This window comes from Pan troglodytes, chromosome 2 (assembly GCF_028858775.2).
Source record: "Pan troglodytes isolate AG18354 chromosome 2, NHGRI_mPanTro3-v2.0_pri, whole genome shotgun sequence".
In the NCBI taxonomy this organism is placed as follows: Eukaryota; Metazoa; Chordata; class Mammalia; order Primates; family Hominidae; genus Pan; species Pan troglodytes.
In genome coordinates, this window is record NC_086015.1 from 67254212 (window position 1) to 67696132 (window position 441921).

Here is a 441921-nt window from a genome sequence, read left to right on the forward strand (position 1 = left end):
GTATTTGATAGTGTTAGTTCCCCCCCACCCCTCCCCCATAGTTGCATAATGGCTTATTTTTGAAACAACTGTTTCTAATTGTTTTAGGCTCTATCTGCATGTAGGAAGAGCAGTAGGAACAAAACTGGCTGACTGCAGATGGTGCAACCAGTCCACTGGAGTTCCTACTCACTAAATTTCTAGTTTTTCTGTAGCAAAATTCATGAGCAGGAGGCATTTACACTAGAAGCTGCCTCCCCCTCCCAGACAGCAAATTACTGATTTCCGTATTTCTCATCCACTTCTACATATCAAATACCCGACCCCCGCAACACACACATACGCACCCATGAACTCCAAACCTTTTTGGCAAATCTTTATAGTAAACAGATGGACTATCTGTGTTGCTGGGAGACCACTCATAAATGGAATCCAGTCCAAAGGGAGTGAGAAGGAAGAGGACATATCACTACTTGATGTAGTAGCTAAGAGCTCTCCTCTCTCTCCTCCTCTTCTTCTTCTTCTTCCTCCTCCTCTTCCTTTTTCCCCTTCTTCTTCTTTTGTTTTTCTGATTTAAAAAAAATCAATTCTGACTTCACTACCTGCTACCTGGGCAACCTTGGGCAGGCCACTAACCTTCCATGGGCCTCAATTTCCTCATCTCTCAAATGGGAATAATAGTATTATTAACTTATTGGGGTTTGTGAATATTGAATGAAGTAATGTTTGTAAAGCCCTTAGCACAGTTTTCAGCTCATAGAAAGAACTCACTTGTTTGGTTGTTGTTGTTTTTATTATATTCAGCAAGATTAGCCCACTAAGAGTAAACAACGTGAACCACCTTTCACTAAGTTTCAAGAAAAGAGTCTAACTTTGGAGGAGGGACCCAGTGTTATATTTATGAGTTTGACAAGGGAGTTCATTTGGGGGTCAGATATCAGGCAAAAGATCTCAGTAGAAATAAAATGAGTTTGAAAGGTACCTAAATTTCATTCCCTGTTTAGCCTTTCATGAGATGTTTTACCTTGGCCATTTCATCCTTGCTAAATCTGTTTTCCACTGGCGCATGGTCCCACATTCAAGATTAATTTGTTTCCACCACTTCTCTGTAGGCAGTTTCCTCTGCCCTGGTCCTCTCTCTGGCATCCACAGGCCAAGATGGATCCCCTGCCCTGTGTGCATGGCCCCTGTGCTCTGCTCTGCACCACTGTCCAGACCACATTGCAAGTTTTTTTTCCCCTTTTGCTTCCCCTGGGGGAAGTGACACTGCTTATCCTGTTTTTTTGATGTACCCCAGCGCCTAAGTACTGCCTGCCCACAGGAAGGATGCTCCATAAAGGCTTGAAGGAATGAATGAAAGAGCCAACAAATAGTTATTTTTTATTTTTATGTATGTATCATTATTATTTTGCTGTTTGGAAGTCATCAGAACTCACACAGATGTCTCATGTAAAGTGTGGGTGTCTTCTTCCTACCTGGAAACCCCTTCTTCAGGTGGACAGCCGTCTTGCTGATGGTGCCAAGCCCGCTTTCCCAAACCAACAGACCCAAAGTTTCCCCGGAGCCAGAGGGCACCGGGCGCACGGCTGAGCCTGCACCAATGTCTGTGGGCCCTGCCTCGCCCACCTCCTCGCCCTCCCCTCTGGAGCGCGGCTGGCCAATGACAGCCTTCCCCTGGCTCCATGGGTTTCCCCCTCCCCTGTTGTCTCTACCCTGCCCCAGCTCTTCCCTGCCCACCCCTCGCTGACTCGCCTCGCCTCCCCGACGCGCTGGGTTCCCGGAGCGCAGAGCCCAGCGTTAGCGAGTGGGCTCCCCGAGGCCCCCTGCCCTCGCCGGGCTGCTCCGGGGTGTCGCTCCTCTGGCTGCTCCCGAAGGGGCTTCTGGCCCTGAGGACGGTGGTGCCAAGCGAACTTCATTTTTAAAAAGAACTGGTGGATGAGAAGAGCGAGCGAGGGCGAGCTATGGACCCTGTGAGTCAGGTGAGACAGAACTGGGCAGGGCGGCTGGCTGGGAGCAGGGGGCGGGGGATGCCGCGGCTTGGGAGAGGCGCCCCCAGCCCCTTCCTCACGCTTTGCTTTCTCTCTCTCGCCTCATTCCCCCAAAGCTGGCCTCTGCGGGCACCTTCCGGGTGCTGAAGGAGCCCCTTGCCTTCCTGCGAGCCCTGGAATTGGTGAGTAGCAGTGTGTGTGCAGGGAGGGGCGTCGGGCAGCCAGCTATCAGGTGAGGAGAGGTCGGATGGGGTGCTCCCTGCTCGGTTCTGCTCCAAGCCGGAGATTCAACCCTCAAGCCGGGGATTTCAATCCTGCCCCCTCCTAAGATGCCGTTCCAAGGTGGTGAGGACAAAATCGAGGCACCCTGCTTGGAGGCGGGAGTGTGGACACATTTTTGCAGGCGCTTAGACAAGTGTCGTCTCACCTTACCGCTTGCAGACGCGCAGGGGCTGTGGAAAGAAACCTCCCCCTTGGGAGACTGGGGATGGGGGGCGCATAGAGGAGCTGCCGCTGGGTTCTGGCCCCTCACCTGGACCTTCGCGGGGATGAGGGGATGGGTGGAGGGACCCATAGTTGAGCGGAGGAGCCGGGAAGACTTGGCCAAGCTCAGAAAGTTGGTCAGAACTGAGACAGCTCCTCTGCGGGACTGGGATGCTGGAAGCGCGTGTTCAACTGCTCCGCGGGAGCTTCAGGGAGGGAAAGATGCTGCGAAGCTATTACAGACTGTTATAGACGGCGGCGGGTAGAGAGCAGAACTCCTTCCTTCCCTACTATAGTTTCTTTTCTCTGGCCACTCCTCTAGGGCTTTTCTGATTATACCCAGAAGAGCCCACCAGCCTGTTTGCCATGGCTTCCTTCAGCGACTGGGCTTTAGGAAGTTGTATTCCACTTCTGTGAAACCACCCTGACGCTCTTATTGCAATTTGTCTATGGGCAGAGGAGTGAGGCACAGAAACGGTTACCCACAGGGCCACAGAGCCATGTCAGTGTTGTTGGCTGGATGATGGTTATTCAGACTGAAATCTGCAGGTCACACATTTCGTCTTGCTAGGAGCTCCAAAAGGCAAGCAAACCTATCTGAATAGAAAGTTCAAAGCCTGTCATGTAGCATTAATCAGAGTCCCTAACACTGACTAGCTGGGAAATTATGTAAGAGCCTGTTCTCTGTTCCCAGATCTTAGCTCCAAGGGCTTATATCTGGCAGTGGCTACATAACTGTGATGATTGTTTACACGGATGATCTACAAGATAATTACATTTACCTTGTTTGTAGACTTGAATGAAAATGTATGCGTATATCAGTTTTGCATACACCAGGACAGCTTTTGGAAGGCTTGAATTAGTGGTTCAGAGCTGGCTATTCTGAAACTGTTTTCCTTACAGTCAAGTTAAACAAGCAAGCAATCGTCACAGTTCTGGAAACTTTCAGTTTGCTTTCTCAGAATTCTGCCCGCATTCATTCATTCAGCCATTCAATAAATATTTCCTGTGAAGTAGTGGCTTTTAGGGAAGAAAATAATAGTTCCATTGTCAAGCTATTATCTCTCAAAACCAAGTTCAAAGACCTGACATCATTTTCTGACATAATCTCTTATTGTCTCACACGCTCACCTATCTGAAATAGTAGTTCGTGTACACACCAATACTGTGGCAACATGATTTTGTGCCATTGTTCCTCACACAGCCTCTACTGCTATATAAAAAGGTGTTTGTTATCTGGATGAACTTGTTCAAATTACAGGTTTCTGGCCACCAAATCAAAATATTGGTAAGATGGGTGCCCATGAATCTGCATTTTAAATGAGCTCCCTGCATAACTCTTATCCACGTTATAATTGGAGAACCACCACTCTAAGCTATACCAGATCCCTCCAAAACTCAAAAGCCCCTTTTACCTCAGTGCCCTTGCTATTTCTATTCACACTGTATGGAATGTCCTCACCTTCCAAGCCTAAAAAAAAAAAAAAATGTTTGTTTTTTACCTCAACTAAATGTTACCTCCTCAATGAAGACTTTTCTCGTATTTATTCCTTCCTCTTTCCTCTATCCCAAACTGAATGATTCACCTCGTTCTTTGAACTTCCACTAGATTTTTATTCATTCACTCATAAGAATTTATCACACTGCAAAATACCGTTTTATAGCTCCCCCCCTTGGGGGAGGGGTGTGTGTGTGTGTGTGTGTGTGCACAGGTGATGTGTGTGTGTGTGAGAGAAAGAGTGAAATAGAATAAAGGTTACTAAGTTACTACATTTAAATTATTTGCAGTCCTTCCCCTCTCTCTTCCAGGATTCTAAGGCTCGAAGGAGGAAGGGCTTTTTGCTTGTACCTCAGTAATGAGACTCTCATTTGTGGAAGAGAACATGAATAATGGACAAAGCAAATTTTACAAGTTAGATAAGTTAGTTGGTTGACCTACATTTTAAAAGAGCTGAGCTAGAGACATGAGGAGAGAGTACTAGTTGCTGAAAAAGCTAGTAGTGAACAGAGGGAAAGAACATACATTTTGTGTGCACACAATGGCTTGAGGAGGCACTCTGAGGTATCTTTTTCTGTAGGAGATATTGACAATGACAGGAAATGTGATTTCTTATAGATGGTAGAACATTTCTTCTGTTTGTCTCTGTTTCCCTCACTGGTTCCTTTCATAGCGCTTGGTTAAACAGCAAGTAATCAGCAAAAATTGTAAACCGGTAATGACAGAGCACTTAAAATATCCCAGTTTATCCTGTTTCTGTGAAAGTTTTACAAAGCAATGGAGAGCAGCTTTAAACTTCACAGTGTCTTTAAGCTGCAATTTCCCCATGCTGTAGAAATAAACATGCATGTAAAGATATATGTATCTTAGTTTTGGGGGTTGCTATAACAAAACACCATAAACTGGATAGCTTATACACAACAGAAATTTATTTCTCATAGTTCTGAATACTGGAAAGTCTAAGATCAAGGTTCCATCAGATTCGTTGTTTAGTGAGGGCCTACTTTCTGGTTCACAGATGGAGCCTTCTTGCTGTGTCTTCTCATAGCAGAAGGGAAGAACTCTGATCTCGTCTGTCCCTTATAAGAACACTAATCCCATTCACAAGGGCTCCACATTTATGAGCTAATCACCTCCCAAAGGCCCCACCCCCTAAGACCATCACTTTGGGAACTATATTTCAACATGTGAACTTGGGGGGAGGCATAAACATTCAGATAATAGCAATATTCTCAAGAATATTTATTGCAACATCATCTGTAGTGAAAAGAAATGGAAATAACTAGTAAGTCCATTATAAGAAAATAATTAAAGTATGATTCATCATGTTATGAAATATTATATTGCCATCAAAAAGAATGAATTAGCCAGGGATGGTGGCTCATGCCTATAATCTCAGCACTTTGGGAGGCTGAGATGGGAGGATTGCTTGAGCCCAGGAGTTCAAGACCAGCCTAGCCAACACAGGGAAGCTGTACAATTCTGGAATATATTAATTAAAATATGGCTTAACATATAGTGAATTTCTAATTCTAATATTCAGTGCAGCAGAAGACACGTCTTTTGACAGGAATACCAGCTAAGTCAGTAGATATTTGATTCTTCAGTGTTTGATTTTTTTCATTAGTTGAAGTGAGTTTTAGTTTTGTTAAAATTATAACCGAACTATTTTCACATCATCTTGTAAGTTAAGTGATATCAGACATAAAAGACATGTTCTCATGTTCCTTTTTCTGACTAAATGTCGATGCATATCATTTTTCTATAAGCAATCAGTTGCTTTTTAAATCAGAAGGCTATATTATTCTAATGAACATACTGGATCTAAATGAATACGAGGTTCCATATCAACAAGATATGCTATGTGTTATTTGAGAGAAACTGAAAACAAATTTAGTAAAACTGTTAGTACCAAAAAGAATAGGAATACATTTTTATTGTCCGTATTATGATCAAATAAAAATAATGTGAGATTGTAAAAAAGGAAAAGAAATTTAAAAAATTAGGCATTGTGGTGCATGCCTATAGCCCCAGCTACTTCTGAAACTGAGGTGGGAGGATCGCTTGAGCCCACGAGGTCAAGGCTACAGTGAGCTGTGGTCACTTCACTGCACTTCATCCTGGACGACAAAGTGAGACATTGTTTCAGAAAAAAAAAAAAAAAAAAAAGAATGAATTCAATTAATATGCATTGACCTGCAGGTAAATATATCATTGTATTTGATAAAATTGTTAAGTGAGAAAACATAAGTTTCATTCTTTGTATTTGATAAAATTGCTAAATGGAAAAACCAGTATTTATCCTTTTAATAAACATGTAGATAATTTATTGAATCATATTTCAAAATAATATACAGAGTCCTGTATTTGCACAAATAAAAAATATAGTTTTGTATGTGAGTGAGTGTGCGTGTGTGCAATTTGTATGAACACAGAGAGAAGTGTAGATATAAAGCACTGAACTGTTAAAATTGATTTTTTCAGAAGGGTGTAATTTGAGATGCAGTAGGTAGAGAACGGGAGAGGTTGATGGTAAACTGTGGTATGCAGGAAGAATTGTGGGCCTATCACCTGTCTACAGTTGTGCACACACACAAGAAATTCTTTAAAATAGCTCATATTTTACATTTTTTTCTATGGATTACCCACATGAACTGGTATTACCTTTAATGTCATCTTCTACTTTTGGATTTTATAGCCTGGGGAAAAAATCCACTTTATTTACGTGTTCTTTCCTTAGGAAGGGTTCACAGATACAGTAGATTTAAAGTCTTAATAACATATAAAAGTCAAGCCTTGAGGGGAAAGCTTTAGCCAATTTCAAAGACTTGCAGGCAAAACTCCCACATCCTTAATCTCTACTTAAATGAGGTCAGGGTACTTTTCACTATCTTTTAGGTCAAAACGGAAAAGTCGGGACATAGCACTGACTCTGGTGGTCTTTTTCATTTATTCCCTGATGATAAAATAGGTCCAGCAAATCTCTTAAACCATCATTTGGAAATGGCAAAATATATATATTAAACTTACCCCATTTTCAGACCACTCTGGAAAACTAAGTTGGCATAGTCCTGTCTTCCACAGACAATTCTTTTTTTTTTTTTTTTTTTTTTTGAGACAGAGTCTCACTCTGTCACCCACGATGGAGGGCAGTGATAAAATTGGTCCAGCAAATCTCTTAAACCATCATTTGGAAATGGCAAAATATACATATTAAACTTACCCCATTTTCAGACTACTCTGGAAAACTAAGTTGGTATAGTCCTTCCTCAGATAATTACCTTTTTTTTTTTTTTTTTTTTTTTTTTTGAGACGGAGTCTCGCTAGGCCGCCCAGGCTGGAGCGCAATGGCGCCATCTCAGCTCACTGCAAGCTCTGCCTTCCGGGTTTTCCTGCCTCAGCCTCCTGAGTAGCTGGGACTACAGGCGCCCGCCACTACGCCCGGCTAATTTTTTGTATTTTTAGTAGAGACAGGGTTTCACCGTGTTAGCCAGGATGGTCTCGATCTCCTGACCTCGTGATCTGCTGGCCTCGGCCTCCCAAAGTGCTGGGATTACAGGCATGAGCCACCATGCCCGACCCACAGGTAATTCTTATTTTGCTACTTTAGTATTTTGCCAGTTGACCTTTGGTCTCCTTTTTTCCCTTTTCTTCTAAAAAATGATGTTAGTAATTCTTTCTTTACTATATACAGTGCACTGAATTTGTACCTGTAGATTTATGTGAAATGAAAAGTGGAGGACTCCACACATCCATATTGTTCAGAACTACATTGGTGCAGACTTAAGGTCATCAAAAGAACTTAAACTCTCCAAAACAATATTTGTGTGGCTTGCATAGTTCTCCAACACAATGCTGCAGTCCTAGATTCTGTGCCTATGGAATAAACTGCTGACTCAATTTGCCTAATTCTTCTAATCCTTATTTTTGACATTCATCCCTAATTTTGCAATACCTTCTGCTATAACCCTGGGTTTCACATCACCATTCTCCCTTTCCAGTCTACCTCCCTGCCTAACCAAGGTGGCCAGTGAATCCAAAGATGCAGCATGTCTGATATGTGAGGTATAGGTCTACTTGATTTAAATGGAGACACTAGCATTTATATAATCTTCATTCCTGAATTTAAATTCTAAGCCACGTTTTTCAAGCAAATATCATACTGCTTTCTTAATATTAATAACATTTATAATTTATGCTATTGATAACAACAAAGTGAAATGTGTCGTCATAACATACAATAAATACAATTTTATAGTAGCCATCATTTTAAACTCCTAATGAGAGAAGTAATAACACCTACCTTTGTCATGCAGGCATCATATGGGGGACTATATTACTGTGTTTTTCTTACATCATTGTGTTGAATCTGTGCAACTTTAACATTCCCGTTTCTCCAGGAGGCTCAAAGATGTTAACCAACTCATCAGGGACAAAATTGAGGGAAATGGCAAAGCCAAGATTTGAGCAGCCTCACTCCCAACTTCATTCTCTTAAATGCTACACTCCTGCTTTTTCCAATGTGGCAAGCACTTGCCATATCTTATCCCTGATCCTCAAAGAAGCTTTAAAAAGCAGATGTTATCCTATTTTACAGTGTTTATCTCAGTCATCAACTTATATATTTGAGGTCTTTTCTGAAAATGCCAAGGAACATTTGTATTTAGAGATGAATTCAACAGACATCAACTGTCTTTTATATTTGGCTTTTATTTTCTGTTAGTTATTAATTAACCAAGGTAGAGTTGATTCCAATTAAAAACCAGTACTTTTCATTTTAAATATGTAGAAAAAGACTTCGATTATAAAGGCAATAATTTAATCTCATTTTTTGTCTTTTCCTCTTTTGTTAAAAAAAAGTGTGCATAAGTCAGAGAACTCATTTTCTTCCTGTGTATAAACAAGACAGGGAATTCTTACAGAAAATTTATTTAAATCGTGAGCAGCAATCTACCATCGACGGTTTGATGTAATTGAAAGCTATATTAATGTGGGTTTAATTACAACCTTCTAGCCTCTCAATTGGTGACAACAATCATGTGCATTTGGAGTATGAATCCATAAGTGCACAACAAACAAGCAGCTCCTCAGTGTCCAGATGGATTCATCACTTAATGCTTTCCTGAGTGTATTAAGACAACTGGTATTTGGCCTCACAAGTACAGAAAAAAAGAGAAAAGGGTCAGGAATGCTTCTTATGGATTTGAATTCAGATTTTATTTTTTACTAGCTTTGTTACCTTGGGCAAGTTAAATTCAGTAGGCTTCATTTTTCTCATCTATAAGATAGGGCTAATAATAGTTCCTACTTCAAAGTGATGCTATCATGATTTAATGATTTATCCAAGTAAGGTGCCTTGCTTAGTACCTACACTGTGATAAGTGCTCAATAAAAGATTATGAAGGTGATGATGATAACGATGCCAGCGGTTATGACGGTGATGAAAAGGGAGAAAGTAGAAATTCATCAAAGGATAATTTAGGAAATTACAGATAACTTTTTGCAAGTTAAAGTCTTGGCAAAACTCTGAGGTAGAAATTTGTATTCAGACTTGCTCATACCTCTTTTTAGCCCCTCTATCTCTATATTCCACTGTGGAGGGCCCTCATACTGGCAAGTCTATTTTTACCATAGCATGAGTGACTCTTCAGGCGCTTGCTCCTTGGAATATTCACATTTCAAAGAAAATTCCAGCAAGGCCAGTATTGAACCTAAACGAGAACGTCTAATGGAAGAATTGCAAGCACTTGGCCTTCAGGGGTTTGTCGTAGAGGTGTGAAGAGATACTTTTCCTGGTCTTTCTCAAATAACAATCCATAGACAATTTCGTACATTTGAAAGAGACACAGTGGCCCCAACTGAATTCTCCAGGATGTGCTGAGGGTCCTTATAGGGTCAGATACAGGCACTTACTAACCACATTGTAATACCCAGGTGCTCCAGGCCCTTGGGTGTTCCCCCATAGAAACTGGGGAAAACCCTGGAGTTACGCTGAAGTAGAAACACCATCCTTAGTTCTTTATTCCCCAGAGGTCTCACATCTCTCACTGACTGAGGTATGGGGACAGAAGAAAAACAGTCATGTGCTAGTAGAAGAAAAGTAGAAAATCTCTAAGGAGTATGTGCACAGAACCATGGTCTTCCTTTGAGTCTTCATTTTCTGTGGGGATGTATTTGACTTTTGTTGTATTTGTTATTATTCCTGTTCAATGTATTAGCTTAGGCTCCTTTAAAGACCTCAGTTTCCTAACCTGAAAACTGGGGGCAATATCTCCTGCCTATAATGTTGAAAATTTTAAGTGAGATCAAGCATGAAAAAGTGTTTAGCAAACTGTTAACTATCCTTCTAAAGTAAATGATAATTGTGACCATGATGATGGTGATGATAAAGAAATACCTTTTTCCAACCTAAATGACTCTGGGCGGCGTAATATAATTACTGGACAGAGCACAGGGTGAGGGGTGAAGTGTAAGAACTTGATCTCTGTTCCCTAAGGAACTAAGTCCTTCCAACACTTACCACCCTCTGCCTTCCATGCCAGTCTCTTTGGTCTCTTTGAAGCCTACAAGAAAGGATGATGCTGCCAGTTGAATGTAATGAATTATCCAAACTTTACTGGGGAAAGTTCCTTAGGACAGGGGAATGTGGTCCATCCTCACCCTTTTAACTCTCATACCAAGCGACAATTTCTTGCTCTCTACACGTTTCACATTTCTTGATGTTTTAGGGGCCTGGTGACGGTTTCTTGCTGTTCTCATGAACTTTTGTACATGCCACTTCCACTGCCCAGAATGCTCCCTCTCCCTTTTGCTCAACCTTTTTTAGTTGATGAATTCTTCTTCTCCCTTCAGTGTCAATGTAGATATCACTGTCTAGGGAGGTCTTACTAGATAAGGTCAGCCTTCTGATGGCTCCCAGACCACACTTTTTAATGACTTTTCATTCTAGCTACTCAACCAGAGTAAATGCAGTGTGAGAGCAGGGATCTTGTTGGTCCTGCTCATCAGCGCATTTTATGTTTCTAACACAGTGCTCAACACACAGTAAGGCCAACATCAGGGACATCGGCAAACTCCACCAAAACACCCAGGCAGTAGGTGCTTAGAAAGTATTGGTTAAGAAAATGAGAGAAGAAGGAGGGAAGAAAGGGAATAAAGAATATGTAAATGAATTATTGGTAACACATTGGATGAGACGTAAATTCCCCTTAATGGTCTTCATTGTGAAGTGGAATTGTGAAGCTTTCCCTGGAAACAATTGTTTAGCTTGGTTATGGAGGAGAGTAAGTCACATAGGCACCGCTGTCAAGGAAACAGGGCTATTATAGGGATACCCACTGCATGATAATAGTGGAGAACTTTTACAGAAATAAAAGTTCAAGGACTGAAACAGGCTCAGGTCTCATATCTTGGGTTCACGTCAATGAGCAGCAAGAATGCCTTAGCAAGAGTGCCACTATTATTATGTCTTTGTCACTGTCCTGCCTGCCCTCTCTCTGTGTTCCCTTTCTGTTTCCCATTTATTCTTGTCATTATTCTTATCTAATGTCCTAACAGAAAGAATATGATTGGTTCAACTAACAAAAAAATTATTTTAGTTTGGACACAACTATCAACCCTAGGCAATATCATAAGTCAATAGCCAGTCTACAAATTGGTTGCCATAGATCAAATGCCCACTGCTATCCTGTCACTTGTGGCCTGAATAAAAAGAGTCATGATATTCGAAACATTCCCCTTTTGTCTCTTCTTTCAGCTGGAGCAGCGATCATGACGATCCTTTAAGTCATTAAGAGGACAGACCCAGTGAGAAGTGTACATGTCTGGTTTAAAAGTAAATGATTTTTAAACCAGTACTTCTTTTATTGAAGTAGCACTGGTAATTTTCTCAAGATGTTACACCTTTGAGATTTTGGCATCAGTATTCTTGGAATGCTCTCTGATTAGGGGATAGCTGAGTGGATTCACACTGATAATATTATCCAAAGAGATACACCTTTGGCTCTTCAGCACATGGGCCTCCACTAGCTTGTGTGATCTTGTCCATTTGTTAAAAACCTCTTTTTAAGAGAAATGATTAGGTTTTGCCTAATGATAAGACGATTTGTGAATAAAAATGTATTCCCTCAAACCCACATGTACTTCATTTTTATTCACATATTTGTTGGTAAATTCAGCTCTGGCCCTTTATGTTAGAAGACTACATTAATTATTATATTCATTTCTTTAGTGTATGTGTTTACTAATGTAGTAGAAAACTAATTACTCATGGAAGAGTCATTGGATTGCCTTGTGTGATAGGTGCTGTTTCTTTGAGGAGGGGAAAAAGAGGAATTTGTCGATGAGCAAATACCACTGGAAAAATGTAGAAGGCAGTGTGGAACTTGAAGAAGCATCAGTTTTGGGGTCCATTTTATGCCAAAAATTTTGCTCTTCTTTTCAGCCATGGAACACAGAGCAGATTGCATAATTATGCTCATTCTCAGGGTCCATAACTATCAAATGAGGACCATAAGAGTCATGTCTTTTGGTGTTGTGATGGTTAAGTAAGATAATATTAGTAAAACCTCCAGCAGTGTCTGGTCTATACCAAGATTCTCTAACTGTAACTGAGGAAGAGGTTGTTGAAGTTGATGATGTATCTACAAACACAATCAAGCATTCCTAAACTTTCTAGCACTGGAATAAACATAAAGGGTTTCAATATAGCATTGTTACATTGCTTTTTGTTCCCATTATTTCTCCATTGGAAGAATGTTGATTGTGAGATGTCTTAGTCTGCTTTGTGTTGCTGTAGAGGAATACATGAGGCTGAGTAATTTACAAAGAAAATGGGTTTATTTGGTTCATGGCTCTGCAGGCTGTACAAGAAACATGGTGTCACTATCCACTTCTGGTGAAGGCCTCAGGCTGCTTCCACTCATGGCAGAAGGCAGAGAGGAGCTGGTGTGTGCAGAGATCACATGGTGAGAAAGGAAGCAAAAGGTGAGGAGAAGGTGCCAGTTTCTTTTTAATAGCCAGCTCTCACAGGAACTAACAGAGAATTCATTCACACACCCCTCCCCTAGGGAGGGCATTAATCTATTCTAGAGGGATCTGCCCCCATGACTCAAACACCTCCTATTGGGCCCCACCTCCAAAATTAGGGATCAAATTTCAACTTGAGATTTGGAGGAGACAAACATCCAAACTATAGCATAAGACGATCATAAAGTAAACACAATAATGTTTAAAATAGTATGTAGAGACAAGTGCTTTATTAAGTGCTATGCACATGTTTTTCATATAATTTCATGTTACTTTCAAAAGACTAATAAAAAACTCCTTTTCAGCCGGGCGCGGTGGCTCACGCCTGTAATCCCAGCACTTTGGGAGGCTGAGGCAGGCGGATCACAAGGTCAGGAGATCGAGACCATCCTGGCTAACATGGTGAAACTCCCTCTCTACTAAAAATACAAAAAATTAGCCGGGCGTGGTGGCGGGTGCCTGTAGTCCCAGCTACTCGGGAGGCTGAGGCAGGAGAATGGTGTGAACCCGGGAGGCGGAGCTTGCAGTGAGCAGAGATCACGCCATGGCACTCCAGCCTGGGTGACACAGCAAGACTCCGTCTCAAAAAAAACAAAACAAAACAAAACAAAACTCCTTTTCACATATGAAAAAATTAAGGCCTCAAGAGATCCCACTACTTGCCTAAAGTCATACAGCTATAGCTAGTATGTTAAGAGAGCCAGGATTTGAACCCAGGCAATTGGATGCCAGATTCCGTGCTCTTTTAACCATTTTTCTGCATTGTCTTCCATTAATAGTAATCACTCATTACTCCTAGGTCTTGGAGCTAAATGATTTCCCACTGAAAACAACAGGGACAATATACATAATTTCTTCTTAAAGTCATGTCTTCTAACTCCTAATTCAGTTCCCTTTATGCTACCTCATGCTACTAATAGACAAAGCAAAGCTTAAATGCCCTCATGACTAAGGATGTTCATACCTTCTCAGTGACCTTTTTATTTCTCGAAAACACTCCCACTCCTTGAGAAAATTTTACTGAACTTGTGTATCTTTTTTTTAACAAAATATTTATTCACTGATCCGTTGTATAAAAAAATTCGAATTCAGAAATATGTTGTTGAAACATGCAGATACAAACAAAAATATCTGTAGAATTCAGGAAGGATATGGATATTTAGTAAGATTATGAACACCTAAATTCCTAAGTCAGGCAGCTTCCATCATGGATGATGGAGAAGTAAATGAACTTTGTCCCTTGTGTGTGTGTGAGTCGTCATTCTTTGGATCTGTTATTTGGAAGCATTTGTGTGCTTTAACAGGAAGTTCTCACACATCCATCTGGTCTACTCTGAGATTTTCTGGCTGGCCTTTTATGCACTGGCTTCACCTTACACCTGATGGACAGTTGGCACACTTTTCAGGATCTTTCCAGTTGAGACTTGAGAAGATAGAAGAGTTAGATTGGCATGGAGATATTAGAAAATTACTGAGCACAAACCCATGATCTGAGTGAAGCATGGAGATCCTGAGAGGTATTTCAGTGGGAAAAGGGGGTAGCTGGATAAATAGAGATTATTATTGTGATTTAGAATGTACTGGATTTGAAGCCATGCAAGCTAAGTCTCAACCACAGACTTTGGGTATGTTCATGGGCAGATCAACATCATTGAACCTCAAGTTTCTCAGGGATTTTACCTACATCAAAGGTGTTTTTTAATGATAAAAATGAATTAATGGCTGAGAAACCTTGGGTAAATGTCTTTATCTTTCTGCCTCTCAATTTCTTGAACTATAAAATGGCAATAAACAACTGTAACACAGAGTTGTGAAATAAAATGAGTTTATGTGTATGAAAGTTCCCCTCCACTTTATTGGAGAGGGCTCAGTAAAGGTTGACTGTCCTCAAACCCAGAAAATTAAAGCTCAGATATGTGGGAAATCTTTCCCATATGAGAAATATCTGATGGGCTACCTTTAATGTCCTTCTACAGCTGGAGGTTTGTGATGATAGGGAAGAGGTATGTTTTCTGTGTCATAATCATCAACTAGAGTTTAGGTAAGAACTTTTGTTGTCAGATTCATGGGTTCTATTTACGAAGCAGTTGAAAGCAAAGCATGATTATTATGTGACCACCATTCACCCAGGAGATGAATTTGAAATTTATTTTTAGAGACAAGTGCTTCATTGGTGAAAAAAAAAGAATGTGTGTGAAATTGATAGTGGCATTAAACTCCAGCTATTCTGGGGGAAAAGGCTGTGTTTACCAGCAACAGTACGTAAATTTGAAGTATAAATATTGTAGCTTCTCTCTCTCTCTCTCTCTCTCTCTCTCTCTCTCTCTCTCATGTGCATATATAAATACATGTTGCTTAATGACAGGAATAGGTTTGGAGAAAAATGTATCATCAGGTGATTTCATCATCGTGCATACACCATAGAGTGTACTTACACAAACCTAAATGGGATAGCCTACTACACACCTAGGCTACATGTACAGCCTATTGCTCCTAGGCTAAAAACCTGTACAGCATGTGACTGTACTGAATACTGTAAGCAGCTGTAACACAATGGTATTGGTGTATCTAAACATCTAAACAGAGGAAGGATATGGTAAAAATTTAGTATTATAATCTTATGGGACCATCATCATATATGTGGTTGGTCATTGACCAAAACATCATTATGCAGTGCATGATTTTAACTTGCTAGTGCTTTAAAAAATTTTTTAATTGACATGTAATAATTGTGCATATTTTGGGGATATAATGTGATATTTCAATACATGTGTATAGCGTGTAATGCTCAGATCATGGTAATTAGCATATCCATCACCTCAAACATTTGTCACTTGTTTGTGTTGGGAACATTCAAAATCTGTTCTAGCTATTTGAAAATACACAATAAATTGTCATTTATTATAGTCATCCTGTAGTGCTAGCTTTAAAAAATACCTGATTTTATTCACTATATTCTCATTTAGTAACAGAAAAAATACTTGGATTTGACTGTCAGCTCCATTAGTTACAAGCTATGTGACCTTGGACACATTACTTAACCTCTTTGGGCCTTTCATATTTATAAGAGTAGAAATAATGATAACTAGCAGGCATAATTATTGTGTTCATTAAATAACATTTGCAAAGATTAGTGGCAGATAGGAAACATTTAAAAAGAGGTATTTTCCTTCTTTTCCTCCAAATATTCTTTTACTGCAAAAGTTTGCAAAGAAAGCATTGGAAAATTCACGAGAGTCTTCTGCTTCTCCAGTTGTTATCTCTTAAATGTGCACATGCACACACACATGCACATGCACACATATGTTCTTTGTACTAAAGGTCATAAAGAGCAGTTCTATGTAACTGGAATGAATTTGAGTGGGACAGTAAAATTAGGCAGGTGTGGTTGGCAAGGAAAGAATGATTAGACCAGAGTGTCAAGTTCTAGATCAGCATCCCAGACACACTGTAGCCTCAGGCCGTCTGTAGGCTTTGGCAAGGGGATCATGAATTTGTGAAGCTGTTTTCTGAAGGGGATAACATAATTGTCTATTTTAGAAAAAAAAAAAAAAAGCCCCACAATAGTAGAAATTCACTACAATGGCTATACATTAATGAGTTCTTGCTACATGCCAGGCTGTACCATGTTTGTGCTACCTACATTACATACTTTCATTCAGATCTTGTAATGACCTTATAAGGTCCCTTGCCTCAAGTCACACAGGTGGTAAGTGACCAAGGCAGGGTTTCAAATCATATCTATCTGACTTCTTGCCTTTCCCATGTCTGCTTTGCTGCCAAATATAATAAGAATATTTGTCTTTGGGGTGGAGGGTTTTTTGGACATGCTATGTAGAGCCGTTTTATGCATAAGTGAAATGTTTATTAACAATCACAAAATAAGCAAAAATTAGTAAGTTAAAATTACCCAGTGTTCTTCCACTGAGAGATAACCTTAATACATTGAAATATACTTTTAGATATCTTTTACGTTCATGAATGTTTTGTCTACAAAAATGATGTATTAGTTTGCTAGGGCAAACCACATAATGTATTAATTTGCTAGAGACTTACAAACTAAGTAGCTTAAACAACAGAAATGTATTATCTCACAGTTCTGGAGACTAGAAGCCTGCAATTAAAGTGCCAGCAAGGTTGGTTCCTTTTGAGGGTCCTGAGGGAGAATTTGTTTCATGCCTCTCTGTAGCTTCTGGAAGTTTGCTGGCAATATTTGGTGTTCCTTGACTTATAGAAGTATTGTCCTGATGTCTGCTTTCCTCTTCACATGGTTATACTGTGTGTGTGTGTGTGTGTGTGTGTGTGTGTGTGTGTGTGTGTGTGCCTAAAGTTTCCCTTTTTCTATGATGCCAGTCATATTGAATTAGGGGCCCACTCCACTCTAATATGACCTCATCTTAACTAATCATATCTGCAATGTCCCTCTTTCACAGTAAGGCCACAAGTGAGGACTTCAACGTATGAATCTTCAGAGTACCCAATTTAGCCCCTGACAAATGGGTTCCTAGAAGAGGCACTGTTTTGTCACCTGCTTTATTCTCCTTAACATATTGTGTATTGTTTTTCTATGCCATTAGATAAAATATTTTTTCCCATAATTTTAATGTCTAAATGTGATTATGCTGTATGCCTCTCTTGGAGATTATTTAACTAATTCCTAACTTAGGTAGTTTTCAAATGTATATTATTTTCAAAACCTGCAAGGAATTCCTCTTTAAAGATAAATAATTACTATGCCTCTATTGTTATTAACTTAGATGTAGAATTGCTGGCTCAGAAGATTATACATTTTTAAGGTATTTAGAAGAATTACCAAATTACCCTCCAATGAGGTGTTATCAGTTGGGTATTACCAGTTAAATGTTTTTACAGTTTGATAGTGGAAAAGAAATCTTGATTGACTTTGTACTCTAATTTTGCAATGAGATTGTACATTTTTGAGTAAAATTATTTATATTCTTATTTTCGTTTGGAAATATTTTAATGAACAGAACGGATTCATAAAGCAATAGCCAAGGCTGCCAAACTCATGATGCTGTTCACGTGGACTTTTACATAAGCTGTTACCTTAATCTCTTTCTAGGTCATTGTACTACTCCACACTTGGAAATTCTTTAGATTGTTGTTCTCTGACTTGGGCAGAGAGGCAAATACTGAGGCTTTCTTTCTCTGAATTCATTATATAAAAATAGATGTAATTTTTAGAATGTCAAAGGTAATTACTGTTGTTATAAATCTTTTATAAGCTAAACAATGCTATAACATAAGTTTGCCATTTGTGTGTCTTATTTATATTATTTATTAATGTATCCTAAGAAACATTATTATTTTACTTTAAATAATACTCATAAATGTTAGTGCATATTCAGTACTTTTCTGAAATTGCACTTCATGTATATATGTGGCTGAGACACATATATGCAAATTTATACCATGCCTACTTTGGAAATGGATTTGAGGCACTTGAAATTTTAATAATTCTTTTGATAGAAAGGCAGAATAGATAGAGTGTTATTGCACCATCTGCGGAATCTGAGGCATATCTGACTTTTAGACTATTAATAAAATAAAATAAATCCAGAAGCTGCCTGATGTCAAGGGTATTTCCTCTCTATCTCAGATCGTATTCCTGACCACACTTGCAATTAACTGAGATAGCATTATGGATTCACTTAGCCTCTGCCTCACATATTGCTATTTTGGGCTATGTTGGCCTCCCTGTGAATGATAAAGCAGTTGTTAACATTCATTGTATATTTAATGAGCTCCAGGCCCTGTGCTAAGTATTTTCTACATGTTATGCCATTTAGTTCTAACAACTCTATTAAAGTGTATGCATCATTATTTTCCCTCTTTTCAGGCAAGAAATCTGAGGCTTAGAAAAACAAGTAATGGTTAGGTGTGTATGGTTTATAATAGCAGAGCTGAGATTTAATCCTGGGTCGGCTGAGCTTCAAAAAAAGACCCTCCGTGGTTAACCTAGCAGTTTAACACAGGAAGAAAAATTCCGAACCGCTCCCAGAGATTCAATTCCTGTGTCAAGAGCCAGTACTTGGCAGGGCAAAATCAACCAAGGTGGTGGTTTCACAGAAACTGCTTATCACCTGTCTCAATCAGGTGGTGAATTCTGTCATGAGCAGGCAGAGAGAAATTTCTCTGAAGTTCAAAGCAAGTACTTTTAAAACTTCTTTTCTTATAAATATACTTGATAAAACAACAAATGAAAGGATGATCTTGATTTGATCTGAATTGATCTTATTTGTATAAATCGAAACCACAGTTGCCTAGGCAAATGATGGGAAATACTTAGAGCCATGAGATTAGATGTTTCCCACAGTTTTTCTCCATCAGTAATTTCTCTGCCTTCCTTAACCCTGCCCCCATCTACTTATGAAACTGCAAAGCACCTTGAGCTTGTATATCTTTTGTTTTTTTTATTTGTTTTGGGAGAGATTCAGTTCCCTCTCCCAGGTTGGTTAGCCTGCCTTTGAAGAACCTGGGTAGCATGCACAAGGCCATCTGGCCAGTAAATGTTGGGGCCAGAATGCAAACCAGGCCTGTTGGGAGCCAGGCAGGTAATGCAGGAGGAAACCTGCATGGGGCCATCATATGAGGCAACACAAGTGATAAGAGGTGTGGCATACAGCATAGGGGTTTTTGCCTATAGGAGTAGCTGCTTCCACCCTGGCCAGCTGTTGGTCAGCGGTAATACAAGCGCAGTGCTTCCAGATATTTCCACTTTTCTTAAGAAAAAAGAAACAAGGATTTTAGTGCTAATAGTATGAAGTTTTAATGTTAGAAATGTTTTCTATTTCTCAAACATTGTGAGGTCCATCCTTTCCATAATAAACAAAATGTGGCTGAATTCTGGACGTGGCCCACAGTCTCCAGCTTGTTCCTTCCGCACCACAGCATCTTGCCTTCCCCAGGGACTGTGTTTGCATCTTCAAGGACCTGGCCCTGTTCTTACGCAAGAGGTTCTCATGAGCCTAGTCTGGTGGATAAATGAGAAATTTGGTGTTTGGAAATTAACCTTAGCTTGGTTTTTGAGATGATGGAATTAGTGACTCCAAAAGTCTCCTTTGCCTGACTTCAGATAAACATCTAGGAAGCATAAAAACATTGGGAGTATATCTTGGGCCCAAACCTTAATGGAAATGGGGGCAGTGACCCATGTTAGCAATAAAAGTTGAGTTAGTAATACAGCTTCAGGTACCATGTAATGTACTGAGAAGAATTGAGCTTCTCAGTCAACCAGTGGAATCTCAAATAATTAATTCTACTCTTTAAAAGTACAGTTTAGTTGTTTATAATTTAAATAATCAATAAATCAATGAATCCTAGTGAGGAATGACTCTAAATATTTATATATAAAGAGGGCTGTCTAATAGAACATTGTGCAATCATAGAAATATTCTATATCCTCACTGTTCAAAACCATAGTCACTCACTACATATGGATATACTTTACTTAAAACAAGGCTAGTGTGACTAAGCAAGCTAGGGAACAAGCAAGCTAGGGAATGAGTTTTTAATTTAATTTATTTTTAATAATAAAATTAAATAGCTAGTGGTTACCATATTGGACAGCAAAAGTGTAGAGAATTGCCCCATCCATCTGGTTTTCAAGGGGAATGTGCTAAACTTAAGCAAATAATTTAGATTAGGGACTAGCTATTATGCGCTAGAAAATGTTCACTGTGAAGTGGCTCTGTTATTTAAAACATTCATTTTTACATTTATTGTTCAACACATCACACAACATTGGTGGCAGTGAGTTTTTCAAGGCAACTTCTAGAAATTTATAAGATCCTGTATTTTCCAGACTTTACCAGTTCTTTATGTTTTACATGCATTCTATGCATTTCCATATGTTTATGAATTTTATGCATTTATAGATCATTTTAAACATCAAAATAAAAATATAAAACGAATGACCTTTTTTATTTGTCTCTGATAGGAAGCAAAATGACATTTGTCAAAATTGGTGCTAATTTGTTAGCAGTATATCCCATAAAAATAGTTGTTTTAATAATGATATACTTTTATTTGGGAAGCAGACTAAAAGTCACAAAGATTGTGCAATGTTATGTGATACAAAGAAATAGTTTCATCAAGGTTTAGCTATCAGAAAAGCGCATTGAGACATTTATTTATTCTATAATTAGCAATATAGTCTGGTAATACTTTAACGGTTATCTTTAAGTAGTACCTCCTCAAGCACTGAAAGGCTAGGGTTTTTATGAATAATTTGGTGGGCAGGGGGCTAGGGAATGGGTGCTGCTGATTGGCTGGAGTTGCAATCATGGGGTGAATGGTCCTCATGTGCTGAATATGTGTCTGGCTGGGGGCCACAGGACTGGTTGAGTCATGAGTCATGGGTCCAGGTGGAGTCAGTTGGTTGCCAGAAAGTGAAAGCCTGAAAAACATCTCAAAAGACCAATCTTAGGTTATGTTATCTATAGGAGCAATTTGGTAATGTCAGGAAAGTTACAGACCTTGCGACCTCTGGCTGTATGACTCCCAAGCAGCAAGGAATTATAGGAAAGCAGGCTAGGGAACTATGGCTGGTTATCATTTAATGACACCTACATTTTAGCAGAATTCAGGCCCCTCCCATAATTCTAATCTTGTGGCCTATCATTAGCTTTAGGAAGGAGTTTGTTCTTTGTTTTAAAGTTAAACTATAAACTAAATTCCTCCAATTGTTGGTTTGGCCTACACTCAGGAATGAGCAAGGGCAACTTGGAGGTTAGAAGCAAGATGGGGTCAGTTAGGTTAGATTTATCTCACTGTTATAATTCTTGCAAAGGTGTTTTCATCTTCATCTCTCCTTCAAATGAAATTTTCGAGATTGCCAAGTGATCTAGTTATATACATCACCTTACTTTGAATTTCCCTGAGAGCAAAACCTAAGTTAAAAGCACCAATGAGGGTAATTTGTTAGGAAATGATCCCAGGAAATAGGAATGAAGAACCAGAGTAATGTAATAGGGAATGAGACATAACCAATACAAGAGCCTATGATGGAGTAGTTGTTCCCTGTGTGCTGAAACTCACAGGGCCTCCTGAGCAGCCTTGAGCAATGCATGTCAGAATTCTCTGCCTTAGGGACAAAAGGGTACACAGTAGCTTTCCACTTCCATTCCTTATTGGTCAAGAGTGATCTGGTGGAAGTTAACTCCTGTTTTAGTTTGGATTCCCCAAAAGCAGACTCTGAGATAAGGATTCAAGTACTTTATTTGGGAGGTAGTCCCAGGAAACACTGGTAAGGGAGTAGAGAAATGAGACAGGGAATGGAAGTAAAGCAATAGTGAGTACTTGATCTAAAATGTTGGCAACTGGCTCTTAATCCCATTGGGGACTCTGGGACCAGTGTAGAACATACCTTGGCTACAATTGTGTCACCTGGCTGCCCCTGTTTGCAAAAGAAGCAGGAAAATGTAATTTTCAGTTGGCATATTGAGACCTCCAACAAAACTTGTTAAGAAAGAGGTAGAGAATAAATCTTTGGGAAGGAACTCCCTCTCTGACACACATAGACAACAGATATTCCTCAAATAGTTGCTGCATTCTCCACCTTGCTTTGTCTGAGCTTATATTAAAAAAATAGAATAAATCTATTCTGACCCTTCAATATGTTGGGGATTGCAAGAAGCAATAATCAGCTCAAAATAGCTTAGGAAAAGAAAGGATATATTGGAAAGAATTGGAGTTATCAAAAGGCAAGGAGTTAAGTTAGGTTTCATGAGGGATAGGGAGAGGGAGAGAAGATCTGGGAGCTGGAAAACTAGTGAAGAGTTTTTTTTAGCATCATTATTCCAGGCCCTTTTTATATCTGTTCTTTGCTACTCTTTTTGTCTCTGCCCAATCTCTCTGACTCTTACTGTGAAGGTCTTACACAATTTTTGTTTTTTTGTTTTGTTTCGTTTTTTGTTTTCTGTTTTTGTTTTGTTTTTTGTATTCAAGGAAGACAGTATCTGTCTCAAACCTGATTCTAAGCTCACAGTTCGAGGGCCCAATGCTGTTTCTCTTGACTCAGATTCTCAAGAGAGGGAAAATGGCTGCCTCAGCCTCACCTATCACGTGGTTCAGCTAGGATCCTACAGCCAGATACAGGGAGACAGGCAGAAAAACATAGCTCACAGAGGTTAGCCAATGTTGTGGGGAAGGCAGACTCTTCAAGAAGGGACAATGGGTAGAAAGAAAATGGTAGCTGTCTCATTGATATTAACCAAATGTCATTGATACTAACTTTTTTCAAGTGTGAGAAAATGCAAATTTTGTAAGGAAATGTGGTCCTAGGCAGTTTGTAATCAATGCTGACTCACAAACTCACAGAAGAGTGATGATAGTAGTTTCACAATAATTGAAAACCTAGCACAAATGGGGTATCTCTATAGGTGGTGACAGTCATTTGCATGTTTGGGATACTAATCTTTAGACTATCTCCTGTGCAGCAGGATGAAGCATTTCCATGTTTTTAACTTAGCATTGTTGAATTCATTAATCATTAGAGGTACTTAGTATTAAAATTAGCAGCAAATGATGAGTGTCCTTGATTACAGAACTGGGATGTGTTTTTCACTATGGTACTCAAGAGTGATTTGGATATGTTTTTGATAATGGTTCCAAGCTTCCCTGTCAGTTTCAAAAGAGCTCTTCACGGAGAAGTTGGCGAGGGTGCAAAGATAGGGAAGGAGGGAGTATGACCTGCCTCCAGATCTACCTTGCAAATTATACTTTGGCAATTGGCTTTTTATAAAATTTATTACTCAGGGTCCCCTTTTCAAATACTGCTTATATTCTGAGTTCTGAGTGTGAATTCTAGAACATACTTTGCTTCTATCTATCTATCTATCTATCAATCAATCATCTTCATCCTAGGGTAGTGCCACATACTTTGTTTAAAAGAATGTAGCATAGTGTTGATATTCACCAACCTGGTGCCAACATTCAGATATGCTTTAAGGATAAAATAATTGTGAGGGACTTTGTTGGTCCCCTGCTCAGATCCTTTTACTAGGTTACTGCATAGCCTTTTCTCCCTCCCACAGCTGTTGTGAATGTTGACTACCAAAAGGTAGTCCCTGCTCTAGATAATTGCCTTTGGCTGAATGAAACCACCTCACCCCAAGCTTATATCCTGCCCCAGGGGTAGCCCATAGCCAGTAACAGTCTAATACTGGGATACAAAAGCCTAGCTTCCTTGCCTCAGGGTGGGACCAACTCTGGTATAATTTACAATCTAGAATAACTGGTGAAATCAGGATGAAGCTAGCCTGTATCTGAAACCATATCCTCGCTTAGCTCCTTCCCCTGCTCTATCCTTCTTCCCTCTCTATTATTTCCTGGAAAGCACTCCCCCAATAAATTAAGAGCACTAGAATCTGTCTCAGGATTTGCTTCTAGAGAATCTGATCAAAGATAGGATAAATGTTACTGTATTTTTAAAAAATTAACCCTATTTTCTAACAAAAACCATATTGGCAAAGGAAGACATAGAGTGTTGGAAATAGTTCTATTAAGTGCAATGAAATATGATTTGGAAAAGAGAACTGGATTTGAAAATTCAGGCTTGAATCTTTCTTCCCCTACTTTTGAGTCATGTCATCTTACATCTCTTTCTGAGCTTCAGCTCCCTCATTGGAAAAATGAGAATACTAATCTTTCCTTCATCATCTTTTACTTATCTGATATTTTGTTTCAGTAGTATTACCGTTATAAGTTGGAAAAATGACTTTGGATATTTAGATAATATTTTGGGTGACCGTTAGGTATAAAATGCGTTCAGCACAGTACCTAATATAGGGTGGGCCCTCAGTAAGTGTTGTGAATTTTGAGAAGCTATTTTTAAAATATTTATACCTAAAAAGACAGATGTTTATAACTATTGGCTAACTTAAAAGACAGTCCAAACTACAGAACAAAATTTATAAAAGACTCCATTATAAGGCTTTAGCTATTTTTGTAAGTTGGATTGGTATGGAAGAAATGGGTAGAAGGCATTGTTTACAATCTCATATTGAGTTGATGTCTACGTCAACATTCACTATTTTGAAAAATCTATTTTGGACTGAAATTTATGAACAATTAAAATTTCCTATACTATTCCTCCACAAAAGTAAAAGTATGAATCTTCTGAAAATGACATATTATAATTTGTACAGTTCTTCCAAATCTATGGCAGCAAGCTTGTGCTTAAATACATATGATTTAATGAGTAGAGTTGAACTGTTTTAGGGAATTTTCTGTAGAAGCTTAGCAGTAACTAGCAGCTGGATGCTTATGACACTAATTTGTGTCACTTCTTCATACTTCTGGGTTTTGTAAAGTTCCCATCTTGTCTTCTCCAGCCAAAAAATTCAGGAGTTCACCTGTTGTGTAAATGAATTAATTTCACTCTTACTATTGAATCTTACTACAAGCCTCACTGAATATATGACAATGAGGACTTTGTCTGTTAACTTCACCTCTGCAATTCCATTAACTAAAACTATGCCTACTTCATGGTAGGCACCCAAATATTTCCTAAATAAATGGATGTATGAATAAATGAATGAATTGTTTTCTCACTTTGAATACCATTCCTCATCAGCATCTCTTGTTTCATCATTTTCTACCCAGTTGAAATTTTACCCCATCTTTTAGGATTATTTCAAATTCTCCAGTTGTTCCTCTGTTTATTTGAACTTTTAATTTAAAAAAATGTTTCCCCAGCTTTAGGAGAGTTGCAGTTGCCCTCCTTGTGTGACTTGTGCCATTGTTTCCCGATATAAACTAGGCTTTACAGCAGGGATCCATTCCCATCATCCTTCAGACAGAGAAGTAGGAAGAAAACTAAACACTTTAGAGTTTTCCTTATGCCAGGTAATATGTGAAGGTCTCTATGTCTCCTACTCACCCTGGTGAGGTTGCTATTATTTTATAGCTTAGGAACCTGAGTTTGGAAATACCATTAAGTCTAAAGCCACATGGATTATAAATTGCAGAAACAGGATTTAAATATTAGTAGGCCTGACTCCAAGTTCAGTATGCCTTCTTCTATCTCACTTTAATTCAATGGTCTTCAAATTATCCAGGCATATGATATATCACAGTCCTCTGTAAAACATACATTTTTATTAAAATTTTTACATATTTATTTTCATTAATGAAATAAGGCACCAATAATTTTTAATGGCCACATTTAATAAATAGGTGCAATTTAACATGTCTTTAAATGTTTGTTTCTCTAAAAATAACCTTTGTTTTCTTCTAAATACAAACCTAATGGATAATAATAAACTTAGAAAAATTGATTAATTATACAAATATATGGTTTGATAGAAGAAATAAGACCTAGTGTTCAATAAATCAGTAGGGTGACTATAGTTTGCAGTAATCTATTGTACATTTAAAAATAGCTAGAATAGAATAATTTGAATGTTTCTAGCATAAAGAAAAGACAAATATTTAAGGTGATGGATATCCCAAATATACTGATTCAATCTTTACAAATCATGCGAATGTATTAAATTATCAAGCGTACTCCAAAAAAATTAAGTAAAAAAATTAACAGAAAGTACAGTGAAGAATTCATTTTCATAAACATATGTTTTAAGAGGTGAAGATTGTTGGTTACAAAAATTTGCAAAGCATTAGTATTGAAATACTGGCTTTGGAAATATTCTACCTGGTAATTCTGAACTCAGGGTAAATAACTGGTGAAATCAGGATGAAGCTAGCCTGTATCTGAAACCATATCCTCACTTAACTCCTTCCCCTGCTCTATCCTTCTTCCCTCTCTATTATTTCCTGGAAAGCACTCCCCCAATAAATTAAGAGCACTAGAATCTGTCTCAGGATTTGCTTCTAGAGAATCTGATCAAAGATAGGATAAATGTTACTGTATTTTTAAAAAATTAACCCTATTTTCTAACAAAAACCATATTGGCAAAGGAAGACGTAGAGTGTTGGAAATAGTTCTATTAAGTGCAATGAAATATGATTTGGAAAAGAGAACTGGATTTGAAAATTCAGGCTTGAATCTTTCTTCCCCTACTTTTGAGTCATGTCATCTTACATCTCTTTCTGAGCTTCAGCTCCCTCATTGGAAAAATGAGAATACTAATCTTTCCTTCATCATCTTTTACTTATCTGATATTTTGTTTCAGTAGTATTACCGTTATAAGTTGGAAAAATGACTTTGGATAATTTTTTTTACTTAATTTTTTTGGAGTACACTTGATAATTTAATACATTCGCATGATTTGTAAAGATTGAATCAGTATATTTGGGATATCCATCACCTTAAATATTTGTCTTTTCTTTATGCTAGAAACATTCAGACTCACATTCAAGTTTCAGCTCAACCTGTAATCAAGTTACTGAATCTGTAAATATTTATACCTAAAAGACAGATATTTGTAACTATTGTAATCTGTAAAGCTGTGATAGAAATGCTTATCTCATAGATTTATTGTGACTATGAAATTTAAACGTGTGTAAAATACTAGAAGAAGGCTGTTTCTTCTATTCCCTCTTTTTAAAAAAAATTTATTATCACTTCATAAACATGATCTTTTAGACTCTGCCAGCAATTTTTGGTGAGATTTTCTTAAAAGCTACATCATTGGTATTGCCAGTTCTTCTCCCATAGAGCAGAATGGTCCTTTTGAGTTCTACCAAGATAATGTAGTTAATGAAACCCTCCAAGTGGATAATTCTGGGCAGTTGAGGGCTAAAATCATACTGTTGCCAAGGGCTGTAGAACGGATCTGTTATAAAAACCTGCTCCAAATTTACCTTGAGACATCACATGAATTCTCCTATGCATGCTTTTGGCTTGCCTTTGCTCCTTTTCTTATTCTAGGACTGTTTTAAAAAGCTGTTTATTCTGCAGCAGTGATACATTTAAATGGCAAAATTTTTTGAAAAAAGCAACAGCTGGGTTAATTTTATATTGCGTTGTAAATGACTGCTAGAAGATCCTTTTCTGCAAGTGGGTTCTCTTATAGGGAAAGCATTTGGAAACTAAGGGGAGAAAGAAAGACATAACTGATTCTAGTCTAGCTCCCCAAACAGTAAGACCTTCAATCACCTTGAGAGCTAAGTAAGCAAGAAAAAGAAAGTGTGTGTGTGTGTGTGTGTGTGTGTGTAAGAAATTTTAAATCACTGGTCATTTTTATGTATTTTTCCTCTTTTAACAATGTCTGAATTGCTATGAGCAAAAGAAAGACCAGGCCAAAGAAATGGCATAACCTACAAGGGAATTTATTCTCTAAATTGCAGGGTATGCTACAACCTTTCATTTCTTGTGAAAAGATTTTTGTCTTTCTCCTGGAGCCTCCCAGTAAGAATTCTGTGATTTAAAAATATCACAAGTGAGAATCATATGAATGACTCATGCAGAATACTCAAATTTTCTTTCTCTTGGGACTATAAGTACCATAATTTTTTTTTAAGTAAAAACATCAGTCTCACTGGAAGAAAAGTAAAGAATTTGTCATGAACATTTGGCCTTTTTAGAAGCTAAATTTCTGTTCTTTTATTTGATTAATTAATTTTATTTAATATTAATCTTAAACTTAATGTTAAATCTATAATTACATTACACGACAATGAGACAAACCAGTATCCCTGCAAACCTAAAAGATTTTCTACAAGTTGAGGTTCAAACAGATCTTGATTTCAGTCCTGGCTTGCCATATTACTTATAGAACAGTGGAGAAAGTTATATTCTGTCAGAGCCTCAGTTTCCAGAGCTATATAATGTGTGCAGTTTGAGAATGACATGTAGTAGCTACCCTCCAAGATGATCCCAGTGCCCTTCTGGTATTCAAATCTTCATGCAGTCCCCTCCCACATTGCACTGATTTGGTGGTCTGCCTGATGGAGAGGCTCATGAGGCAAAAGACTAAAGCCTCCAGGCAATAGCCAGGGAGGGAATGAAGCTATGTACAATCTCATGAGTGACCTTGAAAGTATATTCTCATTCTAAGAAGATGGAGCTCTCCCTCTCCCTCTCCCTCCCCCTCTCCCCCCTCTCCCTCTCCCCACGGTCTCCCTCTCCCTCTATTTCCACGGTCTCCCACTGATGCCGAGCCGAAGCTGGACTGTACTGCTGCCATCTCGGCTCACTGCAGCCTCCCTGCCTGATTCTCCTGCCTCAGCCTGCCTGATTCTCCTGCCTCAGCCTGCCGAGTGCCTGCGATTGCAGGCGCGCGCCACCACACCTGACTGGTTTTCGTATTTTTTTGGTGGAGAAGGGGTTTCGCTGTGTTGGCCGGGCTGGTCTCCAGCTCCTAACTGCGAGTGATCCGCCAGCCTCGGCCTCCCGAGGTGCCGGGATTGCAGACGGAGTCTGGTTCTCTCAGTGCTCAATGGTGCCCAGGCTGGAGTGCAGTGGCGTGATCTCGGCTCGCTACAACCTCCACCTCCCAGCCGCCTGCCTTGGCCTCCCAAAGTGCCGAGATTGCAGCCTCTGCCCGGCCGCCACCCCGTCTGGGAAGTGAGGAGCGTCTCTGCCTGGCCGCCCATCGTCTGGGACGTGAGGAGCCCCTCTGCCTGGCTACCCAGTCTGGAAAGTGAGGAGCGTCTCTGCCCGGCCGCCATCCCATCTAGGAAGTGAGGAGCGCCTCTTCCTGGCCGCCATCCCATCTAGGAAGTGAGGAGCGTCTCTGCCCAGCCGCCCATCGTCTGAGATGTGGGGAGCGCCTCTGCCCCGCCGCCCCGTCTGGGATGTGAGGAGCGCCTCTACCCGGCCGCGACCCCGTCTGGGAGGTGAGGAGCGTCTCTGCCCAGCCGCACCGTCTGAGAAGTGAGGAGACCCTCCGCCTGGCAACCACCCCATATGAGAAGTGAGGAGCCCCTCCGCCCGGCAGCCACCCTGTCTGGGAAGTGAGGAGCGTCTCTGCCCGGCAGCCACCCCATCCAGGAGGGAGGTGGGGGTCAGCCCCCGCCTGGCCAGCCGCCCCGTCCGGGAGGGAGGTGGGGGGGTCAGCCCCCCGCCCGGCCAGCTGCACCGTCCAGGAGGGAGGTGGGGGGGTCAGCCCCCCGCCCGGCCAGCCGCCCCGTCTGGGAGGTGAGGGGCGCCTCTGCCTGGCCGCTCCTACTGGGAAGTGAGGAGCCCCTCTGCCCAGCCAGCCGCCCCGTCCGGGAAGGAGGTGGGGGGTCAGCCCCCCGCCCGGCCAGCCACCCCGTCCGGGAGGGAGGTGGGGGGATCAGCCCCCTGCCTGGCCAGCCGCCCCATCCGGGAGGGAGGTGGGGGAGTCAGCCCCCCGCCCGGCCAGTTGCCCCATCCGGGAGGGAGGTGGGGGGAGTCAGCCCCCCACCAGGCCAGCCACCCCGACCGGGAGGGAGGTGGGGGGGTCAGCCCCCTGCCCGGCCAGCCGCCCCGTCCGGGAGGTGAGGGGCGCCTCTGCCCGGCCGCCCCTACTGGGAAGTGAGGAGCCCCTCTGCCCGGCCAGCCACCCCGTCCGGGAAGGAGGTGGGGGGGTCAGCCCCCCCGCCCGGCCAGCCACCCCATCCGGGAGGGAGGTGGGGGGGTCAGCCCCCCGCCCGGCCAGCCGCCCCATCCGGGAGGTGAGGGGCGCCTCTGCCCGGCCGCCCCTACTGGGAAGTGAGGAGCCCCTCTGCCTGGCCAGCCACCCCGTCCGGGAGGGAGGTGGGGGGGTCAGCCCCCTGCCCGGCCAGCCGCCCGGTCCAGGAGGTGAGGGGCGCCTCTGCCCGGCCGCCCCTACTGGGAAGTGAGGAGCCCCTCTGCCCGGCCACCGCCCCGTCTGGGAGGTGTACCCGGCAGCTCATTGGGAATGGGCCATGATGACAATGGCGGTTTTGTGGAATAGAAGCGGGGGAAAGGCGGGGAAGGGATTGAGAGATCGGATGGTTGCCATGTCTGTGTAGAGGGAGGTAGACATGGGAGACTTTTCATTTTGTTCTGTACTAGGAAAAATTCTTCTGCCTTGTGATCCTGTTGATCGGTGACCTTACCCCCAACTCTGTGCTCTCTGAAACATGTGCTGTGTCCACTCAGGGTTAAATGGATTAAGGGTGGTGCAAGATGTGCTTTGTTAAACAGATGCTTGAAGGCAGCATGCTCGTTAAGAGTCATCACCACTCCGTAATCTCAAGTACCCAGGGACACAAACACTGCGGAAGGCCGCAGGGTCCTCTGCATAGGAAAACCAGAGACGCTTGTTCACTTGTTTATCTGCTGACCCTCCCTCCACTATTGTCCTATGACCCTGCCAAATCCCCCTCCGTGAGAAACACCCAAGAATGATCAATAAAAATAAATAAATATTAAAAAAAAAAAAAGAAAGTATATTCTCCAGCTTCATCTGAGCCTGGGGGTGACTGCAGCCCAAGCTGACAGCTTGACTGCAATGTCATGAGATACGCTGAGCTAGAACCATCCAGCTAAACTAGTACTTAATCCCTGACCTTCAGAAATTATGTGAATAGTAATGTTTGCTGTTTTAAGCGGCTAATTTTTGGACAAATTCGTTACACAGCAGTTGACAACCAATAAGCATTATGACAGGAAAAAGAGTTTATCCTTGTACTCCAAACAATTGAAAACTTGTTGAATAAGCAGTACATATATGAGATTTTTGTTTTAGACTCTTTCCCTTACAAAAATTTTATGTTTTCTACCAGTTTTCAAACTACATTGTGATAAATAATAACCTGGAGAAATTGTTTAATACATATACACTTCGGTCTCACTGCCAGAAATTCTGATTTAGTACATTAGGGGTGGGGCCTAGGCATTTTTATTTGTAACAAGCATCCCAGGTATTTGAGATGCAGGTGTCCTACGGACATACTGCCTCTCAGAAACTCCACCCCTGTCAAATCGAGTTGTTAGATACTCTCAGAACCCCTTCCAGCCCTTCTTGCATATCCTAGGATGATAACTTATCCTGGATTGCCATGGACTTCCTTGGTTCTAAAATGGAAAGTCCTGAGTCTCAAGAAATCCCTCAGTCCTGGCAAAATAGCTAAAGATGTTAAAACCATATTTGGTCATTCAGTGTCCTCCCATGCCAGTCTCTGCAACAGAAATGCCCCATCCACCACAATCTCTGCATTTTCACCTGCCAGTGTCTAACCCATCCTTCAAGGCCCATTTAGATGCCACTTCTCCATCTCCAACAAATTTTCAGCTTCTCCTCCATTAACCCGAGAGCCTTTGGATTCTCAAAGCACCTTTTCTTTTACAGCATCTTATAAGAGTAACATTTGTACCTTCTTCATCTTTTGTAAGTCCCAGGAGGCAAGGACTGCTGTCTTATGCATCTCATGGATGTATGTCAGGCTCCTTGGTTCGAGGTGTCACTTCAGGTTCAGGTACCAGCTGACTGCAGCCCACAGGAACAAAGCCTTTGGGGAAAGGAAGAAAGCATCACTCCTTGGAGAGGGTTCTCCATATGCTTCCTTTCAATATGTTTGAATTTAAAGCAATCCTGTGGTCCTCACTCTCGAAAGATTAAAGAGGCTGTCATTATAAATAGGATGGCTGTACTAAGGCAGGTGGCTTCTTTTCTGACAGCTCTTTCACCAGCAGAGCCTACTGACAGATCCCTAGGAATTTTCACTGATACATACCCTGCCTCTTTCTATCAGATTTACCAGCGATTAAAAAAAAAAAACAATATAAAATTAGTTTGTAGATGGTCCATTAAAATTTACCAAGGAGTTCATTATAATGATAAAGATCAAAGTTAGCAGAGAACTCAATATGCTTAATTATGACTTCAAACTGCAAAGAAATCCGTCAAAGCTCTCTCTCCCTTATCCTTGAAAAGGATTAAGTTTCTTTGCCCAATTTTAGATGGAGTTCATACAAATGAAAGGTTTTGCACTTGGGAGGCAGGTGATGTTAATCATCAGTTTGACATCAACCTGGCTTAGACTTCAGGAAGGCACATCCATTGGTCTAGGGAAGGGATAGAGTTGTTTGGGCTTTGCCTTTTTTTTCAACTGTCATCTTTGTATTGTGCTTGTTTTCTTAAATTACAAAATTTACATTCTCCTTGGTAAAGAGAATAACTGGAAGAAGTTTCTGAGACAATAAGAATAATAATTGTCATATACTGAATACTTGGTCTGTGCTAGGCACTGTGCTGAGTGAAACATCTCTCGTTAGTGAGTTTTCTCAATATACTCATGTAACTGTGTTTGGAAGTAATCTGGCACTTTATTCAGTGTTGGATATTACAGTGTCCAAATTAGTTTTCACAATAATCCAGAAGAGGAGATAGAATTATTGTCTGCATTTTACAGATGAGGAAATAGAGACCCAGAGGGTAAGTTATTCACCTGGAGTCACACACAAGTTACAAGAATGAGCCAGGACTCAAACCCAGGCAGTCTGACTTCCCATCCCCAGTTCTTATATTATGGGGTTCCTATATTATGTTCCCCATCACCCTTATCGCCTTCTTAAATGAGAAGTTTCTATTCAAACCAAGTGTCTTCCTGAAAAATCACTTTTAAAATGGTCACTACTATTATTAACAAAGTGCTGAGTTTACTTTAATTCCTTCATTCCTTAATGTTTCCCCAGAAGCTGTGTAATAATAATACATTCATATTTTAGCATTGACTGACATTGTAATTTCAGCAATGTTTCCTTCTCCTCTTGGCTTGCTCTTTAATTAGCAGCTTTGTCAGCCTGTAGCAGGCAGTTTCACCACCCTTCCTTTCCCTGCCATCCCCTCACCTCAGCCTTTCTGTCAAATAATCTATTTTTTCATTAAAGTTGAAGGAAATTTTCATAAGAGTCTTTTCTAATTCAGATAATCATCCTTCAATTTACAAGTTCTGAAAATTTTGATTTTCATATATTAAGTTTTCGTAAAAGAGGTCACACATTGAGATGAAGTGAGAATTTCTGTGTTGAAAAGATTCCTAGGGGGAAGCCTATTTAGAAAGCTGCGTTAGAGAAAAAAACATGGACTCTCGTCTAATTGCATTTGGTACTGAGGGACTAATAAAGATCTGATATCAGACTTGAGAAGAACATAGTTCATGGCTTTTAATCTTGCTCACATTAGAGGAAAATAATGAATAAGGACTTTTATCCAAGTAAAGGACTTTGAAGGACAAAGACAAAAGGAAGATAATCTTCAGTAACATTAGAAAAAAAGGAATAGGAAGAAGAGGGTCTGGGTATGAATTAAATACAAGAAATACTTGAATAAATCCCTAATTTTGCTTTGGCATTTAAGTTGAGAGATGAAAAGAAACTTAACTATTTTTTGTTTGTTTGCTTTGTAATTGTTGGAACTTTTTATTGTGGGCTCATTTATTGTGGGTGGTCTATAAGATATTCCAGGACAAGAAATATATCTAATTAATGGTGACATCATCAACACAAAATATCAAACATATAGAAGACATTCAATGGATGTTCTCTTAAGCAAATTTTATTGACTTAGACATATTTTATTTTTTAACAACTCGATTGAGATATAATTGACATAATAAATTACTTATCATTTCCAGTCTTCTTCATTTCTATGTACAGATCCACATTTCATCTGAAATAATTTGCCTTCTGTTTGAGACTTTCTATAACATCTTTTGTAGTGTATGTCTGTTGGTGGTATATGTTTTCAGCCTTATTATGTCTGAAAAAGTCTATCTCATCTTTGTTTTCTAAAGAAATTTTTGTTGGGTATCAAGTTCTAGATTGCAAGGGGTTTTGCTTTAAGTATTTTAAAGATGTTGCTCCACTGTCTTGTTACTTGCACTACTTCTAACAAGAAATTTTCTGTAATTCTTATCTTTGTTCCTCTGTACATAATGTGTCTTTTCTCCCTGGGTGCATTTAAGATTTTCTTCTTTATCATATGCTTTGAACAATTTCACTATGATGTACTTTGGTATGGTTTTCTTCATGTTTATTGTGCCTGGAAATTCATTAGACTTCCTTGATCCATAGAATTATAGTTTTATAATTTTCATTGAATTATAAATTTTCATTAAATTATAAATTTTATAGTTTTCCTCAAGTTTTGATCATTATTTTCTGAATTTCCTTTTTGCCCTCCCCTACTATAGACTTCAGTTTCTCATAATTAGGCTTCTTGAATTGGTCCCACAGATCACTGATGCACTGTTCATTTTTTAAATTCTTTATTCTATCTGTGTTTCATTTTGGATAGTTTCCTTTGCTATGTTTTCAAACTCACCAATCTTTTCTTCTACACTTCTAATCTGTAATTAATTCTACCAAATCTATTTTCAACTTCAGAAATTACAGTTTTTAGCCCTAGAAGTTCAATTTGGGTTTTTGGTTGGTTGTTTGTTTTTATCTTCAAATGTCTCTACTCACATTCTTGAACATCTGTAATACAGTTACAGCTGTTTTCATGTCCTTGTCTGCTAATGTTAACATCTATTTTGCTTCTGGATCAATTTCAATTGATTCTTCTCATTGTGGGTTGTATTTTCCTGTGTGTTTGCATGTTTGCTCATCCTTGATTGGATGCCAGATATTTTGATTTTTACCTTGCTTGATTCTGGATTTTAAAAAATTTCTATGAATATTATTAAGCTTTATTCTGAGAATTAGTTAAATTATTTGGAAATTGTTCCATTTGTTCAGGTCTTACTTTTAATATTTGTTAAGTAGGATCAGAGAGGTGTTTAGTCTAGTGCTAATTACTCCCTGCTTCTGAGGCAAGACCCTTCTGGGTCTTCTACAAAATGCCTGTGAGTGACAGGTTTTCCATTCTGGCTGGTGACCCCAGCCCTGTGTGAGCATCAGATATTCCCCCATCTAATCTGTTGGGTGGTCCTCTCCTAGACACGGGCAGCTTTCTCACATGCATGTGCTGACCACTCCTCTGCTGAATACTCAAGAAGCACCCTCTACACTGCTTACTCCAGAGTTCTCTCTGTGCTACACACTTTATCCTCGTTTTTGTTCTATCCTACAAACTACAGGGGTTCTAGTTTCCCAGACATGCATATGCATTGGTGTATAACACAAATAAGTAAAGTGGCCATCTTCTGCCTGCTTTGTGGCTGTCTGAGACGGTATTTGCATGACAACAGACTGTATTTAAAGCCCTCTTCTGTGTACCCACTCTTCAGCCCTCAGGTTGAGTAAATATTTTCTCAAGCAGATACCCCATATCCAGCTCAGTTTAGGGAAGAGCTACCCCCTACCAAGCCCTGCAAGCTTCCTGCCTCCAACTCCCCACCCCAGAATCCCTCCCAACTGCCTCGTATACTCTTCTTTTTTCCATTGGTATAGTTGAGACAAAGTCATTCTCATCTCTCTCACTTTTGGTCTCCTTATTTGTTTTGTTTTCTTCTCAGAAGACAGCTTTGAGGAGGAAAGTAGACTCTTATTGTTTTTATGCAATTAAAAAAGTGAAGGATGCAAACCTCCCTACATATGAGGGAATTTATTGGCTTACATGATTGAGAAGTCCAAGGATATAACCGCCTTTAGGTTGGAAGTTCAAATCATAGTCATTAAAATTGACTGAGTTGAAACATATGTATTTAAAATTATTTGGCAATTTTGATCTTTAAAAATTGGAAATCTCATACTTTTAACCTCATCATTTTTTTCTGTCTTTCAGGTCTGCTTTCATCTGTGTAGCTTCCTATTTCACATAGATTCTTGCTGATGTTGTCAAGATGACTAGGGCAGCCTCAGCCTATGTCCTCTCAGATCCAAGGCCAGTGGGAAGAATATCTTTCCTTGCTCCAAGGCCTCAGAAAAATATTCATGCTGTCCCAATGGCTCTGATGGCCTCTCATGTCCAACACAGAGCCAATCCTGAGGTTACTGTGGGGGCACTAGCTGGCTGAGACCTGGGTATGAATTCCAGCCCTAGAACAAGGTGTGGAGCCCTATATGAACCACATGGCTTGAAAGTCAGGAGGGCTGGCTTCCCAGAAAGAAATCAGAAAGGAGACTCCTGGTGCATGCTCAGACCCTACGAGTATCTTGCTTTGGATGCTTGGCTTAAAAACACTTATCCCAATGTGGTAGAGGGGATATTAATGAGCTGTTACCTGTACTCTCAGTGTGTCCTGTTAACTTAAAACCACTCAGAAAACACATAGATGTCATTTAATACAGGTATCCTTCCTACATTTTTCAAAAAATCAGATATGTCAAGTTGAATGTGTACTAGTGAATGAATAGATGCCAGGAGAAAGTGGTGGCTTTTTTTTGTTGTTGTTGTTTTGGTTAATAATCTATTTGCTTTCTTGGTGTTTTTAATTAGCTATGATTTTCCCTTTAATATCTCAATATAAAAACAAATGAGATGTAATATATTTTGTGAATCTCAATTGTCAGTTTGGGAAATTTTATCTGTTCCCCTGACAACCACTGGCTGATAATGGGGGTAATGGTGGTAAGGGAATAACCAGATCAACTTCTCCATGGAAATTCTAGATGTGGAATCTAGATAAAGTTTTAGCCAGCTTTTATCTATAAAAGTAGATAATGTAGAGCAGGGGTCCCCAACCCCCGGGCCAAAGACCACTATGAGCATTACCACTTGAGCTCTGCCTCCCGTCAGATCAGCAGCGGCATTCACCCTATTGTGAACTGTGCAAGTGAGGGATCTAGGTTGCATGCTTTTTATAAGACTCTAAGGCCTGATGATCTGAGGTGGAACAGTCTCATCTCAAAACCATCCATCTCCCTGCCAACACCCCGTCCATGGAAAAATTGTCTTCCATGAAACCAGTCCCTGGTGCCAAAACGGTTGGGGACCACTGCTGCAGAGAATGCAATCTGGATTTAAAGTTGTGTGTGTATGTATATTTCTGTACATATGTGTATATATAATAAGTACATATATGAATACTTAGAAGTATTGTCATCAAACAGGTTATGTCATTACGTAAAAAGTGCTTTCAATATCCATATTAAACATAGTCTTCTATGTATTATTTTAAATTTAATACCCTATTGAACTCAGCAAAACATAGAGGAGAGAACCTTGAGTAGGAATTAGGAGACCTAAGACATACCCATCTTTGTAGTTAATTCATCTAAAACTTTAAAAAAGGAAATTCTGCCTTCTGAGCCTCACTTTCTTCATCTTTAAAGGAGAGGGTAATACAGGATGGTCCCTTTTAGAACCTAGAAATCTGTGATGATCTAAATTCCCCTCCATTAGCAATATGACAAATTCTAATGTGCAAAAATGAAATAAATCCGGCAATGAAATGAGTCATAATAAATAATTCTAACAACAAAGAATAATGTATACATTTAAAAAACACTCAACCCTTAAGTAGCTACTGTTTGACATGTTGTTGAATTTTCTTCTAGACATCCCTCTTTGCCTATGTGCTCCAAGATATATGCATATGATTTTACATTAATAAGAGAGACCATACTTGCAGTTCTATAACCTGCTGGCCAAAGACTTAAATTTCTATTATTAAAACTATAAATTCACAGCCTCCTACCAGTTGGGACCTAGGTGCTGCTCAGCAATCTCTATTCCCTTAGTCAGCTCTCTCTCTTGCTCATGTTCCCTCTCTCTCTCTTTCCCTAGTTCTTCAGTGGGGCTATTTCAAACACTGCCACATCTCTTTAAACTTCAGCTACATCCATCTTTCCCTTCTGTCAGCAGATGCACTCATTTTCTACTTTCAGAAAAAAAAGAGAAAGTCATTTCTTTCAACTTCCTGCAGCCAGACCCACTTACATGACTTACCTGTGTCTACCCACATGCTTTCCTCTTTCCTTCCTGACGTAATGGAAGAAGCTCCTTATCCTGCTTATGATGACCTGTCCATTGTGTTCTGGGATCCCTGCCTCTTCCATGGTGGCACAGCCCCACCCAACTCTTTTGCACTAAGCTCCCTAAAGCTTGCTCCATACCAGGGCCACTGGCCTCATCTCAGTTTTTTAAACAGCCCAACCTCTCTCCTGCCTTAGGACTCTTGCTCTTGCTCTGGAATATTCTTTCCTCCACTCTCCCCAGGGTGAGATGAGTCTCCTTTTCCAAATCTGCATCTAGATGTCCTCCCTTTATGACTGCTTCTGTGACCATCTCAGTGGATATCTCTGCAACATGCTTGTAGCACTGACCACAACAGAAACTATTGGATTCTAGTTTGTTCCTTTGTTATTGCCTGGTTCCTTCACAAACAGCAACTTCATAAGGGCAGAAACTCTATTTCAATCACTCATCTAATAATACATTCAAGGTCTCACAGAGTCCCAGATACTGATACCATTTATTGAAAGAATGAATAAATGAATGAGTATCTTCCTAACTCAAGTGGCCACTTCAGTTGAAGAAAGGTTGATCTGATTTTTTTATTATTGTATTATTTTTTACTGGGGTACAGGTGGTATCTGGTCACATGAGTAAGTTCTGTAGTGGTGATTTTTGAGATTTTGGTGCACCCTTCACTCGGGCAGTATACACTGCACTGTTGTAGTCTTTTATCCCTCACCCCGCTCCCACTCTTTCCTCCAAGTCCCCAAAATCCATTGTATTATTCTTACACCTTTGCATCCTCATAGCTTAGCTCCCTCATATAAGTGAGAACATACAATGTGTGGTTTTCCATTCCTGAGTTACTTCACTTATAAGTCTCCAATCTCATCCAGGTCACTGCAAATGCTGTTAATTCATTCCTTTTTATGGCTGCATAGTATTCCATTGTGTGTGTATGTGTGTACATATATGTGTGTGCGTGTATACACACACATATACACACACAATGGAATACTACGCAGCCATAAAAAGGAATTAACAGAAATTAATACACATATATATCCATATATATATCCGTATATATATCCATATATATATCCGTATATATATCCGTATATATATATCCGTATATATATCCGTATATATATATCCATATATATATATCCGTATATATATCCGTATATATATATCCGTATATATATATATCCGTATATATATATATCACAGTTTCTTTATCCACTCATTGATTGATGGGCATTTGGGTTGGTCCCACGATTTTGCTATTGTGAATTGTGCCACTATAAACATGCTTGTGCAAGTATCTTTTTCAAATAATGACTGATTTTCCTCCAGGTAGATACCCAGTAGTGGGACTGCTGGACCAAATGGTAGTTCAGTTCTTTAGGCAATCTCCACACCGTTTTCCATAGTGGCTTTACTAGTTTACATTCCCAACAGCAGTGTAGAAGTGTTCCCTGTTCACTGCATCCATGCCAACATCTACTGTTTTTTGATTCTTCTGATTATGGCCATTCTTGCATGAGTAAGGTGGTATTACATTGTAGTTTTGATTTGCATTTCCCTGATCATTAGTGATATTTAGCATTTTTTCATATGTGTGTTGGTTTGTTGGCCATTTGTATATCTTCTATTGAGAATTGTCTATTCATGTCCTTTGCCCACTTTTTGATGGGATTGTATTTTTTCTTACTGATTTGTTTGAGTTCATTGTAGATTCTGGATATTAGCCTTTTGTCAGGTGAATAGATTGTGAAGATTTTCTCCTACTCTGTGGGTTGTCTGTTTACTCTGCTGCCTGCTCCTTTTGCCGTGCAAAAGCTCTTTAGTTTAATTAGGTCCCAGCTATTTATCTTTGTTTTTATTGCATTTGCTTTTGGGTTCTTGGTCATGAAATCCTTGCCTAAGCCAATGTGTAGAAGGGTTTTTCCAATCTTATCCTCTAGAATTTCTATAGTTTCAGGTCTTAGGTTTGAGTCCTAAATCATCTAAATCCAGCTTGAGTTGATTTTTTTATACAGTGAGAGATGAAGGTCCAGTTTCATTCTCCTACATGTGCCTAGCCAATTATCCCAGCACCATTTGTTGAAAAGGGTATCCTTTCCCCCACTTTTTGTTTTTGTTTGCTTTGTCAAAGTTCAGTTGGCTGTAAGTATTTGGGTTTATTTCTGGTTTCTCTATACTGTGTCATTGGTCTATGTGCCTATTTTTATCCCAGTACCATGCTGTTTTGGTGACTACGGCCTTATAGTATAGTTTGAAATCAGGTAGCGTGATGCTTCCAGATTTGTTCTTTTTGCTTAGTCTCGCTTTGGCTATGTGAGCTCTTTTTTGGTTCCATATGAATTTTAGAATTGTTTTTTCTAATTCTGTGAAGAATGACGGTGGTATTTTGATGAGGATTTCATTGAATTTGTAGATTGCTTTTGGCAGTATGGTAATTTTCACAATATTGATTCTACCCATCCATGAACATGGGATGTGTTTCCATTTGTTTGTGTCATCTATCATTTCTTTCAGCAGTGTTTTGTAGTTTTCCTTGTAGAGGACTTTCAATTCCTTGGTTATGTATATCCCAAAGTATTTTATTTTATTTTTTGCAGCTATTGTAAAAGGGGTTGAGTTCTTGATTTGATTTTCTGTTTGGTCGCTGTTGATGTATAAAAGAGCTACTGATTTGTGCACTTTAATCTTGTATCTGGAAACTTTGCTGAATTCTTTTATCAGTTTTAGGAGCTTTCTGGAGGAGTCCTTAGGGTTTTCAAGGTAAACAATCATATCATCAGCAAATAGTGACAGTATGACTTCCTCTTTACAGCTTTGAATGCCCTTTATTTCTTTCTCTTGTCTGATTGCTCTGGCTAGGACTTGCAGTACTATGTTGAAGAGGAGTGGTGAGAGTGGGCATCCTTGTCTTATTCCAGTTCTCGGAGGGAATGCTTTTAACTTTTCCAAATTCAGTATTATGTTGGCTGTGGGTTTGTCATCAAGGGCTTTTATTACATTAAGATATGTCCTTTGTATGCCAATTTTGCTAAGAGTTTTAATTATAAAGTGATGCTGGATTTTGTTGAATACTTTTTCTGCATCTATTGAGATGATTGTGTTAATTTTGTTTTTAATTCTGTTTATGTGGTGTATCACATTTATTGACTTGCATCCCTGGTATGAAACCCACTTGATCATGGTGGATTATCTTTTTGATAGGTTGTTGGATTCAGTTAGCTAGTATTTTGTTAAGGAGCATCAATGTTCATCAAGGGTATCAATCTGTAATTTTCTTTTTTGGTTATGCCCTTTCCTGGTTTGGGTATTAGGGTGATGCTGGCTTCATAAAATGAATTTGGGAGGGTTCCTTCTTTCTCTATCTTGTGGAAGAGTGTTAAAAGGATTGGTGCCAATTCTTCTTTGAATGTCTGGTAGAATTCTGCTGTGAATCCATCTGGTCCTGGACTTTTTTTTGTTTGTAATTTTTAAATTACTATTTCAATTTAAATGCTTGTTATTTGTCTGTTCAGGATATCGAATTCTTCCTGGTTTAAGCTAGGAGGGCTGTATTTTTCCAGGAATTTATCCATCTCTTCTAGGTTTTCTAGTTTATGGGCGTAAAGGTGTTCATAGTGGCCTTGAATGATCTTTTGTATTTCAGTGGTGTTAACTGTAATATTTCCTGTTTCATTTCTTAGTGAGATTATTTGGATTTTCTCTCTTCTTTTCCTGGTTAATTTTGCTAATGTTCTATCAATTTTATTCATCTTTTCTAAGAACTAGTTTTTTCTTTCATTTATCTTTTGTATTTTTTGCTTTCACTTTCATTTAGTTCTGCTCTGATCTTGGTAATTTCCTTTATTCTGCTGGGTTTGGGGTTGGTTTGTTCTTGTTTCTCTAGTTCCTTGAGATGTGACCTCAGAATGTCAGTTTGTGCTCTTTCAGTCTTTTTTATATAGGTGCTTAGGGCTATGAACTTCACTCTTAGCACTGCCTTTGCTGTATCTCAGAGGTTTTGATAAGTTGTGTCATTATTGTCATTCAATTCAAATAATTTTTAAATTTCCATCTTGATTTCATTTTTGACCCAATGCTCATTCAGGAGCAGGTTATTTAATTTCCATGTATTTTCATGGTTCTGAAGGTTCCTTTTGGAGTTGATTTCCAGTTTTATTCCACTGTGATCTGACAGCGTGCTTGATATAATTTTAATTTTCTTAAATGTATTGTGGCTCATTTTATGGCCTATCATATGATCTGTCTTGGAGAAAGTTCCATGCACTGTTGAATAGAATGTGTATTCTGCAGTTGTTGGATGAAATGTTCTGTATATATCTGTTAAGTACATTTATTCCAAGGTATAGTTTAAATTCGTTGTTTCTTTGTTGACTTTCCATTTTGTTGACCTGTCTAGTGCTGTCGGTGGAGTATTGAAGTCCCCCACTATTATTGTGTTGCTGTCTATCTCATTTATTGGGTCTATTAGTAATTGCTTTATAAAGTTGGGAGCTCCAGTGTTAGGTGCATATATGTTTAAGATTGTGAGATTTTCCTGTTGCACAAGGCCTTTTACCATTATATAATGTCCCTTTGTTTATTTTAACTGCTGTTTCTTTAGAATTTGTTTTGTCTGAAAAAAGAATGGCTACCCCCTGCTCACTTTTGGTGTCCATTTGCACAAAATGCCTTTTTCCAACCCTTTAAGTTTATTTGAGTCCTTATATGTTAGGTGAGTCTCCTAGAGACAGCAGATAGTTGGTTGGTGAGTTCTTATTCATTCTGTAGTTCTGTATCTTTTAACTAGAGCATTTAGGCCATTTATATTCAATGGTAGTATTGAAATGTGAGGTACCATTGCTTTCATCATGCTTTTTGTTACTTGTATACTTTGTGGTTTTTGTTTGTTTTTTATTTTTGCTTTTAACATGTATTTTTGTTTTACAAGTCCTGTGTGATTTATGCTTTAAAGAGGTTCTGTTTTGATTTGTTTCCAGGATTTTTTCAAGATTTAGAGCTCCTTTTAGCAGTTCTTGTAGTGGTGGTTTGGTAATGGTGAATTCTCTCAGCATTTGTTTGTCTGAAAATGACTGTATCTTTCCTTCATATATGATGCTTAGTTTTGCTGGATACAAAATTATTGGCTGAAAATTGTTTTGTTTGAGGAAGCTGAAGATAGGGCCCCAATTCTTTCTAGCTTGTAGAGTTTCTGCTGAGAAATCTGCTGTTAATCTGATAGGTTTTCCTTTATAGGTTACCTGGTGCTTCTGTCTCACAGCTTTTAAGATTCTTTCCTTCATCTTGACTTTGGATAACCTGATGACAATGTGCCTAGGCGAAGATCTTTTTGCGATAAATTTTCCAAGGGTTCTTTGTGCTTCTTGTATTTGGATGTCTAGGTCTCTAGCAAGGCCAGGGAAGTTTTCCTCAATTATTCCCCTGAATATGTTTTCCAAGCTTTTAGAATTCTCTTCTTCCTCAGGAACACTGATAATTCTTAGGTTTGGTCATTTAACATAATCCCAGACTTCTTGGAGACTTTGTCACATTTTCTTATTCTTTTTTCTTTGTCTTTATTGGATTGGGTTAATTCAAAGACCTTGTCTTTGAGCTGTGAATTTCTCTCTTCTGTTTGTTCAGTTCTATTGCTGAGACTTTCCAGAGCATTTTATATTTCTAAAAGTGTGCCCAAACTTTCCTGAATTTTTGATTGTTTTTTCTTTAAGCTACCTATTTCCTTGAATATTTCTCTGTTCACTTCTTGTATCATTTTTTTGGATTTCTTTGCATTGGGCTTTGCCTTTCTCTAGTCCTTCCCTGATTAGCTGAATAACTAACCTCTTGAATTCTTTTTCAGGTAAACCAGGGATTTTTTCTTGGTTTGGATCCATTGCTGGTGAACTAGTGTGATTTTTGAGGGGTGTTGAAGAGGCTTGTTTTGTCATATTACCGGGGTTGGTTTTCTAGTTCCTTCTCATTTGGGTAGGCTCTGTCAGAGGGAAGATCTGGGGCTGAAGGCTGTTGTTCAGATTCTTTTGTCCTACAGGATGTTCCCTTGACATAGTACTCTCCCCCTTTCCTATGGATGTGGCTTCCTGTGAGCCAAACTGCAGTGATTGTTGTCTCTTTTCTGGGTCTAGCCACCCAGTGAGTCTACCTGGCTCTGGGCTGGTACTGGGAGGTGTCTGCACAGATTCCTGTGATGTGAACCATCTATGGGTCTTTCAGCCGTGGATACCAGTGCTTGTTCTAGTGGAGATGGCACTAGTTTTTGAAGAGACTGTCCTTTCTCCAATGTATATTTTTGGTACCTTGTCAACAATGAGTTGTCTGTAAATTCATGAATTTACTTCTGGGTTCTGTATTCTGTTCCATTGGTCTATGTGTCTGTTTTTATGACAATATCAGACTATTTTGGTTATTATAGCTTTGTATTATAATTTGAAGTCAGGTAATGTGATGTCTCTAGCTTTGTTTTTTTGCTTAGGATTGCTTTGGCTATTCTGTGTCTTCAGTAAAGTTGCAGGACACAAGATCAACTTACAAAAGTCATTAGCATTTCTACATGCTAACAGCAAACAATCTGAAAAAGAAACCAAGAAAGTAATCCCATTCACAATAGCAACTAATATTAATAAGATAAACTACCTAGGAATAAACTTAAATCACAAAGTTAAAGATATCTACAATGAAAACTATAAGACATTGATGAAAGAAATTGAAGAGGACACATAAGAAAATGGAAAAATAGTCCATGTTCATGCATTGAAAAAAAAATTGTTAAAATGCCCATACTGCCTAAAACAATCTACAGAGTCAATGCAATTCCTATCAAAATACCAATGACATTCCTCACAGAGACAGGAAAAATAATCCTAAAATTTAAAAAGAAATTGTCTAAAAGATTATTTTTACCAATTAGAAAGTACTATATCATGTTGTTGTATTGTTCTTTATTTAATCAGTCTCTAATTATGAAGAATGGAGGTTGCTTTTTCTTTTGCTATCTTATAAATGAGGCTACAGTGAACATATTTAGATATGTATCTATTTTCTTATTCATTTATTGAGACAGGGTCTTGCTCTGTCACCCAGGCTGCAGCGAAATGGTATAATCATGGTTCACTGCGGCCTCAAACTCCTGAGCTCAAGCAGTTCTCCTGCCTCAGCCTCCAGAGTAGGTGGGACTATAGATGTGCAGCACCATACCTGGCTAATTTTTTCTGTTTTTAGTAAAGACAGGGTTTCACTCTATTGTCCAGGATGGTCTAGAACTCCTGGGCTCAAGTGATCCTCTTGCCTTGGCATCCCCAAGTGCTAGGATTATAGGTATGAGCCACCATGCCTGGCCTACATTTATTTTCACTATTTCCTGATTATAATTTCTTAAAATGAAGTTGATGCATCAATGGGAAGTCAGCATAACTAGGCTTAGTCCTTTAAAAAGGTAAAATAGAAAGAACAGAATCATTTTATGGCCACCATAGCTTTTGAAAACATTCCTATTCCTTCTGGTAGATACTTGCAGAACAAGCTGAAGAAAGCTATATTCAGTTTTTTAGTGGAACATTGTAATAAAGCCACACCTTGTAAAAAATTAAAAAGCCTGATATTGAGATCCAAGTACTTCTTCTGCAGTGTGCCACTAGACCAGGAAGGCAGGGACCAGTTCTAGTTCCCCCACTTATGTCCACAGAAATTAGAAAATTACCTGACATATAGCAATAAGTTTGAAAATATTTAATGAATGATTGTGTGAATGAATAAACTTTTATCAACTCATTGGGGTAATAGAACTCTCAGACCCTAACAGTTCGTTTGTACATTTCAGAAACTGTGACTCCTAATTTGTTTAGTGACTTTATTCATGGAAACGGCACCACTTTGAGGGGCAGATACAAATTTTAATCTTAGTTTTGTGATTTACTATGTGGCCTTCATGTTCTGAGTTATCTGTGAAATGAAGTTACACTACTCAGTTTTTCAGAAACACTGCCATTTCAAATAAATTATCATCGAAAACTTGTTCTCTTTCCTCTGCCTTTGATTATGTCAATCTATTAATTTTTGAAAGCCAGAAGCCTTAACAGTGCTAGAAAATATGTATTCCAGAAAAATCAAGGACAACAAGGAGCATTCATTTGAATAAGCATGCTAGACATGGATGGCATTCTTAACCTGGGGCAGCCTAAGTATTTAGACTACAATTTTAGTTTATACCCCCAAGATATTTCTTTCAAATAAAGAGAGGACCTTACGTACTTTTAAACTTAGTTTTAGAAAATATCAATATTTTATTGTAGCATTTTCATTTTGCCAAAATATGACTTCAAGGGCCTTAGTCCATTTCTGACCTTTAACTACAATAGCACTTTTTATTTATCATCTTAGTATAAGAGTAAACATTTTTTATAGTAGAACATGTGGATACTGGAGAAAAGTCCAAAGAAGAAAGTATGTTTTATTCTCTCTCTAATCTTGCTCTGTTGAGAATTGTGGGGGTCAAATATTCCCATAAAAACTGATCTCTATTTCTGGAATAGAATAATGTGATTACTGTTATTATGCGGGTTATGAAAGTCAAGTTATATGTGGGCACAGAAGAAAGAGCAATTAATTTTAAGCCCCTGAATAAAGAATACCATGTGTGTCAATATCCCCTGTAAATTGGCCAGTTCCTTAAAAATGGAGTCTGTACTTTATTCTCTCTATAGTCTGAATACCCAATTCATTGCTTGGTACATAGCAGGTGCTTATTATTGAATATCACATAGAGACACAGATAATGCTCTCTGTTCCTCCTTTAGGGAGTAAAGTCTGAAATTATAACATCATGTCTTTGCACAGAAGTTCTCTGTGTGTTTACAAACACCTCTCCACATGAGTAGCCAATATAAACACAAATAAAATTCCCCTTGAACAAAATCAGTTCAGGGCCTCTTTGCACTGTACATTATAAAGCTCCCAATGGGCCTTCTGAGGTTTCCCTTGAAGAGGACAACTAAAAAGCAGCCATGTCAGTCTTGCTGGCAGGAAATTAGCAGTTCTCAGCTCTTACAAGTTTGAAATTGTAACTGTTCCTCTTGGGTGTTTACCACTCTTCTGTCACCAAGGGAGTCCACTGTTGTTACCAGCCCAATTAGGTCTATTGCAACAGTAAGTGAGGAGAAACAGCCTCTTGAAATGTCCCTGCTTGGCCAGAATGTTAGGAAAAGCTTCCTGATGGAGGAATAGGATGACACCCAACACTGATGGAGGGTGTGCAGCAATGTTCTGCATTAGTGCCTGCATTAGTGCATGCATTTGCAACTTTTGTGATGAGCATACAATTTGTAAAGCACAATGTAGATACTGGAGAAATAATGCATATAAACAGAGGAGGAAGACATACACATTTCAGTGCCACATGTGGACTAGGTACTGTGCTAGGCACTTTACTTTCTCAAACTCATTAATCTCCCATAGATGTTCATGGAGTGGTGTTATATTTCCACTTTACAGATCAGGAAACAAAGGCACAAAGGTGAATGCCTCTCTTGAAGTCACACAGTTTAGTGTGAGTAAGTCAGGGCTTAAATCCAGGTCGGCCTGCTACCAAAAATGTATATGCTTGACCACTAGTGTATACTGCCTTCACAAATGTAAATTAATTACAAGTATTTCTGATTATATGGAGGCTTTTATGTAAAGGTCTCAGGTCTTTAGTGCTCACAATGATTCTGTGACTTAGGTGGTCCTGTCCCCATTCTACAAACAAAAAACTAAAGCACAAAGACACAAAGTCACTTGTTCACAATCATTCGACCTTCCAGTTTGGGAGCTTAGGTCTGTGTGGGGCCAAAGACATTCAATCCCCTGCCTTTGAGAACCTCATCAATGAGGCAAATGTAAACATATACAAAGGAATTTGTAAGTCCTCATGTAAGACCCACTCACTCATTGAGAGTAAAATTTTATGGAAGAGACTACAAAATCAAGAATACAGCAGCCTCTAAGGGCTCTCTGTGCTATAGGGCATTTCTCCTGCTTAGACATTTTCTTAAGGGACAGGGAGAGGCTTTTTATTGAGGGTTGCCCAGTGAGAGCTTCTTCCAGTAGGCACAGCAATGATAAGAGTAGAAGATAAGACTTTAAGCTCCCAAGAGGCCTCTTTTTCAAGATTCAGAAAAGGCACAGAGCAGGACTAGTTTAAGCACATCAGTAAAATTGAAAACAGCAGGGCTCAAGCTGCAGAGTGACTGTGGAGTTTGCTGGGGAAGAGCTTTTGATATTTGTTTCTTGCCCAACTGAGCGCTTTTGAGTCAACAATCCTTTCTCATTAGGGCATAATACTCAAAACTGGCCCCAGAGGAAATAAGAAAGAGCCAAAGGTAATGCTATGGGCTGATCCACTTTCCAATGGAAAGCCAACCTTCTTTCTTTCCACTTCACAGCTTTAATTCCTAAATTTCTGGGCCTTATGGCAAAAAGGGAGGGGGAAAACTGGATGAAATTTATTCAATTCTACAGGCATTTATTGAGTTTCTACTATGGAGTTAATATGAAGATTAAATCCTTGAACTTCATTACTTAGTTGATAAGATAAAACATACACAGGCCAGAAAATCTCAGGTGTGTTGGAAAATTACTTCTTTATACTCCCCAAATAATTTTTTTTTTTGCATGTTTTTTGCTGAGACATGATGGAAGACTTTTGGAGAAGGAAACATTTGAGTATTTGATCAGAGTTCAAAGACTGTAGGACCTGGAGAATTACAAATAAAAGAGTAAGGTTTATAGGGTGGTTCTAGAATAGACAAAGAAAAGAAAAACAAAAGCCAAATTTCAAATAAAATTTAAAATGTACATTCAAAGAGAGTATATTAAAATAAGGTGAAAATAGGACAGGAAATTATATTTACTTTTCCTTAGCACTTTGTTCCAAGAATTGTTAAGTTTTTCACATGCATTCTCTCATTTAATACTCACAACATTCCCATGAGGCAGTTATTATTATTTCCATTTTACTGAGAAGGACAGTGAAGCCCAGCATGATGACTAACTTGCCCAACTTGCACAATAAGTAGCAGAGTCAGCATTTAAACTCAGTCTTATTACAAAGTCCTAATGTTTAGCCACCTATAGTATACTGCTTCAATAAGCATTGCAGCTGGAATATTGGCCAATAATGAAAAATGATGCTGAAAATTTAATTGCAATTATTGTAACTGTCACTTGTGTCTAATGAGTATTTTCAGTGCAAAGGTACTAGGCAAATTATTTTTATTTAACTCAATCCCTACAACAGTTGAGTAAGTATTATTAATCTCATTTTAAGATGAGTGAACTGAAAGAGTGGCCACCTTGATGAAAAGATATTAAGAAAGCAGAGAACCTGAGCTTTGAACTAGTATCAGTGACCTCAACCTGAACTCTTAACCATTACAATGTATGGCTTCTCAAGACTGGGATCAGACAATAAAGAGCCTTGAAGGCTAAGCCAGGAAATTTGCATTTATCCTGTAGCCAACGGGGAAACACTGAAAGTTTGTGAGCTGGGAGGTGACATGGCTTGATTTGGGCTTTTGGAGGATTAATCTGGAATCAGCATAAGATAGATTATAGAATGGAAAATCAGAACAGAGGGACCAATTATGGGACTACTGCACCAGTCCATGTAAGACGACTTATCCAGTGAGATGTGTGGTCCAGGTGAGTGGTCTTGAAAGCCCAATATAGACTACTAAGAGGAGAGAAAGGAAATATATAGTATTGGGTTTATAAATTACAAGAGTCCTCTTTGGTGCTTTGAAATCTGGATCTCCTTCTAGAAAGGGAAGCTGCCTGCAGTGGAATCTGCTCACCAGGCAGCAAGTTGAGCTAGCTATTTAGTATGGAGAGGACCTGGAGCTGTGATTACCAGACACTGGGTTGCAGCTGCAGCCACCCAGAATTAGCCTGGCCAGATGGTGACGGGTAACTGACTGTTCTACACGGACCTCAGGAGAGAGCACAACAAATACCACAAGCAAGAGGCACATGTTTTCCTATGAACATATCAGAAAATTTTCTTTGAGAGTTTCTGATTCTCTCAAGGCATTTTTCCCTCATAATGCCTCAGTTACACTAACTCAGGTTGAGAATGGTGAAGAATGCTTTATAAAAATCAGAGTTGTTTTTTAATGAGGCCATCTGGTGAGCCTTCTGCATTTATATCCTCTTCTCCCAACAGGTTAGAAGCTGAAAAATTCTCTGCTAGTATAGTATTAGTAGAAATTATTTATAGTATGGCAGAACAGCCACTGTAATTACAACTTAATTCTTAGGTGACAAGAGACAGAACGTTAATTAGATCTTGCAGATAATAGTAATGACCATTCACATGTACCAAGCATTTGCTCACATGTAATAGGTATGAATTCTTAGCATCACTCACTTGGGGTACACAAGAAACATAATTTTAATTAGTTTCTTTAATAAAATAATTTGAACCTACAACCTACCTAGTGGTCAGAACATCATCTACACACTCTCAGGAAAGGTCCGATGCAGCATGTGTTAGTCACTCAGGTACAAAATGTAATCATATTCACCTTCTCCAATTTATTCCCCCTTTCTACCCAGGAAAGATCCTAAGCCCAGGATCTTACTGAGGTGCCAACCTGGTGACAGTAGGGAGTGGCTAGCTGGTTCTCCATCTGGACCTGGCAGGGCCCCTGCTGGCCTCCTACACTCAGTGTAAATTCATTTAGTCAGATTTCAACACATTCCAAATGGAGACTGAGCAAATTCCCAGTTTGGATTTTTCCCCATTTGACTCCTGGCTTAGGTAACCTTGGAAAGTAATGTCTGTCCTCCCATCATTCTCGGTGGAAACTGTCCATCCACACAGCTGACATCTGACACAGAGCTCCTTGTCCCCACAACTGGACCCTGTGCAAGCCCATGCATCTTTCCTTCTCGACTAGCTTTCACTTCCTGCTGAAGATAGGGAAGCTTTGGGTACCTCATCTCCACAACACTCTGGGGCTCTAGGAGACTTGGGCTATAAAAGTGGATTCATTCTGTCTCCACATCCCTGCATGTCCAAGATAGAACCAGAAGATGAGAAATTGTCATTTTTATTCATTGGTCCATTTCTGAAGAACCCCAGTCCCAGAGCAAATGGTGACCCCATGTCTCTCTGCTTGAATGAGGATGAGGTGGGAGAATAAAAGAAGAAATTGGTTAACAATTCAAGTTTGCCATACCCACACACATGATCTTATTTGATCTTCACAGCACCTCTTGGTAGCAGGAATGATGACTTTATTGATGAGAAAAATGAGGCTTAGAAAAGTTAAGGGACATGTTAAAGATCCCATTGAAGTCAATGGCAGTGTAGGAGTGTGGACATATCTGCCTGATTGTGGAGGCTGAGCTCTTAACCAACACCCAACAGACAGCAGAGGCTGAAGCTGGCTTACAGGACCTCACTTAGTATTCATTTCTCAGGTTATATATAAGGGATTGTGTGTGAATCAAAATACTTTACAATAGGTCTACTTTATTCTTCCATCACCAGCTGTTAGGGACAATAAGGAAACCATGTCTGCATTGGGAAGGTCTCCTTCGTAACAAATAGGATTATACTGAGATTGCAATGGGCATCACCATTCCTTATATATAAAAAGGAACTCCAGAGGGCCACTGGTTGGAATCATACTTTGTTCATTCCAGATCACTGAGTGTCCAGTCTTATCTAGAGGCCCAGAAGCCAGATGCTGGTCCTTGGTCTTCTATCTTCTCATAGTGATGGCCTGAAATCAGTGTCTTCTCCATTATTTATCAGTTTCTCTCTCTGTTAAATAGCAGCACCAAGAAAGGGAGTTGTGATTGCTGGTAACTTTGAAATCTTCAAAAGAAAGCCAAGTTCCTGGTAAGAATCAGACTTAGTAACTCATGGAAGTAATTGAAGGGTTGTGCTTGTACTCTTTCTAATTAAGTTTACATTGGGCAAATTTTAAGAAGTGTAATTTGGAAATGTTCTTAATTTCAATGGCCATCAGATTCATTTCCACGTTCCTAAATTTTACCAAAGCCAATAATAATACTTTCTCAATCCATTAAAAGACTACTTTCCTCATAGAAAAAAAAAAATGAACCACTGACACTTTACTTTTAGATTTCCTGTTTCATTTTGTTAGTGACTAGATATATATTAATTACTAACTATGTAAAAGTTGCAATCATCAGTGCAAATTGGGAGGGGAAATAGTTATTGGCAATGAAGGAAGTGTAAAGTAGAATGGAGATAAATATACATATTATAAAAGAAAATGTGATCCCACCAAAATAACCCAAATGAAAAGGACAATACCAAGTGACAGCAAGGATATAGAACAACTAGAACTTTTTTACACTGTTGGTAGGAGTGTAAATTGATATAACTTTGGATAACCTCAGTAGTACCTACTAAAGTGGATATACGTATATGTTGAAATGAAATGTACATATATGTTACCATGTATATGTGGTACATGTAATACATATTTATGTATTGTGTATATGTGTTTATATCTAGCTATATGTATTATAAATGTATTATGTCCAAGCAATTCCATTCTTAGGTATGTTTCCCAAAAGACACAAATAAGTGTGTTCATAACAGCATTTATAAAGCCACAAATGCTTATCAGTAGCATAATGAACAAATACATTTTGGTATATTTATGCGTTTGACTTACAGTGATGAGAATGGACAAACTATGAGTTTACACAACATGAATGAATTTCACCCAAAAAAACTGAGCAAAAGAAACTAGATACAAAAGACAGTACAATATATAATTCAATTTGTGTTCAAAAATATTTTTAAAAAACACATCGTGGTATTAGAAGTTAGGACAGTAGCTAACTTTTGGTGGTTAGAGGTTAAGGAAGGGGCTTCTGGGGTTCCAATAATATATTATTTCTTGATCTAGGGATTGAGTAATAGGTGTGTTCACCCTCTGAAAATTCATTGAGCTGTTTTACACTTTTCTGCATGTATGTAATATATTAAGAAATTCACCTTAAAAAAGGCAATGTGTGAAAAGGATCAGGAGAGGCACAGATGGAAAAAGCAGGACAAAGTAAATATTGTTAGCAAATTAATTGGGCATAAATTGCAAAATATTATTTAAATGAGGAATGCCACATATGCTGAATTTAAAATACATTTTAGTGTCCCCATGATTAGGTTTTAACATGACTTTTAAGAAATTCTACAAATCTCACATCTACCACAAGACCAGTTATATAATTCAAGATGCTCAGTACTAAGCCATTAAAAAAAATTCAACACACCCTCAGAAAAACTGTGATATTCACAAAATGAGAGTGCCTTCTCAGGTTTCCCTTTATCCTCAGGTTGTAAAAGCTCAGAGCCTCATCTCCCTTTCTGGGACTGTCCAGAATCTTGTATTCAGGCTGCACATTTCCCCACAATTAGGTGACCTGTTTAGCATTGCTAGCCTGAGTCAGTCCATTTCATATCAAATGAGACTGGTCTATATTTAAAAGAAGGAATTCATAATGTACCAGTGTGATCTAGGAGTTTAATCACTGGGTTGAGTGCTCCAGGCCCCAGTTCCCCTAACATGCCTGTCTCCCTGGCTTTGACTCACAATCATGTGTTTTGTAAATGCACAAGGCAATGAACATAAAAGCAAAATTGCTGGTGACTAAGAATAGTAGCCAGCAGCCCTGGGAAGAATGCAGTGCTCTGGGGCTTAGCAGGAGAGCTGTGGATGCCTGGACACTGTGGACCTGAAAAATAAACATCCAATTGGAGAGTTGATGTGACCTCAGAGGAACCTGGGGGCCACAGCTCTGAATTCCCCAGAGCTGGTACTTGAATCTACTATGGCTAAATAAACTTGCCACATTTATTGGTGGCTTCTGTTTAAACACGAGTATTACAGCGGTGGCTTTATTTTCTTCTACCTTTTATTGATTATAATGTCCATGAGAGGTCAGGACCTGTTTTCTCAAATTTACCGCCACATCTCCAGCAGTTATTGAAAAAGCTGTACACTAGTAATCGCACAATATGTTTATTTGAATTATTTGAATACAATCTATAAGTCAAATCTAGCCTGAGAGTTATCTCAGCTATCACAGTTCTAAAAATAGGAGCAGTCTCCTAGTTCTTAGATGGTATAAAAGTAATAACTATTATCAACGAGCCAAGAAAAACACACTTTCTCTTCACGTAAACAAATGAAAGAATTTGACTATTCAGCAAACTGCCTCTCAAGTGACAACATGGCATTGTTTAAATATTAAAAATAATATTTATGTTTAATACATTATTTTATTATGAGAGTTTATTATGTATCAGTCACAAAGCTGGTCACTTAACCTACATTATAGTTTAATTATCACAGCAATTTAATGGGGTAGCTACTCTTCTTAGCCCTATTTTACGGGTGGGAAAACTGAGACACAGAGAGGTAACTACCCCAAAGTGGCACAGCTGTTTAGTGGTTGAGCCAGGATTTGAACCTGGAATCTAAATCTAGTCCTTTAACCAACCTGCAGTGCAAACCCTCACCCAAGACATCACAACACAGCAATTAAAATTGGAGAAAATGGAATGAGTTTATTCCTAATCCAGTTAATTGCCCTGAATTAGAGAAAATCTCAAAATGTAATGTAATACATTTCTTGAGGAGAGGACTATGCTCTCTGATGACTAGTAATGTTGGCCATACATCTTAAGACTATTTTTACACCTGCATCCTGAGGCAATTGAAAGAGTCCCCTTCAACTCACAAATGTGTCTCTGGGTAATAAATCATATGGCTACCCTATGAACACATTTGCCTTTTCCAGAAATGTCAAAACTTTCTCAAGTAAAGCTAGAATAGAGACTAATTCGAGGATGAGATCAATTTTTTCATCTAACCCAGGACTCAAGACTAGAAATTAGCTGTCCAGGTACCTCTGGGTTTTACCCACAAAGGGGTCCTTTGCTTGGCCTAGCAGCTGCCTCTCTTATCTGCCCCTTATTAAAGCAGGAAAGTAAATATCACAGCACAGTGTTCTGATATCAGGTTGTGTACAGGAGAGCATGTAACCCCTTGTTCCCAGGGTCTGGACATCCCTGCAGGTATTTTAGCATCAACTCGGGCTGGCTGGGCTGAGAGCAACTTGTTTTCTGGCTTATGTAGGCTCAGCTGTGCCTGGTGTCAAGAAGCTCAGTGACTCTTTCTGGACTCAGAAGTGCCTCTCAGCCCTCAGGAGCCTTTTCTCCAGCAAATGTACCCTATGGAAAAGTAGTCCTTGATCCAATCAGTTATTTGTTGACTGGACTGGGTCAGTTTCCTCTAGGTTCTACTGGTGCATTCTTCTGGAATACATGATTTCAAGGACAGACCTCTACATGTGAGTTTTCTAATTGTAAGTGTCAAAAGCTTTACTGAAACTTGCTTAAGGAAAATAACACCACCACCAAGAGAACTTTAAAATGTATGTTCAAATTCCTACTCAGTCTGTGGCTGGATCAAGTATTTTAAATGATGTAATTGGGGATCTATCTTTCTGTCTCCCCCCTTTTTTTTATTTATAGAAAGAGTCTCACCTCATGCAGCCATGGGTTCAAGTTTAAGTGATTCTTCCTGCTTGAGACCCCAGAAAGAGAGAGACTATTTCTCTCTCAGTGTGCATCTCAGTCCTTAAATAAAAGCTCTGACCAAAGTAGGGATAAAAAGAGGAGATGATAAACACTTATAAAATATTCTTATATACTGGTCACAATTTAATACTTTATAAGTTTTAATTCCTTTAATCTATGTATGAGCCCTATAAAAGAGGAATTATTATTATTGTTACTATTATTATTTCTGTTTTACAGATAAGAAAGTTGAGGTCCAGAGAGATTAAGTGACTTGTCCAAGGTTGTATAACTTGCAGTTGAAGAGCTAGCTATGGGAGTCTAGGAATGGAACAGATGCTCTTGATGCTCCACCTCATTATAGAATGGTGTAATGAATAGCCCCATTAGATAAGGAAGAAAAGTTTCTACGATGAAACTGTCTGTTCAGACAAAAAAAATTAACAGTAAGAGAGACCTACTAATCTTATCCTCTAGACCTAGTTCACACTTGTACAGGTAACTGAACTCTGATTCTTCATCATCATTGTAAGGAAGGTATTGGCCTAGATGAGGGTCAGAAAATACACAGCACATGTATCATTACCACCACTATGACCACACTGTGCCTAGGACAGACATCACTAATTGATCATTGCATTATGTGTCCCTTAAATCTAGATGAAGCCCCAGGATTCTTCCCAACACACTGATCCAGGCAACCTTAAAACTGAACAGAGTTTACAGGTGAAAATGAAACCTATTGCCGTTCTAGGATTAAAGGATCTCTCAACATACTTCTGGGACTATCATTTCAGAATTCTTCTAAGGCAGCCACAAATAAATGACTTTTAGATAACAAAGCATAACCACAGGAGTTTATTAGATGCTCATGAGCAAGTGCAGTCTTTAGAATTCTTCAAGAATCCTCCTGTCTGTGTCCCAATTCATCCTGCTAAACCATTTGGTTTGTTCTGTTCCTTTTCCTCTAATAATAACAAAAGGAAGAGTAGTAATATACCATAAATCTCTCTTCTTAAATGCTCACGTATCTTTATACTAACCCTTTGAAGTGCATTCCACCAAGACCACTCTGAAAGGCCAGTAGTCTAGAAGGGGCTTGGGCTTAAATATAAATCCATGCTAACACTTTTACTTGAGGAACTTAAAAAAATTATTTACAGGATGTGAACCTGCTATTAGCAGCCCAGTAGTAAGAACCTGCTGTTAGTACACTCTCCCACTTTCTTTATGAGGAAATTGAAACTGAGAGAGGTTCAGAAACTTTTCTAAAGTCACACAGAATTGGACCGTGGACCTCAGACTTCTCACAACAAATCAACAAATATCTACTGAGTTTTAATGTGCCAGGCTGTGTGCCAGGAGCTGAGGTTTGGAAGAGGCATAAGTTGATATGCCTCTTCTGGCATTTACTTTCTAGTAGGCTAGATGGGAACAATTGAAAATGATGGGATTAAAAACAGTTGCTTTATGAATCCCAAAGTTGTCTTCGACTGGTAGGCAGTTCTTGAGGGGCAATGCTTCCATCTTTTCTGAGGCATGTTGCTTTCAAAACATGCTGAGCATATAGATCTGGAACAAACATTTCAGAACAAGGCCTATAGTGTGGAGGATGCCTGAGTTTTAGAATTGGATTTTATGAAGTCACATGCTCCTTTCTGCCTCAGAAACTTCAGGCTGTAGTTCCCTGGGCTTGGCTTTCTCTTCTTCACCCCTCTTTACTCCCTACCCTGGCTCACCCTGTGTGTTCAGATCCAACCTCCCTTGCACAGGAAAGTGTTCCCTGACTGTGCTCTGCCACCCTCCATCCTCAGGTTTGATCCCTTTACCCCTGCATGGCTTTGTACAGCTCACTTGTTTATACTTCGGAAGTAACTGATCAATTAATGACTGCGTCTCACATCAGAATGTAAGCTCCATGAGGGCCAAAATATATCTGCCCTATCTGCCCTTTCTCCTATTGCATCCTTAGGCTTTAGGTCAGTACTTTGCACAGACTACTTGCTCAGTATATTTATGGAAGAAAGGAAGGAGGGAAGAAAGGGAGAGAAGAGAGAAGATATGGGTGGCTGGGTTTTAACCTTAATAATAATGAAACATTTATTGAACACTTTTGATGTCTCAGGCTTCTTCGATCATTTGGTCTTAAGCACAACCCTGGAATATAGGTTCCATCATCCCTGTTTTATAAACAGTGAATTGAAGCCCAGAGAGGTTTAGTGACTTTCCCAAAGTCACCCAGCTATTTGGTGACGCATCAAGGATCTGAATTCAGTCTGTGTGACTGCAATGTTCTTTTTAGTCTATATTATCCAAGAGCATGGTTAATCAATGTTGGCACAGTTGACATTTTGGGCTGCCTGATCCCTTGGTTTGGAGGCTGCCCTGAGTTTGTGGGATGGCAGTGGCATCCCAGGCCTCTGCTCATAGATATCAGTAATACATCCCCCTGCCCCACCTCCGCCACCAGTTGGACAACCAAAAATGTCCCCAGATACTATCTCCTAGGAGACAAAAATCATCACTGGCTGAGAACCACTGCCTTAGAATAATAAGTCATATCCTAAAAACAGCATATTAAAATGCAGACTTTCTCAAAAACAGGTTTTTTTCTTAAACTTTGAGTTCATCTTAGCTTTCCTTTTCTGAATTCAAATTAAGAAAGCTTTTGAATCTGATGAACTCTTCATTGATTGCCCTCTATCTCCAGTTAGGCTTTTCAGAACCTTAATCAACAGTGAGTTCCTGCTGCTCACCACCTTCCACACCCCCTCCTGCTCCCTCTCTGGGGTCATCTCCCAGTGATCCTGTAACTTTGAATCTAAAAAAAAAAAAAAAAAGCAAAGAGAAGAGCCCCAATTTCAAGGGAAGGAAAGGATAAAACCGATGGCTCAGATTTGAACGGTGGGAATTTCTTTTTGTTTTGAAACAGACCCTTGTTCTGTAACCTAGGCTGGAGTGCAGTGAAGGGATCACAGTTCACTGCACCCTCAACCTCCTGAGCTCAAGTGATCCTCCCATCTCAACCTCTCAAGTAGCTGGGACTATAGGCACACACCACCACGCTCAGCTTATTTTTTGTTTTTTGTAGAGATGGGAGTCTCCCTATGTTGCCCAGGCTGGTCTCAAACTCCTGGCTTCAAGCCATCCTCTCACCTTGGCTTCCCAAAGTGCTTGGATTACAGGCATGAGCCACTATTCCTGGCCCAGGAATTTCTTATTTGCTACCAAGTTCTCCCTTTTTCATTCATAGCACCAGTCCAAAGAGTTTTAAAATTAAATCTGCAACCAAATTTTTTCCTTTCCATCTAATTTATTTTTTATCCATTTGTATTAAAATAGGAAAGAGCCTCTATGTCTATTCTCATTCAATGCAAAGGAAAATATATTAAAAGTTGAAATGTCTTACTAAGAGAGTTTCTAAACAAACTGTATTAAGAATGAAAAGATGGTCTATAGTAATAGAGAAATTGGTGACACCTGGTGGTGGACCATGTAATACTTCTTAGAGTTAAACCAAGGTTATTAATATTTTTTAGAATAATCTGTGCTATTTCAGTCAAGTACCATAAAGTATTTTTGGCTCACAGCTGTTTTAATGAGCAGGGCAGGACTATATAATTGCAAATGGTTTAGCTGTAGAATTCAGAATAGCTCTTACATTTTTTTTTTCTTCAGCATGTAAAAGCCTAGTGCAGGCAGGAACTAGGGAGCAGAGGCAAATCTATGTGCTTATAAGACCTCTCAAGAATTGGCTTTGGCTCAATACTTAAAATCAGAAGGTCAACCTTGGTGGCTTTGGCAAGTGGCCCACCTGGAGAGAGTATGACTTGGGTGTGGTTGCTACAAAGAAGAGTCCTGTGAGACAAGAGGTGAAGGTTGCTGGCCTTGGGATTTAGTCAAGAGAGATCAGGTACACATAATAATAGCCATTGTCATCATTGTCTTTTATCAGCCCTTCTGTTGAAGTTCAGCCTAAAATTTCCAGGCAGTTGTCTCAATGAAGTGTGTGTGTGTGTGTGGACACACGTGGACAGGCAGATGATGGTGATTAGAGACCACTTCACTAGTCACAAGCACTTAGAATGCAAGCTGGCTGCCTGAAAAGGAAATGCTTCTCCTACATCTGGAAACTTATTGGGTATCTTTTGAATCTTGGGTACATTGGCGATTGATATTTTCCTACAGCCTCTCCTGACTCAGCTTACTGCTGATGAGCATTTTCTTTGATTTTTTTGTAGCTACTAAAATTATTAGGTTGATGCAAAGGTAATTGCCGTTTTTGCCATCACTTTCAATAGCGAAAACTGCAATAACCTTTGCACCAACCTAATAGTTCCACTAGCAGATACTTTTAAAACCTGATACTGGAAGAAGGCTTAATTACAGAATAGGAATGAGCCCCTCACATGCACCCTGCACTGTGTGGTCTCTGGGCTACAGCTCTGTTCTCTGGGGTACAGAGTCCAGGGAGAGACAACTGTTAATAGGTTGATGCAAAAGTAATTGCGGTTTTTGCCATTAAAAGAAATGGCAGGCCTGGCGCCGTGGCTCACGCCTGTAATCCCAGCACTTTGGGAGGCCGAGGCGGGTGGAACAGGGGTCAGGAGATCGAGACCATCCTGGCTAACACGGTGAAACCTCGTCTCTACTGAAAAACAAAAAATTAGCCAGGCGTGGTGGCGGGCGCCTGTAGTCCCAGCTACTCGGGAGGCTGAGGCAGGAGAATGGAGTGAACCCGGGAGGCGGAGCTTGCAGTGAGCCGAGACTGCGCCACTGCACTCCAGCCTGGGCAACAGAGCAACAGAGCAAGACTCCGTCTCAAAAAAAAAAAAAAAAGAAATGGCAAAAACTGCAAGTACTTTTGGGCCAATAATATAAGTGTTGGGTTTGGTGCACTGGAACGTGAAGAAAATCAGGGCCAATTGAAGCCACTGTACCTGAAAGTCCAGGAGATTTCCATTTTCCTTGAATTTGGTTTAACCAAATTAACGCACATTAAAGCCATGACCTAGGAATGAATGGTCATGCCTTTGAGAAACTGTTAACCTGAGAGCTTCCTCTGATCTTGGTAGCCTTAACCAAGGTATTCGCTTGGCATACAATACTCCCTTGTTCCTCTTGACCTTGTACTTCTGTCTGGCCACTGTCCTTTACACACTCTCCCTTTTGCTTGCCTATCTCGTAGTCTTTAAAGGCCACTTTTCTAACACACTCAAGTCCATATTAGCTTCCTTTTTTTTTTTGAGACAGAGTTTCGCTCTTGTTGCCCAGGCTGGAGTGGTGCAATGGTGCAACCTCTGCCTTCCAGGTTCAAGCGATTCTTCTGCCTCAGCCTCCCCAGTACCTGGGGTTACAGGCATGTGCCACCACACCCAGCTAATTTTGTATTTGTAATAAAGACGGGGTTACTCCATGTTGGTCAGGCTGGCCTTGAACTCCTAACCTCAGGTGATCTGCCTGCCTCGGCCTCCCATTAGCTTCCTTTTTTATGTCTCATTTAGCAGAAAATAGAAATGTTAAAAATAACCTAAATGTCTGACCATTCGAATGTGATTAAATATATCATGGAATAATATGCAGTGACAAAAAATATTTACTTGGAAAATTTTACATTATTTAATTAGGTAAAATAATTATAAAAGAGTATGTATAATATTTTCTAGAGGACACAACTATGAATTTCTGCTTGAAGATGAAACTAAAAACTATCAGGATAGTACAGGCAAGAGATTATGCAATGCATAAAAGGATCTCAAATATACAACACACATACACACGAATAAAAGGCTAATTAAATATTCATCAAAATGTTAACAATGATGAACTTTGTAGTTACAAACGTGCACTATTTTACAATCTAAAAAGTTTATGTTTAAAATTTAGTCTCAATGCAATCCAATGGAGAAAAGATAATCTTTTGAATAAATAGTACTAGAACAAGTGGACATTCCCATGCAAAAAAAAAAAAAAAAAAAAAAAAAAGGACTCTACAATAGCTTACCCTTTTCACAAAATTTAACTCAAAATAGATGGAGACCTGAATGTAAAATGCAAAATTAAAAAACTTCTCAAAGACAACATAGAAAAAAATCTAAGTGATCTTGGATTTGGTAATGATTATTAGATACATCACCAAAAGCACAATCTATGAAAGGAAAAAATTGTTAAGTTAGATTTCATTAAAATTAAAAACTTCTGCTCTGTGTTAAGGGAATGAAAGACAAGCCACAGATTGGGAGAAAATATTTGTAAAACATATATGTGATAAAGCACTTGTATCCAGGATATATAAAAAATTATTAATACTCAACAATTAAAAACTGTATAGACACCTAGAGCCAAAGAAGATATGCCCATGAAAGGTCAGGCATGGTGGCTCACACCTGTAATCCCAGCACTTTGGAAGGTCCAGGTGGGCGGATCACTTGAGGTCAGGAGTTCAAGACCAGCCTGGCCAACATGGTGAAATCTTGTCTCCACTAAAAATCCAAAAATTCTCTGGGCGTGGTGGCACATACTTGTAATCCCAGCTACTCGGGAGGCTGAGGCAGGAGAATTGATTGACCCAAGGAGGCAGAGGTTGCAGTGAGCAAAGATTGTGCCACTGTACTCCAGCCTGGGTGACAGAGTGAGACTCTGTCTCCAAAAAAAAAAAAAACAAACGATGCTCAACATAAAATGTCATTATAGAACTGCAAATTAAAACAACAATAAGAACTACATACCTATTTACCTATTAGAATGGTTAAAATGCAAAACACTAACAATGCCAAATGCTGGTGAGGATGTGGAGTAACAGGGACTCTTCATTCACTGATCGTGGGAATGCAAAATGGTACAGTCACTCTAGAAGATAGTTTCACAGTTTCATACAAAGTACAACCTTGTCTACCATATAATAGAGCAATACTTCTAGATATTTACCCAAATGCATTAAAAACTACGTCCACACAAATAAACTGTCTACTAATGTTTACAGCAGCTTTATTCATAATATCCCCAAACCAGAAGCAACCAAGATGTCCTTCAATAGTTGAGTGGATAAACAAACTGTGGTACGTCCGTACAATGGAATATGTTATAGCAATAAAAAACAAATATCTATTAAGCCACAGAAGACATGGAGTAATCTTAAGTGCGTGTTACTGAGTGAAAGAAGCCAACCTGAAAAGCCTGCATTCTGTATGATTCCAAATAAATGACATTCTGGAAAAGGCAAAACTATAGAAACCAAAAAAAGATCAGTGGTCACCAGAGGTTAATGGAAAGGAAGGGAAGGATGAATAGGTGGAGCACAGAGGAGTTTTAGGATGGTTAAACTATGCTGTATGATACTGTAATGGTGGATGCATGACATTATACATTTGACAAATGAACCATGCAGCACAAACAGGGAACTCTAATGCAAACCAAGAACTTCAGTCAATAATAATGTACCAATATTGGTTTATCACTTGTAGCAAATATACCAAACCAATGGAAGATGTTAATAATAGGAGAAACTGTGTGTTTGGGATGGGAGTGGGGTAGTATATGGGAACTCTCTGTACTTTCTGTTAAAATTTTCTGTAAGTCTAAAACTGCTGTAATAAATAAAGTTTATTTGTTTAAAGGAATCTAGCCTCCAATAAATTCTTGGCAGAATTTCTTCTGAACTTTGACCACAATGGCTAAGTAGTTCTGCTTCTCGTCTAGTCACTACCCCATGAGAAGGTTCCTGAGAAGATGAATTAAAAGTAGTGGGAAGTCTAGGTGTCTAGTTTCCTTAAAATAGCAATGGAAGTCCTGGGGAGGAGTGTCTAGCTTTCTCGATCATCTTGTCTTCCCCTTTGGACATCTTCAAATAAACAATCAACTTGGTAGCAATAGAGTTAAGTCTCAAAGTGAGAAATCTGACTGCTTTTGGATTCAAATCCCTTCTGAATATTTTTCAGAAGCTTCAGATCCAAGTGGATCCTTGCCAACAGCTTGAAATGTAGGAACCAATAGAGAACTGTGGACCAGATTCTAATAGAATGATTATATACTATATTATATTAGGTCATGTTATTCATTTCATTGTACAACCAAGAAAAGCTGCAGCTCAGGAGATGGAAAGCCTGTCCAAGGACACACAGCTGGTGACCCACGATCTGAACACATACTCTAGAGACAAATACCACGCTGTCCCCAATGAGCACTGTCACTATGCTGTTCACAGGTTTCCCCGAAGCAGGGACATGTTCAGAATCCAGCAATCCCAACACATGCCTACTCATTTTCTGGTTTACCTTGTCTCCTTCAACTCTTACTCAATGTTGTAGCTCCTTCATGGGCCAAAGTAAAGGACCATGTCAGCGAATATTGGACTGTCCTCTTCTTTTCCCTAAAAGAGACACTACTGATGCTTTTAGGTAAGGCAGACATTTCCTCCTCAAGAATCTTTGCCTGCTGCATTTGCTTGTGAATTCCTTGGAGATGGTGAATTTTCCTAGATTCACCTCTATTACCTGATACACTGGTGCTTTGATATTGCTTGGTAAAGTGCTGTTTAATAAATGAATGAATGAAATAACATCTCTAACCATATCAGTTATTTTGACATGTTGACATGTCATAGTTGTCTTTATTAAACACATTTTTAGTGAGCACCTACTATGTCCCAGGCACTAAGATGAGGATACAAGTAGTAAACAAAGAGGCAACATCTCTGCTCACATGGTACTTGCATTCTACTGGAAAGAGACAGACAGGAAGCAAATTAACAAATTTTGTGGTGTGTTTTCATTTTTAATTGAATTTTTATTAAGATAATTACAGATTCATAAGCAGTTGTAAGAAATAATACATTAAGATCCCATGTGCCTTTTAACTCAGTTTTTCCTGATGTTAATGTCTTGGGAAATTATAGTATAATATTACAACCAAGATAATGACCTTGACACAATCCACCTATCTTTTTCAGATTTCTCCAATTTTACTTGTATTAATTTGTGCACATGTGTGTATTTAGTTCTGTACTCTAATAAATGTATAGGTTCATGTATTCACTACTATAATCAAGATAAAGAATAGCTCCATAAAAATTCCTTGTGTTCTTTTTTTTTTTTTTTTGAGATGGAGTTTCGCTCTGCCACCCAGGCTTGAGTGCAGTGGCGAGATCTCAGCTCGCGTCAACCTCCACCTCACGGGCTCAGAGGATTCTCCTGCCTCAGCCATCTGAGTGGCTGGGATTACAGGCATGCACCACCATGTCCAGCTAATTTTTGTATTTTTAGTAGAGACAGGGTTTCACTATGTTGACCAGGCTGGTCTCGAACTCCTGACCTCAGGTGATCTGCCCGCCTCGGCCTCCCAAAATGCTGGGATTAGAGGCGTGAGCCACCATGCCCAGCCTACCTTTTTATAACCACACTCATCTCCCTTCCTTAACTTGTCCTTAACTCCTGTAAAACAGTAATCAGTCCTCCTTTTCTGTGATTTTGCCGTTGCAAGAATCTTATATAAATATAATTATACATAACGTAACCCTTGGGGACTGGAGGTTTTCACTCAGCATAATTTCCTTCAGATCTATCCAAGTTAATTTTTTAATATTGCTGAGTAATAGTCCATGGCATGAATGGTGTATAGTTTGTTAACCACTCACTCATTGAAGAATATCTATGCTGTTTTCATTTTATGGCTAGTATGAATGAAGCTGCTATCAATGCACATATACAGGTTTTGTGTGGCCATAAGTTTTTTTTTTCTCAATATTTTGCTATAAAATGTCTTAAACATAAAGCAAGGTTGAAAAATTTTCAGTGAACAGTCACACATTCACCACCTAGATTCTACCATTAATTAAAAAAAATGTACTTTATTTTTTAAAGCAATTTTAGGTTTACAGAAAAGTTAATAGTACAGTGAATTCTCATATCCCCCCTTCCTTCTGTACATAATTTCCCTATTATTAACATCTTGCATTAGTGTGCTACATTTAGTATAATTGATAAGCAATATCCATACATTATTATTGGCTAAAGTTCACAGTTTATATTAGGGTTTACTCTTCGTGTTGTACAGTGGGTTTTCTCAAATGCATGAGGTCATGTATGCACATTTACAGTGTCATACAGAATAGTTTAATCACCCTAAAAATCCTCTATGCTCTATCTAGTCATCTCTCTCTTCCTTCTTTCCCACTAACTCCTGGCAACCACTGACTTTTTATGGTCTCTATAGTTTTGCCTTTTCCAGAATGTCATATATTTGAAATCATACAGTTTGCAGCCTTTACAGATTGGCTTCTTTCATTTGGCAATATGCGCTTAAGGTTACTCCATGTCTTCTGTGACTTGATAGCTCATTTATTTTTTAGTACTATAAAATATTCCATTGTATGGATGTACCACAGTTTGTTTATCCACTCAACTATTGAAGGACATCTTGTTTGCTTCCAGTTTGGTGGACAGTTTTCTGTGTGGATATAGTTTTCAACTCATTTAGGTCAACACATACGGGTACAATTGCTAGATCCTAGAGTGGACTAAGCTTGGCTTTGAAAGAAACTACCAGACTATGTTTCAGAGTGACTGTACCATTTTGTGTCTCCACCATCAGTGAATGACAGTTCCTATTACTCCACATTCTCATCAGCATTTGATATTGTCAATGTTTTGGATTTTAACCACTCTAATAGCTATGTAGTGGTATCTCATTGCTCCTTTAGTTTGTAATTTTCTAATGACATTTCATGTTGAGCATCTTTTCATATGCTTATTTGCCATCTGTATAATTTCTTTAGTGAAATGAATGTTCATATCTTTTGCTTAATTTAACTTATTTTTATTATGGAGTTCTAAGAGTTCTTTATATATCTTGGATACAAGTCATTTAACAGGTATGTGTTTTGCAAATATTTTCTCCCACTTCATGGCTTGTATTTCATTCTGTTAACAGTATCTTTCACAAAGCAGGTGTTTTTTAATGTTAATGAAGTCCAAATTACCTATTTTGTTTTGTCATGGATTGTGTTTTTGGTGTTGCATCTAGAAAGCCATCACCCAATCCAAGGTTACTTAGATTTTCTCCTGTATTATCTTCTAGAGGCATTACAATTTTGCATTTTACGTTTAGATGTATGATCCATTTTAATTTTTGTGGAAGTTAGGAAGTTTGTGTCTAGATTCATTTTTTAAAATATTGCATATAAGTATTCAGTTGTTTTAGCACCATTTGTTGAAAACACTGTCTTCCTCCATTGAATTGTCTTTGCTCCCTCTTCAAAGATCAAGGCTAAACTGATATGAGTCTATTTCTTGGCTCTCTATATTCTGTTCCATTTATCTGTTTGCCTAGTCTTTCTCCATGCTACACTGCCTTGATTCTTGTAGATATTGTTTGTCAAGTTGAAGAAGTTCCTCTTTAATTCTTGTTTGTTTAGCGTTTTAAACTATAATCATTACTGGATTTTGTCTAATATTTTCTCTGGACCAATTGATATGCTCATATGATTTTCTTTCTGTAGTCCGTGGATGTGATGGGTTACATTGATTGTACTTTGAATGCTGAATCCTATTTGCATACTAGAATAAATCCTACTTGGTCATGCTGTGTAGTTATTTTCTTACATCATTGGATTCAGTTTGCTAATATTTTGTTGATGATTTTATGTCTTAGTTCATGAGAGATATTGGTCTTTAATTTTTGTTCTTGTAATGGATTTATCTGTTTTTGTATCAGGGTAATGCTGGCCTCATAAAATGAGTTGGAAAGTGTTCCCTCCTCTGCTATTTTCTGGAAAAGATTATGTAAAATTGATGGTAATTATTTTTTAAATGTTTGGTAGAATTTCTGATGAAACCATCTGGGATTGGAGATTTCTTTATTAAGAGCTCTTTAATTATAAATTCAATTTCTTTAATGGTTATAAGACTATCAAGATTGTCTATTTCATGTTGATTGATTTTGGGTAGTTTGCTGTTTTAAATGAATTGATCCACTTCTTCTAAGTTGTAGAATTTATGGGTTGAAAGTTATTTCTAGTATTCCTTTATCCTTTTGTATGTGTTTTTAAATAATGATAAATTTTGTTGATAAAATAAAAATGGGGATGATCAGAAAAGGCCTGCCGGAGGAGGTGATATGTGAGCTAAGGCCTGAAGGGATCAATCATGGAAAACATTAGAGAAAGAGCTTTTCGGGCAGAGGGAGAAGTTAGTACAAAGGCCCAGAGAAGCGGTCAAGTTTGGCACATTTGAGGATGAAGAAAAACTAGCCAGAGTGGAAAGAGCAACAAGGAATTGAATCTGGAGAGGAGGACAGAGACCACGAGATGCAGTAGCTTTGGGCCATGGGAAGGCACTTAGGTACTGTAGGAGTGCTGCAACAGCTTTTCATGGTTTTAAGCAGGAAAAATCATGCACAGATTTATATTTATAAAAGATCACTGTGGCTGCTGTATGGACAATGGATTCTAGAAGAGCTGAGGATCATATTATGAAGATAACATTATGAAGTCATGTTATGAAGTTTTTGCAGTGTTCTCTGTAAGAGGGTGGTGGTGTGCATCCCAGGGGCACGGCACTGGTGGAGAGAAGGAGGCAGAGTGAGGACATTGTTTGGAGGTCCTGCCTCTATCCATGTTTGCCCTGCTGGACTGAACTCCTGGTGAGGACTGAGTACAACCCTCCTTTTTTTGTTGAGCTTCCAACGCAGCTACTTCTTTTTCAGACCATCTAAGTCCGTGAAGTTTAAAAAACATTCAGACTATCAAAAACCATCTCTGCTCTATTGTGGCTTTTCTTCGACAGTATAAATTACCCTAGAAGTTGTTTTCTGCAGGCTCATGATTCCCTGCCTAACTTTGAAGGGTTTCTTGAGAAGGCTTTGACCATTTGTTTTGTCAGAGGTTTGGGCGATTATTCAAAGTGCTGAGAGATAACAAGGGTACAGTTTAATGTGCTACAGATGTCTGGGACGGTGACTCAGGCTCCTGGCAGAAATCCAAGGCAGGAAACCTGCTGTTGCAATTCGTATTCTCTGTGTCTATGCCGGAAACGGCTTGAGCTGTAATTGCAGTTTATAGTGATGTAAATGCAGCCAAACCCCCGAGTGAAGCCTCACAGATGTACATCATTAGGAGAGCTCTCAGCCTCGCTCATATGCTGTTCAGAGGCGATTCATTTGCAATCAGTTTCAAAGACTGTGGATGGGAAGAATGTTCTTTCACATTGTCTAGCTCAGTTTAAAATCTGCCCTCCTGACATTTTGATAAAAGGTAATAACCAAACCTCTGTGTTCAGCAGAATGTGCTTATAATAATAAGCCTGGCATTAAAAAAAGAAGACCCAAAGTATCAATAGCCCTTTACAAACAGAATACACAGTTTTCCATTTGACCCAGTTGCCTGCTGCACTTCTTCTCTCCTACCTATCTTATGATTAGGAAGGAGGCAGCCCTAGAGCTCACAAGTCAGAAAGCTCTGGATACAAATTTCAGAAGTGCTGCTTTTTTTTCTTAATTTTAATATAAAGGTCCAGGAACAAAGAGGTTTTCTATTTATAAAGTTTTAGAAATATAGGAGAAATTGTAAAATGTCTACTTAAAATATTTAATTAAATTCAATTCCTTATTTAATGTATTAAAATCCCTGTGAGAAACAGGTGCATATTCAAAAAAGATTTTTTTTTTTTTTTTTTTTACAGATTAATAAGAGTAGTTAGTGTGTAAGGGAACCAACAAGAGGTAGTGCAATAACCTGGGATTTGTGTAACTGCCTGGTGGGTTGTTTTTGCCCACTGCACAGATAGAGTCGATTCATTGAGACAGCAGTATTACTGTGAAGAGAGTTTAATAAATGCAGAGCCGGCCAAGTGGAAAGAAGGGAGTTTACTGCACAAATCAGCCTCCCCACAGAGCTCCGAGGCTAGGGCTTTTCAAGGATGGTTTGGTGGGCAGGGGGCTAGTGAATGGGGGGAATGGTGATTGGTTGGGTTCAGCATGAAATTGTAGGGGATCAAAGCTATCTTCTTGAGCTGAGTCCCTGCCTGGGTAGGGGCCACCAGACCAGATAAGCCAGTTTCTTGGTATGTGTAATGGGTCTGGGTGGAGTCAGTTGGGTTTCCAGAATGAAAAAGGCTGAAAAGTATCTCAAATACTAGTCTTAGGTCTTAGAATACTGATGTTATCTAAAGGGACAATTAGGCAAATTACAAATCTTGTGACTACCCCATGCGACTCTTGAGCAGTAAACAATGACTTGTTATCATTTAACTATGCCTAAGTTTTAGCAGAATTCATGCTCTCACATAATTTTAATCTGGTGACCTTTCATTAGTTTTACAAAGGTGATTTTAGTCTCAGAACAAGGCGAGGGTAGTTTTGGGAAGGGGCTAGTATCAACCTTTCTTTGAGATTAAATCATAAATAGCATTCCTTCCATAGTTAACTGGGCCTATGGCCAGGAATGAGCAAAGGTAGCTTGTGAGGTTAGAAGCAATATGGAGTCAGCTCTGTTAGATTTCTCTGACCGTCATAATTTTGCATAGCCAGTTTCATTAGCAGCAGCAGGGCTGTTTCCACCTCCGGGCCTGTCAGGCTGCAGAAGAGAAGAAGCCCTCACAGGAACTTGCAAGGAAGGAAGAAAATTGTCATGACAAGAGGGGTGACCTCCAGTGAGGGGCAGAGCCTGGCTGAGGTGACCTTGCAGGGAAAGAAGCTGGGACCTCACTTTCTCCCTCTCGCCTAGCCTGTCTTCTCCTGCTGGGCTCGCATTGGCTGACTCGAACCCCAGCCAGAGCCAAGCCAAAGCCAGGCAGCTTCCTGAGGAGAGGGGAAGGGAGGGAGAGAAAGGTGAGAAGTGGATCTTTAGGGACAAATTTATATATATTTAAAGATGCATATCCTAAAATAATAATTTTGAAATGTTGCTTTTGTCTAACATTGAATTTTCTGGAACTTTTTTTTTTTGAGATGGACTCTTGTTCTGTTGCCCAGACTGGAGTGCAGTGGCGCAATCTCAGCTCACTGCAACCTCCATCTCCCAAGTTCAAGTGATTCACCTGCCTCAGCTTCTCAAGTAGCTGGGATTACAGGCATGCGCCACCATGTCTGGCTAATTTTTGTATTTTTAGTGGAGTTGGGGTTTCACCATGTTGGCCAGGCTGATCTCAAACTCCTGACCTCAAATGATCCTTCTGTCTCAGCCTCCCAAAATGCTAGGATTACAGGTGTGAGCCACCGTGCCCAACCATGGAACTATTTTATTCAAACTCTTCACACATCAATTTTGTTTTTATCATTAGAGCCATTTTGGAGTCATCTAACACAGTTTTAAAAGCTCTTCACTTTTTACATGCAGAACTCTTCAATCTTCCTGTGATCCTGTTACTGGAATTTTTACCCAAGTCACAAATACACAATCATATACTATTATGACAATTTTTTTCATTTTTTTGGTAGATTTATGTTTATATAAACCACTGTTGAAGTATGTGCTGTTTTACTTTCTAAAAATAATTTTTAAAGTTTATAATTGTATTTGTTCCTTGCAACTGAGAAGTTGTACTAATGAAAAGTATGATGAAATGCATACTCCATTTATTTTTTTCATTTTTTTGTTTTGAGATGGAGTCTTGCTCTGTTACTGAGGCTGGAGTGCAGTGGCGTGGTCTCGGTTCACTGAAACCTCCGCCTCCTGGGTTCAAGCGATTCTCCTGCCGCAGCCTCCTGAGTAGCTGGGATTACAGGTGTCCACCACCATGCCCAGCTAATTTTTTGTATTTTTAGTAGAGATGGGGTTTCACCATGTTAGCCAAGACAGTCTCCATCTCCTGACCTCGTGATCCACCCACCTCGGCCTCCCAAAGTGCTGGGATTACAGGCATGAGCCACCGCACCCAGCTAATTTCTTTGCCTCTCTTTTTACCAACTCTGTCGGCTTGCCTTAATACACATTTAAGTAGGATTAATTGAGGTTATTTCAGAAATATTGTGTCTTCCCCAAATGGCACTTGGCGATGGAGTAATCTATAAGTTGACAGATATTCTATGGATGTGAGTATAAGATTATTTCCTTTTATTTAAGGAATAATTTTATGGAAGGAAACAGTCTTTCGTGCAGCCATATACTGTGCTAAATCTATCTAGACTTCAGTTTCCTCATCTGCAGAATAAAAATAATACTAGGGCTTACCTCACAAAATTGAGAAAAATTAACTGAGATAATGTAACTAATGCAATGTTTGGGACAGAGTAAGTACTTCACCTAGTTTATATCAATTATTTTAAAAGTTTCTAAATGACCCTAAGTAATCCATTTTCTTAAACAACTATTTTCTTAACTGATGATTACTCTTTTCTTATTCAGACTTGTAGGTAATAGATTCGTGGTGTGATTTGGCAATAACGAATGCAAAGATTGTGCTTGAAAAACATTTTCGTATGGTTGCTATTGATAAATTCTAGAATTTTCTATGTGATTTTTAGTAGGAGGTAGGCTACTTTTGAACCATTAGAGATGGTTTATAAACACCTGTTTATTCTTTGTCTGAATTCAACACTCATCCTTTTCTTTTTCATATACTATTGCTAAATATATGCCAATCTTTGTTCTTTTAAAAACATTTGTATAAATTTAAGGTATACAAGTACAGTTTTGTTACATGGATATATTATGTCGTGCTGAAGTCTGGGCTTTCAGGGTAACCATTACCTGGATAGTGTACATTGTACCTATTAAATAATTTCTCATCCCTCACCCTCCACCCTTCCAGCCTTCCAAGTCTCCAAAGTCTGTTATTCCACATTCTATGTCCCGGTGTACACATCATATAGTTTCCAATTACAAGTAAAAACGTGGTATTTGACTTTCTGTTTCTGAGTTGTTTCACTTAAGATAATGGCCTCCAGTTCCACTCATGTTGCTGCAAAAGACATGATTTTATTCTTTTTATGGCTGAATAGTATTCCATTGTGTGTGTGTCTGCGTGTGTATGGCTGAATAGTATTCCATTGTGTGTGTGTATATATATATGTATATATCACATTTTCTTAATCCAAGCATCTGTTGCTGGACACTTAAGTTGAATCCCTATCTTTGCTATTGTGAATAGTGCTGGTACATGATACAGGTATCTGAGTACAGGTATCTTTTTGATGTAATGATTTCAATTGCTGGATTGAATGGTGGTTCTATTTTTAGTTCTTTGAGAAATATCCATTCTGTTTTCCATAGAGGTTGTACTAATTTACATTCCCACCAACATTGTATGTGGTCCCTTTTTTCCACGTCCTAACCAACATGTTATTTTATTGACTTTTTAATAGCCATTCTGACTGGTGTAAGAATGATATCGCGCCATGGTTTTAATTTTCATTTCTCTGATGATTAGTTGATGTTGAGCATTTTTTCATATGCTTGTTGACCATTTACATGTCTTCTTTTGAAAAATGTCTAGTCATATGCTTTGCCCACTTTTTAATGGGGTTATTTGTTGTTCTTTTTTTTTTGAGTTGTTTGGGTTCCTTGTAAATTCTGGATATCAGTTACCTGTTGGTTGCATAGTTTGCAAATATTTTCTCCCATTTTCCAAGTTGTGTGTTCACTCTGTTGCTTATTTCTTTTGCTGTGAAGCAGCTTTTTAGTTTAATTAAGTCCCCTTTATTTTTTGTTTTTGTTACTTGTGCTTTTGACATCTTAGTTTATTAATTCTTTGCCTAGACCAATGGCCAGAAGAGCTTTCTCTAGGTTTTCTTCCTCTACTTTTATAGTTTCAGGTTTTACATTTAAGTATTTGATCCATCTTCAATTCGTTTTTTATAGGGTGAGAGATAGATATCCAGTTTTATTCTTCTGCATGTGGTAATCCAATTTTTCTCAGCACCATTTATTGAAAAGGACATTCTTTCTCCAGTATGTCTTTTTTGTGACTTTGTCAAAAATCAGATGACTGTAGATATGTAGTTTCTTTTCTGGGTTCTCTATTCTGTTCCATTGATCTATTTGTCTATGCTGTTTTGGTTACTGTAACATTGTAGTATAATTTGAGGTCAGCTAATGTGATGCCTCTAGCTTTGTTAATTTTGCTTAGGATTGCTTTGACTTTTGGTCTCTTTTTAGTTCCATATGAATAGATCTGTGAAAAATGACATTGAGTAGTTTGATAAGGATTGCATTAAACCTATAGATTGCTTTGGGCAGTATGATAATTTTAACAACATTAATTTTTTTTTTTTTTTTTGAGATGGAGTCTCTCTCTATCACCCAGACTGGAGTGCAGTGGCAAGATCTTGGCTCACTGCAACCTCCACCTCCCGAGTTCAATCAATTATCCTGCCTCAGCCTCCTGAGTAGCTGGGATTACAGGCACGCGCCACCACGCCCGGCTAATTTTTGTATTTTTAGTAGAGACGGGTTTCACCATGTTGGTCAGGCTGGTCTCTAACTCCTGACCTTGTGATCCGCCCACCTCGGCCTCCCAAAGTCCTGGAATTACAGGCGCGAGCCACCGCGCCTGGCCAACAACATTAATTCTTTCAATCCATAATCAAGAGATGTTTTGCCATTTGTTTGTGACATCTACAATTTCTTTCATAATTTTAAAATTATTTCTTTTATAATTTTCTTTGTAGGGATCTTTCACCTCCTTGATTAAATATATTCCGAGACATTTTATTGTTTTTGTAGCTATTGTAAATGGGACTGCCTTCTCGATTTTGTTCTAAGCTTTATTGTTATTGGTGCATCGAAATGCCACTGATTTTGTGTATGTTGATTTTGCATCCTGACACTTTACTGAATTTATAAAATTTGTTTTTTGGAGGAGTCTTTAGGGTTTTCTGTTATCTGGAGAATCCAAGTTCCTTTTTGAGCATTTTGAGCATCAACTGCCTTTGCCCAGTAGGTGGCGAAAGCGTAGAAGGTACAGCTGTACCTAGTCTGAGTACCAGACTGCCGTTTTGAACTTAATTTTGATTTTTGTCTTTTGGTTTCATTTGCTTTCTTTTATTTTTGTCTTTTTAATAAAGGCAAATGCAAAAAATAAGGTAATCCACTGAGTTGTCCATGTACATTTAAGGTAATCAAAATTTAAATATAACTTTTCTTAATATCCTGGCATTATATTTCTAAAATGCAGGTCTTTTGCAGTCTCTTTAAACTAAAGCTAACTGATAAGAAGAGCTAACATATCATGATCTTACATTATACTGTCTCATCTATGACATTTTAGGAAAGGAATCTTAGTAATAGGAACACATTTTCACACTTATAATTATACACAGTATTTTCAAATATTAAGGGGAAGGGAAAACAGGTAGAGGTTAATATTATTCTACACACACACACACACACATACAAACACAATTATTAACTCTATAGGGGAGACTATTCCCTATATATACAGCCTTTATAGAAAAGATGACTCATAGAGACCCAGGCAGTTGCCAGACACCAACATCTCACTCTCATTGGACCTGCTACAAGCCCTGTGCTGGGGATTGACATCAAGTGATGAACAGCTCTGTCTTCTTCATATTTTTTTTGCAAGTGGGACTTCAGACTATATCGTGATAGGAGGAGAAAGAAAAGCCATATTGCTAAAGCTGTGTGTGTATGCCTGTGTATGTGTGTGTAGTGTGTGCGTGCATATGCACACATGCACTTTGCAGTGAAGAGAACAGACACTGCACTATTATGCAAAACAGCCAAAGGGACTAGGCAAAAGTGTAAGTCAAATGCCTGCAGGGACCAGGCAAATAAAATGAGTGCATAAAACAGGCTGGCTGTTAGAAAATCAGCAGTGTGCTAAACGGAAATGACACTTGCACTTGCTATTGACACCACAATCGGAAATATACATGTATGTGCAGGGGAGACAGACAAACATACTGTAGCAAACTGGAGAACCCTTGTCCCTCCTAATTAATAGTTGGGCCAAATCATGTCTATAGCTTGAATTGGCCCCCGAGCCCATCAGTTAGTGACTTCTCGACCTCTGTTCAAGGTGCAGCTCCTTTATGGTTACTTATTCTAAATCCTTTCCTTGTTTTACCAATGAGGAATCTGACCCTCAGTTGGGTTCCATTTAGGTCATATCCTCACTCTCTTGACTGTGTGCCCCTTATCAGACATTATGCTTTCTTGCATTTTTTTTCTCTAATTAGTCCTATTTACGTAGTAGACTGTCCTAAAGTGAACAGTTGTCCCTGATCTTCGTTGGTTTTACAAGAGGAAATGCACTGAACATCTCAGAAGCCAGAATTCTGAGTGATCTGCCCAATTGATCTTGGCCGATTTAACCCTCAGAACAGATAAGCACCATAAGTACTGCTCATCTATTTGTTGTTGTGTTGCTCTTTTCCTCTGCTTACTTCATCCAGTTTCAGGGGTAACAGGACACTTGACATTCCCTGCTTAATGTGTTTGACAGTTTGAGTTCAAGTTGCAATACTGCATACTTCCAGTAGAGGGTACGTGTGCTTTTCAAATCAAGTGTGAGTGCACCCTAGTAGGGAATCATTCTAGCTCGCTTTCCCGTTTCCAAGAAGCAAAGATTCTTGGTTCTTTGTTGCTTTAAGAAAATTTAGGCCAGGTTTTCCTTAGACAAGGAAATTGAAATTAAAACAGTAGCTCTTTTTAGTTTTTCTGGCAATAGAGATCAAATTTGGGAGCAGTGGGTGATAACACTGAGGAATGTTATCTGAGATGACAAATTCCTGAAGGTAAATGTGACATTTGGTTTTATTACTCTCAGACTGCTTTTATAGTAATAGCATATGTAGGATAACGTTCAAAGATTATCTAAGATTTATAGATTTCATTTATTGAACAATATTTGCTAAGAACCTGCCTGCTATGTCACAAGTAAAGTTCCAGGCACTGGGGATGGAGTGGTGACAAGATAAAGCCCATTCTTCCTGTCCTGGAACTTAATAAGTTCTAAGTGGGGGAGAGATAAAAGAAGTAGTGAAAGAATGAATGATAATTGACTCAGATACTGAGAACTGCTAAAGAATGAATGATAATAGACTCATACAGTGAGAACTGCTAAGATGCTAGGATCGGCAGCATGGGTGCTGTGGGGCAATGTGGGATGGAAAATATGAAACCTGCTCTCTGGGGAGCCGACCTGAAGGAAAGGAAGAAGCCAGCCTGTGAAGACCTTGGAGGGAGTGCCAGGCTGAGAGCACAGTAAGTCCAAAGGTCCTGGGGTGGAAACAGAAAGAATGCCAGTAAAGCTGGGGTGTGGTGCGCACTGAGGGGAGAGGGATAGGAAATGCGGTCAAAGAGGTGAGCAGGAGTTGATCATCAAGACTTGAAGGCTTGCAAGGAGCTGTTCTTTTTTTTTTCCCATACAATTTTAGAATTTTAATGTGGGAAGGATTCTTGAAAATCCTCTCACCCAGTTCTCAAAGTGAATAAAAGAATCTCCTGAGGAGCTTTTCCAACCGGCAGATTCGGCTGGAAAATCTGATTTAGAGGCCTATAGTGAGGACTGTGGATCAGTATCGTAAAGCTCGATGGTTCAGATGCAAGTAGTCCACAGATCACCTCTTGGGAAAGCACTTATCTATCTGTTAAGGTTCTATGTCTACAAGCAACAGAATTCAGTTCCAGCTAACTGATGTAAACAGAGAATTTGTTAAAAGGCAACTGGGAAGCAAATAGAAAAAAGGGGACATTGATGAACAAGACCCAAAAATACTTCAGGCACCTAGGTTTGCAGAAACAATGGAGAATCCTTTATGTATTAGTCCATTTCACGCTGCTAATAAATAAATACCCGAGACTGGGTAATCTATAAAGGAAAGAGGTTTTATTGACTCACAGTTTCACATGGCTGAAGAGGCTTCGCAATCACGGGGGAAGACAAAGGAAGAACAAAGGGATGTCTTGCATGGTGGCAGACAAGAAAGCATGTGTGGGGGAGCTCCCCTTTGTTAAACCATCATATCTCCTAAGACTTATTCACTATCATGAGAACAGCACCAGAAAGACCTGCCCCCATGATTCAATTACCTCCCACCGGGTCCCTCCCATGATATGCGGGAATTATGGGAGCCATAATTCAAGATGAGATTTGAGTGGGGACAGAGCTAAACCATATCACTTTGTCTTTTTAATTTTATTTTAATTGACAAATAATAATTGTATATATTATGTAAAGATGGTGGAGAATCTTTACAAGACACTGCAATCTGGAGAGCAACTCCATTCCAGGTTCTTTGTCTCTCAGTACAGACTACTTGCTCATTCATTAACACAGAGTTGCTGGCATCTGCCAAGTGCCAGGCAGTGTGCAAGGCACTGGTGATACACTGATAAACAAGAGAGGATAATTTTGTAAGAAAAACACAAATAGAGTGTTACAGGAATTCAGAGGAGTAAGGGGTTGCTATCAACCCACAGTAATTAAAATGTCTTTCCTAGGAATGGGATATATCTCCCTTATTTATCTCCTTCCACAGGGAGGGGGATCTAGTGAAGCTGCCTAGAATTAGTGATGCCACAGGCCACCTGCTAAATTGGAAACTCTGACTTTGGCTTGACACCTACTATGTTTTAAGCATCACATTCTGGGCTTTTGGGGCATTCATGATGAATTAAAAAGGCTTTGTCCACACAGCCCTAAAGTGGAGATTTGGGAATTAGCCAGTAGTTGAATCACGATGTGGACAGATCAATCGGATGATTCAGGTCCTAGGCAGTCACAGTCCTGCCTGACTCACTGATGACTCCGATCCTCCTCTTGCAAGTGCCACTTTAAGCAAACTGTCCCCTCCACTTATAAAACTTAAGTTTTACATCATTTTCAGCTGTTAACACCTCCAGCTAGGCAAATGAAGCAGGCTTCTTAATGTTAGGAGTGATGATATGATAAGATTCCATGCACAGACATTTTCTTTGTGAGATGATATCCAATTTTTGTGTGAATTTTAATGCACAAAAATATAGTGCTGTCAGATACTTGTTTTTCATTTATTTGCACTTCAAGCTTTGTGTTGCTTTTGGATCAACTAATGCTTTAAATGTGAAGGACTTGGTTTCCTTAGGAGGCTGTATGTATGAAAGAGAGAAACACAGATTCTGAAATCTGGCTGTCTGGGTTCATATCCCAGCTCTGACACTTATTAAGCTGCCAGAGAACTTAAACAAGTTGCTGAAGAACCTCTCTATGCTTGAGTTTCCTCACAAATAACATGAGCATTAATAATAATAACCATCTTATAGAGTACATTCATTAGTGATTACCACAAAATGCTGCATAACAAGCCACCTTAAAATTCAGAACATTAAAACAATGATCATTTGCTATTGCTTGCAATAAATAAGGGGCAATTGGGATTTCAGTGGACCACTCTGAGCTTTGCTGGGCTGGCTCTGTAAAGCAAACCCTAACTGCAGGGTAAGGGTTTGCTTTCCTGAATCATCCAGCGGATCCGTCCACATCATGATCCAACTGCTGGCTAATTTCCAAACCTCCACTTTAGGGCTGTGTGGGCAAAGCCTTTATAATTCATCATGAATGTCAAACCTAACTGCAGGTTAGAGTTTGCTTTGCAAGTCCCTTGTCCTCTTTGAACCAACAGACTAGTAAAGATGCTCTTCTCATGGTGATGGCAAAGACATAACAAGGGCAAGTGGAAGCACATGAGAAGTATCCTTGGATCCCTTAGTAGGAAGAACTTCAAACTCACATGGCAAAGGGAGTAGATAAAGAGAGAAGTGAAGTGTGCACGTAACAGAGGGTTATTTTGAGAATTAAATATATTAATGTATGTTGGGTGCTTATGAAGATGCCTGACATAGTAAATACTATATCAACGCTTGCCTTTCATCATTATTCTTGTTCAAATGTCTTCTGAGTGTAGAAAATACTGCAGAAATGATCATTTGCATCTTCAGGCAGAATGGAGCCTGCTTTATGAGCTACTGACATGCATCTTTATAGTAACCACTATCAGAATTTGTTGAGCACTTTCACATGTATTATCTAATTTGATCTTTGTAGCAAAGCTGGGGAGTATGTATGCTTTGCCTTTTGCAAATAAAGAAGTAGAAGCTCAACAAATGAAGAGTATCTTACCTAAAGTCCCAGAGCAGGCCAGCCATGGTGGCTCACGCCTATAATCCCAGCACTTTGGGAGGCCAAGGCAGGTGGATCATTTGATGTCAGGGGTTCAAAACCAGCCTGGCCAACATGGTAAAACCCCATCTCTACTAAAAATACAAAAATTAGCCGGGCACGGTGGCACACACCTGTAGTCCCAGCTATTCAGGAGGCTGAGGGCAGAGAATGGCTTCAGCCTGGGAGGTGGAGGTTGCGGTGAGCCAAGATCATGCCACTGCACTCCAGCCTGGGTGACAGAGTGAGACCCTGTCAAAAAAAAAAAAAAAGTCCCAGGGCAATTGATTTGATTTCACCCAATGTTTGACATCAGAGTCTGCTGCAGTGAGATTAAGACCAGCATCTACTGGAGGCTACTGAAGGACCCAACACCCCAACTTCCAGATCATTCAGATTTCCAGAGCTAGGGTAAGTGCCATTGGTAATGGCTTTCCCACTGATTGTTCCACGTCCTCATGGTCCTACCTCACATTTCACACTCACCAGCCAGAGTTATCCTTTGAAAATGCAATTTTGAACATACTATTCACCTGCATGAAATCCCAAATGACTCCTACCACTTTCAGAAATCTTAAAGGTTCTGAATTTTCCCTATAACTTCTGATGCACCGCTCCCTGCTTTCGTTTTCATCCTCCATGCCCTCCCATTCTCCGTCACCTCTCAGTGCTTCAGTACTCTGGCCCCCCCAGCCAGTGCTCAGCCCCCTTCTCTGCCACACAGCCTTTGCCAGTGCCTGGGCCTCCCTCTCCCTCTCCCCTTTGCTCTCCACCTAGTTAACTTTGACTCATCCACCATGTCTGAGCTGGAAAATAACTTATCAGTTCCTCATTGCACACGTTCTCTTAACAGCACTTGTTACAGCTGTAACCCTGTGTTGGTATTGTTTGATTATGAGTGTCTTGGAAACTCACATCTGCTTCAGAGTCTTTAGTGCAGATATGATGTGGTTTCTCTGCCTGTGATCTTCTCTGCCCCTTTTCAGTCTTTGGAATTCCACATTCCCTCCTACTCACCCTTGGCCTTAGCTCAAGCTCATCTCCTCAGGGAATAAGACATCATGTTGTTCATCCTAAGATGCTCATTCTTCTCCTCTTACTACTTATACTTTAAATTTTTTTTCACTGTCCTTTGTGGAAGTCCAGAAGCTCCATCAACTTGGCAATGAAGGCCATGTTGGCTGTACTTTCCAGCAGTTAGTACAGTACCTGGGGTGAGGAAGCTTGATTGGAGCTTATCTTACCAAATAATCCTGGGATCAGAAGGCATCAAGAATGTGTTAACCACCACAGTCTACTTGGACAACTTCTATGGTGTTCTTCGGGCCTTTATTCAAGGTGTCCACTGATATCATGGCATTTATTAAACACTCATTATGTGTTAGACAGTATGGTAAGTGCTTCACAAATTCCATCTTAGTTAATCCTCACAATGACCCTATTAAGATTCTGTTGTCATTACCTCTGTTACAGATGAGGGAATAAAACAGAGAGACAGATTAAACAATTTGCTCAAGGTCAGTCAGCAGTGGTGTCTTCCCTGAATCCCAGACTGGGTCAGTGCCCTCCTCAGTTCTCTGTGCCCTCAAATAACTCATTGCATTTATTATTGTCATCATTGCTCTTTTCCTATGAATCTAAGAAAGCCAAATGGTCACACTCACCTTTCCGGTCCCCATGTCTATATGTTCCTGGCACACACTAGGTACTCAGTTAATGTTTATTGAATGTGAAACATATTTCCCTGACACAAACTTATAGGCAGCTTTAGAAATGGAAAAGGAAGAATTTTTCTCAACGATGAAGGCAAATAAAACAAAGCAATAAGTCAATATATGTGAGCAAATCTGAAGCCCAGTATTACAATACAGAAGTTAAGCAGGCTGGCTCTAGAAGCAAAATATCCAGGCTGTAATCTTGCCTCTTTCTTCTAGTTATATGAGCTTGGGTGACATATTTAACCACTCTTAGCCTTCCATTCCTCACATGAAAAATGCTGAATGCTCCACAGATGATGACAATAATTATTACAAATCTTTGTGACTCTTTGTGATCCTTTACTTAATGCTAAACATTAGTGCCCTAGCTTCTCACATACCTGGAATTGGAGTTGGGTTTCTCAGCTTCATCAGAGTCCTGGGGCCCATTTCCTATCCCTGTTCATCGTTGTACCTGTAAGGTGAGCTCCACAGCTGCTCTGGTGCTCACACTATCCCTGCTTGAGACCAGAGATCCCTCCCACCCCAGACGTCCCCTTACCAACATCTCAGGAATCTCCATTTGTGCCCTGGAGCATGGGCTTTCTCTCTCTTTTTTTCCTCTCTTTTGAAGAATAATCAATGTCCTGACATTGGAATGGTTTTTACCCTTCAGTGATGCTGCTTTTCTTCCATCTCAGCTAGCCATGAGTCTTTGGTTTCCCTTAGTAGCTAAGGACGTCACATTTTTATGTAGCTTTTATCCATCAGGTCTTTTGGAAAACTAGATAAAGCATTTCCCCACTGAGTTCCTTCTTTTAACTCATCTACCAGGCCACAAGAATCCCCATTCCCTCCCTGCTGGATTCTCATTTGCAGAGCATAGGTGTCTGTGTGTCTGTTCGGGGGAGAGGGAGGTAGGAGTTTTCTAGGTTCTGAGACTCAGGAGATTTAACTATTAAGTGTGTACATGAATCACCTGTGGGCTTTATAAAATGCATATTCTTGGGCCTTACTCCTAAAATTCAGATTCAATTAGTCTATTTGAGGCCCAGGGATCTGCATTTTGATTAGCATCTAAGGAGATTATGCTTACATGAATTAACACTTCCCTATACTTCATTATGACTGAATGTATTGGCAACCTGACATCTCCATTCACTTTGTGACACAGCCACATTTTTCCGGGAAGGAGTGGCATTTAATTGTCATCTTATAGTGTAGGAAAAAGTTGTACTAAAGAAAAAGGAAAATCTTTTCTTGCAAATAAACAGAATTGAGGGTTGAGGAGTGATTCATTTGCGTAAAATCTGTGCTATGACAGCTTTTTGCAGTATAGGGTGCCACATTCAATGGTAAGCTCCTTGAGATTGGGCACTGGGTGTTACACATCTTGTTACACCTAGGAAGCAATCAACAAATGGCTATTGAATGATGAATTCATTTCCTGTGTGTGCTGTAACAAATTACCACAAACTTAGTGGCTTAAAACAACACAAATTAATTATTTTACAGTTCTGGAGGCCAGAATCCTAAAACGCAGGTGTTCACAGGGCTGTAATCCTTTTGGAGACTCTAAGGGAGCATCTGTTTCTTCGCATTTTCCAGCTTCTAGAGGCTGCCTGCATTTCTTGGCTCATGGCCCCTTCCTTGCATGGCTCCAATCTCTGCTTTTGTCATCACATCCCCTTCTCTAGCTCTGACTTCCTGCTTCTTTTAATAAGGACAGGTGATAACATTGAGTCCACCTGGATAAGCCAGAATCATCTCCCATCTCAAGATCCTTTACTTAATCACATATGCAAACTCAGTTTTGCCATGTAAGGTAACAGGTTCACAGGTTTCAGGGATTAGAACATGAACATCTTTAGGGAGCTATTATTCTATATATCCTCATAACACATGAAAAAAAAATACCTAAGAATGAGGACATTGTTCAGTTGCATGGAGGGACTGCAACATTAATTAGAACTGAAGTTTAATTAACACATACTATGTTCTATGCACTCGTCTAGATATTTCACATGTATTATCTTAATCCTCAAAACAGAACTCTAAGGTAGGTTCTACTATTATCCTCATTTTATAGATAAGGAAACTAATCCTAGTAAAGATTCTCTCCTGAACTGGCATAGCTAGTTTGTGGCTGAGCTGAGATAGTAACCCAGGCAGTCTGACATTAGAGCTGTTGAACATAAGCACTTTAAAATCCGCCTCTTCCACTTTAAAATCCTCTTCTTCCCTGAGTCTCTAGAGTAAAATTCTTATAATACCAATTAATAGTCTTCCATTATTTTTTAATGATACTAAGTGTTGTTGAAACGTTTTACTTTTTATTAAGAAATTAAAATATTTTCCGTGTATTTTTTCAAAACATGTGTATTAAACTTCTACTGAGTACCAGAAACTGTGCTGGGCTCTGGGGAGCATAGGAGTGAGCAAGAGAAGCACCTTCCTCTTTCTAGGTAATGACCTAAGGGGAGGCTGACCTTAAATAAGGAATTCACAGGACCATGTTTTTGATATCATGTAGATAAATCTGACCAGATTCTCCAAACAGGAGACTTTACCTGCATGAGAGAATTTGAATGTGAATTAAATTTCTGTACCACTCACAGAATAACAGCTTCCCCTCACCTTATCAACCCAACCACACTACCGTTAGGAGAACTTAACCAAGAGTTGAGTTGTTTGCACATTGCAACAGAGGCTCAGTGTAAAATCACAGCGTGCTACCAGAAAATAAAAAGCAAATTCTCTGTGACTTTGAGATGCCTCCTGAAATTTAAGGTTGGCAACTGCTAGCACTCCCAGAGAGATGCCCTTTTCCATTTGAAGTCTGTGCCTCTCTCTCCTGCCTTTTCTTGCCACTGTGAGGTCACTTTGAGCAGTACTCCATGGCCCCAGACTTTTGGAGCTTTCTTGTTAAGGAGACAATGCAGGTAGCAGCTCTGTAGTATTCTGACTTTAAACAGGGGGTATCTTACAAACAGATCTGGCCTCAAGTCCCAGCTCTGCCCCTTATTATCTTTGTGATTCTAGTCAAGTTTCCTAACATCTCTGAACCTCAGTCTCCATATTGATATGGTGGAAATAATAATAACATTCATTAGTGTCTTTGGCTATAAACAACAGAAAATAACTTTGGTAAATGTAAGAATTTATATGAAGTTATGGGTAGCTTGCAGATTCAATAAAAATCTAAAGAAATAGACTCAGAAAGAATCAGAATCAAGCAGCCCTGGTGATTTATCAAGCGGCAATTTATAGCCAGTCTCATCTGATTCTCAAATATACATCACAGCCACTGCTTTTCTTCTGAAAATCTAGACTTATGCATCAAACTTCTGTGTGACATCGCCACCAAAATGGATCATAAGTGTCTCAGATTAATATTTACAAAATAAAATATGTAATTATCTCTCCAAACTCCAGCAGCCCCTATTCTTGTAAACATACACCCTTTCACCCAGTTATTCTAGCCCAAAATCTCGGAGACATCTTCACTCTCTTTTTCTCACACACCATGTTCAGTCCATCAGCAAATTCTTCCCATCATCCCTTCAAACTTATACCCTGATTCTGACCACTGCTCACCTCCCACAATGGCCTGCCAACCAAGAGCCCTCCTATCTTAACTGGACCATTGTGATGACTTATTTTCTCTTCTCCCTGTTTCAACCGTTGTTCCTGTCTCAAAGCTGTTCTGCACATGACAGCCAGAGGAATTATTTCAAAAATAAAATTAAAGCATGTCTAGCCTTCTTGCTCCCTCTAATGACTTTCTATTATGTTAAAAGTAAAACCCAGTGTCTTGATCTTGGCCTATAAGACACAATATCATCTGGACACTAGCTACATCTCCAAACTCCTTACGTAGCATTCCACCCCTTGCTTGGCACATTAACCTCCTTGATGTTCTTTGAACATACTAGTTCATTTCCATCTTAGGGTCTTGGTATTTTCTAACTCCCCTTGGCCTAGAACACTGTCTGGCCACTGATATTCACATAGCTGACTTCCTCACTTCATTCAGATGCAGAGTGCCCCCTTAAGGAGCATTACTGACTGCACTACCTAAGATATTCCCCCTATATATCTTTTCACCATATTTTCTAACTCCTTACATTCTTGTCCATAACACTTATTGCTATCCAAGATCACCCATGATGTGTGTGTGTTTGCGTTTATTGTCTGTTTAATCATTAGAATGTAAACTCCATGAAGGCAGGAGATACATGTATTTGGTACATTGCTGAAATACCAGATGGCTTCCTGCACGTAATGGACAATCGATAAATATTGGAATAAATTAATGACTATATTATAATGTCACTACTGAGGTATACAGTTGCAACTATCTTTTACATTTCATTTCTTAGTGATTTGGAAATATCCAGGAGATTCAGAATCTTGAAAATCTCCAAGAGTCTCAATGGCCTATGCTGGGTTATATGCCCATCTTGATCAGGGCAAGGTAAGTTTCTGTTAAAATTACACCAGCAGGATGGTGTGCAATGAAGGAATTGTGGTTCCCTGAAGGTAGCTTAGAGTGGTCTTACCAGGAGAAGGAAAAATGGATATAAGCCAGGCTCGGTGGCTCACGCCTGTAATCCCAGCACTTTGGGAGGCCAAGGTGGGTGGATCACAAGGTCAGTAGATCAAGACCATCCTGGCCAACAAGGTACATGTTGAAACCCCATCTCTACTAAAAAAAAAAATACAAAAAATTAGCTGGGCATGGTGGCGGGCTCCTGTAGTCGCAGCTACTCAGGAGGCTGAGGCAAGAGAATGGTGTGAACCCGGGAGGTGGAGCTTGCAGTGAGCAGAGATTGCACCACTGCACTCCAGCCTGGGTGACAGAGCGAGACTCTGTCTACAAAAAAAAAAAAAAAAAAGTGGGGGGGGATATAAAGCCAACACAACAGGTGTTCAGTTTATATTACCTCCTCATAAGATTATTGTGAGGGTGATGTGGGCCGCAAAGTACATACAGATGATAGCTGTGATTGCAGTTATAGTTATTATAGGGTGCTAATTAACTTAAGACTTCAGTCAAATATTTCTACAAATATATATATACATATTTCTACACATATATATATGCATGAGTATACACAAACATTGTATTGTCCTGTAAAATAAGAAATTGGTGGCCTTATGGGGCAACTCCTGAAAAAATAGCTAATATTATTAGAATATTTTTGAGGATAGATTAAATATTTTTAATGTTTGCCCATATGCAATTATTTAATTAATTATAGAAGGAATTCCATTCTCTATCCCTTTGGTTTTAGGTGTAGCCAATTGGCCGGTTATGGCCAATAAAATGTGACAGTGATACATGCTCCTTCATACAGGACCATTTAAGGGCTGGTGCATTATCTCCCTGCCATCTTCCCCCTCCTGCCATAACCAGAGGTGTTCAGATGGTGAAGCCATGCTCACTCCGTGTCTCTGAATGTGTGCGTGAAGAAAAACTAGCCTAGCATGTGATGGACATACAACATGAGTGAGAAATAAACTTCTGTTGTTTTAAAACTAATCAGATTTGGTGTGTTTTGTTGTTGTTGTTGTTTGTTTGTTTTTGCTTTTGTTTTTGTTTTGCTACTGCAGTATATTCAAGCCTATCCTGACCCAAACAGGAAGTTTTAACTGTCTTTTTCTCATATTAGCAACCACTAAGTGACAGGCACCATGTTAGGAAACAGGTTTCCTAAGATAAATAGTACAATAATCTCTCTATTCTAGCTTCATGGACGGGTTTATTAAGAAAAAAAAATGGAGCCTACCATGTTGCCAAGCCCAACACTAAGCCCTAGGAAAAGAAACGTGAGCAAGTAAAGTAACCTTTATCCTCAAGGATCTTAGAGTCTGGTGGACTAACACTGAATAATTATATAGCAATGACTGTATAATCACAGTTGTGATTAATGCTATAGGGTGAAAGTACTGCATGCTGACAGGGAGGCCTAACCTAACTTTATTAAGGTGGGTATTAGGAAAGGCTTCCATGAGAAGAGGCCTTTCATGCTGACACTGAAATAATGAGCAGAGATCTCAGCCTCTATCCAAAGATGCCAATATGTTGATCCTACTTTCCAAAATCTGTTCCTTTTAGTACCTTGATTCTAAAATTGCTCTATACCTTCAGTCTTTTACTAGACATATAATAAGAAAAAATTTCATGGAGAGCAAAAACCATTATCTAAATGATTCCTGAGGAAGGAGACTGCCACCACCACTAGAATTATCCAAACAATTGCAGGAATATGGAGACTGAACTGTAGTAAGTAGAATGTCTGTAATATTCTTATGCAAATAATCTACATGGTAGCAAATAGTACTTTTGGGTTTTGTACCATTTAGAATAATGTTCTTGTGTACCTTACTATTGGAAGCCAGCATTATTTCCCATAATTACCACTTACCTTATTGCTATTTGGTGCTGTCATTTAAAAATTTTTTACTTTGCCCGGCATATGTTTCAGTAGAAAATATCAGCCTCTTAATGTTATCAGCCTTTTAAATTAATTGTTTTCTTCTAGGGAAGATTTCAGAAAAAATAATAATAATTCCTCAGGTTTGACTGTACTTCACAATTTATGCATTATCTCTCTTGCATGTTAAAACCACCTTTCAGGATAAGCAAGGCTGGTAACATATATTTCTTCCTTTTAAGTGAGAAGAATTGTCTCTGAGAGCTTCTGAGACTTTCTCAAGGTCTATAGCTGGTAGGTGGCTGAACCACGAAGCAAACTCAATACTGGTGATAACTCAGTTTAGAACGAGAGGAAATGTATTCATGATCTGGCAGCTGAAACATGTAGGTTTGGGTTGTTGCTCTGACATTGACTCTGTGTGATCTTAGGCAAGTCACTAAACATCTCTGATCCTCGTTTTCTTCTCTGTCAGATAAAGAAAGATAACTAATTCATGGGGTAATTACTTGGATTAAATGAGATGAGCTGTTCTTTACTCATGTGGTAATTTATTTGGTTATTCATTAAAATATTACTCGAATCTCACTAGTGCCAGGTACTGCCTAGATACTAAGAACACAACCCTAGAATGTCCATACTTTCAGGTTACAGTGAAAGTGCTATAAGGCTCATATAATACCATTTCCTTCCGCCCAGACTCTTTTTATAACCTCCCAAAAGGATTCATTGCTTGCATCAATTATAAAATTGTGCATGATAATGAGGAAGAATATTAAGTATGAAAAGAAAATTTATCACCACAACCTTATTACTTCTATTGTCACTGCTACCCCTGACGATGCAGATCCCCTGATGTAGAAGGGTGAGAAAATATTAACAAATAGTATTGACTAACAATAATACTGGAGTTACTATCTGCAAAAGCTTTTCTACACCAAACTCATGTTTTCTATTTATCCTGTCAAAGAGAGTGGCCACTGGTCTAGAAATATAAAACATACCACTTCTAAAAATATTGAAGCTTCATAAAGATGGAAAGGCAGAAATATAAATCAGTTCATTTATCTTATTCTGAATAAATTTCACTTTTGTGCAAGGTATTAAGAGAGATTTTCAATTTGCTCAGATATTGGTGATGCTTTTAAAAAGGTGGGGTAATGAGATAAGTGGATACAACAACATATAGGTTTAGGAGCTTAATGTCAATTCACAGCCATATTGTAGGACAAATAATCAAATAGATAAAGGGCTTATGAGCTCATGGAGAAAGAAGAAGTCATACTAGAAATATCAATTTTGCAATTTCTTTTTTAAAAATTTGGCTTCGAATAGTCAAAAACATTGTAAACAGTTATATCTGGATGGAAGTAAGAGTTTAGATGAAGTTACCCCAGAGTAAAAGTAAGTTAGAAGAGGATAGAGTCAGTGAATTCTTAATTGGTTGAATTATCCAGTATAAATTATGGATTAAAATCAACTGGAGTGTTGATGGTCTCTGTCCTTGGTCCTGACCTATTCACTGCCACCAACTACTTGTATTATTAAGACTTCTAGAAGTGGTTTGTATTTAGGAGTGGATCTGAGTCATCTGAGAAGAATGTAAAAAAATAGTTGTTTGGATGTGCCATTGGAAATTATGATTCAGTAGGCATGAGATGGGATGTGGGACGTGGGATGTGCTCTATGTTAAAGAAGTTAACCTCATCAATCTAGTAAATGAAATTAGGTTACAGGATAAATGAATATCCTTGGTGGCTGAAATATGGTCTCAAGTGACCTGAATAAATTGAAATAGGGGCCAAGTTTAATAAATGGCATTAAAAATAGAGATAAATGAAAAGGTTGACTTTGGAGAGTCTAAAAACAACCTGCACAAGTACACGAAAAGGGAGTGATCACTTAAGATCAGTAATTACAGAAACTATTTAGGGAGGATTAGCTGGCTGCAGGGTACACACATACCAGCAGAGGGCTGTGGCTTTCCAACAGAGCTAATGTCAGCTGAAGTGCAGGATATTGGCAAAGGGATGAAGTTCAACTGTATAAATTGTAATTTACCTCTCAGACTCTACCACATGACATCATAACTTTGAAGGTTGTGTTCAACAACCAGAAAAATATAGTTTCAAACTTGAAGGTATTTAAGTGGGGTTCCATGGTCCCCAGGGTTCCATAGGGATTCTTCCTGACTGGACGTGGGGGTGGGTTGTGGTGGGGGACAGTAGCGACAGTTCAGCACTCCCACTCCAAAGGAAGCTTTGATTTGAGCACTATTGCTATGATCTGTTTTACATTGTAGGTGTCTATATAGAGGTTCGCATAGGAAGTTTAATTTTAAATTTGGTTAATTAAAAGTTAACATGGGGAAATAAAACTGAAGAATTACTGATGAGAATTTCAGCTTTACAATTTGTTGACAAAAATATCACAAGGATATAGTTCTTTGAAAGATACTGAAAGAGGAAAGAAATAAATTCAGTTCCCTTTTAAAGAAATATATTCAGTTCTCTTTTCGTTAATTTGAGGAAAAGAATGTTATCCAGGGCAGAAAGGACCTGTATTTATTCAAAAGATATATATTTTTTCTAAGGCGATACATATGTATGTGCATGTGTGTGTGTAAAATGGGATAGACAAAAACATTCTTTTATTACATTTTCTATTCAGCTGAAAAGCAATGTGAACATGTTGACCTTGGAACCACTTCAGAGTGATGAGTCCATTAATAGGGGCATACCTCATATTCTGAATATTTCTCACATAAACATGGTGAGCAAATGATCTGTGGGAAGCTATTGATGTTCTATTCCCTTCTTTCCTTTGCTGCAGCAATAGCTCTTTGCTATTTTAAATAATACTGAACACTGCCTGTGCAATTCATAAATATTTGCATTTAGTAATTATATCAATAAAAGATTTGGAAGACTGAATTAGGCTGAATCCATTTTATTTTCTGAAAAAGAGACAGAATCTTAATTAGCTTTAATTCTGGTACTCATTAACCCATATGTAATCTCTGGTTATGTATTGAATTCAAGTACAATCTAAATCTTTACAAGACATTCTTGGAACAAAACCGAGGGGTTTTTTTCCCTATAGGTTTATTTTTCTCCTAAAATGCTAATTTTCTCTTGGGAGGGGTGATAAGAGGAATATTTATGGTTTTAAATAAGCTTAGATGATCTTTATCACTACAATACTAAGACTAGAATTAAATAATTTCACTATGTTATGTAAGGAAAAAGGCCAAGTGTAATATAAACCAGAGAAGAAAAGCCACTCTAGGAAATTTTCTGGAGCATAATTTCATATGAAGTATGTGTACTTTTATAGATAACAGTTTTACCTAGTGATTCATCCTTTGTCATTTATTGAGGAATGGTTTTCTATGTTGTTTGCTCCTGTTAAGAAAATAAACCAATATAAGACACAATTCCTTCTTGCTGACAGGTCACCAATCCAGCTTAGAAAGTAGGAGATGGCTACACTTGTGAGACCCTTATTTTTATAGTTTCTATCAAAGAGTTACAATGAGTGGTCCTGAGTAAGAGTCATAGTGCCATTTCTGAGAACTGACTCTGTGCCAGGCACTGGAATTTTTGCATAAATCACATTCATTCTTTATAACACCTAGTTTTGAAAATAAAAACACCTGAGCCATTGAATGGTTAAGAAACTTGCCCCAAGGTTACACAGTTAGTGTACAGACTGAAGATTAAGTGAGCAATAATAATCACAGTGCTTGGCATATTAGGTACTTCATAAACATTAGTTGACAGACCAGGTGGTGGTGGCAGTAGCAATAGTGTGTGCCAGTATCCTTCATAACAACCCTGTGAGCTATGCACACTATATGTTTAAAATGGACAAATACCATTTTGCCTTTTGTCTATAATTTGTGGGCATACCTGGAAATTCTAGGCCAGATGTGAAACTTCAAGATGGATCTCCTAGCACTTTTGGGGTTACAAACTCCCCAGCAAATTTGAGATTGTTTAGATATTATCCAGGCCCACTGGGGAAAGTAAGGAGTAATTTTATATTTTATAATACCAAGTTGAACTTTGAATTTATAAGTGAGAATCTTGTAAAAATTCAGAGTGTTGAGTTAGACAAAGACTCCTACATAAATACAGTACATTCTGAAGTTTGGAAAATATCCTCTAAGCATCACTGTTGAATTATTTATTTATTTATTTATTTATTTATTTATTTATTTTAGATAAGATCTGGCTCTATCTCCCAGGCTGGAGTGCAGTCCTGCGATCTCGGGTTACTGCACCCTCCACCTCCCAGGCTCAAACCCTCCCAACTCAACTTCCAAAGTAGCTGAGACTACAGGAACATGCACCATGCCCAGCTAATTTTTAGATTTTTGGTAGACATGGGGTTTTACCATGTTGCCCAGCCTCGTCTCAAACTTCTGAGCTCAGGTGATCTGCCTGCCTCGGCCTCCTAAAGTGAGTGCTAGGATTACAGGTGTGAGCTATTGCATCCGGCCTTGAATTATAATTTAAATAATTCATGAGCTAGTTACCAATTTTAATCCTAATATTTCAACTAGGGAAACAGGCCCAGAGATGGTAAGTGACTTTCCTGGGAACATAAAGCTTTTAAGTAATAAAATAATAACTCACACCTACATGTTTCTTCCCATTTCCCCAGATCTGAAGTTTGGATTTTATTTTTAAGAGGGCAAGCATAATCACTGACGATTTTCTGCAGGAAGTGACAGTGATAATACTAGTAGTTAAAGGTTAGTATTGCCGTGATATTTTACAGAGATTGGGTGGTAAGGATCAAGTAAAACGGAAATTAGAGGCATAGGATCAGTTTAGAGGTTATTACAGCAATCTCAGTGTGATAAAAACTGATGTATTGAGAAACGAGACATTGATTTTGGCAGCAAGAAATTTTTAAAAAGTAGAGATGAGCATCCATGATGTTTAGAAGGAGGATTTATAGAATTTAGTGACAGGCTATGGAGCATTAAAGAGAGAGGTGTTTGCCTGGACCAAGAGCAATTGCAAAGCTGAGAACTATGCACGTTTCATTCACAGATATCTGCCTTGGTTAGCACATTGTCTGCTTCCCAGCAGAGGTTCAGTAAATACTTGGATAATACATTAATGAGTGACCAGTGGTAGTGCCAGGCTTTGAGCTGAGTGTCCTACGGGGAAGCAGAGAAAGAGTGCAAGAAAGGGCGCTAGTTTGAATGAAAGAGGAATGTGATGTTGCATATGCTGAGTTCCAGTTGAGAAAATTGAAGATGAAGAGCTTCAAGTTGGATGTAAAAGACCCAAGTTCTGAGGCAATTCAAGTCTGGAGATGTCACTGCAGGGCCACTTGTGAAAAAGGCAATGATTGAGTTACTTAAAGGGACAAGATTTTCTTAAGATTAATGGGGAAGGAACAGGCCAGACGAGTGAATCTGGACCTCAGAGAAGCAAAATTAGGAGAAGGAATAACAAAGAGTCCTATGGAGTATAAAGCCATGGTCATTAATGAAGGATCATATTTTCAATCAAAGGTGGCAGTGATGGTGTGCAGTGCTACAGACTGAACCAGGAAAAATAGAATGAAAAAAATGGCCTTTGATTTTGGCTGAAGAAGTTTATTGACAGTTTTGGAAAGAGGTATTTTATTTATACAGTGTTGCTTCAAGTCAGATTGTGAAGATTTGACAAGTGATTGTGTTGCTGATAGACATTCAAACAAAGCTTCAACAAGGACATTTCTTAGAGTTGAGAAGGACACCTTACATGAAGATGCTGTTGTTGTCAAGATAGGGAGAAATAAATCCTCTGTACTCATGGTCTGTGTTATGAGCTAAATCATGTATCTGCAAAATTCACAATTTGATGTCTTAACCCCCAATATTTCAGAATGTCACTGTATTTAATGGTAAGTTCTTTAAAGATGAGTTTAAGTTAAAATGAGGCCCTTAGAGTGGGAACTTAATCCAATATGACTGGTGTCCTTTTAGGAAGTGAAAGAGGCACCAGGAACATGCATGCACAAAAGGCGGCCATGTGAAGAGGCAACAAGAGGGTGGCTGTCTGCAAGCTAAGGACAGGGACCTCAGGAGAATCCAACGCTGCTGACACTTTGATCCTGGACTCCAGCCTCCAGACTCTGAGAAAATAAAGTTCTGTTGTCAAAATCATTTTGCCTTGGCAGCCTGAGCAAACTGATAGAGTCTGCAAAATGGAGGAGGGGGTTAAGTGTGGAAAGAGGGGCACCCAGTATAGGGAAAGTAGATCTCAGAGAATATATGTACCTGCAAAAACAACATAAAGTCAATTGAAAAGTTAAAACGATTAAATGCTTATGGCCAAACAACATAAGCTATGTGATATTTCTTTATCTTTTACTTTTCTAAAACATTTTAATATTTGTGTTTTCCCACTGGATGCACCAATCCAATCCTTTAAAGTTTGGAACCTGGTGTTCAAGCTTCGTAAGATGGAATCAATTTTCCATTTTGCTGTCTTTGTGTTGTTGTCTCTTAACAAACCACTACCCACTGGTGTGAAGGCGAAGCAGAGAGGCTTTGACATTGCTCTCAAAGCCTTCTATGTCATTATTTTTTATTTAATTGTAATTGGGACAACAATCAATCAGCTAATACCATATTTTGCTTATATTTTTAGAACATTTTTAGACTCCCTTTATGTTTCCTTAACACTGTATGGAATTCTGAGGTTGATTTGAGTTCATGAAGACTAAGAAGAATTTTCTTCCTCACCTAAGGAATCCAAAGATTCTTGGAGCTTCTTCAGGTTCTCGTCTTATCTCATGACCATTTTGAAAAGAGGGTCATGAATGAACCATTTTGAGTTACTTCATTTGAATCTTACTATCTAAAGCAGGGAATAAAATTTAAAACCTGTTTGTGAGGCTCTGTCCTTGTAGATAATCCACATTCTTTCTCATTTTTGATAGTGCACATAATCAGCAAGCAGCTAGACAGCTGGAGGAGATACGTAAATGAGAGAAATTTGTAGATGTCCACATGAAGTGGACATGTTAATCCCCCTTTATCCTCTAAAAGCTTCCCTAGGGGAGGCATTTCTCTGCCCTGTGGAAGATGTTTTTTTCCAAAGCTAGCCCAAGATGGGAACAATGATATTTTAAACTTGGCAAGATTTCATTTAGAAAATCAGGCCCTTGAGACTGCTCTGAAAGGATTGACTCTGCCCCCATCTGGGATTTATTTAATCCTTTCGTTGTTTCTTAGGTGAGTTTTCAAAAAACACATTGACAAGCTGTCTAGTGTGCCAATAAAGAATCTATTGGATACTTCCTCTTAATAGAACTTCATAATCTTACTTCTGTAGATGTCTGAAAAGTGGAATTTGTACTCGCCCAAAAAATTATGCTGAAACTTAACTGTGGTAATTGTATACTGTGGTGTTTAAAATGGACAAATACCACATGGCCTTTTGTCTATGATTTGTGGGCATAGCTGGAAATTTTTAGGCTGGGGGCATAATTTCTAGATGGATCTCTAAGCACTTTGTGGGTTAAAAATAGTATCTTCTACTCTCCTGCAATTTTGAGGTTGTTTAGATATCCAGACCCGCTGGGGACAGTAAGGAGTAATTTTATATTTTATGCTATCAGGTTAAATTTTGAATTCATAGGTGAGAACCTTGTAAAAATTTAGAGTGTTGAGTTAGAGAAAGACCCCCATATAAACACAGTGGATTCATAAACCCAGAAAATATCCTCTAATCCCTATTGTTGAATTAGAATTTAAATACGGGGGAGAGCCAAGATGGCTGACTAGAAGGAGCTAGCGTGCACTGCTCTCACGGACAGAAGAAAGAGTGGTGAGTAAACCCTAGACCTTTAACTGGAACATTCAGGTGGACACATTGGGATTCATCAAGGAAACAACCCACGAACGAAAGAGAGGAATGAGACAAGACAACCACCCACCTGGGATGGCATAGAGCCAGAGGAGGCCCCCATACCTTGGAAAAATGATGAGTGAGTGAGAGTCCCCAGGAACCTACACTTCTACCATGGACTTCTGCAACCCTGGGCTCAGGAGATCCCCCTGTGAGCCCACTCCACAGGGGCCTCCAGACTGACACCGAGAGCTGTGTGGAGTCTGGTCAGAGAAGTCACTCATGCACACATGCAGTCCTAGGAGCCTTGGATCCCCAGGCAACCTGGCATTAGCCACTGCAGCTCTGGCAGTGGGGGAGGTCAGGCTCCCTTGCACATCTCCGGGAAAGAGGCAAATTTCATGAGGCTGAGCAGTGAAGAACTTCAGGTTTCACCTTGCAGCATAAGGCCCACTGGCCTGGGACACCAGCCACCTACTGCCTGGGCTTTCAGACCAGTAGCAGCTCTGACTTCCCTGGGACAGAGCTCCCAGAGGGAGATGCAAGCCACTATTTTTGCTGCCCTGCAGCCCTAATTGCTGCTGCCCTCAGGTTCTAGAAGGTGTGTGGTGATTTGAGACTGATACAGCTCCCCAGCACAGCACAGTTGCCCCACAGAGAAGTGGCCAGACTCTTTTCCACCTGAGTCCTCGTTTCAACTTCTCCTCACTGAGTGGGACCCCGGACCTCGGACTCTAGCACAACCACTCTGGCCCCACCTCAACACTTTAGTTGGAGGTGGTTCTACATTTCACTGAGGAGGAAATCACAGAGACAACCCACAGCCCGTCTGCCACTGGAGCTGCAGTAGTACCACCCTAACCACCCTCAGGATGGGGAAGGAACAAAGGACCTGGTTGCTATGCTGGCATTTCCCACACACAACAGCCACCATGCAGAGAGGAGCCCAGTCTCTCTTCCCTGCAAGCCCTCAATCCCCACTCTTCACCAGACAGCCCCCGGCTTGGGACCACAGAACAGCCATCCCATGCATGGTTGAGTATATCCACAGGTAGAGGCTCTATGTTTCCCTGGGAAAGGGATCTTAGAGGTGATCAACAGCCCCTCTGCCACTGCCACGACAGTGGTTCTGCCACTGCTGCCCTCAGTCTGAGAAAAAACAAAAACACATAAAAACAAAAACTATGTCCAGCATGACACAGTCACCATAGACAAGAGTCCAGTCACTCCTCCCTGTGAGCCTTCCACCCCCTGCTCCTCACCAAGTGAAGGCCCCAGCTTGAGCCAGCAGCACAGCCACCCCATCCCTGGCTGAACATTTCCAGTAGCGGTGGCTCTGTGTATCTCGAGAGGGAGCTCCCAGAGGCAACTGAAAGCCCCTCTGCCACTGCCACTGCAGTGATACTGCCTTTGCTGCCCCTGGATTGGGGAAGTAGCAAAGACACTGGGTGCTTTAACCATGACTCCAGCAAGCTGCGGTTGTCCTAAGGAGAGAGGCCAGTCTGTTTCCCCCATCCCCCTTTCCCCCACAACCCTCGCTCGTCACAAGGCACAGCTGCCCCTGGGTTGGACCCACAGCACAGCAGTTCCACCCCAGGCTGATCACACTGATTAATAGCAGCTCTGAATCTCTCTGGGATAGAGCCCCATGAGATAGGTGAAAAGTCCTCTGCCACAACCACTGCCAAGATCCCTTCCCCTGCGCCTCCAAGCTGGGGTGAAAACATAAAGCCTGAGCTCGCCCCAAGGCTGCAAAGTGCAGCCCAGAAGAGTCAAGCAAAGATCTGCAGCTAGCACTTGAGTGGGAGAGGAGCCCACACTCTCAGAGCACTGAGAAAGAGCACAGCTGCATTCATGAGGAAATATAGAGGAGCCATGTGTCTGAACAAGAGCCTACCAACTGGCCATTTAGCTTATCTACTGGATCACAGCCCAAACTTCAACACCAAAAATCCTTTGATAATGTACTCCCTTGTGAAACCAAGGGTGAGAACTCAGCTACAAACCCCCTGCAAAAACCCCCAGCCCTCTAAAAACATCCAAAAAAGAAGTCTACTGGCTACTCAAATTACACCATAGTTAAAGGAAATCATCCCACCATAGATGAGAAAGAATCAGTGCAATAACTCTGGCAGCTCAAAAAGCCAGAGTGTCTCCTAATCCCGAAAGACCACACTAGTTCCCCAGCAAGGGTACTTAGCCAGGCTGAAATGGCTGAAATGACAGAAATAGAATGCAGAATATGGATAGGAACAAAGATTATTGATATTCAGAAGAAAGTTAAAACTTAATTCGAGGAACCTAAGGATTACAATAAAATGATATAAAAGCTGACAGACAAAATAGCCATCATAAGAAAGAACCAAACTGATCTGATACAGCTGAAAAACACACCACAAAAATTTCATAATGCAATCACAAGTATTAACAGCAAAATACACCAAGCTGAGGAAACAATCTCAGAGCTTGAAGACTTGCTCTCCAGACTAACTCAGTCAGAGAAAAATAAAGGAAAAATAATTTTAAAAAATGAACAGAACCTCTGAGAATGATGGGATTACATAAAAAGATCAAATCTATGACTCATTGGTAACCTTGAAAGTGATGGGAAGAAAGCAAGCAACTTGGAAAACATGTATCAGGATATCTATGAAAACTTCCCAACCTCTCTGGAGAGGTCAACATTCAAATTAAGGAAACGCAGAGAACCCCTGCAAGATACTACACAAGAAGACCATCCCCAAGACACATAATCATCAGATTCTTCAAGGTTGAAATGAAAGAAAAAAAAATGTTAAAGGCAGCTAGAGAGAAGGGGCTGGTCACCTACAAAGGGAACCGCATCAGGCTAACAGTGGACCTTTCAGCAGAAACCGTATAATCCAGAAGAGATTGGGGGCCTATGTTCAGAATTGATAAAGAGAGAAATTTCCAATCAATAATTTAATATTCAGTCAAACAAAGCTTCATAAATGAAGAAGGAATCAGATCCTTTTCAGATAAGCAAATGCTGAGGGAATTTGTTACCACTGGACCTACCTTACAAGTTTCCAAAGTAGTGCTAAATATGAAAAGGAAAGGCCATTACCAGCCACTACAATTTTCAAGGGGAATGCTTCCAGCTTTTGCCCATTCAGTATGATGTTGGCCGTGGGTTTGTCATAGATGGCTCTTATTATTTTGAAATATGTTCCTTTAATGCCTAATTTGTTGAGGGTTTTTAAATATCAAGTGATGTTGAATTTTATCCAAATCCATTCCTGCATCTATTGAGATAATTATATGGTTTTTGTTTTTAGTCCTGTTTATGTGATGAATCACATTTATTCTCACTGCATATTCTCACTTATAAATGGGAGCTAAACAATGAGAACTCATGGACACAAAGAAGGCAACAGACACCATGGTATACTTGAGGGTGGAGTGTGGGAAGAGAGAGAGGATCAAAAAACTACCTGTCACGTACTATGCTTATTATCTGGGTGATTAAATAATCTGTACACTAAGCCCCTGTGACACACAGTTTACCTATATAACACACCTGCACATATACCCCTGAACCTAAAATAAAAGGTAAAAAAAGAATTTAAATAATCCAAATTCTATTGTATGATCAAATCACTTTTATATCCCAAGTCTTCAAATCTTTCAGGTTTTCCAGTTACATACATATGATATTTTGGATATAGTTTTTGAAAATGAAAGCGCCTAACATCAAATTTGCTAATAAGTTTATAGTTACATTCTACTCTACACAGCCTCCCTCAAATTATGTTTAATATTAGTATAGCCAGTTTTCCCAGCACCATTTATTAAATAGGGAATCCCTTCCCCATTGCTTGTTTTTGTAAGGTTTGTCAAAGATCAGATGGTTGTAGATGTGTGGTGTTATTTCTGAGGCCTCTGTTCTGTTCCGTTGGTCTATATATCTGTTTTTGTACCAGTACCATGCTGTTTTGGTTATCACTGATCATCAGAGAAATGCAAATCAAAACCACAATGAGATACCATCTCACATCAGTTAGAATGGCGATCATTAAAAAGTCAGGAAACAACAGATGCTGGAGAGGATGCAGAGAAATAGGAACACTTTTACACTGTTGGTGGGAGTGTAAATTAGTTTAACCATTGTGGAAGACAGTGTGGCGATTCCTCAAGGATCTAGAACTAAAAATACCATTTGACCCAGCAATCCCATTACTGGTTATATACTCAAAGGATTATAAATCATGCTACTATAAAGACACATGCACACGTATGTTTATTGCAGCACTATTCACAACAGCAAAGACTTGGAACCAACCCAAATGTCCATCAATGATAGACTGGATTAAGAAAACATGGCACATATACACCATGGAATACTACGCAGCCACAAAAAAGGATGAGTTCATGTCCTTTGAAGGGACATGGACGAAGCTGGAAACCATCATTCTCAGCAAACTATCACAAGGACAGGAAACCAAACACTGCATGTTCTCACTCGTAGGTGGGAACTGAAGAATGAGAACACCTGGACACAGGGCAAGGAACATCACACACTGGGGCCTGTCATAGAGTAGGGGCTAGGGGAGGGATAGCATTAGGAGAAATACCTAATATAAATGACGAGTTGATGTGTGCAGCAAACCAACATGGCACATGTATACCTGTGTAACAAACCTGCACGTTGTGCATATGTACCCTAGAACTTAAAGTATAATAATAATAATAAAAATTAGTATAGTGACTTTATTTACTCCTACTTTTAAAAATTACTGTCTAGATGTCAGTGTGTCCAAAATGTCTATCTCTGTCCTTTACTTGCCCTTTAAACTCCAGTTATGAGTGTGCAATGATCCACCAAACATGTCCACTTGAGTGTCTAAAGTCATCTAGGAATTAATATGTTAAAGAAGAAAGTATTGCTTTCCACCTTAAAACCTGCTTCTCCTCCAGTATTCTTCTGCTGTCAGTAAGTAGCACCACCAACCACTCAACTAAACAAGCCCCAAACCTAGGAGTCAGCCTTGGTTTCTCTTCTGTTTTCTCCCTTGTCTTCCCAATTTATCAGCAAATATTCCCAATAGAACTTTTTGGGCCCATCTGAAATCCATCTATTTCTCTGTGTGTTCACTATTCTCATCCTAGCCCAAGCCATTGCCATCTCTCAAGAGGGTTCCTGCTACAATCTTCTAAGTCGTTCTAGTTTTGTCTTCTCTAATTTTGCTTTTAAACTTCTGGTTTTACCTCTCTAAAATCTGTTCTCTACACATATGCAAGAATGATCTTGTTATAACTTGTATTAGTTATAACTTGCATTAGTTAACCTAAGTTATAACTTGCATTAGTTAACATCCCCTTTCAAAAACCTCTAATGGCTTCCTCGTACTTAGGATAAAATACTATTTATCCTGGCCTGTAACATCGTATATGATAAGACTGCTTTCTCATCTCTCTACCTCACTATAGGCTTCTCTCTACATTAGTCACTTTTCTTTCACCACTCTGGGCTTCTTTTTGTCTCTGTAAAGGGGCAAAAGTTTCTACCCCAGTGCCTTTGCAGTTGCTGAACTCTCAGACCTGTTCATCACCCACCTCTCCCAAGATATTCACATGATTGGCTCTTTCTTCTCATTCAGGGTTTAGTTAAGGTGCTAATTTATTAGAGTAATAATTATTGATTGTCTCATGTGGAGTAGCCCCTGTCTCTATCATTTTCTTTTTGTTTGATTCATGGCACTAGTTACTGTCTGATATTTTTTCTTTATTTATTTGATTATTGACTCTTTCCCCCACTAAAATGTGTGCTTTACAAGAACCATACCTGTTTTATTCTCTATTGTATTCCTAGAGCATAAAATGGCTCCTGGTGCATAACAAAACCTTAAAGAGTCATGCCAACATTGTATTTTTATTGCAGTGAGTTTCATGCCTTACACTAATTTCTCTCCTTAGCATTCTCTCTTCAACATCTCAATTTTCCCAAGTACAACTGATGTAGCTATGTATAAGTTGAGGAAATGATTTCATTTTTAAGTTTTTATCAAAAAGGTTAAAATAAAATCCAAGATTAAAGTAAAGTTAATAGATTCTGAAACACATCTGCTGCTAACTGAGTTAAAAGTTCAAGAAAGAGCACATAAGAAATAAATCTCAATTTACTTAAAAGGAGCAGAAATAAAGTTTTCTTCCAAAATTTCTTAACAGGATGTGGCATTTTATTACTGGATTTTTAGCCAGTGGTCCTCCAGGCTCTTGAGGCTTAAACAGATGAAATGTACAGTTCTAGGTTTAAGAGGTACTTGCTCCTATGTTAGAAGTCACTTTAAGATAAGAAAAGAAGACTTATTTTATAATTATCAGGTTTAAGCAGAACTGACAGCCTGGAAAGGTACAGTAAAATAGCTTCAGGACAATAGCAAATTTAGTAAGTCATGCCAACCTATCATCTTTTATGGAATCCCATACTTTGAGTTAAGATCTTTCTTTCAGTATGCTACCAAATAAAAGGTTAAAACAATTAGAATCAACCAGCAAGGATGGAACAATCCAAGTGAGATACAGCTTAGTTTTTTTTTTTAACCCTGCTTCATGAAGACACAATTCTCTAGAAAATTTGGATCTATGTTATTAAACAAAAACATTAATTACATGGTTTTATATTTAGCAGAGCACTGTAGAGTTATTCAGAATGTTCTATGTTTCATGATTTTTCCTCTTACTGCCAAGTTGAATCTTTAATAAAACAAGTATAATGGAAATTAGGAGAGTATAGGAAATTCAGCATATAAGAATAAATTGAGCATAAGATTATTTTTTCCCCAGGACATTAAACATTAAATATTAATAGATCAAGTTCAATAAGAAGTTGTATTGGTTCAGAAAGTAAAGAATAAAAATTCAGATTATGAATTTTTAGTGTTGACCTATAAATTCATATTGCATTTATTATAAGAGCATAAAAACTTTAGAAAGAAAATTGTATAATATAGTGAAATATTTTCAACAAAGGATAATTCCATATGTATTTTTGTATATAAATTATAGGTATTTAGTATAATAATGCTATAAACTACACAAATGCTTATAATTGATCTAGTATAATATTTTGTAATGTAACTTTGAGTGTCCAGAGTTATAGCATTAAATAACATTCAATTATACAGTGGGAAAGGTATTTCCTTCAAATTCTTTTTCTCTTTAAACTCTATTATGGAACTTTGTAAACACACAGAAAAATAGAGACAGTAGAATTATAAACCAACCTATATTAATCATTCAGTTTATGTTTAGATTGGGGCTCATTTTTTGTCTGTGGATGCCCAGTTGCTCTGCCACCATTCATTGAAAAGGCTATTCTTCTTCTTTTGAATTCCTTTTGCAACTTTGTCAAAAATCAGTTGAACATACTTGCTTTGGTCTATTTCTGGGTTCTCTACTGTATTCTATTTATATGTCTTCCCCTCTGCCAATATTGGAGTTTTGATAACTATGAGTATGTAATAAGTCTTGAAATCGGGTAAACTGATTTCTCTCATTTTATTCTGTTCTGTTTCAACATTGTTTTAGTTATTCTCATTCCTTTGCCTTTCCACATAAAATCTTGCTGGAGATACGCCTGTATTATCTTATCCTCTTGACGTCTGCAGGGTATGTAGTGATATATACCCTGTCTCATATCTAGTATTAGTAATATATGCCACCTCTCCTTTTTTTTTCTACTGTTATTTATTTATATTCTTATTTTAATTATTTGCTTCCTTTTCCTTGTCTTGGGTTTATTTTGCTCCCTTTTTTTAAGAGTCTTGCAGTGTGAAAGTTTAGATTACTGATTTAGGATTCTAAAAATCTTTTCTAATGTAAGTAGTTCGTATTATAAGTATGTTTCTTAGCACTGTGTGCTAAGAATACACAAAATGTGTTTTACACATTGTGATAATGTTGTGTTTTTATTTTCATTCAATTCAATGTATTTTAAAAATTTCTTTTGAGACTTTTTGAAAATCATAAATGTAGCATGCATAAGTGTTTTTTTAGTTTCCAAGTGTTTGGGGGAATTTTTATGTTACATTTCTGTTATTGAATTTCTAGTTTGGTTTGAGTATTCTGTATAATTTTAATTCTTTTAAATTTGTTGAGTTTTGTTTTATGGCCTTGGATATGGCCTGTCTTTGTATGTGTTCATAGGAACTTGAAAAGTATGTGTATCCTGCTTTTGAAAAGTATATGTATTCTGCTGTCGTTTGGTGAAGAGTTCCATAATGTTGATTAGATTCTGTTGGTTGGTGATATTCTTGAGTTATTCTATTATCCTTGCCCTTTTTCTTTCTACTTGTTTCATCAGTTATTGGAAGGAGGTGTTAATGTCCCTAAAAACAATTGTGGATTTGCCTTTCTCTCTTTTCAGTTCTACTGGTTTTTGCTTCAACTGGAAGTTTGTAGCTCTGTTTTTTGGTACGTACACATTTAGAACTGCTATGTCTTCTTGGATTAAACTCTTTGGCCTTACATAATGTCTCTTTCTTTGTTAATTTTCTTTACTCTGAAGTTTACTTTATCTCATTTTAATATTGCTATTCTTTCCTTCTTTTGATTACTTTTTGTATGTCTTTTTCGATTCTTTTGCTTTCTTTTTTTTATTATTATACTCTAAGTTTTAGGGTACATGTGCACAATGTGCAGGTTTGTTACATGTGTATACATGTGCCATGTTGGTGTGCTGCACCCATTAACTCGTCATTTACATTAGGTATATCTCCTAATGCTATCCCTCCCTCCTCCCCCAACCCCACAAAAGGCCCCGGTGTGTGATGTTCCCCTTCCTGTGTCCAAGTGTTCTCACTGTTCAATTCCCATCTATGAGTGAGAACTTGCGGTGTTTGGTTTTTTGTCCTTGCGATAGTTTGCTGAGAATGATGGTTTCCAGCTTCATCCACGTCCCTGCAAAGGACATGAACTCATCATTTTTTATGGCTGCATAGTATTCCATGGTGTATAGGTGCCACATTTTCTTAATCCAGTCTATCATTGATGGATATTTGGGTTGGTTCCAAGTCTTTGCTATTGTGAATAGTGCCTCAATAAACATACGTCTGCATGTGTCTTTATAACAGCATTATTTATAATCCTTTGGGTATATACTCAGTAATGGGATGGCTGGCTCAAATGGTATTTCTAGTTCTAGATCCCTGAGGAATCACCACACTGTCTTCCACAATGGTTGAACTAGTTTACAGTCCCACCAACAGTGTAAAAGTGTTCCTATTTCTCCACATCCTCTCCAGCACCTGTTGTTTCCTGACTTTTTAATGATCGCCACTCTAACTGGTGTAACATGGTATCTCATTGTGGTTTTGATTTGCATTTCTCTGATGGCCAGTGATGATGAGCATTTTTTCATGTGTCTGTTGGCGGCATAAATGTCTTCTTTAGAGAAGTGTCTGTTCATATCCTTTGCCCACTTTTTGATGGGGTTGTTTTTTTCTTGTAAATTTGTTTGAGTTCTTTGCAGATTCTGGATATTAGCCTTTTGTCAGATGAGTCGATTTTAGACCAATATCCCTGATGAACATTGATGCAAAAATTCTCAATAAAATACTGGCAAACCGAATCCAGCAGCACATCAAAAAGCTTATCCACCATGATCAAGTGGGCTTCATCCCTGGGATGCAAGGCTGGTTCAACATATGCAAATCAGTAAACATAATCCAGCATATACACAGAACCAAAGACAAAAACCACATGATTATCTCAATAGATGCAGAAAAGGCCTTTGACAAAATTCAACAGCCCTTCATGCTAAAAACTCTCGGTAAATTAGGTATTGATGGGACATATCTCAAAATAATAAAAGCTATTTATGACAAACCCACAGCCAATATCATACTGAATGGGCAAAAACTGGAAGCATTCCCTTTGAACACTGGCACAAGACAGGGATGCCCTCTCTCACCACTCCTATTAAACATAGTGTTGGAAGTTCTGGCCAGGGCAGTCAGGCAGGAGAAAGAAATAAAGGGTATTCAATTAGGAAAAGAGGAAGTCCAATTGTCCCTGTTTGCAGATGATATGATTGTATATTTAGAAAACCCCATTGTCTCAGCCCAAAATCTCCTTAAGCTGATAAGCAACTTCAGCAAAGTCTCAAGATACAAAATCAATGTACAAAAATCACAAGCATTCTTATACACCAATAACAGACAAACAGAGAGCCAAATCATGAGTGAACTCCCATTCACAATTGCTTCAAAGAGAAGAAAATACCTAGGAATCCAACTTATAAGGGATGTGAAGGACCTCTTCAAGGAGAACTACAAACCACTGCTCAACGAAATAAAAGAGGACACAAACAAATGGAAGAACATTCCATGCTCATGGGTAGGAAGAATCAATATCGTGAAAACGGCCATACTGTCCAAGGTAATTTACAGATTCAATGCCATCCCCATCAAGCTACCAATGACTTTCTTCACAGAACTGGAAAAAACTGCTTTAAAGATTCTTTTACTTTCAACATGCCTACATTTTTATAGCTGAAGTGAATTTCTTTTAGATAGCATATTGTTGGGTAATGTATTTTAATCTGTTCTTCCAATCTCTTTCTTGTAATTGGTTTACTTAGACCATTTACATTTAATGTTACTATTCATCTGTTAAAGCCTGCCATTTTATTTCGTGTTTTCTGTTCATTCTCTCTGTGTATTGTTTCTCTGACTCCCTCTGTTTATTCTCTTCTTGCTTTTTCCTGCCTTCCTGTGGATTACTGACACATCTCTTTAAATTTCATTTTGATTTACACTAATGCTTTTAAGTGTACATCTTTGTATGGCTTTTTTAGGGGTTCCTTCGGGCATTTATTTACGCACAAGTTAACGAAATCTACTAGTGTCAACATTTTACCATTTCAAGTAAAGTACAGAAAACTTACCTCCTGCTTTTCTTTTATATCCCCAGTTTATAATTTTTTTAAGCATTTCTTTTAAATACACTTACAACTACATCAGACAATGTTATTATTTTCACCATCAAACATAATTTAGAAAACTCAAGAAGGGAAGGAAACTGTATTATATTTGCCCATAATCTGACTGTACTAGGTTTCCACTGATACAACTCCAGCAGGAGGGGTGCCTCATTACTGCTGTGTGTGGATGGAAATCCAGGCTCCAAAGGTGATCTTCCGTATTCTCCCAGGGCCATTGTTACTGCCCAAAGGCATGAAAGTTCTGGCTCTCTACTCACCCTTCTCTGACACCACCCAGGTTGGATTTGGAGGTGAGAGTGAGGGAGTAGTTAGGGTTCTCCATTACAGCCTGGTGAATTTGGAAGTCTAGGTTTCACACTTGACCTTTGCTGGCACAGATGGAAGTAAGGCCACAGTTGTTTTCAGTGGTGTTTGACTGGCATAGACTAGCTATATTCTTAAAGTTTCCTTGCCAAGTTGTTCTTTTCTTGGTGCTTTGTCTAGAAAAAGAAGGCTTTTGTTGGAACTTTGTCTGCCCTCATTCGTATTTCCAGATTGCTGGCTTTTCCATCTCCATGTCTGAGATGTATGAGGCAAAAAGAAATCTCGGGGAACACACCACTGTGTCTATTCATCGGTGCCAAGGTCCCTGGCCAATCTGCCTTTTTCTCCTCCTTTCGGAGTCGTCTTATGTGTGTTTTATATATAATTTCTAGGGTTTTTAGTTGTACTTAGCAGGAGAAACAATGAAAATTATGTCCACTACATCTTCCTTCTGTGCTGTTTTTTACTTTCCCACCTCTTGCCTTTTTCTCATTTACTTATTGAAGAGAGGAGGGGTTTTGGTTTTTGTTTGTTTTAAAGAATTTCCAACATTCTGGATTGGATGGTTGTATTCTTTTGTATCAGTTAATACATTATTCTATCTACTCTGTTACTACAATCTGCTCATTAGAACTAGAGACTTGATTTACTTCAGGTTTAATTCTTTACAAGATTATTTTATGGAAAGTGTTGTAGAGATCTTCACACTAGGAGATGCGAAACATTTAGTCATTTCACTCCTAGGGAGTTTAAGGTTTACAAGAGTTAAGGATTTGTTTTCTTATTCATTGCATAGTTTCCCATCAACTTTCTCTGATGGTTTTTGTATTCAGTTTTATTTCAGCCATAATAAAAGAGCACACCCTTTTCCCAAACACATTTTGAACAAATTGATAATAAAATGAAGTAGTAGCACTGGAGGTCAAGGGTTAAATTGGGAAAGAGCATAAAATAAGATGCAATACCTCCCAAGAGAAAAGAATAGAGCTGAGCCAAGAGTGTCCTTTATCTTTTCCATATTTATTAAGCAGACAAGTCACTCCACCTCTCCTGGAGCAGCATAGCAAAAGAATAAAAGAGGCCAGGACCAGGCGCAGTGGCTCATGCCTGTAATCCTACCACTTTGGGAGGCCAAGGTGGCCAGATTGCCTGAGCTCAGGAGTTCCAGACCAACCTGGGCAACACAGTGAAACCCCATTTCTGCTAAAATACAAAAAATTAGCCAGGCATGATTGCAGTGAGCCGAGATAGCACCACTGCCCTCCAGCCTAGGCAACAGAGCAAGACTCTGTCTCCAAATAAATAAATAAAAATAAAAGAGGCCAGGAGCTACACTAATGGAACTCCTATTGTATGAAGCTAAGAACAGGAGTGGGAAATAGCACTCCTCTCTACGATGACACCAAGAAGAACATCTTTGCTTCATAAAAATCTCCTCTATAATAGTTTAATAAATGGCTGGCAGTGGTGACTTTAGTTATTAATACTGTAGTGCTTACTTGAAATTTGCTAAGTACTAGATCTTAAATGTCCTCACCATATGCACACACATACACAAAAGGGTAACTATGTGTGGTGATGAATGTGTTGCTTAATATGGTGGAATATAGATATAGCAATAATTGTAAGTATATTTAAAGGCTCGGTATTTCAAAAACCTTGATCAAACATCTAATGACATCTCTGTATCAATATGAATACTCAGAGAAGCAAAATGTCTTCTTCAAAGTATCACATCAATTTGAGGGCAGCCAATGCTGGATCTGAAATTCAGTCATCTAATGCCTATTCATTTGCTCCTTTCCAGCTATGCTTTTTCCTGAACAAGTGCAGAGAGGATTGTGTGCCCTCAGGCTAGAGTCCTAAACATTTTATTGCAACACTATGAAGGCAGGGCTTAAATCTCTTATTTATTGCTGTATATTCAGCATCTAGTGGAATGAGTGCTCAATAAACATTCTTAGAGGTTTTTTAGATATTAATATATATCCTCCACGAATATCATTTTTTACCTCTACACAGAGCATCCTTTATTGAGATTCAATTAAGAACAATATATCAGCTCTCTCCCTTTCCCAAAGTCTAGCTATTTATGATAATGTCTTTCTTTGACTACAGTGTGTAATTTTATGTTTCTTTTATCTCAACCGGTCAGTCTCAGGAACAAGCCTTATAATTCCCTAACCATGGTTAGGTTTTATCCTAGAAAAGGAACGAACAATATGTCCTGACTAAGATAAACCAGTTCATGATAGTTAAAAGACCATTCATTGAAATGATAGAATATACAAACATTTGGCAGAGTTCTTACGTTAAGCCTTTCCATTAATATTTTTAGCAGACATTTATGGAGCTCCTACTATGTGTGTGGGACTGTGTTAAATGCTGTACATTGATTTTTCTCATCAAAACACCATAGCAATCCTATGAGTTAGTTGTTTTTATTTCCTCCTCTTTTAAAAGATAAAAACTGGGATGTAGAGATGTTACATAACTTGTCCAAGGAAGCATAGCCATGGTGTTGAGGCTGGATTCAATTTTAGATTTTTCCAACTAGAAAGAAGAGCTCTTACCCTCTATTCAGACCTATATTTGAATGTAATAGTTTAGGAGGCATGCTTGAGGTGGAAAATGCATGAGATTCCAATTTAAGAAGACCCCACAGCCTCAGCTCTTACAACGACAGTTTTATGACCTAATACAAACTACGCTTACAAACTTCAGTCATCTACCCTAGTTTCTCAATTTTTTCACTGTATTGATACCTCCTGTACTATTATTTACTTAATATTCACTAGATATCCTTCTTTAAGAAGATGGCTCTGAAAATAAGTCTAATGAAGAAAATAGCATTAAATTCTTCCCAAATACTCCACAATGCTTTGAACAGGACTATTATTTTCCCTCTTCTCCTTCCCGCCCGGCTTCCTTCCTTTCTCTTTCAGAGGTTAGCAAGTGTTACGGAGGTATTAAGGATGTGGTGGCACCAAACTGAGACTTTCTTCTTGATGTAATAAAAAACATTTAAAAAATAATTGATAAGGGAGTCATTTTCTGATGGTGTGATTCAATGTGATTTAATATTGTACATCACCTAATATCACCTCTCATTTTAAGTATGTGCCCCACAATTTGAGATTCACTGGCTTGAACTCTGAGCGTTTTTGTGAAAATCTAATGAAACAATGGATATGAACTCACTCAGCAAACTGGAAATTTCTTTTGCAACTCTTCCCTTTGGACTAAAGAAACATCAATCCATAACCTGGCTGTAACATTAATAGCATCTCTAGCTGTTCTCCCTCCTAAAACTAATTTAGTTTTTTTCCAGTACTAACTAGAAAATGTTTAGTAGCTGAGGACTGAAGGTATATAAACTTTATGTGAGGTCAGGTGGAAGAGAAATCACTGGTTACAGATGTGAGGAAACACGTACAGTATGCTGTTTACGCTTCTGATGATGGGGGCTGTCAACAGCTCTTTATGTAACACATACCAATGTGCTGTGGATTCTATTGAGACAAAACAAATGGGGGTTCTAACCTCAGAGAGCCAAAAGTTTTGCATAGACTATCAAAGCTAAGACTCAAGGCCAAGTGTTAGTCTTGTCAAGACCTTGCTAGAAAAGTGTTGAATTATATTTGGGTAATTCTGAATAGCTAGATGTTTATTCATCTTTATTTTATCTCCTGCAACACAAACTGGGTCCCAGTAATGCATCAAGTACTATGGTCAGTGCTAATTATTTTGGTAGCACTCAGCTGACATATAGAGTGCTAACTACAAATGAGGGTCCATGGGCGTCAGCATCACACCCTCCTCACAACTGTCTGTAATTAATCCTTATTCTATAGAAAGGAAATGGAGGCACAGAGAATGCACATGCTAACTGGTCAAGTGAGTTTTGAACCCTGCTTCAATTGACCCCACAATCTTGGCTGTAGCTACTGAGCCTTATTGTCTTACTCCAAACACAAAGAAATAAATTTATTCTACTCTGTAGGAGTTCCCGTGTTCTATTGCTGCCTGCCGTCTTAGAAGGCATGGGCAGTGCCAAGTTCTGGAGTAATGAAAAGGTGTCTGCCTTCCTCATCAACAAGCTTTGTTGGAATCGTTCAGATGGCATTCTTAATGTTCCCGAAACCTGCTTTGTGTTTGTTTAATTATAATATAGTCTGGCACTTTGACATTTAATTTTCTTGTTTGGTTGTAATTATCTTCCATGAGAGTAAGAGCAGAGTTGGATTATATTTACTTCCTTCCTTCCTTCCCTTCTTTCTTTATTTTCCCTCCTTAGCACACAAATCTGATCATGACTCACTAGGTTTTGATGAGCCTCAGTTCTGGGTGAATGACCTCAGATCAGCCTCCAGGGGAGGAGCTGTGCCTCCAACCCGGGTCAGCCTGGTGGGAGCCAGTGAGGCTGCTCAGGCACCTCGCAGAGCAAAGAGCAGCATGGCACTGCTGTAGGTCAGCACAGAAAGCACACTGCCTCCGTCAGCGGCTAATGGTGTGGCTCAGGTCAGAGGAAAGCCTCACCAAGACAGTGGGGACTCTGCTGAGTGGCCTCTGCTCTTCTTTCCAGATAATTAGGATATTTCAAAACAAATGGCAGTGATCTCTCAAGAATCTCATTTCTCTGGGATCAGTTTGTATTTGGCTTCGTAGTCTTATTAGGAAAATTGCCTTCTCTTGAATCAGGATTATCCTTTAATAGATGATACAAAGTTTCAAAGAGCAAAAGTGTCTTCCACTGACATACAATGTTTATGCTCACATAATGATCTGACTTGATCGCCACAACAACCCCATAAGAGTTTTCTATAATTTAGTTATTTGCATATGACCATTACAATTTTCACCATATCCATTCTTATATCCAAATATATAACTCAATATTTTTCTTTCAATCACTCTATTTAAATAAAGGTAAGTGTTTTACCATACAGTTAAGTCAGAATTCCACAATGTTTAGAAGGGAGGGTAAAAATCTGTGAGGTCCCTAAATGGACCTCATATCTCTTAACCTTTAGAATTTTTCCACTGGCATGTCTGTCTTAATGACCTCAAAATGCCACTAGTTTCTGTAGCCCCTACCTCTTTTGATACTTGAGTTTACTGCTATCTAAAAACCTTAGCACCATTATGATCCTATGTGATTGAAACAACTTAAAATGTACTTTTCTAAGTTTTTTATGTCTCTTTAGCAGCCAAAACAAAAAATCCTCTTTCAGAATTTGGAAAATGGGTAGTGAAAGGCAGAGTGGGAAAGAAAATAGGAACACACAGTCATAGCTACAGAGGTCAAGTTGAACCACTTAACCACTGGTGGTTCATCCTTCTAGGCCAAAAGAATAAGTGAGGGAAATAGGAAGAAAGGCATTATGTGGTGGAGGCTATTGAGGGTATTTGGAATTTGAGATAAGAGGCTACAAAGCAGCCTTGGAGTGCGGGAGAATTGGGTGGCGGAGGGACAAACTGCTAAGACCGACTGCTATGTGGCACAGGTTGGGTTGCCTAGGAAGCCAACCCTCAGTTAGAGACTAGACTGAAGAAATGGATCAGAGAAAACTTGGATCATTGGATCAACACCTGGGGAGGGCAAAGGGATGGGAGCAGGCTGGGGCAGAGGAAGAAGGTGAGCCACAGCATAGTCACAGGAAAGATAGCAGCTGAGCTGACCCTGAAGGGAGTTCTAAAGGCAGGATGACCCTCAGAGCTCTTTCCAGCTGGGGCGAGGGGCCTGAACATGGGTACCCATTATCAGTTATTGAATGTGCGTTGTCCGAGGAAGAGTGAGTGACTTTGAGTGAGGCAGCCCTCCTCAACTAAGGTGACTCCTGAAGGAGCTGATGGCAGAGCATTCCCAGCAAGCAGTGTGACCAGAAGCTAAGATAATATGTCCTTTATTCCTGAATTCCTGAGGGATACCTGGAAGGCATATCACAGCATCCCCTATCCTGTGAATTATAAACTGGACCTCATTTAATATTTTTCAAAACCCAAGTAAAGTTTGGAGCTCTTTTTTTTTTTTTTTTTTTTTTTTTTTTTTTTTTTTTTTTGAGACAGAGTCTCACTATATCACCCAGGCTGGAGTGCCATGGTGCAGTCTCGGCTCACTGCAACCTCCACCTCCTGGGTTCAAGCGATTCTCCTGCCTAAGCCTCCTGAGTAGCTGGGATTACAGGCGCACACCACCACACCCGGCTAATTTGTGTGTGTGTGTGTGTGTGTGTGTGTGTGTGTGTGTGTGTGTATATGTATTTTTAGTAGAGACGGGGTTTCACCATGTTGGCCAGGGTGGTCTTGATCTTCTGACTTCGTGATCCACCCACCTCAGCCTCCCAAAGTGGCTAACGCCTGGGATTATAGGCGTGAGCCACCACGCCCAGCCTGGAGTTCCTTTTTAAACAATATTTTTAAGTGGTGCATTTAAAGTAAGAGTGTGCAGAGACCAAGCCACATGAGGCCCCAGAAATTATTAGATTTATACCCAGAAAGTTAATATTAGGCTTCCAAAGCCCTTAATTGATAGTTGCTCACACAACACAAATTCCCATAAATAGGAAAAACATGAGATGGGGAAAAGTGGCTTTTGTTAAATTTTCATAAAACAGTCATGCTGACTTCCAAAATTAGATCTTTTTGGACTCTGCATAAGGAGATTTAGAGTTTTGGCCACATCTGGATTTTATTTTTATCGAATTTTGATCAGCAAGAGTAAAAGTAGTGATCTGTTCGGAGTTGCTGTCAGATAAATTAGGAATAAAATAATGTGCTTTAATGAGCCTGCTCTTGTGCGTAATGCATTATGTAACAGTATATTGTAACAAACTTGCACATCCTGCACATGTACCCCAGAACTTAAAAGTTGATAAAAAATAAATAGTATATTTGAGTGGATGGAATAAATCAAGTAAACAAAATCTACCTTAAGCATAAAAAATACCAAAACCAACACCTTAAGTGTAAAAAAGTGGGGAAAGAAGGAATTGTTAGGGTCAACGTATCTGCAACACAGTCTAAAATGATGTTGTCACATTGGCTTCATTCTCAGGCAGGCTCTCCCAACGATGGAAATTGGCAAACTTATCATCCCAGATTCAGTTCTGAGCAGAAAGGTGTCTCTCTTACCAATAATTCCAGCCAGCTCTGTGAGACTGATACTGTTTGGTTTTTATTGGCTCACTTGAGTCTTATGCCCATCCCTGAACCAATCACTGAGGTTGGCAGGTAAGGTATCTGCATTGACCACGTGGGTATTATGTGCCCACCCTGAAGCTGAGACACCCCATCAGCCCCTTTGTAACCACGAAGATTGAAAATCCAGTAGGGGTGATTCCCGAGGGAAAATCAACATGCTGCCACCATAAAATGGATAAATGAATGTCAAGAACACCTGGCATGTACTATCTTTTCAGACCAAGGTGAAAATTCTGCCTCTGCCACTTTTATTTGGAAAGTTATTTCTATTCTCTTTCCTTCACTGTTCTCACATATAAAGTGGAGCAGATGATTCTGACTTTGCAGGATCGTTGTGAGGATAGTTGTTAATGTATAAATAAAAGCTCTTTGGACTATAGAAGGTGCTCATTAACTAAAAACTATCATTGTAGTTAATACCAAGCCCACTCTGGGCTCTGTGCTGGTGTTTCCACAAGTATTAATTCACTTCAGTTAGAAACCTATGAAAGCCTTTAAATTGGACCAAGCATCAAATGACTTCCACCTTTTCACAGGATAATTAATATTATCCTAGCACCATGAAGAGAAAACCACGTGAAACCTCAGCATTCTTACCCTGCACACAAATTGGGAACAAGAAAATCATTCTGTCTCTAAGGATCATGATAAACAAATGTGCCTGTTGCCTATTTTTGAATTTTAATCCAAAGATGGAACAGAAATAGAATTCTTCAGGGTACATTTAGCAAGCCCAAATAGCAAGAACACACCCTCTAAATGGTACCCAGGTGGCTGTTAAGTACATCAAAGGCAGGAAACCCAGGAAAGGAGGAATGAATGTGAAATTCAAGTGTGATGCCTTTTGATGTGAGCCACTGAAAGGTTAGAGATAAATGAGAGTGTACACCTAACAGAAAGGGATCTGAGCTGACCCCTAAAAGAAGATAGGGTGTCATCACCAACTGCTTCCTGAGGACACACATCTCATCTGCTATTGTGGGGATGCAATGCCAATAGTACCATGTGAGACGAAATAGAGCCCGTTGTGCATCTTATGGTCAGACAGACCTGGATATGCATCCTGTTGTGTGAACTTGGGGAAAACGTTTAATTCCTAGGGCTTCGGGTTCCCCATTCCTTCACACATTCCCAGTAATGCTCTGGCTCCAGGCTGACCGATTTTTTTTTAACTGTCTTAAAAATGCACCCCTCCTCGGGGCCTTCCCCCACATTGTTCCTTTGGCCTGGAATGCTCATCTCTAACTTCTCTGGCTACTCAGCCAAGGCCTCCTCCTTCCTGGAAGTTGTCTCTGCTTTCCTGTATTCATTGCACCTTCATAGCCCACTCAACTCCTCCAGAGCCCTCCGCGCTCTTCTTTGCATCTGTTGTTAGACCATCAGCCCCATGCAGCTGGAAATCACTCCAACTATGATCCCAGCTGGATACCCAATGCCAAGAATAGTGCAGGGCCGTAGTAAATCCTCAATATTTGTTGAATGAATTAGTCATCATCAAAATAAGGTATACTGGGTTTCATCATGACTCAATTCCTTCTTAATAATAATCTTTGGCCTGTTTATACAGGAAGACATCTAGGGATAGCTCTTCCTGGAAATCTCTCTATCTTTATTCAGGGCCTTAGCCAGGCTTGAGAATGGAGCTATCTACCACTCATCCTTCCTGGTCCCTCCCTGGGGGCCCACTCACCCTAGACCACTGCAGAATCTGCCTCACTGTGACATAGGAAGTCCATAAAATTTGCACCAATGTGTCTCTGTGACTCTAAGTCTCATATAGCCATTTATTTTGGCTTCCAAAGGATGTTCATATCTTAGTCAAGTAATGGGCATCCACTGAGCATCAACTTTGTGCCTTTCCCTGGATGAAGGAATCTATAATCACCATTGTCTGAACTGGAAAAGTTATCTTTCTGAATGTCATTTGTGTCAATAGCACCATAAGCATCCACTACCATATTGTGTGTGCTGCATACCAAACATTGCTAACACCTATGAGAATTATGTGCCACACACACAAAATATATACATGTATGATACATACCTATTGACCCAATTGTCATAGGTATGATACATACTATACTCAGTATCCATAGGTATAATACATACCTATTGATGACAACCCTATAAGATTGGCAGAATTATTACCTCTCATAAAAATGAGAAAATTGAGACAAAGGAAGATTTTGCTGGCTATGATCATATAGGAAGATAGTGGCAGAGCTGAGAGGTGGACCCAGATGACTGGGTTTGGAGTCTGCTCACTTAACTCCTGTGCTAACCCCATTTTACAGAAGAGGACACTGAGCTGATGAAAGTAATTGTATGTACCCGATGTCTCATGGCTAGTAAACAGCAGAAGCAAAATAATAATTCAGATGTGCTTTACTCTAGTGATTTCTTTAATGACCAGATCCCATTGCCCCTTCCTAAGCCGCGCAACCTCTTCTCAGACATGAGCAGTGAGCCAGCATTCTAGGTGTGAGCTTGTATATAAGTAATCTTCAACTCTATTAGGACTAGCAACTCCACCGCCTAACTAAAATACATTATCAATAATTAATATTTGTGTAACGATACATTTATTATAGAAAAGAGAAAACATGAGAATCAGTCCCAGAAATGGCAACACATATCCTTCCTTCTTTAAGGTCATGCATTAGTATACTCAAAGTGGAATATTAGGTTGCCTAATTCCAGGCAGTAAGAGTGAGGTTTTCAGAAATGCTATTTCTCTCTGGTTTCAGAGGCAAAAGTCAAATAGATTCTCAGGTTACGCCATTGTACACAAACTCTTCAAATTATCATTTTCTGTCCCACATTTGCCCAAAAAGAGGAATGACCACACCCGCAAAAGAACCTCTAAAATAAGGCTACTCATAATCCTTGACATCTAGTGTGGGTGTGCATTTTTTTATGGAATTTTGTTATCTTTCTCACCCACCTGAGTATCACCTGGGAAATAGAGCTGCATCCTCATAAGGCTGCTGTGAGAATCCAGGGAGATCATGTATGGGGAAGGTACTTTGAAAACTGCAAAGTGCTGAACACATAGAAAGCAGTATTGTCATTATCATCCCTGGAATTATACTCCAGATGCCTGGTGGTTCAGCCTTAATATCCAGCCCAAAGGGAAATTGTCATTTTTTTTCCAGAAGGTGGTAATGAGCTAGGCCTCCATTTCTTACCGGATAATGCTATCACTCAGTAAGACACATTTTCTTTTTTTTATTATTATTACAGTTAACTTTTGTTTATACAAGTGATTTTTGGATAAATTATTTTTGGAAAAAAACTGCACTGAAGGATCAAAGGTAAATCTCTAGTTTTCTCGATTCATGCCCTGATTCCCACCTGCCTGCCTTCCTCAGGGGCAAGGAATATACTCATTCTAGTAGTGTATTATGATTCTTCTATATGTATTTTCCCATTTCTGTACATACCTATGGCCCTGGAAAACTAAATGGTGTGGATGGGAGTCTCAAACATACATGATAGCATTCCCTAACAATTGTTCTACAACTTGGACTCAACAATAAGTCACTGAAAAATATATTTTCTTTATGTGCTTGTTACTTACACACCTAAAGCACTCATTGAAAAAGTTGCATGGTATTGCACAGGATCAAACACACCAAAACTTATTTTCTCTCTTCCCCCACTGATGAATATCTAAGATATTTTACTTTTTTCCTGTATTACAAATAAGGCTTAAAAAACAGTCTCATACATGTCTCATTGTGCATGTATGTGAGGGTTATTCTAGGGTAAATACTAAAAAGTACAATTAGTGAATCACAGAGTACATAGGTCTCCAAAGTAGCTGCTTATTTTGTATGTATTCTTTTCATTAGTGTTGGACTGTTGGAGAATGACTATTTCATTTTCCTTCTTGTTTTCCCTTCCTTCCTTCCTTCCTTCCTTCCTTCCTTCCTTTCCTTCCTTCCTTCCTTCCTTATTTCTTTCTTCTTTTTTTTTTTTGACAGTGTCTTGCTCTGTCACCATGGCTGGAGTGCAGTAATGTGATCATGGCTCACTGCAGCCTTGACCTCCTGGGCTCAAGCCATTCTCCCACCTGAGCCTTGTGAGAAGCTGGGACTGCAGGTGTGCTCCACCACACTTGACCAATATTTTTTGTTTGTTTGTTTTGTTTTGTTTTGTAAAGACAGGGGTCTTGCTGTGTTGCTCAGGGTGGTCTTGATCTCCGTGCCTCAAGCAATCCTCCCACCTCAGCCTCTCAAAGTACTGGGATTACAGGTGTGAGCCGCAGTGGCTTGTTTCTCGATATTGTCATGGAACTTTTGTCAAACTTCATGTTTGTTAATCTAGTGAATAATAAATGGTATTCTCTTGCTGCCTCGTTGTTGGAGAGACATTTCTGTTTATATCTTTTGTCTACTGAACATTTTCTTTTTGTTATTGACTTGTAGTAGTTATTTACGTGCTGTACTCACTTTCATTACAAATATTTTACAAGCAGATATATTTTAAATCTATTTTCCCTGTCAGAATGTAATCTCCCAAGGTCAGAATTATATTTATTTTAGCCAATACTTCCCCCCTACCAGGTGGTAGCACTAATATATAGTAGGTACAGAATAAATATTTGCTCCACTTCCAAATGAACTTTGGAATAGGACAGACCTGAATTCAAATCTTAGCTCTTATCCTTTCTTACCTATGTGACCTTGAACAAGTCTCTTAACCTCTTTTAATCTAACTTTCCTTGACTATAATACATTTTTTAGTTCTATTTTCTGCTCATTCTTTCTTTTTAAGATGATATCAGAGCCTAACTTTAACCTTACTCACTCTAATCCAGAAATTGTTGTAAATTAAATCTGATTTTGGCTCTTCCAAGGGATTATTACTAGAAAAATCAGAAAGCTCCGCTCACAATGGGGCTGTCCTGGTTTGGTCCCTGAGCACAGACATTAAATGAAACTCTAAATGTACTTAGCATTTTGTATTTGCTTTCTTAAGAATCTGGCAATTGCATCTGTATTTTTTTTTCCTTCAAAATGGCAAAATCTGTTACCTTTTCAGCAAATAGCTCTCAACTTTTCTAGATCAGAGGCGTCATTCAGCTTTCTTCCAAAGAAAAAATGCTCCCCAGATATCCCTAAGCAGTAAGTATGCTAACTTGCTGTAGGCCACACTGCCAAGATATAACCATACAAAGCTAAAACATTGAGTCTCATTTGATTCAGAATCATTTCTCCAGAATTTTAGCTCTGAGGGAATATAAATATGTTCAGAGAAGCAAAAGTACCTTAAGTAATTATTCTTTTAGAAAATTTTCTTACTAAAAGCAAATATTAACTACTAAAGGAATACTGAGTATTAGTATCAGATAAGGTTTGCAATTATCTCATATTTATAGGGCATAATTTATCTAATGAAATCTTCAGTATAAACAGATACATCCATCAAAATAGACTTATTATGCATCTACTAATATATACCACCCTATGAAAAGCAGCGTGCTCCCTTAACTCACACAGGGTAGATATTAATAGGTTTAAAAGCCCTAAAACAGACTTGCTTCAGGGCCTGACTACTGATCATTAAACAATTCCATTGTTTTAGGAAAAAAAAAATACCAGTTGCTAGTTTCTGGCTCCAGTTTCCATGTTTTTCAGGGAGAAAGCTGTTGGATAGCTATTCTTCTCTGCCTAAACCAAAAGGTTATTGGAAATAATATTACCAAATGCAATTTACACATTGATTCTTGCCTCTATTGAATTATTCCTTATAAGAAATCTTGAGAAGTAGAAATAAATCTTTTTATGACTCTTTATGTGAATTTATCCTACTGATTTTCCAGAAGGGTTCCACACATTTTCAGTGTGGCTGGCAAAATATGTGTAGTAATAATAACAGTAACAAAAATGCTAGCTTCTGTTTATTCAGTAATTGCTGTGTGCCAGGCACTGTGCTATGCACTTTATACACAGTATCCTACCTGAAACTCATAACAATCCTGTGAGGAAAATACTATAATTATATATATTTTCAAATGGACATGATGAGGTTCAGAGAATCAGAGAGGCTAAGTAAGATACCTAAGGTCACACAGCTCACCTTACCTGTGCTAGTGCTGTCTTCCCATTACATGTGAGGTAATAGTAATAACTAGCTATGATAGATAACAAACCTTGAATGTTTAATATATGCCAAGTATTGTACGTATATACATATTATATATATATGTTAGCTATTTCAGTGTACGTAGCTTTATCACTGTAACTTTATCTGCATTGAGGATCATACTTACATGTTTTTTTTTTTTCTCATCTGGTGGGTACAAAGTCATTCCTTGGAATTTTACATTTTTCCTTTTTTGAGGGATTTAAAAGTTCTAAAACATTCCATTTTACTTAATCTCTTTACCTCAAATTCCTCATTTCTTTTGAAGATTAAATGAATAAGAACATGGAAAGGATTCAAAGCAATGGTTAGCCCATAGAAAGCAGCCTAATCATGTTAGCTATTACCTAATAATAACCACACAGGCACAACCAACATCCATGGTTGAACTCTTGACCAGACAGAAAACAGCTACGACGTGTTATAAACTTACTTCCTTGGAGTGATTACCCCTGCACATTGCATAGTCTTTTGTATGATATCCGCTCCACAATTAATTCTGGAGTTGGTATGCCCTCACTATAAAAGGACTCTCTAATTGCCCTTCAAATCAGTGATTCATCCATATCACAAGGTTCCTCAAGATCTTGCTTCTTGGAAAAGCTATTAGCCTAAAAATGAAACTTCAAGAGCTCCGTTTCTGACAAAATGAGTTTTGTAGAAGTGAAACCTGAGGAAGAAGATTATAAAATCAACTCTGTGAGCAAGTCAATATCCCATGTCTAGGGGGAGGAAGGAGGGAAGAAGTTTTCAGCCACTCCTTCCCAAGACATCCTAAATCAGTATCCCTTTCAGAAATAGTATTAGTTCAGGTATCACCTCTCTTTTAGCCAACATCTTCAGCTGCCAGATTGACAACATCCTTTTTCTTAACATGTCAAGAACACTCCTGGATAAATCTCTGGACTATCAGGTCTTTAGTTTGAAAAGATGTATGATGGAGGCCCGAGGTCTTCCTTCAGCTCAGGGACCATCAATACTTAAAATCTGACATAGATGCAAACTGGAGCATTTAAATATTTCATACCTGCATTTTGTTTTGTTTTATTTCCTGAGAGAACTCTCTGCCTATAACTTCAGGCTTCTTGAGTACTAGACAGAATAAGAGGGAACAGCCTAAAACTTTAAAAACATTAACATTGGCCGGGCGCGGTGGCTCACGCCTGTAATCCCAGCACTTTGGAAGGCCGAGGCGGGTGGATCATGAGGTCAGGAGATCGAGACCATGCTGGCTAACACGGTGAAACCCCGTCTCTACTAAAAATACAAAATATTAGCCAGGCGTGGTGGCAGGCACCTGTAGTCTCAGCTACTCAGGAGGCTGAGGTAGGAGAATGGCGTGAACCCGGGAGGCGGAGCTTGCAGTGAGCCAAGATAGCGCCACTGCACTCCAGCCTGGGCGACAGAGCGAGACTCCGTCTCAAAAAAAAAAAACAAAAAAAACATTCACATTAAAAATATGGTGATGGGGAAGGGAGGAGTTAATTCAACAAGGCTGTAGGGAGGCAGAGTAGAGAAAGTGCTGTATTGGGATGCAAAGTATCTTGGGACTATTATTTACTGAGATCTGGAACCAACCACCTAACTTGCCTTCAGAATCATAGGTCAGGAAAATGCAAGGGTTGATTTAAACTGGTAGTTTTTAAACTTTGTTTAATGCAGAGAACTTAAAAAATCTTAGTTGAAACTCTGGTATAAAACAGAAATTGAGCTAATCTGATGAAAACAGAACCGAGTGGTCTAGAGTTTTACCTACTTTGCCTCCCTTTCACTTATTCCCTTACTTCCTTTTTTCTCCCTAATTCCTCCTGCATTCTCCTTTTTCTAGCAGCTTCTAAGGCACTTTTGAGAAACTCCTGGACCCAGAGAATGACAGTTATAAAACCACTACATTCAGCAATTCCTGAGGTCTTACTCGCTCTGAAGTTCTGTGATATCAGAAGCCAGGTCAATACTAGACCGTCTAATATGGTGCAGAAGAAAGACTACCAATTTTGGCATTAGGCAGATTCAGTTTCAACCTATACCCTGCCACTGACTAGCTGTATGACTTTGAACAAATCAGTTACTTTCTCTATAAAAACCTTCATCTCATCTGAAAAATGGAGATGATAGCTTCCTCAAAAAATACGATAATGGCTCATAAAAGCATTCAAGAGACATTAATTCTCTTATCTTTTGGGGCCTAAGAATTGCCTTTAAAGAAAATAAAAAGTGACATTGAGACAAGTATAGAAATAGCTTTAGCAAAGAAATCATTTTGATATATGTAAAATACTCACGATATTATGGGAAATGGAATCTCCTGTTACTCTTGGGAATGGACAGAGGATGGAAAAGCTGGTCACTGTTGTAGGGTGGTGTGGTGAATAAAAGAGGGTGAACCTTTTAGAAGAGCCTGGGCTGCAAAATGATCAAGTGAATACTTTACTTCTGGGGACATGGCTCACCCCAAGTTTGATTGTCCTTCTTTGTCTTCTGTAAATGAAGTCAACTCCTAAATTAAGAAGGGGTTTCCAATTCAAAAGAAGACAAAGTAACTGCATAGATAGAGCATAAGAGCTGGTACTTGGCAGCACTGCCTTAAAAAAAGGTTAAGTTTTCGGATTTTGGGTTGGAAGTAAAAGCAAATGGAATCTTAGGCTCCAGTAATAAAAGCATGGTATCTAGAATGAAGAGATATGCCCTCTTTATTCTCTGCCATGTCAAATGTACATAGAGACCTGTATTTGAATCTGCCACTTAACAGTGTACTTTTGGCCAGGCGCGGTGGCTCACGCCTGTAATCCCAGCACTTTGGGAGGCCAAGGCAGGCAGATCACGAGGTCAGGAGATCGAGACCATGGTGAAATCCCATCTCTACTAAAAAATATTAAAAAAAAAAAAAAATTAGCCGGGCACAGTGGTGGGCGCCTGTACTCCCAGTTGCTCAGGAGGCTAAGGAAGGAGAATGGCGTGAACCCAGGAGGCGGAGCTTGCAGTGAGCTGAGATCACACCACTGTACTCCAGCGTGGAAGACAGAGCGAGACTCCGTCTCAAAAAAGAAAAAAAAAAAAAAGTGTACTTTCAGAGGAATGTATTCAGAAGATAACAGATAACAGTAACTAAATGGTGGGAGAATCTAAACCACAGTCCCTGAGGAATATCTGAGGGGACCACAGATGGTGAACTGGGAAGAAGGTAAGGCCTGGGATATAGCTGGCTTCAGATATCTGAAGAGAAGTTGCAGTTTTTAAGGATTGTTTTGGTGCCAGCTACAGAACGGACTCCAACTGACTTAAGCAGAAGGACAGTTACTGAAAAAGTATCTGATGCTCATGGAATTGACATGAAGGATAGAGACTCAGGCTTAAAAATAGGCAGAAACTAAGACATTTCTTGGGCTAGGAGGCAGGAATACATCAATGTTCTCATGGTAGGAAAAGCTACATCAGGACCTATGGCTAGAATGAAGGAGATGCAAAATGTTGGACTTTGCACCATTTAAGATTCAAATTCCTGCAAGAGGCCATCTGATTAGATCAGTTTTAGTCCCAGTGTCTGCTGCATTGAGGGTGTCTTAGTCCCTTCTGGCTGCTACAACAAAATAACCATAAACTGAGTAGCTTGTAGACAGAGATATTCTCTCATGAAGAGATGGCATATACCTGGTACTGTGCCTGTATTCTTGATGGACATCACTAGTTGATTGCACTTTTTTGCAGAGCCGGAATGTGGCCTTGGGAAATAACTTTATTTAGAAATAACTTTAGTTATTTCTAAAGGTGGTCTGGAAGTCCAAAATTAAGGTGCTGGCAGATTTGTTGTCTGGTGAGTGCCCATTCCTCATAGATGGCACCTTCTTGCTATGTCTTTCCATGGTGGAAGGGAGCTTGGGGCCTCTTGTACAAGGGTACTAATCACACTCATGAGGGTCCTCTCTCATGACAAAATCACCTCCCAAAAGGGAGGTTAGGTTTCAATATATGAATCTGGGGGGATACAAACATTCAGACCATAGCAGGTGGACCTTGCCTATGGTAGACTAGATTATTGTGCCAATAGTTTACTCCCTCCCAAGTAGCATAATTGTACATCCACATTCTGCCATATAACTTTGTAGCTCCTCCCACTGAAGCATATTTTCTTGCATCTTGTCTTTGTATTGAACCACGTAACTTTCTCTGGCTGATTGAAGGACATAGAAGTAAAAGTGTTGTCAGTTCCTAGTCTGGACCTTAAAAGGCTTCCCCTTTTTTTGCTCATTATTTTGTGCGTATGCTATTTCCATGAAAAGAAAAGCGCCTACAACAGACTGTTGTTCAGTGGAAATGAGAGTCAAATGAAGCAGAGCCACTTAAGTGAACCAATCCCCAACCCATTCTGCAGAGGATGAGCAAGCTCAACCAGGGTTAACAGAGCCATCCTCATGACCTATAGATGCACAAAGAAAAGAATGCTGATATTTGTATGAAAATAAGATTTTGCGACTCTTACACAGCAGTAGCTAATGGATACATGGGCTTTTCTACTTCTTTTCTTCTTAGTGAGGTACGCCATGTTAATTATCTATTGGTGCGTGACAAAATACCCCAAAACATAAAGACATAAAACAGCAATAGACATTTATTATCCCACAGAGATTCTGCAGGTCAGAAGTCCAGAAGCAGCTTAGCTGGGAGGGTCTAATATGAGTTTTTGCATGAAACTGCAATCAAGATGTCAGTCACGGCTGCAGTAACCTGAAGGACTGAGTGATTTGCTTCCAAGATGGGTTACTCACACCAATGGCACGTTAGAGCTGCCTGTTGGCAGAATGCCTTATTTCATTGTCTATTGCCTTTCTCCACAAGGCTGCTTGTATGTCCTCAAAACATGGCAGCTGATATTCTACACAGCAAGAAACTTCCCAGGAGAGAGATCAAGGAGGAAGCCACAGTGCCTTTTTCGAGATAACCTGGGAAGTCATACACCATTGCTGTCATGACATTCTATTCATTGATGAGTCACCGAACTGAGCCCACACTTAAAGGGAGGGGAATTAGGCTCCACCACTCAAAGACAGGAGTGTCAAAGAATTTGTGGACATATGTCAAACCCACCACAGGCAAGTACTAGGTTAACTCATCAAATTGAACAAAATGGGGAAGACGTAATTTCCCAAAATAAAACAAGGATTCTGTAGGAAGGGGAAGCAGAGCAATCTAAATTAATTAAATAGCAGTAGGGCCAGTGTGTGAAGAGGTATAGCAACACAGAATGGCTTGATACATATGATGGAAAATCCTCTGAGGGTGTCCAGAAGGAAAGCAAAATTGGCACAAAAGCAACAAATGGCAAAGGCAACGTGGGGGTATAGGAATTAGATGCAATACACAAAAAAGGCGTTTTTTTTTTTTTATGATGATAACAAGAGGACCCAGCTCGAGAGGGAGGTGGTTTACAAAAACATCTTTGAGGCCTATAATGCAGGTGGGAAAAGGAAAAGAGATAAAAAGATGGCATTCATGTACTCATAAAGGTATTAGAAGGAAGTCTGCAAGCAGATTGGTGGCGCAGGGGTGGGTAAGGGAAACAACAAAGTAAGTACCCAAAAGGATAGCCGAATTTTCTTATGAGTGGCCTGCAGGTGTATATGCACTCAGGCCATCCACGAATCAAATAAATGCTTGATGAGAGCCATTTAGTTAAGAGCATGCGATCGCTATGGTCAATTAGAAGTAAGAAGAAAAGGACAGTGATGATCATTATGTCTATTGCCAAGTAGAACTGTATAAGGCGTGGCTAGGAAGTGCCACTCCAATCACAGGACATCAGTGGTCATGTCTACCTCCCTCCCATGCTGTTCCTAAGGACAAAGAATGAGAAGGTAGGGAGAAAACACAGAAAAGCTTCGTTATCTGCACACTGGCTTCCCCGGGTGGTCTGTGCAGTTTTGAATGGCATTAGCTGAACTTTTTAGAGTCGTGTGTCTAGCCCAGAGCATAAAATGAATTATGGAATCAGGTTAATGACAGAAAAAAAAGACAGAGCTATTCTCTCATGAAGAGATGGCATATACCTGGTACTGTGCCTGTATTCTTGATGGACATCACTAGTTGATTGCACTTTTTTGCAGAGCGTGAATGTGGCCTTGGGAATCCTTGTGGGAATCAAAATTGTGCTCCAAACAGCTGCTACCAATCTAATGAAGTGGTAGTGCAGGATGAACCCAATTTGTCATCCCTGGGCTCAGTATCTCTGAAAGTTGAGAAACATGAGGCCAGTAGGAGATAAAGAAAGCAATGTCTTCTGCCAGAGAGACACCTAGAGAACAAAGTCTTCTCCAGTTTGCTGATCCTAAGAGAGATGCATTTCTCTCTCAAGACAAATAGGCCCCTGCTGTTCATTCTTAATTTCGTATACTCAAGCCTACATGCTCATAAATGAAGAGCAATGTTGCAGAGGAAGGAGCCCCTGCAGCCAGAAGGAGGAAGGAGGGGTTTGAAGAAGACACTTTCTAGATCAGCCATTATTGACATTTGAGGCTGGATAATTCTTCATTATGGGGCTGTTCTGTGCACTCTGGGATGTTTAGCAGCATCCCTGGCCTCTAAACATGAGCACTCCCTGCAAAGTGGTGACCATCAGAAATGTCTCCAGGCTTTGTCAGATGTCCCTGGGGCCTGGGGCTAAGGGTAGAACGGGGAGAGGCAGAATCTCCCCCAGTTGAGAACCACTGCTCTAAATGATAAAAATCAGAGGATAGAAATTCAATATGAATTCTAGTTCTTATCCCAAAAGCAAGTTAGTATTTTATAATCCAGGGTCTGTGATGACAAGAACCATAAAGGATTCTGGAAACACTGTCCTTTTGCTATTTCATCGGGATTGACCCCTCTGTATGACAAAACCTTAAGAGAAAAAAAGGCCAGCCTATTTGTGACAGTGGGCATAGCTAGGATGACTCCAAGATGAAGGAAGCAGTGGGAGTGTGCTTTGTGGCCATTCACTGAAGGAGAGGAAAAGAGGTGAATCCAGAGGCCTAATCCAGGCCCATCTTGCAAACCTTTGCTTTAGCTGTTCCCTCTGCCTGGAACTCTTTTCGTTTACTGCTATATCCCCAGTTCCTGGTACAGAGTGGCAGCTGGAGGAATATTTGTTGCACAAATAAATAAAGCATAGCGCACTTGACATAGTCATTGCAAGTGTGATGGTGATCCAAGTGTGGAAGTACCAGGTGCTGTGGGGGCACACAGGATGGAGAACTAAACTTTTCTGAAACATGAAGATTCTCTAGAGAAAATGTCCTGGAACACTAAGGAAGCCTTTCTAGAGATAACGACCTGAAATATGAGACCAAGGGGCTCTGGACAGGAGAAGAGACCATACAGTAAACATTAACAGAGAGAATGTTTATATATATTATTGTGTCAATAGTTTACTTCTTCCCAAGTAACATAATTATATATCCACATTCTGCCATTAATTCTGTAGTTCCTCCCACTAAAGCATATTTTCTTGCATCTTGTCTTTGTATTCAACCATATAACATGCTCTGGCTGATTGAAAGAGGTAGAAGTGAAAGTGTTATCAGTTCCTAGTCTGGACTATGAGTTTGCCTAAATGAATTGCCTAAATATTGCATAAATGGATTTGAAAAGAACATTAAATAATAGAGTCCACGAAGCCTTGGTTGAGTGCTGTGTTACTGCATTACTGTGTTACTGCTTTTATATAAATATATATATATATACATATATATACACACACACACATTCTCATACGTATGTATACACATACACACACACAGAGAGAGAGAGAGAGGATGAGACAGAGGCATATTTAATCCTCACAATAACCCCACAAAGTGGGTACATTTATTGGATACCATCCTCATTTAACAGATGAGACAGCACAGGAACCCAGAAGCTAAGCTAATGTGCTCTAGGTCATACTTGCAGTATGGAGAGCTGAAACACGAAATTGGAGGTTCTAGCCTCAGGGCCTACACCCCTCAACCATCACAATAGTGAAAGAAGACAGAGGTGTAGCATAGTCAAAGCCACAGAGGTGAGAGAGAACATGATGGGGAGCTGGAAGGAGACCAGGATGTAACCTAAGAGAGAACAAGGAAGAGGGTAGCAAATGATGAAGTAAGCCAGAGAGAAAGGAGCTGGATCAAGGGAAGCCTCATCAAAAAACTGTGCACTGAGAGGCTCTGGGAGCCATCCTTGATCGACCACAACACCTACCTTGGATGTAAACATCAGCATTCCTATCACATGTAGGGTGGATTTAATTTCATATGACTGGGTTCAATTTATCAGTTGATAATATTTAGAAAGGTGTTCATGTTAGCTGCCCTACCTCCAACCACCATTTACTAGAGAACAAAAACACTGAGCCCAGGTGTTTAGGATCCTGATTTGTTTTATGTTTTGAAGAGAAGGCAACAGAGCATTCGTTTTTATCCTGGAATAGATGGTTTGTCCAGCTGTAGATGCTGTAGAAAGGAAGCTGAATGTTAATTAGATGTCAACAATAATTATGGTGATTACGTTTTTTGAATAGCTATTGGGAATAGCTGGATCCACATCTAGAATGTGATGTGAATGACGTTTTAATAGTTTTTAAAAGAAGAGAGCAGCCTGTTACTAAGGAAATTACAGTGAATAGAATTATAGTGAAATAGATTTCTTAACAAAGAACTACAACAATGATAATAGTCTCACATGAATTATGTAGTATATATTAAGGAAAATCATAAAAAATGTTTTTCAGACAAGATCCATTATTTAAAAGAAAATCAATTATCAATTATCTTAAAGCTTTGCCTCATGGTTTCACTGGAACATTTTAAGCTGTATCTTTCTGATTTTCCTTAGAACTGGGTCAGACTGCCATTTTTATAAACTATCATTTCAATGAAATTTTAATTACATGCTTTTTATTCACTACAGAGACCCCTGTGCTTCAAATAACCTGTATGATCATGATCATTCTACTTTATAAGATATTTTAATTACATTTATTTTCAAATAAAAATCATAATTCATAGGATTAATATTTGTTATTTGTTAAATATTTATCCTATTTTTATTTTGAAAGTACTCTGCTTTTAATACAAACAATTGCTACCTGATTATTAAATAGAATATCTGCTTCATGTATTTAACACGTTTCACGTAAATCTCAGGGGTTAGACAAAATTAACCTCCCCTCTCAAGCTGGAATTTAAAAGTCTACAGAAGGGAGTGGCATTGCACTAACTCTAGGTAGTCAGAAATTACCAGCCAGCAGTGTAGGTGGACATATGATCATTTATTTGGTCACTTATTCAACAAACATTTGTTGAGTACTTACTGTGTGTCATATATGATGAGAACCAAGCAGGTACAATAATCCATACCATTATTTGGTGACATTCCTAAGGAACAGGACTTCAGTTTTACTGGCTCCCTACCTCCAGCTACTCCTCTAGGCAATCTCTGTCCTTCCCCTTTCTCAATTGAGAAGCATGGCTGCATGCAGTGATGAACAAGGTAGACTCAATTTCTCTCTGTAGCTGTCTATGGAAAGGGGCTTCAGAATTCAATGGGAAAATAGTAAACCATGCGATGAGTGGTCTAACAGAAGAAATACGTGAGGCTATGAAACCACAAGGAAAACACACAACACAGGTTAAGGCAACCTTCTCCAAAGAAATGCTCTACAAACTGACAGGAAGCTTGTACCAAATGCTGAGGTAAGGCAAGAGTGAACAGCAAAGCACAGAAGGCTCTGTGCTTTCCACTCCTTCAAGGAAGTGTAAATTGCTGTGTCTGGCTGAATCATAAAGGATGGAGAAGGCCTTGTTTTGTGTTGAGGCTACAGACATAGATGAGACCCAGATAGCACAGGGCCCATAGACTGTGTTAAAGAAAGAACCTAATCTTAAGAACAGTAGAAAGCAGATGAAAGGTGTTGAGCAAGAGTGTGAGATGATCATATTAATGCTTAAAACAGACCCTTCAGGCTGCCATGTGGACAGTGATGTGGAGGAAGCAAGGCTGGGAGAGCAGTTAGAAGACTATTGCAAGATTCTGAGTCAGAGATGGGGTGGCATGTGCCAGAGGATAGAAGAGCATAAATGGATTTGAAAAGAACATTAAATAATAGAATCCACAAAGCCTTGTTTGAATGCTGTGTTACTGGAGAACATGCCAACATGCTGGTTCCAATAGCAATAATAACTTAGTAACAATGGTGCAAATAATAGCACTGGTCGGACATTTTCTCTATGATAGACACTCTGTCATTGCTTCTCATTTAATCTTCACAACACCACCTGGAGATGGGTATATTCAGTTTATTCTTACTGTCCTGTAGAGAGGACATCGAGGATCAGAGAGGTTGAGTTTCTTGCCCAGAATCACAACCAGAAGGTGGCAGAGCTGGGATTTGGGCACTAGCAGTCTGACTCCAGAGCCTGTGTTCTCACTGGAAATCAATGTTAGAGAACAACGAGATGAGGATAACATTCAAGTCTTGAGGTGCGTGGGTTTAGAATGCAGCTTTAAAAAAAAAAAAGCCACCTATGCCTTGTATACTTTTCAGGACCAACATCCCTGTATTTTCAGTGAGATTTATTCTTTTTGTTGTAGAAAAAAACATTGGCTTGGGGTAAGAAATGTAAAAAAGAAGGAAGAAATCAAATAATGAACACTTAAGCATGGGCTAGGTATTCAGTACATGCTTTATTTTTATTCATCACTGTGCCAGGTTTAGGGAATGTATTATTTTTAATCTTCCAAGGACTCTAGGAAGTAGGTGATGTGATTCCATTTTTTTTTTTTTTAATTAAGAACCTAGACTGAGAAAGATTTTGCTTTATGTCCAAGTTAGGACAGGCCAGAGCCGAGCCTGACTCTGATTCTCTCTCCGTGGCACATTACTGCCTGTCAGAGAGGAAAAGAAGACAGAGACACACAAGGCAGGTAGGCATTTGGTCAGAAAGAAACAGAAGTTCCCAAAGTGGAAAAGACAAAAGAAAGCTTTATTGGATGTAGAATTTGAAGCTGAGCAATCTTACAACGAGGTCTCATTGGAGTAACAGAAGAAGTCTCTTCTCTTAACAGTGTTGCCTAGTTCCTTGATGGCAGGAATGAGTTCTATTAACTTCAGAGGCCCACACTGAACTCCACAACAATGAGAAGTCATGACCAGAACATAAGTTCCAGTCTAAAAATTTTTACTGCTGATAGAATAGATTTGGTGCCCTTTGGATGGCCACAGATCGGTCCGTGTTGACTATCGAGAATCTAAGGAATATTAGCTCGCCTGTGAACTTTTTTGGACTTTATAATACTTTGAGTTCATACGCTACTTGTCCTAGTCCCAGGACCTTATAATTGGAGGATTGAAAATATCTAACAGGTAACAAATTAAGTTAAATGATTTCTTTACTTCCCTGGATCAAACATGTACCTGGTGGTGAAATTTGAACAAAGATATTTCCATTGCATCTTGATTTTCCGTGGAGAAATCACATAAGCAGTTTAGGACAGCAGTAATAATGAACCATTATAGCATAGACCAGGATTGGCTCCAGAGTGGTAACACTGTGTCCAATTGACTTCTTTATCCCTGTTATTAACACAGTGCTTAATTTACAGCAAGCTCAAAAAATGCTTGAATGAGTGAAGGATTACATGAGTTATGAACAGCTTATCATGGTATACTAAGGGAGCAATGTAATATAGTGGTCGAACCTGTGGATGCTGAAATCAGCCAATCCAGATTCAAATCATCCTAGCTTCCTGTTTCACATTTCTCTCTTGACTTTGATTTTATTATTTGTAAAATGGAGATAATGCTATTGTAAGATATTCCATTTAAAGTGTTTAACAGGACTTGACAAGGAGTAAATGCTCAATATGTCTTAGCTGTTACTTATTTATCAGCATTAATATCATACAAGTTAAATGCCTTCTTTGTAATCATAAATATTTTTTCAACAATATCTTTGCTCAAGGAAAAAAATATACCATGTAGAAATTATTCCCTTGAGAGGTGGATCCAGGAGTACAATTTTATCTTGTTGGAGAGCAAGACAAATGGTGGGTTAAGTAGAAAGAGTTCTCAGAAGTTAGACTAACCCAGAGTGGGTGTCTGTTTTCCCACCCAAGTACAGATGCTAGGGCTCTCACTTCAACACTACCATGCTGATATCAACTGCCTGTCTTCTGAAGATTACAGTACCTTGAGACATTTGAAAGGAATTGGAATGTCCAGTTGTGTTGGGGCTTGGCAAAGATACTGGACATACTAAGGCCATCTTTCTATTGAATGATTCACGGGCATCTTTAGAAAACTAGCTAGCATGGTTCCTTAATATGGTGACATGCAGTGGTTTCCCTAATGGCAGTGGAAATCTGCAGGCTTTGCCTTGGCTTTTCCTTGGCTGCTGTATTAGTCAGGATTCTCCAGATAAACAGAACCAATAGAAGAAAGAAAGAGAGAGAGAGAGAGAGAAAGAAAGAAAGAAAGAAAGAAAGAAAGAAAGAAAGAAAGAGGAAGGAAGGAAGGAAGGAAAGAAAGAAAGAAAAAGGAGGAAAAGAAAGAAAGAAAGAAAGAAAGAAAGAAAGAAAGAAAGAAAGAAAGAAAGAAAGAAAGAAAAAGAAAGAAGAAAGAGAGAAAGAGAAGAAAGGCAGGCAGGCAGGCAGGCTTGTTATGGGGATCAGCTCATGTGATCATGGAGGCTGATGAGTTCCACAGCATGCCATCTGCAAGCTGGAGAACCAGGGAAGCTGGTAGTATGTCTCAATCTAAGTCTGAGGGCCTGAGAACCACGAGAGCTGATAGTGTAATTTTCAGTCCAAGGCAGAAGGCCTGAGAAACTGGTGGCCTGCTGGTGCAAGTCCTGGAGTCCAGAAGCTGGAGAACCTGGAATTCTGATACCCAAGGACAGGAGAAGAAGGGTGTCCCAGCTCCAGGAGAGAGAGCACACATTCACCTTTCCTCTGCCTTTTTGTTTTATCTGAGCCCTCAATTGATTGGATGGTGCCTGCTCACATGGGGCAAGGAAAGATCTTCCTTATTCAGTCCACTGATTCAAATGCCAATCTTTCTTAGAAACACTCTCAGAGATATATCAAGAAATAATGTTCTACCGGCTATCCGGGAATCCATTAATCCACTCAAGATGACACCTAAAGTTAACAGTTGCCCACGGAGTGTTTTCACAGTCTCCAAGCCAACTCTGCCCTCCACTCTTCTTCATGGGGTCTCTCCTATAACCCTACCAACCTCCGTAAGATCTTAAGTTCTTCTACCCTCTTCCTCCCTTTTCTACCCCACCAAACCAGGTGAACCTTGTCCTGACTCCCTAAAGATCAATCCATCTGCAGCTTTCTTTCTTCTTGTTCCAATGTTATCATGGCATAAACCCTATATCATTTGTTCATTCCTCAGGGCCTTCTATTTTCATTCTCAAAAGCCCTTTTTTTCTCTCAACAAGTCTCCTTATATATCAAAAGCTTTGGCTTTCAAAGCTTTTGTTTCTCATGTGGGCTTTAAGAACATATTTTAGGATTCAGAAAAACTAAACATCGATTTTTTGTTGTTGTTCTTTTTACATTTCTGCTGTAACTACATCAGTTCTCCTTGAGGCATAGTGATGCCTCTGAATGATAGGAGGCAGGGTCATAAACAAGGATGGGAAGAAAAGCACAAAAACTGATGCTTCCAGATCACATCTTGCTGTGCTGCATCCATTCACTATGAGTCCTACTTTCAGGTTTCAGCAGGTTAATTCCTACATTTGACTCTTGGCTGACATTAATCCTGGGCTCTGCTGTCTTGCCACCATGAAGATGTACAGTGAGGACCATGGTGGTCAAGTTCTCCTAAAATTCACACACTCCTTATATCATAATGCTCCTTATGAATTTCACAAAGCTTATATATTGTTCTTCAGATATGTATTGAATGTTTACTATGTGTGATTCATTGTCTTCACAACCCTATGAGGTAGATGCTATTATTGTCCTTATTTTACAGATGGGTAAACTGAGATTCAGAAAAGTTAAGGCCATCATTTCTGCTGTCCATTATATATTTCAAGCTCTCTTTTTGAGCACTGCTCTACCCACCTGGAGTTAGGTGTGCCTACATAATTTGCTTTGGTTAATAAAGTATGAGTAGAAGTGACAGACGTCACATCAGCGTGGAAGCTCTGAGCCAATGCACAATTCGTGTTCTCTTTCCCTGTGCCCCAACAGCGTTCCAGAGAGTAGAAACTCCATTCACTAGCATCCTGGGAAGAGGTGACATGGAGCAGAACCCCATCCATTCTTTAGTGGACAAGAACAAAAAAAACACTTTGTTGTCTCAAGCCACTGACTTACACATTGTTAACACAGCTTCACCTTGCTCATTGTGATTAATACAGAAGTCACTCATTCATGCAATTACTTATCCATTTATTCATTCAACAGGCAATTATGAACTGTCTACTGTATGCCAGATGTGGACTAGGTACTGCAAAAACAAGACATGACAATTGTCTTTATCATCTCTGGTATTTTGTCCACTGAAATCATGGACTTAATTAAATGATGGAGTTGAGTTTCAAACTCAAGTCATGAGATTCCAGAGCTTATGCACTGAAATACTGCTTTCTGTCATCTCAAATAGAAATTTCATAGAGTTTACAATTGGTTTTTAAAATCTTTCTGGGTCTGGGTCTGGGTCTGCTCTATGTCAGGCAGATAGCAGGCTAATTTCCTAATGCACTATCAGTTCAGGTGTAATGGGTAAAGCAAATTGCCATAGGCTCATTACCAAAAGGAAGATGAGCAAGATACCAAAATTTTGATCACGATTTATGGAGTAGGCATTGGTCATGTTTTCCCTCATGTTTGTGTCTGCCTTGCATCTTTTAAACACCCTATTATGTTTGCAGAATTTTTCCAACTGATGGGTTTCCAAAGTGGGAACCTAAAAACTCACTTCCAGCCTCCTCTGCAGCTAGAACACATGCATGTGACCATCCTCCACCAATCAGGTTCACCCCCACTAGACTTCAGTTCAGAAATGACTAATCTAAGGAAAAATGCTTACACTGGTATTTACTTAGCTGGTGAGGGGCAGCAGAAGACCCTGACTTTGAGGAGGACAGTGATGGTTGGGTTGAGTGCCTGACTCATGAGGCTGCAGTGTGAACAGGAACTTGTTCAATAGTACCAATGGCAGGGCAGCAGCATTCATCTTGTTAGGCTAGTTTTGGAGCATAATTTGGGGCATTATTCCTAGAAATTTGGCATTAAGCCCAGTTCTCTAAACAACTTCCCAATATCTTTTAACTACTCACTATTTTTTAATGAACTTGTTTTCTGCTTAATGAGCTGCAGTCAGCTTCTGCTTCTTTAAGTAAAAACCTGATCCGATGCAATGTGGAAACTGAATCAGAAAAGTTTCAAGCCAGATCCTGGGTAAAGAGAACAACAAATGACTAACTTAATGGTGTGTGGGTGGGTGGGAAGTTAAAGTCTGAGGAGTCTGAGGTCAAAGGTGGTAAGGCTTGAAAAGGAGGTGAGCTTCAGTTCTACCTTGAACATATTGCTGTGGGTAGCATGTTTCTGCTGGCCTATGTCCTCTTAGATCTGTTTGTGCAGTCATTCAGTGAATACTTATAGAGGACATACTGCATGCCTGGCTCCATGCTAGGCAGTGGTGGATATAATAATGGGTAAGTCAGGCATAATCTCAGCTCTCATACTAGCTAATAGTTTTATATAATGGGAAGGCTGATCATACCAATGGACAAATATATAACTACAAACTGATAATAAAAGAAAGTTATATAAACATAACGACCAAGTGTGGGAGGTCAGAGATGCCTTCCTGAGGAAGTGATTTTACAGTTGAGATTTGAAGGCCAAGAGACAGCCAGGGGGTGAAATAGAGCAGAAGAGTATTCCAGGAGACATAAACAGCATGTTCAAAGACCCTAGAGACAGAGTAAACATGGCACATTTGAAGAACTGCAAAGCTGATGAACTTGAAGTGAAGAGAAGAGGGAAGAATGGAATAAGATCTGGCTTTGGTGGTACTGGGGAGTCAGGGAAGAACATGCAGAGTCTTGAAGATCTATTAAGGATTTTGATCTTTTTCCTAAAATCAATAGGAGGCTACCGAAGAGTTTTAAGCCCTGTGATAACATTGTCAGATGTGCATTCTAAAATGCCATTTTGACCATAGTAGGAACAGTGGATGGGGTGGAGGAATGGAATGAATTCAAAAAGTTACTAAGGAGACAATTGTGATAGTGCAGGCCAAGAGTGGATTACTAGATCAGGATACAGAACTGGCAGGAGAGATGAAGAGGAGTAGTGTAGATTGGAGATAGAGTTAGGAAGCAAATCAATGGAACTTCACAATAAGTTAGATATAGAATGGGTGGTGACTGGCTTTTCTGATGGGCAACTGATACAAGGACCACTGGAAGAGTATCAGATTTGGCAGCAAAAGAGTGAGAATAGTGTCTTCAGGTCTGGCACATGCTGAGACTGGGGTGTCTCTGAAGCATTCAAGAGAAGACAATAAGTAGACAGATAAGAGGGTCTGAAGTTTCAGGAAGAGTATTGCACTGAAAATGTTTCTTTATTGATCTTAAAAGCAGGATTCTGCTGAAGCTAGAATCTGAGCAAATCCAGACTCATAAGCTCAAGTTTGGAACATTCATCTATTTATTCCATGCAGTTTTGTCAAGCATCTACCTTGCACCAAGCACTGGAGATACAGAATCAAGAGAAGGACATGGACATAGAGGAGTTTATAGTATAGCTGAGACATATAAAAGTCAATACACAAACTGTAAGTAATGAAGGTGTGTAGAGGGTTCTTTTAAAAGGCAAATATTGTAGGGTAGATTTTAGGGTTGAGGCGCAGGGATGAGTTGTATTCTAGGAAGGGAAGACAATAATGCAAAGACTTAGTGTCATGGAAGCATGCACTGTTCTTGAGGAATCATCAATATTAAATTTGGATGAAGGAAGGGAGTTGGAAACTGAGCAGTATTAAAAGATAAGGCCAGAGATGTAGGCAGAAGGCTGGGATCAGCCATCCTATAAACCTTTTGAACTTGAAGATTACCAGGTACCACTGAAGCATTTCGTGCAAGGGGATAATAGGATCAGATTTGTGTTTTAGGTAGATAACTCTGCTGGAGTCGTGGTGGATGGCTTTAATAAGAGATCTGAGAAATGTCACTCAAATTCGGAACCTGCTATTGCATCTTTTTAGCAGGTGGATTTTATGTTTATTCGTGCCTTCAGGGTTCCAAGTGTTCATGTCATTATCTTATCTCATTTGAAGCACAATTGAAAAATACACAAATCAGTGTACTATTATACTTTATTCTTTTTATGGTTAAATTAGATAACGATCAAAAAATGACATTGGCTTGCTCACTTGTTAGAAACCATAAAATAACCTTCCTCATTAAAAAACCATTTTTCCATCACGAAGCAAATTTGGAACAAGGTACAGTGTGTCTTTAATCTCTCTTTAATTGATGCATATTGCTTTTTATCATATTCCATGACTCACCATGTTTTGACTATAGCTGACTTGAACTGTAACAGTCTGTTACCTTTTTGCCACAGTTTGCTACAGGCTAACAGGCCAATGAGACTATTAACGTAAAAGTTAAGATTCCTTTGGTCTTAAGTTAAATAATGAGTAAATAATTGAGAAAGAATTCTAAAAAGGAACCCCTGAAGGCTTATGTAATAGCTTATTTGATCCACATAAAAAGCCAGATAGGAAATCAAGTTTCTGCTAGTTAGACAAAAGCTATTTTCCTTCATTAACATGAGTGATGAGAACAAAAATCAAGAAAAGACCCTTAGAACAAATAGAGCCTCAAATACCACTTTGGCAGAGTACAGTTATGCTAAGCTAGAACTTTAAATAGCAACACTCTGCATACTTTTGGCTTACCCCATTGAAATCACTATGAGCTATTGTTTTATTGTCTGCTGTTACATGTAAGTTGCTGGCAGCTGCTGATGGTGATTGCTGCTTGGGGAAGAGGAACTGGAAAGAAAGATCCCTTACCAACTGTTTTCCATGCTGCCCAGATGTGAAAGGCTCCACTGCCCTAGAAGGATAATGGAGGAGTTGAACATTAACAAAAGAAATGATATTTTAGAAGCTAGGAGCTGAAGTATCCTCAAATTAGGAGACTTTCTCCATTTATTTTCTTAGTAACAGTTGGGTGTGAGTATAAGAAACCCCAAGAGGAGAGAGAAAAAAATATATAAATATATATACATATATATATATAGAGAGAGAGAGAGAGAGAGAGATAGAGAGAGAGAGAGAGAGAGAGAGAGAGAGAGAGAGACAGACAGACAGAGAGAGAGACAGAGAGGGAGAGATCTGAAAAACAAAGGCCCCTGGTTGTTCTTTCTCAGGCAGTAGCTTGGGTATCTTGATTGACAACCTCTGTTTTGAAGCCAATATTGTGAATAAGATAATGATTCTTATGTGGGAAGAAAGGCAAAAAAGGCTTACAGTGATTTAATAACAGCTTTCTGCTGGCTAGATATCTGAAAACTTAAAATGTAGTTGACAGTAATGAGTTTTGTGGGCTTTTTTCTTAAAAACGTAAAACATTAAATATCTTTTGAAAAAACCTCACACACAATAGGGGCACATCTGATGGATTTCTTACTTTTTGGAGTTTTATTAGGTTGCAAATGTGTCACTTCAGCCTTGGTTCCAAGTCTATTGAACTTGTAGAAATGTAAAATAGGACTTCCTGCAACAAATGGGCCAAGTGTCTTCTTCAGCATGAAAACAGTGACAGTGAGATGTCAACAATGCTGCAACAAACCTGTCTTTGTCTTTTCATTATTGCAATTCAGAAATATTGTGAATATTCAGATTGATTGCAAAAACTTTCAGAAACAACCTTCACTAACAAAAAGATAGGGAATTTTTTCCACTAAATATTTTGAATCAGTCAAGATCAAATCTACCTGCTACTGACTATTTTTCTTAAAGCTAAAAGAAAATTTATTTGGAGGAGGAGAATATGTAAGTCTCATTACCAACTGTCTATATAAACTGAAGCTTTCCAGCCTATATAGATCCCAATTGCAATGAATATCATTTGCACATATAATGAAGTTAGTTAGCCAATGTGTTTATGCTGAAGTCTTCTCCTTGTATACATATGTATATTTTGAATCTTACCACTTTCTAACTTACAGTATGGTCATTTGTATACTTTCGTTTTATCTCTAAAAGTGCAAAATTTTCTAAACTCAGGAATGTGCTACTGCAGGCTTTTACTGGCTCACCAGAGCCCATTGTTAAATTTTCAAGGATTTTATGATCCAGTTGTTAAATAAGTTCACTATTAAAAATTAAATTAGATAAACTTAAAATTGAATGAGTTATAACAAAAAAACATAAATGCTGAAAATATATTATTTATGAATTCTTTTCCTACTTTTTACTGTTATCTATGCTCTTGCAGTTCTTTATGCATATCATATCTTTATGGTTAAAATACTATAAAATGGTGTGCTCCTATACATCCCCTCACAACACAGCATTCAACAACAGCATGCTGGTAGCTCAAAACCAATCATGCTGATAGCATTTACACCATGGAAATAGGCAAATGCCATAAATTAAAATTTGCTTTATTGTTTTAATTGTCTAGACCAGACACTGGCAAATCTGGCCAAAAATTTGGCCCAAAAAGCCAAATCCTGTCTCAGAGAATTAAGAATTTTTTTTTTTTTTACGTTTTTAAAGGTTATTTAAAAAAGAAAAGAAAAATATGTGACAGATCATATGTGACAGTTTTTTTCTTTAAAGGGCTGGTAGTAAATGTATTAGGCTTCATGGGCCCTGTAGAACCTGTCACAACTGCTCCACTCAGCCATTGTAGCACAAAAGCAGCCATAGACAATATGTAACCAAATCAACGCGGCTGTTTTCCAATAAAAATTCAAGAAAAACAGCTGGTGGGCCTTACTTGGCCCACAGGCCATAGTTTTCCAACCAGTGGTGTAAGTTGCAAACACAAATAATTAAGTCTGTGTTCTGCAAGCGTCCTTCTAATCAATAAATTATAATTGTAATAAATATTTAGATCTAGGTAATACCCTTAAAGAATTAAAAGTATCAATGACCTTTCCCTGCAGCAAATTGCAACACAGCTAATTTGAATCACTTTGCAGTTATATTAAATGGAAAATTCCATCTCTGAATGCTCTTTGGTCAATCATGTAATGGCAGTTGTGAAATGAAGTTGTGTGGTTTTAAAGCACTTTAAAGTTGCCTGATTCACTTAGCCATACTGTTACTCTCAGAAAGCAACAGATGATTACAAACAAAGCATCTACTTATTCATCAACCCACTGATGATCTTTCAAATAAGCTGAAGCCAATTGGTTGGAGTAAGATACACTTAATTTGACTGAGACTCTTCTGTTGAATCACTGAACTTTACCTTTCAGTTCACAAGACTGTTTTTAGTAAGAAGGCTGGCATTTTATTGTATTTCATTCTATTTATATGTGTGTATTTACGTGCAGTCACATGTAAACACCCATACACAGAATCTGGATCAAAAATGCCTTTGGCTGGCTACTCTGGCTCATGCCTGTAATCCCAGCACTTTGGGAGGCCAAGGAGGGTGGATCACCTGAGGTTCGGAGCTTGAGACTAGGTTGGGCAACATGGTGAAACCCTGCCTCTACCAAGAAATAGAAAAATTAGCCAGGCGTGGTGGTGCATGCCTGTAGTCCCAGCTATTCTGGTGGCTGAGGTGGGCGAATTGCTTGAACCCGGGACGTGGAGGTTTCAGTGAGCTGAGATTGTGCCAATGTACTCCAGCCTTGGTGACCGAGTGAGACTCTGTCTTAAAAAAAAAACAAAAAAAAACCAAAAAAAAAAAACACAGAAGTTATTGCTATGCTCCTCAGTGTATTAGTCCGTTTTCATGCTACTAATAAAGACACACCCAAGACTGTGTAATTTATAAAGAAAAAGAGGTTTAATGGAGTCACAGTTCCACGTGGCTGGGGAGGCCTCAAAATTATGGTGGAAGACAAGGAAGAGCAAGTGACAGCTTACGTGGATGGCAGCAGGCAAAGAGCTTGTGCAGGAAAATTCCCCCCTATAAAACCATCAGATCTCATGAGACTTATTCACTATCACAAGAACAGCACAGGAAAAACCTGCCCCCATGATTCAATTACCTCCCACCAGGTGCCTCCCACAACACATGGAAATTCAAGATGAGATTCGGGTGGGGACACAGCCAAACCATCTCATTCCACTCCTGGCCTCTCCCAAATCTCATGTCCTCACATTTCAAAACCAGTCATGCCTTCCCAACAGTCCCCCAAAGGCTTAACTCATTTCAGCATTAACTCGAAAATCCACAGTCCAAAATCTCATCTGAGACAAGGCCAGTCCCTTCCACTTATGAGCTTGTAAAATCAAAATCAAATTGGTTACTTCCTAGATACAGTGGGGGTACAGGCATTGGGTAAATACAGCCATTCCAAATGGGATAAACTGGCCCAAAGAAAGGGGCCAGAGGCCCCATGCAAGTCTAAAATCCAGCAGGGCAGTAAAATCTTAAAGCTCCAAAATGATCTCCTCCTTTGACTCCATGTCTCACATCCAGGTCACACTGTTGCAAGAGGTGGATTCCTATGGTCTTGGGAAGCTCAGCCCCTGTGGCTTTGCAGGGTGCAGCCTCCCTCCTGGCTGCTTTCACGGGCTGGTGATGAGTGTCTGCAGCTTTTCCAGGCATGCAGTACAAGCTGTCATTGGATCTACCACTGTGGGGTTTGGAGGGCAGTGGCCCTCTTCTCACAGCTCCACTAGGCAGTGGCCTAGTAGGGACTCTGTGTGGGGGCTCCCACCCTACATTTCCCTTCTGCACTTCCCTAGCAGACTTCTCCATGGGGGTCCTGCCCCTGCAGCAAGCTTTTTCCTGGACATCCAGGCATTTCCATACATCCTCTGAAATCTAGGTGGAGGTTTCCAAACCCCAATTCTTGACTTCTGTGCACTGGCAGGCTCAACCCCATGTGGAAGCTGCCAAGGCTTGGGGCTTGCACCCTCTGAAGCCACAGCCTGAAATCTACCTTGGCCCCTTTTAGTCATGGCTGGAGTGGCTGGGACACAGGGCACCAAGTTCCTAGACTGCTCACAGCAGAGGGACCCAGGGCCCAGCCTATGAAACCACTTTTTTCCTCCAAGGCCTCTGGGCCTGTGATGGGAGGGGCTGCTGTGAAGCCCTCTGACATACCCTGGAGACATTTTCTACACTGTCTTGGTGATTAACATTCAGCTCCTCATTACTTATGCAAATTTCTGCAGCTGGCTTGAATTTCTACTCAGAAAATGGGATTTTTCTTTCTATCATATTGTCAGGCTGCAAATTTTCCAAACGTTTATGCTCTGCTTCCCTTATGAAACTGACTGGCTTTAACAGCATCCAAGTCACCTCTTGAATGCTTTGCCACTTAGAAATTTCTTCCTAAATCATCTTTCTCAAGTTCAAAGTTCCACAAATCTCTGGGGTGGGGACAAAATGCCACCAGTCTCTTTGAAAAAGCATAGCAAGAGTCACCTTTGTTCCAGTTCCTAACAAGTTCCTCATCTTCATCTGAGACCACCTCAGCCTAGATTTCATTGTCCCCATCATTATCAGCAATTTGGTCAAAGCCATTCAACAAGTCTCTAGGAAGTTCCAAACTGTCCCACATTTTCCTGTGTTCTTCTGAGCCCTCCAAACTGTTCCAACCCCTGCCTGTTAGCCAGTTCCAAAGTCGCTTCCACATTTTTGGGTATTTTTACAGCAGCACCCCTCTCTACCAGTACCAATTTACTGTATTATTCTGTTTTCACACTGCTGATAAAGACATACCCAAGACTGGGTAATTTATGAAGAAAAAGAGGTTTAATGGACTCACAGTTCCACATGACTGGGGAGGCCGCACAACTATGGTGGAAGACAAAGAGGAACAAGTCACGTCTTACACAACATGGCAGCAGGCAGAGAGTTTTGCAGGGAAGCTCTCCCTTATAAAACCATTAGATCTCGTGAGACTTATTCACTATCACAACAGCATGGTAAAGACCTCCTCCCATGATTCAATTACCCCCACCAGGTGCCTCCCACTTGTGGGAATTCTAGATAAGATTTGAGTGGGGACCCAGCTGAATCATATCACTCAGTCTTTCCACCTTTTAATCTGGAAAGTCTGGTCACAACTGCTTAGAATTTAGGCCCAGGAGCTACTAAGAATTAGTAGAATATTTGGTTTAATAGAGTCTTAATAATTTTCATGAATTTTTAACTTCCTCTTAGAGGGCAACATTTATGTGACTGTACATTCTCTCCACTTTTTCTAGAGTTCCTCCATAGGCATCCTCAAACAGAATGGTATCTTAATAGTGTCTCACTTGTCAAACAAACTCTTATTTATTTGAGACATCATGGGAAGGGTCACAGCCTGTTCCTTGAAGGCTTTGCAAAGTAATCAGGCAGTGTAAGTGATGGCAAGCCCCCTGGATGTGGACTCAGCCCACCTGAGTTCTAGGCCTGGCCTTGCCTTTAGGTCACTGTGTGAAGCCAGACTAGTTGCCTCCCTGCCCCAGCCTCAAAACTGCTATAGCCATCAAAACTGAACTAGGACCAGACAAACTCTAATATCCCTTACAGCTCACACTCTGTGATACCAAATACTTAGAGTTGGAAAGCATGTCCCTCTTGGGCAAAGGGTTGTGGTCTAAGGGAAAGAAGCTGAACTGGAAGTTGTTGGTGACAGAGCTACCCCAAAGATTGAACACAGACAGCCCTCATGTCCTATCAGGTCTAAGGCCTGCTTAGTTTGTCCCACAAAATATAAAGTTGCTTATTTTTTTTCTAATTTACTAATATTTAAAGGTAAGAAGATTTTATATAAAAATCTGGATTGTCAGCTTTTCTTGAAAAACTAAAAAATCTAGCAACCATGGTCCCCCACATTTCCCAACTGCAATATGATCGGGAGCTGAGTAGCAGTTGCCCCATGAAGTGGGTCAGGGAAGTTAGAGACTATTGATATCTTAAGCACAGACTGCAGAAGGTGATTTTCCATGAAAGGCATGTGAAGCTCTCATGTGAAGGATCAAAAAGGGCTCTTCTTTCTTAACATAGAACAGAGAACATATCATTTTAGACATCAGCTCATAAGCAATACTAGTTCTATATTCATTTTCTTCGTTGAAAGTAGTCTATTTGGTGAAGATTCCAGTTTTTTCACATTATAGCTTTCATAGGGAAATAGCTATGATGGTTTGCATAAAATGTTCAGACCTTATCTACCTAGTAGTAAATCTAACAAAGGGAGTGCAAGATCTTTATAGGAAACGTATGTAAAATGTTATTTATGCATTGAAAAAGAAGACAAGAAAAATGGCATGATATAACATGATCATGGATGAGAAGATTCAATATTGTAAAGATGCAAATTTTCCCCCAATTAGTCTATAAATTCAATGACATTTTAATTAAAAATGTACCAAATATTTCAGGTATCCTGGTAAATTTATTTTCAACTTAATCTAAAGGCATAAAATACAGGAAAGGCCGAGATAATTCTGAGAGAGAAGACAAAAGAGAGGGCAATGTTATAATATATATGAGGCTTATAGCAAGGATATTATAATTAAAACAGCAAGGTATTGGTATAGTAGTAATCAAATACACAAGTGCATCAGAACAAAAAGCTGGAAAATAGATATATGCATATATAGAAATTGCTGTATCTGAAACTGCAAATCAGTGCAGAAATGATGAACTACTTGATATGTAGAAATTATCTTTCTTTATAGAAAAAGAATTGTATTCCTACCTTCCCTTATGCAAAAATAAACTCCAAAGAATTAAATACCTAATTGAGAAAAACAAAACTCTGAAACTATAATTTAAAAATGGAAAATATCTTTATAATTTCAGATCTAGGAGGAATTTCTTAAAACAAGTAATAAAAGCAAATGTTATTTTTTTAAAGATAAAGTTAGGCTTTATTTTAAATTTTTATATGACGAAGGATATCAAGCAAAGGCAATAGTCAACTGGGAAAAGATACTTTCAACATTTATAATGGGCAAAGGAGTTGTATTCAGAATGTTTAAAGAACTTATAAATCAGTGAGAAAAAATACAAATAGAAAAATGGGCAGAAGATACTAAGAAGCAATTTTTAAATTTAATTAATTAATTTTTTGAGTCACGGTCTTGCTGCCTCCCAGGCTGGAGTGCAGTGGCGTGATCATGGCTCACTGCAGCCTCAACCTCCCAGACTCAAGCAATCTTTCCACCTCAGCCTTCCAACTAGCTGTAACTACAGGCACATACCACCATGCCCAGCTAATTTTTAAATTTTCTTGTAGAGATGGAGTCTCCCTATGTTGCCCAGGAATGGTCTTAAACTCCTGGGCTCAAGTGATTCCCCGGTTTTGGCCTCCGAAATTGCCGGGATTACAGGCATGAGCCACTATGCCCAGCTTCTAATAGGCAATTCACAGGAGAGGATGCTCAGGTACATAACACAATATGAAAAGATAATTAACTTTACTAGTAATCAGGAAACGTCAAATTAAAATAAGAGAAATAAAAACATACGTCCACACAAAGATTTGCAATTTTATTTGTAATAGGCAAAAAACTGGAAACCACCAACTGTTAATTAAAAGATAAATATATAGACAAAATATAGTATATCCATACACTGAAAAAAAAAACCTAAGCTCTGATAATAAGATGGATGAATCTCAAAAATCATTATGCTGAGTGAGAAAATTCAGACTAAAAATATATATATAATGTTATTTCATTTGTTTAAAAAATCTAGAAAATGAAAATTAATCTATATTAAAAGAAAACAGATCAGTTGTTGCCTTGTGTATTCATTTCCAATTGTTGCATATTAAATTACCTTGAGCTTAGAGACTTAAAACAACGCACATTTATTTTCTCCTAGTTTCCATGGGGCAAGAGTTACCCAGGCACTCTGCTCAGACTGAAATCAGGGCTGCAAACTCATCTGAGGCTTTAGGTCCTCTTGCAAGCTCTTTGGTTGTTGGCAGGATTCAGTTCTTTACAGCTGGAGGACTGAGGCCCCACACTCCTACAGGCCCTGCCCTTCTCTGCCACAGGGCCCTCTTCACACATGGCAGTTTGGTTCTTCCAGGCTACCAGGACAGCTTGCCTGCTTTTTCAAATCTTTGTGGCTTCTGTTTCTGACTTTTAGAACCTCTTTTAAAGAGCTCATATATTATATCAGGCCCATTTGGGATAGCCTCTCTTTTGATTAACTTAAAGTCAACTGATTAGGGATGTTCATTACATATTGCAAGAACTCTTCCCCTTTGCCACATAATGTAGGCTAATCAGTGAGTGTTGTATCATTATTTTTACAGGTTCCACTCACATTCGGGTTAGGAAATTACACAGGGTTTGTACACCAAGGGGTGGGAAACTTGAGGCCATCTCCTGTTTACCACACCCAGGGTCGGAAGTTGAGGGAAAGATGTAAATAAGGCAGTCTCATTTTATCAGTGTTCTTAACTACTTTCTACATTGCTATGTGTTCTCCCTTCTTTTTAAAATGGGACCTTTTCCCTAATACAATGGAAATGTCAATTGCTTTTCCTTTTTCATTGTTCCATCATGTAGACACATGAAAAAAAAATACTATTTTAAGAACAAGATGATCAACGTCTACAGTGCATTGAGTGAATAAAAAATTGAGAAAGAAATGAATTGCAAAGAGGCACAAGGAAACTTTTAGAGGTGTCGGAAATCTTCAATATCTCAATTGTGGTGCTGGTTTTATGGGTATAATCATTTCTTAAAATTCATCAAATTGTACCCTTTAGATATATGCAGTTTGTTATATATCAGTTATGCCTCAATAAAGTCATAAATTAAATAAAAACATTTTCACCCATCAGATTGGCAAAATATTGAAAGTCTAAAAGTACCAAGTATAAGCAATGATGGGACATAATGGAAACACATACAGTGCCGGGGCAGGAGTGTGTAAACTACAGATGGTTTTGGTCATACCTAGAAAAAAAGATGAATACGGCTATATTTTTAATACCCCCAAATTTCACTGCTATATAGATATTGCAGAGAAACTCACCCATTTCCACCAAGAATAAATACAAGGATACTCATTGTATATTGTTGCAATAACAAAAATTGAAAACAACTTAAATGTCCATCATTAGACAAATGAATAAGCATGACATATTCATAAAAGGAAACACTATTCAGGAGTTAAAAATGAATAAAGGGGTCTGTATATATCAACATAGATCTTAAAAATCTAATGTCTAGAAAAACACATTGCAGATCGATTGTTCATTATGATAACATCTATGGAATAAAAGTGCAAAATATTGCTGCATGCTATTTATTGAAAAATATAGGTAACACATGTACATAACAACATGGATGAGAAAAAATACACGTTCATGACTTTGGGAGAAAAGGGAATAAAATTGGAGACAGACCTAAAAGGGAGCTCAGTTTCATCATCTATTTTTTTCATTTAAAGGATTCAGAAGCAAGTATGGAAAACATTAGTGTTTGTTCATGCTGGTGGCGGATATTGAGCGACTGTTATACAGCAAATGGACTCCCTGCCCCACACACATAGAAGCTAATACTATGGCACCAGCTTTTGAGAAAAGAAAGGCTTTGTTACAAGGCTGGCCAGCGAGGAGACAGGAGAAGGACTCAAATCAATCTCCCTCACTTGGGGCCTGGGGCAAGTATTAAGGGGTTGGATGACAAGAGAAAGGATTTACAAATGTTGGCTTGGCAAGGTCCAGTTGGAGGTCTTCAAATTTGACCATTTACAATAAGGCATGTTGAGGCAGATTTTAGTCCCAGATCTTCCTGGCCAACAGACCCCTTACTTTGAAAGAGTGCCGGTGGTCATATTGCAGCAGGTTCTGGTCATGTCCCATCTTCTTGGTTCCATGAGGAGGAATCATTGGTTCTGGATGTTGTTAGAGGTCAAAGCTGTTTCTGTTACACATGCCTAGGCTGTATCACTTGCAGTCTTGGCTCTGTTAATGCCTATAAGCCAATGCAACATTCTGTTACCAGCAGAATAGGGCCAGGGCCAGTTTGGGCTGGTTTGGCAGTTACATAAAGTTTCACTTTATTTTGTTTTTAAATTATCACCTATAAATAACCCTTGTCTAAATATGAGAATAACATCAGAAAAATCCAAAGTGAGAGACATTCTATAAAATACTTTGCCAGTTCTCTTCAAAATGTCAAGGTCATTAAAAACAAGGAAAATCTGAGAAACAGTCTAAAGAGACATCATGAATAAATGTAATGTGGTATCTTGAGTAAGATTCTAAAACAGAAAAGGCACATTAGGTTAAAAACTAAGAAACTCAGAATAAATTATGAGCTTAAGTTGGTAATAACATATCAATGTTAGTTCATTAATTGTGTCAACTGTACCCTAGTAATGTCGAAAATAAAGGAAGCTGGGTGCAAGGTATATGGAAACTCTCTGTTATATTCTTGCAACTTTTCTGTAAATCTGAAGCTATTTTAAAATGAAGAGCTTATTTTTTTGAAAAAATCATCACCTATAGTTCAAAGAAAACATCTTGGTGGGGTGTCATGTAGGAAAATACTATTTTGAAGGTAGGCCAGTCTATATTGAAATCCTGGCCCCTCCACCCATGCCCACAACACCTTTGGGACTACTTCAGCTTCCATTTCCTCTTTTGCAAAATGAGAACAATCTCTACCTTGGAGAATGATTGAGACATTAAATAGGAATGCATAAAGCATTTAGCACATAGTAAAGGCTCAATAACAATTACTTATTATTTCCATTTTATTGTAGTTATTGTATTATTATATATATCAAATGTGTTTGTTTTGATTATTAGGTAAGAAAACCATAGTATCTTTAAACCTTCCGGATTAAAAAAAATAAACAAGCTTCGCTTTGCAATCACTCTGTTAGCACACACCAAAATGTACACAATATCAACAATCCCTTTGATAATATGGGGCACTTTGGAGGGAGGGGAGCTATTAGTAAGTTTACTGGACTTTATTCTCTTTATTCTTAGGTGAATTTTCCTTACCACTCTTCATAAGTTCAGACCAAAATATCTTCATTACACCACTATTCAGTGAGAGGGAAGGACAGAAAGGAAAAGCTTCGGACAAAGACAGTAATCTTTCCTCAACTAAATTAAGGAAGAGAAAGTACAACCCTTGTGTGTAAATTTTTTTAGCACAATGATCCTTCTTCCTAGCATATGTGCCCAATCCCAATCACATTAGATCCATCCTGTTAGCGGGGAGGAGGGGAAAGGGTGGTCTTCCTGCTGCCCTTACCTCTCTCCATTTTATCTTTAAAATGAAATATTGTGCCATCACAAAAATCCTGTTTTCACAGAATAGTGCATGAGATGGAAAAATGCTCATGATATAAACATCAGGGAGGAAAAGCAGGATTAAACTCTATCTATAGAGTAATTCACATTTTGGGGGGAAATGAGCAAATATTCATGTGCAAAGAGAAAATACTGTAAGGATAAACTCTCCACCCAAAGAGTAGTCAGCTGATTGGTGGTATACAGTAAACTTCATTCTGTATAGTTTTTGTGTTTTTCAGACAATAATAGACATTACTTAAATAGACTGAAAAGAGATAGGGGAGGTATAGGTTAATTTGTTATTATGGGTATACATGCTACAAATGATTAATGGTAAACAATGATATGAAGGTGGTTTACAGTCCCAGGAGATAACTCCTCATGTAGGAATAAGATTCAAGGTGCTCTTCTCCAATAACAATATTAAGATACCATTTTTGAGCTCTCATTATAAGCACACTTCCAAGCTCTTGGCAGGGACTATTTTCATTGAATTCTTAGGCTGTGGGATCTGCCTGCCTAGGTTCAAATTCAGGCTTCATCCATTACTATCTGTGTGACCTTAGGCAGGTTACTTAATCTCTCTGAACCACAGTATTCAGATATGTGAAACAGGGATAAAAATAACACTTATTCATGGAATTATTATAAATATTAAATGAACTTATGGAAATAGACTTTTTTATTTTTTTTTAGTAAGATGAAGTCTTACTCTGTCACCCAGGCTGGAGTGCAGTGGCACAATCTCGGCTCACTGCAACCTCTGCCTCCCAGGTTCAAGTAATTCTCCTGCCTCAGCCTCCTGAGTAGCTGGGATTACAGGCATGCGCCACCACGCCCAGCTAATTTTTTTTGCATTTTTAGTAGAAATGGGGTTTCACTATATTGGCCCAGCTGGTCTTGAACTCCTGACCTTGTGATCCACCCGCCTCGACCTCCCAAAGTGCTGGAATTACAGGCATGAGCCACAATGCCCTGCCAGAAATACACTTTTAAAAATGTCCTAGCATATAATAAGTGTTCAACAAAAGTTTGCTAAAAGTATGCCCATTATGTGGATGAAGATGATAAGGCTTAGAGAAGCTGAGTGATTTTCCAAGGTTATGTGCCTGTAAGTGGGGAAGCATTCAAACCCTTGTCTTCTCAAACGTTATTCTTTTAATCATTGTACCACAAATTACTTTCACTAATTAGGCACATGAAGCTTAAGGCTCTGCAGACAGTTGACTTGGGCTGGAACTGTCACCAGTAACCTGCATTCTTTCCCTACTTTATGTCAGCCACAAAGAAAGAATGTCAAATTAGAAAGGCAATCAGGTTTTATTCAGTGGCCAAAGAAGGGGAGCTCATGATCTAAAGGCACCTCTTCCCAGGCAATGGGGGGGTATGGGAGTTTTAAGGAGTTGAATGTAGGGGGAGGTATGCAGGCATGTATAGGGTGGAGTTCCAAGTGGTAGGTGCATTTCATGAACATACTTCTCCATATATTGCATGTACACAAAATGGCGGTGATCTTCACTTAGCAGAGGGGATTTTAGTATGATAATGATATGTTAATCATTCAAAGGTAACTAGAGGTCACCTCCTTTGGTCTGCACCAATTTCTCACCAGTCTTGACTTCCTCTGATAGGGGGTCACAAAGTTGCTTTTGGCATCCAGTCCGTTTGGTTTCTTCAAGCTGTTGTGCCTATCAATAAAGAGACTAGAAGAAAAAAAAAACAGCTAAAGTTTTTCCACTGCAGGGCAGTTCTGGTGACAGAATTTCTTTTTTTGTCTCAGCAAAGAATTTAAGTTGCTTTGCATTCAAATTCAACTTCAAAATTAATTTAAAATAATTTTAAAATAACTCTAAAACTATGTCGAGCCTTCTAGTTCTACCAGAATAAATATGCTTCTTGGGTATATCCATACTGACAGCTGCATTTCTTCAAGAAATGACATGACAGAAGAGTGTCCTCCTAAAATTCAAACTTGGAAGACCAACCGGTCTCAAGCTACTTGTTTGAAAGGATGAGTTATATAAAATGGCATGTTCTTTATCTTAAAAAAAAAAAAAAGTATTACAAAGCCCCAAGGAGACAATAAAATGTAAAAGAATCTGTTACCTTGATTTTATTTACTGCTTTTTTTTTTGAAAGCCAACACTGAGCTATATATTGATATACAAGACAAACCATTTCTTGGCATATTTCAACTTGTCTGAAAGTCAGTTACTTTGGTTACAGCTCAAAGGACAAGTTCTCAGTAAAGAATAAATAATGTATTCACATTAATCATTTCCCCAGTGTATAAAGTATGTATCAACTAGGATGAGAGAGAGACTGGCCTTGGGAAGAAAAGTACATACTTAGAACAAGGGTCTCAGCAGATTTCTGTCCTTTGATGAGCTCAGGATAGCTCAGGTAAGCCACATGGAACCACTGCTCAGAAATCCATAGGACAGGGCCCTCACGCCCCAGCTCAGCCACTGGTTGTCTCTGAGGAGACAGAAGCTTCGTATTTAACCCTTCTTGGCCTTTGGTCTCCCTCCACAATGGAGGAGTGGGTGGAAATAAGGCAGTGGTTCTCCAAACTGGTAGATTCTGATTAATCCCCTAGAGGGGAGCTCAGCGCATACAGAGATTCTTGGGCTCAAACCCAGATCTACTGGATCAGAATCTCTGGATATGTGGCTTGAGAACCTGCGTATTAAACAAGTTCATTAGCTCTTTCTCATACAGTTCTCCGAGTTCTCACCACACACTCTTGTTTAATAACCACCAGAGTGATGATTTCTGATTTCCAAGGTCCAAGCCAAGTATACTGTGGCAGAATAATGATTCCTTCAGTGACTCTCAACTCCAGAAATGGAAACTGAATAAGTCAGTAATTACCTCTAAGCACTAGTTTTTTCTAAAAATGTATTTTCTGTCTGCTCATTTAATTTCCTTATCTTTTTTATTGTCTTTATCTTTGAACCAACAATTTCATAGTTGGGAATTAAACGAATTGCAGCGTTGTTTACATGATATCTTCCATTTATTGATTAACTACACTGTGTTCAGACACTAGACTGTTATGTATCATCTTGAATATTAAAAATGAAATCTCAAAGAGTCGTTATTCTCTTTTCACAGATTTTAAAAAGCAGGTGTATTGAGGCTAAGTTGGCCAAAGCCACAGAATTCATGATCAGAAAATTCAGGATTTGAAATCATTGTTAGAAGATCAATAACATGTGCTGTTTATATCACATTATTGCCTCTGTTTAGTAATTGTAGACTAATTAAATATCTCCAACTTGGGGAAATATTAAAATAAATTATTGTATATTCACTGTATGAAACATAAGATAGCTATTAGAAGCATGATTTACAATATGAATATGACTAGGTCAACTCTATGTATGCATGTTTTATCAACTATTGCTGCATAATAAATCATGTAAAACTCAATGCTTAAAACAGTAGGCGTTTATTATTGCTCATTTGTCTATGGGAAAACAAGTGGTTCTACTGATCAGCTGGGCTTTTTGGGTGTCAGCATTTGGGTCAGCCAGATACTGACTGGTCTAGGCTAGGACAGACAGCCTCGCTGACATGTCTAGTGGTCAACTGGCTATTGGCTGGAGCAACGGGATGATAGATGATGTGTCTCTTCAGTGTCATCCAGCAGGCTAGCCTAGGCTTATTCCCATGATGACTTGGAAAAGTTCCAAGAGAGTGGGGATTGCAAGGCAGCTTAAGACCTAGGCTCAGAATGTGCACGATTTCACTTCTGCCGTATGCTGTTGGCCAGAGAAAGATATGAGGTGACTCCAGATTCAAGGAGTGAGAAAATCAACCCTATTTCTTGCATAAGAAAAGCCACAAAGTCACATAGAATGAGTGTGGACACAGGAAAAGGAATAATAGGGTCATTTTGTTCAATCAATATGCTACACACATGAACGAGAACTGGAAGGCATATGGAAAATGCAGAGAACTGATGTGTTGGCAAGTTAGGGCTGTGAAAGATTTTTCTTTTTTCTTTGTATCTTTGTTATTTCATATAGGTGGTTATAATCCTGTCAGTGTAACAAACAATGTTTGAGAGCAAAAAACAGTAAGAGAAGCCATAGCAAGCATAAGATCAACAACTACATTACTATGCTGAAAGGATTGTATCAATAATTTGCATATCATAAACCAATATAGCCTTCTTCTCTGTAGAGCATGTAGGTGGGTAACAATGGAAAGAGCCTCAAACTACTAAAGTTAAGTAGGTCTCCAAAATATATCCAATGGCTGTGGATCTGAAGTGGAATTTAGTCATGAGATACCCAATTATTCTTAGCACTTCTGCTCACTCTGTGTATTACCAGGACTGGCACCATCTTAGGACTGCAACATTTCAGCCATCTTTGGAATCCCTAGGGAACAATTCTTCCTTAATAGACATGATTTCTGATAGTCAAAGTTTTGTCATTTAAGAACCAAAATTTCAAGTTGTTTTAAAAAAGACTGTAACTATTTTGAATAGAAATTATTAGTTAAATGTATAACTTGTTGACATCCTTGTGTTTTAAAATAGAGTTGATGGAAAACATTTTAACAGTTTTTTGACAACATTGTTCTTTGCCAGAATGCAACGACATCCTCAGAACCTGTGAAGCAGAGCAGGGTTTCTTTGCCCTTACATAAAATATTCTGAGAATGCCATGCTTTCAAGTTCTTCTTTCTGCTCCTTCATTGTTTTTGTGCTCTCTCTTGTTCCCATGGGGCTCTAAGTGTGCCTTCTTCTGACAGTTTGTTCTGTTTTACTTGGCTTCTTCTAATATGCTGTGAACTTAGAAAAACCAACCTTATTAGGACTATTTGTCAAGGAAGAGGAATTAGGCTCTAGGTAAGGACCAGGGAGCCTCTCATCTGAGTAAGATACATGGTCATTAGTGTATGAAAGGCTTGGTGACATATCCTTCGTCTGATTTTTTTTTCTTGGTTCTTGCCTGTATCAAAACATAGACAAGAGCTAGGTTGTTGGGAATCTGAAACTTTGGCACATTGCCAGATGTGAAGGAAGTACAGATATGCATGACCTGAGTGAATAAATAAAATGCATCCAATGTGGGCTAATTGTACTTAGGACATTAAATATTCCATAACCTTATTTTGTCAAAGGTCAGTTTTTCAAATAAATTAAAGACTTTTTCAAAGCATTAACACGTCTTTACATTTTATTTTAGGGTATCAGTGAGTTTGTTCATTCCACAGTTTCATTCATTCACTCCTACACTGAGAATACACACACACACACACACACAACCTTATCCTCATGGAAATTGTGTTCTTGTTTGGAAGATAGAAATAGATGTACATAATTGTGAAGTCTTAAGACAAACAGTATAACTGAAACAGATCAGCCAGTGTGGAAGTACGTAAGATGGAGGAAGAAAAGCACCTCCTAGACCTTTGCATCCCTGTAAAATGTGGTTGGTAATATCCAATTAACAGATGTTTTGCTGAGGATTTATTGTGACACAGGGTGAAGTCATATGTACTCAAAAAAGTTTATTATATAGACGATGTGGAAGGCAATCTAAACTAACAGAAAGTATAACACTGTGCTATCTGAGAGACCTAGATTCGGAGCTTATTTTCATCACTTATTTGTTGGATTTTTGCTTAGCTCCATTTTTTTTTTCTTTCTGAAGAATGGGGATAACTTCTACCTTGCAGTGCTGTTGGAAGAATAAAATAAAATGACACAAGTAAAGTGTCACAGGCAGTAGCTGGAAAAGTAAGTGTTCCATGAGTATCAGCTTCTTTCCTCTTTTCCTCTTCACAGAGTGGGTGACAACTGAGCTGGGTTTTGAAGGATGAGTAGGAGTTCACAAACCTAATCATGAATCCCCCACAGGGAAAGTGGCCTTTCAGCAGAGTGAGATATGGGCATTTGCTTCTGAAACTGGAAGATGATTTGTGAAGCTGTTGCTTCCTGGGCAGCAGAGCCAACAACACTTCTCTATTTCTTTATCTGTATTTAATAATGTTGGCTCATTAACCTAGTGGACTTATGAACTCACTGGTGCTACCTCACTAATAAGATATATTTGAGGTCTCATTTCAATCTAATAGTGATGTGGAATTTACCCTGATAGGAAGGACAGAGAAGAAAACACTAGAAATCAATAACATTGAATGACCTAGCAGAATTTTGAACATGTACAAGGGGGAGTGGAATATTTCTTCCACAATCAAGTGCCCAGGGTTTGAAGTTAAATCAGGTGTTACAAATAAGAAGCTTGAGATCTCATTATTTAGATTAGGTCTGTCCATTCATTCAATGGGTATATATTTATCACCTCTCACTTGCAAAATATTGGGTTAAGAGAACAGACAAACATGAAGATGGCTAACTATGACACAGGATGAAATGAGGGTTATACATGAGAAAAAACTAAAAAGGATGGAAGTGGTAATTTATCTGGTTTTTTGAAGGAAAAGTAGAGTCATGGTTGGCCAAGGAGAGAAGCAAAGCATTCTATGTGGAGAGAACAGCATAAACCAAGGGCAGAGGCTTGAAAGCACGTGGCTGCAAAGGAAAGAAAAAGAAAGTGTGAACTGTTACACAAATCATCAAGCCCATTAAAAACAAAACCAACAAACAAAAAGAAAAAAAAAAAATCACTGAGAAGTACAGCCAGAACCAACATAATCTTTCCTTGGAGCCCTCATTTAAAAAAGTCATAGTTTCCCTTTTCTTTTTTTTTTTTTTTTCTTCCCTGTTTGTGACTTAGACCTTTCCAAAGCACCTGTATGCATTGCAGCAGGCACTGTTAAGGCCATGCACCTAAACCTGCGGAACTCACCACACAGGACTTCAGCATTCTGTCTGTAGGCCAGTTCTCTCTAACTGAGGGCTTCAGGCTGTGAAGACGGATAGACCAGAAAGGCAGGGAATTTGATGCTTGCAGGAGCCAATAAGAGAAAGGAGTTGGAGGATAAATTCACCTGCTTCCCGCACCTCCTATAATACCTCTGAAGCATGTTCACACTATCTTCCAGAGCACCCCAGTGAGGTAGCCCCAGTTGCCTACCACAGGCACCTGCTCATGGATGCATTCTTTATCAAATCCCTTCATTTCCCTGTCTCAATTCCCCACTCTCTTTTCTGGAATCATCTCCCAAATAAACTACTTGCATTTATGTCCTTGTCTCTCTGGAGGACATTCTCGGGGAGGGGCAACCCCAAGACAGCATTGTTTAAGCCTTCTGGTGGTACACAGGGCAGCAGTGTTGATGAACTGACATGGAAAAGATTAGGGATGGTTTAAGGTAAGACAGCAGAATCGAAGCTGATTTTAAGAAGTGGTTCTGGGAGTATTTCCATGTGCTTTTGGACTTTAATTTTTTAAAATTTAATTGTATCTTAAGGAGGATTAAATGAGTTAATTCCTATGAATTGCTTAGGAAAGGGCCTGGCACATACATTTCAACATTGTCATTGCTTTTATTGTTTTTAGATTAGCCCCTCCTCTTGTTTTGGTGTGTGGCAGTATGCTCCCTGAAAGAGGCAGACCCAGACAAGAAAGAGGTAGGAGAGGGAGGGATGGGCCTGAGGCCTCACTGATCTTGTTTCCACACTGTGGAGCTGATGCCTGCAGGCAGCTTCTCTCACCTTTGGTGAGACTCCTCTTCCTGCTCAGAGCTTGTGTTGAACATGGAACTCACCTTGTATGACAAGTTATGGTGGCCTTCTTCATGATCATTCAATGTAATCACTAACCTCATGTGCTGTACAAAGATTCCCTGTCAAGTTCCCTGTGGGAAAAGGGAGCTGGGGGAGTTGGTAATTCCAGATTTCTAAGTACTCTACCCTCCTGGCTTCTGATTCAGGAGAGGTCAGGGTTTGGAACTGATAATCCACGTTCTTTTATAAGCTGCTCGGGTGATTCCGATGGGCAGCCAAATCTGAGAACCACATTGCTATGTGGCTTTGTTCCCCAGGATCCATATCACAGAGTATTGTGTGTTATAACAGAAAGGGTGGAAGCTTTTTCTGAATAGGGTCTAAGGCTGACTTTCCTTTTCTAACTAATGTCAGAACAAGTGGCGCTACAGCCCCTTACAGGGAGTTTTTGTCTCCACACTTCCAGCAAAATGAGAGGAAAAGTGTTGCTCCTAGAGTTGAGATAAGTGACATTCTGGAAATATCAGAATGTCCTGTTCTTCAGACTGACTCTCTTAATTTGCATCATTTAAAGACTTGGGGATGGTGTAAGAAGGAACTAACATTTCAAGGAAGACATTGGTAAGACATTCTATTTTAAAAATAGAGGCACAGCTGAAGAAAGAAAACTGGTTTTTCTCTGTGTGAGAATGAATAGTTCACATGGCATTTTGGACTGTTCTAAACAGGCCTGCAGTAATACATAATCAACTATTGGAGGAAAGATAGTTTTGTCTTATATTTATGGAGGGGACACTGAACACAGAAACTAAGAATAACTGTACTTAGTACTGCACGCTTCGGTTCTCAAAGTACTTTCGCATGAGCTGCTTCGTGGTGGCTTCACCACTGCCCCATGGGATACCAGGGCTGCAGCACCTCCCCTTGCAGCCCTGAATCCGAGGGTTCGGGAAGGTGTAAATTAGAAATATAAGAAGCCTCACCCAGATAGGAGGGATTTTTTGGTTAATAAAATTGTAGAAATTTTGCCAGCTAAATGGATTACCCTCATATCATAGGGATGCAGAAACACCTCTGGCGTAAGACATACTCATCAAAAGAGAGAGGTTTTTACAAATATTTTATAAGCACTCCAATTAAAATCATGCCCCAGATCCCTTTAGACCAACTCCATTCCTTTGCTGCAGGGCATCATCACCACACACATCCCTAAGACTGGGGTGGGTCAGGAGCTGAGAGCAGAGTGGGGAGAATGCTTTCAGATGGAATCTTAAACAAGCAGATCATGACTAGGCTTTTTGGAGCTCCATGAAAACACTCAAATGTTATACACTCTACGTTTCATAAACTACATGGGGAGAAACAGACTTTCATCCTCTTTCCTACCCACGCCTTATTTTATTAAGAGCTGTAATTTGGTCTGGGTTCTGGAGGCATATTGGTTTAACAGGGGTTTTTTTTAACTCAATTTGTTGAAAAGGAAAGAAAAACCAGAAAGCCATTTTGTAAGTGTTTGATTCTGAAATGTATCTTGCCTGTAGCTTTAGGAGAGAGAGTACATTTCACTTGTGTCATTGTAATTTCCATCAGCCTCAGCTGTGTATTATTTATATACCTCAGCATTGTTATTCCCATTTTATAGGTGAATAAACAGAAGTTTGGAAAGGCTAAGAGAGTCTCATCAATACACGCAGTTGGCTATGACACCCCCCCTTCATGGGGAAATGATCAGCGAAAAAGTCAAGTACCTCTTGATCAAATTTACTATTCATATCTCAGTGTACTGGGCAAGATTATTGAAAATGGTTTCCATGTTTTTCTTCTTTCACTCTTATTACAGTACTAACAAGATTCTTGTAAAAACTGGACCTCAGGGATTCTTTCTGATATAAAGTCTTAATCCTTAATCATAGCAACAACTATTCATCTTCTGGTTCCATACCAGGCTTTAAGAAATGTGTGTTAGGAACAGCCAAACTCCTAAGCCATCAATTTGCTGATAGAGCTCTCCCTGTTATAAAAAATAATAGAAGGAAAACAAACAGATGTATCTCTGCTATTTTTGACTAGAATTATGAAAATAGGCATCAGAAAAGTCATTTATTTTCTCTTCTTTAATAATAAGCAAAGACTTATTTAGTGCCTACTATGAACAATGTAATATTGTGTGCTATGCAGGACTGCAGAAAGAGTGAATCTACTGCTCAGCAGTTTATGGTGGGACCACTTTTAATCCCCTGTACCAGAAGAGTAGATAATTATATCTATCACCAGAAATTATACAACTGAAATACAACATTGTTTTAATCTCTAAACAACTGTCAGGAAGGAAATGCCCATCTCCCACCTTGTATATGCTAAACTTGCGCACATTCGCAAGACTGGGTAATGTGGAGATTTATAACCTGGGCTTTGGAAACAGACAACCCAGGTTCAAGCCTTTGTTCAAATACTTACTATCTAGGCAGACTTTGGCAACTTACTGAACCGCACTAAACCTTATCATTTTCGTTTGTAAAATGATGATAACAATAGATTCTAGTAGATCAGGTTGAATGATAATCAAATGACATAATCCATGAACAGCGCTTAGGCTGATACCCAGAAACAAATATTAGCACCATTATTGGAATTAGAAAGGTCCATGGTAGGAAATCACAACTGCCAAATTTCTCCATTACGTAAGTGGTTCTCCACAGTTTTTCATTTAAGATCTAAAACATTTTGTTCAAATGCTATCATGTTCAGAAACCTGGGATACAGAGAAAACAGTGGAGTGGGCTGGTTGAAGCAGAGAAGGGATGTGGAACCCTGGTTCCTTTGACTGCCCCTAGCACACCCTCCCATCTTCATGGTGTGCCCTGGAGCATCTCCATGGAATTCCTGGCGTTCGGCTTAAAAAACTAAGCTATTAAATATTATGCCTGTAATTACATTGTAAGCTGAGATGATTTCGTTATTTGAATGTACCATCTATATTCTCACATATACACAAATTTCACCAAAATATTTGATGGTTGTATTTTACATTTTGAACATTGAAAGTCTAGGCCAATATGTTCATATACCTACCTTTATAATTAAGAAATATGTCAGAGTAATTCAGCATTATGTATTCACTCATGTAACAATGTGTATTGAGAATTATTTATATACCAGGCCCGTAAGTTCCTGGCTTGCACAGTAACTCAGAAAGATTCTAAGTTCCTTTCAGCAGGGACCATGTTTACCTGTTTCACCACTGTATCCACAGAGTGATACAGTACATGGCATGTGCATGGCATATAACACATACGCCATAAACAATTGCAGAACTGAAATTTTTAGGCGAATGAATGGTTGCCCTTTTACTTTAGAAGATTAACAACTTTCTCATGGATTTGAGAATTGTTGTTTCCTATTGAGGACGTGAGCCCCCAGGTGAGTTTTTTTTTTAATACTTTAAGTTTTAGGGTACATGTGCACAATGTGCAGGTTTGTTACATATGTATACATGTGCCATGTTGGTGTGCTGCACTCATCAACTCATCATTTAACATTAGGTATATCTCCTAATGCTATCCCTTCCCCCTCCCCCCACCCCACAACAGGCCCCAGTGTGTGATGTTCCCCTTCCTGTGTCCATGTGTTCTCATTGTTCAATTCCCACCTATGAGTGAGAACATGCGGTGTTTGGTTTTTTGTCCTTGCGATAGTTTGCTAAGAATGATGGTTTTAGCTGTGATATGTAAAACCTGAGTCGCCTTATCTCCTGAGTCAAAGTCTTTTTGGGATATTTAGGGAGCTTCTAAAGGGACTCAGCCCCTCCATTGGCTTGAAATGTTTATTTAGGACAGAAATGAAAGCACTTAATGATCTGGAATTATTGCCTGAGATCCAGGGCCTGTGGATGGACATCCAGGAATCCATGGACAGCCCTCCAGCAAGAATCAAAAACAAGCAACTCTTCATGGACCCAATCGATAGACTGAGTCTCCGAATACTCAGAAATGCCAGTAGTTTCAACAAATCTTTATTTGCTTCAAGCCATGTGCCTCAATCGGATTTCCATACTCCCTGATATTCCAGCAGGGGAAGACTGTTAAATCTTTCTCTACAGGGTATGGGCTTTCCTTTCTTTCTTTTTGAGACTGAGTCTTGCTCTGTTGCCCGGGCTGAAGTGCAGTGGCACAATCTCAGCTCACTGCAACCTCCGCCTCCCGGGTTCAAGCAATTCTCCTGCTTCAGCCTCCTGAGTAGCTGGGATTACAGGCACCTGCCATCACGCCTGGCTAATTTTTGTATTTTTAGTAGAGATGGGGTTTCATCATGTTAGCCAGGCTGGTCTCAAACTCCTGACCTCAAGTTATCTGCCCACCTCGGCCTCCCAGAGTGCTGGGATTACAGACATGAGCCACCGTGCCTGGCCCCTTTTCTTTCTAAAACATGAACAGCTCTTTCCTCTAGAGACAAAATAAAAGAGCATGTAGTATTATCTCTATCAAACAACCTGGCAAAGGGTATCACTCTCATCCTTATTATTGTTAGATGTTAAATGCTTGGTATGCACTTAACACCTTGTATGCATTCGTTTACAAGCGCCCAATTTTATCGGTTAGGGCAAGTGACAAGACCACACAAGTAGTAATATACAGAGCTGGAACTAGAATCCACCTGTTTGTGTTAGTCAGGTTTCAGGCAGGAAATAGCTGGCACACTCAAACAGAGTGATTGAGGGGAGTTTTTTGAAGGGGCAAATTGAAAAGAGGTAAACAAGGTTTAAGCAAAAAAGAAAAGGGAAGGAAGGGAGGAGAGACAGAGAAAGAAAGAAGAGTGAGAGAGACAGAGAAAGAAAGAAGAAAGGAAAAAGGGAAGGAAGAAAGGAAGGGAAGGGAGGTAGGGAGGGAGAGAAAGAAAGAAAAAGAAGGAAAGAAAGAAGAAAGAGAAAGAAGCTGTAAGGATGGAGAGGGCCACTTCACAGCACCTGTGGCCTTCGCTAGAGGAACATAGCCAACTTCAGGACCCATCATGGGGACTAAGGGAATAAATACCCTGACCTCAGTCTCCTCTCACCCTCTAATTACCTGGCAGTATTTCTTATTATTAGCACCTCCCATTAGGATGCCTCAAAGAAAGGGAGCTTATTGTTGGGGTCCATTAGTTCAGCCTGCTGGGACACAGATTAGGCAAGAAAGTGACTCTAGAGGGACAAACAAAAGCTCTCCAGCACAATGTCTGCCTAAAGGGGAGCATGCTTAGCCACATATATTCTGTCTCCAAATAATTCTGTTTATCCCTTATTCAGCAAATAGTCATTCCTTGGCCGCTCTGTGCTGGGCACTTTGCTTTGGGCTGAGGATACAGAGATAGTAAGATATTGTGTCTTTGAAGAGCTTAGACTCATGGTCTTCAGAAAATATGTCTTGCACATTTTTACTTGCTATTTTAACTACCATTTTCTCTCATTTTATCTCCCAAGCATGACTACATTTCCATCCAAAAATCCTAATTTTCTCAATCTTCTTCCACTATATTCCTTAGCTTTTCTTGCATCCACAAACTTTTCCCTCTACTTTCAGCTTCAGTGTAGAAATTTTTTAATAAAATTATGTTTTATTGTCATATAGATGAGTGCTTGCTATGTTGCCTAGGCTGGTCTCGAACTCCCGGCCTTGCCTACCTTATGCTCCAGTACCACAGCCCTGAGCTACTGTACCTCTCAGCTTCAGTTTAGAATTCTTTCAGACAGATTTGAAGCCTACTGAGGAAAGCTAATGATCTAATAAATCTTCAAGTGATATTAATATTATTTTTATCTCGTTAGTATTTGAAAAAGAATAGAGACAGTGTTGGAGAAAACAACTTTCTCTTACAAGGAAAATAAAAGATAAGAGGCCTAGAAAGTTCTGCTCTGATTCTATATACCTGCTCACATCACAATACATTGCATTTTACCCATGCTAGGAGCTGTGCTCAGTCAGAGAAAGGAAGGCACCATTAAAGATTTCAAGGTTGTTCCATAAGTGAATTGGATGTAAGTGCTCTCACTGCTATAGCTTGAAAGAGCTGAAATTGTTCCTGAAGCAAAATGGAAGAGGCTTGGCTAACTCTCTTGGTCATTTATTAGTATGGCCAAAGTAGCCTTATCTTTGATTGCCTCCTTTCTCCTACTGCAATGAAGAAATCCTCTGGCTCTGGATTTTCCTCTCTGTGTTTGCTAAATGCTTAGAAAGCTAGGCCTCCCACTGGCCAGCAGACAGGCCTGAAAGGACCCCTTTTGAGAGGCCAGATGTTTAGAAATAGAAGCTATAAGGCAAAGGAACTGTTGCATTTACCAGAAGGTGTGTCCACCAAAGGGGAGAGAAGCTTTTCCATTCAGAGGAAAAAAAAATTCTTTTGAAGTTGTCTGAAGGCCATTGCTCAACTGAAAGATCACAGTTGAAGCTCTGACCATATTAGAAATTAGCATTGCTAATGAGGTTTTTAGAGAATCACAGATTATTTTAATCTACTTAACCTTCTCTATAAATACTTGACTTAGAAAACATTGTACTTCTATTTCTGATAATCTAATAATGGATAAATGTTATTTTAAAGGCAGTAGCAACAATGTGAATATCATTTTTCAAACAAGAACTATCAAATATTGGCATATCACTTTATTTTTGTCAGTTCCAATTCTATGATAGAGAGTGGTAGCCGACTGTCTGAGCTATCTGATAAATTGGAAGGTTAGGACAGTCTAAGTGGCTAGCTGACAAGATTATTTCTCTAATGACAAATATATGGGCAAGTATCAAAAAATCAGCTACTCTATGTGGGCCTAGCTGAGCAAAACCCTGGGAACCCAAGCTTCTAAAAAAGCAACTGATCAATATAGTTTACAAAAGGAGCTTTCCACCATCTTTTACATGGCTTCCAATTAAATCAATATGACACTGAAATTTGCAACCCTTCCAGAATGTTCTTTGAATGAAGAGGTAAAAATAATCTGTATCTGCTATTATGAATGAATCAATTGCCCTTATTCATCTGTTCTGTATTTCAAGGCTAACCTCCTTTGAAAAAATTAGGTTTCTTTACCACCATCTCAAACCTAAATTGTTCTCATGTTGATTCACTGATTTCATCATTCATTCATTTATCCACCAAATCTTTATTGAACACCTACTATGTGGCAGGTACTCTCTGAAACACCAAGGATATGGTATTAAGCAAAACAAACAAGTTTCCTGCTTTTGTGGATGTCTTAGTAAATGGAGATAGTCAATAATAAATGAACAAATAAATAAGCAAGAAGGTATCAGGCAATAAAGTGCAAAAATTAAAAAGAGGAATTACTGGAGAAAGTGAAAGATGTTTTTAGGTTAGGTGGTTGGGGAAGAAAGACCCTCTAAGAAACAGAAAGTAGAACTAACAACTGAATGGCAAAGGAAGAGAGGGCAGGAAAAGATCTGAGGAAAGAATGTTCCAAGCAGGCATAATAGCTAGCGCAAAGGCATGGAAGGTGAGTGTGGCTGAAGAGTAGGAAAGGAGAGGGTTGAAATTAAATAAAACAAAAAGATAGATGAGACGTAGACTGCATAACACTTTAAATGCATGGGAAAGGGTTTGGGTTTTACTTACTGTAAACTTACTGGACAACTATTGAAGAACTTTTCTCAGATGAGTGATATGATCTAATTTATGCTTTAAATGGCTCAACATGGGTAATAGAGCTTTCTAGGGGTAAGAGTGAAAGCAGTGAGACCTAAAGGGAGCCTGTTGCAGTGGTCCACAGAGAGGTGACAAAAGGGTGGTAGCAGGGGAAACTTAGAAAATGTTAATGTTCTATCTGGAAAAAAATACGAGGCAGAAAGAGCTAACCCAACCAGCAGATTAGAATCTGCCTATTAGCCTTAGAACTTTATTTAGTGAAAGTTGACCCAGAAAGCCCTTTAGAGAGAATTCAGTAGAAATCCTTCAATTTAAACTTGAGAAAAACAGAGACGTGGACAAATTCTGGGACACACCCAGGGTCACAGAGCAAACCACTAGCAAACCCAAGACTGAGCCTCATACCTCCTATCTTCCCAAATGTTAAAGTGCCCAAGGCCATATAGAAACCAGCAGGGCCTGAGCGTGGATTTCATGGGCTCTTTCTACACCAGCAAGTTCCAATCTCTGGTGCAAATCTGCATAATGGGGACAGCCGAGAAGTTACTGCAGGGTCCATGCATCCAAATGTGGATTTGTCATACCCTGTACACTGAATAAATAAAAGTATAAGTGCCATCACGTTGCATCCAAAGCAGAGTGGTTAATAGCTTAGACAATGGCATACAATTAGGCTCAAATTTTAGCTTTACCAGGCATTGACTCTGTACTTTCAGATAAGTTACTTAACTCTTTGGGTCTTGGTTTTTTCACCTATACCCTGGAATAAAAATTGTAACTCGTAGTTTTGTAAGGCTCAAATAAAATGATATACCAAAAACACCCACTTAGAATAGTATCTGGCAAGGAGTAAATATTCAAGAAATCTTCACTATTATTATGTAGAAGACAGAACTTTGTTCCTTTTACTTGCAATGGGGCTCTTAATATTCAGAGCCAATGAGAATTACTCACTGGCCTCCGTGAAGAAACGATTAAGTATGGTTCTACCCTACAGGTGCATTGCTGGAAACTGCTGCCTCTTTGACCCTACTCTGACTCTGCCCCTTATCAGCCACCTGGAGGAACTGTGGCCTTCAGCACAGGGACACTATTGTTTCAGTCAATCCTTCATTTATTTATTCTGTAAATGTTTACTGAGTGCTCACTTAAATGCCGGGTGATTCTAAGCCTTTTTTTCCCTGCTTCAGATGTGTTCACTTGCTTAATTTACTCCCCTGAGTAACTTCTCTCATTGAAGTGCAGAGATTTGTCAATAAGCAGGTGAGGGGTGGCCACAGGGGAGCGGGGAGGAAAAGATTCCTATCAGAATTTCAAAGGGGCCATGGGGCATATACAGTTTGAAGAATTGGTAAGCACCCCAAAAGCTCAGGCATAGGCAACAAGCGGATCGAAAGAGATGGAGGAGAGAGGGAGCTGGACTCCCTGAGCCCAGTTTGCAGGTGTGTAGTGTAGGTGAAAGCACTGCCTTGCTCATTGTTCATTTCTTCCCCACACCTTCCCACTCACAGCTCTATGAGGCATAAGTGTAGCCATTTTACACAGGGGAAACCAAGGCTCAGGCGCAGGCCACATGACTAGTAAGTGGGAGACCAGGACTAGAACCCAAGTTGCCTGACTCCTCATTATGGTTTTTTGGTTGGTTGGTTTGGTCCCCCAACCTCCCCCTATCCACCAAGTTGTTACTGTGTGTATAAAAAAAGGAAGAAAGGGAGTAAGAGAGATGATGGTGGTGGCTATCATATGGTAGTGATAGTATGTGTGTGTGTGTGTGTGTGCACGCATGAAAGAGAGAGAGAGAAGGAGAGAGACAGAGATACAAAGAGACAGAGATAGGAAGGAAAGCGAGAGAGAGAGACAGAGAGAGGGACCTCAAAAACAGACTTTGGACGACTCCAAATTAACAACAAATTAATACCTATAAAAAATGTGGCCAGCCTATGTGCATTTCAACATTCCCGCACTGAGTGGGGACCCAAAGTAGGGGGCGGGAAGGAGAGGCACACAGACTTCCTCTCCCTGTGCTGTGGTATCTGCCTTGGGGAAACATTGTCCACGATGCCAGTGTGAGAACATGTCACCTGTGGCAGCCTTTCCAAGAATTTGATACAAATGCCCCCAACACACATTGCCTCAAGGTGCTGTGATTTCGGCCCTTCGAAGTAGTCGAGCTGAACTCCTTCCTACAGAGGTTTATTTGAAGAAGAAAGCAGATCCATATCGCACTTAAGCCTCTGAAACCATTTTAATTTTGAGGTTTTGCAGGAGACGTCTTTAAGTAACACTCCTGTGATGAGTGAGCAACCAAGTTGTAATCTGTCCCTTCTACAGTTGCCAGAGCCTTAAAAGCCTGTCTTCCAGTACATCACCTTAATGATTATTTATGGGCAGTGTACGAATTTCCCAAATGGGGATTATGCATAACAGCTATGCATTTACATTAAAATGAGGGCAATTTATTTAACAAACATATCAACATTTACTTAATCTATGCAAATCTATTCGTAAGATTTTATAAAACCACCATTTTCCCCCATACCCTTAAAACACAAAATTCTGGCTTTAAAAAAATCTCCTAGTTTGTTTTTAAGCACTGTGCTTGCAGGAGGAGGGGGCTGGCAGAGTAAAGGGGAGATGGTGCCTCTGTTGGTGATGCAGCCTGCTCGTGCAAAGCAGTCCTGCACTTCCAGTTGTGAGCCAAGAGCCAAGTGTGGGAGCTCACCATGGTGGCAGCCACCTCCCCACCAAGCAGGCAGCGTTCACCAGAGGGGAGTATCAGGTTCCTGTACTCAGCTGTGGGTTGTCACTGTCTAATAATATGACCGTTTTGCCATCTCTCTGCAAATGAGGCTGAAGCTGCTATCTGATTGGTATAACATCTCACTTTCCCTCTGCATTGATTTTCTTCTTCTCCTCCTTTGCTTCATAAAAAGAGGGACAAGTGGCTGGTGCTGTGGACAGAGAAGCTTTATTTTTAGTATGAGACAACCTCTATTTTCTTTCAGGAGAGGGAAGTTGGATTATCAATTCTTTTGTAAATGTGTATGGTGATATTTGCTCCGGTAAGTTTACAGCTATCTTGATTTACAGCTGGCTGTGGGGATATGTGTGTGCATGTATGTGTCTCCATAGGCACATTTGGATTGTACACTTTTCTTTCCAAGTATCAGTTTTTAAGTCTTTAGTAATAATCTCTATTTTTCTTGACTTTGCTTTCTTGTAATTTGTATGTTTAAACCAAAGAGGCTGTGTTGATACTGAAATGTTTACTTAAGCTGTTTAAGTATGTGCTGGGTTTCTTTGAACATAGTAAGGAAACTATTTAAGCAAACTTATATTTGCTTTATAAAACTGTAATGTCATTCTACCCTACCCCTCCTTCCTTGGAGTGTTTAATATCCTAAATACATTCATTGTGCTGCAACCTGCTTACCATTTTAATTAAAGTTTCTTCGTCAGTGTCAGAGTGAAAATTACTTAAACTCCATATACAGCTACCAAATATTATATGTTGTGCTGAAAGGTGCTAGTTTTATAAGGTCTTATAGCAGTATGTAGAATGAATGAGTTTCCCCTACGATTGGATACATGCACCTTTAAAAGGACTGAATTTAGAAAAAGTATTCAGACCACTAAATGAAGTCCTAGCATGCCATGAAAAGCTACAATCACAAGTGGCTGTTGCTTCTCTTTCGTCTTTCTTTGCACTGTGTATTTCTGCCACCATCTGTCAGATGCCCAGTCCGGGCTCCTGTGTTTCTATATGTGAAGCTAATCAGGAGAAAAGTTGCTGTTATTAAATTTAACTACTGCAAAATGACTGTCCGGTCACCATTGCTGGAAATGATTTTTAAATGCATTACCTGGTTAGCTGCGTTCTTTTTGTTCGAGAGTAAAAGATGCTCTGAATTCTTCATTGTTAATTCAGAAGTCTGGGGAAAAGTCTTTTAATATAATTATTCTAGACAGGGATGAGAAGATGATTAAATAATTGCTTTAATGGAAACAAACTGATGCTTTAATCTTCTCTTTTTGTTACACAAACAACAAATCTGCATAGTCTTTTTCATGGTGAAACGAGCTGGAGAATAGATTTGTGATGAAAGTTAAAGGCTCCGTGGCATGTGAAGCAAGAGGAGGTCTGACTATACATTTTTCAGAGATTTTGAGAGTAAAGTTGGGAATATCATGCAGGCCTAGGGCTCGTAGGCATAGATTTTTTTCAGAATAGCAATTTTTCAGATTTTGAAGTAGCCTTATGACAGCTCAGAATGCCTGTCTGGGAGTGCACTAACCTTCATATCTACTCCCTTTTGGACATGCCACGACTCACACACGCTGTGCACACTCCAATGAAGCTACTCATTTTGACAAATAGACTGAATTTTGATCAATCTAACTCAGCCTCAAAAATACACTAATCCCCCAAACCCACCCAAGTTATTATATTGCCTTGTTACTGGTCCCAATAAGCATGTGCCTAGTGTCAGTCTTAGACGACAAACCTTAGCTGGAGCCAAGTGTATCTTAGCAGATAATTTGTTGGAAAAAAAAAAACAAAACACAAACAAAACTTTTATCCTTGGGCTGTTGCCAATTACTGCTAAGTAAACTCACCAGCATGGAACATCACCTCTTCCCCTCCCCAACACACACACATCCAATCCCTCAACGTCCTTTAATATTTTATAAAATATATTTTATATAATCATTCTCCTTTCATGGCTGTAACAAGTTGTATGTGAAGTCATTTGCTATAGACAGAGCTTATCATCATCTGAAGCTATTCAGTAATATAAATTAATGAAACTTGAGGTGGCAGCATGCATTCTGCATGTGAAAGTTATGCCTTTTCCTCCAGTCTGTTAGTTTACAGAAGTGTTAGGGCTCCAAGCATACTCAGGCCCACAAAGGAAGAACAAAAAGGCATCTGTATCTTTAAAAGGTCAGGATCCTTAGTTGGAGTTAGAGCCAATGTGCACAGTTTTTACAAGTATCACTTCTGAAAGGTCCATAATATCATAGCCAGAAAATCTGTCATAATCTCTTCCAAGCATTAAAGAGTTTTGTCATTTGGGGGAAAACAATAAAGGGATTTTTAAAATTTCATAATGAGCTCCTCTCTTCTTTTTAGCATAATGAAGAATGCAAGAGTCATTTCCATTTAGTAAGTACATCCTATATGCCTGGCACTGTGCTAAGCATTCTACATAGCTTATCCCCTTTAATCTTGACAAGCACTCTATGAGGGCCATAACATTACCTCTCCATTTTACAGATGAGAAAATGGAGACATAGGACAAGTATGTAACTTACTTGAGGAAACACAGTGAGCGGGATGAGTCTCGGAACCAGGCAGGCTCATTCCAGAGTCCTGCTCTTCCTACCTCCCATCTGTCATTGGTACAATCTACAACAAACGCCTAGACTGAAATGATTTCCAGGGACCTATAGTTAAACATCCTATTTTTCCCCGTTCTGATACAAGGCAGTCTCCTTCCTCTCAGACTATGTCTTTATGATTCCAAGCTAAGTATGTCTTTGAAACTGAAGAATATGTGTTTTATTTCCACTCAACTTGAGCAGATACAAAGATATGAGTGTGACTAAATGAGCCCACCTAGGGTAAAATTTATGCAGAAGTGGATAAATCAAGGTAGTAGTTCTTTTAATTGATCAAAGTAAATCAATTCCTTTGACCTTCAGTCTTTTGGACATAGTCAAAATAAAGATGCGATGATAGCTTAGAAATATCAATATCTCAAGGCAGCTGGTTCGTCATTGGTGCAAAATATAAAAAGCAATTCCAACGGAATCATTTTTGGAGAGCTTTACAAAATTCTCACCTTCCCTTTACTCACTCCCACCATGATTTTTTTTTTTTTTTAATTTCTATTCTTTGGCTAGCTGGAAAGGGCTGAGGTAGCACTTCAGGTTGAATATTGCAAAGTGTCTATCTCACCTGGGTAATTTAAAAAGGAACACAGCTGTCAATAAGCATGCTGAGAAGCGTGACAAAGACGAAATTCAGAGTCCCCAAATGCATTCCTTTGCACCTGAGCAGTGAGCTCCCCATTTTAAATCCACTTGAGCCAATAAAATTCAGATGGATTTTATAGGGGGAAAATGCAACTGACATAGAATCAATAAGGTTGAAATTTCTCCTCAAGTGGCAGCTTCTGGATGAGAAGCAGGGCATTCTAGTCATAAAGTGAGCCTGTAAAATGCTGCATTATGAGAAAGGATTATGAGTGATGAAAATGTTGCTAGAAGATAGAACCTAGCTCACAACACCTTTGCTAAATTTACCCAAACTCAGAGGGATCTTAAAAACAAACAAACAAAAAACCACTAACAAGCAAACAAAAACCACCCACCACAAATCGGAAGAACTAAGAGTCAAGTTTTGAAGTGGTTAACACAATATTGAGTTCTTGGTGTGATCTGCTGTGTCTAATAAGCAACAGCTTTTGAGCTACTCTTGGTTAGGCACCCAGTTAGTTAAAAAAAAGTTCAGAGTGCAGTACACAATAAAATACATTTCCAAAATGATAGTCAATTTTGTCAGAGGCAAGCTTGGTTAACTCCTCAATTCTGGATTATGTCTTTTTCTTGTTCTTAAAAAAAAAGTCATAATTGGGTGGTTTAATCAGAAAGTGTGGTATTAGAGCCAATACTGATAAATAAATTCAAATCAATTTGTTTTTTCCAACAGCATTTATGAGAGTTCTAAATATACTAACAGCCATCAAACGAAAACTTTTACTTTAATAAAATATATTGTGCTCAACCACAGTGTTCATCAGATATAGACTATCCCTAAAAACTAATCTTATAGGCAAGTTTATAAAGTATATCATATTTCAGTCCCTAGCTAGAAGACACTGCTTTCTTCAGAGGGGTGACTAAATTCCAAATCAATAGTACTGAGGATTGTACTCCATCTTGCCTATGTTTCAACCTGCCCTTTCTTTGGCTACAGATGTGTGTACTTAAACATATTGATCATTAAGCACTTAAAAATTATCTATTAAGTATGGAGAAAGCAGCTGGTGTTAACACATAATTAGTTTTGGACTAATCTTGCATTTTTAGTTAAACATTCTAGGCTGGTGTACAAATAGAGCTGGTGGTCCTGTTATATGCTTGTGTAAGAAAATAACTCAGTGAATATTTTGAGCCTGAAATCAGCACATGAAGCACTAAATCTTCTAGAAGAGGCTCTTGGTCATCAGTGTGTCTTTAAATGTTTAAAGATTCAGGGTTTGAAAATGGAAACACCTCAGTCTCTCCACTCTGCAGACTAATGGATCTGCATAATTAATATATTTTACTGTGATTTTTTTTTTTTTTAACACAAATTCTAGCCAAAAGTACTATTGGAAAATTGTTCAGGGGCAACTCCAAACATGTTTTCTTATAGTTTCTAGAAAGCTTACTCACAACACAGGCAATCAGTTTACCATGGAGCTTTGAGTTGGCCAATCTAAGTGGATGATCATGTCATTATTTTCTTTTGGAGTAAATGATGTGTTGGGCATAAAAGGTTTCTACTGGTATTCCCCAGGGGACTTATTTAGCCTTGCCTACAGAATATTTATTTATTTATTTATTTTTGAGATGGAGTCTCATTCTGTCTTCCAGGCTGGAGTGCAGTGGTGCAATCTCAGCCCACTGCAACCTCAGCCTCCCGGGTTCAAATGATTGTTCTGCCTCAGCCTCCTGAGTAGCTAGGACTACAGGCATGTGCCACCATGCTCAGCTAATTTTTGTATTATTAGTAGAAGTGGGGTTTCGCCATGTTGGCCAGGCTGGTCTTGAATTGATAACCTCAGGTGATCCTCCTGCCTCGGCCTCCCAAAGTGCTGGGATTACAGGCCTGAGCCATCATTCCTAACTTTACACAATCTTTAAATCCTCCCAAATTACCACACCTTGTCTCAATGTAGACTTACTGGCAAAGATATAACAAATATTTTGGGCTCATTTTATTTCTGGTAAAATATGGCTTTCAGAATATATGTGTCAAATATGAATTATTATTGCAAAGACTTCTTAAGTCACCATATTGACATTCACTTCTCAATGTTGAACCCACACATCTTTATCTGGCTTTAGATCTCCATGAGGGAGGAAAATGGATAAGATTTTCCAAAACCTGTGACATTCAAACTACCTTCATATGAAATTGAATGGCAGAGGAAAAACATTTTTTTTTTAATTGGGGGAAGATTTTAGAAAAAGTCTGGAATGTGGACATCACTTATTTTTTTATTTAATAAATATTTAAGGATGCCTACCATGTGCCAGGCACCATGCTAGGCATGGGAGATACAATGATGAACAAATATATATAATTTCTGCATTCCCAGAACTAAATGCCTTCATTTTTCCATTTTCTCACCTAAACTGAGTTTCTATTTCATGGCCCAGGATGTGTTTTCTTAAAAGCATAACTGAACTGTTCTAGTAAGGCATTTGCAGGAAATGTGTGCTTTTGGTCCTATATGTTCACACTCAGTGAAGGAACAAGAGTGAATCCACTTATTTACTGATGTGATTATTGTCTGCTGAAATGGAGTGGTAGGAAGCAGGGAGCTGGAAAACATTTTGCAGTGTGTGTGTCTTATAAGCATTATTTATTGCTTCTAGGCATTCTCAGATTTGATAGGCCATTCTCATTCTTGGACAGTATTGGGAGAGGAAAGAAGGGAAAAAAAGCTTTGAAAGGAAAGAAAAGTAAAGAAGATAAAGAATAAACAGAGAAGGTGCCTAAAGAAACTATGATTTTCCCTGGCAATCTGAAATAGATCTAACTTGCATTATCTGGTTTTTTTGTGGGTATTCACTCACTCATCTATCTATTCAATAAATTTATATATTGGGTACCCTCTTTAAGCCAAGTACACTACTAGATGCTAGGGCACAGAAATAAACAAGATCCACTAGTTCCTGAATTCATGGAACTTCTAATAGACCAGGATTTCTCAAACTTGGTACTATTAACATTCTGGTGCAGATAATTCATTATTGTTAGGGGGCTGTTTTATGTATTATAAGATGTTAAGCAGCATCCCTGCCTTCTACCCACTATGTGTCAGTAGCAATCTCCCCACCCAAACCCCAGGTTGTGACAACCAAAATTACCACCAGACATTGCCAAATTGCCCCTGGCTGAGAACAGTACAGGAAACGCAGTAATTGCCACCACCTTTGACCAAATCCTCCCACCATATTTCTACTTTTCTTTCTTTCAGATACTCTGCTGCACAGTTTACCCTAGGGTTTTTAAGTTGCTTTCCCCAAATATGTTAGTGCCATTTGCCAACCAAGACAAGTAAGGCATCTCTAAGTCCTTTTACTATTACTATCCCTTACCTTTGCATAACACTTTACCACATTTGTGTAGCTTACATTATCTCATTTGATTCTAGCAGTCAACTAGTAAGACAATATTAAAATATTATCACCTTCAACCAGTGAATAAATGGACATTTAGATGGTTACAAGCCCAAATTCTTACAGCTAAAAAAGGATAGAACCTGGATTCACACTCACATGTCCTGGCTTAAAAACCAGTGTTTTTCTACACAATTATACTATTTCATGGGGAAAAAGGTAAGTAGAGTTAAAGCATACTTTTTCTCTTTGAAGCAGTTCAATAAGGGCAGCACAGCAGTAGTTAGGGAATTTGAGGTCTACAGGCTTGGCTTTCTTACTCAGCATTTATTAGCTGAGTGGTTTTGGACTGCCCACATACATTCTTAGAGTCTCCCCAGTAGTTCAGGGAATGTAGAGTGATTATTGCAAAAGCTGCAAGAAGCCCTAGAGATCAGCCTACCACAGTAGAGAGAGTGCGGGTTTTGAAGTCGGATGGATCAGGTGTGTGAGTCAGCATCCAAGCAGGAAGCAGATAACACCTTCAAACTATCTGATCTCTTGCTGGTGACTCTACACCATTAAAACTTAATTTATTTAAGTCAGAAAACTGAAGCCCCAAGAGATGAGTTGAATTGCCCAAGCTCTATGGTGAATTTGGTACAAAAGGAAGATAACAGAAGAGCTCAATGTCCTTCCAGCCTAGTGAGCTGAAGAACCATTTTAAACAGAGGAAGGCTGGCATATGGATCTGGCTCAAATCAGAAATGTATGTGTTTTGGGTTATAAGCAGATGTCTAGGTACCTGAGACAGGTTCCTGGTTTTTCAACTGGACGTACCCAAACATCTTTGGGGGTTATTTTAGCCAGTTTCAGCCTCACTAAAGGATGCAGAGCATGTACTCCTAGGTGGCTCTTAGAAGACTGGTAGACATGAAAAACACATAAAAGGCAGGTGGTGGTTTGCAGTGGGCTTGTCACACATGCTCCTGAGCTTGGATAGATGCAGGGCTTTGCCAGGAGATGGGGCTCACACTGTTTGTGGGCCCATATCCTTGATCTTTTGATGAGCTGTTAAAAGGTATCTGTAATTATCGAGACCCTTGGCACATTTGCCAAGATAAAAGGCCTTTCCAGTATATTGCTCTGGCAGCATTCCCAAAAAGAAAACTATCTTCTACCTGCATTGCCTCAGAGCACTCAAACTTGCAAAGAGAGGAAATAGGTCCAAATCCCGGCTCTGCGATATAGGGGTATGCATGGCCTTAGACAATTCATCTGCCATCTTGGGGCCTTCGTATCTTCATCTGCAAAATGGAAATAATGAGTACCATTATGAGTAATAATGAGTACCTTCCCAGAGTTATGAAGAAGATTGCTGTCATAGATGAAATAGGAAAGTACTGTTGAAACTGTGCAGGTCTGGACAATAGCATTGTTATTTTCTTCCTCTGTAAGTCAAAGTCCATTTTGCTATCAGTTTTCATTCCATGCCCTCGATGAGTGCTTGAGGTTAGGGGAACCATTTCCCCAGTCTACCAGGAAAATCACTGCAGTTATGGGATGGGTTTAAAGTAGTCTGGAAATGCTTTGCTGGGTCATTCCATCTCAAGGGGAGATTTATGCCTTATTATAAATTGCAGGAAGAGAGAATCATCACTGAAGAATAACTATAATAAAACCAAATGCAATATGTATAAAGCCATTCCCTATGATTAGCTCATCTTAGTAATGCCCCTGAATTTTCCTTTCCACTTTCTTAAGACCCTTTTACCCCCATCAGTCTTGCCATTACCCATTTGTTGTGGAGTCAGGGCAGAGGCGGCAGGGATTTACAGGACCTGGACCTTGCCCATCAGTTTCTAACACTGTGACTTCAACCCTCTCCCCTCTCCACATGATCCTGGAAGCTCCTCAGGGGAATTGACAAGTCATAATTTTCTCCCCAAGTACAGATGCTCAGAGAAAGCCTCTCTTTGCCTGCTCTAGGTTTCTCATTAGCCCCCACTATAGGATATTCAAGGGTTTCTCATTTCTCATGTTTTATTTACCTCAAAGCATCTCCTAATACATTTGATCAGAAAACTCGGTTAGCTCAAATTTTTTTCGAAGACCATTATCTGCTGGCATTCCTCTCCCAGACTCCTTCCCTCAGCTCACCTCTTCACTCTGAGTGGTATTTATAAACTCCTCAACTTCTGAGGCATTTGGAAGACACCCTCCTTTCTTCCTCCCCCAGACCAGTTCCCTGATATAATTTTTTTCTCTTTCTCCCACTGCCTTCACACTCAAAGAAAGTGTTTCTCAAACGTTTTTTCTCTGGATCTCTTCAAAAAGGCAAGAATGTTTTCTTATTTGTTCACTCATTCATTTGTTCGTATGTTCATTCATTTGTGCATTCTATGTAATACTGAGCAGCCACTGGGTGCCGGGTTAAGATTTGGGATACGGAGGTAACTAAAACAAACATGGTCTCACGTAAGACTTGCAATCTAGTCGGGGGGACAGGCAATTTAAAAATCCCTCAAAAGTGATTTAATTATCATTATAGTAAGTGCTAAAAATAAAAGCTAAGCCATCTTGGGTACTAATTATGTGACAGGCACGGATCCAAGTGTTTTATGCATATTAATTCATTTAAGCCTCGTAACTATGCTTTGAGGAAGTTAAAAGAGGAGAGGATTAGTGCCCATAAAACCTGAAAGGCATAGACTCCATTAGTAAATTTGTGAATATTGGAATGAGGATGATACACCAGGACAAGATGCTAAGAGTTTGCATAGATGACATTTATGTAGCACTTTCTGTTTACCAGGCACCATGCTCTATACCTCATACATAGGACTTGAACCTTCACAACAGAACCATGAAGGATCACTATCATTATTTTAAGAATGGGGAAAATGAGACATAGAGAGCCTGAGCCACTAGTCCGAAGCCACACATTGTGTATATGGTGACTCTGAGAGTATAGCTTAGGTGCGTTTGACCCCAAGTCTAGGCTCTTACCCACTATGTTAACCTGTGAAAAGTTGACATTAAATATTCCTCATACAGTTTATGTCCTGGTAAATACTGGTAAAATGGAGGAAAAAAATGGATCTTTTTATGTGTATCTGAATTAGAGTCACAATAATCGTTCTTGAAATAAAATGGAACTTTGTATGTACTGGGAGTGTCGAATCCTCAACCTTTAAGCATATTTCCATGTAACAGCTTCCTGTTCAAAGGGTGAGCTGAAGACCAGCAGCGTGGGCATCACCTGGGAGCTTGTTAAAAATGCAGAGTCTCAGGTTCCACCCCGACCTATTGAGTATTGGAATCTACATTTTAATGATTTCCAGATGATTTGCATACACACTTATGTTTGAGAAGCTCAGATCTAGCACAAGTTAAAAGAATAGGCTTCCAGCCCTGGTTGTGATGCTAACCGACCAGCTGTTTGACCTGCCCAGATTTTCTTTGCCTTTTCAGTGGAAATGACCTCAGCTCTCTTCACAGAGGAGTCAGGAACCCCCCAACAGAAGAGCCTGGGGAGGAAGATTCCACAGAAACTCAGAGACTCTTTTTTACCTCTGGAATCAGTTTCTCACTAAGTAGTCCAAGGACCACCTACATGAAAATCATCTGGGGAGTTTATTAAAAATGATGTTCAGATTAAAAGTAGACTTGTCAGAATGGCAATAAATGCCCAGAATAGGGTGTCATAATGTCTTCAAACACCAAGAGAAAATGGCTGTTAGATGAGAATTGAATATCTCTCCCAAGGTGTTTATCTGGGATAAGGATGCAATAAAGTCATTATCAGACAAACATTAAATGACATTTAAACTTCACATTTGATTAATCTCCTTTTGGGAGGAACTGACACTGGAATGGGTACTTTGGATCCACCCAAACTTGACGTTCAAATCCTTGCTCCCATTACCCACTACCTGTGCGACTTTTGAGTGACTTACATTTTTGAGCCTCTGTTTTCTCATCTGTTAAAAGAGGAGCAAATTCTCACCATTCAGGAAAGAGAGCAGCTCTTTTGAGGTTCTTTATAACATAAATAAGTATGTGGTAAACAGTACTACAATAAATAAATCACAACTATTATTATTGGTTATTCAACATAAAGAGATTTCACAAAAAGTTACTTTTAAATTATCTGTATTATCATGATATAATCATTATTGCAGTAGATAGAAACCTATTTAGAATAACTTTTGAAGTAATGTTTAATTTAATTTAGCATACAGTTCTTGTTACTTCATTCATTAATTTATTCATTCAATAAATGTTTATTAATAGTCTACTAAGTACCAGGAGCTTGCCCAAACACTGGGAATGTAGTAGTGTTATATGCTATATGGAGGGGTGAAATGAGGGACGGAAAATGTTAGATAGAATAAGAGCTATAGAAAAATACAAATCAGGTAAAGGGGATGGGCTATTCTTTCAAATACATATTTTAATAATTGAATTAAACAGTAAATTTATCAGAAGAAACTTACAGAAAAATTTTGGAAATAACTATGTTTACCATTGTGAGTTTTCCAATTTTCTCTCTAGGTTTTCTTTTAAATGAAACTAAGTATTTGAAAATTTTAAATTGATTCGAAGCTTGTTGACCAACCAATACCACTTCTTCTGCTTCCCAGAGAATGTGTAACTATTGCAGGTTTATGACCCTTAATACTTAACAAAATCATTCGTTATTTTATGTGATACTAACAATAGCCCCATGAAACAAACAGGTGAATTGCATATTGAGTTTTCCATTAAGGGAGAGAAACTATAGCTCAGGAAGGCCATTTCCAATGGATCAGAATTTTACCACTGGTTAATAGGGATGTGGGAGACACAGACAAAGGTCCTCATTCTCCAAATTCAACTTGGACTTTACCACAGGATCTCTACTTATTTGTCAATCCCTTGAAAACCTCCCATAAAACAAAGGTGAGGGCTCTGGGGTGGCAGAGATCTCTGTGTGATGTGATGTGATGTGATGTGATGTGATGTGATGTGATGTGATGTGATGTGATGTGATGTGATGTGATGTGATTATTCTGCATGGTGGGGAATGGTTGAGGTTATTGTAGGTTTAAACTATTACCATTGCCTAAGTATGAAGGTGTTGAGGATAAAAACAAAATAAATGATATAAAGGCAAATGGAATTTATGAGCCATGGAGCATCAGCTTCAAGAAAATGTTAGACTTATATGTGGAAAACCTATTAGGTTATAACGGAATTTTCCAAACTCAATTTTACTTAAGTTTTAGAATGGAAAGTTTAAACATTCAATCCAAATAAGATCTTTTTTAATACTTTCTGATTTTAATTTAGGAATAATTTTATTCTTACTGGCCCTAATTTGACGTCATAGTTTAGTGAATTCTACCAGCTAAGTGTCCAATAGGTACCTTGAAAATGTTACCTCTCTCCTTATTCTCTCTGGTCCACAAACAATGCTATTACTTAATAATTGAAATATTTGAGCCAATATGTTAAAGGAGACAAAAATATCATTTCTAATTATTATAACTCTTATAGGACAATTAGAATACCACTGGGCTTCAAGAGAGCAGTGTCCATCCCTGGACTCTAGAATGGCCTGATTAATTTTCCAGTCTTATTGAGGTTAAAATTCACATTACACTGTTCAAACTCTACTTGGAATTATTTCTATAGTGAAATAATGACATTTTAAACTATCATAATTGGTCATGCCTTTGCTTCTACAATGCTGCTACATTTTCCCCCCAACTATGTTTGGAGTATGAAATTTGGGAAAGAATAAGAAACACCCTAGGATGTTCGGCCATCCTTGATAGTGATACAAATAGCTAAAGTGGTAGTACAAATCATTTCCTAATGTATGTGGCTCCAAAGTTCTGACAGGGCAGATGTTCACCCAGAAATGGGTCAACTTAGTTGACAAGTATGGTTGAAGATTATTAGTTAAATAAGCCTAAAAAAAGTCCCCAATTTCCCTCTCTGATTTTGCTTCTGTACATAGTCATGTTTGGTGTGTGTGTGTGTGTGTGTGTGTGTGTGTGTGTGTGTGTGTGTGGATCTTCAGATGTTCTCAAAGTCAAATGTCAGCTGCTTTATCCTGTTCCCATTAAGTTTATTCCAAAGCAGACCTCCAATATCAAGGCCCTTCTTTTCTTCCTATATTAGTCAATTTTCACACTGCTGATAAAGACCTTCCACAAGACCTGGCAATTTGCAAAAGAAAGAGGTTTAATGGACTTACAGTTCCACATGGCTGGGGAGGCCTCACAATCATGGCAGAAGGCAAGGGGTAGCAAGTCACATCTTAGATGGATGGCAGCAGGCAAAGAGAGAGAGAGCTCATGCAGGGGAATTCCTCTTTTTAAAACCATCAGATATCATGAGATTTATTCACTATCACAAGAACAGCAGGGGAAAGACTTATCTCCATGATTCAATTACTTCCCACTGGGTCCTTCCCACAACTTGTGGGAATTCAAGATGAGATTTGGGTGGGGACACAGCCAAATCATATCACCTCCCTAGTATCTAATACATGGTATTTGGCATAGTGTAGGCCCTTAAGTATTTGTTGAATAATTGACAATCATTTAGAATTCACACTCCGAGCAAGGAGCATTCTGTTGCATCAGTACCTTTAAGCCTCTCCAGGCCAACTTGCTGGGTGAAGAGTAAATAATTTGATGAAATTGGTCATAAGGATATGGGAATGGGATGGGAGGGGTAAGAATTACAGTTTCCATTTTTTTTGAGCCCTTCAGGCACAAGGTAGACTATGTTAAATAAATTTAATCATTGAATTCTCACAACAGCCCCGTGAGACAGGGGATCACCCTCTCATTTTACAAAGAAGGAAACAGAAGGCTTGATGGATTTAGAAATTTGTTTAAGAGTGTGGAACTAGGAAGTGATGGTGTAAACTTTACTCCCAGGTGAGCTCAAACCCACCATCCATGCTCTTAACCACTGCACAAACTCTTTGGAAAGGAGCAGATCTGATTCATGATCACGCCTCTTTCCCTGAGGTCTTGCCGCTTGTCCCATCCTCCTGGTGAACCCACTCTTCATCCTGGCTAGTTTCTCATTGTTTTTTGTTTTCTCCCCACTCCGATGCCTTTAAGTCCTCATCCTCAAATCCATCATGGGATAACTGAAGTGTTCCACTTCAAATGAGGACCAAACACGAATACACCAACAAAAACTGCCTTTTATTTTCTGTCAGAGTTGGTGGGTCCAGAGAAGCTCTCCTCTTTGCATCAGGGCCTCTGACCTGGGCTGTCTTGTGGGTGGCCTAGCTGAGTGGTAAGAAGTCTCTGTATATAGTCATAAGCTTTGCCTGTTTCTCCCTAAGTGGGGCTATCACCTTCCAAGCTAAGAATGCCTTTTGTAGCTTGCCTTGAAGTACCTCTCAGGAAGTTATCTGGCGCCATGATGCGTACTTAAAATCCTCTTGTTTTCCTTCTCCCAAGATAAGAATTAACTTCCTGATGAACTCTTCAGTGCTTTCTCTTTGAGTAAACTCTGACTACCCCTCCCACAAGGACAGTTTTCAATTCCAGACAGCTGATACTTTTTATTCTAGTCATGCCATTCTATTGAATTTAGATTTCCACTTATAATGATCCTTTTTTTATTTTTTATTTTTTATTCCTTACGATCTTAAGATGTCACTGTTTTTCCCCTAGAACTTTCTAGGATGTTTATGTCTCACCAATAAGCATTAGCACTGAGAAGTACAGAAGGTTCATTTTAATGAGCTCTTCAGGATTTGTCTTGCATCTGCTGAAATAAATTAGATCAAAATAAGATTGAAGAGATCTTCAAGTGCTGCAACACCTAACAAACTGATTTTATTATTTAGATAACAGGAAAAAGTGAAAAGAACTGAAGTTTAAGAAAATTAAATTTGTGTACTTAGTGAAAGATCAGAAGTCTCAGTGGAGAAAAATTCTAATTTGTATTACCTACAAAAGAGGGAGAAGGTCACCTGAAAAATTATACAGACCCACAGAGCTCAAACCATATTGTAGACACATTGAATATTTAGCGAACTTTGGTCCAGGAAGGGAGAAGACCCTACTGCTTTGTCTGAGCTCATGCCTTAGAAGTGTAAGACTACGTGATTACCTTAATCTTGGGTGATGCTTTGGATATTACTGATAACTCAGACATGATAAATTTGATACGGATTTACTCTTTTTGCCTTTGTTTACTTGAAATGATAGAATTTTCTAACCCTCTTCTTTTGAATTAATCTCTTTCCCAGATTCTCATTTAATTTTATTCTTACCTTGTCTTCCTAATCCCAGTTATTCATTCACCTATTATTAAAATCTGGGTATCTTGGGCACTAAACTTTGCTTTTGATATACGATAAGGTAATTAAATTGTTGCATTTAATAAAGTCTCAGAAATCTGCTAGCAAAATTAATTCCTCCTTGAATTTATGTAGTTTACTTTCATGGCACTCTTCTCTGCTTCACTATCTTGACACTCTCTCTTGGAGTGTATGTATCAGTTAGCTTTTGCTGCATAACAACACAACCCAAAATTTAATGGCTTAAAACTACATTATTTATCTAACTCATGATTCTGTGGGTCAGCAATTTGGCCTGAGCTTAGCTGGGTAGCATGTCTGCTGATCTTGACTGGGCCCACTCATGTATCTATAGCGATTCTCTGATTAATAAAGTGGTTGTTCTTTCTAAGGATTAGCTATGTATTGATTAGAAAAATGAGGATAATTGGACACCTTACCTGTCATCAAGTGAACTAGCCTGGGCTTGTTCTCATGGCAATCACCAGGTTCTAAGCAAGCAAGCAAACTGCAAGATCTCTTACAGCTTAGGCTTGGAACTCAGAGAATGCCACTTGCACATTCTGTTGGTCAAAGCAAGTCACAAGCCCATCCCAGATTCAAGAGTTGAGGAAATAGATTCCACTTCTTGGCAGGAGTTGCTCCAAAGTATTACAATTATTTTTACAATCTGTCTAGCACTCAATCATCATCTCTATGAGTCCAATCTTCTTACCTTACTGCCAGAGCACACTCACCTGATTATCTCAATCTTACCTGAGTTTCAACCTCTTCAAAACAGGCCTAACTATTGTCTCTCTTTCCTTGTAACCCATTTCTGTCAGTAAAAAGTGTCATTTTCCCAGGCTCTTAACTGAAAGTCCTGTATTCATGTTACACTCTCCTCTCCCCACTTTCTTTATAGCCAAAACCACCAAATGCTATGAGAATCCTTCTGAAGTATCTCTCTATCTCTCCTCTCCCGTCACTTAAGTTTCTCCTTGATCTCTTTGTCTCTCATTGTTCTTTCATTCAAGACTTCCAGCACACCCCCTCCCAATTAATCTCACCTATCTCTTCTCTTTTCTACTCCAAAACTTTCCACTGATTCACTATGACAAATTCAACCTTCTCTGCCAGATACACTACCTGATTTGGCCCAAATTACCTGTCCAGATTTACTCCCACTATTCACCAATTTGGATTTTCATACCTCAGTAAATGAGACATTTCACTGGCCTCAAACACTCTATAATTGCTTCTATGCCTTTATTCACACTATGTTTTTCTCCATCCTTTTTGACTTTTAAACTCTGACCCACCTCCGTAACTCAGATCACGTTTCCTTCTGCACAGAGCCAAAGGCAATAGTCACAGAGATTTCTCTCCTTCCTGTTCTGTTAGGTAATTAAGCAGCACTACATATTTTGCCATGTGATTACGTTTCATCCTAAATTATCCCAATATTCATGGGCACTAGCATTGGCTCCTGCAGCAAAGTTTGGCCTCCTTGAGAATAAACACATCACATCTTCATTTTAGATTATCCAGGACTCACTGGACAGGGTATGGGCAAAATAGATATTGAACAAAAACTTATTTCGTTGAATTAAATCTCAAATTTCATTTAATCATCCCCTTTGTGAAGATGATTTTTCCTATCATTTTAAGAAGCAGAAAAGCTATGTGATTCATCAAGTTCAATATTTAGGGGCCCCGGAAAGGAATATGGGTCCCTAAACTCTGAACTGATTCACATTCTTTACACAGAGTCTGTAGTCTCTTAATACTGACAAAACGATTTCTATTACACCAAGACAGAGGAAAATGCTGCCATCTGTCATTCAGCAAAGTCATCTTTGACACCTCCCTCATCCACTGTCATCCAGTTCAGCACTAAATCCTGTCCATTTTCCCTCCACAATTTCCGTCAATCTGTCTACTTCTCTTCATCTCCACTTTCACTTCTCTCTCTGTCTCAGATGACTGCAACATCCCATAAAAGTTCGCACTGTTTTCTACTCTTCTGCCCACTCACACCTTCCTCCAAGCTATTCTCCACATAGCAACCAGAGAGGTCATTTCTGAATTCAAGTCTGCTCATCCTGCTTAACACATTTGAGTAAATTTGCATTGCTGTTAGATTAAAGGTCATATCCTTAGCAGATCCATAAAACCCTGCAGCATCTAGCCATTGACTGTCTCTCCAGATTATATCTTCCTGTAATGCCCCTTACATCACTGCTTTATCCAGCCCAGTTCCTCAAGTACACCATGATCCATCCTCCCACAGAGTCTTTACATATACCGTAATTTCCACCAGAACACTCTTCTCACCCTGACTGCCCTTCATTCATTTCTATACATCCTTTGGGCAACTCAAATTATTTTGCTGATTACTTAATCAATGTCTCTCCTCCATCAAACTATAACCTCCTTGAAGCCAGAAAGCCTCTTTGGTTTTTAGCACTTGAACTGAGTCTTAAAACCCAAAGATGAAGAACATAATCCAGGCAAAGACAACAGCATAGGTGAGGATTGGTAGACCAAAAAAAAAAAAAAAAAAAAAAAGCCAAGATTGGTTTGTAAGGCAATATTGCAAGTAATTTGCTATTTGCAAAGACAATGAGAGAGGAGGCTAGAGGGGAAAGCAAGGACTTGAAGACCGAAAGCCTTGAATGCCATGCTAAGGAACTTAGAATCTATCTGGCAGGCAATGGAGGACAACTGAATGGTGAAAAGTGGGGAAAAGGAGGCGACACAGTCAGACTTGTATTCTGGAAAGACAGCCCTTGTGGCAGCATGGATATAGATGTTTGGGGGCAAGGCTGGAGGCAGGTACAGCTGACAAGACCACCACTCTGGGCAAATGATGATAGTGGCCTGAACTAAGGCACTAGCAGGCAAATACAGAGATGTACACAGATATAATCAATATTATGAATGTGGAACTAACAAAGCTAGGTAACTTACTGAATGAGATGATGGAAAGAGACATGCAGGATGACTCTCAGGTTTGTTTTTTTTTTTTACTTTGGTGATGGAACAGAGGGAGGTACCATGGGCTGAGCTTGGGCACATCTCAAATAAGACTATTCCCATGATTTCTAGGAAATATCCTAAAAGGAGCATAGCCTTTAGATGCTTTTTAAACCTTACATCCTAATGCCATATCCAGGCAGAAATTCTCATAGTACATGATAAATGGGTTTGTTGATTCATTTCTAATGTTTCACTGGACTTGTAGCATTAAGAAATGAGAACATTATAACAATCATTATCATTAAACAGATCCACTTCCTATGAAGCACATTCTACATTACCCAGCTCCTCCTACTCCCTCTGGCATTTGTCTACCAGTTCTTTCCAGGAAACGTAAACACATAAATGAATCAAAGTCAAGCAGCAGCTGCCTCCTTTTACTCGAGCAAGTCTGACATCTTCTTACATCTTTGTCCTGGGCTTTTTCTGAATTTGTGTCAAAACATTTCTTCTAATTCTATCCCCACAAGCCACTGGTTCTGTTAGGGATTTGTATCCCATCCCAGCATCTGTGAAATACAGTGGTGAGGCTGAGTGGCATCCAAAGAAATCTAGGTCCCTCCAAGTTCTCACCCTATGCCAGGCTCTGCTTGTCTTTACTTCAATGTACGGATGCAGTTCAAGATAAGACGGGTGTCTCTGGATTTGGCTAAGAACTCAAGAGAGGTGGTCCTGGGCTCAACTCCTTGCTTTACCACTTATTCTGCATGTGATGTTACAGAAGTTACCATGCTATGAACCTCAGTTTCCCCAGCTGTAGAACAGAGATAATACCCATCTTGCAGTATGTTGGGAAGATCGTTTGAGATTATGGATGTAAAGCACTTTCTTCAGGACCTGGAACATAGTAAATGCTCCCCAAACATTAGTTGTTCTTTTGATTATAAGTATTTTATTATTAATAATTACCAAAGAGTGACTTATAAAGCAATAACAAATATCCAGAATCCTTAGGAAGACCCATCCTGTCTTGCCTCAAGCCTCATCTCATGCTATGCTTCCTCTTGGCCCCTGCAGCCACAGTAGCTTCCTTTCCTTTCCCCAAGCTTGTCAAGTTCTTGCCCTTCACAGAATTTTCTGTCTGAGACTGCATTCATCTATGTCTAACTCTTTTCAAGACTAGCTCCTTTTCTGTCTTTTGGGCCAGAGAGTCCCTTCCTCAAAGAAGCCTTCCTTGTTCACCTTATCTGAGAAGACCCCACTGTTGTTCTCTACCATTGTACCTGCTTGTACCTTAATTTCCTTTATCACAATTTTATTTTTATTTGCCTATTCATTTCTTGCTATATACATAAATAAATACACATACACCCAGTACCTACACAATGCCTCCTGCTTTGTGTGCAGTCAATAAATATTTACACTGAAAAGATGTTCATTTTTTATTTTAAGAAAAATGTCTGCATACCTCTGATAAAACAAATTGGATACAGACTGTCCCCAAAAGAGCCATAGATCAAATAAAACCTTGAAGTCAGTGGTGTGAATTTACATTCATTAACCTCTAATTTAGGTCGCTGAGTTATACTTTATTCCCAGGACATGAGTACTAGCTTCCTAAAGTCATTGATAACAGAGGTCATGGGAAGATGCCCCTCCTAAATTGTACACTGATATAAAATGGGCTGAGATTTATCTCTTTGGAATGATGATATCCTCTTCATCTATTATGACTGGGAAGAGATGAAAACATTAGACTGGAAAATTGTTATTTGCATACTTCAGTGTGCATCCATTATAATATGCAGTTACAACCAATCTCTGCTAAGGAAGTCAAAACACCATAAAATTTTGATGCCCTCAACCAGCCTGTTGAGCATTGTTTTCAGTTTCCTGTAAGGGGAAGGTGCTTGTGTGAACACACAGGCCCTGGCCACCAGGGAAGTGAGTGGTGAATGGATGTTGGGTTCCACTATTCCTGTCAGGCTCCTTTGCTCTGCAGACGCACAATTCAGCTGCCACTGATATGATGTTTTGGCCACTACAAATCACAGTCCTCAGAGACTAGGCTATTCCATTAGAAATAAATTCTATGCCACCCATAGTTACTGAGGTCTCATGTGTGCCAGTGGGTTTCTCAGAAGGATTCTGTTACTTTCTTTTACAGTCGAGGGAAAAAGGTACAGCTATGTCACTTTACTGTGGAACATTTTATTTTACCGTTGCAATGAAGTGATTTTCATTCAGGATAGCTCCCTTCTAAGAAGCAGACTGGCTCAAAAAATCCAGATCCTGGATTTTCTTAATAGATACAGTTTTGGTGCACATGGAAATAACAAAAATGGAACTGGTGACATGATTCTAAAGGACCTGATTTATGGTAAATATCCAAGAAAAGTGGAAGGTGTGAAATCAGAAACCTAAGTGGACAGTAGATCTGGAAAGTTCCTTGGAAATAGTAGCTGCCCCAAAAGTAGCTGTGAATGAATGTGAGGGATAGGTTTTCAAAGGAGGTATCCATAGTGCATCACCAGTTGTGTCACCTTATAAGTTGTGCTTCTCTGTCAGAGCAGAAGTTCTTAGGCTGAGGTCCTTGAATCTCTGGGTTGGTCTGTTAGAGAATCCTGAGAAGTATCTGAATCCACCATGTCCGCATGACAATTTTTTAATATATGCGCACATGAAAAATTTTCTATGGAGTAAGTCCATAGCTTTCAGGAGGTTTCCAAAGGGGAAACTAAGCTTAAACACCAGCCTACAGATACTCCTCATCTCCTCTCATCAGGACTTTCCTAGATGACCACCATCAAATTTTCTCCCAAACAAGTTCATCTTATTCCAACTTCCAAGATAATCTCACACCTTGGAATCTTGTCATTCAATTTTTGTAAATTTTATTTATCTATTTTTTTGTAATGTTGATTCTGCCTCCCTTCCCTTATATGTCTTCACATTTTATGTAGATGCCTTTTTTCGTAACATTTAGTTCTACTTTTGTCTCTTACTTAACCACTTCTGGTAGACCAAAGTACCACTAAGGCACTTTCATATACACTTGTGAGTTTCACCCTGTTTAGAGTAAAGAAGGGATGCATTTCCAATTCAACAAATTAATATTAAATGCTTGCTATGAGTTGTGCATTGTGTTTGCTCTGATGCTAGTTCTGTCATGTTGATTTTTATTTACCTTCTGCAAAGAACTTTTTCTCTAATTTTTTTTCCTACTTTTTAACTTACCTCTACTGCCTATTTGACTGGAGTTTTGCTCTGGGCTTACTGGCCCTCATTGAAGAATTTAATTTACAGACACTCCCACCGTATGGGGGTTGCAGAGATGAACAAAGGATGGTCCCTGCCTTGAAGGGCTTTCAACCAGGCAAGGAAAATTATGTAATGGCATCCTGCATTCTTTGTAATTCTTAATTGTTTCATTTTTACTTAATTTATTTGCACCTCTTCAGAAGGTACTCCACTTTTTTTCTAGTTCCTCAAATACCTAATCTTCACATCTTCCTTTACTAAGAATAAGACCCTTTTGCATAAGACCCTCAATTTCCCTTTTTTCCTACTCAGCGTAACTTCTCGGAGCCCCATCCAATGCCTCCTTCTTATCTCTTAGAGAAAGAATTATCTCTCATGTTTTCATCAGACACATACTTTCTGGGCAAATACTACTTGCAAGGCACTTCCCACTTACATTTCTTTTCCCACATCTTCCAGTTTTCTCCAGTTCATGCAAATCATTTCTTTTAGAATTGTATCACTAATTTTTGCATCATTGTCTTTGGTTCCCATCAACAAATAGGATGTCTCTGACAGTATTTTAACCTTGCTAGATGTGTTGAAGAGCAGTATACATTTAATTTGGGAGCCCAAAGCTAAATTTTTTTAAAAAGGTCACTCTGTCTTTTAGTTACAGAATCACTAGATGGCTCCATCCCTGCAGTCTCTTCTGCAGTGCTGGAGTTGATGGGATACTTATGTCTATGCTCATTAGTGTGTTCCATGTGAACTCCACTTACCACTGGTCCTCATAAACTAAAACCAATATATTAAACATTAAGTAATTTGATACATTTTATTGCCTCTTAGATTTAATCAATAGAAAGACATTATTGAAAGATGGCGAGGATCTTTATCTTATTGCCTAAAAAATAATGTCTTTTACATGGAATATAAAGCCCTTTAGGCTATGGTGATCCTTCATTTCATTAAAATATAATGAGAAAAAGCTACTCTCCCATAATGAGGCAGAACTAAATGGGTCCTTAGCACAATCAATAAAAGATTATTAACAAAGAAAATTTTGTTAAAGAAAAGAGAATAAATTTTCTTCTACATCCTACAATAGTATAATAATAGAAGAGAGTGAAATTTCCTTACTTTAAGGAATGTTCCTCTAGGGAATTTTGATTAATACTATTTTTGAATATTCTTTAAAAAGCATGAAAACTATATATATTGAACAAAAAACGATTGGATTTTGTCTATACATACATATTCACTTATAGGTTGCTTAATAATCTGATCTTAATTTTAAAAAATTTTAATGAAAAATTTCAAACATATATAAAGAAACACAAAATAATATTATGAGCCTCTGCTTCTTTGTTGTCTAGCCAAAAATAATTACCTCACAGGCAATGTTGTTCCTTTTATACTGTCATCCTTACATTCTCCCCAGGCATATATCTTTCCTCCCATAAACAAATTGCTATGTATCTCTCAAAGGAATTTAAAACAAAAATACCAAAATATATCATGTACAAAAATTGGCAATAATTCAATGTCATCAAATATCTACACATTTCCAAATGTTTCACTTAATCTCATATTTTTATAGTTTATTGAATCTAATTTTTTTTAATTCACACATTGTAATTGGTTGATACGTCCCTTAAGACCTTTTTGGTTTTTTAACTTTATTTTAAGCTGGGGGGTATGTGTGCAAGTTTGTGACATAGGTAAATTTGTGTCACAGGGATTTGTTGTACAGATTATTTCATCACCCAGGTGTTAACCCTAGTACCCATTAGTTACTTTTCCTGATCCTCTCCCTCCTCCTACTCTCTACCCTCTGAAAGCACCCAGTGTGTGTTGTTCTCCTCTATGTGTCCATGTGTTCTCATCATTTAGCTCCTACTTATAAGTAAGAACATGCAGTATTTGGTTTTCTGTTCCTGTGTTAGTTTGCTAAGGACGATAGCCTCCTACTCCTTTTAATCTAGACGTTCCTCTCTCCCTCTCTCTCACCTCCTTTCTCTTTTTCTTTTCTTTTTTGGACTTTCTGTAGTTTGCTGTTGTACTTAAATAAACAAGGTGCTTCCCCTAGAGAACTTCTCAGGGCCTGGGTTTTGCTGATTTCATTCTTGCGGTGTCATTTCACATCTTCTTCTCTCTCCTATATTCCCTATAAATTTACTGTTGGACATAGAGGCTTGCACAAATTCAGGATTTGATTTTTTTTTTCTTTTTGCTAAGAATACTTCATTATTGGTGTGGTCATCTTCCTTTAGTGGTATGTAACATCTGGTTGCCTCTCTTTTTGTGATATTAGACATCAGTGCTTAGACTTATTAATTCATGAAGGGTTGTGTGTTAGCCAGCTCAGGCTGCTATAACAAAATACCAGACTGGGTGGTTTAAAGAACAGAAATTTATTTCTTGCAGTTCTGAACACTGGGAATCCAAGCTGAAGGTGCTGGCAAGCTGAAGGTGCTAAGGCCTCTTCTCTCAGCCTGTGGGTAGCTGCCTTCTCACTGTACGCTCACGTGGCTTTTCCTCAATGCATGCATTTGGAGAGAGAGAGAGAGGGACAGAGAAAGTGTCAGCTCTCTGGTATCTTTTCTTATAAGGGCACTAATCCTATCAAATCGGGCCTCATCCTTATGACTTCGTTTAAAACTTTAATTACTCCCTTAGTGGCCCCTTCTCAAAATACAGACACACTGGGAGTTGGGACTTTGACATGCAAATTTGGGAGGGATACAAACACTCAGTCCAAAACAAGTTGCAAAACCTTGATATTCTATTCTTTCTTCTTCATTAGTAGCTGAATACTTTTATTTATTTGTTTGTTTATTTTTGTTTTGAGATGGGGACTCACTCTGCTGCCTAGGCCAGAGTGTGGTGGTGCAATCGCAGCTCACTGCAGCCTTAACCCCTCAGACTCATGTCATCCTCCCACCTGAGCCTCCCAAGTAGTTGGGACTACAGGCGCATGCCACCCAGCTGAGCTAATTTACTTTATTTTATTTAATTTATTTATTTTGTAGAGATGGGGGTCTCACTATGTTGCTCAGGCTGAGCTGAAGACTTTTATGTAGAGAATGTCTTCTCTTCTACACTTTGGTCACCTGCCAGTAGCGTTCTTAAAGAATGAGCAAGATACAGGATTAATTCCTTAATTTACCAGTTTTTAAACTAATGAATTTGTTCCCTAGTATTTTCTAACAGTGACCAATTCAATTTTTTGGGTTACTTGCTCCTTTTGGTATAGTTATAAACTCATGAATTTAAACTATCTTTATCTGTGTGGCCTTGGATAAATCACTTAATCCCTCTAAGCCATGGTTTACATAGCTCTAAAATGGTGATAATGAAGGTACTCACCTCACAGAGTTATGAGATTTCAATGATATGATGTCTGTAAAGCACTTGGCACATTGACAGATACAAACAGAAGCTCACTAAGTAGCAGCAGCAGTTGTTGTGGTTATTGTGATAAGAATTATAAGCAGAAAATACCACATAACAATATGCTTAAACCTGCTCATCTGGAATGTCTGCTCTTGTATTTTGAAAATTTTTCAATATGAACGCTGCCTTTTAACTGTCTATTTTAGGTTCGTTTCCTCTCCTTTACACAATCCAAATGCATTGTAGCAAGTTCCTGTTATTGGAGAGAGATGATTTGATGACCACGCATCATGTCTGAGAGGTTCAAACATCAATTTTCAGGTTAAGAATCAGAATAATCAGGCTGGGCACGGTGGCTCACACCTGTAATCCCAGCAGTTTAGGAGGTTGAGGCGGGCAGATCACCTGAGGTTGGGAGTTTGAGACCACCCTGAACAACATGGAGAAACCCCATCTCTACTAAAAATACAAAATTAGCCAGGCGTGGTGGCACATGCATCCCAGCTACGTGGGAGGCTGAGGCAGGAGAATTGCTTGAACCCAGGAGGTGGAGGTTGCAGTGAGCAGAGATGGCGCCGTTGCACTCCAGCCTGGGCAACAAGAGCAAAACTCCATCTCAAAAAAAAAAAAAAAAAGGAATCAGAATAATCAAAACGAGTCCATGAATGTCTCGAAGTAGAAGCAGTGTAGAGATGCAACTTGCCAGTATGGTGTTCAAAGGAGGTAGAATGTAGAAAGGTTTTTAAATCTTTAGATACATTTATTTGCATGTTTCAAAATTCTTCTGATAATAAATGGTCCTATGAATGATTCTGGGTTGCTACCTCTTAGCTTATGAGCTTAAGTGTGATGTTATTTATACTTGTGGCCTGTAGCTGGTAAGCTCTGGATTCTATTTAATATACCTGCAAAGCACACACACACACACACACACAAATGCTTAAGGGCCACGTGGTGGCTCACGCCTGTAATCTCAACACTATGGGAGGCCGAGGCAGGCGTTTGAGATCAGGAGTTTGAGATCAGCCTGGCTAACATGTTGAAACCCCATGTCTACTAAAAATACAAAGATTAACCAGGTGTGGTGGTGCATGTTTGTAATCCCAGCTACTTGGGAGGCTGAGGCGTGAGGATGGCTTGAACCCAGCAGGCGGAGTTTACAGTGAGCCAAGAACATGCTGCTGCACTCCAGGCTGAGTGACAGAGGGAGATTCTGTCTCAAAAACATACAAACAAACAAACCTCCTACTATTCTGATAATGGATGCTGTGCTTATCTTTCACTAAGGTAAAGCTGAATAAACATTTTTTTTTAAAAAAGGAGGAAGGATAAGTGACATTTCTTCGCTTAATGACTCTTATTGTCTAGTGAAAAGGCATTAATTGAATACAGCCAAATGATTATGGATCAATTTTTTTTCCAGAATAACCCTACAGAATTCTAAATTGCTCTATGGATACAAATACAACTGTGATTGATAAAATATTTAAATTTTAAAAAAGACATGCCAAATGTATTGAATTCAGCCAGAACTGAATCCCGATGGGAATTTATTTCCTATTCAGAGAACGCTGCACATGGCAATCTGAGGCCTACTCTAAAGTATAAGGGGAGGAGGAAGTTGAGGGTTGTGATTTATCTTCAGTTTTTAAAAAATTCAGTCATTCTGTATTATCATGAAAGCACAGCTTCTGGCAAGGGGTAGTTCATTCCAGCATATCCAATGCATGCTATTTAACTACAGAACAGTAGCTGTGTGCATGAGCTCATCATGCTCTAATTTTTCTATCAAGCAGAAGTATACAGTTAAGGTATCTATCATCACTGATTTTCTTCAATGCACTAAGATATGGTTATGGTAGGTTAGAAACTTCAGGAAGTCCATATCACAAATTTACCCAAGAAAAATACCAAGTTCAAAAACACTACCATAGGCAAGAAATTAATTCAGAAGACTCTCTCTAATCAGGTGTCAGAGAAATGCTGTCAGCTCTGCTGAATTTTTATTTTATCTTATTATTCCATTTTGACAAATATGAGAGAATTGGAGTTGATTCCTTTAAAGGTAATTATTCCTATTCAACCCGATGGAAGTTGCCCTTTTTAATCAACGAATGATTGATGCTATACTTTAGCCATATGTTCTGATGGTGTATTTTGAAATATTTTTACCCTGATTCTAAAGAGAGATGTTGCCAAAATATTTTATTAAATAAGCAGGTCAAAAATGTTCTTCCACTTTATAGTCTCTGTAAATATAATAAATTTGAAAGTACTATTGAAGATAATTCCAAAGGGAGTGGATTTCTTTAACTTTACATTTTTCATCCAAATGAAAGTGAAAAACAGCACATCCATCTAATGACAGTTCTGAATTTACTTTTCTCAAGTTACCCAGATGTTGTCTACATTTATGATTTTAAGAAAATCAGTTTTTAGTTACAAAAGTTATACATGCTTATCGGAAGACATTGCAATAATGCAAAAATAACTAAAACCGAGATTCTGACTCTAACTTCTACTCCTTAGTGGTTACAACTAATAACATTTCAGCATTATGTTTCTAGACCTCTTAAATTTCTGTAAAAAAGTATATACTGTATGTATATGTAGAAATATTTTCTTTTACAAAAATGCAATACATGTATTTACTTTTTTTGCTTTAAAAAGATTATAAACAACTTCCAACTTTTCTGTACTGCTACTCATTCTTTTTAACCCTTGCATAATATTGATTGGATACCTCATAATTTAATTACTCTATTTTTTTATAGGAATGAAAATCACTTCCAAATTGTTATTACCATTTCTGCCATGTGTTGTTTTATTTTAAAGATTTGTATCAGGCTTCATGTGGAAAAATATAACTCAAGCAGAAATTTAAATTTCAATTCATAGGCAAGAGTTCAATTTAGCTCATTGCATAAAGGCACAGGGCTGTCGAGGAAGTATCTAGTGAAAAAGAAATGACTGGATCTTGCATGGGCTTGACAATGCTGTGTTTCCTTTATAATATGACTTGGAAGCTTGTTTTATTTCTGCCAGCTTTCTCTCATCAGTTTCTGTGTCAGACAGTGGAGGCTAACTGACTCAACAATCATCCCAACCCTCTTCCTCTTGCCCACCTCCCCTATAAGACTCAGGAAAGCTGAAGATTCACTTCCTAGTCTCCTATGCAGTGAAAGGTGTTCAGGAACACAGCAGCCATTTTGTGACAATGAGGCAAAGACTGTAAGAATCAAAGAAATGACCCAGACATCATCAATACCAGTAGTCACCTAGCTCTAGACTTCCTGATATGTGTGAAAAACAAACCCCTATTTGTTTAAGGCCCCGTAGGTCAGACTTTCTGTTATCTACAGCCAAATATTCTGCCATGTGGTGCAGTCCCCAGACTAGTCATTTCAGAAAATGAAAACAGAAACTTCTTTTGCCATGTAAGTAACTTGGAGTTTTCCTTCTGTAGGGCCTATTCTGAGTTCCCCAGTTGATGGCATGAAGTACCAATTCTGTAAGGCTGCTTTTGTCTGAGAAGATTTCACACAAATCACAAAGCAGTTAGAAGGGCACGGTATTCAATTTTTGACAGGTAGCATGAAATGGAATGCAGGATGGACCACATTGGGGCCATTTAAGAGCACAGGTAGTTATATATTGTAGACAGGAAAACACACATAGCTCTGTGGAGGAAAGCCTTTTAACAATACTTCTCAGTGCCTCCAAATAAAAGACAATTGCATGTCTTCCAGGGACAACTTGCAGTTTTTATCTTCACATGAAGTTCCCATCTGAGGTTTTACAAGGTTATTCACAAAAGCCTTCTGGGTCAAAGTATTATACACCCATAGCAGTAACCATAAACTGATGGCTGAGAAAACGACTGGTCAATTTCCTTAGAAAAATACGATTATCAGTAGGAGAAGAAAAACTAAAAGAAAGAATTAGACAAAGATCAGTAGGAATGGAACATTAAGCTTTAGAGGCATTCATCTGTCTACTGGGGGCCTCCTGTACAGGGAGTGGAGCTTGAGGGAGGCCGCAGTTAACAAAAGCTTTCTGCACTGGAAAATATCCTGACAGTACATATTCCTCACTTTTTTATGGCTACTATTGAGGTAATCAGCTTTGTTCCCAGAAATGCTCTTTGGGGGTGTTGAGGACTAATCATCAGTTCAAGACAAATCATGAAAGGAGATGGGACAAGAGGGGGACATCAAAGCAGGGAGGAGGGGGAGGCTCTGGGCCTCTTTAACCTATGAGCTGCTGAATTGTGAAGCTGCATGAAAGTGAGGAACCTGGCACCCTTAGCTGTGGGTGGCTGACAATTAGGAGGAGGAACTTGTCAAGTGTAATTGGCATAACCTACTCACATCAGGCTTTTCAAATATTCCTATCATGCCAGACTAACTCCCTCCCCACGGCAGCCTGCGATGCTGCGGAGTGGAGGCTTGGGTGTTGCTGAGGCACAGTACGTGAGCTACCACCTGCAGCAATGGGGACGATCAGGGCTTTGTCTTACAGATGCTTCATGTAGCCCTCATCTGACTTTCTGAACATTGATGTGACAGAGAAGGCCTCAGTTAGAAAGCCCATCTTCAATATTTCTGTATGAGTCTTTCCACAGTGTGCTCCATCAGAGAGAGAACCTTTTCACACTCCTGGGCGAGTTGGGAAGAAGGAAGACACTTTAGAGAAAGGCAGACCTGACTGCTTCACTTAGGAGTAGATCATGTGACCTTGGACTTGCTGTTTAACCTCTGTTTCCTCATCTGTAAAATGAGGGGTTATATTTCTACTTCAGGATGTTGTTGAGAGGATTAAATAAGCCAACGTAATGATGGACTTACTGAGGAGACTGACACAGAAAACTAAATATAATTATTTTATTATTACTATCATCATCATCATTACAATGTTACTATTCAGTTACTCAGTGCTAAAATGCCCTTTTTCAAGCACTTCATCCTTCTATTGCTCATTCCTTCATATATTTGCTTACTCAATAAAATTTGTGAGCCACCGACAATGTTTTGGCCCAAATGGGGAATACAAAGATGCTGAAGCATGGTCCCATTGGCAAAGGATTTGCCTATTGTCTGGGGAAGTAAGACACTTCCTTATCTTCCACCTTCCGCCAATCCACTTACCAGTGTAATCAGTGTGGTCTTTCTAAACTGCAATTTTTTTAATGCCTCTCCCTTGCTGAAAACCTATTCTGCTTGCAAGACCCACGTGTCTTCACATTGACAAACTATTTCTGTAAGAGTCAGATAGTAAATATGTTTGGCTTTGTAGACCACAGGCTGTCTGTTATAAGTGCTCAACTTTGTCATCAGAGCATGAAAGCATCCATAAATAGATGAAGAGATGAGGCTGGATATGGCCACGGGCTGTCGTTTTTGGATCCCTGGTAGCCCATACCTGACACATTTCTGCCTGCCTCTTCAACTGAGTAACTCTCTTCTTTTTATCTTACAACATATGCAGACTTACCAAATGCACAGCCCAAATGTGCCACACTTGCTCATTTGTGTGTCTTTGACTTACTCCTCTCTGCCTAAAACACCCTTCTCCCTCTTACCTGGATAACTCAGGTGCATTTTCCTGGTTTCTGCTTAGCTATCCATTCCTCCAGACAGCTATGTCCCCCTTCCCTCCCCTGCAATTATGTACCACATATTCCCCTAACGTGCTCCAATTTCTGCCACCACAGTAAAGCACCATTGCAGTGCCTGTTCATTAGCTTGTCTGTGTCTTGAAATAGACAGCAAGTTCCCTGGAGGTAGGGGAAGGATATTATTTATTTATTTATTTATTTATTGTATTTCTTTTTAGTTCAACAAGCATTTAGGGAGCACCGACTTCATGCCAAGCACTGTGCAAGGTGGTAGAGATTCAGCAATAAACAAAAACAAGTGTATTGTCTTTTCTTAGGGAAGTGGTAAAACAAAGCATAAGCAAAGGATTAAATAATACCAAACACATACCAATGTTTAAAAGTCTGCTCGTGTTAAAAAATGGAATAATGGGAGCCGAGGTGGGTGTGTACTAAAATGAGGAAGCCTAGTTAGTGTAGTCAAAGAAGATTTCCTCCTTAAAAATGAAAAGAAAGGATAAGAAACCATTCGTGCAAACCATGCGAGGACAGAAGTTTCAGCTGAAGGAGACAGACAGCATGAAGGTCCTACAGCTGGAGGGAGCTCAGTTTATTTGGAGACAGCCAGAGAGACTAGAATGCGGTAAGCTAGAAGCTGAGATCAGGTGGTTAGGGAAATATGACTCCTTTGTTATCATAGTCCTGGGTACTTGTAGTGCCCGCAAAGTAAAATGTGCCCACTCAGTTACTGTTTGATAACTGTCTTAGTCATGTTTCCCAAAAGGAGATTCTGAGACGAGAATTTTGGTTCAATAAGTTTATTTGGGGAGCATTGGTGGGGAGCACAATGACAAGTGGGCGGTGGGATGGGGAAGGAGGAAAGCCAGCCAACGATGTGTGGTGAGCAGGTTGCTTCTGTGGGAAACTGGGGCTCGGTCTCAATGAGCACCCTCTGAACACACCTCAAAATTGTCCCCCAGAAGGGCAAGAACATTGGAGATTTTACCCACCAATTTCCTTCTCACACTGTTGGAAAGCTGCCAGGGAATTAGCTCCTGGGGACGTCTACCTTGCTCCAGTCTCAGGCCAAGCACACGTATGCTAGCTGCGAATGCCCTCGGCAGAGAAATTCAGGTATGTGAGGAAGGAAGTCTTTGGTGTGTATGAGGACTGACCCCATGAAGCTGCAGCTATCAGCAGGGCATCAACAGCCTCTGCTATAATAACTAACTAAATAAGTGAGTAAGTAATTGAATGGATGAATGAATGAATGAATGATTATACCTAATGGAAAAGGAGTGAGTCAACAAAACAAGCCCAAAGTGAATGAAGGTCCCTGGCCCAAGTGAGTACCTTGGTGGCAATGGAGTTGTGTAGATCTCCTCCTGGTCCAAATTTAGAGGCAGTATGTTCATAGCTTGGAATTGGCCATGGTGGAAATACTTGCACTGTGGAAACTGGCAAATGCTATAAAACACAGCTTTATTCCTGGGAGATTTGTTTGTTGGCACACTCAACTTAGTGGTACCAACCACTTGGTCTCAGTCTCCAAACTGAGTGGTACCAACTACTTGGTCTCAATCTCCCAACCCCTTACCTACCAGTCTCCTGACTCTTGTTTCTTCCAGGATTGGTACAAGAAGGTTGTGTACCAGGCCTTGGGAGATGTCCCCTCCCTGACTTCACTGCAGACCAAGCATCCCTACAAGTGCCATTAATCAGCCTGATTTTCTGTCCTTCTCCAACCTATTGCATTTAACTATGACTTGCAAATTAACCAGAAGGATTAATATCATCTTTCACTGATATTCCGTGTGTGGTTCTATTAGCACACAAGGATTGAGCTGCTTGCCCTTTTCCCAGGGGAAAACCTTTGATGTCACTAACTGCAAAGATATCGTTACTGCTATGGGTGATTTTGGTTTATGGATGACTATTAAGCTAGAAAACACAGGACAATTTTGTTCTGTTCCACCTAAATGCATTTCTAATCAGGCTGCATAGAAGGGGATTCTCTGTTGGCTGATCCTGTCAATTTTGAGAGTAATTTTTTTGTAAGGAACAGAGCCGTAGATCATCTAAGACAGTAGTGAAATGAGAGTTCATTGCAGGTGATTTATTTTGGTCTCCTGAACTCAAGGGAGGTGAATGATTGGGCCAGTGGTTATGATATTGATTATATTAGAATGTGCTGGAGGGTGAGGTGTCTGCTTTGTTTGAGGAGTATCAGGAGCTTAAGAAAAGATGGGAATACAGAGGTTTTATAATTCTACTTGAATGGGTAAATGGACTTTTGCCCCTGGGTTACACCTTCAATGTCTGGTAAGGTGAGCTAGTGCACCACATTAACAGAAAGAAGGCACTGTGCTGGCTGAAGATAGATGTGTGGAGCCTAGAATTTGAAGAGCATAGCGCGCACACACACCACCATGTCTTTACATCTCTCATCAACTTGCTTATGGTATTACAGAGTCATCCTCAAATGGAGATCTGTCTCTCTAGTTCCTCTATCTCACTTATTTCTACACCAACCCCCTCACACTGTCCCCTCAGGCTTTTCTCACTCCTTAGCCTTCCAGGTCTCACCCCCAGTTTTCATTCCATCCTGGCTATATAACAGAAAGTTATTCTATCTTTTCTGTCTCTCCAAAGGGGAAATTGTCTACATTAGGAATTGCACTTAGTTTTGCAGAACTGAGCAACTGCAAGACAAACCTTCTCAGCTGCTAGCATTAATGGCCTCTCAAGCATCAGTGGTCAAGCAAGGAATACCATGTCTCTTTATGTCTTCCAAGGTCCTCCTTCTAAATTCTTCCACCCCACCAAGCGTAAAAAGTGGAAGAAAGGTAGGGAGGAAGAAAGAGAAGGAGAGAGAGAGGAAGGAAGGAAGAATAGAGGAAGGGAGGGAGGGAGGAAGGGAGGGGGGAGGAAGGAAGGAAGGAAGGAAGGAAGGAAGGAAGGAAGGAAGGAAGGAAGGAAGGGAGGGAGGGAGGGAAGGAAGGGAAGGGAGGGAAGCAAGGGAAGGAAGGGAAGGAAGGAAGGAGGGAAGGGAAGGGAAGGAAGGAAAGGAGGGAGAGAAGAAGGAAGGAAGGAAGGGAGGGAGGGAAAGAAGGGAAGGGAGGGAAGCAAGGGAAGGAAGGGAAGGAAGGAAGGAGGGAAGGAAAGGGAAGGAAGGAAGGAAAGGAGGGAGAGAAGAAGGAAGGAAGGGAGGGAGGGAGAGAAGAAGGAAGGAAAGAAAGAGAAAAAGGACAAATCACCTACTCTGCTTTGGTAATGAGCTTCCAGATAATGTGATTATGAGACACTCAGGAGAAACATGGAGAACCTCAGGTCACCAAAGCACCCATGGTGCATTTCTGGGTGAAGAAGACTGGACCATTTGAGAATCAACTCTTACCGATGTGGCAAAAAAACATCACTCTTCCCCCAACCATAGAGCTAATTAGAATCCTAACTTGGGAAGTCTAGAGACCCAGGATCCTACTTTCAACTCTCATTTTTTGCAGGGCTTCCTCTCACTCATCTTCCAGGTCTTAGCTTAAATGTAACACTCCCCCAGGTATAACCTCCTGTGCAGAATAACTCCCCTCAAAACGTGAAACACAATTTGAGATTATTTTATTTGTATGTGCTTTTTGATTGTGTCTCCCACATCTAGCATTAAGCCCCATGGTGGGTGGGAAACTTCCTTATCCTTGTCTTTTCTGTGACTATTTAATTTTTCTGTTCCCCAACAGCTGGCACATAGCAAATCTGTCATTAAACATCCAATGATTGAAGCATGTTAGTCTTGATTTGGTAGATGTGGGAACTGAGGTTTAGAGAAGTGAAGTGATTTGCCCCGTGTCACACAGCTAGGAAATGGGCTCAAGCTTAGGTCTGCCTCACCCCAGAACTGCTCTGCTCCCCCATGTAAGGAGGAATGGTTGGGCGAGTAACTGGGAGGGGAATCAGTGGGAAGATTTCTGAAGTCCCCTCCCACTCTTTCAAGGCAACACCTAGAGAATCTCAGGCCCCTGGAGAGCCTCCAGTCCCCTCTCCTCACTGTGTCTTGATGTATTCCAATTACAGGACCAGGCCACTGGCAGATTTTCTCTGGAGGAGTTGATTTCACGCTCCAAAATACAGAAGGATCTGACTCTTCCAGTGTTATACAGACATCGTATGTTCAATCCTCACCAAACCCATGTGAATTTAATATCAATCATATAGTATGATTTCCCTTTAAGCAGTTGTCATGCTCAGGGTCAGGTTCCTGCCCCAGCTGAGGGCAGAGGGGAGTGGGTGGATGTGAGGCAGGGAGCTAGAAGAACACTTGAGAGATAGCAGGTAAATAAGACATGGCTTTATTCAGCAGCTCTCTCATCAGCAGCTTACTCACACCTTTATCTCGGCTACCTGCTCTGGCTCTTCAGCTCGTCTAAGCAGCTGGCTCCCATGCACAGCTGCATGGCCAGCCTGCAAGGCCAGCTCTAGGGTTAGCAGCTTAACTCTATTTCTGGGCACGAGCAAGCCGAGCCACTTGCTGGCTCCCCACTGTCCATCTGCCAGATATTCATTCTCCCTTACAGGGATCAGTAGCTTCACTTTTTCTCTGGGTGCCTGCACCTGCACAAGAGCCATGTTGGGCCCAAGAGCATGTCAGCAGGGCAGTTACACCTTTTCCAGACAATAGCGGCTTTGAGCCAAGTATGAGCTTACACAAATAGGGTATATAACTAGTGGAGTATGCGCCTGCACTCTAAACTTGCTAAGTCATGCAGGCCTGGATGTCTGCCTCAGCCTGTTCGTTGATCAAAGTACATCCATGTACCTTACAGCAGTGAGGACTATGGGGAAGGGAGAAATGTAACCTGGAAGCCCATAGGTATCATATTTAACTCGATTACAATGCCTTGTGTTTTCAGAGGTCAAGAGAAGTAAAAAGAAAAAATTGTGGTGTATGTGGTTTCAATAGTCATGAACCTCTTTTCCATGTATCTAACATTTTGAACTAGTTAAATACATAACAATCATTCCTTCTTAAGTTTATTATATGATGGTATTAATAATACCTTACTGTATATAAAGCACTTAATATAAGATGAAAAGCCAAGGTAGTTTCTTTATAGCTATTGAGCACTGAAATGGACAAGATTTGTTTTTATATCCTTCAATTCCAATTTGTTACATTTTAACGTCTCAAGGATTTTTTTGAATGAAGAATTTTGAAACAATTATGTTATTCTACCATATTTTTCCTATAGGAATATTAAGCTTCACGCACACATGCCTCACAACATTGTTGCCACTAGGAAATACGACCATGTATGTTACATGCTGGACACAATGCTTGGCCCATAGTAGGCACTTTAAAATGGTCACAATGTACAATCCCTTCTTACTTTTATGTGCACAATTGCCTATCACACACTTAGGACTCCTGCCCCCAGAGAAATGTAAATATCACACAAATCTCTGCATGAATTGGAAGAGGGTAGCATGTAAATACATATTCCGTCTCACTTAGTTTTCTCAGCGATTCAGAGAGACATAGGGGTTATCCCTGTTTTACGGATGAGGAAACTTGGAGACAGAAAGGGCTAGCTCCATTGCCACGGCATGGGACTTTGGACTCCATCATTCCATTCTTTCTTACCAAAGACGCTATCATGATGTGGCCCAAAGGGTTGGGACATCCAGTGTTGGCTGATGAAAACTAGAATTAAGCATTGAACCATTAAAATCACTTTCTCTTTATTTCTATTAATACTACTAATACTAATTGCTTACAGGAAGAGAGCATTTGGTCATGAGAAGTAAGCAAGTCCACACCAGGGGCCTAAAGATGGGGTTCCCTTCAGCTTCAGCATTCTGTGTCTCAACCCTAGTTTGTGGAGTGACCTAGAATAGCTTCTGAATGCTTCATCAAATCCTGTGCAACGAAAGCTAACAAAGTTAAAAAGATCAGTTTTTCTGGACTGCTTGGATGTTGGCTCACTGGGGCAGACAGCCAGACAGATCTGGCTAGGGATTAAGCCTAAATTTCCTATTTTATGGCCTGGAACATCTTATTAAGGAGCATCTGCTATTTACAGTAATATTCGTTAACATTGATTGAGAGCTTACGCAGTGCCAGGACCTGTTCTAAATTCTTTCCACATATTAACACATTTTACTCTTACTACAATCCTTATATCTTTTGGTCAAGTTCTTTCCATTTTAAAAATACAGATTTTAAAAACTAGTCACTTAAAACTGCCACACACATGCGTGCACACACACACACACACGTGACTCACAAAATATTGCTTTGCCTGTGAAGGTTTCACAATGCCTTGGTATCGTCAGCCAGTCTTTTTCTATTAAAGATAAATGGCCAATTGAGACAAAACAATTCTGAGGTTTTTTTTCTACCCTTGATTAAGATTGAGGTGGCAGGAGTTATAGATAATATTCATTTCACCTTCTGAACTTTCTGGAAAGACCTGGTGATCTTGCCAGCTCCAGCAGCCTTCTTGTCCACAGCAACTGTCTGTGTCACACCGCAAATAGCAAAATGACCCAGAAGAGTTAACATCAATGCTATTTTTCAGTGAGGAAATCAAGGCATGAGGAAATTAAGCAGCTTTCCCAAGGTCACATTCCAGAGCCCTTGACCCCAGTTGACTTCTGTGCAATAACTCCTCTCACTATGCAAAATGAGCTGGTGTTTCCAGTAGTGACCCCAAACTATTGTAAGAAGCTGAATTCCAAAGTTAAGATAAATTGGAATACTGCAGCATGTTAGTGTTAGGTGCATTTGATCGACTTCCTTTAGAAATGAGCAAGAAATTCTTTTGAGCTTAGCCAAATTATGAAATGAACAAAGTTTAGCATTTGCTTATGTCCCCTCTTAGGCCATCCTGTCTTCCAAGTGTCTCTTCTTTCTAGGAGACCTCTCAGAGTCCCTGCTCCTAATTATTGGTGCCTGGTTCCCCACAGATTCACATTCTACACCAGGATAGACCATGACATTAACTGTTGAAACTTTTAATAGTTGACTTAGAAACAGCAACCAACACAGAGATGTAACCACCAGTGAAAGTTGGAAGCTGAAATATACTGAGATCTTGTGCTCTAAAATAGCACCTCTTAGAAACTCACCTACTCTTCCTCAAACTCAGCTCTAGAATTCTCCGACCATGACTTTGAAATATTGATGTATATTATTCCAAAAGACAAATCATATTTATGGTAGAAAATACAGACAAACAAAGAGAAGAAAGCAAGGATACACCCCCACATCTTCCTACCTGGAGACATCCATTATTAACTAGTTGGTGTAGTGCTATCCAGGCCTTTGACTATGGGATTATGCCTCTCCCCTCTGAGACACGACAGCTCTTTACACACTCAAACACAGCTATTTTGGCTTTGTCTTTAATTATTCTCCAAGCCACATTTCTTTCACTTGCCAGACAATTATTTTAGACACCACGTCCCCAGTCCTCACTCCATTCTACCTTCATCTTCCAGCTGAACCAAGTGCAACGCTCTTCTTCAGAAGGACCATAAATTCCCTCAATCCAGACATTAAGCTCCTTTTGATATATCTCATTAGAGCAACATCATCCTAATAACTGCCTTCTATTTGTTTAATTGTTCTCCACAGCTTTTTGCAATCTTTGCATTTGCAACATGCGGTGGCTATTCCGGAGGCCTGCGGCTGAGTGTGGACTGCGTCAACAAGACAGAAAGTAACCTCAGCATCGACATAGCGTTTGCCTACCCATTCAGGTAGGGAATGGTGGTTCATGCTTGCTAGCCTCACAGAGGGTTCTTTCTTTCTTCTGTGCTTTGTCTCAGAAAAATGCAGTCTTCCAGGGACTTCTGGGTAAACAGAAAGTATTCTGCCTGCACCCACGGAATGCCCAAACACAGTGCCCACTCACCACCTAGTGTGGGCACTGGGAGGATTTATGAGTTGTGCCTTCAAGACAGAACTGACTCTTCTTAAAAAAAAGAAAAAAAGAAAAAATACTTGCTACAAAGAGAAGGAGGGAGGGAAAAAGAAAGGGAGATTGGAGAAGTAATTTTAAAATACGATCAAATAAATTCAAGAAATATTTTTAGCACTGTGCCTTTCTAATGCACATTTTGAATCAACAAGAATGACAGATTGTTTCCCAAATACATTTGACTGTAGAAATTCTTTTTCACTGAGTATCAGAGAGGATCTGTATACTATGGAACACATCCTTAATATTTATATATTAAGTGTATATATATATGTGTGTGTGTGTGTGTGTATATACATATAAAGTGAACTGTTCCTAGTTTAAGACAAAGATGACTCAGTTCATAGGTGATGAATCATCATAGAGACGTAGCATTGATACCAATATTCTTAATAGTTTTTAAGAGTAGAGCTGACAAAAGTTGCAAATACCTTGCTCAAGTAGATACTCTCCTAACTAACTAATAAAAGAGTAGAAAGCTCAGAAATATTAAGCACGTAATCTCTGGAAATTTAGTACAAAGTGCTGTGCTGTGCTGGTGGAAGTGGACATGCAAGTGCTTGACTTCTGAAAGCTCTGGACCAACCCATTGGCTTCTGGAGGAGAGTGGCCAAGCCAATGCATGCTTTCAGATTAACATGCAGGATCTAGGACAGGAGATGAAAACTGCCAATGGCCAGACAGCAGGGCTGGGATGCTTGGTAACATTATACATGAAATCATAAGCTCGGCATGGCTTCTACAGTGATTTCCCACTAAGAGATGTGGCAGGAGCAGGTAACTTAAAAGTCAATCTCTCAAGATTTAAAAGTCAGCAAGTCTCTAAACATTGAACTACCAGAGCCCAGGACTCTCAGTCTTTTCGTCAAACTGGAGGAGAGTAATTAAGAGACCTATCTGAACTGGAAGAGTGCCTGAGCTGGTGTGGCGGTGGAGAGCAGGGTAATATCTAATTTCATAAAATCCCTGCTTAAGGATACAATGTAAGAAGACACTTCAAGCACAGTTTCCTTCACTGGGCTTCTTTAATTTCTTCCCAAGACTACAAATTCAAATGATTGGCCCAGTGAAAGGTAACTAGAGAAATTAGATCAAAATGTATTGCCATCTATAGCAGCCCCCTCATTTAAAAGATTTTTACCTGGGTTCTGAAACAAATATAGTTAATCATTATATTTTTTAGTAGCACAGCTTTTCTTTCTAACATTATCTCACTCAGAAGCTCCATGTATAAAACAGACATGAGTCACTGAGAAAGTTGGAGCAGGAGAAGGGAACTTAATGCCACCAGCCAGTCCTCCTCAACCTTCTCCCTGCCACACACCTTGCCCACTCCCCACCGTACAGCCCCTGTAAGATCTCTTGGGAACCCTAGGTCTCCTAGAAACAATTTTAAAACCACTGTTCTAGGATTTAGCAAGAAATCATTTGCCACTTTGCTTACCACATCTTACATTTACTGTCTACTGTTAAGGAAGCAGTATTAGCCCATCTCCTTTTACAGAATGTCTTGTACTTTTGCCCCCATTAATGTTCATCTAGGAGATATACACACCATCCCAAAACAGCTTAATTTACTCGGGTTGCAATTTCAATTTTACATTTGTATATTTTAACATGTACCATTATCTATGTACATATTCATAATCTGTACCATTATGGGGAAAATCTCAGTAATAAGCCAGGATTTATACAGACTATTATGAAGACATTTGTTTCAGAAGAAGTACGGTTAGCAAGATGCTGGTAATATAAATAATTAAAAAGTAAACAGTGATAATATCCACCATTATAAAGGGTGGAGAGAAATGTAGATTCTCACATGTGGTTGGAAATAATGTATATTGATAAAGCCTTTTTGGAGGACAACTGGAAGTAGGTATCAAGATTTAAATGCACATTCTATTTAATCCAGCAATACCATTTTAGATATCTACCTTCAAAAAGTTCGTATAAATACACAAGTATATGCATGTAATGCATGTAATATGCATGTAATGATGTGCACTGCAGTGTTGTTAATAATAAAAGACTGAAACAAACCTGAATGTCCATCAGCAGGAAGCAGGCTCAATGAATTATTTACATATGTCCTATGCAGAAGTTTTAAAAGTGAATGTACAGATATAGAAAGATGTTTAAAATGTATTACTAAAGAGAAAGTAAGTAGCAGCATGTTAAGAAAAAATATAATAGTAAATGCACAATATAATTTTAAATTTATGCACCTATATGTATGTGTGTGTACATATATATATATATATATATATGTAAAATATAAATTCTGAAAGGATACAGACAAACAGTTAACAGGGATTACTTCTGGGGAAGGATGTGTGATTGGTATGCAGAGGTCATACATTTACTTTTAACTATACATACTTGAGTATTATTTGAATTTATTAAAATACGCATATGATACCTTGGTAATTTTAAAAACGCTCTTTAAAAATGAGTCATCCTATGGCTTCCAGTGAGATGAAATGATAAGACACAGCTTCTGGAGAGAAATAACTTACAGGAACCCCATCTGAAATTCCAAATGGATTGAAGTAGGTGAAAAAAATCTGTATTTTCAAGGTGAATGGCAAGAAGCAGCTGTTGAGACAACTCAGCAATTTGAAGTAGGAGATTATAAAAGCATTGCTTATGCTTAAAAAAGTTATTTTCTTCTAAAATGTCACAAGCCAATGCCAATGATTTGATGATAATCTTAGAAATAAGGTAAAAACATTTAGTAGCTTTTAACAATTCAGTGTATTGCAAAGACCAAAAGGACAATAAACTCAAGTCATTTGAACAAAAACAATTAGTTTGTAAATGATACATCAAAGGAAGCTACTTAACCAGTTATCAGACACATATTTTAGGATGTAAGATAATGTCAGTGTTAAAAATTCTAGATAACTCACAAAGTAATAATGTGCTTCTTCTAATAAATATGCCGAAGTGCATATCTCCTTTACAGCACCATATGTATGTGTTCCTGATTCCTATCAGAAATAATTGACATCCAGCAATGTATCATATTGTTATAGAAATAAACCACTTGTCACCTTATTGTTATAGAAATAAACCACTTGTCACCTTGTCCTTATTATTTGTGATTACAGTGAACAACTATTACTTAGCTGTTTTCTCATCTGCAATAATATACTAAATTTGGTATGAAATTTACTTGATAACTAGGAGGAGAGTAGTTCTAGATTCCATATTTTTGGTACTTCCTTTACGCATAGAAGTGGAAAGTAGGGTTTCTCATTTTAAGGTATTTAATATATTTGTAGAAAGCCTACTCTAGGAATGCCAAGTAACATTTTGAACTTATACATGAATAAAAGATAGAGAAGGGCAGAGTTCAGAGGTTAGGGGGCTATAGGAACAAAAATTTTCATGGCCAAGGCAATGGAGAAGGGTCAGAATGATGAATGAATGAACAGACATGCAAACACTTATTACAAGGGTACAATGTGCCAAACACTGTGCTAGATACCTTGACATATATTAGATTATGTAGTCATTACACAGACTCTGTGAAGGAGGCTACTATTTTACTGATTGAGAAGACTGGTCTGAGAAAAATTTTGTTGACATCACACAGAAATTAAATTTAAACTTTTGGATTTTTAAAATTTTGTGATTTGAATAAAAACAAGAAGAAAGCAAAGTTCAGACTGTTTGGAGCATGGTGAATACAACAAAAATTTATCAAGGACAAAAGTGATAAAGTTAGAAAGGCCATTTTTTTCCCCTGATTATAGAAGACCTTGAATTCCTTATAAGTTGAATAGGAAGAAGGAGTTAAAGATGACAAAAGGAAAATAACAGGGAAATCTATTTTGAAGTAGAGAGTACAAGTTAGGATTTGATCATGCAGAGTTTGAGATGCTTGTTAGAAGCACAGGGGAATTCTCTATCAGGGAGTTTCATGTTAAACCCTATATAAGATGAGAGAGGTAAAGAGTGAAAATGAAGCTTTAAGAGTCATCATCATGAAGTCACATCTGGATGAAGAGAGGTCACCAAGAGAGACAGAATGGGAACTATGGAGGATGCCTGTTCTTGTAAAAAAGTGAATGAAAGGGGTCACTGAAAGAGACCAAAAGGAGAAGACCAAATGGAAAAGAAGTTGGATGACCCAGAAAGTTCAGGTTTTTCAGAAGGTAAGAAAACTTTCTGCACATGTATCCCAGAATTTAAAGTAAAATAAATAAAAACAGAAATAAAATAAAATATAAAAAAGAAAACTTTATGTATGCTACCATTCAGCAGCATTGAGTATCTCAGAGAAAGAAAGGAGTGAAAAACCAAGAAAAAGCCATCGAATATAGTTAATGGTGGTTATTAAAAGCTTTCATGGGACATTTCAGTTGGAGAGAAAGTGTGTCGAGCTGTGGGGGAATGGAAAATAGAATTCAGTATATTTTCTCACAGACCAATACAATGCAAATTTTGAAGGACCCTAATTTGCTTAAGTCTTCAAGATATGATATTTGTGAAGAAAGAGACTAAGTTTGTTAATGACCTTCTAATAGAGAAGGTGCTTACCTCTTGTTTTTTGGAAGTAACCAGCTCATTGAATGACATGATGATAAATTTATGACCTTGGTTGAACAAATAACTAATAAAAAAGATTTTCAGTTTGTAAAAATCTTCCTTCATTTGAGAACAACTAAATATAGGGAACAACAGAAGATTTACAATAAAAAATAAAGTAGTTGCTATGTCACTTCCATGTCTTGAGACCTCATCAAGATAAAATTATTGTTTGCTGTCAATTTTAAGAATTATTTTACATATGAGATTAGTAATCACTGTTCTAGATAATTAACAAAATTGTCCTTCATAAATTTTGTTTATTCTCATGCCTCAGCTTTCTGAGTAGCTGAGATTACAGATGTGCACCACCATGCCTGGCTAATTTTTGTATTTTTAGTAGAGACAGGGTTTCACCATGTTGGCCAGGCTTATCTCAAACTCCTGACCTCAAGTGATCCACTTACCTTGGCCCCCAAAAGTGCTGGAATTACAGGTGTGGGCCACCACGCCTGGCCACAAGTCCCTATGACTGTTAAAGGGCTTTCTCTCACCGCTGGAACCTGTTTGGTCTATAGGCAGAGCAGGCAAGAAATGCTGGGGAGTAATGTCTCCTGGAGCAGCCCTTACCCAATGACAAATGTGAGTTGGAGGATAGCAATCCCAACTTTCTCACCCCTCATGTGGCATAACACTAAGTCATGTACTATACCATTTCCCAGAGGCACCAGCAGGACAGAATCACCCACAGTGCAAACCTGAACATTAACACACCTTTCATTATCTTTTTTACCTTGTCTGTCTCACTTCTCCACTGCCTTATTGGTGTTTTCAGAGCTGAATCCTCTAAGTAGTTGCACTCAAATCTTGATCTCAGGGGCTGCCTCTGAGAAGTCCAACCTAAGACACTGGCATTGCGTGAGAACATTACCATCTTTAAAGAAGATAGATAGATGAGTAGATAGATTGATCAACTGCTTGATTGATCAATCGATAGAGTAAATCCCTACTTCTTCTCACTCTAAATCATATTATACAGTATTACTCATTCAAAAACAGACAAACAAACAAATAGCTTGGTTGGAAATCAGTTACTTCAGTTTATAGTACTTCCCCTTGTGGTTTTCAGTTCAGGTCTTATACAAAGAATCTTAGTATATATGGTAGGTTTTTCCCAGTTGACAGTCATAGTAGGGTGTCCTTCAATGTCAGCTTCAGATTTTCTGAAAATGAGATGATGGCTGAGATTTTGGAGGTGCTGCATGGGGCCTCTGAAATGAAATCTGGTTAGACATAGTTTGTATTTTAGATCAGCCCATCCCAAATATATTCTCCAAATTTGGTGATAAACCTTACAACCTTTCTCCTCAAAGGTTTGGGTAAACTACAAAAACTAGTTATATTTATAAAGATTATGTCATAACCACTGCGTCAAAATGTTAACATACTTATTTCTAGGTGGCAAGATTATGAGTGAATCAAATATTCTTTTCACACTTGTGCAAACTTTTTTACACGGTTAAAGCTGAAGCAATGTAGTGTAGCTTGGACTCTAGAGACAGACTACATAGATTCAAATCCTCCACTCAGCTACTTATTAGCTGTATGATATTGAGAAAATTGCTTATCACTTCTGTTCCTTATCTGTGAAACAGAAACAATGTTACCTATTTCATAGTATTGTTATAAATATTAAATAAGACATATATATAAATAATGCTTAAAACAAGACCTGACATTCAATACATTGTCTTTTGGCTACTATTTTTATTTCATTATCAAGTAAGGGCAATTAAAAATCAACTAGAGTGCTAGAAAAGATATTTATTCTGGTTAATTAGCAAAATTACCCTTGAGAAAACAAATGGCCAGTTTGTTATATTTTACCCAGAATGGGATCTTCCCCAATCCTGCCTCTGCCTATATAAAAACATTAAAGGGTGCACATATTTAACTGTCTCTTGATTAACGTGCTTTTAACTATTTAATGTTTATTTGGGTTGCCCTAGGATGTATTAAGACTTTTTAAAAAAATTTAACTAATGGGAGAATGAAAGCTCCCCCTCAAAGTGACAGAATGGAGAACTCTTAGTGGCACTAGCATAATCCTTGGGAGGTTGGCATCGGTGGAGTAGGAGACTGAGGCTTAGTCTGATCTTCGTGATCTGTGAAATTCAATTCAACGAGAGGTTCTACATTGAAGGAAAGGAAAGCCAGTGCTGCTCAGCTGGGCACTGGCTGAATAAGCACCATTCCCCCGCTCATGACTCTAGCCACTTGCTCTGTCGTTCCCCCACCCCTGTTTGGAACACGGGGGCAGGTGCAAGTAGATGCCAGGAAAGCTGTGGAGTTTGGGCCATTATCTAGTAACGCTAGCTCTGCCAGGCAGAAAGAATTTTGTCCCTAAGATGCGCAGCCAAGAGCAGTGATGAGAAACATTTTTTATTTTTTCGGTTTTTACCATAATAGCCAATTTGGGGAAAATAAAAGTGTGAAGGGCTGCAATTTTTTATATCTTGTGTTCAGGAAATGCTGTACTTGCAATTACATTTAAGTATTCATTTATTGTTTCTCATTACCAAAGGGTTTCACTCTTTTTGCCTAAAATTTCGGAAACTTTATAACTACAGTATCTCATTCTAATGTTTTGCCTTAAAATAAATTTTGTGTATGATGAGACCTGATGGTGCTATGGGGCAGAGACTTTGGGAGACTTAGAGGCGGTGTGGCCAAAGGGCTAATGGTGAATCTCTAGCCAAATCCAAACTCTGCTGCCTAGTGGATGGGCAAGACATAACCCCCTAACTGGTAGTGAATTGTGCAGTGGAAGCATGCTGGGCCCATAACCTTATTGGGCCTCAGCTTCCTTATTATAAAAAGGCAATAATACCAGTACCTTCCTTATAGTGTGGTTGCAACCATTCAATTAGATAATATGAGTTAGTTGTGTAGTACAGAGTCTGGCACACATTGAATATTCCCTGAGTTGCTATCATTGTTGTTGTTGTTATTATTAAGGAAGTCTAGTGAAAGAAATTGGCACCAGAATTCAGCTGTAGACCAAGTATGACAGTCCTGTTTGGAAGTTTCTGCAGTAAAGAGAGGAGCTATCATTTGTAGGGAATGTCTTGGGGATCACAGAAAATGATCCAAATATGTGCCATGGCTGCTGGCATGAAAAGGGTTAAATGAAAAAAGTTAGTGAATGACAAATTAGTCTACCCCATCTCCACCCCACTGTTCCCCTCTCAATCTGTATAATTGCAAGATTGGAAAACTTTTGTTGCAACACTTCCCCAAAAGGAGAGTGGTGATGGTGAATTGGGTAGAATGGATATTTTAGTTTGAGTTTCTGCAAAAGCACATATTGAGACCAGGATTTGAGTGCAAGTAGTTTTCTTGGAAGATGATCCTGGAAGCACCGGTGAGGAATGGGGACATGAGACAGGGAAGGGAAGAAAGCCAAAAAGAAGTAGATTAATTGGCAAGATACCACCATTGGCAACTGGGGCACCTAAGATTTTTAGGAAACTGTGGGCGACATGCCCCAACAGTAAATCCATCCGGCAAGTGTTCAGGCTGGATAATTATACCCCCAATCCTATTGGTCACTGGCCAAAAGCTGCTCCTGGGGGTGTTAATTCCCTGGGACTGCATGCAGACCTAGCATGTGCCTACCGCTGAAGAAAGTCTTCTTGCAAATTCATGGATGCTGACATTAGAAAGCCATCATTGTATACAGAAATGGTGAGAACAAGAGAGATACAGGTGGGCAACCAACAGCTTCTAATACAATAAGGAGACCCTTCAATCATTTTTCCTAGATCTGTGAATGACCCCATCCTGTATAATTTAATTATTCTCATTAATTTTTTATTAAGCACCTGAAGTATATAAGGCCCTGAATTATATAGGCACTTGGTATGTATTTGTTGGTGAGGTAGACACGACCCCTTCCCTCACAAAATTTACAATTAGTTGGAGATGGGAGAAAGACAAAGAAGTGAGAAATATAAATAAATACATATATATGCATATATGCATGTACATATTTTTACAGTTGTAATTTCTATGAAGAAAATGAATATTGTGCAGAGAAGTAAAATAAGTATTAGTGGGAGTGGAGAGGATCAAATAATACATACTCAGAATGAACATCGCTTAGAATGTTCTAAGTAAAGAGAAAAGCATGGGCATGGCCTTTAGAGAGAAAAGACTGGAATCTGGGGGAATAAAGAGAGACTCCTAAGTGGAGCGGGGAGTGACATGAGACACCAAAGAGGCAGGGATGCAATCCCAGTAGGTATCAGGTAATGGTAAAAGTCTTGAGAGGAAATTAGGAAGGTTAAGGGATAAAGAGAGAAGCTGTACTATTTTAGATCAGCTGGCTGGGGGAAAACCTTGCTGGTGAAATGAAATTTGAGTGCAGACCTGAAAGAATTAGGAGAGGGAGAGCCTCAAAGATGTCTGAGGGGTATATTCCAGGGAGAGCAAAGGACAAGAGCAGAGGCCTGAAATCTGAGATTGGGGAGAGTCTGAGAACCAGCAAAGAAACCAGTTTTGCTGGATTGGAATGAGGAAGAGGAGAGGTGCAGGAGATGAAGCTGAAAAAGGAGGCAGAGGCTGGATCCTGTAGGGTGCTGTGGGTTCATAGGAGGAAACTGGATTTGATGTTGAGTGAAATGGGAAGGCATTGGAAAGGAGCCATACAATTTCTTTGTAAAAGATCTTGCTTGTGGCTAATGAAAGTAAATTCACTTAAGGGGTGAAGTCAAGAAGGCCAGTAAGGAGGTGGCTGCAGCCGTCCAAGGAAAAGATGGTGGTGGGTTGGCCCAGGGTGGAGGCAGCAGAGAGGGAAGGCATGGTATATAGCATGCCATGCGTGGTCTTCCATGCCCCACTTCCAATGGTAATGTGCATCTATAGTCCAGTCCTGTTCATTAGTTTTTCCATCACTTTTCTCAGTGATGTTGAGTAGTGTTGGACAGTCTAGGGACCAACTTTAATATTTTAAGTTTCTTGTTACTGATTTTGGTTCATGGGCACCCCTTGGACCCACTAGGTTTTTTGTTTTTTGGGTTGTTTTGTTTTGTTTGAGATGGAGTCTCACTCTGTTACCCAGGCTGGAGAGCAGTGGTGCAATCTCAGCTCACTGCAACCTCTGCCTCCCTAGCTAAAGTGATTCTCTGTGCCTCAGCCTCCCAAGTAGCTGAGATTACAGGCAGCCACCATCACACTAAACTAATTTTTGTATTTTTAGTAGAGATGGGGTTTCACCATGTTGGCAAGGCTGGTCTTGAACTCCTGACCTCAGGTGATCTGCCCACCTCAGCCTTCCAAAGTGAGGGGGTTACAGGTGGAGCCACTAGTTTTTCATCACTGTGTCAGCAGTCAAAACACAACAAGACGACCAGCGGATTTGACTTGAATGATGAATCTACACAATTCCATTGAGATGTGTTTGGGAACATATTTCTGAAGACCAGAAAGCAATAAGAAATTTATGAAGTAGACAATAATCCCACTTCATGGAATATGATTTTAAACAAGTCATTGCCCAAATCGGTAGGGGTCCATTCAGGAAACAAGAGCTCATGCCAGGTGGTTCAATTACAAAAAGTTAATGTAGAGAATTAGCTACACAGGGTTTGGATGATTTGGAAAGGGTCCTTAAGGCAATCTGAAGACGAGCAAGGGAGGGAAGACACCCCTAAGGGTAGAGCAAGGATTGACAAAGAAAATCTGTTGAGTAGAACTGGCTGGCCCCCTACCTGTTTGTATATGGCCCACAGGTGAAGAATGGCTTTTACACTTTTAAAGGTTTATGTGTATATTCATATATATAATTTTTTTTTGAGACAGTCTTGCTCTGTCACCCAGGCTGGAGGGCAGTGGTGCAATCTGGACTTACTGCAATCTCCACCTCCTGGGTTCAAGTGATTCTCGTGCCTCAGCCTCCCGAGTAGTTGGGAGTACAGGCACACACCACCGTGCCCGGCTAATTTTTGTATTTTTACTAGAGATGTGGTTTCACCATGTTGGCCATGCTGTTCTCGAACTCCTGATCTCAAGTGATCTGCCTCCCTCAGCCTCCCAAAGTACTGGGATTACAGGCATGAATCACCATGCCCAGCCTAAATGTGTATGATTTAAATGCTACATAAGTACTTACAAAATACTATCCTCAATTTTGCCTTTTGACTCATAAAGCCTAAAGTGTTTACTCTCTTGCCCTTTTTTGTTTTTTTCAAAAATGTATTGACTCCTAGGCAAGAGGCACGATAGGAGGAAGTGGTCTTGTTAGAGCCCAAGGTGGAACCTGTCTATCAGAAGCTGAGAATATGGTGAGAGGAGGCGTCTAGTGAGTTCAGGAACCAAGGAAGAGATGCAGCTACTATGAAAGATGTTCACCAAAGCAACAAGAGAAAGGGATGAAATCCCCTAGATTTTCCCTTGCTCTAACCCTCCAGTCTCCCACCAGAGCTTCCTAATGGCTGAATGTAACTGGAAGCCAGTTGGACAGGATCAGGCCCCTGACTGAGATCCAGAGCACAGGAGGAGTAGGGCATGGGATCAGAACAACCAGATGATGACTACCACAGAAACCCTTGCTGAACCTCAGTTTCCTACAAAATGAGAAAGCTGGATTTAAGGCTTCCTAAGAGAGAGTTAGACCTCTAATTCTATGAAAATACAGAGGAACAGTAGAACTTGACCTTGGCCGGGAACCCTGGTAGTGCCCCAGCCACTGCTGCTCCAGGGAGAACAGAGGGAAATGTAAAGACTCAAAGCATTAATTTATATAAGACTCTTTGAACCTCGTAGGGCTTGCTCTGAAGCTTGTTCTATTTAGGTAAGATCTGAACAGTCTTTTAAAGACCAGGATTGGGGCACTTACTGAAAATGATTGTAGGTTATATAATCAAGGCTGTTGTTTCTGTTGAGCTCCCATAGGGAAGTGACAAGCGGCAGAGATTAAATCATTGTATGCTGAGTGGGCCTTTTATGTAGTTCTCAGTCTCACTGTGTGTAATTTTACAGAGCAGGCATGGGGGAGTGTGGTGGGAAGAACCTCATTACCAGCGAGAAGCTTTACACCCTAGAAGAACACAAACATTACTGTTTTCAAAGTTATAAAAATAAGTTCTAGTTTTTTCCTTACATCTGTTTTCTTTCCTAGAATAGGAAAGAGAAACAGAGAGACTGACTTTGAGTTGCCTAGAAAAGGACAAAAAAATCCAGCTGTAGTGACAGCCTCGGAATGGCAGAAGGAAACAGCCCACTCTTATCTGTATGTTATGTCATGTGCCTTGAAAATGTGTGGTGCCTGCACCATGGTCCCATTAACCTCCCTCTCTGCTTCCTTCTATTCCTGAAAGAAAGAAATGTTAGGACATGCTTTGCGTCCCCTCAGGCAGGTGGCTGGAAGTCCCACGGTATACCTTATGGGGTCAAGCTGGTGTCAACTGAGTGGTGGAGACCTGTGTTCCCTCTCCTTCCCCAACCCCAGCCCATCCCCAATAGAATGGCATTTTGTGAGCCATGAGAGGACTTAGATTCTCCAGGGCTGAGAGGTTCAAACAGAGAGGATTGGCAAGTATTCAAACAGACTCGCTAGTCAGATGATCTGGCAGCCAGAGCCGAGACATGAAACCATCAGGGCTTGGAGTGTCATCAAGTGACAACTGGAAAACCAGGATTCACATTCTTAATTCTCCTTCCAGTATCCCACTGTGGGAATTCAGAGACCCTGGATGTGATCAGAACTTTAGACTCTCTCGATGATAGGTTGAAAGCTCCCCTACCTGCATGGTAACATGTAGAAAGCTCATTTAAAATGGAGATTCCAGCCAGGCACGGTACACTGCTTGCTGTAATCCAAGCACTTTGGGAGGCAGAAGCAGGTGGATCACTTGAGGTCAGGAGTTCAAGACTAGCCTGGCCAACATGGTGAAACCTCATCTCTACTGAAAATACAAAAATTAGCCAGGCATGGTGGCACACACCTGTAGTCCCAGCTACTTGGGAGGCTGAGGCAGGAGAATCACTTGAACCCAGAAGGCGGAGGTTGCAGTGAGCCGAGATCGCACCACTGCACTCCAGCCTGGGCAACAGTGCAAGACTCTGTCTCAAAAAAAAAAAAAAAAAAAAAAATGGAGATTCCAAGATCCTAGCCCAGAGACACATTTAATCAGTATCTGGGTGAAGCCCAAGGAGTGGCATCTTAAATAATCCCCAAGTAAGCCTTAGACTTGTGGAAATTGGAGAACTGCTGACCTAAAAAGAATCAGACAGAGCTTTGATTTCCAATAGACTGATATTTTGTGTTTTAACATTGATCGATTTTTTTTTTAATTTGGGATTACACTTTGATTTCAGCAAACAATTACCTTATTTATTATACTTAACACAATAAAAAATTTTTAGGTACCACAAAAAACAAATGGATGTTTTTATTTTTTGTTATTTTCAAATTTTCTATTATGACATATATTACTCTTAGAAAGAAAAACAAAAAACTTGAAAAGAAAGCAAATGGTAATTTAAATGTGGTAGTAATAGGTGAACAGTAGCAATTTCACACCCCCCCCAACAATGTGCTTTTGAGCATGTCCCCTCAAAAAAGGCTGAAGTGCTAGTTGCCTTCTCCACCTCAGCCAAATACAAATGAAGGTAGAGATCAAAAAGTAGGGTGGATATGTTAATCCTGTTATATATGTATATATATATATATATTATATATATATGGCAAAGATCATCATCATCATCATCGTTGTCATCGATATCATTATTATCATCAAAAAAGGCCACTATTGATAAGTTTACCATATACCAGGACAGTGGAAATCACATAACACATGTTATACCCATCAGTGCTAACAACACCTCTATGAGATAGCTACTCTAAACTCCACTTGACAGGTGAGCAAACTATGGCTCACTGAGATTGAATGCCTTGCACTAGGTCACATAGCTAGTAAGTGGCAAGGCCATATTTAGAATGTCTGGATCTGACTCACATCAAAGACCATGCCCTTCACCACCACACTGTAAAGAGCAGCAATGATGCCCTTGAGTTGACAAGTCCCCACAATTGCAGAGACTTCCTTCTCATTCCTACATTTATAGCCTATTCCTCATAGGCAAACCAGGAAGGTCAAGAGGAATTTAGCGAATGGTTCTCAGAGATATTGTTTTCCTTGGGACTCAGAATCACTGGCATTAATTTTCCAGTTGATTTCCTGAGTCCAGGAATAAACTGTGAAGGAAGAACAACTCTAGGCTGGAACTGAAATGATTGTTCTTTTTCCTTTTTGCAGCTGGCTAGAATTTGAAATAAATAAGTTGTTGCTGACACAGTTTGTAGAATTTCTCATTTTTCATTTTGAAAGATTCTTCGCCAAACTAGCAGCTGTCACTTAGACACTGTTAAGGAGTCACACAAACGACAGGGTTTTCTAAGAATAAAGCTATTCCAAAGGGTTTAATGCTATAGCCGATTCTCCTTTCCCTGACAAGGGGTGGATTGTGGAGGGAAGAAGGAGATGAGCTGAGAGGTCCCAGATACTAATCAAAAAACCTGAACATCTTTGATTGCAATGAAGGATCTTTAGTTATCATCTCTTTAGGCTTAATGCTGTGATATAAGAAGTAAGTGTAAAGTGCAGAGAATCACTTTTCCTAAGTACAGAGCTGGGGCTTCTTCCAAGGTATGCTTGATTACCTTTTGGCATCTTTAGAAATTAGCTATGAATTATGCTCAACAATCTCTGTACACGTGTTTTATTTTAGTACATGCACCAGGGGGTTCACTTTCCACTATTCTTCCACCGTCTTGCATTCTGTTGTCTAAAACAGTTAAATTTTCTGTTGTTTATAACCACATTTTAAAATATCCTTTTTTATTAGAAAAAGTAGCACTTTTTTTGTTTTTGTTCTGTTCTAAAATCCTTTTAGCAAAACTATGGAGACAGTAAGAAGATCAGTGGTTGCCAAAGGTTGAGGGAGATGTGGGGTGTGGAAGGAATGAATAACTGGAGCACAGAGGATTTTTTTAAGGCAGTGAAACTACACTGTATAATACTATAATGATGGATACATGTCATTATAAATTTCTCCAAGCCCACAGAATGTACAGCATCAAGAGTGAGCCCAGATATGAACTGTGGACTTTGGATGATAACGGTATGTCACTATATGTTCATTAATTGCAAGAGATGTACCTCCTTTGTGCAGAATGTCAATAACGGGGGAGACCGTGCCTGGGGAGGAGAGGGGTTATATGGGAACTCTTTGTATTTTCCTCCCAATTTTTCTGTGAGCCTAAAACTGCTATTTAAAAAAAAGTATTTATTTTTTTTAAATCCTATTATATAGAAATGAATTAGAATATTAAAATCCTTCTTAATGTAACTTCTCAGAGATAATCTCCATAAAAGTTTTGATGTACGTTATTTCAGAACTTTTCTTTTTATGCATTCATTTTTAAAATTTTGATGTAAATATTATTTTACAAGTCATTTTTATTAAAAAGAATAATTATAAATATATTTTCATGTCAACCCTTATGGCTCTACCACCTGTTTTTTGGACCTCACAGCTATACTATAATTTCTTGCATGACTATATCATAATTTATGATGCCAGTTACCTATGTGGACAGTTAGGTTATTTTGGTTTTTCACTATCACAAACAATGGTACAATTAAAATAATTTTGTAAGCTCATCTGTCAGGTAAGTCCCTGGGCCAAAAGGTGTACACACCTTAAATTTTTATAGATTTTGCCAAATTCCTCTCCAAAAGACAATTTATATGCCTATCAGGAAGATATGAAAGTGCCTGTTTCTCCATTCTTCCTAATATGGAATACTACAAATGCATTTACTTAATTACTTTAGTGAGAATTAATACTTTTTTACATAATTATTAGGCATCTGTATTCCTAGCCAAAAAAAATTTAAGAAGAATATGCTCACATTTCTTTATATCTAATCACTGGCATACCCACCTTATCTCTTGTCCACCTGCCCCCAGTTGTTTTATTGTCAGTATTCCTCAATGCATACCTTTGATTTACTAACTGATGCAACTCACTTTCAGTATGGTACCAGGCACTATGCTTGGCAATGAAGGCAATTTAAAAGTGAAAAGGGAATGGGCTCTTTTTTTATGGAGCTTCATCCTTTTTAAGAATAGCTTGATATTGATCAAGTTAAGGCACAGAGACATTCCATGGCTCATCCATCACCCACTGCAAGTCCTCGGTTGTACAGGAGTTTGCATAAATATTCCTGAACTCCTTACCCAATATGACCATCACACAGAGTCACACTGCAGATAATTAGAATTAAGGTCTCTTAATCTTTACTAATGACAAAGAAGTCTATGACAAATCGCCCAAATTAACAAATTAATATTTACACAGTGTGAGCGAACATTTTGAAAATTTGTATATTGAATTAATTTACATCATGGTGCTCATCTTAACAACCCTCATTAAATGTTGGCATTGAAAAGAGTTTGTTTCATAGTACTTACAAAGAAAACTCATTTTCTAGTCCCTGTTTCCTCACAGATACAACGTATGGTGAAAGAGTTTGTCTTCAGGTTTAATTTTAAACAATTTATTCTTATTTATCTCTAGATTTAGTTTATGTCTTGCTAAAATGAGAAGGGACTTGTTCCTTCAATATTCTTCTAAGTCATCACAATTGTCAAGAGAGAGTAAATGCCATGGATAATATGCCATTATATATGTTGTGGGGTGTTGCTGTTTTTTTTTTCTTGTCAGTGTGAACCACCATCTTTGACACAAACTTTGCCATTTCCAAATCTGAAATTACTACTCTGATTACCATGGTCTTTAGAGATGGAATTCAGTCGCTCTGCAGAGTGAATATTCTTTAAAGACTGATAAAGCTTAGGGTTTCCTTTATACAGAGTTTTAAAAAGTAAAGCATAAATATTCCATATGGGAACAAACAGTGGCACAGAAGAAAATGAATGTAAATTCCTTATGTTGTGCAAGACTAAATGAAAATGTAATGTGAATTCCTCCCTAACTCAGGCTCATCACTGGTGCCAGATGACTATGTGTTTCTGTAGTTTTAAAAATCACTTCAATTTTCAACCAAATGCTGCTAGCCAGATAAACAGTGTGTCTCTGGTGCTTTTTATAATGCTTTTTAGAAGAGAAATATAGGGAGTAAGAAAAAAAGTACACTCAGCTCTTCTTTCAAAGTCTCACTGTACATCAGCAGAAATACTCAGAGACGTGTTAAACTTTTGAGCCCTCATTCATTCACTCATTTGGTCAGTCCATCTGTGTCAAGTGTGTAACCAGATGAGGATAGGGTGCTTGCCCTCAGCAACAGAACTAGTCCATCTTTAGCTATGTTCGCGATCTAAGGGCACCACCATCTTAGCTAATTGGATGGGAGGTGGGCACTAATTTATCAGCCAGTCAATAATTTATGAATGGTTCCTGGCAAAAAGACTCGTTCATTCATTGAGCACATTTTTTGAATGCCTGCACTGTGCCAGGAGCAGTTCTTGGTGCCAGGAATCCAGTGGAGAGCAAGATTGATTGGGGCCTTCTCAAGGAGCTTCATGTTGTAGTGGGCGGAAGGAAGGGAGAAAATAAACAAGCAAACGAGCAAGAGACCAAGACTGTGTCAGATTAAAATAGGTACCATGACAAAAATTAAACAGAGTGATGTGATGAATAATTGGGGAAACGTAGGCAAAGAGATCCCTTTTATGAGGAGACATTGAGCAGAGACCTGAATAGCAAGAAAGATGAACGATTGCAAAGATCTGGAGAAGAGATTCTTACAGATGGAACAGCAGGAGCAAAGGCGGGAAGAGGCCTGGTGTGGTAAAGGAATAGAAGGAAGACTAGTGTGGCGAGAACACAGTGCGTAAGTGCAGAGTGTGATGCAGTGAGGCGGGGAGGAGCCAGTATCAGACATGGCCTCGTGGGCCCGATAAGGCGTGTGAATTTTTTTCTAGATGAAAGGGGCATCTTTTACTTACAACTACAGAAGTAGGCCAGCCATGGTGGCTCACACCTGTAATCTGAGCACTTTGGGAGGCTGAAGCAGGAGGATCGCTTGTGCCCAGCAGTTCAAGACCAGCCCGGGCAACATAGTGGGACCTCACCTCTAAAAAAAAAAAAAAGAATAAAAAATTAAAAAAAAAAAAAACTACAGAAGTGCCATGATCTGATTTACATATTTTAATAATTATTTTAGCTGCTATGTGAAAAAAATTTTTTTCTGGTGGAATGAGGAGACCAGTTAAATGGTGGTTACAGATAATCTAGGCAACAGTTGATGGTGGCTTAATTCAGGTTTTAGTGGTTCAGAGAGAGAAAACTGGAATAATTTAGGATATATGTAAAGGTATAATCCATAGAACTGGCTAATAGAAAGGATATATGGGCGAGAAGGTTAGGCAAAGAAGGAACGAAGTTTTGGGGTCCAAGAACTGGAAGGATGATGGTGGGAGGTTGGTGGGATATCAGTTGGTTGTTCTATTTTGGACATGTACATTTGTGATATTTATTAGATGCAATAGTTTTTTTCTTAATAAATGAGGAAATGACCTGTTGTAGAAAGCTGCACCAGACTAACTCGATTTCTTATTTGGGGAATTTGCACCAAGAAGCTAGAGAGAGTAGGAACAAAGGAGGGATAGAGTTTCACATCATTGATGAGGTACAGTCAAGACCAAAGAGGCAACGAAGAACTCTATATAAGCCAAAATTATAAGGAAGCAGAAAACTCTGAATCAAGAAGGAGGCCACTTCCTTCAGAGGTGAAGGAAAGCATCAGAGGAACAAAGACACCTTGAGAAACCAGCAGGATGCATGTCCTGTGACAGAGACGGGAGGTGAGTTAATCCTAGAGCTGCCTCTGTATTTCTTACTTCCTAGCTCTGTTCATATGTATCCTTCCAAAAACACCCTCATTTCTTGATGTAACCTAAATAGGTCTCTGTTTCTTTCTAATACACTAACCTATTTGAAATAAATACACAGGCACACTGAGGACCACCAACATTAGTATGACAAAGTCATTGTCCTCAAGGAATTCACAGTTCAGTGAAGAAGAAAAGATAATCATACAAAAAAAAAAACTGTTTTGTAAAGTCAAAATGGAAGGCTAAAGGTGTTAAAACACTATTTATTTGCCATTGGGATTAAATTTTTTAAAAATTAAACAAAAAATATGCAACTTGCTCACTGGAATCTACATTAAGTAATAGAAAGTGTGACAATTTCTAGCAGGAAATAGATGGTATTAAATAAGATAAGAGTTTCCCAATTTGGAGCATGGTTTTTACCCATACCTGCATACCACCTGGACTATTTACTTAATATTTTTGTTTGAGTAAAAACTCAATTTTGTAATTGAAATGCATACTTTACCCCATCCTAAGCGATAATACCCTTGAAACAATGTGAAAATAAAGAGCAGTCCTCTATGCCTCCGCAGTCATCTCAATCATCAAGGTTACATGTACTAGATTCTTGGAAACACTGTCCTAGAGAAAAAAAGAGCTGAACCCAGGGTTACAAGATCTGACTTTGGACTTGCCTCCCTCACCGAGTAATTGTGGGATTCTGGGTGAGTCACCCAGTCTGTTTTTATCTCCGCAATAAAATGAGTACAATATCAGCCCTGCCCACCTTACAAGGTGATTACAGATCAAACAAACCAAAGTGTGTCAAAATGGTTGAAAAAAGACAAAGTGTTCAATATATGACAGTGCTTATTATGGATGCAGATGTGGACTGTAATGATCATATAGTGGCTTCCTAAAATGAGTGTCCCTTGGGAAAATGCTGGCATTTTAAAACCAAAAAGAATGGTTTCTCCTCTAAGCTATGTTCCCAGGATGTTCCAGCTCTTATCTTCTCAAAACTTGTTTTCACTCACACAATTTGATCACTGCTCATTCACTGCTTTTGTGGTTTTTCCAATTATTTCTAGCAAGCAAGCCTCATCTTCCCAAATATATTAAAAAGTCCCCAGAGAACTCATTCAAATGAGTTAACAATTATAAAATAAACTATACATTATAGTACATAGTGTGGTATAGACAAGGATTTAGTGCTATTTATGGGCTGAGTCTTTGTACAAGTTATTAATCTCTCTGAACCTATTTTCTAATTTGGAAAATGAAACTAATAATCCCTATTTTGCAAGTTTTCTGTGACACTGAATGAAATAATGATAGTTAATTGCTTAATACAGTGCCTGGCCCATGGCAAATTGTAAAAAAAATTAGCCATTATTATTGCAAGAGTGATGAGCATTACTATTCGCACTGGTGACATACCAGTATTAGGGGTCTAGAATTCTAAATGTCATTATACTCACCTCATAGGGTTATTATGAAAATTAAATGAGGCTGGGAGTGGTGGCTCACGCCTGTAATCTCAGCACTTTTGGAGGCTGAGGTGGGCAGATTGCTTGATCTCAGAAGTTGGAGACCTGCCTGGGCAACGTGGTGAAACCTCTTCTTTACAAAAAATACGAGAATTATCTGAGAGTGGTGGCATGCCCCTGTAGTCCCAGCTACTTGCTGGGCTGAGATGGGAGGATCACTTGCACCTGGGAGGTTAATGCTGCAGTAAGCTGAGTTTGTGTTAGTGCTCTCCAGCCTAGGTGACAAAGAGCTACTCTGTCCCCCACCCTCCTCCAACCAAAAAAAAAAGAAAAGAAAAAGAAAAAAGAATAGAATAGAAAAGAAAAGAAAATGAAAGTAATCACATGTAAACACGGTCTGGCACATGATAAGTGCTTAATAAATATGATGAGGCTTTGCTATCATCATCAACTTTTGTTATCTCAGTGTCTACTATTGTAAGTCTTACTTGGATAAAGTAGGGTATATGACTTTAAGAATTTTGAGTTGTAGAAAATTCTGTATCTAATCATAATTAACTATGTTGTTATCTATTTTTTGAAATACTCTAAGAATTTAACACAATGTTAGAAAGTAATAGATACCTAAAAGATACTACATGATGAAAAGGAGAGATTAGCCTATGGTTTGATTTGAACAAGTAAAACTTCTTATTGATAAAGAGCTAGACCGGTGCTATTATACACTAGCTACATGCACTTGAAATGTGGCTGGTCTGAATGGAGGTACGCTGTAAGTGTAAAATACACATTACATTTCAAAGACTCAGTATGAAGAAAATAATATTTAAATCTCATTAATAATTATTTATATGGATTACACATAGACACAAGTGATATTTTGGATATATTGGTTTATATAGACATGTTATCAAAATTTATTTCACGTGTTTCTTTTTTTTTTTTAATGTAGCTACCAGAAAATTTAAAATTGCACATGTAGTTCCCATTAGTGGCTTGCATTCTAGTTCTGTTGGGCAGTGCTGATCTAGGACTTTTTTAGACTTCATTTTTTAGAGGAATTTTAGGCTCACAGCAAAATGGAGAGGAAAGTACAGAGATTTCTCATAATCCCCCTTCCCCACCACATGCATACCTTCCCCCTTTATCAATATCCCCCACCAGAGTAGTGCATTTGTTAAAATTGATGAACCTACACTGACACATCATTATCATCCAAAGTCCACAGTTTACCTCAGGGTTCACTCTTGTTGTTGTATGTTCTACGGGTTTGAGTAAATGTACAATGACATATAATCACCACTATAGTACTATATGGAGTATTTTCACTGCTCTGAAAATCCACTGTGATCTGCTTATTCACCACCCTCACCACCTCCAACCTCTGACAACCATTGATGCTTTTTCTGTCTCCATAGTTTTGCTTTTTCCAGAATGGCATATAGTTGAAATCATACAGTATGTAGCTCTTTCAGATTGGCTTATTTCACTTAGTAATATGCATTTAAGTTTTCTCCATGTCTTTTCTTAGCTTGGTAGCTCCTTTCTTTTTAGTACTTAATAATATTCCATTGGATGTAGCTCCTTTCTTTTTAGCACTCAATAATATTCCATCGCATGTACTGCAGTTTATCCCTTCACCTACAAAAGGACATCTAAGTTGCTTCCGAGTCTCTAGGATTATGAATGAAGCTACTATAAACATCTCTGTGCAGATTTTCATGTGGACATAAGGTTTTAATTCCTTTGGGTAGATACTAAGGAATGGAATTACTGGGTCACATGGTAAGAGTATGTTTAGTTTGTGTAAGAAACCACCAAATTGCTTTCCAAAGTAGCTGAGCCATTTTGCATTCTCACCAGAAATAAACATTTGGTGTTATCAGTGTTCTGGATTTTTGCCATTATAATATTAAGAGGTATGTAATTGTATCTCATTCTTTTAATTTGCATTTTTTTTCTGATGACATGTGATGTGGAACATCTTTTCATATATTTATTTGCCCTCTGCATATCTTCTTTGGTGAGGTGTCTGTTAAGGTCTTTGGCCCATTTTTTAATCAGAATATTTCCTTATTGTTGAGGTTTAGAAGTTTTTTGTGTATCCTGGATAACAGTCCTTTATGAAATGTATCTTTTGCAAATATTTTCTCCAAGTCTATGGCTTGTCTTCTTCATTCTCTCTATAATCTAGGCCATTTAAGAGTTCAAGTGCTGGCAAAAAATTGTGGCACGTCTTATAATTGTACAATATCAAAATGGCCTTTTTGAACTGAAAACAGTAGCAAAATTCTTCTCAGACTTTTAATCTCAACTCTTTTTTACTGTTTTTTGTTTGTTAAAGCTATTTTCTCCAATTATTGCTTTGTAGAAAGTCACAGTTTTAAGAAGGTAGGGTTTAGTCATCTATTCTAGTTTTGTTATTTGTTTACATCTCATTTTATTTAAAATGTATTTTTTTCTAACAAAACATTTAAGGGTTGTTTCTACTGGATTAAAAAGTATAGAAGAGTAACAGTACCTCCTAAAACTAACAAACTAACAAAATACCAAATACACAACAAATAATGTTAGAATTATATGTATAATCTTAAAGGACAGTCAGTGGCTAAGGTGATGAATCTGAAAAAAATGAATTATTTAGATATCAATAATATTTTAATTAATTTATATGAATAGGATATTGCCTTTAGTAATGCCATTTATACCCAGCATTAACAGATTATAGAAGATTACCATTTCCTACTTAGTATTCCATATTAATTTGTGAATCTAGTGGATTTTTATTGAAAACCTTAAGTTATTTTCATACGCACATTTCCAAATCTTTAGCAAGTACTATATATAACAGGATAACCTTTTAATGAGTTATTTTATATTAATTGTTGAAATTAAAATATTTTACCAAAGAATATGCTGATAATGTTTTAAATTATCATATGCATCTATGCATCCACATGTAGGTCTGACTGTTCAGACTTTTGGGAATATTATAAAATTAGGAGCCCTGGTAAGCTAAGAGTCAATACGACCTGCTTTACTTCATGAAGATCTTGCAAAGAAAATCTCAACAACTGTCTGAAGCTCGCAAAATAATTTTTTATAAAGAGATATTAAGTACCAACTTGCTTTAGCTTAGAGCTGGTGATTCACAGAATAGAAGAAATAAAATGTTCTTTCTGTAATCTACTCACCTCCATCTTCCTTCTTCACTCTGCAGGTTTGTAACAATCCACCCTCCTCCAAATTTACAAACCATTTGCTTTTCCAAAGTTTATCTACAAGTCAGTCATTGCCCCTTCGAGTGCAATGTGTATTACGTTCCAAGGCTAGCCCACCAAACTTCCGTATATTGCTAAAATGCTATGCATTTACACTGAACAACCCACATGCAACATAATTAATGAAAAGAGATTGCCACAAAATTAAATATTATTTTAAAATATGTCTTGATCTATGCTTGAAAAAAGGCAGTTTTTAATTAGCAAATGAAGAGAAAATGGGAGAGACTTCTGTGGCCATTCTGAAAGTTGGTTTGGGAACTTTCAAAGACTATCGAGGTTAATGGCAAAGATTCTTTATAGCATCTATTAGAATTTCCAAATGTCAGACTTATTACCCTTAAATGCATTAGTCACGGTAGGGTCCTGTGTGACTCACGAGGACAGAGGGATGTAGGGGAAGTGATAAAAAGAGAGGAAATCAGAGTAGAGAGATTTCTGAGATGATTGAGAAAGAGGTGAAAGTCAGAAAAGGGAGGTGAAATCAAGAGAGTGTGTGTCTGTGAGTGAAAGATGGTAAGTGAACTGGAAACAGAAAGAAGAAAAGAGAATGTATGGAGCATACTGTCAGTGATCAGTGTTAACAGCTCTCATTTACTGAGCTCCCACACTGGGCCAGCACTGTGCCAAGTGCTTTAGACACATGTAATTTTCACAATGAAAGTCTCACTTATAAATGACAAAACCAAGGCCCAGAAGGTTAAACGTTAGGTTGAAGCATATGAAATTGACACATTTATAGATCCAAACCAGGTGAATATCGACAATTTTATGTGAAAAGACCTCAACTTAACACCTTACTGAAGGCCACAGGGCTAGTAAATTTTGGAATGAGGTTTTAAATGCCTCAAATACCTGGCTCCAAAACACTAGTTATTTCCCCTACTTTTCACACTTCCACACAACAATACTGGAGAAGTAAAAATATCTTACGGGAGAAGCTTGAGTCAGACAAGACCTCATTCTGGCCATGAAAATGGTCCCATCAAAGAAGGAATGCTTTTTGGAGCCAAGTGGAGGGTAGGGAACAGAGTAGAACTAATTATTTGAATGTATGGGTTATTTGTGGGTCTGCTTTTGCAGCTTGAAGGTTGTCTACAGTAAATAGTTTATATGTATTAAAAAGTTAATTGATAAAGTGAAGACCATTTCTGCAATAGCATGCTTATATTGCAATGTGTTTATATACAAGATAAATATTTTATTCCTTTCACCCTAAGAAAGCAGGGTTTTATTGGTTATCAACAGCTAACATCTTTATGCAAATTATTCCATTGGAATTGGCTGTGATTTTCATTCCAATTGGCTGCATGTTTTAGTCAACAATATTCTAATAGCTAGATGAGTTCAATCAATGACATTAATGCCTTATGAAGGGCCTTCTTTGCCGACCCTTTTATTGATTTTTGTATTTTTATGTCCTCTAAGATTTCCTCATTGGGCTGAAACCTCTACTAGTCGATAAATAGCTCTGTCTGTTGTTCTGGACTTATTTCATTTTTTTCTGAGTATTAAGGCAGCACCTAGATTACTCCTCCACACTTTGTTGTCACTCAAACTTAGATGCTCCTCCCTTCCTTCCTTCCTTCCTTTTCTCCTTGCTTCCTTGCTTTTTTCCTTCTCTCTCTCCCTTCCTCTCTTCCCTTTTCTTCCGCTCTCTTCTTCTTTCCTTTCTTTCCTTCTCCTGACTTAGCCTTACAGAGCAAATTTGCAATAAGAACCATTGATTGAACATGGGCCCCAGTGCCCTGATTGGACAGTGGGAAAGGCCTAAGGTGACTGATGGAGTACATATGCTTCTTTCCAAATATGCACTTTCTACTTCTCAGTTAACGATACCCAAAAAGCTAATAGTTATTAATTGTATGCCACAAAATTTTCCTAATGGACTTTCTCATTTATTTTGAGAAAACTTATTTTGTCTCCTCCAGGTGAATGAGTTAGGCCAGTGATCCCCAAAGTGATTTTTCAGATCTATTAATCCTGTGAAATGCTCTTCAAAGAAAGGATTTAAATGCTGTTGAGAAACACCATTTACTGGCCCCCTTTATGATGTACGTTGAAATAGTAAATGCTCTGAGAAGTCCTACAGTAGAAAAATCTGTTTATTTTTGTTCATCTGGCATTTCCCAAACCCATTTGATCATAGAAACTTTTCTTAAAGTGTTAAGATCTTTTAACATCACACAATTAGTTTTTCATATGGCATACTTTGGGAAATGCGGAGTTAGACATTAACAAATTTTCTCATTTTAACTGCAAAAGAGGAGGTATAATCTTAAAAGGATCATTTTAAATTAAAAGTTAAAAACCTCCATGCTGCCTCTGAAACATATGACGGCCCCTGAGCACAGGGCTATGAGAACCTTGGCTTTATGTGTGATGAGTTGATACCAAATAGACTGCAGACTCAAACACCAATAGTGCCATGCAAGTAGCATAAATGATGAAGAAGACAGGATATAAAACACCACAGTGCAAAAGGAATGAATAGACAGACCCACTGCTACTCAGCCCTATGAAGAACTAGCCTCAGAAATGATGGCCGAGGTGGGAGAATCACTTGAACCTGGGAGGCGGAGATTGCAGTCAGCCAACATCGCACCATGGCACTCCAGCCTGGGTGACAAAGCGAGACTCTGTCTCAAAAAATAAAAAAAAAAAAAGAAAAGAAAAAGAAACTGGGCTCTTTACCAACAGATGCTCTAAGCAGTGCATAAAAAGCTTAAGGAGAAACTGGATATTTGCATAATTTTAACCATATCTGCCCCAAGTGTTTATAAATTACAAAAGGAAAAATAATGTGTAATTGGTATGATGCACTGAGGTCACAAAATTGCTTCTGTAGTCTTTTTGTCACAAGTGCATAACCTCAATCTAATAATGGGAAAAAAATCAGACAAATCAAATTGAGAGATATTCTGTGAAGTAACAGACAATCTGTGAAGTACTCATATGTTCCGAGAAGTAACGTGTAAGTAACATTCTGTGAAGTGTTTATCAGAAGTGCCACAGTCATAAAAGACTGGGGGAAATTAGGGACTGTCACAGATTGATGGAAACTAAGGAAACACAACAACTATGCAACTACATATTATTTTATAAAAGCGGTGTAGGATCCTGGATCCGATTCTGGAATGGAGAAAGGACATTATTAGGAAATGCAGCGAAACTTGAATAAAGTCTGTAGTTCAGTTAAAAATATTGTGGGACATTTAATCAGGGGAAACTAGAGGAAGAGTATATATCACCTCCGTGATTTTTGCAAAATTTTGTTTAACATTAGTTCAAAATAAAAAGTTAAAAAATGATAGCAGAAAAACAAAGAAAAGAAAAAAAATGATGGGATTCAGAAACTCCAACACAACACTGACCTATAGAAACATAGTACAAGCCATGGATATAAGTCACAGGTATAATTTTAAGTTATCTAGTAGCTAACTTACAGGAAATGAAAATGGCAAAATTAGTTTTAGTAATATATTTTGTTTAACCTGATATATCCAAAGTATTAAGATGTTAACATTGTAATCAATATAAAAATGCCAATAATATCGTCAACATTCTTTTGTACTAAGTCTTCAAAATCCAGATTCAATTCAGACTTTTCAAATTCTCAATAGCCACATGTGGCTAGTGGCTACTCTATTGAATAGCATAGCTTCACCACTATCAACTCTATACATCTTCTATTTCTGCTTCTTTCTGTGAGGATTTTGTTCTTTCTTGCTGTAGACTCCCCCTTCCTTCCTTCATTCATTCACCTACAAGAATTTACATATTCCAGGTATTGCTCTATGCACAAAACTGACAATAATTCCTAACTTTCTGGAGCTCTCATTCTCAAGAGGGAGTGATTGACATAAACAGTGGCTATAGTAAATAAGTAAATTATAGTAAGAAGTGATAAGTGCCATGGGAGTAAAAACAGAGCTGACTCAGATGTCAGGTGACTCAGGTGATGTAAGGTGACTCTGGTGATGTAAAGTGACTCAGACATGCTGGGGGTGGAATTGCAACCTCAAATAATGTGATGTCATTGAGAAGCTGACATTGGAGCAAAGACCAATGTGGAAAGACAAAACTCCCTAACTCAACCATCAGAGCAGAAAGTGACTTCCTCCTGGCTTCAGTTAGAAGAATCCCAGGAAAGTAATATGACTGGCCTGGTTAGGGTCATGTTACCTCTTTGTGACCAATCACATGGCCTGAAGGGTGGAACATAACCATTCTGATTGGTCCAACTTGAACCACTAATCAAAAAAGTACAAATTAAAGGATGGCAGCTACCAGTTGCAGAAACAATCCCACCCACCCTCTTCATCCCTTAGAAAGGGAATGCTATTCCCAGAAGAAAAGAAGGTACTAGGCATGAAGAAAAATATTCATTCACTAATTTTTTGGAATTTCAAAAGAACCTTGTCTCTAGTCTTCTGTGACTTCCTAGACAAAGTCCATGTTTACCCTGTCAATTCGCTTCATAACTTTATAGACTTTTAACAAATAGGAAAGTAAATGGAAAGAACATAAAACTTCTGGCTATGTGGTCCTAGTTTAAAGTCCCAGTTCTTCCAAGATCAGCTGTATTTCCTTAATACTCATGTACCTTTCAGCATATATATATATATACACACATACACACACACATATATGTATGGGTATATCTATATACACACACAGACACACACAATTAAGGCTGAAAGTTATATATATATGTATGTGTATATACATATGTATGGGTATATCTATATACACACACATACACACACAATTAAGGCTGAAAGTTATATATATATGTGTGTATATATATATACACACATATATATATAACTGAGAGAATATACATATTCTTATATATATACACACATATATATAATTAAAAGAATATACATATTCTTATAGCCTGAAAAACATCTCATATCTAAAAATAAATCTTTTCTAAGGAAGTTCTAATATCTCTTAAAATAAGTGTGGCTGCCCTTTTCTTGTTCTTTTTACCAGTTTCTTTGCACATTCCTTGCTTTTGCCCATAAAGATATACAGGGTACACACATTGATTTGGCGATGCTAACTAAGGCTATTTTCCTCTGGGGAGTTAAAAATAGAATACACCTCAGAAGAACCTCAACGTCTTTAGTTATACTAAAGAAAAATCGTCAGTTTATTCAGAAATGCTAATAAAAACTAATACTAATTAAGTTCCAACTAAATTGATAGTCCCCAGAAAGATAATTATTTTTGACAGACAATAAAGGTTATTATATTTTGAAAACTGTACGGCATAATCTGAAGCAAAAAACTTAGCATGGTATCTTGAAATCATCTTTTCTAGAAAGTTTTTTGTTAAAATTAAGCATTTTTAAAATGACATACATTATGACGCAGTTTTCACATGGACTATCTCATTTAATTATTACTAATATGCGAGATAGAATTCTTTCTTCTCTCCTTCCCCTCCTTTCTTTCTTCTTTGCTTCCTTTTTTCCTTTCTTCCTCCTTCCTTTCTCACGACTACTAACCAGAAAATATCATTCTAGCCATTATAGACACAGCGGTACTATTTGGAGGCTTATATTTAAGAGTGGGGTTGATGGTGAGTATGTGGCAGTAGAAGGCAAGGAACAAAAATAAGTAAGGGGGGAACAAAAATTACCTTAATTTGAAAGGATTATGTGATAGAGTGGCTGAGCTGGGAGCCTTCCAACTAGCAAAGCAGATATTCACAAGGTAAGGTTGTTAAAAGAAGCAGAACATTCAAACCCAGGTCACCCTATCACTGTATAATGATTCTTTCCACCCTTTAGTTTCAACAGATGGTTTTGAATGGAGAGAACAATGGAAAATTTAAAACAATGCTGTGTTTTTACTTGTTTGATACTTAACAGGCTCAAGTCCAGCTGAGCCATAGATGACTGAACTTGACTGCCATTTTCAATGTGTGGTTTAAAGGAGGTGATAGCATTCTGAACCAACAGTCCTTCACATAAATAAAGCAGAAATATGAACGTGCCAGTTGTGGGAACAAGGACATCTCAGTAGAAAAGAGAGGGTTCCTAAGTCATGCAACCCACTGCAATTTTTTGACATGAGGCCATAAAGGTTAAATCAATAAAGTTTGATTCTTACTTTCCCCGAGATTTGAATAATTATTTATACCCTGGTGAGTTTAACATATTAAAAAATTGATTACCTCTCTCTCAAGGCGTGTGAATTTTGTTTACTCTCCTTGTAATAGAGTATGGGGTTCTTTGTGTGTTTTTTAAATCTGTGATCAGTAACAGTTACTCATTTAAATACCTCCCAGTCTCAGTTCTTTATGCTCTGGGATACAAGAAAAGAATGGAGACTGGAAATATGTAAGTATCCAAGACTTCTGCTTTTCAGGGCCTGAGAAACTTTAAGTAAATGAAAAGGCAAAAGGTACAACTGTGTGTGTGTGTGTGTGTGCGCACGTTGTGTGTGCGTTTGTGTTTCATTTGTTCTGCAAATGTGGTCTCCTGCATCTGATTATGTGGGATGCTTGTTGAAATGCAAATTGCTGGACTCAGCCCCAGGCCTCCTGATTCTGAATTTTTGGTAGGTGAAGCCTAAAAATCTGGGTAGTTAATAAGGTTATTGAGTGATACTTATGCTTTTTGGGTATTGGGAATCATGGACCCTGAGTACTGGGAATCATGGGCCTAGAAAGGCCTGAATGTAAATCCTGATGCTCCTGCTCACGGGCTGGGGTGCTCAGAGGTTCTCATCTAAGAAAGTGACCCTGAGATGCTCCCTCCAAGTAGGTAGTTTCTCTGTTTAGCACTCCTTGTAAGAAAGAGGAGGAGTTCATATCCAGCATAGTGTGCCCCACTGTGCCAAGTCCAGCAGAATTCTTCAGAGCTCTGCATTGTGACATTTTAACAAACCATTCTGTTCACATGTTTTAATACAGTTGGAGTCGAGGCTGCTTTTGTGTCTTTGTTTTGCAAAAGGGAACACAGGCATTTGTTTCTACTTCTTTTCTTTTAACTTGGATCCCTATAATGCACGTATTTATAATCCAAGAAGGCAAGAAAGAGAACTAGGACGAGCTTGTGCTTTTAAGGCTTGCCATGTGGACCTGGACCGGAATATATCAGGCCTACAAAGGCGAGCCAGTAAGTTCTTTGTCTCTCTGAGCATGGGCCTTTTATCATATATGGCCCCATCTGAGTAGCTTTTCTTAACGGATAAATTATGTTTTCAGGGCCTAAGAAGAAACTTATAATTATTGGCTCTCAAGTGGACTCGTGCACTACTTAAAAGCACCAAAAGAAAGAGAAACTTATGAGGTTTCTGCTGCTTTAACTAGACCTTGGAGCCCTGAAGGAGCTTACTTTTTATGCTGTAGTCTCTTCTCTTTTCTTCATTTTAAAGATTATAAAAGTAACATATGCCTATTGTAAAATATTCAAAGAATACAGATGTATTTACTCAAAAATGAAGTTACCCCATACCAGCCACCCTAATTTTATTCCTGCTATTCTTTCTAGATTTTTCTAGACATATATGAACATATCTGATTACTGACACAGACACAGACACACATACACAAGCGAGTAATTAGGACTCTTTGAATTGTAAATGAGATAAACACAATTCAAAATTTTATAAACAAATGGGAAGAATCTCTTTGCTTACATAATAATTCTGAAGTGAGGTATACTACCTTCAAGAATGGCTGGATACACAGGTCCCAACAGGGTAGTTTCTCTCTCTCGTCTCATGTTATCTTTTGGCACTGCCTCTTTCCGTGTGTCTGCCTCATTTTCCCAACCTCAGTGGGCTTTCTCAATGGATTACGCTATTTGCAGCCCTGGGTTTACTCTAGATTTGGAACAGAATATGTAATATCCTCTTGACAACAACAACAACAAAAATACACATCCTAATCCCTAAAATCTATAAATATGTTACCTGATGTGGCAAAAGAGAATTAAAGTTGCAGATGGAATTATGGCTGTTAATCAGCTGACCTTTAAATAGAGCTGTTATCCTGCATTATCTGGGTGAGCTCAAAGTAATCACAAAGGTCCTTAAAAGTGAAAGAGGGAAGGTAGAAGAGTTAGAGTCAGAGAAAGACGTGGTGATGGAAACAAGGTCATAGAGATGTGACATGAGAGGATTCAAGTGGTTGTGGCTGAATTCAAAGCTGGAGGAAGGGGCCAGAGGCCATGAAATGTGGGTGGCCTCTGGAAGCTGCAAAAGGCAAGAAAATGGATTCTCGTCAGAGGCTCAAGAAGAAAACACAGCCCTGCTTGACACCTGTGTCCTATTTCTGACCTGTGAAAATATAGCATAGTAAATGTATGCTTTTTTAAGCCACTAAGTTTGTGCTAATTTGTTCAAGCAGCCACAGAAAACTAATACGGGGTTCAAAAGGCAAAGAATTGTTCTCTTGAAAATCTAAATTTTAAAAGTCCTTGGAAAGCTTCTTGGTTGGTTTTCAACCCAGCCTCTATTTCAGTCCTATGGTTAGCACAATAGGATACCACAAATGTCTAGATCTGAATACTGCTTACTGCAGGAAAGGGGGATTAAGAGACTGAGGGCCAGTCTTCCTCCCCAGAATCGTATAACTGGCCTGGGAAAGGAGAAATACTCCAAAGAAAAAGACTATGAGGGGGCAGATAAAAATTCTCCACATATCCCCCCCTCCCCCTGCCACACTCCTACACATAAGGAGAATTTGTTGTCCATTTGTTTCTGTTTTTTTGTTTGTTTGTTTTATTGAGGTGAAATCTCACTGTGTTGCCCAGGCTGGTCTTGAACTAGGCTGAGGGATCCTCCCACCTCAGCCTCCTGAGTAGCTAGGATTACAGACATGTGCCATTGCTCCCATCTTGTTTGTTTTAAAATGAATTTGTAACTTATATTTTGTTCTGTGACTTGCTTAATCCTCTTTAAAATGTATTTTAAAGATATTTACATATCAATTCATGTAGATCCCACTTTGTCCTTTTTAATAGCTGCATGGTATTATAGGATAGATGAACCAAATGTATTTAGCCAAGTCCCCTGTTGATGGAAGTTTAAGTTGTTTCCAATATTTGCTTACAGAGAAGTCTGTGTCCTTCAATATATCACTTCACATGCTGTAACCTTTATTATTTATTGTTCAACATAGGTAATTTGAGGGAGAATAGAGCCAAAACTGGTATAGTGGGTTGAATTGTGCCCCCCAAAAGATATATTCCCCTACAGTGATCACAGCATCAAAGAACTTGAGTGGTTTTGCATAAGAGAACTGAGTAAATAAACAAATGAATGTACAAATGATGGAAGGAATGAGGAGAGGAAGATGGAAGGAAAGAAAGGGGAGAAAAAGAAAGGGAGAGAGAAAAGAAAAAGTAGACTATTATGACAACTGAGGAGCCTTTGAAATCCCAGCAGGGCATCTTGCTAAAATTAAGCCCTTTATATTTAATTCATAAACCTTCTGGAAGTGCTCATAATTTGCCTGGCATTGACTGCAGTGACACAAGCCGATCTTCTTCCCATGCTCACCACCCCCACCACTGCTGCTTCAAGTCAAATGTTAGAAATGCAGTGAGCAATATCCAAAGTAGAGAGCTAGGAGTCTGACTCTTTGAGTCTTTTAGATCAGTAAAGCACTAAAAAAATTCAATAAGGCATGTAGGTATAATCAAAGCACACAAGTGTGTTTGGTGCATTAGACTTTTTCTCATATGGCCTTTTACATGTGCAAGTCACCATTGGGCCAGACAGTTCATACTTGGTCATTGGCAGCTGTATTTACATTGTAGGCTTGAATGTTTTTTGGGAAAAAAAGCAGGTGTTGAGATGCTTGTCTTCAGGGTGAGTAATGTACCATTGCACATCTTTACACCTGCTGAAGAAGACAGAGCAAGTCATGGAACATCATGGAAAATGGAACAACTCATTGAAATCTCTGCCTGTTGTCCCTGCTGGATCATAGCATAGATCCCATCTCTGGCTTTTGGCTCTTCAGCAGTTGGCTCCCACCATTTGCTTTCCTGGGTTTCTCTCCCCTCATCTAGGCAGATAAACAGCTTGTCTCTTCATCCTTCAAGGCCTTCTCTCTTTCTACCCTAGGAAGAACATATGACTAGGGAACATGTGACTGATCTTATTAAATTAGAATCACTAATATATATTGTAGAATGAGGCCATTTGGAGTAAGTAATAAAGTGAAGAAACAGACCAATATTAACAAGAATCAGATCAACCAAGAACTGCAGGTTCTGAAATTAGCATTTTGTATTTTAGCTTTTTCTCCAAGCTCTTAATGAATAACCTTCCTCTCTTAGGATGCCTGAGACTTGCTCTTTTGATAGCCTTTGAGGTACTTGTTTTCTCGGCGCATTTACATTGGATCATGGGGCAGGAGCTTGGCAGTCCTCTAAGGTTTCCCACAAAAACATTTGTGATGTAAGTTTAATGCTTTCCTTCCGTTACAGAGATAAATGTTGTCAGTAATCCTGAGTGGCAGGCTCAATGTTTGAGGCTTTTGGAATTATGTGAGTCCCAGGGTCATGGGAATTATAATACATTGAAATATTTACAAAGCAATGTGCAGTGGATTCATGATGTGGGGTTCTAGGAACAATATGGTTTTGTTAAATATTCCAGCAGCTTCCCTTTCTGCATTTCCGTCAGTTTTATTATTTCTGCCCCCCCCATCTTTTCAATTTATGCTTTTTGCTTTCAGCCTTCAAAACATCTGCGAGCTTATGATATATCAGACTTTGCACTACATTTCTATGTGGCTACTCTTCCTACTCCCCTTCTGTTGTTCTCATCTCCTCAGTATCTAAAGGCCCCCTCATGCTTCTCAGATTAAATCTCCCACTCTTGTAATTGTCTTCCTCCTTTTGCTTAATTAGATAATATCTGAGACAACTTTGAAGACACTAGGTGCTATCCTGATGCTAAGTGGAATTGTCATAATTATTATCTTGAAGCCTCACATCACCCTAATCAGCTACTTCTCTCTTATTCTTTTTCTCTCTCCTAGTCAGCTCAGTATGAATAAAGAAAACAGTCTTTCCTCAAGTGGAAAATTCAAAATATCACAGAGTTCTTTTCCCTATGTTGCCTGCTAATGGAAATTGGGGTATATTCATGTGTTTTGGCCTGAGAAAAAAGAACAGGGAAGGTTAAGACATGTGTATTGTAAATGATCTGGATCTTTTTTAATGACTCTGTTTTTATTACTAAACCAACACAAAATTATTATAGAGAATTTGGATAATTCAGAAGGCACCTGAATGAAAAGACATGTTGTGTGTTTCTACCTTCCAAATTTGTTTGTATGTGTATATATACTATAGTCATATTACTGTTTTTTCACACGAAAAAGGTAGCTTAATCCGCTGAGCATTAAATAACATTAAATTATTTTTTTTACATTATCACAATCATGAGGATCCCTCCTACACATATAGAGCATAACTTATTTAACCAGTCCCCTATAGATGAAGGGGACTGGTTATTGATTTCCAACAATGAATTCGGCTAATATAAACTATGGTACAGTCAACATTCTTTATGTATAGTCATTATAATTTTCAAAAAACAATTATATTTTCAAGGCAAATTTCCATTAGTTTTACTGGTTCAAAGTATATCCATATGTGATATCATATATGAGCATATCCAACCCATTAGCACTGGCTATTTAGAAAAATGCCCAGAACATTGTGCTCACTATCCTGCTGCCCATCATGGTTTTTGTTAGAAAATGACATTCCCTCTTGGGGAGTCTCTTGCCCCATCTTTGCTTATCTTGGGCAACTCACACTGGATCAATCGGCTTTCTGGTTTGATATACTTTGGAAATGCCAAAGTTGGATTCTTAGAGAGGTTCTATAGAATACTCAGGAGCTTCTTGTAAGCAAAGTCCTGTATCTCTTGGAAATCATTTGTTTCAGGATCAAGTTCTTCATGTTCGAAGAACTGGCCACTAGAAAACAATCACTCTGGTGTTATGCAAAATTACAAGGAAAATTCTAAAGGAAGGAAGAACATTAATGCTCCTTGACCATTATACAGTGCAGACATCGTATCCTCTCAACAACCTTGTAAGACAAATGAAGTCTCACCTTTATTTTATAGTTTATCAAATTAAGCTATCAAGTAGCCGAGGCATAGGAGAGCCTCGATCCAAAGACTTCTCTATTTGACACCAAAGACTATGGTCTTTTTTTCCCTCTAATACTCAGTTATATACAACTCTTCAGAGCAGAGTTCCAAAAGCAGAGGAGAATCTGCATCTGTTCATCTTTAGTTTTTTCTTCTTGTTAAATATCTGTTTGATATGCATTTGCCTATCCAAGTGTTAGGAAGCAACTTTTCTCTTGCTTTACATGTAGTTCATGTTTTCATTAGAATCCTTGATGTATTATTATTCCTTCTCTTTAACTAAAAATTTAATATATATTCATGAAGCCTCTGAATAATGTTGTATGTGATGTTATTTAACCTGTCTTGCAACATTTGTTTATAAAAACGATACCTACTTTTGCGGGAAGTAAACATTCTGATTCAAAATGAACATAATCTGTGGGCCTCAGGGTGATCTATATCCATGTGATATTGGCTGAATTCTTAAGGAGAATTCTGAAATTCCTAGACCTAGATGTTTTGTAAACCAAACAGTGGATGGAAGCACTTAAAATCACAAACTGAGGACTCTAGCAACAACAAGGACAACATAGCATAGGAGTTCTAAGCACAGGCAGGCAGCTTTAGAACCAATCTTAACTCTGTCTCAGTTTCCTTCTCTGTATAATGGGGAGATACTAATGCTTGAGATTCACTGTGGCGGCTAAATGAGCTAATGTGTTTTCCAGTGCTTAGTAGAGTGCTTGGCACATCAGTTTGATCTCAGTGGATGATCATGGAGGAAAATATACTTTAAGAAGTAGAGAATAGTATCATTAAGTGAATTTGTACTGAAAAGCACAAAAAAGATAGAAAAACGGACACTTCTAGTATAGACATCAATGATAGTATCCCTTTTTTATTATAAAAAGTGCCATGCAGAATCCAGAATTACTTCATAAGCTTAATTTTAACCAATTACAGGAACAATGTTTTACTCCTTTTAGAATCATATTCTTGCCCTTGTGCTCATTTAAGAATCTGAGAAAAGCTTTGCGTTCTCCAAAGAAATATGCACATTCATACCACATTTCTCAATTTCAGGGAAACCCATCTATTCTAGATCAATACTACCCAAAAACATAGAGGTTATAGGTCACACTTCGTTTATCTGAATGAGGTCAGAAGGGAGAGGCTATAGCCAACTCAGGGCTCCAGTTTAGTATACCTGACCCCAAAGCCAGAATCCTCATCATTGCTATTTACTGGATACATTCTCTGTCCCTAAGAATTCATAATGTAGAAAGGAAGACAAATAGGGAAATAAAATTATAGCATAGTATGGCAAGGGCAACAATATGTGCATGTATGGAAGGAATGATTTCATAATGCAGGTTGGCAAGAAGGCAACAAATATCATGAAAACAACTCCCACTTAGGCTGACTTCACAAGTACAGCAGTGGCCCCAGGGTGTGTCAGAATTTTGGGAGATTTTACGGATTATATGACCATACACAATATCAAAATCAAAGTCCCAGATCAGAGGTAACTCAAACAATCACCTACATCCTTTCACACGAAGTCTATCGCCCTTGTCTCTATGAGATGAAGAAGAGGCAGAGGGGGAGCGGGGCTAAATGGAAACTTGTTAGGAGACATACCTTCACCCTTTGTTTAATAGGTTTTATTCACCTGTAATATTCTCTAAAGACTATGTTACCCACGCCAAGCCTTGAGAGTCCTGAATTCTTGACTGCAAATATCCAGAGAAGGAAACAGACATGCTTGACCCCTCACACCCATAACCTTGTTTATGGGCTCTAACTGTGTCCCAGGCCTGGAACAAGCAAGAAAGAGAAGGTACTATGGAAATAGGCTGCCCATTCAATGATGCTTGAGTGAGCATGGGAGACAAAATTAGAGTAATTTCTCCCTTCAAGTGCATTGCTACCTCCACCAACATTAGACCTTTACTGCTTAATATTTTCCTTTTGACACACCTAAATTCCAATTATAGCCCTATACCTGCCAGCCTTTTCTGCATCTATTGAAATAATCATGCCGTTTTTGTTTATAGTTCTGTTTATGTGATGTATCACATTTATTGATTTGCATATGTTGAACTAACCTTGCATCCCAGGAATAAAGCCTACGTGACCGTGGTGGATTAGTTTTTTGATGTGCTGCTGGATTCGGCCTGCTAGTATTTGTTGAGGATTTTCGCATCAATGTTCATCAGGGATATTGGCCCAAGTTTTCTTTTTTCATAGAGTACACAGGTTTTTAAGCTCTGAAATCAGATCCTCACTTTAATTCTGGCACCATATAATTGTGAAACCATGAAAGAGTCATTCATCCTTTCTTAAACTCATCTCTTCATCTCTAAATAGGGTATGATAATAATAGTGACCTTATAGGATTGTTAAAAGGATTAATAGAGATAAAGTCTTTTATTAAGTGCTCAGTAAATGTGAATTCTTCTTTTGTTCCCTGAGTTCCCTTCTTCGTGAGCAGAGTAGAGCTTGCCCATAGCTGTGCTCCTTGTTGCCTCAGTTCACCTAATCTATAACTAACTTTCAAGCCCTCCTTGACCCTCAACCAAGCATCAGTGATGCCTCTTCTCTGACATCCTCAAGGTTGGCAGAGTTCCCATTGCCACTGAATCACACTTGACAGATTATTTCCCAACTGCATCATAGGGGTTTTTGGTTTGTACAACCACATTGCAAGGGCAGTATTTTACATCTATTCCCCAAACCTGATGCTAAGCAGTAACATGCTCAATTAATATGTATAATGAGTTGAATACATTGTATTTGTCCCCTGAAAAAGTGTGCTCTTTAATGGCACCTTTATTACAAAAAGTGAAATATGAGATTTATTTTAAAAATTAGGAAAACTCTGATAACCAAAAAAGAAAGTATAAATGATCATAATTCACATCACCCTGAGATAACCACTTCTAACATTTTGTTTTAGACAATATATGTGTGTGTGTAAGAAACATATGTAAACACATATGTGTCTCCAAATTTATATATCTAAACATATAAATCTCCAAATTTGGAGTCAGATGGTAGGTTCTATTTTAACCTGCTTTTTTCACAGAATATCTTACAAACATCTTTCCAGGTCATTAAATATGCTTTACAGCATTATTTTAATATGTGACCCGGCATGTCCCACACATAAGTCATGAATACTTTAAGCCCTTTCTTCTCTCATTAGCAAATAGGTAGCTTTTGTATTTTAACATTATAAACAATGCTGCAATGATACATCAGGAAGGAAGTTAAATGGAATTCTGGGAATGGAATTCTGGGGTCCAGTTGGCTTCAGTCCAGATTGTCTAACCATCTTCCAGGACAGCTGTATAACTTACACCCCAGCAGCCTGTTTCTCCACCAGCACACACCATTATCAGGGTGATCGGCCGGGTGCGGTGGCTCACGCCTGTAATCCCAGCACTTTGGGAGGCCGAGGTGGGCAGATCACGAGGTCAGGAGTTCGAGACCAGCCTGACCAACATGGTGAAACCCTGTCTTTACTAAAAATACAAAAATTAGCCAGGCGTGGTGGCACGTACCTGTAATCCCAGCTACTGAGGAGGTTGAGGCAGAAGAATCGCTTGAACCCAGGAGGCGGAGGTTGCAGTGAGCTGAGATTGTGCCATTGCACTCCAGCCTGGGTGACAGAGCAAGACTCCATCTCAAAAAAAAAAAAAAAAAAATCAGAGTGATCATCCTCACCATCGCCATCAATTTAACAGGCAGAAAGGGAGTACCCAGCTAGTGAGAGGTGAGGCCAGAATTTGAATCCAAGTCATGTCTGACAGCAAAGCCATGATTTGGCCCTGTCTACCCTGCAGGGTCTGCCTGCCCAAGACTTTGCTGATGAATGTAAAATTCACAGGCTCTAGGGAGTGAGAGTCTAGCTTGACTAGAGATGTCCATTGTGCCTCTTTGGGGCCCCGTTTTTTGTAAAGGCCAAATGTTTGCACATTTATGTCCATTTGTGTGGAAATCTCTAAACATTGTCAGTTAAAGGAGAAAGAAACAAGCAAGTGGGGTGCTGGAAGGAAAGGGATATGTAGAGTGTTATGCCTGAAAAGAGGGTGATACACAGCAGAACTTCCCCAGCTACTGCTGTGTCTGCTCTCTCCATAATCCAGCTTTCTAGGGCACTAGACCCCTTGAAAACAATGCTTCTTCCAGTGGGTTAGGTGCCACCTCTCTCAGAATCACCTGGAGGTCCCCAGTTCTTAAAAATACAGATTCTTGGAACCACTTTTTACCCATAAAGCTGGAATCTGGGATGGATTCTTGGTAAATATAATAAGTGACCTCAGCAAGTGATCAAAAAATTTGAGAACCACTGTTTAAAATCTCATCTCTAGGAAACTGCCTGAGTATCTTTGTAGAATCCAACTCTATGCTGTTAATAATAGAGCTTGTTAACACTTACTGAGTGCGTGCTGAGTACCAGGCACTCTTCTAAGCGCTTTTACAAATATTAAGTCAGGGAGTGTACTTGGCAATCCAGTGACATTGGTGCTAATATTATCTCTATTTTACAGATAAGAAAACAGAAGCACAAATTACACCAGTAGGGAAGGGTACATCCACAAGGCCAGGCTCCTAGTCACTACGTTGGAGTATTTTCTTGGATCCCTCACAAAGTGCTCCTGCAGCCAATACACTGGAGGCAATATGCAAAGTGGTTCAGGAAACCCACATTGGATCAGGCAAATCTGGATCTAAGTTCCTAACTCATAATGGTATTAGTCAGGGCCCTTGCAGGAAACACTTGGCACATTCAAGTGGGCAATTTGAGGATAAGTAATAAAGAGATTCTCTGCAAATGTGTGGGCAGGGTGCCGGGAAACCTCAAGAGGCATGCCTGAGGGCTGGCGTTGGCCATAGCTCCTTGACCACCCCAAGCCCTCCTGCCAGTGCTTCTGACTGGCCGAAGGCAACCAGAAACCAGAGGACAAAAGAGCAGGTTGAGGCAGTCCAAAGCAGGCAGCCTCCCCAGGCACAGTGCAGAGGAGAAGGGGGCAAGTAGATCTGGAGGGACAAAGGACATGTTTCTCAACCTCTGAGTTTCAAGGTTGTCAAATTTAATTTAAGAATAACAATTGTACATAAACTCATGGACTTACTGAGTTAAGTAAATAGCATAATGCTTGTAAAGTGCTGAGCACAGATGAGCACAACAGAAATGTTTGCTGCGGTTGTTATCAATTGCTCTCAAAAAAAGGGTAACGTGAAAATGTAGGACCATCCTCTATCATTCCAGTTTTATTGCTTCCTATGTCTCACTTTATCCAAGGAATTTCCTTCTCTTTGACCCTCAGATTCTTAGTCTGTGAGAAAAACAACAACAATAACTATTACTGCTACTACGTATTCACCATTATTATGTAACTTGATGTTGGACACTTTTGGACCTCTTATATTTAGGCATCTCACCAAACTTCCTTAAGGGGATTATTGAAAGCAAAGCCAATGAAACTACATCATATAATGATTGTTACTAATCACCATTCTTTCAAGATTGTGGTGCTCCACCAAATATGCACATTGGCTTTATGAACAAATCCAGGCTCCTGTCCCAGAGGTTGCAATAGACTTCAGTTATTTTTGTTTAGGTTTCCCAGGTGATTCTAACCTGCCCTGCTGAAGGACTGTCTTAGCAGAAGACAAATAAGCTCGAGGATGTGTGGAATGGGAGGCAAGGGAGTAAGTGACAAAGTCCTGAGAGTCAACCAAGCATTCCCCAGCACAAAACAGCAGAGGGAGCATAGCGGATGAAACATGGAAAGGGAGGCAAGGGGTCCAGGGGAGGTCTGAGCGGAGGCAGAGAAGATCATGCAGGCCATGCAATGGAGTTCAGATTTTACCCTAAGAGCACAGGATGCTCTTGGAGGGCTCTAGAAGGGAAGTGACAGACTCTGTTTTGTGTTTTAAAAGACCATTCTAGCTGCAGTGAGGAAAGTGGAATATGGGGGAGCATGAGGAGGCTGATGTGAGCCCAGAAAGGAATAGTTTTGGTTTGGAGTCAGGTTGTAACAGAGAAGTAGAAGTGGACCCCTTCAGCATATATTTTGGAGGTTGGAAAACAGTGGGAATTAGGGGAATCATAGTAACCTGGGACCCCTGCACACGTGACGCTGGGGCGGTGCTGCCCTCTGAAAATGCCATCTCACTGACTGAGCTGGAGGCTTGAGGGCAGAGTAACTGGAACAGAAAAGGAGAAGGCCGCTGGATGCTTCCCTTTGCCCTTCCAAGTCCACTGTCCATCTTTTCCACCTTGCACTATGGTGTGGGAGGAGTTTACGTCTGGCTTCCTGTTGTCTTTGGCTAAAGGGTAGCACTGGCAGTTGCTGAGGGATGTTAAGGGATTATTCCTGGTCCTCCAAGCAGGGTCACCGCCAGTTGGCTGCATTCTTTGAAAAGTGGTCACAGCCCCATCAGCTCTCTCTCTGTCTCCCCTGGCCACCCCCTACCTCATCCCAGGAATTATTCTCTCCCTTTGCCCCTAATCACCAAAGGTAGTAACCATCAGAACCCTGACAGATGCACGCTGACAATCCCACTAGGGCAGATCTCCCTGATGGCTCAATGTGAGCCTTCCTAGGGAGCACTGTGATGGGGGCCACTCATGCTTCTTGGGGATGTCAGAAATAGCCATCTTATCTGTGTCTCTGCCAGGCAGAAAGTAGAAATCTTTGCTAAGGTTGATTTTTGGGTTTTGTTTGTTTGTTTGTTTTGCATGTCGAGTCTTAGAATTTAAAAAAATCTATCACCCCTGCTCACTATGATTTCAGGTCAGAGTCTGTAATGTACTATTAGGTGTTTTATTTCCCTTTTAAAGTGACAACAGTTAGGATGAACATCCAGATAAACAGGCATAAACCAGGAATCTGCCCTCCACTCACTGAGGAAGGACCCAGGGTATGTCATTCTACTGTGGACTAGTGAAAGATTTTTAGTAGACTGCATTTCCCACACATTAATCCATCATCTATCACATCCCAAATTTCCATAACTGCATCCAAAATACCATATCCACATATGCATCACCTTCCTGATATTTACCTCTTTTCTGTAAAAAAAAAAATGACTCACTTTCTAAGTTAATTCATGCTAAAGGAAGCTTCCTATCAGTCATAAGTAGAAAGCCAGCATTACTTGCTGTCAATAAAAAGTAACCAAATAGTAATAATAATAATCAAAAACCATACAAAAAAGGTAGCAGAATATCACCGAAAAAAATCATCTCACATTCTACACTTTGAGAAATACTGTACTCAATGATGTCTACAATCTCTTCAGCTCCGACAAGCTATACTTCTGTAAAAATAAATAATAAGATTAAGAAGATAGAATGTCTGCAGGGCAGGTGCTACCCATATCCCCTGGTTCAGTGTCTTTCAGGATGGTTACGAAGGAGAAAGTTTGGCAGGATCGCAGATGGGGGTGACACAAACAATATCATCCTATATTTTAAATAATTGGCCACACATTTGAAGCGTGGCATTCTGGGTTCCGTTTTTGTCTCCCAATGTCTCAGAGCATAGATTGGGCAATGGCTCACTGATGGTCATGACCCTTTCGCCCTGATGCCTTGCTAGCCCACCTTCTGAATAGCAGTCTGGGAAAGCCATCTTCAAACACTGAGGGGTGTCATCCTCAATTTGCAGCCTGTTCAAGGCTTTTAGACACCATTCTGAATGCCCAAGAAGTTTCTCCTTAAGAAAATCTGCTTTTAACTATCAATATCCAATGCTATGCTATTTTTTACTCCCAGCAGATTCCAAGTATGGAGTTCAAAATGCATCATAATAGAAGTGTGTGTGTGTGTGTGTGTGTGTGAGAGAGAGAGAAGTCAGCTCATCTTTAATTGAATGTGTCACTGACGTAGGAGACAAGACAGGTAACTTTGGGGTCTTTGAAGTTAGAAACTAATAGTTCTTCCAGATTCCAACCTGAGAGCTGTGTCTATGTGACCATAGCTGGATTCAGATAGCACCACTAAATGCACCCTGGGAATACATGATGGAGAGCGACAAAAATAAAAAAGGCCAAAAATAGTGCCTTCTCACTGCAAGGAATTGACTACTTCACCTCCAAAATGTTTCTATTCCATGCCCATCCATGTATGTATATCACATCAAAATACTAGTTTTCATGTGATCCTAAAAAATTGAAACCCCTGATATTTTTCTTCTGTAAAACTGCTTACTTCCTTTAAGGCTTCCCTTCAAACAGTGGTTCTGCACCTGGCTCACATTAGAATCAGCTGTGGAACTTTTGGAGAATTAAGCCCCAAATCTCTGCAGTTGAGGCCCAGGTATTTCAGTATTTTTGCAAAGCTCCCCAGGTACTTCTAATGGACAGCCTTGACTAAGAACAAATGCTTTAGAAAAAGGATGCAAGAGAAGTCACCTTCCCTGACCATATTTCCCTTCCCTACTTGTTCTGGTAGGATCAGGTGAGTAGCAGGGTCACAGGGACACAGAGTTAGCCAGATCCAAAGCAGAGACAATCTGGGAGGAAGAAACAATAGACATTTTCCTCATTCCATAAAAACATAAAGGCATTTCTACGATGTGCTAGGCACAGTTCAAGAGGGATCATGGTTTAGAGAACCAGAGAGAATGGTTGAATCCTCCAGGTCTCTGGGAATTCTACCATCTCTTGAAGACAAGCCTGCCTGATGGAAGGGTTTGGCCATGAACCAGGGAGGAAGTTCTAATTAGAAGGCTGTCTTAGTCCACTTGTGTTGCTATAAAGTAATACCTGAAACTGGGTGACTTAGGAAAGAAAAGCCACACTTCTTGTACAGCCTGCAGAACCATGAGCCATTTAAATAAAAGCAGGCTGTACAAGAAGCATGGCATCACCATCTGCTTCTGGTGAGAGCCTCAGGCAGCTTCTACTCATGGTAGAAGGCAAAGGGAGCCAGTGTGCTTAGAGAGCACATGGCAAGAGAAAAAGCAAGACAGAGAGAGGGGAGGTGCCAGGCTCTTTTCACCAGCCAGTTCTCTTAGGAACTAAGATTGAGAATGACACCAGCCATTCATGAAGGATCTGCCCCCACAAGGCTCCACTACCAACATTGGGGATCAAATTTCCACATGAGACTTGCTGGGGTCAAACCACATCTGAACCATTGTAAAGGTCAAAGGAGACTTTCCTTGGTTCTTCACTAGCGAACGCATTATTTCCCAGACAGCAATAGCAGCTTACTGGAGTTGCCTAAGTATTCTCCATCCCCTTGCTCTGCACTTCTGTGCATTATAGCATTTACATTTATTGTTTAGCTGTTCACTTTGTTTTCCTCTTACAGCATAAGACCAAAGAGAACTGGGATCATGTCCCTCTTATTCATTGCTTATATCCTCAGTACTTAGCCCAGTGTCTTGTTCATACTGGATGCTCAATAAATATGTGTTCAATGAATGAATTTAATAATGTTTTATTCTCATTGTATTAAGGTGTATGTTTATGATCTATTAAGGGCAAGCGACACTAGATTTTTGTTTATAGTAGAGATAGTCTGCTTTTTAAATGAGTTAGTATAAGGAAAAAGGGAAATCCATTTACAGAAAAATATTAAGTAAATAGAAGCCTAAGGGGTGCATAGATGTGACATCACTCATGGGAATGATAAGTAAATGACTGACATTTGGGAAACACTAGTCTAGGAAGCAGGTCTGGAAACAAAGACCAAGGAACAAGCCTGGAAATGAGGGGAATACTACCTAGTCTAAATCAGGATGCTGGCTGAGGTACGATTCAACTAGCACTTACTGAGCATTAGCTGTGTGCTCAGAGCTCAGATGGTGAGTGGGATTTGGAATCCAATCCCATCTTCAAAGCATTCACGGTGAGACAGCCATGGGCACCACGATAGTAGAAATCAAAATATATAAAGCTCCAAATAGGCCAGAGAAGAGCAGTGTTTGTTCGCCCAGAGACAATCAGGAAATCCTTCCAAGAAGAGAAATTTGAGTAGAGCTCTGAAGAACAGGGACAATTTGAATAGGCAGAAATGGTGGACAAGGCAATCTAGACTGAGGGACAGCCAGAACAAACCCAGGCGGAATAGTAGCAGCAACTGATTTAGGGAAATGATCACAGGACATTCTGAATGGAATGTATAGGCTCCAGTGGGAAATTTATGTAACACTTTCTGTTTGCCTGTTTATTCCCAAGGCATCATCCCAAAGGCATTTCTGATGATAGTGTCCATGTCCTCATGGAGAGGAGATCCTAGGAGACATCTCTACTTCCAAATTACCAACCACAGTCTTCCCTTTCCTTTCCATTAAAAAAAAATTCAGAAAGCACTGTCCTGTCATTCCCGTAATAAATATGCAAGCAGCAATCAGTAGCTGCCCTAATTTGCATTAATGGGATGCCTGTCCTTGAGAAAACCCCTGAAAAATGGTGACATTGCTTTGCCAGAATCCTGAGCACCTCTGCAGACAGAGGGCTGCCCTCCATCAGCACCAGAAATCCAAATAAATCTACCCTTAGAACTATCAAGAGTCCAGGCCAAGCAAAAAGGCGCTTTCCCTCTTCATCTATTTCAAGAGAGAAAACTATCCTTGAAAAGTTTTCCCCTGATAGCCAAATGCATAAGCCTCCTTCCCCTTCCCCTGCTGTTTGAGCCCAGCAACCCCCTGATGGGTAATGAATGTCCTTTGCGTGGCCTTATGCTATTTTTCAATACTGTGTCCCCAAGTGTCAAGTTTATAACTTCAGTGTTCATTTTTTAAAGTTGGTGTGATGTAGTGTGGCACTTTATCTTCCCAATGTACATCAGAGTTAACATTCTACTTAATTTTATCAAAGATCTTTGTCTTGAGTTACAGCATGGGACAGAATATTCTAGGGAGGTCTTGATTATATTAAATAATGCATAGAGAAATGAACCTGTCTTCCCAGTGGTTCCAAAACTCCTGCTGGTCTCTCACCTCCTTCCCACATGTTCATATCTGATTTTGAGAAAAATCCCACTTGGAAGATAACTACAGGAGATAAATGACCTCTCTCTTTTCTTTCTTTCTCTGAATCAAAAAGCAATCCATGAAGTGTGTCTCCCTCTTGATCATCCCTCATCATTAACATCTCATTTTAAACCAAAATGTGTTTCACAGAATGTTAATGACTATTATGCAACCTCAATTTGGGGTCAAATAAACTTTAGGGAATACTGAGCTAAGCAAAGTTAAGCAGGTATCTTTTCTGAGGTCATGTCCAAGCTTTCAATAAGTAACTCTGCACTGTTAATATTCAAGAGGGCCATGCAATATGCAACAATTCCAGATTTACTGTTTTTCCATGAAACCCTCTTTTGATGGAGCATCTCAAGAGACTAGACTTAAACTAGCAAAAAGTTGCCTATCTCTGGCTGCAACAGACACTCAAATGTCACCCTGAAACTGCAACTCCCAGGGCGGTTACCATTGTTGCCTAAAAAAACCACTAGGTTTCTAACACTAAAACGTGTTGTTTGAGTCAGGGTTTATTCACACTTACTATTCTTCCAGTTTGTATGTAAGAAGATGCATTTTTTTTTTTTTTTACTTATACATATAGGAAAATTAAGGCCAGGGTTTTGTCTTTACTTCATTCTCACAACAAGAAATCACCTTTGCCCACAAACATATAAGCACCACTCAGCACTGATGGAGTACTACGCGATCTTCCTCATCCCATTTTGGCCAGAGACACCCACAGAGAGAGGGCTGCCCAGGGTTTGGTGCAATTCTGTTTCCTCTAGAGCTGAAATATATGAGGTCTTCATCCTTTGAATGACTAGAGGTATCAATCATACTCCCTCCAATAATTTGAGAAATAAGTGATCCATAGAATTGACACCCAAAAGAAACCAAAATATCTGTGTTGTTAAAGGTAAAGCTGGATTAAAGAACTCATGAATCTCCTGTTTACAGCTATCCTCAGTCAAACTGACCCCCTTGCCCACAGTGGGTGATACAAAGTTTGATCACTAGCTTGCCTGACTCTAGGGTCTGTGTATGATTTTTTTCCCACATTTATACACACACATAGAAGGAAGACAGTCATTCTTCAGTATCCATGGGGGACCCCCGGGGAAACCAAAATCCTCCAATGCTCAAGTCCCTAGCATAAAATGGAGTAGCATTTGCATATAGCCTACACATATCCTCCCATAACCTTTAAATCATCTCTAGATTACTTATAATAGTAAATGCAATGTAAATGCTATGTAAATAGCTGTTATAATGTATTGGGTTTTTTATTTGTGTTATTTTTATTGTGGTACTGTTATTTCTAAATTGGGGTGGGTGTTTCTGAATATCTTCAATTTGTAGTTGGTTGAATCTGCAGATGTGGAGCCCAGGTACAGGGAGGTCTGAGTGTACTAAAATGTTTGTTGGAACTAAATGAAATCACAGAGATTCTGTGGCTTCCCCGTGCTCCATACCACAGAAGCTAAGTGATCCTAGAATGTGACAGTTGAACCTGAAAAGTTAAGAGATATGCAAATTCCAACTGGACTGTAATTGAAATCCATAGAAGTTGATGTCTTGACAGATAGGAAAAATATAAAAGATAATTCAAAAGAGAATATATTAGTAAGTGGATTTAAGTAATAACAAAAGAATTAAGTAAAGATTTAAACTCAAGGGATTGGATTTTGGAAGCCAACTGTCCCTAAAGGCCATGAACTAGAAGGCCCCTTTTGGCACAGCCTGGGCCTAAGACAAGTGGCTCCTGTACATCTGAAGCTCCCAATTTAGGTACCTAACACACTCAGGCGAAAAGGATACAATATTTTTAGGAGTCACCCATCCACCATTAGTTAGTGGTAGGGATGAGGGGATGTGGGAAGGGAAGACCCCTAACTTGACTTCCCCACTCTGGCATGGTGCATTGCTAACAGTCCAGCAGCTAGTGGGAAGGGACACTTCAGCAAAATTGTTGGGCTGCTGCTCCCCACCCCTGCACCCTGACCCCCACGCCTGTGAGGGCCAGTGAGTATTCCCATGACCAAGGGAGGATATTAAATAACAAGTAAAAACACCCTAGGAGATGTGAGACTGGAAGGAGATAAAGGAAGAGAAAAAAAAACTCTTTTTCCTGCTTTTTGAACAAAGAACTCCGTATTGTTATTTTTCACTGGGCCCAGCAAATTACGCAGCCCATTCTGCCTTTTTTGTAGGGTGAGGGGGCACACCTAACCTGGCAGTCGTGGCCAGCTGTGTTAGCCAGGGTGGACACTGCTCCTGGGTGGCCCATGGTGCTTCCCAGCCCTTGACTAGGGAGTTGTGTTCAAGTGGAAGGAGATGTAGGAGCACTCCCTAAAGTCTCCAATCTATCTTCACTGGAAGGTTCTCTTCTGTATATTGAGGAATAATAATACCAGCCTCTCAGGATTGTTAACAGAATTGCTGTGATGACTAATCTGGAATAATGTAAGTAAAAACACTCAGCAAAGTAGCAGATGGGAAGCATGCGTTCCATTAATAGTAGCTATATTGCAAGGTCTTCTAGGGGTGCTTCTCAAGTTTTCCTGCACATACACATCTCACAGGAACTTGGTTTAGTGCAGATTCTCATTCAGAAGCTCTGCGGTGGGCACTAATGGTCTGTGACCTGACACTCCTGGTCTCAGGACCATATTTTGAGAAGCAAGCCTCTCAGAGATACAAAATGAACACAACTGTCTCCAGTTTTAAGGAGTTATGGAGAGAAACAAGTTTTATGGGGAGAAACTAGACATGTAGTCAGCTAGCTAAATGGCAAAGCAGAGTGCCAGTATAAACAAATTGCCTTGAAAGAGACAGCTATTCTCTCATTGTCACTCACCCAGGCTTTGTGGGGGAGTTTTCATTTGAGCTGAATTTGAATGATGAGTAGAGTTTGAGTGGGTTTTGACTCCTGGGCTCTGGTCCTGGCTGTGCCAGCAGGGAAACATTCATGGAAGTGGGAAACATGCAGGAAATTAAGGAGATGCTGAAAGCCCTACAGAGCCCAAAGCTTAAGGTGTGGTGAAGAGGAGGAGGCAGGCACATAGTGGACCGCGATGCTGGAAGACTCTCACAAGTATCAACAGAACACAGTCCAGGGTAGTTTTATGCAAATGTATTAGTATCCTAGGGCTGCCATAACAAAGCATCACAAACTGGGTGGTTTAAAACAACTGAAATTTATTGTCTCATCATTCTGAAAGATACAAGTCTGAAATCAAGGTAACAGCAGGGCTCTGCTCCCTCTAAAACTTATAGGGGAGTCATTCCTTGCTTCTTCCTGGTTTTGGGTGGTCTTCCAGCAATCTCTGATGTTCCTTAGCTTGCAACTCCATCACTCCAAGCTCTACCTCGGCTAACAAGCGATACTCTCCCTGTGTGTCTATTTACATAACTGTCTTCTTACATCTGTCACATTAGGTTAGAGGTCCACCCTACTCCAGTATAACCTCATCTAAGCTAGTTACATCTGCAATGACCTCGTTTCCATATAAGGTCACATTCTTAAGTATTGAGGGTCTAGACTTCAACAAAACCTTTTTGGGAGATGTAATTCAGTCCGCAACAGCCAATATGTTTGCACTCATTGGGCCCAAGTAATCATCTCTGCCCTATCAGATAAACTTCAAAAGTGGCCTCTGCCCAGTGAGCCCTGGGAACAAATGAGGATCCAGAGACCCTCTGCCTTTTCCATATTTACTTCCTCCCAAATAAACAAAGATCTTTAGAGCATCCTGGGCTTCACTGAACCTAGCTGTAAACTTAGGACACTGGTGTTGGGGAAATGAGAGTAGCATTAGAAATCCCATTGAAATTTTCTCTCCATTTACCTACTTCTATATGAAGGTTATGTCATTCCCAAGGAGCTTCTGGGACTGTAAGTCTACCAGGTTGCTCCCTAATGCATTCATTCACATAGCAGGATTCAATAAAAAAATGACTTATGATATCTTTCTCCCCAACTTTTATGAGAAGCAGTGGCCTTCCATTCTTTCCCTTTGTTCTTGCTCAATAGAAGACGAATGTAAACAAAAGATGAATTTTGTAGGCAAATGGAAAGGAGCATTGGCTAATTATTCTATCAAATTAAACCATCCTCTTTGAAAAACTGGAACTTTCAAAAATTAAGTGGCTTTCCCTCTTTCAATCGTATGTTCCCTGGCTCCATAGTGAAGGCATTGTCACCTAGCTACACGATATTTTATGTTCCAAATAACAGTTCTTCCTAATGTCTTAGAGGTTATCAGCATGAAAGAAGCATTTCACATTAAACCCCTGCAAGTATTGCCATGAGCAATAATAAGTTTTTTAAGCTCACTCTGTCAGACTGATTATCCATCCCAGATTAATTCAGAGCATCCTTTCTCTGCTAAAATAAAGATGAAAGTTGGCTGCACTGTGTGGGCAGGAGAAGGGATGGTGTGGAAATAAAAGAACATAAAATGAGTATCTGTTTTCGAGGCAGCTGAGAATAAGCTGCAGGCTTCTGTCCTTGCTGTTGTCTCCTTTTAGAGAAAATAAGCCCAAGCAGCTTGTTTAAGTAGGTAGTTAATTTTAAACCGGATTTAAAGACTGCTAAGAAACACACTGGCCCCAATCCAGGCCATGGTCAGTTGCTACTAAATCCCACTGACGTCCATAAGACGCAAACAATAGGTCCCAGACGCTTAGGCACAGACGTGCAAGGTTTTATATCCTTATGTCCTCAGGTTTGTCCTAAGCAATTTAGTCCATTGCCCAATGAAATTGTAATACACCATGCTAAGATAAAATTAAACTATCCTCTACAGGTCAGGATTAATTTTGCAAACTCCATTTCCTGGAGATAATTGGTCACTGGGTACTTATAGGAGGATTAGTCCACTTGAAGTTTTATCTCCTCCCCTGAAATCTTCCCCAATCCTTCCAGCATTGAATTAATCTCTCGCCTTTGTGTTCCCATTGCACTTGACCTATACCTCAATTATAGCACTTAGCACAGTCTCTCTGGCATTACCGTTATTTCTGTGATCTTATCTCCCTTACTAGACTGCAGGTTCTTTAAGGAACAAGACTCTGTCCTAGTGGTTTTTGTGTTTCTAGCATCTGGGACAGGGTATGGTGTGTCCTTAATAGACATTTATTGAAGAACTGAAGGATGGAAATGAAAGAAGAATTTAATGGTTACCTCTATCATTATCAAATGTCACTATCTCCTCTTACACAAGGTCTTAATCAAATCCCTTGGAAGAGAGTTCTGGAATACTTAAGAGATTCTGGAATTTAGAAGGAAGAGAAGAATTTCAAGGGAATTTAGGAGTGAGCCTTTTGGGAGATTAAAGAAGCAACAAAAACGTGCATATGGAAAACTCATTTCAATTAGTCCTTTTTGTTTTAAAGATTCTGAGAATTATCAGGGATAGAGATAGGTTTTGTATCACCAAGAGTCCTAAGGTTACAAGTAACAGAAATTACCTTGGGGTAATAAAAGCAGAGAAGGGATTTATTGTAAACATGTGAAGACATTCACATAATGAAAGGGAAGGCTGAAAACTGGCCTCCAAAACATACAGGAAACAAAGCGGCTCAAGGCACATGTACAGTGGAAACTAACAAATGGCTTCAATTTGTAGTTCAACTCGTGCATTGTTATAGGCATGATTCAACTCAACCAGCCATGCTATTCAGGGTTCAAAATCTAGAAAAAGAGCCTTGTTGGTCTGAGTTTGGACATATGCCCATCCCTTGGCTATCGAATAGACCCTTCCATAAAAGAAATGCAGTCTCTCCAAGAGATGTGATTTCCCAAAAGGAAATCAAGGTGCCATTAACAAAAGAAGAGAGATTGAGTGTTTTGGCAACCAAAGCACTGATAATGCTGAACTACTGTCGATGAGAGTATTCCCTTGGAAAATATCCAAATTAGAAAACTACTTTAAGGACCAGAACACTCTTATAGCTAGTAGGAAATATGTGACCCTAGAAAACTTGTATTTAAATAGATCCAACTTGAAGTTCAAGTACAACACATTTAGACAAATACTATCAAATAGCTTGTCCACCATTGATGTTGTTCATGTATGTCAGGGCTTTATTACCCTGTTAAATTGCTTAGAAAGCCATGTTTTCTAATAGAAAAAAAAGACCAAATAAATCCCAGAAGAAGTCATCAAATAATGGCTAAATCTGAAACTGGAGTTGATGAGAACATTAAGGTAATTGAATTTCTGTCAACATTTTTGTGCTTTCTCATGTGGGTACAGAACCAAGTTATAGCTAGAAGAAAAAATGAATAAATTGGGTTTGTTTAGTGAAATTGTAGAAGTTCTAGAAATTACATTTTTTCTCATTTGCAGTATCTCACTTTAAAAATTAACACATGAAAGTCACATTTTGTCAGCAGATATTTATTGTACCTCTCTTACTAATGCTAATCATTTAAGGTTTTTAAGTGCTTCTGTGTATCAGATACTCTGCTAAGATCTTTACCTACATTTCTCATTTAATTTATAAGAACCTGTCAGTACAGTTAGTGTTGCTATAACAGAATAGCTGAGACTGAGTAGTCTATAAAGAAAAGAGGTTTATTTGGCTTACAGTTCTAGTGGCTAGAAAATGCAAGATTGGACATTTGCATCTGGTAAGGGCTTCAGGCTGCTCCAGCTCACGGTTGAAAGCAGAAGGGGACCACTGTGTATGATGAGGTAACGCGGTGACAGAGGATGCAAAAGTTGGAGAATGTCAGGCTCTTTTTAACAACCAGCTCTCATGGGAACTAATAGAGTGAGAACTCACTCATCCCCTCTCTCCCCAGGGTGAGAAAATGAGTAATCTATTTATAAGGAATCCACCCCCATAACCCCAGCACCTTCCACCAGGCCCACCTCCCAACATTGCCACATTGGGTATCAAATTACAATATGAAAGTGAAGGGGACAAACAGCCAATCATATCAGAACCCAATGAGAGTAGTTACTGTCAGTATTAGGAAACTAGGGATCAAACAAATTAAGTAACTTGCCTATGGTTCCACAGCTGATAAGTAGCAGAATTAAAGTAAAGAAAATAATTGCATGGAAAATAAATACACTCTGCATACATGCATACATACAATTACAGATGTGGTTAATTACTTTAGTAATTATTTTCTGAAGTACTTAAATTACTTATCCTTACAAAGAACAATTCCTCAATAAATATATATTAAAGGCAGGAATTTATATCGTGATACTAAAAATATGACTTCCAAGAAATTTTTTGTGGATAGGAAAAAAGATCATCAGCATAAAAGGCCTTTTGATATAGACTACAATAACCTGTGATTCCTTCTACTGACTCTGAAAATGATTTTCCGTTGTTTTAGTAGGACTAAATACAGAAGAAAAAAGAACTGATTAATATTTTTTACCCTTGTGTCTATTTGCTCTGGAACACCTTATTAATAGAGATGGTGGAATGTATTTCTCTAACATTAAATAAAATCTAGGTAATCAAGACAGCATAGTATTGGCATAAGGATAGACATATAGACCAATGGAGAAGAACTGGTAGTCCATAAATAAAACTTTACACTTATAATCAAATGATTTTTGATAAGAGTACAAGGCATATTAATGGAGAAAAAATAGTCTTTTCAACAAAAGGTGCTGAGACAACTGAATATCCACATGCAAAAAAAAAAAAAAATGAAGTTGGTGCCCTACCTCATACCATTTACAAAAATTAACTCATAATGGAACATAGACCATGTAAGAGCTAAAACTACAGAACACTTAGAAGAAAATATAGGAGTAGATTTTTATGACCTTGGGCTAGGCAATCGTTTCTTAGATAATGGTATCAAAGGTATAGACAACCACAAAAAAATAGATAAACTGGATTTCATCACAAATTTTAAAAACATTTGTATTTTAAAGGACTCTATCAGCCAGGTGCAGTAGTTCATGCCTGTAACCCCAGCACTTTGGGAGGCTGAGATGGGAGAATCACTTGAGGCCAAAAATTCGAGACCAGCCTGCTCAACATAAGGAAACCCTCATCTCTACAAAAAATAAAATAAAAATTTTTTAAATTTAAGGAATAAAAAAACTTTTACAAAGTAATTCATCAAGAAACTGAATAAACCATCTGCAGAATGGAAGACAAATTATGCAAATAATAAATCCAAAAAGGAACTTACATCCAGAATATATGAAGAATTCTTATAACTTAACAATAAAAAGATGACCAGTTTTAAAATGGGCAAAGAACTTGAGTAGACATTCATCCAAGAAGATATACAAATAGCCAAAAAGCACATTAAAAGGTGGTCAGCATCATTACTCATTAGGGAAATGCAAATCAAAACTACACTATTTCAGCCTCCGTGAGATGGTTAAAATAAAAAACACAGACAATAACAAGTATTGACAAGGCTGTGGAAAAACTGAATTTCTCTTACATTGCTAGTGGGATTGTAAAATTGTAAAACCACTTTGGAAAACAGTTTGGCAGTTCCTCCAAATGTTAAACATATGATTATGTTACCACTAAACTGTATGATCTAGCAATTCCACTCCTAAGTATATCACCTATGAGAAGTGAAAATATATGTCCACACAAAAACCTGTACGTGAATGTTCCTAGCAGCTTTATTTATAATAGCTCAAAATGGAAACAACTCAAATATCTACCAATTGATGAATGAATTTTTTAAAGGTGATATAGCTATACAATGGAATATTATTTAGCAATATAAAAGGAACAAAGTACTGATACATGCAACAACATGGATAAACCTTCAAAACATCATGCTAAGTAAAATATGCCAGTCCGTTTCTATAAAATTTTCAGAATATGCAAATACATAGAAACAAAGTAGATTAGAATTTCCAGGGCTGAGGGATGAATGAATGGGATACGACTGCTAATAGGTATGAGGCTTCTTTTTGGGGAAATGAAAATGTTCTGAAATTAGATAGTATGTAGGTTACTCTGTAAATATACTAAAACTCTGTGAATACATGAAACTATGAATATATGATAGCTTACTGAAACGTGCACTTTAAAAGGGTGACGATATGTTAATTTTATCTCCATAAAGCTATTACTTAAAAAAAAATTAGGGTCAGTCATCCTTTCTCTGAGATGGTAAACTTGCAAAATGACTTGTACCTCCCCAAACTTGCCATTTTCAGACTCTTTTATAACTATGTACACACTCTACCCTTTGTCTACAAACTTCTACCTACTTTCCCATCTCACTTCAACCCCTTTCGTGCCCTGCAAATTTCTTATTCTTCCTTCATGAGTTGGCTCAGATTTTATCTCTACTAGAAAATCTCTCTGAATCCTTAGTTCAACGTTGAATTGCATTTATCTGAAGGTCCAGCTGAACCATACAGACATCTTTATTCTGGCACAAATCATACTCCATGGTAATCTTCTGTTTATGTGTCAGTCTTTCATTAGTGTATAAGCTTCTTGAAGCATTTGTCTTTGTGTTTTGAGGTCTGGCACAGTGCCTGGCACCTGGTGGCAATTAGAAATGTTTACTGAAGAAATGAATGAATGACTGCTTAAAGGCAGAATAATGAATAAAATAATATCTTCTGGTGGAAAGATTCTACGATGTCAGGATATATTCTAATCACAGAAAGTGTCTTAGAGTTCAGCCTTAAATACTTCCATATGTTGAATTCAAATTACCTGTGGAAATCCATGCTACGATGAATAAATATTTCCCTTCTAAATGTGAGCTTTTAAGTCAGTCCTCAAGCGACCCAGGGTAAGCTGAGCTTCCTAAGAAGAACAAGAAATTCTTCTTGCTCTGTGGAATATTCTTGCACAACTAACCATCTAGATTACAGGATCCTAAAACTTTTCTTTGGGACATCTACCCCTGGTTGTCAATAAACCTGAGAAAGTTAAGAGTTGAATCATGAATCTATTGCCATAGGACATACAGCCTCGGGTGGATAAATTTAACCCAGATTACTGTCTTTCCAAAACAATATTTCCTTGCCCTACCACTTAAGCACACTGTGGTTTGAAACATTTGAATGGGATTATCACATAGACAAAAAGGATTAACAATTTACAATGACATTTGATCGTGAGGCTTTTTTGATGCACAAATCCAAGTATTTAAGCAGCTGATGGCATCCTACTAGAGATAAGAAACCACTATAAGTAAACAAAACAAACCCTGAACAACTGCCTTCACAGAGCTTACATTATAGCAGAAGAGATATGTGGGAAAATAATTTCAAGCAGAGAGAATAATTAATGTAATGGTGAGAATAGGTTTTGTGAATGGAAGGAGGCCAAAGTGCTGGGATATAGTGAACATTACACAGCAGTTGATGATAATTAATATTATTCCCGGTGGAGTCAGAACTGTTGGTCACAATTCTTCCTCCCCTTCCTCCAACTAGTATTTTGCAAAGCCACCTTTGCCGTGATCTCATAAAAACAGTATATTTATCTGCCCCATTGATTTTGGGCTTGGTAAGTGACTTGTTTTGATTAATAGAAAGTGGGCAGAAGTGATAGGATGTCATTTCCCACATGAGGCCTTAATAAGCATTGCATGTTTCTGCTTGCCATCCTGTGCCCCCACCATCAGCAAGAGAAGGCTTCTTCCACGTGGAGGGATCCCTCTTCATCCTGAGTCCTAGAATGGACATGCATGAAGCAGAGCCACTTCAACCAACCCATAAGCATAAGAGCAAGAATAGATGGTGGTGGTTTTGAACCACTGAGTTTGGAGGTGGTTAATTACACTGCATTATCATGGCAATAGCTAACTGATATAATCTTCAATATGAATCTCACACATTATTAATATATCTTTCTATGTCTTACTTTTTTAAATATGATTTTATTGTTTGTATAGTCTATAGTAACCAAATCATCCATGGGAATGATAAAAACAAACAGGAGCCTAGCTAACTATATTCGGAAGAAATAAGCCTCACTTAACTAGATTCCTGATTTGCTCTCATCATTTGCTTAGTTTCAGGGAAGCAAAGGCCCTTTCTTTCTTCCCTTCTTCTGCTTTCACCTCTGCACCAGGACATCTGTTGTTTCAGTTTCAGTTTGAAGTTTTTGCATCACTGAAAAAAATATACAACTTTGTAGCTTACAGTTTATATTTTGGCATCTGTGTGTGTTAGTATTAGTCATTCAATAGATGGGTGATTCCACAACAAAGTAGAATCCATGAAGGGAGGTGTGAAGTTATTTTCATAAATAAACCCAATTTTTGGTTCATTTTCACAAGTTTTAGTTCCTGGGCTCGAGTTTCTAAAGGAAGTTCAGGCTTTTATGCATGTGTGTCCCAAACTTGAACCTAACAGGAATGCAAATAGAAAATTAATCTCATCAGACATATCATAGAACTTCCTTCTCTGGTATCTAAATACTAAAAATGTCCTCAAAACATCAGTTATTCAGCAAGTAGTTATTGAATGTAGATCCTCAAAACATGCCAAGCAATACAGAGCCACAAAAGAAGGGTATGGTCCTTGCCCACAGTGAAAATATCCTGAGTAACAACTTTAAAAATGGAGACTGCTCTGAGCTATCTTAATTTGGGTTTCCCTAAGGCAGACCTTAAAACAAAGACCTAGGCACAAGGAGCCTTTATAGGAGGTGATTTCAGAAAGCACAAGAAAGACATGGGGTAAGCGAGACAGAGAAGGGAGCAAGCCAGTAAAGTTTGCATTAATGAGCAGGTTATCACTGTGGGCAACTGGGGCTCAGTCCTGCTGGGATCCTCTGAGAAACTGTATGGAACACATCCAAGAATCCCCGGACAGAGGGCAGAGAGGCTGGGCCATCTACCCACTGACTTCCACCCTCCAGTGTTTTAGGGCTGAATCCAAAAATGTTAACTCTCCCACACTTCCAGCTGTGCCTGCTTGCAGCATAGTAAATTTGCTTGGATAGAGGAAGGCCCTCAAACAGAAAAAAGAGCTTAATGTAGGAGGCATATCAATATCTACAGGAGCTACCACGTGTGTCTGCTAGAGGAGTACGGCTATTTATTTCATCAGTTATAATAATAGTATTTATTAAACACTTACTATGTGCCAGGCATGGTGCTAAGCTTTCTACAGACCCCCTATTATTTTATTCCTTATGAAGTAGGTCATGTTATTATCACCTTATGAAGTAGGTCATGTTATTATCACCTTAATTATTAGGTAGCAAACAGTATATTAAAGATTGTGTTTAATTATCATCTTCTGTAGACAAAGAAATTAAGAAATTAGCTCATGTGACACAGCAAGGAAGTGGTGGAGATTTTAACGTGAGTAGTCTGACCATAGAGCCATGGTCTAAGCAACACTTTACTACTGAAGGGGCAAGGGGCAGAAAACAAGGTCCTCAAAGTTGGGGAAAATAATGAATCATACAATCCTCAGGGAAGGCTTCGTGGAGGAAATATACTCGAGTAGTACTTTGAGATTGATAAAATGGAGACACGCAGAAAAAGAAACGAGCCTCTGCATGTTAAGGAAGGAAAAAGACGGAAGGGGAAATGGTTGTAACATAATGGGCATGAATTCAATAAAATGTCCACCTCAGGACATACACAGAGTTGGCCCTTGCTATGCAGTAAGGCATATACAATATTGTGTATAACTGTATGTTCACTAGACAAATATGTATTGGGCATCTACTTCATACGTGGCAAGATTTTTTTTAAAAGACCCAGACATGATTTGCTAGAGGAGAGACACATACAGAAGACATGTGTTATTTCTGTTTTTTTAGTATTGAACCCTTCTTTTTAAAGAAGAACCCATTCAGTGAGGTTCATGTGAAATTTCACCTCCTATCACTCCTACACACACACACACACACAATCCCCCCCCGACACACACACACACACACACACACACACACACACACATATACATAGTACCTGACTGCAGCCTGGCCAATTAGTACATCTATTTCCCTGGCCTTGGTGATTGTTTTTGAGATGAACATGTGACCTAATTTGAAGTTTTTCTCTTGGAGCTGGGAGAGCGATGGCCTCTGCTAGTCAGGGCTACTGAGCTGGTAAGTTGCGAATGTCAGACTTCCATTTTGCCCACCACAGAGAGAAAGAATAAAACCAAGCAGAGGCAGGCAGCTTTAAGGAATTAAGGAAGGGACAGCCAGTGTACTGCCAATTCTTTTTTTTTTTTTTTTTTTTTACCTCTTGGACTCAGTCTTGACAATAAACAAGAGACACATCTTACCTCAAATTTCTCAGAAGACATTCCTCTAATTGCACATGGTAGAAGGGAGTTTGATTAGGTAACCAAATTTCATTTTCTTAACATGGCTTCTTATAAGACTCAACCAACCACAGTTTCAGAATTACAATCTATTGACCTTAGTCATTCTCCGGGACAGCAAAATGCACCAGTTCTTTCTATTGACCTGAGTTATCACAGGCCATCAGACCCACTGAATAGTAGGGGGAGTTCTGGAATAGTTACATAGATTTAAGATGGAAATCTTAACTTAGGGTGAATTTTTTCTTCATTAAAGGAGCCAATCTATTGCGTACTAAATCCTGCTAATACAATCCTCCTTTTATAAAATTATTTCCCTTCCCACTCACTCACTTAGTCTTCTTTAGTTCATGTTTCTTGGCTTGAAATCCAGACTATGAATATTGGCATAGGCTGCCCACATGTGAAATTTCTTTCACAAGGTTTAGGAGCCCAGAGAAGCCAAACATAGAAAAAGCAAAACTAAAATTAATTTCAGAAAAGAATGCTTTTCAATCATGCAGTATCCAGTGTCCTGATATAAAACAACTGTCTTCTCAAGAGGGCACTTGGGATGAAAATAACAAGCTAAAAATAGAGGTACAAGGTAGCAGCAAAAAGAGGAAAGACAGAGAAGAAATGGATTTTATCAAACTTTGAGGTGCCAGTGGGTATTTCTACAGCTGATGCTTATTCCAGATAAAAGTTATATGAGCCATTGTTTTATCTGAGATGCTCCAGTCACTCATAAAGAAGCTAGGTGAAAGTCAACTGAATCAATAAAAATTTTGAGCACCAAATGTGCCAGTCACTGTGCTAGGTGCTAGAGACACAGTAAGAAACTAGAATCTCTTTCTCTCTCTTTATCCCCATGTTTTCTTCTGTATTGGCCTCATTATTTTGGCATAGAATTGAGTATACATGCCTTAGATCCTCAAGCCCAGTGGCTAAAACATGATAATTGATCAGATCTACTTCTGAGTTTCAAACCTGAAAAGCAAGAAACTGTTCAGAAAATAAACAATACATACAGGTAAGCAAAAACATCAGATGCCCCCTTCATTGGAGATACTAAGATAAGTAACACTGCTTGCAAATTTCGTGTTGTAAATTCCCCATATTAAGCCTCAGTCTCTGACTCCCATTTAGGAATGAGATAAAGGATGGAGAGGTAATGTTTATACTGGGTAATCACTCCAGTGGGCTGTCTAAGTCTGACCTCTATTTTCCTACCTCTAGCCTGAGAAATCTGGAGAAGTAAAATGGTCAAAGACCAAGGAGCATTTATAACTTTAGACAGGGCTCCTGTCTGAGTCAGGCATGGACAATCAGTTGAATAGAGAATATCTAAGCAGTTTTAGTTTGGATAAAAGAGCATTTTATTCAGTACTCACTGAGGACAGAGAGCACCTGCCATATACTTTTTGAATGATGATGACAATAAAAACTATTGCTTAGTGTGATGACTTGCATATAGTAGATACTCAGTAAATACCTGCTAAGTGAAAAGAAATACCTATGTAAAATGGTGAATCAGGCCATCTATCCCATATTACCTGAATTACCAAAAGTGGGCATAAGTAAAATGAGGTAATTTGAGGGAAGTCAAAATTTATCATCTAGATCAGCAGTTCTCAAATGTGAGGTCTCAAGACCCCTCCACATTTTTTAAATGATTAAGGACCACAAAGAGCTTTTTATTTTTGTAGATTATATCCATAGATATTTATCATATTAGAAATCATAACTAATAAATTTATTAAATACAAAAATATGCAAATGCACATTCCATGAACTGTCAGAATAACAGCTGCTTCTTACATCATCTAGCTTCTGTAAAACTCCACTATACACTTGTGAGAAAGTGAGAGTGAAAATGACAAACAACATGTTAGTGTTATCACGAAAATAATTTTGATCTAATGCATCCCTTGAAAGAGTTTCAGACATTCCAAACTAGAGTTTGAGGAACTCTGATTTGGAGTTGTCAGAAGCATTAAGAATTTCTAGGAAGCCAAACAAAATTATTGAATATTAAATTACTTGTAAGACTTATTTGTAGCATATAGTCACATGATTTAGACATTGATTTTTAATCATCAGGAGAGGAAGTTTAATTTAGCTTCTGTTCTATTTAAATATTCTGTTAATCAAGAGGAAAATTATCAGTAGAAGATAGGTCTTAATCTGTAGGTGAAAGGAATTGCTTGCTGTTTTGGTTATTTTGTTTTTGTTTTTGTTTTTGAGCCCTTTCCAATAATTAAATACCATTTTCTTTTACAAAGACTTTTTTTGACCCTTCTATGACTAGTGTCATTGACCTCATTAAAAAGTACAGTCTTTCCAATCAAACCCTTGCTAGACTTTGTATAAAACTGCATTTCATTGAAAAAGTGTCCAAATTGGGGTAATTTATCTGGAGAAAGAAGTTCAGGACACTGGCTTGGATAAGCAGGAAGTAGCCCTTGTCCCCTACCCTTCCTCAATGCCCTAGACACTGTACTTGACTAATTGTTTTTCACTCTCTAGAATTTACTTCACTAAACATCACCTTCCCTTATGTAGCTGGCCATGGACAATATGGAGGTTAATCCAAAGACCTTGGGAATAAGGTCGGTGGCGGGGCGGTATTCTAGTAAGAGAAAGAAGCAAGTGGGCATGATGGTAGCAAATGAGTGGCCATGATCCAGGTGACGTCCATCTTTGTGGGCCAGGTTAAGGGATTTGAATATGACTAAGTGCAAGAGGAAACCGTTGGAGAAGAGCTTTACACAGAGGAGTGGCATGCTCTGATTTATGCTTTTGAAAGATACCTGGTTGCTGTGCAGAAAATGAATTCTTACATGTCATGTTACAAATGCAGCTTGAAGATTGTGTGATTAATCTCCCAGTCACCTGCAAAGCATTGGAGACATGGGTGACATTATATGTGCTGACGATAAAGGGTACTTTTCCTATCCCCAGCTGATAAATACGTTTAACAAACTGTTCCTAGTTAAATAAAATGTACAATGTTTTCTTGTGTCTTAGACATTTTTTCAAAAAGGATTTGTTTATTTATGGTGATATTAATCACTAAAGAATTGGAAATTTACAATTCCAAAGCCGACAGGATAATACCTTTTCAGTGGTTTAAAGGAGATTGTATTTTGTTCTATATGCATAAGTGATTACTATTTATTTCATTATAATCTGGCATATATATTGAATTTCCTACCCAGCAAGAGTTCTGTTAAGTTGCCTACCCTGAGCATTTAGAGAAGCCAGTTATTACATTAATAATGAAATGACAGTAAGCAATAACAGAAAATGACCAAATAACTGCTTGATTGCGGGACTTTTTGACAGAACTGTATAGTAATAGAATATGCCTGTTTCCAGTTCTTTAAAATCTACTTTCTAAAAGAGTTTGGATTTTTTAAATCAACTTTAGTAATCAGACTTACACCTTTAATTGTGAACTTTTGAAACTCCTTACAGTTCACATATTATAGCACCTGTAATTGTCAATTACATTCACGCACCATGACAAGTACAATATACTCCATTATCTCATTCAAACCTCACACACACACACACACACACACAATCCTAAGAATATGGTGCTTTTATTTCTTCCATTTTGCAGATGAGAAATCTGAAGCTCAGAAACACATGAGACTCGTCCAAGGTCAAAGAGCTGAATATTGACAGAGATGCTTTATATTGCCTTTGATTTAGGGAAAAAAAAAATAAACATGTGAAAGGGTAGCGTTCCATTGGACACAAAATGGAGACAAATAGAGGTGAAAGGGTGCTGGAAATAACATTTCATTGCTGGGACTGATACTTGAATATTCGTTACTATGTCGCCATTGGGTGTGAGACTAGATGAGGTAAGTAATGGGTAGGGGGGAGGAATTGTCAACTGGTTTTATCATGTTGGACAAAATGTAAAATAGTCTCAATGAAACTTTTAGAACCCAGCTCTTATTTCCATTTTCAGCACTAGGTCACCAAAGTGATGGGGTTTAGTAAATCTTAACATTTTGGGAATTAAGAAACCTAATAAGAACCTAACAAAACTTATGTAACATGACCCAGAGTATATAAATTCAAAATGTCCACTAGTGTGAGGCTATTTAGAAAATTATTATAGTCTACAGCCATACCACCCTGAACACGCCCTGATCTCAGAAGCTAAACAGGGTCGGGCCTGGTTAGTACTTGGATGGGGGAAAATTATTATAGAACCTTCACTACCTAACATACAGAACAGCACAATATGATAATTCATGGTCCTGTACATATATTATATGACTGTTAAAAAAAATAAGGCAGATCCTCCTTGAAAAAGTAAGGCATGTACAGGTCATATTATTAGGTAGCAAACAGTATATTAAAGATTGTGTTTAATTTCAGTGTTTTAAGTTGTTAATATTGGAGATTAAATTATGAAGAACCTTACCTTTTCCTCCTGTAAACATTCCTGTATTGGTTGAATTTTTATAAATAGCACGTTTTGACTGAATTAATGATTACAATCAATTTGACCTAAATTCTAAACAAAAGGTAGATTTCTGCCACCTTCCTCTATGTTGCCTGTATGTTTCTAAATGTTATAAATATCTTTTAATCAAAGACTTTAAATTGTTTATTCCTGATACATTTCTATACTAACCGAATAAAATAGATGAATAAGCCGTTGTCAACCGGACATTCAAACTTTTTAAAAATCAACTCTAGGACTGTTTTTGTTTCACAATTCACTTGGGTAGCGTACCACAGCTCAGGGAAAGCAAACGAGAGAAGAAAGGATTTTCCCTGAAATATACAGATAACGACCTCAATATCTATTTTAATTTGACAGCATAGAGGCAGTCTGAGTTCTCTATTACTCAAATTCTATTTGAAGAGCCAAAATTAATAAATCATAGCTTAGTGAGCACAGCAATGCCTCTTTGCAAGTCACTGTAAGGGTTTCATAGGGTTTTACTTCCCTTTTACTCCAGATCATACCTTGGCCTTTGCAAACCATCCCTTTTTAATCACCTTAGAGTCCACAGTTTCATGTTGAAATGTCTATCTGTGTAAATCCAAACTGTAGGGAGGAGTGAAATTTGAAAAGATCCTGGCATATATATTCTTAAAACCACAATACACTTTCAATAAGTTGGATAAACATCTCTCTGGCACATGGAAATGGGAGCTACATGCTGGGGGTGACGGGGGAACAGTAATTTTCCAGCCTTATCTTCACATGTCTGAGTAGAATTATTAGTGTAGAAAAGAGTATTGTTTGCAGTAATCTTGATTGCATTTTCCAGTGTCTAGCTCACTCCCTGTGCTCGATATTTATTATTACCCTCCTTAAAATAAAAAAATCATTGTCTCTAATGGTAAAGTGGAGAGGACAAAAAATAATGAAAATTTCCTCTTATGAAAAAAAAAGTTCCTCCTATGGAGACAATAAACTTTAAGACACTTAATGCATAACCAAATCAAGGAGAAATACCTCTGTTATGTTGAAAAGCAGAAGTATAGCACTTTGTCTTTCACTTAGATTTTTTCTTTTTAAAGAAAACATTTTTAGCACGTGCATGCTGTTGTTGCAAGCCTTGGAGATGAAACTGTTTTTGATTCAACCAAGGTTAGGAAAGAAATGTCTAGGAAAATGATTCTGGCTGCCTGGAAAATGCCATTTATCCGAAGATATGGAGTTCATCTCCTGAGTCTGGCATATGGGAATGTAGGTACAGTCATCTCAATGTCCACTGACCTTCCTGGAAACAAATAACATCACTGGAATCCCTGAGGTTCTCCTAGAAAAATGTGTGTGTACTAGATCGTTTTATATTTCTGTTTGCTTTGATATTGGATAAATTCTAGTAATGACCCTTTTTCTCAATAAAGATATCTTAGATAGATTGATCCTTGTCACCTTCCACAAGTGAGTCTTACATTTCAGATCTACTCTCTCTATTCCCCCTTTGCAAACTGAAGACATCAAACTTTTTCTTAACTTAAGCAACCTGAGTCCAATTGCTGGAGCCTTCTCTCAGTTCTCACCGTGATGTGCATATTTTCCAGGCCTGTTCTCAGTCCCTACTTTGAATTTGTCTGCCTTTTCTACCCCAAATAGATCCTAAACCTGAGACTCTGGGAAGGCAGACTCTCTCCCCAGATTTTGAGGACAGCGTAATGTGCCTTGTGAGGTGCTGGTGGCATAAAGGAGAATCTTGTTCCAATCAACGTGAGTTTTTAGGCCCAGTTTGGAATCACCCATAAGCCAGTGGAGCAATGGAACAATGGCCGCAGTTCCCATATATTCATCCTATGACAACTGTCCTATGGAGAAAGGACTGAAAGTAACAAGTGAGAGTCAGTTGCTAGAAGGCCATTAGAAAAGCCCTCAATGGTGCAAGAAGTCAGCAAATATGTGATTGATACAAACAATTGATAACATTGCACTGTTTTTGTATGGGAGGTTAAGAGCAAGAGCTTTGGGGTCATACAGACTCCATTTCTCGGCCCTACTTCAAAAAGTCTCCTTGCTCCTAAAATTAACATGCAATAACTTAATAGTAATCACTTGATCAAATTTGAATGTTTCAGTGAGATAACAGACTAAAACATTTGGCATGGTGCCTGGGCTAGTGTATGCTCAATAAATGTCAATCATTGATTGGCATCCAGCAGTAGAAGTGAAATCACCATCATCATTCTAAATAGCATCACCAAATACCATGCTTCAGGTACAGTAAGAAAACCAGTGGAAGTAACAGAGAAGGATTTGTCTTTTTCAACCTTCCAGATAATCTGCACTCTCATTCCCCATAGTTCATTGTCTCCCCATCTGTTTCTAATGACTGGCACATGAAGTTCAATAAATCTTTACTGAATGAATGAATGACTTGAGCATAATGGAGAAGTCAGTGCCTTGGAAAACGTGGAAATGAAATTTGGGTCATAAGTAAAACAACTAAGAGCTGGTATCAGAAAGCCTGAGTGCTAAGTTTTCCACTACTCTGTGCCAATAGGTGATCTTTAGTGATTCTTTTGAGATAGCTGAGCTCCAACTTCCCTATCTGCATAATGTTGGGGGGCTACTTGGGGGGAAAAATGAGATGCAGTGTGTGAAAGTGCTACATAAATTTTCAGGATTTTGTAGTGATTTATGTTGTGAATCACATAAGCTGAGTAAGTAAGAGTGTATGTGTGCATCTGTAAATGCACACACAAACACACTTATTACACACATACACACACATATGGCTAGCTAAAGACAACGCAATCTAAAAGCAGATAAGTGCCAATATTTCATATAGGGAAGAGAGGGATAAAAATGGAGCAAAAGGATTAAAGTTCCTGTCGACTGGTAAACAGAATTGAAACAGGGCCTATCAAAAATAATCACGTAAAGAGAAAACGTACTCAGCACTACAATTTGCCAATTGCCCTCTGATGTTGAATTCCAGCTACCAGAAATTCAATGACAGCAGCCTGCTCCCCCACACCTTAATCCTTCCCACATTTGCTCCTGGGCTGGATCACTGCCCTTGGGACATGTCATTTCTGTCTTGCACTGAACCACCGCCAAATGTATTGGTAGGAGCTTTAGTTCTGTTTCCTTCCACACCGGGTGAAAGGTTTTGTCAATAATTTCAAAGGTCTTATTATCAGATGACCATAATAGTGTGGTGCTACCTAAAGATAAATCTGTGCTTTGTTTTACCTAATGTCTCACTTTCTATTAAAAAATCACACCACAATTATCACAATTTCACAACATGGCATAGTCAGGTTCATTTACCCTTTACTTGTTTCTGAGGCAAATGTTAGAATAACCCAGGACAAGATTTGGAAATTAGCAAGTTTTTAATGGCTTTCTATCGGTCAGTCTACAGGGATTCAACTCTATCACTGCTGGGTACCTTGTACAATGCCTAATTCACATACTTCAGGGTGGTAGCAGAATGAACATTGGTTTAGAATCCTATTCAGTACAGACTATCAGTCTACCGTTAGATGAGATGGCACGGGAAAGCTGGTTGGGTCATTTGCTTACAAATATTCAGCTGGAAATCTAAGGATGCTGTAATTTTTAAAGAAGAGAGGCAGGCATGCGCAGTACTTGCCAGTGTAGGCTCCTTCTACTCTTCTTACATTCCTGACTCATCTCTGCCATCTTCTAGCCACACGACCTCAGGCAAGGTCATTATCCTTTCCAAGCCTCAGTTTCCTCCTCTGTAAAATGGTAACAGCAATCGTACCCACTGAAGAGAGTTGTTATGAGCATTAAATGAGATACAAGTAGGTAAAGAACCTAGCACAATGCCTAGGTTGAAAAATGTTGGTGGTTGTTATTACAAACATTTCTATCAATAAAGCAATGCCACTTGTCTTGCTCCAGTCCCCTGAAAGGATAGTTGCATTTAATATTACTCCAGACCCTACAAACGTAACTAAAAACTATGGGGACTCAATATTTTCTTTAACCCAATTGAAGCATCAGTGAAATGTTTTAAATGACTCCATTTAAACATTGGTACATATTTTTTTTTAAAAGAAACCACTCTAAAATGGAGGCCTTTCATTGATAGACACAATGCAGTTAAACCCAGTGAAATTCGATTACCTCTTGATTGGGTCGGGCAAGCCATGAAGAGAATTTTACATTTGAAATCAACAAATTGAATTTGGTACCTTTTGCAGCTTCAGCAATTGCTCGCTGACTAGTTCCTCACAAGATCAGAGGTGGCCCCGTCAGCATCCAGGTTCTGTTGAATGACATGCTCTGTTTAGAAAGGTTTTTCCTTGTTTAGATTCTGAAGGAATATTTGCTTCCAAAGTTATTACAGCTACAAAACACATGCTGACTATACGCTTTCCCCCCAAAATACAAAATATATGAATTTATACATATATATAATTGTTGCTTAAAAGAACTTATATATAATATATAAATAAATATGTACGTATTTATACACATATATGCCTTTTGCTTATAAGAACTTATAAAGTTCTTATATATAAGCTCTTTTAAGCAACAGTTACATATGTGTGTGTATATATAGATACACATATATATATACACATATGTATATACACGTGTGTTTGTGTGTGTGTGTGTATATATATATATTTTACCCAGTATGGCTGGTAGGCTAAATATCCAGCTATACATCATCAGTGTTAATAAGATCTTTTAGTAATTTTTTTTGTCTTATACAGATAAGCACAATTAACAATTTCTTTAAGTCAACATGCTAAGTCAGCAATGGGCAAAATATTGCTATTTGGCTGACTGCATATTTTTAAAAATATTTTATTCTCTCCCTCCCCACTCTCCACCACACACAAAGATTGCAGATCTAGTTTGTGCAGGTCAGCTGAAGGAACAGGTGCATTGGAGACATGCTGATCCTGGGGTGCAGCCTGGCACCTGGAAACTATCAAGCACAGATAATTGCAACAGGTGACATGTGTTGTTGTTTTACATATGGTTTATTCTAAGAAGATCTTTCTAATCTTTGTCTCAAGATTAAAGCCAAAATCTATAATTTGGCCACCTGGCCAAGAAGGCCCCACAATGGGGGCCCCCAGCTACTTTTCCACCCCATCCTGCACCACCATTCCCTTTCCCACCATCTTCCAGTTTTCCAAGCCACATTTTATTCCCCCATGTGTTACGCCCTTTGCCTGCACAGGAGCTTGGTACATGTTCTTTCCTGTTTTCTAAGCTTTATTGGGACATAATTCACATACCCTACAATTTGCCCATTTAAACTGTACAATTCTCCCATCCTCCACCCAGTCCTAAGCAAACACTAACCTGCTTTTGTCTCCATAGATTTACCTATTCTAAACACTTTATAGAAATGGAATCGTAGAATATGTGGTCTTTTGTGACTAGCTTCTTTCACTGAGCATGTTTTCAAGGCTTATCCATATTGTAGCATGTATCAGTACTTTACTTTTTTGACAAATAATATTCTTTTGTATGAATAAACTACATCTTATTTACTCATTCATCAGTTAATAGACATTTCAGTTGTTTCTCCTGTTTGGCTATTATGAATAATGCTGCTGTGAACACTCTTGTACAAGATTTTGTGTAGACAAATGTTATCATTTCTCTTGGGTATGTATCTAGGAGTGGAATTGCTGGAATGGAGTCATATGATAACTCTATATTTAACCACCTGAAAAACTGCCAGACTGTTTTCCAAAGTGGCTGCATCATTTTACATTCTCCCCAGCAAACATGAAAGTTCCAATTTCTCTACATCCTTACCAACACTTATAATTCCAATCTTATAATCTTTCTTTTTATAGCCACCCTAGTGGATGTGAAGTAGTATCTCATTGTGCTTTCTTTCTTAACTTTTCATCTGGGTAATTCCTATTATCTTTAAAGCTCCAGCCTAAAAGTCACTTCCATAGGGAATCTTACCTCGGCTACCCCACCCTCAGACTAGCCTCAGATTCCTCTCAGAAAACCCATCTTTTCTCTCAAAACTTTAAGTTCAACACGGACAGGCACCATTCCATCTCTTCTTTATTCCCCACTCTAGCCCCAGCATCTAGCTATTTATTTATTTATTTATTTATTTATTTATTTGAGACGGAGCTTGGCTCTTGTTGTCCAGGCTGAGGTGCAATGGCCTGGTTTGGGCTCGCTGCAACCTCTGCCTCCCGGGTTCAAGTGATTCTCCTGCCTCAGCCTCCCGAGTAGCTGGGATTACAGGTTCCCGCCACCACGTCTGGCTAATTTTTGTATTTTTAATAGAGACGAGGTTTCACCATGTTGGTCAGGCTGGTCTCGAACTCCTGACCTCAGGCAGTCTGCCTGCCTTGGCCTCCCAAAGTGCTGTGATTACAGGCATGAACCACCGCACCCGGCCACATCTGGCTATTATGTGAACTATAAAGTTGTTGAAAGTGTATTAAGTCAATGCCACTTTTTTTAAATAATGAGAAAAAGTGTGTATTATCTGAAAATCACCTGTGTCAGAATAATTGACATGATTACCTTTAAATCCATTTCATTTTTCAGTATTTCTACAGACAAAACTATTGAGGAAGATTTTAATATCACTGGCAAGGGTAGGAAAGGGGCTCTATGATATAACCATAATGAATGCTTCTGTTGTCCTGAATTTTGTTGGAGCTGTACACATTTATGTTTGTTAAGAAAAAGGATTTTTGTGGGAAAGTGCAATATGTACAAGCAAAAACAAATGGACTTGAGAAATAAGGAACTTAAGGGGACTGGATTTTCCTGCTTTAGCTGTGAGCTAGGCATACCTCTAGAGGTTTCAATTCGGTAGATCTGAGATGGGGCCCAGGAATATACATTTTAAACATAGTCCCTAGTAATTCTAATGCCAGTGGTCCATGAGCTTCACTTTAAAAATATATATATCCTAGTTAATGTCCTTATTATTTAACATAAACAAGTCAATGTAGAAGTTTAAAAATCAGGCTCTGGAGTTTGATGCAGATTTAAACCCCTGGACTGACATTTACTATGTGGCTTAGAACAAATTACTTAATCTTTCTTAGCCTTAGTTTCTGGCCCATAAGAAATGCCCCAATATGTTAATTCCTATTATTATGTTATTAACATTATTATCTTAATTGGAAGATGATGTGCACAACAAATCTGTTGGGTTTTTTTTCTATTTCAACTTTTATTTTAGATATGGGGGTACATGTGCAGGTGTGTTACATGGGAATATTGCACCCAGGCAGTGAGCATAGCACCCAATAAGTAGCTTTTCAACCCATGTCCTCTTGCCTCCCTACTCTAGTACTCCACAGCGTCTATTGTTCCCATGTTTACGTCTGTGTGTGCTTCATGTTTAGCTCCCACTGATAAGCAAGAACATGCATATTTGGTTTTCTGCCCCTGCCTTAGTTTGCTTAGGATTATGGCCTCCAACTCCATTCATGTTACTGCAAATGACATAATTTCATTCTTTTTTTATAGCTACATAGTATTCCGTGGGGTATATGTACCACATTTTCTTTATGTAATCAACCATTGATGGGCACCTGAGTTGATTCTGTGTCTGTGCTATTGTGAGTAGCATGGCCATGAACATGCAAGTGCATGGGTCTTTTTGATATAATGATCTATTTTCCTTTGGGTATATACCCAGTACTGGGATTGCTGGGTCAAAGAGTAGCTCTGTTTTAAGTTCTTTGAGAAATCTCCAAAATGCTTTCCATGGTGGCTAAGTGCATAAGTGTTCCCTTTTCTCTGCAGTCTTGTCAGCATCTGTTGGTTTTGACTTTTTAAGAATAGCCACCCTGACTGGTGTGAGATATTATCTCATCATGGTTTTGATTTGCATTTCTCTGATGATTAGTGAAGATTAGTATTTTTTAATATTTTTTTGGCCACTTCTATGTCTTTTTCGTTTGTTTGTTTTGTTTTTTTGAGACGGAGTTTCGCTCTTGTTGCCCAGACTGGAGTGCAATGGCGCGATCTCGGCTCATCGCAACCTCCGCCTCCTAGGTTCAAGTGATTCTCCTGCCGCAGCCTCCCAAGTAGCTGGGATTACAGGCATGCGCCACCACGCCCGTCTAATTTTATATTTTTAGTAGAGATGGGGTTTCTCCATGTTGGTCAGGCTGGCCTCGATCTCCCGACCTCAGGTGATCCACCCCATCTTGGCCTCCCAAAGTGCTGGGATTACAGGCGTGAGCCACCATGCCCAGCCCTATGTCTTTTTTTGAGAAGTGTCTACATCTTTTGCTCATTTTTAGTGGGGGCTGTTCATTTCTTGCTTGTTGATTTGTTTAAGTTCTTTATAGGTTATGGATATTAGACCTTTGTCAGATACATAATTTGTGAATATTTTCTCCCGTCCTGTAGGTCTTTTCATAGTTGCTTTTCCTGTGCAGAAACTCTTCAGTTTAATTAGGTCCCACTTACCAATTTTTGTTTTTGTTGCATTTGCTTTTGGGGACTTAGCCAAAAATTATTTGCCAAGGCCAATGTTGAGAAAGGCATTTCCTAGGTTTTCTTCCAGGAGTTTGAGGTCTTACATTTATATCTGTAATCCGTCTTGAGTTAATTTTTTTATATGGTGAAAGGTAAGGGTCCAGTTTCATTCTTCTTCATATGGCTAGCCATTTATCCCAGCACCATGTACTGAGTAGGGAGTTCTTTTTCTATTGCTTGTTTTTGTCAGCCTTGTCAAAGATCAGATGGTTATAAGTGTATGGTTTTATTTCTGAGTTTTTTATCCTGTTCCATTGGTCTATGCGTCTGTTTTGTACTAGTACCATGCTGTTTTGGTTGCTCTAGCCTTGTGGTATAGTTTGAAATTGGGTATTGTGATGTCTCCAGCTTTGTTCCTTTTGCTTAAGACTGTTTTGGCTATTCAGGCTCTTTTTTTGGGTTCCATATGAATTTTAGAATAGTTTGTTTTTAATTCTGTGAAGAATGACATTGGTAGTTTGATAGGAATAGAATTTAATCTGTAAGTTGCTCTGGGCAATAGGGCTATTTTAGTGATACTGATTCTTCCAATCCATGAACATGGAAAGTATTTCCATTTATTTGTGTCATCTCTGGTTTCTTTCAGCAGAGTTTTATAGTTCTCCTTGTAGAGATCTTTCACCTCCTTGGTTAGCTGCATTCCTAGGTATTTTATTTTCTTTGTGGCTATTGTAAATGAGATTGTGCTCTTGATTTGACTCTCAGCCTGGACATTATTGGTGTATAGAAATGCTACTGATTTTTGTACCCTGATTTTATATCAAAAACTTACTAAAATCATTTATCAGTTTTAGTAGGCTTTTGGCAGATTATTTAGAATTTTCTAGACAGAAAATTATATCATCAGTGAAGAGAGATAGTTTGACTTCTTTTCCTATTTGGATGCCTTTTATTTTTTTCGCTTGCCTGAGTGCTCTGGCTAGGACTTCTGACAGATCTGTTTTAAAGGGATTGAGTTTTGTTTAGTAAGAAAAATACTTCCTAAATTGGAATTTATGAGGTTCGTGAATGGCTTTATCATCACTGTTACTTTTATAGATAATTTTCCAAGTGGCACTTTATCATCATAAATAAGCCTCAGTCATATCTTTTTGCAAGTGCCTCCCTAATTATCATTTCTGAAGAAAAATTGTGGCCTCTATATTAAATTATAGTTCACGACTTAGTTCCAGTTCACACCCTGAGCTACTATATTGGATATAACACATCTTCCTTAGGTGTTACTTACTGAGCTGAAAGTATTGCCCAAAGCATCTTATTTTGTCTGTATCCAGTAATTTATTGAGCCTGGATGCTATCCTGATAGAGTTTACTCACTAAAATAGAAGTTATAAAAGTTCAATCAAATTATGATCTATCAGTCATCTTACAGAACCAAGAATGTGCATTCATTTATCCAAGTACTATTTACTCAGTGCCTAAAAAATGTCAGGTGTTTGGGATCACAGAGAAAAAGAAAACCAAGATTCCCACTATCATGGAGAAATGATATTCACAGTTGAGTGGTCAGTGGGACTCAAAAAAAAAAGTAATCAAATTCATTACCAAGACAGCTTTATCTGCTAGTGAGTGCTATGAATGACATTAAATAGAGTGATGTAATAGAAAATGCCTAAAGGAAAAGAGCTCCTTTTGATTAATGGCAGAAAAAGGCTCTCATCTCTCAGGAGATGTTGAGCTGATGCCTGAATGCCAAGAAGGCAGCCATGGGAAATGTCAGGGGGCAGAGTGATTTAGGAAAAGAGAACAGTCAACAACAAGACCTGGAGACAGGACCATGTTTGTCATAACTGAGAAACAGAAAGCAGGCCAATGTAGTTGAAACAGGGTGATGGAGGACAGAGCAGCAGGGGAGGAGTCTGGAGATACAGTTAGGGGCACCAAGGTAAGGCCTGGCGAGCCCTGTTAAAGAGAGGAAGCACTGAAGAATTTCAGCAGGGGGATGTCATTGTCTAATTTATCATGATTTCAGGTTCCCTTTCCCCTTCCTTCCTCCCCTCTACCTAAGGGTGACTAGCTGTTGTGATAACCAGTTGAATGATGATTAGCTGCAATATTGATTTCCACATTTCTAGCTATAATGTCTGTAAATTTCTTAATGAACATGTTACATAGGCATGCACTAAAACTCCCGGATCACATCCCATTTTGCTTTAGAAGATGTAGACACAAGTCATCTATTTTTGTCTCCATTGCATTTAAAGAATGTCTCCTTAAATCTGGCAATTTAGGTTGCACCAGGTGACGTTTGAGGTGCCCACCTGCGAGGGAAAGGAACGGCAGAAGCTGGCATTGATTGGTGACTCCTCGTCTTCAGCAGAGTTCTTCGTCACTGTTGCTGTCTTCGCCTTCCTCTACTCTTTGGCTGCCACTGTCGTTTACATTTTCTTCCAGAACAAATACCGGGAAAACAACCGGGGCCCACTCATTGTAAGTGGTTTTCTTTTTCAAATAACTTTTTCTGTTCCTTCTAATTTCTTTTACTAATGCTGGAAGGACTTTGGAGTTACCTGAGCCCTCAGGGTAGGTGTTTGAAAGGAAATCACATTCTTTTTTATCCAAATCTCTCGAAGCTACAACAAAAACTGATGTCTATCAATCTCTTGTGCTCCTGGGCTGGGAGAGTATCACCCAACTTGCTAGAAACCCCTCTGAAATAAATGATTAGAAATCTCATGAGATCAAGGAAAGAGCAGTGAAGTTTGCTGTAGATTTATTTATAATTCCAGCATTGTGGAGTTAGTCAACCATTTTTCTTATTATTTAGACAGTGTGACCTATGCTTATTTGAAATATGTTATTCCCTTAGTATATTATAGGATGATCATATATTAATAATTGTTTAGTTTGAAAATGGAGTTCTTCATCTCTGTATATCTATCTATCTATGTCTTTTTCCTACCAATTCCTTACCCTACACCTCACTTTCTGTTGCTTCATACAATGGTCCAAGGACTCATATGAGTGAAATCAATATAGCCCAGCATTTCTAAACATAAACACACATACACCTAGGGGGACACAAAACCTCTAAGAGGGTACCTAGGCATAGATAATTTTAAGGAAATAATTTTAAATTTCACCCTTTACATGTGCATTTGCCCAAACTCTATCTTCCTGATAATGCCCTGTATCTAAAATATTTTACTGTCATCTTTCTTAATCAACTACTCCCATTTTAGAAAAGGAAAGTATCCTTATTTACCAACTCAAGTCTTACTACACAGTACATTTACAGAATACAAAACATTTGGGACACTGAAAAGGGGACCATTGAAATATTGGTGTTGATGTTGACAAAAGTGATTCTGATGCCTGACTAATATACTTTTTTGGATATAAGGAGGTTTACTATTTTTTGGCTTTCAATAAAATTAAAAATTCTAGTACACTTATCAGTTGATTGATCATTAAAAAATAATTTTCGGTGACATGTTACTATGCGATGTGGGACATATAACTCAAAAAGAAAGTAACAAATGGTATTGCTATAACAAAACTCCATTTGTTTTCATTTATGCAAGCAAGCTTTCTCAGCGTTTACATCTAAAAAAGGAAAAATGGAAATGAAATTTATGCTGAATCATGTACTATTCTATAAATAAATAATGTTTATCAAAAAAATTATATATTAACTGCTATGGTTTGAATACAGTTTATCCCCCACCAAAACTCATGTTGAAACTTGGTCTTCAATGTGGCAGTGTTAGGAGGCAGTGCTTTTTAAAGCTGGTTAGATAACTAAGATGAGTTAATGTCTTTCTTGAGAGACTGCATTAGTTCTCATAAGACTGTATTAGTTCTTGTGAGAGCAGGTTGTTATAAATTGAGTCAGCCTCTTTTGTCTTCTATCCCTTTTCCCACATACCCAGTTCCTCTTTCATTTCTCTGCTATGTTTTGACACAGCACAAGGCCCTCACCACAAGCCACCAGATGTGGCTGTCCAATCTTGAACTTCCCAGCCTGTAGACCATGTGCTAAATAAACATCTTTTCTTTATAAATTACCCAGTCTCAGGTATTGTGTTACAGCCATACAAAATGGACTAACACAGCCTATTCATCTAAGAATTGTAAATTTTCAATAAAATTTTTACTTTATGTTTTATTTTATTGAGGCAGAGTCTCATGCCACCACCCAGGCTGGCGTGCAGTGGCGTAATCACAGCTCACTCCACCTCCTAGGCTCAGATGATCCTCCCACCTCAGCCTCCCAAGTAGCTGGGACAACAGGTGCATGCCACCACACCCAGCTAGTTTTTGTATTTTTTGCAGAGACAAGGTTTCATCATATTTTTTGCAGAGACAGGGTCTCAAACTTCTGGACTCAGGTTATCCTCCTGCCTCGGCCTCCCAAAGTGCTGAGATTACAGGCATAAGCCACTGTACCTGGCTATTTTTTAAATTTAATAATTACATATTAAATTTATAATATACTTTTGTTGTTTTGAAAAATTATGCATTAATAATACTTGTAGTGATCACTCAACCCAAAAGAAATGTAATACTTAAAGTCTTAGGATCACAAGTAATTAAACAGTTAATTTAAATGTGTATAAATATTTTTGTTGCAAATAATATATAATAGGGTAATTAATAATATGCTTTCCAGAAAAAAAAAATTATATCATGCTATAATTCTGTGAGGGAAGTATAATAAAAATACAAATTCAAGGAGAACAATAGGAAGATGTAAAATTTCCACCTGTTAAATAACTTGTTAATTATAAGATAATATCTGTTCATTATAACAGAATATCAAGTAACTGTTCCATTGATACATTTAAAAATTGATACAATAATTTTATTTTTAAATATCAATACTTTCTATTCTTTTTTTTTTTTTTTTTTTTTTTGAGACAGGATCTTACTGTCACCCAGGCTGCTGTGTAGTGGAGCGATCTCGGCTCACTTCAACCTTCACCTCCTGGGTTCAAATGATCTTTCCACCTCAGCCTCCCAAGCTCCCAAGTAGCAGTGACTATAGGCACACACCACCACACTCAGCTAATTTTTTGTATTTTTTGGTACAGACGGGATTTTGCCATGTTGCCCAGGCTGGTCTGGAGCTCCTGGACTCAAGCAATCTACCAACCTCGGCCTCCCAAAATGTTGGGATTACAGGCGTGAGCCACCACACCCAGCCTAATACATTTAATATGCCAGAAATTACTTTATTTGCAACTGTTTGAACTTTCAATAAAAACAAAATTAGATGCCAACTTTATACAAGTAGGGACATAGTTTTTAAAAATTATTTTAGGGAGTATGTGAGTAAAATAAATTTCACAAATCTCTATTATAGAGATCTGAACCTTAAAACAATAAATTTTGAAGGATAACTGGGAGAATTCTCTGTTTTTAGAAATTTGTTAAGTTTGAAAGGACTAGAAAATGTTCAGGTGTGCAACACTTTAATATGTTAACTTAAAAAAAGAGTAACAAAACAGAATTTGAAACTTTGGGCAAGTGTTTTTTTTTTTTTTTTCTATCTCAAATTTCAGTTAATAGTCTTAATGATTTCAAAATATCTTTAACAGAGTCACCAAACTTGGGCTTATCCCCACCATGATGTACAGATGGACATACCTAAGAGAGTGCCATGCATATACCATAAATCCAGCATGCATGTTTATTTCTGGATCCATATAAACATGCTCACAGGACTTTTAAGCCTGAGGAAATATCCTGACTTCTAAACAGAAAAAGTTGATACAGCTAATCCACACATAAAGTGGGAAAAAAACTATTTTGTTATATAAAACCACATTCTACTCATATAAAATGATCTTGTAAAGGCGTGCTGCTTTATCTCTGTGTAAACAGTCTTTCCCATCAAGCAAGATATGATGAAATCCTGAATTGTATAATACAATGGTACGTTTTGTTTCATTATGTCATGGGAGGAAGGAACAGAGAGAGATAATTCTAGTAATCAAAAAAGAAAAGTCTCCTAGATGAAACTTCTTTGATATTAAAAAACTGAAGTGCTCATTACTTGGCAGATAAAGTTAATTTAAAGATGAGCCTGAATCATAGGAGTCACAGAGGCAGATTGCATGTAGATCAGCAGGATGTCATTATAACTGCAAAGAGCAAACCACGTCGATTCAAATCCCACCATGATGAAGCTGTGATTGGGGAAGTAAGGGGTGCTATGACACCATTTGTGAAGAGCAGGTTTAAGCGAATTCACAGTAGGAGCAAAGTCTCAAGAGGGTGGTGCCTACTTAAGAAAACTTTCAAATACTAGAAAAGCATTTGTTCAAGTGTTCACAATAATTTTGCTTCTTTAAAACCCATCCTCTTTATTCACAAAGATGGCTACTGTATTAGTCCATTCTCACACTGCTATAAAGAACAGCCTGAGACTAGGTAATTTCTAAAGAAAAGAGGTTTAATTAACTCACAGTTCTGTATGGCTGGGGAGGCCTCAGGAAATTTACGATCATGGTGGAAGGCACCTCTTCATAGGGCGGACAAAGAGAGAAGAAGTGAGCAAGTGAGGAACTACCAAACACTTATAAAACCATCAGATCTCATGAGAACTCACTCACTATCATGAGAACAGCAGGGGGGGAACCATCCCCATGATCCAATCACCTCCCACCAGGTCTCTCCCTCAAGACCTGGGGATTACAATTCAAGATGAGATTTGGGTGGGGACACAAAGCCTAACCATATCAACTACTGATCATTATTTGGGCAACTTCATTTTGGTTACCATCTATTTTTTGTCATTATTTTGTTTCTAACCAAACACACACTTTTAAAAAAATTTATGTAATTTGTGATTCTTCAAGTCAAACTTTGAACATGAAACTACAAAATTGCTGTATCAGGTGAACATAAACTAATTCAAGCAGTTTAAGAAATCAGATACCCTTCCAATGTAGTTCACATCCAAAAAATTAACAAATTTTCATCTCAATTTATAGTCTTCTGGGACATGACATTATACATCCTGGACAAATAAAGTTAATGTTGTAGGGAAGTGACAAGGACGATAATAACAATAACATCAACCGATATTGATTGGGTTTCTACTATGTGATGAGCTAATTTAATATTCAAGACAACTCTAGTTGATATTATTATTCACATTTATAGATGAGAGAAGGGAAGCTTAGAGCAGTTACCAACTCTCCCTGGTTGCATCACTTATAGGCAGAAGGTTCAGAGTGTGGGTTGAAATCCAGAGCTCAATTCATAATCACCATGCAAGAGGCCCAAGATCCTGATAGCCAATGTGCTATAGAAGTTAGAGAGGTGGAGATAGGTAAGACAAATTGGTATTGTTTTACTCTAGAAGCAAATAAATCAAGCTCATAATCCCTAGGCTCTTTTGCTCATTTGACTGTCATAGAGGATTTTATTTTATTTGCCTCCAGAATCCATCTGGAGATATGGAATGACAGCCATGCATCTGTCGTACTAGAACTACTAGAGGGTTCTGCTTGTAAGTGCCATTTATCTGACTTGCAAATAGAAGATGCCAATGAGAGAAAACAAACTTTAAAATGGCCAGGATAAATGTGTATTGTGAATCACAGATTACCAGGATTTGTTCCTATGCATTTCCAAGCAGTTGTGAGCAATTTCAGACAGACTGGAGCCAAGTTTATCAATGGCTACTGAAAAAATTTTTTTCTACTGAATATGTATGACAAGATTGCCCACCTTTAAGTAAAAATGAGAATCTGAATGCCTTTAGAAGTAACACAATTGTTAATGATGCTGAATGATATAATAGTTAGAAAATTGGGCCAAAGAAATCAGCCAGCTACTGTATGTCACTACAGTAAGTGTCTTCATGTACAGATAAATAAATATCAGCTCTCAGAAAGCAGAAATGTCCGTGCGAATGGTGCATAATTGTGAAATTGAAATGTCATATCAGGTTATATCATTTTGTCATGTTCCTTATAGTTTTAAAAGCCAATCTCCTGCCTAGGTTACTGTGACAGGATGTTCTGAGCCATTTTCAGATCTCAAGCCAAATAATGAGGATTTAGTTTTCTTCCAATATTAATGTAAAGTAGATTTTTAAAAGCAACTTATCTTACAAGACTGACAGAATGCTTGAATGCTCTAAGAATGAGCACATTAATAAATACCATCTCATGTTTCAGTGAATCTGTATTGCAAGATGTTTGGCTTAAAATAACTTCTCTGGGAATTAGGAAGAAGCTTGATATCCACCTTAAGATTTTGTGTAAAAGACAGAGGCTATGTTATTCAAACTCTCCTCCCATAAAGGAGACCAGGTTGACCCAAGGCAGTTTATGGGACCAGGAGTGTTTACCGATAGCAGGCAAACAGTGGTATCATGGCTCACCTTTGTTTCATGCCCAGTGCCTTCCAAATATTTTCATATTTCCCCATCTAGCTTCAAAACAATCCTGGGAGAGAAGTAGTGCAATGAGAATTAACCCTATTCTACAGATTCAATTTAATTCCTCTTTAGTGAGCACTAGACATTGGAAAATAAGTCCAGGATATTAGAAACCTTGCTTGTATCAGAGAAGAAGTTAATAGCAGAACAAAGACACAAACTCTTAGTCCAGTGATCTTCAGGGTAGTGGCTAATTTATGGGGTGCTGGATTTTAATCTTCTTGTGTGAAATATTATTTAACAGGTGGAAGCTGTTACTTCACATATAGAATAGTGTTAATAATAATGTGCACATCACATGAGTGCAGTAAGGAAAGGAAGAGTTAATGCCTGAAAAGCACTTTACACAGGGAAAGGCACACAGTAAATGATAAATTAATGGTATCTGATTGTAGCACTATTATTATCATTAATTTTAATTATTCTCCTGTCCATTACTGGGTAGTTCCTTAGTCCCACAAAGGAAAATTGCAGGCACCTTCCTTTGATTGACTGCTGCTTTCACAGTTCTCTCTTCCTCCAGTCCTTCTATCCCATGCACGTTCTTATCCCCAAGTCGCCAAGGATAGAGCTTAACTCAGGACTACTTCTAAGATCACAATTGCTAGGTTGAACCATCCAATTAACCTTTGTGTTTCTTGAATCCCACTCCATTAGATGACTGGGAGGTAGACTTTAAATTTCCCCAAACAAAATAAGGTTTCTTGTTTTGAACTACAGGCTGGGGCCATCACTAAGGGAAGAAAATAACAAAGAGATATGGAGCTGGATGCTCAAATAATCAAATGCTCTTTCCCACCAGCTACACCTTTGTTTGAGTATAATTAGATACAGAAATCAGATTTTGCAGTCTCTGAGCTATACCGAAATTGCTGAGAAAGTGCTCTCTCTTCTCCCCTTCCCTCTCTCCCTCTCCCCAGTTCCCCTGTCTTCTTCTCCTTTCCTCTTCTCTCCTCTTTTCTCTCCCCATTCTCCTCTCTCCTGTTTATGTCAGTTCCATTTCATGTCTATTTTATTTTAATAGGTAATAAGTGTCTTCAACAGGCCAAGCAACATGTATTTATGGGTGAATTAAAAGCATTTAGTCTGCTGAGGAACATTATTGAATCATTAAATCATTATAACTCTCCTACAAATGGCTTGCTAGGGGTATGTAGATGGGCTTTGGTAACCTAGACGAGGAGGTGCATAATCTTGCCTAGAAGTGAGGGCATGCCCTTTTCAGGTCTCTGTGCTGTGGACTTGTCATAAAGTATAATAAAAAAATAAAAAATAAAAATAAAAACAAATATTTACTGCTAGAAAACTCCTATAAACTGCATTTTAATAAATACTCTCAAATATGGAAAAAAAAAGACAACTCGAGAGCATCTTGAGGTTGGTGAGCAAGGCAAATGAAGGACTTTGTTTTTGAAGTTCTACCCCAGGAACAGTGTATTTGATGATAAACATAATATCATTTGAAGCCCCAAAAGTGTGTATGTATGTTGTTAGTCATAGACACACCTATCAGAATCCAACACTGATTTGTGGGGTGGGTGGGGTGTGTGTGTGTCTTTTTTTTTTTTTTTTTTGAGACAGAGTCTTGCTCTGTCATCCAGCCTGGAGTGCAGTGGCACAGTCGATCTCGGCTCACTGCAACCTCTGCCTCCTGGATTCAAGCCATTCTCCTGCCTCAGCCTCCCCAGTAGCTGACATTACAGGCGTGCACCACCATGCCCAGCTAATTTTTGTATTTTTAGTAGAGACGGGGTTTCACCATGTTGGCCAGGCTGGTCTCAAACTCCTGACCTTGTGATCCACCTGCCTCAGCCTCCCAAAGTGCTGTGATTACAGGCGTGCACCACCATGCCCAGCTAATTTTTGTATTTTTAGTAGAGACGGGGTTTCACCATGTTGGCCAGGCTGGTCTCAAACTCCTGACCTTGTGATCCACCTGCCTCAGCCTCCCAAAGTGCTGGGATTGCAGGTGTGAGCCACCGTGCCCAGCCGGTGTGTGTGTGTGTGTGTGTGTCTCACCTCCTCACTCTCTGAAATAAGAAGTGTCGATAATGCAAAAATGTATGGACTTCACCTTAAATGAACTCATAATCTAAACCACTATAAATTTTGTATCAAGTACATTTCTCTCAGAATTGGCAGCACAGATGAAGGCAAATACATTAATCCATTCAAAATTTTCCCGGTGTGCTTTCTAGATGTTTTATCGGATCTCACATCCTCAGCTCTTTTTCAGCTTTTTAATGATTAGTGAATTCTTAATTACAATTTAAATGAAGGTTCATTCCCACTGTATTTGGTACCACATTTCTCGAATTAGCTACTTTAATAAAAAGATGAGCTGTAGTTCTGTAGCCTTAATAAAGGCAGTGAACTGCTTAAGAACTCATGATTCTTCCAGAGCCCACAGCTTTTCTTGTCCTTTGCTGGAGTCTGTGCCTTTGGGGGGCTGGTGGAAAATGTCTGTCCCAACCCCATCCACGTTTGTCACATTTCCTTACATTCCAGGGAATTCCTCATTCAGTTAGAAAATCAAGATCTTGCAGAAACTTAGCAAAGCCCCAGTGTGTCTTTCCTATATGTTTTCTTTTTCATTTAAAACAACATGAAATGTGAAATGTTTCTACTCCATAGCCTGGCATACCCAGAGAAAACCTGGCTTCCTTTCTCAGACAGACCAGGGGTTTTCAACTCCTGTCCTATGGAGAGGGAGGAGGGAGGTGACAATTTTGCCCCTGACTCAACCCCCTGCCGCTGTATTAAGTTTGTCCTGCTACAATAAAATACCTGAGACTGGGAAATTTTTAAAGAACAGAAATTAATCTTCTCACAGTTCTGGAGGCTGGAAAGTCCAAGATCAAGTTTCCAGCAGGTTCTATTGCTTGGTGAGGGCTGCCCTCTGCCTCCAGGATGGTGCATTGTTGCAGCATGGTCTGGAAGGATGGACTACTGTGTCCTCACGTGGTAGAAGGCAGAAGAGAAACGGAGCAGAACATGTGGGAAGCCTCTTTTAAAAAGGCCTTAATCCCATTCATGAGGGAGGGGCCCTCATGGTCTAATGACCTCTTAAGTGCCCTACTTCTTAATATTATCACATTGACAGCACAAGCCTTTTCAAGAGGACAAATTCAAATCCTAGCATTCTGCCCATGACCCCCAATATCCATGTGTTGCCATGTGAGGACACAGCATTCCTCCCTTTCAGAGGATGCTGCAATGAGGCACCATCTTGGAGGTTACCTGTCCTAGAGGCAATTCAGGTCCACTTGACTTTAGCTTAGACGTTGCTTCATTTTTCTCTGAATAATTCTACTTATGGGGAACTCTCTACCTGTCACCGTGTTCATTCCTCTGGGTCCAGGAACCTCACTGCTAGCTTTTGGCTGTCATATTGTCTTCTGTCCTCTTGTGTCCCATCTCTTAGCTACCTCCAACACACACACAAACACACTCTTCAGCCCAACCTAAACATTTCAGCTTCATAGTCTCTTTCCCCTAAGCTCTGCCTTCCGATCTAGCTGACATCCTAGAGAGAAAAATGCTGTCAACCTCATTTCCCTGTCCAGTTTTAGATGTTACTCATCAAAGAACTCTTGTGTTTTTCTAGAATACTTCAGGAGCATTTATATTGCTCCTGACTCCATATCTAATTATGGAATTTGAGCCAATTAAATATTTCCTAGCAACTTGGGCACTAGTTTAACTTTTACGGCTACCACAAGTAATTTTGGTAGACTCCCAAAGTGGTAAAGATCTGGGAAAAATGGGAGTAAAAATATTTTCCTATTTAATGAACAACTATCCATAATTATTTTTGCTAATTCATCTTGTATTGATTTTTCCTTGTGTGCCCTCAGATACTGCTGGGTTTTACTTTTTGTTTTTCAATGAAACAAAAGTTCATGTGATGTTTCCTTTTTGACGGTGAGGTAAAGCTCTTTTTCAGATTCAAGAATAATGATCATGGCTGTGTAGGCCTCACTGGATCCCAGACCCTCTTACAGGCACTAGGGACATGAAGTCAAATAAAACCTAGGTCCTAGCCTCAAACTACCTGCTTTATTCCTATTACCCTTGAGGGCAAAATCTGTGATGGGGAGACATTAGCAGGGAGGGGTTATAATTTTGGGCTCTGGACTCAGACTGCCTGGGCCCAAATCTCAGTACCACCATCTACCATCTGTATGACTTTGGACTGATGGTTATAGAACCTCTCTATACTTCTGAGTCTTCATCTATGAAATGAAGAGACTAAAGTTTCCTAATTTATAAAGTAGTTGGTCAGAGTAAATGGGTTATTACCCATAAAGCCACTAGAACAACACCAGGCACTCAGCAGGTGCTAACGAATGCAAGCCATTATTTTTATCAGCTTTATGATTATCTACCATCATATCCATACTGTGCTTTCTCTGTAACTGGTATTCATTAAATCTCATTGGACTGATCAGCTGAAACACAAGTGGATGGGTACACACTCTATTGACTTTCTCATCTTGAGAAACGCTTGGAAGGCTTCTTATTGTCCTGTTTACATCAAATGTTCTTTTATATTATTTTTTGTTCTCTGAGCCTCCAAACTCAGCATAAGCTGCTGTCATTATAGACAAATGCAATCAGCCCTAATGTGTAGCTTCACTCTTTTCCCCATCACTCTGTTCCCCTCCCTTCAGCTATCCCACTACGACTCTGGCACTCAGATCTCATGGTTTAGGGAAAGAGGGGAGAGAGCACTACCCCATTAAATCAGCCAACCAGGCTCCAGAGAACAGAAGTTTGAATCTCTTACCAGCTGGCAAGTCTGAAAAAAAGTGGAAGGGTGTAAAGAACACAATAGCGTAACAGGATGAAACTTGGAAATTTGATTGGGGCACCCAGCTGAGAAACTAGTCTCAGACTTTCATCCTCCTATCATTTTTTGAAAGTTGTGAGATCTTCCCCTCCCCATCCCCCAAGATGGCAAACATCCTTACTAGTTGCTGAATTTATTTCCTTGAATCCAGAACAAGCACACACTCACACACACAGCTTTAGCTTCACTGGGGTCTCAGCAGCTTAAGAATGTCTTGCTCTAATACTCACAGTTCATTAGACTTTCAAACAGTTGGCACAAAGTTAGCCCTTTCCGCAGGTGGACATATTCATTTCCATTGCTGATTAGCAGGATCCTAATCAAAGTTACAGATGCATGCAAAGAAATGCTTCAGAATTTGCCCTGGGAACAGGTAGGAAGAGATAGCAGGTAAAACTGATCTGAATCCCTTATGAGGGACAAGGTTATTGAAAACACCTGAGTGATTGGCCAAGGAGTGATCACACTTTTGTTCCACCACCTGTCTGAGATCTGCAACTTAGAATGCTCTTCCACATTGTTCTCAAATATCTAAGAAACATCTAATCAATTTATATGCTATCTCAAGAAACAGACAGCTAAGCCTGAATTGCAATGAGTTTCTTATTTGTGGCCTATTGGCCCACTAGCCAATTGGCTAGTCACCATTATGGGCAGAAAATAATGTAGACTATTGACAATCTAGAAATTGCAAGACTGAAAAAAGTGAAATTATTACCATGGAAAAAAGAACTTAGAAAAAAATGCAGTTGAGGCTAGGGAAAAGTGAGGTTAAATGCCATTGAGCTGCCACTTACTCCACAGGCCAAGAATTAAATAAAATAGAAGTTATATTGGTTAATTCTCCAAATACCATTAAGGCACTTATTGTTATTCCCATTTTACAGATGTTGAATCCAATTTACAGAGGTTAAGTAATTTAAATAGTGCTGTACATTGAGTGTGATCCAGAGACACGCTCTTCACCACAGTGCTGTATTGCCACCCCATTTTTTACCTGGAAGTGGAGAAAAAAGCCAAGAATATCTATCAGCTTATTGAGCATCTGCGGTGCACAGGACAGGTGGGGGACACAGTAGCAAGAAATACACAAGTCCCTTCTTTGGGAGAACCACCCTCTCCCACTTATATAGTCCTGGCGGATGGTCAATCATGGCGCCTCACTTGATACCTATAAGGTCAAGTGACTCAAGCCAGGAATCAAAGTCCCCTCTTGAATTTCTCTATGAAGTGAATTTCTTATTTCTATGGAGCTACTAAGCTAGGTATATGTGGGTCTAGTTGATAGTGACCACATTGCCCATGATGTAGAAGGAGTCTATTTAAAGAATAAAGCTGGGCAGAGATAAGCAGATCCTCAAGGGGAGAGAAAAAGAGAGAGGGAGAGAGAAAGGCTTACCAAGAAGAAATTGAGGCCCTGAATTCAGCCACAGCTGAAGCCAGCACATTCTAGACTTTCCGGTTATGTCAGTGGCTGAATTTCCCCATGCGATTGCTGGTTTGATTTAGGTTTCTGATACTCGCCAAATAATCCTGACCTAAATAATTTCTATCTCTTCTGTAAAATGTTATAAGCACCTATGCATCAAAATAGTATTAATGGAGATTAAATAACAAATGTCTAGTGTAATGGTTAGGTGTTAAGCAGATGGTAGATGCTTAGTAACAGTTTATTTATCTATTCATAGGACCAAGAAAGAGTAAGATGAAGTAACTCTACTAGTATTTTTATATTCAGTATTATTTAACTCTGTTTCCCTTTGTAATGACTGCATAATATTCCATCATATTGAGATAAAATGAATTATTTCACCAATCTCTTATTGTTGGACTTCGAATTTTACATGGCTTTGAATTTTTCTCTCTCATAAGCAATTAGCCTTGCACTTTACACACATTTTAAATTATTTCCTTAAGATAAAAACCCAGAAGTTGATTATCTTCCTGATTTTGAAGGCAGACGTTTCTAATTTTTTCCACATTAAATACATCCCTAACCTGTGACCTCTTATCTGAGTGAAAATTTTGAATTCCAACTTTTGACTACACCCCAGGCCCTGAAATCTTATGCTGTTGTAGAAGAGATCTCCCAAAAAAGACCTACAAAGATAATTTTCTTCCCAGAGAATAAAAAAACTAAAATAAAAATAACTTGTTCTAAGGAGCCTGACATTGAAACATTTGCTTTGAAACTTGAGATACTAAGGAAACATCACAAATTTAATTCAAGCTGCGTTTAAGTACGCAGAAGTCAGGCTTTAATTATCAGGGAGAAATCCCCAAGACAGACATGAATTTGCACAGCCGCGCAAGCGTAGGCCCAGTGCTGGGCTCTGCATGCCCTCAGCTTTGGCAGTATCCTTTCTCATTGAGACTCAGAAAGTGAAGTTCAAAACCATTAACAGCTCCTCTGGCCAAAAATGGAAGAAAAAACAAACATACAGAAATCCCATGTGATTTTTTTTTAGCATAATGGAATTCTTTATAAGTTTCATCCTGGGGTATCTGCAATGCCCGCAGTTCTGTATGTGGCAACCCAGCAGATGGTCAGGGAGCAGCAAAAGTGGTAATAGTCTATCCAACTCTGCCTGCTGCAGTCGGCCTTGGGGAGCTTCTAAATAAATCTGGTGGCTCCTTTCAAACCCCCAGTTAAGCCATCTTCCGCAGCTTTCATTGGCTTTGTTTGTTGGTTTGTTTCACTCATTCTGTAAATAGTTGATTCAAGATTGAAAAAACTGAGACCAAACTACATGGGATTTGTGTTCCTGATTAGAAGATACAGCTGGTAGAAGGCTGATTCTGGGCTTTATGAAACCCTCATGCATTAAGAGTTGGCACACTTAGGGGAATAGGGCAGGTGAGGGGGCCAGGGAAAGGAAAGAATTGATGACATTAGGGCATATTCATGGACACTCCCTGTGGAATGGTCTCCGACCTCCAGTCTTCCATTCTTCCAATCTGTTATTTCAAATAGAGCTGTGTTTACACCATTATATCTCTGGCTTATAGAAATAAAACGTCTCTCCTCACATCAGCATTCAAGGCCCTCCTAAGCCTTCACATGCTCTTCAGAGCTATCTCCTATCATCCCCGGTATTCCATGTTTTAGCCAAACTGTACAATTTGCCATTCCCTAATCACACTGTAAAAATTCCTTTTCTGCATAGCTACTGAGCTGCTACCTGCCACCTGGAAGGTCCTCCTCCCCTCTCCCTCCCAGCCTATCAAAATTCAACTCATCTTCAATGACCCATCTCACAGGCTATCTGTTCCATGAAGTATTTCTTCACTACCCATGTCCTTATTCCCAAAGATATGTGATTTCTCCCTCTTCTAAACCTCCCAGCTCTGTGTAAAAATCATTCTTTGTGCAAATCCATTACTACCTTGCACTTTCGTTGCATGTGGTTTTGTCTGATCCCCCCTGCTAGATATCAAATATCTGAAGGACAAGGATTATTTCCAACACAGCTATTGTCCCCTAAAGGCAGTATTTAAAATGAAATTAATGATCTTCATCAAGGATAGGGTCTGAGTTTGCTCATCTACTCAACACACATTTGTTGGGTTCCTGAAAATATATATTCTAAGGGAAACATAGAAACATATAAAAGAACCCCCCAAAATATAGACTACACACTCTCCAACATCTGGGTCTATAATATTGGAGGTACCCATCACGACTGTTACAGTTTAACATCAGGGTTTTGAAAATCACAATAAGCATCAATGTTATCAAGACCACGCCTCATTTCAGAAGAGACTCAGCTTGCTATTTTAAAATAATTCTTCTCAAAGTCTAATTCTTCTCAAATACTCCCTTCCACATGCATACTAAAATGTATGGGAAATCTACCTAACCATGGGATCTTAAAGTTTTACTGTTGTGCACTTTGTTCTCATTAATCATTTCGTAAGAGGAAAATGAAATTAAAAATAGTATACCTGCTGTCCCTGCAGTCTTTGTTCCTCTCTGAAAAGGTGGAATTTGGCCTTACTCTTACCTTTCTCTTTAAAATAGGTATTAATCATTGTGCTTTTTCAAGGTAAATTCAAATTTATAAACTTCCAAAACATCCTTTCAGTCATTGGTTACTAATGCTTATCTGTTTTCTGGTTGAGGGAGGTTACTTGATAAATACGTAATCCGAAAACTAGAGATTTACTCTTGAATAACAGCCATCTTTTTAAAGACTCAGTTATGAATTACCCTCAAAGAGAAGGAAGGAATTAGTAATATTCTGTATTCAAAATTCAGAAAATTTCTAAATGCTCATAAAAAGACAGTATTTCTTTTCTACCACGTGTAATAAAAGAAAGCTAATCACCCAGACTTTATACTCTTGCTTATATAAAGTAATTTGATTGATATATAATAATTTGATGATACATGAACATATTCCTAAGGTGCTTAGTATTAACTAAAACTAATGAAATTTTTCCGGAAGAAAAAAATTTTCTGGCTGGACAAAGGTGACCCCGCCTAGATCTATGATCCTAGGACAATGCCACCCTTTCAGTTTCCTGCTTAGACATCAGTTTTCTGTCCAGCAAAATGAGCTCCTTGAAGGTAGGACTGGTTTTGCTATCCCTGAAGAACCAGCTCTAAGTAGGACAGAGCCCAACACAGAGCAGACATTCAGTAAATGCTTATCAAAGGAATGAACTCCAAGCTCCAATGTGTGTGTACATGGCTCTTTAACTAAAATTCAAACCCTCACATCCACTTGACTTTCAGTCCAAAGCAACCATACATCGGTGTGAGTGTTCTTCTTGGGTGTCCTGGGACAGCAAAACAAGTGGCACTTTCAGTTGTGATTTAACTCGAAATCTTTCTAATTGAGTCTTGCTACCTACTAAATCAAATTGTTCCAAAGGCCTCCATTTTCACCAAAATTCCACCTTTAACTGTGCTTTCTTCTCCTTCTCCTCCTCCTCCTCCTTCTTCCTCTTCTTATTCTTATTCTTCTTCTTTTTGTATGCTCTCTGAACTGTCTCTTTTGCTATGAGATTATTCAAAGTCTTCTCTCCTGTCTAAAGCATTGTTCTTGCAACAAGGATCCAACACCTGCTGACTCTGAATAAGGCATTATGCTAGGTATAGTCGCCTAAGCCTGAGTCTCTCTATCCTCGCTTGCCCTCTTATTTTAAAGTTTATCTCTCCAAAACAGAAATACTTTCCCTTCCCAAAGCTCTCGAATTAGGGAAAGAGGTCAGAAATTAAATGCTGTCTCATCACTCTTGTTTAGAAGTATATAGAATCTTTATTGGTTTGTGAAAGTAGAAAATAATAACTCTTTTTGCCATTTAAAATTGAACAACAGCTAAGTAGAAGTGACAGGATAGATTTAAATTAGAAAGGTTCTATTAAATCAGCCGAAGTCAAAGCCGATTTCACTCCAGGAACTGTATGCATAAAAAGGTGTAATTATGAGAACTTGATATTCTGCTACTTTATGCATATTCACTTTATGAACTTAGACCTCCAGAAGCCTCCTAGACTGCTTTCTCATTTTTAATAAGTATTAGAATAAGGCATGCCCTGATGGAATTAAAGGAGGGAGGAGGTTTGTGTGTGTGTGTGTGTGTGTGATTTTTTTCCTCCCTTAGTTTAGCAGTAATATTAAGACAAAAATGTAGCTATTCTGCTGGGTTTTGTATGTGTTTTAAGAGTGTTGCGAATAAAATGAACCTCAGGGAGTCAGCAAAGAAATTATAGTTTTCCAATTAGGGGGACAACGGATCCATCAGGGAAAATATCTTATTAATTGCAGCTTCTAAAGAACGTGAATGAGTCTCTCTGAAGTCACTGAGAATATTTATCTTTGGAAAAGGAGAGAATTTCAGAGAATTACCAGAAGATTTAGTAATCTAAAACCCAGGGCTATCAGTTGGGTCATGTTTCCATCAACAGAACATCACAGTGGACAACGCAGGTGAAGGAACAGTTGAGAATTAGCTCAAACTGAGCAGGTAACTTGCACCTGTCCATTCTACATGGGAGCCAACCTCAGAAGATTGTGAGGTTCCATCACACTCAAGATAAGAAGTCTATTAAGGAAAGATGTCAAGACCGTTAAGAGGCTGATTTTTGTATTCCATTTTCTCCCATCTCCAAAATAAATATTAATGCTGCGGCCCCTCAATTTCTTGAAGCTTTAAGGATATAAAACTAGAGTGAAAGGGATCAGAATGAATGCTGGGAGCAGCTTTGAAGTCCTCATCACTTTCTACGTCCTCCCTCTGTTTTATCAGTGGAAGCCTAGAGAAGTTATCAATTGCCAAAGTCACACAGTTGGTTCACTGAACCCTTCATTATTTCTCAGGATGTCCAAGAAACACCATCATGTAGTTCAGGTCCATCTTGCCAGTTAGTTCTGCCATCTCATTGTTCTATGTCAATCTGGTTCAGGACAGAGGATGTGTGAAAGGAATGTGTGGGTTGTGTTGTGAATTTTCTTGTCATCATTTACATAAATACAAAAGCCAACTTGGGGACAGGATGCCGCCACCAAATTGAGTCAGATTTAATGAGCTTTTGCAAAGAATATTTATTTCTAAGACATTCTAAATTTCAAGCTACCAGGTGGGCCCATTGGTGGGTAAAAGCCATTAGCTGAATGTCAGGGCTTCTTTTCCCCCCTTAGAATCTGGACTCTTTTCTTTCCCTGCTGTGGATGATGGAATCTAAAATATTTATGTGGCTTTATAATGACTATTTAACATTTACAGGCACCTGGTATTTGCCAAAATGCTTGACAGTCAGTGTTTACTAACAGGAAAATAACTACTAGAAAATCTGCCCTGTAATATTTGGGGAGCAAGTCCCTTTGAAGCTAGAGAGAGTGTTTTGGGGAACAATATTCAGGCCAATGATACAGAGTGAAATTTATTTCCCAAATTTTGCCTGTGGCCTCACATTTAAACTTTCCCATAGTTTACTAAACTTCATTCCAAAAATCCTGACAGGTAGCGTGATTACTATGTGTTGCATTTATTCATCAAGCATTTAGTAAGCATCAACTAGATGTTGAGGATGAAGAATTAATAAAACTCCACCCAAGTATGGGTTAAGTGCTCTTCCCATGATGCCTTGTGTCTAGCCATAAGAGAATGAGTAGTTCTCAGTGGTGAAGTGGGGGCAAAGTGAGGAGAAGTGGAATCTGGCAATGGGATACTGCTAAACATCCCACGAGGCAAAGGATACTCTAAAACAACAATGAATTATCTGGTCCAAAATGTCAATAGTGCCGAGGTGGGAAAACCATACTGTAAGCCCATCTCTCTGGTTTATACTTGTTGGTTATATATCAGCCTCTATCACCATATCATAAGATCTTTGAGTGCAGAGATCTTATCTTATTCTTCATTGTATCCCAGCACACAACACATATACAGAACTCAATACATAGTGTTGAATGAATTAATGAAGTTGGTTCCTATCCCTCAGGGAACCCACAATCTCAGGGGTAGAGATAGATAGATAAGCAGGCAATTTAAGGATAAAATGTATCCAGTCTTCAAAGTACAGTCAGATAAAAGCTATTTTTCTGTGACTTGATAATTTATCATCCAAGTAGATAAATTTTTGAAAGTGTGGGTGAGCACTTTCAAATAATTAAGTCAGGGCCATGAGTGAATCCCTGTAACAGGCCTCTCCCACATACACATGACTGTGTATGTGCCACATAAGGGCACATACACAGTCAACCCTACCTATATAGCCCACATGTTCCTAAGCACCCACCTTGAAGCAGGTGCAAGCACTTCACAGAATCCACCCCCACAAGCATGAGCTGAGTATTAGATGTATAGCAGAGTTAACAGGACCCAGAAAAGTTGACATTGCATGTTACACGGCAAAAAGTTAATGAAAAGAAATAAATATAAGCTTATTAAATGACTTGTTCTTTATTCCAGGCCCTCGTTTCATACCCACCCTCTGCCAACAGCAATTTTCTCCTCCGCTTCTTGAACCTCTTCCTACCAGCCTCTCTGGCCTTCCAGATTTTTCTTCTTCCATGATCCCCTGTTCCTCTTTCTCATCATAAAGATGTGGCACACTCTCAGCTCCTATTCCCACATCCATTAGCCCCCCTCAGTCACCAAGGGGTCTCCCTGCTTAGGAACCAATTAGAGATTGTAAATAAAAATAACTTTTCCCAGATACACTTCTCATGGCTCCAAGCTATAGTGAAGGTTTCTTCAGTGCAGTGGCTGGGATTGTGGGGAAAAGCTTTATAGAGAAAATAATATTCAAACAGACTCTGCTTACTCAGAGAAAATGTCAGTTTACTCAAAGGAAATTTAATCAAAAAAACATGGAAAATCACAAAAGGTCTGGACCTCATGTTTTCTCAGTGGATAGAAAGAGTTGCCTTCACCAGGAGCATACTTTGTTAGGGGTCAGAAACAAAGATCTCAAGTGGAAACTTGCTAAAGGATGAACTGAATAAGAAGAGTGTGGTTTATGGCTTTTCCAAGCCTAGACTTTGGAAGAAAGATACTGAGGCTTCACATTAACTTTTTCCTTTTATGCTAAACTCTTATTTCAGTAAAAACTAAACCAACTGTTTATAATCTTTAATGCAGTTATTGTGCAAATAAACATTTCTTCATGATCCAAGTGTCATTTTTTTATTATGAGCAAATACTAGAGACAATAAAGTTACTATCTTTAACTTTAGGTAGAATAACTTCCTTCATTTTGTAGTCCCTTCTGACACTACAGCTACAAAGAAATCCCCAAATGACACTGTAATATACTGTGCTTTCTTTTACTAGATTTTAAAAAGACCCTCCTTGACACAAGATCAGCAGCATCCATCATCCTTGTATAGCCTTTGAGATTTCACAACTTTGTATGTGAGGTTGATATCAAGTTAACCTGTCAGAATAAAATGTTACTTGGTATTTAACATATTCTATTCCAATTGGCTTCTTCTGAGTACGTGAAACAAATACCAAATGATAATTTATATGAGCACAAGAGAATTGTTGCTAATTTTAGAAAGTTCCTAGCCATTTCCCTCACCCAAAGTTAGCAAAGGAATTCCCAGTTGGAATGACTTTCCAAGTTTTTCTTAAAACTGTATCATCATTGTTCTTAACAGTATGTCAAGCCAGTCCACAGTTTTCCATGCATAGAAAACATGTTATCTGGGGCTGGGCGCGGTGACTCACACCTGTAATCCCAGCACTTTGGGAGGCTGAGGCAGGCGGATCACGAGGTCAGGAGATCGAGAACATCCTGGCTAATATGGTGAAACCCCGTCTCTACTAAAAATACAAAAAATTAGCTGGGCATGGTAGCACGTGCCTGTAGTCCCAGCTACTCAGGAAGTTGAGGCAGGAGAATCACTTGAACCCAGGAGCTGGAGGTTGCAGTGAGCCGAGATTGCGCAACTACACTCCAGCCTGGGCAACAGAGCAAGAATACGTCTCAAAAAAAAAAAAAAAGAAAAAGAAAAAGAAAAAAGAAAACATGTTATCTAAGCCTTCTTCCCAATCATTAGTAAACATGTTGACCAGGACAAAGGTGGACCTCAGAAACCTGTGACCCTTGAAGAGCCATTTGCACATTCACTCTACCCCTACAGGATACATTTTTTTTTTAACCTAGTCAAACTGGCTGAACCAGTTTTTAATCTCTGGTCTATACTGTGAGGGGGCAAATCTCACTGAAAAGATTTATTAGTGACAGCTAAATGTAAGGTGTAGCGATGCAAAGACTGGGCAGATCTGGGCCTGTTGGCAATTTGAAAAACAGATGGCTATGCAAATACAATTCTCAGACTCAGTTGTAAGGTAAACTGTGAACCAGGGAGCAGCATGTGGCTGGGTAAACGCAATGCTTAAATGCTGTCTGCATGTTTACATTCAGATCTTAGAAACTGAAATCTTCCTAATTCAACAAACAATTGAATTGAGAAATGATTTATGTGCAAAATACTGCGCTAGGCCCTGAGGCCCAGAGAAAGTTGAATTATAGAGTACCCTGACTTTAGGGATATTTGGTTCACCAAGACCCACATGGAGAGGAAAGCCAATAGCTATATAGGAAGAAAGGACAAGGAATTGAATTGATTCCTACCAGAGAAACTTGGGAACTGTTTTTTTGGAAGGGAGGGACAGGAGAAGGTCAAATGTGAGAAAAAAATGTGGGCTTCTAGGGGCAAATACAGTGGGGAGCTTTTTCTGTGAGAAGAGAACTAGAGTAATGGATCAGAAACAGGAGAGGGAAGAGGTAGTGTGTAGGTGTATGAATGTAGGTATGTGTGAGTGGGGGTATGTGAATGCTTGTGAAGCTGAGTAAATCATTTAAAGTTGGAGGACTTAGTAAGAAATAAAGCTATTAAAAGTAGGATGGGCCTAATTGTAGTGCATGGATACATTCTGTAAAGGATTTCTGACCCCTCCTCAAAAAAGTACGTGTTTCCAAGGCATGATGAATTCTAAGTCACTTATGTATACAACTGGAAGGGTTAAGTAGGAGACGGGTATTAGCAAGCCTGCATTTTTAAAAGCTTTTGTTAACAATTAAATAATCTGCTGGTAATAGAGGCAAGGAGGGGGATGTTTATTACGAGGTAATGGCAACAGATTAGAGAAAGCAATAGAGTCTAATCACAATGTGAACTCTTTCTTGAAGGCTTACTACATGACAGACACAAACTAAGTACTTCACATGCACTATCTCATTTAAAACTCACAGAAATCCTAGAAGCGAAGTGTTTTTATTCCCATTGCAAGTAAAGCCCAAGATTTGTGCAATCCAAGGCTCAAGCTGGTAATCACCACCTCCTGTCTTCCCTTGGGATAGTGTAAGGTGGTGATTACCAGCGTAGGCCCTGGACCTCACAGTTCTCACTTGACTTCTGGCTCAACCATTTACAAGCCATGTTACTTACCCTGGGCCTCACTTGAAATAGGTAGGGAGGAGGTGCTAAAGAAGGCTCTTGGCAATTCAGCATGTGGCATGAGATTTTGTCATCAGCCAAGCTGATACATGCAGGTGAAGAAGTAGGTGTAAGGAGAGAGTGAGTTAGGTTTAGACAAGTCAAATCAAAGGAGCATAGGTCTTCCATGTGTGGATAGTAGCAAAGAGTTGAGGGGGTGGATCTGAAATTCTCGTGAGGGATAAGAACAGGAAGAGAGAGGAGGTGTGAGAGTGGAAGCTATGACTTCAAGACTCATATTTTATGGATAAATAGGAAAAGGGCTCTCAAAGACAACTCTCATGAACTTAATAGCTGGCAATACTGACCATCAGATCTCCCATCTAAAAGATTTTGAAAGGAGTAAATGAGAGGTTTTCCTTAACCATCCCTAACCAAAGAGAAAGACAGTGGTAGTTTTTTCTTCTGTATAATTTTAACAAGGTAAATAGAGCCCAGGACCTGTATCTCAATGAAATAGCCATCCAAGAGCCTGACTTGCCTGCATGGCGGAACTTGTAGAGTTCACCAAGGCAGATACACCAAGCCAATATGCTCAATTGGTAGAGTTTGCTTTGCTAGGAATCTTGGAATCACACATTCTCAGAGTTGGGCCCCCAACTACCATCTTCCCATCCAGAAACCTGGGTGTTTCCTATGACACTTCCTCTATACCCCTAAATCAAATCCCCCACTAAACTCCATTAAATCCATCTTCTTATCTCTTCCTTGAGTCCAGCTGCCACTTCCCTAATCCAGACTGTTGTCACCTCTTGTTTAAAGTTCAACTGCAATTTTCTACTGGTTTTCTCCTTCCCTCAAATCCAATTTCCATGGGGCAATATATGTATATTTGTTATCACATCCTTTAAGGATCTCTTAAAGGTGAAGAACCACTGTTCAAACCATTTTAGGCAAATAAATTAAGGTCTTCATTTCCTAGGTTGATAAACTTACCAGGCTTGCTCCCATCTCAGGGGCTCCCTGCCTCCCCTTCCTTCTGCCTGGAAGGCTCTTCCCCAGATATTCACATGGCTGGCTCCCATATTTTCTTCAAGTGTTTATGCAAAACCCACCTTCTCAATAGTTTCCCTGGCCACCTCATCTAGAACTTCAGCACCCATTTCCCCAACATACTTCATTTTTATCTTTCTTTCCTGAATTATCATTTCTCCAAAATATTTACCACTATCCAAACTACCACATACTTCACTAAGTTACCTTGTTCATTGTCTGTCCCCTACACAAGAACATATATTTGGCAAGGGCAGGGGTTTGTGTCTGCTTTTATCCAAGACTATATTTCCAGTGTTTAGAAACATGCTCGACATGAGGTGCAAAGTGAATGATCAATGTTTATTGACTTTGTTGTTTCTGTTGGTGTTTTTATATGGTCCTGGATTATCTGGCTAATTTTCCCAGTTCTCATTTAAAGTGAATAAGTAATTTCAAATGGTTTCTGAGGTTGTTTCCTCATATTTAACTAAAACACACACACACACACACACACACAAATATGCTGTTATCTGTCATTTTAAGAAAGAACACTCTAGTGTTTCTCCTTAGTCTTGAATGCCAAGTATTAGGGGGCAAAATGGGGGGAGGACTGTTCATTTTAAAAATACTAAAAATGAATTATGAATTTTCATTTGAAAGGTTTTCTCATTCATGCTTATAAATAGCCATTATATGACCCAATTGAGCTAGGAGGTCTCTAATAGCTAAGGAGAAATTCATCCTCGCAGCCATTTCATATTGAGAACCAAAGAAGTTGGTGAATATTAGAAAAAAGAAATCCCTGTATTCATCACTTTTTTATGAGCAAAGTTCATCAAAACCACTGTAGAATAGAACTCAGAGTTTTGAGAAAGTCCTGTTAGTCTTGCAGAAAATGTATGTTTATTGATAATACTCAGGTGATTTAGCAAACACAACAGTATCTGTGGGAATGATTGCGTTCCTTTGCCAAAATGCACAGAATTAAGTGCCCTGGGGCAAATAAAAATGTGACTCAGAAAAATACTTGAATAACTATTCTTTCCTCATAGCAATACAAATCCAAAGTCAGGCATGACCTGTGGGGAGTTAAATGGCAATGTAGACTTCAGAATAAGGTAGAGATAATACCAACAAAAGCCAGACCCATGATGCAGTACAAGTGACTCAAGGGAGACATTCAGCTGGGTAGCTATTGTGTAGTCTCCAGGACGTGGAAGCATTAACCTAATACAAACATCAGCCTTTATTAACACAGTGCCAAGCTAGTCAGATACAGTTCCCAGTTAGTGAGTCTCTGGTTATGAAACCTAGTGTATTTTTCCAATTGTGGTCAAATGGGTTGGCATTCAGCATGCATGGTCTCATTTCCAGAAAGGCTTCACTTCTGTCACTCATGATCTGCTTTGGGAATTCATCCTTGACAAGTTAGTGTCCTTATACAGTTCTGGCAAATTAGTCTCATTATACAGTTCTGGCCTGTGGTAACTACATCTGGAAATAACGTTAACGGTTTACATATATTGTGTATTTACCATATGTCAGGCATATAATGAATGTTTCATATGTTACATGTCATTTAATCTTCACAACAGTTTTGTGAGATAGGTAGTATTGCCCATTTCACAGATTTGGAAAATAAAGCTTAGGCGGTATAGGGATCTTGGCTAAAGCCATACAATGAGTCAGTGAAAATGAATCCAGAACTGACTTCAGAAATGTAACAATTAACCCCTGTACTCTACACTCTACTGCCTTTGTAAAGAATGAAAAGTGAAGAGACAGAGAAATGGTAAAGAAAGGATCCCTCAGAGGTGTTTTCCACCACTGTCCTGAGCACAGTCAGAAAAGCTCCATACTAAATCAGAAAAACAAACTCAACCAGCCTCTGTTCCAAAGTGATACTTCATAAACTGCGTCAAGGGAGCACTGCGTTGAGAACCATTACCTTGAAACCCTTCGGGAAGGTTGGTGGAGGAGGGAAGGTGTATGTTGGGGACAGGGGTAGGTGGTTGTAGCACTAAAGCAACACCAAACAAAAGAAAGTTCCTGGTCATTCCAAATCAGTAACAGTAACATAGTAGAGTGCATTGTATAGTCATCGGTCATACAATCATTCAAAAACATGCATTTATCAAAACGTAAAGCAAACAAACAAACACACGCACACATAAGAAAGATGCTGAGAAAGAAAATGAAGCATTTCCAACCTACAGGCAACCTGCCATCTCATCAAAAAGCATAAGCACGAGTATGCGTCCATCTCAGCTCCCTCATGATCCCCACAGTGAGAGCTCTTTCTGAACTGAAGCAATTCCAGTGTTCAAAGATATGTATTTTTGTACAACACAGTCCTAAATACAAACCAACACCTTTATGCATGCACAAAAGCAAGGGCACCACTCACTCCAGGAGACTTGAAAGGTTTATTAAAGTTTACTTTGACTCTTGCTGGTTTTCTTATTACAAAAAAAAAAAAATTAAAACTCATCTCCCCTCATGTATGATTGAACTCTCCCATATTTCCAACACATTTTAAAAGGTTATTGTGATTTCAAGTGTGGATTTCTTTTTAACTTAAGCTAGACACAATTACTTTAACAGGTACCATAATTTGGCTTTCACATTCTCTCAAAATCATCAAAACAAAGTACTTGCAAAATGTTTGCTTCCCAGGTGTTTTCCAATAGATTCAATACTATTTGCCATGGTGCATAAACTGAATGAGAGTGGTCTGTGAAATACGGAATCAAGATGTTGCATACTTACCTCCAGAATTGAGTGCGGCTTTCTTTGTGCTCTGGAAAACACTTTCTATTTGGCTTCATTTTAGTAATAGTGAAAAAGATCAAAAACTGGAATAATATTATGAGAAGCACTTAACGGGGGAGCTCTGAAAACTGGTAGAAGATTATTACTTCTTTAGCTAAGTTCTGCAAATTTGTGTGGAATCAGGGGTCCTCTTTATGAGTAAGAATATCTTATGAAGAACCTTCGCTTTTTTTAGTAGCTAATTCCTTTTTCTCATCAACAGGACACAATATGGCATATAATCAGATTTCATCATAACAGATTTTAATATACCATAGATCATATGGTGTCCCCATAGCATAACTACTCATGACCAGATTCTAATAATATGCAAATTTAGCTAAGTGCATATTATTGGACTTTTGTCTGATAATGTTGGTCTTGATCCGCTGATATTCAGCTCCATGGTTTCATTAAGCAGTCAATTAGGAAAAAAGAGAAAAGCAGCATATATGTATTTCTTCTTTATTTTGGTAAAGGATTTTTACTTTATCTGCTTATACTGATAAGATATGACACAGGAATAGGTGCTACAGGATTTACAAAAATACATTTGACACAGTCACAGTAAGGCATAATCTCAGCAAATCCTTAATGGTTAGGGACCCAGGCTCTGGAATCAGACTGCATTTGTGCCCTGGTTCTACCACCTACTAGCTGGTTAACCCTGGATAATTTACTAAACCTCTCTGTGCCTCTGTATTTTCACCTGTTCGTTGATGATAATAATAGTACCTATCCTATCATTGAGAATTTGATGAGATTAGCTCATGTAAGTGTCACGCGTGTCCGTATAGAAGACCACCTAAACAGGCTTTGTGTGAGCAACAAGGCTGTTTATTCACTTGGGTGCATGTGGGCTGAGTCCAAAAAGAGAGTCAGCGAAGGGAGACAGGAAAGGGGCAGCTTTATAGGACTGGGGTAGGCAGTGGAAAGTTACAGATTGAGGTGGTTATCTATTGTTAGCAGAGAAGGTCACAAAGTGCATGGTGGGGAGATCATAAGACTCATTGTCCAGAAGAAGAATGTCACAAGGTCAGTTGATCAGTTGGGGCAGGGCAGGAACAAGTCATAATGGTGGAATGTCATAAGGTTGGTCAATCAGTTAAGGCAGGAGATGGCTGTTTCACTTCTGTGGTTTTTCAGCTGCTCCAGACTTCTTGGCTCCTGTAGGCCATGTGGACATATATGTGCAGGCCACAGGGGTTACAATGGCTGAGCTTTGGCTAAGAGGCCTGACATTCCTGTCTTTTTATTTATAAAATATAAGGTTATAAGAAAAGATAAAGAAAATATAAGTTTCTTCTGGGGATTATTGGGGTAGAGGCGATGTTTCTCAGGACTGCTTCAAGCGTGACCAGGGACTGTGTGGACATCTTAAAGAAAATTTTATAATGAGTTAGTCCAGTAAGTTTCGGGCCTAGGGTGCATTTTTATGTAGCTAACAAGGTGCCAGTTGGCATATTTTTGAGCTTGGAACTGCCCTAATAAAATAAGTTCTCTAAAAACAGTAATCAGGCATATTAGCTTTTAATGTAGGCGGAGATGAGATTTTAGGCCAAGGAAGGAATAATGTTTTACGTACCAAAGCCTTTCATCCCCATTTTCCATCATATGAATAGGATTCCCTGTTGTTAAGCCAATGATCTATTATATTACCCTTTTCCCATAGGTGTGAGTGGTGGTCTGATTGGAAAAGCTCAATAGTTCTGATTGCAGATCCTATTCAGGAGAGATAATAAGTAAAAGAATCTTTGTCTCCTAGATTAAGGTGAGGAAGAATGAATTTTCCATGATCTAAGAACCACTTGCCCTGGGTTGGAAAAGACTGGTAGAGCAGGCTTGCAGAGGAGGAGTAGGTGGGGGTGATAGAGGAGAAAGAAAAATACTGGCCTTTTGGAGTGAGGGCTGGAATATTTGCGGGTGTGGAGGCATTTGCTATTTCTTTTGCTGTCCTGTCGGCATAGGCATTTCCTTTAGCAATGAGATCAGTTAGTTTCTGGTGTCCTTTACAATGAATGACCCCAGCCTTGGCCGGCAGGAGAGCAGCCTTAAGGAGGGCCTTCATTAGAGAGGCATTGATAATGGAAAAGCCTTGTGTGGTGAGAAAACCTCTTTCAGCCCAAATGGCAGCATGGTTATGGTAGATGTGGAAAGCATATTTGGAGTCACTGTAAATGTTAATGTGCATTCCTTTGGCAAGAGAGAACGCATGAGTTAAAGCAATGAGTTCAGCTTTTTGGGAAGTAGTGGAGGGAGGAAGTGCAGCAGCCCCAGTAATAGAGGTATGGGACACGACAGCATAACCAGATTTAGCTGGCGAGATTTGGCTGGGTATACAGGAACTGCCATCAATAAACCAAGTGTGGTCTGGGTTTGGGATTGGAAAAATAGAAATATGAGGAAAGGGGGAAGATGCTATGTGTATTAGGGAGATACAGTCATGTGGCTCAGGATTTACGTTGGGTGTTAAGTGAGAAGCTGGGTTGAAATCGGGTCCATGGGTAATATTTAGCACAATGCCTGGTATATAAAAATTACCCAATAAATGTTAAAAGAGGGAAAGTAGGAATAGAGTTATTTTCAAGTTGAACTGGCAGAATGAGACCTACTTAAATGCAAATGAGACAGAATGGCAATGTATGCAAATGGGGCCACAGATTGTAGTGGATTCTGGAGTAGACTGGGAAGTATTTATGGAGGAGGTTTCCTCATAGGCTAGGACTTGCTTCTCAAAGTATGTCCAGTGACAGCACTGGCATCTCTTGGAAGCTTGTTAGAAATGCAGACTCTCAGACCCTCTTCCAGACTTACTGAATTAGAATCTGCATTTCAACAAGATGTCCGGAAGCTTTGTCGTGCATAAAGTTGAAGAGCCCTTCTCTAGGACACATCTTGCTTCTTAAAATGTTCAGGCCTGCCATTATCTCCCATTACACACAGCAGCATTTACAAAAGAATAATTCTGGGGGCAGGGAGCCTACACTCCTAAAAATTCCCACTGCAAAAAAACTGTGAATGTGAAAATCTAACAGTTATATATTGGAAATATGATAGAACTGGCAAAAATAAGTCAAATCACCTAAATAAAGCATGCAACATAAGCTTTGATTCAATTACTATTTATGCCTAGGCAGAGTAAAAATTACAAATTTTTTTCATCCAGGATGAAATGAAAACCAAGGAAATATATGATCACTTTCTTTGGGAGGGATTGGACAGAAGTCCCTGGTACTCTCAGATTTATGAAAAGCATGCATGCCCCTGGAAGGCAATGGCATTTCAGTCACATGTTTCCTTCTGTATATCCATGCCCCCCCGCTCCGCCCCGCACCCACCACACACACACACACCAAATAACAACACAACATTTTGGGGGGTTGCACTGTATAACACTACACATTGCAGAGAAACAGACACATACACATAAGCTTTATCCACAACTTCCCACTTTTCTTTAAGCACCTGTTCAAATCTTGCATACCAGAGACACAGAATCTTTTATCTGGAATAATTTTTAGGAAATAGTGGACAAGAACAAAAGGGGAGAACTGATGGGGAAAATAATGATATCTGTCATTTATCCAATGCGTAGTTGTGCAAGATATCGTCCCAGAAGATTATTACTTTTTAATTCTTGCAATAACCCTCTAAGACAAGGTATAAATTCTTTATTATTTCAACTGAGGAAATAAAAGCCTATGAAGTCAAATATATTGCCAAAGGCTATGTGCCTAAGAAGTAACATAACTGAGCCTAGAACCCAGGTCTATCTTCTCCCTCCATCTGTCAGAATAAAAACATCTATGAATCCACTAGTCATCTTCTTGAGGAATGGCTTCTAATTTGTAATTCAAATGCAATATTTTTTTCTCACTTTCCACTTCACATGATAAGTGGGGAAGTGGCAAAGGAATATTTTGAAGTCAGACTGAATTTAAGCTGTAGATGGTAAAGCACAGGATAATTTCCTCCTTGGTATTTGAGAAGTTCTTCATTTTAACCATCTGTTGCAGGCTGACAGATGGGTTGATATATGACAGAATAATGGGTCTTCAATTCTAGAAAGGCATAAGGAATGCTTGAAAAATAGCAGCTCTTTTCATGAACCTAACTGTGTAAATGCCGCTTGCTCATTTGCAAAAAAAAAAAAAAAAAAAAAATTGGTGGGAGCAAGTGTGAAATATAGTCACAATCCTTCCCCCAAACAGAAAATTTTTCGTAATTGCCAAAGGTCAAATGCGGAAAAAAATATGCCTATTCTAAAATCATGCCAGAATTTTCAAATTTAGTCACTTAAAAAGGCATACAAGGGAAAGCCCATACACAAAGAAAAAATAATAAAAACAAATTTTTAAAAAACCTTCTTCCATCCCTATCCCCAGCCATTGAATTATCTTTATTATGAGTTTGTTGTATCCTTGAGGGAATTTAAGAAACATGCCGATATTTGAGGCCTAATGATTTTTCCTTTAAGCGTCTCTACCAAATGTAAAATGTCTTCCCTTTCTTCTTGCAGATTCAATGTGTGTGTGTGTGTGTGTGTGTGTGTGTAAGTATATATATATATAAGTATAATATATATATACTAATAAGTTACTAACAGCAGATATCTGGCTAGGCACTAGGGACACAGGTGATTAAGATAGTCCTATGCGCAAGGACCTCACAGTGCTTTTTGCAATGTAGCAACATGATCAAGGCATTCCTTGATCATATTAATGGCTCATTCTCCTACGCAAAACTTCAGGTGGCCCTGCATGTCTTTACACTGTCACACAAGTTCTTTTCCAATCACGTATTGCAACCAAAAGAAATATTCACACATGCAAAGACTCCACCTATACCCTTAAATGCCTGGTTATTGCCAAATAGGTTTGAAGCTCTACCTACGAAGAACCAGTAACTTAACACTTTAGGTTGGAAAAGTTTGGGCCATAATTATTTAACCTCAACAGAGTGATCCTATTTTCAAATTAACGTCAGAATCCAGTTTGAAAAAAAAATTGAGTTATTTCAGTTGAATTCATGGTCAAATGTCATTGGCCGTGACTAAATAAGGCCATGTCACTCGATGATTGCACTGTCTTCACCATCATCATCGCGATCATTAATGCAACAACTAAAATATTCCAGTCTCCATGCTTAACATTTGTATTTAATTTTAATCCTCACAATGACCCTGTAAGGGAAGTATTCCTGTCCCATGTTACAGATTTGAACACCAAAGACCAGAGAACTTTAAAATCCATCATCAGGTTGGCTTCTTCATTGCATTATTTCCAGCCACAGATACCAACTATTCCATGTCCTATCTGGGAGATTACCAGTAGTGTAGAATAGTAAGTTAATAATAGGATTATGTTTTCAAAGGAGTATTTGACAGCCTGAATTTATATCAGCAGTTTCTTCCCATTCTAATATTATGTAATTCTGGCGGAGAAAGATGTGCAATTTTTTCTGGTTTCCGGGAAGGTGTTTGCAAAGAACATAAAGCAAAGTTCAGAGAGGATCTTACTTGATTCAGAAGGTGGCACTTGAAAGGCCTGCTAGCAATTTATTTATTGATTATTGTTTTGTTTTATTTTTTAATTTGGAGATGGGGTATCCTTGAGGTAATTTAGGTATCCTTGAGGTAATTGTTGGATTACCTCGGAGCAGTGCCTATTCACAGGTGCAATCATAGCGCACTATGGCCTCAAACTCCAGGCCTCAAGGGATCCTCCCGTCTCAGCTTTCTGAGTAGCTGGGACTACAGACGGGTGCAACTGCAACCATGCACAATCATTTTCTCAAAATTTCCCAGTGTGGTTGCTTGAAAAAATTTCCCATAGAACATAATCCATTTTCAAATATAGGTTACTGGTGGGGTAAGTTCAACATACTTAGAAAAATTTAAAAATTACTTTGAATTGTATAATATTTTAATTATCCATGCTTCTACTATCTGCCATTGTATGGAGAAAAAAACTTTGTTGTGTTATCTGCTTTTTAAAAAAAAAAGTTTGTGTCTGTTTGTGTGATATCACATATATACATATATGAATTTCAATACACACGTCTTGGAATACACCTTCACAGATGGTTTGTATAGATACAAAAGAACAAATTGTGAGGGGGTAGTTTTGTTCGGTTGATGAGAAAACATTGTAGTTTAGAGTACATGTGAGAGATGAAGTTCAAGTCTGGTTGCTTCTGACTCCAACCTTCCACTGTGTCTCCTGTAAGCTACACTTCCTCCAGATGTTTCATCTATATGCTGCCTGACATCTGGTGTTTTCCAGCTATATTTATAATGCCCAGATGTTTTGTGTCAAGTAGATAAGGCTAGTTGTTAATTAACTAAATCTTAGCATTTTCATCTAGCTGATTCAATGGCAGCCCCCAAAATATTTCAGAAGTGCTAAAAAAAATGCATAAACATAAGAAAGATTGATATGGTGTTCAATAAGCATCCCCAAATTTCCAGATTCACTTTTGACTAACTATACAAATTTATTCTTTTCCCAGTTATGTCAAAACCAATAACCAATTTTTTGGAAAGGATGCTATTTTCTATATGAGATAGTAATTCATTTAGAAACACTCAACAACCCTCGTTGCTTTCCTAAGCTTTCCTAGCAAATTGCTAGGGTACCAGGGTCCAGAAAGGCAGGAGTAATCTTCTACTAACATTTAATTGTGTGAACTGATCCACCCCAAACCTCTTTACCCCTTGGACTCAAGCTTATCTTTCTAAGAGGGATAGGGTTGCAGGTGGGGAAGTATAGAGAGACAATAGTCTCAGCAGCCATGTGAGACACCAAAATTCCCAAGAAACAAGCAGTCTTCTCCTCATGCTAATACCTACCTCTCCAGCAAATAGCCCAAGGAGTCTTTGGTCCTGGCCAACCCAGTATCAACATGCATTTTTCCTAGGAAAGGAACAAGCAGGTAGTAAAGAAGAGTCCAACACTCCCTCTAGAGGCCAATTCATAGGCCTTCCAGATAAGCCATTTTGTGTTGTATTCATTATTCACCGTGAGTCCTGAGACTGCTTTGAGAACCATCCAAGGACAAAACCTAAAAAGATCCTGGATGCAACCAGATCTGTGTCACTTTCTGTCTCCCTAGGCTGTTCAGTACTCCCCAGATATTGTTTTTTTAAATTTCCAAAACACCAAGGCCTTTTCCTACAAAGCTATTATCACTATATGCAATTATGCATTCTTTTGTGATTGATTAACAGCTCTCTCTTCTACGAGAATGAGTACTAGGACCATGTCTGTTTCTATTAACTACCATATTTCCAAGACCTGGCACCTGGTAGATTCTCAATAGAGATTTGCTAAATAAATGAGTAAACCCACCTAATGTATTTGGCCATCAAAACCTACTGGATAATGCCTATATACTTTTCTATATTGTATTTTTAGCTATAATATGTCACTGAATTTCCTGTATCAAGACTAATTAATAGAGTGAACTTTCAGGAGCTGGGCTAAGCATTTTATTGCATTACTTCTTTTGTCCTTGTCAAAAATACTATGAAAATGTATCTCATTATTGCCCCTTTTTACAGTTGGAAACTGAGGCTTCATTGGGTTCTAGGGCTACTTAGAAAGAATTGAAATTCGACCTCAGGACTGCCTGATTTCAAAGACGGCAGACTTAACCACTATGTGATAATTCCTATTCTAAAAACCTGTATATAATAAGACCAACATAAAAAAATTCTCAATGAAGATCAAGCAGAATAATGAATGTAAAGGGCTTAGCACAGCACCTGACCCATAGTAAACAGAGAATCAATAGAGCTATTAATATTAATGCTACTACTAATACTATTAATTTATTTTGAACAGCTGTTAATTTGCTAATGTTACTATTAACTTTCTTTGAAAGGTCTGTGCTAGTTGTAATAAAAAGATTAGGCAGGATCAATGGAAAATTAAATCATGTTTTGAGGAGTGTTTTTAACATATGATTTACGACAGTATTGCAGAAAGCTAGTGAAGACTTTGCATCTATTCTGAGTTCACCAAACATCCAGGAATACCTCCCTCTTGCACCAAGATTATAAAATCAATTGCCTGTAACTGAAATAAAGAGAGAGACGCAGGGGATCTGAAAATCTTCTTTTCACAAGAAAAGTTAAGAACAAGAAATAGAAGGTATCTGTTCTACAGCTAAGCCACCACAGATTAATTGATAAAGTTTTCTGGGAACAGTCTAGAAAAGAAAAAGTGCAGTATGTCAATCATAATGAAATTTAACTTCGGGGAAAAAGCAATGAAACCCTACATTAATTCTCAAGCATCAGCCAGATTCTTCATGCATAAAACAAGATGATTGACTATTACCCAGACCTTGTAACAGAAGAACATCAGCATCCACTACATCTCTCTTTTTGCAAAATCCTGATTAATTGGCAGTGTGACAATAGTGTATCTTGCAGTTCTTACATGAAACAACTCAGGCAGTGTAAAGATTGGAAAGATACAGGCCACTGGAGGGAGGAGAACAGATCTCCCTTGGCTGGTCTCCCCCACTCTCTTCCATTTTTAGAACAGTACCCAGCCCATAGCAGGGAAGATAATAAAGTGTGAACAGATGACTTGGAAAAGAGACAGAAACAACAATGGACAAACAAAAAAATCAATAGGATTTGGAGTCAAATAGACCTGAGTTTGGTACCCAACCTCTCTATTTACTTAACTTCTCTGATCTTTTCCTTCTTCATTTGTAAAATAGAAAAACTAACAGCTACTTCGCAGGGTTGCAGTGAAGATGAAATGAGGTGGAACAGGTAAGGCATCATACCTTACATATGGTAGACCTTCATTCAATATAATGAGGTTCACCTTCCAGTGAAGGACACAGACTTTGGAGCTTAGCAAACCTATGTTGCAACCAAAGTTTAGCAGCTTAGTAACTCTGAGATGTCTAGCAAATCACTTAATCTTTCTGAACCTTGACTTTCTCACCTGTAAAATACAGTCAATAATAGTCACCTCAAAGTGTCACTATGAGAATTAAATGAGTAATGTGTGGAATGTTCAGTGTCTGATACATAGTAACAGATAAATGATAGCCATGTTTATATCATTGCTTAATTTTTGTTATGAGCCTAAACAATCATGGCCTTCTAAAAGCAATCGTGTTTTTATAAGATTAAGAATATAGACTGTGGAGCCAAACTCCCTCGGTTGAAATCCTGGCTGTGCACCTTTCAAACTGGGTTTAAGTAATTTATCCCAACTATAAAATGGGATTACAATAGTATCTACCCCAAAAGGGTTGTTAGGAAATTAAAGAAGCAAATATATGTAAAACTTCAATAAGTGTTCTCTAAGTGTTGGCAGCTCTCATCATCATCACCATTACCAACACCACCATTAACACTATCATCATTATCATCATGATCATCTCTTGAAGGGGTCACAAAATCATCTCCTTAGAAACTGCTACCTCCCAATTAAAAATATAACAGCAATAATATTAATTGAAATTTATTCCAGCTATGACAATATTGAAAATATAGGCAGCCTGGTCTTCGGTCCCTTACCACTTCTGTGGGCCTCTTCCTGCAGAGAGCTCTGCCTGAGCTCAGAGAAAACCATGCTTGGAGAAAGCACACAGACCCCAAGTAAGGGATAAATGTGGAGCCTCCAGCTCTTGGATGTCGGAAAGAAAAACTGAGGTAGGGTGTGAACCAGAGGCAATTCAGAGGCACTTTTCCAAGTAAGTGTTTTGCAAATGAAGTGGCTGCTACCCTGAGTCCTTGGCTTATTAGATGGGTGATAACCATCAAAAAGACAAACAGGGTGGGAAGTTCTCATCCAAAATGGAAAAGTCCTAACTCACATGCCAAGCTCCTTGGAGCTGGCCATTTGCATATGATTAGAGACTTTCTGACTTCAATTTCTCCTCTCTAGTAAAGATAAGCAAACTTGATGGCTTGACCACTCTTACCCCAGAATTCCTTTTGCTTATTTAAAACACCAGGCCTGAGCAGGCCTGGCTTTCAGTGGGGTCTAGAGCTCACCCAGCAGGTTTAAGCCATTTTGCCAGTGGATTTGTCATTAAAGATTACAAAGTCTAGGGGATTAGTGGGATTTGTCTAAGCACACTCAATGTCAGGAAGAAGAGGGACTGGTCTCCTGGGACCAAAAACTCCAAATCTGGTCTAAACTCATTTCATTTACCTCCAGAAACTGGGTTTGTGTTCTTACTCATAAAATACAAACAGTAGTAATATCTGCTTCATAGAGTTGTTGTAAAAGTAAAAGAAATGGTGCATATAGAGCATTTTGCACGGTACCTAGTGTGTGATAAGTGCCTGATGGTGGTGGGACCTCTGAATCTTATTTTATATACATATATATATATATGTGTGTATATATATATATGTATATATATATATGTAATTATACTTTAAGTTGTAGGGTACATGTGCACAATGTGCAGGTTAGTTACGTATGTATACATGTGCCATGCTGGTGTGCTGCACCCATTAACTCCTCATTTAGCATTAGGTATATCTCCCTCCTTTGGAGGAAAGAGGGAGCTCTCTTCCTGCTCTCAGACACTGCCGCTGCCTCCTCCTCCTATTTTTTCTCTTCCTTCTCCCTTCTTCGTGCTCCCCTTTCCTCACTCTCCTCATCCTCAATTCCTTCCCCCTTCTTCTCTTCCCTTTCTTTACTTCCTTCCCCCTCCTCCCCCTTCTCCTTCCCCAATGCTCCCCCTTCCCCCTCCACTTTCTCTCCCCTATCCTCCTCCTGTCTCCCCCTCTCCCTTTTTCTCTTCCCTGTTCTGCTCCTCCCCTCTCTCATCCTCCTTATTTCATCATCTACCAGCCACCAGCCTGCCATGTCTTGTTAACAGAGTGGTCAAGCCAGCCTTTCCCCCAACACCTAACAAAATGCAGCTCATGCTTGGCAGGATTGCCCCTGTGGGCCGCCCACCTCCTACTTTGGGCTGCCAACACAGAGGGCCCAAGCCTCCCTTTGGTCACACTGATTTGCTTTCAGACCAGACCACTGAGACAATGAATTGGGTGATCATATAAACCCAACTATGGGACTCTACAGGCCAAGAGGAATGTGGGAGGCATGCTGGCCTTGTCAAAGCTGAGCTGTGGGATGGCTTAGCTTTGGACCATCTCGGACCAAACTACCAAAAGAAAGTGTGGCATTAATGAACCCAAACAGGAAAAGGGGCGTCACTGTCACTTGACCATGGATATAAATGTGCTTCCATTTGTTAATTGTGGATTAGAACTACGCTGTCCAATAGGATAGCACTAGTAACATGTGGTTATTGAGCACTGAAATGTGGTTATTATGAGTTAAGATGTACTGTAAGTGTAAAATACACATCACGTTTCAAAGACTTAGTACCAAAAAAGTAAAATGGCATACTAATAATTTTAGATTGATTATATGAAATAATAATTTTGATGTATTGGGGTTTGTTGTATTAATATGTTATATATTAATATAATTAATTACATCAATTTCTCTTTCCTTTTTTTTAACTGTGACTACTTTAAAGCTTAAAATTACATATGCAGCTCCTATTTGTGGCTTGCATTAGATTTCTTCAGGCGTCCTCATTCCCTGCTGTTACCACCAGGGCCACAATTATTATTCTTTAAATTAAGTCATTTTTAAAATGTAAATAAATGTGTTTTTGAATAAGACCCTGGACCACTATTGAATATAGAAATCCAGCATTATTAACATAGTTAGAAGACAAACATACAAATGAATCAATAGAAAATAAACAGTGCTGTATTCTAGCTACATAGGTATACCATTGCTTACTTGAAGGATCTGAGCCTGGAGCCAGTTTTCTTTGACGAAAAAAAATGAAAAGATTAGCACTTGTTAACTAAGCATTGAAAATGGTGTAGCACCCAACTGAGACTTTACTAGTCAGATTGAAAGGAAATTGGGAAGGAGAATGCCTTTCTCCCTATGTAGGGATGTAGCAATATTGTTTATTTCTCGTTCCCACCAGGATAGGCAACCCAAACTTCAGAAAACCTGGGCATAATGAAAAAACACTCACTAAACAGGGAACCCAATGTCCTCAATTCAAATCTCGGTTACCTGTGACAACTTGGACACATCACTGAATCTAATCTCCCTCACACAGCTGTTGTGAAGGTCATACGATCTTCGTTGAAAACTGTAGGTGCTCCCTGGAAGTCAGATGTCATTATTATTAATACTTCAAATGAAATAAGGAAACAATCCCATAAGTGGATAGAACAGAAACTTGTCCTGTCTATCCATTTTTTAGCTCCCTTCCAAGACAAGTCCAAAGCTCTGCCCCCAGCTGAGCTGCCATCTTGCTATTTGCTTTCTGTGTTTCCTGATCCATAGTGTCATTCTAAAATTCTTGGAGGCTGAAATAGCAAAGTGATCCATTCACAGTGTGGATGAGAGTGACTCTCTGAACTGTCCACTTTCTAGTGTAGTCTCTCTGTATAAAAGTGTCAGCAACAGAAATAAATAACAAAGCCATCAAGTAGCCAAAACAGACAATAAAGTCATTGGATTAAAATATTGGTTATATGTACTAATAGGTAGAAATTGAATATTTGTTTATTTTTTATCAATATCCAGTGGAGTTGCTTGTGCCACTATTAGAAAGAGATGGAGACAGGTTTACCTGATCTGAAATGCTAAATTTTCTGTCACCAAAGATGACCCCCTTTTCTATACCCCAGGGTGATCCCAGACACCAAGATTCATACTATTAATTACATTTAGAAAAAAAATATATTTGCTAACAGCAACTTATGAAAAGTGAGGGCAACAAACTTAATGGAAACAAACCACCCAGCCAACATTAAACCAGGCTGCTTCCTTGATTGAGGAAGCTGTTTCTTGGTTCACTGAACAGATACTTAAAACATATTGCAGAAACACAACCAGGTTTCATGTCAAAGTTCTTTGGGTACCGATTGAGATGAATAGCTCAGAGTATATTTATGAACCATGTTATGAACTATGGGCAAATAAATCTCTTAATACTCTTGGCCGCAGTTTCTTCATCTTTAGTATAAGGCCAGTGATGCCTCCTCTGACTATTTTTGGGGTTTTATGGGGACCACATAGGACACAAGTATGAGCACCTTTTGGAAGCACTGAAGCACATTTTGAAGGGCAGCCTCTTCACTCTATGGGAATAAATAACACATGAAAAGTGAGCAGAAAAGGTCTTCAAAGGCCTAATGTATGTATGATAACCTAGCAGTAAATGTTAAAAATGTGTCTTCCATATCCACACTATCTCTTTTAGACAGACACGGATCATATTTGTAAACAATTGGATTCTTGTTTGAACCATCAGAAGAAATTCACTTCTCAAGTGTGAGCCATTTACTTCTCCTGATACTACTCAGGCAGACCATTACATAGCATTAAATAACACAAATGAGAAAGTTATCCCATATTCAATTTAACTGCAAGCCTTCTGCTTAGATCATGCTAGTACAGTCATGTACCCCATTATAGATGTTTTGGTCAGCAATGGATCACCAACAATATATGATGGTGGTCCCATTAGATTATAATGAAGCTGAAAAAGTCTTATCCCCTGGTGACATCATAGCCATTATAATGTTATGGTAGCATAATCACTCTATTTTAAAAATTAATTTAGTGTAGTCTAATCATACAGAATTTATAAAGTCTACAGTAGTGCACAATAATGTCTGTCCTAGGCCTTCACATTCAACTTCCAGTGCTGCAAGCTCCGTTCATGGTAACTGCCCTAAGTGTACTATTTTTTATCCTTTATACTATATTTTTACTGTACCTTTTTTATGTGTAGATGTGTTTACATACACAAATACTTATCATCATCATGTTACAATTGCCTGCAGTAATCAGAACATTCACATGCTGTAGAGGTTTGTAGCCTGGGAGCATAAGCCATACCACATAGCCTAAGCATATGGTAGGCTAGACCATCTAGGTTTGGGTAAGTGCACTCTATGATGTTCACACAATGATGAAATCACCTTTTTTTCAGAACGTATCCCTGTCGGTTAAGTGACAGATGACGGTATTTCATTAATACTCCTCTAACACATGTTAATCTCCCAGTATAAAAATTCTAGGCTCCAAAGCCTTGGACAACCATCTCCAGCTAGAATTTAAGATATTTTATTTTTACCGTATAGTATTTATGCTTGCAATTTTCTTCTATCTGTGAGAAGCTATATTGGTTTAACATTTATAGTACACATATAATTTCTAAGTAGTACATATAATTTCTAAGATAGCTATGTAAAAAGCATAATTTGCTTTAAATGAAATATTAAGCAATAACACAGGAGATATGTGGACAAAATCAAAATTGTTTAGGTAGTACCAAACTGACTAAAATTTAGAGAACATCAATTAAAGTTATTATTCACATAAAATATACCAAAAATCATCTTTCTCCCAAATTTTTGGAAAGCTTGTGATACGCTGTGGTAGACAAGCCAGCCATCAATTATAAGGAAAGTATTTAAGCTGTCTATGCTTTAGTTTCCTCATAAGTAAAATGGCGATAATGTAGTACCTACATCATAAGATGAATGATGTTGGTAAGCACTTAGCAGAGTGCTGGCGTGTAGGAAGCACTCAGTAAATACGGACAGCAGCCACTGCTGCTGTTCCTAAAACAGCCACCAGTTCTGGAGAGCTTCTGATCTCCTCTCTGCCCTTCTACATCATGCTCTGTGCCAGGAGGGGACAGGCATGGGTCAAATCAATGGGCTCCCTGCCCTCTGGATACCAGCTGGGTTTGGCCAGTGGGGAGCCTCAGCAGGAGGTGGGACAATGTAGGGAAGTGGTGTCAGGTTATTTGTTCCCACATCTCACTTTCTGCAAGGTATCCTCAAACTCAGGTTTATGCTTAATATGGTTTGGCTGTGTCCCCACCCAAAATCTCATCTTGAATTTTAATCCCCTAAATGCCATAATCCCCATGTGTCAAGGACAGGACCAGATGGAGGTAATTGGATCATGGGGGCAGTTTTTCCATGCTGTTCTCATGTTAATGAGTGAGTCTTATGAGATCTGATGGTTTTATAAGCAACTGGCATTTCCCCTGCTTTCACTTCTCCTTCCTACTGCCTTGTGAAGAAGATGCCTTGCTTCCCCTTCACCTTCTGCCATGATTGTAAGTTTCCTGAGGCCTCCCCAGCAATGCAGAACTCTGAGTCCATTTAACCTCTTTCCTTTATAAATCACCCAGTCTCTGGCAGTTCTTCATAGCAACGTAAGAAAGGACTAATACAATGCCCAACGCCAAAAAGTACAGAAGTTCAGGCTTATATATTCTTCAGAATTTTTGACCTAGTCTCCCCATCACCATACTTTGCTTAGTTAGAGAAAACCTGCCATGGCTGCGTGCAGTGGCTCACGCCTATAATCCCAGCACTTTGGGAGGCCAGGCCGAGGTGGGCAGATCACCTGATGTCGGGAGTTTGAGACCAGCCTGACCCACATGGAGAAACCCCATCTCTACTAAAAATACAAAATTAGCCGGGCTTGGTGGCACATGGCTATAATCCCAGCTACTTGGGAAGGCTGAGGGAGGAGAATCGCTTGAACCTGGGAGGTGGAGGTTGTGGTGAGCCGAGATCGTGCCATTGCACTCCAGCCTGGGCAACAAGAGCAAAACTCCGTCTCAAAAAAAAAAAAAGAAAAGAAAACCTGTCGTGAGGCTGCTGTCTGAAACCTTTTGATGTAAAAATTCTCAATTCTTTTTTGAAACTTTTATTTTATGTTCAGAGGTACATGTGCAGATTCATTGTATAGGTAAATTGCATGTCACAGGGGTTTGGTGTACCAATTATTTCGTCATCTAGGTAACAGAACCCAAAGGGTAGTTTTTTGATCCTCACCTTCCTCCCACTCTCCACTCTCAAGTAGACCCTGGTGTCTGTTGTTCCCATCCTTGTGTCCATGTGTACTTTAATTTTTAGCTCCCACTTTTAAGTGAGAACATGCAGTACTTGGTTTTCTGTTCCTGTGTTAGTTTGCTTAGGATTATGGTCTCCAGCTCCATCTATGTTGCTACAAAGGACATGATCTCATTCTTTTTTTATGGCTGCATAGTATTCTGTCCTGTATATGTAACACATTTTCTTTATCTAGTCTAGGTTGATTCCATGTCTTTGCTATTGTGAATAGTGTGGCAGTGAACATACACATACGTGTGTCTTTATGGTAGAGTGATTTATACTCCTTTGGGTATATACCCAATAATGAGATTGCTGGGTTGAATGGTAGTTGTTTTTAGCTCTTTGAGGAATCACCACATGGCTTTCCACAATGGTTGAACTAGTTTACGCTCCTACCAACAGTGTATTAGCATTCCTTTTTCTCTGCAACCTTGCTAGCATCTGTTTTTTTGTTTTGTTTTGTTTTGTTTTTACTTTTTAATAATAGCCATTCTGACCAGTGTGAGATGGTATCTCTTTGTGGTTTTGATTTGCATTTCTCTAATGATTAGTGATGTTGGGCACTTTTTCATATGCTTCTTGGCCATATGTATGTCTTCTTTTGAAAGCGTATGTTCATGTCCTTTGCCCATTTTTTAACGGGGTTCTTTGTTTTTTGATTGTTGATTTGTTTAAGTTCCTTATAGATGCTGGATATTAGACTTTTGACAGATGCACAGTCTGCAAATATTTTCTCCCGTTTTGTAAGTTTTCTGTTTACTCTGTTGATAGTTTCTTCTGCTGTCCAAAAGCTCTTTAGTTTAACTAGTTCCCATTTGTCAGTTTTTGTTTTTATCACAATTGCTTTTGGTGTTTTCGTCATGAAACCTCTGCCAGCTCTTATGTCCAGGATGCATTTCCTAGGTTATCTTCTAGGGTTTTTATAGTTTTGGGTTTTACATTTAAGTCTTTAATCCATCTTGAGTTGTTTTTGTATATGGTGTAAGAAAAGGGTCCAGTTTTAATCTTCTGCATAGGGCTAGCCAGTTATCCTAGCACCATTTATTGAATAGGGAGTTCTTTCCTCATTCCTTACTTTTCTCAATTTTGTCAAAGATCAGATGGTTGTAGGTGTGTGAAATTATTTCTAGGCACTCTATTCTGTTCCATTGGTTTATGTGTCTGTTTTTATAACAGTACCATGTTGTTTTGGTTACTGTAGCCTTATAGCATAGTTTGAAGTTGGGTAAAGTAATACCTCCAGCTTTGTTCTTTTTGGTTAGAATTGCCTTGGTCATTCAGGCTCATTTTTTCCATATTAATTTTAAAATAGTTTTGTTTTAATCTTGTAAAGAATGTCATTGATAGTTTGATAGGAATAGCATTGAATCTATAAATTGCTTTGGGCAGTATTGCTATTTTAACAATATGGATTCTTCCTCTCCATGAGCATGGAATGTTTTTCCATTTGTTTGTGTCATCTCTGATTTATTTCAGCAGTGTTTTGTAATTCTCATTGTAGAGATTTTTCATCTCCCTGATTTGCTGTATTCCTAGGTATTTTATTCTTTTTGTGATTATTGTGAGTGAGCTTGTGTTCTTGATTTGACTTTCAGCCTGGATGTTATTGGTGTATGGAAATGCTACTGATATTTGTACACTGATTTTGTATCCTAAAACTTTGCCGAAGTTGTCTGTCAGATAAAGGAGCTTCTGGGTAGAGACTATGAGATTTTCCAGGTACAGAATCATATCATCTGCAAAGGGGATAGTTTGACTTCCTCTCTTCCTATTTGGATGCCTTTCATTTCTTTCTCTTGCCTGATTGCTCTGGCTAGGACTTCCCACACAACATTGAATAGGAGTGGTTAGAGAGGGCATTCCTGTCTTGTTCTGGTTTTCAAGGGGAATACTTCTAGCTTTTGTATATTCAGTATGATGTTGGCTGTGGGTTTGTCATAGATGGCTCTTATTACTTTGAAGTATGTTTCTTCAATGCCTAGTTTGTTGAGGGTTCTTAACATGAAAGGATGTTGAATTTTATTGAAAGCATTTTCTGCATCTGATGAGATGATCATGTGGTTTTTATTTTTAGTTCTGTTAATTTGGTAAATCACATTTATTGATTTGTGTATGTAGAACCAACCTTGCATCCCAGGGATAAAGCCTGCTTGATCATGGTGAATTAGCTTTTTGATGTGCTGCTGGATTCAGTTTGCTAGTATTTTGTTGAGGATTTTTGCATCTATGTTCATCAAGGATATTGGCCTGATGAACAGTGTTTTCTTTTTTAATTGTGTCTCTGCCTGGTTTTGTTATCAGGATAATGTTGGCCTCATAGGATGAGTTGGGAAATAGTCCTTCCTCCTCAATTTTTTGAAATAGTTTTGGTAGGAATGGTCCCAATTCTTTATACATCTGGTAGAGTTTGGCTATGATTCCATCTGGTCCTGGGCTTTTACTGATTGGCAGGCCTTTTATTACCGAGTCAATTTCAGAAGTCATTATTAGTCTGTTCAGGGATTCATCTTCCTCCTGGTTCAATCTTGGGAAATTTCCAGAAATTTGTCCATGTCTTCTAGGTTTTCTAGTGTGTGTGTATAGAGGTTTTCATAGTAGTTTCTGAGTAGTTTCTCCACTCCATCTTTGTGGAGTCAGTGGTAATATCCCCTTTGTCATTTCTGATTGTGTTTATTTGGAACTTCTATTTTGTTCTTTACAAGTCTAGCTACCAGTCTATCTGTCTTATTAATTCTTTCAAAAAACCAACTTTAAGATTCATTGATCTTTTGTATGGTTTTTCACATCCCATTTCCTTCAGTTCAGCTCTGATTTGGATTATTTCTTATCTTCTGCTGGCTTGGAGATGGTTTGCTCTGGTTTCCTTAGTTCCTCTAGTTGTGATATTAGGTTGTTAATTTGAGATCTTTGTAACTTTTTGATGTGGGTGTTTAATGCTATAAACTTCCCTCTTAACACTGCTTTCGCTGTGTCCCAGAGATTCTGGTATGTTGTGTCTTTGTTCTAATCTTTGAATAATTTATTGATGTCTGCCTAGATTCCATTATTTACCTAGAAGTTATCCAGGAGCAGGTTGTTTAATTTCCATCCAATTGTATTATTTTGAGTGATTTTCTTAGCACTGATTTCTATTTTTATTGCTCTGTGGTACATGAACGTTGTTGATATGATTTTCAAAAATTTACTGAGGATGGTAAAAATTCTCAATTTTAATTACATTATTATCTGATCTAATTAAAATCTTGTTGCTGTTGTAAGGGCAAATTTTGCCATGTGAAGTTTTGTTTGGGAAAACCATTGGCCAGTGCCTTGATCATTTGCTCTAATTATAAAATGAGTTTTTACATACATAAGCTTATGTAAAAGAAATCTCTAATTCTACCATTGCCACTTGATATATTCTTATGTAATGTTATATACATCAATATATATTTTTTAACAAAATTGCGATCATTTTATATATTCCTTCATTCATTCTTTCACTCAACAAATGTTGATGGCACCTCTCTGCCAAGAACCAGAAATGAGCTAGGTAGTCAAAATCCTTGCATCCATGGAACTGACATCTTATGGGAAGAAGTAGGCAAATAAACCATTCCAAATTGTGAAAAGTGCTGAGCAAAAAAGAATAAGGGGATAGAGAGAAAGGTGTACATTTTAATTGCAAGGCTCAGGAAAGACTATCTGGGGAGGGGACCATTAATGAGGACCAATTAAGGTGATAAAGCAGGTCATATGGCTATAAGGGATAAGAAAGGAATTCTGGGCCAAGGGAATAGCAAGTGTGAAGTCCCCAAGACAGGAATTTGCCCTTCTACATGATGGCCCTAAGGGATAGGAAAGGAATTCTGGACAGAGGGAACAGCAAGTGCAAAGGCCCTGGCCTGTGTGCAAAGGTTTCTACACTGCTATTTCTACTTCAGTCTACCAGAAACATTTCCTCTTACAGCCATTCATTTCAGAAATATTTATTGAGCAGCTGCTATGTGTCAGGCACCATTCTTTGTGATGGGCAGGCAGTAATGAACATCATAGGCAAAAATCTGCCCACAAGATACAAGCAAGTAAATATATAATGTACCAGTTGGTAAACATGAAACTGAGAAAAATGAAACTGGAAAAGGAACATAGGGAACTTAACATAGGATGCTATTTATATGTGGTGGGCAAGAAAGCATCATGATACAATGAAATTTGAGCATTGATTTGAAGAAAGAAAGAAGAAGGAGCCATGTGGGTCCCAAGAGATGGGAGTGCCCAGGGTAAAGCTTTAAGCTACACATGCTCTTGGTGAGTCTGAGCAGCAGACAGAGGGCCTATGCCGCTGGAGTGATCACAGGTCCCTGCTATGGGCATGTATGTTCCTGCTCCATAGCCTTATATGATTTGTATTATTGTTGTTGCTGTCATTATTGCTTTTATTCGTGATATAAAAGTTTACATTTATTTGTCACTCACTGTTTACCAGGCATTGTGCTAAACGTTTGATTTATACTAACTTATTTTATCCTCACTATCATCCTACAAGAGGGTTACTGTTATTATTTCAACTTACAGAGAGGTAAACTGAAGCCTCAAGTAGTCTAGCAAATGGACACACGGGTAACAGGCAGTAAGTGTCAAAGTAAGGACTAAAACCCAGGTCTGCCTAATGACAAAGTCTGAACTTTTAACTCAGATAAGAGAAACTTAGTTATATTACTGATGCCTCTTTACAAAACAGCACTAAGGGATAAAAGGTTGAACCAGCTTCTTAAAATACCATATTTATTCTGAAGATATAGATCCTTGACTTCAATCAGAAGCTTGTTTATGGAAAATGACTTCTTACTATTTTTTATATTTAAATTAAGCAGGACCTCAAATCCTTTTTTTTTTTTTTTTTTTTTTTTTTTAGCAATGAGATCTCATCCTCTTGCCCAGGCTGAACTGGCTGGAGTGCAGTGATGCAATCATAGCTCACTGCAACTTCAAACTCCTGGGATCAGGCGATCCTCCCATCTCAGGCTCACAGGTTGATAGGACTACAGTCATGCCCCACCATGTCCAGCTAAATTTTTAATTTTCTGTAGTGATGAAGTCTCACTGTGTTGCCTAGGCTGGTCTTGAACTCCTGGGTTCAAACAATCATCCTGCCTTGGCCTCCCAAAATGCTGGGATTATAGTCAAAACTAACTTAAAAAAACTTTTTAGTGTCTTCATTTTAAATAGGAAGATCAGTATTCCGTAAGGCAGATGGCCAGGCTTAGAATCCTTGCTCCTCCACTTACTAATTCATGACTTCAAGCAATTTGTTTAACCTTTGGTGTCTCCATTTCCTCTACTGTAAAATGGGGTCAGGATTGGTATCTATTTCATGGTGCAGTTGTCAGGATTAAATGAGTCAAAACATATAAACTTGGAATAATACTTGACACATCATAAGCACTCAATAAATGTTACATATGAATATTATTATTTGAACAAAGAAATCTAACAGTTTTCTCCAATTTCCAATGGAAAGGTCTTCACATGACTATTCTTTTTTAAGTGTTTCCCCATTCTATGGGCCTTTCTACAAGTCTATTTCTAATTATGATGAATATAAATAATGAAAACCGTCATACTATAGGTAATGCTTTAAGGTAACTGTGGGCCCTAACAAATATGTACTATCAAGAGAACAGAGCCCATATTTTGCATTTTTTAATCCTCTGTAAGACCTTCCTCAATACTCAGCACATTACTCAAAAACTACTATTTGAATAAAAGCATGAATGAATGAAGGTACCAGATTGAACATGAACAGAAAGTCATGATTTGACACAGTCAATCTGCTTATTTATTTGTAACTATTCCTCCAATTTCAAATTCAGACCCAAACACTTGAGTTTCTTTATTCCAAATGTTTGTATTACTGTTGAAACAGCTGTAGATATTGTATTTGTTTGCTTGTTTATACCTCTACCTCATCTCAGAAAGGCTCATAAGGACATTTAAAAACCAAGGTGTAATTGAATGAAAATGAAAAGTAAAAAGAAGAAAGGGAATATAAAACAAAATAAGGAATCGGGTTAAAATACCCATGCCATCAAAACCCTATGAATGGGTCACACATTGGCCCTTAGTTTTCTAGAGCCAACATGAAAAAAGGTAAACTGGTCAGTTACGTAATTCACAACAGCCACTGGATGGAGTGACTTGCAGAAGATTCAGCTACTCTTAGTAGTGAGACCCTCCAGAACATTCTCCACAAAGATCACACCTAACAAATGTCTGGCACCACAGCATCTATAGAGTGTAAACGTTCCCTCAGTGTAGATCATGGGATCATGATGAAAAGTAATTCAGCCACATCATGAGAGCAAGATACAGAGCAAGTCAGATGCACTATGCCCTCGGGCAGGAAAGAAACACATGCCAAATTTTCTACTTGAGGAGGTTATTATTAAGAACAAAAGGGCAAACTGTTTCTGTTGGCATATCAAATATACTTTTTTTCTTTCCTGGTCGGCATTTTTATTATTTTAGGTAAGCAGCATGTAACATTTTTACAATAGTCAAACATATATATAGTCAATCTGAATTTTTTTAATATTATGTTCTAATAGTCTAAATCTTAGACAGTCTCTCCTACCTGCCACCCAATCCGAGTCATGAGGGAGGATGAGAGACGTAGCCCTCATCATCAGAAGTTTGGAGATGGTCTCTACAATACTCATCCTGTTACATCCTAGAAATTTCGTTTGATATGGATAAAAGCTTCTTTCCCCTGCGAACAGCAGATGATTTTCAGGGTCAGACAGACCTAGATTTGAATTCTGGCTCTGCAACTTTCTATGTGTTACCTTTTATCTGTGAGTTTCAGTTTTCTCCTCTTTAAAATGGGCATAAGAATACTGTCTAATATGATTATTGTAAGAATAATTTTATACAAAACCTCTCACCCATAGCAGGCACTCAAAAACATTACAGCTCTTATTGTCTTCCACATAACATAGTTCCACATTGGTTAACGTATTGGTTAACCAATAACATATAGATAACACATTGGTTTGTTAAGTGAACAAATGAATGAATGAATGAATGAATGAGTGAACATTGCCATCAAAGAATCTTAAACAATTAGCAGATCTGTCTAAAGGTTTGGAATCATGACAGCTTGGTGGTTAAGAACTTGGACTCAGTATTCAGGTTGCCTGGGTTTGAATCCTGATGCCATCATGAATCATCTGTGAAATCTCAGACAAGCTATTCAACCATTCTCTATGTTAGTTTGACATCTGCAAATAGGATGATGTACCATTCCTTACAGGGATGTTGTAGGAACAATTAGGTGTGGGTTATAAAGTCCTTAGCATCATTCCTGGGATATAGTAAGCATTTAATAAATATTACTATTATTATTTATTTTATAGAAAGATAAATATAATATCATAAGGCTTTCTTTTATTTGTTTTTCTAAATGTTTTCCTTGTTTCCAGTGCTATGGGATCTTAAAATTTTCCAAAAGGCAAACCAAATAGTTATATAAACAAATCAACTTGTTTCTAGAACTCACATTTTCTTTTACCATTTTCTATTCTGATTTGTTTCTGTAGGACTTCATTGTCACTGTAGTCTTTTCGTTCTTGTGGTTGGTGGGTTCATCAGCTTGGGCAAAAGGACTGTCTGACGTCAAAGTTGCAACAGATCCCAAGGAAGTATTGCTACTAATGTCAGCTTGCAAACAGCCATCCAACAAATGCATGGCTATCCACAGCCCTGTTATGTCAAGCTTAAACACTTCTGTGGTAAGTATTTTTCTTCTATGCTTTACTGTTCATATCTTTGTTTGCCAGTCAAAATAATAAGAAAAACATCTCAGAAGTCATCTTGAAAATTGCTGCCTACAAAACTAGGCCAATCAAAAGGTGAGATACTTCACCTCAGGTGCAGGATGATCACTCGGCCCTCAGGTTTTTTATTGTCAGAATCCATCATTTGTAATGTTGCCGATTAAGGAGTTTTTCTTAAGAACCCCGCAGGTATTGGCAGCTGCTGCTTAGGTGACAGTCCAGTTGAAACTCTAAGCCAGAAGCAAATATAAAATCTGAACTTTGGCCAGACGCAATGGCTCACGCCTATAATCCCAGCAATTTAGGAGGCCAAGGTGGGAGGATCACCTGAGATCAGGAGTTCCAGACCGGCCTGGCCAACATGGTGAAACCCCATCTCTACTAAAAATACAAAAAAAACTAGCCAGGCACGGTGGCTCATGCCTATAGTCCCAGCTACTTGGAAGGCTGAGGCATGAGAATCACTTGAACCCAGGAGGCGGAGGTTGCAGTGAGCCAAGATCAGGCCACTGCACCCAAGCCTGGGCAACAGAGTGAGACTCGGTCTCAAAAACAAAAACAAAAACAAAAAAAACTGAACTTTAAGGTTGAAGCCAGACAAAAGTTAAAAGGAATATTTGAGGGCATACAAGTTCCTGGGGAGAAAACACTGTTCAAGCCACATGTAGCTAGAATACACCCAACTGATTAGAGAAAAATACACAGACCTAGTAGGGTGAAAAAAAATTCATAATGTAAAAAAGTACTTATAATAGCTATGGTAATTTTGGAATTTTCTCCATGCTTCTGGTTTAGTTACTTTATAACTTCGGAAAAGCTGCACTGTAGTAGTTGAACAAAGTCAAATGTTATCATCAAGAGTTATGGCTCTTACAAGAAAAGAGAAAATCTGACAGTTAGCAGGGACACTAAATTGGATTTTTAATTTATAAGTGTAAGAACTTGTTATTATTCCAAAGAAAGAAGCTGTATCTGAGAAATACATAAGCTCTAATGACAGCAAAAAGCAGCAGTTATCGAAGAAGAGAAGGCTCAGCAGTGTTTGCTGAAAGAACATTCTTTAGCACACCCTAGAAATAATTATCTTTGCTTCAAGATTAACCTGTGTTTCTACAGCTTTCTGAAATTCAATCTGCGAAGGCACTTAAGAAGAGAGAAAGGGTTGCTACTCTGACTGGACTGTGATTTCTGCTTTGGTGAGATAGTAACCATGAAAATAAACTCTGCATTAGGGTCTCACAATCATTTTTATTCATTGCTGACCACACTTGTAAATGAATACTTTGAGGTATACGTTACCATATTTACTTATACTTCTGTAGTTTGTTTATAGACAGTATTTAATGAAAGCTATTACAACCCTGATCTCAAAATCTAACAGGACAAAAATAAAATTGCTTGATATGTTTGTTAGTTTAATAATTAATCTCCCAATAAATTATGACATTCTGCATGGTTCTTCTAATTCCACTTCTGATATATCTAATAATTTTTAGACTAAAACTTGGAAATTATGAATGAAAAACAATGTGATGTGTCTCCTAAAACCAAAATAAAGAATGAATTGAAACCAAATAATGTGATGTGTGTGAAAGGACAGGTCCAGTGGTGCTGTAGTGATGTATCCATATCAGTTAACAGTCTTCTAGTTCCTAGTGACAGAAAACTCAATTCAAACTGGCTAAGGCAAACCAATCCTCATATCCCTAAAATCTGTTTTTGCAGTCCACTTCTGGTACCAGTGTTTGTATGCATTAGAATAATCAAAGCTGATTTTAACTACAACAGGAAAAAAGTATTTGGAAGGATATTAAGTCGCTCATACAACTTGATGAAACCTGAAGAAACAGGTTCTAGAAAGAGCAGAATCTAGAGCAGAATGAGAGTTCTAGATGTTCAGTACCAAATAATTGTTTCTTAGAGTTGCCATTAGTGGAAAGTTTTACCTAACCTTGCATTGCTCTGCTCAAAATGCAAAGTTCCAGGAGAGAGCTCAAGCCATTTGACTGAAACTTGGCTCTGCAAAGAAAATCAGATTTCTATTACCAAAAGCAGGGGAAAGGACATTAATGAACCAAAACACAATATTTTTATTACAAATTGTTTGGCTTCAAATCATACTGAGCTAGCTTATGCAAAAACTGAAAATAGTTGGAAAGACATTAAAAGTGTGTCTTCCCAGGGCAAAACCCAACAGCCAAGAACTGGAAGGCTGCCAGGAAGCTGGACAGTTCTCATCCTCCATCTCTCATCTCTCTTTCTTTCTGCATCCCTGTCCCTTTCTGCATGTTTGTTACGTTATTCTCTCTTTTCAGGTGAAACTTTATTTCTTTTTTTTCATCCACACAGCAGAAGATAGCCACTCTGCAGTTTCTAAGTTTATATGTATTTTTTAAAGACTGAATGGCTTGGACTGAATGAAAATCACTCAGGTCCAATTGCAAATTTCTGGTAGAGAGAATCTCTTTTGCCCACCTTAGGCCAGATGCCCACCTCAGTCTCATCAGTTATGAATAGAGGGTTTGGAGGATGATGTAGTAGAAACATGACTCAGAGAACACAATTTACTGAGCAAACATAGGTTTTGGAGTAGGAGCCATACCCATACCACAATAAATGACCTCTACAAGTAAATGAGTCAGGAAATAATAGTCATATTCTCTACCTTGGTAACAAATTTACTATCTTCAAAGCACTTTGGCACCTATAATTTTACAGTAACACTAAAATGTAGGTAAGATATCCAGATACTACAAATACTGGGAGCTAAGGTAAACTCTCTAATCCTTAGTTTTATCATCTGTAAAATGGGGATAATTGTACAACAGACCTCAATACTGTTGAAACAATTCAGTGAGATAATCTATAAAAAAAATACTTAGCATCATGCCCAGCTTATGGCAAATGCTCAATACATGTCAACTGGAAATTGCTACTAAAATATGATCATTCCCAAATGTCATACAGTGTTAGAGCCTAAATACAGAAGAAATAATGTTTTTAGTCTCTCAATTTCTTTCAAAGTTTCACTGAGCACAAATAGTTTAGCCATAATTTCAACTTCTGCTTCTCCAGCTTCACTCCAGACAAATCTTAGTACATCTTTTTAGACGATCTAGATCTTGTCTCCCCATTTTTTGCATGTTATGTACAGTCTCTTTCAATCTCTCTTTCTGTTGTCCCCAAGTCTGAGCTTGAATCACATTCTTACCCCAATTTCAGTTCCAACAAAATAGCAAAAAAGAGTTCAAGGGCCCAAGTGACCCTAAAATGTGCCAGCCAAGAGATCTGTGATGCTGGAGTAAAAAATCAGTACTCCTTAAATATGCCCATTGAAATGCCTTGTTTACGTTCTTACTTTTAAGTAGCATTTCCTTGATGTCTAAGTTTTTCTTTTTTAAAATCCAAATAGTAACAGGGAAAAGAGAGAGATCAATAGATAGGAAATAGCTAAAATTACATCCCTGGACAGAGCCATGCCTGAAAAGATCCCTTGATAATTTTTCCTCCCCTCCCACCCCCCGCTCCACTCCCCTCCTCTCCTCTCCTCTCCTCTCCTCTCCTCTCTTCTCCTCTCCTCTCCTCTCTTCTCCTCTCTTCTCCTCTCTTCTCCTCTCCTTTTCTGTTTTCCTTTCCTTTTGTTTCCTTTTTTCTTTTTTTTTTTTGAGACAGGGTTTTGCTCTGTCACCCAGGCGGGAGGTGCAGTGGTGCAATCATAGCTCACTATAACCTGGAACTCTTGGGCTCAAGGGATACTGCTACCTCAGCCTTCCAAGTACCCCTTCTGAGTACCTGGGACTATAGGCATGTGCTGCCATGCTCAGCTAATTTTTTTTTTTTTTAAGAGACAAGGTCTTGCTATGTTGCCCAGGCACCTCAATGATTTTTTATACTCATATATTGACATACACTTGTAAAGGTGCAATTTAATCAAGATCCCCCTTTTAATGGAAAATATTCTGATTACCATGCACATGGTAAAATGGTCCTGTATGCAAATTAGAGTTTTGTCAGTAGTTAACTAATTTATTTTGTTCAAGCAACTATTATACCTTATTTATGTTTTGTATCTCCCTCAGCAGGTAGCCTAGAGCATGGCACAAAATAGGTTCTCAATTAGTGTAAAAAGTAAGGAAAGAGGATGCAAGAGGAGAGAAGGAAGAAGGAGGGAGGTCTGGATAAACCAGTCTTTAACTAGATCAGTTGGGGACCTAGAGTCTTGATTTTGGCTATTGTCTCAAGAACATCGTCTCATTGTTCAATTTATGCTGCAGCAAAAAAAAAAAAAAAAAAAAAAAGTCAGCAAAGTACAATTCACAGAAATGTTTTAGAAAATGATTCAGAGCATAGTTTACCATTTAGTAAGTATTTGCTAATGTGTCCAGCACTGTCCAGCTACTTTACACACATCCTCTTTAATCCTCCCAACTATCTTCCAAGAAAGGAATTCTTGTCTCCATTCCATACAAGAAACAAAACAAAAACAAAAATGAAGTCTACAGACTAAATGCCTTGTCCCAGGTAGCAGGGCAAGAAAGTACAGTCCCCAGGGTGCCTTTGATTTCAAAGCCTATAGAGATTTCTCCAAGCCTAAGATTCCATTCATGTGCTGCTAAAATATTGAAATATTTTGATAGTCTCAGATCCAAGTCTCCAAGGCCCAGCTTCTTGACTACACCAGTACCCCCTCTGCCACCACTACCCACAGGCCACTATGGATCATCTCACTGTCCAGAAACCAAGGGATAAATATTGACCCAGCAAAGGACTTCCAGCACCCTACTCCAGGACTGTGGCCACTGCCCAAGTCCATTTTGATTGGTCAGCGTCATGCTAGGGGGTGATGACTAAATATACTTTAATGTTATCACAACTTTGCATTATACTACTGTTACCTGTCTCCATTAGGGGGCTGTTAAAACAGACTGCCTGTAGTTAATTCCCAAGTCAATCAACCAGCCTTGGAAAAGGCTGCAGAACAAGCCATGGAATGAGGACTTCTGTTCGGGCCTCATGCAATAGCAAACCGTTCTGCTTCCATCAAACCTGAGACCCCGGGGAGGCGACACCCAGTCCTCTGACTCACTGACACCCTCCTGGAGAGTAAGAGGAATTTCCATAGGAAAGTTTCACATCCAGTTCTTAAGAAAATATTTTATACTTCTCTGAAACCTGCACTTTATTCACAGTCTGGTTTCAACATTCACTTATCCCTGTGAGAGGCACAGAAAGTGCAATTATTCAAACAGTCAACCTCTCAATATGCTATCATGCATATGCTTATTTGCATATCACCTGTACCATTGCTTACCCTATATTTTTAATTGACCCACTTTCTTTATATGATTACAATAAATGGAAAAGCAAAAGCAGTATCTCTAACCATAAAGAGAAGATAGCCTTATAAATGAATGCACCATTATTAAAGTGAAAATTCTCAACCCTGTGCCATCTGGAAATAATCTTACACACCATGAAGGATACTTTATTTGGAGAATAAATGATGCCTTAAGTAAGGTTTCCAGTTATGGAACCAGAAGAGAGTTTGGATCACAGATCTACTACTCAGCAAGCCACGCGACTTTAGACAAGCTTTCCACATCTTTAATATGGGTATGACAATAGCAACTTTTTCCTAGACTGATTCTTAGAGCAAGTGAATTGATACACATAAAGCCCTTTATGTAGTGCCTGACATGTAATGCGTCTAATAAAGGTCAAATATTCTAAATGAAATACCAGTTCCAAATGGAAAACTTGGAAGCGGACTCAACATTAAAGTGAAAAGTGATCTTTTGTATTGCGAAGGATTTTTCCAAAATTGAAATTTTTCTTGGGTTTTTGTCTAGCCTATCAATTCATTGGCTTTGATTCTCCTTCAGGTCTTTGGATTCTTGAACTTTATTCTCTGGGCTGGAAACATATGGTTTGTTTTCAAGGAGACCGGCTGGCATTCTTCGGGACAGAGATATCTTTCAGATCCAATGGAGAAGCACTCCAGCAGCTATAATCAAGGTGGTTACAACCAAGATAGCTATGGATCAAGCAGTGGGTACAGTCAGCAGGCGAGTTTGGGGCCATCCTCAGATGAGTTTGGCCAACAGCCTACTGGCCCCACTTCCTTTACCAATCAGATTTAACAGAGTAGCATTTGCATTCTTCTGCAGTCACCTCACCACCTTCCATTTCAGTGGCAGAAGAATTTTTTAAGGGTTTCAATCAATTATTAGTGCAGAGAGTATTGAATGTAAATCAGAGCTCTCTAGTCTTCATTAAGGCAGAAAGTCCTGGGTTGTGATAAATGATACTTAGAGATGAGGCAACATGAGGAGATATATTATTCATCATAGATGGCTAATTGGAGAGTACCTTGTTATATATACAGATACTTTCATGGTCATTTTGTATGTATGTTAAAGTAGTAGAAGTATTTTGTAGCTTAAAGTCTCTAGTATGTAATATGCATAAAGTAAATCAAATAGCGTTGAGTTTTCTTATGCATTTTGATGTGAAAGATGTTATAATAATTTCTAGAAGACAATTTGGTGTATCACAACATGCATGTCTTATTGTTTTTTTAGTTTTAAGTCCTATAGGACTATGAGTCTCTAAGTTATTTGTTTCAGAAAATTATTCTTTTTTTATGTGATAAATCATATGATTTAAGTGCATGAATAAGCATTTTCTCACACAATGAACATTTGAACTGTGTTTATGAAAATTTTCTGGTTTGCACCATGAATTTGTCAAATGGATATTTATAGGAATATATTCACTACTTTGTATACTTTGCAAATTTGTCTCTCTGGCTTTACCCAAGTTCTGAATGCATTGTAATTAAAATTTAAGTTTTTCTTTTCCCCTATTAGTAAACATTTAGTGCTACATATGATAACTGCCCAATATTTATTCTATTTACTTAGCTAAATATTTGCATTCTTGTAACCTTCTATGGTGTTTTGTGGCTCTTATCTTGTGGACCATAAATAACACGGCCCAATAACTCTTTGTGTTTATGGAGTGTTGTTTTCTTAGAATAATGGAGATGCAGATATAGATAACATAGTCAAGGTACTGCCTTGCTGAAGTATTTATTTATAAAGAATATTCTGTAGAACCTCTACTACCAGCTATACTTTTAAATCCTGTTTATTTGTAAAGCTAATATGTTCCTCAATGTAATTATTAAAAATTCTCAAGTCACAGCTAAACTTACTAATTCTGATTTGAGTGTAGCCCCTAAATTAAAAATGGCTTCCATATGCCACTCTGTACCCCAAAGAGAGTTCTCATGAAATATTCTCCAGAATGTATTCATTATCAAGAAAATGTCAATCTTCACTTCCTCGTTTTAACTCAGCTGAAACACCAGGACCCAATAGAGAGGGCAAGCTGAGCATCTGTATTTCCAGATAAAAGTTGTTATTGATGTATAAACTCATTGTGTGATTAGTGATGTTGGAAGCATTTTAGCACAAAACAGCCTTGTGTCTTAGATGATATCTGTAACCAGTTTCTGAATCCCGTTGGATAAAACTGTATTGTGATATCTATTTGATGTTAATAAAGTTATTGCATACAATGCTGGCTGGACAGTGAACAATTACAACAGTAGAACCTGGTTGGCTTTAACAATGACAAACAAGGGTTAAATGCACAGTGTCTCCAATCTGTCACCCTGTCCTTGTTTCATGAGCCCAGTGAGGTTTGTTCATTCATTCCACCATTCTATGCACCTGTCACTGTGCATGCCACTGGTAATGCAGTAGTAAAAAACAAAAACAGGCAGTATGTTAAGAAGCTTACACTCTATTAGGAGAGACAGGCATTAAAATAATCACACCCCAATTAAGCTGAGTGCAACAAACAGAGGCACAGGATTCCACAGGTACATCTGTCAGAGAGGTTTGAACTAGTTAGGGAGAAGTCAAGAAGCTTCAGACCTCAAGACTACACATGGTTTAGCAAGGACAAGGTGGGAGAGATGCGTGTCCCAGGCAGAGAACATCCTGACAAAGCTCTTTGATGGTGGGAGACAGGATGGATATATAGGGTTGCCAGAGTTTAATGAACAAGAGGCTTTTTGGGAAGTGTGACTGCTGATGGGGACATGGGTGAAATCTGTCTGAAGGCCTAATCAGGAATTCTGTCTTTATCCTAAAGAAGCTAAGGGAAAGCATTGAAGGATTTTTGAGCAGGGGAGGGATGTGATGAGATTAGCATGTTGAAAGGATCTCAATGGCTACAGAGTAGAGTGGATTAGAGGACAAGCGAGAAAAACATCCTGAGGATAAGGAAATAGGCCTTAACTCCTAGCATCTAGGAGGCAGTAGGCTGGGAGTGGGAGGAGGGGATGTGGTATGAGTTCTCCCCGCTCCCACCCCCACTCCCAATTCCCCCTTATTTCCTGGGACGATGGCTGGATTTGACTGCTTCCTTCAGCACTGCGCAGGAGAAGAAAGTGTCCTCTGCTTTATAAGCTGTCATGAACTCGGCAAAGTGGAGAAATCCTCCTAACCAGCAGTGATTTTTACCAGTCTTAGCAGTTCCAAAGCACTCTGGGCACTGATAAATGGAAAACACTACCTGCCCAGGTTGAGATAGAGACATGCTTCCACGGTCCACCGCAGATTCGCAATAAAGACCTGCTCTAACCCAATGGGGATTTTGCTAAACTTATTTATTCCTTCAGGTTTCAAGAAAAGAGCAGTAGATTTGTTATTTATTTATTTAAGATGGAGTCTCGCTCTGTCGCCCAGGCTGGAGTGCGGTGGCGCGATCTCGGCTCACTGCAAGCTCCGCCTTCCGGGTTCACGCCATTCTCCTGCCTCAGCTTCCAGAGCAGCTGAGACTACAGGCGCTCACCACCACGCTGTGCTAATTTTTTGTATTTTTAGTAGAGATGGGGTTTCACTGTGTTAGCCAGGATGGTCTCGATCTCCTGACTTCGTGATCCGCCCGCCTCGGCCTCCCAAAGTGCTGGGATTACAGGTGTGAGCCATAAAAAGAGAATGGCAGGTGAGTTTGAGTCTATGTATCCAATAAGACTAATTTGGAATCTCAGCTTCAGTGCTCACTAGCTGTGTTTCAGGGTGTGACTTCACCTTCCTGCACCTTTGATTTTTTAGGAGGAGGTAAAGCAAAGAAGTTAAATGGGTGGGCCCTGATATCAGACTGTCTGGGTGAGAATCACTCACTGCCATTTCCTCAACTCTCCTTTTTCTTCCTCAAAGCCTTCTTCAAAGCCCTGGGACTTTTCTGAAGCCACAGCCTACAGGCAAGTGCAGCCTGGAAATGCTGGAGAGTTGACACCCCAGGGAGCACCTTCAAACACTAGGGGATATGGGCAGATCAATAAATGCCTTTGGTAAGATACTTAATATCTCATTCATTCAGTTTCCCCATCTCTACAGTGGGGATAACAGCAATATCTGCCTGGTAGATGAGAAAGATAAACCATCTAGCCATGTGACGGAATTAGAACAGCTTCTCGCAGACAGTAAGCACCCTCTGGGTTTGGGTTTTCCTGAAACTAAGACTAAGACAAGAGCTGGGTGCAAGGAGTTGATTCCAGGAGTCAGGAGTGACAAAGTGGGGAGAATGAGACAGGAAAGGAGGCAAAGCCAATAAAAGGATGTGTTCATGTTGTTGCTGGTAAGGCAGCAGGAGCTCAGTTTCATCAGGGTCTCTGAGCAGCTCCAGCAATTCTCTGAGCAGCTCCAGCAATTGTCCATCAAGGAGCAGGAGCTGGAGTGTTCACCTACCAATCCCCGGCCCTTATTGGTTGAGAGTTGCCCAGAACAGTGGTAACTTTTCCACGTTTCCAGGTTACACTTGCCAGGAGACTGAGCAGGTTCCTAGGACTTCAGAGAAACAAGCTTTGAGTGCTAACATCTCAAGCAGTGGGCTGGGGGAAAGGGGAGAGGCACTGGCATGGGTCCTGTCACCACCATCCCCTCCCCCATTCCTGGGGACAGGGACCTTGAGGAAAGATAAAGGGTAAGCCCTGGGAGGTGCATGCGTGAGGTAGGGAGGGGGCCACTATCAATACGAACCAGAACAATTCTTCAAGCTATGGCTGAAATTAGAGGCTGACCAAAGGAAAGCAACATTTGGCATGCAAATCACCCACTACAGTGATCAATGATTACTGCATCACACTACTATTCTCACTTAGTCTGTCAAAGGGGGCTGCAGATAGTCCCACCTCATAGGAGCTGAGTTGGTTGTGTGTGGAAGAGGTTTATGAACTGTACACTACCGGGTGTAGTTAGCTTGTTATTGAATGTTGAGGTATAAACCTAATCCACACTCACAAAAATCTGAGTTTTGGGGATTTTTTTTTAACTTTTATTTAAGGTTCAGGGATACATGTTCACGTTCATTATATAGGTAAACTCATGTCATGCAAGTTTGATGTACATATTACTTTGTCACTCAGGTACTAAGCATAGTACCAAATAGGTGTTTTTTCTGATCCTCTCCCTCCCACCCTGCACCCTCCAGGAGACTTCAGTGTCTGCTGTTCCCCTATTTGTGTCCATGTGTTCTTGTTGTTTAGCTCCCACTTATAAGTTCACTTAGGATAACGGCCTCCAGCTCTATCCATGTTGCTGCAAAGTACATGATCTTGTTATTTTTTATGGCTGCATAGTATTCCATGGTGTGTATGTACCACATTTTCTTTATCCAGTCTACTGTTGATGGGCATTTAAGCTGATTCCATGTCTGTGCTATTGTGAATAGTGCTGCAACGAACATATGCATGCATGTGTCTTTGTGATAGAATGATTTATATTCCTTTGGGTATATGTGGAATAATGGGATTGTTGGATCAATTGATAATTCTATTTTTAGTTTTTTGAGGAATCGCCACACTACTTTCCACAATGGCTGAACTAACTGACACTCCCAACAGCAGTGTGTAAGCATTCCCTTTTCTTTTCTTTTTCTTTCTCTTTTTCTTTCTTTCTTTCTTTTTTTCTCTCTCTCTCTCTTTCTTTCTTTCCTTCTTTCTTTCTTTTTTTTTTTGAGATAGGCTCTGGCTCTACCACCCAGGCTAGAGTGCAGTGGCGTGATCTTGGCTCACTGCAACTTCCGCCTCCTGGGCTCAAAGCGATCCCCCCACCTCAGTCCCCCCAGTAGATGGGACACAGGCTCACGCCACCACACCTGGCTGATTTTTTGTATTTTTGGTAGAGATGGGGTTTCACCATGTTGCCCAGGCTGGTCTCAAATTCCTAAGTTTAAGCAATCTGCCCGCCTGGGCCACCCAAAGGGCTGGGATTACAGGTGTGAGCCACCGCGCCTGGCCAGCCTTCCCTTCTTACCAGCATTTGTTATTTCTTGACTTTTTAATAATAGCCATTCTGAATGCAGTAAGATGGTATCTCCTTGTGGTTTTTTTGAAGCCTGAGTTTTTATAAGTCGAACTTCTGATTGTACTGAATTAAGCAAAATACAGTACCTGGCATCTTTTGAACTTACACTCAAGATTGGAAGATTCAAATAGCAGACAAGTAAATTAACCAGACATGTAAGAATGAACTGTGATTAATGTTGTAAGGAAAAGAAACAAGGGGGCCGGGCGCGGTGGCTCACGCCTGTAATCCCAGCACTTTGGGAGGCCGAGGCGGGCGGATCACGAGGTCAGGAGATCGAGACCATCCTGGCTAACACGGTGAGACCCCGTCTCTACTAACAATACAAAAAATTAGCCGGGCGTGGTAGCGGGCGCCTGTAGTCCCAGCTACTCGGGAGGCTGAGGCAGGAGAATGGCGTGAACCCGGGAGGTGGAGCTTGCAGTGAGCCGAGATCGCGCCACTGCACTCCAGCCTGGGCGACAGAGCGAGACTCCGTCTCAAAAAAAAAAAAAAAAAAAAAAAAAAAAAAAAAAAAAAAAAAAAAAAAAAAAGAAACAAGGGACAGGGTGGGGAGGAGTGGCCTAGAGTGGTCAACAAAGGCCTCTCTGAGGAGGGAACATGTAAGTTGGGACATGAAGAATAGGAAGGAACCAGTTATGTGTAGAATATTTTAGGCAGAGGGGAGAGTGCATACAAGGACCTAATGAGGGGACACTGCTGGGTACCTTCAAATGACTCATAGGAGAAAAAAGCTACTAGGGCTGGACATGCAAGGAGTGGGGCGGGAGTTGGGGCTGCAGAGTTTGAAAGAGCCAGGTTATGAAGGCCCTTGGAGGACATGGAAACAGATTTTATTCCAAGAGAAGTGGGAAGCCAGTGGGCAAATAAACAGGAAAATGACATGATTTAATTTTCTCTTCAAAGAAATCCCTCTATCAAAGTCTTGGCTTTGATATTGTACTATTATAAGACAAGACGTCACCTTTGCGGGAAGCTGGGTGAAGGGTTCGTGGGACTTTGTACTATTTTTGCAACTTCCTATAAAGGATGATGCTGCGAATGGATTAATGAAGTCATCAATTCATTCAACAGCTATTTATGGAGCACCTGCCATGTGCTAAGCTTTGTTCTAGGTGCTGGGAGAAAAATAAGATAAATTCAAATAGTGATAAATGTTAAAGAGGAAATAAACCAGGATGACATGACGGAGAGCAATAGGGTTGGAGGAAGATGGGTACAGGATGAGTTGCCAGAAGCCCTGGAATGAGGATATGGCAGCCTGAGTTAGGATGGGGGCCCCATTCATACTCAGCAACAGCTCCAGCTGGTTGTTGGGTCTTAAATATTGGTTGGGGGAAATCTTAAATACTGGCCAAAGAATAATAAATCTTCACTTTATAGAAAGTGCTTTGTACTGTTCAAAGTTCATAACATCTATAATTTCATTTGGTCTCTCATCAGCCCAGTGAAAGGGTAAGTGCTATTGTCCCCATTTGAAAAAAAAGTGTCCTAAACCGAGTTAACCCAGAAGCCAACTCTCTCTGAGATAAGAATTCAAGTACAAGTAGGAGGGTGGGGAAGTGAACCAAAGAAGAGAAGGAAAACAATAAATCTTGGGTTATGGAGAAGATTATTGCTATGGGCAACGGGGGATCAGTCCCGCTAGAGAATATGAAACCCAGGGCAGAACACCAGTCAGCCCAACACGGGCCAAAAGGAGCTGTGATATTTACCTGCTCGATCCTGTCAGTCATTGAATAAGGGCTACTCTAAGAGAGTGGCAATTCCCTAGCTCTTTCCGATCACCCTGTCTATGGGCTAGAGCAGATGGAGAAAGCATGAGGAGTGGTGCAAGTGCTGGCATTTGGGGGTTATTAGGTCAGTATGCATGCAATGGTGAGTCTCAAGAGGATATGGGTGGGCCACCAATAATGTATGCCACATTGAGGTTTGGGAGTGTTAAACAGCTTGCCAAAAATCTCTTTTAATCCTAAGAGGTTTTCTGTTTGTTTGTTTGTTTGTTTTAACCATCAACTCCTCAGTCTACTTAGCATATAAATATGACTTTAACCCCAATATTTCATGTGATTTTATCTAGACATCTAAAGATAATTTTTGATAGCAACTATAAACCAATAGCTAACATTTATTGGGTGCTTACAATGTGTCAGCCACTGAGTTAAGCACTTTGCATTTAACCACAACACTATGTGACAGATAGTAGTATTACCCTTGTATAACAGTTTAGAAAACCAAAGTATAGAGAAATTAGATAATGACAAAATACCTGTGAACAACTTCACTAATAAAAATAGTTGTTAGTTACTACCAGGTACTGAGCCTCTATTCCGCAGAGAACTATGCTACTCAATTTATATCCACTTTCCTACTTAATGCTCACAGGAAATGCAAGATAAATGTATTGTTGTACCAATTGAACAAATGGGAAAACTAAGATTCATAGAGATTAGATAACTTGTTGAAGATCATTGAGCTCGATGTGGGCAGAGCCCAGCGGATGCAGAAATCTAGGTTTCTCTGCATCCAAAACTCCTTGCTCTAAACCACCTTGCTAGATCACAAAAGTGCTACCACACTACCTACTATGTTTTAAGCTGATGAGCTTTGTCTGTCCACCTACGGTGCAATTGGCACAGACTCAGACCATCAGGTGCTTCAGTTAATCTTCATAGTGATGCTGAGTCCCTGATAGTTGGAAGGAATTTGTTTTGTCAGCATCATTTATCAACATGAATAAAGTCAGACCCAATTCACTGAATAAGTAAATGAAGTCTTTAAGATGGCTAAAAGTCCGGTAGAACTAAGAATAATTTCTTAACATGCTTGGCTTAGAGGCTGAGGCTTTGCTGGATTTTAGGACTTAGCTGAATGCTCTTCAGAACCTGTTGGCAGCAAGCACTTTCAAGAATGTCCTGGCTACTCCAGTCCCAACTGGAACTCACCTCTGTGAATAATATGCCTTGGGTATAAAAAGGCCAAGATGAGAATAGTGAACTTTAGCTGTTTTCCTGGGAGTCTCGTTATTTGTGCAGAAAATATTATGTCTAGTTGAGTATTTCCTTTAAATAAGCAGGTTACCATTATGTGTGCCTTGGCTTATTGAGCAAAACCCTTTAAGTTGGTTGTAATAAGTCTAATAGATCTCCCAGTGGCTGAGAAAGAGTTTGCCTTTGAGCCTCTGCTATTTTATTCATATATTGATTGCCTGGCCACTTGGAACTTAAGAGGGTCTAATTGGCTTGTGCTGTGAACAAGACTCACTGGCTCATATCAATTTAAAGTCATCTCCCTACTTACTAGAGACAATCTCATGTAACATGTCACCTGCTGTCATGCCAATTTGGTGAACATAAGAAATGCAAAATACAAACGGAATGTTTTTTCTTATTTCAGATATTTTCCCTCCTTTCCTGTGAAGTGACATTTCTCCCAGACATTTTCTCTTCTGATCTCTTTAGAGAGTTAAGTCTCTTCTGATTGATCTTCACTGTCATATTCCTTCTAGAATTTTGATAGATTCCATAGCTGACACATTGCCCTGAGCATTACTGCCCTTTTTATAAGTCCTTTCTTAATCTTGCTCTCTCGAAGCTCCTAGACATTCTATTAAAATTTCATGGTTAGTATTGATACATGATTCCACTGGACTTAGCAGCATGGTGCCACATGCATTTCCTGGAAACTGCATTTATCAGCACAGACAATTGCCTCAGATGAGACCTGAGGTCAGTCTTTGTCTTGGGAGTAAGAGCTAGATTGCATCTTTTGCATCAAAAGATGTTGTCATTGGCTTTACAATGTAAAGTGATCACATACATTTCTAATCCCCCGGTATAATCTTCAGCTTAGAATCAGATGGACCTGGATTCAAATTTTGGAACCAGGCTGTGTGATCCTGGGAGAGGGCCTCATCATCCCTGGGGCTTAGATTTTTCATGCATATAATGGGCTGAAATCAAGGAGTTGGCAGGGATTTGTTCCTGTCTGGAGGTCCTTTTCCCTATCATTTCCAACTTTTAGAAGCTACCTATATTCCTTAGATCATGGTTTTCTTTCTCCATCTTCAAAGCCAGCAACAGCAGGCTGAGTTCATCTCAGAGAGGCATCACTCCAGCCTCTTCTTCTGCCTCCCTCTTCCACTTTTAAGGACATTTGTGACCACATTGGGTCCACTTGGATAACCCAGGATAATCTGTCTATTTTAAGGTTGGCTAATTAGCAACCTCAATTCCATCTGTGACCATAATCCTCTATGTAACATAACATAACCACGGGTTTGGAGGTTAGAATGTGAACATCTTTGGGGAGGCTATTAATCTGCCTACCACATTATCCCACCAGTAAAGGATAAAAATAAAATCCTATAATTATAATACTTTTATATAAATGTAATATAAAAATGAATATAAGTAAATTTAGTAGCAGATTTCCCTAAAGTTCTCAGTAGCTGATAATGTTCTTAAAATTGATAGTTGTTCCAACCAATTATATTAACTTTTGTTAGAAAGTAACCCAGTCCATAGCACTAATGTGTGGCAGCAGGTAGCTTTTCAATGATCAAATACCGAGATAACTTTGACAATGCTCCCAATCAGGAGCCAATGTTCATCCAATTTCCTGCTGAAGAGTTCTAGTAAATGAAAACGTACTGTGTACAGATGGGATCCTCGAGGTGCCATACAGTTATTCAGCACACAGCTGGAAAAACAGATAAACGGGACACAATTCTTGCCTCAGCGTTTTTATAGCCCAATGGGAGAGATTAAGTATAGACCCGAAATTACATTATGTATTCATTTGTTTAGTTGTCCTTTCTATCTCTCCCACTCGAATATAAATTCCATCAAGGGCTGAGACTTGACTGGATTATGCATACCTGTATCCCCAGCCTTGGAACAGTGCCTGAAATAGGCTAGGCACTCAAATATTTGTTGAATGAATACAGTATGATACATTATACCAGCTATTATTAGAGGTTGTTCATAAAATATGCAAACTATTATAACATAGAGTACGTAACATTGACTAGCCGGAAAGAAAAGAGTCTGAACTTTCCTTTGGAAAGTTTCCAGCATGTTTATAAATAGCGCTCACTGTGTGCCCACACAGAAAGGGCTTCCTGCAGTGTAGGGCCTGCAAACCTTGCCCCTCATTGGTTCATTTCCAGTTCACTGTTTCTTGTTGCCCTGTTTGCAAACTGCAGCATCTCCAGATCATAACACAGGGATCACGTGAAGTTCACACCTGTGCATACCATGTTAAGGATTATCCACTGCACCCACCCTCTCCCTCTGCACCCCTGCTGCCCCCAGTAAGTAAGAAATATGCTAATTTGATAGTGATACCCTATGAAGGATATAAAACACAGTGATGTAATCAAGAATGTCTGGAGGGGTAAGAATTTTCACAAGCTACAAATGATCACACAAAGATTAATCAAAGTGCTAGGGTCATCTCTTAAGAGGAGAGGCACTCTTAACAATAATTATAATTAAACTGTTACATAATAATTACAATAAATACATTTTGAATGTGCCCCAGTACACACAAGGAACTACATTCAAAGTTTTGCAAAACAAATGTTATGTTTACCACATGGGACCTACTCTTTCTACTTTATTCAATTCTGTTCCATCCCATTGTTTGTTTGTTTGTTTGAGACGGAGTCTCACTCACTCTTCTCCAGGCTGGAGTGCAGTGGTGCAATCTCGGCCCACTGCAACCTCCACCTCCCCGTTTCAAGGGATTCCCCTGCCTCAGCCTCCCAAATAGCCAGGATTACAGGCATGTTCCACCCGACACGGCTATTTTTTGTACGTTTAGTAGAGATGGGGTTTCACCATGTTGGCCAGGCTGGTCTCAAACTCCTGACTTCAAGTGATCTGCCAGCCTCAGCCTCCCAAAGTGCTGGAATTACAGGCATGAGCCACTGCACCCCACCACATCCCATTGTATTTCATTTGTTTTGCATGCTGATCTCCACTCTCCCGACTGATTCATATGCATGAAGGGGCCACTAGTGATTTGACCCATTAGGGATACCAGCTCTCCGTGACACAGAGTTTTTGACACCAGATAAGGGATACAGTTTAGCAGATAAAGGTAAAGCTTAGTAGAAGAAAGTTCTTATCCTGGTTCTATCAGTCCTCCCTGCCATCACTTCTTTCTTCCAAAATGCACTGCAGGATCCAATAGAGTCTTCATTTGTTGGGAAAGAAAGAATAAATGGGAAGCGTGTTTTATTGCCATAACCTCAAAAGGGATTTCTGGGTTCCAAAAGAGATGAAGGCAGGCTAGGTTTATTCTAGCAAAGGGTTCATGAACTCACTCAAAATCCCTTTCTTCCAATTTGGAGTTGTTTGTGGGGAAGAGAGAATCCCAAAAGCCTCTTTCATGGAAAAGGGAAGAAGAGGCTGTCAACTAAGCCACTGAAGCCAGACAAACAAGCACTCCCGGCAGATATGAGAAATGGCAGCCCTCCTCCAATCAAGGACTTCCTGGAGACAGGCCTTATTAGCGCTCCTGCACCACAGCCAGCCTGAGACAAATGAGGGGAGCTCAGTAGGTGCTCTCTTGTGGAGCCTCACTCTCCTTCACAAGATAGTCATTTGTTTTGGCAACTTGGAGACTTTCCTTTACGTTCTCCTTATTTCTTGAAGAAAGTAATACAATCTGAGACCTTCCTCTTCTAAATGATGCTCCCAGACTGCACCCAGAATTGCTCTCCATTTCTTATAGATCTTTCTGGAGATGGCCCATGAAGATGTAAGTACATATATAATTTGTGAATTCTCAACTGGAGGCAAAATCAACTCCAAAACAGTGAAAATTGGTTCAGATGAAGGGGAGCAGAAAAATCTTACTCTTTCTGTATAAAGCAATACATAAACACATATCTTGTATATCTGTGATACTAAAATTTTGGGGGGAGGCCATAGGGAAAAAAATATCTTGAAAGGCTCCTTAGAGGAGGTATTAAAAAAAATCTGTTGAGAAACACTGATATGCCCACTTTTTAATATACCTAAGTGGTAGCTCACTGTCTTGGGTATACATTGATCCAGGAAGCAGTATGAGGGGAGGGTGAGAACTTAGGTTGGGCTTCAAACCTGGTTTGAATCCTGGCTCCACCACCTATGAATTATAGGAAGTTGACCAAGTTCCTTAATGTGTTTTAGTTTTCTCAACTATTAAATGGGTATAATAATTATAGCTACTTCCTAGAGAAACTGTGAATATGAAGTTAATACCTAGAAAGCTCTAAGAATAGCACCTAGCACTGGTAGACACTCTATAGGTGTTTTCAACATTATGATATTCCACTTAGTTATAGCTCTTAGAGATGCTCCTTTTGACATAGTATTCCCTTGTGTATGTGTGTGTGTGTGTGTACATATATATATATATATATATATATATACCATCATTTATTTAGACCAAAAATCAGCAAATTATGGGACCAAAGCCAAATCCAGTCAACCACTTAGCTATATCTCTTAGAGATGTTCCTTTTGATGACTACATAGTATTCCCTTGTGTGTGTGTGTGTGTATGTATATATATATACATATATATATATACCATAATTTATTTAGACCAAAAATCAGCAAATTATGGCCCCAAAGCCAAATCCAGTCAGCCACCTGTTTTTGTAAATGAAGCTTTCTTGGAACACAGCCATGACCATTTGTTTTCATATTATCAATGGCTGTTCTTGCATTACAATGACAAAGACTGTGTGGCTTGCAAAGCCTAAATTAGCTACTGTCTGACCCTTCATAGAAAGTTTCCTGGCCCTTGGTTCAGTGAATCCTCTGTTAAAAGGCACCAAGACTGTCAGATCAATCTTCTGCTACAGCAAATATCATAGCAGTGACTATTCTAGAACACACGTCTTTGTACACATTAACAAATATATTCTAAAGACAAATTCTTAGGACTGGCTTTCTTGGGTCAAATTTAAGATACATGTATTCTTAACTGTGATAGATATTGCTAATTGTCTGCTATAAACTGAATTATATTTCCCCAAAATACAGATGTCAAAGCCCTAACCCTCAATGTGACTGTGTTTTGCAGGTAGGGCCTTAAGGAGGTAATTAAGATGAAATGAAGATGTAAAAATGGGTCCCTAATCTAATAGGACTGGCCCCTATAAGAAGAGAAAGAGACTCCAGAGATCTCTCTCTCTCTCTACCCTGAGCACAGAGGAAAAGCCATATGAGGACACAACAAGAAGGTAGCTGTCCGCAAGCTAATAAGAGAGACGTCACCAGGAACCAAGTTTACTGGCACCTTGATCTTGAACTTTCAGCTTCCAGAACTGTGAGAAAATAAATTTCTATTGGTTAAGCGGCCAGCCTGTGGTATTTTGTTACAGCAGCCCAAACAGACTAACATACCTTCTTTAGAGTTTTACCAATTACTCTCCTACCAGCAGCAGTGTACAGGCATACCTCTTTACCCACTTCCTTTGCTGAATTATTATCTAAGTTTTTTTTTGTTTTTGCCAGTCTGATAGGTGAAAAAAATATGACAGCCTTATTGTTTAAATGCATTTATGAGATTGAGCATGATTTTGTATTTTAGTAAATTCCTTTATTTAAAAATAAACAGATCAAACAATGGCTCGTAGATACTATGCCTTGCAACAAATTGTGTGAGCTATGTAACATTATCCCTGTTTTACATATGAGGAAACTGAGGCACAGAGAAGGTAAGTAAACCTCGCAAAAATGAGAGACATAGTAGCACCATGGTTAAGAAAACTGACCTTGGAGTCAGACTACTTGGGTTTGCATCACAACTCCACCCCAAGTATCAGCTGTGCAGTCTTGGGAAAGTATTTAACCTCTCTATGCCTCGGTTTCCTTTTTTGTTTAATGAGACTAACAATAGTACTCATCCTATAGTGTGATTTGGGAAAATAAAGGAGGGCTTTGATGATACCAGTTTTAAGTGGTGAAGCCACATTTTGAATCTTTTTTTCTGATCCACAGTAGAAGCTCTTAAACATTGCTGTTTCCCCTAGTGGCAATGTATGATTGTTAGACATTTTCCATTCCCTGGATGAATGCTGTATCTTTCCTCATTCTTGGAGGCTTTGAGGAAGTATGCCAACTCTATCCATTGTTGCAAACATACAGTATACAGAACGATGGCCCCCAAGCCTGAGCATGTCTCCACTTGCTTAGTCATAACTGTTCAGAAATTTTGGAACATCAAACCATTCAGGGTAAGGATTGACAAGGAAACATGAAAACTATGTAATCCTTCAAGTGTTTCAGATTATTCCCATCTGAAATAACACAGACAGTACAGAATTAGATTTTAGAAAGATGCATACAAAATAGTTTTTTAAAAAATGTTTTGTGTCAACACATAAATATATTGCCTGAGTTCACTTTTTGAATGGAGCTGGCTCTCATAGAACAGCACCTCAGCCAATTAAAAATCAATCAGCTCATGTTTGTTGAGCACCTACGTGCTCAAAACTATATACCTATTACCCCAAATATAGCAATGGATAAAGTGGACACACTCTACATCCATATAGAATTTTAAATCTAGTGCAGTACTGTTCAATAGAAATTTCTACAATGATAAAAATGTTCAAGACTTCCACTGTCCAGTACGGTAGCCACTAGCCACAAGTAGCTATTAAGTAGTTGAGATGTTGTCAGTAGGAGTAAGGAGATGGATTTTTTATTTTAGTTAATTTAAATCAAAATTTAAATTGCCACATATAGCTCGTGGGTACCCTACTGAGCAGCGTAGCTCTAATGGGTGAATGTAAATTTGGGGCACATTTTCAAGAGTTGACAAAGAATGTCACTGAGTCCACATTAGGTATTCATTTAACACTAGGGGAAGTAAATTGCTGTGTTCTAGCGCCCCTGGAAATGTTACCTGGTACCCCAGTGTCTTGCTTTACCGACTTCAGCAAGGCTATAACTAGCTCTATACTGCCCAGCTGAGAAAGCACAGAATGGTATGAAAGCAACCCCTTTATCGATAGTGCAGAGGTTGCCAAACATCAGTCTCACCCAGCTCACAGATGTGTTTCATCTGGCCCAGTGTTTTAAAGTTATTTTGAATCAAGGGTCAACATTCAAAATTGAAGTGATTTTATATTTCTGATTTCTGTAGAAGATTCAGAAGTCCCAACATCTTTCTCCCTGGCAGTAGTTGGCTGAAGTTGAGGTTTCTGGTCTTGTCAGAGGGAGCATATACTCTCCACGGTGATGAAGGTGCCACTATTCCCTATAATCTTCCCTCCAGCCACCTTCATTCATTCACCCCATGCAAGCTTGGCCCCAGAAGCCATGTGAGCTTGTAGTCACTGCTTTAAGGCTTTGGTACATCTCCAGCCACTTCCCTGGATGTTACCAGATGCATGTACACATGCACACACACACGTGCCAGTCACATCTTGCACTTCTGCACCTCTGTGCCTTTGTAAATGCTGTTCTTCTTACCTGGAATGCTTTTTTCTGTCTGGTTAAAGGGCTTTCCTCCACAAAACCACCTGGATCTACCCAGGAAACTGCTTGTCCTTGTATACGCACTTAGAACATTACCAACTCTTCTGTCACCTTTTATTTTTCTCACTCCTGGACTCCAGACAATGTTTTCATTCAGAAGAAGAAGTATCTTATTCACCTTAAGATCCCTGAATCCTAGCACAGGGTCTGATGAATGAATTCTGAGTGAATGAATTCTGACATCTCTGTCTCCCGCCCAGGCCTTCTAGATGGATCAGGAGGAACCATCAAGAGGTTTTATTCAGCTGCCTCCTGGGTGCTTCCGTGAAAGTCCCTGCAGCCGTTCTGTCTGCACTTGCCTGCTATCTTCCTCCTCTTCGCCTTTCCATCTCTCAGAAAGCCTGTTACCCCTCCTGTTTCCTCAACTTGTATAAGTCACAGAGAACCTCTAACAATTCCATAGTTAGTTACCTAAGTCAACAACATAGAGGTCATTTTAGTTTCTTCTTCTCCCATACCCCACCTGTCCCCTTATTCTCCCTCAATCTCCGGCCATCCCTGGTACAAATGCCTTATTTCTGATGCTCATCATATGTCAACTATTTTAGCAGTCTGCAACCTAAGTCCCTAGGTGTTCCCATACCACCCTGATCCATCCTTCACTGTAATCCATTCTCCACTTTCTAAACATATCTACAATACTTCTACAATTCTCCATTGCCCTCAGGATAAATGCAAGTCTCCCAAGCATGACAGAGAAAGTCAGCCCTCAGTTTCTCAGTTACTCTGCTACAGCCCCAGTGGCCTCCTTTCCATGCCTCAAAACTTTGCACATGCCATTCTCTCTGCCTAGAATGCTCTTCCCCCAGCACTTCACATGGTTGACTCTTCCATGGTTCAGGACTTAGCTCAAATGTAATCAGAAAGGCCCTCCCTGATGTCTCAACCTAAAGTGGCTCCCTGTCTAAACATGTCAACCCATGCTACTCCATCCACGATGTGTCAGATTCTGTCATCAAAGTCAGTAATGTCCATGTTTGTTTACATGTCTGTCTCCCCACTAAAATGGAAACATCATGAAGGCGGGGACCTATCTGTAGCCCCAAGGCCTTGGCACAGTGCCTGGCACACAATTGGCACTTAACCTGTGTTGGTTTGAATGCCAAATGATGACTGACTCTGGTAATGAAGATAGGAAGGAGGGAAGGAAGGAAGGAAGAAAGGGAGGAAGGAAGGAAGAAAGGGAAGAAGGAAGGAAGGGAGGGAGGGAGGGAGGGAAGGAGGGAGGTAGGGAGGGAGGGAGGGAAGAAAGGAAAGAAGGAAGGAAGGAAGAATGGAAGAAAGGGAAGAAGGAAGAAAGGAAGGAAGGAAGGAAGGAAGGAAGGAAGGAAGGAAGGAAGGAAGGAAACAGATGTATGCATGAACATAATAAAAAGCGAAGACTTATTGTAACTCATGCACCTATGAAGAAATGGTTCCAAAGTGTGTTCCAGTGCGTTCCTCCCAAAAGTAACACCTGTTCCAAGTTAGGCATTTGAAAAGAAATCTCAGAGTTTATAAAGAGACGGGAATTCCTGCTGATCAACAGTGTCAATGATAGGTAGAGGTATCTGAGGTATCAATTAATTCTTATTTGGGTGTTATTTTTAGGTACCCTGTGTCCCCAGAAACCTACAAAGGGCTTAGCAACTTAAAATTGTGGTGGAATTTGAACAGGTAGACGAGTCATGTAACAATTTATTATGATGACAAGTGCTGAGGAGTTCAAGGGAACTTGCTGATGCCTGCTTTCCTAAGTCAGATCTCAGGAGAACATATTTTGTTAGGGAAATTAGAATCCCCCACATAGATTCTTGAGTGTATTAATATCTCTGTTGGGCTCAAGACTGGCTACTTTGGTTTACAATTAGTTTATCTCTACTTGTATCTGTCCAATTTCAAAAAGGCCACAAGGAAGACATATTGCCAGCTGCTCTGAGTTTTAAAAGGACAATTTCATCAACACAATATCTATTTTTTAAACCCCATATTCACATTATGGCAGAAATGAGTTCCAAAATAGAGTGAAACAAAAGCTCTAAAAAAATACATCTTGCTGGTATTCTGGAATCCAAATCTCTCCAGGTTAAATCACATTCTCTTCAACACAGTAGCACCAATAAAAATTTATAGCATATTGTATTTTACTTCTTCGGTATGGATTAGTGTCAAACTCTGACACCAGCATAGAAAAAGCTTCTACTGGGTTTGAAAAGTCATGTGCTAGAGACATAAACTGAGAAAAATAAAGGTCTGAGTGCAGGCGGGGCACTTCATTTCCCTGGGGGAAGGCAGGAGTAGATACAAATAAACGTGCAACAGAGCAGCGAGGAAAGGACTAACTGTTGGGTCAGAAGAGAGGACAGCCGAGACCTCCACCAGGACAATAGTGAGGGCTCCAAACACCTTGAGATATGGAGCTAAGCAGCTCTGTGAATTCTCCCACTCTCAGAGGCACAGAAAATGGCTCATTAGAAATCAGGCAGTGGGGCCATGGCCTCTGTAAGATCCTCTCTGTTAGAGAAAGGAAGGGAAACCATCACTTCATCATGCCTCCATTGGATACCTGGTTTTATAGTTATAAATGCATGTCTTCACTTATTCTGTGCCTTATCCCCTGAAGAAACTAAAACAATCTTGATTCTGTATGAAAACCACACATGGAATATTCTTGCAAAAAAAAAAAAAAGGAAATTCAGACTTTATAACTAATTTAGGCTAACATGATTATAACTGGAAGAACAGAGCTGGGTAGGTGGGGCACAGGAATAGGATGGAAATGTTTCACTATCTACCGCTTTATGTAGATAAAGCATGTAAATGTGTTTTTTATTTTTCAAAAATTGAAAGTTTGAACGTATACAGTTAAACCTTTTCAGATTACTCTGAAAGTAAACCATTTCAGGAAAATGGAAGTGAGCATTTCCTTGTCAGGGTAAACAATTCCTTCCATTTTTCAGTCAAACCTCTTTAAGCTAAGCTGAGCATTCTTGCTTAGATTCTACACTCTGTGGGCATTAAAATCCTAAATTAAGAACCCATGTTTTTCCAAAGAGATTCCAGACCCTCTTAGTGTGTGGTGGGTTACCAATAGCAGCAAAGCCTAAAATCTTGTTTAATTGTCTGTCTTAATTGATGGGATAATAAGCATTGATTCTACATATATAGGTGTGTTGGCTGCATCACTGCAATTACTGGCATGTTTTATTCATGAGAGAGCCCCCAGACTGCCTTGGTGATCATCAGAACCAGTTTCTCCCTCTCAAATGAGCATCAGAAAGGGCTGCATAATGACAGTCACCAACAGAAAATTAAAGGTTCTTGCTTTTTCTCCCATTACATTGCAAGATAATTAAAGCTCAGACCAATACAATGTTGAACATCTTTATTCAGAAATTTGATTTCCACTACATCAGACAGGCATTTAAATGCTTTAGGCCAGCTGCTGGCAACTTTACTGGGTGGGCCAGTGATAAAGACATAGTCTTTCCAACTTGTTTTGCCAGTGCCCAACCAAAGAGAGGGAATAGGCCTGGCAAGTGGACCCTCTGCTTTGTGCCTACTGGCTCCGGGTAACACATCCAAAAGAGCTGTTTTACTGAAAAGAGACAAACCACTAAAAAAAACAATGTTACATAAACTATGGAACATGAGAGGGTCTAATTCTGATATGCACTGTTTCCATAAAGCCTGACTCTGTCCTCATTTGTATGGGTAAACTGGCTGTCAACATAGGAGTTCTTTCTTTTTATTTCAACCTTTATTTTGGATTCGGGGGGTGCATGTGCAGGTTTATTACATGGGTATATTGCGTGATGCGGAGGTTGGAGATACAAATGATCCCAGCACCCAGGCAGCAAGCATTGTACCCAATAGGTAGTTTTTCAGCCCATGCCCTCCTCCTTCTTCCCCCTACCCCGCCATGTAATCCCCATTGTCTATTGTTCTCTTCTTTTTGTCCATGAGTACCCAATGCTTAGCTCTCACTTATAAGAGAGAACATAGCATGGGATTTTAATAGCAAGTCCCCATTATAAAGACAAGACCATCCCAGTGCAGATCATTATGAGACAGCAAGAGCATTAGATGTACAGAAAGGGGTCAGCAGAATGTGGATACAAAACTTATTAGAGGGAGAGAGGATAGATAGATGATAGATACATAGATAGATAGATAGATAGATAGATAGATAGATAGATAGACAGACAGATAGATAGACAGACAGACAGAAATATGTAAGGACCTGGCTATAGAGTATGTGAAGACAACTGGGACAGTGACAGAAACGCAATGGCATTCCGTAAATGTGGGCACTGTTACTGACAAAGAAGCAGGGTAGGTTTGTATAAGTTATGTGGCCAGGTCAGAAAACATGCTTTTGAGCAAGTTGCTCAACCTTTCTAAGCCTGTTCATGAACATATAGCAAGTATTGAAATAAGGAAATATTTAAAAAATTATATAGGGACTTCTATTTCCAGGAAGATGGAGTAAACATATTTTCTTTATTCCTCCTACAAGGTACATCAAAAGCTCCTGGATATTATATATAAAATAAACCTAAATCTAAAAAGGGAGAAAAGGAGACAGACTGCTAGGGACCTCAGGATGCCAAGAACTTCATGGCAGTGAGTTCCGGGGTTTCTTTTTTCCTCATATATCCTAGAGTGGGTGTGGGGGAAGCCAGTCACCAGAAACAGACAAAAAGAGCCTTAACAGAAGTCTGCTGTCTCTAATCAAAGGTACAGGAGGTGGGCGGCCTAGCAAGACAAAAAACTTTTAGAAAATAAGTACTCTACTGCAGCTAAACACCTTTACAAACAACTGTGCTTCACCCCCACCACACCAGCAAAGATCAACTGATGAGCCTAGACTTTCATCCTCTCCAAGCCCCCAATCACCACCATATCAGAGTGCTGCCAAAGAAAGCTAAGAAGAAGGCCAGGACTTTCATCCTCCAACTGTAGCCCCAAGTCTTCCCACCCACCATGGTATCAGATGATACCATGATGTGAGAGGAGGCCTAGTGAAGAGATGGGACTTTCACCCCCACCTAGAAGTAATGAAGCAACCCCACCAGTGATATCAATAGGGGCCACATGGGGAGCAGTAACAAGGCACTCCTATACCTCCCAGCCAGGAAAACATCCATGGAGGCATAGGAGGAAGTCACAACGCTTACTCCCAAGCAGAAGTAACAAGAAGCCCCCCAACTAAGACATCTATCTGTACCTGGCAGTAAAGTGACACCCTCCCCATTTCCTTGCTGAGGAAGTACAGAGGAGGCCAGTTAAAATAGAAGGTTTAAATAAAATTAGAAGTCTCATAATAACCAAAATATCCAGGTTTCCATTTTAAAAATCACCCATCATATCAAGTACCAGAAAGATTTCAAACTGAATGAAAAGCATCAAGAGATACCAACACAAAATGACAAAGATGTGAGAATTATCTGACACAGATTTTAGAGAAGGCATAGTAAAAAATGTTTTCATACTTGAAATACGTTTTAAAAATAGAGAATCTCAGTAAAGAAACATAAGCTATAAAGAAGAAGCAAATGGAAATCTTAGAACTGAAAAATACAATAACTGAAAATTTTCCTCAAAAGCAGAATTAAGAGAGCAGACAAAAGGACCAGTGAACTTTAAGATAAAACAACATAAATGATGCAATCTAAGCAATAGGGAGAAAATAAACTTTAAAAAATCAACAGAGCCTTAGGTACCTATGAGACTATATCAAAAGATCTAACATTCATGTTTTCCAAGCCCTGGAAGGAGAGAGGAAAAGAAGGTGGAAGACTGAAAATTACAAGAAGAAATAATGACTGGAGACTTCCCATATTTGGAAAAAGATACAAATCTATAGATTCAAGAAGCTGAGTGAACTCCAAATTGGGGGAGACATCCACAGCAAGACATATTATACTCAAATGTTAAAAACTAAAGACAATGTTTCAAAAATGGAAGCAGTGAGAGAGAAACAGCATATTACCCATAGGGCAAAAACAGTTAGAATGTCACTGGATTTCTCATCAGAAACCATGGAGGCCAGGAGGAAATGGGACCTTTTTCAAGTACTAAAAGAAAACAACTATTATCCCCAAATCCTATATCCAGTGGTAATAACCTTCAAGAATGAAGGGGAAATGCAGACATTCCTGGAGAAAGGAAAACTAAAAGAATTTGTTGCCAGCTGATATGGTTTGGCTCTGTGTCCCCACCCAAATCTCATCTCGAATTGTAATCCCCACGTGTCAAGGGAGAGAACTGGTGGGAGGTGACTGGATCATGGGGATGGTTTCCCTCTGCTGTTCTAGTGACAGTGAGTGAGTTCTCACAAGATTTGATGGTTTTGTAAGTGGCAGTTTTGCCTGCTTTCTTCTCTCTCTCCTGCAGCCTTGTGAAGAACATGCCTGCTTCTACTCCTGCCATTATTGTAAGTTTCCTGAGGCCTCCCCAGCCATGCGGAACTCTGAGTCAATTAAACCTCCTTTGTTTATAAATTACCCAGTCTCAGGTAGTATCTTTGTAACAATGTGAAAACGGACTAATGAACAGGCAGACCTGCCCTAACAGAATGATTAAAGGACATTATCTAAACATAAAGGAAACTATGAGAGAAAGAGTTTTGAACATCAGGATGAAAAAAAGGAACACAATAAGGAAAGCTATGGGTAATTACAAAAGACTTTCCTTCCATTCCTATAAAATTTTAATTCAATTCCTATGAAACTCCCCCTAAGGTTTTTTTTTAACTTTTATTTTAAGTTCAGGGGTACAAGTGCAGCTTTGTTACATATGTGAATTTGTGTTGTAGGGGTTTGTTGTACAGATTATTTAATCACCCAGGTATTAAACCTAATACCCACTCATTATTTTTTCTGATTCTCTCCCACCTCCCACCCTCCACCTCCCATAAAGTTCCAGTGTGTGTTCCCCTCTATGTGTCCATGTGTTCTCATCATTTAGTTACCACTAATAAATGAGAACATGCAGTATTTGGTTTTCTGTTCCTGAGTTAGTTTGCTAAAGGTAATGGCCCCCAGCTCCATTTATGTTCCTGCAAAGGACATGATCTCATTCATTTTTATGGCCGAATAGTATTCCATGGTGAATATGTATTACATTTTCTTTATCTAGTATCTTTGACGAACCTAACAAAAATAATCTATGGAGAAAGGAATCCCTGCTCAATAAATGGTGCTGGGATAACTGGCTAACCATGTGCAGAAGACTGAAACTGAGCTCCATTCTTACACAATATACAAAAGTAACTCAAGATGGATTAAAGATTTAAATGTAAAACCCAAAACTATAAAAACCCTGGAAGACAACCTAAGCAATGCCATTCAAGACATAATCACAGGCAAAGATTTCATGAGGAAGAGGTTTTTTTAAATAGATATAGAGAAGATTATTCTAAAATGTATATGGAAAGACAAAAGAATTGGCATAACTAAAACAACTTTGAAAAAAAAAAGAAATGGAGTGGGAGGAATTAATGTGTACAATTACAAAACATATAACACAGTTATCAAGACTGTGCAGTAAATTGGAGGGACAGACACGAAGATCAACGGAACAGAATTAAGAAACTCAAAATAGACCCGCACGAAAAGGTCAAACTGATTTTTGACAAAGATGCAAAAATAATTGCATGGAAAAAGGGTAGCCTATACAACAAATAGTCCTAGAGCTATTGGACATGCATGAAAAAAATATTTCTACCTAAGTCTCACATCTTTATTTTTTTTCATGTTGTTGTTGTTGTTGTTTTCTTTGAGACAGAGTCTTGCTCTGTCACCCAGGATGGAGTGCAATGGCATGACCTCCACCTCCTGGGTTCAAGTGATTCTCCTGCCTCAGCCTCCCAAGTAACTGGGATTACAGGTGGCCATGACCATGCCTGGCTAATTTTTGTATTTTTAGTAGAGACGGGGTTTCACTGTGTTGGCCAGGCTGGTTTTAAGCTCCTGACCTCATGTGATCCGCCTGCCTCAGCCTCCCAAAATGCTGGGATTACAGGCATGAGCCACCAAGCCAGGCCAAGTCTCACATCTTTTAACAAAAATCAAAATGAATAACAGATTTGAATGTAAAATGTAAAAACTATGAAACTTCTAGAACATACATGGGAGAGCTACACAAATAATTCTTAGACTTGATACCAGAGGATAGTCCATAAAGGAGAATTTAAAAAAATTAGATCTCATCAAAATTTTAAAATTTTTGCTTTGTGAAAGAGTCCCATAAGGGAACGCAAAGACAAGCTATACAGTGGAGAAATAATTACAAACCACATATCTGACAAAGAAATAACTAGAACATATAAAGAACTTTCAAAACTCAACAGTAAAAATTTTTTAAAATTCTATTAGAAAATTAGCAAAACACGTGAAATAATCATATCACTGAAAAATCTACAAATGGCAAATAAACACAAAAAAGATGTTCAATATTGTTAGTAATTAGAGAAATGCATATTAAAACCAAAGTGAAATATCATTCATAACTATCAGAATGGTTAAAATAGAAAATAATAATAACACCAAATGTGGGCAAAGATTCTGGGAAACTGGACATTCATATATTGCTAGTGGTGATGTAAAGTGGCACAACCAATCTGAGAAAGCTGATGGCAGTTTCCTACAAAACTAAATGTACAACTACCATACAACCCAGTAATTGCACTTCTGAGCATTTGTCTCAGAGAAATAAAAACCAAAGTTCACACAAAAACCTTACATTAACATTTGTAGCAATTTATTCATAATAACCTAAAACTGGTAACAACTTAGAGGTCCTTCAATGGGTTAGTCAAATAGTGGTGCATACATACTATGGAATTCTACTCAGCAACAACAAATAACAAATATACAACAACCTAGGTGAATCTCCAGAGAATTATGTGAATGAAAAAATTCCAACCCCAAAAGGTTACATATTGCATGATTCCATCTATATAACATTCTTGAAATGACACAGTCATAGAAATGGTGAATAAATTAGTGGTTGCCAGACTTTAAGGAGAAGTGGGGGTGGAAAAGTAGGGCCAACATGAGGCATACTCTTTTTTTTTTTTTTTTTTGAGATAGAGTTTCGCTCTTGTGGCCCAGGCTGGAGTGCAATGGCACAATCTCGGCTCACTGCAACCTCCGACTGCTGGGTTGAAGCGATTCTCCTGCCTCAGCCTCCCAAAGTAGCTGGGATTACAGGTGCCCGCCACCATGCCCAGGTAATTTTTTAATTTTTTTTAATTTTTAGTAGAGATAGGGTTTTCCCATGTTGGTCAGGCTGGTTTGGAACTCCTGACCTCAGGTGATCCACCCACCTCGGCCTCCTAAAGTGCTGGGATTACAGGTGTGAGCCACTGGGCCTGGCCGAGTCATACTCTTCTTGACTCTATCAATGTCAATATCTTGGTCATAATATTTACTAAGATGTTATCATTGGTGAAACTGAGTAAAGGGTACATGGGATGTCTGCATTCATTTTTGCAACTGCATCTAAATCTGCAATTATCTCAAAATTTTAAAAAAATTTAAATTATACAGCATATTTGCTGAAAAATACTAGTGACAACAGTGGCTAGAAGAGTGATTATTAGTGTATTATTATTACTATTTGGAGCCAGAGAGATATACATTTTTGCCTTTTTCTACTTCTTTATTGTCTAGAAAGTTATTCCCCCAGACACTCTCATGCTTCCCCCACTCTCTTCCTTTAGCTCTTCAGTCAAAAATCATGTCAGGAGACCTTCCTTCCCCAACTTATATAAAATTGCAGGCTTCCCCATCCTCCACCAGTATTACATATTCCCCAACCCTAATCAATTTTCTTTTCTCCTTAGAACTTATCACCTCTAATGCATTCTATATTTTATTTATTAATCTTGTTTCTGTGTCTTCCTCCTAGAATGTATGCTGTAAGAGGGCAGGGATCTTTGTCAGTTTTGTCTCAGCATTGCATTCTCATTGCTATTAACAGTGTTGGACCCATAGTAAGCACTCAATAAATATGTATTTAGTGAATGAATTGCTAAAATTAATTTCTGTATGTGTGTTACAGGGTCCTCATATGTAAAGTTGAGTTAATGATACTTCTTTTTCATGTTATTATGAGCACTAAATGAGATGTTCAAAAACACAACTTTCTCAGGATATATAAAGAATTTCTACAACTCAAAAACAAAAAAAATAGGCCCAGCGTGGTGGCTCATGCCTGTAATCCCAGCACTTTGAGAGGTCAAGGCGGGTGGATCACGAGGTCAAGACATTGAGATCATCCAGTCCAACATTGTGAAACCCCGTCTCCACTAAAAATACAAGAATTAGCTGGGCATGGTAGCATGCACCTATAGTCCCAGCTACTTGGGAGGCTGAGGCAGGAGAATCGCTTGAACCCAGGATGTGGAGGTTGCAGCGAGCCCAGATCGTGCCACTGCACTCCAGCCTGGCAATAGAGCGAGACTCCATCTCAAAAAAATAAAAATAAAAATAAACAAACAAAAAAAAACCTGACTTTTTTCTAATTGGGTAAAGGATGTGAATAGACATTTTCCCAAGGAAGATCTACAAATAACCAAACAGTACTTGAAAAGATGCTCTACATCACTAATCATTAGGAAAATGCAAAAAAAAAAAAAAAAAAAAAAAAAAAAGGACCACAATGATACCACCTCATTAGAAAGGCTGTAACTGAAACAAAGCAAAACCTAAAAGAACTATTGTCAAGAATGTGGAGATATCAGAACCCTTGTGTCCTGCTGCTAGGAATGTTTCAACTGTGGAAACAGTATGGTGGTTCCTTCAAAAATTAAAAATACCATTGCCATGTGATCCAGCAATTTCACTTCTAAGTGTATACCCAAAAGAATTGAAAGCAGGAACTCAAACAGGTATTGGTACACATGTGTTCATAGAAGTATTATTCATATAGGCAAAAGGTGGGGGCAACTCACGTGTCCATTGATGGATGAATGGACAAACAAAATGTGACATATACATTTATACATGCACTGAGCCTTAAAAAGAAAGAAAATTCTGACGCATTACTGGTGAAAGTGTAAAATGGAACACTCCTTTGGAAAACTTTGTCAGTTTCCGAAAAAATTAAACAGAACCTACCCTGTGACCTAGCAATTCCCTGTCTATATGCAAAAGAAATGAGTGATTAGATACACAAAAATACATGTAGAAATATGTCCATAGAAGCTTTATTCATAATGATTCAAAACTGAAAATAAACCCAATATTTATCAGCAGAAGAATGGATACATAAACTGTGGTATCCTCAAATGAGTATTTTTTGAAGGTCTACTATGTGCAAAACACACCCCTCACCCTTAGCATCTCTTCCTTTAGCAGGCATGACACCCTTTCCTTGGGGATTCCATTTGTTTCTCTGGTGCCTCTGAAAGCAGGGAGGGAGCAGGAACACTATATATTAATATATCCCGGCACCAGACACAAGCCCAACTTCCCTAGTGGCTATCACACTCTAGATTCTAGGTCACACTGTATTCAAATGTCCAATTAGATAAACATTTCATGATGCTAGACCCTGAATAGAAGACACAAAAATGATTAAGCCATGATTGTTGATGACAAGATAGTGATTCACAAGTTGATACTTGGACTCAGAAAGACTTGAGCTTGAATCCCAGGTCTTACTAGCTATGTACTCTTGGGCAAGTCCAGGTCTCCTAATCTGTATAAGGCACCTGCACAATGCAAACAATCACAATAGTGCCCACCAAAAGAGCATCCTAAGAATTTAATGAGAGGATACATGTGAAGTGATGTCCAGTGCCTAGGAGGTTTTAAATCAATGCTATTTATTATTATTATTAATGTTCTCAACCTAGTGATGAGATAAGGCAAATAGTAACTAATTATAAACATAAAGCAATGATAAGAGATGCCAAATAAAAGTAAAACATGCTTTGAGGATATTTAGAGGGAGAAGAGGCTAATTTGAACTAGCAAAATTCTGGTGAGTTCCTATGAGACTTATAGAGAGTTATGATTTGTCAGCTTAGGAAACAAGAACTGTGGTTTTAATTTTCATGATCAAAAAGTGCAGTAAGAGGTGAAATGACGTAAAATAAATAGCATCAGGTTTGAAACACCCCACAGCCTTAGATTTAAATTGAGGCTTATCCATTAATTAGCCAGAGGATTTTGGACAAGTAATTTAACTCCTCTACACTTCATTTTCATCATTTGCAAATGATGACAATTTTTATTTCTAATGGTTATTGAAAATAAAAAGAAATATTTATCAAACACCTCACACGATACCAGCTACTCAATGCATAAATTTTAACAATTATGCATTGTTAAACAATATTATATAAATGTTATATAAATATAAAAATAATATATTTTAACATATTAACTGACCATGAAACTAAGGGTCCACACACTATTTCTCTGAGAGTGAGGCTTGGGCAGGGGGCAGTTCTTTTCAAAAAGGCAACCTCATGACCAACCTGGTGGCATTCACCTCCAGCAATGACTCTTCAGTGGTTATAGGCCACTAGGAGAACCTAGTTGTCCTTTCAGCCAGGAAAATTACCATACACATGAAAATTTTTGCATTCATTCCAGTAGTTCTAACACTCCCTGAAACACAATTCATGAAGTTACTGAGTTTCCAGAACCCTCAATAAATAATGTAGCACCAGAAAAAAAAAAAAAAGAATCATAAGCCAAATCTTCAAAGGCAAGTCTTTTAGACTCTCACTCCTATTACCTGATATTTAATTTTTACTGAATAGGAAGCAAGTTGGCAGACTCAAGCGTAAAGAGCGAACCTGGTAAAAAAAAAAAAAAAAAAAAAAAAAACACTTTTCTCTGTGATGGCATTTTTTTCTCACTCCGATAGCTGACAAAATTTCAAGTACCATTAATACTGTCCTAATCTTCCGCTGCCTGCAGCCTGCCAAGCCCACAGACAAGAGCTCTGCTGCTGTGACCTTCAGGTCGGTGGTCTTCTGTGCTTGACAGTAAATCCACATGGAGTCGTTTGTTAAACCCCTGCTGCCGTCAACACATTTCCTTTCCCCAAATGGATATCTACTGAGTACACTTAAGCCCTGCCCTCACATTGCCAAAGGGCCAGGTTGACTGAGGGATTTTTAAAATAATGTTTTGCCCAGATAGTTTGATAGTGTGTGTAAACAGCCTGAATGTTTTGTGAGATGAGATTCTGATGTAGAAAAAACGGTGCATTTTCACTTGAAATGTCTGTGAAAACTGCTGTATCTTTCTGAAAATGTCAGCTTTAATTTAATCCTGACAATAAGAAGATAATCAATAAATCTCAGATTCCCAGTATTTTGCTTCCATCATCATTATCATCATCATTAGTATCATCATTCTGCTTCTTACCCATTTGTTCACCTCTCCCTCCCATTCCACTCTCTGCCTTTCTCTATGCCCCCAGAGGCTGATTCCTACAGACCCCATCTCCCGGGCTCCCTCACCGCCAGTTTCCTGATTGGCTTAGTCAATTGGAGGCACAGGTTGGAGCTCAGAGCTTAGGGTGTTTCTTTTCCCTCCCTCCCTGCTTTGCTTGCATTTCTAAGAGTAGCTGCGTCCCTTCAGTCACAGCTGCTGTGAAGTGGACCTACTCCAAGAATTCAGCTCTCACTTGACTCTATAATATTTTCTCTCCTTGCGCCTCAGAACTAAGGTTGGTAACAGCTTCCCACTACTGCTAATCTCTGGATGCTGCAGCACCTCTGCATAGTTTCCTGACCTTGCTCATTGCACATCCTTCTGTGAATGTCTCTGATACCATCATATCTAATATCATCTTCTCTACGACTGTTATTTTATTGATTGCTCCTCACTGTACTGAGTGTCCCAAAACACAAACTCATTTAGCCGTGACAAAAATTCCAATGGGAAAGTATTTCACAGATGAGAAAGCCAACTTAGCAGTTTTAAGGATCTTATTCCAGGTAACACAACTAGGAAGTGTCAGAGTCAGAATTCAAAGCCAGCTCTTCCACTCCAAAGTCTGTATTTAACCACTGCCAACAACTCCGCAACACAGCCCACACAAGAATCACCCGAAGTGCTTGTTGAAAATCCAGATTTTGGGGGAGGAGCCAAGATGGCCGAACAGGAACAGCTCCAGTCTACAGCTTCCAGCGTGAGTGACGCAGAAGACGGGTGATTTCTGTATTTCCAACTGAGGTACCGGGTTCCTCTCACTGGGGAGTGCCAGACAGTAGGCGCAGGACAGTGGGTGCAGCACACTGTGCGCGAGCCGAAGCAGGGCGAGGCATCGCCTCACCAGGGAAGCACAAGGGGTCAGGGAATTCCCTTTCCTAGTCAAAGAAAGGGGTGACAGACGGCACCTGGAAAATCGGGTCACTCCCACCCTAATACTGCGCTTTTCCAATGGGCTTAAAAAACGGCACACCAGATTATATCTCTCACCTGGCTCGGAAGGTTGTATGCCCACGGAGTCTCCCTCATTGCTAGCACACCAGTCTGAGATCAAACTGCAAGGCGGCAGCGAGGCTGGGGGAGGGGCGCCCGACACTGCCTAGTTAGTTGTTTGATTAGGTAAACAAAGCAGCCTGGAAGCTCGAACTGGGTGGAGCCCACCACAGCTCTAGGAGGCCTGCCTGCCTCTATAGGCTCCACCTCTGGGGGCAGGGCACAGAGAAACAAAAAGACAGCAGTAACCTCTGCAGACTTAAATGTCCTTGTCTGACAGCTTTGAAGAGAGTAGTGGTTCTCCCAGCATGCAGCTCGAGATCTTAGAACGGGCAGACTGCCTCCTCAAGTGGGTCCCTGACCCGCGAGTAGCCTAACTGGGAGGCACCCCCCAGTAGGGGCGGACTGACACCTTACACGGCTGGGTACTCCTCTGAGACAAAATTTCCAGAGGAACGATCAGGCAGCAGCATTTGCAGTTCACCAAAATCCACTGTTCTGCAGCCACCACTTCTGATACCCAGGCAAACAGTGTCTGGAGTGGACCTCTAGCAAACTCCAACAGACCTGCAGCTGAGGGTCCTGTCTGTTAGAAGGAAAACTAACAAACAGAAAGGACATCCACACCAAAAACCCATCTGTACGTCACCATCATCAAAGACCAAAGGTAGATAAAACCACAAAGATGGGGAAAAAACAGAGCAGAAAACCTGGAAACTCTAAAAATCAGAGCGCCTCTCCTCCTCCAAAGAAACACAGCTCCTCACCAGCAACGGAACAAAGCTGGACTGAGAATGACTTTGACGAGTTGAGAGAAGAAGGCTTCAGACCATCAAACTACTCCGAGCTACAGGAGGAAATTCGAACCAATGGCAAAGAAGTTAAAAGCTTTGAAAAAAAATTAGACGAATGGATAACTAGAATGACGAATGGATAACTAGAATAACCAATGCAGAGAAGTCCTTAAAGGACCTGATGGAGCTGAAAACCAAGGCACGAGAGCTACGTGATGAATGTATAAGCCTCAGTAGCCAATGCGATCAACTGGAAGAAAGGGTATCAGCGATGGAAGACGAAATGAATGAAATGAAGCAAGAAGAGAACTTTAGACAAAAAGGAATAAAAAGAAACAAACAAAGCCTCCAAGAAATATGGGACTATGTGAAAAGACCAAATCTACGTCAGATTGGTGTATCTGAAAGTCACGGGGAGAATGGAACCAAGTTGGAAAACACTCTTCAGTATATTATCCAGGAGAACTTCCCCAATCTAGCAAGGCAGGCTAACATTCAAATTCAGGAAATACAGAGAATGCCACAAAGATACTCCTCGAGAAGAGCAACTCCAAGACACATAATTGTCAGATTTACCAAAGTTGAAATGAAGGAAAAAATGTTAAGGGCAGCCCGACAGAAAGGTCGGGTTACCCACAAAGGGAAGCCCATCAGACTAACAGCAGATCTCTTGGCAGAAACTCTACAAGCCAGAAGAGAGTGGGGGCCAATATTCAACATTCTTAAAGAACAGAATTTTCAACCCAGAATTTCATATCCAGCCAAATTAAGCTTCATAAGTGAAAGAGAAATAAAATCCTTTACAGACAAGCAAATGCTGAGAGATTTTGTCACCACCAGGCCTGCCCTAAAAGAGCTCCTGAAGGAAGCACTAAACATGGAAAGGAACAACCGGTACCAGCCACTACAAAAACATGCCAAATTGTAAAGACCATCAAGGCTAGGAAGAAACTGCATCAACTAACCAGCAAAATAACCAGCTAACATCATAATGACAGGATCAAATTCACACATAACAATATTAACTTTAAATGTAAATGGGCTAAATGCTCCAATTAAAAGACAAAGACTGGCAAATTGGATAAAGAGTCAAGACCCATCAGTGTGCTGTATTTAGGAAACCCACCTCACGGGCAGGGACACACATAGGCTCAAAATAAAGGGATGGAGGAAGATCTACCAAGCAAATGGAAAACAAAAAAAGGCAGGGGTTGCAATCCCAGTCTCTGATAAAACAGACTTTAAACCAACAAAGATCAAAAGAGACAAAGAAGGCCATTACATAATGGTAAAGGGATCAATTCAACAAGAAGAGCTAACTATCCTAAATATATATGCACCCAATACAGGAGCACCCAGATTCATAAAGCAAGTCCTGAGTGACCTACAAAGAGACTTAGACTCCCACACAATAATAATGGGAGACTTTAACACCCCACTGTCAACATTAGACAGATCAACAAGACAGAAAGTTAACAAGGATATCCAGGAATTGAACTCAGCTCTGCACCGAGCAGACCTAATAGACATCTACAGAACTCTCCACCCCAAATCAACAGAATATATTTTTTTTTCAGCACCACACCTATTCCAAAATTGACCACATAGTTGGAAGTAAAGCACTCCTCAGCAAATGTAAACAAACAGAAATTATAACAAACTGTCTCTCAGACCACAGTGCAATCAAACTAGGACTCAGGATTAAGAAACTCACTCAAAACCAATCAACTACATGGAAACTGAACAACCTGTTCCTGAATGACTACTAGGTAAATAATGAAATGAAGGCAGAAATAAACATGTTCTTTGAAACCAATGAGAACAAAGACACAACATACCAGAATCTCTGGGACACATTCAAAGCAGTGTGTAGAGGGAAATTTATAGCACTAAATGCCCACAAGACAAAGCAGGAAAGATCTAAAATTGACACCCTAACATCACTATTAAAAGAACTAGAGAAGCAAGAGCAAACACATTCAAAAGCTAGCAGAAGACAAGAAATAACTAAGATCAGAGCAGAACTGAAGGAATTAGAGACACAAAAAACCCTTCAAAAATCAATGAATCCAGGAGCTGGTTTTTTGAAAAGATCAACAAAATTGATAGACCACTAGCAAGACTAATAAGAAAAGAGAGAAGAATCAAATAGATGCAATAGAAAATGATAAAGGGGATATCACCACCGATCCCACTGAAATACAAACTACCATCAGAGAATACTATAAACACCTCTACGCAAATAAACTAGAAAATCTAGAAGAAATGGATAAATTCCTCGACACATACATCCTCCCAAGACTAAACCACGAAGAAGCTGAATCTCTGAATAGGCCAATAACAGGCTCTGAAATTGAGGCAATAATCAATACCTTACCAACCAAAAAAAGTCCAGGACCAGATGGATTCACAGCTGAATTCTACCAGAGGTACAAAGAGGAGCTGGTACCATTCCTTCTGAAACTATTCCAATCAATAGAAAAAGAGGGAATCCTCCCTAACTCATTTTATGAGGCCAGCATCATCCTGATACCAAAGCCTGGCAGAGACACAGCCAAAAAAGAGAATTTTAGACCAATATCCTTGATGAACATTGATGCAAAAATCCTCAATAAAATACTGGCAAACCGAATCCAGCAGCACATCAAAAAGCTTATCCACCATGATCAAATGGGCTTCATCCCTGGGATGCAAGGCTGGTTCATCATACACAAATCAATAAATGTAATCCAGCATATAAACAGAACCAAAGACAAAAACCACATGATTATCTCAATAGATGCAGAAAAGGCCTTTGACAAAATTCAACAACCCTTCATGCTAAAAACTCTCAATAAATTAGGTATTGATGAGTCATATCTCAAAATAATAAGAGCTATCTATGACAAACCCACAGCCAATATCATACTGAATGGGCAAAAACTGGAAGCATTCCCTTTGAAAACGGGCACAAGACAGGGATGCCCCCTCTCACCACTCCTATTCAACATAGTGTTGGAAATTCTGGCCAGGGCAATCAGGCAGGAGAAGGAAATAAACGGTTTTCAGTTAGGAAAAGAGGAAGTCCAGTTGTCCCTGTTTGCAGATGACATGATTGTATATCTAGAAAACCCCATCGTCTCAGCCCAAAATCTCCTTAAGCTGATAAGCAACTTCAGCAAAGTTTCAGGATACAAAATCAATGTACAAAAATCACAAGCATTCTTATACACCAATAACAGACAAACAGAGAGCCAAATCATGAGTGAACTCCCATTCACAATTGCTTCAAAGAGAATAAAATACCTAGGAATCCAACTTACAAGGGATGTGAAGGACCTCTTCAAGAACTACAAACCACTGCTCAATGAAATAAAAGAGGCTACAAACAAATGGAAGAACATTCCATGCTCATGGGTAGGAAGAATCAATATCGTGAAAATGGCCATACTGCCTAAGGTAATTTATAGATTCAATGCCATCCTCATCAAGCTACCAATGACTTTCTTCACAGAATTGGAAAAAACTACTTTAAAGTTCATATGGAACCAAAAAAGAGCCCGCATCGCCAAGTCAATCCTAAGCCAAAAGAACAAAGCTGGAGGCATCACGCTACCTGACTTCAAACTATACTACAAGGCTACAGTAACTAAAACAGCATGGTACTGGTACCAAAACAGAGATATACACCAATGGAACAGAACAGAGCCCTCAGAAATAACGCCACATATCTACAACTATCTGATCTTTGACAAACCTGAGAAAAACAAGCAATGGGGAAAGGATTCCCTATTTAATAAATGGTGCTGGGAAAATTGGCTAGCCATATGTAGAAAGCTGAAACTGGGTCCCTTCCTTACACCTTATACAAAAATTAATTCAAGATGGATTAAAGACTTAAATGTTAGACCTAAAACCATAAAAACCCAAGAAGAAAACCTAGGCAATACCATTCAGGACATAGGCATGGGCAAGGACTTCATGACTAAAACACCAAAAGCAATGGCAACAAAAGCCAAAATTGACAAATGGGATCTAATTAAACTATTAAACTAAAGAGCTTCTGCACAGCAAAAGAAACTACCATCAGAGTGAACAGGCAACCTACAGAATGGGAGAAAATTTTTGCAATCTACTCATCTGACAAAGGGCTAATATCCAGAATCTATAATGAACTCAAACAAATTTACAAGAAAAAAACAAACAACCCCATCAAAAAGTGGGCGAAGGATATGAACAGACATTTCTCAAAAGAAGACATTTATGCAGCCAAAAAACACATGAAAAAATGCTCATCATCACTGGCCATCAGAGAAATGCAAATCAAAACCCCAATGAGATACCATCTCACACCAGTTAGAATGGCGATCATTAAAAAGTCAGGAAACAACAGGTGCTGGAGAGGATGTGGAGAAATAGGAACACTTTTACACTGTTGGTGGGACTGCAAACTCGTTCAACCATTGTGGAAGTCAGTGTGGTGATTCCTCAGGGATCTAGAACTAGAAATACCATCTGACCCAGCCATCCCATTACTGGGTATATACCCAAAGGATTATAAATCTTGCTGCTATAAAGACGCATGCACACGTATGTTTATAGCGGCACTATTCACAATAGCAGATACTTGGAACCAACCTAAATGTCCAACAACGATAAACTGGATTAAGAAAATGTGGCACATATACACCATGGAATACTATGCAGTCATAAAAAATGAAGAGTTCATGTCCTTTGTAGGGACATGGATGAAACTGGAAACCATCATTCTGAGAAAACTATCGCAAGGACAAAAAACCAAAAACCGCATGTTCTCACTCATAGATGGGAATTGAACAATGAGAACACATGGACACAGGAAGGGGAACATCACACACCGGGGCCTGTTGTGGGGTGGGGGGCGGGGGGAGGGATAGCATTAGGAGATATACCTAATGCTAAATGGCAAGTTAATGGGTGCAGCACACCAACATGGCACATGTATACATATGTAACAAACCTGCACATTGTGCACATGTACCCTAAAACTTAAAGTATAATAATAATAAAATTAAATTAAAAAAAAAGAAAATCCAGATTTTGGGAAACTTGCCCAGACTGCTCCTTCTGAGGAAGCCATCTCTAGGGTCTCACTTGGGGAGTGAGAGTGGCTCGGGGTCATCATGTGACCCACAGGAGCTAATTGCATGGGGTAACTGACTACCTACGGGATGAACTGGCACTAAAACTCTGACCAGCATGGGCAATGGTAATTAGTAAGACCAGTCAAACTTTCCCCTGCATCCCAAATTTGAATTGAAAATGTTAAGGAAATTAATGAATAGGTAGAGGGAACAAAAAAAAGAAAACCCATAAACAGAAGCAGGCAATGGGAAAGTGACACACATGGTCATTTGACGGTGGAGCAGTGACCAGTGAAGCAGCAGTAAGATGGCAGAGACCCTGGAGCCTATCGCAGCCTGAATAGTGATTATCCTTAGCTTCTCTTGAGAATTCTAGCTCCTCTCACGCATCAGCTCATCAGTGACTTAGGCAATTGTTTGACATGTCTTTCCTGAACCTGACTCATTTCGCTGAGCTGATACAACCTCTCGTTTTTACAGAAAGTGTTCTAAGCTACCACAAGAGAAATAGCCTCCCTATCGGCCTTCCTACATTTACTCTGTCCACCTCTCTAAACCATTATTCACTTTGAAGTTGGGGTGATCTCTCAAAAATGTAAATTTAACTTCATTAACCTCCTTGCTTAAAATACACAAATGGCTTCCTATTCTTTCGACATACAGTAAGAAAATCCCTACAGTAACCTAAAAGTTCCTGCATGGCCTGGCCACTGAGTCTGCTCTTTAGCCTCAGCTTGAGACACACGCCCCCAATCTCTTTGGTTCAGTCACGCTGGCTTTCCTTCAGTCCCTTCTGATCACCACATTCCCTCCTGCCCCAGGGCTCAGCGCAGGCTATTCCTTCTGTCTACAATATGGATCCCTTATCCTTTCACCTAGTTAACACCTACTCATCATCAAGCATCACTTCCCCAGGGATGCCTCGCTGACCTCCCTGACTGATGTCAATCTCATGGCATCTGCCTTGCATAGTACTGTTCACAGGTGTGACTTTTTGTGCAATTACTTGATTAATATCAGTCATTCCCACTAAACTCCCTGAGACCAGGGTCTACATCTGATTTTGCTTACTGATGTTTCCCCATCACCTTGTACAGTGCCATGCTAACAGTAGGCATGAAAATATTTATTGAATGATTTTATGTCTAAATACAATGACGCTGTGGAAAAGTTCTTCTAGACATGCAACTGTATAGTTGTCATGGAGGGAATGACAATAGTAACAGTGGGCAAGTGACTGTTGCTTAGGAAGCACTGACACAAAACAGAAGACGAGAGAATGGGTGGCTGTATGCACAGTACCCAGGACAAATCTCTCCACTTGGAAGGAGATCCCAATCCTTCTGCAGCCCCAACATCCACCTGCTCACCTAGGAAAATGCCCAAAAGGTCAGTGGCACTTGGCTGTCTTTTATTGAGTTTCATTTAAGCTTGCAGATATATTTCCAAAGAGTTTATGTCAACAGCTTTATAAGCCAAGTTATTGCCAGTTTGGTGCCTATTACCTACCCTAATCCAGCTTTAAATTGACTTGGAAAAACAAAGACAACAAACTTGCAGCCTTGACTGCAAAGTGAAAAGATGGTGCAATTAATGCAAATATCTTTGATTGCCTCTTGAGAAACATTTGTAAATCAAAATTGGTAATGACTTAACTGTGTAGCATATTCTCTCAAATTATGCACAACAGAGAGAAATTGTTTTATATTATTCAAATGTGTAAAGTTATGTTTAATAAGTGAAAAATGTTCTTTCTCATATAATTTCATTTAGGAGACTGGCTTTAGTTTCAAAAACCTTTTGTGGACACATAGCAAGTGCTAGGTAGTCTGCGAGGTCAGGAGAAGGAGATATGGATATGAACTGCATGGTTCTTGCTTCTCAAGGGTCTCACAGACCCTTGAGACCCTTCTCGATCGTCTCACAGACCCTTGAGACCCTTCTCAATCATAGCAATAGAAAGAAATACATGCCATGTTACCAGTGCACATTGTGCAAAGTGAAATGTCCTTCAATTTATAAAGGAAATAATAATGGTGCAGAGGTTGTAGAAGAGCAGGAGGCACTCACCAAGAAGACCACGAAGGGTTCGAGATAACACAGGGTCCAGCTTTGTAGTGTTACAAGTGAAAAAAATGAGGAACCCCCAAAGACAAAGTTTCCTCAAGTAGTTAATGCCAAAACCAGATCCTGAACCCAAAAGTTCCTTTTAAGGAGTTATCCAAGGTACTACCAAATTCTATTATCCTTACTGGCTTTCTCAAAAAACACTCCAGCCATTGGGGGTTGAAAAATCAAGCAAACTTTGATTTGCTGTTTATAAGAGAGCAAGATACAACTTCCTGCCTCCAATTTGGCCCCTTTTCAATCTACTTCTGATATAACCATGAAATAATGTCCTAAAATGCAAATCTGATCATGTGATTCCTGTTGCCCTTAGGATAATAACTGGCATCCTTCATGAGGCCTCCAAGGCTCAATATGCCCTGGCCCTGCCTGGCCTCTAACCACTATCTCCTTCTTTCTCTAGGTGCCACCCACACTATACCTCCTCTGGTTCTTCAATCATACGGTGATTTCTGCCACATCAGGCCTCAACACATAAGTTTCCTCTGCATGGAACACGCTTCCTCCTTCTTCACTACTGATTCATTAGGCTCAGGCAGAGTGCCATTACCCTCACTGTAGACTAGGTTATTACCTCTTTGCCCTCTCTATGTGCTCTGCCATGACTTTTTATCGAGTTACCTGCCTAGTAACCGTCTTCTTTTCTAGACTTAGCCCCAAGAGGGTAGGAATGTCTCTATCAGCCACTCATGCATCCCACACCTCAGCATAATACCCAGATTCTTAGTTAGGAAGGCTAAGCTGCTGGAACAAAAAAACTTCAAAGTCTGAGCATTTTACAGAATGCGAAGTTCTTTTTTCTTTGCCATGTGACAGTCCAGAGTGGGAGTTCCAGGTCTGTGACTATTTTACTCCATGCAGTCACGTGAGACACAGGCTGATCAGCATGTGGCTTCTAAAGTCTTCCTGATAATTTCCACCTTAGTCAGCTTGAATGGGGAAAAGCATGGGGGAGCTTACATGGAAGGTGTTCACTTCTCTACTGCTCCATTTCCATCTGGAGGAACTTAGTCACATAGCTGCAAAACTACAAGGAAGACTGAAATACGTGGGCTAGCTGGCCAGCCATGTGCAGGCATTTCTTTACTATGTGGCAGGGAGAAAAAGGATTTTGAAACACAGATGGCTGCTCCACTAAAGTCTCAGAGAATGTTTACCAAAATAAACAATTTTTAAATCATTATATTGCTCTACTATAGATGCTGATATCAATACCCCAACTCCCAGAATCATTCTGTTTCTTTCATTTTTTTGGCAGCATTTCAATATCCAAACAACTGGCTTCAGTGAAAGGTAAGGCACAGATGACACAGATGTACATTTTTCTCCTCTACCAAGATGGCATGCCAAGTGTTAAAAAAAATAATAGGACATCAAAGAATGCCAGAGATGTAAGGGAACTTTTGAATAAATCATCAAACATTCATGATGTTCTTTTTAAAGATGGGGGAACTGAGGTCCAGGAGTAGGAATTAACTTACCTAAACTTACATAGTTCATTAAAGACAGAGCTGAGATGAGACCATGGATCCCCTGGCTCCTAATTCAGTGTTCTTCCCACCATATCCAGTTGCGTCTCCAAGGGCAGCATCCTCAGAATGTCTAGAGCAGGACCATGAGTATCTGACTCATGAATGTTAAGTGGAACTCAGGATGCAATCAGCTCCCAACTGCCTCTGTTGACTGAGTGGAAACAGTGTGGCCACCTCTCAAAGTGTAAATATTTGCCCCTGGAAATGAATTGCATAGGTAAAATAAGTTTGGGACTAACAACATTGCCATGGAAATAACAATGTAAGAAAAAAACGCTTGTATACTTGGATCATTATTTTATTCAAAAGTATAAGGCTTCACCTGTTTACAGAGTAACAAGCACAGCTGTACATTACTATATTGCAGGTTTTTCCCTCCTAGATGACTAGCCAAACTCTCCAAAAGAGACTCTGTAATTTTATTTAAATAAATCTCCATCTTCATGGAACTATTTTTATATTATTACAACACAGCAGACTGGTGATTTATGTTTCAATAATTTACACAACTTCAGGCACTTTTGAGAATTGTCCCATCACATGTCTAACACAACTTCTCCTTCTGGGAGGTTGAGATTGTAACTCGGTCACCTCCACCGCACACCCACCCCTGCCCACGTACACAACATTCCTAGCACCAGACTCCTTAAATCGGACCACTGAACCACATTTATTCTTATGCCTTAAAAAAAAACACAGGATAAACATGATTCATCTCCCCAGAATGTATTTTATTTAGTGGGAAGTAATTCTAAATGTTATTCATCAAAATCAGACATGGATAGGTCGTGACATAGAAGTCAATACAAACCCACATTTTCTCTGCTGGCTACTTGGGACTATGCCCCAATCTCATGAGGCTTAGGAATGCAGGGTGAGTATATATTTGCCTCTAACACCCAGGGTATTTTTGCAGCGGGAAAATTTGAGAAGTACTGGGAAAATTACTGGCCTAAAAAGTAGACAGCAGGGACCTAGTTTTTAGTTCTGATATATACTACCTATGTGAGCTTGAGCAAACAACTTCTCTCCTGTAGGTCTTCACATCATTCACAAAAATAACTGATATTAGGACAAGTTCTAAAATGAGGAGATTCTTTCATCCTGCTGTATTGAGACTGGTATTTCCATGACACCATTCAATGTGAACTGACAGTGAACGAATTAGGAGATTTAGTGTTCCACATTCCAGAGCAGGTGAGGAGGAAGAGGCAGAGGATTTTTCTGAAGTTCAAAACAGCCCAGTTTAACACATGTATAGTGAAGCCTACAACATGCCAGGGCCTGGGAATGAATGCAAAGATAAACAAGACGCAATAACTGTCCACAAAGAATATATAGTCCAATGTGCTATACAGTATAGCAGCCACCAGCTACATGTAGATACTGAGCACTTGAAATTTGGTTAATTTGAATTGAGATGTGTTAAGACTTAGGAGACTTAGTAGGAGAAAAAATGTAAAATATCCCAATAATTTGTTTATATTGATGACATGTTGAAATGATAATATTTTAATATATTGGCTTCAGTAAAATAGATTATTAAAATTAACTTTTACCTGTTTATTTTTACTTCTTTAATGTGGCCATCTATCAGAAATTTTAAAATTATGATTGTGGCTCAAATTATTTTTGGTGGGGGGACAGCACTGATGTAGAAGATAATCTAAACAGAGTGTTTCAGTGTGAAGATTATGAAAAGATTATGTTTAAGAATTACAGAAGCACAAAGGAAGGACATGTAGCCCCATCTGGGAGTTTGGGAAAGAGTCCTGCAAAATACACTGCCTGAAAACACAACACCTAGAGGCAGCGTGCATCTTGGAGTGAAACCAGAGCAGTTGTGTGGGCAAGCTATAATACTTAGCCTCTTGCTGTCTCCGTTTCTTCATCGATAGAGTGGGGGTTGATACTAAGACATACCTCATCGGACTGACATCAGAATGTAGTGAGTTGAGTCATGTGCATTCATCCCAGGGAGGAGTCATTGGCATGTAGAATGTGTGTCGTATATTATTGTCCACCAGAACACAAGCTCCAAAAAGTCAGAGTTTGTTCTTTTGATGTTGCTCACTGCTCTACGCCCCAGAACTATCACAGGGCCTGGTAATAAATACTTGCCAATAAATACTTGTTGGATGGATAGAGTATGTAGCGACTACACACAGTTCAGTATTATTAAAGTACTGACAGTGAGCTAGGGAATAACAAAGAGGGTAGCAGAAATCGGCCTGGCTTAATGTCCTTCCCTGCACCCCCATTCCAGAGGCAAGAGAGCCAATAAAAGATGCCAAAAGAGAAAGAGCAGTCCCTTGTGTTTTCAGTTGCACTTAGCCCTTTACAATATGCTTTCACATACTAGTTCCCAACTCTGTGAGGCAGACAGTGAAGGAATTAAGAGGCAACATGCTGGGTTTATTGAGGGAAGAATCCAACCATAAAAACAGGAAACTAAAACGCCTCACCGAATATCATCATTGTTATTAGAACAACCAGAGTTCCTCGTTATCTTTTATTTTTAATATTTTCTAGCTCTGTTTTTACCATGGCCATATGCTATTTTATAGTGAAGGGAAAGGCATGCTGTTTTTTAAAAGAGATGCAGGAAAAGAATGGGAAGTTGGCTAGACCAGATGGAGTTCCCATTTCAGAGTGCAGTCAGACCTGAACTTCATCAGAGGGTCAAAAAATATCTGGATTCCACAATCACGATGGGGATGCCCTTGCAAGAAGATACTCCTAAGTGGCTAATCTTTCTATGGACTTTGAAGTCAAAGATTTCATATACTTTCTTTGCGACTTCTTAGCAATGTGAACTTTATTTAACCAAATATATAGCCTGGGCACTGCTCAGAGATACAATAAAAACTGAGAAGGCCCACACACTTCCTCCTTTCACCCACTTGTCTTCACTCTTGTCCATCCTCCTCACCTTTAACTGAAAAATTAGATGCTCAAAATGCTTTGATGCCTTCTCTTTCCACTTTGAAGAAAATCCTGATTCCTTTACATGGCCTACAAGTCCTGCATGATCTAGCTTTTGCCTACAAACACCCTTCCAGCCCCTAGACTCTACTCACAACTGTCTTCTTTCAGAAATCTGCCAAATATGTCAGATTTCTTCTGACCTGAGACTTCACATATCCGGCTTCCCGAGCCTGGAACATTCAGCAAATCCCTAATCTCACCCTGAACCTCACCCTTTTCGTGGCTGGCTCCTCCTCATCCTAGTAATCTTAGCTTAAATATTAATCTACTCATGGAGGCCCTCCAGACCACCCATCTAAGTAGTTTTCCTCCCAGACCCGCTATGTAATTTTTTTCCTGTCTCTGTACCTTCCTTGCCTCATACAACACAAGTTATATATATATATATATATATATATATATATATATATATATATATATATATGTAAAATATATATATGTGGACAAATAACATAAAATAACAGAAAAAATAAATACATGTGTATACATATACATACTCTTGATTATTATTGATTTCTTTGCTAGATCGTAAGATCTATGAGAGCAGAAACCACATCTGAGGTTTTTTAATTTAAAAAAAAAATAGGGACAGGGGTCTTGCTATGTTGACCAGGCCGGTCTCAAACTCCTGGCCTCTAGCAATCATCCCATCTCGGCCTTCCAAAGTGCTGGGATTACAGGCATGAGACACAGTGCCTGGCCCCACATCTGGTCTTGTCCCCTCTGTATTCTGGGAAGTAACAGGCACTTAGTAAGCACTCAATATGAAAATCATGTTATTCGGACTGAACATCATTCTTTGAAACTGTCATTGTTGCACATTACCTGGACTGAAAGCTGGGACATTTTGTTCTTATTTTCTTCGGATTCATTCATTTAACAGCATTTATTAGCACCTACAATGTAGCAGACATTTGTACTGTCACTGGGAATATACTGATTTTAAGAAAAAAGGTCTGATCCCTGGCCGATGGAGACTGCTTTCTAGTTGAGGAAAGGACAGGTAAACATGTAATACCTGTAAAGGGTGATAAGTTCTACACTAGGGGATGTATTGGTGACTAAAAGAACACAAAGCATACGAATTTTCTTCATGGTAACTTGTACATTTCCCTGTGTTCACAGCAGCACAGTGGAAAGAAATGAATTAGCATTGCCCTATCAAGAAGCTTACCTGAGAGAAACCAGCTGGGAGATCACTCTGTTTTAGGCCACGAGTCAAAGAGAACCCTTATTCATCATTATAGCAAAGAGCTTTTCCTGAAAGTCATTCTCCTTTCTCATACTGACACGAAGTGATGCTGTGTCTGACACAGAATGTAAATTCCACAAGAGTAGGACTTCATTTTATTCAGTGATTCCTAATATCAAGGACCGAGCCTCGTCCATAGTACATGCTCTATCAATATTTGTTGAATAACTGAATGAAATTACAGATCAGAAAACCAAAGCTTAGAGAGGTGAGAGACTTTTCTAAGGTCACATGGCAAGCAAGTGGTAAATCTCATATCTAACTCTACTAATTCTAATTGCTATTAAGGGACCTTTGTTCTCCATTGTTTAAAGATGCAGGATCGGAAACTCCCACATCCTTCTCCCAGATAGGAGGCAAAGGGCCAAGATTTAGAAGGTTCCCTACAGTTCCCTTGGAAGACACAACAGCAGGTCTGGGGAAGGGTTATTTCTAACTCAGGATACTTTGTTCCACATTTCTTCTCTCCTAGCTCTGAGGAAGTGCTCAGATCTGGAAAAAGCTATTGCCACCACTGCTCTGATTTTCAGAAATTCTTCTGACTCTGATGGTAAACTTGAAAAAGCTATTGCCAAAGATCTGCTGCAAACCCAATTTAGGAATTTCGCAGAGGTGAGAGAATTAACTTGCATAAAGAAACAGAAACCACACCCTCATGGCTGACCCAATGAGCAAATAACTCCAGCTCCAGGTCCCTGTCATGTTGTCTCACGTAACAAATGTTTATTGAACACCTACCTTATGCCAGGCAGTGAGCTGCACTGGAGTTGATGCAGTGAAGACAGCAATCCCCAGCAGAGGAAAGAAATACACTAAAAAAGTAATTAAAAATAGTCAAAGGATGTGAAAGAGTAGAACATTCAGTGAGAGTAAAACAGAGGAACTATCTTGGGGCAGGTAATCAAAGATGGGCTCCTGGAAAACTAAGGTATAGCTGAGATCTGAAGAATAAGCAGGAGGTAGCTAGGCAAGGGGGAGTGAGAATGATAGCATTCCAAGCAGAGATCTGGAGGGCCAGTTGGTGAGAAGGGATGGGACGGTAGCTGGGAAGTGGTTAGAGATGAGGCTGGGGAGGCAAGGAGAAGCCAAATCTTACAGAAGCATAGCCTGATAGCAAGAGGAAGCCAGGAACTATTTCTACGCCCAGGCCTAAGAAATTACACCAGCTGCAGTACAGAGAACAGACTAGGGTTGGGGGTGGAATAGGAAAAAAGGGAATAACTAGCTGTGGGGAGGCAATTCAAGAGAAAGATGGTGATGGCTTAGACTACGGCGGTGAAGATGGAGATAAACAAACAAATAGAAGAGACGTTTATAAGGTGGAATGAACAAGATCTGACAATTGATTGACTGTGAGAGTTGAAGGATAGGAAAGCAAATGACGACAACCCAATTTCTGACTTACAAAAGGAATGGTGGTGTTCCCACTCCTAGAGAAGAAAAAGGCTAAAGAATAAGCAGGTTTGAGGTGGGATGGAGGTAGGGAGGAGATGGCGAGTTTCATTAGGTTGTGTCAGTGTTAAGATGTCCATGAAATATTTAAGAGGAAGACTTAGCAACAGGATAGATGAGTTCAAAGGTGAGAATAGAGATCTGTGTTCAAAATATAGAAATGAGAGTCAGCAGTATATAATCAGTCACTGGCCTAAAGGTTACTACCTTACTCACCTAAGGGTATATTTCTCAAATTTCAGTCACTGAATACCATATTTAGTATTTTTCCCACAACTGCCTATAGGCTGTGTTGCTTTGAACTTTTCCTTTGTATTTTCTCTCTACTTCAGTAAATTTTTATAAGGACACTGTATCATTATTCTTATTGTAAATTCAGTGGATTAGAGTAAAAAATAATAGTGAAAAAATAGACGACTATCAATTCTTATTTAGTGTTTAATATTTATTCTTGCATCACCTAAAATACCATTACATTCTATCGGCAGTATATATTCATACTTTGGAAAATACCAGCCTAGGGAAAATGTGTAAGAGGAAAAGAGGGCCTCATATCAGCTTAAACTATCAATATTTATTGATGGGTAGAGCAAGAAAGCACATAGAGGCAGTCTCCAAGTCCCTGTATCTGTTCTGAAATATTGAAAAGATATTATTCTCTCTATATATGCACACATACACATACATAAACACCTATATATGGTTTCAGTGCACTACAGTTATATAAGATGTCACCCACTGGGGGGAGCTAAGTCAAGGGTACAACTTTCTGTGAGTGGGTGATTATTTCAAAAGAGAAAGGGAGAATATAGTGTAATACACAGATAAATGAATGGAAGTAAATGTTAATAAGGGTTAGCTATTTTGAGTAATGGGGTAAAGGGTTACAGTCACAGTCCTTTTTTTAAATTTACTTTTTCTAAATGTTCTATATTAAACATGTATTTTTCTGATTTTTTTTTTTTTTTGGAAAGCTACTTTTTCAGGCAGAAATATCAGGCAGAATTTATCAAGAGATAACAAGTTTTGGGGAGTCTAAGGAAAGGATGGGTAAATAAATTCTATACCATTTGCCTACATCCAAGGCCAAAAGAAATGGGGCCCATATGCCAGACAGAAAGGGGGCTCATTACCTGGTAACCTGGCAAATGCTCAGCAAGCTTTTAACACATACGAAAATGAAGAACTAATGGATGCACCATCTTGATGTAACTCATCATCCCTCTCAGAACACCAGGGGAAAAGAATTAAAAACCAGTCCTTAGGAAAGACACCTTCAGCCTCATGTCTCTCAGTGTAGGCTAAACCCTAGAAGTACAGCCAATTTCTGGATCTCTCTAGCAGCAGGCACACCCAGGCCTCAGTGTAATCTTGCCCTCTGCTCGAGATGAAAGCAGAGCCATATTTCAGGGACTTGAGGGGACAGTTCATCCCAAGGCATTCTCTGCAATGTCTGTCAGAATACTGCCTTGGCCCAACCGCCCTGCCCCATGAGACCCCCTAGGGCAGGTGCATGCACGTGAGTCAATGGCAAAGCTCAGGAGCCCACTTGATTCCTAACTGGGCTTTCTCCTCAATCCCCATGTTGTGTCCCCTGATAAACTGAGCTGGTTCTTTTGGCGAAGGCCTGAGTTCTAAGGGGAACATTGCCTTTCCCATAAGGCTAAACATGGTTTTGGGGATCTTAGCACCTTATAGCCAGTCAGATAGAATTTTAAAAAGCACCTAAAGGCACTACTGGAAAGATACAAAAAGATGACAGGTCATGCCCCAGGAGGACTGGACCTCAGAAAATGGTGTGCTCTTAAAATATGCAGGAAATAAAAGAAGACCAATACCTATCTCGTACCTCTGAGCAAACAGTGTGCCATTCTGCTAGTAAAGTGGTCCTGTCTACCTGTGTCTTGGAATCTGACCCTTTCTAAATAACACTCAGCTCTCCTGGAGGGAGAGAGTAGAGAGCTCCCCTTGGCCCTCATGGATAGGGTGATGGTGACCTCTTGAGGAGAAACAGCCTATAAGAGGAATGTAGCATCATTCCCAAAGTACCTTAGTCATTGCTGTGATGGCTTTGTACACCTAGCACATGGGTGAGGATTTGGGAACAAACTAAATGCAAATATGGTTCAACATAATGGTGAATCAAACGACTTTAACATTTTTATTGTCACTGGGGAAGATATTTCACAAGCTGTGATTTGAAATTAAAAAGTCTCTCCATTTATATACTATTAAGATGCTTTCCTTCAATCTGACTATTTATGAACACTGTGAACATAGTTTGATTTGTAATCAAACTAAAGCTAAATAATCTTTCAAAGCATGTATTTTCTTTTAGCATATTTTATTCTATATTTCTGGATAATCTTAAGTCTTAGATAATGAACCCATAGAAGATACCTTCCCTAACACAAAGATTGTATTTTGAAAATTTAAAAACATAATATGTGTGTTCAAAAAAAGGCAGAATAGCTTAGCAGTTAAGAGTATGGGCTCTCAAGAGGTAGATGGGCTACAAACCCTGGCTCCACACCAAAATCTTCCCAGCTTGGGGCAAGTCTCTTAATTATCACCTGTTTCTGATACTGCATCTGTAGGATGAGGATAATAGTGGTATATATTCAATAAGGTCACTATGATGATTAGAGGAGATAACACATAAAAAGATTTCACATGGTGTTTTACTGGTAGCATTGTTGGCAACTTGATGTGTTATTATTGTTAATAACATGTTTATTATTTACTATGATTTGGATGTTTGTCCCCTCCAAACTCCATGTTGAAATTTGATCTCCAATGTTGGAGGTGGGGCCTTATGGGAGGTGTTTGAAGTCATGGGGACAGAGCTTTCTTGAATAAATGAATGCCCTGCCTTGGGGCTGTTGAGTGAGTTCTCACTCTATTAGTTACCACAAGAGCTGGTTGTTTAAAAGAGCCTGGAACCCTCCCTCCTCCTCTTGCCCCCTCTCTTGCTGTGTGATCTGTTCATACACCAGCTCCCCTTCACCTTCTACCATGAGTGGAAGCAGTCTGAGGTCCTCACCACATGCAGATGCCTGATCTTGAACTTTCCAGCCATCAGAATTGTAAGCCAGATTTTTCTTTTTTCTTTATAAATCACTCAGTCTCAGGTATTCTATTACAGCAACACTAAACAGACTAAGACATTATTGTTTATGATCTGTAAACCTAAAGTCTATACAATGAATTCAGTTTTTATTTCTCCATTCTCACAGGGACAAGAAACCAAGCCAAAATACAGAGAGATCCTTTCTGAACTTGATGAGCACACAGAAAATAAGCTAGATTTTGAAGACTTCATGATCTTGCTCTTAAGCATCACTGTCATGTCAGATCTGCTACAAAATATACGGAGTGTAAAAATTATGAAATAAACAGTTTTAAATATGCTGTATAAAATAATGGCAAAAGACAGTGTTATTAAAATGTTTCCATCTTATTTTTGATTAATTGAATATATCTATCATGCATCTGAAATTGCCTAGGATGGTTCTGATTGCTGGTATTCAGATCCAATGTAACTCCAAATATTTACCCATACACTTGAAGAATGTTTGAATGATAAGGTCTCTGTGTGCTTTACAATAGGATAGATTTGATACCACTGAATAATAAATGGCTTTTGCTGAGTCAGTAGCGACCTAGAGCACTCTACTTATAGTCATTGAGTCACTCATTTATTCACTAAACATTTGCTGAGCATCTACTTGATGGAACTGCTGAGGATACAGTAATGAATTGGCCAGGCAATTCCTTCCTTCAGACATGCTTGCAGAAGTCTAGCAGAAGAGATAGACATTGAACAATTTTTAATTAATTGCATACACAGTATAATTAGAATTGAAATAAGGGCTATAGGATGCTAAAAGAGATTATCACCTGATCTGAGTTCAAAGTTCAGAAAAGCTTTACTGACATTCTATAAAAAGCAAAAAAAAAAAAAAAAATTGGTCCATGGATGCCAGGGATATGGGTGGGAAATGCGGCTGTCCACAAATGGCACAAGGGGAGTTTTTTATTTTATTTTACTTTATTTTATTTTTGAGACAGAGTTTTGCTCTTGTTGCCCAGGCTGGAGTGCAATGGCACGATCTCAGCTCACTGCAACCTCGGTCTCCCAGGTTCAAGTGATTCTCCTGCCTCAGCCTCCTGAGTAGCTGGGATTACAGGCGTGTGCCACCGTGCCAGGCTAATTTTTTTTGTATTTTTAGTGGAGATGGGGTTTCGCCATGTCGGCCAGGCTGGTCTCGAACTCCTGACCTCAGGTGATCCGCCCACAGCCTCCCAAAGTGCTGGGATTACAGGCCAAGGGGACTTTTAAGGGGGCTGGAAATGGTCTCCATTTTGATTGTGAGGTGGTGGCTACAAGATTGCATGCATTTGTCAAACTCATAGAACTGCACACTGAAAAGAGTGAATTGTACTGTATGTCAATTATACCTAAATAAATCTGACTTAACAAAAAAATAAAACTCAGTATACTTGTAATCTCTGAACACAATTTAACCAACAATTCCTTGGGATTATGATGTAAAAGTAGTCATATCCCAGAGACCCACACCGACTCCCATGACCCCCTCCTGTATTCCTGAATTTAAATTACATACACACATATAGTCAATGCCTGAACCTTTAAGGTAGACTCTCACAAGGATTTTTATTCATGTAGGACCTCACCTGAGGACAGCAGGCCCCAGTAGGGTAGCTCAGCATATGGCAATGGGCACTCAAGGTCCCCAGAGGGGGCACTGGGCAACAGCCAGAGGCACAAGCCTTAATCAACCCTGGCTTTCAGAGATGCCTTCTTACTCTAGATGCCATCTTACTCTATCTTTACGTGGGAGTAATAATGTCCCCCCTTTCCAACTGCAGGAACTGAGGATTACAGTAGCTAAATGATGGTCCAGGATCATTGAGGCAATCAATTTCAGAGTCAGAATCCTGGCAGAAGCAAAGAGGTGCCAAAAGGGGAGGAGAAACAGGAGACATAGTTTTCCGGCTTTGATTCCCATTTTGTTCCAGTCACTTGCTAAGTTCCACAATCAGGCAGGCAGTCACCTAACATGTATTGCACTTCTACCGCAGGCTGTTGCCAAGAGAGAGGCAAAGAGGAACGAGTCACAGTCTTTACCTTCCAGGAGTTTATGGCTGGCAAAACATGTATGTAAATGTGGTCTATTGGAGCTATTCTATAATCTTGTCAAATGCATGGTAGGACTTTACTTCTCTGTTTCCTTACGGTTGAGTGTGCCCATCCTTTGACCAGAGACATCTGAGCTGAAGTGAAATATGCCACTTCCAGGTGGAGGCTTTGAGAGCCTGGGTCAATTCACTGCCCTGCTTCCCTGGGCTGTGATAACTGGCAACATGCCCCATGGAGGCTGCTCCTTCAGCCTAGGTCCTGAGGGAGGCCAGTTTAGAGCAGAAGCCCAGACAAACTGATACAGACATCTTGCTGAAGAAAGAAAGAAATATTTTACCAGAAAAAAAGATGGTTATTCACTGTAAAATTATTATAACTTCCCAAGTTATCCCTCACCTCTCATTTTCTTCCCAGCCCAACATTGTATGCCTCATAACCTATGTTAAGAAAATCTGCCAGGCACAGTGGCTCATGCCTGTAATCCCAGCACTTTGGGAGGCCAAGGCGGGCAGATCACCTGAGGTCAGGAGTTTGAGACCAGCCTGACCAACATGGAGAAACCCCATCTCTACTAAAAATACAAAATTAGCCAGGTGTGGTGGCACATGCCTGTAATCCTAGCTACTCGGGAGGCTGAGGAAGGAGAATTACTTGAACCCGGGAGGCAGAGGTTGCAGTGAGCCAAGATCGCACCATTGCACTCCAGCCGGGGCAACAAGAGTGAAACTCCATCTCAAAAAAACAAACAAACAAACAAAAAAATCCTTTCCAGAGAGAAACCTTCAGCCTTGCTCTGGTGAAGTGTTGTTTCATCCTGTGGTTTTCCAGATCCACCAGAACCCAACTCCCTGGCCCTCCCTACTTCCAAAGCTCAGACATTCTAAATCGAAGAGATTACAGATAATGTAAAGGAAAGGCCCAGAGTTTATCCTCTCACCATTTTAACAGGAGGCAGGAGTGTTTAACAAAAACATTCAAACTCACTTATCTGACAAAAGAAGAAAAAGGAATTAAAGAAAATTTGTTATATGTCCAGTTTTCAAAGGCTTCTTGCTTTGAGCTGTTTCAAGTTGAGTGACAGAGAAGTTTTTTTTGTTGTGTTTTGTTTTGTTTTTTGACAAATACAGGGCTCATACTATGAGCCAGGCACTGTTCTAGGGAGTTCCAAATAGTAACTCATTTAATACGATAACAACCGTGTGAGATAGATATTATTATTATTACCATCTCATAGATGAGGAAACTGAAGCACAAAGGTTGTGATTTTCATGAATCACACAACTAAGCAGATTCGAGAGTTTTCTGCCTTCCCCAAGGGCATTGTTAATTTTGCTTTAATATTAGACTTCATTGTGAGCAATAATATTATAACTCACCAAAAATAGCTGTGCACATTTCAGGCACTGTGCAAGAGATAGCAGTACCAGCTGGGCCCTAGAGAACCATTTGGCATTCCTCAAATAGAATTCTGTGGGCTGTTCTCCCTCAAAGCCCTTTGTGTCTCAGTTGCAAGTAGCTGAATATGGCAACCTTGGTGGCCAATGGAAAGGTCATATTCACACCTTTCAGAGAAAGAAACTAGAGAGGCTGACCAATGGTGTGATGAAGAATTTTGGAGTCCTTCCAACTCTATGGGCTCCCAGTAAGAATTTTTGAAAATCCATCCCAGATGGAAAGTCACACTCCTCTGGGAGAGATATCAATTATAGAATCTATTTTAGCCTGATGCAAAGAATGCAAACAGAGCAAAAGCACATGTATGTGTTGAAGCATCAGCGACAGACAAATCAATGAGTGTGATGCTAAGACACTAAAACATAGGAGATCTACTTCTTGGTTCTAGTCCCAGGACCATGAGCTCTACTCTAAAAACAAAGCTGCCATCTTGAAAATGTTACTGATCGTCACAAGTGAGATTGTGATGCAAATCTGTCTTAAGGTACCTTGGTTGAAAAGAAAAAAATCTGTTCCAATTACACATAAATACATATATACACACACACAAAGGAAAAATGGAAGGGTTGTATTTATCAAGGTACAGAGCATATAATGGAATGAAAGGATAGAGAATGTAATGAATGTCCACACAATCCTGAAAACAGAAATAGAAAGCAAAATTGAGGCTTCACTCTCAGTTTCTCTCAAATGAATTGGTTTCTGATCTCTGCTTCTCTCTGCATGTGGTCATTATTCTGTATTCTCTTTCTCTCTATCTCTCTATCTCTATTTCCTAAACCAATTATTTCTGGATTCTTGGCACAAGAGCCTAACACAATGTCCCCATTGCTGACTTGACTTTTCCCTTTAAATGCTCAACAGACACTCAGTATCATCTCAGAAGGCCCAATTCTTATCCCAGGAGAGAGACGCTGATTGGCTGAGTTTGAGTAATGACTTCTAATCTAATTGTCTGAGGTCAAGGAGGAGGCTGACATGCTCACTTAGCAGGGACTGTGGGAACTGACTTTTTGCGGAGTCCGTGGATGGGTTCTCAAAGAAGGAAGAGAGGAACTGGGGAGGAAGTGATTGATAGAGGAAATTATAAGAATCTCTAGTACAAAATCTGTGACTTGGACTAGAAAGGCAATGTTATTTGCATCTCAGATATGGGCTTAGTGAAAGTGCCTTGAAGGAATAATTTTGTTTGTTACTCCAAGTGAAACCTTTAGTGTATTGTCATTGTACAAAAGAAGCTAATCTGACTCTCCCTGGGAAGTTTTCCTGTGATTAAATATAGCCAAGATATTCCTGTACAAGAGCTGTGGCAAGCTTGCAATTTGGTGAACATGATAGAAACATACCCTATCCAAGAACCCCTAATTTTCTTTATTTTAGCATCTAAAAATGGATCCAACTCTGAGATCAGGATTTGTGCTTTAAATAGTCCTTTATAAGAAAGGGGGAGAGGGTTGGAAGAAAACCAATGGCAGTACTGTTCATCAGCTGATTTTCTTCATGGGTAGAGCTAAGGAGAGCTCTTGGGGAGACCATTCTGCTGAATATGAAAAGGTTGGGCCAGCCCATTAACAAGGGGGGAGAGTGACCCAAAGAATTCAAGCCTGAGAGATTTGTTGTGCTAGTCTCCTCTTCTCTAATTTCAGTCTAGGCCACATGGGTTCCAATTTCACTTTGATCTTTTAGGAGGTACAATTTTTAAATCAAATGCAGGAGGTGGCATGGTATAAAATGGAAATTTTAGCCTGTTTTATACTCCCACACACTTGAGGAATACCACACGTTCCTGTTACAAGTTCTCAGTACCTTATTCACAACTCTAAATCTAAAGAACAGTGACCATCTAAATTTTTTCATAATTATTTGGTAACAAATTACGAACTGTAACTAACTAGAGGCTATTTGTGGTCTTTATTTCTTCCACTTTGGGTGAGTGTTCAGAGTGTGTAGCTAGAAGATCTATGCCCCTAGAGAAATTGTTGATTTGTAGAAGTGGGCCAGAGAGAGGACCTGAACTCTAGTCCTAGATATACCACCACAAGCTGGGTAGCTCTGTAAAAGTCCTCCAACTTTTCTAAATGAGCCTTGTGTTTTGTTTTGTTTTGTTTTGTTTTGTTTTTCAAATAAAAATTTGAGATCAGAAAGGGGTCTGTTTTCTTACAGAAGTTGTTGTGGGACTTCAAGAGGCATATACACATTTGAGGAGCTCAAAGTGTACCTATGCACACGCCTGATGTCTATTCTAACTTGTCTTATTCTAGACAAATTGTTACTATCATTTTCTTTATTAATAACTGCCCTTTATAGAACATCTACTACACTCAAGTACTGCTGTATAGTCTTTTATTAATTCCCTATACAGCTTTAGGGATTGGTATTTCTCTATTTTACAAAAGAGAGTGAAATTTAGGGAAGGTTGAACGTCCTACCCAGGATCTCATAGCATTAGGCGGCAGATCAAATCCAGGATTGCAACCCAGGCTTATTTCATGCTACAGTCTAGCTTCTTTATGATACCAGGAGTGGATATAAAACTGCCAAAGGAGGGTCTCTCCATTATTTACAGTTTATACTGAATTACAACAAATTTATTCTGTAAAATAAGGAAGAGAAGAGGAAGAAGCAGCATTTCACATGCCCAGAGCTCAAAGGAATCAAGAAGAGTTTTGTGGGTTTTTTTAATGCTCTAACAATATAACAATTTCCCTCCCTCTCTGTGTCATTTAGTTTAGTTTTCCAGAAAATTATTCCTCTGGGAGAAGGCAATGGAGTTTTTAAATCTGTGTGGCCTGTAGCCCATGGTTTTCCTTAAAGAAGGTACAAATGTTGGGAAGAAGACCATGGAAGAAGGGAAAGGAAGGCAGTAGAGCCCCTGGGAAGGTGAAAGCATCTTCCTGATCTTAGCACGTGGCAGGTGGCATGGTAGAAACACTGATGCAAAGGTTAGAATGATTTTACTTCCAGCTCTGTACCTGCTACCTCCTCTCTAGCTCTCAGATTCTTCCTTACTTAGTGAAAAGGGACTCTGTGACCAGATGGTCCCTAAAATCCCTTCCCATTCTGATAATCTTTTATGCAAACAAATATTTTCAAAAAGAAAATTATAACAAGGTGCTAATACGCATATGGACAAATTCTAATCACCTAAGAATCTGTCTTTTCTACCCCTTTTCACAACCTTGGCCATGACAGTCTGTGGCATAAGCCGAGCACACAGAGGGCTAAATGTCAATAAGCAGATGTCCTAGAAGGGAGAATAAGAAGAGGGGCAGGAGAAGCTGACAAATTCTCAGTGCTTTTCAGATTAAGAACATGAAGATAAGGTCAAACAATTCATGTGGCCATCTATTAATCTGTAAGGTCTTTAAAAGCAAGAGCCCTGCCTGTCTTGTATAGTAGCTTCAGCACCTAGAACAGTGCCCTTATATAGCAAATGCTTAGTGAATATTGAAAAGAAAAATGACTTTGGGAGACCGAGGCAGGCGAATCACGAGGTCGAGAGATCGAGACCATCCTGGCCAACATGGTGAAACTCCGTCTCTACTAAAAATACAAAAATTAGTTGGGCATGGTGGGGCGTGCCTGTAGTCCCAGCTACTGAGGAGGCTAAGGCAGGAGAATCCCTTGAACCCAGGAGGTGGAGGTTGCAGTGAGCCGAGACTGCGCCACTGCACTTCAGCCTGGGCGACAGAGCAAGACTTGAAAAAAAAGAAGGAAAAGAAAGAAAGGGAAAGAAAGAAAATGAATGGATGAATGAGTGCTTCTCAAACAGAAGGGGTAGAAAGGGGACTATTAACATATTTGCTTATATGCAGGTCAATGACATGCCAAAAAAAGAAAACACAGGTGTGCTCTAGTGGTAGATGAGTAAACTAGGTCTGATCACAAAGACTGTGCTAGTTTTCAGAATTGGTGGAAGGGAATATGCAGACTCCATTTAAGACTGCATTTATTCCAATTTAGCTCATAACTAGTGAATAAGCAGTCTTCAAGATCAAAAACACTCTGTGTCTTTGTGTTACTTCAAAGACACAGAGAATGCAGCACTCCGGTTGTTTAAGGGTCAGTGAAGTTCTCACAGAATGGGAAATCTACCAAGGAAGACTTTATCCAAAACATTGCAACAAGGGAGAGACATGGAACTCAACTCTAAATACAGTAGGGGCAAGTGACGATTTATAGCCTATGGGCAGGGTGAGGAAGTAGATGAAAAATTGCAAAGAGGAGACGGGTTAGGTCAAGGATCAGGGATATGAGGAACTTTATTGGATATCAAGGGTGAGAGATTCATACTAAACAGGTCTTGACAGTCTAAGGACAAAGCCTACTGGAGTAGAGGGCTCAAATGAGGCTAATGTTTGGCCAAGGAACTAGTCCAGGAGCAATATGTGGTACCTCTACTACAATACAAAGATTATTGAAGCATTCAATCTCCCATCCACATGGTTGACAGATATGTATGAAGCACTTCTGCTGGGTTCTGGGATACAGTGTGGGAGCAAGACAGATATGATTCTTGTTCTCATGGAGCTACGTGGAATTCTCATGGCACTTACTGACCTACATAATTTCCAGTTTGCAGAAACTAGAAATTATGTAGCTCAAGTGGAAATTATGAAGTTCAGTAAGTGTAATGACAGGGAAAGTACAGAAATGTCTAATAGGAGCACCCAACCATGTTTTTGAGTTTTTTTTGTTGTTGTTTTTTAAAATAACTTCACAGATGATATTTTGTCTAAGGCCTGAAAGATGGGTAGAACTTGGCAAGGCAGCAAGGACAGAGAATAACATCATTAAGAACATAGCAGTTTCAATAAACTGGCAAAAAAAAAACATGATATGACCCAAATGCCGCATGAGGCAAAGATGTGGGAGAGACGTGAGAAATTAGGCTGGGAAATGGATAGAGGCCAAATCAGAAAAAGCCTCAAGAACCACATTAAAAAGATACATATATAACTTCTCCTCAACTTATGATGAGGTTACATCCCAATAAACCCATCGTAAATTGAAAATATTATAATTTGAAAATGCATGAAATACACCTAACCTACCGAACATCATAGCTTAGCCTAGCCTGCCTTAAATGTGCTCAGGATACTTACATTAGCCCACAGTTGGGCAAAAGTATCTAACACAAAGCCTATTTTATAATAAAGTGTTGAATATCTCATGGAATGTATTGAATACTATACTGAAAATGAAAACAGAAGCCGGGCGTGGTGGCTTACACTTGTAATCCCAGCACTTTGGGATGCTGAAGTGGGTGGATCACCGGAGGTCAGGAGTTCGAGACCAGCCTGATCAACATGGTCAGCTACTCGGGAGGCTGAGGCAGGAGAATCACTTGAACCCAGGAGGCAGAGGTTGCAGTGAGCCAAGATTGCACCACCAAACTCCAGCCTGGGTAACAAGAGTGAAACTCTGTCTCAAAAAAAAAGAAAGAAAGAAAGAAAGAAAACAGAATGGTTGTATGGGTATTCAAAGTACAGTTTCTAATGAATGCATATTGCTTTCACACCATTGTAAGTAAAAAAAAAAAAATTCATAAGTTGAACCATTGTTAAGTTGAGGACCATCTGTATGCTTATTGCAGGACTTCTCTAAGCCTTTATTAGTAGATATCTTAGTTTGGGTTCCCCCAGAAGCATGCTATAAAAAAAGAATTCGAATATAATTAGTTTATGTGGGATGTTATTTCAGGCAACTTCACTAGGAGAAGGGAAGCCAGTCAATACAGGGTACATTAATGAGCTATTTTACCACTATGGGGACCTGGAGCTCAATCCCACTGGTGATATCTGAGAGACAATATAGAACACACCTCAGAGTTATCCCAACCAACAGGCAAGAAAGCTGGGAAACTTTCTCCCAACTACCACCTCTCATTTGTTGAAGTCTGCTTTCAAAGGCGTTGACTCTCAGGTACTTCCAACTTGCTCTGCAGGCCACAACATGTACTTCTTGAGTCACCAGTAAAAGAACACAAATAACAAAACAAGAACCTTGAGCAAAAGTCACATGAGCTTATACTATGCAGACAGTGCAGAGAATACTAGTAAAGCAAGAACAGCAACTCCTCCAATAGGTAACGTGGTTTGTGAAGCTCTGAGAGGTAGATTAAGTTTGCGTTTTCCCAGTATATTTGACCACAGAATCTTCTTTGACTAGGACATCCTGAAGGCTGATAATGTTTCACATAATAAACTTTGAGGGCTCCTTCTAGATCAGTAGTCAATAAATTTTATCCGTAAAGGTAAACTTTATCTGTAAAGATAGTAAATATTTTTGGCTTTACATGACATATGGTGTCTGTCACAACTGCTCAACTCTGTTGTGACATCCCCAAAACAGCCAGAGACAATATGCAAATGAATTTCCATGGTTGTGTTTCAATAAAGCTTTATTTACAAAATTAGGTGGCCAGCCAGATTTCACCCACCAGGTGTAGTTTGCTGACCCCTGGTCTGGCCATTCCTACAGCTCCATCCAGCTCTAGGATTCTAAGACATGTGTGTGGTTGCCCTACACAGCAGGGAGGTCAGATTGACTGATCTTAGCAAAGCCTTAACTCTCTTCTCTCATGTGGATTCATAGTAAATGGTGTTTCAAATCGATGTACCTAACCACTACAGAACCCCATCCCAGCCAGTCCTCTGCTGTAGTCCTGTTCATTCCATTTTGCTGAAGAAAAGCAAATGAGCCTAAATTTAATTAATCTGCTAGGGAAATAAAAATAGTGTTGCCTGAAGCTGCCTGATGCCAAGAATTTTCTGTGTCACAGGAAGAGAAAAATAAATAGTGGCTTAAAATAAAGTTCTCCTCACCCTAGGATCCTAAAGAGATATAAAGACTGGTGGTGGAGGAGGGAAAGGGGTCAGAGAACAAGACCCAACTCCAGCTTCTTTATTTTCTAGCTTGAAGACATAAGGACAACACTTTCTCCCGACACATGCATTTAGCCACCTAGTGAATGCTGGGCATTCATTCCTTAATTCAATAAAAATATATTGGATGCCTAATTTTTGCCAGACACAGTGCTAGACAGGACGGGCTACATAATTTGTTGGGCCCTGAATTTTGCAAAACAAAAATTCAGGGCTTCTGTTCAGCAATTACAGTATCAGGAATTTCAAAATGATGACAGCAGAGTACTATACCAAGCCTGGGGCCCTTCTGACTGCTGTGCAATTGCATAGGCCACATACCCAAGAAGCTAGCCCTGGCTAGACATTGGTGTTACAAAGATATATATGGTTACAAAGAAGATTTCAGTCTTCACTCTAGAGAAGCTACTATCCAAGAAGTGAGAGAAGATATGTGTAATAAGACTATCAGAGCTTCATATCTTCCTTTTCAAATGCTTCACCACTTTTATGCACATCAGATCCCAGTGAGCTTCTACATTCAACAGCCAGCACCTGCATCTCTCTGTTGGCATCTGGCCACAGGCTGCTGGTGCCACTTTTTCAGGGAACTCAGAGAACTAGAAGTCCTTCACCAATGACTTGTGTGCGAGTCCATCTGGTTTGCTCCTTGCCCCTGATTGGGTCAGCCCTGAGGCCAGATGTGCATTGGTCCCAAACCTTCTCCATAGGATTAAGTCACACCCCAGCCTGGATCCCTTCCCTTCCTATTTCCCCACTTCCCTACCAGTTCTTCTTGGGAGCACTTCCTAATAGATTATTTCCACACACAAATTTTTATTTCAGAGTCTGCTTTTGAGGAACCCAATCAAAAAACACACATATAAATTATAGGGGACTGTTAATAGACTAAATGTCTGTGACCCAAAAATATTCTTATGTTGAAATCCCGGCCAGGCGCGGCGGCTCACACCTGTAATCCCAGCACTTTGGGAGGCCAAGGCGGGTGGATCATGAGGTCAGGAGATGGAGACCATCCTGGCTGGCATGGTGAAACCCCATCTCTACTAAAAATACAAAAAATTAGCCCGGCGTGGTGGCACATGCCTGTAGTCCCAGCTACTCGGGAGGCTGAGGCAGGAGAATCGCTTGAACCTGGGAGATGGAGGTTGCAGTGAGCCAAGATCAAGCCACTGCATTCCAGCCTGGGTGACAGAGCGAGACTCCATCTCAAAAAGAAAGAAAGAAAGAAATCCTAACTCCCAAAATGGGGCTTTTGGGAGGTGACTAGGTCATAAGAGTGGAGACCTCATGAATGGAATTATTGCCTTTATAAGAAGAGATGATTTCTCTCTCAGCCCTGGGAAGATTCAAGGAGAAGCTGGCCATCTGCAAAGCTGGAAGAGTCTACCCTCAGTAGACACTGGATCTGAAGGGCACCTTGGTCTTGGACTTCCCAGCCTCCAAAACTGTGAGATGCTGTTTAAGCCATTCATCTATGGTGGGCTGTTATAGTAGCCCAAATTGACTATGATAAGGACTAAGGTACAAAATGAGAGTTGGTGGAGATCCTGAGAAAGTATCAGGCCTATTCAGAGATGAGGAAAGCTTATTCCAGGTGAAGGTAGGGAGTGGCACAGGTGAGAGGAATCTTGGGTGGGTGGGTGTTTATGGTAGGTCTTGACTAATGAATGTATTCGTATAATGAATAAGGAATTGTGGAAGTAGGAGGAGATGTTGTATTTATTCTGTTTATTTCTACAGATCTCTTTACTCTTTTCTACCCTGCCTTGTTTCCAGAAAGGCTGACCTGCATGGACTGCATCAACAGGCAACCTTGTCTTTGGCTTCTCATTGCATTAGGCCAATGACCTTGTAGATGATTAGTGGTGGAGGAACATGAACATATAATGGCTAGATGGACAAAAGGAAAGATGAATGAATAAAATCAGTGGCCTCTGAATGTTACTATTAGGTGGCTTGACCTTCACTTTCTAGTACATATTTAGGTAGAATCATTTGTTCATCCTCTGTGATACTTCTCCGGGTTTTGTTTGTTTGTTTGTTTTGAGATGGATTCTCACTTTGTCGCCCAGGCTGGAGTGCAGTGGCACCATCTTGGCTCTTTGCAACCTACATCTCTCGGGTCCAAGCAATTCTCCTGCCTCAACCTCCCAAGTAGCTGGGACTAGAGGTGCACACCACCACACCCAGCTTAATTTTTGTATCTTTAGTGGAGATGGGGTTTCACCACATTGGCCAGGCTGATCTTGAACTCTTTACCTCAGGTGATCAACCTGCCTTGGCCTCACAAAGTGCTGGGATTACAGGTGTGAGCCACCACACTCAGCCTCTCAGATTCTTATGTAGTTCTATGGCTAAGTTTTAGAAGTCCCATTTCAGGGGGTAATTAATAGAGTCATATTTCTTCCAACAAAGTTGTAATCTCTGAGCTGTTTGTGCTCTTGGCACAAAAGAGGACGCAGACAGGAGGATATAGTTGAAAAAAGAAGAAATTATGAGAAGCATTTTGCAAAGTAAAATTAGGAGGAGGGAATGATGAAGCTAAAATAAATGTTTCCTGTTGAAGTCTGCTTTGTATTACAAATCATGAAGGGGCTTGATTGGATAGCCTGATGGTGACAAATAGCCTGCAATTCATTTCTCTTACTGACATTTGGCCAAAATGCTGCAAGATACACATAAATGTTACTTGACAGTGCCTTTCAGCATTTTGAGGGAGGATGAGGCAGGGCTCTGCTCAAAGAAATACCTGAGTTTTTGGAACCAATTCTACTGCACATTACCCTTAACCCTATATGCTCATTTACCAATCAAGGGACCTACAAGATACAGGTAACACATTCAAACATGCTAATTGAGGAGACATAACAAGAGAACCATCTACAAAGTGCTGACAGGGTTTGAGAGAACCAGCAAGGTATGATGAAGCACCCTGGACCTAGTATGAAAGCAACACAGAAGAAACCAGAGGTGAGAGAGGCAGAAAGAGGGGTTCATGTTGACGCTGTACAAGCACCTGGCTCCAGTCTTGTTGGAGTGCAGCAATTCATGAAGCTAGACTCTCCCTCTACCTCTCAATTATGTAAGCCAGTTTGTCATTTTTTTTGGCTTGAGCTAGTTGAAGCTAGTTTTTATCACTTGCAATACTGCTCATCTAGGCTCCCTTTGCCCTGAGCCCATCCCTACAGTGCTATCAATCACTTTGTACAGTGCCATTTATTTTTTGCAGGGGATGGGAATCAGACTCCCCCACTAGACTCAGAGTTTTCACTTTTCCTCTTTACCCAGGGCCTGGTGCAAGTTTGTAAGTGTTTAACAAATATGGAAAGCAAGCAATACAAGAGTCAGGATTCCACGACAAGGTAGTTCAGTATTCGTAGTTTCTTAATAAGGTAATAAGGAAGATGATGTTGATTATGATGACCACCACCACTAGGTGGTAGTTGTGGTAATGATAATGGTAATGATGACAATTACCATTTATTGAGGATTGCACCTTTAAGGGCTTTACAAACATTTTCTCATTAGATCATCAGAACCACCACCTCAAGTAGTTGTGTTAGACCATGCTTCTCATCAGGAAGCAGAGGCTCAGAGATTTCAGGCAACTCATCCAAAGTCATACAGCTAGAAGTGGCAGTCACAGAATATTCACTCCAAAGTCCATGCTTTTATCCATCATGTGAATAGCCCCCAAGCCTTTCTTTCTACTTCTTCATTTTCCTGAATAAAACTCCCTATCCTGACATGCCATTCTTGACTCTGCCTTTGCTTGAACTCTATCAGAGCAAGGAAATAGGGCTAAGCATTTTCCCGTCTCACCTCCTTATGCCAGGCCTGGCCCCTGATATACCATGTGGCTTCATGTCAGGCTGAGCACAGAAGCATCTTCACAGAATCACTTTGGGGCCTGAGAAATATGGTGGCACCTGAATCATAGAGTTCATACCCAAAAGTTTAGAAGGAACAAAGCCTGATTCCTACTTCAGAACGTCCAAGTTAATTCCCCAAAATATCCAATGCTTCCTTAGGGCCCAGAAGCAACCTAAAGCATCATCGAAGCATACAGCTTTGAAGTCAAATCCACCTGGGTCTTAAGTCTGACTCTTTCACAATCTGGGTGACTTTCGGCAAATTGCATCAACTGGGGAATGCCTACCTCAGAAAAATGATGAGAGAATGGAGAGAATTAGCACTGACCGTAGTAAACTAATGGTATCTTGCATATAGCAATTATTCCAGCAGTAGTAGCTATATTTATTATTATCGAAATCTCTTGTTTTTCAGATGACTGAAAGCCAAAAAAGCTTTCAGAGGAGTTACAGGGAAATGGGGGAAAGATAAAGAATCCCGTTACTCCACACCTCTACTACCTATTGTTCCCCATACACACATGTATATGTCTCCATCTTTTAACAGGCATGCATCCTTCTCCAGGAAGTCTTTGGACCCTCCTTCCCCCAGTGGTGTTAAGAGTTGCCTGATTTACGTAATAAAAATATGGAACACCCAGTGAAATTTGAACTTCAGATAAACAGCCAATACCTTTTACAGTGTAAATGTGTCCCAAGCAATATTTTGAACATACTTATACTAAAAAAGCATGTTTTGTTTATCTGAAATTCAAATTTAACTAGGCATTTTATCCACAGTCCTAGTTATACACTCCTCTGCAGTGTGTCACAACTCTCCTGTGCAGTGTTTTTCTTTCTGTATTATAATTGGCCTATGTCAGGAGCTGACACCTGTCACATCTGAGTTAACGTGTAACTTTAAGATCCTCTGATATTAAAGAATTAATGTTAATTTTGTAAAGAATAACATTATTGAGATGAATTTTTAAGAGCTCATATCTTTTAGGATACATACCGAAATATTTGAGGAAGAGATGACATAGTGTCTGGGATTTCTTCAAAATAATAAAGGTGCAGAGAAGTGGATGAAGATAGAGATTAAACAAAATTCTCCATGAGTTGGTAATTGCTGAAGCTGAGTGATAAGTACCTGAAAGTTCACTATAGCCTTTTGATTATTTTATATGTTTGAAATTTTCCATTATACATGTTTTTAATGTCTGCTGAGAGAAGTGGGTTCTGACCATGCACATATGCACATACACACAAGACAGGACAGTTAACTGAATGAGCATTGCACAAGAATCAAGCAACCCATGGTTTGATCATAATGAGTTCCTTAAATAGCTCTGGGACATTGAGCAAACCACTTTCTCTTTCTAGACCTCAGTTTCCTTATCTGTTTAAAATGGAAAAGTTAGATTAAATGATTTTAATAAAATCTCTGAACTTCAGATAACCACACCGGGATGCCTCTGGCCTTTTCTAGGTTAAATTTTCTGTGCATTGTCTCAAGCCTCCCCTGCCCATCAGCCACAGAATAAAACAGACTGCTCTTAGCGTCTGCCCCACACTTCAACCAAAAGGGGCCATAATGGGGTTCTGTGGAGAACTTTAGTGGACAGTGATCCAAAGCTCTCCAACACCAAGCAGCTGCTCTTTCCTTCTGCCACCTACTGAAAGGTCACCTCAGTGTATAGCCTACCTCAAGAAGGCCTTCCATGTCCCATTTCAGCCCTGAGGGGGGAGAAATAAAACCTCCTTTTTATTTAACTTTTAGACCTGATGTTTTCATGTTTGCAGTGTGTCAACTCCCAACCCACCTTCAAAGTTCCTGCATGGAGTTCCTTAGACTAAAGATCTGATGTGAGCCCAAAAGCCTGTTTCTCTTGTCCTTAGAAGTGCAGTCAATAGAGAAGGAGGACTAAAAGAAGAACCAAAAATGTAAGAAGAAGGGCACCATGTGGAAATTACACCTTGGTAGCAATCTGGTGGATAGTAGTTGCAGTTTTGTTTTGTTTTGTTTTTTACTAGCATCTTTGTGGCTTTGGGGGTGGGGCAAGGGGAAGATATGTGCTCATTATAAACAAAAGTCAAGCAAACAGAAAAGCAAAAAAAGTACATTATTATTATTCCAAAGTCCACTATTCAGAAGTAACCATTATTAGCATTTGGAGATTAAGAGTCTCGGGAAACTAAAAGGAACTAGGGGTCCAAGGAGAAATAAATGCTCAATTTGAGAGCAGCGCCAAGGAAGTACAAGATGAGACTGGAATATTTTGTGCCAGAAAGAAAAGAAGTGCTCAAAAAGTAAATAAATAAAGGGGCATTTCATGAGGACACAGCGGGCAGCTGCATGGGCCTCCTGATGGCCAGATCGGAGACAATTCTGGCATCAAAATAATTATAAACAATTCAAAATAAGAATGCAGGCCAGGCGCAGTGGCTCACGCCTGTAATCCCAGCACTTTGGGAAGCTAAGGCAGGCGGATCACCTGAGGTCAGCAGTTTGAGACAAGTCTGGCCAATATGGTGAAACCCCATTTTTACTAAAAACATAAAAATTACCTGGGTGTGGTGGCAGGCATCTGTAGTCCCTGTTACTCCAGAGGCTGAGGCAGGAGAATCACTTAAACCCAGGAAGTGGAGGTTGCAGTGAGCCGAGATCATGCCACTGCACTCCAGCCTGGGCAACAGAGCAAGATTCCATCTGAAAAAAAAAGAATGCATGGGTCCACACTAAAAATAAACAGATAAAAACCAATATATATTTATACCAAAATATGCATATGCTTATGTATTATATGTGTGTATATAAACATATTATATACTATATATGTGCATGTATACATGTTTTCCCTTCTCACATATATATGCTCAATCAAATGTTTGAACTGACAGCAGCTCTCAAGAAAATCTATTCCAATTTATTTAAAGTTAGTTTTTATATATCTTGTTACATGAATATTCAGCAAATTTTAGATTATTCTCACATTATCCTGTTCTTCACAATGACTTCCTATTTCCTCAAGGACTGTGTTAGGCTATCAATGGATTGGTGAAGAGACTGTTTCTTTAAACTGTACATTTCTCAAAAGGTTATTTTTTTCAAAACTGATAAATTGAACCTTTTCAAAATTTTAAAATTTTGCTCTTTGAAAAACAACATAAAGAAGGCAGAATGGCAAGCGACAGAACATATTCACAATCCATGTGTCTGACAGAGGACTTGCATCTCAAACGTGTGAAGACCTCTTACAACAGGAGAACAAGAAAAGAAGCTATCCAACTGAAAGAAAAATGGACAAAGATTTGAACAGATATTTTTATCAAATAAGATATTGAGATAGAGAATAAGCATATGAAGAGAAGCTTCGCATGAGTTATCTCAAAGGTATTCTTGAACCCTAAAATACTGTGCTTCACCCTTGCTGGAATAGTCACTCAGAATTTCTTGGAAGTGCTGAGTGCTTCATTAATCTCCCACACATTGTTCCCTGCCTTCTGATTAAATGCTGCTGTCTTGACTTTATCATTCAGACCTAAACAAGTTGAGTATATAGCAGGGTTTACATGCAGATTTGCCATCCTGGAGATTGAGCAAATTAAAATGTTTAAGTGTCAGTGGCCTGGTGTTGAATCTCATACAATTCTGGCTTCATTTGGATGGGTGGTCTGGGCTAAATCTAACCCAGGACTCTGGAATCAAATTCATCCACCCTTTCTGCTTAGCCATTCTGCCAGCTTTTTCCCTTGGAGATGGAGACTGGTTATGGAAATCAGATTTTTTGCTTCTTCTAAATATGCAGACTCATAGTTCAAACTTGTCATTTGTGATTCTATGATAAAGAAAAAAATAAGCTGAGAGGAAGGAAGGCATTATCATTTCTGAACTTAACTTGAAGCTGACTTAATTCATCCCAAGCTACGTCTAAGAATAATAGCAATTCCTCATTAGATACCAATTAAAATAAACCTCTCTTATCAAGATGGGATGACGGTTGAGGGGATCTGGTCATTTAAACAGAATAGGTTATTGAGAGTCAGCCTTTGAAATGAAAAGTAGGGATGGTAGTCCTTCGAAATTGTGGACAAAGTTTTTTTCTATTCCTGCATGTAATAGCAGCATCCAACATTTACTGAGAGCTTACTATATGCCTGGCACAGTACTAAACATTCTGTTTAATCCTTTAACAAACCTCTGGTTTAGAAACTATCTCATTTTCATTTTACAGATTAAGAAGCAGAGGCTCAAACAGGTTAAGTAATCTGCCCAAAAAACAGAGCTGTTAACTAGCTGGACTGTGGTTCAAACTCAAGTGAGTTGATTCCCTTGCATTTTCCTAATTTTTTTCCAAAACATTAATTTGTTTACAAACTTTAAAGATCTTTAATTCATCTAAAATTTAATTAGGAACATGATGTGAAGTGAGACATAAATATTTTGTTTTCTGAAAATGCAATCACAATTTAAAATGATTTTTTTAAACAACTTAATATAACGGAGAGAAAAATACACATGACATGATAAGTAAAAAATGGAAGCCTGGGCGAGGTGGCTCACACCATTAATCCTAGCACTTTGGGAGGCCGAGGCAGGCGGATCATCTGAGTTCAGGAGTTCGAGACCAGCCTGGCCAACATGGTGAAACCCTGTCTCTACTAAAAATACAAAAATTAGCCGGGCGTGGTGGCAGGCACCTGTAGTCCCAGCTACTTGGGAGGCTGAGGCAGGAGAATCTCCTGAACCCGGGAGGCAGAGGTTGCAGTGAGCCGAGATTGTGGCATTGCACTCCAGCCTGGGGGACACGAGCGAGACTCCGTCTCAAAAAAAAAAAAAAAAACAAAAAACAACCAGAAGGGAACCTAAACTATATACACAGTATAAGTAACTGCATTAAGTACAAAATATGTATAGCCACTGATATGACATCCATTGTACATCTACATGGAAACATGACACTGATGAAGTTGAAGGAAGAGTCTGAAATCAGAAATCTAGCATTAGACTGCTTAGGTGGGTCTGAATCCCACACCTACCTCTAACTCTCTCTGGGTGGCCTTGTGCAAATTACTTAACCTTGCTGTGCTGGTTTCTCATTTAGAAAATGTGGATAATATTACTTATCTTGTGAAATGGCTGAAAAGCTTAAGTAAGTCAATCCATGCAAAACAGCATAGTGCTTAACACTAAAAAACACTGCACCTATAAATATGCAAAAATATTGATAGTTCTAATCACTGAATGGTGTAATTATATGTATTTTAATTTTTTTCATTTAAATGTTCAAATTGAAATTTTCCACATTGTTCACAATGGTTTGTTTTGTTTGTTTGGTTTTTATACTCAGGGGAAAAGATGGTTAATTTTTTCAAACTCTGGGTCTTAAGTGTGTCAGTAATGCCAAAATATTCTAAGATCAAAAACTAAGCCCCATACAAACTCCCTTTGGGGATGCACCTTTGCGGAGAGAACCCCCATGCCCCCCTCATAGAAAACAAGCTCCTCATTTCCATAAGCTGATAACACAGGAAGCATTAGAGCAAGGATTCAGCAAAAAATAGAATCCTGAAATAATAAATTGGAAGTATTGGGCATTGTGAAAACAAGAACCAATAAATGTAAATAACTCCAAGGTAAATGATTTCTTCAAGTCCCTGAGGTTCTGTAAGAGTTGGAAATATGTTATATCGCATTATAATTTATAATTGGATTTTGAAGTCTGTTCAGTAACAGGTCTAGTAACAGGGCTGGGAATTAATCCTCAATTCATACCTCATTATATTGCTGCAAATATCGCCAACTTGACTCCACATGAGACAGACCTTCATGTATATAAATAAGGGGGCCAGCCAGGCCCATAGTACTCTAATACAGGTACTTTCTTATATATGGGGAACTGTTGGGATGGAAAGCTGAATTATTCAAAATAATGCAGTTCCCTTGCTAAACTTCACAGAGCTGTAGACGAAGCTAATGAAGGAAAGATTTGTCTGTGTTTCTTCAGAGATGATTTGCGAAAAAATCAGCTGCAAATAACTAGAGAAGCAATCTAGAGAAACGCTTAGTAGGTCTCCTACAAGCAAGAGTCTGTCCTGGCCACGAAATTGCTACTGTTCAGAAATTCAATACGTGGAAGAAAAGGCAAGGAGAATAGTTCTGGGAACCTGTTCTTCTGGAAAATGATGATTAAAACATTTTCTTCCAGCCACCCACCTCCCTCTGGGGACTAACAAGGCTGAGAAAGATAAAGAGTAGCTATGTGGCTTATTGCCCTCTCTGAACTTCATTTGTCCCACCTGTTCAGTACGAATACCCACCCGGCAGCATTTCTGTGAGGATGTGAGGACTCCAGATAATTCACACAGTGTGGTATTCTTTTCTTTTCTTTTCTTTTCTTTTTTTTTGACAGATTCTTGCTCTGTCGCCCAGGCTGGAGTGCAGTCACGTGATCTTGGCTCACTGCAAGTTCCGCCTCCTGGGTTCATGACATTCTCCTGCCTCAGCCTCCCTAGTAGCTGGGACTACAGGCGTCCGCCACCATGCCCGGTTAATATTTTTGCTATTTTTTTTTTTTTTGGTAGAGATGTGGTTTCACTGTGTTAGCCAGGATGGTCTTGATCTCCTGACCTTGTGATCCGACCACCTCAGCCTCCCAAAGTGCTGGGATTACAGGCGTGAGCCACCGCGCCCGGCCCACAAAGTGTGGTTTTCTTAAAACCTGACACATAATAGACGCACAACAGCTGTTAGCATTATTACTGGGGTGCTGATTTCAAGAACCTTGGAAGAGCCTGGGTCTCCAGTTTCCCCAACTAATTTGCTAACGTTTAAATACCTTCAGTTGAAGAATATGCTTTCATTCTACTGTTATAGATAAGGCTTTACTATAAACATCTGGGTGTGATAGCAATTTCCTTAAATTCGTATTAAACTACAAATGATCCATGTCAGATTATAACAGGTTCTGAGGACTATTATAAGGGAGAAAGAAAACATTTGCCTATTCACTCATTAAGCATTTATTTAGCACCAACTATATGCCAGGTTTGCACCAGTTTGGGGGCAGGGACAAAGACAAGCCTATGGACTTTGAAAATGTTCCTTTCTTGGCCTGTAATAAACTGCCAGGCTCATGGTTCTCATCCTTCATGCCTTGGTTTAGATCACTTCTTAGGTTCCGTACATACTCAGATTCTGCGCTTCTATAGTTTTACAACAACAGAATCCTCTAGACAACTTGTAGTGACCAGGCTTAGCCACCCACTCAGATGTGTAAGAAATCACTATTTCTTTGTTTTCATGAAGCTCAGTTTAAGTCAGTTTCCAAGGCTTATTCCCACCATGCTGGGTAGAAATTTCATCTTAGTCACCATCGAGCACCTATCTCTCTGAGTCATTTTAGAATCTAGGAGACATTTCTAGTACCTAGAAGACAGAGAAAGGGCCCCTGACTTTCCATCCTTCAGCCCCTATCCTCCATCATGGCCAGCTTCCTCTTTGTCACAGCTGACAGCGGCACCTCCCCACTCTAAGAAGCTCTCAGCTTTGGTGGGTGCAGAAACCTTGCTGAGGCAGACAGCTCTGTGTCTTGAGTCCAGTCACTGTTTGATGTCTTGGTGCTCTGAGAGGTACAGCCAACTACGCGATGTGAAGGTCTTGCCATCTCTCACCTTCCATCTCTGATCTCTCTTGGAGTCCACAGAGCTCCTTCCATCCCAGGGGTCTGCAAACTTTTTCTGTAAAGGACCAGGTAGCAAATATGTTAGGGCTTCACAGGCCTCACTATCTCTTTCACAGCTACTCAGCTCTGTTGCTGTAGTGCTAAAGCAGCCATAGACAACTCATAAATGAACGAGCATGCTACATTCCAATGACACTATATTTATGAACCCCAGAAATCTATTTTTGTAAAATGTGCATATGTCACAAACTAATATTATTTACATATTTTTTTTTCTTTTTTGAGATGAAGTCTCGCTCTGTAGACCAGGCTGGAGTGCAGTGGCCCAATCTCAGTTCACTGCAACCTCTGCCTCCCAGGTTCAAGCGATTCTCCTGCCTCAGCCTCCCGAGTAGCTGTAATTACAGGCGCCTGCCACCATGCCCGGCCAATTTTTGTATTTTTAGTAGAGACAGGGCTTCAGCATATTGGCCAGGCTGGTCTCAAACTCTTGACCTCAAGTGATCCACCCACCTCAGCCTCCCAGAGTGCTGGGATTATAGGCATGAGCCACTACACCCGGCCTCTTCATGTCATTTTTTTAAAACCAATTCTAATGTTCAGACCATTAAAAAAATAGGCAATGGGCCAGATTTGGCACACATCCCAGAGATGGCCAAACTGCTCTATCCTCTTCTCATCCTCAAAAAGCTTAACATAGTTTGTTTCATGAGTGTGGACTTTTTGAAAATAAAGGCCATTTATTCATCATTCATTCATTTGTTTAACAAATCCTTATAAGGTGACTGTCCACCATCCCAGCTTGCCTCGGATTAAGGAGTTTCATCGGATGTGGGATTTCTAAGTACTGAAATTGGAAAGTCCTAAGCAAACCAAGAGCATTGATCACCCAACCTATTAGGCGCCAGGTAACGAAGGTTCAGGAGTAAATGAGACAAAGTATTTGTCATTATGAAACTGGTATGGTCTTCGGGAAGGCAAGTGCCTTTGCCCACAACTCCTATCCTTGGTTTAAGATACACACCTCCCCTCACTCATTCCTGGCAAGTGCAGAAGGTCAGGGGAAAGTGCCTGAAGGAAAAAGCCCAAATTATCACCTCAACAGATTGTTCTATTACACAGTAAAGTACTGTGCATAATATTGATTCTAAGCATCAAAGGCAGAGCAGCAAGAGTAAACATGTAAAAGTTCCCAAAATGCAAGATGACTGAACCAACGCCTCACCACACCCACTCTACCCACCCCCGAGGATTGAACCAGGGCTGGAACACTAGGCCCAGGGAGCAGAGTAAGGGCTTTCAGAGTGGTCCAAGCACCTTTAGCATCTAGAGGTTAAAACCTCTAGAGATTTCTGTGGTACTAGCAAATGTAAACATCCTAAAATCATTTTATAAATATTGTGAGCAATTTCATTTGTTCAATCCTGTTGGTTCGATTCTGTGATTACATTTATAAACTCAATTTGACCTCATGAGAAAAGTCTAAATTTGAGGCCTGCTAGAAATGTGAGGCCCGGGCAAAAAAGTTCTCCTCTTCTCCTGTGCTCCTTGCCCATGCTCTCCCCTCCAAAGAGTTTGATATAGTAAGACAGCCTCAGCAGGGCCTTTTTTAATCAGGAAAGGCGTACACTTTGGGAGGACAAGATCACATGCCACAGTGGTGAGTGATGTACAGACAGTACCTCAGTTCCTATTTGACTCCTCTGTCGGGCAGCTTTGTGCAGTGCATAACCTGCACCACTATACAGAGCTACCCTGAGACAGCTGTCTGGACTTCCAGGGAAGAAATCAGACCCTTTTGCTAAAGTTGGAGGAATAATGAATGGGGTGAATCTAATTGCTTCAGACCCCAGGGCAGTAAGTTGCTCCTTCGGAAGTGATTTCTGTCTTTCAATTGCTTGTGTTTTTGACAACTGGCTGTTTCTCACCTATTGTGTCTTCCTGTGGTTCTACTTGCAGAATGTGCCTACAAACAGTGGGCTGAGCATGGGTTGGGAAAGCCTTTGAAAGCCAGCCAGGCAGAAAATTCAAGACAAAAGGTCTTCAAGCAGATATTATTGACAGCCTTTAGTTAAGCAGCTGCTCTGGCTGTAGGAGGATAATAAAGAGTGTACCCTAAACCCTGCTTCAAAGGGGGACTTTGGCTTGGCTGAGGGGCTGGTTGTAGAAGCCTGTAGAACAAGTGCTTTTATACATCCTTCACCTACCTCGCCAGCTGAGAATTGTTCATCCAGTACTAGTGGGAAAGTCTCCCAAATGCACAGCCTGACAGCACTGCCTAGACAGTTCGTGATCAGGTTGCCATGTCAACAAGAAAAGACCCTACTGGGGTTTTGTTTACTCATCACCAAGTTCTCAGTTTGAGTAGCTCTTAGCCATGAAAAAAGCTAAGAAATCTGATCTCTGACTTCCAGATTGCTTCTCTGGGCACTGGAATTATTTTGACCCCAGTGGGGAAGACTAGGAGTCTGCTAAGGCACCCATTGTCTATGGGGAGGGGTGGGAGAGCAAGAAGGGATGGAGCCTTCAGATGAAGCATCTTGAGTGTTTCATTGACAGGGTAAATAATATTTATGGAGTATCTGTCATGTGTCTGGAATTCTGCTACAAACTATGCAAATTTGATTTATCTTATTCTCACAACTATCCTGTAGTATTAATATTAGCCTGTCCATTTTATGGATGAGCAAAGAGAGGCTAAAAGGCCAAACAACAGATCAAGCTTCACTAAATAAGAACATGTGCATAAGATGGATTATTATGCAGCTGTTTAAAATCACATTTTTTTTGTTGTTCTTGTATTTTTAGTAGACACGGGGTTTCACCACGTTGGCCAGGCTGGTCCCAAACTCCTGACCTCAGGTGATCTGCCTGCCTCAGCCTCCCAAAGTGCTGGGATTACAGGCTTGAACCACTGTGCCCAGCCTAAAATCACATTTTTGAAAGACATTTCATGACATGTTCACCTTGGCATATCGCTAAGAGAAAGAAAACAGAAGGCAAAACTGCACAATATAACATATCCAGGCCAGGCGCAGTGGCTCACAATTGTAATCCCAGCAGTTTGGGAGGTCAAGGTGGGCAGATTACTTGAGCCCAGAAGTTTGAGACCAGCCTGGCCAACACAGCAAAACCCTATCTCTACTATCTCTACTAAAAATACAAAAATAATTAGCCATGCATGGTGGTGCATGCCTGTAATCCCAGCTACTTCAGAGGCTGAGGCGGGATGATCACTTGAACCCAGGAGGTAGAGGTTGGAGTCAGCCAAGATCCAGCCTTGGCAACAGAGCAAGACTCTGTCTAAAATTAATAATAATAATAATAACATATCCATAGAAGATATATAGGATGAATAAATAGCCCTAGACACAAAATTATGGAGAATAATACTATGGAAATAACTGAAGATCACTCAAATGAGAACAAGCAAAGTCTATTTATTCAGAGCCTGCTATACAAGGGAGTCAGCCACCATCACTTGCATTTGACAAAGGATGAAAGGCAGGCAGAGGAATGGGAACACTTTACAGTGAAAAAAAAGGGAAGGCTTCAGGTGTGCCTTTATTGGATGCTGTTGGCACAAGGAAGCTTGATGGGGCTGACCAGAAGCAGGACATCCTATGTGACTGGTTAGGGGAACATATTTGGCTTTCTCTGGTTTGTCCTAAGTGGGAAACAGAGATGCAAATTGGGAAGCTGACAGTCGTTGACCATGTCCTGACAGTCTGGGACCAATTACTGCAAAGGCTGTGGTTTAGCTTCTTGAACTGGTTGCTGTTAGGTTTTGGGTCAGAGTTCTATTTTTATATCTGATTGCACCATTGTTCATTTGTATATTCAGTCTCTCAATATACAAAATGATAATAGTAATTATCACTAGGTTTCAGGACTACAATTGATTTTTTTCTTTCTAATTCTTTTCAGATTCTTCTAAATGTTCTATAATAAACAAGTGTTATTTCTAACAATAAATGAATAACTGTTTTTATAAGGAAAAAGAAATCGAGTTTCAAAAAGGTTAAGTAATTTTTCTGAAGTAACACAGCTAGTAAGTAATTTGCCTGGAATCGAACACAGATCTTTTAGATACTAATGCCTGAGCATTTTCCTGCCCTGTGTCTCCTAGGGATCTTCAGGGCTTGGACTGTTGTTGGGTGAGGGGAGGGGGGAGGGATAGCATTAGGAGATATACCTAATGCTAAATGACGAGTTAATGGGTGCAGCACACCAGCATGGCACATGTATACATATGTAACTAACCTGCACATTGTGAACATGTACCCTAAAACTTAAAGTATAATAATAACAAAATAAAATAAAATAAAAAAGAAATGAAGAATGTAAACTTGTGTTGAAGAACTTATACAAACCAGCAGCTTCGCAGACATCACTTTAAAAGTATCCTGTTAAGTCTCATTATTGAATAGCTAATACAGTTTCAAGATATATATTTCCAGGAAATTTGAATTCAAATAAAAGGTGATGATACTTTAGTTTTTAATCACTTATCAAATAATAAATAATTTTTTAGGGGAGCATTCCCAAATACCTTTGAGGGACTAACAAGCACTCTGGACTACCTTCCCAAAAAGAAATGCACAAAACCAAAAAGTCTTGTTACAATTATGGAGGCCCACAGGCCAAAAACCTCTATTCTAATGGTAGATGTGTGACATCACTCACAAGCCTAGATGTAGGAAGATGTTTGAGGTCAGTAGCAACTTTCTGTGTACTTTACAAAAATCATCCTGTTTATAATCAGGTGTGTCTATGTTTGGTTCAGCTCACATCTGATTTATTTGTGGCTAACAGACGACAGTCAGGGTACCTCCTGCATAACTCTCAGAATTGTGTCAGGTGACCAACCAGTATGTGAAAAGTGAAATCCATACATAATACACAAATTTTACTTAGGCAAATAGCTAACACCCCCATTCCCCACTTCTTCCACTGCCAATTATTTTCTTACCACTGACACCCTAAAGGGCCAGTTTGACATCCTCTCTCTCTTATCCCTATGAAATAATCAAAATAGGGATGAACAAACCATGAGATAATATATTCTCAGATCAACAACCTCTGAAGTTAGGGATCATGGTGAGTTACTTGGAATTCCGCTTCTGGCATGGCAGTGTAAGCTCCTAACAAACTGAACACTCAGATAACAACTGTAAGCTCTGGGAAAAATACAAAAACAACTACCCAAAGCTGTATAGAATGAGCAAAATAGAAAGATTTTGGAAGGAAGTCAAAACTTAGAAGAATGATATAGAGTGAGATTCTTATTTTTATGGGTCTATCCTGTGAGCTGACTGTAGTCATTGCTGGCTTAAAGGGGTCAAAACTTCAATACAAAACTCATTGTTTCTCTGGCCTGAAGAACCAGATGACAGAACTCAGGGCAACCATAGCTTCTGGAAAATGAGAGACTAACCTTGTAAAAGAGAAATCCAAAGAAAGGGAGTCCCAGATTCTGTTTTCAAACTCTACCCAAGTCTCTGGGAAACCAATAAGTCATGCACACATGGGTCAAACAGAAAGCAGTTTTCAGAGAAAGCTAAAAGAAATGAAGTTCAACTTGAAATTCTCACATCCACAACAAGATAGAGAGAACTTGTAGTTTGAACCTAACCAAGTTAATTGCTTACAAAAACAACAGCAACCCTCTTCAGAAGAATATAACAGAACCCAGAATTGCCAAAGTACTGTATTCGCAATGTTTAGCATACAATCCCAAGTTACACAACACGTAATAAGTCAGGATATTGTGATATATTATCAAGGAAAATGTAATCAACAGAGGTCAACTTTGAGATTGCCTAGATGCTGGAATTACCAGACAAAGACTTAAAACAGCTATTATGACTATGCTAAAGAAAATAAAGGAAAATATATGCAAAATGAATCAAAAAGAAAATGTCAGCAGAAAATAACAACAAAAAAGAACTAAATGAAAATTCTAGAAAGAAAACATAATATCTGAAAAAAATCACTAGGAATAGGCTTAATATTATCAACAGCATAGACATGAACAAAGAAAGGCTCAGTGAGCTTGAAGATAGATCAATACAAGTTACTCAATCTAAATAAAAGAGACAAAAATAAACAGAGCCTCAGGGGCAACATCAAACATTAAGCCTGTGACACAACATCAAAAACTCTAACATATGTCACTGGAGTCCCAGTTAGAGAGGGCAGAGAAAATGAGCCACAAAAGTTATTTAAAGGAATATTAACCAAAATGATCTCCCAAATAGTGAATATATAAATTTACAAAGTCAAAAAGCATCAAACTCCAAACAGGATATATACAAGGAAAACCACACCCAGGGACATCCTAGTAAAGATATTGGAAAGGGAAAAAAGAAAAAAGAAAAAAATGTGAATCAGTAAGATTAAAATGACACAATAAATATAGGAAAATTATTTGAATGGCAGAGAAAAACAATATATTACATACAGAGGGACTGAAATGCAAGACTCAAAAGACTTCTCATCAGAAACTGTGGAGGACAAAAATGAGTGGAACGTTTTAAAAGGCTGAAAGAAAAACACTAAAATCCCAGAATTCTCTTTCAGCAAAAATATCCTTCTAGAATGAAGGAAAAAAATATGTCTTCAGATTTAAAAAATAATAACACAATTCACTGCTAACAGACTTGTACTACAAAAAATGCTAAAGAAGTTCTTTGGGATGGAGAGAAGTAATATCAATATGAAACAGAGCTTCAAGAAATAATGAAGAGCATCAAAAACAACAAATGGCTATTTTCTCTAAATTTCTTTAAATTATAAATGACTGTTTAAAGAAAAAAACAATATACACACATTATGTGGTGGTCATAATGTATGGCGATGTAATCAATATGACAATTACAGCTTACCAGATAGTGGGGGAAAAGTAAAGGGAGCTATACAACTAAAAGATTTCTACATGTTACATAAATTGATATAACATTAACTCTAAATAGATTGTGAAAGTAAAGAATATATATTTTAATCCCTAGATTAATCACTAAAAAATGCAAAGAGTTATAGCCAGAAAACAAGTCGGTAAATTATAACAGAATTCTAAAAAATATTCAGATATTCAAAAGAAGGCAGAAAAAAGGGAACATAGGAATGAAAAGCAAAGAGGAAGCACAGGAAACTAAAATTGTAATTATAGACCTAAATCCAATCATATAATAAGTACATTAAATGCTAGTGGTCTGTCTACTTTCATGCTTCAAAGGATATTATCAACTGAGTAGAAAGGCAACCCACAGTATGGAAGAAAATATCTGCCAATCACATATCTGATAATGGATTAGTGTCCATGATATATAGAGAACTCCTAAAATTCAACAATAACAAAACAAACAAACAACTTGATTCAAATATAAGCAAATCAAAAGAGATAACATTTCACACCCCCTAGGATGGATATTATCAAAACAGAAAATAACAAGTATTGGTAAAGATGTAAGAAGTTGGAAACTTTGCACACTCTGATAAGAATACAAAATAGAGGAACTGCTTTAGAAAATAACGTGTGGCTCCTCAAAAAATTTTAAAAAGATTACCATATGATCCAGTAATTTCACTTTTGGATATATATTCAAAATAATTGAAAGCAGGGACACATTTGAACACCCATGTTTATAGCAGTACTATACATAATAGCCAAGAGGTAGAAGCAACCCATGTCCATTAATAGGTGAATGAATAAACAAAATGTGGCATATACACACAATAACATATTATTCAGCCTTAAAAGGGAAGGAAATTCTGACACATGCTACAACATGAATTAAACCTGAAGACATTATGCTAAGTGAAATAAGTTAGTCACAAAAGGGCAAATACTGAATGATTCTACTCATATAAGGAACCTAGAGTAGTCAATTCATACAGACAGAAAGCAAAATGATAGGGCTGGGAAGGTGAGAATGAGGAGTTGTTTAAAGTTACGGAAACTTTTTGTTTATTTCTTTATCTCTAATTTCTGACATTTCTGAAGATTTTTCAAGAGTTTACAAAAGTTCTGAAGATGGATGGCGGTGATGGTTGTACAACAATGTGAATATGTTTAGTGCCACTGAATATTAGATGGCTAAAATGATAAATTTGAAATGTATATTTTATACAATTTAAAATAAATAAATACATTTTTAAAAAAGACACTTGGGTCCCGTTCCAAGATGGCCGAATAGGAACAGCTCCACTCTGCAGCTCCCAGTGTGATTGATGCAGAAGATGGTGATTTCTGCATTTTCAACTGAGGTACCTAGTTCATCTCACTGGGACTGGTTGGACAGTGGGTGCAGGCCATGGAGAGTGAGCCGAAGCAGGGTAGGGCATCACCTCACCCGGGAAGTGCAAGGGGTCAGGGGATTTCCCTTTCCTAGCCAAGGGAAACCATGACAGTCTGTACCTGGAAAATTGGGACACTCCCACCCAAACACAGCACTTTTCCAACAGTCTTAGCAAATGGCACACCAGGAGATTATATCCCGCACCTGGCTCGGTGGGTCCCACACCCATGGAGCCTTGCTCACTGCTAGCCCAGCAGTCCAAGATCAACCTGCGAGGCAGCAGCCTGGCTGGGGGAGGGGCATCTGCCATTGCTGAGGCTTGAGTAGGTAAGCAAAGCAGCCAGGGAAGCTCAAACTCGGTGGAGCCCACTACAGCTCTGCAAGGCCTGCTGCCTCTGTAGACCCTACCTCTGGGGGGCAGGGCATAGCTGAACAAAAGGCAGCAGAAACTTCTGCAGACTTAAAAGTCCCTGTCTGACAGCCTGAAGAGAGCAGTGGTTCTCCCAGCTTGGTGTTTGAGCTCTGAGAATGGACAGACTGCCTCTTCAAGTGGGTCCCTGACCCCTGTGTAGCCTAAGTGGGAGACACCTCCCAGTAGGGGCTGACTGACACCTCATACAGGTGGGTGCCCCTCTGGGACGAAGCTTCCAGAGGAAGGATCAGGCAGCAATATTTGCTGTTCTGCAATATTTGCTGTTCTTCAGCTTCTGCTGGTGATACTGAGGCAAAAAGGGTCTGGAGTGGACCTCCAGCAAACTCCAACAGACCTGCAGCTGAGGGACCTGATTGTTAGAAGGAAAACTAACAAACAGAAAGGAATAGCATCAATATTAACAAAAAGGACATCCACACCAAAACCCTATCTGTAGGTCACCATCATCAAAGAGCAAAGGTAGATAAAACAACAAAGATGGGGAGAAACCAGAGCAGAAAAGCCGAAAATTCTAAAAACCAGAGTGTCTCTTCTCCTCCAAAGGATTGCAGCTCCTTGCCAGCAACGGAACAAAGCTGGATGGGGAATGACTTTGACAAGCTGACAGAAGTAGGCTTCAGAAGGTCAGTAATAACTAACTTCTCCGAGCTAAAGGAGAATGTTTGAACCCATCGCAAGGAAGCTAAAAACCTTGAAAAAAGATTAGACAAGACCGGGCACAGTGGCTCATGCCTGTAATCCCAGCACATTGGGAGGCCGAGGCGGGCGGATCATGAGGTAATTGAGACCATCCTGGCTAACATGGTGAAATCCCGTCTCTACTAATAAATAGAAAAAAATAGCCTGGTGTGGTGGCGGGCGCCTGTAGTCCCAGCTACTCAGGAGGCTAAGGCAGGAGAATGGGGTGAACCTGGGAGGCGGAGTTTGCAGTGAGCAGAGATCGCATCACTGCACTCCAGCCTGGGCGACACAGTGAGACTCTGTCTCAAACAAACAAACAAAAAAACGATTTGACGAATGGCTAACTAGAATAAACAGTGTAGAGAAGACTTTAAATGACTTGATGGAGCTGAAAACCATGGCATGAGAACTACATGACACATGCACAAGCTTCAATAGCTGATTCGATCAAGTGGAAGAAAGAGTATCAGTGATTGAAGATCAGATTAATGAAATAAAGCAAGAAGAGAAGTCTAGAGAAAAATAGTAAAAAGAAACAAACAAAGCCTCCAAGAAATATGGGACTATGTGAAAAGACCAAATCTATGTCTGATTGGTGTACCTGAAAGTGACGGGGAGAATTGAACCAAGCTGGAAAACACTCTGTAGGATATTATCCAGGAGAACTTCCCCAACCTAGCAAGGCAGGCTAACATTCAAATTCATGAAATACAGAGAACACCACAAAGATACTCCTCCAGAAGAGCAACCCAAGACACATAATTGTCTCATTCACCAAGGCTGAAATGAAGGAAAAAATGTTAAGGGCAGCCAGAGAGAAAGATCGAGTTACCCACGAAGGGAAGCCCATCAGACTAATATCAGATCTCTCGGCAGGAACTCTATAAGCCAGAATAGAATGGGGGCCAATATTCAACATTCTTAAAGAAAAGAATTTTCAACCCAGAATTTCATATCCAGCCAAACTAAGCTTCATAAGTGAAGGAGAAATAAAATCTTTACAGACAAGTAAACGCTGAGAGATTATGTCACCACCAGGCCTGCCTTACAAGAGCTCCTGAAGGAAGCACTAAACATGGAAAGGAAAAACCGGTACCAGCCACTGCAAAAACATGCCAAGTTGTAAAGACCATCAATGCTAAGAAGAAACTGCATCAACTAACAGGTGAAATAACCAGCTAACATCATAATGACAGGATCAAATTCACACATAACAATATTAACCTTAAATGTAAATGGGCTAAATGCCCCAATTAAAAGACACAGACTGGCAAATTGGATAAAAGAGTCAAGACCCATCAGTGTGCTGTATTCAGGAGACCCATCCCACGTGCAGAGACACACATTGGCTCAAAATAAAGGGACGCAGGAAGACCTACAAGGCAAATGGAAAGCAAAAAAAAAGCAGGGGTAGCAATCTTGGTCTCTGATAAAACAGACTTTAAACCAACAAAGATCAAAAGAGACAAAGAAGGCCATTACATAATGGTAAAGGGATCAATTCGACAAGAAGAGCTAACTATCCTAAATATATATGCACCCATTACAGGAGCACCCCGATTTGTAAAGCAAGTCCTTAGAGACCAACAAAGAGACTTAGACTCCCACACAATAATAATGGGAGACTTTAACACCCTACCGTCAATATTAGACAGATCAATGAGACAAAAGGTTAACAAGGATATCCAGGACTTGAACTCAGCTCTGCACCAAGCAGACCTAATAGACATCTAAAGAACTCTCCACCCCAAATCAACAGAATATACATTCTTCTCAGCACCACATCACACTTATTCCAAAATTGACCACATAGTTGGAAGTAAAGCACTCCTCAGCAAATGTAAAAGAACAGAAATCACAACAAACTGTCTCTCAGACCACAGTGCAATCAAATTAGAACTCAGGATTAAGAAACTCACTCAAAACCGCACAACTACATGGAAACTGAACAACCTGCTCCTGAATGACTACTGGGTACATAACGAAATGAAGGCAGAAATAAAGATGTTCTTTGGAACCAATGAGAACAAAGACACAATGTACCAGAATCTCTGGGACACATTTAAAGCAGTGTGTAGAGGGAAATTTATAGCACTAAATGCCCACAAGAGAAAGCACGTAAGATCTAAAATTGACACCCTAACATCACAATTAAAAGAACTAGAGAAGCAAGAGCAAACACATTCAAAAGCTAGCAGAAGACAAGAAATAACTAAGATCAGAACAGATAGGAAGGAGATAGAGACACAAAAAAAAAACCTTCAAAAAATCAATGAATCCAGGAGCTGGTTTTTTGAAAAGATCAACAAAATTGATAGACTGCTAGCAAGACTAATAAAGAAGAAAAGAGAGAAAAATCAAATGGGTGCAATAAAAAATGATAAAGGGGATATCGGCACTGATCCCACCGAAATACAAACTACCATCAGAGAATACTATAAACACCTCTACACAAATAAACTAGAAAATCTAGAAGAAATGCATAAATTCCTGGACACATACACCATCCCAAGACTAAAGCAGGAAGAAGTTGAATCTCTGAATAGACCAATTACAGGCTCTAAAATTGAGGCAATAATTAGTAGCCTACCAACCAAAAAAAGCCCAGAACCAGATGGATTCAGTCGAATTCTACCAGAGGTACAAAGAGGAGCTGGTACCATTCCTTCTGAAACTATTCCAATCAATAGAAAAAGAGGGAAACGTCCCTAACTCATTTTATGAAGCCAGCATCATTATGATACCAAAGCCTGGCAGATACACAACAAAAAAAGATAATTTTAGACCAATATCCCTGATAAACAGCGATGCAAAAACCCTCAATAAAATACTGGCAAAACGAATCCAGCAGCACATCAAAAAGCTTATCCACCATGATCAAGTCAGCTTCATCCCTGGGATGCAAGGCTGGTTCAACATACACAAATCAATAAATGTAATCCATCACATAAACAGAACCAAAGACAAAAACCACATGATTATCTCAATAGATACAGAAAAGGCCTTCGAGAAAATTCAACAGCCCTTCATGCTAAAAACTCAATAAAATAGGTATTGATGGAACGTATCTCAAAATAATAAGAGCTATTTATGACAAACCCACAGCCAATATCATACTGAATGGGCAAAAACTGGAAGCACTCCCTTTGAAAACTGGCACAAGACAGGAAGCCCTCTCTCACCACCCCTATTCAACATAGTGTTGGAAGTTCTGGCCAGGTCAATCAGGCAAGAGAAGGAAATAAAGGGTATTCAATTAGGAAAAGAGGAAGTCAAATTGTCCCTGTTTGCAGATGACATGATTGTATATTTAGCAAACCCCATTGTCTCAGTCCAAAATCTCCTTAAGTTGATAAGCAACTTCACCAAAGTCTCAGGATACAAAATCAATGTGCAAAATTCACAAGCATTCCAATAACAGACAGAGAGCCAAATCATAAGTGAACTCCATTCACAATTGCTACAAAGATAATACCTAGGAATCCAACTTAAAAGGGATGTGAAGGACCTCTTCAAGGAGAACTACAAACCACTGCTCGAAGAAATCAAAGAGGACACAAACTAATGGAAGAACATTCCATGCTCATGGATAGGAAGAATCAATATCATGAAAATGGCCATACTGCCCAAGGTAATTTATAGATTCAATGCCATCCCCATCAAGCTACCAATGACTTTCTTCACAGAATTGGAAAAAACTGCTTTAAAGTTCATATGGAACCAAAAAAGAGCCCACATCGCCAAGTCAATCCTAAGCCAAAAGAACAAAGCTGGAGGCATCATGCTACCTGACTTCAAACTATACTACAAGGCTACAGTAACCAAAACAGCATGGTACTGGTACCAAAACAGAGATAGACCAATGGAACAGAACAGAGGCCTCAGAAATAACACCACACATCTACAACCATCTGGTCTTTGACAAACCTGACAAAAACAAGAAAAGGAGAAAGGATTCCCTACTTAATAAGTGGTGCTGGGAAAACTGGCTAGCCATATGTAGAAAGCTGAAACTGGATCCCTTCCTTACACCTTATACAAAAATTAATGCAAGTTGGACTAAGACCGAAATGTTAGACCTAAAACCATAAAAAGCCTAGAAGAAAACCTTGGCAATACCATTCAGGACATAGGCATGGGCAAGGACTTCAGGTCTAAAACACCAAAAGCAATGGCAACAAAAGCCAAAATAGACAAATGGGATCTAATTAAACTAGAGAGCTTCTGCACAGCAAAAGAAACTACCATCAGAGTGAATAGGCAACCTACAGAATGGGAGAAAAATTTTGCAATCTACCCATCTGACAAAGGGCTACTATCCAGAATCTACAAAGAACTTAAACAAATTTACTAGAAAAAAACAAACAACCCCATCAAAAAGTGGGCAAAGGATATGAACAGACACTTCTCAAAAGAAGACATTTATGCAGCCAACAGACACATGCAAATATGCTCATCATCACTGGTCATCAGAGAAATGCAAATCAAAACCACAATGAGATACCATCTCATACCAGTTAGAATGGCAATCATAAAAAAGTCAGGAAACAACAGATGCTGGAGAGGATGTGAAGAAATAGGAATGCTTTTACACTGTTGGTGGGAGTGTAAAGTAGTTCAACGATTGTGGAAGACAGTGTGGTGATTCCTCAAGGATCTAGAACTAGAAATACCATTTGTCCCAGCAATCCCATTACTGGGTATATACCCAAAGGATTATAATTCATGCTACTATAAAGACACACACACACGTATGTTTATTGCGGCACTACTCACAATAGCAAAAACTTGGAATCAACCCAAATGTCCATCAATGATAGAGTAGATTAAGAAAATGTGGCACACATACACCATGGAATACTATGCAGCCATAAAAAGGGGTGAGTTCATGTCCCTTGCAGGGACATGCATGCAACTGGAAACCATCATTCTGAGCAAACTATCACAAGGACAGAAAACCAAACACCACATGTTCTCACTCATAGGTGGGAATTGGACAATGAGAACACTTGGACACAGGGCAGAGAACATCACACCCTGGGGCCTGTCCTGGGGTGGGGGCCAGGGGGAAGGACAGCATTAGGAGAAATACCTAATGTAAATGACGAGTTAATGGGTGCAGCAAACCAACATGGCACATGTATATGTATGTAACAAACCTGCACATTGTGCACATGTACCCTCGAACTTCAAGTACTAAAAAAAAAAGACACTTGGAACAAATACATTTTTTAAAAGATATTCAACTATATTGGCCCTTTTTACTTCTCAGGAGTTTACATACTTTTATTAACATTCCATAACATCTCCTAAGGGGGTAGGTGTCATTAGTCCTGTTTTACTGATACAGTTATCAAAGCTCAGTGAAATTTTTAATAAGAAATATAAGTGCTGAGATTTATTGAACTCTTATTCTATACCTAGCCCATGCTGAGCTCTTTACATATATATGTGTGTGTGTGCTAGTAACCTAAACATTACAATTAAAAGGCAGAGTTGCAAAGAACTTGAAAGAGAACTACTATTCAATCCAGCAATCCCATTACTGAGTATACACCAAGAGGAAAATAAATTGTTTTACCAAAGATACAGGCACTCATATGTTGATCTCAGCACTATTCACAATAGCAAAGGCATGGAATCAACCTAAGTGCTCATCATCAGTGGATTGAATAAAGAAAATATGGTGCATATACATCATGGAATGCTATGCAGCCATAAAAAAGAATAAACTCATGTTTTTTGAAGCAACATGGATGCAGCTGGAGGCCATTATCCTAAGCAACTTAATACATGAATGGAAAACCAAATACCACACATTCTCACTTATAAGGGGGGGCTAAATATTGGGTACTCATGGACATAAAGATGGTAACAATAGACAGTGGGGACTATTAGAGGGGGAAGGGAGGGAAGGGATAAGGGTTGATACACTAACCAATGGATACTATGCTCACTACCTGGGTGATAGGATCAATCATACCCCAAACCTCAGCAACACACAATGTTCCCCTGTAACAAACGTGCAAATGTACCCCTGAGTCTAAAATAAAAGTTGACATTATAAAAATAAATAAATAAATGGCAGAGATTATCAGAATGAATACAAATGTAGAACCCAACTGTATGTTGCCTACGAGAGATACACTTTAAATAGAAAGACACATATAGCTTAAAAGTATATGAATGGAAAAATATACACAATGCTCAGTCACATAAGGAGACTAGAGTAGCCATATCAGATAAAATAGACTTCAAGACAAAAGAGTATTACAGAAATAAAAATCTTCATAAGGATCAAATAATCAATGCATTAGGAAGATATAACAATCATAAATATGTTAACATAAACATGTTAACAATAGAGTATCAAAAAAAAATGAAGTAAAAAAAAGTGACAGAACCCCTGCAAGCACGCTTTTTCTATGGTCTTGGTGTGAGCTGAGTGTATTTCTCCACATCTTGACTTCAGCCAAATGACTTAGTTGGACCAATGACTTGAAAGTGAAAGAGATAGAGTGCCAATTCCAACCCTAAGTCTTTAGAGTCATAGCAGATTTCTGCTTGCTTTCTTGTGTCTCAGCCTTATCCATGAGAAGAATATGACCTGGCTGGCCATTGGTCCAAATATAGTAAGGGACACATAGAGGAGAAATATCTGGCTAACCAGCAGACTTGCAGCTTAAAGCAGAGCCACCCAGCCAAGTCAAGATGAGCTTAGCCATGACTAGATGAACCCTGGACTCTGCACAGGTACTTAAGCAAGTTCAATTGAGATCAGTAAAATCATCCTAGCCAGCCTGCAGAAACATGAGAAACAAATGCTTACTGTGAAACAAAAAAAAAATGACAGAACCAAGTGTAGACATCAACAGTTCTGCAATAATGGTAGAAGGTGTTCACGCTTCTCTCTCAGCAATTGATGAACAACTAGTCAAAAGATCATTAAAGACATGGATGATCTGTATAACACCACCAAACTCTTCGGCCTAATTGATATTTATACAAATTACATCCCAAAATGACACAATACACATTCTTTTCAAGAGCCTACCATACATTTATCAAGATAGAATGTATTCTGAACCATAGAAAGTTTCAATAAATTTAAAATCATTGAATCCGTGTTCTCTCACTACAACAAAATTAAACTAGAAGCCAATAGATATATTTGGAAATTAGAAAACATACCTCTAAATAATTCATTGGTCAAAAAAAGAAATCACAAGAGAAATTAGAAAATATTTTAAACTGAATTGGGAATAAAAATACAACATAACAATGTGTTAGATGCAGTGAAGGCAATGATTATAAAGAAATGCACTTCTTCAAATGCTTATATGAGAAAAGAAGAAATACGATGAAATTGATTGCTTAAACTTCCACCTTAATAAGCCAGAGAAAGAGGAAAACACAAAGTAAAACAAAGGAAGTAGAAAAGAAATAGAAATAAAAGCAGAAATCAATGAAAAAGAAAACTAACAAACAACACAGAAAATTAACACAGCCAAAAGTTGGTTCTTCAAAAATATTAACAAAATTGACAAGCCCATAGCAAGTCTAATCATGGGTAAAAGAGAATACACAAATCACCAACATCAGAAGTGAACAAGGGGTTATCATCATAGATTCTATAGATATTAAAAGAAAAATTAAAGAATATTGTGAACAACTTAATGCTGACAAATAAGACAATTAGATTCAGTGTACAGGACAGTGAAACCAGCTACTGAAAAGACGGATGTTTATGGAAGACTCTGAGAGACATCACCAAGGTTTCCCGTAATAATGTGTTTATACAGGAATCCCTTCAGGAGACCCTCTAATTTGGGCACATTGTGCTGAAGATTATTAGCCTTACAGTTTTTTGATGGTGGCTCAGAAAAATCAGGAAAAAATGAGATACATGCAAATTTCAAATTATATAGGTGCGTCTTCTCTTTCTGAGAATTAAATGCAACTGCAAGAGTCCCTTCATTCTGAGTGGGATGATCAATGGCAATCCATCTGTAAAGTATAATCAATCAACTTCTAGATAATGTATTTGGATCACTGTGCAAAGTTCTCATAAAATATACAAAAAGATCTGACTACCGTGGAACTTAGAATATCCATGGAAAATTTTAATCATTATGTTTATTTTGCAACAATAATAATAGAGCCTACTCACTGTTTTCAAAAGTTTAAAAGTGATACTCAAAACTTTTATTTATTTATTTATTTATTTATTTATTTATTTTATTTATTTTTTGAGACAGAGTCTCACTTTGTCGCCCAGGCTGGAGTGCAGTGGTGTGATCTCAGCTCACTGCAACCTCTGCCTCCCGGGTTCAAGCAATTCTCCTGCCTCAGCCTCCCAAGTAATTGAGATTACAGGCACCCGCCAACACGTCCAGCTAATTTTTGTATTTTTATTAGAGACGGGGTTTCACCATGTTGTCCAGGCTGGTCTTGAACTCCTGACCTCAAGTGATCTGCCCGCTTCGGCCTCCTAAAGTGCTGGGATTACAAGGGCGAGCCACTGCGCCCAGCCTGATACTCAAAATTTTATAGATATTTGCCCACCCAGTCAAAAAGAAGCCCTATGCAGTTGATATCATTAACTTCATTTTAAAGGCCAGAAAACTGAGGCAATATGCCCAAAGTCACAATCATGATTCAAGCTGGGTCCACCTACTGTCAAAGTGCACATGGTAGCCAAGTGGTTAAGAATATGGAGTCTGAAACCAAGCAGACCATCACTTCCAGACCTCCAAACTCCCCACCACTTCTGTCTGAGCCTCATTTTCTTCACCTGTAAATGGAAATAAGAACAATTACCCTTCAGATTCAGAAGGGAATTTAGACAAGAGACATGTTGATAAAACATGGTAACACTTTAACTAGAGTTTTGTCTTGGTTTGTGTTCCCTAGAAATAGACCCTGAGGTAAAGATTCAAGCACAAGTAGTTTATTTGGGAAGTAGTCCCCAAAATATAAGAGAGTGAGGAATGAGATAGGAATTGGAAGGAAGCCAATAAATGGTATGTTATCAAACAAGTCATCACGCGACCACTGGAGCACACTCCTGCTGGGAAACCACAGGAGACAGCGTAAAATATGCCTAGAGCTACCCCAACTGAGAGGTGGGAGTATTCATCCACCAGCTACCTGTCCATCACTGGTTGAGAACAGCTTCTGAGAGCATTAGCTTGTTGCTGTTGGCTTGCTCTTGGCCAGGCATGTTCCCACAACCAGAGGGGAAAAAAAAAAAAAAACCTTCAGGCATAGATTTGGAGGCATTCACGGTAAGGAACTTTCTGTGTATAAAGGTGGGTGCTGAGAGTTATGGCCAGGGTACCAATAGCAGCTGCTACAACACTGAGACAAGAACTGGATTCTGAGACAAAGAAGCAAAGAAAAGAGATTTACTTTTTTTTTTTTAACTTCATTAGGAGCCCAGAATGTCTAGATAAACCCCAAGTCTTTTTCATTTTGAACCAATGTTTCCTTGTTGAATATATCCAAGCATGATTCCATTTCCTGGACTCCAGAGTGGAATGATCTGGTGAAGAAAGGCTATCCATTAGTCTCCACCTCCAGGTCAACCTAAGGATTCTTGGCTTGAGGTGGTTGAGGCAACCAGTGCTCAAATCCGCAGTGTACCCAAAACTACCCCTGGCATCGTTGCACATCCACCCAAGCTTCAGCTTCCTTACCTAAGAATGATGCCTGCACACCATCTCCCTCTATGTAAACACAAAGCTTTTCCTAAGCCCCCACTATGTGCCCCACTCCAGGATAGGAATTGAAAGATAAATAAGACAATGTTCTCATTTTAAAAGACTTTCCTGCCTAGAAGACAAATAAGTAAGCCAACAATGAACATACAAAGAAAATAGTGCTATAACAAAGGCAATCACATAAGGCTAAAAGAGCTACAACAACAACAACAAAAAGTAATCAATTAATGCGCGGGAGAGAAAGAGTACGTCTGAAGGAGGTGACACAAAGTCGATCTTTGTGGTGGCCTTACACACCTATTACAGAGGCTGCAGCAACTGTTGCTCTGAGCTCCATTCTAGCACTCACACCAAGGTCATGTCTCCACAAGCTGCTCCATTCCCACAACTCAAAAGAGCAGGGATACTAAGGCAGGCCCATTCCAGGAAGCCAACGCTGGCTCAGGGATGATGCCTTTGCTTAACCTTTCTTAAACTGTGAGACAGGCCAGATACTCCCACTATCCAATGTTCTCTCCTTGTCTCCTTCACTCTGGATCAGAGTTGCATTGCAGTCTGATGACTCTTTCAGTCCTTTCCAGCTTCCTCCGAATTTCTTTTCACACAGGCATTTCCCCCTAAAGAAAAAATATATATATTTGAATGTTTAATCTTGCCTTGGCATTTTTTGGATGATCTAGACTAACTGTCTTGAAGGATTAGTAGCAGTTAGATAGGCAAAGAAGGCCAGAAAATGCACATTAACCAGGAGAAATGGTGTGAGCAAAGGCAAGGAGGAAGGGAAAGCTATCCCTGTTCAGTGTAAGCAAGGACAACAAGTGGATAGAGTTTAGGACACTAGGGTGGGAAGTAAGAGGGTATGAGTGGGAAATTAGTTTTTGAGCTAAATGATTTTTGCCATTAAAATGAATGGCAAAAACAGCAATTGCTTTTGCACCAACCTAATATATTAGAAGGAAAAGGGCTAGAACCAGATCATCCAAAACCTGTTAGGAAATTTGAATCTTTTCCATATGACACTAAGGAGACTTTAGGGAGTTTTAGGGAAAGAGAACAAAATCAGGTCCTCACTGCCTAGGCCACAGGAGCAAATGGATCAGAGGACATCGGAACTAGGGACTGGCAGGTCAAATAGAAGACACTGCAGTAACTCTAGTGAGCTATCATGAGAACCTGACTGGGGAGAGCAAAGCTGACAAAGAAGAGAGAAAAGACCCAAGTGATATTTACAAGGTAAAATTACTAGAAGTTGGACACTACTGAGTATGAAGAATGGATGAAAGTGAGGAATTGGGGAAAATACCCGGGTTTCTACTGCATGGAAGCAGACGACTTCACTGGAAATGAACTGGCAGAGAGAGACCCACACTGCTCTTCACTATGTTCCATGACATTCACAACTCACAGTTCTTCTGAAATTTAAAAATCACAACTAAGTTGGCATTTCCCAAAGGCACACCCCCAAATCCTCAAAAGCCACTGAGACCATCTCATGCAACACACATTGCTAGAAATGTGGTTTTCCAGTTCAACAATTTGGCCAACCAGTAATGGAATGAAGAATGCATGTGGTGGTGTCTGCAGTGCCTGGGGGAAATGGAGGTGGAGAGCCCAGTTGAGACATGCCTTAGTCATAGAAAGAGGCCAAGGCTAGAGATGAAGAGTAAGGAATCATCAACACACAGGTAGAAATCTAAGCCACAAGGCTTTAATAGCTCACCCAGAAAGAGAAGAACAGAAATCCTGTGTATGTTTCCTATGGCTGCTGTAGCAAATCAACTCAATCTTGGTGGTTAAAACAACACATATTTATTATCACAACAAAGCTCTGGAGGTCAGAAGTCAGAAATGAGCTTTATGGGACCAAAATAAAGGCAACAGCAGAGCTGCATTCCTTTTCGAGGCTCTAGGGGAGAATCTGTCCCTTGCCTATTCCAGCATCTGGAGACTGTGCCTGCATTGCTCAGCTCATGGTCTCCTCCCAGCAATGGCTTCACTCCAACTTCTTTTTTCGTCATATTTTCTTCTCTGACTCTCCTGCCTCTCTCACACACAACTTAAAGGCTCCTGCGATTACATCTGGCTCACTCAGATAATCCAGAAATATCCCCCCATCTCAAGATACTTAATCATATCCACAAAGCCCTCTTGCCATGTAAGGTAACATATTCCCAGGTTTTGGGGATCAGGACATGGATATCTTTGGGTGACCATCATTGTGCCTCTGGCAGCTAGGGACTAAGCCCTGGAGAACATGACTATTTATGGAACAGGCAAGCCTTGGAACAAGATAAAGAACTAAAGACAGGAATGAATTCCAGACAGTCAGTTACTAGCGACATTTTCAATTTCAAGGGTATCTTAGCTCCAGTTAAAATCACTGCATTGAGAAGTGAGGTTTGGCTTTTTTCCCCTCCCTTCCTATCTGTGATCTACATCACCAACTCAAGAGTAAAAAGCTATTTTGGGGTGGAAAAAAAGCACAGGGATATGCATAAAGAAGCATTGCAAGAATCATAATTATTCTGAAGTTACTCCTCCTCCGAGAAAAATAGGCATCTTCCCAAGGCCTCCTCTCCCTCAGTGAAATGCTGTGGCCCCATGAGGTTGTTCTTGATCGTGGGATAAATCTGGGTCCTGTGTGGACTCCTAGAAGCCCTTGAAGCTCCCTAGCTCAGTTCCTCCCTACCATTGAGAGGTCTCCTCTCCATTTCTAACTGATAACTTTAAGGCTTGATGGCAAACACAGTCAAGCTAGGATGTCACACTCTTCCCCTGACTCATGGTTGAACTCAGCAGCCTCTCCCTGACAGTTCACTTGGAAAATGGCTGGCTTCAGACATTTGCAAAGGATGGGATAATTTATTGAATTTTCTTCTCCTCAGCTTCAAGCAGGGAGTCTGGCCCTGGAAATTTCCTTGCCTTAAGAATTTTCTATCATCTGTGGCAGGGCAAACAGTGAGATGAGGCCAGAGTTCACAGAGTGCATCTTAGGTCAAATTCTCCAGAACAAAATCCTGACACAAGAATTCACTTGCGAGTGATTTATTAAGAAAGTGTTCCCAGGAGAAACTGATAATGGAATAGGGAAATCAAGAAAAGGGAGAAGAAAAGGCTAAATAGGGTACAATATCAAGCAAACTTGCAGTTTTAGACTGATCCTATTACTCCTCAGAATTTGCCCTGCCAAAAGAAAGGAAGCCAGGCTTTTAAATGCCCTCCACTAGTCAGTCACTAGCTGAGAGTAACCTTGATAGGATGTGTACTCCTGGCCCCTGACAGCTCTCTGTACATATACCTTGAACACAAAACAGTGCCTGGCACAGAAGATCAGGAAATATTTGTTGAATAAAATAATTAATATTATGATGATTACTGTCATTGTCTTTTTGTTGTTGTAACATTAAATAATATATATAGCAGAAGTGCAAATATGAACATGTGCACTGCAGGTCTGCACAGGGCATCATCTCAACTAAATGGTTTGTTTTGTCAAAATAAATGAAGCGGGTGCTGCCACTCTAAAACCATCACCAATAGTTTTACTGCCATTTCTCTGCAGCTAAACACAAAGTGACAATGAAAGGAAAGGACACAAAACTGGGCATCTTTCACTGGAATTTGCCTGAGAACAAAGAAAATGACAAGAGGTGGAGGGAGAAGAGAGGACTAAGAGGCCCTGTAAAAATATGTGGTCAAGGCCAGGTGCTGTGGTTCACACCTGTAATTCCAGTACTTTTGGAGGCCGGGGCGGGTGGATCACCTGAGGTCAGGAGTTCAAGACCAGCCTGCCTAACATGGTGAAACCTCATCTCTACTAAAAATACAAAATTAGCCAGGCATGGTGGCACGCGCCTGCAGTCCCAGCTACTTGGGAGGCTGAGGCAGGAGGAACCCAGGAGGCTGAGGTTGCAGTGAGCCAAGATCGTGCTACTGCACTCCAGCCTGGGTGACAGAGCAAGGCTCCATCTCAAAAAAAAAAAAAAAAACATGGCCGATTTGCCAATTTACACCTGAGGCTCCATTATTGCCCATCAATTGCCTTGGCAATAGAGTCCAGCTCTGAAATTAGACAAACCTGAGTTCAAAAGATCCTCCAGCATTTATTATTGGGTGGCCTCAGATGAGTGGCTTAACTTCTCTAGGCCTCAGTTTTTTTCACTTGTAAAATGAAAGTAATAATAATAACCTTCTCCTAGGGTGATTCTGAGGAATGAATGAGTTAGTGAATGACCAAATGCATTTACCATGCCTCACAGAGAGTACTCAATTATTATTGTTATTATTTTTGTTGTTGTTGTTTGGGCTTTAGTCCCTCAGGTCTTTTCCTCTGTCCAGTTCACTTATCCACTCACTCAATTAATATTTATTGAGTGCTGACACAATGTGACGTATCAGAGTAAGCTCAGGAAATACAGTAGAAAATAAGACAAGTATTTAACAGACTAACACAGTTAACATTGGTAATAATTAAACATTTGTTGAACATTTACTCTAACCAGCTTCTATTCCAAATGCTTTATATACATTGTCCCATTTAATATTCTCACAGCACCTCCATGAAGTTGACCATTTTGTCATCCTTGTTAGACAACCCAAGATTAGATAGGTTAAGCTACTTGTACAAGGTCACGCAGCCAAGTGGTATAGTGAGGTAGACCTCTGTTTAATCGTAATTAAGCAGACTCCTCTGTTTAATCACAAGGGGTTATGATGCCCCCACCGCCAGGGCTCTGCCAGAACTTTAGGTTGATCTCCAATATGTGACGCAAAGTTGTCAACCAGTCTCTAAGCCTGAGGCTCTGGAACAATACTCAGCACTCAACAAATTGGGGAAGATAACAAATTTTTCTACTAAACTGAAGCCGTGACAGATCTAATTGAATGCTAGAAGCAGTATGATTGCTTGTGATTTGCCCAGGATGAATGGCTCTGCTTGTCTTCATTTCAAAAGGCATTGCTTCCTGCCTGTGACACAGCCCTTGAGAATACATATTCTTTCCCCAGAAAAATCAGCAAAAACTAATTTCCAAAATATTTCCAACATTCCTCCAACCCACAAGCCCAGCTAAATGAAATTAAATTTCACCTTTCCTGAAGGTGAGTCTGTTTTTAAGTTTGAGCGATAGACTGATGTTTAATTTCAAATCCCCAAACATTGAGGCTATTGATCTTGGTAAGTATAAAGATTAATATTTCTGAAGAGGATAGATGGAAGAAAATATCCAGGCAATTACAAGTAACATCCATTAAAGAAACATAATAAATATTTAATAAGTTGAAGGAACTGCTAATATAGGAGAAGCTGAGAAGAGTTGGAAGATCAGTATGTGGGGTGGGGTAGGGGGAGAGAGAAAGAGAGTAAGAGAGAGAGAATTTACTACTTACAAAATTCTACTTCCTCAATTCGTACATTTATTAGGCCAGAGGACCGGTTCAGCCCTCTTCCCAGAGTTTGCACCTCTCTTTCCAGCCCCCTCTATTAAAACCTAGAAATTCAGGCAAGTGATGAAAAGTAAAGATAGAACACCTTACATTTGCAGTGGGAAATGTGGCACTGGGAGCTGGAAATGTGTTAGCAAGATGGATGAATTACATCCTAGAATAATCTAAGGAACAAGAAGTTAGACTTGATGTTTACACCCTCTGAAATACACAGTGATACTTAACTAGAGGCAGGCCTTTGAATAATTTTTAAATTTTTTTATATTGAGAGAAAAATATTTCCTGCTTACAGCTTCTGCCTAGGTTCTGGCATAAACCAATTCTGTGTTAAAAGAAGAAAACAGCACTGTATCATAGGGAGGTTATAAGAATTAAATGAGTGATTCATAAAGGAGTGCCTGGCACCTAGTAAGTGCTGTGTATTAGTTTAAGATTGGTTTGACACTTAAATAGAAGATTGGCCCATAGAGAATTACATTTTAATAAGTTCACTCGAGAATCAGGGTGGGTGGAGGATGGACTGGAAGGATGAAACTGAAGGTGGGAAGATGTGTTGGAGGTCTGTTACAGGAATCCAGGAGAGAGATGACGGTGGCCTGAACCAGCTGGCTGCACTGGGGATAGAAAGAAATAAGGAAATTCTGTTTAATTCAGGAGATAGAACCCACAGGTCATGACAGTGGTTGACTATGAGTGTACAAGTAAATGGAGAAGTCCTGGGTGACATCCAGGTTGTTTAAGCAAATTGCAGCACCATTTACTAAGAAGGGAAATGTGAAACAAGAGTGGACTGGTGTAAAGTTCAGTCTTTATGCCCCACTCCCTCTATTTTTCATGCTACACAGTCACCAAGTGGTTTCAGATCAAAGGTTTGGAGAGTGGACTCTTTAATCTGAAGGCTTAGTGTCTAATCATGACTCTTCCATATACTAGTTCTGTTTCCTTGGATAAATTATTAAGCCTCTCTGTGCCTCAGTTTTCTCATCAGTAAAATGGAACAATAATAGTAATCTAACTTATGGAAGCATAATTAATTCCTCACGTAAGGCACATAGCATGGAATCTGGCATATTGAAATACTCTCTGTACATTTTACTCCTTGGTATCACTACATGACTATTGATTACAAAATGAATATGCATAATGAACATCTGAATTACTCTCCTTTGAATAGATTCAGCTGGTCTGAACCTTTTTCAAATTATTGGCCCCCAGTACTACAAGTGCAAAAGCAGACATTTCAGGTGTTGCTGTGAGCATACCACTCACACCTCAGGTTCTTCTCTATTTCCTCTTGCTGGAACATTCTTCCTTCTGTCTTCATCTTTCACATCACAATTGAAAGTTTACTTCAAAACTCCTAGAAGAAAACATAGGTGAACAACTCAATGACATTGGTTTTGGCAATGATTTTTTGGATATGACACCAAAAGCACATGTAACAAAAGTAAAAGTAAAAAAGTGTGACTAGTACATCCAACTAAAAAGTTTCTGCACAGAAAAGGAAACAGTCAACCAAATGGGAAGACAACTCATAAAAAAGGAGAAAATATTTGCAAATCATATATCTGATAAAGGGTTAATATCCAAAACATATAAGGAACTCAAACAACTTAATAACAAGAAAACAAATAACCTGGTTGAAATATGGGCAAAGAACTTGAATAGATTTTTTTTCCAAAGAAGACATACAAGTGGCCAACAAGTATATGAAATGTGCTCAACATCACCAATCATTAGGGAAATACAAGATAAAATCATAATGCAGTATCATGTCACACCAGATAGGATAGCTATTATCAAAAAGTCAAAAGAGGCCAGGCCCAGTGGCTCATGCCTATAATCCCAGCACTTTGGGAGGCCAAGGCAGGAGGGTCACTTAAGCCCAGTAGTTCAAATCCATCCTGGGCAATATGACAAGATCCTGTCTCTAATAAAAATTAGTCAGGCATGGTGGCACACACCTGTGGTCCCAGTTACTCAGGAGGCTGAGTTGGGAGGATTGCCTGAGCCTGGAAGGTCAAGGCTACAGTGAGCCATGTTCATGCCACTGCACTCCTGGGTGACAGGGTGAAAGCCTGTCTCAAAAAAAAAAAAAAAGTGAAAAGATAAGTGTTGACAAGGATATGAAAAAAAGGGGGATCCTTTTACATTGTTGGTGGGAATGTAATTGGTAAAGCCATTATGGAAAGCAATATGGAAATTCCCCCCAAAATTAAAAATATAGCTACCATATGATCCAGCAATCCCAATTTTTTGAGTATATATCCAAAGAAAACGAAATTAGTATCTCAAAGAGATACCTGCCCTGTCATGTTCATTACAGTCTTTTTTTTTTTTTTCTGAAACAAGATCTCACATTGTCACCCAGGTTGGAGTGCAGTGGCTCAATCTAGACTCACATATTCAAGCAATTTTCCTGCCTCAGCCCCACCAAGTAGCTGGAACTACAGGCATGTGCCACTATGCCTGCTTATTTTTGTATTTTTTTGTAGAGATGGGGTTTCGCCAGGTTGCCCAAACTGGTCTCGAACTTCTGACCTCAAGCAATCTGCCTGCCTTGGCCTCCCAAAGGGCTGGGATTACAGGCGTGAGCCACCACACCTGGCATCATGTTCATTACAGCCTTATTCACAATACCAAAATATGGAAACAACCTAAGTGTCCACCAGTGGATGAATAGATAAAGAAAACATTGTACACGTATACAATGAAATGTTATTCCATCTTCAGAAGGAAGAAAATCCTGCCATTTGTGACAATGTGGGTAACCCAGATGACGTTATCCTAATTGAAATAAGCCGGACACGGAAAGACACATACTGCATGATGTCACTTATAAACGGAAACTGAAAATACTCAAACTCATAGAAACAGAGCATAAGGGTACTTACCAGGGGTTGGTGGAGTGGGAGAAAAGGAGAGATATTTGTCAAAGGCAATTGGAAATTGCCAAGTTACATTGGTAATTGTAAGATGAATAAGTTCTGAAGACTTAATGTAAAACATGATGACTATAGTTAATAATAAGGTATACTTGAAATTTGATAAGACAAGCTGGGAGCAGTGGCTCACACCTATAATCCCAGCACTTTGGGAGGCCAAGGCAGGTGGCTAACTTCAGGTCAGGAGTTCAAGACCAGCCTGGCCAACATGGTGAAATCCCATCTCTACTAAAAATACAAAAACTTAGCTGGGTGTGGTGGTGTGCACCTGTAATCTCAGCTACTCAGGAGGCTGAGGCAGGAGAATAGCTTGAACTCAGGAGGCGGAAGTTGTAGTGAGCCAAGATCATGCCACTGTACTCCAGCCTGGGCGACAGAGCAAGTCTCTGCATCAAAAAAAAAAAAAAAAAAGAAGAAGAAATCTTCTAAGACAGTAAATTTTAAGTAGTCTCATCACCAAAAGAAGGGGGTAATATGTTAATATGTAAGGTGATGGATGTATTAAATAGTTTGCTTGTGGTCATGATTTCACAAAGTTTATGTATGTCAAGACATCACATTGTAGTCTTTGAATGTATAAAAAGTGTGTTTGTCAATTATACCTCAACAAAGTTAAAAAAATATTAAAAGGTTACCTCCCCAGGGAAGCTCACCTTGAAACACTCTAGCCTTACACTAGATGAGCAGCGTGTGCTCGGATACTCTTATAGTATAGTACCATGGTGTTTTTCTTTGTATCATTGTCACAAACCTAATGTCGATCTCCTCAAACCAGACTCTAAGCCCCATAAGGACGGGAAGCATTTTATGATCTTATCCCCAGTGCCCAGGCTAGGGCTTAGCACACAATCAATATAGTTGACTCTTGAACAACACAAGTTTGAACTGTGAGAGTCCACTTATACGTAGATTTATTTCAACCAGAGATGCAAAATACAGTATTTGGGGGATGTGAAACTCCAGTATCCAGAGGGCTTTTTGTATGTGCAGTTTCTACAGGGCTGACTGCAGGACTTGAGTATGTGCACACTTTGGTATATGAGGGGCTCTTGCGATGAATCCTTACTAGCTCTGTGATTTCAGGCAAGCAGATTTACCTGTCTAAGCCTCAATGTATTTATCTGTAGAATGAGGACAATTATATAATGATACATTCTACTCTGTAGAGTTGTCATAAATGTTAAGTGAGAACAGATGTGCAGAGTTCTGTGCACAAGGCCTAGAAGAGCTAAGTGCTCCAAATGCGTGATCTACTACTAATATTATTATGACTGTTTTTGTATTTGATTCCAGGTTATACCCTCAGTAAGAAGAACTCATCCTCCACCCTCCTGTATTTACAGAACAAGGCTTCCTTGCTTTTCACTAGCCTATTCACCAGTTCTTTTAAGCACCACATACTAACAAATTTCTAGAACTATATTAGCAAGAAGAAAAACTTTCCCGGATTCTCATATTATCCTCAGGTCAGGGAAAAAGCCAAAGTAGAAAAGGAGGATTATTGCCACTGGGAATGTTATATAATTTTTCATGCAATTAGACCATCCTCCCCAACTTTGTTCCAAAAGTTCCAGTAATCAAATTCTGATTTTTTTTATCACAAGCATAAAAGCAAAGAAGGGTGAAGAAATCTCTCTCTGACAAATGAGGAGAAGACTGGTTCTCTCAACTTACAAGAGTAAACAATGGCTCTATTCCCAGGTCATTTTTCACAGAGGTTATTGATGCTGTCTCCAGATCTTTCTGTTTCTGGCCTATACCATCCCCCAGCTTCTGCAGTTATTGGATGCTGATTGCTCATACCTGTGTCTGTCTCCAGATGCTGAAGGGTTGCCTAGACCAAACATATCTGGGAGTTTTGACCTCCACTCCCAAGGATAGTGTGTGGCCAATGGCTGACTAGGTGGAGATATAAAAGCCAGGCCCTGAGAACCTAGGCAGAACAACCTCTGTAGTGCAACTTACACTCAAGAGCATATCCTGAAATCAGGCTGGACATTGCCAAAAAAAATAATAATAATCTATGCACCTATGGGGGGGCTGTGTTCCCACCCAAATCTCATCTTAAATTGTAGCTCCCATAATCCCCATGTGTCAGGGGAGGGACCTAGTGGGAGGTAATTTCATCATAGGGGCGGATTTTTCCTGTGCTGTTTCCTGATAGTGAATAAGTCTCACTAGACCTGATGGTTTTATAAAGGGCAGCTCTGCTGCACACGTTATCTTGCCTGCTGCCTTGTAAGATGTGACTTTGCTTCTCCTTTGCCTTCCACCATGATTGTGAGGCCTCCCCAGCCATATGGAACTGTGAGTCCACTAAACCTCTTTTTCTTTATAAATTACCCAGTCTCAGATATTTTCCATAGAACTATGAAAATTGACTAATACACTTACCCTTCGTTCCCTCCCTTACAGATCCCACCTGAGGCACCACTGTAATAAACCTCTTGCACAAGAATCCACATCTTAGACTCTGCTTTTAAGGAGCCCACATTAAGATACTGGACTCTAATTAAACCAGCTATTAATAGGCTTAATGTGACGATTGTAAAAGAGGCTAATCTTAGCTCATGAGGATAATGTAAAAAGTGTTTTAAAAGGAGATATTTAAAATGTAAATCAGATCATCATTACTCCTTAATTTTCCATCACCATATAGTTTGAAAAATCCTTTTACATATACTGAAAGGAGGTTAATATTGTCCTTCTCCTTTTTGAGGTGGATAAACTGAGGCTCAAAGAGGTTAAACTCATCATATTCAAATACATCTTAAACATTTGGTGACTATTGCTTGAATTAATTGTTTAAGCCCTGTGCCAGATATTGTAAGTTCACTTATTCAACACCCACCCCAACCATCTTCCCTTCCTCTGCTCTAGAGGCTGGAAAGTACAATGTATGCTTGCATGCTTTCCCAGTCTTCTCAGCATCTCATGGTGTCCATGTGATGTATCTCTGGTCAATGAAATGAAAACTCCTAGTTAGGGCTTTTCTCCCAAAATAAACAGCAAAGTCTCAAAATGAAGTGCACTTCTCCTTGTTCCTGCCTGCCCAAACATGACACAAGGCCGGAAGTGGAACAAGTATCTGGAAAGAGTAAGGAGGATGAAGAATAAATCTAGATGTGGGAGACGATGGAGCAGAACAAGACAGAGAGCCTGGAACACTGAAAACACCATGGATCTGGTACACAAGCTGTAGACGGCCTGCCTCTTGTGACCAGCAGCCAAACGTAAATATGAACTGAGACAAATCCTGATATCGGTTTAGGGAAACTTAAAAATGCTGGACATGCACACGGCTGGAATAGAAGTTCAAGTGTTATTTTAAAAGCTAGAAAGGGAGATGTATGAAAAAAGCCAACATACTAGCAAAATTACTCAGCTTGCTAAAGGGAATGTCATGGACAATCATGAAAAAAAGTTCTTGTTTTCCAGTGATGTATTGCCTAACTCCAACTCTCCATAAAATGAAATGTCTTTGCACAAGTGGATGCAAATGCTTTCTTTCCTTCTTAAAATAGTCCAAATATTATTTTACATATATTGATCAATAAATAGCAGCCATATATAATAGGTTCTATTATTACCTCCTTTTTGTAGATGACAGAACCAAGGCTGTGAGACTATGCTGTCTGGTATGATACCCACTACCCATATGAGGCTATTTTTAATTTTAATCTAAATTAATTAAAATTAAATCATATTTAAAATTTAGTTTCTCAGTCACGCTAGCCACATTTTAAACACATGTGGCTAGTGACTGTCACATTGACCAACACAGCTTTAGAGTATTTTCATCACCACAAAACCTTTCATTGGACATGTTGCTCTAATTGGCAAAGTAATTTGTGTAAGATTCTATGACTATTAAAAATTTGAGCTTATCCCAACTTCTACCTCATAGAACAAACAAGCTCACTTTAGGACAGTGTTTTGTGTCCTGCTTGTTGTTGTAACAAATCATCACAACTCTAATGGCTTACAATCATACAAATTTACTGCGTTGTAGCTCTGGAGGTCAGGCATCTGAAATGGGACTCGGCTAAAATTAAGCTGTTGGCAGAGCCATGTTCCTCCTGGGGGTTCTAGGAGATAATCTGTTTTTTTGCCTTTTCCATCTTTGAAAAGTCCCTAATACCTTGGCTAGCAGCCCCATTTTCCATATTCAAAGTCACCAACCATGAGCTGCATCTTCCCCACGCTGCTCTCTCTCTGGTTCTCCCTCTTCTGCCTCCCTCTTCCATTCATAAGAACATGTGATTACAGTTTACGGTGTCCCCACCCAGATAATCCAGGATAATATGTCCATCTCAAGGTCCACTAATTAGTGATCTTAATTCTATCTGCAAACTCAATTCTCCTTTGCCTTGTCACCAAACATGTTCACAAGTTCCAGGGATTAGGACATGGACATCTTTGGAGGTCATTTTCTGCCTCCCACAAGCAGCATTCCCTCCGTGATCTGACCCCATCTGTTTTTCAGCCTTTTTTTTCCCCTTGAATTCTTTTTTATATTCCTTGTGCTCCAGCCAAACAAAAACGTTCACTGTCCCCCAGCAATACCATTCAATCCAACAAACACAATTAAAAAATCTTCTATGCTCTTCAACCCTAGAGAAACAAAATAGATTTAGAGCAGGTCCCTCTCTAGAGGACCTCTTCTCCAGGCCCTTGTTTCTTAGATGTTCCCTTTTCCACAAACAGCATTTTAAGCCCCACCCATAGCCCAACTTAAGTACACCTTATCTTTTAATTCTAATCCTAAAAATTCTGTTCAAATAGCAACAAATCCACCAGACAATGTCTGAGATCACTCCAGAATCAGATGGTGGTCAATGGTGGAGCATTTGGCTGCAGCTCCAGAGATGTTTCCAGCCACATCTAGGTGTCCCGTTTGGTGACTCTGGGAGACAGGATATGTACAGGCTATGGCATATGAATAGAAACATGGACTCTAGAGTCAGAAGGCCTGTGTTTGAATCCCATAAGAAATGACTTTACCTTTTAATAATGGAATCTCTTTCTCCTCCTCTCTGTTGTGTGTATGTGTGGAGAGAAGAGTGGGGGCTAAGAAGGGTCCATGTGACTATTAAGATACTTACTTCATTTCAACTTGTTTATTTGATTTGTTTATTGTAACTCTTCTATTTAGATGAAATGGACCTTGCTAATATTCTTTATCCTTACATTTACCTATGTCCTTCTCAGGATCTTTGTTGAGTGCCTGGGTAGAGCATCCAGAAAGGGTCTATGAACACACAATGTCACAACAATGCCAAGGACTTTATGATAGTGATAAATGAACTTCAACACAAAAGAAATGTAAGACCCTACCAATGAGGACAGATGGAAAATAAAATCACGTTTTCCAGGGTGATTTATCTAAAGTCATTTATGAGAAGACATTTCAGGGCAAACAGGCCACATCAGAGGAGCATATCTCTCAGGGTAAGTCAACCACCAAGGAAGGAAAGATTGTTTTTATACAGCATGGCCCCTAAATGCAAGACAATACTTAATCTGTTATTAAACTGAAAAATAAGAAACTTATTCAACACTAGAAAGCGAAAAATCACTTTTTAGCTTTTTGGGCTTACTGAGAGAGACTACAGTGTACATGATGCTCTTTTTTGGCACTTTATTGATAATTTAAAGGATTTTCAAGGGTAATTTTGATGCTACACAATTTTTGCCATGTGTGCTGACTTTAAACACTAACTCCCACATAAGATATGACGCTACCCTTATGTCTTTTAGCACCTCAGGCCTCAAAAGTCATTCATATTATATTAGTTTCTTCAAAGGCTCTCTGATTCTAATAGAAATCGGCCCCACTAAATCCTAGTATTCATGTTTGCTTTTAAACAACTCACACCTTGGTTTAATGCAGAGGAGCTGTTTCCAGTCTTATTTTGACTGCTTTTAGCATCCTGGGCCCAGGCCCTAAAGAGCTTAGGGTCAGATGGGCCTTGAAGTTTAATTATTAAAGCAGCAATTATACAGCTGAGAAGAATGAAATTGAAAATGAATCCAGCAGCTGATAGTGGGGTGAGTTTGAGGGGAGTCAGGGGAACTGTAAGGACTAAAAGCCACAGACACAACCAAACAGAGATTTGCATAAGCAAATGAAAACAAATACAATGCACTTTACAAAATTACGGAATGGAACTTTCTCTTTATTATTTCCACCATCTTATCAAAAAAATGGATGTAATTCTAAAACATTGCCTGGTCATTGGGAGATAGAGTATGGAGCTGGAAGGAAGGAGACATCCGATTCAGACCTAATCTTTTAGCTCAGGCTCTGGGGAACTTGGCAAATGACTTCATTTTCCTGTCAAAAAGAGAAGAGTGTTTTCTCACAGTGTGTTTCATGTAACACCCGGTGTGAAAAGTATTATGTATGTAAAATTGTCTATAGTCAAATAAATTTGGCCTTGCATGTTTGTCTTGCCATATTCCCGTCTTAGAAATTCACAATGTCCATTAGCATATTAAAGACTCTGAGAAGTCCTGCAGCAAATTAAGCACTTTGCTTAAATTCAGTATTTCCAAATATCATTGAGCATAGATATCTTTTTTGGTGAGACATCATTTAAAGTGTGTTTCAAGGAACACACTTTGAGCAACCTGAACAACTTCATATAAACTCTGTGAGGGTAAAGGTCGTGTCTGTTTGTTCACAGAGTGCCTGGTACAGAGTAAAATGAGGGGCTGGAAAACTACGGTCTGGAGGCCAGATCTAGCTCATGAG

The 441921-nt window shown here is 39.2% G+C and overlaps 2 protein-coding genes, 2 long non-coding RNA genes and 1 other non-coding gene across 8 annotated transcripts; 4 read left to right on the plus strand and 1 right to left on the minus strand.

Annotated features, from left to right (window-relative positions):
* Nucleotides 1-1576: 1576 nt before the first annotated feature.
* On the plus strand, nucleotides 1577-338559 carry SYNPR (synaptoporin). 3 transcript variants are annotated; one of them, XM_016941440.3, is made up of 6 exons: nucleotides 1577-1958; nucleotides 2084-2149; nucleotides 206294-206418; nucleotides 281446-281644; nucleotides 330741-330932; nucleotides 332094-334535. In XM_016941440.3, exons 1-6 carry the CDS (start codon nucleotides 1941-1943, stop codon nucleotides 332160-332162), a joined length of 669 nt encoding a protein of 222 aa, XP_016796929.1. In that variant the 5' UTR covers nucleotides 1577-1940; the 3' UTR covers nucleotides 332163-334535. The 3 variants fall into 3 exon arrangements, with proteins under 3 accessions (XP_016796929.1, XP_001174562.1, XP_516566.3); XM_001174562.4 differs by lacking the exon at nucleotides 332094-334535 and adding an exon at nucleotides 336860-338559 and having other exon boundaries at nucleotides 1601-1958; XM_516566.5 differs by lacking the exons at nucleotides 1577-1958; nucleotides 2084-2149; nucleotides 332094-334535 and adding exons at nucleotides 168452-168825; nucleotides 336860-338559.
* MIR570 (microRNA mir-570) lies at nucleotides 60552-60632 on the plus strand. Its single transcript, NR_036027.1, has one exon. It is a non-coding gene; the product is annotated as a microRNA mir-570 (primary transcript).
* On the plus strand, nucleotides 74936-89926 carry LOC107970673 (uncharacterized). Its single transcript, XR_001713405.3, has 4 exons — nucleotides 74936-77461; nucleotides 80713-80807; nucleotides 86476-86570; nucleotides 87391-89926. It is a non-coding gene; the product is annotated as an uncharacterized LOC107970673 (long non-coding RNA).
* Nucleotides 147963-367839, minus strand: LOC112208636 (uncharacterized). Its single transcript, XR_002943139.3, has 4 exons — nucleotides 367341-367839; nucleotides 274906-274979; nucleotides 152087-152180; nucleotides 147963-149140 (listed from the first exon to the last, which is right to left on the minus strand). It is a non-coding gene; the product is annotated as an uncharacterized LOC112208636 (long non-coding RNA).
* A 6666-nt stretch (nucleotides 367840-374505) lies between these two features.
* On the plus strand, nucleotides 374506-387078 carry SNTN (sentan, cilia apical structure protein). Of its 2 annotated transcripts, XM_054682601.2 has the most exons (5): nucleotides 374506-374628; nucleotides 376625-376659; nucleotides 381611-381750; nucleotides 385587-385676; nucleotides 385827-387060. In XM_054682601.2, the coding sequence occupies exons 1-5, from the start codon at nucleotides 374519-374521 to the stop codon at nucleotides 385983-385985; spliced, it is 534 nt and encodes a 177-aa protein (XP_054538576.1). In that variant the 5' UTR covers nucleotides 374506-374518; the 3' UTR covers nucleotides 385986-387060. The 2 variants fall into 2 exon arrangements, with proteins under 2 accessions (XP_054538576.1, XP_001174574.2); XM_001174574.5 differs by lacking the exon at nucleotides 385587-385676 and having other exon boundaries at nucleotides 385827-387078.
* Nucleotides 387079-441921: the final 54843 nt, after the last annotated feature.

Excerpts from the sequence above, each read along its gene's own strand:
- SYNPR (XM_001174562.4), top strand. Across the intron at positions 2,150-206,293 it reads TCCTGCGAGCCCTGGAATTG|CTTTTTGCAATCTTTGCATT; the intron begins GTGAGTAGCAGT and ends TGTTCTCCACAG. Across the intron at positions 281,645-330,740 it reads ACAACCGGGGCCCACTCATT|GACTTCATTGTCACTGTAGT; the intron begins GTAAGTGGTTTT and ends TTGTTTCTGTAG.
- SNTN (XM_054682601.2), top strand. The coding sequence starts at position 374,519 with ATGGGTGGCTGTATGCACAGTACCCAGGACAAATCTCTCCACTTGGAA. Across the intron at positions 374,629-376,624 it reads CCTAGGAAAATGCCCAAAAG|CATTTCAATATCCAAACAAC; the intron begins GTCAGTGGCACT and ends TTTTTTTGGCAG. Across the intron at positions 381,751-385,586 it reads AATTTAGGAATTTCGCAGAG|CTCCCCTTCACCTTCTACCA; the intron begins GTGAGAGAATTA and ends TTCATACACCAG.